The 552,519-nt window shown below is 37.3% G+C and overlaps 36 protein-coding genes and 2 non-coding genes across 57 annotated transcripts; 19 read left to right on the top strand and 19 right to left on the bottom strand.

The window, feature by feature from the left end:
* Positions 1–11,014: 11,014 nt before the first annotated feature.
* LOC146137127 (kynureninase-like) lies at positions 11,015–15,062 on the bottom strand. Its single transcript, XM_083396335.1, has 9 exons — positions 14,885–15,062; positions 14,619–14,713; positions 14,234–14,356; positions 13,896–14,087; positions 13,391–13,546; positions 11,701–11,872; positions 11,440–11,626; positions 11,239–11,365; positions 11,015–11,152 (listed from the first exon to the last, which is right to left on the bottom strand). Exons 1-9 carry the CDS (start codon positions 15,060–15,062, stop codon positions 11,015–11,017), a joined length of 1,368 nt encoding a protein of 455 aa, XP_083252461.1.
* A 9,956-nt stretch (positions 15,063–25,018) lies between these two features.
* LOC146137126 (uncharacterized) lies at positions 25,019–27,581 on the top strand. Its single transcript, XM_083395400.1, has one exon. The coding sequence runs from the start codon at positions 25,034–25,036 to the stop codon at positions 26,783–26,785; it is 1,752 nt and encodes a 583-aa protein (XP_083251526.1). The 5' UTR covers positions 25,019–25,033; the 3' UTR covers positions 26,786–27,581.
* A 431-nt stretch (positions 27,582–28,012) lies between these two features.
* LOC146137124 (dynein axonemal heavy chain 1-like) lies at positions 28,013–83,118 on the bottom strand. Of its 2 annotated transcripts, XM_083395535.1 has the most exons (80): positions 82,850–83,118; positions 82,162–82,257; positions 81,522–81,594; positions 80,948–81,128; positions 80,198–80,487; positions 79,645–79,806; positions 79,178–79,313; positions 78,658–78,780; positions 78,107–78,264; positions 77,659–77,762; positions 77,087–77,197; positions 76,416–76,583; positions 76,040–76,211; positions 75,364–75,568; positions 74,650–74,752; positions 74,007–74,228; positions 73,351–73,553; positions 61,271–61,412; positions 60,902–61,057; positions 59,404–59,602; positions 59,041–59,189; positions 58,466–58,615; positions 58,109–58,276; positions 57,646–57,810; positions 56,649–56,770; positions 56,474–56,579; positions 56,005–56,218; positions 55,467–55,651; positions 55,327–55,409; positions 55,075–55,188; positions 54,763–55,000; positions 54,356–54,526; positions 53,934–54,023; positions 53,561–53,672; positions 53,075–53,289; positions 52,529–52,708; positions 51,146–51,285; positions 43,531–43,663; positions 43,281–43,454; positions 43,098–43,217; positions 42,755–42,817; positions 42,164–42,322; positions 41,754–41,882; positions 41,402–41,542; positions 41,069–41,200; positions 40,733–40,919; positions 40,284–40,457; positions 39,645–39,826; positions 39,268–39,396; positions 39,011–39,115; positions 38,542–38,738; positions 38,300–38,459; positions 37,960–38,144; positions 37,492–37,661; positions 37,118–37,314; positions 36,942–37,061; positions 36,708–36,884; positions 36,489–36,650; positions 36,246–36,406; positions 36,022–36,179; positions 35,729–35,931; positions 35,373–35,594; positions 35,047–35,220; positions 34,705–34,865; positions 34,190–34,415; positions 33,742–33,937; positions 33,406–33,521; positions 32,912–33,064; positions 32,681–32,845; positions 32,322–32,543; positions 31,945–32,076; positions 31,561–31,731; positions 31,201–31,380; positions 30,934–31,110; positions 30,700–30,870; positions 30,439–30,569; positions 30,196–30,340; positions 29,616–29,822; positions 28,679–28,854; positions 28,013–28,318 (listed from the first exon to the last, which is right to left on the bottom strand). In XM_083395535.1, exons 1-80 carry the CDS (start codon positions 82,985–82,987, stop codon positions 28,138–28,140), a joined length of 12,768 nt encoding a protein of 4,255 aa, XP_083251661.1. In that variant the 5' UTR covers positions 82,988–83,118; the 3' UTR covers positions 28,013–28,137. The 2 variants fall into 2 exon arrangements, with proteins under 2 accessions (XP_083251661.1, XP_083251662.1); XM_083395536.1 differs by lacking the exons at positions 76,040–76,211; positions 76,416–76,583; positions 77,087–77,197; ... (8 more) ...; positions 82,162–82,257; positions 82,850–83,118 and having other exon boundaries at positions 74,650–74,921; positions 75,364–75,483.
* On the top strand, positions 63,887–73,048 carry LOC146137125 (uncharacterized). The gene is made up of 13 exons (XM_083395600.1): positions 63,887–64,089; positions 65,057–65,229; positions 66,512–66,626; positions 67,003–67,190; positions 67,916–68,068; positions 68,189–68,193; positions 68,270–68,380; positions 68,648–68,768; positions 68,968–69,129; positions 70,470–70,672; positions 70,918–71,313; positions 71,439–71,637; positions 72,079–73,048. Exons 1-13 carry the CDS (start codon positions 63,921–63,923, stop codon positions 72,298–72,300), a joined length of 2,217 nt encoding a protein of 738 aa, XP_083251726.1. The 5' UTR covers positions 63,887–63,920; the 3' UTR covers positions 72,301–73,048.
* A 6,677-nt stretch (positions 83,119–89,795) lies between the features above and the next one.
* On the top strand, positions 89,796–93,129 carry LOC146137123 (ketohexokinase-like). The gene is made up of 7 exons (XM_083395841.1): positions 89,796–89,988; positions 90,345–90,482; positions 90,783–90,917; positions 90,976–91,048; positions 91,201–91,350; positions 91,472–91,560; positions 92,381–93,129. Exons 1-7 carry the CDS (start codon positions 89,891–89,893, stop codon positions 92,640–92,642), a joined length of 945 nt encoding a protein of 314 aa, XP_083251967.1. The 5' UTR covers positions 89,796–89,890; the 3' UTR covers positions 92,643–93,129.
* Positions 93,130–108,333: 15,204 nt separating this feature from the next.
* On the top strand, positions 108,334–139,721 carry LOC146137122 (potassium voltage-gated channel subfamily KQT member 1-like). Of its 9 annotated transcripts, XM_083396039.1 has the most exons (19): positions 108,334–108,473; positions 111,215–111,319; positions 111,632–111,840; positions 123,654–123,744; positions 127,318–127,444; positions 129,145–129,320; positions 129,988–130,116; positions 130,677–130,787; positions 130,949–130,978; positions 132,338–132,519; positions 132,900–133,077; positions 133,368–133,494; positions 133,986–134,079; positions 134,504–134,635; positions 135,180–135,392; positions 135,815–135,983; positions 136,208–136,282; positions 137,471–137,711; positions 139,151–139,721. In XM_083396039.1, the coding sequence occupies exons 1-19, from the start codon at positions 108,375–108,377 to the stop codon at positions 139,657–139,659; spliced, it is 2,997 nt and encodes a 998-aa protein (XP_083252165.1). In that variant the 5' UTR covers positions 108,334–108,374; the 3' UTR covers positions 139,660–139,721. The 9 variants fall into 9 exon arrangements, with proteins under 9 accessions (XP_083252165.1, XP_083252166.1, XP_083252161.1 ...); XM_083396040.1 differs by lacking the exon at positions 130,949–130,978; XM_083396035.1 differs by lacking the exons at positions 108,334–108,473; positions 111,215–111,319; positions 111,632–111,840 and adding exons at positions 118,625–121,618; positions 121,851–121,922.
* A 6,156-nt stretch (positions 139,722–145,877) lies between these two features.
* Positions 145,878–151,832, top strand: LOC146137121 (transaldolase-like). Its single transcript, XM_083395002.1, has 10 exons — positions 145,878–145,987; positions 146,257–146,380; positions 146,735–146,842; positions 147,171–147,302; positions 147,550–147,607; positions 148,039–148,153; positions 149,274–149,403; positions 149,768–149,858; positions 150,409–150,531; positions 151,337–151,832. The coding sequence occupies exons 1-10, from the start codon at positions 145,924–145,926 to the stop codon at positions 151,352–151,354; spliced, it is 963 nt and encodes a 320-aa protein (XP_083251128.1). The 5' UTR covers positions 145,878–145,923; the 3' UTR covers positions 151,355–151,832.
* A 536-nt stretch (positions 151,833–152,368) lies between these two features.
* On the top strand, positions 152,369–161,553 carry LOC146137120 (T-complex protein 1 subunit eta-like). The gene is made up of 15 exons (XM_083395554.1): positions 152,369–152,507; positions 153,086–153,239; positions 153,489–153,595; positions 154,178–154,356; positions 154,974–155,145; positions 155,562–155,726; positions 156,121–156,198; positions 156,626–156,736; positions 157,131–157,228; positions 158,471–158,603; positions 158,947–159,063; positions 159,289–159,392; positions 159,848–159,923; positions 160,421–160,589; positions 161,436–161,553. Exons 1-14 carry the CDS (start codon positions 152,505–152,507, stop codon positions 160,556–160,558), a joined length of 1,635 nt encoding a protein of 544 aa, XP_083251680.1. The 5' UTR covers positions 152,369–152,504; the 3' UTR covers positions 160,559–160,589; positions 161,436–161,553.
* Positions 161,554–163,518: 1,965 nt separating this feature from the next.
* LOC146137119 (uncharacterized) lies at positions 163,519–168,795 on the bottom strand. 3 transcript variants are annotated; one of them, XM_083395558.1, is made up of 10 exons: positions 168,719–168,795; positions 168,591–168,656; positions 168,226–168,380; positions 167,412–167,560; positions 166,938–167,039; positions 166,587–166,756; positions 165,200–165,330; positions 164,703–164,809; positions 164,086–164,292; positions 163,519–163,761 (listed from the first exon to the last, which is right to left on the bottom strand). In XM_083395558.1, exons 2-10 carry the CDS (start codon positions 168,605–168,607, stop codon positions 163,714–163,716), a joined length of 1,086 nt encoding a protein of 361 aa, XP_083251684.1. In that variant the 5' UTR covers positions 168,608–168,656; positions 168,719–168,795; the 3' UTR covers positions 163,519–163,713. The 3 variants fall into 3 exon arrangements, with proteins under 3 accessions (XP_083251684.1, XP_083251682.1, XP_083251683.1); XM_083395556.1 differs by having other exon boundaries at positions 168,591–168,725; XM_083395557.1 differs by lacking the exon at positions 166,587–166,756 and adding an exon at positions 165,679–165,848 and having other exon boundaries at positions 168,591–168,725.
* LOC146137118 (glycosyltransferase 1 domain-containing protein 1-like) lies at positions 168,719–170,570 on the bottom strand. The gene has a single exon (XM_083395555.1). The coding sequence runs from the start codon at positions 170,520–170,522 to the stop codon at positions 169,323–169,325; it is 1,200 nt and encodes a 399-aa protein (XP_083251681.1). The 5' UTR covers positions 170,523–170,570; the 3' UTR covers positions 168,719–169,322.
* A 1,285-nt stretch (positions 170,571–171,855) lies between these two features.
* LOC146137117 (putative E3 ubiquitin-protein ligase UBR7) lies at positions 171,856–174,148 on the bottom strand. Its single transcript, XM_083395500.1, has 2 exons — positions 173,711–174,148; positions 171,856–172,862 (listed from the first exon to the last, which is right to left on the bottom strand). Exons 1-2 carry the CDS (start codon positions 174,098–174,100, stop codon positions 172,128–172,130), a joined length of 1,125 nt encoding a protein of 374 aa, XP_083251626.1. The 5' UTR covers positions 174,101–174,148; the 3' UTR covers positions 171,856–172,127.
* Positions 174,149–174,720: 572 nt separating this feature from the next.
* On the top strand, positions 174,721–195,973 carry LOC146137116 (bifunctional 3'-5' exonuclease/ATP-dependent helicase WRN-like). The gene is made up of 27 exons (XM_083396334.1): positions 174,721–174,957; positions 176,254–176,457; positions 177,091–177,349; positions 177,610–177,729; positions 177,873–177,941; positions 178,052–178,102; positions 178,176–178,396; positions 178,460–178,527; positions 178,921–179,104; positions 181,837–182,026; positions 182,539–182,645; positions 183,021–183,162; positions 183,582–183,704; positions 185,662–185,763; positions 186,145–186,224; positions 186,609–186,791; positions 187,191–187,350; positions 187,990–188,149; positions 188,330–188,477; positions 188,963–189,143; positions 189,694–189,841; positions 190,275–190,450; positions 190,977–191,139; positions 191,518–191,671; positions 192,777–192,857; positions 194,999–195,206; positions 195,832–195,973. Exons 1-27 carry the CDS (start codon positions 174,836–174,838, stop codon positions 195,907–195,909), a joined length of 3,882 nt encoding a protein of 1,293 aa, XP_083252460.1. The 5' UTR covers positions 174,721–174,835; the 3' UTR covers positions 195,910–195,973.
* A 2,771-nt stretch (positions 195,974–198,744) lies between these two features.
* Positions 198,745–210,477, top strand: LOC146137115 (uncharacterized). The gene is made up of 19 exons (XM_083396045.1): positions 198,745–198,850; positions 199,436–199,788; positions 200,040–200,133; positions 200,379–200,503; positions 200,700–200,873; positions 201,145–201,233; positions 201,602–201,722; positions 202,728–202,803; positions 203,220–203,310; positions 203,815–203,983; positions 204,439–204,592; positions 204,879–205,028; positions 205,359–206,230; positions 206,652–206,777; positions 207,166–207,340; positions 207,831–207,917; positions 208,324–208,444; positions 209,080–209,199; positions 210,053–210,477. The coding sequence occupies exons 1-19, from the start codon at positions 198,748–198,750 to the stop codon at positions 210,183–210,185; spliced, it is 3,333 nt and encodes a 1,110-aa protein (XP_083252171.1). The 5' UTR covers positions 198,745–198,747; the 3' UTR covers positions 210,186–210,477.
* Positions 210,478–211,051: 574 nt separating this feature from the next.
* Positions 211,052–214,249, top strand: LOC146137114 (large ribosomal subunit protein eL22-like). The gene is made up of 4 exons (XM_083396046.1): positions 211,052–211,088; positions 212,183–212,305; positions 212,928–213,049; positions 214,052–214,249. The coding sequence occupies exons 1-4, from the start codon at positions 211,080–211,082 to the stop codon at positions 214,194–214,196; spliced, it is 399 nt and encodes a 132-aa protein (XP_083252172.1). The 5' UTR covers positions 211,052–211,079; the 3' UTR covers positions 214,197–214,249.
* A 2,452-nt stretch (positions 214,250–216,701) lies between these two features.
* Positions 216,702–224,765, bottom strand: LOC146137113 (uncharacterized). Its single transcript, XM_083396333.1, has 6 exons — positions 224,504–224,765; positions 221,564–222,819; positions 219,594–220,275; positions 218,638–219,087; positions 217,272–217,890; positions 216,702–216,725 (listed from the first exon to the last, which is right to left on the bottom strand). The coding sequence occupies exons 1-6, from the start codon at positions 224,659–224,661 to the stop codon at positions 216,702–216,704; spliced, it is 3,189 nt and encodes a 1,062-aa protein (XP_083252459.1). The 5' UTR covers positions 224,662–224,765.
* Positions 224,766–231,518: 6,753 nt separating this feature from the next.
* LOC146137112 (uncharacterized) lies at positions 231,519–237,115 on the top strand. Its single transcript, XM_083396332.1, has 4 exons — positions 231,519–232,006; positions 232,594–232,738; positions 234,290–234,636; positions 235,573–237,115. The coding sequence occupies exons 1-4, from the start codon at positions 231,519–231,521 to the stop codon at positions 237,113–237,115; spliced, it is 2,523 nt and encodes an 840-aa protein (XP_083252458.1).
* A 3,658-nt stretch (positions 237,116–240,773) lies between these two features.
* LOC146137111 (uncharacterized) lies at positions 240,774–254,608 on the bottom strand. The gene is made up of 20 exons (XM_083396331.1): positions 254,549–254,608; positions 254,302–254,375; positions 253,718–253,873; positions 253,299–253,385; positions 252,221–252,430; positions 251,302–251,340; positions 250,631–250,755; positions 250,158–250,248; positions 249,510–249,670; positions 248,749–248,890; positions 248,203–248,278; positions 247,656–247,828; positions 247,061–247,217; positions 246,576–246,735; positions 245,996–246,131; positions 243,362–243,475; positions 242,474–242,562; positions 242,147–242,314; positions 241,363–241,827; positions 240,774–240,932 (listed from the first exon to the last, which is right to left on the bottom strand). Exons 2-20 carry the CDS (start codon positions 254,360–254,362, stop codon positions 240,774–240,776), a joined length of 2,769 nt encoding a protein of 922 aa, XP_083252457.1. The 5' UTR covers positions 254,363–254,375; positions 254,549–254,608.
* A 320-nt stretch (positions 254,609–254,928) lies between these two features.
* On the top strand, positions 254,929–281,156 carry LOC146137109 (uncharacterized). The gene is made up of 23 exons (XM_083396330.1): positions 254,929–254,993; positions 255,398–255,552; positions 255,660–255,779; positions 256,202–256,303; positions 256,587–256,685; positions 256,919–256,993; positions 257,097–257,208; positions 257,577–257,677; positions 257,977–258,123; positions 258,868–259,018; positions 259,403–259,450; positions 260,165–260,307; positions 261,399–261,553; positions 270,916–271,063; positions 271,668–271,848; positions 272,414–272,574; positions 273,052–273,192; positions 274,053–274,223; positions 275,182–275,306; positions 275,921–276,080; positions 276,617–276,708; positions 277,344–277,491; positions 279,957–281,156. The coding sequence occupies exons 2-23, from the start codon at positions 255,415–255,417 to the stop codon at positions 280,143–280,145; spliced, it is 2,907 nt and encodes a 968-aa protein (XP_083252456.1). The 5' UTR covers positions 254,929–254,993; positions 255,398–255,414; the 3' UTR covers positions 280,146–281,156.
* On the top strand, positions 262,635–262,709 carry Trnaa-agc (transfer RNA alanine (anticodon AGC)). The gene has a single exon. It is a non-coding gene; the product is annotated as a tRNA-Ala (tRNA).
* A 1-nt stretch (position 281,157) lies between the features above and the next one.
* Positions 281,158–288,310, bottom strand: LOC146137108 (putative tRNA (uracil-O(2)-)-methyltransferase). Its single transcript, XM_083395151.1, has 7 exons — positions 287,605–288,310; positions 287,239–287,415; positions 285,346–285,524; positions 284,721–284,904; positions 282,729–282,966; positions 282,152–282,279; positions 281,158–281,651 (listed from the first exon to the last, which is right to left on the bottom strand). Exons 1-7 carry the CDS (start codon positions 288,298–288,300, stop codon positions 281,406–281,408), a joined length of 1,848 nt encoding a protein of 615 aa, XP_083251277.1. The 5' UTR covers positions 288,301–288,310; the 3' UTR covers positions 281,158–281,405.
* A 331-nt stretch (positions 288,311–288,641) lies between these two features.
* Positions 288,642–293,382, bottom strand: LOC146137107 (DDB1- and CUL4-associated factor 10-like). Its single transcript, XM_083395152.1, has 7 exons — positions 293,165–293,382; positions 292,624–292,816; positions 292,042–292,160; positions 291,489–291,630; positions 290,369–290,505; positions 289,724–289,865; positions 288,642–289,138 (listed from the first exon to the last, which is right to left on the bottom strand). The coding sequence occupies exons 1-7, from the start codon at positions 293,329–293,331 to the stop codon at positions 288,656–288,658; spliced, it is 1,383 nt and encodes a 460-aa protein (XP_083251278.1). The 5' UTR covers positions 293,332–293,382; the 3' UTR covers positions 288,642–288,655.
* Positions 293,383–294,545: 1,163 nt separating this feature from the next.
* Positions 294,546–317,636, top strand: LOC146137106 (uncharacterized). 4 transcript variants are annotated; one of them, XM_083395013.1, is made up of 24 exons: positions 294,546–294,756; positions 295,550–295,668; positions 296,042–296,153; positions 296,662–296,804; positions 297,437–297,561; positions 298,427–298,508; positions 298,826–298,958; positions 299,599–299,702; positions 300,843–300,922; positions 302,548–302,689; positions 303,408–303,530; positions 305,800–305,979; positions 306,767–306,874; positions 307,567–307,944; positions 308,602–308,785; positions 309,259–309,339; positions 309,830–309,967; positions 310,386–310,727; positions 311,323–311,461; positions 312,060–312,232; positions 313,104–313,354; positions 314,196–314,319; positions 314,866–315,001; positions 315,382–317,636. In XM_083395013.1, the coding sequence occupies exons 1-24, from the start codon at positions 294,657–294,659 to the stop codon at positions 315,491–315,493; spliced, it is 3,609 nt and encodes a 1,202-aa protein (XP_083251139.1). In that variant the 5' UTR covers positions 294,546–294,656; the 3' UTR covers positions 315,494–317,636. The 4 variants fall into 4 exon arrangements, with proteins under 4 accessions (XP_083251139.1, XP_083251138.1, XP_083251140.1 ...); XM_083395012.1 differs by having other exon boundaries at positions 308,584–308,785; positions 310,389–310,727; XM_083395014.1 differs by having other exon boundaries at positions 308,584–308,785; positions 312,108–312,232.
* A 2,119-nt stretch (positions 317,637–319,755) lies between these two features.
* LOC146137104 (gamma-1-syntrophin-like) lies at positions 319,756–351,372 on the top strand. The gene is made up of 12 exons (XM_083395332.1): positions 319,756–319,998; positions 321,681–321,788; positions 322,401–322,539; positions 324,883–325,065; positions 326,091–326,394; positions 327,714–327,843; positions 329,523–329,678; positions 332,121–332,283; positions 333,838–333,902; positions 348,559–348,654; positions 349,246–349,356; positions 350,260–351,372. The coding sequence occupies exons 1-12, from the start codon at positions 319,810–319,812 to the stop codon at positions 350,401–350,403; spliced, it is 1,788 nt and encodes a 595-aa protein (XP_083251458.1). The 5' UTR covers positions 319,756–319,809; the 3' UTR covers positions 350,404–351,372.
* LOC146137105 (uncharacterized) lies at positions 337,687–347,013 on the bottom strand. The gene is made up of 11 exons (XM_083395246.1): positions 346,113–347,013; positions 345,220–345,299; positions 344,290–344,467; positions 343,600–343,783; positions 342,859–343,050; positions 342,545–342,707; positions 341,735–341,896; positions 340,452–341,002; positions 339,729–339,869; positions 339,011–339,137; positions 337,687–338,480 (listed from the first exon to the last, which is right to left on the bottom strand). Exons 1-11 carry the CDS (start codon positions 346,256–346,258, stop codon positions 338,113–338,115), a joined length of 2,292 nt encoding a protein of 763 aa, XP_083251372.1. The 5' UTR covers positions 346,259–347,013; the 3' UTR covers positions 337,687–338,112.
* A 32,128-nt stretch (positions 351,373–383,500) lies between the features above and the next one.
* Positions 383,501–392,388, bottom strand: LOC146137103 (ELMO domain-containing protein 2-like). Its single transcript, XM_083396338.1, has 8 exons — positions 392,251–392,388; positions 391,615–391,883; positions 390,671–390,797; positions 390,250–390,379; positions 388,098–388,172; positions 387,615–387,742; positions 384,653–384,786; positions 383,501–384,178 (listed from the first exon to the last, which is right to left on the bottom strand). The coding sequence occupies exons 2-8, from the start codon at positions 391,814–391,816 to the stop codon at positions 384,030–384,032; spliced, it is 945 nt and encodes a 314-aa protein (XP_083252464.1). The 5' UTR covers positions 391,817–391,883; positions 392,251–392,388; the 3' UTR covers positions 383,501–384,029.
* Positions 392,389–393,483: 1,095 nt separating this feature from the next.
* LOC146137102 (TBC1 domain family member 20-like) lies at positions 393,484–394,671 on the bottom strand. Its single transcript, XM_083396337.1, has one exon. The coding sequence runs from the start codon at positions 394,631–394,633 to the stop codon at positions 393,500–393,502; it is 1,134 nt and encodes a 377-aa protein (XP_083252463.1). The 5' UTR covers positions 394,634–394,671; the 3' UTR covers positions 393,484–393,499.
* Positions 394,672–395,172: 501 nt separating this feature from the next.
* LOC146137101 (dolichyl pyrophosphate Glc1Man9GlcNAc2 alpha-1,3-glucosyltransferase-like) lies at positions 395,173–396,854 on the bottom strand. Its single transcript, XM_083396336.1, has 2 exons — positions 395,641–396,854; positions 395,173–395,448 (listed from the first exon to the last, which is right to left on the bottom strand). Exons 1-2 carry the CDS (start codon positions 396,822–396,824, stop codon positions 395,196–395,198), a joined length of 1,437 nt encoding a protein of 478 aa, XP_083252462.1. The 5' UTR covers positions 396,825–396,854; the 3' UTR covers positions 395,173–395,195.
* Positions 396,855–397,804: 950 nt separating this feature from the next.
* On the top strand, positions 397,805–398,797 carry LOC146137100 (leucine-rich melanocyte differentiation-associated protein-like). The gene has a single exon (XM_083394952.1). The coding sequence runs from the start codon at positions 398,025–398,027 to the stop codon at positions 398,742–398,744; it is 720 nt and encodes a 239-aa protein (XP_083251078.1). The 5' UTR covers positions 397,805–398,024; the 3' UTR covers positions 398,745–398,797.
* Positions 398,798–399,144: 347 nt separating this feature from the next.
* LOC146137099 (PHD finger protein 10-like) lies at positions 399,145–406,372 on the top strand. Its single transcript, XM_083396329.1, has 12 exons — positions 399,145–399,430; positions 399,636–399,766; positions 400,242–400,325; positions 400,612–400,748; positions 401,245–401,376; positions 402,238–402,347; positions 402,482–402,593; positions 402,953–403,034; positions 403,400–403,515; positions 404,163–404,265; positions 404,956–405,144; positions 405,515–406,372. The coding sequence occupies exons 1-12, from the start codon at positions 399,159–399,161 to the stop codon at positions 406,045–406,047; spliced, it is 2,001 nt and encodes a 666-aa protein (XP_083252455.1). The 5' UTR covers positions 399,145–399,158; the 3' UTR covers positions 406,048–406,372.
* Positions 406,373–406,628: 256 nt separating this feature from the next.
* Positions 406,629–407,078, bottom strand: LOC146137098 (transmembrane protein 186-like). The gene has a single exon (XM_083396328.1). It carries the CDS (start codon positions 407,076–407,078, stop codon positions 406,629–406,631), a length of 450 nt encoding a protein of 149 aa, XP_083252454.1.
* A 345-nt stretch (positions 407,079–407,423) lies between these two features.
* LOC146137097 (nucleoside diphosphate kinase B-like) lies at positions 407,424–408,183 on the bottom strand. The gene has a single exon (XM_083394953.1). The coding sequence runs from the start codon at positions 408,131–408,133 to the stop codon at positions 407,612–407,614; it is 522 nt and encodes a 173-aa protein (XP_083251079.1). The 5' UTR covers positions 408,134–408,183; the 3' UTR covers positions 407,424–407,611.
* A 638-nt stretch (positions 408,184–408,821) lies between these two features.
* On the top strand, positions 408,822–416,939 carry LOC146137096 (uncharacterized). Its single transcript, XM_083396327.1, has 16 exons — positions 408,822–408,925; positions 409,184–409,240; positions 410,285–410,497; positions 410,566–410,643; positions 410,874–411,159; positions 411,272–411,385; positions 411,470–411,576; positions 411,904–411,957; positions 412,604–412,760; positions 413,026–413,079; positions 413,149–413,243; positions 414,007–414,108; positions 414,621–414,702; positions 415,207–415,329; positions 415,658–415,783; positions 416,421–416,939. Exons 1-16 carry the CDS (start codon positions 408,848–408,850, stop codon positions 416,486–416,488), a joined length of 1,794 nt encoding a protein of 597 aa, XP_083252453.1. The 5' UTR covers positions 408,822–408,847; the 3' UTR covers positions 416,489–416,939.
* Positions 416,940–418,342: 1,403 nt separating this feature from the next.
* LOC146137095 (MOB kinase activator 2-like) lies at positions 418,343–470,008 on the bottom strand. Of its 6 annotated transcripts, XM_083396017.1 has the most exons (6): positions 469,733–470,008; positions 469,469–469,515; positions 429,345–429,496; positions 421,148–421,244; positions 420,568–420,692; positions 418,344–420,416 (listed from the first exon to the last, which is right to left on the bottom strand). In XM_083396017.1, exons 2-6 carry the CDS (start codon positions 469,489–469,491, stop codon positions 420,010–420,012), a joined length of 804 nt encoding a protein of 267 aa, XP_083252143.1. In that variant the 5' UTR covers positions 469,492–469,515; positions 469,733–470,008; the 3' UTR covers positions 418,344–420,009. The 6 variants fall into 6 exon arrangements, with proteins under 6 accessions (XP_083252144.1, XP_083252139.1, XP_083252140.1 ...); XM_083396018.1 differs by lacking the exon at positions 469,733–470,008 and having other exon boundaries at positions 418,343–420,416; positions 469,469–469,506; XM_083396013.1 differs by lacking the exons at positions 469,469–469,515; positions 469,733–470,008 and adding an exon at positions 460,311–460,495 and having other exon boundaries at positions 418,343–420,416.
* An 863-nt stretch (positions 470,009–470,871) lies between these two features.
* LOC146137094 (cyclin-L1-like) lies at positions 470,872–473,231 on the top strand. Its single transcript, XM_083395135.1, has 2 exons — positions 470,872–471,078; positions 471,501–473,231. Exon 2 carries the CDS (start codon positions 471,501–471,503, stop codon positions 472,887–472,889), a length of 1,389 nt encoding a protein of 462 aa, XP_083251261.1. The 5' UTR covers positions 470,872–471,078; the 3' UTR covers positions 472,890–473,231.
* Positions 473,232–475,152: 1,921 nt separating this feature from the next.
* Positions 475,153–488,389, top strand: LOC146137093 (rho GTPase-activating protein 8-like). Its single transcript, XM_083395110.1, has 11 exons — positions 475,153–475,320; positions 481,108–481,247; positions 481,565–481,659; positions 482,372–482,503; positions 483,121–483,306; positions 483,963–484,082; positions 484,585–484,658; positions 485,078–485,163; positions 485,666–485,777; positions 486,447–486,637; positions 486,998–488,389. Exons 1-11 carry the CDS (start codon positions 475,182–475,184, stop codon positions 487,091–487,093), a joined length of 1,371 nt encoding a protein of 456 aa, XP_083251236.1. The 5' UTR covers positions 475,153–475,181; the 3' UTR covers positions 487,094–488,389.
* A 519-nt stretch (positions 488,390–488,908) lies between these two features.
* LOC146137091 (uncharacterized) lies at positions 488,909–508,841 on the bottom strand. The gene is made up of 19 exons (XM_083395455.1): positions 508,708–508,841; positions 505,916–506,042; positions 502,164–502,329; positions 501,040–501,181; positions 500,122–500,216; positions 499,324–499,428; positions 498,778–498,924; positions 497,086–497,188; positions 496,286–496,533; positions 495,852–495,999; positions 495,219–495,390; positions 494,537–494,687; positions 493,559–493,721; positions 492,486–492,619; positions 491,982–492,089; positions 491,299–491,477; positions 490,509–490,857; positions 490,002–490,236; positions 488,909–489,546 (listed from the first exon to the last, which is right to left on the bottom strand). The coding sequence occupies exons 1-19, from the start codon at positions 508,733–508,735 to the stop codon at positions 489,461–489,463; spliced, it is 2,886 nt and encodes a 961-aa protein (XP_083251581.1). The 5' UTR covers positions 508,736–508,841; the 3' UTR covers positions 488,909–489,460.
* Trnat-ggu (transfer RNA threonine (anticodon GGU)) lies at positions 493,248–493,321 on the bottom strand. The gene has a single exon. It is a non-coding gene; the product is annotated as a tRNA-Thr (tRNA).
* Positions 508,842–524,427: 15,586 nt separating the features above from the next.
* On the bottom strand, positions 524,428–528,606 carry LOC146137090 (sperm microtubule associated protein 2-like). The gene is made up of 5 exons (XM_083395598.1): positions 528,486–528,606; positions 527,552–527,674; positions 526,919–527,150; positions 525,457–525,679; positions 524,428–524,782 (listed from the first exon to the last, which is right to left on the bottom strand). The coding sequence occupies exons 1-5, from the start codon at positions 528,508–528,510 to the stop codon at positions 524,615–524,617; spliced, it is 771 nt and encodes a 256-aa protein (XP_083251724.1). The 5' UTR covers positions 528,511–528,606; the 3' UTR covers positions 524,428–524,614.
* Positions 528,607–552,519: the final 23,913 nt, after the last annotated feature.

Here is a 552,519-nt window from a genome sequence, read left to right as displayed (position 1 = left end):
CTAACCCTAACCCTAACCCTAACCCTAACCCTAACCCTAACCCTAACCCTAACCCTAACCCTAACCCTAACCCTAACCCTAACCCTAACCCTAACCCTAACCCTAACCCTAACCCTAACCCTAACCCTAACCCTAACCCTAACCCTAACCCTAACCCTAACCCTAACCCTAACCCTAACCCTAACCCTAACCCTAACCCTAACCCTAACCCTAACCCTAACCCTAACCCTAACCCTAACCCTAACCCTAACCCTAACCCTAACCCTAACCCTAACCCTAACCCTAACCCTAACCCTAACCCTAACCCTAACCCTAACCCTAACCCTAACCCTAACCCTAACCCTAACCCTAACCCTAACCCTAACCCTAACCCTAACCCTAACCCTAACCCTAACCCTAACCCTAACCCTAACCCTAACCCTAACCCTAACCCTAACCCTAACCCTAACCCTAACCCTAACCCTAACCCTAACCCTAACCCTAACCCTAACCCTAACCCTAACCCTAACCCTAACCCTAACCCTAACCCTAACCCTAACCCTAACCCTAACCCTAACCCTAACCCTAACCCTAACCCTAACCCTAACCCTAACCCTAACCCTAACCCTAACCCTAACCCTAACCCTAACCCTAACCCTAACCCTAACCCTAACCCTAACCCTAACCCTAACCCTAACCCTAACCCTAACCCTAACCCTAACCCTAACCCTAACCCTAACCCTAACCCTAACCCTAACCCTAACCCTAACCCTAACCCTAACCCTAACCCTAACCCTAACCCTAACCCTAACCCTAACCCTAACCCTAACCCTAACCCTAACCCTAACCCTAACCCTAACCCTAACCCTAACCCTAACCCTAACCCTAACCCTAACCCTAACCCTAACCCTAACCCTAACCCTAACCCTAACCCTAACCCTAACCCTAACCCTAACCCTAACCCTAACCCTAACCCTAACCCTAACCCTAACCCTAACCCTAACCCTAACCCTAACCCTAACCCTAACCCTAACCCTAACCCTAACCCTAACCCTAACCCTAACCCTAACCCTAACCCTAACCCTAACCCTAACCCTAACCCTAACCCTAACCCTAACCCTAACCCTAACCCTAACCCTAACCCTAACCCTAACCCTAACCCTAACCCTAACCCTAACCCTAACCCTAACCCTAACCCTAACCCTAACCCTAACCCTAACCCTAACCCTAACCCTAACCCTAACCCTAACCCTAACCCTAACCCTAACCCTAACCCTAACCCTAACCCTAACCCTAACCCTAACCCTAACCCTAACCCTAACCCTAACCCTAACCCTAACCCTAACCCTAACCCTAACCCTAACCCTAACCCTAACCCTAACCCTAACCCTAACCCTAACCCTAACCCTAACCCTAACCCTAACCCTAACCCTAACCCTAACCCTAACCCTAACCCTAACCCTAACCCTAACCCTAACCCTAACCCTAACCCTAACCCTAACCCTAACCCTAACCCTAACCCTAACCCTAACCCTAACCCTAACCCTAACCCTAACCCTAACCCTAACCCTAACCCTAACCCTAACCCTAACCCTAACCCTAACCCTAACCCTAACCCTAACCCTAACCCTAACCCTAACCCTAACCCTAACCCTAACCCTAACCCTAACCCTAACCCTAACCCTAACCCTAACCCTAACCCTAACCCTAACCCTAACCCTAACCCTAACCCTAACCCTAACCCTAACCCTAACCCTAACCCTAACCCTAACCCTAACCCTAACCCTAACCCTAACCCTAACCCTAACCCTAACCCTAACCCTAACCCTAACCCTAACCCTAACCCTAACCCTAACCCTAACCCTAACCCTAACCCTAACCCTAACCCTAACCCTAACCCTAACCCTAACCCTAACCCTAACCCTAACCCTAACCCTAACCCTAACCCTAACCCTAACCCTAACCCTAACCCTAACCCTAACCCTAACCCTAACCCTAACCCTAACCCTAACCCTAACCCTAACCCTAACCCTAACCCTAACCCTAACCCTAACCCTAACCCTAACCCTAACCCTAACCCTAACCCTAACCCTAACCCTAACCCTAACCCTAACCCTAACCCTAACCCTAACCCTAACCCTAACCCTAACCCTAACCCTAACCCTAACCCTAACCCTAACCCTAACCCTAACCCTAACCCTAACCCTAACCCTAACCCTAACCCTAACCCTAACCCTAACCCTAACCCTAACCCTAACCCTAACCCTAACCCTAACCCTAACCCTAACCCTAACCCTAACCCTAACCCTAACCCTAACCCTAACCCTAACCCTAACCCTAACCCTAACCCTAACCCTAACCCTAACCCTAACCCTAACCCTAACCCTAACCCTAACCCTAACCCTAACCCTAACCCTAACCCTAACCCTAACCCTAACCCTAACCCTAACCCTAACCCTAACCCTAACCCTAACCCTAACCCTAACCCTAACCCTAACCCTAACCCTAACCCTAACCCTAACCCTAACCCTAACCCTAACCCTAACCCTAACCCTAACCCTAACCCTAACCCTAACCCTAACCCTAACCCTAACCCTAACCCTAACCCTAACCCTAACCCTAACCCTAACCCTAACCCTAACCCTAACCCTAACCCTAACCCTAACCCTAACCCTAACCCTAACCCTAACCCTAACCCTAACCCTAACCCTAACCCTAACCCTAACCCTAACCCTAACCCTAACCCTAACCCTAACCCTAACCCTAACCCTAACCCTAACCCTAACCCTAACCCTAACCCTAACCCTAACCCTAACCCTAACCCTAACCCTAACCCTAACCCTAACCCTAACCCTAACCCTAACCCTAACCCTAACCCTAACCCTAACCCTAACCCTAACCCTAACCCTAACCCTAACCCTAACCCTAACCCTAACCCTAACCCTAACCCTAACCCTAACCCTAACCCTAACCCTAACCCTAACCCTAACCCTAACCCTAACCCTAACCCTAACCCTAACCCTAACCCTAACCCTAACCCTAACCCTAACCCTAACCCTAACCCTAACCCTAACCCTAACCCTAACCCTAACCCTAACCCTAACCCTAACCCTAACCCTAACCCTAACCCTAACCCTAACCCTAACCCTAACCCTAACCCTAACCCTAACCCTAACCCTAACCCTAACCCTAACCCTAACCCTAACCCTAACCCTAACCCTAACCCTAACCCTAACCCTAACCCTAACCCTAACCCTAACCCTAACCCTAACCCTAACCCTAACCCTAACCCTAACCCTAACCCTAACCCTAACCCTAACCCTAACCCTAACCCTAACCCTAACCCTAACCCTAACCCTAACCCTAACCCTAACCCTAACCCTAACCCTAACCCTAACCCTAACCCTAACCCTAACCCTAACCCTAACCCTAACCCTAACCCTAACCCTAACCCTAACCCTAACCCTAACCCTAACCCTAACCCTAACCCTAACCCTAACCCTAACCCTAACCCTAACCCTAACCCTAACCCTAACCCTAACCCTAACCCTAACCCTAACCCTAACCCCAACCCAACCCAAACCCTAACCCTAACCCTAACCCTAACCCTAACCCTAACCCAACCCCAACCCCAACCCTAACCCCAACCATCACCCGCATCCTCAACAACTAGCCTCTACTCCCAAACAACTAAATCAACCCTCTAAACCGAGGGGTAACCCTGTACCCCCAAACGACTAACCCTCAAAAACCAGACCACTATATAAACCCTTTAACCATAAACGACTAACCCTCTACACCCAAACCAGTATATAAACCCTTTAACCATAAACGACTAACCCTCTACACCCAAACCACTATATAAACCCTTTAACCCCAAACGACTTACCCTCTACACCCAAACCACTATATAAACCCTTTAACCATAATCGACTAACCCTCTACACCCAAACCACTATATAAACCCTTTAACCCCAAACGACTTACCCTCTGCACCCAGACCATTAAAGCGAAACATGCAACCTCAATTCACTAACCCCACAACACTTACCCTTTAAACCCAAACCCACCAAATGTGAACCTGTAACCCCAAACGACTAACCCTGTCAAGCCAGAACACTAAATCCAACCATTTAACCGTAACCTACCTACCCTCTACACCCAGACTACTAAAGCGAACCCTTTGACCATAATCGACTAACCCTCTAAAGCCAGACCCTAACCCTAACCCAGAACACTAAAGCGAACCATTTAAGCCTAAACCCACTTATCCCTAAACACTTACCCTCTAAACCCAAACCCACTAAATGTAACCCCAAACGACTAACCCTCTAAAACCAAACTTCAAAATCTAACCCTTCAACCCTTCAATCCTAACCCACCTACCCTCTACACCCAGAACACTAAACCGAACCATTTAACCCCTAACGACTAACCCCTTACACCCAGACAACCCACTAACCCCAGAACACTTACCCTCTAAACCCAAACCCACTAAATGTAACCCTGTACCCCCAAACGACTAGCCCTCAAAAACCAGACCACTAAATCCAACCCTTTAACCCTAACCAACCTACCATCTAAACCCAGAACACTAAAGCGAACCCTTTAAACCCAACCCAATAACCCTAAGGCGAACTATTTACACGGAACCATCTAAACCCAGACCACTAAAGCGAACCCTTTAACCCTAACCCACTTACCATCTACATCCCGACCACTAAATGTAACCCTCTAAACCCAGAACACTAAAGCGAACCCTTTAACCCCAAACGACTAACCCTCTACACCCAGACAACTAAATCAACCCTTTAAATCTAAGCCAATCACCTTAAGGCGAACCCTTTAAACCTAACCCATTAACCTGAAGGCGAACCCTTTAAACCTAACCCATTAACCTGAAGGCGAACCCTTTAAACCTAACCCATTAACCTGAAGGCGAACCCTTTAAACATAACCCATTAACCTTAAGGCGAACCCTTTAAACCTATCCCATTAACCTTAAGGCGAGCCCTTTAAACCTAACCCATTAACCTTAAGGCGAACCCTTTAAACCTAACCCATTAACCTTAAGGCGAACCCTTCAAACCTAACCCACTAACCTTAAGGCGAACCCTTTAAATCTAACCCATTAACCTTAAGGCGAACCCTTTAAACCTAACCCATTAACCTTAAGGCGAACCCTTCAAACCTAACCCACTAACCTTAAGGCGAACCCTTTAAACCTAACCCACTAACCTTAAGGCGAACCCTTTAAATCTAACCCATTAACCTTAAGGCGAACCCTTTAAACCTAACCCATTAATCTTAAGGCGAACCCTTCAAACCTAACCCACTAACCTTAAGGCGAACCCTTTAAACCTAACCCACTAACCTTAAGGCGAACCCTTTAAACCTAACCCATTAACCTTAAGGCGAACCCTTCAAACCTAACCCACTAACCTTAAGGCGAACCCTTTAAACCTAACCCACTAACCTTAAGGCGAACCCTTTAAATCTAACCCATTAACCTTAAGGCGAACCCTTTAAACCTAACCCATTAACCTTAAGGCGAACCCTTTAAACCTAACCCACTAACCTTAAGGCGAGCCCTTTAAACCTAACCCATTAACCTTAAGGCGAACCCTTTAAACCTAACCCACTAACCTTAAGGCGAACCCTTTAAACCTAACCCATTAACCTTAAGGCGAACCCTTTAAACCTAACCCACTAACCTTAAGGCGAACCCTTTAAACCTAACCCACTAACCTTAAGGCGAACCCTTTAAACCTAACCCATTAACCTTAAGGCGAACCCTTTAAACCTAACCCATTAACCTTAAGGCGAGCCCTTTAAACCTAACCCATTAACCTTAAGGCGAACCCTTTAAACCTAACCCACTAACCTTAAGGCGAACCCTTTAAACCTAACCCACTAACCTTAAGGCGAACCCTTTAAATCTAACCCATTAACCTGAAGGCGAACCCTTTAAACCTAACCCACTAACCTTAAGGCGAACCCTTTAAACCTAACCCACTAACCTTAAGGCGAACCCTTTAAACCTAACCCATTAACCTTAAGGCGAACCCTTTAAATCTAACCCATTAACCTTAAGGCGAACCCTTTAAATCTATCCCACTAACCTTAAGGCGAACCCTTTAAACCTAACCCATTAACGTTAAGGCGAACCCTTTAAAACTAACCCATTAACCTGAATGCGAACCCTTTAAACCGAACCCATTAACCTTAAGGCGAACCCTTTAAACCTATCCCACTAACCTTAAGGCGAACCCTTTAAATCTAACCCATTAACCTGAAGGCGAACCCTTTAAACCTAACCCATTAACCTGAAGGCGAACCCTTTAAACCTAACCCATTAACCTGAAGGCGAACCCTTTAAATCTAACCCATTAACCTTAAGGCGAACCCTTTAAATCTAACCCATTAACCTGAAGGCGAACCCTTTAAACCTATCCCATTAACCTTAAGGCGAACCCTTTAAACCTAACCCATTAACCTTAAGGCGAACCCTTTAAACCTAACCCATTAACCTTAAGGCGAGCCCTTTAAACCTAACCCATTAACCTTAAGGCGAACCCTTTAAATCTAACCCATTAACCTTAAGGCGAACCCTTTAAATCTAACCCATTAACCTTAAGGCGAACCCTTTAAATCTAACCCATTAACCTTAAGGCGAACCCTTTAAATCTAACCCATTAACCTTAAGGCGAACCCTTTAAATCTAACCCATTAACCTTAAGGCGAACCCTTTAAAACTAACCCATTAACCTGAATGCGAACCCTTTAAACCGAACCCATTAACCTTAAGGCGAACCCTTTAAACCTATCCCACTAACCTTAAGGCGAACCCTTTAAATCTAACCCATTAACCTGAAGGCGGAACCCTTTAAATCTAACCCATAAACCTTAAGGCGAACCCTTTAAAACTAACCCATTAACCTGAATGCGAACCCTTTAAACCGAACCCATTAACCTTAAGGCGAACCCTTTAAACCTAACCCATTAACCTTAAGGCGAACCCTTTAAACCTAACCCACTAACCTTAAGGCGAACCCTTTAAACCTAACCCATTAACCTGAAGGCGAACCCTTTAAACCTAACCCATTAACCTGAAGGCGAACCCTTTAAACCTAACCCATTAACCTTAAGGCGAACCCTTTAAACCTAACCCATTAACCTTAAGGCGAACCCTTTAAACCTATCCCACTAACCTTAAGGCGAACCCTTTAAATCTATCCCATTAACCTTAAGGCGAACCCTTTAAACCTATCCCACTAAACTTAAGGCGAACCCTTTAAACCTAACCCATTAACCTGAAGGCGAACCCTTTAAACCTAACCCATTAACCTTAAGGCGAACCCTTTAAACCTATCCCACTAACCTTAAGGCGAACCCTTTAAATCTATCCCATTAACCTTAAGGCGAACCCTTTAAACGTAACCATCTAAAGCTAATTTCCTAAACCGAACCTTTTAACCGCAAACTTCAAGCTTTAAATTTAAGCTTTACGGCCAAATCACTACTTCCACCACGGAAAAGAATGTTTGGCAAAGTTAGATATACATTGCTATTAACTGCAATGCAGGTGTGACACGTTTATCGGGGTCAAAAATAAAACGTGGAATGAACAAAGTTTGGTCGAAACTAAAGAGGCAGCAAACCTCAAATTATTGCACATGCTCGGGCTCGGTATCAACATGGTTTCTGGCGTATATATTTACCTATTTTAAGTCATCTCTTAAAAATACTGCTTTAAAACTGATTCTCGCGTCTACTAAACTGCCAACTGCTTAAATAAGCGCAGCTAAATGGTTAGAAATGTCGAGTGTTATTGGATTAAGATTCCCGATCAACGTTTTTCAACGCATTGTTCTGTTTGTTTCAATAATTTACCCAATTGACAATGGTCATGACGACGTTTTGTATCGAATAAGACGTCGTAAGCTTTTTGCATAAAATATCGGAAATCGTTGTATCGAGGTATGCTAGACATTCCTAATAAGTAATACTCCGGGTGGCTACGGAACCTTAATACCCCAATTTAGTTGATCTAAAGGTTTCATCATCTTAAACTTTAAATTTATCTTTAGAAAATGGGGGTTTGAAGTTTAAACCTTGAAATGCACATCAACAAAAAATTACTTTCTTTCAAAACATACGAATTGCATGAAAATCACGTATGGATTAATATTAAAAATCATAAGCCAATTTGAAATCTTTTTGTAAACCTTCAGAATTACATTTCTAAATTAAGATTAAGATTGTAGCCACCCTGAGTTTGCTTGACAGCAAAATATAAATTAAGTTGAACAACACACACCTGACTAGGTTGCTTTATGCAACAACGAAACTAAAAACAAGTAATTCATAAATATATAACAACAAACACTAGAGGTTAGTTAGTGGTCTGGGCAGTTTAACAAGTGGCCTCCCTCCTAAATGATGGTAAACTGTGCTAAGAGTAAGAGCTGATTTGCATGTAGAACATCATTCCTTCAGCCCTCTTTGCAAGATGATATGATGGCGGTCAACTTCTGTTCAACCAGGAAGCTGAAATACAAAGCAAAACTATAAACTTACTTAACCAAGCAATTGTAAATATCTAAAAGAATTGACGATTTAGAGCAGGGTGGTTCAAGATTGCCAGCTTCTGGGGTCAAACACAGCAAGCTGGTTCAAGATTTGGGGGGCAAAAAATATTAATGCATTGTTCCAATATAATGTCATTGATCAAGATAATTTTGGCAGAAAAAAATATAGTTGCATTTTTGAGAATAAGGATGTTTACCAAAAGGTCTGCGAGAGGATTAGGAAGAATGCAAGAAACATCATTTGACGATGTTCCATAACAGTGCTTATTTGTCTACTGGCGAGATGATGAAACGTAAGCCAGGGTTAGGTTTAAAAACTCTGCATGGCAAAAAAACCTGAAAATGTAATTTAGCTAATAACCTTATTTCATACCGGTACCCAACAAACTTACCGGACAGTTCCCCGACCAGGTGGTTCATCAACAACAGCTCTTTCCACCTTGAAAGCATTTCAGCACTGACGTGTTTTAGTTTTTCTTTCTGCAATCTCCAGAAAAAAGGAATTTCAATCGGCGCTGATTACTCGTGAGGTCACGTGACGGCTGCAGCAGCCTTAAGCATCGACACATTTAGTATTTGGGTGGAGGTGTGAAAGCAAAGCTGTTCGACAAGCTATAATATGTTTGGGAAATGTAAACTGTGCTGGTAGTAATCGTATTTATTTGCAAGTAAAATGAAAATTAAAAGCATTTAATGTTTGTTTTTTATAAAAATATTACTTTATAAACAAACTGTATGACTGCTGTTTTGGTTACATCGCTAAACGTGCAGCTAATAATGGAAGAACGTACCTTGGTCCAGCCAAGAAGAAAAAAATAAGCGTGTGAGGATTTGTCTTTGTAAAATCTCTCCGCGATAAATTCATGAAAATCGAAAAAAAAAGAAAAACAAAACACAGAAGTAATAGAGTTTTACCCACAAATGTTTTCGTATTTTTATTTAAGGATGCCCGAAATATCGAAGTGGTAGTATCGGTGCGAATAGCGTCCATTTCAAACAATTCAGACATGGTTTGAAATAACTTTTTTATGAAATAGCTAATAGCAATCACGCATTTTGTATCCATGATCCGTTCAACGCATTATTCATCATTTTCATGTTAAAAGAAAAACTAAAGTTAGTAAATTTGTTGATGTAATTAACATCTTACTAAAAAGGTAATAAACATTAAGTTGTGACGTTACTAGGAAAATCCCATTTGTGACGCAGCAATGCCTCGCACACGTTTGTCGTTTATCGATTTAATCAGCATGAGACAACCAGATGGCGGCGGTTAACCTCTCGTTGGTAAAAGCGTAAAATTAAACGAAACTCATCATTTATTTGTGAGAAAATATTTGTGTTAGAAAGGAAGTGTTGCAGAATATAGCCGAGCACGATCCAAACCAAAATCAGAACGAGTTTAAAAATATTAAACCTGACCCCGAGCCTTATATCAGTTTACATCTTGAATTTTATTCTAGAGTTCTGTTAGGGCAACGAGCAAATCGCCAGGAAAAGAAATGTATCTATCAGTTAACAGCAAAACAATCGTGGACGTGGTACCCATAAACACTTAGAGTACCATTGCATGTTTTCGTTACAGTGGCATGTGGCTTTACACGTGTATAATAAGTAGTCTATATTAAATATACAGCTATATTTGATCGTTGCAGTAGCATATGGCTTTTATACAACTTATATTCGATAGTTGTAGCAGCATGTGGTGGAGTGTTGTGCGATGATCTTATCGGGTTATCGGCTGCTTTCTACAGAAATGGGATTCAATTTAAACATGGCGTTCAGGCAGATTTTACATGGACAACATGCCAATAGGGTCGTAAGTCGAGACAACATGCCAATACGGTCGTAAGTCGAGACAACATGCCAATACGGTCGTAAGTTGTTTGGGTTTTTTTACTAAAGATTTGATACACAATTGCACGATGTTCATATTGTCCGGTCGCGCAACCAAATCGCTTATATGTTTCGCTTTTTTTATTGCAAGATGTTTTAAATGCACGCCCATATAACTGCTCATATCTCGTACTGCTCTGCTGATCTCTTCCAGCCGGTTTCTGCTCGACGGGTTTGGCTCGCTCGCTAACAAATCAGGAAAACAGGCTTAGCAGCAGAATGTGAGAGTAATTTGGCAGCAGGGTTGTCCAAGACTTCTAACACGATCCCCTAAGCTGCTGTTAAAGATTAAAGTCAGTTATTGCACGAGATTAACAGTCGTGAACACCATCAGCAAATGTAAAATGTTAATCAAACACTCGTATTAAACTACGGCTTGTTTCACGATTCCCGGGGTTTCCCCAAAAGAAAAGATCGACTAGTGTGCAAACCCAGGGGAATAACCAGGGGTAAGCCCCAATCTTGAACTACATACGAGCAAACGATTTGAAGATTGTATTCCACGATTAAAAGCTTATTGCACGAAGTTCACCAATACTGAGCGCCGGTCAAAGTATGCTGTGCAGGATGCGCACGAAGCGGTGTGCGTCGTCGAAGTTGTTGTAAAGTGGGACTGGTGCGACGCGGATCGAGTCCGGCTCCCTTATGTCGCAACAAACGCCTTCACGCTCAAGTGATTCGTAAACCTGAGCAACAACATGCGTATGACGTCATCGGATTTAAAATTGGGTGTTTGTTGCCAGTAGCAACAAGAACACGTGTGGGGAATCACCTGTTTTACGGGGCGACTGAACTTGAGGGTGAGTTGGCAACCTTGCTCCGGGGGGGTTATGATTTCTATCCAGCGGCTCGAAGAAGCTGTTCTTTTAAAATGATGCTCGATCAAGAATCGCAGGTACCTTAAAAGAACTTACATCTCAAGTTGTTGCAAAACATTACAGATAAGAAGGTTATTGCGCAATAATCGACCAACCCGGTCAACAAGACGCTCTTCTTGCGCAACTCTTTCATCGAGGTTTTGTTGAAGACGTCCAAACTTGCGCGAACACAAGCGACCAGGACTGGGGGAGGGTTGGTGACCCGGTAACCTTTCACCCCAGGGGTCAGCTCCATCTTGTTTGACATCTTGAAGCGGCTGCTGAACTCGTGGCTCCACCAACCTATCCGCAAACAACAACATATCTAATTTACTAACAACAGACTAAACAATATGTTGGCTCCTACTACTGCTTACCGCTAAACTTGGGGAAGTTGTTGTGTTTGTGCTTGTTGTGCAAATATGCAGCAGCGATACATCCAGGGCCAGAGTTGAGGTACTTGTAAGTGCACCAAGCCGCAAAATCAACCTCCCAATCATGCAAGGAAAGCTCGATGTTGCCAACCGCATGCGCCAGATCAAACCCAACCTAAGCAACACATGGGGGGTCAATTAATTGGTGCAATGTGGGGTCACTGAACTGGTGCAATTTGCGACAATGAATTGGTGCACTTTGGGTTCAATGAAGTCGTACACTGTGGGGTCAATGAACTGGTGCAATGTGGGAACGATGAACTTGTACACTGTGGGGTCAATGAACTGGTGCAATGTGTAGTCACTGAACTGGTGCAATGTGGGGTCAATGAACTGGTGCAATTTGCGACAACGAACTAGTGCACTTTGGGTTCAATGAAGTCGTACACTGTGGGGTCAATGAACTGGTGCAATGTGGGAACGATGAACTTGTGCAATGTGGGGTCAATAAACTTGTGCAATGTTGGGTCAATGAACTGGTGCAATTTGCGACAATGAACTGGTGCACTTTGAGTTCAATGAACTCGTACACTGTGGAGTCAATGAACTGGTGCAATGTTGGGACGATGAACTTGTGCAATGTGGGGTCAATAAACTTGTGCAATGTGGGGTCAATGAACTGGTGCAATGTGGGAACGATGAACTTGTGCAATGTGGGGTCAATAAACTTGTGCAATGTGGGGTCAATGAACTGGTGCAATTTGCGACAATGAACTGGTGCACTTTGGGTTCAATGAACTCGTACACTGTGGAGTCAATAAACTTGTGCAATGTGGGGTCAATGAACTGGTGCACTTTGGGTTCGATGAACTCGTACACTGTGGGGTCAATGAACTTGTGCAATGTGGGGACGATGAACTTGTGCAATGTGGGGTCAATTAACTCGTGCAATGTGGGGACAATGAACTGGTGCAATGTGGGGTCAATTAACTCGTGCAATGTGGGGTCAATGAACTGGTGCAATGTTGGGTCAATGAACTTGTGCAATGTGGGGTCAATGAACTTGTGCAATGTGGGGTCAATGAACTTGTGCAATGTGGGGTCAATGAACTCGTGCAATGTGGGGTCAATTAACTTGGGCAATGTGGGGTCAATAAACTCGTGCAATGTGGGGACGATGAACTTGTGCAATGTGGGGTCAATAAACTTGTGCAATGTGGGGTCAATAAACTTGTGCAATGTGGGGTCAATAAACTCGTGCAATTTGTGTCAATGAACTGGTGCAATGTGGGGTCAATAAACTTGAATATTGATTGGGTCTAAACCCCTGCTCTCCAACCTTTTTAGGTTTGGTAAAGCCTTAAATTTGTTGTGAATAACTCATGACCCTGCTTACTCTAAAGGTAAACTGAGGTAAAAAGCAATATGAAAAGCATTATGCATGTCAGTATCATCATGTCAATTATGTCAATTAACTTACTTGATTATTATGTAAATTAGCTTTATGAAATTGCCGTTTATTTAAAAAAAAAATTAAAAATGTAGCTTAAATTTGCATGGGATAAAGTTTTATGTTCATAAACTGTTAATATCAGTATTTTGGCATCATTAAGAAAATATCTTAAGGGACAAAACACTCGAACCAACCATCCATAGTTTGGTGTCCCTGACATAAATAAGCAATCATCCTCACCATAGCTCCAACGCTGTGAGCAGCTTTAGTGATGCGCTCCATGTCAAACACTTGCCCATTGTAATACTGTACTCCTGGCAATAACACCACAGATATTGATTCCCCCGCAGAAATTATCTCGGAAATAATCTCATCCATGTCCCAGTACTCACAGCCCTTGTAGGACAGAAAGATTATAAAGGTTTTTTTAAACATAATTCAATAAAATTGACACAGAATGTGTCACTTTTAACTATAGTTCGACCGATATATCGGTATCGGTAAATGTAGGCCGATACTTTTCCTGATATTTTAGTATGAAAATATGATATAATTTTTTCTCTACAATAATCAACTTACCCATTTTTTAATGAAAAAAATTTGGGGGTTAGCATCATGCCAACTAAATTATTAACTAATAACTCTTTGTAACTTTGTCAAAAAAATTGTTGCTAAATATATTCTTCAGCAAACCTTTTCTATACACAACTTATAATATTTAGAACTAAAATTATAATGGAGGAACCTTTTTCCTGTTAAGGAACACCATGCTTGTTCCGGGGTCAAAGCCCCTTTGTTTTATTTGTGACTCAACAATGTAATGATCAGATGGAAAGGCTCTTTCTTCAAGCAAGATTTTATGTCGTGTTTTTGTCGGTTGATAAAAAGATACCAGTAATAAATGAAGGTTCACACTAAGTCCATTCATAACAACAACCTAAAAAGAAAGTATTTGATAGTAATATATATATATAATTTTTCTTCTTTACTTATAAAACATATTGTGTGGCATTATGCAATAAGATTAAAATCAAATGCTCAGTGTTTTATTTACGACTAAAAAATGTTAACTCAGTGGTTTACTTCATCATTTTGTGCGCCGACGAGTTTTGCCATATCTTGAGTGACGTAACTGTCGCAGTTAGATGAAGGGAGTTTCCCGTGGAAATAGCAGTGATGACCCTTCATGGACCAGCTCGACAAAACCTGGGTAAGCAACAGTAATCGAGACTAAAAAAACAATATAGTATGATTACTGGGAGCCGATGTTTTGTTACATGAGAATTGCCACAATCATTTTTATAATTAAGGTCTATCCATAAAAGCTGGCAAATTTGGAGTGACAATAAACATAAAATCAGTCATTTAATGTAAGTAATAATACAATAACCATGATGAAAAGTAACGTTATAACAAAAGTCAGACAATTAAAAATATTTTACAGCTAAACATTGTAAAACTTTAAAACCTGGTTTATCTCGCTTTCAGTTGATTTTGGCTGAAGTCCAAGTGAGTTTCCGCAGAGATAAACACATTTCTTGCCTTTTGCCTCTTCCCTATTAACTGACAGATGTACACAAGTGGTCACAAGAACGATTAATGTTAATTGATTATTATATATTTCGACCACAAAAGTCACCGTGGCATTAGGTATATTAGGTTCACTTTAACATGTACTATTTCTATATCTAATGCTACTTACAAATTCAAATAATTTTCTAAATTTTAATTTACCTTCTGGAAATTCCTGGACATCAGGAAACAAAAATTCACTTCGAAGATTTGACAAAACGTCTTCTGAATCTAAATGTTCTTTAAATTCTTCACTTGTAATTTCAAGTTCAGTTTTTGCCGAAAGGTTTAACAAAAAATCATTAACAGTAGGAACTCCGAACAATTCCTGGCAGGACATTGCTATGAACTTAGTTTTAAATCTGCAAACAAAATATTGCTCATTAATGGTTCAGTTTGTTTGCACCAAATCATAAATGGTCCTAAAAACTGTCAGTGTTGCGTGCTTAATTAGCAACCGGTGATAATTTTGTTGTGCTAATTAAGCACGTAACAGTCAGTAAGGCTTAAAATAAAAATTAAAAAGTTAATTTTGCCATGACAAAATATTTAGTGAACAACTTTGTTAATAAACTACATTAAAACTATAAAACCCCCAAAGAACTTGGATTAACAAAATCCTAACATTTTGCCAAAAGAAGGCACACGCTTGCTTTGGAATGAGTTGTTTATTGCTACTGTAAGGTCGTGGTGTATTACAAGAACCCAATCTGATGTAAATAAAATGTAGTGTGCACAATTATCTCTGTACATTGTATCAGCTCAGCGTTTCTATATTCGGCGTCTGTATTTGCGTCACTTCCTGCCAGATCGTTAGACCTTTCAGAATGAACACCAACCGCGACACGGAACCAATAAAATCACTTTACAAAACACCGCTGTGTTAGCGAGTTTGTTTATTAGGTGGTTAGTTACCCTTTAGTAAGTCTGGTACAAATGTCGATGCAAACACGAATTGTAGCGTATTTCATCCATTGTTTGTGAATTTAGCTGAAAGATGATGAACTGGCAAGGCGACCAACCCTTAGAGCAGTGGTTCTTAACATTTTGTCAGCCGCGCTCCCTTTGGTAAATTTCCTATGCCTCGCAGCCCCCTTAAGAAAAGCGATTCGGCATTTTTCAATTAAATATCACTGAAACAACATGAAAATAGTAGCTTAATGTTGATCGCGCGAAGCGCAAAAAGAATTGAGTTTTATTTGGTTAAATTGACTAAACTGTAATTTAGGAGACTTTTTTGCACTGGGCACAAAAGACACATTGTTTTTATCGAGCTGATTTTGATACACGTGTTGTGAGGGCATTGACTCCACAGCTGTAAGGCTGCAAAGAATACACGTAAAAATGTCAAGCGCAAAAATTAAACATTGCAAACATTGCGTTATCGCGTTTCAAAAGATGTGACGACACACAATACAACGGCAATATTGCAAAAACAATACAGATTCACGCGAAAAACTTCGAGTCCCCCTGTTGCTCGCCTGTTACCACATATAAATATGGCTAAAAATACTTCGAACGAGGTATAACTTTCATCGTGTATATATATATGTTAGCAAAATTGTAATTAAATAGGGCCGTTATACCTTTCATGATATGAAAGCATTCAATTGCACTCAAAGAGCATATGTGCTAAAAAAGGAGGTTTCAATCCTATCTCGTCTATATATAACAGCACAAAATGACTTAGGTTGTTTCGGTTTTTGTTAAGATCAACTCAAGCTAAGTTTTACCATTGCAAATCTACAATTTCCCGAGTCCAGAAACAGTTTTTTTGTACTTATACACTCAGTGCAAACCAACTTCACCATTACAATAAAAAAAGAACACTAAAAAACAACAGTTCAGTAGTCGATTTACTGTGGAAAATTGTTTACTTAGTGACTATAGGATGCTCCTGAACTTTTCACCCATTTGTAGTTGGTTCACCCCTGCACAAATTTTATTCACCCTGGGCTGAACCATTCACCTGATTAAGAAACACTGATGTAGCCCACATGAAGTTACTAGCATGCAGAGAGTAACTTTGTAGAATAACCTTTTGCGCCAAGGTTATTATGTTTGCTATTTAGGGAACCCATTTAATGTGGACTAGGCGATGTAATTTGTTTTCGCGTTTCTGAGATTAGCACCTTACCCCTTCGAATTGGTATTTGAAATTCGAACTGTGTTTTAAGACGATATTTTTTGGCTTTGTACGTTTTGAAAAGTGTTTTATATTTTTTTCTTTTTGTGACATCGTGTAGTACAATCATCGTGTAGTACAATCAGCTACCCCTGGAGTTGTTCGTTGGCCGCCAAGACAAGGAATAACCCTCTTCGCTCTATTGAACACCACGATCGCCAACACGTGCTGTTTCCATGTTGCACAAATGTCAGACGTTCTGCGGTTGCTGGTCGACCCGTGATCGGATCCTGGGAAGATTTCAAAGAAGAAGCGCGGCCCAACGAACTGCTCGGAACCTTTTTCGTGTTCCTCGGGGTAGCTGATGAAGAGAGCCCAGCATCTGTGTTTGTTGGTTAAGGTGTTTGTTTTGCGCGTGCTTTCAAAAAGTCTGTTTAAAATTGTTCTTGCTATTTCCATTTTGCCCTTTACATCCGGCCTAGCGAGGCCGTTAACTGACCAGTAAATCCCTAACGCATTCGCTTTTCCTGGATGTTAGTTTTATTCGATTTTTACTACAAACCATATACATCAAAATGCTGGCGAGACTTGTTTTTACTGCGCTGTAAGCCATTTTATTGAAAGCGAGCTATGCTGAATTATGTGAATCTACAATAAATCTATAAGCGACCTGACAGTATGCACTTTGAAATGCAATGACAGTCAGGGACGTGCAGTCAGGGGAGGCAGGTGAGGCACTGCCTCACCTGTCTACATCTGGCAAAGCAAAAGTTATATCAGTTAATCTCTACCGCAAATTTTACGTTTCTATACCTAAAGCGTGCTTTATTTTTTCTTCTATTTTGTTGCGTTATTCATATCAAGCGTTCACGCGGTCAAAATCATTGAAATACGCGAAGAGAGGCAGCGCCAAGTCGTGCCTCTGTTTAGATCACAGAAGTGCTATGCATTGCATTATGCGTGCCTTTTTCTTTCGCTAATTCTCTCGGAAAACATGATGAACGATTTAGCTATGATTTGAGTCATGCCTCAATTGTGACGTTCCGGCTATGAAACCTTTTTTCGACCAGCTTGAATGCCCGGTTGCCCGCATAGTACGTGTACTTCTTGTAGTGTAAAGCTCTAAAGTTGAAGTAATAAATAAATGCAGACCTGTTGCAAATTTTAAACTTTTGCATCAGACGACTGGACAAAAAAATAACACTCAACTTTCAAAGAGATTGGTTAAAAAGGAGTATATGTGTAGCTGTCATAGGCGTAGCCAGGGGGGCCATGGCCACCCAAAAATTTATAAATATTGAACTCTTAATAATAATTTGTTTTGTAGCTTTTATGAGCAGTAACCTACCACAACAGTTGATCACAGGCATGCCACACCTTCGATTGTCATGCGCTGTTACGTCATAAACGATGTAGTCATATTAATACGTTTGCTATATTAATGTATAGTTTTACTACTTTTTAGTCGTTTTGTTGTTGATCTCTGAATGGTTTTTGAGTGTATTTATTTCTTATTATTACCGGTACGATACCGTTTTTGTGGTTGTTAAAGAAAAACGTGACTCGAAAAAATGTGTGCCTCACCATCTAGGAACCTCACCGCACGTCACTGATGACAGTATGTTTAGTTTTAATTTAGTGGAGTTCAGATAGTACGGTGGTCATGTCTCCCTGTTTAAATGTACAGTGCTATGGCCTCAGTTAGCAAGTAAGGCGCTTTGCATTGACAAATGGCAAGAAACAACTAAACAGTAACAATGACCATTAAACGCCGTTATTTATCTTTATAGCAAGTGTGACCCGCGTAGACATTTAGCAAAATACCCTCCGCGGTTTAAAGGTTATACAGGCCTGCTTAAGAGTGTTCAATCAAAATTCCTAATTATTGCTACACTATGAGGTATAACCTAAAGTTATAGGCTTACACAAATATGTGGTAAAGAGACAAACTTAATACACATATTTTCTAGTTCTTTGGCCGTCCCTGAAAAGTCTTTCATAGAATCGTGCTAGCCTATACTCGACCAGGAATATAGAATTAAACTAAGAATATACTTGCAAACTAACGTTAAACACAATAATAGCCTTTTGACCTTTTAAAAAAAAAACTGTTACTAGTAACGCAACGTAATGTGACCTAAGGTAAAACAAAATTTTATTAAATAATATATAAAAAGCTAAAATTTACGAAGATGTTATTTATAAAAGAAACCATGGCTGCTACGGGTGAACAAGGCGAGAGCTGACGGCTGCTTAGTCGCTTACACGTTCCTTGTATCTGACTCCAAAGAAGCAGGCTGCTAAAAAACCTGTCCTTAACTTTTTAAACCCTAGACACTTCACTCAGTTGATATTTCTCGTTAAGTAGGCTATATATTTACAAATCTCAGTAGGCTGCACACGATAAGGAAACACGATGAGAATCAATCACGAAACGCCAATTCCACAAAGTAATGTGCTGCAGAGATATAGTAGGTGTCCACGGTTGGTTGCAATAAATAAACGAACACTTTTGTACTTTGTGTGGCGTTAATGTCAATCCAGTTCCCATTATTAAAACATTTCAGTTAATAGCTTAACCAATATGCCAAACTAATATATTTATACACATAAGTATTTCATTTTATGTTATTAACTTATTACTATCAATATGAGCCCAGCGTTTAAAATCGTCCAATAGTATTTGTAAAATGATCTAATATCTGCCTTCCATAACATTTTCTGTTTCTCGTGCGGCCGCCTGTATAGAATATTGGTCCAATCTGCCTGATAGTATGTTATAACTTCGTGCTACTTTAAAGAGCATGCGAGACTTGCGTCACTTTATGACTTGCGTCACTTGACTAATTGTGTAGCAAGAAGGATTATGCTGCAGCACGCCAGTGTGCATTGGAAGATTCTCAAGTGTGCCGCCAGACTTTTAATTCCTTATTACTTATCAGTACTGCAAATATAGGCATACAATCATGTGGGACTTTAATACACACTATTAACTAATTGATAGTAGAAGGGTATTTAACTACTGTCATTTTCTGAGGCTGATTGACAAAAATATAATTGTATTTGATGCCAACTTGAAGGGTGTCAACTTCGAGAGGAGCCTAATGGCAGGTGCCAATCTGCGCGTCGCCACCGTCAAGAACTCAAACCTGAAGAACCGCGACCTGAGAGGCGCCGTATTGGCCGGGACAGATTTGGAGGTGGGTTGTGTGTTAAACCCACATTTCAGCTACACCGCGGAAAGTCGGTCTTTTGAGCAAGTTTTCGACAAGCGACATATGGCCGCTCATCTTCTTCTAACGATTGCTTACTTATGGGGTATTGACCCCTCTGAGCCTTCCTCCAGTAGGTGGAGTCTCGCTTCCAGTGCGTTCTGGCCTTGACCAGGAACCATAGCGACCCCGACAACGAGGGCGAACGAGGTGATGTGTGATACCGATACAGAATAATGCATTTTACAGGGGCATTTATAAAAATGTTGTTAAAGGTTGAACCGGCCTGTTGAAGTGTTTTCAAAATATTGATAATATTAATCAAAATTTCTAATTATTGCCACACTATGAGTTATGATATGAAGTTATAGGCTTACACAAATATGTAGTAAAGAGACAGGGGCGCCCGCAGAAAATTTTCCAGGGGGGGGCAATCAGGGGCGTAACCAGAAAATCTAAAAAGGGGTCCTGAATTTTTAACTTAGGGAATTCCCCTATTTTTCGCCTGATGTTAATTAATAATGACGTCTTTAAAACAGTGAAAGTATGACGTCATAGAATGGTGATTGCAAGACGTGATAGAAAAAAACCAGAAACACCAACTACGTCCAGCAAAAGCGAGCACGTGCGTCGTCGACAATCCTGTCAGGCGCCAGCTGCGAAATCACGGTGTACAATCGTTAACTTTAAGGAAAAAAACAAATCAAGACCTTAAAGTATGTGTGTTTAATTGTGGTAGAATCATACATAATTCTATCAGCAGCGCAGTTTTCCATGAACGGAACTAGCGCTAAATTACAAGCAAGCCTTTCACCACGTGCAATACTAAACGAAGATCGTTTTTACCGGGTGTTATTATGCCACGATTGGCGCAACATCTGCGCCGAGCTGTGTACCAAGTCAGCTAAATTACAAGCTGTGGTTGAGGGGAAATAAGTCATGTACATTGCACACTTAGCACGTGTTCTTATAGAGTATGCATAAAGAGCATAATTTTGCGTTAACTATCATTACTTAAAAATTTATACTTTAAAACGCGAACGACAGTCACCATTATACCTCCTTTTAAGAATCTGCTTCATTTAAACAAATGTCGATGTTACACCAACATCGGATATTAGCGCAGAGACCGAACAGCGAGAAACATACTGCGTATAAAAATAAATAAGGTTTGACGTAGCGTTGTCAATTGTCGAATACTTGCTAATCACTAATCAGTCAACCTAAACCAGCGCTTCTCAACCAGTGGGGGCCACAAGAACATTTGAGGTGGGCCGCAGACCAATTTAAAAAGCTAGATTTAGTTTCATTTGTGTCATTATATTTCATTTTAAAGGAATAATGGTTTGGGAGGAATTAAAAAGGAATGTAAATTTATTGTTCAGCCGCAAGTATCTCACTAATGCACGGTTGATTAAATAATCTGTTTTGAAATATGTTCTGCTGTGTTTTGTTCTAAACCTATTTAAAAGTTTTTTCTTTCATAAAAATTCTATTGGGCCACAGAATTTTTTTGCAAGGTAAATGGGCCACGAAAGAAAAAAGGTTGAGAACCACTGACCTAAACAAATAAGGAAAGAGAAAAACTATCCAGCGTTTACGGTCGACCAAACAAAAGACGAAAAACGGCGTTTTGCGCTCGATTTTGGCTTCGCATTAGATTAAGACATTAGATTAACAGTTTGCTAAACCATGAAAAAACGAACCAAAAACGATAATATCACTTACAAAGATGGGTGGTAAGAACTCCTGCCCCCACTGGGGGCAATGGATAGTGTATATTATTTTTAACCTTCATAAGTAATACATATTACACTTAAAAATAATACTAATAATCACATTTTGAAATTTCAAGGGGGGGGGGGGGGGGGGCAAGTGCTCATATTTTCCAGTTAAGCTTTGGCCGTCCCTTAAAAGTCTTACATAGAATCGTGCTTCTCGACCAAGAATTTAAAATTGAACAAATAAACTACTTTTTGCAAACTAACGTTAAACACAATAATAGCCTTTTGACCTTTTAGAAAAAAAACTGTTACTAGTAACGCAACGTAATGTGACCTAAGGTAAAACAAAATTTTAATAAATAATATATAAAAAGCTAAAATTTACGAAGATGTTTTTTAGAAAAGAAACAGTGGCTGTGTAGGGGACGTACTTATTATTTGTTGTTATTATTTGAACCCAACTAAACTGAACACAACTGGACAAATGGCTCAACTTATTCAACAAAAATAACGGACAAAAGTTAATATGCTGGACTGTTACGACTGTGCATGGACCTTAAGCTATTCCTGTAAGTTGATTGCCGTTCTGATGTTTTCCAATAAACTCAGATACGTTTAATTCATTGCTGTGGCTAACCTGTTGAACTCGCAACCTTCAACCTTTTAAGCAGGTGCGGGCAACGTGCGGCCCTTTTCCATTTTTTGTGCGGCGCTTTACCTTCTTCCAGCTATTTTTTCCTAAATAAGGCTATGAGTGTGCGCGATGTTGCGACTTTTGCTCTTTGAGTTTCCTGTTTGAAGTGCGATGTGACCCATGGGTAGGGCTACCATATTTTCAGCACTCAAAAAGAGGACATTTTTTTTCCTGTAAATAAAACGAAAATATAATTGTTACGTTAGAGAAAAACGTGCCATATATCAACACCTTTTTTAGCCGCATCCCCCTTTGGTAATTTTCCTATAAAACTGAAAACAGTGAAGTATGTTCCGCGCGAAAAAATCGGATTTAATTGGTTGAATTGGCGCTAAACTGTAAATTCAGGAGGCTTTTCGCATTGGTCACACAACAAATTGCTCGTGCACGAGGTGATTTTGACAAACGTTGTGAGGGCATTTACTTTATAGTTGTAAGGCTGTGATGTCGAGCGCAAGTAAAAAAGTCAAGCGCAAAAATTCACGCAAAAAATTTTAAGCCCCCTGTTGCTAGCCTGTTATCTAATTATATAAAATGGATAAAAAATAGTTCAAACGGTTGATGACTTTTATCGTTTATCTATAAGTTAGCAAAATTATAATTAAATAGGGCCGTTATACCTCCGATGATATGAAAACATTCAATGGCGCTCAAACTGACTTTGTGCTAAAAAAAGTTAACAATTAGAAAACAGAAGATTCGCAGTTTGAATGTTTAGGTTGGCAAAAACAGAGTTTGTACAGCGCTGTAGGAGTGGTGTACAGCCAAACATTAGAATCGTTGCGAAAAAAATAAATAATAACTTAGGAGCTCGCGCCCCCTAAAAGTTGCTTGGAGCCCCCCGATTAAGAACCGCTGCTATAGTCTAACTAGACACGTGTCTGTATGAAATAAGAACATAGCCTACCATACAGTAACACTGATAGTAGGCTAGGCCTACAAAATTCACACCTTTGCTTTATTAATGGGCCTTTTTAAAAGTGAGGTAAAACCAGCAATTCAGCATGTTTCATGGCTACAGTATTTTTGGAAATAAATACAACGTCTCGCCTAAAAGTCTTGTCAAAATTATAAGCAAATAACTCGAATGGCGAAAAAAGGGGACATTTGGACATTTTTGAGCGTCCTCGGAGGACCATTTAGTTTTCTTGAGAAAAGAGGACAAATCCTCCCAAAAGAGGAAATATGGTAGGCCTACCCATGGGCTACCCTAATGCAGTTGAACTCGAATGGGAAGCATCTATTACAAAACAATCTTCCTTCACAAAGTTTTACTTGTGTCACTTTGTTATGATGAAGAATTGTTTTGCAACAATTACACAGTCGAGTACCGTCAAGGTGTAACAGACTTTTGCCACGCATATTGACTGAGATGTTATGTAACAGCTGGTTTTAAATTATGGCTGTTAATTAAATTGTACTGAGCCGAACCGCACGAGAAAGGCGTCATCGATATTGTAGAAAAAGTTATTTCCGAATCCAAGTAGACAGCACTGACAAAACTACCGTAGTTGCAGCCTAGTAGCCCATTAGTTTTTCTTGTAAAGGCTAAAAAAAAAAAATATGAATTAGTGTTTATTTGATGTGCGGCCCTCCTATAGGCATTACATTTCCTTACTGGCCCTTGTGGTGAAAAGGTTGCCCGCCCCTGCTTTAAACAAATGGAGTCGGATTGAACTTAGCCTAACACGCTTCAGTCTATCAACAAATTTCAGTTTATCCCGGCAGCTGCTACGGGTGAACAAGGCGAGAGCCGACGGCTGCTTAGTCGCTTACACGTTCCTTGTATCTGACTCCAAAGAAGCAGACTGCTAAAAAAACCTGTCCATAACTTCTTAAACCCTAGACACTTTACTTAGTTGATATTGCTCGTTGATTATATATTCACAAATATCAGTAAGCTACACACGATAAGGAAACACGGTAAGAATCAATCACGAAACGCCAATCCCACTCGCCTGGGCGTTGGTCACACCTCAGTGGTCACTAGTCACGTGTATAGTGACGTCAAGTTGGTCAGCGCAGTGGTAAATTAGAAAAAAAAAGGCAAATTCTTATTTTGGAATATAAATGTAAAAAAATGTTTTAAATATTCCAGATGAGTCAAGTATATGTTAGTGTTATATTTAGTAATCTGTTTTCTTATTTAATGTAAAAGTTATAAGATAATAACAACAAATTTTGATTCAATTTTAGCATAAAATACTTACTAGATAGGTGTGAACGTTCTGCACGGCTTACTCGTCATGCATGAATGCGCCAAGGTTGCTAACCAAAATAAATAAGTTCGTCACATGACGGAAATAAATAAACGTTTCAGTTGTTAGTTTTGTTCGTCAGTTTGCTTTTAGACTAGTCTGTGAAAATCTATAGAAATTAAAGTTTCTGATTCATGTTCGAACAAAAAAATTATAAAAACATAGTTAGATGCTAAGCCCTAAGCCTGAGTCACAGTGCATTAAAATTTGTGTTAAAAAGTCAACCTCAAGTAGTTTCTGTTAATATTAATAATAACTATATTTTTTTGTATTGTAAAAGCTTTGCAGTATTAATGTTATGAGAATATTTGGCTTTGACTGCTTAGCCCCTCAACTCTCACAAGATGTCAACCCCTTGTCCGGGGTTTATTCGTGGAAGCCTCACCCAAGTCAAGCTGTGAACCCTTCGCAACGCAGCCAGCACACAGTGGTACAATGTGGAGATTACTTCTACCTTTATGGCGGCAGGGGTGTGAAGGGAACACACCAGGACCTTTGGAAGTTTTCAAGCGATGACCATATTTGGAGTGAAGTTATCACGGAAGGTAGCCATCCACCACCGCTCGAAGGCCACACTGTTGTTGAGCACAAAGCTAAACTCTACTTTTTTGGAGGAGAATTGAGTTTTGCAAGCGCAGATGAAGTTCCCTTGTGGATATTTGATCCTGAAACTTGCATCTGGACAAAAAAGTTTGAAGCACAAGTGGCACCCTCGGCAAGGCGTGAACATGTGGCCGTCGTTTACGACAACCAAATGTGCCTTCATGGTGGGTACATTGACTTGAAAGGGCCAAGCGATGAATTGTGGATGTACGATATGGAGCAAGATACTTGGGATAATGTTGAGTTTGTGGCAAGCGATACAAATCCTATGGGCAGATACAAACATGCGGCTTGTGTGTATGAGAACTACATGTGGATGTGTGGGGGCCTCATGGGGGTGAGCGAGCGAAACCAAATGCAGGTTTGGACGTGGGATTTCTCCACTTATTCCTGGTGTCACATTCGTTCTAAGGGAGCCCCTTGGCAGTTGTATAACCACGCGATTTGTCAGATTTCAGGAACAGTGTTTGTGTTTGGAGGAAGTCGGGAATATGACGATACTTCGTCAAAGTTGTGGAAAGTTGCACTTAGTGATACTGCCTGGTCACCTCAGCAAACCTGGCATTCATGTGTCTTTTACGACAAAGTACGACCATCACCTTGTGCTAACCATTGCCTTGTGACCCTTCCGAGTAATAAAACTTACAATGAAAAAGAGGCCAAACTTTTTTCAAATATTTCTAGGTATATACCACTGAAGAGAAAACACTCAAGTAAAGATGTTTCTTACTTGAAGGCCCCAGACTCTGTCCTTCCAACGAAAGTGGTTTTGAAACCATCTGCTGAACATGATCAATATGAGTCAAACTCAACAGCAGATTTGTTGACAAACCTTAAAGAAGTTGCTACAGAAAGTTTTCCTGAACACAATGTAACTGACACTGATTACGGTTGCAATGTAAATAAAGGGTTTGAAGACATAAAGCCTAAACCAGTGGTGTTATCCGCCCCAACGTCCAAACCAGTGTTTGTAAATGGGTTTCAGCGCAAAGGCCAAAGTATGACTGATATATTTGCAGATTTGCCAAAAGTTCAAAAAATGAAGCATTTTTCATACAACCTAAGTGAAAATGAACAATGTTGGAAAATAAATAATGCTAAAAACCCAAAGTTTCAAACTTCAAGTTTTATTGATGTTTCACTTGCAGAAGGCACCACTGTGGACCGCCATTCCACAGACATAGCAGGCAATAAAGCACTAGGTGTTCGAGTGAACAAAACGGAACTGAAAGATGCATTTTTAAAAAATGCGAGCATTTTAGAAAAGTTAGACGATTGTCTTGGTGAACCAGAAACTCAAAGTTTTTGTGCTGAAAGCATAAAGTTGGAGAGCAATTATAAAGTTTCTAGTTTGCTTCTGGTTGGGGGGAAGCTGGCAAACACCAGTGTGCATATTGAAAGGCCCATAAATATATGGGAATGTGATTTAAATCTTGATAGTAAATGATAATTTTATACATGCTTATATACAAGTTTCTAATACTGATTCAAATGTGCATATATATTGCCTTATGTATTGCTAAAGTTTCTAATATTTTTATGTTATCGTTTTTAATTATCGTTGTATAATATGCAAAATGTACAAGTGAAATTCCATCCACTTATCGTAGGGTACATTTTGAAACTGTTTTATGACATAAAATATAAAATATTGCAAATAACTCGGAACAGTACAAACTAAATTTGCTTAGAAAGGCCAAACTGATAATAAGACTGTTAACCTGAAAAACTGAAGGACCAACATAATATTTGAAGTGTGGTGGACTTAACTCTGTTTGCACGATTGCTTGTTTACTGCTTATTGCTTATCCATCCTGTCTTTTTACAACATGATGCAGTATATATTTAACTTTTTTACTGAACTTTGCAATTTAACCTTTGATTTTTTACCAGAATTCAATTTTATTGTAATAGTATTATCTTGTTATATATACACCATTGTTCCACTGATTAGTGTTTTTTGTTTATTTTGTTAGTTGGTAATGTTTACTGTGTTACACAACTATTCAAATCCACTGATTGCACACTCTAGGTTTTCATATCACAGATCTAAACTAAATGTTGTAAAATATCCTATTTCTATCAATTAAAGTGATTGTTAGGTTTATAATGAGAATATTTAACTTGGCTACCCTGACATTATATTATTGTGATTGTTTAATTTGAATTGTTTTTAACGCAATTTGATGATGTCTTGTTTATTTGCATTGCGCCAAGCTTGCCAATTGAATATACTTGACAAAAGTTAATCTGTATTGCTAATGCAGCAAGAGTTTAGCAAAAGTTATGAAGTTTATGTTACCAAGTTACTTGAATGTAAAGCAATTGAGGCAGGATTATGCATTTCAAAGGTGATTGGCACCAAGTGCGATGTACTCAGGTTTATTGTATACCACGTTCCACTCAAATCAACCACTTGGAGCCATAAATTAAACTTGACCACAAATCGCACTTTTCTGCAAACCTTGAGCTACTTCACAAATATATGTCAAACATTTACTACACCTAAAATGTTAAATAACCCCAAGTAAATTAATTTGTTAACCCTCACACTAAGCAATTCCTAAATGCGTTCAAACTATTACTCAGTTTGGTGGTAAATGATTGTCACCCTACTTGTTGGGAATAGGTGTTTTTTAGAGCTAAACAGTACTGTACATAAAAAGTTCATTAACTTGGTGTTTGCTGTTTTATTACAAGAAAAATACTATAAAATTTAATAAGAAATGAAATATATAATTTTTTTATTGTATTTAAACCGTGTAAAAATGAATAAGCTAATGAAACCCAGTGAGTCAGTTAGTAGTCTAGCGCGCATATCATGGCCACGCCCTTCTTGATCCAGTGTTTCTGCTCCTGATCGGTCGGCACCTCAACTGCGATGACGTAGTTGGTAGAATGGCCGGTGGTCGAGAGGGTTCCAGCTCTGGTGAGCGTCTTGTAGATCGGACAAACGTAGATTCCCTTGCTCGGCGTCACTCTGCAAATGCCACACTTGCTGTTGTTTTAACATTATTCAGTGTTCGAAAATTAGGGATGGCATTATTAGTGGAGCAAATACTAAAACCCAACGCATTCCCGTTATTCACAACATATTGTTATAATAAAACACTGGAATTGCAGGAACTGACGCGTTTTATGCGTCGGTTGTTTTACGAGCACAAAAGTGTTTCGCAAAGTGCCAGGAATTTCGCGCAATTACCCAGGCGTGTCTAAACCAACAGCAATGCTCGCCCTTTGTTCGACCATATTGCCCTATATCTATGTGCTACGTATGTATGCCTGTTCATATGTGCTGTATTGCCTGTTCATATGTGCATATGTGCTGTATGTGTGTCACCTGTTTGTCTCAGGCACGAGCCACATTGTCGCCATGTCAGTGTAGAGCTCCTTAGCCTTGGACTCTCCCAGCAATTGCTTGTCAGGATCCCAACGAGCTCCCTCCAAGAACAATCCCCTGATGTAGCATCCGTCCACTGGCCGCGTCTTTATCTCCTCAAAGTGATCTGTAAGAACCTGCACAACATAATAAACACTCACTTGTGACGTCACACACAAGGAGTACTTTGTGCCGTCACAGCAGCCCAACACAAGGTTTAGTGATAATAACAAAACACGGCTCGTTCATGTTTATTCAACGAGACTCAAACATCACACAACTAACATCTATCGTGAACATTACACGTGAAGCACGTGACCATGGAAATTTACAAGTTTAAATTTCCATTAGGTAATTCAAATAGCTTAGTCACGAAAACCGTTTCGTCACAATGGTTCGCGCGGCGTCATGCTATTGTGACGAGTAATGAGGCGATGATTGTTCTGTACAAACGGCCTTTGTGGTCTTGTGTAAACACTAGACTCTCAGCCTTTCACAAAAACATTGCAAAAAGTCCACTTAGTGCTTGAACAAACATGAAGTTTTAAGGTTTGTTAAAGTCCAGACCGCGGGTTACTTTTTGTTATTTTTATTCAGTTATGTCCAAAGTTTTTCTGTTCGCGTAACAACTACCTTTTTAGCGAGCCACTTTCACCCAAAAATCTAAAAACTATACATTAACACCTCAGAATGTTTGACAAATTAAACGAATTTTAAACTTTTCCTGTTGAGTGTGGCTGGCGAAGATTGCGCCAATGATATTGCGGGTCAACCCTGTGCTAAATTCTCTTAAATTATTTTAGAAAATTAAAAACTCTAAACGCTTTATAGCAACATACGCTATTATTATCTACAGAAATAAGCATCTTTAAAACTATATGCAACGAAATGTCTCCACCTTGAATCCGAAGCTGATCGTGTCGATGGAAAGAACTTCCTTCCTCGCGTAATTCTGCAGAGTTCCTGTGAGGAAAGCTTGCGGGAAGAAGAACCCTGAGATCCAGAACACGACCGGGACTCCGTGGTCGATCCAATGCTGGATGAACTTCATGCGGTGCAACAAATCCTCAACCCAAGATGCGAGCGGCTTCAGCGACGGGTAAGCCTGGAAAGAAGGATAAAGTAAATTCACGCCAATACTGAAGTTAAGAAATGTAGTTAGGCAGTAATTTGGAACAATAACCTAGTTAATGGAGGGAGGTTTAAGGTATTTTGACCCGGTCAGCGGGAGAACAGGATAAGACAGGCCTGTACTGAAAATAGCACAAGATCGCGAACAAAAAAAAAACCTTTGACGCTGACGGACTAAAGTTATTTTGAGCCCGCTGCAGCAAACTTCAACAAAGCCTTGGATTGTTTTGCAATGCTGACATTATGAAAAATACACGCGCAAGTCCTCACTTATGGCTGAACCGAAAATGTTATTCCATTGGGGTCTTGTGTTGTGCAGTGTCAACGTAATTCCTCGGTTAACTTACCTTTCCCGACCACAGAGCTGGAACTTCGTTGATGTACAAACTGTTGAACATCATTTCGAGCGACTCTGACATCACAACGAGCCCCTTGATCGCTTTAAGCAGACCTTGGCCCGACTGGATGATCGTGTTCAGCAGACGGTTGTACCTGGGAAGTACACGAGTGGTATTACACAAACTGCACATCTACAAGCACATAAACACACAGCCATAAGCACACAGCCACAAACACAGCAATGTGCGAACCTTATGACTTCCTGTACGATGACAGTGTTCATGGACTCCTCATACATCACCGGATACTTCTCCATCAGTTCGTCCAAAGGAACTGGTTGTGGCACCTCGGATAAGATCTTCTGCGTCACTTCTTGCACAATCTGACAACAACATACGGACTTGAAATGTTATGGAGTCACAGATTTACTACCTCACTCCACGCAACCATCATCCTATATCAATGTGGGGACGCATTGTGACGTCATACCGGTTGTTTACATTCAAACGTACCTCTTCGCTTGATCTTCCCGAAGCAGACGAGGTCTTTGGTTGGAGGTGAATGAGCGCGTTTAGAGTGGCGAAGCTCTCGTTTTGCGCGAAGGTTATGTTTGCGTTGTCGTGCATTCCAAATATTTCCGGCGTGTCGTTGATCGGGAGGGTTCTTATGTATTGGATGTAACCCTACAATGCAAGGAATAATTACACACCACAACCTACTGAGAATGAACTCAGTGTTTCACCCACGTTGTTGTCGCAGTCGGTGTCTATCTGCTTGTACATTCCACTTGGTGAGTACTTATAGTCGATACGAAGCACTGACCAGCTGTAGAAGTCGGACAGAATGTTCATCAAACACCTTCGATCCCAATCATCTGTCACCCGACCTCCGTAGTTGATGTGGCCAGCAGTGTAAGTCAAGCACTGTGCAAGATAAAACTTAAGTCAAGCACTGTGCAAGATAAAACTTAAGTCAAGTTGTGAGCTGGTTCAAGCAACTGATTGGAGGTTTACCTTGAACGGAATGTCTTCATATTCGTCGAGGAACATCCTCAGTTGTGAGATGCAGATTCTCAAGTCTCCTGTGGTAAACTCGTAAGGAATGTTGAAACCAAGAGGTCCAAACTTGCGCCTCTCTAGCCCCACCCCGTGGAACAAGCACAGCGAGAAAAGAAGAGATTTGAACTCGGATGCCTGGAGGTCAAACCAAGGTCATAACCAACAGCAGAATACTTAACCAATTAATTCCAAAACAAAAAAACAATTAATTCCAAACAAAGATGGTTGAGGCAACACTCTCACCAAACATAAGACACCAACATACAACGTTTCAAAGTGACGACCAAGCTCACTTCTCATGTTTTATGTTCTAACCTTGCTGCACGAGTTGAGGAAGTCGTCGTTTTGTTGCATGTAAGCCCTCAGCAAGTTGGCCTTGATGCCCCTCGGAGGTTCAATCGTCATCTTACTCCCGTTCTGCAGGATAGCAACCGGGAACTGGTTGCTAGGCATTGACGTCAGCCACAACCGGAAGTCGCGGTGCACCTGGGCGAATGGGAGCAGCGTAAGAACACGAATAAAGTTTAACAGAATCTTCACTATGTCAAACAACGAACAAACACAGACCAATTATAATGTTGGATCACTGCTGCCTCTGACATTCAATACCAGCGGACACTCGATTATAGCTACCGTGTATATGAGTGTGATTAGAAGTATGTCCCACAGCAGCATTAACGTAAAGGAGTTAACCTTTACCTTGTCGGGGTCGATTTGTTCGATGAGTCGCTCCAGGCTCGGCATCCAACTTGGGGCGAGATGACAGTTCTGGAAGAAGACCCACTTACCCCGGTCCATAGCACTCCGTATCAACGCCTCAGCTCGGGGACCCTGCGTGAAAAGGGGATCGGGTTACCCTGGCGCAGTATAACAGTATCTTTTGTTTTACATACTATATATTAAATTGCGTAAAAAATGTGAAAGAAAACACTTGTTTACGTCTAATGTGAGTGTTATAGCGTTTGTAGTGCGTCAAACACGGCTTTATTATTGCTGAAACAAAAGCATTATAGACATATTCCTTAATGTATACGTTCAGCTAACATTTATTCCAAAACTACAAGTGTGAGTAGAACCTGTCCCTGTCCGAGTGAAATTGCCGACAGCTTCTTTGAGAACCTCATTTCTTCAGCAAACTTGTACAGGTCAGCTGCGGGGTCTGTTCCTGCGCTGAGCACGAATATGAGCGGAGTTACCGGCGACGATTCCTTGAACACAGTGGAGAGGTCGCTCGCCTGTGGCTCGATGAACCGCTGGCCCATGTAAGTCGCCACGTAATCCTGCATCGCGTTCGTCACCTGGGAGTGGTACGGGTTAATGTGTGTTGCGCAATCTACCCTGTACATTGCGCAATCTCTCCTGTGTGCTTTACGCAACCACCTGTATAAACCGATTAAAAATTTACGTATAGTGACGTCATAGTGACGCAACCCACCACGTCAGCCCTCATGCAGCGAAGAACGATGATCCTCTGGAAGTCGTTGATGACGTCAGCCCACTCCCCCGGCATTTTCTCGCGATGGGGTTCAACCGAGTCGAAGATGCGCTTGAATCCTTCCAAGTTGTTTTTGAAATCTTTCGCGAAGTTGGAGAACTTGGGCTGCGGTATCGAAGCGGGGGGTTACCCGGTGTTTCACAGCAACTGTAGTTTTTGTTAAATTCTCACCAAAGCAGCAAGCATAAGGATCTCGCCCCATGAGCGGTCCGATATCCAATCAGGGGAAGGGTTGGGTAGTTTATCGGGGACGGTGGTTCCCCCAGCCAGCAACCAGCGCCACTCGTCGGCGTCAATTTGGTTTTCGTTCATTTGGATTCGAATCTGTGGACGACAAACATAATCCTGCCAAACCAATGTTGTGATGCAGACACCAGCTACTTACTAATTGGCTCACGATATAAGTCATAGTGGAACGCCATTCCAACGCTCTTTCGTGGTCATTGAAATTTAACAATGAAAATACTCTACAGCAAACACTGAAGATGTTGTACCCCTCTAACGTCTAACCAACAAAAAAGTTTTCTTTCATGATTAAAAGCCATTAAAGGATCTTTTTAGTTTTCTTTATCTTGGTGCTCTTTCATGTACTCTGATTTTAATATAATGAGCTGCAATAAAATTTTTTACAGTGTTTATATCAACCCGCCATAATTTTTACTCACGCAAAGCAGGAAGGCGAACATGAGCTTGTGTCGCTCGAACAAGGAACGGCAGACGTTTGAGTAGAGACTGAAAGTGTTGTACTCGTTGATGTTCACAATACGCTTCTCGATCGTGTCTGGAAACAACAAAAGTAAAATAAAACAACTGTGTTCAACCGCTGTAAGCCTTAGCCGATTGTACTCCTCATAAATTGTCAATTTTTAGTCGCTTCGGTTAAGGCTGGGTTAAAGCAACTTTGCGAGTTAAACCATGCCTGGTAATTTGTAACTACTGCAGTTGCTTCTTGTGCTAATTAAACATGCTTTGTGCGTTTAGCTATAGGACCAAAGTGTGACCTGCTCTCTCTGCGTTTGCAATGCTGTTGAGGAATATCCCGACGAACCACTCGAGTGAGTACTGGTACATTGGGTCGATGTTGGCCAGGTCCGACACACAGAAGAACAGGATCTGGGTTCGGACAGCTACAGGAATGTACTGCGACCTCGTAACATCGATGTCCTTCTCTGTCTGCTCGGCGATCACAACTTTCGCCTGGCAACAACAATAAGCAACATTAAGCAACAAACGATGACAACAACTCTTCAACTAGTTTTCAATAAAATGAAATATAACACCTTGTCATTCTTAATGCTCTACTTTTTGGCATTTTAGTTGCTTTTATTTCCACTTTGACCTGATAAAGCACGGTTGTAAGAAAGCTTTGTCTTTATAGTGCCACCTGATTACGCTTTTTAGGAAATATAACAAACATGAAAATAATGATACAAACAAAGTTGTTCTGACCTTGATCTCCCCTGCTTTGACCTTGGACTGCTCGAGCACCTCGATGAGTTCCACGTTGTCGACGGGATTCCCCTCAGTAGCGCTGAGTCGGTACAAGATCTGATCTTCAATCTCCTTCAACTCTCCTTTCATCTTCGCGTTCGTCACGATCAGCTGATTCTTCGCCTCCTCGAGGTCAGGGCGCTCTTCCGCCACCACGCGGCCCAATAACTGGTCCTGGAGACCGCTAGAGGGGAGTAGAGGGCAAGTTAATATTAAAGCATCACGAAACAAGTTGTCACTGTTTCAGGCGGATTTCAAGCGATTCACTCAACAACCTGGAGTAAGTGGAAGGCAAAGATTAAATAAATATTAAAATGTTACAGGAAGCTTCTAGTTTGTTGGTCAACCTGAATCCTGTTTGTACGAGAAACACGTGGCACACTTTACCTCCAAACGGTGCTGCGTGTTTCTAGGGTTGCTACTTATTTGGGGAATTTAATCACGAAACTAAGTTATTTGCGTTTATATTCAACCTTGGTGCGAGTGTGAAGTTGACGATGGTGACCTTGACAGCGACCTCTGGTGTGTAATGTGGGTTTGGGAGCTTTGTCGTGATGTAGAGCTTAAAGTCGTCGTGGTAGGGAATCACCGCGTCGCCCAACTTTATCACGGTTCCTCCTTGTTGCTTGAAAGTCTGTAGCAAGGTGCGAGGTTTAAGAGGAGCTACAACCACACGATTCAATATGGCTGTCAGTACTTTGCAAAACTATTCTTCGTGTCAATGCATATGCAAGAAATAGTGGAGACATCGTTTTGTTGCTGTCTTATTATACCAAGCGTAGTTTCGCCTGAAGCTAATGTTAAGCGTAGTTCACCTGCTTGAGAAGGATTGGTTCGAGGGCTGGATCCAGTTCCTCCAGGACATTCTCGAGAATCATCGGCTTTCCAAACCTCACAGCGTTCTCAAGACTCCGCAGGAAATCTCGGTCGGTGAGTTTGATCGTGTCAAGTCCGTTGTCCTTCTCCATGCTCTTCACCCACTTGTTCGCCTGCAAAGCACTTGCTATTGAGATATATGACGTATACTTCTCAGAAACCAAGGCTTGTTGAGTCTGTTTAAGCGAGCATGTTTATTTTAAGTTAAGCCTTGCTTGTACCTAAACCCCTCTAATAGTTTACATAAAGTTGTGCAAGTGCTGACCTGCCCCTGTGGGTCGATGAACAGCGACCAGCGTTGTGAGTATTGAACGATAACCCCGTTCTCCACGCTGAGGTTGTCCCTCGGCAGCCCGTAGATCTGCCAGTTCCTTATCTTCACCGGATCTCCCAATGTACTGACAAGTGTGGGCGATTCTGTGCGTGGAACCTTGCAATCGTCCAAGTGACCTTTCCACTCGTCCAGCAAGATAGCGCGGTACTCGCCCTAAACGTAAACAACTAAAAAGAAGATGGGACAAGGAAAAATCAATCATATTGCGATTTTAGTTAAAGAAGTATTTTATATGTATTTAATTAAGGTGACGTCATACCACGACAAACACACTTTTTGTGACTCACAGTGAAAGCGCCGAGGTAGGCTACGAACCCAGCTGACACCATGACGTCACCGATGATGTTCTCGATCATGTGATTGAGTGACGTCACTGTTTCGTGCCACCTAATCTTTTCGTCAGCGAGTCCGTTGATGAGTTTGTCGGCTCTTACCAGACGCTGCTCGCACAAGTTACACTTGTTCTCAAGCTCTTCTTTCTTGTTCACGCCTAAATTTAAAAGTCAGTTCGTGATTATTTGGGTATTACGTTTACACGAAAATCTCTACATTGCTATCCAGTGGTTGTGTGTTAACTCACAGAGCGTGTATTTCTCCTGCAGAGTAGCGATTCCCTGCTGAACTTCATCCAACTTTCCTTTCGCTTCGTCAAGAATCTTCTGAGTTGAAGCCAGTTCGTTTTGAGCTTCAGCAAGTGCAGCTCTCTTCGGCGCCACCCCACGGGCAACAAAGTGGTACCTTCGAAGATAAACTTGTTTTAAGTAGATTTCTTCAGATGCTTACTGTATAATCTCACACACTCACTTGTGCATAGCCCTGACCCACTGGCAGATGGAAGTGCAGGCTTTGGACACTTTAGCGATGGCTGCCGGCATAAAGTCGTCGTTCTCTATGTAAGGTTGTATCTTCTGGATCACAGGGTCGCTGATGTTGTCCTTGTCGAACTTGAACAGCGATTCGAGGAACTACAACAGCAACAGGTTAACCCCACACACATTGTGCACATTATACACATATTGTACACATTGTACAGCAGAACCAGCCCACCTTGCCAGGATCTTGCAGCAGAGCCTTCCCAGGTTCCCAGTAATCATCGACCTTGGTCCCGATCTTCTCACCAGCGACCTTCTTCGGCTTAACAGCTTGCATGATGCAAACTGCTTCAATAACCAGCCTCACGCCAGCTGGTGGACGCATCATCGCTCGTACCTGCAACCACACCACAGTTCACACAACGTAACAACCATGACGTCACACACCACGCACCTCAGTGACGTCATTCTTGTTGAGTGACTTGAGGCTCTGTAGCGCGGCCTCTAGGGCGGGTAGAGCTTCATCCAGATCGCGTTGTGCGTCAGCTGCGATCGCTCCCGCCTTCTCCGCTTGTGCGGTCGCCTCCTCCTCTTGTTTCGTCACAACCCGCTCCGTCTCCTTGGCAACCACCTGCAACGCCATTGTTTAGTACTCGTGGATGTTATGACGTCACGCCTAGCAACGCACCGTGTCCTTGGCGATCTGCTCCATAGTAACGGCGGTCTCCTGAGCCGCATCTTCGAGAAGTGGAGCCATGGTCTCGAGCTCCTCCTGCATCTTGGCTACGTCATCAGCCGTCCTCAGCAGCTAGACACAAAATGGAGGCTCAGACCAGAAATGGCGTCGTATTTACACCGACTTACTTTGTCTAACCCTATCTTCATCCTGTCCCTGTTGGTCGTCAACTCTTTGATTTTCATCCCGATCAATTTGCTAAAAATACTCATCAACTGGAGGTATGACGTAGGCGTGACGTAATTGTGACGTGACAACTCGGCGAGGAAATTTTTTGATTGTGACGCAACAGTTTGATGCATTGTGACGCACATTTCGACCATTCCTGCGTCATAATTGTTAATATAAACATTGCGTCAACATAGCTTGAAGTTCGTTGGAGAGCAACTTAGTGATTTTGTATTTTTACTTTTTAATATCATTAGGTGTCATTAAACTTTTTTATAAACTACAGCCGTAGAGGGTTGGCTTAATCAGTTGACACATGTACTTGGTTACGCACCTTTCATAAGCGCTTGGTCCGAAGTGTTGATGTCGGTCAGCTCGTTCAAAAACATCGTCGCCACGCTCTCTAGCGCCTCGTCAGGCCACTCGCTGAACCAGTCGATCGTGCAACACGTGATCAGGGAAGGGAACATTCGAAGCCGGGCGCGGAATATCTCGCCGATCGGGCTGCAACAAGGTAACAGCAACATTGTGGGGCTGACTACAGGTTTACAACTAAAGGTTTCTTGGGTTTGTGATAAAGATGTTCAATAATATGAAATTTGAGTAAACACACAGCAACAGACCTGATACAACATTCTGCCAATTTAAAAATTAAGGCGTTCATCAGCCTTTTGTTTAGTGAACCAATAGTAAAAAAACACCCGGTGTACCAAATACTAACAACAATAATTCGCTGTATCTATGGCTTTTCTAGCTGACTCAAATACATAAAGTCGACACGAATGTAAGTTGTTGGTTTTACCTCATGCATACGACAGAGTGCATATTCGCCTTCACTCGCTTCGTGAAAGCGTTGAACAAGTTGCCCTTGGTGGGGGGAAGCCCCTGATCGAGTACTATCGGCTTCATCGCTCCGAATATATTGTCGAGGTCGTCCAACGCGTATATGTTGGGGACATCCCCAGAGTTGAGGATGTTGTTCAGGTCCTGGAAGGTAATGGTTAGGGTTAAAAAAAACCTGAAGGGTTAAAACAAACTGAAACTAAAATGCTGTGATTTTAAGTTTTCTATCGCTTGGTTTTGCATAAAAAAACTGTTCTAGTGTTATGAATGTTAAGCGTGATTTAATGTTAAATGAAAACCTCGAGGAAGGACTCGCTCTTGATCTGCGTGTCGCTGAACAGGAACGTGATTGGTTGGTTCTGGAGGCCCGCCTTCAACATACACTTCTTGATGTCTTCTCTCCACTCGGTCACTCCGTAGTTCTTGGCAAGCTCGATCTGGAACAACTCGTAGTCGGCCCTGGAACAACACGAGGATAGTGGTGTAATACATAAAGCACAGGAAAGCAAATACGTGACACATCCGAATGAAGACGACTTACATGTGTGTTGCGAGCCTGGACAAGCTCTGTCTCCCACTTCCTCCCACCCCGAGCAATAGAGCGTTGCCCAGAGGTTGCCTGATGATCCTTGAGATCCTACAAACATGTTGCACAGCATCGACGAACAACACAAGCTTCATCTGGGCCGTGTTCACCTGGTTGTAATCCTCCAAAAACTCCTCGATTATCCCAACCATCTGCAAGCAACTTTAAATTAACCTCCAGGCGAGAAATTATGGGATACTAACCCATAACAACCTTTGAATTAATATGTGTAAAAAGTTAAACCCATACACTTAATAAAACAATCTGTGGTGAGGTTCGAACTCACAACCTGAACCATTCCGGGATTATATCTTAAAAACCAAGAAAGGCCGATTTCTACCCTGAGACTTATTTTCTAGTTTTATTTGAAACACTCTAAAATATAAATTAATACAAGGTACAACTTTAGGCTGAGGTAGTTTACCTTTTGGTAGTCGTCGACGTATGAGTACAACTTCGTGTCAGAGTTTGGATTGAGAAAATCCCCGAAGATCACAGGCTTGGAGGGCAGCACTTGGTCAATGTCGAGCTAAACAAACAACACGTAATGACCAAGTGTGGAAATATCAGTACGACAATTCTCAAAGCCGGGTTCGACTCCTGGCTAAGACAACAAGCACGAAAGTATTCCAAGCAATAATCTCTGCAAATTAACAATAAAGGACATTAGCTTTCACTCACATGAAACCTCTCCTTGATCTTGGACTCTAGTTGGTCGGAGAACCAGCTTCTATCTTCTGCGCTGACCAGACGATCTTGGAAGACTCTACAGCTTTCGTGGTACCAGAGCCGCATCAGCATTTCCTTGCTCTAAGATAAACACTTGCTTGTCACAACACATTTGATCGTATCGCGTACAAGGTGCCAATTGTACAAGATATTGTATAATCTAAAGAAAAGGCCCTAATTAGCTTTACTACAATATTGATAGACGTAACGAGTTAAGAATGCCTTAAGGTGGGCAATACGTTAACTTCTTTGACCATTAAAAGCTTATAAGCCTGTTATTGTAATTGTATTATTCTACAGCCACCTTGGTTACTTGACTTCACACCAACCTCAATCTTTGTGACTTCCATCATGAGCATTCCCTGAAAGACCTTGGAAAGATCCCTCACGTTGAAAGTGTAGTGCGACTTCGCTGGCGTCGGAAGCAACTGGGTGGTTATGACGTCATAAACCTCCACTGTTGACCTCACAAGCTCCTTTGCGAGGTCGCGGATGTCTTCTGGTGCCGAAGCTGCAAAAAATGCGGGAACTTTAAATAAGTTGAGTAGGTTGGTTAATTTTCCTTAATAATCGAACTTAAATCCTTAAACTTTCAAAGTTGTTTCAAATTTGGTCAAAATATTTCTAAGCTCAACTTTTTATCTGTATTCACAAAGATTAATGTACTCACTGTTGTGCGAGATCTTACTCCTGGCTCCATCTGCAGTGCAAATAACAAGATGCCGTAAAAATTGGTAAGTTTGAAAGGTTATTTTATTTCTAAACTTGATAAGAACAACTACCTCAGACCTCAAAACCGTGCTGATGACTCTACAATTATGATATATGTACTTGTTTACTATAAACCTTTACTGAATGCAACCTCACACTTTCCTCGCTCTTGAAATAATTGAAACTCTTTCATTTAAAACATGTCGTAAGTTAACCGCCCCGCCGGTATTCGAACCACAACCCCCACCGGAACTCACACAGCCAACTGTTGACGATCGTTGAAAAAATGCGAACTTTACTTTCATCCTCGATCTCCGTGCACGTGACGTAGTTAAAGTGACGTAACAATCGAGCTGTGACGGGGTTGCGACCGCCCCCTGGTGGCCCCATCGCTCCGACAAAGGAAATGTCCACTAGAGTGCGGAATGACCCTGAAAAATGCGATGGAATTTCGTTAAATATGAAAAACTTAACTTATACAAATTAAGTTAAACGAATAAGGTATCCAGGCTTATTGTTGATTTGTCTTTTATCATATAAACCAGCTTAATTGATTGACCACTGAATTAGTCACCATCATCTGCAGAAGCCACCATCATCTGCAGAAGTAAGTTAGTTTGAACACCGCACGAATTTTAACTTTCACAGGAACGAGTTGTTTTTACTGGCAGGTGTTAGTTCACATGAACCACTTGTATCTACTCACCAATGGCTTTCCTGTCGTACCAGCCGTTGTGGTCCATCCACTGACGCAGTAGTTCTATGGGAGGTTGGGCTCCGTACTTCTCCAGCGCTGGCATGTTCAGGTCGTCGATGAAGAATACAGCGTACTTTCCCAGGGGAGGAGCGAACACCCCCTTACGACGCTTGTCAAGCTTGCCGTCGATCAAGTCCTGGACAAAATCGAAAAGCTTGAACTATCGCACATTTTAAATACAAGGTTTAAAAAGGGGTTAAAATAAAAATAACCAAATTAAAAGCAGCTGACCACTTGAACATTTGTATGTTTTGTATGTGCTGGTTGATTAAGGAAGCGATTTACCTGGGTTTGATTCGCCGAAGTTTTTGCAGAAAACATGAGGAAGTTGGGGATGTAATCTTGGGGCATCCCCTTGAGTAGTTTCTCCGCTAGGACGACAGTTTTACCGGTTCCTGTCGGTCCAACAGTGAGCACCTGAACACAAGCTTGCCACTCACAACCCAACAACATTGTCGTGTGAAAAGGAAATAACATAACCATCGTGTACCTTTATGATGCTTCGGTGTTCAAACGTTTATATTTTAAACTTGGTGCTCGTTTGAGGTTTGACCAACTTAGTTTAGACGCGATTCAAACTTTATGCCAAACTATCCATGTTTATTTCTGTTAATTCACCTGCTTCTTGTGCGTGATGAGCAGTTCGACCAGCATCGACGTCCTCACTGTGTCGATGGTTGGGACGATGATATCGGCGTATGGAGTGGCTGGAGTGATGTCGAACATTGGAGCGCTTTCCATCCAACTCTTCCAATGAACCTGGAGACAAGGATTCAAACTCAACCGAGCAACGAGTGTACGTTAGACTATCACGAATATACACCAATCGTGCGTAAAACATGCATATTTTATCTAGAAGCGTTTTTATATTGGATAAAAGATTGTTTCGCCAACCATTTCGTAATATTTGATTTTCGACGACGTATAATGCGCTAGTGTGACAAGCCTTTGGTCAGTGATGACCTCTGACCTCTTGTGACCCAGCTTTCACTACGTCATCGTCATCATCTACGTCACCAGGGTTCTTCTTGTTGGAAATCCCCGCGTCGTCGAGCTGGTAGTCGTAGACCAAACCCCCCTCGGGAAATTGCAGTTTCACCTGCATTCAACAATGGGGTTAGTAAATTGACAGTTTCCGAACATATCGTCAACAACTTACGTAACGTCATCTTACATTACGTCAGCAACTTTAGTTAAGTTAGCAACTTACGTTACGTCAGCAACTTACGTAACGTCAACTTACGTTACGTCAGTAACTTACTTAACGTCAACTTACGTTATGTTTAGCAACTTAAGCTACGTTAACAACTTACGTAACTTGAACTTACGTTCTCTTTAGCAACTTACGTTACGTCAGCAACTTACGTAACGTCAACTTACGTTCTCTTCAGCCATTCGTTTTCTGAGGTATTCTGAGAACTTTAGTCTTCCTTCGTTGTCGGTGGTTCCCCCGACGCTCCAAATAAGCGCGAAGAAGAACCAGGGTTCGATGAGTTCCTCGATCTTGGCGAGTTGTTCTTCCGACATCTCAGGTTCGCCCTGGATACAAGCAAGTCAGTACATGGAAAAGAAGCAGGTGAACTGCTACGATGCAGGCAACATTAAACAAGCAAGCATGCGTTCAACAGTGGGGTGCATCTAACAAGAAGTTGTAATTACATTAGCCCTAATTAAAGAGTTGTACGAGTTGTACTATCATGCTTTTTATGTCCAGTCATGCTTTTTATGGCCATTCATGCTTTTTGTGTCAAGTCATGCTTTTTGTGTCAAGTCATGCTTTTTATGGCCAGTCATGCCTTTTGTGCCAAGTCATGCTTTTTATGTCCAGTCATGCTTTTGATGCCAAGTCATGCTTTTTGTGTCAAGTCATGCCTTTTATGGCCAGTCATGATTTTTGTGCCGAGTCATGATTTTTGTGCCAATTCATGTTTTAGTGTCATGTCATGCTCTTGTATCACAAGCCTTACTCACGATTGTCAGGTATTTAGCGAATCTGGAATCCTTCTGAGCTTTCTGACGCAAAGCAGCCGAACCCTGGGTTAATGCGTTGGAAATATATTTATTATTGAACTCCCTGTTTACATCTGATAGATCCATAAACACACAAAAACCATAATATAGAAAAGAGAAATAGTTAGGGTTACACAAACAATTAGCTTGTGTTTAGCAAGATAAAGAATATGCTCCAAGTGAAATGTTGTTTCAAACACTGACTTTCGGTGTTGGTATTCTTTGAATGATGCCTTATATAAGAATTCAAACGAAAGTGCAAAATGTCGACTTACATTCACAAGTTGAACTTCCATTAACTTACCTCTTTTGGTATGAGCGGAGCGAAGAAACAATCCAAATAGTTGAGTAGGCTGAATGTGAGGTTTGCGTCTACCGAAGCAACGATCTCCCGCATGTTTTTGCGCACGAACCTCACTGACGGCTAAAAATATGTATCCATAATGGGGGTAAAGCTACACAGAAACTTAAACAAGACAACCCGCACCTCCAAGTAGGTGTCGAACAGCGACTGAAGCTTGTCAACATAAGGAAGTATGACGTCAGGAATCCGTTTGAGCCAGCAAAACACGAAAGGAGCGAGTCCAATGTATCCCGGCTCGAGGTAAACCATCCCGCATCTGGAAACAGTGGCTGGCGAGGCTACTGCGAGGTCGGCCACCTACAACAAGTAAGCATATGACAGACCAAAGTGCGTTGCCAAAATGTTTATTTCCTATTGATAACAAAGTTCGCACCTCAAACATCATCGTCATGTGAGAAGTGAGTTTGATGATTTCTCCGCTGCTCAAGCAAAGCTTCTTGTTGTCGTCAAGAACAGTGTTCATATTCTCGATCCAAACCGCGTCAACCGGTCCATCGAACATGTACCTGCAATGACCAAGTGTTAACTAGTACCTGCAATGACCAAGTGTTAACTAGTACCTGCAATGACCAAGTGTTAACAAGTACCTTCAATGACCAAGTGTTAAACAAGTACCTGCCATGACCAAGTGTTAACAAGTACCTACAATGACCAAGTGTTAACTAGTACCTACAATGACTAAGTGTTAAACAACCACCTACAATGACTAAGTGTTAACAAGTACCTACAATGACCAAGTGTTAAACAACCACCTACAATGACCAAGTGTTAAACAAGTACCTACAATGACCAAGTGTTAAACAAGTACCTACAATGACCAAGTGTTAAACAAGTACCTACAATGACCAAGTGTTAAACAAGTACCTACAATGACCAAGTGTTAAACAAGTACCTACAATGACCAAGTGTTAAACAACCACCTACAATGACCAAGTATTAACTAGTACCTACAATGACCAAGTGTTAACATTCACCTACAATAACCAAGTGTTAACAAGTACCTACAATGACCAAGTGTTAACTAGTACCTGCAATGACCAAGTGTTAACAAGTACCTGCCATGACCAAGTGTTAAACAACCACCTACAATGACCAAGTGTTAAACAAGGACCTGCCATGACCAAGTGTTAAACAACCACCTACAATGACCAAGTGCTAAACAAGTACCTGCCATGACCAAGTGTTAAACAACCACCTACAATGACCAAGTGTCAACATGTACCTACAATGACCAAGTGTTAACAAGTACCTACAATGACCAAGTGTTAAACAACCACCTACAATGACCAAGTGTTAACAAGTACCTACAATGACCAAGTGTTAACATATACCTGCAATGACCGAGTGTTACCAAGTACTTACAATGACCAAGTGTTAAACAACCACCTTCAATGACCAAGTGTTAACAAGTACCTACAATGACCAAGTGTTAACATATACCTGCAATGACCGAGTGTTACCAAGTACCTACAATGACCAAGTGTTAACAAGCACCTACAATGACGAAGTGTTAACAAGTACCTACAATGACCAAGTGTTAACAAGTACCTACAATGACCAAGTGTTAAACAAGTACCTTCAATGACCAAGTGTTAAACAAGTACCTGTCATGACCAAGTGTTAAACATCCACCTACAATGACCAAGTGCTAAACAAGTACCTGCCATGACCAAGTGTTAAACAACCACCTACAATGACCAAGTGTCAACATGTACCTACAATGACCAAGTGTTAACAAGTACCTACAATGACCAAGTGTTAAACAACCACCTACAATGACCAAGTGTTAACAAGTACCTACAATGACCAAGTGTTAACATATACCTGCAATGACCGAGTGTGACCAAGTACTTACAATGACCAAGTGTTAAACAACCACCTTCAATGACCAAGTGTTAACAAGTACCTACAATGACCAAGTGTTAACATATACCTGCAATGACCGAGTGTTACCAAGTACCTACAATGACCAAGTGTTAACAAGCACCTACAATGACGAAGTGTTAACAAGTACCTACAATGACCAAGTGTTAACAAGTACCTACAATGACCAAGTGTTAAACAAGTACCTTCAATGACCAAGTGTTAAACAAGTACCTGTCATGACCAAGTGTTAAACATCCACCTACAATGACCAAGTGCTAAACAAGTACCTGCCATGACCAAGTGTTAAACAACCACCTACAATGACCAAGTGTTAACATGTACCTACAATGACCAAGTGTTAACAAGCACCTACAATGATCAATTCTTAACAAGCACCTACAATGACCAAGTGTTAACATGTACCTACAATGACCAAGTGTTAACATGTACCTACACTAATCAAGTGTTAACAAGTACCTACAATGACCAAGTGTTAACATGTACCTACAATGACCAAGTGTTAAACAAGTACCTGCCATGACCAAGTGTTAACAAGTACCTACAATGACCAAGTGTTAAACAACCACCTACAATGACCAAGTGTTAAACAAGTACCTACAATGACCAAGTGTTAAACAAGTACCTACAATGACCAAGTGTTAAACAAGTACCTACAATGACCAAGTGTTAAACAAGTACCTACAATGACCAAGTGTTAAACAAGTACCTACAATGACCAAGTGTTAAACTAGTACCTACAATGACCAAGTGTTAACATTCACCTACAATTACCAAGTGTTAACAAGTACCTACAATGACCAAGTGTTAACTAGTACCTTCAATAACCAAGTGTTAACAAGTACCTGCCATGACCAAGTGTTAAACAACCACCTACAATGACCAAGTGTTAAACAAGGACCTGCCATGACCAAGTGTTAAACAACCACCTACAATGACCAAGTGCTAAACAAGTTCCTGCCATGACCAAGTGTTAACTAGTACCTACAATGACCAAGTGTCAACAAGTACCTATAATGACCAAGTGTTAACAAGTACCTACAATGACCAAGTGTTAACATATACCTGCAATGACCGAGTGTTACCAAGTACCTACAATGACCAAGTGTTAAACAACCACCTTCAATGACCAAGTGTTAACAAGTACCTACAATGACCAAGTGTTAACATATACCTGCAATGACCGAGTGTTACCAAGTACCTACAATGACCAAGTGTTAACAAGCACCTACAATGACGAAGTGTTAACAAGTACCTATAATGACCAAGTGTTAACAAATACCTACAATGACCAAGTGTTAACATGTACCTACAATGACCAAGTGTTAACAAGCACCTACAATGATCAATTCTTAACAAGCACCTACAATGACCAAGTGTTAACATGTACCTACAATGACCAAGTGTTAACATGTACCTACACTAATCAAGTGTTAATAAGTACCTACAATGACCAAGTGTTAACATGTACCTACAATGACCAAGTGTTAAACAAGTACCTGCCATGACCAAGTGTTAACAAGTACCTACAATGACCAAGTGTTAAACAACCACCTACAATGACCAAGTGTTAAACAAGTACCTACAATGACCAAGTGTTAAACAAGTACCTACAATGACCAAGTGTTAAACAAGTACCTACAATGACCAAGTGTTAAACAAGTACCTACAATGACCAAGTGTTAAACAAGTACCTACAATGACCAAGTGTTAAACAACCACCTACAATGACCAAGTGTTAACTAGTACCTACAATGACCAAGTGTTAACATTCACCTACAATAACCAAGTGTTAACAAGTACCTACAATGACCAAGTGTTAACTAGTACCTTCAATAACCAAGTGTTAACAAGTACCTGCCATGACCAAGTGTTAAACAACCACCTACAATGACCAAGTGTTAAACAAGGACCTGCCATGACCAAGTGGTAAACAACCACCTACAATGACCAAGTGCTAAACAAGTACCTGCCATGACCAAGTGTTAAACAACCACCTACAATGACCAAGTGTCAACATGTACCTACAATGACCAAGTGTTAAACAAGTACCTACAATGACCAAGTGTTAAACAAGTACCTACAATGACCAAGTGTTAAACAAGTACCTACAATGACCAAGTGTTAAACAAGTACCTACAATGACCAAGTGTTAAACAACCACCTACAATGACCAAGTGTTAACTAGTACCTACAATGACCAAGTGTTAACATTCACCTACAATTACCAAGTGTTAACAAGTACCTACAATGACCAAGTGTTAACTAGTACCTTCAATAACCAAGTGTTAACAAGTACCTGCCATGACCAAGTGTTAAACAACCACCTACAATGACCAAGTGTTAAACAAGTACCTGCCATGACCAAGTGTTAACAAGTACCTACAATGACCAAGTGTTAAACAACCACCTACAATGACCAAGTGTTAAACAAGTACCTACAATGACCAAGTGTTAAACAAGTACCTACAATGACCAAGTGTTAAACAAGTACCTACAATGACCAAGAGTTAAACAAGTACCTACAATGACCAAGTGTTAAACAAGTACCTACAATGACCAAGTGTTAAACAACCACCTACAATGACCAAGTGTTAACTAGTACCTACAATGACCAAGTGTTAACATTCACCTACAATTACCAAGTGTTAACAAGTACCTACAATGACCAAGTGTTAACTAGTACCTTCAATAACCAAGTGTTAACAAGTACCTGCCATGACCAAGTGTTAAACAACCACCTACAATGACCAAGTGTTAAACAAGGACCTGCCATGACCAAGTGTTAAACAACCACCTACAATGACCAAGTGCTAAACAAGTTCCTGCCATGACCAAGTGTTAACTAGTACCTACAATGACCAAGTGTCAACAAGTACCTATAATGACCAAGTGTTAACAAGTACCTACAATGACCAAGTGTTAACATATACCTGCAATGACCGAGTGTTACCAAGTACCTACAATGACCAAGTGTTAAACAACCACCTTCAATGACCAAGTGTTAACAAGTACCTACAATGACCAAGTGTTAACATATACCTGCAATGACCGAGTGTTACCAAGTACCTACAATGACCAAGTGTTAACAAGCACCTACAATGACGAAGTGTTAACAAGTACCTATAATGACCAAGTGTTAACAAATACCTACAATGACCAAGTGTTAACATGTACCTACAATGACCAAGTGTTAACAAGCACCTACAATGATCAATTCTTAACAAGCACCTACAATGACCAAGTGTTAACATGTACCTACAATGACCAAGTGTTAACATGTACCTACACTAATCAAGTGTTAATAAGTACCTACAATGACCAAGTGTTAACATGTACCTACAATGACCAAGTGTTAAACAAGTACCTGCCATAACCAAGTGTTAACAAGTACCTACAATGACCAAGTGTTAAACAACCACCTACAATGACCAAGTGTTAAACAAGTACCTACAATGACCAAGTGTTAAACAAGTACCTACAATGACCAAGTGTTAAACAAGTACCTACAATGACCAAGTGTTAAACAAGTACCTACAATGACCAAGTGTTAAACAAGTACCTACAATGACCAAGTGTTAAACAACCACCTACAATGACCAAGTGTTAACTAGTACCTACAATGACCAAGTGTTAACATTCACCTACAATAACCAAGTGTTAACAAGTACCTACAATGACCAAGTGTTAACTAGTACCTTCAATAACCAAGTGTTAACAAGTACCTGCCATGACCAAGTGTTAAACAACCACCTACAATGACCAAGTGTTAAACAAGGACCTGCCATGACCAAGTGTTAAACAACCACCTACAATGACCAAGTGCTAAACAAGTACCTGCCATGACCAAGTGTTAAACAACCACCTACAATGACCAAGTGTCAACATGTACCTACAATGACCAAGTGTTAACAAGTACCTACAATGACCAAGTGTTAACATATACCTGCAATGACCGAGTGTTACCAAGTACCTACAATGACCAAGTGTTAAACAACCACCTTCAATGACCAAGTGTTAACAAGTACCTACAATGACCAAGTGTTAACATATACCTGCAATAACCGAGTGTTACCAAGTACCTACAATGACCAAGTGTTAACAAGCACCTACAATGACGAAGTGTTAACAAGTACCTATAATGACCAAGTGTTAACAAGTACCTACAATGACCAAGTGTTAAACAAGTACCTTCAATGACCAAGTGTTAAACAAGTACCTGTCATGACCAAGTGTTAAACAACCACCTACAATGACCAAGTGCTAAACAAGTACCTGCCATGACCAAGTGTTAAACAACCACCTACAATGACCAAGTGTTAACATGTACCTACAATGACCAAGTGTTAACAAGCACCTACAATGACCAATTCTTAACAAGCACCTACAATGACCAAGTGTTGACATGTACCTACAATGACCAAGTGTTAACATGTACCTACAATGACCAAGTGTTAACAAGCACCTACAATGACCAATTCTTGACAAGCACCTACAATGACCAAGTGTTAACATGTACCTACAATGACCAAGTGTTAACATGTACCTACACTAATCAAGTGTTAATAAGTACCTACAATGACCAAGTGTTAACATGTACCTACAATGACCAAGTGTTAACATGTACCTACAATGACCAAGTGTTAACAAGCACGTACAATGACCAAGTGTTAACATGTACCTACAATAACCAAGTGTTAACATGTACCTACAATGACCAAGTGTTAACAACCACCTACAATAACCAAGTGTTAACATGTACCTACAATGACCAAGTGTTAACATGTACCTACACTAATCAAGTGTTAACAAGTACCTACAATGACCAAGTGTTAACATGTACCTACAATGACCAAGTGTTAACATGTACCTACAATGACCAAGTGTTAACAAGCACGTACAATGACCAAGTGTTAACATGTACCTACAATAACCAAGTGTTAACATGTACCTACAATGACCAAGTGGTAACATGTACCTACAATGACCAAGTGTTAACAAGCACCTACAATAACCAAGTGTTAACATGTACCTACAATAACCAAGTGTTAACATGTACCTACAATGACCAGGTGTTAATAACCACCTACAATAACCAAGTGTTAACAAGTACCTACAATGACCAAGTGTTAACAAGTACCTAGAATGACCAAGTGTTAACATGTACCTACAATAACCAAGTGTTAACAAGTACCTACAATAACCAAGTGTTAAGCATGTACCTACAATGACTAAGTGTTAACAAGTACCTACAATGACCAAGTGTTAACAAGTACCTACGATGACCAAGTGTTAACATTCACCTGCAATGACCAAGTGTTAAACATTCACCTACAATGACCAAGTGTTGACAAGTACTTACAATGACCAAGTGTTAACAAGTACCTACAATAACCAAGTGTTAAGCATGTACCTACAATGACTAAGTGTTAACAAGTACCTACAATGACCAAGTGCTAACAACCACCTGCAATGACGAAGTGTTAACATGTACCTACAATGACCAAGTGTTAACAAGTACCTACAATGACCAAGTGTTAACATGTACCTACAATAACCAAGTGTTAACAAGTACCTACAATAACCAAGTGTTAAGCATGTACCTACAATGACTAAGTGTTAACAAGTACCTACAATGACCAAGTGCTAACAACCACCTGCAATGACGAAGTGTTAACATGTACCTACAATGACCAAGTGTTAACAAGTACCTACAATGACCAAGTGTTAACATGTACCTACAATGACCAAGTGTTAACATGTACCTACAATAACCAAGTGTGAACAAGTACCTAGAATGACCAAGTGTTAACAAGTACCTACAATGACCAAGTGTTAACAAGCACCTACAATGACCAAGTGTTAACAAGTACCTGCAATGACCAAGTGTTAACAAATACCTGCAATGACCAAGTGTTAAACATTCACCTACAATGACCAAGTGTTGACAAGTACCTACAATGACCTAGTTTAAGCATGTACCTACAATGACCAAGTGTTAACAACCACCTACAATAACCAAGTGTTAACAAGTACCTACAATGACCAAGTGTTAAATATTCACCTACAATGACCTAGTTTAAACATGTACAATATTAACTTACCATCGCTTGTCTGCGTCTGTGGCCGAGCATCCTTGTCGGATAAGTGTTGACAGGATACCGTCTGTCCACTCGTGAGTCATCGCGTCAAACTCTCCGTACAGCTGACCCATGCTTATAGACTTCGGGTTCAGCACGTTTGTCTGGTGAGTAAGCAATCACAGTTAAACAACCACAAAGTAATGTGAATAACTTCATAAACTCACATAAACAACTTTGCAAACTCACACGAACAACTTAACAAACTCACATGAACAACTTTACAAACTCACATGAACAACTTTACAAACTCATATGAATAACTTAACAAACTCACATGAACAACTTTACAAACTCACATGAACAACTTTACAAACTCACATGAACAACTTTACAAACTCACATGAACAAATGATAAACTCACATGAACAACTTTACAAACTCACATAAACAAATGATAAACTCACATGAACAACTTTACAAACTCACATGAACAACTTTACAAACTCACATGAACAACTTTACCAACTCACATGAACAACTTTACAAACTCACATGAACAACTTTACAAACTCACATGAACAACTTTACAAACTCACATAAACAAATGATAAACTCACATGAACAACTTTACAAACTCACATAAACAAATGATAAACTCACATGAACAACTTTACAAACTCACATGAACAACTTTACAAACTCACATGAACAACTTTACAAACTCACATGAACAACTTTACAAACTCACATGAACAACTTTACAAACTCACATGAACAACTTTACAAACTCACATAAACAAATGATAAACTCACATGAACAACTTTACCAACTCACATGAACAACTTTACAAACTCACATAAACAAATGATAAACTCACATGAACAACTTTACCAACTCACATGAACAACTTTACCAACTCATATGAACAACTTTACAAACTCACATGAACAACTTTACAAACTCACATGAACAACTTTACCAACTCACATGAACAACTTTACAAACTCACATAAACAAATGATAAACTCACATGAACAACTTTACCAACTCACATGAACAACTTTACAAACTCACATAAACAACTTTACAAACTCACATGAACAACTTTACCAACTCACATGAACAACTTTACCAACTCACATGAACAACTTTACAAACTCACATAAACAAATGATAAACTCACATGAACTACTTTACCAACTCACATAAACAACTTTACCAACTCACATGAACAACTTTACCAACTCACATGAACAACTTTACAAACTCACATGAACAACTTCATAAACTCACATGAACAACTTTACAAACTCATATGAATAACTTAACAAACTCACATGAACAACTTTACAAACTCACATGAACAACTTTACCAACTCACATGAACAACTTTACAAACTCACATGAACAGCCTCATAGTTTCCGCCGCTGATGGAAGGTTGTCCTTTGAGTTGCGTGAGTCCTTTGGCGAGGACGTTGTAGCACTTTGTCTTTCCCGAGCAAGTTGGTCCGACCAACATGAGTCCGTGCCTCACAATAGTCGTCTCGTACAACTGGATACACTTGGTCACAAAACCATCCACCTGAACAACAAGTTGTGAACTTGCATGTGTGGCTGAAGTGCCCAGGAATTTCAAGTTTTGACTTGATAGCACAGTTAGTGAGACAGTGGTCGCGTGTTCGTATGGTCGTAAGTTCGAATCCCACTAAAGTACTGTTTTTTATTGTGATCTCTGCATGACGGCAATATATATTTCAATAAACTACCTTTTTATAATTAAATAGAATAATTTGAAATAAATTTACGTTAGCTATTTATCCTTTAAAAAATAATTGGCAAAACTTATTTCGAGCCAAGCGATAATCTTAAAGTGAAACCTTGATATAAAAGTATTTTAATTGAAAAGTGCTTTTATTGAACAGTATTTTTATTGCGAGGTAAGATTGACCTCCTGGACTCCGAGCTTGGGGCAAGCTTCCTTGATGGAGTCCATCAGAGCTCCGTAGTTGATCGCCTCCTCCTTGATCTTCGGGAAGAGATCGGACACGATTCCTCGGAAGAGCTTGAGGTCATCCAGGAGGAACTTGGGGACGTTTACATCGCGGATCGCGCGGAGGCAGATCACCTCCTCCTCCATGTCCGGATGCTCCCGCTTCAAGTTGCCTGGACAACGCGAAAAGTGGTAATTATTGCGCAACAATGGAAAGGGATTTTAAGAGTACATCCAATGCACTGGCGTATGAGCGAATCTAACGTTGTTTCTTATTAAGACTATGACTGGAAGTGGTTGGATCACAAAGCTGCGACAAAATAATTTTTCGTTAAACATCTGGAGTTTTACGAATTAAAAAAAGCAACTTTTGGAGAAACACCGACGACAACTTAGTGTAGTTTTGTCATTGGTTGCGCACACCCAATATCACATAAAGCTCACCAGCTGCTGAAATGACGGTCTTGACAGCTCTCATTCCGAAATCGTAATGATCCTGTGAACTGAGTTGTTCCGACGAAAGCTTAAACGTTGTCGTAATCTTCTTCGCAAGATGCTGAAAGAGAATATTCATCAGAGAAGCCACAACCGAACAACATGGATGCTTATCGTTGAAGTAATTTGTTACTTAATATTATTATCAAGAATCTGAGGTTATAATTGATTTTGCACAAATAGTTTCAAAATATGAAAATATCAGATCTCTAAATTGGTACGAAATAAAGAACTCATATTAATGATTCTGACACAAGACTGTTTCCCTCAAGGTCGAGGGATTTCCCCTCAAAGTCCCAAGTTGTTTCCCCTGGCTGCTTACCTTTGCGTCGTTGAAGCCGAAACTGTAAAGTGAGATCTCAGCAATCATAGCGTAGTCAGGGACCATCATAGCAACCGGTCGGAACAAAGCCTAAAGAACAAAGGGAATTGTTGGTGAAAATAACAAGGAACAAAATGTTTGGGATTGTTGGGAAACGTGGACGTACAAATCCACTGGTGGGTGAAATGCAAGTCTGCATAACAAACAACGTGAACATGGCACAACTGAATGAATTTGTTGACCTGCTCAGAACAATATAAACAGATGAGGATTTATTTACACAACAAACCTTAGTTCCTACGAGTCAATTAACATGAAGTTTTTGTAATAATGGGATTATATGGACATAACAAGCAGGGCTATAATTACAATTGCATTAAGTTTCGCTTAAAGCCTACAGATCACCAAGTATTGTGTGTCACCTTGAGGTTGTCTGGCAGCTCAGTGCGACCTGCGTATCCCGGATTCATTGTGATGAATACAGCGCAAGAAGCCTTGAGCGCGATCTCAACCCCCTCGAACATGAACCTCTCCAAACGAGCGCTTTGTGCGTTCTGGATGGTCGCTATCTGCTGCGCCACCACCGAAAGCACCTAGACATTCAAGCCAACATAACAAAAAGTAATGTGAACACTTGAACAACACTGCCATATGTAAGCCATTTCATATTCGTACTTTGTTCTAACCACAAAAATATACTTTGGCGTCAAATCGACACAATATACTTACACACCCATCGGTGAATGCCTTTAAAGCGAGTAAATTTACATCTGGTTGTGTGACAACACACTCTTAGTTTATGACGTCATAATAAGACCCCCTGACCCACCTCGATGTCGATCCGGTTGAACTCGTCGAAGCAAGCCCAAGCCCCCGAACTCGCGAGTCCCTTGAAGAACTTTCCCATGGCCATGAAGTCGAGTTGGTCGGAGCAGTTGAACACCACGGTCTGGATGGCGAGCGCTTTGCCCAAGTCCTTGGTCGTCTCCGTCTTACCGGTGCCAGCTGGCCCTGCAGGGGCTCCCCCGAACTTGAGATGCAGGGCGCCGGTCAGGGTCAGGTAACATCTGGAAAGTAGAGGGGGGTTGTTGAAAGTAGGGGGTCAAGTGGCGTCTGGGGTGAGCGTTGTTCGAGTTGTTACCTGTCAGTTAGTGGAGTGATGACGAGACGTCCAGTGTTGCCCAAATATTCGTAGCCGTAAGGGAACTCTGCGTTGACAGCCCTCACAAACATGTTGCCGTTCATCCAGTAATACCTGGAACAAATATTCAACATAATTCCACATTGCATCCTGTTTACAGTTTCGCAGCTAAGAGCAAATTAATCAATCCAATGTACAACGTTGTTCAACAACTCTATGGGTCAATCCAACATCAAGTTGGTTGCCACTTACCTGAGCTGGCTCATCCACTCAAAGTCGTTCACCCCTTTCACTTTCTCCTCGCACAAGTTGCCGACCACATCGCGCGCGTGCACCTACAGTGACGTCACAATTAGAACAACAAAGCAACTCAGTGTGGGGTTTGTACTAACCTCGATAACGATGAGTGCTGACATCATCATCCGCTCCAGAGCGGTCAACTTCCCTCTCACCAAACCGACAAGGTCGTTCAACATCTGGATGAGGCGCTGGTGCAGCTCGGGAAGTTTCCCGGCCTCTATGGCCTCCTCGACCATCTTGGCCCAGTAAACTTGCGACACCGCGATCACCACTTGGCCTGCCACCACACAATGCAGTTGAGGGGTGATAACCGTGGCAACAACTGACATGTCCCCTTCCCCGTATAGTTTGTGCTATTTCATGGCAAGATAGTTAAAGATTGATTTCACAAGGTTGAATAAGTAAAAATATATATCTAAAGGCCTCTCTCTGTTCCAAGCCAAAACCATACATTTCTAAAACCTTCGAATTTTGTCTAGCCTTAAAAATGTTTTCGAAAAGTTTGATAAAATTAAACTATCCTACAAGTGATTTCCAAATTTTAACATAGGTTTAACGTTGGTAATCAAATATGCACCTAACTTACCAGGAAAGCAGAGTTAATTGTGCCAAGGCAAAATGCGAACTTACCAGGCCAGTTGAGCACCCACTCCGTCCTCTCTGTTTCCTGGTAATCGCTGACCGCATTCTCGCATTGCATCCTCACACTCTGCATCATCACTCTCTCCACCTCACCAAGCCAGTCCTCCACGTTCCCTGTGGGATAAAGATCCTCGCTGAAGGCAACATGCTCGCCCTCACCCGAGATCATCTCCGTCATCTTCATGTCAGACTCAAACTTGATCTGACAACAAAATGTGCGAGTTGATAGATGTGGAGTAAATTAAACTCAGAAGTGTTGAGGAGTCAAATACAGTTCGTCTTAGAAGTGATTGGCAACCCACTATTTGTACTATTTCACATTGAGATCAACTTTGAATAAAAAAGACGTTATAAAACAACTTCAAAACATCAATTTAAAGCCAACAAAGCCAACTGAATATTAGTTTTAAACGTTTCACAGCCCTTCTAACATGGCGTCAAACTTGTGTTAAATTACCTTGAATATATTCTCGAAGCACTTCCTGAGATGAGGTTGGACGGCGGTCGGGTCTTTGGTCTGCGACAGAATCTCAAGAAGCTCATCATCGGAAAGAAAGTAAAACCTGGAAGGTGGAAGTTAAGGATGAACAAAGTAAAATGAGGAAGACGGATCAAACCAGCGGATGGCTCACCTGGGGAATGAGGCTCGCTTCGTCTCCAAATACTCGCTCAGTCCTTTCTGAACTTGCTCCAACAATTTGTTGCACTCCTTCAAGCTCTCAAGGAGCCGAGCGTCCGAACACAGCGAAATCACCTTAGAAAAGATTACTTAAAACTGGGAAACTTCACATAAACAGAGCGAAATACGCAGATATTGTTGATAACACTTGTAAAAGTTACAAAAGTAGGCAAAATTTACATCACATGGGAGACAATAATAATACAATAGTGCTCAAGACATGCTACACAAATTGCTAAGGTTTATCTAACGCGTGATCACCTGCGTGATAAGCGCGTGATCACCTGTGTGATGAGCGCGTGATCACCTGTGTGATGAGCGCGTGATCACCTGTGTGATGAGCGCGTGATCACCTGTGTGATGAGCGCGCGATCACCTGCGTGATGAGCGCGTGATCACCTGCGTGATGAGCGCATGATCACCTGCGTGATAAGCGCGTGATCACCTGCGTGATGAGCGCGTGATCACCTGCGTGATGAGCGCGTGATCACCTGCGTGATGAGAGCGTGATCACCTGCGTGATGAGCGCGTGATCACCTGCATGATGAGCGCGTGATCACCTGCGTGATGAGCGCGTGATCACCTGTGTGATGAGCGCGTGATCACCTGCGTGATGAGCGCGTGATCACCTGCGTGATAAGCGCTTGATCACCTGCGTGATAAGCGCATGATCACCTGCGTGATGAGCGCGTGATCACCTGCGTGATGAGCGCGTGATCACCTGCGTGATGAGCGCGTGATCACCTGCGTGATGAGCGCGTGATCACCTGCGTGATGAGCGCGTGATCACCTGCGTGATGAGCGCGTGATCACCTGCGTGATGAGCGCATGATCACCTGCGTGATAAGCGCATGATCACCTGCGTGATGAGCGCGTGATCTCTGTGTGATGAGCGCGTGATCACCTGCGTGATGAGCGCGTGATCACCTGCGTGATGAGCGCGTGATCACCTGTGTGTTGTCGTTTGCGTTCTTCATGAGCTTCCTCCACATCCTCTCCATGGTCTGGTATCGCTTCCCTTCAACCGGGAGTTGACGGTTGATGTCTTCCGAGCTGAATATGGGTTCGAGGTAGAGCCACGATCGCTGGCAAACCAACCACTCGTCCAACACGTCCTATACAATAACAACACGTCCTATAAACAACAACACGTCCTGTTCAACAGAAAATAGTAAGCTATGCACATAACTAATTGTTTTGAATCATAACATATATATAATTATATTAGATTATACTACTTAAATAAGTCTATTTATACCGCACGTACGTGACAAATTTATTTACGCCTAACAAGAGGATGTTTTCGTACGCCGACTTGTGAGTGTCACAAGAGGTTATTACATCGCCAAGTTAAATCAAAAGATTGACGTCAAAAAAATTGGTAAACCGTGATTGCTGACTCATGCTTTTTACCTGCGTCATGCTCAGCTTGCTCTCCCAAGTAGCAATCCTCTCCTCGAAAGGTTTCTTGTAAGGGGAGAAGGACATCGTTTGTGTCATCACAATGTGGTCATCAAGCAACTGTGACGCTTCTTCCGGTGATTTTATGATGAAAGTTCCGGTTTCTTTGTAAGATTTCACCTTGAAAATTGGTACAAGGTTATTGAAGGAATGTGCCAATTCTAGAAATGATAGTTGTGGGGATCCCAGTAAACCTTATTTTATGGGGAAAAGCTGAAATAAACAAATAAATACAAAAATGCATCTTAAACACTTGATTTACCTCAAAGGTAATATAGGATTTATCAGTAGAAGATGTTGAAGGTTTACCTCGAAATTGATCGGTTCCCATTCCTTCTCCATCTTGTCAAGAGCTTGCTCGATACTGAATTCCTTCCCAGCAACTTCGGCAACTTTGGCGATCTTGTCGATGTGATCAGCCAAGTTCATCTCAAGGCACTTGCTGAAGGTCAAGGCCGCCTACACAACACAGCACTCACTCAGTAACAACTATCAACAGGGAGATTACAACTTGCTAAATAGAGATTTATCACTTACATAAAAGACGGAAAATGTTTTAGAGTAACATAAAGAATTGCATCAATTAAATTATTGCTGTTAGCTTTAATTTAGTTTTAATGTACCAAAAAAACAATTAAAAATGTTTTGTCACGTTTGGTCAAACGAAAAAAGAAAAAATACACTTGTTTTAAAAATAGTTATAATAATTTTAGAGGCAACAATAAACCTGGTCATGCAGCATCGTATCATGGACCTGTATTGATTATAATCTGTAAGCTGGAAACAACATAAAACTTGAGATATTTAATCGATGAAAAAAATTAGAAAAGCATTTGATCCTAACAATTGATTTATCAGCCAAGTTATACACGGTATGTTTATACCTTTGGTTGAACGGAGAACCCAAGTTCCTTGGAGAGAGCGTCCCAATGCCTTATCCTCATGCCAGGGTTGCGCAATCCTTGTATGAGTGGGATGAACGGTTTGAACCCATCCACGTCTCCCTTCACTTGCAGGGCAACTTGCTGCACGCCTAACACACAAGCAGCTCTAAAACTACTGCACATTAACAGTAAAAAGCCGACACTTCTTAATCTAAAATTCTAAGTACACGTAGTTCACGCCTAACAATATTAAACCTTCATGACACGTCTAACAATATTAAACCATCATTATTTTCCATGTAAAACAAATATAAAAGATAATTTTTATATATTCGCAATAATTAAATATAATTTCAATCTTACCAGGAATCTCCTTGAACTGCTTGGCGCATTTGTGAAGAACTCTGAAGCTGTCGTTCACGCTCCGCTCCATTTGTTCGGCGTCGATTGACGTCAGCGGGTCATTCATCCATGACTCGTGCCACCTCATCCAATCAGAAGTTGTCGTCCAAAGGTCACGGTAAGGTTGGAAGTCTTTCACCAACTTGCTCAGCTTATCGTACTGTTGTCACCACGTATCACGTCACAACCGCGATTGCATGACGTCACATGGATGAAGTCAGGATGGATGACGTCACATGGATGAAGTCAGGATGGATGACGTCACATGGATGAAGTCAAGATGGATGACGTCACATGGATGAAGTCAGGGTAGATGATGATTTGTGTAAAAAAGAACGATGACGTAGTTACGAGATGATGACGTAATGAAATAAACTACAGAAACTACGAAACTAAAAGATTATGAGTGAAATGACGAATGTAGAAAAAACAAAACAATGTTAAACGTTGATAATGAATGCATTTCTATGTTTAACTACACGCCACAAGTTTAACGAAGGGTTAAAGTTGTGAGAGCTAGAGACAGACTGAACAAATTGGTTTCTGTCACAAACCGATCTCAAGTAAAGGGGTGAGAATAATAGTTTTTCGAGAATAACCACGATCATTAATCCTGGCAACATGAACAATGAACAAATGGGGATGACAGCGTCACTATCAACTAGTTGACGTGAAAAAGTGAAATTTGCAATCTGCGTCTGTGAACATCATACGTCGTAACACAGCATAACGTCAAGAAGAGGCAAGTTACGTCATCATTAGGATAACGTGACGTCACCCTTCTTCACGCACGAGTGAACAAAGCAGCGATGGGTAAAACCCCAACCCGAGAACGACAAGCCTCGTGAAAGGATCAGGAATTTCGAAAAAGACTCAACAAAAACCTCGCGGTGGGAAAATATTTATACGACTGCCGCTACATGGCGCCACTGAGCCTCACATAAGTGCATTTTGTTCCCCAATGCTTTACACTTGTGAGGGAATGTCCAAGTTATGCTTTGCGTTTGTTAAACCAACCTTATGGTATAAAGAACATACGGCGTATCAAAAGTAACCTCGATGTTAGAACATCAAATAACATTCTAAAAGGCAACTATAATACCAAGTTACATTACGAGGCAACAACTAATGCCACGCTGAACTTCGTTGTTTCAAGCTCACCGAAGCAGTTTCGGCCGACGCGCGATTGTCTCTATGACGTCACACTGCGAGGTTTTTGTCAAATTTTTGCGGCATTGGAACGGTCATGGATGGATGCACACGCAATAGCTCGTGTAATCGAAAGCCGAGGAAATAACAAAACAGGAATATTGAAGCTTGAAAGTCGAAAAACAACGCGCGTCAAACGTACTTTGTAAAATAACACCGATAACACAAAAGTTTATCTGAAAACATTAAAAAAAACGCCCAATGCATAAACGTGTTGCATTCTGCGGAATACAAATAGTTGTTAGCTTACGTTGGTGACCGGCATCCCGAATAACCTCTCTCTCTGGTTGTAAACCTGAGCAAGTCCCTGGCATTCCTTGAGTTGTTTGTTGATGCGACGAACTTCGTTGGCAACCTCGTGAGCTTTGCTGATCTCGTTGTGGGCGGCGAACCCAGCAACAAGCATCTAAACACAATAAACACGCTCTACACAACCAAACATCTAAATATAATACGTAAAAGTACACAACTCAACCAAACATATCAGTCGATAAATTGGTAATCAGTAGCAAATGTATATCGCTAATGTTTAACTCTGCCTATGCCTATTTGGATAGCTGGGTTAGTATTGGTTGGTTAGGGGGGTAGTGTAGGTTTGGTAGCTGGGCGCATGTGCCACCTGCAGAGTGTCCAATCTGTCCTGGAAGTTGTTCTGGTCTCCCAGCTGTAGTTTGTGGAAATGTTCCTCAAGTTCGTTCAAAGTGCTGTAAGTAGCTTCCATCTGATCTTCCAACTTCTTCGGCCAACCGATCGCCGACCACCTGTGAAGAAAAATCGGTTTGGTTGGTCGAGAAGGTTAATTATGAACGGGGTTCGTTGGTTGAAAGAGGAAACAGTTTCGTTTAAACAATACATTTGCGGGTAGGGAGGCATTTCTGCTGAAAGTTGAATGCAACAACATTAAGTTACAATCTATTTAGTTATCTAATTATCCCTTTGTACGCACGTCCTAATGATACAGCGAAGTTAGGAATAATACGCCGCTTAGAAAAACTTGTAGCAGATGTTTCGCGCTCTATACGTTGTTGCGTCACAATGTAGTTAGTTAATAGCGCGAAAAAATGCGGAAACTTTAAAAGTATATTTATATTTACTAAAAAGAATATTTGCGTTAAATATTATGCGCGTTTACCCTATTCCAAACGAAACGAATTTGTTTACTTTTGAAATTGCGCCATTTCTACGTCACAAAGAGCGAACAATTGTAAATTGAAAGGTGGACAATTGGTTGTTTACAAACCTATTTAGACGAGACCAAACAGGTCAGTGTTAAATATAGCCGAACATATTTATAGCACCTTAATAAGTCGAAGGTGACCAGCGCTTTATTGAGGACGTCACAATAGACGGGAGGAAAAGCACGTCAGTGACGTAACAGATGGACAGCGGTCGAGGTTTTTGAAAAGGAACAACAATCCTTGTGTGGGAAGTTGTGCAGCGAGCACAAGCGGATAAGCATCAAAGGCATTAAGCTTATTGTTAGAACTATATCACAACTGTGGTTAAACTATATCACAACTGTGGTTAAACGGGAGATTTAAAACTTACCATATTTGGAATATTGGAGCTCAAGTTGTTTTGCTTTCAATGTTGATTTACGTGCTTTATATTTTTAATTTTATGTGTGAGTCAGGTTCAACGCACAAATGAGGTTTCAGCATCACACTCAGATGCTTAAGTGCGCTATAAACGTGAAAATGCGCGGTTGTGTGATCCTTGTGTTGCAATATTAATGAGGTCAAGGCCTTATACAAATAGATCTTTAAGGTTTTCCACCAAACAACGAATGCTCAGCTTGCTCACCGTAGATATCACAGCAAAGTAAAGTCCGTCAGTGAACAAATAAAACAGAAAGTTGTAACTTTCACTCGCTGCAAAAACAAACTTGACTCGCATATTTTCACGGCTCGCATATTTCCACGGGTCGCATATATTCGTGGGTCGCGTGAAGTATTAATGGTGCGTTGAGATGACAGACTGGTAGACGAGGGGAAGTAACGCTTTGTGGGAAACGCCAACAAAGCAAAGTGATGTTGATTTGGTGTTCGGTTGTTGCAAGGCATCTTAGCACATTTGCAGCGAATTTATGTAAAACGTGACTTGAAAGTAACGATTTTCCCGAGAACCCCGGTGCGCCTTAACAGGGCGGACAGTTCGTGCCACTTGCAACACGTTTTAACTTTGTTCGAAGCAGATGTAACTTAGTGGGGATCGCTACACTCAGGCTGCGGGAAAGTAACATTTGCTTGAAGGTTGAATCGTGCGCGTTTGTAAGTAGCAGAGGTATCTTGGGAGCTGCTGGTGCATGTTCATGTTGGCAGAACCCAGTATAACGAGCTTATTGAGCAGTAACGTGCTATACCAAGTATACATAGGGGCATAACGTTAGGTATGGTTGAACGATGGTTGTAGTTTGTGGATTCAATTCTTACACAAGTGTATTTTAACAAACATTTATCAAAGAAAGCTTAGTTGGTTTTACTGCACCTAGTTTAATGAAGTAATTAGTTATCTTTGGAGCATAATGACTGAATTTTTCGTTGGACGTAGTAAGAATATCAAAGCAAACACAGTAGTAAAAAAAGTTACCAATAGTTCTATAGAATCTATATGGCCTTTCATATTATTCCTACTGTATTTGGGTTAACCGTAGTGTAACATACATTTGGCAATCCACGCTGGAGACATTCCTCTATTTGCCCGATGTGACAAGCACCAAGTAAGACGGCGAATAGATGTGAAGGCAGCGATTGATCCACCACTTCCGTTCCACTAAACGGGCGTCACGAACACGAATACATTATAATTGCAACTTAGCAACAGTGCTTCTGGCGTGTATGTGCATATCATATCCAAATAAGCAAGATAAAAGCCTAACTATTTAATAAGTGTTCTTTTTTAGCGGATGTCAGCAACTACTTTAGTGAAAAATCAGGCGTTGCGCTTCGATAGCTGTTTTCTCGTTTTAACTCACAATCAAGAATAACGCGCAAATACTATTTGACTGTTTTACAAAATAATTAACGGAAACACTCTTTTTTTCTCCCCACAATGTAGATCAAATGGGAAAAACATTTTAAAATTACCGACAGAAAAGCAAATAAAGATTTAGTTTGTTTCAAAAGAGAAGCCTCCAAAATTATATTCGATGTAATGTAAGTTTAGAGGCAGATAAGGCCGAGGTTTTCTTGAATATCAAAGGCAAGAAAAAAATGTGACTGAGCCAGCCAATGTGGTTTATCCTCGCATAACCTTCAGACCTCGCTTGTATGACATTCAAGTACTTTGCGTCCAGTAAGATGCGGCTAGCTCCACTTATCGTGGTTGTGTTGTTAATTCTGCGGCAATGTGGGCATTCGTTCGCCGGGAACGCCGCCTCAAAAGGAAGCCTCGTCAAAACAACGCAAGTCAATGGCGCAAGCTTCAACGCAGTTAAAGGTGAGATCATACAACAATTTCCAACTGCTGGGCGTGTCTTACTCAATATTTTCGTTTTTCCTGTTTGGATTCTTTCCACTAAATTTAGTTCTTACTTAGCGGCCACTTAATACCAAGGAACATTGCGGTCAAGTTGCTTCCATCCATCGTTATCGCAACTTCCAAGTAGCAACACTAAATTAGGTTGAAAGAGCAACTTGACTTAGAACGTAATAGAAATAGATTATGGGATTCTAATTGGTCCCATGGGTGGGAAAGTGTTTGTAATATTTACAGCAAACATACAAGCGTCGACCCAATGCAGGAAATTACGTTTTTATGGAATTGCAAGGTCGACCTTGTTGCGTTTACACTATTGTGGTGGGATTTCCTCAGGTGTATATGCCGTAAATTCCTCGAAGTTTCAGGTTCACTGGCATAAGGTCGGCGCATTCACTGGAAAGCCATAAACTCCACTGCAACACAATGCACTACAACACAACAGATACTTTGCACTGGTGGTGTTGGCGGGATTCGAACTCACGAACGCGGATGAACCCACGCAATATGTTTTCAATAACCATTCCAAATAACACTGTTAGACGTTAATGCAATTATCACGAAAACGTGTTTTTGTTGAAGTGCCATTCCCGGGGTTCTGTATGTTCAGTTGGATCTCGCCAATCAAAAGTAATCATGAACCGAATTGAAATTGCGACCCCAATCTTTACTTCTACTTTAATCTTATAATAAGCAGGAAATTATTTTTTTTTACCGGGACGCTTGAACTTTTTAAGATGGCGTCAAAGTTACGTCATAACGGGACGCTTGAAAGACCTCAGGAAACGTTTCGATGACGTGCACAGATATGCAAATGAAGTATTAGCCTAAATATATCCAAGTTGATGGCTTGGTGGGAAATCACATTATTACCCGGAACGCTCGGCTCACTTTAACCGACTCTCAATAATCACCTTCTACTTCCCAGACACTTCGAGTTTGAGTCGCAGTCAGAACAAGCAATACAACAATGGGAGTGAATCAGACTCGCCCGTGCAACGACTCAAGCGCGCATTGTTGGACGGCTATGACGCAACAATGCCCCCTGTCTACGACTATAAAGAAAACATCCTCATTAAAGTCGGATTCACCTATAGACAGGTAAGTTCTTCACTAGGTGGCAGCACCTAAAACGGACTGTATTTTTTATATACTTTTTTTCTATAAAAGTGTTCAATGAAGTTAAACGAAGTTAAATCGTTTATGTTGAAATTTTTAAATTATGGCAAAATGTAAAGTTGTTAAGTGGTTGTAACGAAATGTAGAGCCCAGGTGCTTTTAGTATTTGCGTTTAATGGTTGCGCTCTTACTTCCTGCGTTGCGCATTTAGTAAAAGTTTAATGAGCTGACATAAAATCAGCACAAACTAACACAACAGCGACAGTGATAGATCACAAAATGCTCGGGTTGTTCAAAGTGCGGCCTTTGTTTAATTCGAGGTAAAAATAACAGCTAGAGATAAGGTTTACATCAGGTCACACTTTGTACTAAGGTTACTGAAACAACAAAGTGGTTTAAGGCGTTATTTCACCGCAAGTGTTAAGTTCGGGTTAAAACCAAAGGTGTGTTGAAGGTTCCAGCAAGATATCACTTGCAGGCTTCACATAAATATAGAACATTTTAAGTGGTTTAAATTAACTGACAGATGGAAGTATTATTGGCTTCTAAGGATCGTGTTACTTTAGTGGGTTTAGTCGAACTATACGTTTAAATATATGAGTAATATATTTCGTGTTTGTCGCAAAATAAACCACCTTCCTAAGGTTCCGGACAATCTTTGAGCTTTCCATTATTCATGCGAGATCACGTTATGTGAAAGAAAATAAAGAAGCGTGATTGGCCGCTAAGAGAAATCCCGTAAGTAGCTTCCTTATCTGCTTCCACATCTCTAACCTCAACAGGTGGCTGCAGTGTTTTGTGTAAACCTCAAATTTGCTTCAACGTTTACATTACGCCCGTAAATATGCATCATTTGATAACCAGGCCAATGCATCGCATGTGAGATGCAACCCAGTGTTTATTAAACTACAGAATGGTTCGACCAAGGGTGGGTAATTTTACAAGGATTAACCAATCAATTGTGTAACAGGTGAATGATTTTTTTTTATATTTCTGTGCTCAGAAACTTGCACAAATCAAACCAACATCAAAATTGTTTAATACCAGAAGAAATGTGGTACAACAAGCAACCCACAAATACCTCGCACATACTGGTGCTCATGCCAATGACGCTTATGGACAGTTGCGACGGTTTTATTTATTTGGGTGAATTGAAACGCAGCATTTGATGCCAGGGGTGAACAAAACTGACAGTTTAAGAAACGCTCATGTAATCGATGAATGTTAACATCACATCGAATTAATGATTGATTTTCTTCTTCAGGTGTTAGATTTGGACGAAAAGAACCAGGTTTTGAAGAGTTTGGTTTGGTATCGAGTTGTTTGGAAGGATTATCAGTTTGTTTGGAATCCTGAGGAATTTGGTGGCATCAAAGAAAGTAAGGGAAACTATTGGTTGAAATAGCTTATGTTCGTTTAATATTTTTGCTTACTTCATGCCACTGGATTTCTAAAGCTGCTGTTTTGAAATCGCTAGACATGAATAAAATGCGATCTGAAAGTTTTAAATCATACGGAACGATCATAACCACAAACGTGGGTATGAAATACACCGAGTCCCTTTGGCTGTTTACCCGAAATTAGTCCAGCAAAATACACGAGCTTGTGGTGGGATTCGAACTCACAACCTTGACCATACCGGGACTGTCGATCTACCAGCTGAGCTACACGGGCTCCAGGGCGAAGTAAGTCGAACACTAATGATAGCACGGCTTCCAGTATAGTGTTACTACCATCCCTGTCCCACTTGTTCAGTTGAGATCCCGCACCAGTTGATCTGGTTCCCGGACATTGTTGTTTACGAGGAGGTTGGCAGCAGGAGCTACCCCCCACGACTCGTCCACGTACAGGTCGTTTATGACGGAACAGTGAAGTACCAGGAGCCGAGCGCTTTCGAGACTTCTTGCAGCATCGACACAGCTTTCTTCCCCTTCGATGTTCAGGTGCAACGAACAACTCTTGGTAACCCTAGAGTACGATACTGAAGTAGCTGTAGAACACCAATCAGCGTTGGACGTTTCTTTCCAGTATTTAACAAGTCACAGCTCATTTAGTTTCCGAAAACATAAAAGTTCAAACAAAACTAAACTCCATCTGCCAAGAATTTAAACTAGGAAAGTCGCAACACGATATTGACACAAGAGTACAAACTTCATCCCTTTAATCAACAAGTTGTTATTCTTAATTCAACCATACAACTCAATTAACCAATATTTTAAAACACGCGGAATAGTGACGTAACAGAGTGTATTGTTGGCAGGTGTGTCACATGACTTTCGTGTAGTGACGTAACAAAGTGTATTGTTGGCAGGTGTGTCATATGACTTCCATGTAGTGACGTAACAGAGTGTGTTGTTGGCAGGTGTGTTACATGACTTTCGTGTAGTGACGTAACAGAGTGTATTGTTGGCAGGTGTGTCACATGACTTTCGTGTAGTGACGTAACAGAGTGTATTGTTGGCAGGTGTGTCACATGACTTTCGTGTAGTGACGTAACAGAGTGTATTGTTGGCAGGTGTGTCATATGACTTCCATGTAGTGACGTAACAGAGTGTATTGTTGGCAGGTGTGTCACATGACTTTCGTGTAGTGACGTAACAGAGTCTATTGTTGGCAGATGTGTCATATGACTTCCATGTAGTGACGTAACAGAGTGTATTGTTGGCAGGTGTGTCACATGACTTTCGTGTCATGGTCGCAGCCGATCTCCCGGATCGATCTTTCAAGCGACCGAAGCAGTTTGAAGTTGGAGGAAGACACAGATCGATTCTTCATCAACACCGGCGAGTGGAGGTTGGCGGGGATCAGCGTCAAGAAGAACGTGAGTCGAACAAATCACTTTTTTCAATAACAGAAAGTTAGAAGTGACTTCCTAAATGCATTGTGGAAAGTTTGCAGAAAGCTGCTTATTCCGCATATAATTTGTTGCTTATTGTGTCAGTTATCGTAGTTCTTTAAATAGACCCCTTGTTTGACCGCTTGATTCACAGCCAGCTGTCTAACATTTCACTGCTAGGTTTAGATGGTTTGTGTTTCAGGTGCGCGACTACGGGTCGTTGATCCTGAGCACGAAAGCATCGAGCAACGCAAGCTTACACAACGCAAGCTCGCACAACGACACTGATGAAGGGAGGTGAGGACACGTTATGCGAACCGAGAACATTGGGGACGCAGACGTGTGGTATTAGTGCATATAATGGAGCTAAATAAACGTTAATGCGAGTTTAAATATCGTGGGCAGTTCGACAAGCATGAGTACATTGGAGACAATGCATAGAGCTGTACGCACATGTAAATAATGCCAGGACACAACCTTTATAACAAAGCGCACAACTTCTTTGGAATAAACACTTATCACTGTCACCAATATCAACAATTAATGTTACCTTGTTGTTGTTAGTGGGACGGGGGACGATGAAGTGCACTTTGAACACCACGGTCCACTGGTGGTCACCGCCACTCAGCAACTCGACACAAAAGCTAACAACAACTTCACTATCACCGACAGTATGTTTGCAGAGGTGAGTGCAATAACAAAGCTGGTACAACCCATCATATAGCGGAAATGGTTTGGTTTAAGAGTGCTTGGCAAATTGTTAATATTCGTGGTTCGAGGGTTGGTTACTTAAAATAAACAGATTCTTCTCACCAGTACTCTAGGGAACCCAATAAACATTAATCGTTTCTCAGGCCTTCATAAAATATCTGCTCTGTTTTTAGGTTGCGTTCACAGTTGTGCTTCGTAGAAACTCTTCACTCTATATGCAAAGCATGCTTTTCCCAAGCGTCATCCTAACAACTGTAGCTCTGCTGGGATTCTACCTACCTCCAGACTCTGGGGAGAGGATCGGGCTGCAAATCACGATACTGCTCACGTTCATGGTAAATCACGATACTGCTCAAGTTCATGGTAAATCACGATACTTCTCACGTTCATGGTAAATCACGATACTGCTCACGTTCATGGTAAATAACGATACTGCTCACCTTCATGGTAAATCACGATACTGCTCACGTTCATGGTAAATCACGATACTGCTCACATTCATGGTAAATCACGATACTGCTCACGTTCATGGTAAATCACGATACCTTTTGCGTTCATGGTAAATCACGATACTGCTCAAGTTCATGGTAAATCACGATACTGCTCACCTTCATGGTAAATCACGATACTGCTCACGTTCATGGTAAATCACGATACTGCTCACGTTCATGGTAAATCACGATGCTGCTCATCCTCATGGTAAATCACGATACTGCTCAAGTTCATGGTAAATCACGATCCTGCTCACGTTCATGGTAAATCACGATACCTTTTACGTTCATGGTAAATCACGATACTGCTTACCTTCATGGTAAATCACGATACTGCTCAAGTTCGTGGTAAATCACGATACTGCTCACGTTCATGGTAAATCACGATACCTTTTACGTTCTTGGTAAATCACGATACTGCTCATCTTCATGGTAAATCACGATACTGCTCACGTTCATGGTGTATCACGATACTACTCACGTTCATGGTAAATCACGATACTGCTCACGTTTATGGTAAATCACTATACTGCTCACGTTTATGGTAAATCACGATACTGCTCATCTTCATGGTAAATCACGATACTGCTCACGTTCATGGTGTATCACGATACTACTCACGTTTATGGTAAATCACGATACTGCTCACGTTTATGGTAAATCACGATACTGCTCACGTTTATGGTAAATCACGATACTGCTCATGTACATGGTAAATCACTATACTGCTCACGTTCATGGTAAATCACGATACTGCAAATCACGATACTGCTCACGTTCATGGTGTATCACGATACTGCTAACGTTCATGGTAAATCAAGATACTCACGTTCATGGTAAATCACGATACTGCTCAAGTTTATGGTAAATCGCGATACTCCTCACGATCATGGTAAATATCGATACTGCTTATCTTCATGGTAAATCACGATACTGCTCATCTTCATGGTAAATCACGATACTGTAAATCACGATAATGCTCACATTCATGGTAAATCAAGATACATCACGATAATGCTCACGTTCATGGTAAATCACGATAATGCTCACGTTCATGGTAAATCACGATACTGTAAATCACGATAATGCTCACATTCATGGTAAATCAAGATACATCACGATAATGCTCACGTTCATGGTAAGTCACGATACGCTCACGTAGTAAATTCCTTTTAATATTGCAGGTATTCCTTCTCGCTGTTGGTGAGATGTTCCCGGCATCCACCGGTCCATACTTAGGAGTTTACTTCGTGATATGCATGGGACTTCTCGGGGTAAACCTCATGATGACCGTGATGGTGCTTCACGTGCATTTCAAGCCGATCGTGAACGACTTCCAGGTGGCCGGTAAAAGACGGAGGGAAGGCGGGAAGAAGAAACAAGGACGGTGAGATGTTGAAGCAAGCATTTAATTAAACTGGTAGTGGGTCCGTTTAAGATATTTCAATGCATTTATTACGACCAGGGGCATTTCTACTGGATCGCTTCAAAACAACATACCCCCAGTAATGAACAACAATCTGCTGAACACACTCAACATATTACCTATCTTCGTCTAGTTTGTGTTGTTAACGGTTTTTCCAGGTCATTATTCCACACAACGTTATGAAATGTTAACAAATGTTCTTACAGTTGCAGAGTTCGTTGCTTGGAGGGAGAAATTTCGAGCGATGAGGACAAACACGGAACGCAGCGGTCGCGGAAAAGTTCGCGGAACGATTCCTCAATTCCCACCAAATATCGAAGAATCCTACAGTTTTTCGACAAGTACTGGACTTTAGGGGAGCGAGATTCACGGTGGATGGCACCAATCGTTAATGACGCACACTACGATGACGTCAAACCAGATGACGGTGACATTAGTGAGGCAGATGACGTCACTTATTCGGATAACGAGTCAAATTGGTCGGATTCTAGAGTGGAAGGATTAGTACAGAAGGAAGTTCCAAAGACGGTAAATTACGGAATCCAGCCGAAAGTTGTGGACGTGGAGTACATTACGGAAGCACCGAAGAAACACGGAAAGCAGTAAGTTCCTCGTTTATAAAGTTCTTAATAAAATGTTAGTTGAAAAATGCCACGAAGAATTTCTTCTGCACAAACACTTTCCTGCAAATGTGTATTTTTTCTGAGTTTAGCCTTTTTGGTTGCAGATTATCTAGTCCGATGGAATTGACGTTAAACCAGTCTCCGTCGAACAACAAGGAAGGGGGTAAAAGTCGGAAGTCGTCCGCGGAAGATTTGCGCGCGGACAAAACCCCAACTGCGGGGAATCTCCTGCAGAACAAGTGGAGCGTTCCAAAGTCGAAGATGTTTTCGGCATTAGCTGACGTTAAAGGATTTCTGGCAAAGGTAAGTTTGTATTGAGGTGTTTCTCGTTTTGTTTGACTTTAAATTTATTTGCTTTTCTAAAAGAATAAAATTGAAAACTTTGTTTTAATGTTCAAACAGAAAACAAACTGACGGATGTTACATTTAGCAAGTTTAATTATTCTTAAAATCAAATGTTATTCTCTGTCAACAATTACCATGATTTTTAATTTTCTTTTAGGTTGAAATCTTGTACAAAAACATTGCCTTTTAAGCAAAGTAGAGTTTTGTCTATATAATTGTAGTGAAAACACATTATTCTTTTTAGCGTTATATCTGTTTTTACTAAACTAATATTTTGAAAAATGTATAAAACATTACAAAAGAATGTTCAGCAATGGCGAGGTAATAAATGTTTTCCAATCTCTGTTTCTCAGTTATTCCCGTTTTATTTTTAACGCACATTTTGTTGAACTCTAAAAGTCGGAAACGGAACGAAAGGAGAAGCGCAAGTTGCGTAAACGACGGAAACGTGAATTGGAGCGAATAGCGAAGGAGGAGGAGCAGGAGAGGCAGGATCTGGAGCAAGAAGAGTGGAAGAGCGTCGCGCGAGCTGTTGACGTCATGTTCTTCCGATTGTACGTCATCTTCATTGTTGCAAGCCACCTCGGGCTACTGGTCGCCATCCTCGTCAACTTGAGTTGAAGGATTTGCGACAAAATTATGCAAAACTTCTGGATGTTCAGCGCGATGTTGCTTGTTGACTTTTGCCAAAATATGTGACTCGTTTATTTGCACCTAACTTTGTTGAAAGCAATCCAAGTTACGCAACAATTGCCCAGCATACAAAGATATTGCATCAAACAAAACATCAAGTTGATGGTTCATTGACATTATTGTCACAAACTGTGAAGTAATGTTTTCATTTGGTCACACCATTATAAACAAAACGTAATAATGCTGCGATTTCAGTGGTTTGCCGACTTATTATCTCATTGGATTAGGTTATACATCGTGTATAAGCATAAAGTTTAGTCACATAATGCAACGAACATTTTGCTGCAAAAATCCACTTTAGCAGGTATATTGGGGAATTCCCAAACAAGCCACTGATTGTCACGTCATAATGCTGCATATGAAAAAACAATCGCGCAACCCGATTGTCATATCACAGTGCGAAGGTATACTGTTACGTAATGAACGCCTGTGTTCCGCAAACCGACGCGGCTACATGCATAATTGATCGATAGCGCGTTACAGCGCGTTGCATTGTGACGTTATAAACGATGTGTTTGTGACGCAATGCATCCACGCTCGATATTCATTGAGTCGGCTTGAAAGACTGAACACACACAACTCTCGACTTAATGTACAGATCATGCACATCAAGCCTTGGTGAACAATATAACCCTAACCTTAATGTGTTGCAGTTAAGGTCGTTGCTTTGATTGAAATCAAAATAAATTCACCATCTAACGAATAAGTTGAAGCATTATGCGATTAAGGGAAGTCGTAATTATTTAGTACATTTTAGATTGTTTACGCAAATAAGAAAATTGTTTCCCTATGCAAATATAGGACTGTCCTTAAAAAATCTTTTGCGACAATCTTAAGGCTAAAAGTTTTGGCAAAATACAATATGCTGTTCTAAAAGTGTTGAGGCGGCTTCAATAGTTTGCCTTTAAGGTGCTGCAATATTTTCTCGTAGCTACTAGCAGCAAAAGACTTATTCTCCTAAGCTTGGAGTAATCTTACTTTGCGTTGAAGTCATCTTGAGCGAGGTTGTAGTAGAACTCCTCGATGAGCTCGTAATCAACCATAGCTCGGTCGATGATCTCCTGATGCTGCATCAGCTGCTCAGGGACTCCCTTCATCCAATCGCGCATCTCAGTCAGCTCCTCTATCGTGTTCGGCTTCTCAAACAACTTGCGGCTGATCGCCTTGCATTCCTCGCAAGCCTGGGGTAAAGTGTGAGGTAAGGGTTGAGCGTGGGGTTTTATAGGTCTCACTCGTCGCAAGCCCATGGGTAAATGGGGGCATTAGGGGGTCTTTGTATGCCTAATGTAAAGTAGGCGATATTAGAAGTAAAGTAGGGGTATTAGGGACATAACAAGCAAAAATAAGAGTGGTTCAACTCCTTTAGAAAATATCTTTAGATAAAAAGGAACGGCAACAAAGCAGCATAAGACTTGTAAAAGCTAACGAGATTCTATAGCTTTTCTTTTTTTTTTGCGCTAATCCAACTTCTTATTTTAAGTACTATGGCTAACCATTACAGGCCAGGCAACAAATTACACCAAAAAGGAGTTCCAGAGAATCTATTGTCAGACGAGTCGTATTCAGCCACCAATTTAAATTAATTGTTCGAAATACTAAATTAGAGAGTCAATAATTCGTGCAAAGCAGCTCACCTCATCGGCTTGTGACCTGAGCTTCTTGGCTAGCAGTTCTAGCACCGCGTTCGCCAGCGCTTTCCTTTTCTTAGCGAGGTTCTGCCTCACGTTCTCCGTCCCGATCCAGAAGGCACCGACCACAATAGATGAAGGCATGCTCGCTTCAAGCCGGCCCTTCTCAAGCAGATGCATGTCAACCTCGGCCTTCACCTGCGCTGCTGTATGCTCCTGCGCGTCAAACTCCCTACAGTGGGAAACAACACTGTGTGAGTGCTTGAGCGTTAAACGCGGTACATTTAAAGCAAAAAGATTAGGTTCTTGAAACTTCCTCTAGGGTTTCAAGTTGAAAGCGAAAGGGTTAAAGGGATATTGGTTGCAAACTAGTCATAAACGAACACGTTTGAAAGGTGTGAAGTGCGTTTAACCTGATAGAGTAGCAACCTTCCTTGATTTCAACCAATTATTTCATTAAATTTAGGCTCAAGTTTGTACTTTTGTTATATGAGATTAATGAGTAAAAAACTATCTATCCTTGGCAAGAACTTGATTAATTAAGTAAAAACTGCATATTTCAAAACACATAGGATCCGCTTAGTTTGGCATCAAACAACATATGACGAATAGCGTAATAACTCGTGTTGGTTGTGTAGCAAACATTAACTTGCTTGATGTACTGGTCGACGTCGAGGCTGTGTAGTTCCAAGTGTTGCTCGTATTGCTTGGCATAAGCTCGCATAGGTACGATCGCTTTGCGCACCGCGTTCCTACAAACACAACACATTAACAGGGGTACGCACGCCACCTCGTGGACGCCGGTCAGCTTCAACAACCGCTGCATGGTGGCAGTCGAGTCCAACGACCATGGCAGGGAATTACTTTTGGCTGGCGGCGAGACAAAGAGAAAAGTTTTGGTTGGCAGGCTATTATAAGCACCTAAAATAAAATTGTAATTCTTTTAAAAAAGCTGCATAAAACATTGTTTTAAAAGCTGGCCAGAGTAATAATTTTGTGGTTGTCCTACAAGTGCAATTTATTCATTACAATATCCTAAAATCAAATAAATAACTGTATAACTTGTTTTTAGTTGAAAAAGTTTTACGGAAAATAAGCAACGGGCTAAATCAAATTACTTGGGGAGCTGTGGTTTGCCCAGGTCTGGAATACAGCATACTATAGTTATACAGCAGATGCCTTCCCTAAGGTTATCACTAAAATTAGCCATCCAAATCAGAATCATAATACCAGCAAAGCCAGCCTAGAACAGCAACTAGCTAATGGTGAGATTCGAACTCACGACCTCGGCTATACAGGGACCGCCTGACAAGACTAGATGACTTAGTAATACAATGACTCACTCATCCCAAGACAAACTCACACAATAGTCCTCCTGAGCGCTTCCACTGGAGGTTCGTGAGCTCCGACGGACTCTAGGAGCGAAGATCCTCTCCAGAAGAGTTCCTCCAGGACAAACCTCTCCAGCTGAGGAACATGTTGCGTTGATGCGATCGCTTTGTCGAACAAACCGACCAAGGAGGGTTCAAAATTCGCCAGGGGGGTGCTGTAGTGCACGCTGCTGCCATCTACCGGACAACGTCATTAAAAGTTGTAGTGTGACGTCATTAAAGGTTGTGTTGAGCGACTAATCCACAGCAAAAGTATTTCTTTTACTTTTGGCGTTTTATAAGATAGCAGTTTTGAATAGACAAATAACTGGTTTACATCAATTACTAAATATTCAGCTAAAGTTTTGGAAAACCACTTGCAAATAATATGTCAAATTTGCAAATAATATGTCAAAATATTCCATTATTCAGTCAATTTCAGTAAAGTATAACATAAAAGCTTTAGTTGTAAGAAAAAAATGAAACAGTAAATATCTTGTATATTGCTAAAGGTTTACCTAATTTTAAATCAATTACGTCCATGTTATTTTCTTTGGCCAGTACGACTCCAGGAAGGCTTGGTCACAGAAGACACATTTGTATATGAACGCTTCAGTTGCTCACTTACGCGCTATGTTATTTACGTTGGTATATATCTGCTCTACCCACCCATGATCAATTCGATGACGAAAAGTGGATTCTTCTTTGGTTTGTAGTTTGACACGAGTAGGGAATTCTCCCACACCATGTCGTCGTCGCAGTGCACCACCTGGTGGCAAGCATCCGAGATCATGTTCGTGAAGTTTGCGAGCGAATCTTGCACGAGGTAACGAAGCGAGTCCTACAACAACACGACAGAAGATGCTGAGGCACATGCCATTGCAAATACACTGTCATTTACAAATGGAATCATTGCTAAAGAATAGGCGTCATGAAAACTTTAAATACATGGCCACTGTCCCAAGAGAACCCTTTGTATAATTAATATTTATTAAATGTTTATTTAGTTAGTGTCTACCACATCTGAGTAAGCAGAATGTTTAACCTGCATGATGAACTTGACTTTCTCCATGTACTTCTTGAGTTTTGATATCCTGTACACCTCCCAGTTCGTCTCGTACATGTTGAACCATCCCTTGCCAACATACTGGAAACTTCCACGAACAACAGCTCGCAGAGTGGAGATCCAAGAGTCGCGGAGGAACAACTGAACCTGGGGGTTGTGGGGAACTTATACTTATTGGGGATGTTAAATGCTTAATGTAAAACCAAGTTGCTAGGGACGATTTAAGCGAAATGTATATGGACTGTGCGTTGTATACTTTTAAGCATTGATTGGATATGTTGGGATCCTTCTTCAAAGCAATTGACACATAACGAAGTATGGAGTACGGCGGCAGATCCACTAGTAGGAGAAACGCATTTTTACAAGATACATCACTGCAGTTTTTACAAACGATAAGATAATGTTATAAACAATATGGCTGTCACTAATGAATCTTTGTAGTCAAAATTAAAATTGCAGCTAATCGCTTTTCAGTATTCTAATTTGCTAAAGCAATGAGTGGTAACCAAGGTGTTTGTAGTAAGCAATGTACAATGACTAGTGTTACCATTCCTCCAAGCTATCTACGTAGGCAACAAAGCACGTGTGCACGTGCGTGTGTGTGCGTGCCTGTGTGTTCGTGCATGTGTATGTGTTTATGGTAAACCGACCTGTGTGTAAGCTTGCGACTGAGTTTGTTCAAACTCCTCGAGTTTCATGCTTTTGGTGAGAGTTGTGTTGAAGAGCGACATCGTCTTCACTTTGTTGCATTCGCTGTGCACCTGAAGGTACAAGTATAAGTACAACATTGCGGGGATGTAAGGTTATCAATACAGCTGAAAGTACAAGTGTTAAAAGGAGGGGATGTAAGGTTATAAAACATAAGTGTGGTGAGCTAGGGCAGATAAACACTTGAAGGCGATTCTATGGATGCTCACTGCTTATATTTGATAGTTAAGAGCTTCAGCAGACTGTTGCTAACTTTCACTTTATCCTTGGTTCATGCTGTTTGAATCCTTACGGGACAAATTTCTTTACATTTTCTGTAGGTTAGTGAAAGATTGTTATGTCAACTTGGAGGCTTTTTAGGAACACCCAATTTAATAATTCTGTGCAGTTTCAACTAATGGCTACAGTACAATATTTATGCTTTTATGTCGAAACAATTTATAAAGAGCACAAACTGTCAGCTAGTAGTTCAAGCACACACTCCAGCATCGGTTAGTTGGTGATAATGTTTTACCTTCCCTGAAGCCACGATCGCTTCAACTCTCGTCCAAAGTGCGTTGAAAGCGAAACTATCTCGCTGTTCCTCGAAGTCGTACACAGGGATGTCGTCGGGGGGAGCTGCAATGGAACGAGGTGGTAACAATTGAAACAACAGGAGTAGTTATATCACTAATCTTTGTGGATTTGTGGGAGAACCAGTGGGACACATTAAGTGCAAGTGCATCAAGGATCGTATAATGCTTGTATGGTAATGTCGTGCTGGCCAACTATTGTAAACACTCTACTGGTTTGGCCTTTAACTCAGGAGGTTTTCCTAATTAAGTCACTGCCCAAAATATGCCAGTTTTCACTAAATTGAAAAAAATATTTCGCATTCATTCATGTTGTGTCATCATTGTATAGTTAAACTGTTCACTCGGCAACATTTCCAACTCTGTGAATTACCAAAAAGACGAACTTACCTGAAGACATGGTGACCTCTGACCCTGCTTCCGGTTTGGTGACGTAAGCAAATGATTTTGGTGACGCAGTGATGACGTTGTCGAAGGTTAGTTTGTTCATTGCTCGCTTAAAGTCGATTCCAACTTGTCGCTCCAGCACCTCAACACTTCTTAGAACTCTGCAAGATAAAAAGTAGGGGGAATAATATCAGGGGGGTATGACGTCATGTTACGTGCCCCAATGTGATGTGAGGTCGCATTGAGTACTAAATCCCCTTTTTTCTTTTAAAATACATGTTTTTTTTTCCCCAACAAATACCTTCCCCCAAAAGTTCAGGAAAATGTTGGTAAATTCTACAAAATACTGCTTTCCACGGTTGATCTAAAGTTCAAAAAACACTTTAGGCCAACGGAAGCGTGCGGTTGTAATATCGTGTCTCTTGAACTCTGGATTATTCAGGGCAGGTATATTAGAGGTGAAACAACAACGCATACACCCACAAGTGAAAACCGCCATTATTCGTGCCGTCTGTATTTCACTTTACATTTGATAGTAAATCACAAACACTCACGCTGGTTCGTCGCTTCGTAATCCTGGTGTGCTCAGGGCGAAGTTACTCATCCGTGAAAAGGACTCGGGCTCTAGTGAGATCACGTGATGGTCCAGAGGCATGCAGTCGATGTAGAGGTTGTATCTAAGCAATGTAAACAACGTAAACGGGTTAACATCGTGCTAGGTGAGGAAAGCTAGCCTTAAAAAACTTTAGAACGTTTGAAAGTTAAGCCAATACAGGTTGCTAGCAGATGAGCTGATCAACCGTCGTATAAACAGCAACAGCTTTTTTGCAACGCTAAAATTGAATGGAGTCAAATGGCCTACGGAAAGTATAGTGACATTACAACAAGTTTAGTCAGTGGGCACTACGAGATATTTGTTGTATGAACCACTTCGAAGGATGAGGTTTATAAACTTTAAGTAAATATAAATTATAATGTTTTGGGCAACTAATTTTGAGGGTATTTAATGTAACCTTATTTTTTGATTATATTACGCAGTATGGACCTTAGTAAGTTATTTTCAGACGAACAAACCTGATGAGTCCCTCAGTTTTCTTGCGTTGTCGGTAAGCTTCGGCCACTCTGTGTGCGAACACAACTGCATCTTCGGCCCTGAACATGAGTCGGACCCGAGGTATCCAGTGCTGCTGTGGAACCGACAGACGAGAACCTTCACACATACACCAACCGGTTAATAACACTAAGATATGCATGCCATGGTAGATCAGTATAAACTATGCAAATTAGTCAAGGGCCTCTTTTTAATCATTTCCAAGTTTATAGATAACCCCAGTATTCGTAAAACTAACCTGAGGTTCGGGAACTAAACCTTATTTGTATAGACTAGCGAACTTTAAACCCAGTTATGCCGCCGCATTAAAATAAAACAGTTTTCTAAAAACACCGTTAACTTCCTGTTCACCCGCGAAACCCTACAACATTTTACACACCCCCTGTTTTAAACCACTTAATTAAAACTTCAACTACTTGTTTGTTTTCACCTGTTCGGGAAATCCCCCCATTGACGACGGGGTGCCCTCTAGTGTCCAATATTCGACCTTGATCGTCGACCTTCTGAACCAGCCACAATTGTGCTTCTTGGTCGTAATCGATAACCCCAACGTTAACCCACTTGTAAGTAAGGCTCGGGTCCTTCGGGTCAACTGGGCAACGAACATAAAAAACAAACATGCTGCTTTTTATCTTATTATTACTTAATTTTGTTATGGAAAGGCTTTAATTATAAACAGATGCCATATCTGTAAGAATATTAAAAACAAATACCTTAAACTACTTATGTTATGCTATAATATACTCTACAAACAGCGTCAAAACTTGAAACATTTGCTATTGTGTTTCATACAAGCTGAGGAATTATAGTATGTTTTACAAATTGAATTGATTTGAAAAGGCTAACTTTAATAAAAAAGATATAAAGCATCAAAAATAAGAAAAATCACGCTACATGTGTAGACTTTAAGTTGTTGAAACATAAATAAATATGTTACCTATTTCTTTATGGGTTTTGGTAATCCTGCAATATTCACCACCTACTTTTTGGGTTGTCGTCGTTTGGGAGCAAAGCCTTCCCCGGAACCGGTTTTCGCAGGTTTGAACCGGTTTCCGCCCCAAGATAAAGCCATTCTTGGGGGGTTCGGCAGTCGTACTCGCTGTTGTCGAATATCTCGAGGGGTAGGAAGGGTGGGAAGGGGGCTGGGTCAGGGGACTTGTTGAGCTGGACCTTGTGGTCATCAGGAACGTACCGCGGCATCAGCTTGTTGCTGTCCACACCTTCCAGTGTAAGGAGGTGTGTAAGACGCTGACGAGCATATACTCGCTTACCCCTGTGTGTGGTAAGAACATTATATGGTCGGTACATTTCAGTGAAGTGGCACATTTAACAAAATGTTAAGCACATTGTGTACATTTTCCATATGTATGTACAGCAGTAAATAACGTACTATATCTGGTTTACATTATTATACACGTATAGGTTTTAATAACAGTTTAACATTTGTGTTTTTAATGCAAACCAAAGCCTCAGTCCGCTAGCTTTACAAATCAGTATTACAGCTACTTTAGGTCTGTAAAATTGTGGTTAATCAACGGAGTAAAATATAATCTCTCATTAGTTGGTCTTTACCTCTTTAATACTGAACCCTGCTCGCAAAAGTTTAAGGAGATTTTATCTACAATTGTTGTGATAAGTGCTTTTCTACTGAAATGAAAGGGAACTATGCATAATTCATATATACACCTATGTTTGTGTTGGTGGTTTTACAATTGTTTAACTAGTTTTTTTACCTCTCAATCTCAATCTTCCTAGGCACGTCCCCCGGTGGAACATAGTAAGGTGTCTGTACTTTGGGTTGCCAAGCGTTGCTCGAGAAGTCTGTCTTCGTCGTCAGCTCTGTGGTTGGACCAAAGTCCTGCGTCTTCAATATTGAGTTGAACGTTGCATTATCTGGGGCCTCAAACGTTGACACTGAACAAATAAATAGAAATTTATTTCAAATTGGTACATAAATAATATGGTGTTATTTGTATGTAAGGTAACACACCATAGTTTTTATTTAGATAAATAATTGCACCTTCATTTTTCTGAAGTAAATTATTAAGTAGTTGTTAAGCGGGTATCCAAATATCCATATTTTATTTTAAAGCCAATGTGCCTTGTTTGGGGCCAAAATTTTGAATCTAGTCAGAAATAAATTATTTTAATACTTTAAGCAAATTGTTTATTTAAAATATACAAAACATATTTACAAAGTTGTATAATTTTAGATTTTCCGATTAATGCTTTGCTGATACTAAATAAGGTTCTAAATATTTTTTTATTGAAGTTATAAGTGTCAGTCAAAGTTCTTGAATTTTTTACCTGATGGCAAATGTTCTTTCTTAAGGCTTTTATAAAGTAGGTCTTGATCAACTTCAGGCCCATTCATCAAATCCTAAAGCAACATAAGGTTTGGTTTCAAGAAATCAATAAGGTTTCTTGCTTCCAAAGCAACAATACAACTTTGCACATTGAATGAAATGGAATAAATTTTATTAATACAAACGCATGTATTATGTATGTATAGTAGGGTTAATTCGTAACACGTTGTTTTATTAAAAATGTCAGTTTAGTTAGTACATTTGTCTAGCAAATATAAATATATTCATAAAACATTACAACTCCATGGATTTAAAATGTTAATTTGTTTATAGCTGTGATAACTTCTTTAACTTTTGTTCAAATTGTTTAGATTATATAAAATGAACGTTATTATATAAATGATAGGACTGGAATACTTTTAAACTTTGGATTTACAAAATAAACTTAGTGAATAGACAACAGCAGTTAACTATTATCATGTGGTATAAAAAAAATATAAACATGCAAAAATAAGGGGGTAATGCTTTGCATGAAACCACTAAAAATATGGTAGATGCTGGTTTTTGAACTAATTTTAAGGTTTAAAATTCACAGCATTCCTATAAATTTATGCTTTGCAAAATATTCGTCAAAAACTTACGCCAAGACTATCGGAAGCTCCAGGGTTAACAACATCTGAATAATAACCTCGCTGACACAAAGTCGGCTGCTTTGGAACAGAATTTTCCATCATCGTCTAAAATTACACAATTAGTTTGCTAACCGATGTTTAAGAAGCAGGTATATGTTAAAGAGTATTACTTTCTATAAAATCAAACAAAACACTTGACAGACATTTAAAATACACTGTATGTTTGTCTCATGGAAAATATGTTTTTTTTAAATATAGGCAAAAATATATTTCGAATAACCCCACAATCATGTTTGTAAAACGAAAAATTGTACCTTTGGATAAACACAATGCCATTTTAGGAAAAAAATTAACAAATATAGTAATACAAATACTTATAAAACTATAAGTGGACAATATCAGATTTACCACCAAACAACTGTGGAAAGTATGGCAAGTGCACCCGCAAGTTTTATTTCAACCTTTCAAAAGTGCACCCTGAAAAAAGTTAAACTGCACCCAAATTTGTAAAACGCTTGTACAGCATACGTTTATAGTGCAATGTATGCAATACAGTGCTTTGGAAAATCATAAAGTGCACCCGAGGTGTACTTTTTTTACGCTTGTTACACCCGGTCACCCGGATTTTTTCGGCCGTGCACCCGCAAGATCTTGTCAAGATCTGCCATACTTTCCAGACTGGCCACCAAACACTCACATGTTTCGATCTCAAACTCATCTGAGACATCTGTGGCGATGTTACCATTCTTCTTCTGCTTAACGAAGTCCTCGGAGGCTTTGGCTCTTTTTGGCCGGGACTACCCAAATAATCATGACTATTTGGGTAACCACTCATAGTTGCACTTTTTGACAACTGTTTATAGCTTTGTAACCTAATTTATGTAAAATTGCAATTAAAATCTTATGTTACAGTATTGTTTTTCAATAAGAAATACAGCAAATCAAATTTTCTGCGATGTTTCATAGGTTTTTTTAAATAGGTTCTCAACCAAAAGTTTGCATTTAGGAAATGCAATTATAAACTTAAACTAGACGGGGGTGCAGTTGTTGTATATTTTGTCAGGGGGTATATTTTCAGGGCTTAGTGTTTATTTTCAATTTTTACTTTATTTTATTTTTTTTATTTTATTTTATTTATTTATTTATTTTTTTTTAATATTTTGTATTGTGTACTTTATATTATATATTTTGTTTTTCATTTTCCTTAACTTGTTTCTGCAAGCAAAAACAGATATGGGCCGAAAACTTCCCCACTTAACTTATGCCTTTGATGCGAAAGGGGTTCAAATATGGCGTAGAATTTGGGGAATGATCGAAACATATATTTGATAAATAGAATTTACGTATATAATGCGTATGGTCATTTTATTAAATTTTGAAAATATATTATTATTATTCTCTTAAAGACTAAAAATGGTTTAACGCCTATGATTTGCTATACTTTTGCAAACTTTTACTCGGTAATTTTTTACCATGGCTTGGGCCAAGCAATCACTGTTAAAACAGGCTTTAAATCTGTAGTTTTAAACAATATGAAAAACACTATTATGTTTTCAATACGCAAACTATTAAATCGAAAGTTTTGCTAGATGTTTAGGCCTGATGTTGGTAGTATGCTGGTTGGAGCAAGATGCACGACAGGTGCTAACAGAGAGGCGTAGACTGCCTTAAGATTTCGCATTTAAACTTGCGGCGGTAAATACATGCTATTGACACTTAATTATTAGGCGAAGCTTATCGCGAAGTAATTGGTCGCCCGAAAAAAAGCTAACGCCGCATTGAAAGCAAGCATTATAAATGAGTCGCCGATATTCTGCTTTGAACATCTCTACTCGCAATGCTTCCCTCCATTAATTGTACGGTGGGTGAAACTTTATTCACGGCCTTACCTCTTTGTGAATTACCGCGACAATACGATGAAATATGATTTGGAGAATATTGGAAAAAATCGTATTTGGAGAATATTTGCTATTTGCACCTGTATAGTATGTTACTCCAATCCAACATATCAGCACACAATTTTAAGTTGTGTAGGCCTGGTGTTGATATGTTGGATTAGAATTGCCACCAGATTTCGCATTTAAATTTGCGGCGGTAAAATAAGTTGTTTCTTAACAGCATTAAGTAATTTTACTAAAGAGAAGCCTCGTTTTAAAATGCAAGTCGCACGAGCCCAGTTTAGGACGTGCCACTTCGCACAATGAAAGTCTCACGCGCGGAACAATAAAGCGCAGCAGGCGGTCAGTCGCTTCGTCACTTCACAAGCTGGACAAAGCAAGCGAATATGAACGAATTCTGTATGAAAGTTTTTCTGCTGCTAGATGGCAGTTGTTAGCTACAAAGTGCTAAAACGCAATATTTCAGGTTTTTACCCCCCAAGCAAAGTCCCCTGGGGGTGCAGCCTCATAAACTTTTACAAAGCACCTACATACCACTCTACGCCATGTCTGAAAATTTGAAGGTTCTACGATGTCTACTTTTTCTATAAAGCTTCGGACAAAAATCGGTCTAAAACATACCATAGGAAACCATAGGAAACCAAAAAAGAATAACGGCAAAAACAAGATATGTCCCGAAAATAAATTTTCGGCCCATATAAATATTCATAATATATTTTTCTTCAATTTATTAAGAATGTGCTACTGTACTTGGATCTTTAAATCACACGAAAATAGCGACAAACACCCTAATAACCTATTATAAGCGAAATTGGCGCTGGTTTAGAATCCTACCACAACGCGCATTATTTGAGTTAGGGTGCGGGTTAGCGTTTGGGTTAAGGTGGGTCAAGTATTATTATTAAATAAAGAATATAATAATACTTGACCCACCTACACCCAAACGCTAACCCGCAACCTAACTCAATTTTGTGCGTTGATTTCATAACTGTGGTAGGATTCTAGACCAGCGCCGCGAAATTTTATTCGCATATATGTAAATTGAGCATTTATTCGCAAAAAATCTAAGAAAACTTTTTAAAACAAACAACCTTGAAATATCTGCCCCATGTTGCCATAACAACAAGAAAGGAGCTTGAGCGCCTCTAGTGACAATTTATACAAGTGTTGATTTTTTTTATTGGGGATTCATAACTATTATAAATATTAAGCCAATACTTTGTATGAAATATTTCAAATATGTCTTTTAAGCATTTAGTTTATAAGCGTCAATTTGTGGAATTCTAAACAATGAGCAAATTTGACCTTAACGGCAATCTGTTATGTTCATAACGTGTAGATATTTATTGAATCAAATACTATCATTCACTATTTTATTTTTCTAGGTATAATATATATATTTTTTTCGGTTCCAATTCGATATTACCGAAACTTTTATTCGATTAATATGGGGATATTGAGACGATCCGGTAACATTTAAAAAACTCATAAACATTACTGTAGGTCTTTATATCCACGTTTATCTGTTTTCTTTTCTCCCTTGTAGCAGCATTTGCTTGCAACAGCGTTAAGATTTATACAAGCAACAAGCCATTTATTTGTCAATGTTTTGAATTGTTTACCATATTCTAGTCAGTTTACAATGAACACAATGCCACAGTATTTTCCGCGTACTATTACAGTTTTACGCGAAAACCACCGGATTGTAAAGTTGCATTGTTTTGTCCAAAATTTATGCTGAACGTTGAGCGTAATTTCCGCCACACAATAAGCACAGATCACTTGTTTTTGCGGCTTTGTTGTCTTGTGCCAAATATAGAGGTTTGCAGTTGGTTGCGCTCCATATTGTTACCTGGTTGAAACTCCTGTCATTCAATTGAAATAATTTGTTGGATTGTGACGTCGTCACACCAGCCTGTGTGAATTCATCAAACTGTCAACATATTGCTATACTCGTGTTTCGTAAATTGCTTAGAATTTCCTGTTTTTCTTCGCGTGGCAGAACCGCATTGTTATGAAATTTAATTAACCCCATCTGGTATAAAGTATATAAGGGATTTCATTTTATACCAAAAACGAGCAGTCTCACTGTTCACTTCTGGAGTCAGATCGCCTACGTTACGGAGGTTAAGTATTGTACGTATATCGTAAGTACCTGTAAGTACTGTTTGTCGTTTGTTGGTTTGCAATACATATTCTTTCATTGTGGTCAAAACCCACACAGTTCTAACCCTAACCCGATTTTCTTACTGATGACACAGTCAGTACTGTGACGCTTGGGGGCATTTTAGCTAAACTAGGGTTAGGGTTAGGGTTACTTTCCTGACGGGAATCCCGACGAAAAAATTATACATAAAATTACGTCATTAAGACGTTTGAAATTACTTTATATTAGCTCCAAACATTTAATTAAGCTCATTTATGTGGTGTAGTATTGCTTCTGCCATCTTACAAGACCTTCTCGTATTAAAGTCAGCACCCTTCTTAGTTTTAATTAAAAAACAGCGCATGCAGGGCGCATTTTATTAGTTAGAATAAATTTAATTAAGTTTTTTCCATTGGTAAGCGCCAATAAAGCAACAGGCAATGACGTTAACATAGTTGGTACTATTTTTGGCGCTCCTGCACTTCTCCACGTAGAAATTTATGCAAAAAAACAAAAAAAATACCGCATACCATAACGCACAATATTTGGGTTAAGATGCGGGTTAGCGTTTGGTTGAGGGCGGATCAAGTGTTATTATAATTATTATTAATAATAACACCTGACCCACCCTCATTCAAACGCGAATCCGCACCCCAATGCAAATAATGTGAGTTATGGTATGCGGTATTTGTAGACCGTTTTTTTTTACATAACTTTCTACGTGCAGAAGTGAAGGAGCGCCCTATTTTTTCTTTATATTAGTCAAAAACGCCAATTTTTTTTTTAAGTTTTGCTATGTTGCCGAATCCCCAGGGATTATAAAAAAAAATTCCGGGGATTCGGGATTGTTAATTCGACGGGAAATCCTGGGAATTTCCCGTCGAAACATTCCCGGAGAGGAACCCTAATTGAAAGTTAAAGATTTCTGTAAGCTGTAAAATTGCATTTATTGTAGGCCTACCATATGTCCTCTTTTAGGAGGATTTGTCCTCTTTTTTGAAGAAAACTAAATGGTCCTCCGAGGACGCTCAAAAATGCCCAAATGTCCTCTTTTTTAGCATTTCGAGTTCGTTGCGTACACTTTTAATAAGACTTTTAGGCGAGACATTATATTTATTTCCAAAGAAATACTGTAGCCATGAAACATGCCGTTACTGTATGGTCTTATTTCTTACAGTGTTACTGTATGGTCTTGTTTCTTATGTCTGAGGGGGTGGGTCTGATTAATGAGTCTTCATTTATATAATTGCCAAGATGAATCGACCACACTCCTACAAGATTTGAGATGGCCTGTCTTCGTGAGGCCATTCAGGTCCAATTCTTTTCTTTAGTTCAGATACATGAACAGTCAATTTTGCTGTCTTCAGTCAAAGCTGTAAAAGCCTCTCCATTTTATATTGATTGGACACGCTATTTATAGACGAGAATCAGTTAAGAAAATTTCTGCGAACAAAGAAAGATTTACGTCATTAATTCTTATAATACTTAACAAAATATCATGTGATAACAAGGCGTGGTCTCAAGCCTTTTTCACACTTATTTCTGACGCGAAACATACAATTTTTACGTCAAAATGCGATTGCGAAACAGCTTCTGACTCCAGTTAAATGTCAACAGTTTGAAAATCACACGACCGGGGAAACCGACTAATGTTCAGACCGCGGTGTTTTGAAACATATACAAAAAAACGGATGTAAATACCTTGACGCATAAAAATTGGTGTCAGCAATTTGAATTTTTGCAATTCGCTGCAAGGATATCGCAAGCATTAGCATGTGGTTGCAAGAAATCTACGTAACGGAATTTTACCGAAAACTTTCCGCTTATCGTTTGCACATTGGCTGCAAGGAGTAACGCAAACATTTAAAGGATTGCAAAGAATTTAGGCCATAGATTTTTACTGAAAATTTTCCGTTACGACACATCGATTAAAAACAAAAATTCTCTGTGTAAACACAATATGACGAAGTGGCTACTATATGTCTATAGTTAGTCTATAACAGCCGTTCTTTACCGGGAGCGCGCCCCCTAAGGACGCCAAGCAATTCTTAGGGGGCGCAAGCTCTAAGTTAATATTTATTTTTTTGCAATGATTCTAATGGTTTCGTTTGGGTTGTATACCACTCCTACAACGCTGTAGGCTACAAACTCTGTTTTTTGCCAACTTTAACATTGCGACGGCAAAAAAATTTCCGTTTCTACTTTTGTTAACTTTTTTAGCACAAAGTCTCTTTTAAGTGCCATTGCATGTTTTTATATCATCGAAGGTATAACGGACCTATTTTATTACAATTTTGCTAAATTATAGATAAACGATAAAAATCATCCACTGTTTGAACTATTTTTTATCATTTTTATATATGATAACAGGTTAGCAACTGGGGGACTCTTTTCGCGCGAATCGATATTAGTTTTGCAATATTGTTGTTGTATTGTGTGTCGTCACATCTTTTGAAACACGATAACGCAATGTTTAATTTTTGCGATCGACATCACAGCCTTACAACTGTGAGTAAATGCCCTTACAACACTTTTGCAAAATCAGCTCGATAAAAATCAATGTGTCGAGCACGAGCAGTTTGTTGTGTGCCTAATGCTAAAACCTCCTGAATTTATATTTTAGCGCCAATTCAACCAATTAAACTCATTTTTTTCGCGCTTTGCGCGACCGACAACAGACTTTACTATTTTCAAGTTGTCTCCGTGATATTTAATTGAAAATGGCGAATTGCTTTTCGTAGGGGGTGTGCAAGGCATAGGAGATTACCAAAGGGGGTCGCGGCTGAAAAAAGGTTAAAAACCACTGATCTATTGCATACAAGCGGTTCTCAGCAGATGCTTGTATTGTCCTTATTATTCTTTAAATTTAGACAACCATAAAGCAAAATAAGCTATAAATTATAATGCCGAAGAGAAAAACTCTGTTTACTGATGAGCTACCCCAGAAGTATCCTTATTTCAAAAAAGGACGTATTAGTTTCGAAGCTGAATGCAATTCTTGGATATGGCACGCTTTTCTCAAACGTAACAATTCTACTTTCGTTTGACTTGCCGGCAAAAAATGTCCTCTTTTTGGGTTATGAAAATACGGTAGCCCTAATGTATTGGCAGTAACACAGTCATAAGCAATTTATAGCAACTATACTGACTCAAGTTGATCACTTTTACACAAAATTTTGCAACTGGGTATTTAGTATAAAGAGTAAGCTGGTCTACTGCGAATGTCACTCGTGTAATTAAAAAAAATTATCATACCTATGCGGATTTAAGAATCTGTCTCATTTGCGGGGACTTCCCTAAATCCTTGCAAATCAAAAAATGCTGCAAAAATCAAAACAAACAAACACTTGCTATGTTGAAAATGAATAAAGAGTTATTCGAAACGTTCAAAATGATACCTACTTCTGTATGGGCTTTGATATTCTTATTACGTCTTACTACAACCTCCAACCATTATGCTCCAAAACAAACACTTGAATGTGACGAGATATATTTCGCTCCCAACAGTTTGGGTGATTATAGAATCCGTGTAAAAGTTTTGCATCAATGTAATCAGATGCTAATTAATTGCAGATCTTTTGTTTGATTATAGCGTTTGCTTTACCGTTGATTTAAAGGTAAAATATATTAAAGTTATCTTGGTAATTTATTTGTCAATTTGTTACTTTAAAAACCAGTAAAAAGTTCTACAAAGATGAAAGTTCGTAAAGGTCGCATTCTTTGCATTGGTTTGATTTGCATTGATGTCGTCACTGAGTGCAAGTCGTTTCCTGTTGAAAATACTTTGTACAGGTAACCTAATAAATTCACACCACAACAAATTCCATAAGGCCAACTAGTTTTTAAACAATTTGTGTTTTATTGATTGATTTATTAAAATCTTTAATATTTTTTCAACATTATACTGCTGCTTACAAATTAAGATTTTTATGCTGTGTTTAAATCAGGTAAAAAAAAACTTTATTTGACCAAATTTTTAATTTCTAGTTTTGTTTTTTATAATATTTAATACAAAACATATGACCTTACTTCTAAATATATAATTCTTTAATTGCAGTATCTTTATTATTTTGTTAAGTCTGTAAGGAAAATTTTTTGTTCAACCAACCAGATTTCTGTCTCATGCTTTGAAATATTCATGTTTTCAGAACAGACTCTGTGAAGTGGCAGAAAGGAGGAAACGCGGCGAACACGAGTGCTGTGCTCGGAATGCTCGGAGATAACGTTGACTTCTTCGGGAGTTTACCGAAGTCGACCAGCGACTTCACATCCGAACTAATGACAGGGTAAAGGATTTATTTGTATAAACAAACTTGCACAGAGAATATTTCCATACAATCATTATAACGTGTTGATGCTTTTCAACCATTGGTGCTAATACTAGATGTATGTTATCCATTGTATCGCTTTCTTAATTTTGGTGACCTAACCAATTTTTACTTTCTGTGCTTACATACAAAAAAAGCAAACATAAAAAAACTGAAAAGCAAGTAAAATTACTCAAATTAATATTATTTTACCTTGATTGCAAACAATAATGCTAATTGTTTTATGAATTCATTTTCATACGTATTTGTTTTCTATAGATTTGTAACGAAGCGAATGGCTGAGTTTGGAGTTTGTATGGATCACATTCTTTTCAAGGAGAATATTAGTTTGCCGTTCTCTGTCATTGTTTTGAACAAAGGAAATGACAGCAGGACAATACTTCACAACAATGAGTAAGTTCTAGAACATTTCTACAAGTTAATATAATTATCTAAAACAATATGTTCTTAGTGGATTGCCCGAACCTAGTTTAAAAGATTTCAAGAAGTTAAATCTGGAAGAATATGCCTGGGTCCATTTTGAGGTATCTATTTATCACTATTTAAATGCAGTTATTTTTCAAGAAAGAACATTGTTTTTGTTAGGTTCACCGAATAACATAAATCCGTAAAACTATAAAATACTTGATGTTATGATGGTTTTGTTTAAAATATTTGCTGGTTGTTTTGTTTTTAGGGTCGAAACATCAACGAAGTTGTTCTTATGATTGACCACATGGTGGCATACAACAACGCTCAACAAGAAGACAATCGAATTATGATTTCTGTGGAACTGGAAAGCATTCGACGAACCAGACTTGAACGATTGATGAAACACGCTGATCTTGTAAGAATGTATTTCTGGAAAACTTCATTTCACATTAAAACAACTTATATTTTAGCAGTCAAAACCGTGCTTGTTTATCTTTTTTACATAAAGAACTTAATAGTGGTTCCATATTGATTAGATTGTGATTGGCCAAGAGTATGTTGAGCATTTCGGCTGCAAATCGGCTCCTGAAGCCATTGAAAAATACAAACCACTGGCAAAACATGGGTAAGTTGGACATTACCTAAGGTTAACAAGCTCTTATAGCAATAAATAGGCGCAAAAACCATCTTGTAGGGATACTTGCATGATGATGTGATATTGAGTTAATCAAAACCACTGCAAAGCAAGCTGTAATGTGCTAGGTGTGGGTTTCTTCAGGAGCAGTCTTTGGGGGGGAATGTTGTTTCACTTATCACCAAGTAAAACTCATATTTGTTGTTTTCATTATGACTTTAGAGACCTTCCTTGTGACGTTACATAACACATTTTTGCAAATCATGAGCAGCTACCACTCGTGGTAGATTGTAGCCAACTGACGCGCACCTTTCTGCTTTCTCATAAAACCTAGTTAATTTAGAAGTGTGATTTTTTATGTTGTTAATTTGCCTTGTCTCCTGCAATTTGTAAGTTCATTAAACAGATGTTGGTTACAACTTGTGTGGTGAGTGTTTAGCAATATTTAGGGTGGAAAAATGGTGTTATAAAAAACCCTGCACGCCAACTTGGAATGTGTTTAGTTACACTTCATCCTGTAAAATGTATACTTAATGGATTACTGTGTATTGTAAAAAAAATGGATTACTGTGTAAGTGCATCAAATGCAAGCTTCGTTCCCTGTGGTTATATCACTGAACTGTTTAATTTAACACTTACTAAGAGGCGCACATTTTCTGCAATCTGTTTGCTTCATTAAACTGAAATTAGATTACTGTGCACATGTTGTGTTTTTGTGACTGCGCTATGTGGCCACTTTAAGGTCATCTGCTCATCTCATAACATTTACATTGTTTCATGCAAGCTTAACACTTGTTTCCATTGTTCACAGAGCTTACATTGTTTGTCCATGGGGTGAAGAGGGGGCTTCTTACGGGGTTTCCGGGTCCCAAGGTGGTTCCGGTTCCACCCCTGCCGTCCCCCCTGACAAGGTGGTGGACACTCTCGGCGCCGGGGACACCTTTCTGGCCGGAACCGTCCACGCCTTGTACCACGGAAGGGACTTACCCGGGTCAGTGGGGTTCGCTTGTAAGGTTGCGGGGTTAAAGGTCGGTCATTCCGGATATTCTTGTTTGCGAGGATTTAAAGAATAATTTTGTGATTGTTATGTAATAAATTGTATTTAGTATTTATTGTTTTTTTTAGTTTTTACTCATAGGCCTTATAATTATTTTGTTATTAAGTTTAATATAATTAATTAATACCACTATTTATAAATTTGTCATTTAATCCCAATCATTTTCCTTGTTTTACATTTTTATCCCGTCGTACAGACGTTTGTATATATTTGGAAGATCCAAAATCGAAATTTGTGAGAAAACGTTTAAATCCCGCAAACAAAGTATACGTGATCCTCCGCTAGGTGGTGTTGTTGAACATACTAAGTTCCGCTGGGTGGCGATACAGGTTCGCAAGTTATCCGGTCAAAGTCAAACCTTATAAATAAAAATATTCTTACTGGAAAATAGCACCCCAAGTGAAAATCGCCGAAATGCAATATTACGTCACAAAGGCTTTATTCGTTCCTTTGTTTTATCGCGTGTTTGGCGCCTGCATGACTTAATTCCAAGTAATTATGACGTCATAATGCCTATGCAATTATTTATCTTCGGTGTTTTTGAACTTTTAATAAAAACAAACTTTTCGAAGATGTTGTGTTTGTGAAAAAGTCGGCGCCAAACATTTGAAAGTAAACAAAGCGGCAATAGAGTTCAGTCATGTGTGACAGAACTAGTTAAAATGAACAGTACACCGAAAAGCCATCGCAGACTCGCCGAATCTGTCGATCTATGATGCAAGCAAAGCAAGCCAGAAAAACAACTGGCCTGCAGCGAGGTTCGAACTCACGACCTCCGGTCAAGCCGGGACCGTCGCTCTACCAACTGAGCTATGCAGGCTCAGAGAGTAGCGAGTCGAGAAACAACCATGCGCCAATACTTGCACATTTTTGTTAGTACAAGCAACTTCACACTGGGGGATCATCAGTCCGTATCAATCAATGAAAGACACACACAAACATATGTGTTTAATAACATCTGTGATCTAGCCCCTCGGAAGTTGCTATTGATACGGAAGCCATAATCGTTGGTCATAAAGCAACTTCCGAGGGGCTAGATCACGGATGTTATTAAACACATATGTTTGTATGTGTCTTTCATTAGTTAAAATGAAGTTTGTCATTTTTTTCCGTAAAAATTTCCCTAACTTTAGGTTACGTCATTCATCCCAACTCAGGGGAACCACCGAAACGTTTAGGTTGTTTTATCTCCATCGGGATTTGCAATATCTCAATTGTTTTATTATAAAGTTCTATACAGAAGCCTTAGCCTAACTAAACAAACAGAACGGAAAGTTGATTGTTATGTGGCCAATTCAGAATGAGTGTTTATGTTGCTACCAAGTTGTGGGGAAGAAACATTTACCGTGACTTTTTTTTCTGCGCTCTTACAAGTTACGCCGCCCGTGAATAATTTCCTTCGGGCCTTAAACCGCTGCCAATAATCTAAAGGTCTTTGCTTGCTTCGTTAATTTGAGCGTAAAAGTATTTTTCTTCCGACAAAGGTTAGCCGTCATTTTCTATCGATTGGCGCCGGTATTTTCCCGCTAATGCACTCGGCTGTGGTTGGCTGGATCCGAGCCACACAGTGTTCAAATCAGCACATTATTGTAATGCCGACCTGCCGTTGGATTCTCACCTTTTGGGGAGTGAACATTGCTAAGGTTAACATAACCTGATTGAAACCAACGTTTTCGGCAATTTATTGCTGGTTACTTCTGTGATCCCAACTAGACCTAGTAACCTAATTAAATGATTTTGCGAAAGACGATCGTTTAGTGCTGTGTCAATAAAAGCTCAGCTATTTTAAGTTGGATGCGAAAGCGTTATTACAGAAGTTGGAGTCATTTGTTTGTTTTGGACTGCTACGTTTTTTTCTATTATCACGCCAAAAAATGTGTTACCTTTAATCATTTCATCAAAACAACTATAGCTTCAAGTGTTTCAACATCTCACGCTCAACTTACGCCACAAACTCAATAGTGACGTCATACGGGTTGCACAAAAGCGTGTTGGGGAATCCCCAGGCTACTTGTGCGGCAGAATCGCGATTTCGTTTGTGACGCAATAGCGCGATATTTATTGGGGAGCCTAACAATGATGCTTACGGGTTTGAATAAATTACCTTCACTAAAACATTAACCACAAGTTGATATGAACTTTGTTTATAAAAGCATTTGACGTGAATAATCGACTTTTTTGTTGACTTTCAATCTTCTGACGCCAAAGGAAATCGAAATTAAATAAATCCGCGAAATTTACAATAAATCCGAGTCAATTGCAATAAATTGACGCAAAATTGCAAAATCCTCCATAACCTGAGATTGTTACCACCAGAAAATAGAAATAAAAACACGCGAAATCCGTAAAAAAACCGTTGGATTTTTACAATGTTTACGCACAATTTAAACGCTGAATTGCGGGCAATATACTGAAGCAGAACAAAGTAAGCATAATCCGATTCTTGCTACTGGTTAAAAGTTTGCTGAATTCACTGTGATATTAGCACTCTATTTAAATGCGCCGTAAAACCACTGCCACAATATTTTTTGTCGAGAACTTAAATTGAAACTAAAGCCAACTTAAGAACACATTTTCGTTTTCCGGTTGCATTTGTACCTTAGTCCCGCAGCTTACACAAGCGGTGTTATCCCGGCTTTGCAACTAAATTGCGAAAAAGTTGTTTTAAAAAAAACTCAGAACTCTTTAGAAACAACAATCAAACCGTTAAAGTTGTTCGTGAATAGTCAATTAAAAGAATTATTTGGGTGGAGTAATGTTTCAGGCTTTGATAAGGACACCCGGTATAGGAAGTCAAAACGTCGTCAAAATAAATAACAAATTGCTGAAAGAACACCTCGTTAGTAAAGCATGCCTGGCAGCGACAGAACATGCAGTGGTATTTTGTTGTAACCTGCGAAATGTTGTGCGATCCTGGTGTAGAACGCAACCAGCCAGCCAGTAAGTGTCGGCGTAGAAAGGTTGCGGGAATTGAAGCATTTCCTTCCTCCTCAAACCACCGTAGTTTACATAGCTGCTTCTGCTGGAAGCTGTAAACTTGATGGACGCTTCTTGCTCGGCTCCCGCGCATTAAATCTGACCTGAATACAATGTCGGAGTAAACCGGAAACCAACAAAGTTTTCCAGAAGTTTATCTAAAGTTTCGCCTTCACGACCTCGTAAACTGCCAATTGACACTTCCAAGAATGACTTTTAAAACTAGGACGTTATTGCTTACTAGCATGAGAATTAGGGGTTTTGAAGACCTGGGTTAGTTAACGGGCCAGGGGTTGACAAGGTTTAGCTGCTTTATGGTAACATTTCGCTGTGTAAGTTAACTGATATGTTTTCTCAACTCCATGTTTCCTAATTGTCTTTAGTTTCTCGAAATATAAATTCCATGCAGGGTTTTTTGTAGTTTTGTTTTTAAGACAAGAAACATAAACTCAAGTGAAAATTTGTTGCTAATATACTTTTTTCATATTGCGCGCAACCTGAAAGCCGCGAGGTTTCGTCGGATAATAATGTGTTGTTGAATTTATTGGAACTTAACCAGCTCTAAAACTTTAAAAGACTCGAACGATTCAGTCGCACACAGCAAGCCAAGTATCAAGTTGTCACATGACTGACACCTGCCAATGCAACATCGTCACCGTCACCTGTCAGTCGTAACATCGTCACTGTCACCCGTCCGAGTGTCACCTGTCAGTTAAGCCCCGCTATGGCCACCCGCTTAATTTTAAATGATGTGGCATTTTGTCTTGATGTCGTGGATTTGTGCGAAAATGAAAGTTGTTCGGTTAAAGTTGCTGAACCAGACTACTTTTGCTTTTTCGACCCGATTAAATTTGTAAAACGCCGAAACAGATTAAATCAAACTTCGACTCGTTTTTGTCAACTGTCAAAAATAAAATACAAGGAAACAAAGCGTTACCGAGTCACTGATAAGTTATAATACACTGCGATCACTTGAATCTTTAGGTTTATCTAGGGCAGGGGTGCCCAGCCTTTTAGCTCTTGACGGCCGCATTGACAGTCTTAATTTTCTCACGGCCGCTAGTTGAATTTTTTTAGGAATGACTAAAAAAGTTGTCAAATCGTGACGTCATATTGAAAAGACGTTTTGTTGTCTAACGAACTCTAACGAACTCGAGGGAAAATATGGAACCTAAATGCAGATGAATCGCGCGAAGCGCGAAAAAAATGCGTTTAATACGTTTAGATTTGGCAAAACTTTTAATTTAATCGAAATGGGTGTAAGCACATAAGATTGTTATAAACACTGGCATTTATGTTCTTAAACCAAAAAAAAATTGGATTTTATACGTAGCACCTTTGTTATTAACGGATTTACTTCAAAGGGACTAAAACACAACAAAACAGATAGAAGTTTAAAAAAAAGTAGATGCATGGAAATTTGCCAAAAAAATACTTTTAGGGGGCATGGCCAAGTGCCACATCTTGATCCACCCCTGATAACATTGCTTGTAGCCAATCTGATGACCAGCAACGGTAGACAGTTGTCTGACTGGCCTACAACATAAAAACCGCGTCTAATTTTAGACCTGTATTAAAATTCCAATTTAAGCATGAGGTAAAACGCAAGTTTGTATCAATGTATGGCCGCCAGCTACTGTCTGTGGTTTATGATTTATTATTTTTTGTTTTTTGGTGTGTGTGGTCTGGCCATTTAACCCTCCATGTATTCTCTCTCGGCCGATCTCACCGTTAAATGTGTATCATCATTTCTTATTTTTCTTTATGTGGCATCTCCATTCAGATCGTTACACATATCCTACAATGATTTCTTTGTGGATCAATCAATCAAGAAAATCAAGTCATTTTTAGCGCACAAGTAATCTGTTCACTGAAAATGAAGCGAAAGAGCTTAGATCACTGATTTAACTGCACTCCCTAAAGTCGCAAAAAAATCTAATCTGCATTTAGCACGTCAACCATTAACGCAAGGAAGCACGGACACGGCCGCCAACACATGCTTATTAAAATATGTGTCAACGGTCGCACAATTATTCATCGACGACCGCAGGTTGGACACCGTTGATCTAGGGCAGGGGTTCTTAAACTTTTTTTGCCGCGGGCCCCTAAAATCTGTTTTTGCCTCCCATGGACCACGGTAGGCAAAAAAAATCAAGAATGACGTCATAAAAATTACGTCACAATACAAATAGACTTCAGAAATCTGCTGATTTCGGTGAAAAAATGTAAAAGTGAGATGGGGTCTTAATGCATTCAGTGCAAAACCGTTTTATTTTTAACCAAACCGTTTTCTTTGATTAATTTATTACTTCTTAAACATACACCAATGTTTTAATTTGTTTTTCATGGACCCCCTAAAACTAGTTCACGGACCCCCAAGGGGTCCATGGACCCCAGTTTAAGAACCCCTGATCTAGGGTTATATTTAATTTTGTTTATAAGAATTGTCTTAAAATGATTGACAGAAAATCTGAATATTTTATCCACTAACTATTTCCTTAACATTGCTTTGATTAATTAGGACTCAACTCAAGAAAACTCAAATGTCAAAATATTTTCACACATTTTTAATATGAGGTTAACCGACCGATTTAACACTAAACCAAGAAACAAATTTGTTGTAAAAAAAATTGACAAAAAACAACCGTAAAAAATCGCTTTTCGAAAACCTTGCCTTGCCAGACTTTGTCGCGTCGATGAAAGAGAGGTTTGACGCGCGAAACCTGTTTATGACGCGCAGTGAGCAAATAAAGGAATATGTCGCAAGTTTTTCGCTTTAAGGCAGTTTGTTAAGGTCGCATGTATTATTGATGACTAGAGCCGTGTTTTAGATCTGGTAAATACGGACTTATCGCTGTTTGCGCAAAGTTAAGAAAGGGTAAACTTTGTGGATTGCTTCTGGCGAGTTAAGATCTAGTGAATTTCTTCGTGTGATGTTTGGCAAGAATTAGTGTTTTTATCACCAACGTGATGTTTTTGCAATTCAAGCTAGTTTTTTTTGCTTGTTTATAGTTTATTGTGAATTGTGAGCTCCCATCTGCAAAATGGACACTGCTATATAAATGGAGAACAGCTTTATGCAAAGCGTTGAAATGTGTTTTATGCGTAATGCTGGTTTATGCCAAGTGTGTTGTTTAAGCTCATACTTATGGCTTGTAAAGCAAAGAGTCTTTTCAGACCTTGATTTTTTGCAGTTGAAAATATTTTATAGAGCGGTTATTTGTGCGAATTGGCGATTTATTAAGAAACACGCAGAAAAAAATATCATTTAACTTCGTTCTAGACGCCTACTTATATTTAAATAATTGTGTTTTTTATTTACCTACAACAACCTTGTTTTGTAGTTTTGTTGTAAAGGGTGATTGTTAAGCTTCAAGTGGAAATAGCGTTTACGGGAGAGTTTGTTTTTGGTTTTTAGTTCCACAAGTTTAAAAGTTTGAGAAACTGCCTTATATTGTGCATTAGCCGCGTATGAATCCCCTGGCGTGCCCGCTGTTACAAAACATAATACAATGCTCAGGTTTTTTATATTTCTAACGTTTGTGTCTGAACATATATAAATGTGAAACGAAAAGTTCTGTTGTTGCCTGGAGGAAAGTAGAATTATTTTCTCAACAGAATGCACAAAAAATTTGAGAGATGACGTATTAGGTGTAAAACAATAACCTTAACCTGATGTTATTTTCACAGTCGTTCTCAAATATACAACTGGAAACTTAGTTTAAATAAATTCACGGAGACGGCGGTATTTCCAGGTGACAATAACTTCTCTTATACGGCTTAACTGCAAAGGTTATTCTACCTCAGCGGTTCCCAAACTGGGGTCCGTACAGCAGTTTCAGGGGGTCCGCAAGGAGAATTAGTCTTTTAAGGTTTTAAACATTATCTGCCATCTTTATTTTCTTTAGTTATGCTTTATTATTCGATCATAGCGTGTTTTATGATGTCTATTGTGACATCATAAAGCATCTATTATGCTGTGCTATCAGCGAATCGTTCGCGTTAGTTAGAACAGGGTGGTCCAAACCCAGTTGCATTTTCAGCCAAATTGATCCGGTTAATTAAACCTTTTTGCGCGAAATGATAACGTCTTTGTAATTTAGCGATTGGGGAGTATGCAACATACGCGAACATTTCTACGCTTATAAAATGCAGTCTTCTAATTAAAATTTTTGTCAAATACGCAAATTTTTCGCGCTTCGCGCACACCATTGCACACCGCGCACAAGTTCGACGACATAAGCAAGTTTCTGGAGCGTATCCGTCTTTCGATGCTACTTTGTGACGTTATCTTTAAACATTTCATGCCTCGACCAAACGAAAAACGTTGATCGGCTCCTGGTACGCATTTAGCCTACTTTATGTGGCCCGCAAAAATATGCAAGAAATATTGTGGCCGGCGATGCAGTCAACCGTGGACCACCCTGAGTTAGAAGGTTGTTACATTAGAAAGAATCGTGACTGAACTAGTGTACTACAAGAAACATGCGTCAACTGACCCTTGAAATTTTATAGGGCCGCGAAATATCAAAATAATTGCAACGGGCCCGCCAGGCAAAAATTTTTGAAAAGTTTGGGAACCGCTGTTCTACCTTCTATTTCGTTACGGCTTACCACCACAACTTGTCATTTCTCTGATCGATAACTGACAGCTTTCCTGCAGGAATCGCTCCTTGACCCGCGGATATTGTTCGAGGTCGCTTGGTAAACTAACTTCGCAAACCTCGTTTGGTTTCACAGCTGGTAGTGTGTTAGCATTGATTGGTTGTAGTGTTCCAATCGTTGAAGTTGGGGACAAACTCACTCAATGCAGCTTATTCGCGGGAATCGCTCCTTCGAACCTGGTTAAGTTAGAACCTCCTTTCCAAACATTCAATTCATACTGAAACTGCACCTGGTTGATCTGCAAGAAGATCGATTTAAAACCTTCAAGATTTGCCCACTCGTGCCAACAATAAGCATTATGACGTAACACCCCACTTGTTGTTTGGGGGGTTGTTGCCACATTTCTTGTCGATAAATTATTCACGAATTGGAGGAAAATGTTCGTTGCGCCTCAATTTATTGACGACAATGTTGAATCGTGTTAAGGTCGCGAGTTTTATCTCCGTGTCAGTCAAGTATATTGGGGGAAATGTAAATAACAAAGACTAACTTCACTTGATTGACATTTCGATATTGGGCTGCGACACTTTTGTGTTGGATTTAATAAGTAATAAAAATAAACACAGCCAGTAATTTGTTGAGTTTATTCAACGTTAAACTCGCTTTGCTTTCCTTGGTACACACGAGCAAAGCGTGAACGAGCTGTTTGTCCCACAGTTTGTGCAAAGCAGATTGTTCGCCACGATTTGGGGCAAGTTTTGAGCCGGCTACGTTCCCTTTGGAATTTATTGTGGATAGCAACTATTAATGTTGAGTGAAGCATTAATAAATGAGTCCCAGGTTTTAATCTTGCTTTCTCGCGACTCGATACTTGGAATTGTGGAGTTCTTTTGTGCTCAATCTTCGTTCCACCTCATTAAGCATTGATTGTAACCCAGGGTGTGTACGTAACCATGGCAGTGTGTTGGTGGTTGCTGTATATTGTTGACCTGCTTTGGCTTTGCGAGTTTTTCTTAATACTATTAAATTAACCATGTCATTCGAGGTTATATTAGCTTAATTGAATATGGCGAAAGGGAGAGATCGCATTTTAAAAGGTCGATCATTTTAACAAAAGGGGATTAGCTACTACAAGGATGCGTTGGGGACGCTACGTGCAAAATATAAGTTACCAAACCGCATTGGAACATTATTTGAATTTAAATTAAACATCATATTGGTTTATTATATTTCTGAAAAGTAAGTTGCGACGCTTGATCTAATGTAAAAATATGCTCACGTAGATTACTTAGCATTGGATTGAATGTCGAAGGGGTTTGTGCATGTGCCTTCTTGTATGTGCGCGTGCGTTTGTGTATGTGCCTTCTTGTATGTGCGCGTGCGCGTGCGTTTGTGCATGTGTTCTTCTTCTTTCTTTTGTGAGTTTGTGATTTTTTCAAATTCTCTCACGTTCGTTTCTAGTTTCCCGGTAATCTTATCGGTGCTTTCCCGGAACCACAACCGCCTGGTTTCTCGCAACTCCGCGTGAAGCGGTGTGAAAATGCCTGCAACACGTTGCGGCGGTTGTGACGTCACACTAAGGCGTCGCGCGTTGTGTGAGTGAGGTTAAAGTGCAAGTGGGGGCCCTTGATCCAAATGTTTGTGGCAAGTTTAAGCACTACAACTTTTGCGCAACTTTTTCCAATAATACATTATTTTTTGTTCCATTTTGTTGTTGTAATATTTTCCGCCATTCGTCAGATATTTGTAAGACTTACCAAACCAACAGTGATTGTCGCCATTGGTCAGCGCTACTTGCCGTAAGCGACACGCGACAAATTTGCTGCGTGTGCGACACGCGATAATTATTATTATTCACATATTAAGAGATATTTTAACCATAATTTCCGCATAAAGAAAATACAACTAGTAAAGTAACTTTGATTGTTAGAAGTCGGTGATATTGAGTTTGTGGCAGAGTAAGGGTTACCGTAGACCCACTTGTTGTCTGAGTATAGGCCTCAGCGGTAAAATAACAAATCGTTTTTCATCCTTAACAAACCCTGACATCACGTTATATCCGCACACCTCGGTTTCTGTGTGTTTTGTTCCAGCCTAACGTTTGTGCTAACACGGGCTGCTCGTGTCAAAAATCGGCCAGCTTCTGTTGGTTGAGTTAAGAAACTTTTCCACTAAATTTGCCAAATAAACGTGTTAAACCAAAAACTAAACGTCCTAAACCAAGATTTACAACCTTGGACTTCAGTCAAAGCACTGACGTTTCACTCGCACAAAAACAAAGTTTTGTGACGTAATGTGAAGTATTTGTGTGACGTAATGTGAAGAATTTGTGTGACGTAATGTGAAGGGTTTAGACAAAAAGTTAGTTACCAAGTGACAAAAGTAAAACATTTAACTTGAAGTTGTTAAAACTGCATACACTTCTGTATGTTTAAAGAACACCCAATACATTGCAGTGAAGTAACTTTAAAAGTAATCAGTCAGTTAATCAAACGAAACTTAATTAAGGTTTTGTGTAATTAAGTTAGCTTTTAAATTAAGCGTTGAGCCTAACTCCTGTTAACGATTTTCCTAATTCAAAAAGCCTAATCTTTAATTGTTAAATCTTTGTTTTAACTTGCCTTACGCTTAATTTATTAGAAAATGGCGTAAATACAAACTACAGGAAGATTTACATAAAGTCTTAAGTTCCCTGTATTTTGAAACAGCACTGGCATCTTGACGTTTCCACAACGCTTCCCCGAGCTAAAACGTAAAGAACCTGTGGTGTTGGTCTCACCCGAGCAGTCATGTAGGGGATTCCCCATGTTTGTACCCACCAGTTTCACCCTTTTACCCGAAATTTGATCCAAACTCTGGCAATTCTGTGTTTGTTCTCTCACAAACGTCACATTTCGCCATTGTTTCGTAACAACACATGTTCACGCTTGGCTGGTCACGCGCGGTTACTCACAATTCCTCAAAAAAGTCGTCAGAAAATAGTTTTGCAGAAAGTTTGGCACAAAACGGGTGACAACCTCGCTTTAACTATTGTTGTGTCACTGTAGAGAAATTTCGCATTATGACCGAATAATACTGATAACCAGGGGTTAAGGGGGAGACAAGTACCCCCGTGCGACTTTGGTGTGAGGTGGAATGTAAGTCGAGTGACGAAAGTAGCTGAACCTTCTTCTCGCAAGAAGTTCGAACAACTTTGAAGTTTGTGGCGATATCTCGGCAGATGGCGCTTTGCTGCTCGTTCACAAGGTTATTGTTTGTAGCTTTGTCGTGTACGAGGTGTTTCAAGTAAGGCAAAGTATAAAAATGGCGTAAGCGAAAAACTAGAAAATGCGCAGGCTTCGTGACTCAATTATTGGAGTGAAAATATCATCTTCTGTTTGACTTTGTGTCAATTTACAAGCAAATTTTTTATGGATTTTTTAATGTTTCTTGTCTTTCCCGACCTGCAAAGTTTTATTTTCGCTTCTGTAAAACGGACTTCCAAAGATGCGTTGTTCCATAATTTAAAGACGGAACAAATAGAAAACTGAAGTGTTTGTAGATCAGATGTTTTTTCGTTGGGAAACGCGACCTAAATTAATTTGATATGAAACGATTTCTCTATTTGCAACTGCTATAGAAAGATGGATTTCGAAATACATCTGATATTTTCCTGTAAGTCAAGGTAAAGGTGTACGTCTGACTTGGAATTATTTCCTGTGCTTGGAATTAATTTTAAATTATGTTAAGCCCGCTATTAGCAAATTAGCTGCCATCCAACGACCTAATGCTAGTTTGATCGGAGTAATTATGCGCAGAAATTCGATTACTCCGGGTCGCTGACAGAAAGTTGGATAAAACTCGAGCTTGGCTTCAGCACACTGACCTTCCTAAATCGAATTATCGGCTTTATGTATTTGAACTGATATTGATTTCACTCAAAAACCTCCCAATATTGAAGGTTTGGGAAAAACTACATTGTGTAAATGTTCCAATTAAACAATGTTTATTATCGACGTCATAGTGGTTTTTGAGGTTGTATGAAGCAATTTATTATGTTAAGACATGAATGTAGACAAGATTATTTGGTCTGTAAGTTGAACTCTTTATTCAAGGCATTAATTTTAAAAGCAATGAAGTTTTATTTTCAAGTTTTGTTTTAGCCACCTTCGTATTATTCCAACTCCCATCCACTTTAAGTTTTTCCGCAGAATACTTTCCAACACAAAACTATGTTTAAGTCCCCCCAATTGCATTTAACGAAGCAGCAAAAATACCCTTTAGTCGAAGGTCATTTAATCGGCCCTGAAACCAAACCAAGGTCATTTCAGGCCTTAGAACAAACCAGAAAGCTCCTCCCTTTGTACGTTAGATCACCTGTGGGAAATCCCCGTGTGCCAATAGTGTGTACTTTACGTGTAGCTTGTGTCAAAGCTGCTTTGTTCAAAGTTGCCTTTTTTACTTCGCCAAATTATCAAACAATTGCGAAAATTTGGTGTTGTAAAGATGCATGAATTGCATCTAATCTGGTCGATACTTACTTTCCCAAAACCATGGTTAAAAATTTTTGTTCTTAACCAGGGGCCACCAAACCTTTTAAAAAAAGACGGATAACTGTTCGGTGTGGCGATTGCGGGGTATAAATAAAAAGTTGTTTCGAACGCTATTGATTTGATTATAAACGAAACACACAAGTTTGTAGTTTTACTAATATTTCAGTAAGTACTAATAAAGGTATTTAGTTCATTATGGCAACATTTTAACCCCAGGCCGTACTTTGGTTCTGTCCAAATTCTGTCGGTCAAGCGATCATGCCACGCAGCAGTTGGGCAATTCATCCTACTTATTTGTTTTATCGGTTCAAGTATCCAGGGAGACACTGGTTGCTAGAATATTCCAGTGGTAGGGCTTGTATGACGTTATATTCAATCAAAAGCCTTTCAAAATAATGCCATAATCGAATAAAGATTTCTTTGCAACAGCAGTAACTGCTGAAAGGCTTAATTAATGCTTTGTAACTAGCGTTGTTATTCGCAGCAATATCGCCCTTAAATAACTCGCAAATTAACCTTGTTTTGCCAAGCTTGTGTAATTGTATAAATTAGCTCCATAATCGACAATAAAGTGGATTTACGCTCGGATGGTAATTTCCTCTTGGTTTTATTCGCCTGAATTCGGCGTGACGTCACACTTAGCGGAAAACAAGTTCGTGTTCAGTCGGCCAGCCTGGACTCGCCAGTTTCACCCAAATACAAATCGCAACAGAGGTTTAATCATTTGGTCAAACTTGCGGAGCCTGAATGTTATGTTCATAAAATCGAAAGGGGATAACTTTTTTTACTTGTCAGTGGGTTAAGAAGCAGTTAGGGACGGTATAGTTGAATATTTAAACAGGTGAAAGATGGCGCAAGTTCTAAGACGTTTTGCTCAAAAAGTTGTTCTTATTATTATAACCCGTGTACATTTGGGAGTTGCAAGTTGTGAAAAATATAAGAAATCTTGTGTTAAAACAACTTGGTTTGCAGAACTTAATGTGAAGCTACACTTGGTCAACCACTGAGGTGTGTGAACTTAAGCAAGTTAACCTCGCCGAATGTTTTAATGCAGACTTCTCCTCAGCAGGCTTGCTCACGCACCTTTCAACGCTTTCATCTATGGCTCGATTTAACCCCAGACCTGAAACCCTTAAACCCCCTCACTCACTTACCCAGGGTTTCTGCTGAAATTTCACCCCCACCCTACCCTCTTGAAACGTCATGCGATTTTGAGCAATTGCCCACAGCGCCCGCTCAACCGTGACTGTGCTTGGTTTAATTGAGCCAGGTATACTTATGCGACATTCCTTCATAATGTCGCCTTTGTTAACAGCCAAGTATATGGCGATGTTCCAAATAACGTTATGTCTTTGTTTTTTGACCCGAAAATATCACTGACATCTTTATACTTTGTTGTGTTAACACGCCTAACACACTTAATAATGTTTCCACGTTAAACTGTGAAGTTTTTAGAATTTCTCCCATATATCAGAGCGCCTTTAAATTGTCACCTTTCTAGGCACCCAAGTATATGTCGATTTTGCAAGGCGATAGCGTACCTACATTTTTGATCAATTAGCGACCGGCTTGTAATGTTTGTTCGGTGTCAAAAATGAGCGATATTTGGTGATATTAAAACGCGCAAAGTCGATGGCGTAAAGATCAAGTTCAAGTTTACGAACTTTTGGCCCAAAATATCACTGACACTTTGTGAGCTACTTTGTTGTTGTTTTAACGCTACCAACACACTTTACAATGTTTCGACGCAAAACAGTGAACTTTGCTAGAATTTGCTCCCATATATCATTTAACAGTTCTTGTGTGGTGAAAATACCTGTCTGTTATTTGGTCGTTCGACAGTTTGAAAACATGCCGAGTGATAGAATGTAATCGTCTTGTTTTGACAACGCGAACTAAGTGGTTCACTCAAACGTCTATTTCGAAATTAAGAGCATATAACGTTGGTTAATCATGTATATTTTGCCTTAAATCTGCTTAAAAGTTAAATAAATAATAAATTTGCAAAATGCATTCGCAAGATAAAGTTATTTTAATTTAAAGCTGTTAACATGTAAAATACAGGTTTTGCTATAGGTGTTGAACTTATGTTGTTCTTTATTCAAAACTTTGTGTTTTATGACGTCATTACGCGTAAAATGACGTCACTGAAAGCGACTATATTGAGTTTTTTTAAGTCGTTATTGCGCATTACTAGAGAAATACAAGCGTCCAATCTTTTTATTTATCGCCTAACTTTGGGGACGAAAAAAATGTGCTTTAATATTGAAAGAATTTTCGAGCAAATCTCGAAATGCATTAAATATATTCGCCACCGTTTGTCGGTTTACCAATTTTTCGTTGTTTTTAAATCAAGTTAAAGTTTACTTTTTTTTTTTATTAAATTTACATTTTCTTGTCAATAATGAAAATAGTTGCTTTTGTTTGCGGTGCAAGTTATTTCCGAACCAAACTTTCGCGGGACATTGGAGCTATTGTTTGTATAGCGCGCGACGACATTGTTTCAACACTGACGTCACAATACTTTAGATTTAATTTTGTTCGGCTAAGGGAGAGTGCTTTGAAGTTGTATTGTTGTTGTTATAGTGAGGTGTTAGTAGGCTTAAGGTCTTTCAAGCACAAGTCTTTAGAAGTAAGCGCTTTGTGCGAACATTTCAAACAACCCTTTTCAAACGTGGTGATTTATTCCGCACTTGACACAACTTTATCTACAAGTCTTTCAGCTTTCATGTTGTTTCTTCTATGCTTAAAATATGACTGTGTAATGTGTAAATATATAAATTATTCAGGATTTTCGCTGATTTTTTATCTGAATACCAAAAGCAAACAAATATTTTGTTTTTTTTAATAAATATCGCAGCAAGCAGTTGCCTTATCTTTACACTTAGTATATCCGGTGTTATTTTAACGAAATACAGCGCCATTTATGCCACAGTTATATAATTTCATTGTTAGACAGCGGTTGTTTGTTACGTCACAACAGACTCTCACCCTCTTGCAAGTTGCGTCACGCATGGTTGAGCACGCATGTATCGCGCGTGTGAAAGTAACGTCACAACGTCGAGTGTGCGAGCGGTTGAAACGTTAGTCTAGAAGGTTGGTTTGAGGAAGTGAGTTGGATTAGAGTGAGAACCCAAACCTGAAACAACACTTTTGCAATCACCAAACTTTCTGCTGTGTGGAAGATATTAGCGGGCATTTGTGAGACTTGCAAGTTGCTTGGCAGCAAAGTTGCTTAACATAAAGAGGTTTTGGTAGCAACAGTTTATATACAGAGGTTTCGATAAAAAGTATAACTTTGTTGTTCTTCTTTGTTGGAAGGTTTTTTATAGGGTTTTGCAATAAATTGTTGGCGATTAAGTACAATCGGACGCCGAGTGTTCAATGCTCGGCATTTGTTGTGAGAAACTGAGTTAAACCATAAACTCATTGTATTTTATTGAGAAGCGGATTTTTAATGAGTTTTGAAATCGTGTGCATATAAGTTCGGTAAAAAAAAATATTTCATGTTTTTCGCCTTTCGGCGCGCAGACTTTTGTCATTATTACGTCACAACGCATTCTTGATTATGTATAAATGAAATAATTTGTTCGCAGATTGTCCCGTAACAATAGGAGGTGTATCGTGACGTAATAATGTCACGTGTGACGTTTGCTGAGGTGTTCGATGATGACGACATTGATGACGACATAAGGGAAACTCCCCGAAGCTTGCAGTTTCCAAGCGCACTTCCGGTAAATAAAATAATTAGAGATTGTTTAAGGAGCATAATGGTTGGAGGTTGTAGTAAGATGTAATAAGAATATCAAAGCCCATACATAAGTAGGTATCATTTTGGACGTTTCGAATAACTCTTTATTTATTTTGAAACGTTCAAAATGATACCTACTTCTGTATGGGCTTTGATATTCTTATTACGTATTAAAAAAATGGTTTTACGGTTTCTTCCAATATAGGCAATTCTTGAACTTCCGGTAAATTTGACGAAAATAAATTTGAGGTTTATAGCTGGTAATTTTAACAACGACTTAAACGGGTTAGATTTTAACTCTGGTGGAAAAATAGTTTTAACCAATTATTTATTACTTTAAGATTTTAAATACTAACCTAATCCTGGAAAGTGATAACTTTAGAGGGTTATACTAGTTTTTCATCTTAGCTACAAATCCTTGCAGCAAACAATATTATAGATCTAAAAGCTTTAGTTTACAGTTAAGGTCTTTAACTTGTTACCTATAGTTATTTATGTTTGGTAGGCTTAAGGTGGGCTTACGGGAGATTTGCAAGTTAGCCATATTCCCCGGCTGTGGTCGGCTGTTGTTGTTGTTTGTCTTTATAACCAGAAACTCTTGTGATTTACAATCCTGCCACTTATCCTCGCATTGCTTCAGGCTCATCAAGAACCTTTCAACGTTAAGTGCTTTTAACGCAGTTTGTACAACGGTGTGAAAATAAGCGGTGGCAAGTGAAAATGTGCGAATCACTAGCTTTTCAATAAAGCGGCTCACATAGGAAAGGACAAGTTACTTTTTTCTTTTTTGTATTTTTGTGTAATGTGTAACAATGAAACAAAGCGCATATAAAGTTGAACTCAAATTCCCCTTTTTTCATGTTCGCAAAATATTAACAATAAGGGTTTCGGGCGATTGCATTTCATTTGGGTACATCTTCGCACCTTAGCCTTTAAAAGCTTAGCATCTGGCAGACGTTGGAGACAATTCACTCTCGTGTCATTTTCGCCCAACATCGATTTTAGAAGTTTAAAGGCCATTTTGCCGCCGCATGAATATTTTAGGCGCTTCTTGACATTTAAAGTAAGCAGCAATTTAAATATAAATTTATTTCACAACATTCTTAATCTCAACCCAAACAAGAAGGTTCTTATGTTAAATTGTTCTCACCTGGAATGCACGATTCTTTGTTTGTTCCGATATGCAATATTTTAAAATGATCACATAGCATCGTTTTGTCAGTTCAACAAAATAGTTTAAATGAAAATATGCGAAATTTAAGTTAAGTTTTGCTTTTATTAACCACCATATGTAGCCCAAAATGTTGCTTTACTTCAGCAACGACAACTTGCAATTACGTCAGGTTTAGTAAATTGCAAAACATTTTTTGAAACAACTTTTCATTTACTTGTCAAAGGGGTTATGTAAAGTAATTTCAACCCCTGCAACAGATCCGCCTTGTAATTTCAAACCCTGTAATATGCCCACCTTGTAATTTAGAGCACTGCAATACATCCGCCTTGTAATTTCGACCCCAGGAACAGATCTGCCTTGTAATTTCGACCCTTGTAATATGCCCACCTTGTAATTTCGACCCCTGCAACAGATCTGCCTTGTATTTTCGACCCTTGTAATATTTCCGCCTTGTAATTTCGAGCCCTACAATAAATCCGCCTTGTAATTTCGAGCCCTGCAATAAATCCGCCTTGTAATTTCGAGCCCTGCAATAAATCCGCCTTGTAATTTCGACCCTTGCAACAGATCCGCCTTGTAATTTCGAGCCCTGCAATAAATCCGCCTCGTAATTTCGACCCCTGTAACAGATCCGCCTTGTAATTTCGAACCCTGCAATAAATCCGCCTCGTAATTTCGAGCCCTGCAATAAATCCGCCTTGTAATTTCGAACCCTGCAATAAATCCGCCTCGTAATTTCGAGCCCCTGCAATAAAATTTCGACCCCTGTAACAGATCCGCCTTGTTATTTCAACCCCTGTAACATGTCCGCCTTGTAATTTTGAGCCCTGCAATAAATCCGCCTTGTAATTTCGAACCCTGTAATATGCCCACCTTGTAATTTCGCCACTGTAACAGATCCGCCTTGTAATTTCGACCCCTGTAACATGCCTGCCTTGTAATTTCGAGCCCTGCAATAAATCCGCCTTGTAATTTCAAACCCTGCAATAAATCCGCCTCGTAATTTCGAGCCTTGCAATAAATCCGCCTTGTAATTTCGAGCCCTACAATAAATCCGCCTTGTAATTTCGAACCCTGCAATAAATCCGCTTTGTAATTTCGAGCCCTGCAATAAATCCGCCTCGTAATTTTGACCCCTGCAACAGATCCGCCTTGTAATTTCGACCCCTGCAACAGCTCCGCCTTGTAATTTCGAGCCCTGTAACATGTCCGCCTTGTAATTTTGAGCCCTGCAATAAATCCGCCTTGTAATTTCGAGCCCTGTAATATGTCCGCCTTGTAATTTCGAGCCCTGCAATAAATCCGCCTTTTAATTTCAAACCCTGTAACATGTCCGCCTTGTAATTTCGACCCCTGTAATATGTCCGCCTTGTAATTTCGAGCCCTGCAATAAATCCGCCTTGTAATTTCAAACCCTGCAATAAATCCGCCTCGTAATTTTAACCCCTGCAACAGATCCGCCTTGTAATTTCGATCCCTGTAATATGTCCGCCTTGTAATTTCGACTCCTGCAATAAGCCTCCGTAATTTCGAGCCCTGTTCACTTCCAGTATCTCACTTCCGACCATCCTCATACTGATGACGTGTCAAACGATGATTCGTCGAGAGGAAAGCACAATATCCGAAGCGGTAGGAGACCTTCTCTCGCCGCAACCGTAAGTTGGATTTCACACAATAAGCAATTTTTAAGTTTAATTTCAACATTTAACAAACAGTAGAAACAAATGCTACACACGTTTTATTACTACTTGAAAAAACAACTTATATTGTGATACTATTAACAACAATTTGTATAAATTCGCAAACTTTCGCACAACCTTGCTTTATTATAAAACAGTTTGTAATTCAATGATGGTAGGAGTGATTAAGTTACCAACAGATAATTTCACGACTTAAAAATCTTTCGCTCTTTATTAAATATTTCCCTGAAATTTCTTGTGTCTGCAGCTTACGACTTATTGTTGCAGCTTCTCCGAGTGCCCACCCCCTGGGGCCACACCTCCGACACACCCCCTGTCCCGTACAGGAAGCGTAAGATGTCTTTGCACGGGAAGCCCATCTACTTCACCGTCCCATCCAAGCGCAAGTCCAGACTCCGCATCCTCAAGATCTGCATCTTCAACTTTCTCGAGCGACCAAACTTCCAGTTCTGCTCCATCGTATACCACGTCATCACGTAAGACGTTTGTTGTTACGCTTGGAGCGGATCACATCTTGGTAAAGCAGGGTAATCGGTGTTTGTAGTTGTTTGTGGAATGGCCATTTGCAAACATTATCGATTCATGGACCCCCTAACACTAGCTCACGGACCCCAGTACCCCCTGCTTTGGAAATCTCTGTAAATGGTCGTGGACAAATTCTGCGCTATTGGGGGGGGGGTCCATAAAACAATGTTTTAGCGGCCTGCGTTACAAAAACTTCAGGAGCGCCTGCTCTATAGAGCATTGGATCATTACTGTTCTACTTTCAATTGCACATAGGTTAACACAAGAACAAAAGTCATGCTGTCATAGTTGTCACATGTGATAATATTTACCTTATTTTTATCCTTTGCAAACCTTTTGTTAGTTGCATACCCTAGCTTTGACCTGTTATACACTTTGGTGTACTTGGGTGTACACAGTAAACCCGGTTGTACAGCCGTGCGCTCTCTTTAGATCCGCTTTACGAATTTAAGGAACAAGTTTACTAATTTTACATGCAGCTGTAAGGAGTATATCTGTTATTAGCTCGTTTCTGCGCTTTTCAAAGTACGAGTTTTATGATTTAAGCCAACAGATTGGCAATATTACTAATTTTTTAGTAAACAAAAAAAGGGTTGATGCGTTGATATTTTGCGGCAATAATTTGAACAACGAAAAATCTGCTTCGAACTATCTCCATCTATCTATGCTTCGCAAATGAGGCATTTTAAATTATATGCTTTGAGGATGTCTTTAATTTGTTATTATTTTCCTTAAAGTTATTCTTTAGCGACTTTTTGTGGTCTTTAACATAGTGTTTGAATAACCACTTGATGTCAGTAAACAACCAGAGATGGGATTGAAGCAACATTATTTGATTAATCGACAAACGGTTGAAAGAACAAAATAAATGGAAGCACTATTATGCCAAGCCAGCATCGCATTTGGTAAAAGCAAGTCTCTCAAGCTTTTTCTTAAAACCAACTCTGGCCGTGATTATCAACAACTTTGCGACACCAAGCGGATATGTTTGGTTTGAAATTTCGCCACGTGGTGTTGGTAAAATGTGGCAACTTTTGAAGTCTTGGGCTGTTTCAAATTGTATTATTCGATTTCTTTGCGTTTTATTTGTTTCCTGATGTTTTTTGAAATATTGAAAGGACCTGATCATATTTCATTTCACGCTTGAATTGACCCGAATAGCTTATTGGGGTTTTACAAGATTTTCTTAATTTGCTTCCTTTGTGACATCACAGCAGCTATTCTTTTGTCCCTCAATGTGGGAATTCAGAAATGAATCAATGTTAAATAACATCGAAACACTTTATTACTGCAACAGAACACAAAAAGCCGACGGTAAAAGTTCTAAAATTTTACTAGATGGCTTTAGAAATAAAACCACTTCGAACCAAAATAATTCAGCAAAGTGTAAAAACTTTAATGTAAAATATGCATTTTGCCAGATAAATGGCATAATTAATTTTCCTATAAAGTTGAATAAATTTACTTATACTGAAGTATTTTTGTGTAGAAAACCTGATGATGCCACTGGCTTGGCGAAATGCATTTTTTATGGGGTAAGTTTTATCACCTTGCTGACTGATTTTCGTTGTTGCACTTTTCAAGCAAACCAGTCAAATAATAATACTTTTGTTCGTTTTTAAAGATGCTTGCCTTCTCCAACAAACAAAAAAAAAGAAACACAAAAGTATAAGAAAAAACATCTTGATTTAAAACGTAGAATTCTGCAGTTGAGCTAAACATCTCCTCAACCTTTACTGTTTATTTTGAATCTCGACTGGTTTAAAACCCCGGAACCAGGTTCGCTAAAGTTCAGCTGCATTTCTCCCAACCAGCTTTGAAGTTTAGATTGGCGCGAAGTTCGACGTCACCTAAAGTACTTTTGCGTGTCGCGATTACAAGGGAAGATTGGATCTCAGTGTGGGGGTGACACATTTACTCGCGACCCACTCACTTCGCTAACAGGTTGCACGTTTGAGGAAAATGTAGACGACAGGGAAGGTGTGAGGCTTGAAACTTAGGCTTGTTGTATTTTAAAGTAAATGTTTTGCTATTGCATTTTTTTCACTTTTACTACTTACGTTAGTAGGATGAGGACTGGGCAGTTTTTATTTTATTTGTGGCTGGGGTTGAACTTGATTTGTTAGACGTAGAATGTTTTTAGAATACCAAGCGAAGTTTGGACCTCAAAGCTTGCAAAGTTCAACCTGTTAACGCGTTCCCGATCCGGTGATGACTTGATATGTGTTTTACTGGATCTCAGCAATAAGATTCTGGCAGTATGTTCCTTTGCATATTACCATTTAGTCTTCTGTTTAATATTTTTAACTCTTGCTAACTGTATCGCATTGTACACATCCGGCTTCAACATGTTGAAAATAAATAAAGAGTTATTCGAAAAGTTCAAAATGATACTACTTCTGTATGGGCTTTGATATTCTTATTACAAGCTACGCTATTTTACCACCCGAATCTATGGCATCGCCATGTAGTCTATGATGTCATCAATCGTTTGTATGACATCATTATGCGCGCCTATGTGACATCACTACACTTGTGTAAATGCGCGTCGCAGTATTTATGACATATTTATCTAAACAAGAAATTTATTTTGCATCCAACGGAATGTTTGGAAGGCGTCATTGAATGATTGAGAATACTAATCCATCGTCCGCTGAGCACTTTGATGAATATTTACAGCTTTCCGCCTTATTTTATCCCGAGAAGTGTTTGATGTTGGTTCCACATTTCATCGACGCAATACATTTCCACCTCCCCTCGTTAAAAGCAAGCTTTGAAGCTCCTGACAGTTTGCCGACGTTTACAAGCGCCGCCATGAATTATTCCGCGCCTCATCGAATCCTCTTTCCCGCTCAAGTCGCAATAATCACGTCACATCTCTTCAGGCTTCCAGTTTACATTCGAATGTTGGTGCTGGTGCAAACATGAGATCTGCTGCAAATGTCAAGTGGGTTGTTAGCCAAACAATGTTGGGATGTCGCGTGTGTGTGAATTTGCGCACCGTTTTATTATGATTAGGCACATGTTAACATGTACAAGCCACTCTATGGTTCTAACCGATAGCTAACCACATTTACTGATTATTGAGTTTGGATGTTGTTTTTCACTTTCGTCTGAATCACTTGTAAGTTCCAAAATTTCCCGGCGATGAAGTATTTACAAGCTTGGCAACTATCTTTGCTTCCAATCGCAGCACCTTGTATATATTTATAGCACAAAGCTACTTAAGTGGGCTATTAGCGAATTTAGCTCAAGGGCAATTTTGTCTCGATATGATGAGAATATTTCAATCACATCGGCCGCCTTCATTTCAGTTTCCCGTCAGAGACAAATAATAACTGCTTTGGTCCAACGCTCAACCTTACATCGTGGAACGTTTAATCCACTTATTGTTATGTTCGTTTGAAATATATTTGACTTAAATCAGAAAACTGTATTTTTCCCTCTTGGTTCAGGCAGATTCCCTCAAACTCTGTTGTGTGCGAGAGATCAAGTGTTCCGCGGAACTTGTTAATGTCGAAAAAAGTTGGTTCAATTACAAAAGCATACGACGCTTGAATGCACTGAATAGAAAACTGATAATAACGCCTACATTTTTTACCTATTGTCCTGACTTTAAGGGCAATTGTTACTTTATGAGAGTGTTTTGTGGAAAGTATGCCGCGAAATATTTGTCACTGTCAAGAAAGTTGGAAAATAACTAAAGATTTATTCGAGGCGTGCAAAATGCCACCCACTTCCATACGGGCTTTGATATTCATACGCCAAGCAAATGTTCTTGTGAGTGTCCGCACGTTAGCGCCACAGTGGTTCCAGATGCTCTGTGCACTTTCGCCCAAACACGAGCACAAAACTGAACTGCACAGAATCAAGCTTAAGTCTGTGGTTATACCTTTCCTCCGCACTGACAGCTCAATAGGAAGCTTGAATTTTGCAAATCGTAAAAAGTTTGTATTTGTGCATTGTGTGGGCGTTTGCTGGGAGGAGAGTGGCCATTGCAAATCTCGACATAATAATAAAGCATAATGTTCTGTTGTTGTCTCGCCTAAATACTTTCGCCTTGCTGACTGGCCAATGCCAGCCATCGAAGTTGTGAGCGATATATAGAATGAATATCAAAGCATTTATAGAAGTAGAAGCATTTGAACGTTTCGAATTTCTCTTATCTCTTAATATTAGAAAAAAGTATGTTCGAAACATTCAAAATGCTTCCTACTTTGTTTGGGCTTTGATATTCATTCTACGTCTAACTGAAACCCCAAGCATTATAGCTTAAAGCGATAGTTTTGATGCGATTCTTTAAGTTGATCTCTTCTGCATAATTCATGGCTTCTCTGGAACACACAACTTTTGATTGTTGCAATGCGAAGCAAGCCAGCTGAGCTTAACTTGCAAAAAAACGCACAAGGCAAAGTTGTACTCGGCGCTTTAGGAAGGCTTAAGTTTGCTGACCGCTTGACGTTTTAAGAGACCGCAAATATTTTATCTAAGATGTAGAAACATCCACAGTTAGAGAAATATATTTGAGATAGTGTTGTTAAATTTTGAGGGACGTTGGGTTCTCCAAAACACCTTAAAAACCCGGTTGTGCTGATACAGTTTAGGCTGAAAAACTGGAAGTTCAACTGAATCGAGTTCGTACGTTGTCTTATTTGTTTACTAGTTAAAAGGTTTGTTTACAAGAATCCAGGCGGTGCATTGTTGTAAATATCTTTGTTGAAATCCGCATTTGTCTAATTCTAAATATCAAAATCAGTTGCCACTATATAAAGACAGATTGTATTGTGTTAAAATCTTGACAAGCTCTCGCACAACCGTGCTTTTTAAAACAATATGTCGTTAAGAGTTTTACTTGTTGTAAATATAGGTTGATTTCAATCGGTTTGCGGACTTGCTTGTTGTATTCTTGGTTAACCAGGGTTCAGGTAGAAAAGCGAGATAAACGAAACGCGATTATATTGAGTGCAGAATATATTCATAAGCTAAATATAATTCCTGCACCTTACGCTACATCAAAGTACAATCTCTTATATAAGTCGCTCTGGGCGAGTAAAGTTAACAGACGCGTAAAAGTCTCGTTTAAATATAGTTGCTGTCGTTTGTGAGGTGAGGTGAGGAAATTATTAACCACAGTTTGTGAGAGTTATGAATCCAAACCAAACCGTAATAAAAGGGTTTCAGAACAAACTAGGACTACGTAATACATGTTGATCCTTTACCTTACCAAAATTTTTGTGTTAGAAATAACTAAGCTAAAGTTGGAGTAATTTGAAATCAACTTGAATGGGGCCCATTTTCCCTCAAACAAAATAAAAATTGAAAGCTGTGTGGAATCCGCTACAATGAGCTAGTTTTACACGTTTCTGCTGCGCTTGTGCAAATGTCGACCGTGATTGGCGTTTCAAGGTTTTACAAGCAGTGAAAGATCGAGTGGGCTTTCACGAGGCCCGGTTTGGCGAAAAACGTCGTTTTATTGAGAAATGTCGAGCCGTAAAACTATGGCTCCTTTGTGGAAGTGTCAAGCACTTTGTCGCCTTGCTTCCAAACAAACGTACAACATTTTTTTCTCTCTTTGTTCAACAGATTCTTTATTTAACTTTGCCGTGGAGTCAACACATAAACAATGTATAGAATAATCATAAGGAATAATTATAGCTTTATGAGCAGGAATATTCCTATACTGACGCGTTTTTGTTGTGATTATGCAAGAGAAGTTTAGCAGAAATAAAAAAGAATTCGAATTTTCTTTTCCTTATTCAGTCACTTCGTTTGAAGAGAAACGTTATAATTTTTAAATCCCCAAGTTCGTTTGACCTAATAGTTATTATATAACGTAATTAATAATGAATGATACTATTTAGTGACAAAGTTTTTTATAAGTCATTAGGTTAAAAATAAAAAAATAATATTTGCCATTTTTAGCCACTGTGTCCACGTTAAATATAATATTCCCCTATTATATCTACTAGAAGCAAAATTTAATTTGTTTGCATTATTTTTTTTGTTTGCAAAGAATTGTTATAATCAGTTCATAAACATTTTAGTAGTTACCAGCGAATGAACTTAATATTATTCACTATTTGCGTGAGCTGTCAGCTGTCAGCTAGCATTATCTTGCATTAACTTGCAGTGTATTCATGCTTATATTGATCACTTCTCATTGGGCGTGTCGTCTGCTGAAGGCAAACCTCGGTCCTGGCCACCGTAATTTATTGATGCTTGCTTCGGCACTAATTGCATTTGTAAAGGAAAGTTTTTTTTGGCTGCTTTATCAAATTCAAAGTTACAATACAAGTTATTTTCATAGGAAGCATTTACTTTTATACGAAGCATTTCACAATTTGTATGAGTACGATATGAATACTTGCACTGTTTATTGAAGTATAAATACAAATCCTTAACATGAACAGAAATCTACTCCTCCGTACAAAAGCAGCATTATTAGTTTCTTAATATTTTTTTTAATGTTTTTTTATGAAAAAAAAGTTGAACAAAGAATATTTCTTTTAAACTTATTGTTGTAAATGCCCTACATACACAGCGTTTCAATTATCTACGAAGTTGGTTTTACGACTGTTTAATTTTTACAAACTACAAAACTGATCACCAAAATAAATTAGAGAATGGTTGTCATAAACATTTTATTTAAGAAACCCGACGAAAAGGTAAAAACGATTAATATAAGGCTTGTAGGTGTCTACCTTCAGGAAATTGTAAGGCTTGAAAAAACAATGATATATCTGATTAAAGCTGCACTTTTACTATAACTTGGTAAAAATTACAAGAAAATCAAATCAAAATTATATTAACCGGGCAGGGATTACTAGATAGGCGAAAAGGCGCTTTGCAAAGTTCACTTCTCATTCTCGTTCTACTACTGGCTTACAATTTCGTCCAACGCAGAAAGAGAAAAAGGCGACCTGACAATCGGCGTCGCGCGTTTGTTTATTGTTTCGTCATAGGGATGTGGCGAGCGCGGCAGAGGCTTGCTTGACGCGCGCAATTTAACTTGTTGCGAATAATCGACAGTTCGGGGCAGTTTTAGTTGAACACTTGTCACTATGCTTGTTTGTTTCGAGGTGTTTTTTCACCTGAATATTTCCAGGTTAGCGAAATAAAGTTGTTTGCTTAAACCAGTGGTTGTCGAACTGTGAGCCGCGATTTTTTTATTTTAAAATCTAACATTTCTTTCTGCAAATGCATTCTTTGGGACTTTAATCGACATTTTAACGCAGTGATTATCAAATGATGTTTTCCTCTTACATGGCCGTGTAATAAATACGGGTTATAATTGTTCTGATACTTGAAACACTGTGCCGTGTTTGTTTTATTTTTGTTGTTGTTCTGAAGCTAAAATAGTTAACACTGAATAAAACTGAACTACACCTCAGTAAAATAGCCTAAGCAGGGTGAAGTGGCTTGAGCAGAAGCAAGTGTAGTTTTTGAGGCAAAATGAAAGGATTTAAGCGAACGAGCGACTTTGCAGCTTGAATGAGCCGCAAGAATTCGTGCAGGTTTCTGTCGAACTTTGCTTTAACCAAGAGTTGTCGGTGGAATGTTTCCAAAACAACTGCAAGAACTGTCGGTCAATACTTGTTTCTGCCTTATTTGTGTTGGAATAACGTAACAGAAACGATTTTTACACAAAAAATCTCTTGAAGCAATTTGAAAAATTATTTAGCCTTCTATATTTCATTTGTGTAAAATGAAAATCCTAATCAGATACGTCGTAGGAATACCAAAGCCCGTATATATTAAAAATCAAATTCCGAATATCTCTTTATTAATTTTAACCCAAAAGATTTTGGAACCGTTAACAAAATGATCCCTATCTACTTCTATCAGGCTATTCCTACTAGTCTGACTTGAACCTTCAGCCATTAACCAGATATAATTAAGTGGCACCCAAGTGCAAATTTAACCTTTTGTTATCAACACAAGCAACAAGTGCTTTCCCCTAAGGTTTTGCTTTTTTGTGATCTTATTTAGTTGCCTTATGGAATAAAGTCAAACTTTTGATTCCCAACTACCTGGAAAGCTAAAGTTTGGTGAAATCGCCCGAATATTTTGGTTGGTTCGAGTTCAGTTGTAAAATCGCGGTGATTCAGCGGAATACGTTCGCAGGGAATTTATTTTCGCCTCGGGTTTTTAATCTCGTCCAACGCTCGATCGATGTAACGTTATTTTGTCGTTGGGCAGAGATATGCCATTTATGGACGGCCTAATCGAATTCACCGCAGCCATCTGACAAGTGGGAACACAAACGATTAGCTTTAAACGAAAGAACCACAATTTACGGTTTCCTTCACTTCAAGTGGAAATTTATGGCGGCTCGGGAACTTTGTTAAACCATAAAATATTGCTTCCAGTCTAGAAATGGCAATAAAACTAAGTGGCTTTAAATTATGGATTACTCTTTACGATGTGTTCACTATTCACACGGTTTCGCCAAACACGGCCGAGTTATGCGTTTAAATATGTTCCCTGCACTTGAACATTCTCTCACATTTATTTATATTTTTGTGGTTTGCTTCTTAGTTTTAAGAACTCGTTTTAGTTTGAAATGCCTTCATGTTAATAAATAAATGAGCTGTACAATATGTCGACATAGATAAACTTTCCCCCGTATGTGTTTATCCATGTAGGCATCATTAAAACAATTCAAAAATGTACGTACATTTACAGTTCAACCAGTAATTGTGTTGAAATGCAATACACCTACTTTCTAGATACAATTGTTCTCGTTATGTTTCACAAGAATTTGTTGTATTCACGTTCTACTTTGCCTTCCAAACCATTCTGGTCATTGTTGTATTGATGGCTAACAATGCATGTTTGTTGGATTAAGAACTATCTCATTGTTACAGTTTATTCAATAGTTCGACGAATACTTTGTCAGTTTTTGAGCAAAGAGTGAAGAAATTACTTCAAAGTTTAAAGTTTACAAGAATAACAGTTCAGTAAAGATTTGTAGAACTTTGAAGATGGAGTTTAACTGAATTTTTAGTGTAGGACTCCTCCAGCAAGGTTGTGAATAAAACAAATTATGTTCAAGTGTTGGTATTTTTTGTGAAAACAACCGAAAGTCGACCAAATTTGAATAATCTTCAATAACTTTCCTTCTTCCAAACTCCAGCTAAACTTAAGAATGACGTAACAGGGCTACGTTAGGTTGAATTTTTCTGACCCCTGACCCCTATGCGCGATGAAGCGTATCAAGTCGCGCCCCCCTGCATTTCCCTCTAGCGTCATCGAGAAGCAGAACCTGCTTTTCTCCCTGGAGTCTCCCCTCTCCCCTGGCTCCATGCGGAGCACCCCCAGCACAAAGTTCGAGTTCAACTTGAGCCCGAGCCACGAAGCAGCTTTCTGCGGCGATCCCGAGCTCTTTCCCCCGCAGAATATCGACGAATGCCGCGAGATCTCCTTCCAAGTTCCCCCCCTCCCCACAGACGTACAGAGCACGCAGCGACGAACCGCAGTGCTATTCAAACGGACTATGACGTCACAGAACGCGACGCCGCTGTCCCCGGTTTGCGAGGGGTCGCAGTACGAGGGGGTGTACGAGCTTGCACCCCCGGATATGTCCCCCCTGCACGGCGGGGGCCGGAAGCGATCAGGGGCTTTCCCTCGAGCGGGGTCGTGGATCGACGAAGGGGATTTCCAGCGAACAACTTTGCTCGGAAAGCCGATCCAACCTCTGATGAAAGCTAAAAAGTTCCACTCTTATAGGTACTTTTCACCCGGGTTTAGGTAAACTTCATTTAAATTTAACTTCACTTTCTCGAAATCGATTTTATTTACTCTGACTTGTAATTTAATAAGATTTCCTTTCATCTTTGAAGTAGACATTTTACAAACCCACTTTCGAATCTCAAGTTTTTAAAGTTCCTTGCATCTAATTATCGACTCAGTGCTTACTTCACACTACGTCACAATATAGTGACGCGATGCATTGTTGCAGACGGGTTCAGGCGATGTTCTTCCACTTTTTCGACCAACCTCGTGGATGGCAAATGCTCTACCACTTCAGCACGTAAGTTCCGAGAGTCGTTAGATCGAATCCCACCCAGGGATCACATCAGGGGTTTAGTGTTTACAAGGAACAACTTGGAAATCAGAATCTCTTAAACTTGAGATACCTTAAAACAGCCTAAATGTAAAACAAAGTAACACTTTTACTAAAATTGTTAAACGGTCTATTTTTTAAAACAAGTATCTAATTTGCTACTTAATAGCTTGTGAATCGGAATCACACAAACTTGACATATAATTCTGTCATGTTGAAACTGTTTTATTTTGAGCTTTCACAGTTGATTTTTAAGCTGTCAGTTATTGAGTCGACCTTGGCGTGACCTTGTAAGAACGTGCAGTTCCACGTGGCTTTCTTGTTTTGTAGCAAAGCAAGTTAATCCTGTAAGCATCACAAGCTGGTGTGTATAAGCCCGGGGTTAGTCGGTATTTACCTCCACACTTGAAGCGTCGTAATGTTGCTGGGAAGTAGCTTTTCCCGCACAACACGCCCGACCTACTCTTTGTGGCAAACATATTACTGCTTGTGACACTTTAAGGTTTAAGCGGTAAAAATTGCAAGTTAAGAATTTAAAAAACTATAGCATGTGAAACGTATAGTAGAAATATTAATTTCTATATGTATCGAACTAAATCCTTCAACCATTATGCTCCAAAAATACAAAACGTTTTGCGTTTTTCATTTGACAAATTTTCTGACATTTTTGGTGCTTTTTTACCCCAATCCCCGAACTGTTTGTCAAACCTGACTTTTACGAGAAATAGACTTGCTTTTTCTTTTTGTTTGCTTTTGTAGCACACAACCTGCTGGAAATTTCAGAAAAAAAGGTTTAATAGGAAAACACTACAGCTACCTAAAAATAATTTATAAGAGTTTGAGGGCTTGGTAAAATAGAAATGGCAAAGTCAAACCAATCGTGTAAAATAAGTTCTATTTCTTACAGTTAAAAGGCTACTTTAAAGTGTTAAAAGGCTACTTTAAAGTATCCTGATAACACCAATCAGCGCGTTGACGTTTTGTAAGTACAAAGCGACAAACACAATTGACCGGGTGATCAGCTTCCGTGTAAATATATCGAGTTCTAGCTTCATTGAGAGCGTCTTGTACGATCCTCCCCAAACAACCATCTCAAGTTACCTTCCGTTCAGTTTATTGTTTCAACAACCAACAAAACAACCTTAATCCGACACCGTGCAGCATCGTGAGTGACCAAATGCTCACTGAACTTATTTGACCCCTTGGCTCGGGATATTATTGACGTTGAAAACCTTATTAAAACTCCCAAGTTTTACAACTTTTTGTCGTTTTTTTGCTTGTGATTAGTGATGTTATTTCAACCGCTTTATTGCATTGTAGCAAACCTTTTTTACACGTGCGCCTTGATCACAAACCATTGCAGTGGCCAGTTGGCATCCGCTGTTCCAATCACAATTTCGGTTTGGTTTAAGTTTTGCTTTTTACTTCTCTATTTCCTTAAGAGCCCACTTTTACCCATTTTAATAAGGATTCATAAAATCACAAAAAAATGACAAGTAGACAAAAATTGCAGCTACAATAAAAATAAGCAAAAGCACTTCGGGGCCTCTGGGTGTTTAACCTTATTTAAACAAGCCCCATGTTTGGACAGATGTGGCCAGGTGGGTGAGTTTGGGTCACACATGGGTGAGTACGACCCCACGGGTATCCCCCGGTATTCACGAGGTTTGTGACGTAACAGGTGTCGTTTGTTCTTAGCTTTCTTCTTGTGTTCGGATGCCTCGTGCTGAGCGTGTTCGCCACAATTCCCCAACACATGGTTCTCGCCAACAAGATACTGTTCGTCGTGGTGAGTGAAACTCTTTCTTGACGCTTTTAAATATTAAATGAGAACTATAGTAAAAACATTTAGTTAAAACAAGGTTTCAGCTCCGCGGGTAAATTAATAGGCCTTTTAAAGTACATTCTTACTGTAACAATGTTTCCCATTTACGTGATATATAGATATATTTTATTTGCACGTTTAAAAAAACAGAATGCAAAGAAAGGAAGAAAGTAACGTGCAAGGTGACGACAGACCCGGAGGTCACCAAGTCAGCCACTCTTTAAAACACGATAGATGTAGAGTATATACTGCAAAAAAATACAACACTGCAAAACAAAACGCCAAAGAAAACTTAAGAAACACCAAGATTCGATTTTATTCGGAATGATTTGAAACTAATGAAGTGTAATTGGATGTTAGATTAAAATCTCTAGCTTGTGCGCATGAACCACTTCTAATCTACTTTTTTAGATTTCAATCCGTAAAGTAAAAAACACAATAATTTTAGAAGTAGGTAATCAATGTTGAACATGAATAAAGATTTATTCAAACCGTTTAGAATGCTCCCACTATTGTATGGGATTCCATATTCCTACCACGTCTAACTTAAACCTCCAATTATGCTCATAAATATAATTTGTCAAGACCGGAAAAAATCTTCTCTCGCTCAACTCTTTACGGTCAAATGAAATTCCAAAAAGGTAAAAAGTTCAAATGTACAGACCCCGTGTTAAATTCCAGAGGTCAATGGTGGAAATCCCACCCAAGGAATACAACTTCCCGTTGTAAATGTCACTTTAGGCCTGGACTTATTCCTTCCAAGTTGGCTTAACAAAAAAATCCTAATCCCACTCCCACAATTCACACTTGTCTGTCAACAAACAACAACAATGACACTCGCCTATGTGACGCAACAACTTGTTTTGTGACGTCAGTAGAACGTCATTCAGTTTAACAACGTGATTAAAAATCGGCGTGGTTTGGCCACCTTAAGGGTCCCAACGCTGAGTTTATGTTTACATCATTCACCGGCAGCCCTGCCTAACTTTATAGACATAATAAATGGACTGACTTTATATTTAGTAAGCAATCTTTAAATCTTCCCAAAAATGTTTGCTGATCACAAATAAAGTGATAGTGGTCGTTGATTGTCGCTTTCGTTCCAACAAGTCTTTCTCTTTTGACAAGTCGTTCACTCAATATGTTGTAAGGGGTCAAGTCAGGGTTTAACAACGTGCAAAGATCTCGTGTTTTACTTCACTGTTCCTAAACTTAAAACTCGAACCACAATTCGCACCTTATTTTTTAAATACCTCCAGATGTTGATTTAATTTCTAATTAAATATATTCTCTATTTCTATGTAACTAGTGACGTTTTTTTTACTTAAGACACTACTATATTTGTGTATGCAATAGTAACAATGCAGGTTAGAGACGCTTTTTATAGATGTTAAAAGTTATAAATACAACATCTATAAAAGTGCCTGACCTAAATTACTATCTTTACTGGAGTATTCTTAAGTTACTGATCAGGAATTAAAGCCAACATTTATCTTGCAAGAGCCAAGGTGATTTGCAATATCACATATCCAGTGCAACATATTTTGTGTTTATTTACGCTTTAGAAATCGAACTACCGTTTTTAAAACAACGGCTCCGCACCACAACCTCCCAAGTATATAGCGACATGTTAACGAGCTCGTTATGTCACTAATACAAGCACAGAGGCGCGAAAGCTCGCAGACAGACGCACTTAACTCCTAATTATCCGCACTTTGTAGTTTGGAACGCGTTGATTAGGATGGCGTTAAGTCTGGCGACATTCAACCGCAATCTACGCATTCGGTAAATATAGAGGAATTAACCCGGGGTATGGGTGTTTAAGTCATTTGTGTTCCATAAATGCGACGGTATGAGAATTACATTTAGGTGTTTTTTTAATTTGTTTAGCTGTCGGGCCGCATTTAAATGCGAATTAGCCCAATTGTTTTTGCTTAAATATTTTAATGTTTGGAATTCAATGTATTTATCTAGAGATGACGTTAAACCTTTTTAACTTTCCAAGCTGCTCATCTTCTGGTGGATGATAGTGTATGGCTTGATGCGGGCCTTATTTTTCCCAAGTTATGCTACTTGCAATTAAAAAATATCGTTTCGATGCAAAAGAAGTAAAATAATTAAGTAACTTGTTCACAAATTGCTTACACTTCAAGAAAAATGCTTTTCGGTCAATGTCTTCAAGATGGATTTGTCGCTCATTTTTTATAACTATTTGGTTTAAGCTCGGGATGTGTTTGTGTTCGGGTGATGCCAGGGTTTATAATATTAAATGAAATACTGCAATTTTGCAAGTTTATAAATTTAGGCCCTTACCCATAAATATATGGCGTAAGAGACACTAGATCAGAGGATATCGCTGGCCGGATTAAAAGCCAAGAAAAGATTTACCCGGTTAAGTTGAAACACCTATTGGAATCGCACAACTGGAGGGAGCAACAAACACTTAACGCGCGCGTTATTGCGCAATAACCGCCAGTTGTCTCGATGTGGTTATAACGTCAAGTGGAGAGCGTTATAGGTTCGAACGTCAGCACTCAGGGGATTTGTTTAAAGATAACTTCCAATTTGAGCCTCGCGCGTTGCTCTTTCGGGAATTCCCCCGGGTCTTCCCGCTTTATTACGTCATCATCGAGTCTATTGACGTAAAGTTGTTTCGAACATCGCTCCAGGTTGGAAGCGGCGATTTAATCTTTGCGTGAATCGATTGCGTTTTAATGCTGAGTTATTTTCCCCGGACATTCGAAGCTCGCTAATCCAGTGTTTCTCAACCTTTTTGTGGTGATCCTAGTACTTTGTATGAACATAACAGCGAAGATTTGGTCAATTCTCCTCGTGTGAAGTTACGTAACCAAACAAAACATAAGACGTTCAAAATAAACTAATACGAGCCATGTTTTGTTTTTACGACATTTTCTCTAATTTTATTGAAATCTTGCTTTGAAGCGATCTCAACAAATCTAACCATGTTAACTACTGCTTTGGGCGACCCATTGGTTGAGAAGCACTGATCTAGTCGCAATAAACTGAAGCAAATATTCAATTATTTTGACAAGTGGCAGATCTGTGCTTGGTGCATTGTTTACCTCCCCAAGCTTTTGTGAAGCAGAGTTTAACAACTTTCTATTCTTTATCGTCAATTCTCCAGCCGCGACCTTTCAACTTATCCATTTTTTATAAAAAAATTTCCCAAATTAAAATTTTCCATATTCCGCTTACAAAAAAACATTACTCACACAGAAAACATTATAGTGTTTTTTCTTAATACGTCGGAAAGTCCTAAATACTTTGAAACATTACCTAAATGTCACATCAAACCCTTGAACTGCCTCAAACCATCCGGGAATGGCTGAACTTTAAGATCACAGTTGATGGATCCAAGCCCTTTAAGTTGATATTTTGATGTACGGCTTTTTTAAATGTTTTTAATGGTGTTTGAAATTACGCTCGATGCACAAGTGTTTACTACCGCCCCTAGTGGCAAATCCTTCTAGAGCCACATCAGGTTGTAGCGCCACCTAGTGCCGCATCTTGTTGCAGGAGATCGTGATTCTTGTGCTCTTCAGCGCTGAGCTCGGAGTGAGGGTCTGGAGCGCTGGATGCAGATGCAGGTATCAGGGATTCATCGGGAGACTCCGGTTCCTCAGGAAACCTCTTTGCGTCATCGGTAAATCGACAACCTTGTGGTTATAGGGAGATACTTGTTCTGGTTTAGGCTACTATTGCTATTTTCTTGACTTATGTTGTGTTATGTTTTTAGATACTGATGATGCTTTATAGCGAAATATATTTATCTTTTTATTACATACAAACAAACTGATTTTCGGTTTACTAAGTTCTGTACTTAGTTTAATCTTTAGGCTACTATTTTACTTTTGTTTATAACTATGATTGCCAAACTTTTTTTAAATGTTTAACGACTGGATGTCCATTGAATTTGCTAAAACACTTAAAAAGCAAAAACATTACTTAATGTAGTGGCAGATTGAATATATTTTCATTTTTTTACATAGATTTGATTCGCATTCACTTATTTTGATTTGGGGGGGGGGGGGGGAGGAATGAACAGTTTTCTTTTGTAGAAACTTAAAGGAAAATACTTGAATAGATCAATTCTCGATTCATAACGAAACTTTTACTTTTTGATTGTGCATTTAGCTCATGAAAATAATTCACCTTTTCTCGTTCAATTGAAGGGTGAAATAATATCAGTCAATCAACATCCACAACCTTAAGTTTAGGTAAAATATTTCCATAACACTGGATTATCAACTCACATCACCGAAAACTAATACTTTAAAATATTTTGGTGCAGTTTAAAAGTAATATTACCGTCGATAGTAATTTAGTATTCCTCTTTTACTAAATTGAAACTGTTCCTCGTGATAGTTGTTGCTCACATAACAATAAAATATTAATCATATCGCCCAATACATTTCAAGTGCAAGTTGTAACAAGCGCTGAACAAGGGATAAGAAAATGAAACCGATATTTGTTGTTGGAGTCAAGGGCGAATTAAAACTTGAAATACCGAGACAGGTTGCATTATTAAACGCTATAAGTGTGACATGAATTGAAAGGTGTCTTGTTGCGCATTTGCTCAACTTAAATATTCTCGTAAAAGTGCGTTCAAATTGTTTATGCTGCATTATTCAGCAGTTTCGTGGACCCAAGAAATGTGAAGCAATTTACTTCTGGCGGTGTATTGATGGTTTTGCGCCAGAGGCTTGGAATTAAAAGCTATTTACTCAGAATATATTTGGTCTTAGGCGAATTAAGCTTGATGCCTGGAAAAACAATGTTGCAAAAACATAATTCATCTTGTGTTTTCTAACAGTTCAAACATTAAGACTTATTTAGTATAGTTAAAAAATATTTATGGATTTTAACTAAAACATTTGTAGATAGAGCGAAACCTAGCCTTACAGCTTTATAGCCTTGCCTTGCTTGTATCATTTATCGACTTCGGTTAGTCTGCTAATATCTTTCGGTCTACCATGACACCAAAAAAGCCACTTCAGAAGCCTAGATTACAGGTGAACGCGTGTAGTCATGTGTGTATGCAAATTTCACTAAAACAAATAAAGTGGTTAACGCCTAAATCCCAACCGCCGCTTTAATTTAAAAGTTGCACACAATCTGCATTATATAAAATATATAAAAGGGCGTATCTTTATGGAATCCAAAACCATTGTCAGCAGGTTTCTGCTTGTCGATCACTCTTCCGCTGACGTGTATATCAACAATAAAACTCAAAGTTGAAAAACCTGAGTGAGTCTGATCCTGGTTTTACTCAGATTTTTAAACTTTGAGTTTTTATTTGTCAATCCTCATTCCCCACGTTACCCGCTGCGATCCCCACTTTAGACGTGGTCGTGGTCGGATCTTCGTTCGTCGTCATCTGCGTCGGTTCCCAGGGTCACGTGTTTGCAGCAACCGCCATGAGGAGCCTTAGGTTCCTCCAGATCCTCAGGATGGTGAGGATGGATCGGAGAGGAGGGACGTGGAAGCTGCTATCCTCGGTTGTGAAGGCGCACAGCAAGGTAAGCGGAAATAAGTGGGAGGCAGTCGTTTGTTTTATTTGAGAAAAAATACCACACTTAAGTTTTCGGGCATCTTTTATTTTGTGCCTCCTAACAGTAGAAAAAAACAGCATAGAATCCTCTGTTTGTTAACAACTTATTTGCAAAATAACTGAAATAAAAGTCAAGTCAGTGGCCTAAAAATACATTTTAAACTGTTAATTAATTCCAAGCAAAATATTCCAAGAAAAAATCACGAGTATTGGGAAATTTGTGGTGTTACTATCGACATCATGTTGGTAGTATTTTGTGGTTACATGAATGATAAACATTCGGTATAACACAGAATATAAATTTGCACTTATTTACGAAAGAACTCACTTTTGTTCGTATTTTCGATGCTTCTTAAAGATGACAAAATTTAGGTTTTCAGAGTTAAAAGTGCTTGTTTATCGTTTTTTACTCATAACGGTATGAAAGTTAGATTTATTGATTTTCAAGACCACTACATTCATATCTCATTTTTGTTTCATGATGGTTTGTAAGTTAGTTTTTGCTCTTTCCAAACTTCTGATATTTGTAGAAACTGGAAAATTTGTAGAAATAAATCTACTTATTCGACAAAACTTTGTTACATCTGCCAACTTAATGTTGTTTAAATAACCCCCGCACCCCCATTCACCCCCAGGAGTTGGTGACAGCCTGGTACATCGGATTCCTGGCGCTCGTCTTCGCTTCCTTCCTGGTTTACCAAGTCGAGAAAGATGTTAACGAGGAACACTTCGCCACCTTCGCAGACGCCCTTTACTGGGGACTGGTGAGTCATGACGTCATCGCACGTCACTGATGACGTAGTTGTCACGTGTTTAACAGTCCTGGGATACAGGCTTACGAGCAACATAGATTAGGTACATGCTAGCTTAAATACCACTCGGCACAGAACATTTTTCATTTATATAATCATAGTTCACTTTTGCGAGAGTTTTGACTTCATTATAAATTTGGCTGCTCTTATATTTACCGCATAACATCCAAACAAACCCAATTCCGTTTATTCAAGTTCTATATACTTACCTTAATCCTACTAATCAAATGATTTGCAACTAGAATCGTTTTTCACCATTCAGATTCAGACAGCTTCTGTTATTGGAAAGAAAATTATAAAATTTGACTTCTGTTATTATTATTATTTTTAATGATTCGCAGTATAACGTTAATCTCTTTATATAACTGTTTTGTGTGCTTGAAATAAAATAACCTTACAACATCTCTTAAAAATTATTCGTGAATTTTACCTCTGTGAAACCTATTTGCAGCGAAAAGCCCCTGATTGTAAGCCAGATTGTTATTCAACCCCAAAATGATGTGTCTTTGCAGGTGACGCTTACTACGATCGGTTACGGTGACAAAGTGCCCAAGACTTGGATTGGTCGATTAATCGCTTGTTGTTTCGCAATCCTGGGAGTCTCGTTCTTTGCACTTCCCGCTGTGAGTTCAACATTTGTGTAAAGTACAAGTTGGTGGCAAGGCATAATGTTCAGGTGTCGGTGAAACGTTGCCCATGAACCTTGGCAGTTCGCGGCGACATTAAACAACTAATCCAGTGCTTTTCAACCTTTAAAATTTCCATCCAACACTTTTTTATTTAGGAAAATTTCCATCAGGACGAAACAAGCTCAGTAAGTTTGCAACCTTTAGTTTTATTTGTTAAATAACAACGAAATGTTTTGTGTATTTAAACCGTGTGCCTAAGCCTTGACCGATATAAAATAGATACCTTAAGCTACAATGAACCACTATACGACACTATATTTCTGCACCTGTAACGCATAAGTGGGCGCACCAGATTACGTGATTACTGTATTACGCATAATAAAAAATATTAATGCATAATTTTCATTCGCACGACGTTTGTCATCCGCAGTACATTTTTTTTCATCCGCGCAAGTGCGTACCATCCCACGGGCTGAAAAGCACTGAACTAATCATTTGCTAAAACACTAAGATGCAGTGGATCCAGGGGCTACAAACTGCATTTGGCCTATTTCCACTAATACATGCAAACATATGTTTTTCCCCATTTTGATAAATTGTTTTTTGCCCATAAGCATCGCGTGTCTCAATGCGCCCTCTAAACTGAAAGTTTTCACATTCTTAACATTTAAAATTGTTTTTCGCTTTGCGCGAATCAATGACATTTTTATAGCTTTTGCATTGAAAGCATCACCTCTCCTAACCTAAAACTTTAACAAAATAAACGAACTATGTGTAGAGTGTTCTTAAGGTTACTTCTTTATGACGTCACATTTATGTAACGTTGTAACGTCACGTTTTGAGCTAAACGCATTTATTTTGTGCGAAAGGTTTTTAAACCTGGCAACAACATGTTTTCGACATTCCCTCGGGATCATTCAAGTCTCTTGTGTAAAAGCCATCATCTGAACGCTGGTAATCCGAGCCAACTTGATAAAAACACGTTTCTGTTTAGTTCTTATTGATTCCAGCCAAATATTGCGCTTTGTAGAAATTTCCCCACATGTCGCAACAAGCGCTAATTGACTGGTCAACAATGCTGCATTGTCTGATTGTCCCCCACTGTTTCGTCACACGCAGAGAACAAGTTAGCATTGATTTGTGGCGTTCTAGATTTAATCCTTTGTTGATTCGCATTGTGGCTATTTTTTTAATTTGCTTTACGGGGATTTTAAATCAATGTAAATTACTAAAGCAAAAAACAAAATAGTCTTTTCTTATAAACTATTTTGGCTTTTAGTTTTAAAACAATGAAATACTTTGTCGAAATCCGCCCTAGAACATTCAAAACTTCTTAAAAATCTCTGCCATAGCCTCAATTGCTCAAAACAAACGCATATTATTTACCATTTGCTTTTTTATTTGTCTCGCTTTTCTACTAGAAGCAACCCCGTATGTAACCCGTAAATAAGCTTAACTCAAATTTCACCATATTAACCAAGTTTGTCCCAGTTTAACCTACTTTACTCACATTAACCAACATACCCATATTAACTGACTTTCAGGGCATCCTCGGCTCGGGGTTCGCGCTCAAGGTCCAGGAGCAGCATCGCCAGAAGCACTTCGCTCGGCGTCGGATGCCAGCAGCTTACCTCATCCAGTGTATGTGGAGATGCTACGCGGCTGACAAGGACTCACGGTCGGTTGCAACCTGGCTGCCATACCTGAGGGCTTGCAATGAGAGAGGGTAAATCATCGTAGAACTTGCTTGTATCTAAGCATTTCGCTGTATTTCGTCGAAAAAAATAGAAGATTTAAGAATAAATTTAAAAACTCACTAGAATAAGAATTATTAGATTTCTCACAGAACAAAAAAAAAATTCCATGTAAAAACAAATTGTCTTGCAGTTGAAAAGTAAATTTGCTTATACTTAATTACACTGTACGGATCCGTAATGTAGTTTGTAAATAAATGTCAAAGCCAAATAGGTTGGGCAAATTGTCATCATCTTGAATCTATATTTATTTCATATTTTAAAACACGTTTTGCCGAACAAATGCAAACTTACACGTTACTTTGTTTGATCAAACGAAATACTAAAGCTCCCAAATTATTGTTTCACTCAGAAAACTCGTTTCTAACTCGAATATAATCGCACCCAGGATGCGCAAACGAAGCATCCGGGACATTTTGAGGGTGAACGCGAGCCCTCGACCCCCCCAACCAAAGCAGGGCGGCAAGGGGAGACTTTCATCGTCAAAGTGCAACGGACAGATCACCGGAACCACAAGCCCAAAGTCGGAGGTGGGTAACAAATAGTTCAGGTTTAATAAGTATGAAAATAAAGATTAATTTGAATGTCTGTATCGAATATGTTTGGCTTACTTTGTTGAAAAATAGCTTCGTTAAATAATAATAAGCCATAACATTCGTATTTATTGAAACTACTGAAAAAAAACGTGCATTGTGCTGTTGAAAAGTTTTGTTTTGTGTTTGAATATTGATAAACCTGTTTATAATATTCCCACCTCAAATAACCTTATGTCAATCCACATGTTTCTTCACTTGATCATCTGGTTGTTTCTGGTTATTAGCAGATCACAAAGTCCCAGAGCTTCGCGGGAAGATTAAGCGGAAGACTTTCCTGCCAGAACTCGATCCGCGTTCCCTGGAGAGATAAAGTCCCCGCTCCTGAGAAAAGAATATCTTCCTGTGACAACGGTAATCGATAGAGAATGTGCAAATGCCGATATAAAATGTGCGGCTTAAAACGATATAAAATGCAGAAAACACGGAAAGGATAAACATAAAATAAGTCGATAGAGAATGTAAACAAAGAAACTATCGATATTGAATGTTTATAATAAACGCCGGTGTAAAAAACTCTTCTTTGGAACGTTTATAACTTTAACTTTGTAACTTTTATTGGAATTCGGTTTAAACCATGAAGCATAATGGTTGGAGGTTGTAGTAAGACATAATAAGAATATCAAAGCCCATACATCCACGTTTCCTTCTTTCTGATGTCTGCCTTAGCACTTTATATACACTTACCATCAGTGACTTCTTTCTATGTTGAAAATGAATAAAGAGTTATTCGAAACGTTCAAAATGATACCTACTTCTGTATGGGCTTTGATATTCTTATTACGGTTGAAACCATGTTGTTTAATCAAAGTGAGTAAGATTAACTGATTGACCTTTGACCCCAGGTGACTCCGACTCATCATCAAGTAATGCTTACGTCAGCGATTCTGGCTTCACAACCCTCACCGAGCAGCACAAGATGGCCGTCAGGGCGATAAGGTAACCACCATTGTTCCCCCATTGTTACTATCCATTGTTCCCTTTAAAAGCACATTATTAGGGTTAGGGTGTCGGTTAGGGTTAGGGTGAGGGTGCATTGCTCAAGTATTATTATATTTATAATTTAATAATAATGCTTGACCCCACCAAAACCCAAAACTCTCAACCTTGATCGATTGTTCCGCTCACATCTCACCTCATTTTGTAAATCCCAAGAGCTAGATGGTGGTGGACCACAGAAATGAAGATTGCGATTAAGGATCTCAAAAACTTAATGTGTCCTCAATTTCATCCTGTTTCCACTAGCTGTCTATTGATATGGGAACTTTTCTTAAATTAGAGCCGTTTTCAATTAAATCCACTTTTGCAACAAACAAGCTACCATTTTTCCCATTATTCTTGATTAATTGTTCCATTACTTTAGGATGATGCGCTTCATGGTTGCCAGGAGGAAATTCAAGGAGGCTCTTCGTCCTTATGACGTGAAGGATGTGATGGAGCAGTATTCTTCCGGACACGTTGACATGCTCTCCAGGATAAAGATACTCCAGAGCAGGTGTTGCCATGGAGACTAGTTTTTGACGTCGTTACTACGTCACAGTTTTGTCAAAACTACGAAAAAAATTTAACCGAACTTAATCTTATGTGCGTCACAATTAGCTTTGCGCTGTAAACAGTTTGCAGAAACTTGCTAAAAATGTTTAAAAATACGGCCCTGAATTCAGGCCAAGTAATGGCACCATTTTAAAACCGTTAATGTTGGCTGAATTGCTCAAAAAAATATTCTAAAAAAGTACTAGAAGCGTACCGCTTGGAACAAAAATCAGTCAGCAAGGTGTAAAACTTTTAATAGAAATATGCATTTAGCCTTATAAATGGCATCATCTGTTCATCTGTACACATAAATAGTAAAAAAGGTGTCTTAAGCAGCTTGTTTATTCTACCGTTTATGTTTAGTACTAAATAGGTTCATTGACGAAAACGATCAACATTAACTTTGTTTAAGAGGCGGAGACTATCATAGAATTTAAACTTAGGAAAACATAGTTGGCTATTAGAATAAACGCTGACAATGTGTGACGTAATTGATGTCGTCACAGGGTTGACATGATCCTGGGTATTACGTCAGACACGACGAGCGCGGTGGGCGGGGTGTCGGGCCAGGGGATGCCCCCACGCGGCCGCCGGGTGAGTTCGTTCCGGAGGTCCCTGATCAGCCAGGAAGCCCCAAGCATGAACTCGAGGCTCGGGGTAGTCGAGGTTGACGTCAGAAAGATGGAGAAGAAAATCGATGTCGTCATCGAACTGCTCGGGTGAGTGACGTCATAGCATATTGCGTCACATACAAGATGTCAATGCTTCACGTTGGGTTGAATTCGTTTGAAAAGGGTGATTAATTCAGCTGTAATTTACAAAAAACATTCTAGTTTTTTTTCTTTTTAATAAATTTAATCCATTCTCATTGCTAAAACACGTCATTATTTTAATACCTGCATTATTTTGGTATCGGATCGGCACCGATACTATTGTATCGGACAAATTTCTATTTGGCCTTCAATCGGTTCCAACCCAACTTATTCAGTTCCTTCTCTTGATTTATTCCAAATTAAAAAAAAGTTTATTGAAAATGCTGAGATCAAGGTTAACCTTGACCGAGTTTATGTATTTATAAATTAATTAGGAAGAAATAAAGCTGGAATTTGTGAAATCACCGGTCACTCATTGTCTTTCACAGCTCGTTAAAAAAGCAGACAATGAGTTGTAATGACGTCATGCGTAGAGTGCCCCCCCAGAGGAGGGGAGACTCTGATTTGGATGAGAGCGCGTTGGCGTCGGAGGAGACCGACTCCCCCATCTCCCCCCACTCGCCATATTGGGGCAAGATTAGACGCTGCATTTCAGAGGTGATTTGGACGCCATTTTGTGTCTGGATTGCCACCTGATAGAATCATTTTAAAATAATTGATTTTTTGGGATACAAGGTCATTGCTGAAGTTAGTATATTGGTGTCACAATCCGGTATCCTACATTTTAGTATATTGGTGTCACAATCCGGTATCCTACATTTTAGTATATTGATGTCACAATCCAGTATCCTATATTTTTTTAAAGTTGTTTTGTTTTTTAGAAATCTCGGCGCCGAAGTAAAAGATTGCGACGTCGAGATATGAAACCCGCTACTGCCTGGGATTCCCCTGAAAAGGTGGGTGTTATTTGGGGATTCCCCTGATAAAGTTGATGTTATTTGGGGATTCCCCTGAAAAAGTGGGTGTTATTTGAGGATTCTTCTGAAAAAGTGGATGTTATTTGGGGATTCCCCTTAAAAGGTGGGTGTTATTTGGGGATTTCCCTGAAAAAGTTGGTGGTATTTGGGGATTCCCCTGGAAAAGTGGGTGTTATTTGGGGATTCCCCTGGAAAGGTGGGTGTTATTTTGGAATTCCCCTGATAAAGTAGATGTTAGTTTGGGCTTCCCCTGATAAAGTGGGTGTTATTTGGGGATTCCCCTGAAAAAGTGGGTGTTATTTGGGGATTCCCCTGATAAAGTGGGTGTTATTTGGGGATTCCCCTGATAAAGTTGGTGTTATTTGGGGATTCCCCTGATAAAGTGGGTGTTATTTGGGGGATTCCCCTGATAAAGTGGGTGTTATTTGGGGATTCCCCTGATAAAGTGGGTGTTAGTTTGGGGATTCCCCTGAAAAAGTGGGTGTTATTTGGGGGATTCCCCTGATAAAGTGGGTGTTAGTTTGGGGATTCCCCTGAAAAAGTAGGTGCTATTTGGGGATTCCCCAGTAAAGGTGGGTGTTATTTGGGGATTCCCCTGGAAAGGTGGGTGTTATTTAGGGATTCCCCTGATAAAGTGGGTGTTATTTGGGATTCCCCTGAAAAAGTGGGTGTTATTTGGGGATTCCCCTGATAAAGTGGGTGTTATTTGGGGATTCCCCTGATAAAGTTGGTGTTATTTGGGGATTCCCCTGATAAAGTGGGTGTTATTTGGGGGATTCCCCTGATAAAGTGGGTGTTATTTGGGGATTCCCCTGATAAAGTGGGTGTTAGTTTGGGGATTCCCCTGAAAAAGTGGGTGTTATTTGGGGGATTCCCCTGATAAAGTGGGTGTTAGTTTGGGGATTCCCCTGAAAAAGTAGGTGCTATTTGGGGATTCCCCAGTAAAGGTGGGTGTTATTTGGGGATTCCCCTGAAAAGTTGGGTCTTATTTTGGAATTCCCCTGATAAAGTAGATGTTATTTTAGGGATTCCCCTGATAAAATGGGTGTTATTTGGGGATTTCCCTGATAAATTGGGTATTATTTGGGGATTCCCCTGATAAAGTGGGTGTCATTTGGGCTTCACCTTCAAAGGTAACAATTGTTTTTTTATTATGACGTCATATAGAGTTGTGACGTAACGTTCCGACCTTCACCATCGTCCAACTCACGTGACCAAGGGTCGAAGGTTGCCTCGTCTCCAGATGACGTCACCAACAATGACGTTTCACGTGACGTCATATCGCAAGCGGAAGACTCTAGCGACTCAGATGCTCCACCCAGTGGTAGCCGTCCCTCTGCCGCCCGCATGCGGCGGAATGCTGTGGGTGACGAGTTCGTGAAAAGTGGGGAAGGAGGAAAGGAGGAGGGTGTGTGTGATGTCATAGTGCTTAAGTGTTAAGACCCTATACTCTGTCTCCTGGAGAAGTTCATGAGCTTATTGGATTTAAAATTAACCCTTTTTTATACTTTAGATTCAAATCCTGTAACATTAGGGCTTTAACAACGCTTCAATTAATCCATAACTGACATTAACCTGGCTAAAAAGTACATAATTGTTAGACTGGACACTACGTTCGAAAAACGTTAATTTCATGGCACAACGGGGTAGGGATGTTGAAAGTAGAATCCCAAGGTATTCTAGAATAATAGGTTTCGAATCTAGAATAACGAATCCAGAATAGCGAATCCTAGTATATTTTTATTAAATTATTTAACCTCGATTTTGTTTGGGGAAGGGATTAATCTTCATCTACCCCACAGGGCCCACAGGGCCTACAATAACAGCAATAAATCGCCCAAACAATTTGCTAACATGTGTATATTATAATAAAAACATCTCCCATATGTTTAACATTCTTAACAACTGTCATTTGAAGCAGTTTTGTAAACTGTATTATGTCAACTGTCCAGGTTGTTGCCAAAATTTATATTTTTGCCAATAGTGAGTACAATGAAACACTGCACACAGAAGTCTTAAGCAATTCGGTCCTGTTTTTTCAAGCATTGTTGGGTTTTAGTGCTTCTTTTTTGACTAACATGATCTGTTATGCAGTCAAATAATGTACTGCAAAGAATGTAAAGTTACTATTGACATAACGAATACTTGACAATTACGCTGTGCATAACTGCATAACCTCGCTGAATATTGACCTAAAGTTGACCTTAAGTAACCCTATAGCGCATTTTGTGGACGGCCAGCACGTTTTACAACGTAATGTTACTTTTGCAACTTAACGCATTTAGGGCAATTGCGAACTCCACACCAGACATTACACGTTAGTCGCTCGCCCAATAATGCTTGATTGACACTTAATTATTAGACGAACGTTATCGCGAGACGCGGTAATTGGTCGCCCGAAAAAACGCTGACACTGCAATACCAGGTTACATTTAAAGCAAGCACTATAAATGTTTCGCCGCAGCGACAGGCCAACTTACCACACGCATTTGTACAATTAGGCGCAACAATCGGCGGTAAAACATTAAATTATATCGGTTCCAATTACCCGAAATAAACGGCAGAATTGGATTCGATATTCTACTTTGAGCATCCCTACAACGGGGTGAAGTACACAAGGTTTAGAACTTTTGCCATTCATATAAAAAGTTATTTACAGAAATCACCAGGATTTTAGATGATTTGTAAACTGTTGTTTCGAAAGCTTGTGAATGCGATTCAACAAAAGAGAACAATCCTAATTGATACAAACTTTTTAAACCTCTGATGTGATTTCCTTGAAGTGATTTTATGGAGAATAAATCCAAATCATTTTATCTTTGCCTCAAACCAAACAAATATTCCCAGGTTCGAACCATTCCGACGCGACGACGAATAGCAGCCCGCCACGTATGCGCAACCCGGCCGTCCAGCCAATCACATCGCCGGGTGAAGGTTTCGACATGTTCTACGGTGGGGAAGCCCCGAGCAGCTACCCCCCCTCTACCCCCGCTGACTCGGGGTGCACGGCCGACAAGACCCCGGCTTCACACGCAAACTCCCTGCTCTCATGCGCCAGCTTCGACCTGGACTCCCCCTCGAGCAGCGGCGCCGGCAAGCACAGGGGGGGCATGTTCTGTCGCGGGGGGGATTCCGGGTGCCCCTCACGCTGCAAGGAATCCCGCCAACACTGCCCCCCTGTGGCCGGGGACATGTTCCTGGGTGACCCTGGCGCCGCTTTTTGTCGCGAACCCACCAACGATTCAAACGATGTTTTCGACGTCTCTCTGGCGCCACTTATCGGCCAGAATGTGGAGCGCTCACACTCGAGGGAAAACCCCTTTTTCGATTCTTATTCTATGAGTGATATTGTTTAGGAAATTGTTTCTATTTTTTTGCTGCCAACCGCGTAAAGTTACTATCTTTTTCAAAATAAAAAATTTCACCAAAAACAATGATTTTTGAATGTTTCAAAACCAGTTATTTTCGAAGAAATTTGTTTTTATATTTACTAGGTCATATATAGACCCCAAAATGTCTGTATTCCTTACGAGTGTTGATGTCCGAAACTTGACAGTTTAATTGGATACCGATGCCCGATATAGTCTGATACGAATAGACGTCATTACTAGGCTCTAACAAGCAAAATAGATCAAACACTCATACAGCGGACAAGTTGCTGCAGGGGAAGGCTTTACAAAGATAGAACTGCGAAGCCAGGAGTTGGACGCCGTGCTCCCGTCGTCGGAGTCGGGCCCGGGTTATTTTTACCCGACTTCGCCGACCTGGCAGCAGTTCAACCGAGAACCCTAAACGTCACATCCTTTACTGTCCCACCCATCCAGTGAAAGTTCAGGCTCTCAGTGTCAGCTTACCTTCTCAGAGATTTACAACTTGTCAAACAGAATCTTCATTAAACACAAAATCTGAAAGTCTATTTCTTGAAAAAATGTTTTGAACTCTGTCAACTTAAATCAATAAATTGATGTTTTGCTGTTATATTTCAGAATTTTGCCAACTTTGTCATAAAAACCCAGAAATTGTGGAGAACAACTTAGTCACTAGAGGAGACAAAGGGTTACTTTTAATAACCGCCAGGTGACAATAAATATACAGTTTAACGAAAATAAAAAAATCAAAACTTTCTTAAAACGTTTCAAGCAAGCACATAATATTTTGTAAACAAGCACAGTACTTGAAAAATGGCGCTTGACATAGCTTATATGCTTTTTATAAGCGTTTCTCCCAAGAATTATTAAGACTGCTGATTTTTTTATAACGAAAAATATTGCAGCAGACGGCAGTGTTGTCATAAATATTTGTTTGTAGGCCGTGGGTAGTTTTATATCGGGTTGTCGGTTACATTTTCTTGTTTATTTTACAATTAATGCAAATATATTATGTTAAAATAGTATTATTGGTTTATCAGAAAAAACATTTTCTTCTTGTATAGCTTAATAATAAAGCAGGGAGTCGAACCGTAACCGAACCGGAACTTTATGAACCGGTTGTGGGTCAATTTTTAAGAACATGAACCTTAACCGAACCCGAACCTGTAAACAAAAGCGGTTCACTCCAGCATGACGTCACAACTTGTATTTTACAGAATTAATTTACGCCATGTTCGAAATTTTATGACAAAAATATGAATATTGATTAAATAAAACATTTATTTTTTATTTTTTAGATATTTCAATAATGGGTTTCTGATTTTTAATACTTCACGTAACTTAGATTAAATGACGGCGCTGGTCTAGAATCCTACCACTATCATTAAATCAACGCACAATATTTGGGTTAGGGTGCGGGTTAGTGTTTGGGTGAGGGTGGGTCAAGTATTATTATATTAATTAATAATAATACTTGACCCACCCTAACCCAAAACGCTAACCCCCACCCTAACCCAAATAAAGTGCGTTGTGGTAGGATTCTAGACCAGCGCCTAAATGACCTACAATTTAAAGATTATTCACTATATCTTTATTGACCCACATTTTTAGATTTATAGCAGCCACTTCGTCATATTGTGTTTACACAGAGAATTTTTGTTTTAATCGATGTGTCGTAACGGAAAATTTTCAGTAAAAATCTATGGCCTAAATTCTTTGCAATCCTTTCAATGTTTGCGTTACTTCTTGCAGCCAATGTGCAAACGATAAACGGAAAGTTTTCGGTAAAATTCCGTTACGTAGATTTCTTGCAACCACATTCTAATGTTTGCGATATCCTTGCAGCGAATTTGCAAAAATTCAAATTGCTGACACCAATTTTTATGCGTCAAGGCATTTACATCCGTTTTAGTATATGTTTGCAAAACACCGCGGTCTGAACATTAATCGTTTTCCCCGGTCGTGTGATTTTCAAACTGTAGACATTTAACTGAAGTCAGAAGCTGTTTCGCAATCGCATTTTGACGTAAAAATTGTATGTTTCGCGTCAGAAAAAAGTGTGAAAAAGGCTTGAGATACGCCCTTTTTGTCACGTGGTATTTTGTTAAGTATTATAAGAATTAATGACGTAAATCTTTCTTTATTCGCAGAAATTTTCTTAACTGATTCTCGTCTATAAATAGCGTGTTCAATCAATATAAAATGGCTTTTACAGCTTTTACTCAGACAGCAAACTCGAGTGCTTTTGTGACTGAACCAGATAGAGGCTACTCACCCGAACCGCAGCAAGCGGACAGAACAGGGTTTGTACGCCGAGTATCAGAGTTCTCGCCAATCAGTTCTGCAAGCTCAGATGCAAGCAGAAATTCTCCTGTCAAGAAGGTACGTAAACCCTTCGTTAATCTTGATAGACTTCAAGCATCTACTTCAGCAGCTGCTAATCATACAGCGAAAATACAATTGAGCAAGCCATCTCGAGGTCCAAGAACTCCACCTTTGATTAGACGAATTTCAGGATCCAGATCGCCCATAAGATCTAGATCACCATCAAGCAGAAGATCACCATCAAGCAGAAGATCACAATCAAGCAGAAGATCACCACCAAGAAGAAGATATCCATCGGAAAGAAGAAACAATTACAGAAGAAATAGCCACGAACGTTCTCCGGAATCCGAAGATTCTTACGAACTGTATCTCCCGCCAGCTCCAAGACCTTCGTGGCGAATCCACGTCCCGTTTAGTGCAGGCACATCAAGAGAGCAAATTGCTTCCTATCGGCTACTTGAAAATCAGGAATCTTGCCCCTCTGTCGATTCTTATTTCAAAGCTCGTGCAGTAACTACTCAACAAATCAGACTTCAAAACGGATCTTTTGAGGCCATTATCAAGAGGACGGCCTTTGACCATTTTGCTATTCCTAGCATCAGAGAATTTCGGCATATCAACAATATAGACAATCTTGGAATTGTGGCTGTGCATTCTCTGCAAGTCAACAACGAACCAGGAGACGTGTTCGTGTGGCGATCAAGTCATACTCCAACATCTATTGAAGGCAAGGTCTTAACAGAGACGTTCTTGGCATTAAGAATATTCCTTATAGTGTTCCATTACGTCTTGTAACAAGTCTTGTTTCTTCAAATTTGGCGCGACCCGAGTAAGATCGAAGAACTCAAATTTCACGCCTATGTACAAGAAAAGATGTGCCTTAGTCTGTAGGGACCACCTACAAGCGACCGCATAAAAACTGTCATGTTTGGAACTTGCAAGAAGCCAGCTTTAGAAGAAAATAATCTCATCGAAAGATACGTGAAGAGACGCTCCATAGCGTCAGCAAAGCATTTGCTTGGAATTCGAAATACTAAATACAAACAAGTGTTGCCGATAAGACATCACCACCGTTTGGAATCATGGAAAACGAAACGGAATTATGGATTTCACAATAACTGATTCTGCCTAGTTTATCAGGTGAAAAATCTATTATACATTTAAAATAAAAATAAAATTATATATATAATAAGTAAAAATATCGACTGAAAGGTCTGTAAATTGTTTTAATGCGACTTTCTATTAAACCATTATGTATCGCATTTTGCAAATTATGTATAGTCTATATCTATGAAGTCTAAGCTTAAACGTCGATCGCACGATCTTTTGATAAATTTTAAAAGAGCTTAATTTTTGTGCTTGGAGCTCAATAGTTTTAAATCAACTCGTTAAACTTGTGAATCACGACTTAATTTTGTTGCGCACGAAATAATTTTGTGTTAAATTTCCGAATTCTTTTAAACAATTGGTACGTCTTGGGTTTTTGTCTGTTTTTCTCTCATCACCCAGCCGCGTTTACACACGAGTTTAAATACCTCGTATCAAAAAGCATAATGATTTATCCACACGTGAAACATTAGCTTTCAAATCACAACTTTAGGAACACCCCATTTCCTGCCTTTTGTTGAAAGCAATAGTGAATAAGCAGCAACTTCAAAGCGTATTTTCTTGTGATGCGTCGTTATTTTAAAACTAACATTGAACGAATTGTGCAAACCAAAATATGCAAATTTTTAAGGAAATGTTGCTCAATGTTAAAAATCAATAGAATTTAATTCCGAACAAATAACTGCCCCTCCTTTCTTTTGTTTTCATAGTTTCACGTTTTTCACCATTTATAACGGAAGGACTGGACGAGACAAGGGACAACAACAAAACGCCTGTCGTTCGTTGACTTATCGACAGAAGAAAACATCTTGTTGTTGAACGTGTTGCTAAAATCTACAACTCGTGACTCATTGCCTTGTTCATGTTCATTTCGCTCAAATCGTATGAAGCACTTTCTAACAAAAGTCAATTGTGTAAAAAAAAATAGAAACCTTTCGGGTATATTGCGAAAAGCAGCCGTCGTGTTACATTCACGACGGCAATTCCTTTTGTGCTGGAGTGTTTGTAGCGTCATAAGTAATAATTAGTGGATAATTTGGAATTTATTTATTGTGTATTTATCAAATATTTTATGATTTGTCACTTTTTCACGCCTTTTACCAAACACTCGCTGTCATTCTGAGAACAAAGCATTCGGCTGTTTCACACATGATAAATGTTATATCGTGACACATACTTCCGTAACAGATAAAAGTATTTCACTTGTGTGAACGCGTTATTGTTAAAGTTCCCGGCTGCCAGAAAGGTACCGGGTTATAAATCATCACCGCTTTCTCGTGTCGCCTTCTCTCTTTCATGCAAACTTTCAACTTGTATATGCGAAACTTATATCAATATATATCCAGTCTTGTCTAGTCAATACAGTGAGTGGTTGTGTTGCTTGCCGACTTCTGGCTGGCCAGCTCAACACCAGCCAACACAAACTTTGTGGATTTGTAATCAGACAACAGCAGCAAACTTATTAAAGCAATAGCGAGGTAGATTGCCGAGGCAAATTAGTTTAATGAGACTTGCAATTAAACCCGCTTGCTTCAGATTTAACGCAACTTATATTGTATCCGAACCGGAACTTTATGAACCGGTTTTAAAATAACGTAGTAGAACCGGAGATGAACCGGAACTTTCAAATTGCTCGAAACCGAAACCGGAACTGAAACGGATTCCGAAAAAATTATTGAACCCGAACCAAACCTGAACCGGAAAAGTGAAACGGTTCGACTCCCTGCTTTAAAGGCGTGCCAGAGAATTGATAGATTTGTAAAAATACCAAAAGTATTCAGTACTTTGTATAGGGATGGGTTATGTGACTAAAAACTTCCTAATACATTTTCTATAAATGTCACTCCATTAGGTAATTCGTGAACGGGCTCACCACAAGTCGAAATAATATAAAAAGTTATTACAGCTTAAATAACTTGCAGCGGCGGCATTCAAATATCACCGCAACTTGTTTAAATGCATGCTGTAATATTTATGAGGGTCTTAAATACAAAATAGCAGCTTTAAATGCGTCTAGATAAGGTTAGGCTGCTTAACGCAACAAAATCGTGACTTATTCATGTCAGTGTAAACATTCGTAGAAACACGCGAGTCATCATGACACGAAAGACGATGCTTTTCACGTCGCTTGTTGCGCGTTATTTATCAGTTGCATATCTTTTCTTTGTATATGCAGGATTTAGGTTTTTAAACTTAAAAGCTATAAGGTGAAAAACGGAGTATTTTGGTTTAATGCGGCCTCATAATGCGAATAGCAACTTGTTTTAGTGTAATTATAATAAATCCTAGTTGTTTAATATTTAGTCTCAGCACTGAATGCTAATAATTTGCTTTGCTGCAACTGTAGTAGGCGCTGGTCTAGAATCCTACCACAGTTCTAAAATCAACGCACAAAATTTGAGTTAGGGTGCGGGTTAGCGTTTGGGTGTGGGTGGGTCAAGTATTATTATATTCTTTGTTTAATAATAATACTTGACCCACCTTAACCCAAACGCTAACCCGCACCCTAACCCAAATGGTGTTTCGTTGTGGTAGGATTCTAGACCAGTGCCCTGTAGTAAAACACACATTGCCTTTAGCAATTTGTGTGCAGAATTAGATTAGTAAATTGCACCGTTTAATTAGAAATAGTTCAATTTGTAGGATTGTGAACCTATGGCTTGCATAAAACATGATTGCACAACTCCAAATTGGTCAATGCACACCCAAAATTTTGGTTAATAGTTGCATGAAATACAGACTGGGCCAATAATATTGTACAATTGTTACTTTATAGCCTATAGTTGAATTATTTAAAACAAATTAACTAAATCATCAAACATGTCTGTTCTTGAACAACTCAAAGGTTTAACCCAAGTTGTGGCTGACACAGGAGACATTCAAGGTATTTTTCTGCTTTGAGATTTATATATTTTTATGATTTTTGTGGAGTTTGGGGCTAAAAATTTGCGTCTAACCTCTATTTTTAATGTTGAACATTTTAATTTGTGTTATAAATAAATGCTGAATATAACTGTTTAGTTTTGTATTAACGCAAATTATATTGAGAAAGGGTGACAATATGGTTGCTCTGCTATGTATTTAAGCATTTTGATCTTACTTTCCTTTCCTAAATAATTTAAACAGGTTTACTGAATATATGTTGATTTTTAGCCATCGCACAGTACAAGCCGGTAGATGCAACGACCAACCCGTCACTATTGCTGGCCGCTTCGCAAATGCCCGAGTACCAATCCCTCGTGGACGATGCGATTAAACATGGAGTGGCATCTGCAGGGTGAGAAAATAATTGATGCAAGGATTTACACTTTGTGTTGAAATAACAAAATACTTGTTGATATACTAGAAGCCTTTAGGATGTGAATTGTCAAAAATTGTGGTCTCTTGTTATTTATATTTAGGTCACATTACTGTTTAATCCAGTTGTATATTTTTATTATAATAAGGAAATTAAAGTGGAATTAAGTCAGTTTTAATAATTAGTTAAAGCTTCAATTTTAGTTGTTGTTTAAAGGTAGTTTTTGATGCATCACTTATTTACAATGTTAATTTTTGGCTTGTTGTATTTAGTTATTAGTGAGTACAGTGAAAACAATTTTATTTACTTTTTTTATTGCCATGTTTTTTTCAGTGACATTAATGGACAAGTAGATGCAGCGATGACAAAACTATTTGTTAACTTCGGAGTTGAAATTCTGAAGACGGTTCCAGGGCGAGTTTCAACCGAAGTTGACGCAAGGTTTGGCGCCATTTATGATCATTCTTTAGAACTTTAGCTCACATTCTAGTTTCCTCGTTCTTCTTTTAAACTGAGGTATTGTAATTACGACGAGTTTGCCACCAAGTAAATTTTTCAATGGTCTCAAATAATATCATTTCCTGTTAAAAAAAAAAAAATTCACTTGGAATTTACCAACAACATATAAACCTATTTCACTGATAATGTATTTTGTGGGATGTGGGTAACAGAACAAATTTCTTAATTAATTGTGTAAAATGTGTTACAGTGTTTATGCCCAATGGATTTTGCAACAATATTTACATCCTGAATGTATATTCTGATGCAGACTTTCTTTTGACGCTGAGAAATCTGTAGCGAAGGCGCGACAGTTTATTGAACTTTACACAAAAGCTGGCATCTCAAAAGAACGGATTCTCATCAAACTGAGCACAACTTGGGAAGGAATACAAGCAGCAAAGTCAGTTTATTGTAGTTTAAATGATTAAAGGATAATTTGCAGCAGTAAAATGGCATTATGTTTTATGGTAAAAGAAAAATTAAAGTTTAGATTGTTTTATTCTTCCAAAAGATATCTGTTTCCAAATTATACACTATTGTTGTGTACTTTCTTCTGCGGCAAATAATATACTGATACTGATGATGACTGTAAACCAACATGTTAAATGTATATTTATTGATTTATTGTTGATATGTTAAATGTTTAGAGTGTTGGAGGCGGAAGGAATCCATTGCAACATGACGCTTCTATTTTCATTTGCCCAGGTTTGTTGTCTTATTTCTGATGTGTTCATTGTTTATTTCCACTTAATCCGATGCGTTATTGTTGATACGCTGGATCATAAACCATCTATTCACTTTCAATGTGATTATAAACACCAAAATATTGCCTGTTTTTATAAAGGTTACCTGTAAACAACAATTTGTTTAAAATTATATTACTTCAGGACAAAATGCAATTTTGACAAAAAGCTATAGCATTTCGTAAACTTAAAATGTATTTTTTTTATCTTACTTATTTAGTTTTTAAAGATTATCGGAAATGTTTCTAGCCTTCGTTTACTGACAGCAATCACATCATAAGCACTCAAATAAACCTATATTTAACCTAACTTGCTGTTTTTTGTGATGCAAAAATCTGTTTTATACTTCAGTCTAATTAAGAACCCGGCAACACCTTATATATTTTCCCCCAGGCAGTTGCTTGTGCAGAGGGAGGCGTAACCCTCATTTCTCCATTCGTGGGCCGAATATTCGACTGGTACGTCAAGAACACTGGACAGAAGGAATACGGATTGCTAGAAGACCCAGGTTTGTTTGAAATTACTGTGATTGTAATAATGTTGTATCATGGCTGCACATAGTAGGAACTACCTTGTTGCTTTGCCATCTGGTGTTTATTGTATTGGTTCAAGATCTGTTAATTGGTGTTTGTTTATAATGGTTTAGGTTGTAAAAAAAGGACAGAATAAATGTCTATAGAATCAGTTGTAGGTGACATAAAAAGTAGATCTTAGGAAAATTTTCTTTGTTTTTAAACTAATTGTTGTTGTTAAATGAAACAACTCTCACAATTTTTTGTTTTGAATAGGTTTTTGTGTATAATTGCAATTTTGCAAAAAAAAAAAATAACAAATGGAAATGATTCAGCAGTTTAAACTAAATAAAAGGTTGTGTCATTGACTTTGTTAATGTTTGTTTTGCCTTGCTGTTTGTCTACTGTTCAATGAACTTACAAATATTTGGTGTAACAACTCAATGTATGAATTCAACTGAAAGTTATGATATTCTTGTAGTATCCAAGGTTTTCTGCAAAGTTTTGCCCGACACTTGATGTGTATGATTAATGTTAAGTGGAGCGTAAATTTCCTGTTGGGGTTTTCTACCTGAGCGCATAAATTACACTGGTTTGGTGAATTCCTATCAGGGCAACTGACCGAGCTCAACTATTTCATGCGTGAAAAGCCTGTCATTGTCACAATTTGCTATTAATAGCTCATCTCACTCAAATAGACTTGGATAAAGCACAGTTATGGGACATATTTTAAGAAAACTGCAAAAAAATCAGTCATGCCTTTTTTAAGTAAAGCACATTCTATAGCCAAGGTTGACCAGGTGGTGTGCAATAAAATATCAATAGCAGCTATACTTTGCTATATTCATAAATTTGATGCTTTATGACATACTTAATTGTAAATATTTATTTTTTTCACAATTTTAGGTAAATAACATATCATTTGTTATTTCCTATTAAATTTTAGGTTTTTCATTTATAAATTATAACTGGAACTTATTGGCGGTTGCTCATAAAATAAAATCTGAAATGTTCCAGTAATAGCTTTAATATTTTGTAACTTAACTTATCATAATGGATTTTTACATACAATTAAACATTTATATTAATGTTGTGTGTCATATTTTATTCACCCAGGTGTTAAGAGTGTGACAAAGATCTATAACTACTACAAGAAGTATGGTTACAAAACTGTGGTTATGGGGGCTTCATTTCGCAACACTAACCAGATCAAGGCTTTGGCGGGATGCGATTTGCTCACAATATCGTAAGTAACAACCAATGAATAGATGTGTATACTAAATCTCAACTTATGTATTATCACGTAAATGCCTTTTATATCTGTTATCACATTTAGCAAATATTTCAGGTTAAATATTCTAATGAGTAAAAAAATATTACATATTACCTCATTTTGCTTGATTGAAAAAAATTAATTTTCCAATGTTTTTAAAAAAAATCATGCCAAGCACTTCATGTGGATAAATTATTAGATTAAAGTTCTATAAAAAAATACCTTTTATGAAAATGTTTAAACATATGTCATGCTGCATAATTAGGTTTTTGTACTGACCAACAAATTAGTTAGATTTGTGATAAGTGATGTAAGTTTGTTTATTTGTTGCTTTCAGTCCCAAGTTGCTTGCTCTGCTGCAAAATGACGCCGAGAACCTCACTCCACAATTGTCAACAGATAAAGCAAAGTGCTCAGAAGAACCAAAGGTTTGTGGTTTTTGTTATGTACAATGCATGTCTGTTGAGCATTGAACACACAACTGCTTAACTTAGATTTCATTTCAGAACAGTTTGACTTCTGAGTTCTACTTCACAATAATAAATTTGTCAAATTGTTAGCGACAAACAAACGTGTTATTCTTTATTTTAAAAGGCGAAATTTATTTTATAAGATTATTTTTTAAAGGCAACTTCAGTTGAAACATGTTTCATTCAATAAATCCTCATAATATCTCCCAAGTGTGTTTCGCCCCTGTTTAGTTTCACAATTTCCAAGTTAGAAGTTGAAAATTATTCTTACAAAGAAGTCAAAAGAAAAAAAACGTACATTTTTTCAACTGGCTGCCCCTTTTGCTTCTTTATAAGCAAAAAATAATTAATTTCTGTAGAAATTTTAAACTATAGTTCAAGAACCACTGTTGTATATCTCGTTTGTGCATTAAATTAATGTTGCTCAATCTTTGATGATATAAACAGTGCTGCTCCATACAGCCATGCATAGATTGTGTATCTTTCACTGCGTCATATTGTTGTCCAGGTTAGTCTTGATGAGGCTTCGTTCCGGTTCCTGCACAACGAAGACCCGATGGCCGTCGAAAAACTTGCCGAGGGAATCAGGAAGTTTGCAGCCGATGCAATCAAGCTGGAAAACATGATCAGAGTAAGCACCATTCATCTTTTGGTAATACAAGGGTTTACTTAAATTGCTATTGGTGGTGTCTGTTTCATTTATATAAGGAGTTCTAGAATTCCTAAATGTTTTTTTTCATATGGACCCCTATATTTTTTTTATATCGTGGACTTGGCCTGCATTAACTTTTTCGGATGACATCATAAAATTGCTGCAATAAACTTAAGATACTTTATGCTGTCGGTTCAACATTTGTGAAACGAAGGAGCAATACATTCAAGTAGAAGACGCATGTTTTTTTAATGTATTTTTTGAAATATGCATACACATATTTGTACAACAACAGTGATGAAGCCTTTCTAAAGTCCTTTTTTTGACAGATTTGTTGGGTCTGTTAAAAACTTAAAGTTTTAAACTATTTTTATTTAAAAATTTGTCACTTTTTTACACACCAAGATTTAATTAAGCTTTTATGTGCCCCTAAAACTTATCCACCTACCCCAGTTTAAGAACCCTTGATATGGAGTTGTACAGCTACCATAGGTTGTTGTGCTAATATTCTGTTATTCACAAAACAAATTTCATAACAATATGAACAACACAGGAATTGTGCTTTTCTGACTTTGTAAACTATACCTTTAAGTGGTTGGTAAATTTTCAGTTATTGTAAACCGAATAACACTTTTGTTTGTTTCTCACTATTTTAAAATGCTTTTTAAAGCCCCGAATCGGTCTGCCAAAGTTTTCAGGTTAAACTGTAGACACCAACCTTAGCACATGATTAAAAATTTACACGCCCTGATATTTTAAACTAACTTTCAAATTTGTTTTTCAGGAGAAGATTTCAGCTTAAAGGAGAGCAACAGGTTGCAACTTGAAGTTACCTTCAACCTCCAACAATCACTGATTTAAGCTCCTTTTCGTTCTTTCTAAACTTCCTAAATAAAGTTACTATTTGGTACAAATGTTGTATAAACCGTCCATGACCAAATAAGTTGCCTATAGATGTTTGTTTGGTGTTTTTTCGGTTAACTTGTCCCACAATAAAGTCGCCCCCCAAGTTGCATTTTAAGTATTAATAGATCATAAGTAAATGGTGTTTTGGTTTTTAGAATACCGTTTTTTTTCAGAATTTGTGTTGAATAAATGTGATACGTTATTGTGTCCACCTTTTTTGTAAAATGTACGTTGCACATATAGTTACTGCCATTTACTTGCAGTACATTAGTGACCTTCAATTCTTGTTAATACCAACTTTTATTCTCAATTTCCTTCTGACATTCTCAACTTGTATGCGATTATTTAATCAATATATTCACGATAAATATGCATATGTGAGTGTCTTTTTTATGTGTGGTTCACACCACAATTGTTATTAGATCAGTTGTGAGTTCTATTTTAAAACAGTATTTTAGTAAAAAATCACAAGATTATTTTGTTGCGCTGTTGGTCAGGTTAACATTTTATTAAGAACTACTTATAAAAAAAAGAATAAACCGACGTAAAACCTGTTTAAAAATATAAACATAAAAACAAATAACAACAATAAACATTTACTCACTAGTTGTCAGTTTAACTATGCTTTTGGGAAAGAAAATGTGTTGCTTACTGTGGAATTTTATTCATTCAATAAAGATCCTTTATAAAAATAAATATGATGCAATTAATAATGGATAAAATTATGCCTGTAAACTATTTACCCACATTTTAAGCAGAACCAGTATTAAACAAAAACACATAATAGTTTAACTTGCTGTTTTTAAAGTAATATTTTGCTTAAAAATTGCCCACGGTTCGAACCCCACTATTAAAAGTTTCGTCGTGAAGCGTTGTGTGCATGTGCAGGGCGACGCATGTTGAGTTTGATTGACAGGTGACCGTTGCTGGGAAGAACTTTCTAGATTTCAAACTTCCAAACTATTTCGAATCAAACTTTAGAACTATTTAGTTGCTTCGTTGGTTACTCGGTTTATTTCTTTGGATAGACACAGAACTTATATAAAATGGTAAGTCAGTGCAAATGTATTTCTAATAAATTGCGTAAATTATAAATAGCAAGCATTTAGTTATGTTATAAATACTCAAAATTGCGTTTTTCAATGTTTTGTTTTTATATTATTGTTAATAGATGTTGGTATATAGGAATATTACTTTCCATATGCTAAGTATACCACAACGAACAATTAATATTATTAAATAATTAAAATAATAGGACTTGACTCGGCGCTGGTCTAGAATCCTACCACAACGTTGAAATGATTATTAAGCAATGCATAATATGTGGGTTAGGGTGTCGGTTAGTGTTTGGGTGTGGGTAGGTCAAGTAATATTGTTTAACACTATTACTGGACTCACCCAAACCCAAACGCTAACCGGCACCCTAACCAAAATAATGTTCGTTGTGGTAGGATTCTAGACGAGCGCCCTTGACTCACCCAAACGCTAACCCTAACCAAAGTGTTGTGCTATGCTTTAACTTTCGTTTCAACGCTGTGGTAGGATTCTAGACCAGCGCCAAACTTTTAGCAGAAGCTAAAAACTTGTTATAAGCACAAAAAACACTTTAATTATGATTTTATTGCAGCAAGCCCCGATTATTCTCCTCAAAGAGGGAACGGATACTTCGCAAGGAATTCCGCAACTTGTCAGCAACATTAATGCTTGCCAAGTAATCGCTGAAGCTATTCGAACGACCCTAGGTCCTCGTGGAATGGACAAGCTCATTGTTGACAATAACGGTAAATATATTTTACTTTAATTTAGTAGAACTATATAAACCCTGTTATGCAAAATATGTTTCTAATAGTGTTGTTAGATAGTTTTTATATACAATTACTTATACAATTATATTTTACTAAAAGGCTTAATGTTTTATGACATTAGCCTCTTGTTATAATATTGCTAACTGAAAAAAAAATCTATTTAAAATATTTATTTATGAGTCCTGCTTCTAGTTTTAATTAACCCCCAATTTTCCACTGTTTTAGGCAAAGCAACAATTTCAAACGATGGAGCCACAATTTTGAAGTTGTTGGACGTTGTTCACCCAGCCGCAAAAACTTTAGTCGATATTTCAAAATCTCAAGATTCTGAGGTGAAGGGATTTAATTGTTTAAATAATGATTGATTTTATAAGGGAACTACGCATAAACATAGATAATGCTATTCAATGTAAGCAGTGTTGTAATGACTTAAGTAAATGACTTGACTTAAGTGCACTTAAGTCAACTGTTTTTAAATGACTTGACTTGACTTAAGTCATTTGGACAAATGACCTGGGTTAAAATAAATTGTTTTAATTTAGCAATTAATTATAAAATTGCGTTATTTAGCCCAATCTTTGCGCATAAAAGAATTTGCTTGTTATATGCTGCTTTTATGTTATTTTTATAAGGAAATTACACATAAACATACTGATATTCTAGAAAGCAAGGGAACCATTTATAAACACAAAACCTGCACCCAAAAACTGCACTTTTTGCAATCGGTAAACCTACAACCCTGGATTTTGGACAATGCACCCACAAGGTTTTAAGATCTAGCATGCTTTAATCTGTTTGGGAAAACATGAACTGCTAGTTTACAATTTGTTTTTCTATGATAATGCTGAATAATGTACGGAGTGACACAATATATTTTAATCCTGTCTCGTAATAATAAAAATCTTCTGTTCCAGGTAGGAGACGGAACGACCACCGTCACTTTGTTGGCAGCAGAGTTCCTCAAGCAAGCCAAGCAGTTCGTCGAGGACGGCGTCCACCCACAGATTATCGTGCGAGCTTATCGCAGAGCAACTCAACTCTCCATCCAGAAGATCAAGTCGATCCAAGTTGAAATCAAGAAAGATGATCCTAAGTAATTATTCTTGTTAATTCCAATAAAAGGTGTACTGAGACTATAGAAAATGTGGATAACCAATTTATATTTGAAGAAATTATCAGTTGTTTGGTATCCCAGGTACTACAACTTTACTTTCCAGAATGATCAACATAAAGAACTTAAATTTTGTTACGTATTAAACATAAATAGTTTTATTTAAACCAACAAAGGTTTTTACAAATATCCTGTTTGTTTATTTCACATATCCTGTGAATATTATCACAGCTAGAGATGTCTGGTAATCTGATTGGCCGATAAGCGATGCCAAGTGAAAATATCGTTTATATATATTTTGCCTATTCTATGCCACATTAGCCATGGTTGTAATCTAACTGAGCATTTTCTAATTTAAACAAAGAAAAAAATTGCATAGGACAAAGTATACCATAATAGCAATAGATGTAACTTATTTTCAGTGCTAAAGCTTTTTTTTTCAGCCTGGAAAACATTACACTTGTTTTTGCAAATTTAATCCATTTTGCTTACTTGCAAAAGTAATCGTGTCAAATGGTATTGGATTAGTTTGTGGTACTTTTACAAAAATAGTAGGTATGAGGATTACAACCCCAATCATAAGTATTCTCACTTTCCAGCGAGCAGCGAAGTTTGTTGGAAAAATGTGCAGCCACAGCGCTGAGCTCGAAGTTGATCGCTTCGTACAAGGACATATTTGCCCCGATGGTTGTGGACGCTGTGATGTCACTCGATGAACTTCTTCCTCTCAAGATGATCGGCATCAAGAAGATCTCAGGAGGAGCTTTGGAGGTTTGCTGACAATTTTTTGAAGTATTTTAAATTGTGCTGCAAACGGAAGTGTTAGTTTTAATGTTGTGCAGCTTGTGACCTGCAAGTGAAATCGCCCGGCCATTGGGCCCAAAAATTAAATTAACACTGCCTCCTGCTAACATATTGCAAAGATGTAACCGCAGTTCATACTAGGGATAATATCGGGTCGGAGCTGTTTCCAAGTTGTGGTATTAACGCACCGATACCAAATTAATATTGTATGTAGATTGTACACCTTATATGGTGTGCTCACTAAAAAATAACAACAAAACCTAAAGTTGCATTTCTTTAATATTGAAAAAAAAATTTCTAAAATTTAATATTTTTTTTTCAATTAAAAAAATCTGATGTTTATCCCTTTAATTTGTTTATATCTTTTTAAATTGTTTCTCCAGGAATCCAAACTTGTTACTGGAGTTGCGTTCAAGAAAACCTTTTCCTACGCTGGTTTTGAAATGCAGCGCAAGAAATACAAAAACCCCAAAATTGCACTTTTGAACGTCGAGCTGGAACTCAAGTCGGAAAAAGAGAATGCTGAAGTTCGAGTGAACAATGTTGAAGTGAGTATGGAATAAAATATTGTTGGCTTGTAAGACAATGTTTTATTCATTTTGCTTGTAATCTGAGTGGTTTATTTAATGGTTTATTTCTTTATAAAAAACTAAAACTCCTATTTATTAATCAAAACTTTGGTTTAATAAAAGTGATACATATATCAAAGGCAGTAAACATCTTAACAATAGGCTGTAGGTAATTGTCTTGCATAGAAGAGCATGTGTTTTTATACTCACAGGTAGGTTTGTTATGCAGAAATGGTTTGGTAAACCAAAATACAAAACTCCGTAAACCAAACACAACCCTATGCTTAACTGTTTATAAACTAGTTCAAACACTTAATGGAAGACCCAGCGTAAATCACTGCAATATTATTGTAATAAAGTTTTAATCTTTCAGGATTACCAAGAAATAGTTGATGCGGAATGGCAAATACTCTACGACAAAATGAAGCTTATCTGTGAAAGTGGAGCTAATGTAAGTGAACTATGGAATTCATGTTGTTTATATCGGTGGTTTCAACTTTAATTAGTAAGTAGTGTCTGAATCTTATTAAACAGTAGTATGAATATCAAAGCCCATACAGAAGTAGTTACATTTTAAACGTTTTGAATAAATATTTATTCATTTTCATTATTATGGGCTACTATGTTTAACTAATACCTTTGTGCTCCACAGCAGGACATATTATCACAAAAATTACAAAAGTATTTAAAATGTTAAAACTTCAATAAATTTTTAGTTCATATTCACCTCAAGCGATTTAGAACAGAAATATTAATGCCACCATTATTTTCCAGTTTTTGTCCTGTCACCCAGATTTAATAATTCTACTGTTTAATATAATAATCGCAAAAGCGCCGAATTAAAAAAAACGAAACTCTAACATAGAAATTTTATGCAGGTTGTCCTGAGTAAGCTCCCGATTGGAGACGTTGCAACGCAGTATTTTGCCGACCGTGACATGTTTTGTGCTGGACGAGTCACTGAAGAGGATCTGAAAAGAACAATGAAGGTAATTTGACATAGTACTTGTACCTTTGTGTAGCAATTAAAAAAATGCTAATTTAAAAAATACCCTAGAAAATAACCAATTGAAAATACTGTTGGAAATAGACTGTGACTAAATGGTTTATTGTGGTCATAGTCTTACAATGCGTATTTAGAGCTATGTTGTGATTTGAAACCCACTTACAATGCCAAAATGATTTTTGTCTTTGTATATCCCTTGTATGTAGTTTGTGGACGTGTAATTTATAAACAATATTGCTGCCAAAGAACAAACAAGATTGTTGATTTGTAGTGATTTAGTGAAACCAGTTATTCTAAATACAGTTACATGCCACCATCCCACACTTACCTTTGTCCCCATGTACTTTGTAAACCACTTATGTTGACTTTCTTTACAGGCTTGTGGAGGTGCGATCCAGACGAGTGTCCAGCAGCTAACCGAGGATGTTCTTGGAACTTGTGAGATGTTTGAAGAGGAACAAGTGGGAAGCGAGAGGTGACATATTTGTTGAACCAATATCTTACTAACTCTACGTGCCTCTCTTTAAAGAGCAGCCGGTATTCTTGGCAGCAAAAGTGCAGCAGTGTGAAATAATTAACCCATTCCGACTTTGTTAAGGGTCGTATTGTTAAATTTTGCACAACCTTGCTTCATCAAATCAAAGTGAAACCTTGTATTTGCTGTGTAACGTCAAAGCACATTAGGGTGGTTCAAAAAAACACTTTTTTATCAAATTTCAGTGGGGACCCCATGGAATTGTTAGGTTGCGTCTAAAAAACCCACAAAACAAATCTGAGCATGTTTGGTTCAGTATTGACCGTGCTACGTCAATTTGAAAATTCAGATTTGGGCTAAAATTTTGTAGTCATGGTACAAATGTCACATTTCAACAATATTTGTTAGGCTGTTTTGCACGGAAAATGGCTTTTTAGCACATTTTTTTAACTTTAGATAAGTAATTGATATAATTGTGTGAATTACTAAATGCACTATTATATTAATTTGATGTCATGTTTGCTGCATCTAAAATTTTAAGCCATTTTTCATACATAACAGCCTAACAAATGTTGTTGAAATGTGACATTTGTACCATGACTAAAAAAATTTTTTAGGGAGAGGACAATTAATATTTTCAAAATTTTAGCCCAAATCTGAATTTTCAAATTGACGTAGCACGGTCAATACTGAACCAAACGTGCTCAGATTTGGTTTGTGGGTTTTTAGAAGCAACCGAACAATTCCCCACTAAAATTTGACAAAAAAGTGTTTTTTTTTAACAACCCTAATGCACATCTAACCCTCTCAAACACATTACAACTTATGGTTTGAATTTAAATTATAGAGACTCTTATATAGAGTACATGTCATAATTTGCAAAATACCTGCCAACTGGTGAATAAGATTTTAAATTTAATAAAATTTCAGGGCTGTTGTTTACATAGGGTTTTAACTATATTATTTACTTTTTGTATGAAGGACGATGTGCACATTAATATTATATGAAAATGCTTATAGGGTTGTTTTAGTCAGTTTTATTATTAATAATTGTAATCTATTGTTGATCGGCAACATACTTCCTTTATTGAAAGAACGCTGTGTCATACAGTTCAGTTACAATTACCAGTGGAGTTGTTTTGATTATCATTACTATGCCTGGTATAGCCGTAGTATATTATGTTATATATTATATGACAATGTTGTTGGTTGTTTTATTCAGTGGATGTATTTTATTTCCAGGTTCAACTTCTTCCGAGGATGCCCGGAGGCTAAAACTTGCACGATCCTCCTTCGAGGGGGAGCCGAGCAGTTCATGGAGGAAACTGAACGATCGCTCCACGATGCAATCATGATCGTCAGGAGGGCCATCAAGGTACAACTGGTGTTCGCTGGACAGCTGGTGTTTGTGACATAGTTGGGAAGATAAATGGGAAAAAATCCGAATTTCTAATATTTCAGTAACTTATACTCTAAAAATGCATAGACTGGGCTAAAACTAAACAATGAGTAAAATTGTGACATTGAAACCTTCCAGTTTCCAATAATATTCAAGTTGTCTAATAATTATTTTGTAAATTTTAAATCCTTATTTGGACAACTCTTTATTATTTCATAACTTGTACCTTTTTAACCATGTTATTTTATAATTTAGTCATTCATAGCAATTGAAAAAATTGAAAAACTACACCAAGTAACAATTGTTGACAAATTGACAGAACGATGCTGTTGTGGCCGGTGGTGGCGCTATTGAGATGGAAATCAGCAAAACTTTGCGCGACTTTTCGCGAACCATCAAAGGAAAGCAACAATCGCTCATATCAGCCTATGGAAAGGTTTGTGAAGTTTCGTTTTCTTGTGAGTTTATTCTTTAGACTTTCCTGCCTAATCAAAGTCAGTCATTTATAAGTCTCTTAAGAATCTTTTTTGGCAATTTTAAGGCTATAACCGAAATTGGTAAAATAAATATTTTTAAAAACCGACTATGTAGCATAAAAACTCAAATCTTTGTGGCGCAAAATTAAATGTAAAAGTTCTAAATCCTCCATCTTTATTTGTAGGCTCTTGAAATCATTGCACGTCAACTTTGCGAAAATGCTGGTTTCGATTCGACGAATATCCTCAACAAACTAAGACAAGTTCACTCGAAAGACGACGGACTCTGGTGAGAACACTGTTTCACAATTGTAACTGCAGATGCGCTGTGGTGTCACTGAACCAGCAATAGATAAGTTCGTTTTATTTGGATACTTTATTCTTAGTTGTACTGTTCAATATTTCAAAAAAATCTATAGAGAGGGTATGGGTATGGCCCAGTGGTAGACCGACGGTCCGAAAACGGTTGAGGTCGTCAGTTCAAACCTCACCACGGGCTAGTTGTTGTTTTTCTAACCTGCCTTGTTTGCGCTACAATGCTGGTAAGGCTGACTGGTTCGTTAAGCCTCTCCGAAGGCGTCTTCTGCAGCCCACTGAGGGTGCCGTTATCGTTGGCCAGTGACTCCAACAGGGCTTGAGCACAGTATGTACATTGTGTATGTTTTAGTTACATAGAAGTGGTTCCTAGCCTTGTACATTAGTGGTGTGGTTTGTTTCTCGTTATAATGTATCTTGTCATCGCAGGTACGGCATCGACATCAACAAGGAGGACATCACCGACAACTTTGTGGCTTGTGTCTGGGAACCTTCCATTGTTAAGGTAAGAACATGTTATACTTGTATGATGTCAATGTCACCAAAACCACCAACAAGTCATAAATATCGAATGCATATGTGCACTGAACACCATCTGCCACCTAAAGATTGGATCATTTACAAAATGACGATACAATTACTGAAGAGCATCGAGCAATCTTTGCCATGGCAAAGTGGCTTCGGCTGTTTGACAAGCTTCTAGTACTTGCAACAAAGTACGAGTTCCAGATGCATTTTTTCCTATCCAGTTGTATTAAATCTCTCATGCATTTAAAAGAGAAAAAAAAAACTGAATGACATAAAAATTTACCCTGAACATTAAAAAAGATACAGCCTAAACTTAACGTCCTCACCACTGTTGAAGAGCCACATGCGGCTTGCGAGCAGCGGTCTGGCACGCTTGATCAAGTTGCAACAAGCATTTCGAATTATTTCACTCGTTACTCGTGAGCAATAAAAAAAAGAAGTGCGTTTAATGGCCACATTTTCCAACACTTGCAGATCAACGCCCTCACCGCCGCCTCAGAAGCAGCTTGCTTGATTCTTTCCGTCGACGAAACCATCAAGAACCCAAGGTCAGGTCAAGGTGAAGGTCAGATGCCGATGGGTCGGGGGCGCGGAAGGGGAAGACCCCGATAAACCCACCGGACCCAACACTAGTTCATTGCAGGTTCGTTTGAATCACTTGTGACTGAGCCTACTATAGTGGTGTGAGCACGTTTCTCTGTATTATAAACAAGTTATAATTTATCTTGAAATGCATGTCAAAGCCAAAAAGGACGACCAATCGACATCATCTTTACAAAGACGTTTTCATACGTTCGGTTGAAGTCGATTTATTCAACCTTTTTGGCTTTAAAATTCATTACCAAGCTAAATTGTAAAACTTGTTTATAGATGCATCTTTGAAAATAAAGTTGGTAAGTGTTTGATTAAATGACCTTGGGAATCTTTATCGTGGTTTGGGTTTTCGTATTTGCCCGCTCACCAATGCGAGAACAATCCGCTCCGGTGAGTGCTTATTGTCAATCACTCGCCCGACTGGTGAGTGCCTTTGAGCAAAAACTAGGTGTTGTTGTTGAACCTGCTGGACGCAAATCGATTTGCGACAAATCATGTTAAACGCCAAGACTTAATACAAGTTATTACGTAAATGGAGAACGATACACGCTTGGTCCCTTGTGCAACAACGAATTAATCAAGCACATGGTAAAACATCCTGCGTAATTCCATCAATTCGCAGACAGCGAGTCGACATTTTTGTCAAATGTTAATGCGTTCAGGATTGGTGGAGCGTGAACTGAGGGCGTAAAGTTTTATTCAAAATCAACCCTGCTTAATTACCTTAAAATTTCAACCACCCTAATTCCCTTTGCATTAGTCAGAATCTTAAGCGGTCTTGCTTAATCTATGTTATGAAATATGCAGGCCTAAGCATTTTGAATCGCTCTCTTTAGGGCTTCGCTCACTTCTACTTGTCGTAATTGCTGACCAAGCCCTTCTATTTCTTCCCCAGATGTCCGAAGCGTCCTCAAGATTGTTGATGTTCCATAAACTTGAATGTACCCGGTAATGTTGGCTGGCTTGTTGTTTCTTGAGCCTGTCGCATCCAAATAAACATGTGTGTTGTTGTACTTCAAGCTTCATATGATAGCAGCCTACTTAGTTCAGGGTTCTTAGCTTTTGTTCATCCGTGGACCAGCTGTTCAGATGCATATGATGCCATCAAGCAGACACCAGCTTATTCTCACACGAACATCTATTAGGCCAGGGGTGGGCAATTATTTTTAGCCGCGGGCCGCATGAGAAACCTAAAACATTGTAGCGGGCCGGGTCAAATATAGGATCTAAAATACATACAATATGACGTCATACTCTGACGGTGTAAAACAAATAATCAACCAATGTGTTATTACGTTTGGAGTTGTGTGAAAATGTGCGATTTAAGTCGGATTTAAAGAAGGTCACGAAACGTCGCGCGAAGCGCGAAAAATTTGCGACTATGTTTGTTTGAAAGTGCAAACTTTAACTTAGATTTAGATGGTACGCGAAGCATTGAGCACCGACTAAAAATGTATATTGCTTGATATATTAGCGTTTAAGTTGTGGGGCGCGTTGACCCAAAACTTAAGAATAAAATACGTGAAAATTTCGTACGAAAAACTTACCTATATGTTTTTTCTTCCTTTTCAAAGCTTTAAGTTACCGATGTGTTACAAAGTTTAACAAACTTAGCCTAACTAATATTTATATATATTTTAAATATCAGGCTAAGTTTGTTAAACTTTCGTTGGAGAGAGTGCCACTGAGCAGAGGACGCTATTTTTTCGTAAAGATGCAAAAAAATCGCGTGAAACATACAAGAACGACATAAGAGATTCGCGCGAAGCGCGAAAAGAATTCCGTTTTAGCATTTAGAACAGGCTAAAAATCGAATTTGGCGGAGTCTTGACAAGATCTGTCAACTTACCCTGGTTTTCGATTAGCCTACAGTATATGTATTTTATTGAAAATAAGCCGCGGGCCGGATTAAACTGCTTGGCGGGCCGTATGTTGCCTAGGTCTGTATTAGGCGAACGCAAACTTCAAGGGTTGGTAACACACCCTCCGCCATGCAAATCATCAACCTCGAATACCATTCCCAACTTTTCTTGGCCTTTTCAACTTCGTGAATTTAAAATTCACCTAGTATGTTCCTGTTTTGAGGGAACATTTCAGCCTAAATGCGCCGTGCATAACCCAGAACTATCAACAACGAAGGGTAAAAATTGGGATATCTGAATGCAATTCATTGCGTATTTCAAATATGAACATAAGATCGAGATTTTAACGACCCTGTTGATGTTACTCATTGGAACTTTTATTATACATTTTTGTTGTGCTCTTGACAACTTCGTATAATATGTAACTAAAATAATCCCATTATTTTCGAATATTTTCCTTTTACTTGGACCCATTTTCAATTGCAAAAACATCCTAGTTCCTTCTGATTATCAGTAATAATGAAATTCTTAAAAACTATGCGTTTTACCATGTTGCCAAATAAAATTGATCAAGGCCTGCGGCCCGCCACTAAAAAGTTACCGGTCCCTGCTCCTAACTACTACTTTCATTCACCAGCAACCAATGTATGCACCCCCGATCTTATTTAGTTATTGGACCGTGTTCCATTTAACTGTCTTTGTATAGGAGATTTGAATCAAACAGATTAATACACTACCACTATCACATTGCCAGTTTGTTCTTAAACATGTTTTTAAATTGGTCGAGGTAAACAAATCTTCCGGCTCTGACTGTAGTACACTGTACACTACAGCCTGTAATTCACATATTTAAGTAACTAGACTAGGGTTTACATGCAGCAATCCACTCCTAGCCTGGGTGTCTTACAACTTATCGATCATTACCAACAATACATGTTTGGAAATGATTCAGTCATTTGCTATTTCGCTTATAGAGCTTACAGTTTGCGGTCATATCAGTTTCGAACTTCCGCATTTCGAGCTCCGGTAACCTTATTCGACTAGCGAGTCCTGTATGAGCGAGGAAGACCAAGGAAATAACTTTGCTTGTACTTTGTAAGATCGGCCGACTTTTAATGCTATAGAATTTATTCTCGAGGCAACGAATTGCATTTGAACGAATTGCATGCATAGCCACAACAAGGAAGGCAATACTGGTGATAGAAATTACAGAAAACATACAAAACGAGCTGAAGTTCTATGATGAGCGGCTCGTGGATCAGGTGAAATTACGAAAGTCAATATGGTGCAACATCCGTCATATTTTGTTCTTTAAAGCTTTTCCATGTTCTTAACATCAAGTCGTTCACCGACGGCATTCTGTTAAAAAAAACATGTCAGAAAGCATCTGAAAGTATTAGTATATTCATCAGAATAAGGCTCAGTAGAGACAAGTTAATTCTCGGCGTCATCGTAGGTGCTCGCTCATCTTTCCACAAACATATTTTGAATATTTAGGCCAAATAGAAGTAGGTAACGTCTTGAACGGCCAAAAAAACGTTCAAAATGCCACCTACTTCTGTATTGGCACAACTGCGACCTCGAACAATCACGCTCACAAACCTTTTAATTGGTCTGTAAGATGTTGAGAACTTCTCCGGACTATGCAAACAAATCAGTGGTACAAGCTTGTTAAGTTCTCACCATATGATTAACCACATTGGACGGGTAGGGGATTCCCCCCAGCTGGTCACACCGGTTCATGTGGTTCCGCTCGGGGTCCCCGGCCACCAGGACTGGTTTATCGGGGTCAGACGGCGCCAGGTTCCGCTGGGTGTCCATCAGGTCCTGCATGCGACCCTCAAATCCGGGGCAAAAAGCACCAGGGTCGACCGCAATGAAACACTGACCCTAAAAAACTATATATTTGTAAACACTTTACAAAGCTGTCAAGTTGTCAAACCTTGTAATATTTAATGACAGGATTCCACAAAGAGTAGTAGAAACTGAGTCACACTTATAAATAACAATGAAATAAGCCAGTGTTTCTCAATCTACGCACTGTCCAAAATTGTGTCTGCTTATTTGGTTGGTTCGCCGACCGTAGCGGGCCGAGTTCATTTAGTTACACTTTCGCTCTTATACGCTTTGGATTTGTAAAAAAAGTTGAAAACACTGAAAAAAATGCTTTTACGTAGTTGAAATGTATAAGAGGAATGGCCTCGCCCCCAGTTTGTAAAATAGGTGTGATTCGCGTTGGCGGACCGGATCTTGCCAACTCCTGGTTTACATAGCTAAACAACAAATAGGTTAGAAGTTACCAGGTCAGCAATCCTGTCGGTGGTTCCCCACTTTCTAACGTTAGGTCCGTAATGTGCTCCTGCCATAATCCCGCACATCACTTCAACCATCATCGCCAAACCGTAACCTGTGGAACAAATGATAATTAATTAGGTTGTGTAATTCATGTAGGCTTATACTTCAATTAAAGTTTGTAACATACAGAAGGTTAAATAAATAAAATAAATACTGGGGGCTGTAATTTTCGCTAAAAATTGTTAGAAAGCAAAAGGACTTCAATAGTCAGCCCTCGTCAGAACTTAAAGTGACTTAAAAAACGTTAAATTTTTTTTTCTTAAGTTCATTGAATTTGACGACAAATTAGAATATTAAGTTGTAGTATTTACATGATAGGTAGCAATATGGAAAACATACTGAAGGATTGCAGTTACTGAAATAAACAAATACTTAATAAAAGTGTGATTTATTTATTAAACCTTGTATCCCTGTTTTTTACCAACTCACAAAATAAACTCACCTTTGTATCCTCCACTCTGCTCCGCCCCCCCTAGTGGCAGCAAACCACCTCCGTTGAGGACTTTGGTGGGGTCGTTTGTCTCAACCCCGTTCGGGTCGGCCCCCCAACCATTTGGGATCGGCTCCTGTTTTCTGGCATTACATAAACAACTAAGGTTTCCTGGTACAATAAGTCATTATAGTAATTAGTTGAATAAAGTTATTATGTAAATGGCACAGCCTGGTTTTTATTTGATAAAACAGTATTTGTGTAAAGATTAAAATATGAGCTGGTATATTTTTTGAAAACGACATGCATGTATTTTAGAAAATGAACAAATACAAACAGGCCTGGAAGCAATTTTTACACTTTTTACAGAAAACTTGTCGAATAAATATTACTTTTATATATATAGTGCCTTCGAACAATCACACAGTGTTTGAGGATGTCAATGGAACATATATTAAAATAAAAAGTAAATGAAATAAAATAAGTTTCACCTTTCACACATCTCAATCTTTCCGTACGCAACGGTAGATGTCGCCATGTCAAGTACAAAGGGTTTTCCGTCACTAGAGGGAGCAGCGCAGCTTATCGGGTTCGAACCGAGGGACATTTGCTGACATCGAGTGGTGAAAAGGCACGGGGTCGTGTTTGTAAACGAAAAGCCCTTAAAGTACGCTGCAACTTCGCAATGTTAAAGTGATTAAAGCAGCAATTGTGATCAAAGCCAATTAAAAAGCATGCTGTGTTAGTTCAAAAAATGTGCATTTCATTTTAATAAGACAAGATTTAGTGTGCATTCAACCGGCTGCTTTGGTAATTGTTAAGAAGTTTTAAGAAACCGCTATGATTTTATCGAAGTCTGTAAAATCATCATTGAGTTAAAAGATGCTTGGTAAATATGAGACAATGCTTCTATCGACTACCTTTGTACAAGACATGGCAATATCATGCTTGTGTTACTTCATTCAAAGCAAGTTTGCCCTGTTATACAACAGAGCTGCGGAGTCGGTTAAAAAAAACAGAGTCCAGCCAAACAAATATACCTGAGTCCGACTCCGGCTAAATGTTTGGTTTTGTTGAGCCCCGTGCCCGGCTTAGACTCTACTACAGCCTGTATTTCACCCATTTACATTATAACTAAAAAAAGGTGGATATTCAACAATCCAACCAGAATCATGAAAAATATTTCATCACACACTATTATGGCTTTACCATTCAACTTTTTGGCAATATCATTTTCAAAATTTGGTACTGTGCATGCACAAGTCGGACTCGGGTAATTTTAGGTAAAAACTCCAGCAAAACAAACCGACTTCATGAGTCCTGTGTCAAGTCCGACTCCGCAGCCCTGCTATACAAGCCAGCGCAAAAAGCTTAAAACAAACTTATCAGTTTCACAAACCTCTGTTGCAACTCAATTTTGCCGACTGCCACAGTTGATGTTGCCATGTCAAGTGCAAAGTTGTCAGTGCCATTGGCGGGTGCCACAAAAGCGAGTGGGTTTGTGCCAAGCGTACAATCCTTAGCTCTCGACCCGACCACCAAAGGTGACGTGTTGGTCATCGACATTCCCTGCAATCACGCGCACTTACACAGCAAGAGAAAATTTGTACAGCAAGAAAATAAAATTGTTTTGCCTAAACACAGCAAACTTAAAATAAAAATCTTACCATTTGTAATAACTTAACTTAAAAAACTTGTAAATTTTCACACCAAAAGATTAATTTTAATGCAAGTAATGCTAAGCACTCACTATTAAGCCTTCATCAGCTGCCATAAGGCCGTAATACCCGGCGATGCTGTAATGGTTCGATTGTCGAGCAACGACCCAACCAACACCACTCTCCTTCGCTTTCTGTAACAAAACTCATTAAAGCACCCCTAAATATTTAATATTTGGCGCAATACACTGCAAAGCATAAATCATTTTTGTTTTGTCAGTTTTTTAAGTATAAGGTTCTAATATTTAATTGAATTTGAAAAAAAAATCTTTCATTACATTCAGCAGATTCCTCACAAACAAAAGTGTTTAAGATCTATGCATGTTTACAAGACAACATTTTAAAATAAAATCTATTATTTTTCTTTCCAAGATAAATTATCACAGAATTATTCCCAGAGAAACAGAATAATATTGTAATTGTGAAATGCTAAGTACGAAAAAGTCCACATAAAAACAAAAGTCTGTGTTTTGCAAACTGAAGAGAACGGTAGAATATTTTGCGACCTGGATTGCAAGTTTCATGCAAAATTTTCCGACAGCAGGTCCGAGCAGGTTTTTCCCGTCAACCATCGCAGTTGCTGCAGTTTGCTTCAATATTTCCGGTTCACCTTCTGTGTTTGTGATCTTCGCTTGAAGATCTTTCACGTACATTTCTGGCAAACATAATAACCACAGAGTTTGTTACTGAAGTGTTAAATCATCACTAAACTGTCAGTTTATTTCAACATATTATTGGAATTCTTTCCCTTTACCAAATATATCTTACCTTTTTGTTTGCGACAGTCACACAACAGTAACATTTTTATGACAGATGTGGTTTGTAGTTGTATGCTATAATTACCAGATTAATTTATAGTTAAAATAAAGTTCTGGATGCAATAGATTCAAGCAACTTTCTACTATATGCATGCTAGGTCACTAAATTTAAGGGCGTTTACTATTTTTATAGTGTACAGACAAAAAACAATTATAATTATTTTATAGCTTCTTTAATATTTGTAGAATTTTTTATATTTTCTATGAGTCTGTTTGCTGTGTCCCTCTCCAAGAAAAGTCTATATTGCCATTTTTCACACATTAATAAATTTTGTAATACATGGGTTTTTATTTAAATAAAACAATATTATATTAAAAACTAACACCATTGTTGGAGGTTGTAGTTAGACAGAGTAAGAATTTCAAAGCCCATACCGAAGTAAATGGCATTTTGAAAGTTTCAAATAAAATACAGCCTACTTCTGTATGTGCTTTAATATTTTTACAAGTTCAAATGTTGAAAGATACATTTATAATGAAGCCTATATATTGATGTAAGCACCAAGTCTGTTCATCCCATGACTGAAGTGGCCTCGGTAATCGGCTGTCACCAAAAGTTCGGCCATATCGTCTGCATGTGATTCGGAAGCACCGGCAGAAGTTATACAGCTCTTCACAAAACGCTTGGCTGAAGCGATTGGTACGCATGTCGTCTGACTAAAACAAGAGAATTACGTAAATATATATACCTGGTAAAATTTAATATATTGATTCAAGTACACAACATTGCATAAATCCTTAAACAAAATATATAAAGTATTTAAAATGTTTACACAATGTTATCAGTAAGACAAATTATAACTATGAATTTAATTTAATAACATTTTTTCGCTATCTTTATACAGACATGTTAAGTTTGTTACTTACCTTTTTTCTGAAGTCATTGTCCTTACATTAACCTTCACTAGTTGAGAACAATCGCGCTGCAGAGCTCTACAAATACATGGGCATGAAAATAAATGCAAAAGTTTCATTTCTACATTTACTTCACTCACCTAAACCACCAAATAAACACATGTAACCCACAGCATGCAAAAGAACTTCATACAAAGCACAAACTACTATGTTTCTTAACAAAACAGCGAAAAAAGGTGATGTTTTACACAAATTGCATTATTATACAGCAAAAATTGCGCAAAAAGCATGATTTAGGTAGTAATTTTGTAATATTATTAGGGGATCAGTAAGAACTGCTATAATAAATAATTATGCATATAAATATATATAAACTTGTAAATACTGAAACTGGAACTTTTTCATGAGCACAAAACAAAATATGAAAAACAATTTGGAACTTAATCTTAAGCACATCAGACGTGACAAGAAAAGGTAAAACTGCATTCTAGCCACGATGTGCAACTAAAACACTAAACATTACAACGTGCAAAAACAAAACAGGCTTCTCACAAAAGTTTGACATATACTCTGGCTGCTCTCACAAATTATTCCGCTTCTTAAAATTAAATAAACAACAAAGCACAAAAAACCAAAGAAACATAACATACAGTAAAATTACTTGATCTCACAAATACATTGAGTGGGAAAAAAGAACAACAAAAAAAATTGCTTGCATATTCATTACAGACATAAAAATAAATTTTAATTCTTAAAATCTGCAACAAAATGCTTTTTAGCAAGCGAAACATAAAAATCAGCTTCTTTATGAGGGTCGTGATTTTGTGTGACATACTGCTTGGCATTAAGTGCAATGGACAGCTGAACTTCAGGGTCAGAAATTAATCTCTTAACTTTGGAAACAAATTCTTCTGGATTCCTAAAAATCAAACCGTTAACTCCATCTTCAACAAGTGATAAATTGCTGGGAATACTTCGAACTATCACCGGAACTTCTAGCGCCATTGCTTCCAGGATTGATGAAGCCATCCCCTCAGACTGTGAAGTGTTGAGTAAACCACTAAATAATCCCTGCTTCATAAAATCGTGAAACTTTTCTCTCGATAAAGAAGAATGAAGAAGGACTTTGGCTCCAGCTTTGTTGTACATCCAAGAACGAATTGAACACTCACCATTTTCCTGTTTTAAATTAGATTCAATTGAAACAGAAGATGTATGTTTTTGAATTAATTTGTCAATTTTTTGGACTACTTTTTCGCCATAACTTTTATCGAAAATGCTTCCCAAAATTAGGATTCTCACGTCATATTTACAATCGTCAGAGCAGGACCATTCCAAAAACTTGTCAATCACAAACAAAGGATCCTTTACTGGACGAACTTGGCACGGCAGAACAAAAATAAACGGCTGTTGAGCAAATGAACAATTGTCATTGAAATCTACAGTAGGAGGTCTGGAACGAGGAAAGTAGGAAAACAAATCATAATCTAAAGCTTGCGGTTGAACACTCAATGAAGCAGCTGGACATAAATTAAGTGCAATTCGTCGCAAATCATCAGTAAATGCAATTAAAAACGAAGAACTTTGAACACATTTCTCAACCAATTTGCATTTCTCTGGGTCTTTTATATCTTCATTTAGATCAGTTCCTCCAAAAACAATCCCATAATTTACAGCGAGCTTGCAATTTCTGCCACATGAGCATAAAGTAAAGCACCCAACCTTAACTGCATGTAAAATTAGGACTCCGCAACTTTTAGTGTTCTGTACAAGCTTGTTAATCTTCTCAACTTTGCAAGTTACATTGTTTAATTCTTCTAGTTTAGAAACACTGCAGAAATTAACCTTAAAGTTGTTCTTTTCAAAGTGAGTTTTTAATCTTGTGATAGTCGAAGAGTTCCCGGTTGCAGGAATAAATGGTGACAACAGAAGAAACGATGACATGGGCTAAGCTATACATTTGCATACAAAAAAATAAGTGCAAAAAATTAAATCTCTGAAATCAGTAAAAACATGTCATTATTTGCAGTTTATTTTTTACAGTATTTGTGTGAGCAAATGACATTTATCAATCTAATGTATTAAAGTCAAGCTGAGTCAATTTCAAATAAATTTTATTTAGCTACTTTCAATATTAAAACAATGTAAATATTATATAAAACAAATTTTAAATCTGTATATTATTTTATGAGAACAGTATTTTTCACAAAGAAAGCGATTTGAGTTTTTGCACCTTACGCAATTTACGATTTTCAAACATTATCAGCCGACATGTTGTTTGCTTCGGTCGTTAAATTGATATTTATTGCTTACCAAAAAAATAAAGTTTGAATTCATAATTGTGTGGGATATTTTAAAATTCGTTATCACAGATATTTTTATGAGGAAAGATTTAAACTTGAGTTTTATCTTAATGCAAAGTTTGCAATATTTATAAAAACAATAATACTTCATGCTTGCAAAGTGGGGAGATGAGGATTCATGTTCATGACATCATTCATATAATCAGACTTTTACAGCACTCCAACTTGCCCTTATTAATTTCAAACTGCAAATGTTTAGACTTTTCTAAAATAATCCAATTTTCTAAAATAATCACAACCGAATATGGCGTAAACATATGGCAACAACAACAACATAAGTTAATAATAAATAATCCTTATTTATATAGAAAAAAGAGAAGCACTGCCGATTGCAAAGTTAGTTTTATCGCATGTATTTATGTTGCAACGTTGAATTTACTGCAGTTGGTGTTATTCTGGCTTGTCTTTTTAATTTGGCCGTTTTTCAATCAAGACTTCCTGGAAATTGTTTTTTGTTTAGTTTTTCTGACGTCAAAACACAAATTGGGGAATTCCCCGTTTCAGAAGTCACGTCGCTAAATGAAAGATGGAACTTTCCTTAATTTGGACAACTGTTGTCCGTAACTAAATGGAACTTTCCTTAATTTGGACAACTGTTGTCCGTAACTAAATGGAACTTTCCTTAATTTGGACAACTGTTGTCCGTAACTAAATGGAACTTTCCTTAATTTGGACAACTGTTGTCCGTAACTAAATGGAACTTTCCTTAATTTGGATAACTGTATCTAATCGTGAAAATTATTTTCCGAGGGACTAAAATTATTAAGCAAGGTGGTTTTTAAATACAGTTTTAGTATACAGAATTGCAAACCTATTATAATTATGTATAAATAATTATCTATTTATATTGTTGCCCAACAGAGCTATAAGCTACAGTACAATAAACTTTAACAACTTGGATTTAAATATTTTATTACAAAATCAACCAGCAAATTCAACAGCAAACAACAATATAAAAAGCTTATTTAACAAAAGAACAGATTTGATCAAATTTAAACAACTCAAAAAGTTTTTTTCAACTGGAAAAATTAAACAACTTTGAAAAATGTAAACAACAATACTTTTTTGATAACTGGTTTCAAATTCATTTTTTGGAACAAATGTGAACAAAAAAACAATTTTATACCGATCAAAAAATTCATTTTTAAACAAAAATAACAACAGAACAAAGTTTTTTTTGTAATTTTCAGCGGCATGAAAAGGGCATGTCAAACTTTTGTCGCTTTTTAGTAAGGTCGCTAAAAAAGGCAGTGATGTCATCGGCAGTGACAACTTTTCCCTCGTCGGCAAACTTCTTGAGATAATCCCCGAGTTCTTCTTTCATCTCGTTGTAGCTGTGTAACATTTCTATCTTCTGTATTTGGGGCATCCCCTGAAGCAAGTCGCCACTTGTGAGGTGCGACAGATCGGATTTCCTTCCCTTATCTTCATATTCCTTAACCGTATCGCAAAGTTCAGTGATAAACTCAACTCCGAGCTCTTTGTGTTCTTTCTTGCAATCTTTGCAATCACAAAGAACCAACCGCCATCGGTCCGGCCAAAACGTTGCCCCCTTTACGACAAACCTCCGACCGTACTTGACTTGACAGACTTTCTCATTCGATGACAGCTCCCCATCTCCGTTCGAACCAGAAACATCAACTTCTTTTTCTTCGAGAGCTTCTTCTAAGCTTGGTTCTGGTTCTGGGATGATTTCAACCTCAGTAGGAGCGACAAGAATTGCTCGATATTTGTGCAGAAATCCACACTTTTCTGTGCATTTGAAGCAAACCATCTCCGCAAACTCGACATCGCTTGGAAGTGTCGTTTCGCCCAGATGTCTGCCGTGGAACCAATCCTCGCAAACCACGCACTGGATCATTTCATCTTCAACTTCATCTTCTTCATCAGGATAAGGACGATTGCACGAACAGTAAAGACCCTGGAAAAATGTGGAGAAACATTAGTTTGACACAGTTTTATCCTTAAATGCAGATAAAACTAAGTCACAATATGTGATTCTTGAAATAAGACCGCCCAAACATATCTGTATCCCGCAAAACATCGTTTAAGTTGTTAAACCCCAAACATTTTTATTTGTGTGTTACCTATATTGAAAAAAAAATAAAAAAACATACTATAAAACTAAAGGATGTTTACATTATTAAGATTTATCAAACAAAAAGACTTTACAGCCTATTGTGTATAACCAGCATGAAATATTGTTGCCAGAGATAGTTGAACAATTTCAATAATAAAATTCAGCACTGGTCTAGAATCGTACCACATTTATTAACAATAACAAAACAAGTTGTCAAAGTTGAAATTGCAAGGAAGACATAAATTTGTAAGAATAAATATACTAAGAATACTTGACCCACCCAAACCCAAACAATGTTAGCAATGTAAATGGGTAACACTAATTTACGGAATGATGAATGGTCGGAATGGTCGGAACGCTCACAGTATTATTATTAAATATAATAACACTTGACCCACCTTCACCCAAACGCTAACCCCCACCCTAACTCAAATATTGTGCGTTGGTTTAATAATTGTTTTAACGGGGTAACACTTAAATTAGTGAGCGTTCCGACCATTCCGACCATTCATCATTCCATAAATTAGTATTACCCATGTAAATCCTTGGACGAAAATGTGGTAGGATTCTAGACCAGTGCCAAAATTTTTCTTTAAAAAAATATTTTAAAATTGAAAAAATTATTCCAAAAAAGTTTCTAATTGCCAATAATACTAAATAACATATCAGGAAAAAATTTAAAAGGTAACCTTGAAGTTCTGATTGTATTTATTTTCTTTGTTGACATTTTCCTTTTCTGGAAAGAGTTTGCAAGTTTTGTTCGCAAACTTTGAGTTTCCGCAATCGCATCGAAAGTTTCTCTTCGTGTAAAGTTCAAACAGATCATGGTCTTTGTGACACTCGAGGGAGCAAGCGAGGCACACACCAGCGGGTTCGTCGTCGACCGTCGGGCAAGTGCTGCAAGCGTAGAGGGCCTGTCGGGCCACGTACCCCCCGGGGTAAGTACAATTAATGTCATCGCTCCCCCCAAGAACTGCATCGGCTGTCTTCCGCATTTCCTCGTCTTGTTCAATAACTTCTTGAAGCGAGATCGAAGCATCCTCGTCAACTTCTGCGCTAAGTTTGCGCTTTTGGGACATTTTGAGTTGTTTGGAATTAACAAGAATATAATTTGGAAAAATATGTACAACAGGAGAATCTAAAACAGTTCAAGAAGATACTAGTTTGGTTCATATTTTTTTTTAATTGAGAGGTTGAGTAGCTATGAAATTTCTACAAAACGATTACTGGAGTTAACATAAAGTAATCAGTTAGTAAAGTAATTAAGGAAAAGCTGAAGTATTTGCAACAAATACAGCATGATTTGTTTAAACCTAGTTAAGAAAAAAAATAAAAATAATGCATATGTTTATACAAATATACCAAATTACTATTATTTATAAAATACTGAAATTTATGTCAAATGTAAAAAAAAAACAAAGTTACAATCATTTTCTAAAGACTCAAAGCAGAAGTTTTACCGCCAAATATTTACGCAGGCTGAAAAGAAAATCATTTTTAATTTATTTACTTAAGTTATTGATTATGTATGCCTCGATACACTTTAAATTTACAAAACGTTGTACAAATGTTTTTATCACAGTAAACGCACTAAATAATTTAGTTTAAACTGTTTTGTTAAAAGTCGCGTGTCGCTGCAAACATTTTTCGCGCGACATTTTAGGGAAAGCCCCCTTCAGACATTTCGCGCGAAATAAAAAGTAAATAAAAAATCTTAAATTAATCTGAAAATGTAAAATATAAAGGTTACAGTGAATATTTCCCTTAACATATTGACCTGTCCAAGATTTCCTTGAATTACTGTTGGCAGAAAAATGGAAATAATGGACGAAGTTGTTGACAAGTTGATTTCCATGTGTGATACTGGACATAAACTTATTTCAGACATTGCAGAAATTGATTTTGGGGAAGAAAATCTGACGAACAACCAAGGCCGGTAAGCTTTATAACTGATGTTTATTAACTTAGTTAACTCTAAATGTATGTGAATTGTTAATAGTCACTTTGAGCGCTCTTTCACTATTGTACGTAAATATTAATAAAAAATTTTTTTTATTCAAATGCCGCTTACCACAACACATATTGTTTGGGTTAGGGTGCGAGTTAGCGTTTGGTTGAGGGTGGGTCAAGTTATTATTAATAATAAACATAATATTACTTGACCAACCCTCAACCAAACGCTAACCCGCACCCTAACCCAAACAATATGCGTTGTGGTATGCGGTTGAAGCGTAGAGGGGTTGTTGGGAGCTATAAGAAGGCTGCTGACCCTATAGACGAGGGCCGACGGCTGCCTAAGTCTCTTACAAGTTCTTAATCCGACTCCAAATGAGCAGGCCGCTAGAATACCTGTCCTTAACTTCTTGTACTCTAAGCAAAGACAAATCCACTCAGTAGAGTTGCTCTTAGAGTATATTCACAAATCTCAGAAATACAGCGATAAACAGAGCGGTGATTCAAGCCGCTAATCAGTAAGACGTATAAAGTAGAATGAATTGTCAAATGCGGAAAAGCAATTTGTTAGGTGCGGCGGTCACACGTCAGTGGACAATGGTCACGTGTATAGTGACGTAAAAGTAGGCTAAATGCTACAGCGGTATTAATATTTTTTTTTTTTTTGCATAACTTTTAACGTACAATAGTGAAAGAGCGCCTCACTGTGTCTCTGCTCACCAAAGGAAAACATGCAGCTCGTAATTGCACTGCGTTATCTTCTGAACCTGCTGGCCACTGTGCAAAGTTATCTAAGTTTTTCAACAAACCAAACCTTCACCACAAAATCGGATATACACCCCCATTTTCCCACACAATAGCAGCACACTTTGACCTTTGTTGCACCAGCTGTCACCCCATTTTTTTGGGCCGAGCACCCGCAAGATCTTGCAAGATCTCCTTCCAAAACCAATTCAGTAGATTCCAGTTCCACGCCAATATACTTTCGTACTGTTGGTAAAAGTTGATGTACACCTGCATACACTTAAAAGTACGCACCCAATATCTATACCAGATAAGTGCTAAAAATACAGACTGGGTTACCTCCAACTAATTCATAAACACAAACATAATGTAAACAAATACTGAATAATGACTTTTGAAAATAAAGATATTTAAAAGCGGTGACCTACTGGCAATCAGGTTTTGATTATTTTATGTTTTGATTTATAGCTAAACTATACCGATGGTTTTAAACTCAACTGTTATATTTTTAAATAAATTGTTTTCATGCTTTCAGAATAAACAAATTACTTGGAGGAATATTTTCAAACCTCGAGGACTTACAATCGTTACTGTCTACAACCCCATCCAGTGGTGAGAATATAAATAAAGCCAAAGCTGGAAATATTTCAGTTGAGCCTTTGGAAATCAACAATAATAAAAAGTCGAATGAGGAAGCTGATAAGTCTGCAACAAAAGTGTGGAAATTTTCAAAGAAAGGGTAATTAATGCTATTAGTGATTAAAATTTATTTACGGCATCAACACGTAATGCTATCACTTGATTTTGAATTAAATAACTCAAAATATGATCAGGTTTTACTTCTGTTTTATTTGCTTCTGCCCAAAAGAGTTTCTGCCAAACTTGTCAATGCAGCATATAAATTACCCTATGCCAGTTAACTAATACTTTTAAAAGTGGACATTAATTTTTGGACGCAAAATTTGTGTTTTAACAACATTAATAAAGAGCATTTAATTGTTGAAAACACCTACAAATTCAGGGTTTCCTTTTCACCAAAGGGTTTATGTTGCAATAAGAGAAAATGTTGTCACAATATAAAATTGCACCATACATCTCGCTAAATGGTTTAATATGTTCATTACTAACCAGTTGAGCTAAGCATGCTCAAATTTAAGTCTTGTAAATAAATTCCTTTGTGGTGTTTGCTTTTTCCTTTGCTTGTCAATTTAACCATCACACCCTTTAGCTCTTTTTTCACACATGTATATCGTCAATTCAAAGCCATAGGTCAGATTTTTTATAACTGGCATCAATGTAGAAAATAGTATGATGATTTATGGTTATTTGTGTTTTATCATAATGTGAATGTTACCTATTATTCTACAAATAGATCGTCAGCAACAACAAAAATTGAGCCACGAATTGACTGCATAGAAATCACAAGCGAAAGTGATGAGAGTTTAAAAGATAATGGCTCTCCGACCTTAAACAAGAAAAACTTTCTTTCTAAGCCTTTATCAAATGGTTCATCTGGGGTTATTTGTACAAAAAGGGTTAAACAAGAAAATGGCACAATTGAAAATTTTCCTGATTTTGAAAATAAAAATTTTGATGATTTGTTGGACGAAGAGGAAGAAATTCTAAACGAGGTAAATATTTTTTTAATTTAAAATATATTTATTTTATCCTAGTGTTGTAAACAAATCATTTACTGTTTACACAAAAAAATTAAGTTAATTTCCCCATTTTACAAGTTTTTTTGAAATTATATTGTAAATCATTTCCTAAGTTGACTAAAGTCTAAGTCTAAATATAAAGTGATTTGTCCAAAACACATAAGTCAAGTTAAGCCCTATTAAAACAAAGACTCAAGTGTACTTAAATCACAACCTGACTATGATTTTTTAAGATGTCGAAGAAATCTGAAACCATGACTCCACAGTTTGTTAAAACTAATGTTTCAAATCCTGCTAATGATAACTTTGATGATTTTGAAGAAGACATTCAATTTGATTTCAATGAAATAGATGTGAGTATGTTGGTTTGATTGATTCTTCACATTTATGTAAGTAAGTTTGGCACACACTTTAAAAATGTCTTCTTGTTGTAATAAAATTATACGTTGATTAGATTTTCTTTTTTTGATGAAAATTATTAAATTATATTTTGTAGGAGATTGAACAAACCTACAGCCAGAGCCAATCAGTAAAACTACCTGAAATTGAATCAGACTATACCAAGGTAATGTTAGTGAGTGTATTGTAAATACAATTTTGTTGTAAGTTACTAAATATGTGGTTTTTAAAATATCATAATTTATTTAAAAAGTAGATAAAAATTGTTTTTCTTAGAACTACTCCACATCAGACAATACAAGTGATTACACTTCAAATTATGGCAAGGTGCTTTACATAAAAATAGCTAAAAAATAAAAATATTCCAATTATCAATTTAACAAGTAATTTTTTTTTCCAGGAATCGAACTACACTTCCAACTATTCCGCGAGTGACAACAATTACGTTGACCTTGACACTTGCCTTGACCCTGACAATGATTTCGACGACCTTGAAGATGGAGAAGATGCAAATGTTGACCTTGACATCAGCGCTACTTTAAACGACCCAAACTATGTTCCACCGGAGAAACAGTACATCGACGTGCTGAAGGAATATTTCGGACACTCTAAATTCAGACCGTGTGTATTTTAACTTGACATTTATTTTGTTTGTATTAATTTTATTAACTTCTGGTGTTCTAGAATGCAATGGAAAATCATCAACACAGCTTTAAATGAGGGAAGGGATCAGTGTGTTGTTATGGCAACAGGTAAAATAAATAAATAAATGAAAATTGCTGGTGTTTCAACTATTTTTATAGCATAAATTCAGGTGTAACGGTGTAACTCAAAATAATGTCAATAAAATCAAACTTATATTATTGTGTTTGTTAGTTGTTAAGGCTTTTGTTAACATTAGCACTAAACAAGTTGCAAGCAGACTTTGGCAACAAAAGTAGTTAAAATTAAGATTTTTTTACGAAGCAATAATCTGCCCATTGAAACCAAAAATCCCTCGACCATTACTTATACCACAGTAGCATAGTTAGTTAGCATTGTCGAAACCCTGTTGAAAATGAATAAAGATTTATTTTTAATGTAACATGAAATTGGGACCTGCTTATGTACGGGCTTTCTACTTATACCCCACACTTGATGAGCAGGATATGGCAAGAGCTTGTGCTACCAGTTCCCACCAGTGTACCTTGAAAGCACAGCGATATGCATCTCTCCTCTCATCTCACTCATGGAGGATCAGGTTCTCAAGCTGGACACCAGCAACATCCCGGCTACGTTCCTCGGATCCGGGCAGAAGAACAAGTCCGAGGTCTACTCGAAGATGATGAGGTATAAGCGATACTTCTATTTATATAACAACTGGTCATTTCAAAAATGTGTGTAAAGGTTGATAATAAATTGCAAAGCCAAAAAGGTTGAGTAGATAGACATCATCATCACATTAACTGAAGATGATACAAGTTCGTATCGAAACGTCTTAATCAAGATGCTGTCGATCTACTCGACCTTTTTGGCTTTGCAATTTATTATCAAACCACACTCCAGATCCGTGCATATTGTACCCAAGTATGAAAAAGGTTGTTTAAAAAAAACAACAGATGCAATATTGTAACAGAATTACTCGAGCTTTTGTTTAAAGAAAAATCCCTTTATTTGTTGTTCTATTGCATTTAAATGTTGTACAAGATTAGTTTTGTGCTCTGTAAAGGTTGTTTAATAAACACACTGGAGCCTTCAAAAGCTAAAAGAATCAGTCGATTGATTAAGGATATTCATGCAAGCAAGGTCAGGCTTGAAAACAACTAGCTTATGGTGAGGTTTGAACTCACAACCTCGGTCATACCGGAAGTCGTTCTACCAACTGAGCTGCACAGGCACAGAGAGGAGCAAGTCGAGAAACAACCATCGCACCGTTGCCTGCTGCATATGGTTCGTAAAACTAGTCTTGGGTGGGGTTCGAACTCACGACTATTTTACAAAATACAAATAAAACTAAAAACCTTCGACGGAGTTTTGTGATATTACTCAATCCATTAAACCTACCGCTTACCCATTATGCAGGGGCGACTACAGTGTTGTCTACATAACCCCCTAAACCCCATATATTCACCCAGGGGCGACTACCGTGTTGTCTACATAACCCCTAAACCTCAGATATTCAACCAGGGGTGACTACCGTGTTGTCTACATAACCCCCTAAACCCCATGTATTCACCCAGGGGTGACTACCGTGTTGTCTACATAACTCCCTAAGCCCCATATATTCACCCAGGGGCGACTACCGTCTTGTCTACATAACCCCTAAGCCCCATATATTCACCCAGGGGTGACTACCGTGTTGTCTACCTAACCCCCTAAACCCTATGTATTCACCCAGGGGTGACTACCGTGTTGTCTACATAACTCCCTAAGCCCCATATATTTACCCAGGGGTGACTACCGTGTTGTCTACATAACCCCCTAAACCCCATGTATTCACCCAGGGGTGACTACCGTGTTGTCTACATAACCCCCTAAACCCCATATATTCACCCAGGGGTGACTACCGTGTTGTCTACATAACCCCCTAAACCCCATGTATTCACCCAGGGGTGACTACCGTGTTGTCTACATAACCCCCTAAACCCCATGTATTCACCCAGGGGTGACTACCGTGTTGTCTACATAACCCCCTAAACCCCATATATTCACCCAGGGGCGACTACCGTCTTGTCTACATAACCCCTAAGCCCCATATATTCACCCAGGGGTGACTACCGTGTTGTCTACATAACCCCCTAAGCCCCATGTATTCACCCAGGGGTGACTACCGTGTTGTCTACATAACCCCCTAAACCCCATATATTCACCCAGGGGTGACTACCGTGTTGTCTACATAACCCCCTAAACCCCATATATTCACCCAGGGGCGACTACCGTCTTGTCTACATAACCCCTAAGCCCCATATATTCACCCAGGGGCGACTACCGTGTTGTCTACATAACCCCCTAAACCCCATATATTCACCCAGGGGTGACTACCGTGTTGTCTACATAACCCCTAAACCCCATATATTCACCCAGGGGCGACTACCGTCTTGTCTACATAACCCCTAAACCCCATATATTCACCCAGGGGCGACTACCGTGTTGTCTACATAACCCCCTAAACCCCATATATTCACCCAGGGGCGACTACCGTGTTGTCTACATAACCCCTAAGCCCCATATATTCACCCAGGGGCGACTACCGTGTTGTCTACATAACCCCCTAAACCCCATATATTCACCCAGGGGCGACTACCGTGTTGTCTACATAACCACCTAAACCCCATATATTCACCCAGGGGTGACTATCGTGTTGTCTACATAACCCCTAAACCCCATATATTCACCCAGGGGTCACTACAGTGTTGTCTACATAACCCCCTAAACCCCATATATTCACCCAGGGGTGACTACCGTGTTGTCTACATAACCCCCTAAACCCCATGTATTCACCCAGGGGTGACTACCGTGTTGTCTACATAACCCCCTAAACCCCATATATTCACCCAGGGGTGACTACCGTGTTGTCTACATAACCCCCTAAACCCCATATATTCACCCAGGGGCGACTACCGTCTTGTCTACATAACCCCTAAGCCCCATATATTCACCCAGGGGCGACTACCGTGTTGTCTACATAACCCCCTAAACCCCATATATTCACCCAGGGGTGACTACCGTGTTGTCTACATAACCCCTAAACCCCATATATTCACCCAGGGGCGACTACCGTGTTGTCTACATAACCCCTAAACCCCATATATTCACCCAGGGGCGACTACCGTCTTGTCTACATAACCCCTAAGCCCCATATATTCACCCAGGGGCGACTACCGTGTTGTCTACATAACCCCCTAAACCCCATATATTCACCCAGGGGTGACTACCGTGTTGTCTACATAACCCCTAAACCCCATATATTCACCCAGGGGCGACTACCGTGTTGTCTACATAACCCCTAAACCCCATATATTCACCCAGGGGCGACTACCGTGTTGTCTACATAACCCCCTAAACCCCATATATTCACCCAGGGGTGACTACCGTGTGGTCTACATAACCCCCGAGTTCGCTGAAGCGTGCGATGACGTGCTACAGAGCTTGAACTCTCAAGTTGGAATCTCGCTAATCGCGGTCGACGAAGCTCATTGTGTGTCACAATGGGGTCACGATTTCAGGGCAGCTTACAGGAATGTGGGAAGATTAAAGAAACTTCTGCCAAGTGTGAGTTTATCGGCGATATTTATCGATACGATAGCGATATTTTTTATTATCAGGCAAAAATTGCGACTCAAAAGACCAACTAAGTTCATAAATATTGAAAAAAATCTGATACTTTAAAAACGGGATGTAAGATACCTGGTTAACCCGACAGTCGTTAATTTGTTAACAAAATATATTTATGACAAATATACCAAACTATGTTAATGACAGATATCCACTCTACGCGCCAGAACTTAAGTTAAAATATTAGAAGTTCAACTCTTTAATAAAAATAAAGGAAATAATAAAACCTACACTGACGGTTTTGATTAATCCTTAACAACATACGAGCTTAGTTGATATACTGGTGAAATGATGCTAAAAATTCGACTTATGTGAAAATCTTACTCATATTGCTAGTCAGCTTAGCGAGTTAACCATGTTTATCATGAAACTAGTCACCACTTTAGCAAATTGTCGTTATATAGAGGTATAATGTTAAGTTTGTATCCTCAACATGTTATTCCACTCAGGTACCGTTCATAGCGCTCACAGCGACTGCCACCCCCGAAGTAAGGAAGGACATTTGCAGCTCACTCCACCTCAAGAACGCCATGGTCACCTGCACCAGCTTCGACAGGTTACAATTGCTCAAACCTATATCTCGAATTACTTAAATTCATTACTACTTATTACTATGTTGAAACAAAACAGTTTAAATTAAAACTTTCAAGGTATTATTTTCTCCGGTTGTTAGGTCAAAGTTTGTTGTAGTTTTAATAACTCAATTACCATTAGTTGTTAACCTACTTTTTGTTATGCATACAACGGCATGCGCTAGATAGCAAACCATGCCAACAATCCTATTAGCTGTATTATCTTGCAACGGTTCGGCAGCGATATCACCTCTGGATATCGGGCGAGTACCGATATAACTGCTTGCCATTGGGCATCGGCTCCGATCCGATATTATCGGACACCCCTAGCTACCATCCAGCTTATCGTTATATCGCAGGGTGAACTTATACTTGGACGTTTACAAGAAGTCCGGTGACCCAGGGGCTGACCTGAGAAGTTTGATGAAACCAAGGACTGGAAGGGGAGCGACCAAGTACGCGTTCGATGGGCCCACCATCATATACTGCCCCACTAAGAAGGTTCGCTGATAATATGGCTGAATATAACTATAAGCAATAATCATAGCTGGTTATAATTGTGGAATGAAAACTACATTTATTTTAGGCCAGTGGTCTTTAACGTTTTTGCCTGGCCAAACATTTTTTTAATCAGTTTAAAACAAGATAGTTAAGAAAAACGCGATATAAAATTTATTTAAAATGCAAAAATCAAAACTAATACCCAACTGTAAATAATTATTATATAATTTATCCGTCGGTGGTTCGCGGAGTCCTTACTACTTTCTCACAAGTCTGGGAACCGCATTTTGCTCTAAAACATTTAATTAAAAACATTATTACCCAGTTGTCCTGGTCCGTACGGACCCCGGATTAGGAAACACTGGTATGTTGCTTTAAAATTGCTTGATATTTGCATAATGTTTCCGATTACTTTGCAGCAAACGGCCAACATAGGCCAGGTTGTTCGCCAGCTCGGTGTGCGAGTTCTCATCTACCACGCCGGGCTCGCAATGGAGAAACGAAACGAGGCCCACCACAAGTTCGTGAGGGACGAAGTAGACGTGAGTTCAACATTGGTTGCTGCTGAGTTTAATTTTACCATTAAAGCGGCTGATGCTTTATTGCTCATAGCTGCGACATGGTTAAGTCAGGTAAAAAGGGATAGCTCAGCACAAACACGCGTTTATAAATAAACAATGGCAAAATAGGAAAAAGGCGATCTGCACGCTTCGATGAACGTGGATGTACATCGGTAGGTTCGCTACAGGAGCCCCCTCCAGAAGCGGGCATGTGTAAAGCTGCGTAGGGTTCCAGCGAAATTCGTCGGAGGTGTCCACACGTGGCCATAGTCAAGCGACTATATACGCAGCGAGTTCGACTCGCTCTTGAGTACGCCACGTCGGTGACGTAGTGATTAACGCGGGTTGCATGGACGGCAGTAGTTGGCGAGCTTGCATGAGCTGTCTTGAGAACGGAATCTTTGAAGGGTTTGTGCGACGTTTGAGACGAGCGTGGAAGAGCTAGTACCAAGTGCAGGTAGGCTAGCTTCCATTAGCGGTCTTAAGAACGGAACCCTGCGGATTGGGCGACGTTCAAGACTAGCGTGAAAGCAGTAGCGGCCTTTCCAATGGAATATCCTCCGGCATGTGTTGAAGCCACGAGTGTGCAAAAAATAAAACGTCGAAGTCTAAGTAGAGGGCATCTACTCCCTCCGAAACATGTGTTTTTCTGTTGGCCCGAGAAAACGTGTTAATGAACAAAAAGTCGCGCTGGTAAATCCTGCCGGGAACAGGTAGAAAATTGAAGTAAAGAGCGCTGCGTCTTGGTTGTCCGATCAATAGGCAAGTTAAATACTGAAGTTGCGCTAAACGTTCCTGCTGGGAAAGAGTAACAACTAAAGCGAAGAGCATTGCGTTTTGGCAGTCCCAAATGCGAAGGCATGCTGATTGACTGCTGCGCTGCGGGTTCCTATCGGGAAAGCGCCGATGCCGAAAGCAAGCGTTCTTCTTTTTGCGTTGTTGCTGAATTTGCCGAAATCCTAACTGTGTACCCAGAACGTAGACAGCTTTGCAGAAAGGGCGAAACACATGCAACAAACGTTACTTTGACTCGGTTGTTGAAGTTTTTCTTTGACCTCCAAAAATCGTTTTGAAGACGCGGGGTCACCAGTAAAGCGGATGTTGCTTTATTACGTATAATTATCAACTATATACTTGATTACTGAAGACTTTCTTAAACTCAGTTAACTTAAAACACTATTTCATTCTTATTTATATTCCTTCGTACTACGATATATTTTTTAAACTTGTCTAGGTTTTATGTTTAATTTTTAGAAAACAATGTTTTGTTTGCAATCATTTTTGTTGTTGTTTTACTTTAAACGTGAATATTGAAACTTTCAAAGCAGGATATTGAAGGATAGCGTGGGTGGCCAGCAAATATTATTTTTTTACAACTTTAATCAAAGCAATTACTTTACAGCTGCAACTTGCAATACTATTACTCATGAAAGTTAACATTATTACAATAACACAACTAGGGATTTCCATTTATCCCGTTACCGATTCCCAATTTTGGACAAAAATATCGCGATCCGATCAAATGACGTCATTAGTTTGCTCAAACAAGCGAAATGGATGAAATTGAAACTTTGAAAGGTAATTCTTCCCAGGTTATTAGGCTGGAGTTTGCTTTAGTGTTGAAAAGTTTAATTTATCTAAGTTTTTAACCCACTATGGTTTCATAAACCTTTCAAGATAGACACATTGTATTGAAACGCAAATCATTACTGGAATTCTTATATTAATTTGATATCGTATCGGTGCCAATACCACTTGGTACCGGGCCTGGCTCGGGTCCGATATTATCGATATTATCGGGCATCCATGAACGCAACCACAAACTTACCATTCAACCCCCTTAATCTTACCTTTATAGCAATTGTGGGCCGCAAACCTATTCAGTAATCAGCCCAGGGCTTTTGAGTAGAAACCCAGCATGACACTCCTTGTATTGCAGTGCATAGTTGCTACGGTCGCCTTCGGGATGGGAATCGACAAGCCTGACGTGAGGAGGATTATCCACTATGGAGCTCCCAAGGATATAGAGAGCTATTACCAGGTGGAATAATGAAAACATCCTAAAGACTGATGTGCTTTTGTTTAAATGAGCCAACAATGTGGGACTTAGTTTCAATATTTTTTTTTTGGGTTACTTTCTTACTGTTTTACAGGAAAATATTTTATTATAAAACTTAAATGAGTGGTAAAATTTGGAAATAGTTACCACGTTGGGATTCGAACCCACGACCCCCAACATTTCCAGTTTCCACTTATGGTAACATTAGGTTGAAACCCGAAGTTATTTGAAAGTTGATTTTGTAACTTGCAGGAATGATCGTTTGTTGATGTTAGTCAGAACCCCAGTTTATCGTTGCAATGAGTTGATTGTACGTTCCTAATTAACCCTCACAGTTGTTTAAAGTTGATTTGTAACTGACAGGAGATTGGTCGAGCAGGGAGGGACGGTTTGCCTGCAACTTGCCACACTTTCTTCACAGCAGCTGACTTCAACACTAACAGGTAAGGAATCCTATTTACCTACGCCTTTCAATGGGAATATAATGTATGGCGTACTAAAAAGTCGTTTCTGTAAACGCTGGCTTTTTAGTGTTAAAAACCAATGTTGTCTAAATCTATTATTGATGTTAAAGTTTTAATTTTTCTAACATTGTTTTTAGTGGTTGAAATTCTCTGCCTTCTTTATTTTATCCTAGTTTTGTGCCTTTTCGTATCGAAATAAATTGTTTTAGGTTTGCATTTTTTTATAAAAAAAATAATTTATATAGCTTTGATAATAATTTTTCTTGATGTTTGAAATCTATTATGAAATATTTACGATTTGTTTTTAGTGATTTAATTGTTTTCCAATACACCAACCCGTGTACAAACACTCCACATTTCTAGGTTTTTCCTTCGCGATATTTCTTCAGCCAAGTTTCGCGAGCACAAAGCTGGAATGATTCTCAAGATGGAGCAATACTTGACGACTTTGAGCTGCAGAAGAAGAGCTGTGTTGTCACATTTTGACAAGAAAGCTGAGAGTTCCATCACTGGCACCGAAAAGTGCTGCGATAACTGCAGGGCGAGGTACACTTTCAATGTAAAATTTGATTAAAGTACCAACGTTTTGACCAACTATTCGGGCAATCTTTAACTGAAGAACAACTTTATAATTCAAACAATTCCTGGCAGTAACAGTATATTCATACAAAGGGTTGTCTCAAAATCTTTAAATTTGAAAGTCTGTCTTGGAGTTGATTTATTTTGAAAAACCCTATGTTTTTTTCCAATCTTGACAGGACCAGGTGATCAAATTATTTGTAACCTTAATTTGATTTACCTTACCGTGCAGCTGACTGGAAGGTCACTTAGACCCATCGCTGCCCCGGCCGTATCACGCATCAATCTGTTTCTTGTACTAGTTTGTGTTTTGTAACTTGCTTATTAAACTTTTACTTTTTATTAAACTTTCATATTTTTATCCAGAGCCAAGAACAGCAACAGCGGGTTCGTGCAGAGCGAGGGCTCGGTTGCCATGGACGACGCGCACGACTTTAGCCTCGAAGCAGCCCAGTTGTTTGACGCAATAAAGGTCACGGGTGAGCGGTTCGGGCTCGGGATGCCCGTCGCCTTCCTCGGTGGATCGGTGAGTGTCTGTAAAGTAGCTCACAATAAATACACAGTAGGTCAAGTTAAAGTCTTCATAGGATTGTTATTGTGAGATATGTGAGATGGACCACGAAGTTGTTATAAACACTGCGGCTGCGAAGTCGGTTAAAAGTGAACTGAGTCGGACTCGGGCCAATTGTGCGTTCGTCAAAGCCCGAGTCTAGCCTTGACTCAACAGCCAGTATTTTACCCATTTACGTAACTTAGTTAAGGTGTATATTCAGCAATCCACTTATAGGGGTGTCGTATACCTCACACAATACATGGTTGAAAAATATTCCACCATATTCCGCCTTTACAGTTGGCGGCCATATCTGTTATAAAATGTTGGCGGTAATTTACAGTTCTTTTCGATAGCTGAAATGTAAATCAGATGGGATGTTTTAAAGCAAATTGTGATTTTAAAAATACGCTAGAACGCGGCTTTACTATATCAGAGGAACAACTAATGTAAAATAAAGACACGACAAAGTCGGGTGTAACTCCTTTTAAGGCCTTTCTTGGCAAAATCCTTTAATTAGATTGCACTTTTAATTTCCTTGAAATTATTTTTCCTGATTTTTATTAGATTGCTTTATTTTCCTCATTATTCGAGCCGACATATTGTTGTTTGTAGAAAGGCAAGAAGATGTTCGATCGTTTCACCTCTCACCCCAAGTTCGGGTCGGGGTCAAACAGGTCCCAGAAGTGGTGGCGGGCACTGGGGAAGTCCCTACTCTCTGAGGTCTATCTCAAGGAAAAACAGATGAAGAAGGGGTCCTTTGGGGCTTCTGTGGGTGAGTGGGGTAATTGTAGTGACACCATGAATAATTTATGATCAAATAATAAAAAAATGGCAAATTTTTATTTTTAAAACGAATAAAATATATATATTTCCGGTTCCGCAAAAGTTGCCCATAATTATAACTTAATCGTATTTTAAAATAAGCGTTAAAATACCATTTTCCCCTCTACAGAGATCGCGAAGAAGGGTCAGGATTGGTTGGGTCGGCGCCGATTGAACCCGAAGCACCCCCTAATGTTGGTTCCAACCATCGACCTCACCAACAGGGAGATGCGAACTTCCACCACCGCCACAACAACTCAACCCACCAACACCAAGACGTGAGGGGTTATAGGGGGAGAAAGAAGGGGGTTTCGGTGGCGATTTGATAATAAACGCACTATAGCTATGATGTGCGAATCCATACCGAATTTAATGCTGGCATTTCATCTTTTATTTGCAGCAATTTCTACCTTAAGAGGAAAATTTATTACAAGAATAGTGGGTTACTACCGTAGTACCAGGGGTGGTTAATAAAAAAATTTTAGTTATGATTTGTGATCTAATTTTTAACTTAAAGATAAATTTATCAAAATAATAGTAAGTTCATTATGAATGTAGTTACACTTATTAACGTTAAAGCCAATTTGAGTGTAATAACCTAAAAAAATGGATCCAAAATAACCACAAAAGTTAAAAAATGATTACAAAAAACTTAAAAAAACACAGAATCCAGCATATACGCCAAAAAGGCATCAAGATTTCTGCTAAAAACTTAATTCAAATATACTTATGTCCCTGACATCACACCTTTGGTATTCCCCAGGTTATTACCCCTGGTTCCAGGGGCCGGGGCCCTCACCCGGGAACAAATGGACAAGATGGTCCTCGGTCCCTTCCTGCCCCGGAACCCGGGAAAGTCCCTGGAGCGTAAGCAGGCCGCGTCGGATGAGCACAGCGGTCCGTTGTACCGGCTCCTGCTCACACTGAGGAACGACATCGCTCAGGTGCAGATAACAACGTTCAGCTTTTTACCGCTATCCAAATGCATACTGGAATATATTTATATAAATGACGACTTCGACTAAGACAGGAAAGTCTGAAATAATATTTGTTCTAATTTGGCGTCATTGTCGTCGTTTAAGGGCAGGAATATCTTTCCATATTTTGCCATTTCGAATTTTTTAACAGTTTTTTTTGCCTCTTTTTTTCTAAACAAAGTTCCTATTTTTTCCGAAATGTTTGTAATTTATTATTGCCACCCAACATTATTTGTCAGAAAAACTCTCCAATTAATAAATAGGAGTTTTTCATCCTATTTTTTTGGTTATCCAAAAATTAGTAATTCCTCTTTTTACCGAAGCTTATAGTTAAATATATAGCTGTTTTTTCAATTAAAGGACCGTAAATAAATCAATTACTGAATACATTTTAAACAAAGCACATTGTAATAATAACATTTATGGTAAATTACTTAAACATGCTTTAGTTCCAATTTCTGTGTAAAATCGCGTGTCTTTATGTTGTAATAACTTGACTGTGACGTCATAATGCCAGGAAATGGACATCCCACCCCACCTAGTGGCCAACAACAAGGACCTGCTCGAGTTGTCAAGGTCACGACCTTCAACCAAGGACAACCTTCTCAAGGTCGACGGAATGTCAGCGGTCAAAGTTCGACGGATCGGACCTCAAGTGCTCGCAGGTGAATTTGGACGCCATTTTGTGTCAGAAACAGTGATGGAAGAGTTTGTTCCTTCACCCGCTTATTATTTTTAAAAGATAAAGTTACTGTTTTCAAAGAAATGTGGCTTAATATCAATGGTCGACTACCTTGAAAGGTTTATTTTTATTGCTTTTTCGAATATGATTTGCTTATCGTTCTTTGGCAAACAGGATTGCCCGATAATATCGGATTGGGGTCGATACCGGATAAACCTGCTACAGTTCCATAAAGCTCAGTACAAATTTCGACTTTTTGACAAAAAGTTTTTTTGGAATCAATTCTTCTCAGTGTGCACTATTGAGTTATTACGTGCTGTTCCTGAAACTGTTCGTTGTATATTGTGTCACGACTATATGTTTTTTAAATTCAATGAACCTGGAAAAAACGAAAATTTCCGATATTTTTTCTCCAGTGATCGAGTCTTACTGCCAGGAACACGCCGCCTCCTTCGACCACTTCGACGACTGTTACGACATACCTACGTCACAAGCGCCACTCAAGCGGAACGACACCGGGGTCACGACCCGACCCTTGCTCGACACCGTGCGGACGACCTACAACTTGTTCCACGAGAGGGGGCTCACCCTGGTACGTTAGAGGGGATTCCCCGGTAACTCGGGGTAAACCTTAGGGGAGGGTTTGTTGAGTTTTAGTAATTTAATAATAAAATATGTTTTTACTACAAAGATTCAAATAATAACTATCTTGTATAGATTTGTTTGTTTTATTTACTTGAATGTTTTGAAATCCTTTTTTGTTTAATTATACATTTTCAGCGTTTTAAAGTGTGTTAACCTTAATTTTTACCTTTTGGATCTTTTAACTGTTCCCATGGCATGCAAACAACATTATAATTACTAATTATTAAATTTATGTTGATTTGCTTTAAAAATGTATTTCACTCATGCGAACATAGTAATTTTTATGTATATATTCAAATTATTCTTTTGTGCTTCATTCCTATATTTAACTTTTAAATGAAAAGTTCTTTGGAACCTGCGAAAATCAATCTGTACAATAATAAAAAAACGACAAAATCGAAAGAAATTAAATAAAATTTTTACCGTCATAGCAACAACTTTTTTTTTCAACACAATCCCTCGCTTGGTCTTAGGACGAAATTTCCAAAGAACGAGGATTGCAGCTGTCGACTCTCGGGGGCCACCTTGCGGAAGCGTTCGGTGCCAACCACCCAGTGAGCTTCCGACAACTCGGAATCACTCAAGAAATGATCAAACTCGTCGAAGAAACCGTCAGGAAACCGCCCATCAACTCCGGTGGGGGGCGCTATAGGGACGGATGCTTTGTTCCGTCGTTTTAAGGTTTCTGTGAAGAAACTGCAAAATTAACGACTCATCAACCAAAATAAAATTAAAAAAAAAACAGGAGAACTAACAAATATTTAAAAAGAAAATAGGCAAGTTATTGAACAAAAACGTTTGAGTTTTGTACTTTGTTTTAGATAAAAGTTATCAGATTTCAAATTTGAACTATGCCAATAAAAATAATATAAAACTTCTAAAATTCCGAGCGAAAAAGAGATAATGAAGTAGGAACAGTTAATGAATATTACTTTTAAATATTCTTACTATTTTGATGAATCATAAATATATTTTTCTTCTGAATTCATCTGAGTATAATGACCTTTGACCCAGATATCAGCCGACTTGTGCCGATAAAAGACCGCCTTGGGTCGTCAATTGACTGGGTTCACCTGAAATGCATAAGAACTTACCTGATCCAGTTCTATGGACTTTCAGTCACAAGCGTCCCACAGAACGCACCACCGCTACCAACACCCGCTAGCAAGTAAGCAGTTGTGGTTTGCTTGGGTATAAGGTAAGTTTTAATGATTTTGAAGCTTCTGTGTAGAATTTTTTAAGGTTCCGCTGAGAGATTTTGAGTTTTAATATAATTGTGTAAAAACAACCAAAATTGATGAAGTTACAGCCATATTTTGAGAGACCCTTCGGTCCCTCAAATCACAAGCATAATATATATATATAATTAGTTGAACAAAATGGGAGTTCATATCTTCCGTTTATTTTATAAGGTTTCAATTTGCAGCCAAACACACCCGTAATGGTTTACATTCATAAACCTTCTGTTACAGTAGTTGGAGGATTGACTTATTTTTAATGGTTTTCACTGATTTTAGCCCTTTCGTTCTAGTTGACTTTAAAAGTAAATCCCAGTTTCACTTTTTATCATACTTGATGAACAATTTTATTCTACAAGTTGCATAATCAACGCTAAAATATTTTTTTGATGTTTTTTGTCTTGTTTACCACTAATATTTACCTTTAATTTTTACACTCTTACGACCAGTACCTTCCCCTAAAAATGTCACATTTAATTTTCATCCAATTATTGAGATTAGAAAATGTCCGCGTTAAAGTTTTACGCCAAATTGTGAGAGATCCAACAGTTTAAAGTGTCACAAAGTGTGGCAAGTTACCGACGACGTTTTGTCACAAAAACGTGGTTTTGTAACTCAATACTTTGTTACTTTTATTGAACTGCTGCGATTCATTTGTTCAATGGACTGGCGACCTACATAATTCCAATCAACAGCGCTTCACCAACCTGATGTACTCTCATCTATCGCAACTGAATTAAGCGAGTTGTGCAAAGTTTTGGGCCCTCTTTATAAAAAACGGAATACATCGCTTTATTTTAGCAATATATTAAAACAGAAAACACGAGTTTTATCAACGTTTTTAAGTTTAAAATCGTTTAAAAAAGTCCGTTTAAAATTAAACTTGTTTAAATTGTTTTGAATATTTATTTAAAAAGCCACAATTGAAAGTAAAGATTTGTTTAAGGCGCGTACAACGAGAAACAACATTGACCCACCCTCACCAGACCGCATTTAAACGGCGCACATGGTTGTATGTTTGCTTAATGTTGACAGATTCCAAGCTTCAAGTTCCAAATCATTCCAGACTCCAAGCAACAAAAATACCCCGAGGACGATTCCTGCTCACAACGAAGGGTTTGTCTTGTTGGTTAAACTTCTCGTTATAGCAATGTTTTGTTGATTAAGTTAATCGTACAAAGCAATGGTTTGTTGATATTCGCCGTTTTGTTAAATCTAAGCTTTTGTTAGACTCAATAATTTATTCTTATTTAAAAGTTACCCAAGGTTGTTTGAACGTGTTACTTTCCATATTGGGTTGGGATCTCACTGACTTTAAAATTTGTTCCAGATATTAGTAAAATACCGAATATCATTCCAGTAAGGCACATTGCTTTGAACATTAACTAGTTCGAAATGGGCTTTGATGCTTTCATGTTTTAAAAAATAAGTTTATACAGTTTTTTTCCCGCAAATGAAAACTTTTAGCATTGAACCATTTTTTAAAGTAGCTTTAGAAAACCAACAAAAAAAAACAGACATTTAAGGTTGTTTACAGGAAGTTCATGTTGTGCCACTTTGGTGCGAAACAACTGTCCATTGTTACGTCAAAAGCTCCCTGGGGTAATCCCCTCACGCAGCGCAAGTATTAGTGACGTCACGTTGTGTCCAAGTGTGACGTCACACACTGATACTAGGTTATTTACACAACGCTTCACACCAACTGCGGGAGTTTATTAGCTAAGGGGCATCGCGGAGAATGTTGTCAAAAAATTAAAAAAAATGTTTATTTTATCTTGTGAGTGCTTTTGAAAATAAAGTCCCGAGTGTTTTTGTGGCCAAGTACGCAGTTCTGCAATATTATCAATCCTTCAGTGATATCCCCATAATATCCTAATAACACATTCAACCTATTTTTACTTAATAAATATGTTGTTTCTAGCAGGCATAAACTATGTTTTGCTCGTCCTACTACTCTTGCCATTTTCACCACAGCAATATTTTAACTTGCTTAATTGATACTTTAGCTGTTAATTCCTGAAGGTACATTTATTTGACCACCTATTAGACGAAAAATGTACATTAACCAATATTCTTTTGTGGCTTTTGATGTATATATACTTGTTTTTTTTATGTACTTAGATTCTATTGGTATATATTTAATTTTAAAGCACTTAGTGGTTTTATTTTCCTTTTTTAGATCCAGTTTATAATTTAGTTTCATGGGAAAACATTTAAGCCATAAGAAGCCAGCGTAAAGTCTTCTAACGTAGGTTGTGATCACTAAGTGGCAATACTTACACAAAAGCAATCTTTTTTTGATGTTTGAATCTTCGTTTGCCCCGAATTGATTTCCAAATTTATCACATAAAGTTTTAATTATTTTTAACGTCGTATTTATGGTCGCAAAAATGATAACAATATAGTCTTTTGTGCAGTTCTGCAATTAAACATCCAACCTTTTATCGAAGTTAATAATTCATCTCTAAATGTTATCTTATCGGCTTTCCACTGTTAGTTGTGTACATAGACTCTGTGCATTTTGCACAAACTGCCGTCACACTTTTGAATGTATAACGGCCTGTGCATGATTTATCGCAAAGCACTTCAAAGCATTGTGTGAAAAGTCAAACACTTCGCGGCTGGTGGGAGCAAGCAACCTCGCTCCAACGATTTTTAATGGATTTACTTAAAAATTAAATCTGTTCGAACTAAGTTGAGAGTTTTCCAAGTTATGATGATAAAAAAATGAAAATTAAAATAAAATAAATATATTTTTCAAAATAACAAAATAAACGTTTTTTTTTACTTTTTTAATAAATAATACTTCAATTTAAGAATTTTATTTTAACAAATCCTTAAGAAAAGGCATTTAAAACGCTTTTAAGTTTACAAACGCCCGTTTCTTAACTAGCATTTACTTAACAGTAAACCAGTGTTTCTTAACTGATGGGTCGCGTTTGATTTGGTTGATTCGCCGACTGCAGTATAAATTAACATTAATTTTGTTGAAAATTCTTCTATGGGAGGTTGCTTATAAAAATTAGGAAAACTGTGCCAGCAACACAAAGACACGGCCCACATTGATTGAATTCGTGGTAATAAAAACGTTGCCTTAAGTTTTTAGTTTACTCACAAAAACTTCAATAAAGAGAATTGCGCTGCCACACTAGTGTCATAATTACATTAAGTGTTTGGGTCGCTGCGAAAAAAAAAATGAGAAACGTATTTGTAAACGAAGGACTGCTTATAAACGAGTTTGTATTAAATCACTTCAGTAACCCAAACACACCTCTTAGTTCCAGTTCTCGCCAGCCAGGGCTGATGCCTCTCTCCTCCTCCAAACAGCAAAAAACCAAGAGCAACTTTTCCCGTCCATTCCTCAACCCCACTGGTAGGGGAAGCCCCTTCCTCTCTTCACCCAACCCCACCACGAGGGAAAGTCCCGAATCCACATCACCCTACTTTGCTGGAAGGTCGAGCCAGGTACGTTGCTATGGATACACCTACCCCTTGTGACGTAATTGGAGTGATGACGCCGTTCTGAAATGTAGTGACTCATGGGGGTACAGGTGGGGCTAGTTAGCGTGTTTAAAGCGGACCGGCAGCCTTTTTTGCTTACTGAAATTATGTCACAGGCCGTCTTTTAATTAACTAGCGAGTGGGAATGTAAATTTCATACAACTTTGATTCAACGAAAACCTTGCGCTTGTTTTGTAGCAACAAGTTAAGTGCGTAATAAGACAACAAATAGTTCGGAAAAGAAAAACTCAATATATTATTAATATAAAAAGTAATAAAGCCAGGCCGAAGTACAGATCTGTCCCTCGCGGACCGGTGGTTGAGAGTTTAAAGGATACGACCACTGCGGGGACCTGAGGTTGGGGAGATCATGTATTTTTGTTTTAAATAGCTAGGACAACAGGATGTTATTTATTTATGCTTGCTTCCCTTTAAAGCTTACAATATTTTGTTTTTGTCCAATATAAGAGTGTTTTAAATTTATTGGATTTATGCTAAAAAATGTATACTTATTTACGTAGTTGGGATTTTATTTATTAATGGTGCCGTGCCGTTGTTATAACTTTGTTTAAACTCATTTGTTTTCTAGAACAAAAGAAAACTTCCTTCGTGGGGAAAATCAACGCAGGCCAAGAAGTTTAACTTCAAGCGGAAAAGCAAGTTTTAAAGAAGATAGAGATGCGGCGCCCGTGTGCATTCCAGTGCCTCTTTGGCGTGGAAAGCTCGTCAAATATTACGCCAGTGACGTTAAATGGCGTGAAATGTCACCAAAACTAGGCATTTCTAGCGTGTATCGCAAAATTTTGGCGTAGAATATTAGCAAAAAAACTATTGGTGCCAATTTTGGGCGGCCACAAGTTGCTTTCTATAAGAGACTCAGTCCAGTGTTCGCTGTTGTTTATCTTTCACGGCTTTAATGACAAAAGGTATATTCAATGGCTGTTTGTCATCTTCATATTTCCGAGTGTGCTGGAGAAACGGAAAGCCCGATGCCTTTGTCACATTTTTCCTACTTACCGCAAAGCACCAAAAAGCTTTCTGAGGTTACTTGTTTGGACTTCCCGGATGACGTAACTTTGTGACGTCACCACTGAAATATGGTTAGCGTTCCAACAAAACTACTTTTGCCCTTAACAATCACAAACCACACTTACGGGACGAGCTAGGTCCAATAAACATCAGTCCTCTAATCGCAGGCTTGTTCACACTATTTGTATTCCAAATATATTCTTGGCTAATTTCCAAAATCACAAAAGTTTTGATGCACACAGTTTGAAACAGAAATTTGATACTTCCACTTGACATCGGGTATCGGCCCCGGTCCGATAATACCGGACATCCTTATAGAATAGTGACCACAGCAATACGTTGTAGTACACGCTAATTACAATCTACCTGCTATTCTGATATTTTTGCAAATGTTATTTATTTCTTTTTCGTTTGAATGACTGCCATTAAATTTTCCTCTAAATATTGTTGTCGTGTTTTGAATTCTCTAAATATATTGTACAAGAGTTTGTTTTGATGAAAAGTGGAATCCTTAAATGCGCCACAACATGCAAGTTTACCTCACATGGGAATTAGTAAGGCATATTTTGTCCTTTGGGCTTTTATCCTAAAATGATAGATTTGAACAATTTTAGACCTAATGTGTATTACATTTAAAAAACTATGCAACTAGTTTTGCAAGAACACAATATACTGGTGCACGTCAAAACAGCCCTTGCCTAAAGCAAACTGATTGAATGTTTTGCAGCCTTGGACACTTACCAACCCACACTATTATTTAAGCCAGGGGTTGGGAACCTATGGCTCTTTTGATGAAAGAATCTTGCTTTGCGATAAATCTAAGCTATGGTTTCACAGCATGATCTGAATAAAATTGCACGCGGCCACGACTTTATATTTCATTTTTATTAAACCAAGCAACAATTTTTCGGTGCTTCGCGCGAATCTCTTTATTTCCAAAAAGCTACATTCTTTCAACAGAACTAATCAAAGTTGTGCAAATTTAGTTAATTAATTTTTGGTGCATATTATGTTTTGTCCTTTAAATAAGAACAAAATAAACGGCCCTGCTTAATTTACTAGTGTTTGCTAACCTATAACTATGGTAAAAAGTATTATATGGCTCCCATGGAAATACAAGCAAGAGCATTTGGCTTTTATGGCTCCCTTAGCTAAAAAGGTTTCCAATCCCTGATTTATGCCTAGTAAGTTTTATAGCTAAACTGGTACCAGGGTTCGTTGCACCCATTCAACCACAGCTTAAAAGAGGCTTGGTTTGTTTTGTAAAACTTTTAAGATGGAACATATAATTTAACGAACGTGGCAGTAAGCATAGCGTCGTAACATCTCCTTCATTGTCCGAGTTCTCTGTCGTGCAAAACAAAGTAACAGTGTTTTATATTTTTCTGGGGTCTTGATAAGACAACTGCTTGTTTTTTTGGACTGCCTTGCTTTGTATGTTTTACAACAAAAACATTCAATGGGTTTTCAATTTATTTTAATGCAAAATAAGTATGATTGGTTAAAAGTGCGATGAAATTGGTTTAGCACATTGTAAGAAACCTTACATCAATTAAAACAACAACAGTGATTTACAAATCCACTTCAGTAAATTTAAATAAATCGCTGATGTTATTTTTACCACTTAGCCAGATAAAACAAAAAAACTGTTTGTTTAGACGCCATATTGCGTTAGGCTGAACAATGTTTCTCACAAGAGATAATAAGCTTGTTATGGCAAAGTCAGACATGTTATGGCAAAGAAGATTTCATTCAGCATATTCGACAATAAAAACCCGGCTGAAAAAAGTTGTGTATGTTCAAAAAGCGGACAGTTGGCAATGATTGTTTGACAAACATAGGCCCAATAGTCAGCAGGTGATAGTTGAGATTTCTGCACCTAGGAGACGGAAAATCGTCGCGCCGGGGCGTCCATTGTTTGAACAATGACAAGACGCGAAAACATGTCGAGGCAGGATAGCGTCACAATGGTCATGCTTGGCTGCGTAGAGAGGGAATTTTTTACGCGCGAAGTTTGATTGCGTTTTTTCGCGCATCGGAATCGCCGCCGGTTCGTTTATTTATCGCTGTGGCGAAAAAATTGCGCCCTTCGGCTGCAAATGGCGATGATTATAATCGCGCCTCCCAGAATTATCAGCAACAGCGATGAGCAATTAACTATTGGTCTTAATCGCCGCCATAAATCGACTTTGTGTCAGTGTCAGAATCCCAAAGGCGCCAATCATCGAATGTGCATTTCAGTTTGCGTTTGAATTAAACAGTTTAAATTTTTAGCGGCAATCGTAAAAATTATTTACAACTTAATGTTGATGGATTACTGTATTGGTGTATTTAGTCTTTATTTTAAAGTTAGTTTGTGGATATTTATGGTATTTAATTAGTTTGGAGTTACAGTGTGGGTTATTTTAGTTTGAATTCCAAAATATTATTCCAGTTGAAAAATATTTATCTGTATGTTATTTTAGGATTTCAGAAAATGAAAATTGTCAGGAGGCCTAAATATACAGTCAGACTTGAGGAAACAAATCCCTTGTCTCAAGCAATTGACGATGTTTTGGAAGGTCAAAGTCTAGCAGAAGGTTTGACAAATTTGTACTTATTTGTAAACATTTAATATGTTTTAAAAACATTACAAGTGCTACAAAACCATGATTATTTGATATTAAATCCATTTGTTTATGAACTTTTAAACCATCATTTGTGAAAGCTTATAAAGGAAACCAAAAATAAAGGATTGTCTGAAAAACATATTTATTAGTTGTATCAGTTTGAAATATTTTATGTAGTTTTTAGAGTAGCTTATAATATAGGGTTACAAAATATTTTTTGGTTATTAGCTGGGCATGTTAGTGGTTTATATCATCTTTTTAAATATTATTTTCTGGTCTAGAATTCGACCACATTTTTGTCTGTGGGTTATATTGCTAAACATCATTTGGGGTAGGCATTAGGACGCGAGTTTGGGTGTGGGTGGGTCAAGTTTTATAAAGTTTTGCTCATGAATTTCCATTGTGGCTCAAACTGCATTCAGAAACAAATGTATACGATGCTCTTTTTAGTGTAAAAGTTTTTTTCAGAAACTGTCAAAACAAACTTTTATCGACTTTATTGGCCATCCAAAAATGGAATTATTTTTTTAATATTTTTGTTATTTAAATTTACAGATGAAGACATACAAGATGAACAAGCATCTGAAATCCCACTGCCATTTGTTGGAGAATCGCAAGAAATTGATGGAAGAGTTTTTAGCGATGATTTCAAAACCCCATTCACCGGCCAAATGTTGGACTTTACGGTACAAAATAGCGATGAGGTGCAATGTTTGGATGCCACTCCCAAGAAATCAGACAATTCAAATCATTCTGAAAACCCTTTAACACCGACGGCAAACTTAAAAGTTTTGCTTCACGCTGCCAGCCCAGAAATCAGAAACTATGAACGACGGAAAGAACTTTTTAATCAGTCGCTGGGAAGCATCGAAAAGTCGTCACAAAACGTCGTTCTTGAATTAACACCAGTAAGATCTTGCATTTGTAGTTTATTAATAATAGAAAACTTAATGGTGAAAATAACGGCCCAAATAGACGTTAAAAGCGACATGCTTTATTTTCAAATGTTTCGGCAATTTCTAATGCCATCATCAGTGATATCAAGTAGAAACTAATAATTGAATTTTGACACTCCTACTGAAAATCTACAAAAACAGCAAATTGTCTGGTTAAACTAAACTTTGTTTTACCAACAATAATGTATTGTTGATTAAAACAGGCCCCTACAGCAGAACAAAGTACAGACAAGAATCATCAAGTTGGTGAAGTAAAGATGGTCATTTCTGAGAGCGGTTACGACTCTGAAAATGAAGGTATGACAAAAAAACTTTTTTTTATCTATCAAATTAATTCATGTGATCAAATAAAATGCCTTCTTTCTCATGAATTTTTTAAACATTTTTGTACCACTTTTACTTTACATTTAAATTTTTATATCATAAAAGCTACTTACAATACTCTGAAATGCAAACAAAATCAGGTGTTTTACTTCAACCTTACAAAGTGTTTATTTATTGCTGGATTTTGCTTTAGTTAATGGCGTGTTTGCTTTTCGCAGAGATAGTTTGTGAAGAAGAAGTCGGAGAAACAAGTTCTGCTCCACAACGACCGTTCAACCGGAAAGAAAAATCACTGGGTCTCCTCTGCCATCGATTCTTACGACTTTATCCCGAACATCCGCAGGTAAGACGCGTAGTATAATGGGAATACGTTAAACATATTTAGGGCTTTAAATCTGTTTATGTATATTACCAGCCACTACCTTTTATCGTTTTTTATTAGCAGATATTTAAAATAGAATTTAAACTACAGCAAAATGTTAGTAATGTTCTCCCAGCTAACTTTAGTTTGTGTACCAAAAAGTGTAAATACTTTCCAGGATTGCATCTCGATTTGTTTGGACGAGGCTGCGGCTCAACTTTGCGTTGGCAGGCGTCGTATTTATGACATCATAAACGTGCTGGAAGCCATCCGTGTAGTTTCTCGACTTGCGAAGAACAACTACATTTGGAGAGGGAGGAATGGACTCACGCACACTCTCTGCAAAATAAGGGTAAGGATGATAAACTGTAGGACTTATAGTTTAGAACCACAGAAATGGAATGTGGTATATATTAACTGACAAACTAAATAATATTTTCATAGCTGTAATCATTGGCGATAAGGAGCTAAAACTGTCGCTGGTGTTATCTAAATATTGACATGTCCCTCCACTTTAGTCATACCCCTTTCAGCGAATCTCACCTCATTGCCTGAAAAATGCTTGTAGCAAATAAGTTGCTGTTAAGGGCAGTTGTTTTAACAATTTATTCTTTGATTTTTAGCGAAAGGCGGAACTAAGTGGAGACGCTGATGCTTTGCGGACAAACTTCGAGAGGTTGAGTGGATACAAACCTGTAATAACTCCTGCAAGGTAAAATAACAAATATTTACTCAAAATCATGAATTTTAAATAATTTTTAATTTATTAATTTTACTAAACTTACATGACTTGCAAGCGAAACTAACAACAAATGTTTACAAAAAAGACTCTTTGAATTGTTTAGTACTAGGTTGTTTAGTACCAGTTATAATGTATATTCACCAGGGATGTCTGATAATATGAATCGGAGCCGATAGCAAGTTGTAATATCGGTACTCATCGTATCTATTCTCGCTGTGTAACAAATTTTGGTTTATTAGCCTGGTAGAAAATCCCTTTAAATATTTTAATTGCATTTATTTTTCTTGTTTGAGCATTGTAATGACTCATATTCACCCATTGTTTTACCCACCTTTCAGTCCCCCGTCCCCACCAACAACATCAAATTCACCTCCAGAAAACCCAAGTTTAATAAAACGACGGAATAAATCACTGGGACGACTCAGCGAAAAGTTTGTCACATTATTCCTCGTGCAACCAGTGAGTAAAAAAATTGAAATGCATCACAATTTAAAAAATAAAGACTTGACTGCTGATAGTTTTATGTCATCAATATGGTAAATAACTAGTACACCAATATTTTTAAATTTATAAGTCAAATGTAAATACATTTTTACCAAAATGTTAATTTTTAAGTTCATTATATTTTTAAATGTTAATAAAAAATATTTTTTGGTTTCGTCAAGACAGTAATTAATATTTTGCGAATGATTTCAATAAATCTGTTATGTGAAAATTATAACGATTACAAAATGCTAGTTTTTTTAGTAAAGAAAAAAAATATTTCATAGTAAACTCATTTTAGTCATGTTTTTTATTATAAAGTGTGTGTGATAGTGGCCTCTCTTTTAATCAGCTGTCCAGCCTGGCACAATATTTAGACAAATTATTACTTAATGGCTTGCAATGCAGGAAATGTGTTTAGCTCAACTTCCTTCCCCTGAATAGATAGTTGATCTGCTCAACACTTGTGTGTTGTGGATTATCCATAATATGGACACTTCCATGAATACAAATAATTCATTGTTGTCTATTTATATCTGGGGCAAGACAGATAATAATTAGCAGATGACCGGTGGCACTGTTAAAAGATTAATTAAGCTAATAAAAAATATTTTCAATTTGAAAAAAAATATTTATTTTTACAAATTAATTTAGTACCAACAAGTTTATAGATTAACAAGTCTACAGATTAATTTTGTCAGTTAGGGTTAATATTGACCGCCTTATTAATATTACCAGGTGACAGTACTAAAAGAATACAATTTCATAAGTATTTTAAATTATTGAAAAACATCAAGCTTTCAAATTTTCAAATAAAATTTCACTTTCTATATTACGAACTGCTGCAATTTACAGTTTTTTCACAAATATTTTGTACCTATATAACACCATTTGGTTATTTTGAAAGTGATGGCCCTCCACAAACTTTTTTCCAAAGCTTTCATTACATTAATTTCCTCTTAAAACCAATTTTTTTTTCAGTTCCAGCTCGTTTCGCTTGACATGGCTGCCAGAGTGTTGATCACAAACGGATGCCCGGCCGACAATAAGTACAAAAGTAAGTGAAAAACTAATATTAAATTAATACATTGTATGGGTGATTAAATATAGAAACGGTTTGAAAATATGTTTAAAACAAAATTTGTTCAAAAACTATCCACCTTTGAAGCATAATGACTGGAGGTGGTAGTAAGAATATCAAATCTCATATAAAGGTAGGAACATTTTGAATAATCTCTTTCGTCATTTTCAACATAGTCATGACTAGAAAATCAATAAAAAAAGATTATTCCAAACCTCTTAAAAATAAACAAAACGGATTTATTTCAAAATCTTCAAAATGCTACCAACTTCTATATGGGCTTTTGCATTCTAACTATATCCACCTTCGATATGACATTATACTTATTCATTAAAACCTTGGTAGAGTGATTGACTTTTGTAAATTTTTCAAAACAATATTCACCTTTTCAGCGAAAGTGCGGCGACTTTATGACATCGCCAACATTCTGACGAGCTTAAAGTTGATTAAAAAGGTGATGACAAGAAAAAAGCCGGCTTTTAGGTGAGAATTTATCGCTGGATAAGTAAAAACAAAAACTTGTTGTAATTGATGTAGTTCTAATATTTTCGTACCTTTAAAAAAAATACAACAGTTTTTTATGAAAACTTTTTTGTATTTTTTTTAGTAAGTTGGTAAAAAAGAATCATGTTGTCTCACAAACAAAAGACAATTTTTTTTATATATTCCAATTGTATTTTTAAGCTTAAATATTGATTCTTCTAACAAAAATATATTTATCAATATTCTGTTGCTACCAGGCATAGTATAATAAAAATAAGTTATTCTGGTATATATTTGTCAAAAACCAACGTTTCGGCTTACTATATGGCAAGCCTTCGTCAGGGACTGACACACATAGTCAACATGACGCAAAATAAAATCACACAAAAAAAAAGAAGAAAAAAATGTCCGAGACAACGCTCAAAAATACACAGCGATTCAACACCGCACAACTCAGTTTATCTTTTAGCACCTGTCGGTAATATATTTATTTTTACCTTCTAGCTGGATTGGTCCAGACATTGCTTACAAAAGCACGCCAATAAAATGTGACAACAACGGTAACCCAACATTGCTGGTGAAATCCCCACTCACCAACATCTGGACTTCACCAAAGATAACAACTACACTACTACCAAGTTTACAAGATGGAAACCTGGTTGAACTCTGTGAGGTAAATGGAAACAATGTCATTAGTTGTGTAATGGTATGTTGGTAGAGTTTGGATGAAATCCTACCAGTTGTTCATTATACATAATTTAAAACTGGTGATTGTCAATCTTTTTAGATTTAACACCTCTAAGAAAAACATGATTTTTATATACCCTATTTAAGAAATTACATTGTCATGCCCCACATTCAATTTATAAACAAATAAACAACATAAGAATGGCTTAATAAATTGCATTTAAATGAAAATTTAAATAATTAGAGGACAGATTCCGCTTTTGGTTTTGAGCAGGCAAATATAACATGACAGATTCACATGTCATTGTCAAAATTACCTGCTCTAAATTTCATAACTTTTCTTTAGGGGTTATATCCATAGATTGAGAAGCACTGGATGAACAAAACTAACAAATTCTCCCATAAATTCAGATACTAATATTTTCCATTTAAACATTCCAGGTTGTTGAACAAGAGCGTCGTGATCTTTGTCTTGAAACACCGGTAAAAAGTGGAAAGCTTGCCACGGTTCCTGGAAAGATTTCGGCCGAACACTTCCAGAAATTGCACGGAAAATCACAAGAAGAAGCAGATCAGTTGAATTCCTCGTTTAACTGTGAGTGAGAAAAATTCTGAAATCATTTGTGAAGTGTTGCAAGATGCCCTTTCACTGCACGAACAACTATAAAAAATGTCACACAACATAAAGTTTAGTGCAATATTTTTTATCTCACTAAAATATCAATACATTAAATTACTCATTTCTCTTTAGTAAAAAAGTTACACACTTTTATTTAGAAAAAAATAATTGACACAAATAACGACCTTTTTGCAGAAATGTTGTGGTACTTATTTTTTTTGCAAATAAAGCAAAGCTAGTTACATTAAATATTTCATCGCAGGTGACGAGGTGTTTCGTCAGGAGCTTGAACTTCTCCGCCAGCGCTTCCCCTCCCCGATGTCGCGCTTACTGTCAGCTTGTAACGTAGAACAAGCGCTTGCTGAACACAAGCAGAACAAGGCCATGAAGATGATAAACATCAAAAATACAGGTAAACAACGTCAACTTGGAATCTGGAATATTTGCCCTATTGTGTCCTTACCAACGAAAGTAAAAAACTCTGGAAAATTTGAAAATATTTTTGAAATTGACATCTAGTTAAAAATATTTCTCAAGAAAAAGTGTGTCAGCAAATAACTTTGCTCAGGTTTAAATGCTTAATTCCAATAAAGTGAGCGTATGTCCCTACAGATAAATACTTACTTCCCTGTGTATTTAGGTCAATGTCATTTTTTAACCAAATCCTTGCTGATTAAAATGCTAATAATCACCCTGTTTTCAACATTGTTCACTGATCAAAAAATCGTTTTCACAGATGCAGTCGTTTCATCTGGGCTGATCAAGCCTTCTGCCATCTCGCCAACCAAAGTAAGCCTCTCTTATCTCAAGAAGCAGCAGCAAATGGTTTCACAAACCGTTGATAAAGCAACCTCAGGTAACTGTGGAACACAAAACCCTACACAAGTGATGCCAGGCTACCAGAGCATCTCATCGCAACAAAATATGAAGACTATAGTTTGCAGCGACGGACATATACTGGTTCCTGTGCCTGGAATGCAGCTGCTTTCCACAGAAAACAACAGGAAAGTTGGTAATTTTTCTCAACCTCTTGTGGAAAAGTTACCAACAAACAATCATACGTCGGTCCTCAAAAACAATTTGCAATTTCAAAAGTTGGAAAATGTTTCAAAAAACCGAGCTAAACCAATCATAAAAATATCGCTTGGAAGTCAATTGGGGCAAACTAACAAAAACAACCAACCGATTAAAATTGTGGTGAATCCATCGCAAGGATGTAAGGGAATTAACTCAACAAGAAATGTAGCTTCGGAGCAAAATACACAAAGCGCAAGATTTCTAAACCACCCCCAGGTTTCCTTGCGTAAGGTCGCTCCACCTTTACAACGCGGAAACTTTGTCAAACTGGATTTAAAGAGCATCGGTGAACCGCGACCCGTTCTGCAAAACCTCTCTAGTCTTAGCAACTTTGTTCGTCCGGTGTTCGAGAGCCAGGTGCTGCCACCTAGTGGTAAACCACAGTCTGTTGTCACAAACTTGACGTCGCGCTTGGAGCAACAGGGATACAATCGAGGGATCCCGGTCAAACCAGTTCGAATATTCCAAGGTGTCAATGATTATCCGGCCACACTAAAGGCAAAGATGCAGCAAATTTACTCCAAAGATACTATTCCTGTAAGTTTATGTTAAAAAAGTTCAATGTTACATGTTTTTTTTAATATGTAGTTGGTTAAGCGCATTGCCTTATATTTGTTAACATTAACCCAAAGAAATTTAGATTAATAATAAAGTATAATTTTCTTTCATACTGCATTGTTAGAAATCACTTTTGTCACCAATATTTTTATTATGTTTAATTTTCATTGATCTTTTATAAAATTAAAATTTTAATAAAAAAAGAAATGGTTGAAATGTAAATTTTATTGTGAAATTGAATAAAAATTAAACTGAATATTAGTTTAATTTTTTTTTAATTTGGTTAAATGTTTTGCATTGTGTCAAACTTCCATAATACCAATCTATCAGAATATATTTGCCATAATGTGTTTTTTTAAAACTCATTTTTTATTCATAGCCTTTATTTTATTTTTTGCAGAACCCTAAAGAATGTTTTCGAGGTAAAAAACGCAAAGTTTCGTCACGTAAACTGAACATGGTTGATGAAAATGAAGACCCAGAAATAAGTGAACTACTTCAGGTTGAAGAAACATTGCCAGTTAAGGTAAAACTGTTTTCTTAAATTTGATATTGAAGTCTTGAAATTTGATGAGCAACTTTGATTTTGTATGTTCATCATTTTTACCTATAGACTTATTAAGTTTTAGTTAGAGCGGTTACTTCTTTTAAAATACAAATACTGTATTTTGTATGTCCTAGCGCTAACCAGTGAAATAAAACGAAACTTACAACCAAGGTGTAAAGAGGTTAAGGAGGAGCAAATGTTTCATCTAAGCACAAACTGCTAATTGTTTGTTGTAGTTTGAGACATAATTTCAGTTCCTCAGTTTTCGAAAATTTAAACATATTACAACTTATAGTTTGAAACCATCACAATGTATTTGTGGTATATATTAACAAAAACATTTTAATTATTCACTAAAAACTTTTAGCCATTGGCGGAACGACCTGTGGCCGACGTTTCCGCCATCGGGAACCAGCCAAGTGTGACTGTTCGACCGCAACAAGCCGTGTTCGAAGGTTGGAACCGACTCGGTTCTGCGTTCACCATGGCTCCAAAGAACGACCACTCTTCAACTCCACTGAAGGAAAACTCTAATTTTCAAGGTAATTTATTTTGTTTGGTTAAGCCTACAGTGTTTCTAAACCTTTTTTGGCCAAAACCCAAAAACTAAGGTCTTAATACAAAAACGAAGCGGCAAGCAACCAAATTTAACAGTCACGCAATTTTGGTTAGCGATCAGATGTTGAAAATTTTTAGCACAAATTTCTAACAGAGTCGTGTTTAAGTTGAACACCACCACCAATTATGTTTCAGTTTAGTTTGCGACTCTTTGAAGTCGTTTAGTTGGGAACTGTAATTTTTTTAGCAACTGGTGTCATTTAAAATATTATTTAGTAATTCCTGATTTTTGATCTTGAAATACTTGAATGTTTGTCAACAGTGTGGTTTTTGTCCAGTATTTAAAAAAATTAGAAAAAACATAACAGTAGTGTTAAAATTTATTCAATTATGTATATTACATCATCAATGTTTTAATCTGGGAGTCTTGTGTTGATAATGAAGGACTATTATGCTTATCATTACTTTTTTTAGTCACTGTTGCTGTTGACCCCACTGACAAAACTGACAGGAAGTTTTATCCCGTAGCCCAGGACCATGCTACAAACTCCCCTATTCCAGGTATGTGGAACAAATTTGTAGCTAAAATATTTGGTATAAGGAATAAGGTTGAGTTAACTTAGGTATTTTAGTAAAACTTAAATTTGATTTAAATGTGTTGTAATAATATTATCCACTTATTAAAATGTCCTGATATTATCGTTTTGTTTTAGCTGTATACCTAAATAAAAGTAAATAACCTTATTGTTAATTTTAAGCATCGTATGTCCATTATAATTCTATTACAACCGAAATCTGTGCACTGAACATACTCCCATTGCCATAATAACTCCATGCATAAAAACGACGAAATTATCTTTAAACAAAATAGAATTGAAGGGTTATTTTTCCCATAGCCACTTAAACATGCAGAATCCTGTTTGTGGCCAATATATTCCACTTACAAGCAAAGTATTTACATTTTCAGCGAACATTACCCCGAGTTTGGTGAACACCCCATTCAACATCGCGCAAGGGAACAGCCGACCAACTTCTACCATCAGCTCGCTCGGTGAACTTGATCAAATATTTCCACACAACGTATCAAGGTACTGCATTACTACTAGGATGTCATCATCTTATAAAAGTTTAGTTTTTGTTGAATTTTCTGTACCATGGAAATCAAAGCACTAGTAACCCCTTAATGTTTAGACATACCCAGGATTTTATTCTAAAAAAATGAATAAAATAATGTCAGTGCTGTTAATCACATTTATTTGTGTATAGCATATACAATGTACATTGAATTCTCATACTGCATTTGGCTTATTTAACTATTAATTTTTTTGGTATGTTTTTGTAAAAGTAGATTTCATACTACAGGTCAACATTCAGATTTTACAAGCTTAGGAAAGTTTTACAAAAATTATTTCTTTTTTTAACTTAGCTCAAAACTTAATCTGTACCTTGGTAAAACTGTTGTTACTTGAACATTCTTAAGTTAATTTTATTAAATATTTCTCACTAACAGCAGAATACTGTAGCAAAGCTAGCATTTCAGGCCAGACACTATTAAAACTTTTCATAGTGTCTGATGTGAATTGCTAGCTTTGATAGAGTATTTTGCTGTTACTGATCAGGAATTAAGGTCGACATTTATCTTGCAAGGGTCAAGGTGATTTCTATTATCACATATTCAGTGCAACAAATATTTCAGTTTTGATGCAAACACTCTATTTTTCAGAAACCTGTCTCCAGTTGAGAGTAGTGTTGTTCAGTTGGAGAACCAGGAAAACATGCCAGTGGTTGTGGAAGGTGTTAATATGCCCTTCTACACTTGTAACATCAACAACATGCAGCAGAGGTAAGGGACTAACAGCATTCATTACATGTAAAAAGAATACCGATGTCCATTTAGAAGTAGGCAGCATTTTGTAAACAGTTCGAATAAATCTTTTGTTAATGGCTGAAGGTTGTAGTTAGACGTAGAATAAATAAGTAGGTACGTTTTGTGAAGGTTTTGAATAAATCTTATTAATAATTTCGGTTAGTCTTTGAAATTTCAGTTTACACATTTAGTAAGTGTCATGCTAGTGAGCCGTTCATTTCAGGTATATTGTACATGTGCAGATTAAAACAGCTCCTGTGGTAATTATAGCCTATTTGTTCTCCCAACATTCCGACGTTAATTTTTTGATGACCATTGAACTTGCAGTTTATTTACTGTAGTGTACAGTTGTAGTTAATATTATACCTAATTACTTTTGTTGGCTAGGTTTGATTATTTCTACGACCCATTTGTGCAGATGATTTTACCGATGCAGCTCATAAACAACTGCACGCCCAAGCAGACAATGGAAAGGTGATTTAGAACTAGGTAGTTTCCACAAATAAGTAAAGGCAGGACTATTTCTTGCTTAAATTCAGTTTAGTTGGAACTGTGATAAAGTAATGCGAGTGCTTTACCTAATTCAGGTACAGAGTGTAGCTTTTAGCATGTTAGGTTTACAACAGAGAGTTTATATTACAGTTGAGTTCAGGGTTTTTATTCTAACAGGAAAAAACTCTGACGCGAAATCTATTTTAATCAAAATATCTTTATTTTAGGGTCCAAAACATATAGTCCAATATATTGGTATTATGTAAATATTTATATATACTTTATACATCGTTTTAATTGTATTTTTAGTTAAATTTACCAACTTGTCGTTTTTCAGTCGAGCTAATAACATGAGCCAGTGGAAAGAAACGGCCATTGTGGACTCTGCACCTTCAAAAAAACGACAACTTGAAGTTTCTGGAAAGAAGTCTTCAAACAAACACCTGAAGATTACCCATCTAATTGCCTAATAATCACTTATGCAAGAGTTTGCCTAATATATTTGTACATATTCATGCGATTAATGTATATAGTAAGAAAATCTATATGTACAGAGCACAATCTAACAGAATTATTTGTGCCAAATTAAAAAAGGCTATTTGAAGATTTTATAAAGCTAGGAACTCATTGTTTTTTACTTGTGTGTTTTGTGCAGTTGATGTTTAAGTTCGGCTACATGTGATTAGCTGATTGGTGCACATTTTTATGTTTGTTGGATGAAATTCTTTTCGTTTAATTTATTTCATTGTTTTGTAGTTTCAAGGCCTGTATGTCAAGCCATGTTTGGCGAAAGCGTTTAAATTAAAGCCATTCAACATTTCGTTAAATCTTGTCTTCATGTGTCTTATTCTTTGTAGGCTAATGACTTAAAGGTTAGTGAATCTTGAGAAACCTATTCCTTACTAAATAGACAGTAAATAGGATTGTTAGGTTGGGGATTTTACACTAGGGTTGTAAAATTCTTTTAAAAAGGCAGAATGAAGGTTGGTCGTACTTAGGGATTTTAGAGCAAAACAAAGACTATTTATAAACAGCAAGGTGTAAAACGTCGGATTTTACTAGTTTCATGTTAAATTTTTGGTATGAGACCGTTGGATTTTATATTAAAGTTACAAACTTTTTGTTTAGGTATGCTGTCATTAATTTAATCTGAAAAAATTAATTTGTTCTGAGAAAGATATAAACTTTGCTAAAAAAAACTTTTAAAAACTGGATTTTTGTTTGCTTAAAATAATAAAATTCAATAATCCCCTAAATTAAAATTTATGCAGCATAAAAATGTGCGCCAATGCCTGCTTGGAGGCTAAACATGTTAAGGTGACGTCACAATTGCTTAACACGTTCTTTTCGTTGAAAGATTCGCGATGGCTGTGGTAAGTTTTAAGTTCTTGATAAATCAAGGCTTTAAATAGATTTTGGAGTTGTTTAAAGTCTGCATTAGCTTCTCAGATGAGCGTAAGTGATTTAGAAAGTAATATTTTGTTCGTCTGGTCAATTAAAACGAACTTTATTGTGTTTTAAAGTTATATTAATGTATGTTGGTGGTTATTCGTTGATCGACCGAACTTCAAAACTGCGTTTCAGTTACTTGATGTACTTGTACATCTCGTATTTCGTTGGTTACTTGAATATTTCGTTAAACAGCGCATATTTTAATAAATCCTATGAACAACTATAAAAGACAATATTGATTAGTAGTTTTGGCGCTCTTTCACTATTGTACGTGAAAAGTTATGCAAAAAAAAAAATAATAATACCGCATACCACAACGCATATTGTTTGGGTTAGGGTTAGCGTTTGGGTGAGGGTGGGTCAAGTAATATTATGTTTATTAATAATAAAAACTTGACCCACCCTCAACCAAACTCTAACCCAAACAATATGCGTTGTGGTAAGCGGCATTTGAAGAAATTTTTTTTTAATAATTTTTACGTACAATAGTGAAAGAGCGCCGTAGTTTTTCACAGCGCTGGTCTAGAAACCTACTACAATTATTAAATCAACGCACAATATTTGGGTTAGGGCTGGGGTTTGGGTGTGGATGGGTCAAGTATTACAAAATGAAGAATATAACAGTACTTGACCCACCCACACCCATATGCTAACTCGCACTATAACCCAAATATTGTGCGTTGATTTAATAATTGTGGCAGGATTTCAGATGAGCGCTGCTTTTACTAGCTGGCATAGTAACTTTAAAGATTGGGGCTGCTCTAGAATCTTACCACATTTATGAAAATACTAACAAAAGAGTTGTCAAATTTAAAGTTGCAAGGAAGGCCTAACATGTACGAATTAATATAATAATAATAATACTTGAATATGTAAAAAGTGGACAAGTTGCAGGATTCTTAGACCAGCGCCAATAAACTATTAAAGGGAAACATTGTAACTCTAAAATTTCAGAAATCAATATATTTAATCAAATCAAAATTAATCTGCTAATTGCGTTTAATTCTGTTGTCAGATTATCAAGAAAGGAGCGGCGACCCAAAAGGGCAAAGGTAAGAAGAAGAAGACTTCGGCCAAGAAGTTCACGCTCGACTGCACACACCCTGTTGAGGATGGAATCATGGATGTCGCAAACTTTGTAAGTTTCCGAAAAACATTTACTGCTTTGAGCCGAATGTTTACTTTGTAAAAGGGTTATTGGCCCTGGTTTAATTAATATAATAATACTTGACCCACCCACACCGAATGCTAACTCGCACCCTGACCCAAATATTGTGCATTGATTTAATAATTGTGGTAGGTTTCTAGACCAGCGCTGGGTTATTTTAATAACAAGTTATTTTCATTAGCTTTATGCTGCATGTTCCAATCTTACCCTTGCCTTACCTTTACACCCTTCATAAAATAGTTCATAAAATAGAAGTAATTTTTGCCAACTTAACAAGGATTTACTCTGATTGGTTTACTGTAACATAATTTACGAACTTGAAACTGTGCACAAGGCAGAAAAGCATTGATTTGTTACACTCAAACATAAAAATCATACCAAGAAGCTCACAAAAAAGCAAAAATTTAAATCTAAAGGGAATTGAAGTATCTCTTGGCACACATGAGCATTAGAAATGGCTCTCCAGGGAACCCGGTTAGGAAACCACTGGTCTACTCTATCACAAGTCATCTCCAGAATACTAATCCACTGGACTAGGGTTACCTTCCCTAGCTCCTAACGCACAACAACATTGGTTGTGTGTTTTCCACAGGAACAATTCTTGCATGATCGCATCAAGGTCAACGGCAAGACAAAGAACCTCGGCCAACAAATCCTGATCGAGACTCTCAAGAGTAAAGTCATCGTCACCTGCGAGATCCCTTTCTCTAAGAGGTGTGTAACCTCTAAATATGTGGCATGAGACAGTGTTGCCTTTTACAAGTTGTTTGTGTTCATTGTAGAACGTATGGTCTTGAAAATACCCTGGATTAGTTGACCGTTAAATCAAACTGTCGCTTTAAAACGCAAAACTGTAAAGTATTATGACAGATTTGCACAGTAAGGATGCTTATCTTTATTCTTTTATCTGCTGCCAAACCTTAATTACATAACTGTGAAACAAAAACATTTACCCGAAGTTGCAAAAGTTGGTGGTTTAATCTCAGTTTTACAATTTAATTGCAAATCTTAAAAATAGCAAAACATGGGTGAAAAATTTAAGTAAAATGCCCAAGGTTCTTGCTCAGCTGCAGAAATCCCATTCAAGTAGTGTTTTGTGGTGACCCAAATACTAAGTTTATATATTACGAAGCGTTTCCCTTTACACTAGAGGTTTTTTCTTCATTGTGTTGTGTTCAACTTTTTTCTGGTGGGCGCCTAAACTCCCTTTTTCCTTGTGCGGATTAAAATCAGACAAACCTAGAATTACTTTCGCCAAACACAAAGCTTAAGCAGTTATGTAAACTTCTAGGCTCCGTAACCAAGAAGTAGACTAGGAATACAAGCTGGGTCATTGTAAGTTGCTGTAGTGCCATAGATTAGTTGAACAGACTATTCTAAAAGGAGCCTAGTGGATTGAAATAAGTGAACTCGCGCGAAGCAAGGAAAAAAAATACAATCCTTAAAGGTGAACCGAACTCTGTAACAGTCTTTCCAAGGCACTCGGTGTATAGTTTTGGTGTATTTAGTATTGGCTGCAAACCATTGGGTTTAGGGATCCACAAATATTATCAAGGAACCAAATATACTTTTCCTTTGTGTTTTATTGTGACCGACAAAAGTGTTTCTCGCTTTTTTTTTAATTTTGTACACAACGATCTTAATTAAATCTAAGCATGTAAACTTCTGCATTACAACAACCCGACCCACATCATTAAGAGCTTGTGTTAACCTCAGATACCTGAAGTACCTCACCAAGAAGTACTTGAAGAAGAACAACCTCCGTGATTGGCTGCGCGTCGTTTCATCCGAGAAGGAAGTCTACGAGCTCCGGTACTTCCAGATCAACAACGACGAAGACGAGGAAGAAGAAGAAGACTAACTCCTGTTGCCATAGCAACCGTGCTTTCAATAAAGCCCTGCTCTCTAAACCTCCCTGTGTGCTTGGAAATCATTTTGATAGAAAGCTTATAAGAAGGTTTTAGTTTGGTTTGTCATAATTTGTTTTTGTAAGGTTATGAAAGGTAGTTAGTCCCTGCTTACCTATTTTTCTTTTTCAACTTGTGACTTGCATGTAGGGCAGGGTTTTGGACCGAAAACAGCAGGTTTCCTAAAATTGTGTGACGGTCTATAGAAATTCATATCGACCCTGATCCACGAGTTGCAGGGAAATACACAGGGTCCGCGTAAAAAAGGTACAAAGTATTTTACAGCCACAAATTGTTAGTGTTTTTGCGTTGTGGTGTGCAAGGACGACAAAACTGATTTGTTGGGAATGGTGGCAGCAAGCAACGGACGTTTGCTTAAAGTAGGATGGTCTTCGTCACTGGAATGCCAATTACCTTTGAATGACTGCTCGTCAGCGGTGAACGAAGCGTGCAGGGGTGTCTACACAGCTGGTGTTGGTCGTTAGCACCTTTCATATCTACAAGAGTTCGAATTTGTTTAGCAGACATAACGGCAGTTTTATCCAATTGGTCAAAACCTTATTTAAAACCAAGTCGCAATAAGAGATGCGAGAGTTTTAACAGTTTTTTGCGGGTAAACTGATTAACCCAAACTAGTTTCTTGCCAAAAGTATCTTAACCAGGTTCCATCGACTCTCGTTCATGCACAATCACACCATTCAACTATTCCCATGTTAAACACAGATTTGTAGTCATGATCAGAACTCCAGAGACCATTTCTTACGATGTTTTGTGCAGAAGTGGCACGTGGCCGTAGAAACTGAATTTTTAGCTTATTTTACCAACATTAAATAAAATAATTTCGTCCTCTTCTCCAGTCAATTATGTGTCTGTTATTTCTTTGCGTATGATGATAAAATCGTTCTAGTCCAAGATTGTAGGCTGATGCGTCGCGTCGCATTCTCAGAAATGAAAGTTTTGGCAACCTTAACGATTGTAATGTTTTTCGCTTTACGTGAATCGATAACATCTTTATATTGTTGATGTTCTGTTAAAAGTAACACTTCTCTCCAACCTAAACTTAAACAAAATAAAGGCATTGTGTTCCAACAAGCGGCACGCGTGCCCCCCAAAATACAGCCCATTGTAAAAAAGCTAAATTTGTTCTATAGCCAATTGTCAAAAACTGCTAAATTTGTTTTACAGCCAATTGCCATTGTTTGTTCACATTATAAACAATCGCGGCAATCACGACAACCAGCAATTACTTCTGATATTATAACATTATACTGTAGTAGAGGCTAGCATTTACAAATTAGAATTAGTGTGAAGAAACAAAAGTCAGCTCACTGATGGACACTTATACGCAGTGATGCGCATTTCTGCTACACAGTTTTTCAAGTTTAAATAAACGTTTTTATTTTTGGTAAAAAAGCGCTTCTATGATTAAAAAGAATTGGTTTTGTTACGAAACTTTGGCACGGGAAGAAGTTATAAGATAAAAAATGGCACGCCGGCATGTTTGAGTTGGACACCCCTGTCTTAAAGTTACTTCTTCCTGACGTAACGTTTAAATATAACTTAGTGATTTATTTTCCGGCAGTGCTGGGGTCACGTTGTTGGGAGAGCCATTTCACATGGGAGGTTACTAACTTGTAAAGTAGCCTATGTATAACCTATACCCGGCTTGCCAGGCTGGGTTGGGCTTTGCGCTGCAAAATAGAGTTAAGAATGATGTAGATTACTTAATACTTAGTCTGTGTAATCCAGGGGTTCTTAACCTTTTTTTCCTTATTACCCATTTCTGTCCAATTCAAAATCCCATTACCCAAAATACAATTTTCTTTATTTTGCTATTTTGCCGTTCTAAAAATCTAGAACAGCATTATTCAACGAATTATAGCTCGCTCATCTCAACACTAACTCTAAATGTGCACTTAAGCAATATTAATCCAAACAACTTCACTAAGAATACCTCCAAAATAAACAGCAACGCAACCAACAAGCTTGGTTATAAAACAGCTGCAACTAAACTGATTATTAAAAAAATAGCTAGTCTAGCGACAGAAGCACGCCAGGTTATTTTGCGCCCTGGGGGGAAAACTATTAAATTGACGCCCCTCCTCAATATACTTTACTTATACGAAAAAAAATTAAAATTTTAATCTAACATTGTATTTAAAGAAGCAGCAGCCTCATTTTGGTATTTACAAGCTTCATTTTAGTGCCCCTGTACCTTGGCGCCCGGGGACATATGTACCCCACCGCCCGCCCCTTAGCTATATGCCTCTGGCTAGCGGGTACAAGAAAAATCTTACTATTCTCTCAAAATAAAAATAAAATACCTCAAACCAGCGACAAAAATGATCACTATGATGAAAACTGATAAAATATCACTGTTCTTATGCAGTAATAAAGCAACAATTACCACTTACAGCTGTGACATTATTTGTTACATCTATAATTCTAAATATTCTGGTTCAGCTGATTACCCGCCTGCTATCCTAAAAATACCCACAAGTGGTTATAGGTTAAGAACCACTGGAGTAAACTAACCAATAGATTAATAGTTCGTCGTCACAGACATATAATCGAATCGCTCTATTTATAAAGTTATTTTATTAATATTAAATATTGGAAAGTAACGCGTCACAAACGAACAATAATCCAGTTCACTGTCTTATATATTCAATTCAAAGTGTGAACATTTCTTCAAATCAAACTTGATGGACGTCAACTTTAATTTTTCTGCTATTTTTTTCCTGATGTTGATTATTTTTCACGATCGGACTTGGACTTGACCCAGAGTGACCTCTTCTCGGACTTGGACTTGACCCAGAGTAACCTCTTCTTGGACTTGGACTTGATCCAGAGTGACCTCTTCTCGGACTTGGACTTGACCCCGAATTACCTCTTCTAGGACTTGGACTTAACCCCGAGTGAACTCTTCTAGGACTTGACCCTGAGGAACACTTTCTAATCCTCGACAAATGCGGGGAACTCCCCGCTAAAGTGGAAACTGTTAACTTTGAGCCATTTTGGGAAAGCACCTGTTGCGGTTTGGGGCCTTCCCCTCCGTCCTGCCTAGCAACGGAGGACTTGCGTCTGGTGGTTGCTAGGCCAAGGTCCTTAAATATAGCGGTTGCTGCCTTGCGGAACTCTTTGCTCCTGGCGTTGTAGATGAAGACGTTGAGAAGGGAGTTGGATGCGAGGATCAGCACAGAGATGAACTCGGATGTTGCGAAGATGGATGCAGGGATCACTTGTAGGGAAGAGGGAGCGGAGTAGCTGATGTTGGAGGGGAAGAAGGACACAAGGAGTAGGAGAAGAGCAGGGAAGATGCAGATGGAGAAGCAACCAACCATGAGGAATAGGGTCTTGGTGAGCTTCTCCTGGAAGCGGATCGCTCTTGCTTGGGAGTACTCGGACTGGTGTTTCTGCATCTTCCCGCGTCTTCTGCTGTGGAAGAACGTACCAATCGTTGTGAACCAGACCACCCCTAGAGGGAGAACGAATGCGAGGGAGTAGAGAATGATGGCATCCGGACCAGCAGAGGCCACCAGGATCGATGCCACCTGGTTGAACCGTAAGGTCGGGACAAAAAATGGCGACACGGCGAAGATGAGGCTCGCAATCCAAACAATAAGTGAGATAATGAGAGCTCGAGACCTGAAGGAAAGTGTGGGTTTATATTCGGCAAAACTACTGCGTGAAGATTAAGTGGAATGAAAACACTTCATTCCAACCAATGTCATTTTGTCCACTTAGATCAAATCATTGACTTTTATTATAACACTGTAAAATTGTGGGGTTATAATAATCAGTATTTTTTCATTCTACAGTAAAAGTGAAACGAATTTAAAAATCTTAAATATGTCAACAAAAATAAACTGAAAATGGTTTTAAAAAGTGATGTGCAAAATAAATTAGTTCTTGACCAACAAAGTAGTTGTCGATAAGCATCCAGGTGTTTTGTTAATTTTTTGCAAGCCATAAAACTAAACATGAAAAACGCAAAATATTTACTTACAATAAATCATTTTATTAAACCAATGTTTTCGATAAATATTCAGTAAAAAAAAAAGTCAAGTGACAAAACAAAATGAGCCGTCGTGTGAGATGCTAAATTAGTTTGATAATAAATTGCAAAGCCAAAAAGGTCGAGTATATCGACAGCATCTTGATTATTAAGACGTTTCGATACGAGCTTGTATCATCTTCAGTTTATGTGACTGAGAAGCAATTCAAGCATCACTTATAAAAGGTGGGACGCAATTGTTGTCAGTCTGAGTAAATTAGTTGTTCTTAAAAATGGGCGTCGCATTCCCCATGGGCCATTTTATAACGTGTTCACATTTTGTATCAACTCAAGTCACAACAAAACATGAATGTGCGAACTTTACTCAATGTTCAAACCTCGCTTCTTGAGCGTTGTAATGAAACGGTCGATGAACTGCGAAGAAGCGATCAACACTCGCGAACATCAAAGTGTAGATAGAAGCTGTAAATGACGTCACAGTGAAGAACCCCACGAACCCCATGTACCCCTGATCGCGCACCACCTCCCCTGTGGGTGACGGTACACTTTCACCCACGGGTCGACCCCCAATGAACCCCGTGACGTAGTTGAACCCCTCCGGTTGATTTTGCGGCCAGGTTTGCAGCGCCAGTGTTGAAATGAAGGTTGGAACCACGATGACCCCAACAATGAGGTCGGCTGCTGCCAGGGAAGCTTTGTACGTGGACTGCGAGTTGCGCCACCTGGTGTTACGGTAGAACACACCAACCACTGTGAGGTTAGCGACGATTATGGCGATGGCAAGGACACCCAAGGTCAACATTATGATCAACAAGCTCGCCCGACATCTGGAAATAAAATGTTACTGTGAAAAATAATTCAAGTAAAGAGAATTCACTGAAGTTGAGAAATCGGTATTTAATGCTTTTAAACTTCGTGTGAAGTGGCACAAAAATATAATAGTTATAGAATACAAACATAATTATAGTAAATGTTATTTAGAAACCATAATTATTTATCTTTCCTTGATGCCAATGGCATTTAACAAAACTTTTCAAAAGCTGCAAAAACATCGTTTGTTTAATTGTAAAACGTATGTAAAAACGGCAAAAAAAGCTATGGTTATACAGTTACGTTAAAAAAACTCTTAAAATTAATGGCCGTTAAACCATTAAGTTCTCTTCGGATCATAAAGGTTGGAGGTTGTACTTAGACGCACCGGTAGTAGACATTTTGAAACCATACAGAAGTAAAATGAATACAGATATATTTGAAACATACAAAAAAGTTACCGACTTTGATACATCTACTTCTTCATAGTTGAAGACAAAAACTTCACCATCTTCACATTCACCTTTGCGACATGCATTCCCACGGCGATATTATTCCACGCTCGTAACTTGAATGGTCTCCTCCGCACCAAATAAGCTCACAGAATGGAAGAAAAACAACCAGCACCTCGTGGTACGGGTTACTTGAGGTCACAACACTGTCGGAGAGGTTACTCGAGTTCATGACCTGTTCATGTGGATTGATTCCATAAGAAGCAACTTGAATGCAGGGTTGTAAAAGCTGATGGGGGTTTAAACTTGAAGTGTTGATTTTTTGTGTAAATTCTTCTAAATAAGTTGAATCGTTTCTTGCATTGGAAACATTTCGATCACTTTTGTCACTTTCATCTAAAATTTTTTTCAAATTATCTTCACATTTGCCTAAAAACTGACTTTCGTTGCAGAAGAACTTGTAAGTCAGCTCCGAAAACTCGTTCAAACTGTAGGTGGGCCGTGCGCACTCATCCGTGAACTGCGGACAGTTCCATGTTTTAAGCGCGTCCATAAAAGTTGTGACGTAACGACCCCCCCGGAAGTAAGTAAGCTGCCCCTCCACAGTCGAGTTGCAACATCTCAGCTCCTCAGTTCGGTTGTAGAGCGACAATCCTCTGATGAAGACACAACTTGTTTGATCTTCGGCTTGTGTTTGAAAAACTTGAACAAAAACCAACACGAAAACGATGTTGATCTTCAGACTCATGCTCGCTACAAACATAAGTTGAAACCAGATTTCGGCGCTGCTCTACAATCCTATCACTGTTTTTTGCAGTAACGAACGAGTTGTCAAAGTTGAAATTGCAAGAAAGGCATAAGTATGTAAAGATAAATATAATAAAAACATTTGACCCACCCAAAAAATAATAATTGTGCAACGACAGAAATCTTTTACCCGCTTCTAATCTTTGTAACAATAATTATTTGGCGCTATATATTATTGCATTGTTAGTCAAAAGCTATTTGGCGCTATATATCATTGCATTGTTTGTCAAAAGCTTCCTCTGACCAAAATCAAAACTTCCGACTGATGACGCAGCAAATGACTGATGCGTTTCCGCCACAAAACTGCCGAGTCATCATTTGTTATTATCACGTGGTTCATTAAAGGCCGAGTTTTAAACTACGATATTTAAAAGACTGCCACAAATGCGTAAAGTATAGACTAGAAGTTTTTCTCACTGCTTACAACTTTCTAAAAGGTTATTTTTTTTATTTTATAAAATAAAGAAGTACATAAACCAACCAACATAGGGTGAACTTTAAGAAGTTTTTTACAGGAAATCGGCAATTCTAGTAATTAAAACTTCGTTAAATGTAAAACAACATTTGCGCCAAATGTCAATTAAAAAATGAACCCGTTTTGATAAAAGTCCGACATGTTTATGAACAGATAAAGACTTACGTAATTTCGTAAAATACACTGGCAATAAAAACATTTATTAGTAAGGTAGCGAGAAAACTCAAAAGGAAAAGAGTGGAAAAACAGCAATCCTTTTCAGATTAAATAAAACGACAAAAATTCATTTAAACAAGAAATTGTGATTAACTAGTTATACAGATGCACGCTTAAAGAGGCACTACAAACACGAACTAAATGTGTAAAATATTTCACCCATATTCTCAACAAAATCAACTAAAAACAATGCATTTAAAACAAGAAGTACACCCTTGTGCATATTAATTGAAACAAAACGAATGTTTCATTTGTTACCTGTATGATCGACTAGAAGCAAAACGCACAGTTGGAAAGGCACGACGCGCAAACATGAAAAACACAATTTAAGTGAAACATTTGCTCAAGCTACAACTTTCATTAAATACAGCTCGTCTGGCAATTGTAATTGTTAACCAACGTTTCGGCAACCTATGCAAATTGCTTTCTTCAGGGTGAATGACACCGAAAGCTCATAGTACAATACAAGGAAAAACACGCAGAGAAGAATAAAGAAGGAGTTGTTTTTATTAAATATGCCTGGATGCAACATTTATATTCAACTTCCATCTTCAACATCAGGTTCAGGTTGTGGCGGCGATACCCCTTCAACAGTGGGCGTGGCAACACTCTCCCCGACCACACCCCCTTCCTGGGTCCCGAGTTTGCTCAGATGCATCTGATTGGTCGCCTGGCTCGATGCTGACGTTAGAGTGACATCACCGACCCAGCTGCCGAGACGACGACGCGTTTTTTGCGCGGAGGAGCGAAGTGATGTGGAGATTGATCCGAGGATGCGGGAGAATCCCATTGATCTTCCGACGGAGGAAAGTTCCCGGCGGAAGTCCTTGTTCCGGAGGCTGTAGATGAAGACGTTGAAGAGGGAGTTGGATGCGAGGAAGATCACAGAGAGGAACTCGCAGGAGGAGTAGGTGAGCGCTGTGGGAAGATGCAGGTGGTGAGGACGCGTGAAAGTGATGTTGGTGAAGAAGAAGGACATTAGCAGCATAAGGACTGCCGGGAGCAAACAGATGGAGAAGCATCCGACCATTATCACAAGTGTCCTGGCTAACCTCCGCTCCAGGTGGCTCTTCCTGGCTCTCAGATTGTTAGAGAGTCCTCTCCTCACCTGCGCGTGCTTCCTGGCTGCCACGTACGTTGCCGTGGTAACGCTCCAGACCACCAGGAGTGGGAGGAGGAAGCAGAATGAGTAGAGGATGACTGCTCCTGCTCCTCTGGATGCCACCAGCACTGAGGAGATGGGCTGGAACTGGAGGGTAGGAACAAACAGAGGAAGACTTGCGAAGATGATGCAGGCGATCCAGGTGGTGGATGTGACGCGGATCGCGATTCTTTGCGCGTCGATGGAAGTGTACCAGAGAGGTCGGAAGACTGCTGAGAAGCGGTCGATGCTGGCGAACATCAGGGTGTAGATGGACACAGCAAACGTGGTCACTGTGGAGAAACCCACGAACCCAAGGTACCAAGGGGGGTAGAAACTCACCCCTGTGGGGCTCAGAACCCCAACGCTCACATTCACACTCGCGTTATTGGAATCCATCAACATTCCGCTCACGTTCTGGAGTGTTTGTGACGTAACTGACGGCTTTATGTTGAAATAGAGGGTTGATATGAAGGTAGGGGTGAGTATAAGGCCCACCACGAGGTCTGCAAGGGCCAGGGAGATCTTGTAGGTGGCCTGGCTGTTCCGGAGACGCTTCCTCCTTCGGAAGACCGAGATCACAAGGATGTTAGCCGTTGTTATGGCGACAGCAAGTAGGGCAAAGGTCACGGCCAGGATGATGACGGTGACGCGACATCTGGAACAATATGGAGCAAAAAGAAATGTTTAGAGGGTTAAAAGTAAAAACAAGGGTTTTGGCAAAAAAATATTTATTAAAGTGTTTTATTATAAGTGGTCTACATTAGAATCAACCGATATAACTTTTAGCATCGATCTCGATGCTTATTTGTTCATATACTTGTAATTAATTAAATGTACAATGCAAATGATATTCAGTTTATTCTTATTTATTCATACACTTCTTATTTTGTACATTAACTCTAAATAATAATGTACAAGTAAATAAAGCATAAGTTTAATCAGTAACCATGAAAATGTAGGCAAATAACAAATTCGGAAGTTCAAAAATAAGGAAATATGTTATTTCTAAGGAAGCGCTATAAAGTAAAATATCGGCGATATTATCGGCCAAATTTGCCGATACTGATATATAGGTTAAAGTGAATTTTGCGACTACAGCACAAAGTCACAGCTTGGTCTTCATTGTTTGCAAACATTTTTAATCTTTTAAAATGTATTATTTTGTCAGACTTTCAAACAAATCATTAAAATGGGAAAAACTGTTTCATGTAGACATAACCAATTCTTAAAAACCTTCCAGTTGTTCTTATCATCACTTTAATGTGACGGAGACCCTACATGCGTATGCAGTTGTGCAACAATATGAATCACCTGCTTGCATTGAAGCATGAATCACATAATCCTATAGTTGGAATAAACTACGTCGCTTTGTATTTGTCACGAACAACGAACAACGAACAACGCGGGTTACAATGCGATCTAAAAGACCACTTAATGAATGTCTTAACAATTTAGATCTGTGATTCTTAACCTTTTAAGCGCTCGTACCCTTTAAGCTTTCATGGAATTGTGTCGTACCCCCTTCTACAATGGCCGACGAAAGTAAAAAAAAATGTAATAATAATAGGAATTAAACTCAGTGTATTTAAAAATTACGTGTTGAATGCATGCATTAAATGCAGTCTTGTAAGTTCAACAATATTTACAACACACAAACATTTAGTCAATTTACTAACGACTTTTTGTTGTTGCTTTTCGTAAAGTACACATTCTTCACAAATACGCCTAAATAACATAATTTCACACCGCATGTTGTCCCCTGCTTCGGTGCTTAGTACCAGCAAGGGATACACGTACCCCTGGTTAAGAACCCCTGGTTAAGAACCCCTGGTTAAGAACCCCTGCATTAGATGCTTAATTTAAAAGAACATGAACTTCGCGGCAACATTTAGACCGTAAGGCACAGAATATAAGCAAACTTTGTTGAATATACTGGACTTTCCTGTTTTAATTTCGCTTACTTATCATGCGGATTATCGTATTTACTACTTTCAGGTGATGTGCTATTTGTTAAACAACAGAAGCAAATTGTCTCCAACCAACAACAAACTATAAACATCAGCCGTGGACCCTAAATTACGGGAAAAAACGATTCCCCACATTTGAAAAGGTAAGTTTAATTCGATGCCCAATATTTTAAACAATCGCGATCCGATAACTATGACGTCATAACTAAGCTGGTACCAGCGTAATCCCTGTACTATCACATCGGGTATGACCTCCGGCCCGATATTAGCCTCGTGTCCTGTTTGTAAAACAGATGGCGGGCTGTAGGTTGGCCACCCCTGCAATAGCATTCACCTAAAATACGTTACAATTCCCTGCCTTTAAACATTCACCTTGTTGACATGCAGTTCCAGGCAGAAATAGCTCCTCTGTGGAAAGATTCGTTGTCAGCTCCGCACCAAACCAGTTCACAGAATGGAAGGAAGTAAGTGATCTCTTCGTGGTAACCCCCGAAAACTTGGTCGGTTCGGTTCAGCTCTTGGTCAAACATCGCAACTTGAACGCAGGGTTTCGTCAGCTGCTCCAAACTTAAATCTGACGAGTTTAAGTTTGTTATTGTTTGAACCCACGTTATATTTGATTGTTCGGCGCCATTGTTCGTAACAAGGGAGTTCAGTTCTGGAATACACTGATTCTCAAACGATTGTCGTTTGCAAAAGTACTTGTAAACGTGCTGAGAAAATGGTGTGAAATCGAAAGTAGGGTTTTCGCATTCCCGCTCGAATTGAGAACAATTCCAAGTTTTCATTTTAAGCAGGAATGTCGTGAGGTAAATTCCACCCAAAGGCCACTTTTTGTGGAAAGCTTTTTCGCTTGAGTTGCAGCATTTCAGTTTGTCAGCTTCGTTTGCAAAGGTTAGCCCGGGAGCGAAATCGCAATCCTTGTTTTGACAGTTTACAAACTTTAAACTTGTTAGCAGCAAAATTGCTAAGGCCAGCAAATTCATGCTGTACTTTTATAAGCTCTGTTAAGTTAATTTAGAGAAATATATTGTGTAGTTATTAAGCATTGCTGGGTGAGATTTTCTTACAACATTTTGTTATCAATATTTGGAATAAGTTAATAATGAAGTTAATAATATTTACAACTATAAATCCTACAAAGCAACAACAAACTGTTGCCATCACTACCGACCCTTTAACAAAACGCCCTAGGCAAAAAGCGCTGTCCAAGTGGATGAAAATTGCTGAAGTCGATTTCAAGCGCTGGCATTTCAAGCAATTTTCTGCAATTTTAACCGGTAAGTTGTTTTAGTCTTGATAAATAAAATCGGAGTTGCGGGCAAAACCATTGTTCACTGCTACAAGACTAGACTCATACAGCAGCGAATAAGATGTCATTTATTTGGGCTAACACAAAGCGAATATCATAAGGACGCTACCTTGCTTTATATCAGTCTTGTGAATTTCTTACAAGAATAAATAGCATAATTTTGTTAAAAACATTTAACTTAGCTGGCTGTCATGTTGCCAACGCATTAAAGTGTATTGTGGCTCTCTACTCTGACCTGATGAAGCACCGATGTGCGAAAGTTCGTCAACATTAAATACAATTTGTCAACAGTGCCACTTTTTTTTTTAACTTTTGGATAATATAGATACATCCTAAACAACATTTGCACATCAAAACTAGCAACTTCTTATATTTAACATAAATCAAATCACAGAACAGAGCGTCTAACATAAGGGCCACCCTTGCTGAATAGACACCTAGCTCGTTCTGCTCACGCGTCCAACATGCTTAACGCGAATGTGATGACTAACACTTAAACGTCCTATTTATGCGCAATGCAGAGACTTGTTGCTGATATTTTAACAGATAACCCTGCTTGTCAAACTACACGATGTAAACCTAAATATACGAACGTATTTCTAATTCTAGTTTTTTAATATCTTGGCGCTCTAGATATATTTGTAATCTTTACCGAAATGCTACTTTAGCCAAAAGCGGTTTTTAGCAGGGTAATTAAAAAGCGCCCACGAAAAAGGCGTTAGTTAATTATCACTCTCAACAAAATACTGCCATTTACATTCCTATGGGAATAAGTTTTGATCCGTCCGATGTAAATGGAATAAATTCAAAAGTTTTTATTTTATTTAAATAATTTTTGTTTTTATTTTGAATAGAGAAGAATTTTTACTTCAATCGGAATTATTTGTAGATGGAGCGTGATTTAATTGAATGTAATTTTAAGTTAAAAATACTATAGTTTAACATTCGTTATTTTGGAGGATACCTTTGGCTCAATGATTTAAACAACCGGGTAAATATACCGTTCGGTTTTATTGGCGAGCGAACTAAGATTATATCGATCTGTTTATTGATGCGAAAAGTGCAAAATTGAGTTTGTTTTGGCTCATTATAGTCAGTTATTATTACAAGTTACCAATAGTCGCAATTGCGTGTCTGCACGACTTGCCAAGTTGGTCCAATAAACGCCCAGCAACAGACGTTGTTTGTAATGCTTCCAATAACCTACAACATTCGGGTCACGCCGAACGGAAACACAACCACGAAAGGAACCTCGAGGTTCTCACTAACACAATATTAAAATGGCGGTAATATTCCACCAGTTTCCACGCTACTTTAAACATTGCGCTCATGTACAATTGGAATTATCCGGCAGGTGTTGTACACTAGCAGGTTATTAGGTCGTGCACCATATAGTCGCACGTTAATCGGAGAGCTCAATTAATGTGGAAAAAGTGGCTTATGGGGTTCTAAAACCCAACAGCTCCAATACATCCACCATTTTTTGTTTTCTTACACACTATCTCGTTATAAACAAGTAAATAGCCAAGCTGTAAAACTCTAAAACACTGGAGCATTTTGTTTTAAGGAATATGTATTTATTCCAAGCGACATTTTTAGTTTTTGTGAAAGGTAAAAACACTCTTCATTTTAATTTTGCCAGTTTAATTAATTTGTTGTTCATGGCTTTCCCCTGTATGTGTTTAACATTTACAGGAACTTACGACGCCCGTTTGTGAAATATATATTCCGTAAAATAAACCTTTCATCTCGTATTTTACTCGGGTGTTTGAACATTAGTTTGTTTAAATTGGTCATCGAATCAGTGATCGACAAGCAATAAACTGCTGCGGATTTATAACGATACACTCTTAACATCCACCGGGTAAACTACGACATAAAGTCTGGCCCGCTAAGTAATTTTATCCGAACCGTGGCTCTCGTTTTTAATAAAATCATTTTAAATCAAAAAACGACTTTACATTTTTTGAGGATGTAATACACGTTTTTGCATACATTACACTTGCTAGGCATCCTACTAACTCCTATTCCCGCCAGCTTATCAAAACCTTATTTTCGCAGCTTTTAGTACAACTACTCACATTTCGTAACATGCGTATTTTCGGTTTCTTTTTGACCCGGACTTCTGAGACATTTTCTCTTTGCAATGCGCCTCCCTATCAATAATAACTACCCAGCCCTGCATTATAACCGATATTCAAGTATGTTGTTGAACACATATGTGTGTGTGCCTCTCACCTCGTTATACTGGCCAACGATGTTGGTTTTCTCACAGTCATCCCTGCCGCGTAAATATACCGACTGTATCTAGATCCGCTTCCCCTAAACAATGTAAGCATATCCCCACCTTGCAATATATTCCACTCGTATCGTGCGCGTGCTTATAAACAACACGAACCTGTTCTGAATTCTGTTCCAAGAAAAGCCTGGTATTTAAATGTCACGTGACCTGCTCTCACGCCGCACCACGTGTCACGTGACCTATAAAGGCCGCAAAAATACCGCTGAACTTTTCACTTTTTAGCTTTTTTAGGTTTCTTTATCACAGAATGGCCGCAATCAATAGACCCAAACATTTTAGCGACATAACTAAACATGGTAGTCAGATGCAACATAGGTTTTGTGCTAGAATAACATTAGTGTTGCAATACTAAGTTCACTACATTGAGCCTTCCATCTCGGGCGAATGATGTTTGTTTAATTTTTAAATTGTTCAAGCGCAGCAATACTGATTCAGATGCGCACCAAACTGCTTTAAAAGATCTCGGGTTTGCGTCTGTCACAAAACGCTGGCCGACTTTTAAGGCAAACCACTCACCAATTAAAAACTTACTCAGAATTTAAATTATCCTCAAACGCGTTATTCGCGAAATGTCTTGAAAAAAACAACTTTTGCTTCGACTAAACAAGCCTTGACAATAACAGACGATTGCTATGAAACTAGTTGCGCAAATTATTCGCAAAGTTTGAAACTGTAATGTTAGATTTACTTCATACACCAAGCTTATTAACCCCGTAAATACAGGAACCAGCGTGACGTCACTAGAACTCATTGTTAGCAAACAATCGGCTGCATTGTCCGTTTACAATGACTTCGCGTAAACCTGTGCGCATCACAACCGCGCTTTATTACTTAATGTGTTAGAAAAAATATTTTTCAACGGTTTTGAGACCTCAAACATCTCGTTGTCGTTAGGTGGCGCAAGAGTGCAAAACACAAAGCAAGATTTATTAGAAGAAATATGCTTGGGTTGGCCGGCTTAGACGTATGGGATACAAGGGGTGTGTACAGGTGGAGGCCACGCCCCCAGCTGGATTAATTGTCTCTTTTAAAACGTAAATCAAAAAGAAGTATCCAGGTTGTGTTTTTATTATGTCTTGGCCATTTTGATGAACTTGTGTGAGCTCAAAGGCGTCGTGCATATCATCGCACTATTAAAGGTTACCGCAACTTTAACTGAGTCATGTTTCCGCCATGTGCGAGTGCTTTCCGTTTTTTAGCGTTTCAAAGTAACTTTTTGACGTCATCCCTGTTAACCCCCCAAAACAAAAATCGCGGATGTTTTTGTTATTTTCAGTGTTGCTTCTTTGCATTTTGTCTCCAGCGTTGACGAGAAACCAACATTTTAAACAGTTGATATTTAATTTCAACTGATCAGACCAACCAATTAAACACGAAGCCAGCTCACAAGTTGCCAACAACCTTAGAACTTGTTACATCCGATGCTAAATTAAGTCGGTGCAATTCAGCTATAAACCGTTTCTAAATGGGTAAATTATGCAAAATATTGTTTGAAAATCACAGAAAAATACGTTTTTTGGTGATGACGTCATAGGGTATGGGTTCGTATTGCAAATATCAGTATCGGAACAAATCACAATTTATCGGAACAAAGTATCGGCCATCATTATGCTTACTTTCGGGTCAAAGTTCGTCAGAATTACATCATTGTTACGCAACAATAGCGCGTCTATAGTCACTGTAGATGAGCGCGATTTGCGATTTGCGCGATCACGCATTAACGAATAGCGGAAGGATAGTGTTACGTCATAATGCTAAAAGAGGGGTATTTTGTGGGGTCCAATGTTTGTCACGAGTATTGTGATGTCAACAAACGAATAAAACGTCTTTTAGGCGAATTGATAGATCAAAGGGGCACGGTTGGTGTGTTTTTTATGTTTAGCAAACCGTTTTTCGCAACACTCGCCTCAATTACTGCTCAAAACCCGGAGTGCAGTTTTATTTTCGACGCCGATGGAGAAAGTTGGCTCATTGATTCAATCCAAGTCTTTGGACGAAAGCACTAGCGCCGCCCCTTACATTGCCTTCCTACATTGCTTTGAAAGGCGGCCATCTTTTTAAACCACGAAAGTTGACCAAACAGACTTTAACGACGGCCAGGTGGCAGTTTTACGACTTAAGAATACTTTTTGTCGTGACACTAATTACAACGAATACCAAACGGTTGACACGAAACACGTAATACCCAATAATGTACAGTGGGGAGAATTTACCTTTAGGGGCTGGAAAAATAATTCTTGTTCCAAAAGTTCTCCAATGTGCTCGCTAGACCACGGCTTCCTGAACTGGGGGCCGCGCAACTAGTTTAAGGGGCCGCGAATAGGTCGGTTTAATTTTTTATACGAAGTGTTACCTCTAATTTTTATTTTTTCTGTTTGATGCTAATGGCAAACTTAATGCAACGCAAAACCCTTAAAACGCAAATTACTTCAACAAATGTGTGCCAAAGCAGACAACGAGAAATGACATGTTATAAACTGTTAAATCTAGGGGTCGCGGAAAGTTTAATATAATAAAAGGGGTTTCTGGCTAAAAAGTTAGGAAGGCCCAGGCATAAATGACATCTTGATTATCACACAATTATTGTTTGGTCAGAATTTTTAAACCTAGGGGTTTGCAGAATGTTTAAATATAAGGGTTCGCAGACAAAAGTTTCGGAAACCCTGCTCTATATTATTCCTTAATTCCCCTAGCTCAAATATATTTGCATCTTGGTAATTGTACTTTACAATAACAAACTTCACGCGCGAAGCTAGTGATGATTTCGCGCAGCCTATTTCGCTCGCCCCACTAAAGTCGTTCTATGACGTGTCAAAAACATGTTATGACGTAACACTACAACGGACGTTGCGCTTCGAATAAAAGGCGATGTTAGCGACGAAGCTGATATGATTGGGTAAAAGTTGAGCGCATAAGGTTTGGTCTATTTTGGTTAGATGCAATAATTTGCATATTTGTTAGAATATTAGAATCCTGCACAAAGAGTTAGGTTTCGTAATTATGTCAAATATTCAAATCGGTTTGGTTATTTAAACAGTTAAAAGTTAGAATCGTTCAAAGTTAGAATTGTTAGATTTAAAGTAGAAAATAATATCAAAGCTCATGCAGAAGTAGGTGGTATTTTGAACGTTTCAAATAATTACTTTAGTCATTTTAAACAGAAGTTGGCAAATACCAAAGCAAAAAGTGGAATATCTTTTTTTTCTAGTCGGCTTTATTTTATCAAAAGCCCGATTTGTAAGGAATTTGTAAAAATATTATTTGACGAACTAAAAAAGTTTACATAACCACCACGCTTATAGATCTATTATTGGTCTTGCTTAAAATGATTTGAGTGTTGCCCGTTTAAGTCTTACGTATGGGCTTTAAAAATTGTTTTTCCACAGAGAAAGATAAATGTAAATAGCGGAATAAATTTATGTTTATCAAATGTATTATTTAGTTTTATGGTAAAGGATTACCTGAAAAATCGGATCGGAGATAATAAGTGTTAATATTACTACTATAGAGTAGGCGCTAAATTATTTTGTGTATTGACCATGGTTAAAAAAATGCCAGAAAAAGCAATTTTCTACTGAAAAATAACGTAGTTTCGTAAGCAACGTAAATAAATCCTTAAACTTTTATTTTTCAACCAACAAATTAATTTTTTATGACATCTGCTGTGTTTGTTGCACATTTTGCTGTAAGTCATCATTTTATGAAACACAGGAACAGAAGCAATTTTTTATCGTGTTTTTTCTAAACTTAATAAAAATCTGCGGAAAAACAAAATGCTTGGATCCCTTCTGCTTTGGTCAGCACTCGTCGCCATGGCAACCGCGCAGTCAAACGTAACTAATAACGTCACAAATAACGTGACAACTGACGTCACAAGTGCTCTGAACACTTCCACGAGCAACACAATTTCCAACACCATTCTTACAGACTCTACCCTCAAAACCAATGACGTCACGACTAAGCTCACATCAAGTGACGTCATAACCAATATGGCGAGTGACGTCACTGTGGTCCCGAATGCAACAAATGACGTCACACCGTCCATAATTGCTGTTTCAACTCCTAACAACCAAACTGTTGACCCAACGACCGCGATGATGTCATCGAGTGACGTCAACGCCAGTAGTGACGTCATGAACGCGTCATGCATCCACGTTCCAGGGTTGTACCTTGGAAGCAGGAAAAGGGAGTTGGAATGTTGTGCTAAAGTTGTGGAAGATATGAGGTTTGAGTGGGCCCTTGGAACTAAATACTTGACCAGGTGAATGTTCATTATTTTAAACATCTAACACAAATATTCTAAGACGTTCCCAGTAGGCAGCTAAATAATATTCTTTGCCCCCAGGAATTCGGGTAAAATGAGTAATAAAATGAATGGTATGCAGCTAAAGCAAATGCGACAAAAATGACAACCACTGATTTTGATTATAAATCTAGATATTTAGACTGTTTACAAAAAGGTGTAATCCATAAAATAATTTGTTAAATTTTTACAGAAATATATATTTCACCCTTGGAATATGCATCGTCTGTTTCTGCACAAAAAGCATAGATAATAATGGCGAAAACATTTCTGTAACACTTTAGGAAATGATTTTATGTTTTACACTAAACGGTCGAAATATCCTTTGGTTTTAAAGCAAGAATCTTTCTTTTAATTTCATTGTCTGTGGTACATTCCATACATTCAAAAATGTTTCAGCTTTGTAGAAAAATGCTTTAGGTTGTAGTAAGACGTAATTAAGAATATCTATTCAAAGATTTATTCGAAACGTTCAGAATGTTCTGTATGGGCTTTAATATTCTTATTACGTTCCAGCTCAGCAATAAAAAAACTGTTTTCTTCAGGTTTCTTGACATGCTCACTGTGTGGGAATGCCCCCAGTTCGAAAGCGAGTGCAAACGTCGATATTACGCTTTCAACGAATTCACGACTTTGGTGTACGACCGATTCTGCAACCACAGCTTCCTGGTCGACAAGTGCTTGCATAAGGTCGGCTGATTCTGGGTTATACGGGAAATATAAAAACACGGAAAAAAATTTTGTTTTAAATTCGAACTAGAATCGGGTTAAAAGTAAAGATTTAAAGACTCTCAATTAGTTGGGCTTTTTTTATGTTTAACGAACTGGCAAAAAATCCAAAATTAACTGGACCTAGACAAATAGTTATAAAGTTTTGCAAATCTGGTAAGTATAGACGATTACACCGGGAACCAAGGTAATTCGGGGACGGTGAATGATAAAAACCCATTAAAATTGCACTTTAACTCTTATTTTTGAACGCCCAAGTTACATAAATTTGATAGGAATGATATTTATTACTGTTTCGGCCAGCAAAAATTCGTGTAACGACATCCACTATACACAACATTTCACCTTGCTACTTTGCTGAAACGTGCAACGATAACGGCGCCTATGCGTCAAACTACCTTTCTTTTATTGCAATTACCAAACATTGAAGCATTTTTAGATCCACGCCGCGTTTTTATTTATAATTTAAAGAAGAAAACAGTTATTTTTGTTTTATTGAATTGTTTTGCGAAAATTGTTGAATTCTTTGCATAATTATAAAATTCGTGCTGGAAATATTCACAGTCGGCGATTGTCACTAAAGCTGATATGACGTCACTATGTGCGTGATGTGACGTAATAAAGGGTGAATGGAGAGGCGTTGAACATGTTTCGGCGACAGTTTATCTTCGTATGATCGTGTAATTACCTCCACAACATTGAATGGGGAGCTGTCACCCGGGGAAGGAACTCGCGCATCCCATTGTCTTAACGACGCCTTTCTATTGTCTTCGTGTGTGACGTAATAACCGGGTCACCTCAGTATTAAAGCGTCACTTTAAAACTGCGATTTAAGTAAAATACTCTTTGGCAGTGTTTAGGATTACTGAAACAATGATTTACGTCACGTGACTTAGTGGTTCTCAAGATTCATTTGCGACGCATTTTTAAAAAAAATATGCGACTTGCGGCCAGCGAAAAGAATTTCACTAATTGTCACTAAAATGTTCTACAAAGGTCAATTAATTTATTTGTTTGGTATAGTACTGCCTTAAATTCACAGGAACGATATAAATATGTTTATTCCTAATTTTGAATAAAGAAACATTTAAATAGAAGAACAAATAGTTGCACCCCCACTTTTTATACATTATAAGAGCATAGGGTATTTACTGTTAATTGCGCGTATTGAGCGTTTAAAATAAATTGTACAAATAACTTATTTCGACATAAATGTATCAATTTTGTTTATTTTACTAAAAACACATGATAACTTCAGTAATTTCTAGCCCAGTGGTTCCTAATCTTCCATGAGCTTAACAGCAAAAATTTTAAAATGTTACAAGAAGGACCACAAATTAAAGTTTAACTGATGGGTTGTTAAAACATCTTCATATGTCGTGGATGTTACTGTGTATATGGCTTTATTATGTCGTTGTTTGTAATACTACGGTATAATAGATCATTCCCCTTTTGATATTGTTGCTTTGTAGGTCTTATATGTGTTCTTAATCTTTCAATTATTCAACACAGGTCAACAAAATCCTTGCCGAAAAAAATCACAGCACTCAACCCCACCTAGCGGCCGCAACCAGCAACAACACCTCAAGTGTGATTTCTATGAGCAACAGCAGCAGTAATAACATCTCGGTTGAGTGGAGCTACGCAGCGGCTCGTCTCGCTTCAGTGAGCTTGGACCCACGTGACCTTGTAGCTCCTTGTGTCCAAATCGCACTGTACGAAGCGGAACCACTGAAGCATGACGACTACCACGAGATCGTGCATTCTGACGTGCCGGGTTGCGCCCTCGTGTGGTGTGGGTTCGACGGAAATACACTGAGGGGAGGGGGGGTGTCGGCGTGGACGTGCATGGATCAAAGGTGATTGGAGTATTGTGGTTAATTTTAGTAAGTTTAAGCTGTCACATTTCTATTTTACAATCGCGCAAACCCCTATTTTCTATTCTCTCCTCGTTGAAATTGCTAAAAGCCCCCCTTTCTATTGCAACACAATTGATTGACGTCATCGCTTCCTCGTTGACCTTTGACCTAGAGCAAAGTTCTCATGGAAATACGTCATGATTACGTCATAGATCACAGACTGCAGGTGGAAGATTGTGATTGTGGCTAAAGATGTAAAAGAATAAATCGTTTCGGCCTAAAGTTGATTATTCTGGCTTTTTGATCCCTTTTTTTTGGGGGGTCTTATGCATTTGTTGAACCTTGAAATGGTTTATTTGTTAAATTACAAAACAACCTTAAACTTAGTTTTGCGTTCAGCGCGGAAAAACGGTGATCCTTGTGGATCATTGGAAAGCCCTATCCTTGATTTTAAGCCCATTTAGTTATATTTTTCTGTGTTTCTTGCGACAGTTTTTAACACGCTTGTAGTTTATTTTAATTTCAAAAACAGTCTTTCGACTGACTTTGAACATGGCCTGAAGGTCACACATTAGAGATGAATAAGCTCAGCCGCAACAACATTAAAATGCAAGTGTTTAGAAAGCTGTTTCTTTGCGAAGAATACTTAAACAATATAATTTGTCTTCTGTTTGTTTATTTTTGTGAAAAATTACGATTAAATACTTTCGAACTCGAGCCCTCAACTGTGCTTTGCGGTTAAATACATCAATCAAACTGAAAAGTTAAAAACTAATCGCTGGTTAGGGATGTTTTATACAGGCCATTTTATTACATTTTTGCATATTAACAATAATAATTCAATAGCAAATGACGTAATGAGTGCACTCTTAAGGTTAAAATTAATCAAATCAACTAGAATTCCGTCTCGTTGTAATCACCCACTTGTGCTCGCAGCTGCAGATCGAGTGTCACGGCAATCATGGTTTTCTGCGGCTTGGCTGGCCTCGTGATAAGCATCGCGAACCTCACCGTGATACTCGTGATCGTGAGTAACCCATCATTACGTCACAGCCAGTCCATCTACAAGCTCTCCATCGCTCTGGGCGACATCCTGGTCGGTTTCATCGTATTCCCCACCTTCATATCAACACTCACCAAACTGACCTTGACCCCGCACTTCCTAGGGTCATACGACAAGGTCAAAGGTTACCAAAAGGTCAACGGAAGCTTGAGCGAGGAACTAAGCTCTCTGAGCATCCGACAAACCTCCGGACTCTTCAAGGACATCCTCGGAATCCCTTACTCCAACTTCGTGGGCTTCTTTACCATTCTATCACTCATTGTCTCGGTTTATTCGCTCACAATAGCCGGCTTCGATAGACTCACAGCAGTCTACAAGCCGCTTAGGTACAGGAAGGACAAGGCAAAGCGCCTCGCTGTCAGGTTGTGCGTGGGGATCTGGCTGGTGGGGATCCTGGTGGCCACTCTTCCATTCTACGTTCCCTCCCTGGAGTATTCTCTTATCGTGTCCTTCCTCATCGCATCCGGAGGCACAGGAGCGCTGATCCTCTACGCTGTGGGATTCGTGATCCCGCTCCTCATAATGTGGGTCGTCACCATCCTCACTTACATCTCGACGAGGAGACATGCTCAAGCAAGGAGCCACCTCACCAAGGACTCCAAGAGCAAAACGCGATCCGTGGAGAACCGACTTGCGAGGACTCTCTCACTCATGGTGGGATGCTTCACTGCTAGTTTCCTACCTGCAGCTGTTGTTATTATCGCTGGACTCTCAGGAGCTCCCGGGATCTACGCCTATCTTCCGGAGGACTTTCGGTTGAGCGCCTTCTCCGCGTTCAAGGATGCGGAGTTCGCGACTGTGGTGATTCTGACATCCAACAGCTTGTGGAACTTCTTCATCTACAACGCGAGGAACCGGGAGTTCAAGAGAGCTGTGGGAGTTCTCTACAAGGAGGTTGCTCGGAGGACTCGCCTGGCTCTCTGCTGGAATTCCACCTACGACCTCGCGAGAAGACTAGCCCACGATGGAAGAAGAAGACTCTCTAGCATCCCGACCATAACAACGACCTATGGAGGACGGAAGAAGAGTTTGAGCTCCGAGATGACCTCCACCACCAAGCTCCGACGGGAGTCGGGAGCCACCACAGCCACCAGGTTCACGGAACAATCCTCCAACGCTCAAACCACCTCCGTCTTCGGGAAGAGCTCTGAAGCGTCCTCCAGCAGCGCTCCGGAGGCTTCCACCAGGAGCGGAGCGGACTCGACGATCCTTGAGAGCGAGAGCGGATACAAGCCAAAGTACGTCAAGAACCCCAAGAAGAAGAGGAAGACTGAAGAGGAGGTTGGAGAGGACTCGATCTTCCAGTCATTTGCCATTGATGCAAACGCGGATCGCTTGTTTGTGTCCGTGATGGAGAACATTAATGAAGAGATTGAAGTTGTGGAGGAAGGAAAGAAGCAAGAAACGAAAGTTTAACTTGTGGGTTCTTAAACTGGGATCCGTGTACCCCTTGAGCTTGCGGGATGACGTCATCGTCGTCATCCACTGACGTCATCGATTAGTTTTAGGGAGTTATGAAGTCTAATTAAAATCTTAAGGTCTAATTTAAGAGACGCTTTGGCGCTTTATCCTTAAATGCATTCAGCCTTTTTTTCAGTTTCACATTTGTTGGACCGGAAACAGCAACTTTCCTAAGTCTTGTTTTGCGACTTGTTTTATGACGTCAATTGATGACGTCATCTCTAGAATTTCCAACTCGACTCTGATCCACGCGATCCGCGTTAAAAAAAATTTAAGAACCTCTTGTTTAACTGGGTCGGGAATCCGGTTTTTTACCAAATCTTTTATTGTAAGTAATGTAGCTTCCCAGTTTAAATAATTTCAAGTGATCATGTTTTGTGGATTAAGTTTTCAACGCAAAAATAGTTTAACGCAAATGTTGGAACACAAACAATTGTTAGTGCTTTTCCAGTAAATCTTTGTTTTTTTAGAATTCTTTTTTAAAATAAATTGTCAAACTCGGGCGGCCAACTTTTGAAACTTGCATTGGTCACTTAAGTTTAGCCTTGCATGTTGATGACCCGTTGTCAAAAACGAATGATGACATTGATATTTTTTATATTTCAAATGTGCAATATTAACCGTGTTATACAAGACTCGCTAGCTGCTATACCTTCAAATATTGGGTGAGTATTTTTTTTTCGTCCCACAGTGTAATACTGAAGTTGTTATGGAATTGCTTGGAGTGCAAAGTAAAACCGCACGCGACATTATTGGTGTTCACGTTTTATCGTACTTATTAACATTTTTTTATGTGCAATGTTAACAGCGTTACCCATTGAATAACTAATAGGGTTTAACTTAAAAAATGTGAGTTAATAAGACTACTAATGAAATGTAAACTTTAAAACTATAAAGCTGATTATTAAAACGGTAGCTCAAAGCAAGACAGATTTAAACCATTTGACATCGCTCCATTTTATCAACTAACTTGTAGCACTTATTGTTAGGGAATTTTTACACTATTTTACCAGTTTCCTGATAATATATGCCTTTTAGGCAATTATTTAGAAATTAACCGTCGTAGTAAATCTATTGTTAACTAACTTGAAGCATTTAAGAACCTGTGTAATATTGGTGACGTAATTTAGGTAAACAACATTTCCTCACCGCATCAAGTTTCAGTGACGCAATTACGCAAGGTTCCAACATTTATGTCACTTCTTGTTCCAAGTATTTTTTGTCGTGCTCTGTTTGAAGCCCCTTATGTTTTAATGACTTTGTATAAATTTCACTTGCTTGTCTGTGAATTTATTATGTTCACATAATGTATTTTAATGTTGTTTAACTTTAAAACTGCCATTTTCTTACGTGTACTCATTTTGTCGGGATTTTTAAATAAAAATATATATCCGTGCATCTCGACTATGTTGATTGCTTTTAATGTATTTTCGCAAAACAGCGCAAAAAAAGTTAAAAGTAGAAAATGCTGCTTTAATTGCGGGTTTAAAAGTCCGTCTTGTCTAATTTGTTCCAAATTTCCCACAATAGACTGATGATGAGGCTACAAGGCAATTATTTCCGACAATATTAACACGAGCTGGCAGAAGCGCAGTGTTTCGTGTGATGAGTAACGCAGCTCACAGCACGAATCTACATCGTGCCTGGTGTTTAATGCTCTGTGCTTGTATGCTTCGGGCTGACGACTGCGATAATTTGCAATCAGAAGGGAACACACAAGCGGAACCTCATTAGTTTGTGCAATGGTGATGTACGTTCCAACCAAATATTTGATGATTTATTACGGCTGATGTAATATTAGTTCACATATTCTTATACAATAGCAACACATTGTTTAGCCTAGCTAACTTGTGTAATGTAATGTACGTTCAACCGAAATGTTTTTTCATTTATTACGGCTGCTGTACTATTAATTTTTGTTATTTTTCTCGTGTATAAGCAAATTTATAAATTCCACTTTTAAATGAATTAATGACCACCAGCTAAGTTTATTGTGCAAACGTTGGACTCAATTTAAAAGCGTCACCTTTTTTTGACATTATAAATTTACTGAATGTTGCAATGCTCTAGTGGACCTTTTTATTAGGCGGCCCAATTTAAATAATATAAAATCAAATATTTCGCGGCACCCCTGAGAAATAGAAATGGCACCCGGTTGAGAACCACTGGGCTAGGAGATACTAGAAATATATATTTCGCAAAAATGCGGAGGCCATTGCTAGTTATCGCTATTCGTCCGCTACCTGGTACGAAATACACAAATCGTACTAAAACAGTGGAATATGGCGACCCCACAAACATTTTAGGCGGCCCCACATCAGATCGCGACCCACAGGTTGGGGACCATTGCTCTAGTCTATCCGATCAGTTGTCAGTTCAATATTTATTGTAAAACAGTGTTTGATTAAACGCTTTCTTCAGAACAAGATTTAATGAAGAACGTTCTTTTTCTCTCAAACTTAAAGTAAATTTTACTCAAAACCTCTCCCTTTAACGTCGTTCCGGTTCGTAGCACATTCGGCGGTTGATTACTGCCCGGTGATTGGTTTGGAATATTTGTGAAGAGGTGGGCGTTCACTCGATGTTGGTGAGGTTTGGATGCAAGGTGAAATTAGAGGTTCAGTTAATCATGTATCTCACTTTAACCTGCTAGTTTTACAATTGTAGGACTTAGATTACGTCGGCTACTGATTGTACTTTTAGTTTGTTTAGTTTATTCCACCACAGAAGGCCAATTCTACAGGAATATTCGATATTTTGTGATTCATTCCGATAGTGCAGGCAAAAAGTATCGCGTTCAATACCTAATGACGTCATTACTATCGTCAAATAAAAATAACTTGTGAAATTTAAAACTGTGCAGATATATTGTGAACAGGCTGATTAAACCTTAATCTGCTATAGCGTAATTTGAGTTTTGAAAGTACAAATCGCTGCATTTTATTGCAGCTATCTCTCTAAATGCCTAGATAAATAAAAGTATAGGATCGGCACCGATACCACCCTACTATCGGACGTGTGCCGATACTACCAGTTAGCATCGGCTCCGATCCGATATTATCGGACGTCCCTAGTTAATTGCGAAGTTTCTGTTTCGTAAGGTTTAGTTTTCGAGCGATAATCATAAAGTTATTTTTAACTGTATGAGTTTTGTTGAAAATAACAAACAATATAGCTACTTTTAATATTGCAGAGGTTGTTTTTATTTAATATCTATGTTATTACGGAATTGTGCTTTCAACAGACAAATGTTTGTCTGCACCGGACTAAGTTGGTTACTCAACGATGACACCTAGCGGTAACAAAAATCAATGTACTCGCCGCTTGGGGGCACGTGAGCAATTCTTGTTTTACATTGTTGATTGAGTTTTACACATTAGTATTTCTTTTTATCCTTAAGTCAATTGTGACCTAAAATATAAGCTTGTTTGCGTCTCATTTTAAAGATGTATCTTACATCAAACTTTAATTTTTCATCTTGCCCAACCTAAAACTCCTTTAAAATATAATTTATACTTGAACAGTACGCCTGAGATGCGATAATGTAGCGTTTTATTTCATACACAATTAAACTAAACGACACGATTTCACAATGCGGGCGGGGTGTAACATTTCAGTAGTGATGTTCCATGTAGTTTGCTAGCGACCAGGCAAAGTCCGTGAACAGTCCGTCAACTCCAAGTGCAGTCAGGTCGTCATATTCCCGGTATGGGTCTTGTCCGTAGTCGAAAGGTAGATACATGTATTCGTTCCTAGAAACCCAACTGTGGACCTTTATTGAAAAGTGTTGTGTGGGTTAATGTTGTTGTTATATTTTTTCACACAATATGTTATTGTGGAAGCATAAGCTTTCTATGCTTTGTAAGAAATGCAGAAATTTGCACGTTAGTTAGAACTCAAATATTGAGTCGTTAATATATTGTCGGAAACGCGCCTGAATGTGCTGAATGAACTTTAGTAAGCAAATGTTGTTATATTAGAAGCAATATTTTATAAATGGACAATATTGAAACCGATTTATTGGTTTAAAATTAAATTTCAAAGCCAAAAATGGTCGAGTAGATCGAAATCAACTTGATTAAGAAGTTCAGTTACGAACTTGTATCATCTTCCATTCATAACACTAACTCCATTACAGATAAGTGCATAGTGTACTCGCTTTATTGGTCTTTAAATTAGCTAAATATTCTAACGTAAAGTACCTTAAGTCCGTGTGAATGCGCTCTCTTTATAAAATCCGTTCTCCGTGCGATTTTATTGTGATCATCAACCTCAACTATAAGTTGCTTTTTCGCGCCAATCGCGTAACCAATAGAAGCAAACTCGGTCATATTCTGGTCGGACATCTCAACCTTGGTCAGAAGCACCAGTCGGAGCTTGGTGAGCGGAGAAATGTAAAACAAACTTTCGGGGCTAAAAGACTGGATAAAACACGGGTCGTTGTGATTATTGTACCCGTTGCTGCGTAACGTTTCTATGAGCATGTCCTCCATGGTCCGGGGGAAGCCCCTACGCTTCATGACGTCATTAAAGAAGCGTGGGTTTTTGGTTTCCGGATAAATTCCGACTTTTCGCGTCGCGTTCCGCGCAACTTGGAGGTATTCCGCAAATGTGGCGATGGGGAATTCCCCGTTGTAGGACTGGTCGCGGAATGGAAACCGCTGAATCTGATTTAAATTAAAAAAAAACTTGTTTTCAAACAATTTGCAACAGAAAATAACCAACCCCTAAGTCCTCATTTAGGTAAATTCTTGCAAATTTGGTGATGTACCTTGGGCAACTAGTACACAAAGCTTACTCAAATATTTTAATAGCATTGATTAGCTTATGGCTTAAACGGCAGAAATGATTCTGTAACCAAATATACATAAAATTCCTTGCGCCAGGCAATTTATTATTGACTATTATCAATTGACTTAAAATATTGAGCACCATACAACTTAAAAAAAAAAAACACTAAAAAAAACTTACAAAAAACATACTTACTGTGCGAAGCGTTTTTAGCTCTTTTAATGTAAAATCAACTGTGAAATAATCTGTGATTGTTTTTTCCTTGATGACATAAGTTCGAATTCTGTCGTTAAATTCTTGGTGTGACGCAACATTTGTCGTGGCGTTTAGGAAAGCATCATGCGAACAAATCAAATGAAAGTCCTGGAAATTTAAGACTAAAAATAAGACATGTAAATAAAAATCTGCAAAAAAACACTTCTCTGTTGTATTAAACTAAATAACAAACAAAAAAAGACAATATTTTCTATTTTATTTACTGCTTTAAAATGTGATAGCCATAAATGTTTGTAAACTTGTTACCTTTGTAATTGCGAGGTCGCACTCTATGATATCTGCGCCTTGTTCGATCGCCAACTTGTACGCTTCAACTGTATGTTCGGGAAGCATTCCTAATCAATTCAGCAAATATTGGCAATTTAATCTAGTAGCTTGGCTGTATAATTATGTATGAAAAACATGAAAAAAAATTGAGCATGAAAAACACCATAGGATGGCAATATTAAACCTAGTTACCAATGCAAACAATCAAAGTAGGGTATAAATTGTTGGGGTGGCACCAAAATATAGTGGCAAGCAGAAGAACCAAGGGAATTCACTACTTTAAAACGCACTAAACGCACTTCATAGATAAAAGCAGTATACTAACCTTTAAACAAAGTATATAATTAAGCAATAATTACAGAGCAAGTAAATTAATGATGAGTTTGGCCTTGGGGCATTATAGCTGTGTGCATTTACAACAGCTACCTTGTAACTAGATAAGTCTGATATTTCATTTTATTCTGGTCCACGATATTTTAGACCGATGCCAAATGAATTATTACTTCCTCAAACAAGCAAAATGGATGAAATTGAAACATTTAAATGTATTTTTTCCAGATTATCACGCCCAAATTTGGTCTTTGGCGCTAAGAAGTTTATTTACCTCCACTTGCTAACCTAATATTATTTAATTCGCCTTTTAAGGTAGAATCACTGCTTGGATCAAAACATGGCTGAAATTTAAATATTAATTTGTTACCGGCAAAGATCCAACCCTAGTATGAGATGAGTGACGATACTAGCACTATTATTAATATTATCAGACATCCCAACTAATGTTTTTTAAATTCAAGTAAAATTATAAATTAAAAAAATTTACCATTAGAAGTTTTAATGATAAAGTCAATTCTCTTGATATTTTCTCACCACAACTTCCGCGGTGTGCAATGATAAGCGGTCGATTTGTTGGTAGCTGTGATATCGAACCCGATCCATTCCAACCGACCAAGATGTTGGCCAAAAACAGAAAAATATTGGAGCCTGAAAAAAATAGATCTATGAATTACACATAAAACGCTTAACACTGATAGGTTAAATCATTAATATAAAAACAAGACTCCTAGAAAAAGACACAAGTTTTACAGTTATAATTAGGTCTCTCCTAATTGTAAAGAGTTTATATTTTTGTGAAGGCTGATTAGGTAAATCTGTCAACTATGAATAAATAAAGCCTTAAAGTTTGCCGAAATTCCAACACCCAATACTAAAACAAACTAGTCTGTATTAATTTACCTAAAGCCACCAACAACATTCCACCAATACAGGTTAACAGCCATATTGTAGCATTTGTATTAAACAAGTAGTCAAACCTTTCATTGCTGTTCTGCATAAACAACTAGCAGGAAACTAATGCCACCAAAGCGATGCGTTTGTTGTTTTGTTTAGAAGTAAAGGAAATGGCTGCATTTTATCAGGGCTCTATTAAATTGCATTGGTTAAAACACCAGTAAATCTTATGCTGAGCAAATCACAATAAGTTTTGCTTTTTTGAATAAATTTTTATATATGGGTAAAATGTTGCCCAATATTAACTATGCGTTGGTTCGTCATAATATTATTCTATTTGCCAATAGTTAACATTAGTGGTGAGTGGTTGGTACTATGAATGCTTTGAATGTCAATTTTGCTAACAAACAGTAAAAGTTATTTCTTAATATTAAACACAGCTATTTTAACTTACACCCCTGACAATAAATCAATGACAAAACAAACGCTTTTAATAATTAATTGTTTATTAACAATAACATTAAACCAAGTTAAATTGAGGAAAAGCCATGGACATAAAACAAACAAATGCTTTGTCAAATACAGAATGATAAAAGTAAACCATAGAGAACATACAAAACAAAAAAATACCCATTAAATTGTGACAATAAAAAAAGCTTTACTTTTAATTATAGACCTTTATGCTGCAAACAGGAATCAATAAAATAAATAATTGCCTAAAAATATAAATTTCACAAACAACAATATACAAAGTAAAAGAATCAATAAGCAGGTTGGGAAATGCATATTTAGAGTTGGTTAGATATTCATATTCCATCAACTATTGATATAATGTGAACTATACTGACATACCAGAGGTAAATTGACACCAAATCGAACAAAAAACCTGCTCCATACAACGTGTTCTTTCATACAAGGTGTACTTTGGTTATAACACACACAGATGTACTATTGGTGTAACTGTAATATGAATGTTTCTACACAAAACATTTGTAAAAGTGTGTAATCAAATATTTCCTTCAATACTAGAAATAAAACAACTTGACTTCTTAGAAAGCAATCCTAAATAAAGTCCAACATTGGAAATTACCGAACAGAAGTTTAAATTGAAAAAACAACCAAAAGTTTGTTTAAAACATGTGATAAAAGTAATAATACAAAACAACACAGAGTAACATCGACACTAAAAACCTAACTTTGCATATTTAAAGGTGGAAACAAAAAAATAGTTTTGAATTTATGACAAGCCATACTCATTGCACAGAGAAGTGCAAGTATTTTTATGTGACCCAGAACATATATTTCCTTTTTACTTGTTCGTTGTTTAAAATATTGCTGAAATTACCAATGTCCAATAATATCGGATTGTAGTTGATACGCGATGCCAAGTGGTAGTATCGGTACTGGTTCGATACTAGGGTTGCATCGGTGCTGATCCGATACCAACTTGATATTGAGAATTCCAGCGTTATTTTTTTGCTAATGAAATCATTTGGTATTGGATCGTGAAGCTTTTTGTCAAAAATATAGGATATAGGCAACGGCATAAAATATCAAGCATTGGACAACCCTAGTATGTAAATCCCACATGGCAAAAGTACTAACATTTGTTTCACAATTTCTAGCATACTGGCAACATTCATAGATTTTTGGTATGCAACTTTCTGAATCAAACCTTGGAGCACAGTGACATACAAGTGCACAATGAAGACCAACTGATCCAAACACAAGAAAATGGTGTTAAAGTCTTCTAGTACATCAGCAACAAAGTTTTACACAAACTTCAAATGCACCTCAAATAACTTACAAGCAAGGTTTTCACAAGATGAATTTTTTCTCTAACCACTTAAATGAGAGTTTTTACACATTTTATGAAAAAAAACTGCCACACATTTTATGAAAAAAATATTTAAAGAAAATTTCTGGATTTTCAAAGATTAGTGACAAGCCTGTACTAAACAATGATGTAAAGCGCCAGAATTTGAACTGGAAATAAAGACTGTTGGTATCATTAAATACCTAAGCATAAACTGTTGCAAGATAAAAGCATCTTATGTACGGCGAAATTAATAAAACCACTAGTTGGCAGCAATGTGCCTGTCGAAAAATACCTTCTGACGTTTGCACATATTTAGAAACAAGTTGACCCTAACTACCTTTAGACAACTGACATTTTACCAAACACTGAAATTGTGGCCGGTTATTGTCAGCTTCTTATTTGTGGCAGAATTACACGGATCTTTGTTAAAGTTCACAACCCACTCCGTCCACTACCTATATCAGCGATCACTGTCACCAGCGAGATGCGGTGAAGCGTGAAGAGTAGGAGCAGAATGAGCAGGGTTTGGAGGAAAAGTGAGAGCTTGAATCTGCTCCTCAGCAAATCGTGGCTCGACTGCGATTCAACAATCTGAAAAATATTTAAACTTTTATTCAACTGATGATGGTAGAAGGGAATATCAAAAACTTTGTTTATGATGATGGCGATCTACTCGACTACTTTGGCTGTAAAGTTCATTATCAAGCTACATTACAGATCCGCGCATAGTATACCTGCTTAAAACTTTTAGGTTTATACCTACAAAGGATGTTCATCAGGAATATTTTATGGGTTAAAAAAATACATTCAATAAAAGACAGATTTATCAAAACTATGATTTGAGGTAAAAAAAAGCTTTTATTGGTTTGTCAGGTTGTGAGCAACTTTGGGGAAAATTACCTTATTACAAAGAACTTGTAATTTCTGTATTACGCATTTCTCAACTAGGTTATATCAATTGAGGTCGAGATACAGAATATTAGCCAAACCTTGCATAAAACAGCAATAACTTTTGCAAATAAGTATAAACTTCACCTGTCTCCTTAACTTTGCAACTTCTGTACTTAATCGCTGTAACTCAACGTCGGTTTGGACTTGAGGCTTCACATTAGCCCCACTAGATGGCGTTATAACGCTGTTGGGTGAGGTATTTTGATTCTTCGGTGAAAGCCCTCCGTCAAATCTGACGCGGATTCTAAGGAAAGAAACAGCTTTGTCATAATTTGTGTATTTGTGTCGCTGCCTTGTAAATTCACCCATACATAAAATGACAATGCTGTTAATAAATAACACAGGTTTATTGCATGCAAAAACATGGGGCTAAACATGTGAAAGATGTCTGCTTTTACTTATTTTATTTTTATACTATGAATGACCATTGACCATGTAAAATTCTGACGGAGTTTGTAAAATGTCGCGTTTATAGCAAGAGTTTAGATACAGTTCCCCCATAGAAACAGTTTTCGCAAACCCTGGTTTAGAAATCCTACCTTACATAGCGAAAAGTACAAATATTTTACCGGTGTTCCAATCGCGACTCTTTCGTTGCATGTTTGGCCCAAAATCCCTGCATTTCTTCCCCTTTTTCCATCTTCTGATAAAGCACAAGAAACCGATCTTTTTCCACTTTGTCCTCCAATCCATCCGACAGGCTTATCCGTATCTCACTGGTCTCTTCTAAATGTTAAAAGCAACAGCATAATAGCACTTCAAACAGCAACCTTCCGACTTGTAAGTTGTGCATTGCTTTTGACTAAATACAGTTTAAATGGAAAATGTTATATTTTTGTAAGCAACTTTATTTATTTGAGTAATACAGAGTTTAAATTTTAAAATGGAATGAGCATTTTTATTATAATTTTTGAAGTCAAATAAACCAATTTAGCTATTTATAGTTGTATTAGAAAAGACATATTGCGTTTGTTAAATAAATAGGCTTTTTTTTAAACTGTGCTTTTAAAATTTACAAGCAGAATAAGTGTACGATTTTTTTTTGTTTTTTTGCACCAATTTTCTTTGGTTAAGCTCATTCTTCAGTCGACATAGTCACCAGAATTCTGCCATACTTTGTGTAGTACTTTCGGAATAAAAAGAAGATTAAAAAACAGTGCGCACCTGCAGAAACCATCCCAGTGCTTGGTTTAACGTGGTAACGTTCGGGTGAGGTCGTCTTGATTTTAAACGCCACATTTCCATCCTTGTTTGGGTTTCGTAATGTGATCAGTGAGTGATATCGGGAAGTTGCTTGGTCTTTGGGCGGAGATTTGAAAACTATTTCCGACACTGGGCTAAATACAATATAAAAACAAATGGGGACTAAGCACTCACAGAAAATTCTAAATTTGGAACAAAAAAAAATATTTTTTCAGTACACTATGCACAGATCTGTAATGTAGCTTGAAAATGAAGGTCAACGCCAAATAGATCAAGTAAATTGTGATGAAATACATTAAAATTTAAAACCTCCGTCTTTCTTACGATGTAATTTTATATTTTTAACAAAAACGCGATTGAGTTGTCACTGGCTGAAATGACAAAACGCTATAAATTACCTAAAAATATTTTATAATAGGTTATTCTTTTATTTATAACATAAAAATGGTGGTGTACAAACTCGACTATCAAACAAGCAGAACACCTTTGTAACAAAACTCATGCTCACCTCATGAAAAGTAAATCTCCCAACTTAATCTCCTCACACTGTGGAGGTTTTCGGGGACTTTTTGGTTTCTGTTTCTCTGTAATAGAAGAAGGGTGCCTAAATGTTTTATTGGTGACAGCACACAATGTATTACTTGGCCTTGGAGCATAATAAGTCATAGTAAAAAAAGCAAAGCCGGGGATGCCACACAAACTGTTTTAATAGGTTTGTAATTGTACTATTATTATCAATTATAGCAGCTACTACAACTTGGTCTACATCAGGGGTCATGAAACTTTTTTAAAAGCCAGATAACTCAGACTGGCGATTGTGGCATGATATAAACCTTTTTGACTTAACAATAATAAAATGAGGGAAAATAAAAGAAACATTTTATATTTATCTAATATCTTTATGTTTAAAATTCCATCAACATTCAACTTAGTTTTACATCAGACAAACATTTCGCCTAATAAACTATTAACAACAGCACACAAATCTTGGGATATCTTTGTTTAAACTTTTGTGCATAGGCAACTTTCCCCACAATAACCACAGCGCACTCACCTGCTAGCTTACTTGAGCCTGAACTAACTTCGGGTGTTCCTTGTTGTATAAGGGGCTCTGATTCATTCACAAAACTCACACCTCCGTTTGGGAGTTCCCCAGCGGGGGGTGCACCATCTCCAGCAGCTGCTTGTTGCAAAATCTAAGAAATAATAAAATTCTGTTCAACACATCTGCTGAGCAAACCAACAATATAGATTGACATACATCAAGGTGCTTTGTATTTAACCACTGTATAAGTTGACAGTTTCACGATAATTTAAGTGCAAAGTAATTCCAACTGCTCTTTTTAATAAAACCTTAAAAAGCTGGTTCACAAATGCAAAGGTTCTGGCCTCCTGGGTTTTAATTTTAACAAATATCAAATTTGTTTTGGCAAAACACTGCTTTGTATTTTACACTATGGTTGTAAGTTCAATCCTTGACCACTACCTTTTAACACTTGTTCCTATCACAATGAAATTATGTACCACCTTACAAATAGCTTTCATCATTAAGTGAGTGTTTTATTAACAAACCTATGTGAAATGACAATATTTACTTAATTTTAAATTATAAATTTGCTTTATGACATAATGCTCTTGATTAGTATTGAAAATATGTTAAGACAATTATTTTCTGTTAAAGTCGCCAAACTTTTTTTTCGCAAAGCAATCAGACTAGGGCCATTATCAAATGACCTGTTACATAATTTGTTTGCCTATGGGGTGATGGACTGTATTAATGGGGTTGTGGCTTGAAAATATTAAAACACCTCCCACCTCTTCCTGCAGAGCCGATTCTTCGTTTTGTTCGTCCAACGTCCCTTGTTCTTGGTTGATGCTGGAAGAATCCTGCGGAGGACCGACCACCACCTCGGATGTTGCAGTTATCTCGAGGTCCGTCACCACAAACTCATCCTCACCCACGCTCACGTTGTCAGCTGGACATAAGCGATAGGTCAGCACGAGTTTAGAAAGTTTAAACAGGTTTTAAAGGGGTCAACACCTTAGTTTTACTCAAATTCACACAAACTCATCCTCGCCCACACTCACGTTGTCAGCTGGGGAGTTTGAGGGGTTTAGCACACAAGCAACATGTAAGCACAGATATAGAAGGTTTAAACAGAGCTTACAAAACTGGGGGTTGTGACCTTTAGTCTTGCTCAATTTCACACAAAATGTTTAAAATTTCGGGCTTCAAATATGCAAGCAAATGTCAACACTAATGGAAAACAGAATCTCAAACTGTTTTTTTAAGATATACAACATTTTTTTATCACTGTCAAACAATTAGGAAAAGTTTATTAAATTTAAATGAAGTTTGAAAATTATAGAAAGCCCTGGATTCCAGTATGCGAAAAATTTCATTCCGGACAAGAAAAAAAAATTTCAAGAAAAAATTTAGGTGAAGTATAAACAACATTTTACCAGTGTCTTCAAACACGGAGATAGAATCCTGTTGTTGTTTAACATCGGGGATATCATCTGGGAATGGGGGATAACTATATTGCCAGTCATCCTGAAACAACACGAAATGCATTAAGCTGGTAATTTGTCTCTGTTTTTATAATTAGATAATTTAAAATATTGCATGTTCCAAGAATGTCAGATTTTGGTTTTTTTTTCGGTAGAAACTATGAACTCTTGTGATGTTAAATTTGTTAATATTCTGTAGCTGGTTAAACTTTCTAAGGGTATGTTGTATGTTTTTATTGGATTTCCTGGGTTTAATGGTGTGCTAATACTGTATAAAACCAACCAATTCTAGGCAAATGCAAAAAGTTTGGCAGACCACAGATAACGTTGTCAAAAATTAAAGTGTCAATCCAACATTTTTTTCCCTTTAAAATATACACTGGTTCATTCTTAAAAAGCAATATTCTTACACACAGCAAACTCACAGTGCCTCCCATGTACTTTAGCAGCTGGTCTGCGTCAAAGAATTGTCTAAGTTCTTTAAACGAAGCAAACTTTGTTCGATTGCGTTGCTCTTCAGTCATCCATTGCTTTACAACTTTCCAAATCGCTGAAAAAACAACGTGACATTTCCGTAAGCATGAATAATGTAGCAGAAGCCCACTTAACTCAACTGTGAAATCAATTTGTATGTGTCAGATTCCATAATCTAGTAACAATTGGTATTTAACCTATAGCTTCCTAAAACTTTACAGAAAGTTCTATAAACTTTACGAAGAATACTTTGAAATCTGTGATGCATTGCAGTTCAACTAAATGTGATTGTGAAACTTAAATGCTTTGTCATATCGTCACTCGTATATATAGTACAATGAGCTGATAAATATTGAAATATGCACATTTGTTACTAGTTGTGCGCAATTAGTAATTCAACTTAGTATTGAAATAGACCCGGCAGTTGGTGAATAATAAGCTTTGGTCCAACAAAGAGAAATAAAATAAAGCTGGAAATTAGCTTTTGTTCTATTGATGTCATTTACAACCAAAGTTTTGTTAATTTTCTTTCTATTTTTTGGGCTTTGTGACACAAATTTAAAGCTGGACACACTACTAGATGTGTAAGAAACCTATGTATATATATAATACCTCAACTTACCGTTCATAATCCATGGCATCTCAACAATCACAATTCGCTCTGAAAAACAAACACAAAGGACTTAATTTTGTATATTCAAATATCTAGATAAGCTTGGCAGTTGCATGAAGCTGCAGCCCTGTAATATTGTGGTCCTTGCTATTCTGTACATTGGTTTTGCATAAACATTTACTCCAGTCGACTAAATTAGAACTATTTCGGTGTCAGCATATCGTTATTTTGGACTCAAGCCATAAGACCGAAATAGAACAACAAACATGTCGGAATAAGACCATGTAATTGGACTAATAACCTAACAGTTGTAATGCCGCTTATAGAGTGTTTCATGTAACCCTGTAACCCCCCCCTAAATTAAATACATCGCTAACGGTGCCCGACGAACTAGAGGTGTAAGTGTCATTTAGGCTATTTTGCGATGAATTTAGAACGTATTTTGACAGGTTTAGGTCTTATTCCGACGATTAAGTTCTCATTCTGTAGTGGATATTATTGCGTATTTGGCTTTATTATGTCGTTGGTCTTAAATACTATTGTTTTATAGATTACTCTGCTTTAGATATATTGTTTGCCTCGTAGGTCTATTGTGTGTTCCCATTATTTCATTGTTCAATTTATTTTGGTACTTGTAGGTACTTTGAGCCCGTTCTAATGCATGAGTATGCCGAGAATTATTTTAAAAATTTTGGCTCTATTGGTAAGCCTCTTGGTGACAAGTGCAATAAATAAAATATGTTTCCACATTGTGCACAATGTTTAGTTTGTTTATTGTGAAGTTACAGAAAAACATTTTTCCTACTACTCTCGTAAGAGTGCAACAGAATATAATGATTTAAGGTAGAGCGCTGTATTTCAAAAAGTTTGGGAGCCAGACTGGCTTACATGGGTTCATTTATAAAGTAATAAAATAAAAAATATTTACCAAGCATCCCGGGAAAGTAAGTTGTAAAGCAATCGAGCATAAATCTTATTCCCCCGACATCAACGTTGCTCAACCCTGCTTTGCTGACGTCGAGTAGAAACGTCATGTGCTTGCCGGGGTACGCTTGCTGGATCCGTTCCAACCACATCGACAATAACCTTTGAACCTGCGCCTTCATGTCCTTGGTTTGCTGACGAGAAATGAAGTGAACTGCGAACAAAGGTCAAAGTTTTATCTTGATGATTATTGCTTTTGTTCTTTTGTATTCTGTAAACATATTTATCTGCAGCTTGATATCGAATGTCAAAGCCAAAAAAGTCAAGGAAATCAAAATCATCTTGTAACAACGTTTTAATACTCACTTGTATGATCATCAGTTAATGTGACATTCAGTATCAAGCTACATTACAGATCCGTGCATACCTAAGTATTTTAATGTTATATTGCAAGGATGGGCAAACTGATATACTCCGACATGTTTTTGATACTAATTAAGCTGAAAAGTATACTTCAAATTTATAGAGAGGTGATATCTCATTAAAACACACTACTTTTTTATCCCCTTATTCACCTAGTATGCCATTGCATTGTGATGTAACATTGCAGTTAATTTAAGTCCGCAAACCTGTACAATGTTTTGGGTTTTATACGATGTTTTTGAAAAAAATTGTTTATTATTAATTATTAAAACATTTTAACCCACCCAGTGTAATCACGTATAACTGTCTGTGTTGTGTTTTCTTATTAGACATAAATTCATCACATGTTAATTCACTCTATGCAGCGATTTATTTAATCAATAAATTAGTTGTGCGGCTTGTGAGCTGTAAAGTTTGCCCACTCACTGTTACTATAAAAAGCTGTCACTCACTTTGCAACACAGAATGAAAAAAACATACATAAACAGATGATAAAATAGCATATGTTGTAAAATAAATTATGCGAACACGTAATTTGAACACCATTTTAATCCCTTGTATTTAGGAAAATTCCATTTTTGAATATTAGTGGTTTAAAAGTGTAACCTTTTTTGCCAACAAAATATGGCTTATCTGTTTTGTAAATTAAAAACATATACCTATTATTGTTCCATCTCTTGCTATTCCGCGAACATAAATAATTCCTCTTTTCATGAAATCCACATCAAAATCATCAGGTTTTAGGTCTACAGAGAACCATGAAATACATAATTCACAAGAAGGTTCACACCATGAACATCAAAACAGACGTGATGCTCTCGGCATGCTACAGACACTTGCTGAAGGATTAGAAGCTATTTGCTATCACTAATTGTCTTATTGTGTTGTTGCTCACGTTTTTTTGGTTTTGCTATGAGTTTTACAACGAGTGATGTGTGTCATTCACCCTGAATAAGGCGACTTGAATAGGTTGCCCAAACATTAAGAGCTGTTTTTGATTATTACTATGCCTCAAAGCAACAGGTTATACATATTTGCGCACCTAACAAATACAATTTGCTTAGTTAATTTGGATTACCATAGATTTGTTTTTCATTCCTCCATTTAAATGCCTGTGTTGCGAGTTGCACGGAAGCTTCAATGTCGCCTTTCCTCCATCGCAGAAAGCATAACGCGTATTTGTCATTGCTCAAAACGCGATCCAAATCACGCTGATCAAATGTTGAAATTTCCTCTACAAACAAAATAAATTGTTCATCTTTAACTGCTGAAAAAATGTAGCTAAGTAGTACAGCAGTCTGAAAAAATCTAGGTGCTTGTTGCTAAACAATGATTGAGAATCTTATGTAAACATGTAGCATATTTTTTTTAAACTGTTGAACCAAACTATGTAATTCAATAAAGCTATGCAATTTGTATCTGACTATTTTACAAGGTTTGGCGCTGGTCTAGAGTCTTACCACAGTTATTAAATCAACACACAATATTTGGGTTATGGTGAGAGTAAGCGTTTGGGTTGAGGTTGACCCAAATCGCCAACCGGCAACCAAACAATGTTGTGGTTAGATTTCAGACCAGCGCCCTAGGTTAATTAGGCAGTAATAAATGGAAAAGCTTTCATTTTGTTTCGTTTTGATATTGTAAACCAAATACTTAACCTACCTTCAGGAAGATTTTTTAGTTGATTTCTAAAATCTGAGATCTGTTCTGGTCCAATTTCCATCGCACCATTTAAGCTTAAGAAACAAAATAAGAGTAGATTAAAGTTTGTACGATGAACATCATCACAACAAGTTCAATCTATATTATTAAGTAATTGAGTTCATTTCCAAATTAAGGTTAATTTATTTTGCTGCCACAAGATTAGATATAACTTTGTAAAAATTACACAAACGCGACAAAAACGTACAGATCTGCTTTGTGTTTTGTAGATTTTACAACATAAACAACTTCGCAGTCTGACTCACAAAACAAGCTCTTTGCCAATAACAAATTGCAAAATTATTTCGAAAAGATGTAAACAAACAAAAGATACAAATAGCGACGTTTAGTGGCGAATAAATAAAAATATTTTGACTACTTGCAGCGCTACTGAGTATTTCTCGTCTAAAACGCGCCCACTAACGGATGTTCATTTGTAATTTTTAGTTCACTTGATGCGCTATTGAGTCAATCTTGATTATTAACAGCGACGTCTAGCGGTAAGTGTTTAATTATAATATCTCCACCAACCGCTGCTGATGATTTGCAGGGAAATTTCGCGGTAACCCTGGTTTCTTGTGTTGAAAGCTTTTAAGTGCACTTTGTGATTGTGAGTGGATTTACACTAACGCATGACAACAAATTAGCTTGAGGTAAATAGCCCTTATACATTTGAGGAGAATCCTAACTCTTATTTTTTATTGCTAAGATTATTTTGGTTAGGTTGCGAGTTTGTGTTCCGGTTTGGGTGGGTCAGGTAATATTATTATATTTGTTTCTCCAACATGTATTTCTTGCTGGTAATTTTAATTCCGAAAACTCGTTTTGTTGCTGTAAAAAATGGTAGGATTCTAGACTAGCGCCTTATTTATTGTTTATTTAGCTAGGTATAATCACACTTCAATTTTCGTTATAAACCAATCCTGAATTTATCCTCATTTATTTAAAAGCTTATAGCTAGTGTGAGTAAAAATAAAACAAAATGTTAAGCCAAAGGGAGATGCTTGCATGCAGATAAATGATGATAAATCTATTATTAATCAAAAAATATTTTTAGATATTTGTCAGACAATCATGGCGCAGTTGGAATTACGAAAGAAAGAAAACTTTGCAAAATATGTCGATGTTTTATGGGGATCTGGAAACTTACACGGAAGCAAAAAACCTCCTGAAAAGTTGCTGCATCGCTCCGATATGCTTTACCAAAAGCAGGTCCGTGGTTTGCTTTGTTTTAACAAACGAAAAACAATAATAAAAATCAACTCACCATACAAAAAGTTTGGCGATCCAAGTTTTTAATGTAAAACTGTTATTTTTAGTTGTTGGTTGCTGAAAAAGTAATTCACAAGTTTGCCGAGGTAGTTTCGGAATTTGAAGAGTCGCCGACGTTGTTTGAGAAGGAAGATCTCATGCAAGAAATTGTCATTTACAATAGAGCTGTGAGTTAATGATTTTTTTATATAACTAGGATTCTAAAGGGTTGCCACAAAAAAATCTGTTGATTTGCATTTTGAAAACTGATTTCATTTTAAATTAAAAAAACTTAGTGTTTCGAAATTGATTTCCGTTATCTAACTCTCAATTGCAGCAACATAGATATCAACTGTACAAACACAATGTCATTTAAAAAAATAATTTTAGTATGAATTCGTACAATATTTTTATAACTTTTCTGTGATCAAAGTCATTTATTTTGTATTTGCTTTATAAGTATAAGTTGTTGTCATTATTTAATTCTAGGGCAAAGAGATGTGCTTATAAACATTTAGTTCGTCTTTTAAATAATATTGAACAGAAAAGAATAGATTATTTTTGCAGTGGTTTGTCATGATACTTGTAAGTTACTTTTGTTTTGTTTCAGGCTCAACACCTCAAACTTGTTCTTGAAATTTTGGACAAAATCAACAAAGAAATAAAATTTGGCCGAGAGAGGCTTCATGTTGCAATTAATATGCATAGTGAGGTAAATTAGAATGTGTACAATAACTGTTATCTAGCCCCAAGAAGTACTTTTCGACAAACATCTGGCATATTTTTTTAATGTTTAACATACCAATGTGAACGTATCTATTGTTTAAGCAACCACTCTTTGAATGGTGTTTTAAGTAAATTGACAAGTTCTGTGAAAGTTAGTCTGATTCACTCTAATAATGCTACGATTTTAACAACACATTTAAGTATCTTTGTTATTTTATGAACCAAGCTAACTACTATTTTTTTTTTAATTTTTTTTTTATTTGAACCAGGATGCAGAATTAATCCGTCATCGAGTGCGTTGGTTGGAACGTAGACTTGAAAAAATCATCGAAGATAACTCGATTGAAAATCTACACAAAGTTTTCTGGGTTTGTTCTAAAGCATAATCTCTTTTAGGCAGTTCAACAGATGCAATATAATATGGAAAATATTAGATAAAAATAAACAGTTTCTGCTTTTGTCACGTTTCTTGTTATCTAACACTGTTTCTTTATCTACAGCCTACATTTATCTATTGGTTTTAAACAAAGATCATCTTTTTTTTTAAAATACCTAGATCATGCAGATTGTTTTATTTAATTAAATGTTGTCAAATTTTTAGGCCCCTGATGTCAAAAAGCTACTTTACCAAGAAAACTTAGTTGGAAAGGAGAGTAAGCAACAGCTTGAGGGGAATGTAAGTTTTTGTATAAAGTATATCAATTTTTTCATGTTTTTTGAAATAAAGGTTGCCCAGACTTTTGTTTGTTTTGTGGAATAATAAGTGAAATTTTTCATAGGTTCGTCGCAAAGAAACGTCCTCTCCACCAAAGTCAATACTTCAAGTAAGCTCAAGGTCACCTTTCCAACAACGTAAAGCCGTCACTCTCCCTCCGATACTTCGCGAGGATGGTGAGATAAAAACTCCTTTAAAAGTGTATAAATAACCTGTGTCTCTTTTTAAGCTACACATCTCATTTGCCAATACATATGTGTTTTTTTATTGATTTATTATTTGATGTTCTAGTAACTAAGCTATAGCCTTAATTAAATTTAATGGACCAAACATATTAGTCGGCGATACCTCTGTTTTTATTGTCAAATATTTTTGACCATTGAAATTTGTTATAGTGCATAAATCTAAAAGTAGGTAGGTTAGGCAAAAAGGACGCTTTTAAGGTTTGACAACTCTTTGTGTTTTTCTTAACATTCTAAAATGTTTCTGTCTTTCCTCTGTAATCTTTTCACCACCAGTCACAGACCAACATGTTTTATTTCAGTTGTGTCCGAGTCGTTTCCGACACTCGATGAGGCCGACCTTTACTGGAGTGGTGACCACCATCGCTTCTCGTACACCCAAAACATGGGACCGCTGCTGGAGGTAAATAAATTTACAATCATTACCTAAATTTTGGAGCATAATTGTTGGAGGTTGTAGAAATACTAAAGCCATTATAGAAGCAGCATCTTAACTGTTATTTTAAACATTCAAAATGTTGCCTACTCCTGAAGGGGCAAAAAGTGTGCATTCAAGTAATTTAAGTCAAGCACGAATTCCATTTGTAGAAGGAAAACTTATTTTCTAGTAATGCACAAAGTTCTGCTTAACACGATTTTGACGCACAGTTTAAGAATCACATCATAATTTACTATTTTTACTGATAACTTGTTCTTTCACAGGAGAACCCAATATCGTACCACAACATCGGTCTGGCTGTCCCTGGGAACTATGTGGACCGGAGCATCTTCACCCCTGGCGGTTCCGCCCCGGCACCGCTCCCCTGGACAAGCGAACAGGATCCAATGAGGGGAAACTTCGATATCACAGTGAGTGTTGCTGCATTAGAAGGTGGAATATCATTTATTGATGTTAATTTAAATCTGTATTACTCAACCCATAGTGAGCTTTCCCGAATTGTTTGTTTGATTTAGTTGGGTCACTGACTGTGTGTTCACATTGTTAAATTAATTCAGGTTGGTTCTGTGCAAGATTTACCCGTTGCATAAGAAAAAGCAATACATTGATATGAATAATATTATTCAAATTTTCTTTTTGATGTATTTGTCTTTTGTTTTGACCACTTCCAAAAGTTCTGTATGAAATTGTGTTACCAAATCTTGCTCTTATATTTAAGTATTAAGGTCTCCGCGAAAAAAAAAATAAACAATGTTAAAACTATTAATTGGATTGATTGGATGTAGTGTATAGCCTTTCAACAAATATATTATAGTTTTTAAATGAATGTAGAATTATCTCAATTTAGATGAGTCAGGGCCAACAATTGCTGCTCACTACGTCTTTCAATCAATGCTCGAAACGATTTTGCTGTCAGTGTAATAGTAATAATAGCATTGAATTTTAAATTGTAAGTTGTTAAAAAGATGATTATTGACATAAAGTATTACCAATATTATTTATCAAAATTTATTTAAAACCTTGTAAAAATACTAAATTATATAAATTACTGTAAAGGTAATAATTAACTATTTTCTTAATTCTGTGACAAGCATACCACAAACAACATAATTGAAAACTCTTGTGTTAACATTTTGTAATTTGCTCAAATTCAGCGAGATGACCTTGAGAAGTTATTGAAGAAGATCCATCGCATTCAGGAAAAAATATTTTTGGCGGCCGATCTATCGGTGGACTTTCAGCCCCACCAAGTGGCAGAAAAACCATCGTCGAGGGGTTTAAGCCGAGATTCAAACAGACAGCCAAGTGGGTTTGTGTGCAATATATCATGATTATATAAGTCGCTTTTGAGAAGCACTGGTTTATAATAACCTAAATATGTTTTCCCACTATACCAGGGGTAACCCAGCAAAAAAAGCAAGAAAGTTGGTAGAGCCCAATGTTTTGAACAACTAAAAAATTAAGTCTAAACATTCGCTTCTGCACTCATACTTACTTTATTATTTTTTGACAAAAATTCAATAAAAAAACTATGCTGACTAATATAAATTATAATTACTAGGCTATAAAATTCTCGGACCCCTTCCTTCTCACGACACCAAGAGGTCTGTGGGCCCCGGTTTTGAAAGCACTGCTTTAAGCCTAACGGAAACATTATGTGTGGCAGGAATTGTTGTTATTTTGTTGCAGGTCGCACTCCACCGAACCTGAGCACACCGGTGACCTCTACAGGAGAGGGTTAGGGTTAGGAGGTGAGAGGTCAAACAATCACATCACACTTTATATATTTGGCGATGCAAGCAGCATGCTTTGTGTGGTGTTGGTCTTTAACTGTGCACCATTTAAACAATTTGTCACTAAAGTAACAATTAACCTGTAAATTTATAAAATCAGTCATGAATAGACTTGATAACAGTACTCTGTGTGTTTTCGCTATTTTAAAGAAATCTTTCTGGCACATTGCAAGCAACAAATAGTAAATTCAGTGTTTGTTAACTTTGTAGTGTAAAGTACATCACAGGGCTTGTTGCCTGAACCTCCATGGTCCATCTGTTAACTAGAGTCAATACAATGATCTTCTAATGACATCTGACAATACTCCGCTTCTAACTGTAAATTTTTGGCCTAAATCTTTACTATGAAAATATTGCTTACCTTATTCTTAACAATACAAACTTTGTTTTTTCTGAACTTGCAAATTTGTCCTTTGCTTTTATTTTCAATGCTGACTGATTTGACAAAGTGTTTGGTTTAATATACAAAAAATATTTTTATTATTAAACAGGTTGATTACCTGAATATTATTTGCAATTTATTTTTAATTATTACAGTTTATTACCATCCCCAAGTTCATAAAAAAAGATTACTGGTTTTGTTTTGCAAATCTCAAAAATTGGGTATTGGTCCCAAAAAGTTTTATCAGTTGATGACCTTTGACCCTTTTCACCCCAGGTTTGTCACGCTCGATTGCTGCCGGAAGTTTGGCTCGAATATCGAGCTCGGCCTCACCAAACAGCAGCCCTGAGTCGCCCCCCAGTATTGATTTCATACCGGGAGCTTTCGACGAAGAAGCTGCATTCCCTCTCACAAGAACTGTAAGTATTGTGTGTTTTATGAATATGTGTCCAGTAAAACATTTTTTACAAGTTTTAAAAGCAATAATGATTAAAATCTTTAAAAAACAAACTTCAAAACGGTTCAAATTGAAGTAACTGTAAATTTTTAAATTCATTTGTGGAGAAAGTGTTTGCTTTAATTGAGGTAGGTAAATATGTTTTCTGGGAATTTTTATTGTCGGGTAAAAATTAGGTGCAAGGATCAGGTTGGACAAAACATAGCAATGAATATCAGTCAAGTAAAAAAATTAATTTTTTTTATGTATGTTTTATTAATAAGGAGACAAACAATCGCTGAGTCACATTTAAACGGTGTTTTTAATGAAAAACAAAACAAAAGCAGTTACAAATAATATTGAAAACAAAATAAAATTTTGTTTAAGGACAGAGTTATTTCAAATTTAAATTTTCATGTGCGACTAATATAAGCATTTAAAGCTCATCTATTTAATATGTGCCTTTACTAAGCTTTAAATCACGAACAAAGGGTATTTGAGCTTTTATAATTACTCCCACAACACAATAACTCACAAAAGATTAAGGTGTAACTTTACACATCGGAAGTAAAACCTTTTGTTTGATCCAAACATCTGTTATTTAAGCCAGGTGGACTTTTTTTAATGTTAGTTAGTTTTACAACGTTGTGTGATTCAAGCTTTATCTCTTTACGTTTGTGTCACATTTATAAATATCTACAATCTTGTTTAAAATATACTTTTTGTTGTGAATGGTTGTAAAAAATTAATACAATTATTCCAAAAAAACAACCAAAATAACAACCTGCATATAAGGCTATAACGGTCTTGTGCAGTTTAATTGGGACTTTTTTGTAAATGGTTATTTTGTACTTTTCCTGCAACACAGTCAATAGAAAAAATTAAAATTGCATGAATAACAATGTGAAAAATGGCCAACACCCCACAATGTTCAGTGTATTAATTAAACATCATCATTTAGGCATTCAAAACCTCTAAAACTTTAATGGAAATAATTTTAAACATGATTTAATTAGGAATTCAAAATCTTTAAAACTTATATTGAAATTATTTTAAAGTAAATATGTTTGACAGAACATGGGCAAAAAGTTTCCAAACAGCAGCGATCGCTGGTGCGACCTTCGACCTAATTTTGACAGCATAGCTTCGCAACCGACGATCGTCGATCAGCGTGACCTTAAGAATAAAACAAAGCTGAGGTTGTTCGTTCCAAAAAGATTAAAAAAAAGGTTTGAATGTGTAAATATTAAAAATATTTATGTTTTGAGATATTTCAAAACATGGAAACTGCCTTTAAACTTCTGAGCTTAATTGTTGAGGTTGTAGTAAAGGTAGTAGGACTTTGATATTCTCACTATGTCTTACCTTAAAATGACTTTTTTATTTAAAAGGAACTGATTATTGTGATTGATTTCCCTTAAATGCTGCCAATTGTGTTGTATCCTGGATTGGCAAACATTCAATTATTTGTGTTTTTGCAACGTGTAATTCATTAATTATCTACACTGTGTTTTACAACATTATTTATTTATGTTTTTGAGGATTTTTTTAGCCACATTGTATAGATTTATTTTTTTGTCTATTAGCTTAATTGCATTGACGTTGGTCCAATTCCAGTTGCAATTCAGGAAAGATTAAAAACTATGTAAAATAATCTTGTTGCCGAACCACAAGGATGGTTCCATGTGATATTTGATGTCTATGTGAGTTTGTGGCCACGATAGTTGATATGTGCATTATGTGTGGCCACGATAGTTGATATGTGCATTATGTGTGGTCCAATGTGGTGAAATATAATCTCATTGAATCACCCACAAGCCTGATTAGAGGAAACATGGTTGAAATGTTGATTGCCTCAGGGTAGGGTTTATGTGTTGCTTGATCCACACTTCCTGGCATTTAAGCAAGTGATTGGTGGATTGTTGTGACAAATCAGACAGCTGACATGTTCAAATGTTTGCACTTAAACCAATATAAATTTTTGTATTTTTTGCAGCATAATGACTGGAGGTTGTAGTTGGATGAGAATGAATATTATAGCCCATATAGAAGTTGTAGGATTTTTCAATTATTTATTATAATATAATGTCTGGAGGTTGTAGTTAGACGTAGAATGAATATTGCAGCCCATGCAGAAGTTAGTTGCATTTTGTTAATGTTTCTAAAAAATCTTAAGATAAACACTGAAGGATGTATGAATGAAAGACACACACAAACATATGTTTAATAACATCTGTGATCTAGCCCTTCGGATGTTGCTTCATGACCAACGATTACGGCTTCCGTATCAATAGACTCGCTCCTCTCTGAGCCTGCATAGCTCAGTTGGTAGAGCGACGGTCCCAGCTTGACCGGAGGTCGTGAGTTCGAACCTCACTGCAGGCCAGTTGTTTTTCTGGCTTGCTCTGCTTGCATCATAGATCGACAGATTCGGCGAGTCTGCGATGGCTTTTCGGTGTACTGAAGGATGTAATTAGACATAAAGTAATTTCAGATATGAGGTGTCAAAAATATATAAATATTATTTAAAACGTTTACAAAATGCTTCCTACTTCTGTATGGGCTTTGATATTTATTTTTAACCTAACTTTAAATTACATTAGAGCAACAATAGTTAATAATATTGTTATCGGTATAACTATCTTAATTGTCAAAGGTATTTCTGTGCGGTTTAGTTTTGCTAAATTTTTAATTTAGTGCAGTGATTCTCAGCCTTTTTAGCTTACGGACCGGTAAAATTTAAAAACAAATTCAAAAATCAAAATCAACCCAAAATGCAAATATGACAAAATATGAACTTAAAAGCAAAGAATGGAAACTTCAATGTAATGACTATGATCAATTTGCTGCTGTCTTTTTGATATCATACGTGTTATACATGGTTCTATTAAAGTTTTTCACATACAACTGGTCCTAAAATTTAAATCTTAAACGAGCCTAGCCTACTTTTAAACACTTGGGCAAAACACTTGCAGCATTGTGACGTACGATAAAGTTGAAAGTAGACCATCAACTCTATGTTTCGTGACAATGTTGCAAATTACGGAGCTGGCGAAGTAAATTTGATGGACAAGCCTTCAGCAACTTGCATTTTGTAGTTGAGATTTAAGATTGTAAACCGGCACCGGTCCGCGATCAGCGGTTGAGAACCATTGATTTAGTGGATTGACAGACAATGATTTTAATTTTGATTTGCAGTTTTTTATTACCCAGTTCAATTCCCTACATACTGACCACGGTAAGACTGAAATAGGTACATTCATTTTGAGATATATTAATTTATAATAAAATCCTCCTTACATAAAAATGTTGCAACTTTTTGTTGGTTTTGCCAGATTTGTATACAAAATAACTTAACATGTGGAAAATCTTTTGCATTTTCGCTTCACTTTCTTTGTGCATTGGAGCCAAAGGAAAATGTGTGGATGATCAGTTTGAATGTAAAAAACCAGCAACGTTTTGCGTTAATCAAACTAAAGTTTGCGACGGCTACAACGACTGCGGGGATTGGAGCGAGGAAAGATATTGCACGACTTGCAAACCAGGAGCAAAAATGTGCGACGACCACAGACGATGTGTCCCCGAAATCTGGCGATGTAACGGCCGACGGAATTGTTACGACCGGAGCGATGAAAAGAACTGCACGACTTGTATCGGGGGAGCGAGGTTGTGTGATGATGGAACAAAATGTGTCCGCGCAAGTTATTGGTGCAACGGGCGACTTGGTTGCCCCGATGGTAGCGATGAGAGAAACTGTACAACTTGCAACGGGGAAGCGAAGATGTGCAACGATGGGTTTCGATGTGCTCCAAATAAATCGTGGTGCAACGGGCTGGTTGGGTGTGATGATTGGAGCGATGAGACAAACTGTAGCAGCTGTCAGAGTGGTGCAATCCATTGCAACGATGGGCTTCAGTGTGTTAAGAAGTGGGAAGTATGCTTTGGTGAAGTAAGGTGCTTGGACGGTAGCGACGAAATGTTCTGCAAGAGCTGCCAGCAACAAGTGTCTAGGGGTAGGATCCAGTGCGTCGGACGAAAGGAGCCTTGCGATGATCAGTCCGTGTGGAACGAAGGTATCATTGTGAACATCAAGGTTTGTCCGAGCAAAAACAATACTCATGGAATGCACAAGAACATGACTTGCCGCCAACTTATGGGGCCGTGTGAAGGGCGAATAGACAGGGTGTGTGTGAATGGTCAGTGGGTTTGTGAGGAGGGAACGCACACAAAATTGACTCAATGCAGTGATGGTCGTTTGATTTCAATTCCAGAGTACTGCGGTGAAAACATTGAACATTGCAATGATGATGAAATCAAAAAAGGGCTGGGATTTAAATGCTCGGGAATAAGTCGAACAGGAGTTTGCGTTTTATCGCAGATAAACATCTACGACGATGAACCTCAGTGCGCTGACAAGTCAGATATTTGTTTTGTTGATGGACAATTCGTTTGTTTCTTGTGTTTGGACAAACGACTGGTTGTTTCTCAACAACAAGTTTGTGACGGGGTGGCTGACTGCTATGATCTTTCCGATGAATGTTTGTGCGACGACCAAACAGTTTGCCATGATATCTTGGGCGATGCTAGAGACACTTGCCCTCCCAACCAAATACATTGCCGCAATGAAACAGACTGCGTGGATATGGACAAAGTGCTTTGCAACCCAGAAGTTAGTTGTGCGGAAAAATCCAGCACCAAATATTGTGTAAAATCACAGGATGTGGGTAAAGCAGGTCAACTGTATTGCTGGTCACTCAACCGTTCCATCGCTGTCCTTGCAACGAAATGCGACGGCAGACCTGAATGTTGGGACATGAGAGATGAATGTGAAGGTTGTGAGCCTCCACCAAAGTTCTGCGATGTAAAATGCATGCGTGGGAGAGCTACCTATGGTGTGGCGTGCATTGGGGTTGAAAACAAGCTTGAACCGTGGTGGCCGTGCGACGAACGTGGATTGTGTCCCAAGCGTTACGATTGCACAAATGGAATATTAACCAGCATCAATGTCAATAACCTTTGTGACGGAATAATAGACTGTGACGACGGATCGGACGAGGATTGGACGCGATGCAGCAAAACGAGGTTTTACTGTCGCAATGGAAAGCCCCTGTCGGTCGACATCAACTTGGTTGAAGATGGATTTCCTCAATGTTCGGACGGAAGTGACGAATGCCCGCCTATAAGTAAGCGAAGTACCACTTTCTCAAATCAAAAGGAAATGATCGCCAACCCTGTTTACAGAGCCTTCTTCTGGTTAATGGGGTTGGCAGCTGGCATCGGGAATTTAGCGGTTGTGGTAATTACTGTGAAAGACATGGTGATAAAAAACATCTCTGAAAACTTTACAAAGAGCACCTACATATTTTTGCTTAGCTTGGCATCTGCTGATTTTCTCATGGGCATTTATCTTATTGCAATAAGCATAAAGGGTTTACAGTTTTCAGGGGATTATTGCTCGTTTGACGCACTTTGGCGTACTAGTAGCACCTGCTCCATTCTTGGGGTGATGTGTGTTGTAGCTACCATGGCCTCTTCGGGTACTATGGCTGTCATGACGGCGTTTAGACTTGCAACAGTTTGCAAACCATACATTGCTAGGACCCTAGAGTTGAAATGGATTTACATTTCATGTGCATGTGTTTGGCTGTTTGCATTGATATCTGCCAATATACCTTTAGTTAATTACAATTCAGGATATTTTGTTTCTCATGTTTGGTTTTCAAGTAGATTTTTCAACACTGACAAAGTCCCCAAACAAAAAATGGTGTATTTAGCCAATAATATCACACTAGATAACATGATGTCACTTTCGTGGAATGACGTCACCCAAATAATCCACAATACTTTCCCAAACCAACCGATAAAAGGAATATTCGGTTATTATGGTGAAACTAGTGTTTGCATGCCTAGACTGTTCGCCTCTGCTAATGACGCTTCTTGGCAATATTCTGTGTTTCTTATCACACTCAACTTCCTGCTGTTCATTTTTATGCTTGTGGCTTACATAATTATTTATATACAAAGTAACAAAATGGCTAAAGCGAAAAACAAACAATCTAATTCCAGACTTCAGAAACGTATTTCCCGCTTGCTTATCACTGACTTCTGTTGCTGGATCCCAATGTGTGTGCTTGCTTACTTGGCTGTTTCTGGTGTTCCACTCCCCAATGATGTTTATCTTATTAGTGCTGGTATTTTGCTTCCCATTAACAGTGCATTGAACCCCTTGCTTTACTCCACATTAATTGAAAGATGTAGTGCTCGATTTAAGAAATTTAAAACCAATTTTTTGGAAAGAAGTAGTGATAATGCTACTAGTATGAACCAAATGTGACGAACCTAATTGTATCAAATAATTTGATTAATCTCTGCTATATATTGTGCTGTGTATATTTATGTGCTGTAATTTGTAAATACAAGTAAGCAGAAAAAAAACAACTGCTTCTTTACCAAAAAACATATTACTTGCATTTTGGGAAACATATGTGACAAATATTTAAAGAAATAATTGTGGAGAAAATTGGAGGAATTACTTTTAATTTTACACCAATAATGTGTTTAATAAATGTTGCTACATATTGTCAGCTCCATTTTGTCCTAATTTTTGTACAAATACTTAGGTGTAATTTTGCAATACAGCAGTAAGCTCAATGTTTTGGTAAAATTTTTACCAAATTGAATATTTACTTTTTGCTAAAGAAAAAATGGATTATGACATTTTAACTTTTGGCATACATAAGCTATGTTCAAAAATATTTTTTAAATGTGATAACATAAACCTAGACCAGTATTATTTAAACCCAGTTGGTAAAAGAAACGAAAAAGTATTGCTTCCTTTTTGTCTGTAAATAGATAATTGAGTAAGCTGCCAGAAAATGGTTTAAAAATTGAAAGTTTTAAACAGTTAAAGTTAGTCAGGTTCACTATGTAATTTCGTTGGTTTTTTGTGGAGATTTGCAAACCTATACATTTTTGGAAAGCTTAGGACATCAGGAATCTGAAAATCGATGTTCCCATTTGCACAAATGTTCCGAGGGCGGCCATTTTGGAAATTCAAGATGGCCACCACCGAAAACCTATTTTTCGCAATATCTCGGCACACGGGCAACCTAGAGTGTTGATTTCAAGACCTATAACTACATTTTTGGGGACAAGGAATCATTTGGGACCATATAAAAGGGTGTACGGGTACACAAATTCCCCCTATGATGATTTTAGGTAAAAATTAAAGCAACAACAAATCGGTTGAATATAATGGTACAGTTAAAAGTCTGTTTTGCATCAGCAATCTAATGTCTTCACCATCTACTCTTACTTCTTTTCAAGTAGATCATCTAACATGATATGCACATGGAGATTGGTTGTAACAGTTTGCTAAAAACTGTAGCCATATGCTAAAAGCAATATTCCACATTATCCGAAAACCTGTCCCCAGTCTGTCGACTTGACTACAACTCTATTCATGAACATCATCAGACTGCATGCTGTGGTGATTTAGGTGAACAACTAATGAACTAGAAGACAACAAATTTCAATTGAAATTATATTTATTGAACTTACAACACTCCATATGATAAACATAATTATGAGCACCACACCGACCATTACTCAAATGTCATCATCACTATCGTCAGAGCAACCACCTGGCTGACAGTCCTCATCATTGTCACACTGAGAGCTGCACAAACATAAGTCAGTGCAGGTCAGGTTGTTAGAACGGCAGGAGCACCTTTGTGATGAACAGTCTCCGTTGCACTGACATCTCACCATCTCAATGATGGCCTTGGGAGCCGGATCAACATCTGTCATTACTGGCTTCAACTGGTCATTGATGTCTTTGTAGTAGCCATGCTTCTCCGGATCCAAACACACCTGATGTGCAACACTAGCCTGAGCCCATACTCTTGCTTGGAGATGTACACGATCAACATGTTGGTTTAGAGCACTGAGTGTCGGAGGTAGTTTGTGACTTTCGGCCATGTGTTTACAGAAGAGGTACCATGGCAGTTCAGGGATGTTGTCGATCTGAAGTCCCTTTGGTGAGTATACAGTACATACAAATTTTGCCAGCTTTGACATCTGATCCTCTGTCACATCGGCAGCCTCATTAAGCAATGCAATGGCTTCTATCACATCTCTATCTGCTTTGAGGTAAGCCTGAAACCATGTTGCTTTACCTATGCGAGAAAACCTGCCTATGTTGTCCGCTCCTGAAAAAGCATGCAAAGCTGGCAATGCTCTGGCTTTCTCTACACCTAGGTTGTTCCAGATGGGCTCTATTAGTACAGAGCCTGATGCTAACGAGACGCATGTGTTTTTGATCAGAAGGTCATAGTTTGCTATGACCAGGATGAACACATCTGTGTCAGGGGAGAAGACAGTAAGCAGCGCTGCATTTGGGTTCCTGCCTGTTGCCAGCACTGCTTGGTGTATCATCAATGTGTCCGCTTCCTCGTGGTTATTGTCTTGGAATTCCAAGTCACTGTTGCTCCTAGCCTTTCCTGCTGCACACACAATCACAAGTTTGGACGCATCTTTGTTGTATTCCAATGTTTTCTCTGCCAAGTATTCTGCTAAGTCAGCTTTGGTTTGATCATGAGACAGGAACCGTTTCATGGTGATGTGTTGAATCTTGGTATTGTCTTTCACTTGGTACTGCACCGTGCCCTCCCTGCTTTATTTTGGGTTTGGCTGTCGATGAGGCTTATCAATTCAATCAAACAGGATGTTTGTAATGGATAGCCTTTTTCTGTGTAGTCCTTGCTACCTTTGACTCGCAGAACATGGAATACCTTTTTGGTCCAACATCGCTTGTGATACTGGACATCTATCGCGTGTGCATCAGATGGAGAGATGGATGTGTTTAATCTAGTCTGCAAGATGGGATCTTCTGAAAGTTCCACAGCTTCACGTAGTGCTTTCCCACAGTTCTCTGTTCTTAAAGTGTATAATTGTTGTTCATTATTTTCCTGGCAAAAAAAGCAATGTTCCTTATTGAACGGAGCTGTTGCAGAGCGTGTGAATGGACTTGTGGAGGTGGACGTTGATGGCTCATCCATATCTATGCTTTTTCTCTTCTGTCCACGTTTTTTCTCCGAGTAGCTTCCAACTGACATATTGTACTCATGGCGTTCTTTGGCACGTTCTATCTTTACTTTGCATGTTGTATTTGAATAGCAAAGACGATGCCAAACTGCCTTGTTAGCTTTTAAGCTGTCACTTGTTTCATCCTTTAACCGCCTGTCTATTTGAACATACTCTCCATCATGGAAGTTTGCCCTATCACGAACTGCTTCTAGCAAGCAATCAAATGAGTCCAGTTTGGGCTGTTTCACAAGCGTTCCATTTTTAGTTGAAAATGTTTGACAGATCACGCACTGCTGCCAGTTGGTGGATCCAGGTGGATTGTATGAATGCCGTGCAGGAATTTCACTCATCTTGACTTAAAACCTGCAAATATAAAAAGGGAGATGAGTAGCTTTCAATCTACATCTTTGTACCATTATTATGACCAGGGTAAGTATCAATAACACTAAATGTCATTGAGAAATATCCTTATATTAGTTATTTATCTTGTAATACATATTGTTAACTTTCAGCCGTTGATTTGTCTCACAACCTGAAATTATGGAAACTTACACTGGCTCCTTATGTACAATAATGATCTAAAACAAGTAGATCATTTATTCCATGATGGTCCATCTGGTATTAAATCTCAGCTGGAAGTTAAAACAGAATTTCATATGTCTCCACACCTGAAAATAGATCTTAAATGGACAGTGTGATTTTGTTTTTATTTGCTGGTGCGTCATTCAGTGTAAATAGTATTTGTTAACAATCTCCTTAAGATCTGTACTTATATAACCAATCCTGAGAGAGTCATCTTAGAGACTCGCCAGGTGTCTTTGCATCATTTTGGGTGATCTAAGGTGACTCTGTATCCCCAATATCGTAGATATGAATGATAAAATAACACAGTATTAAAATCATTGTTTTTGGAATATTGTGAGAAACAGTTTTTCAGTGACGGTGATAGTGTTTGGATGGTATGAAGTTTTTAAAAATCATCACAAGAGACATCTGGGTGCTTGTACATTATTTTAAATGATCTCAAATGATTCCTTGACCCCAAAAATGTAGGTAAAGGTCTTGAAATCAACACTCTAGGTTGCCCGTGTGCCGAGATATTGCGAAAAATAGGTTTTTGTTGGCGGCCATCTTGAATATCCGAAATGGCCGCCTTCGGAACATTTGTGCAAATGGGAACATCGATTTTCGGATTCCTGATGTCCTAAGCTTTCCAAAAATGTATAGGTTTGCAAATCTCCACAAAAATCCAACGAAACCATAAAATTGAACATAGTGAACCTGACTAAGTGTAATTATGAGCTAAATTAAACAAACATAATAAAATGTTATATATAGCAATGTAACAGCAAGCTTAAATTTTCGTTTTACCTAATGGAATATTTAATTTTTGCTAAAGAAAAACAACTGTTTTTGTTATTTCTTGCATAAATAAGCTACTTGTTAAAAAAAGCACAAATAAAGACAAGTAATTCTCAATATAAGATATTTTTATGCTTTTTAGTTCTGATGTTGTCCGAGACCTCATCACGCCATCTAGTGTCACTTCCAACCGTTCCTTTCGCAAAGTTAACACAACCGTTCGCTTTGTTGAAAAGCTCAAGTCTTCCGGTGGAAACGCACTATCTGAGTTGCAAAAAGACAGGATTGCGGTGAGAATTGATGTTTTTACACTTGTTTTATAAAATTTATTGTTTTTTTTAATTGTGCTATTTTTACATTATGCCCAATATTAGCTTGAGAAGCGAACCGTTTTGACAAAAGGTGATGGCGGTATTATATTTTTTCTGAAAACAATTTAAACTTTGTTAGCCGGGTAAATAGCCTCAGGATGGGCTTATAGGTTATTTGACCGTCGATTTTAAACTACTTTGGTACCTGGGTGAATAGCCTCTTTCATACTTTAATTATTACTCAGTAAAACCCTAGTATCCCCTACTGTCTGATATTATTGGACATTCCTAGTCATAAATCCTTTTTTTTCAGTTTTAAGAATTCCTTAAAAGTGTCAGTGCTCAGTTGAAATACTTATATTTCTTTTACCCAAATTATGTGGATTTCTTTTAAACAACTTTGTCACCATTTTAAAGTTGTTTAAAAAGAAAAAAATTAAGCTTGATTTTCTGAAGAGGTTTTCACCTGATTTTTTTTTTTTTTTTTTTTGAAAATCATTTTTGGAAAACATTAAATGAAAGCTATTTTGGCGAAATTATAAATTTCTTTTCGCCCTGATCGACAAAATATATCAAATTTCAGCATCTGATCGAGAACCTTTTCACATCGGAGCGCGTCGATGACCGGGTTTACGCTGCGCGGTCACTTTCCTCACTAGGTGTTACTGCAACGGACCAGGTGGCTCCGGCTCTCGTCGAGAAGTTGAAAAGCGAACAAGTTTCCTCGGTTCGATACGAGATCGCCAAAGCCCTCCTCAATCTAGGTGCGTTTGGAAAACTTGTATCACACTTTTTTTGGTGTTTCTGTTGTTTATAATAATATAGGGCAGCAATAATTCATTCTTACTTTGTGTTTATGTATTGGAAAAAGTTTTTTTTAGAATAATAAACTACGTTTTTTTTTGTTATATCAATTTAGGTAATTTTCAGTTTTGCAAACAACCACCAGATTGATGGTTTATTTTGTATTTCGTCTTTAATAGCAGTTATTTAATAGTTCGTGTTGTTTGCCACTTTTTAACAATCAACTTAACATTGTTCTATTCAAAATTCAACTTGAAATGCTTTATTGAAGTGCCATTTCGTTCCTAGATAATCTATTGATAATTTAAAAGAACTTTTAAAAAGGGCGTTAACGATTTTTGATGTAAAGAAACAAGGAAAAATGTTAAGGCTTATTTTTGCCTGGAAAAGTTTTATTAAAATGATCCGCTGCCGGATTAATTAGCGCCATAGTTTGCTCTGGATGCAACTTCTCACGTCTAATCAATAAAGCCAACAGCCAGTGACATTCTACCTCGTTGAAGTTAATGTTTATTCCAACTTCAGGGGAGTGGAACCACTTGGCCATCGGGGAGGTGGTCCGGCACCTGAAGGGGGGCTCCCCCTCGGTTCAATCGGACCTCCTGGAACACTTGGCCAGCAGCCAGGACGCCACCACAATGCACCTCCACATCGATGAGATGGAAGAACTAAGGGATCTCATTGAGGTCGGTTGGAAAATATTAAAATAATTTAAATAAACTTCTGTCATTGAAAAAACACATACTGATATAGGTGTGGCAAATTTTTTAATTTTTTTTATTCTTTTTCAACATCTAAAAATTAATTCAAAACGTCCACAGAATGTATCCTACTTCTGTATGGGCTTTGATATTTATTCTACGTCTAACTTTGAAGTTTAAAGCACTTTATACTTTATCATAAATTTGAGAAATGCTTATTATTCAGTTGTATATTTAGTCAAAGAACTTTACCACAAAAACTACCGATCGACCTTAACAAAATAAAAGTTGCATTAACGAACCAAAACATCTAATGATGTTGAAAATGAAAAAGAGATATTCGAGACGTTCAACATGCTATCTACTTCTCTGTGGGCTTTCGAGACGTTCAACATGCTATCTACTTCTCTGTGGGCTTTGCAGATTGATTATTACTTTTTTCCTGGCCATTATTTTTGTCAGATCCTCCAAGAGCTTTCCATGAACCCAAACAACGATGACGAGGTTTCGTTCCAAGCTTCCATTTCGCTCGGTGTTTTGTGCGGGATTTACGACGAAACATCGGCGAACATCACGACACACAAACTACTCACCGTCATTCAGGTAACAACAAAAAAATATCAAAAACAACAAAAAAAATATTAAGAACAACAAAAAAATTTATCAAGAACAACAAAAAAATATCAAGAATAACAAAAAAATATCAAGAACAACAAAAAAATATCAAGAATAACAAAAAAAAATATCAAGAACAACGAAAAAATATCAAGAACAACAAAAAAATATCAAGAATAACAAAAAAATTTATCAAGAACAACAAAAAAATATCAAGAACAACAAAAAAATATCAAGAATAACAAAAAAATATCAAGAACAACAAAAAAATATCAAGAATAACAAAAAAAAATATCAAGAACAACGAAAAAAAATTTATTAAGAACAACAAAAAAATTTATCAAGAACAACAAAAAAAATATCAAGAACAACAAAAAAATTATCAAGAACAACAAAAGAATCAACTTAAATTTAAATTTTGTGTTGTATCTTTATAGGCTGTAATATAAAATTAAAAAAAATACATTTTTCACAATTATCTGAAAAGAACAAATAAACTTAAATTTGCATTTTTTTTACTTTATGCCTGTTTATCTGTTTGAATCAGTGGTCACCAAACTTTTTTCATTATGGGCGGATAATTCTGTAAAGCCTGGCGATCGCCAGATAAAAATTTGGCCAAACTCTGTTAACTTGATTATCACTGGTAAACGAAGGAAAAAATAAAACAATTATTTACACAATATTTAGTAAGTTTTTTAAAATTGCTGTTCAGATAAAAATTTCATCACAAATTGGTTTTCATTTGCATTTAATAAAAAAATGTATTTTAGCTTTATTGGTGGAATAGCAAAACAATTTATTTTGCATTTTGTTGCAATTCTTTAATAATAACTAAACTTTTCCAGACTTCCACCAAATGGTCGTGGATCGCCCAGTCACTAGAGGTGCTAGTGAGGCGGCTGAACCATTATGACGAAACAACCGTGAAGTCGATCATCCGTCAGCTTAACAGTGCCACCAAGTGGCAGGACAGACTGGCTGCGGCCCTTCTGATCGGTTTCATCGGATCTGCGAGGGTTTGTGTTGAAATAGGCCGATATCACTTTTTCCGACCGATGTCAATGCCGAGTTGTTTTGCCTTTAACATAGTCAAGATTTAAATCAATTCAAAGGAAATCAAAATAACATTTCAGTTTATCAACCTATATGTAAAAATAGTATTTTGAATATTAACTTTGCATGATGCTAAACAAGACATTGCTTGCCAAAACAAAAATTGACCAAAATGGAAATTTATTGGATTTTAAGGAAACTATATAATTTTTTATAGTAAAATATCGTGCAAAATTTACCGATACCGATATATCGGTAGAAGCAAAATACCCGCCGATGTTAACGATGAACTGATATATTGACCTATTTCAGTTAGTGCTTTGTAAAGAAACCTAAATTTGTTAACGGACAATGTTACTACTTTTTTTACCACGTGCCCGGAATTATGCGCAACATACTTGCCTGACGAGTTTTTTTACTTATCACTGTAGGGACCAATATCACCCTGGCACCGGGATTAGGGCGTCGGTTCGATATTATCGACATCCTTAATCAAAACCCATATGGGCGCTAATGTTTACAAACATGTCTATTGTTAACGTCATAATATGCTTATTAGTTATAGGTTAATAGTAGCTTTTACATGCTGTGCCTTAACTGCGCATGCGCAACCCCCCAACCTTGCTTATCCTGTTTTTTTCCCGGGTAGCACCGAGTTTTTTTGGGTTAAAGCTTTAAATACTAGCCACCCATTTATGTTGACATTAAACTTACACCATAAACAAAAAGTTAATATACCTTCTACCGATGCAAAGTTTAACTCCAGCCCTACCTCCAAATGTGTCTCCTTATGGAGAATGGTTGAGGACTGGAACACAGGTTTATCCCTTGCTTTCTTTTAGTTAATAAAAAAGAAATTTTAAAAAGTGACTCTGAATATCTTTTTGCTTCTGTACTCCCTTAACTCCAATTATTCCTCAGATCCTCCGGATGTTGAGTGAGGACGAAATCTTCTCCATATTGGACCACAAGCTCTGGGACGACCCCAAGCGGGAAGTCAGGATCGGGGTTTCACATGCTATGACGTCACTCGGCATGAGACAGAGGTAATCATGACGTCATATTAGTGAATAAAACTGCTAAGTTATTTCGTTTAGCTTATATGTTTAATTTTTCGAGACAGAATTAAAAAAAAAAAATTAAAACCGATTGGTAAAATGTGTTTATTTCGTACGTCATTGAATTTACACAATTTTGTTCCTATTTTTATATTTGGCGACTAAAAATAATTAAGAAGAGGAATTGCTTCCAACGGTTAAGAGTTGTACTAGACTTTTTCCATTTTTCATAACGGCTTTTGTACTTACAGATTAATTTTGTTTTAATTCACAGTTTTGTTAAAAATGCGGCGAAAAGAAACAATCCTAGAGTTGGGCCCATTATACATTCTCTGCTAAATATTTATCCAACTTAAAATCCCAAGTTTCACAAAAGCCTATTCCCACCAAGTGTGTGCAATCAATTAGCAGTGTGACGTCACAACAGGCTTCTGGAGTTATTCCGTCATTTACCAACTAACCCACGCTTATAAATATTTAAAAAAATGAATTTTATGCAAAACATGCGAGTGTTATCTCGGTGAAAGGGTTTAAAAACGTTTTAAACTAAACCGCATTCTCACCGATTGTTCGTAATCACTGACCAGTGTGACGTCACACAGGCTCCTTGAGGCGTTGGACGAACGTATAAAGGACGGTAGTGCAGAGGTGCGGAGTGGGGCGGTCATGTCGATGTCAGCTGCCGGGATAAGAAGCGATAAAACGCTTAGATTCCTCGTCGAAATGCTCGGACTCGATTCAAGCGATTACGTCAGGCTGCAGGTGAGCTTAACGCATGATCGGTGATGCGTGGAGCGGTGCATTTTGGAAATACTCGTAGTACGACTGATGATTTCGGTATTCTACCCGAAGGCATCTATGTACTATAATCGCTGGCCAGTACGAGTCCAGAAGGGCTTCATTGCGTTACATCCCATGTATACAATGAATTTTTGTGTGTTTTATTCCGATTCTTAATATTGTTGGCAAAAAGTACAACCTTTCTATTTACAAACCAGTTATTTCTTCACTAAGACTAGAGTAACAAATGTGTATGAGCACTACAAGGTTGTATTGTGCTACTCACTGCTTGTTATTTACTTTGTTATCGGCTTTATTTAAACGCCAACTGCAGTTGAACTATGTGTTGTAATTAAATAAGCCATGAGGTATTATCGGGTATCGGCCCCCGATATAATATTATCGACATTGCTTACAGCCAATGAGAGAAACTGTAGTAAGAACAAATAAACTTTGGTGGCTAAAGCACCCCGAGGTGTTTGTTAAATATTTTATTTGAAGTCTAGTTTTTGTTCCAGATCATCAGGATGTTCCACTCTCTCGGGATCACAGATATCCGGGTCGTCAGGGCACTGAGGGAGAGAGAGAAAACAGGAGGGGCTCTCGGCAGGTCAGTTACCCCCCAAACTACAATGTAGGTCTAGCCGAAAAAATGCGGCATCATTTCCTATCATTTTTTTTCTTTCTACGTGATTTTTTTGGGGGTTGCCTTATTAAAAAGTAATGTTGGAATATTGTTCTGTGCGTTATGGTTTCCGTGATTATTTCTAAGAAACTTATTTTTGAGTTATGTAATCAGTTTATCTTTTTTTTTTTATTTCTAAGAATGTTTTCAACCAGTTGATAAAAAGGGGCCCATTATAAGGTGTTACTTAAAAGTTTGACATTTGAAAAAGGTTAAACCCAAACCTTTCGCTGGAAGAATTACGTAAAATCTTGCAATAAATAGTTACTGTTGGTAAACTACTACGTCATCGCACATCATCGTGCTTATTTTTGGCCTCAGCAGATGTAAACCGCAGCCTCGTACCTAGGGTATATAATAGGAGTGCTGTCACGGGAAAACATCTTGTATTTCACCGTTTAGCAAAAAAAACATATGGTAAAGGTTAACGGCTAATTATTTTCATAACAGCTGTCCGCGGTTTTACAGGAATTGTTGCCATTGTTACAAACGCGAAAAGCCTCTACGTATTGCATGCATATGCACATGTTAAATACAGACTAACACAAGTTGTTGTTTAGGGAGGCATCCAAGGTCCTCGCATCACTCAACGTCCGCCTCACCACGGGAGCATCCAGCCGCAACATCCACCGGAACAAAGAGACCTCGATGAGCAGAAGGACAGCATCCTCATCCTGGGTGTCTTCTCCCTGGGGACGGGAGATAAAGGTTAGTGGGTTGACAATATGACAAGGGATGCCTTCTGGTGTATCACCGTACCAATGCAATTAGCTTAAAAGGTTAAGCAGGGGTCCGTAAACTTTTCCTAGTTAACAAAACTCAGGCGCGCCGTAATAAATTTTCACTTACAACTTTGCTAAAACAACGTTTGACTTTGGAGCATTTTATGACGTGGCGCATTGGGCACACAAACTTAGTACGTCACTCTACTCTCTCTACACAACACGCAAGTCGAGAAACAACGCTTCGTACAACAACTTAGACTGTGGTGGGGTTCGAACTCACAACCTTGACCAGACCGGGTCCGTCACTCTACCAACTGAGCTCTCTACACAACACACAAGTCGAGAAACAACCCTTCGTACAACAATGAAAGACACACACAAACATATGTGTTTAATAACATCTGTGATCTAGCCCCTCGGAAGTTGCTTTATGACCAACGATTACGGCTTCCGTATCAATAGTACACCGAAAAGCCATCGCAACAACTTAGACTGTGGTGGGGTAACTCACAACCTTGACAACCCTTCGTACAAGAACTTAGACTGTGGGTGGGGTTCGAACTCACAACCTTGACCATACCGGGTCCGTCGCTCTACCAACTGATCTCTCTCTACACAACACACAAGTCGAGAAACAACTCTTCATACAACAACTTAGACTGTGGGTGAGGTTCGAACTCACAACCTTGACCGTCACTCTACCAACTGAGCAGCTCTCTACACAACACACAAGTCGAGAAACAACCCTTCGTACAACAACTTAGACTGTGGTGGGGTAACTCACAACCTTGACAACCCCCTTCGTACAACAACTTAGACTGTGGGTGAGGTTCGAACTCACAACCTTGACCATACCGGGTCCGTCGCTCTACCAACTGAGCTGCTCTCTCTACACAACACACAAGTCGAGAAACAACCCTTCGTACAAGAACTTAGACTGTGAGTGAGGTTCGAACTCACAACCTTGACCATACCGGGACTGTCACTCTACCAACTGAGCTCTCTACACAACACGAGAAACAACCCTTCATACAACAACTTAGACTGTGGTGAGGTTCTAACTCACAACCTTGACCATACCGGGTCGGGTCCGTCGCTCTACCAACTGAGCTCTCTCTACACAACACACAAGTCGAGAAACAACCCTTCATACAACAACTTAGACTGTGGGTGAGGTTCGAACTCACAACCTTGACCATACCGGGACCGTCACTCTACCAACTAAGCTCTCTACACAACACACAAGTCGAGAAACAACCCTTCGTACAACAACTTAGACTGTGGTGGGGTAACTCACAACCTTGACAACCCTTCGTACAAGAACTTAGACTGTGGGTGGGGTTCGAACTCACAACCTTGACCATACCGGGTCCGTCGCTCTACCAACTGAGCTCTCTCTACACAACACACAAGTCGAGAAACAACCCTTCATACAACAACTTAGACTGTGGGTGAGGTTCGAACTCACAACCTTGACCATACCGGGACCGTCACTCTACCAACTGAGCTCTCTACACAACACACAAGTCGAGAAACAACCCTTCGTACAACAACTTAGACTGTGGTGGGGTAACTCACAACCTTGACAACCCTTCGCTTGACCATACCGGGTCCGTCGCTCTACCAACTGAGCTCTCTTTACACAACACATAACTCGAGAAACAACCCCCTTCATACAACAACTTAGACTGTGGGTGAGGTTCGAACTCACAACCTTGACCATACCGGGACCGTCACTCTACCAACTAAGCTCTCTACACAACACGCAAGTCGAGAAACAACCCTTCGTACAACAGCTTAGACTGTGAGTGAGGTTCGAACTCACAACCTTGACCATACCGGGTCCGTCGCTCTACCAACTGAGCTCTCTACACAACACACAAGTCGAGAAACAACCCTTCATTCAACAACTTAGACTGTGGTGGGGTTCGAACTCACAACCTCGACCATACCGGGTCCGACTAAGCTACAACGCTTCAGAGGAAGCTGAGAAACAACCATGACACCATTACCTGCTGCATCCCATACGGGGGTTTGAACTCAAGACCTCGGATATACTCGGCCGGCGCCCTACCAACTGAGCTAAACTGACTAGGTTGGACCAATTGAAAACAAAAAACATAGGGCCATTTTATGCTGTTCATACACACATCCCAATTGAAGATGATATATTTGAGTTGACTTGGATTGATAAATAAAAAGTTAAGCGAACTATTTGCACATTTTATTTTATTGTAAAACTTGTGCGAACCTTTTGAAGCTCAACTGGGCTGATCAAGCTTACAAAGATTTTTTATGTTTTTGCATCAAATGGGCGAGGGCCACGATTGAGAAACCTCTTTTTGACAAAAGCCTCTTTCTCGATAAAAAATATTGTACATCACTGAAAAACCCCAATCTGTGAACCATGTGTTCCTCTCATCCACTTGTTGTTCCTCTCATCCGCAGACGTCGAGCACTTTCAAGAAGCCCTCTAGTGTTGAGAAGATGCGTGATCGCTCCCATTGTTCCTCCAACTCCTCCCCACAATACCGCATCGTGTCCACATCTGTGCAGAAGTTGAGGTTGTCGGCGAAAAGCATGCGCAGACCTGACAGCTCAAGGTCGTACCTGACGAGCGCAAGCAGCTTCTTCTAACCAAGGACTGACAACATGATGTTTCTTACGGTTTTGACTGTGCTTAAATGGCCTGGCTTGCACTTGGAATACTTGACTTGGGCTTAAATAGGGCGTAAAATTTCGTTAGTTTTACCGCAATTCCTGCTTATATTTCTTGACAATATGGTGTTTCACGTGCGCCTTTTGTTAATGTCAGCGTTGTAATGACTTAACTGAAAATCTTTTAGACAAATTAATGGACTTTGATGCACTTAATTAAGTCTCTGTTTTAAAATGACTATGTTGAACTAGAACGTTTTTATATTATTATTTTCTTTTACTGTTTAGCGTTAAAACATGGCGTGAAATACGCTCCATAAACTTAATTCCTTTTGACGAATGACTTGGACTTAAGGCGTAAAATTTGGTTGGTTTTATCCACAATTTCCGCTTGTAAAACAGTTTTCTGCAAAATGTTTAGATTTTCTTAATAGCTTATCAAATTCACTCAGGACTTTTAAAGTTTACCAGTTTTATTAATTTAAAATTTTTACCTTGACAAGTGACATGTTTGGAACCATTTGTTCCAATCTTTCTATTTACCTTAAATTATTAATATTTTTATTATTACCTAAATCGATAAATAATATTGATTATGCTAACTTTCCTGATTCTACCCGATTTCTTTGCATCGTGTTTACCTAATTTTGAATTATTTTTCCTATGATGTTTTCCAAATGGCGTCAATTGTTACGTTGAAACTTTTTCACCTTCTATTCCAACTTGATTCTTTAAAATAAGACTTTAAAAGTTTGACCGGTTGTTATATAAAACATCTTACCTTCTCTTCAATTTATGCTTTTTGTCACTTTACCTTGTGTTACAGATATTAGTGTACAATTTACTTTTTCAATCCTGATTTCTGCCTAAACGTCGTATATAGCACTTATCAACCAAACTTTGATGCACTTATTATTTCCGTCAAATCCAATTGTGTTCTTACCCGTGAATTTATTTGTTTCACTGTGATTTAATAATAAAACGTAAGAAATCATTTCTAAAGTCGTTTATTGCAAGAAACCTACAAATAAATAAACAAATATTTTACTAGTATTATAAGCATTTTTTTTCCAATTTTGAAAATACCGTGTTTTTAAGTGACGTCATAATGGAAGGCGTGATGTCACAGATCACAGTTTTAGAAAATTATTTTAAACGTAAACAAGCTTAAAACGCCATTTACGCACACACCGAGCTATGTCATGACATCTTTGTGAAGAACACATCCACCGAGTTCACTTATGACACTGCTTCTGATACATTTACTGGCTTGTCACTTTTTGGACCAAGTTTTCTTAAATCAGCTTCTCCGTGGGCAAAGGGGCATTCCCTCACCCACCTGGGGCATCCCCCGGGGTGATTGACGTAAAACCAACAAAGCTTGGTTTTGTGAAAAGTCTCGCTAGCTTGATTGTGATTGGTTGGCGCTGGTTCGAGTTTGCTCCAATCACGTAATGACACGTGTCCTTGACGAACTTCAAATGTCTGAAGGAAATTGATTTTTATACATTGTTTCAAATTTATTGGTCAACAAGGTTAGTCCGAAATAATCTACATTTTACTTGAGTTAATTTAATGCTATGTTTATTATAAATGTCAATTACTCAATAAATATAGATTTAGGAAGGTGATCGTGATATGTATATTAGCCTTTTAAAATAAAAGACTTATTTAGTTCAGTGCAAAGATTAACAACTTAAATGTAACAGTTATAGTGCTTTATTTAACAACAAAGCAACTAAAAAAGCTCATAAAATTACTTTTTTAGTACACAGCTATTCAATCTGTGGGCCGTGCACTTTCTACATTTCAAATTTCTTTAGGATAAATGGAAGCTATAACAATTTATTTTAGTTATTTATTTATGTTTTTTTCTAACAATAAATGTTGTACCACCCAAGCATCAAACAAGTGCCGATACTGCCACTTGGTACCTGGTATTGGCCCCTGACCCAATATCATCATCCGCCCCACAAGGTTGTTACCTGATGATGATTTCTGAGCAGAGTTTGCAATCCTCCGCATTCCTGTTTCATTTCCCGCCTCATTCTAACATCCAGCAGGGAAACTGCCCCACCTAGCGGAATCCTTCCCCCACGATTCCACGCTTTACCTTCGAAAGAACTCATATTTTAATAACTTTAGTTGAAATGGATTAGTGAACAAATTATTGCATGATATAAGAACATTTATTTTTAGTCAAAATTTCAAACGTGAAAAAAGTATTTTGCATAATAAAGCACCACTTTTCAATATGGTTTTCTGATGATTTTTTAAAATGTTTAATGATAGTTTTATTAATAAACCAAATGATTTCGAAGCCAAATAGGTCGATTAAATTGACATCATCTTAATTCTTAATAATGACGTTTCTATACGCATTTGTATCACCATTTGTTAATGTCCAACGTCTTAATCGAGATGATGTCTATTAATCGACCTTTTTGGCTTAGAATTCAATTTATCAAGCTTCATTACAGATCCGTGCATCCTGTGGCTAAGTAACTTGTAGTGCCACTAAATAATATTTAAATCGCTTTTCTTGAAAAAGTTTTAAATTACCCAAATGGTTTATTTTTAAGTCTTCAGTTTCCAACAGTTTAGCGACAAGTTTTGAAACAATCTTCTCCTGCAAAGTGCGATCCATCTTCGTGCAGTTTTGAACTTTTTGTCGCTTTGCTCGAATCGTGAAGTTTGATAACGACGAGGTTTTCGCACTTTCAACAAATTGTTCGATGACTTCCAACATTCTTTCATGCTCAGTACAAGAGTACGTCCTTGTTGCACCAACATGACACACCTGGTAAATAGACAGATACGCCAAGTATATTGTGTGTTGGCTCGGTGTCAATGAAAAGTTTGCTAAAAAAAAATTTATTGAGTCAATACATTAATTTGTACGTTGTTCTGGAGCAGGGGTTACCAAACTTTTTTAATAAAGGAAGGTAAGGAATGACAATTGCGAGCCTGATATAACATTTTAAGTCAAACTTTGTTGAATTGATTATTGTTCAACAAAGGAAATATAAATAACTGCCTAACAAAACTGTAGTGAGAGTTTCGATAAAACCGTTTAATGTAAGTCTTTCAGATTTAGTTTTGGAATTGCATCCGACGACATTTAACTGTACTTTTTTCTTAAAATAACATGTATTTTCATTAAGTAAATATGCCCAGGGCCCATAGATTTAACTCCACGGGCCGGTTTCGTCCCACAGGATGTAGTTTAGCGAACCCAGATCCAGAGCAGGCTCACAAAGCTACGACCACGATTTTTGCTTATGAAGTTATTTTAAGTCAGAATCTTGCAAACCCAACAACTTCTATAAAGTCATTACAGTTTTTGCTAAACAGTTATTTATTTTTCCTTTATTTATTTAAATACTAAATTCAGCAAAGATTAACAAAAAAATTTATATTTGCCATGTCTTTATAATTATTTGGCCCTTATGATAAAAGTTTGGCGAACCCTGCTCTGTATTTAAAAGCATGTTTTTAAGTTCTATGTCAGCATTTCTCAACCGGTGCGCCATGGAAGGCTGCCAGGTGCGCCGCGAGCAAAAGGAAAACAATAATTTAATATATAAAACATGTATTTTTTACTTTTCTATAAGGCTTAGCTCATTGATTCCACAGTACTTTTAAGTAGAAAACACAAGAATACCTACAAAGCAACAAAGTCAGAATTTCCACAATACTATATTACTAACACCACCGACATAATAACGCCAAATTCGCAGTAGACTAATGACCAAGACAGAATAAGATCTAAAATAGTCTAGATAAGACCTAAACTAATCGAAATAAGACAAAAATTACGCCTAGTACTGTAGCAAAAGGGTATGGGATGATTGGGGGACACCTGTGTGGCATTGGCCGTTTGTTGTCGGTCGACATTTGGGCACCGCTGTTTTGGCCCCGGATTTTTCGCCCCTGTTTGGGCTTATAGGTGGTGCTAGGAATTGGGCTAGGGTAAAAAATATTCGGGCAGTTAGTGATAGTTATGGATGGTGTTTGGGGTTAGATAAAAGGTTGTATTGGCCTTATTTTGGCCATTTAGGTCTGATTCCGATTTCGTCATTTTTACGACTATTAGTAGGTATTAATCCTATTTATTCTTTATTCCTAACTGTGTTTTGTTCCGAAGTTGACGTTGTTTTGCATTTTGGTCTCAAGGCTGCAGTCTCTTTAAAGATATGCAACTATAAAGCCTATATAATAAAAAATGGTAACAATTTTGTGAGAGAAACAGGTACACCTGAAAAATTTCGCGCTCGCTGCGCTCGAAAAGTGCGTCTCCACGTTTTCAAATGTCTCTAGGTGCGCCCCAAGTAAAAAAGGTTAAGAAACACTGTTCTATGTTAACATGTCCATTCTATTTTATGCTCACTTGTTTTAGATTAACCCAATTAGTTAACATTTATTTATACGTTCCTTAATTCAAACTAGACATTTTATTCATTTTAGAGATTATTTTACCTTTAACTTTAAAACAGATATATAACTGTCTATTATTTTATGCCCAAAAATTCTAGACTTATCTTCTGTTTTTACCCTTTTTGTCGATGGAATCCTCAGCACATCTACTTCTACTCTAAAGCCGCAAATTTCACCGACAGATTTCACAAATCCCAAGTAGTCGTTATACTGACCACTAGTGGATTGTTTCCTCTCGTACTTTCCATAGAAATCAAAGAAGCAACATGGAAGGACCCAATAGCGGGCCGTAAAACTACTTCTGAAAAAACAGAGGAAACTGTTACGAATGTGCTCCAAGAAAAAAAATGTAGCATAAAACAGAGGTTTGCACCAAACATTAAAAATAAAAATCAGTAAAACATCATATATGAAAAAACTGTTACAAAAGTATCCTATAAAACAGTAACAAACATTACTGATTTAATAGGAATATCAAAATAACAACATTTAATAAAACCCATGTATTGCTTTTAAATTTACTTTATTCATTAGGCTGTGTATTAGATAAACTAGTAAACAATTTTGTGTCAAAAATAATTTTCAGTAAATATCAATTGAATAATAAAGTTTTTATTCTATTTTTTTTTAATAATTTTGGAATAAAGCCCATGTAGAGCATGATCGTTGGAGGTTGTAGTAAGGCATAGTAAGAATATTAAAGCCCATAAGTAGGAAGCATTTCGTGCTAAACCTGTTTTACCTCGCAGCCATCACAGGAATCCATGGAGTCAGTTCATCGGAGTGGTTTCCAAGAATCCAATCGTAACCTCGCACCATGTCGATGTCATTCGGTGTTGCCGTATCTTCCGTTAGATTCGCGTCGGATCCGTACATTTCCCATATTTTGCGACGACAAACATCTACGCCTTTGCCTGGATGCTACACATGGAACATAAAAACATTTCTAGAAAAGATAAATAGGAACAAGTCTCTTTAAACCAGGGGTCGGCAACCTTTTTATTGTCGCGGGTCAAAACCAAACTGAGAAAGGTCTCTGCGGGCCGCACAAAATGTTAACTAATAATTGTGTTATTAATATGTAAGAACAACTGTGAATTAGGCGGGGCTCGGATCGTTTTTGCACTTAAAAACGTGTTTAATTGCATTTAAGGAGGCAGTAAAGTGTTGGCGCAAAGCGCGGAAAAAGGCACACCTGGCGAGCGAAGCGAGGGCGATTTTTTTTTTGGTATACCGGCATTTCTTTTATTATTACATTGCCGAAAAAAAAATCCTAACAAAGATATGTCCAATATTTTTGAATACGTTTTCCATTTTTTCGCGAAGCAATTGGCAGCTGTCCACGGCGCAACGGTAAAGAAGTGCTGATCTAGTTGAAAAGACAGCATCAAATCAAAAAAAACTGTAGGTAAAATGATTCGCGCGAAGCGCTAAAATTTTTTGCACTTTTGTAGTTAAAATAGTCAAAAAGTATGTGAAATGGTGTCTAATTTGTCATAGAGGTGGCGGGCCGGATGAATTACATCGACGGGCTGGATGCGGCCCGCGGGTCGTAGATTGCTGACCCCTGCTTTAAACAATAAAAACGAAGTTATATAAAAAAAAAGTTATATATACCAAAATTATACTTTTTATACGGCTGCTAAATTAAATTATGCTGTTTATGGTGTTTTAACCTGGTTGTATTCACCACCACTGCATGTTACATACAGGATATTATTAACAAATTACGCTGACAACATAAGATCTCATCATTGGTATACTTTACAGCAGTGGTTGCCAACGCATGGGTCGCGACCCAAAGTTGGGTCGCCTGATTATTTTGGGGGGTCGCTTGTTTTTCAGGCATATTGTATCTTTTCACAAAACTGGAAATCATAATCACAAAATATGAACACTAAACAGCGAAACCGGCTGGAAGTTAAAGCTGACATGCGTGACTCTATATGCTCAAGCAAAATAACGATTTCAAAAACTCACTGAGAGCAAGCGAGCACAACTATCTCATTAGTGATTTAATAAACATATTATTTTCGGAAAAATTAACTGTTTTTGTAGTGCAGTTTGTTTGCAACGCAATCTTGTATTTGCTTGGGTCGCAAGATTATACAAAATAATTTTTTTTTCAAAATGGGTCGCCTTAAAAACGTGTTGGGAACCACTGCTTTACAGGGTCGGAATTTTACTCTCGCCCACTCGCTAATGCGAGTGCTTCCTAAGCAAAAATTAGTTGTTGTTATCAAGACCTACTGGACTTAATTTTTTAATCTGAAGTATCATGTTAAAAAAAATAAAGCCGAAGAATGGAGGTCAAATATTGCATGAACGTTTTGCGCAACGTTTACAGAACTAAACCAGTGAAGATCTGGCAAGTATAAATCTTAATTTAATATCAGCCCTGATAATAAAAAACTTATATTTTACTTACTGTGGTTTAATTAATACTGATACTTCAAAAAAATAATTATTGATTTTAAATGTTTATCTTATTGAATTAGGTACTAGTTTTTTATAATTATTGTTTTTCTTGGTTTGGACTACAATATTTATCAACTGCCAAACAAATACAAACCAACTTTCTAGAAAAATGTTTTTCAATTTCACAAACAAAGCCAGCATATTTAATTTGTCGTACCCCTTCAGAGTTGAGAATGTAGACGAGCAACCCGTTTCCACACCCGAGGTCGATGAAAGATTGCCGATCGTCCGACTTCATTCTGATCCGTTCCTCTTCCCAAAGAACAAGGAGGTACGTCGCTATGGCAACATCCTCGTAAACGTATTTCTGCGGATCGGTGACCTCAGGCCAGATCTAAAGAAAATCGTCGCTATTATTAACAATATTCATTTTAAAGCTTGAGAATAAAATTGGATAATTATGGCCTGGCTAACAATATTCTTAAAATTTATTTATTTTAATTATATCTTTTCGAACAATCATTTTTTTAACAGATTACACAAGTCTATGTGTTGTAATATTTGTGACAATAAACATAGAAACCTTTGCCAGATGTAAGCCGTATTTTTTCTTGAGGGAGTTATACTTGATTGAATATTTTTCACCTTCAATTAATGAAAGTGAATGAGGAAGGTTATTTGAGGTTTTGTTCGGTTGAAAGTTTGTCCATTTCTGTAGAGTTGGCATTAATACTGATGCAATCCATTTCTCAGTTACAAAGCAGTCCTTCACATTTGAATCTTGAACTTCCGAAGGATTTTTATTACTTTCAGATGTGTCCAAATAAAAGCCAGAAATAATGAAGGTGTTTTCACATGATTGTACTTCACATTTGTGATGCAACAATAGGTATATTGTCTTGTCAAAATCTGGCATCGTTTGATTCAAAGGAATAAATAGAAAAGCGTTTGGAAAAACAAGAATAAGTTCGCAACTTTTGTGAAATCGTTCCGGTTGTTTTGGAATAAGTTTCCGAAACTCAAAAACAACCTCGTCAAAATTTAACGGCTGCACAGATTTACATTTTGGACAAATATTTGAAGTTGTAGCAAGTTTCTTGACAAAATCAATTGTTTTAACAGAAACTGAATCTTCTAGGTTGTGATTGAATTCAGTAACGACAGAACAACTGTGGATTTTGCTGCAAACATTCGGACGCTTGATCCAGACATTAACAGCTTCACAGAACGAATCCACATTTCCCGATGACCATTTGCTTTCTAATTCCACCCAGTTCATTTCAATTAATTTATAAATGTTTCTGAAGCAAATTAAGTAAAATTAGGACAGTACAAAAGCATTGTTACTGTATTCTAATTTTTAGGTCATAATTTAGTACGGTTTCATCATTTACTTCTAAAAGTTGGTAAGTTTCAATCTAGGTTGATGTTGAATATCATTTTGGCAAGAAAAAAACAAAAATGCTGTAAAAAACATATGAGGCCTGTGATTCAACACAAAGTACATATAGGCAATTGTTTGCAACTACATAATAATAAAAAAATAACAGGGAATTCAAAAAAACGCTGACAGAAAAGTAATAGTCACTATTATCCACAGTAACAAGTTAAAACAATAAGAAAATCGTAGCAATTCACAAAATGGGATCGTAAATAATAATCTTTCCGTTCTTCGAGCCACTTGCCACCTGCATATTAATGGGTGAAAAACATGTAGAAAGCACCATGCTACGGTGGCCGAAACAGTACAAGACGTCCGTAAACTTTTCAGGCTCGATATCAGTGTACGCGGGGGTCACTTTATCCGACGTTTCATCCCACTGGTGTGTCGATGAAGTTCGATACGCGATGTGCGAGCGATAGTCCGGCACACTTGCGTCTAACGACATCAACCGTATTCCGTATCCGAACGGGGAGGCGATGAGTCGTCCGCACGGAGAGAAGCATATCTCCTGGATATACTCCACATTCTCGGTGTTGTCCTCCCGTGCGAAGTTGGTGGCCGTTCCACGAGGGAGGGGGAGGTTGGTTTCCGAAGCTTGCTCGTCGTCAAACCACGAGTTGTTGCCGCTACGCTTGCCGGAGTAGAACGACCAAGTGTTGTGCATCGATGTATACTGTGGAAAACTAACACTTTAGGCAGATTGAAACAATTTAATTACTACCATTGTAATTAATTATTTTTAACAAAGTACAACAGTGGAAAAAAAAAACTTTTCTTTAATATACATTTTCTCATGTAAGTGAGAAAATTCTCAAAACTATCAAACAATCATAAGTCTCCCAAGCACACAGCACTTAGCTGGCAAACAAAAAACAGACCAAAAAAGTTGTTCTATTTAGAATGTTTTTCCGGAAGGTGAAGAAATTAAAATTTTCAATTATGGGTCTAAAATTATGAAAAGAGAGAAAAACTTAAATATAGGATTTTTTATTCCTTTTTAAATTAGTCAATGAGGCAGAAAGGATATACAATATGGCTGTACGAACACTAGTAATCACATAACAAAAACAAAAAAAACATGTTGACTATTGTTCATGCAGGAAAAGTTTTACTGTTTTTTTAACAAGCATTTTAAAAAATGTGTTGGAAAACATGTTTAATCATGTGCAACAAAAAGTTATTTCACTCATAAAATAGAGTTTATAAATGGGTTTTACCTTAGTTGTATATATTTTCTGTTACTATATTATTTTTTTACCTTATCTACAGAGCTTGATAGTCTGTCGTATCTCAGCGCAATAGCGAGGTTATCGGGATGCACATCGATCGACTGACAGAAAACCGTACAAGGCACTTTTTCATCCGTGTTGTAACCGTAGTACAACTCTAAATGGTTGTGCCTGAAAATAAACTTTATTAACCACACAAGTTATAAGCTATATGCAGGGCCATAAATAAAAGAATAACTTGAAATTTAGCATAAGAATTAGAGATCAACCGATATAACTTTTTTGGAATGATACAAACACACAACTTTTTAAGTTTGTGCCAACCGATACACGATAGCGATAACTGATTTTTATACATATACCTATCTAAGGTTCAGTAATAACTTTGATTAATTGATTATACAATGATAATTACATTACATTTATCTACCCACTTAATTATATGACTCTATTTTGCATATTAACTTTGCAAGATGCTGAAGACTAGAAACCAAACCATACAAATGCAAACGGAGAAAAAAAAATTATAAAATTTTATTTCTGTTGTAGGAAACGGTTTATCAAACTTTATAGTATAATATGCATGATGGAAAGCGAATGTTCAGTCTAAAGCTGCTGTATAATATTTTCGAGACTAAATATAGTTGGACCCGCTAAACATTGGTTTTAGTTACCCTGAAATTGGTTGGGACTGATCGTGATACTTGTCCGTTCTGTCCACCATGATTTCACGGTTGTTGAAAGCAATCGAGTGGTCGCCGTATTGACCAACACAACTTATCTCATTGATGTCTTGGTGAATTGTGTCTAGCTGAAAATAAAAAACATCATGAAAAGGTAAATTGAAACTATTTTTGTGGCGGTTATTTAGAGGTTGTAGTAAAAAAATGTCAAACCAGGATGAAAATTTGATGCTAAAGGTTTGATAAAAATTGATACTGCACACAATTTCTTACTTCTGTATATAAGTAATTTATTTTCATTGAATATCTTTTTTTAAATGGTTAACAATATACTGTAAGTTGCCACAAATTTTTTTTTTTAAATTGTAAAGATAAAAGTGGCCTCAGCTGAGAAACGAACCCCAGACCCAAGGATTGTGGCAAGACATCTAAACCTACTGGTTTCCAACGGAGTGTTGCAGCACACTGGGGATGATTCTTAAAGTAAAGGCTGCTAAAATTCATAGAAATTCTATTACTAAAAAAATAAAATTCTCAAGCTAAATGGTGTTAAAATTTATTTTCTCTATAATTCCACTTTTTCGTTGTTCTGGTAAGCTTCTTGATATAATTGTTTTTGCGTTACTTGGGTACAATACATGAAGAAATATTTTCCTAGTGTGCAATGTTAATGTGTGTTATTTTAATTTGGCTTCATGGTTGCCACAAAATTTAATAAAATGAATTTTAATAAAAAAAATAAAAATAAACTTTAAAAGAATTTGTAGGATTTTAAAAACCTAAAACTTGATCGCTTGGCTTTTTTGATCTAATTCGAAAACAAATTAGTAACGGTCTACACAACTACAAATATTTTTGTATTTATTTTTTAACACTTTTAACACATAATAAAACTAGAGATATAATAAATTTACTGACTGTTCAAAGACTTTTAAAATTCACAGACCTGTATATTGCAAAATCAAAGTAAAGCCACTCAGTGAAAATTTTAACAAGACTTCTGTAGCCTATTTATATTTTTGTAGTGACTTAAGCAAAAAAGGTTGAAAATCAACCGATGTAACTTAATTACTTAACATATGTAAGTATGGTTTTATTGTAAAGAACGTACATTGAGGTTATGTATGGCGATGAGATCTGCAGTTTGCATCGTGCTAATGTACATGCTTTCACCATCCGGTGATAACCTCATTCGCATTAAGTTGGCACATTTCAACAGAGGACGGCTCTCACATTTCCCATTTGGTGAAGGGCTGAATAAACAACATAAAATGAATAGTGAAAGTGATTTAGTGACGAGAAAACACTTTAAATAAACAGGGAAATATATTTACACAGTAAACATCATGTTTCCCTATAAATTTAACCTCTATTGATAGATGATGATTTTTTAGTTCAAAAAGCAAATTACAAATATAACACTATTAATGTAAAAAAGAATATTTTTTCCAATATACGAATATGTAATATATAATAAATTGATTCATACAAGCAATTACTAGACACTGCACCTGGAAAGATACTTGTTATTTTCCTCAATAATGTTTTTTTATGATGAATGTTTTATTCCTAATAAAAAATTACAAATTTATGCATGAAAAATATAGAAGTATAATTAAATATTTTATTAATCAATACTAAACCTAGTGGCAAATTATTGTTACTTGTTGATATCCCAGAGTAAGATTTGATCGTCAAAACTTGCAGAAACCAGACATTTAGTTGGTTTGTGGTATTCCACATTTTTCACCCAACCACTGTGTTCATTAAGATGAAGAACCTCCTGTTTTCAAATGTAGTTGATCAGAATAATATTATTTAAATCCATGCTTATTTAGCATTATTAGTGTAAACTATTACAAGGTGATAAAACAGGGTTTTGGAGTCGGACTTGGGTCTCGAAGGAGACAACTTATTTGTCTGGAGTCGGACTTTAATGCAAAGACTGTGTAACACCACCAGAGTCCTACATGCGTATGCGCAGGTTTACAACACATAAAAAAACTAAAAAAACAAACGAATCCTACACACCATAAAACAATTAGTTTTTTTAGCTTTGAAAATAACATAATTGAATTACTGGGAAAACTTCATAACTTTTCAATAAAAAATGAAAACTATTGGAATAAAATTTACTTTTTGCAATAAACTGTCACACTTTTATAAAATATGACAAAATTAGTTACAGTGATTATAGGCAAGGAATGTATGTTTGACAAAAACATTAAAATAAAACCAAACTCTACCTCCGATAAATTCCTGATGTCCCAAAGTGAGATGTTAGAATCGTCGGAGCATGTCGCGAACAATCGGTCGTCGATGAACGTCACGGTGTTGCATCGTTTTGTGTGAACGTTAACTCGATTTTGGACAATTTTGCTGGTGTGAGGGTCAATTACAACGATGGCATCTTTCTCACAAGCAGCCACCAGATAACGACTGTCGCAAAAAATATTTTTGTTTGGAAAACAAAGTGTTTGTAAACCCATAACTACTCTGCAGCATAATATTCGTTTACAACAGATTAGTTTTGAACGTTTTTAATATTTATGTAAGTTAATTTAATGAACAAAACGCTAACCCACCCTAACCCAAATATTGTGCATTGTGGTAGAATTCTAGACAAGCGTCAATGTTTTTGTCAAACTTTTATGAATTATTTTGAGATAACAAATTTACCGTTACTACGAACATATAAGCCATACAAATGTTTAATTCATTCGTATATCTATGTTTTTAATACATTATGTGGTAAATACCAGGGATAATTTAACAACATTTTTTTACCCGTTTGGCGAATACTTTAGTCCAAATATCCCGTTGTAACCGATATGAGAATTACTTCCAATTTCCTCAGATTTTCTGTACAATGTTTTCCACAATTGACGTTTTAGCGAAAGAGAGTTACACTTGTAATTCCGTTCGCGAGTTTTAATCCAAGAATTCACAGACATTTGGTAAGTTTCAACTTAAATAAACCAAGAAAATGTCTTTAAATCACTCCAAGATGTTTTTGTTTACAGAAAACTCAATCATGCGTCAGTTTTGTTGCTTCATGGAATGCTTTTTGTCGTAAAATACATTCATAGTAAAAATTTGTATTTGAATTATTTAGAAGAAAAAACAATGACAAAATTTGTTTACTAAAATCATAATAAACATATTTCTGACTTAGACATTATATTTTACTTTTTTCTCTTTTTTTTCTGGCTCAGTTGGCACACCGACAACCGCCAAGTGTCAGCAGAGAGCCAGTCAGAAGTTTATCAAAAACGTCAAATTTTAAAGATGGTTACTAAACAAATAATCAAAAAGTTAATTTTTTGAACTTTAATGCATCCTTTTCAAATTTATAAATGAATGGGCTTTTCAAAATTGCAAATTCGAAAATATTTGTATTTCTACAGTTTTTTAAAACAAATTATGAGGATAATTAATTACGCCACGCAAAGTGATTTCCTGTAGCATACTTATATACTCGACGTAATAGCCGTTGTTTGAGATGAGGAAATCTCAGAAAAGTTACGATTTGTTTGTTGAATGACATTTTATTGAATGACATCTTTATTGAAATGTCAATAAGTGTCGAAGTCGTTTATCAAACTAGTTCAACGACACCCTGTTGTTAAGAAAGCTGTAGCTTAAGTAAGATCCTAATGGTTTGACTCTAGCAAAAGTTTTTGTTTTACTGAATAATGTATATTTTGCGCTGAGTGTAACTTGTGTGTTTGTTAAGGTTGTACGATTGCCAATAAGTCATTGGACGGATTTAAGTTAATAATCAAGTTGCTGGATTAATTTTGTACCAACCATACCAAGGGCACTAAACTATGTTATTTTTTTACGAAAATGTTTATATTAACAAATACTGACACTAATTTGAAGTAAGAGGCTATTTTCAGGGCTCGCCTGTATACTGAATTTTAAATTCACACTACTGTTGAATGTCCAAGGATCTGGAAAACCACATTGCGATTTTTTGCTAAAACTAGTGGCAGTATTTCAAAAAATGAAGTGCGATACATGGGTAATAGGATAAGGATTTTGCCAAACAAACATCTTTATAATAATATGTTGTAAGAATCTCAAAGCCCGAATAAAAGACTACAACCGCCAACCATTATGCTGCAATCTTTAATAATATATTTTTATGTATCTCCAGTGAATATAAGGCTTTTACTAATTCATCATCATTGTTTCAAACTCACAACAATGAGAGAATAAAACCTTTTTAAAACTGTTGGTGCTTCTGCAAAGAATATTGGAATTAAACCTTAAGATGAAGAAGTTTTTTGCACAAACTGCCGGAAGTGAATTTGTCGGCAAAGTTCTAAAAGTCAGTCGTTTCCACGTAACTGTGGAAGATGTTCTGGCAGAAGGTAGCGTCTTCAATACATTTAGTTTATTCTGAACTATTGGATTATTGGTTTGGACTAGGGTAGGCATAGAAGTTTTAGAGATTACATAAAACATTGTGAGACACGATGCACAGATATGTAATGTAGCTTGAAAAATGGTGCAATAAACATCAAAAGTAGACTTATGAAACCTGTCGTTTTTAGTCCAACAAATATGAAACTGAAGTATAGTCTAAATACATGTACGGTGAAGGCAACAAACATCTAGTTGTGTACTTAATTGTTTCCTGTGCACAACATTTGTGCTCTGCTGCCCACTTTACTTTCCACACCTGTATTTTTGAAACCAGTTTTCAATCACTTCAATCTGTAAACACCAGCTGTGGACCAAACATTAATTTTAAGAGCATGTCCATAATTAGATCTTCTCTGTGTCCAATTAGAGAGCTATAGGTTGTACTTTAATGCATTTAAAACTTTGTAATTGGAGTCTTTCATGTTTAAGCTTACATCTACTTTCTTCCATAATATAAATATACATTTATTTTATATATGTAAAATAAAAAGGGTCTATCTTTATAGGATCCCAAACCGTTAACAGACGGTTTCTGCTTTACTGTATGTAAACAATTAAACTCAAATTTTAAAAATGAATATAACTAAAGAATTAAATAAGTCAAGTAAAAGTAAAAAAGTTAAAATCCTTTTAACAAAGGTCTGGCCATGTAATTCACTTGGATCTGGTTAAAAATGTATTTTTTAATTTTCTTATTATATTGACAATTTTTTTAATATTGTTGATGCGATTATTTAGGTGGTTTTTCGATGGTGTTTCTTGGCAAACTACACAATGGCCACAAAGTTGCTTTGAAGCGAATGTACGTCAACAACAATGTGGATCTGCAAGTCTGCCAACGTGAAATCGACATAATGGTAAATTATAACAAATTTCTTTGTAATACTTAATACACTGTTAGGAAATTTATTTAAAAAAAAGCCCAATCAGTAGACCTGATCTAAATTTTTGTGGTGGGGTATGCAAATTAAAAAAAAACTTATTTATTTTATAGCCAGGCGGCAATCAATAATACAAAAGTGTTAAAAAAATTTGAACAATCATGTTTAATAAAACAAATGATCAAAATGAAAATAGATTTTTTTGATCTAATTAAATATGGCTGTGCCAAAAGCCTGTCATTATTACGAATGTCTTTTAAGTATTCAGCCGAATATATACAAACAGGAAAACATTTTAGATTTAGTAAATACCGTCCAGGAAAGTTCATAGCTTTTTACTTATTTGCAGAAAGAGCATTACGGAAAGAAGAACATTGTTCGTTTATTGGACGCAAGCATAAATTCTTCACCCAACAATCCAGAAATATACGAAGTGCTTATTCTCATGGAATTCTGTCGAGGTCAGATATTGATCTTATATAATGTGCAAGCCAACATACTTAGACATACTTTGCAGTTAATATACTAACGACATGGAACTATATTCAAAGTATATTGCTAAAATGTAAAGTGGCAAGCTAATCCAGTACATTACTTTTTTTAATCACCTGATTAAAATCCAACCATTTTAATTGATGTCAAAGATTGGGTAAATTGCTGTTATCTTTATAAAGTTTAAAGGCATTGCAATACCTGCTTCTGCTTGTATTATCATCAGTTAATGATGTTGAGCACATTAACTGATAATTGTACAAGATTATGTCTATTTACTCACATATTTGGCTTTAAACTCATTAGTAAGCTACATTATAGATCCGTACATAGTGTACTAAATCCTTTTTTTATGAAATTTGTTTTTTGTGTCGACCAACTTCTGTAATCACATGAAGCTGATCTATGTGGCATTTTTTTATATAAATATTTGGCAATATATTTTCCTGACTTTAATTATGCTGTGTTATTTACCAGGTGGCCACATTGTGCAATTGATGAACAACAGATTAGGTTCAGGTTTTTCACAAATTGAAGTAATGAAGATATTCTGCGACGTTTTAGAAGCTGTAGCATCTCTTCACCATTCGAGTCCCCCAATCACACACAGAGATTTAAAGGTAATGTTTCTACAAAACTTTTCTGCTACACTACATATTGACATGCATGTACAGTTTGAAAATATGTAGCAGCCAGTTTTACACAGTTATTATAATGTCACAAATTATGTTCGCTGAAGCAGTTCAATTCTAAATCATGTAAAACATAATTATAGGTTTAATATAAGTTTGCGGGCGATTTTACGAACTTTACTCTTTGTAAGAGACTAAATAAGAAATAAGAGACTAAATATGGCATTGTCGGCAATTATGTTTTTATATTTACGTAGTAAAATTACTGACTTTGATTATGGAATTTGATTAAGCATTTGTGGTCATTCGCTTGAAAGGGCAAGGCAATCTTTTTTTTTTTTTAAACATTTTATCAAACTTCAATCTATTATTTTCTTAGAACTGTTTCATGTTTAAAACAACAATTTAAAAATTCATTTACCCATTGAAGGGAATGTTGTCACCAATTCGCATCATTAAAATTTTACTTTTATTTTTTCTTAGGTTGAAAAACATACTTTTATGTTTAAAAAACAAATTGAAAGATACATTTATTTTTTGTGTAATGATACCCAAAGGCTGGTTGGCTTACTTCAGCCATTTGCTGTTACACAAATCACAAATTTTGCTTTTCCCCTCAGGTTGAGAACATTTTGCTGCATGACTCTGGCAATTATGTTCTGTGTGATTTTGGGAGTGCTACAAGCGAAATAATGCTTCCCATCGACCAAGCGTCAAGACAACGAATCGAAGACAACATTTCAAAGTAAGAGACATCAACGTGTGGTAAAACTTTATTAAAGGAGTCAGATCAAAGTGTTGCTTGAAATGTTTTTAACCACATAAAACAGACTCAAGCAGCCCACATTAAACTCTTTATTGTATGTCTAAAATAAATTGATATTATTTCAAGCTCTTTGTAGTCAAAGTTTGACAGATTTTTTTTATTTTGGGAAGCTATTTATGTTTTTTTATATATTTGTTTATTTGATAATTTCTTCAATAATCCTAATATCAATGATATTTAAGTTCTGGGTGCATTTTAAAAGAGGACACCATTCACCAGGTGGATTTGTGCCATGGCTTTTTATGAAAAGCTTTCCCAGGAGTCAAACTAGTTGAACACAAAGCAGCAAAGAAACAGGAAAACATCACAATGTTGTTAAACGCTCCGCTGGTCAAATTATTAGAATCAAACAGTGTACAACTTTATTTTTACATCAAACCCATTTGTTCTTGTTCACAATATTGCCCATATTTAATGCTGTTGTGTTTCCTATCATGAAATTACTATTTGTATGGAAAGATGTAAATGCTTATAGAATTCCAAAAAAATGTAGCTAGGTAAATAAAATCACTGCTACATTCAACCAAAAAAATAATTATGTTATTTTTTAATTTTTACTCCATGTTTGTCTGCTCATACAAATTTTGTTTAAGGTTTGACTTTATTAACTACCAATGAATTTCAAGATATAGAAACTATTTCAACCAAGAATCTAAAATAATAATGTCTGATTTTTTGAGTGGCAGTTGTAGAAATTTTAATGGTTGTTGAATTATTTTTATCTCTCAAAAACACTGTTTGTATATACTCCACAACCATGTTACCTTTGTTGTCATTCTTTTAGGTACACCACGTTGTCGTACAGATCTCCTGAAATGGTCGACTTATTTATGGGCAAAGCAATTGGAACTCCTTCTGACATTTGGGTGAGATGATTTTTCATTTTATGAGTCAGTCATTTGGAAGGACTTATTCAAATTATTTATTTAAAAACGGGCATTTTGTCTGAATTGCAAGTATAAAAAAACATACATTTTTTGCCCATATAAGTATAAGTAATTGACTACTACCATGTCTTCACATATAATCGGTCATTTAAAAAAATATAATTTTTTGATTTGAATTATTATACAATTAATTAACTGACTTTCATTATGCCAAAAAGTCTACAATCATGTTTTCTTCTGTCCCCTGGATAATTTACAAGTATTTATTCGCTATAAACCTCACTTTTTTATCGCAGGCCCTTGGTTGCGTTCTGTACAAACTCTGCTTTTTCGAGTTGCCGTTTGGGGAGAGTACCCTTGCAATACAGAGCGGGGAACTCACGATACCGGATGAGTCAAAATACTCACGAGAAGTTCACTGCTTGATAAGTAAGTAAAACACTCATGTTAAGACATAGAAAAATTCATAAGAGTGAAAACTCCAAGTGGACAATTAAATATTTACATGTTTTCCTAGCTTAAAATTTCTTATCTTAAATATCTTAAAACTTAGTCACTAATTTAAAGAGTTAAACTGGGCGGTTGACTTTCCATTGAAACTTATGCTGAAACTCATTTTGGTATCACCATGAAATCCATAACAATAAAGCCTTGGCTTGAGTTTGCCTTTTGGTGTACACTGTACAATCGATTTAAATACTTACTTTTTTCTTGTCTTAAAATTATCTGCCGACTGTGTACCCTAATTTCATGGAAACCTGTTTTAAAAGTGACACTAATTTAAAAGTTGCAGATAGTCCACTTTGTATTAAACCAAGGACTTTTGACTTATCGTTTTTCAAATTGCCCTTATTCTGAATAGTAGAGTCATGGTTGCCCTGTTTATAACGTCAAAATAACAGAAAAATCTGAAGATACTATTATTTGCACTCTAACCAGTGTATCCCTTGTCATTAATAAATTAAAAAAATATTATTAGCACAAAAAAAATAAAAATTTCATTAGCACCCTAACCAATGTACCCTCATTGATTAACTACTTACCTTGCTGACCTTTGACCTTTACCCAGGGTACATGTTGGAGCCGGACCCCGACTCGAGGCCGGATATTCACCAGGTTGCCCACTTTGCCTTCCAACTATCAAAGTCTCCAAACCCCGTCCTCAACACCAACGTGAGTTAATGCTCCGATTCATTTCAATGTAAAGTTGCGATTCGCTTGTTGCTGAACAATGCTGGAGATTTCATATCAGGGTTCTTGTATTTTATTAAATTGTTTTTTGTAAGTTTATGGCTGTGATTGCCGCAATTGCTGTTGTTAGAAACATTATGCAAACTGGAAAGTTATTTAATGAGATATTTATTCAATTTTAACCAAGGTTAAAAACAAGTTATATTCCAAGTAAGTTTTTTACACAAATTAACAAATTAAGTTCCATTCTTAAGTTATCTTTAAACAACATCGGCTGTAAACAACTCTGTTTAAGAAAATAACAGTCACATAGTTGTTAAATTTTCTTTTTCTAAACTTCATTTGTTTTTATTACTATAATTGCATCAAACATTATTTTAGGAAACATTATTATATAGACTGCAAAATAATTACTTAGATTCAAAAAACAATTTTTTGGATGAAATATAACAAAATACATGTCATAAAGAAATTTTAATTTTTTTGTATTCTAATACTTTGATTGGCAAACCTTCTTATATTGGATGATTGGCCTTTAATACCAGTGTCTGTCCAATCTTGGTGTATTTCCATAAGAAAAATCCCCATTCATAACTTTTATTACTTGGTATATAACCTGTCATTGTGGAATGAATTGACACCTCAGAAGTGTTAAGCTTATTTATGTGTTAAATTGTCACCTATGATGTAATCATGTGAATATATTGCTTGACAGTTCTGCAATATAATTATATTGGCATCTTGTCAACAACAGCACACGCCTTATCTTCTGCTGTTTGAATTGTCACTGGCAGGCTTTAATATCGCTTTAGAGGGAATTACAATCATTTAAACCACTTTCTCTTTAATATTTACATAGAAAGCTTTTGAATCTAACAACAAGATTGCACAAGTGGTAAATGCTACCAAAATACACTTGCTTTTACTTAAATATAACATATGTGTTAAATGCCACTTTAAAGAAACATTTGTTTTAATTGTGCGTAACAAGTTTTTTTCATTTTTTCCAAACAAATTTAGATTATTATTGAATCCTATGCTGATCTAGAAAGCACGCTATTTTTTGTTTGTTTTTTGCACGAAGAAGTTGAATAGAAGGATAAATTCCCGATATTTTTGCAGAATTCTCGCATCCCCTCAAGCCTTCAGTGCCCAATGACTCGGAGCCAGGCCGAAGAAATGAAAGAAGTTATTAAACAAAGGTGAGCAAATATTCAACAATATAAAAAGTTATATATTTGCCAATTGCAGGGTTTTTCAACTTTAAACAAGGACCAACAGCTTTTCATTAAGGAATTAGTACGAATATTAAAACACATATAGTATTTTTTTTGTTATATGGAAAAAGTTTGCTAAAATACAAACAGAAAGCTAAAAACACAAACACAACCACATATTTCACAGAAAACTTTCCCCAATACACAAAATGTGCTTTGACTAACAATGGCTTTACAGTGTTTCATAAACCTGGAACAACTGATGTTTCACTGAAACACTTCACATATTTGTTGTTCCTTCCATCTTATTTACATCAAACAAAATTATTCTTCAGTAAAATAAAAAGAAAATTTGGTGAATTGCCAAAGAATAAATCTGAGAAAAGACACAAACTTGTAGAAAGATAAATGTGCTAAAAGCTGCTGGCCAATGATCCGTGAACAGAAATATTGTTTCCTTCACACATCCTGTTTCCTGTTGATAAATGCTAATTGGTGTGAAAGGTTAAACGCAATTAAAACATTTTGCTGTGAAAATTTAATCGCAACAATCATTTCCTCATTAAATAAATCTAATTATAAGATACGAATTTGTAATTAAATACATATATTTTTACTGCTATATTGATCTGTGCTTTTGCCTGTAATGTGTCGTATGTAAATTTGATAATTTTAAATCAACCAAATCATTAAAAGTACAAAATAAATATTTTTCTATAATGTAATTGTAAAATAAGTAGTGGTATATTATAATATTGTTAAAACAATATGACACCACCAATTATGTCATGGTCTCATGACCTGTCTTGTGATGCAACTTCCAATGTAAAATTAAGTTCTTTTTTTAGGAACTGAACTTTGTACAAAAACAATTTGTGTCAGCGTTTCATATTTTAAACAATTCACTGGTTTCATATGCGTGTTTGTTTTATTTTTCTTATTTTTACTGTATTTCACCTACCCATGTTAACATCAAAATACTGAATAGCCTTTAACATATCCATATAAACATTACTGTACTAACAAAAAGCTGTTTGTGTATATTAAGTAAAACGTCTGTAATAGGCAGTTTTTCTTATTTGTGTTTGCCCATTTTTTTTAATTTTTAATATATTGGTTTAAAAAAACATTTTCATCTTTTTTTGTGAAAGCATTCTTTTTTTAAAATCTTAAAAAAAAAATATATAAAAACATTATACCATTTTTTATCAACAAATCACGACATAATATATATTGATAAAAGTACTTTAAAAGTGTGACAAATTGCCATATCCCTGTATAAACTACTTTGTAATGCCGGACGTTATGTTACACTACTGCCTGCCACTGACCTTATTTTTGATGTGACTTTGTGGCAACGCTTGACATGTTTTTCTACATAAACTTGGTCACCAAACTTTTCTCTGAAAGTTCCTGATAACTGTAAGGCCTGTCCGCCGTGGACAAAATAACTGTATGGATTTATGATCGCAGGTCGAAAAAAAAAAAACTAATTGACCAGGCGGGCCAAATCCTGGTATTTTGTTGTACCAGGTTAAGCTTCCAGAATAGCAACATCATGGTAGCTGTTCTAGGAGTTTGTCACAAATGCAGCCGTGTTTGTTTTGCAGAGAAATGAAGTCGAAGCTTGGGATGTCGTCGGGTGACGGACCGACCGAGACAAGCATAATGCCCAGGAAACGACCCCAGGGTAAACACGCCTTGGCACAACCCACAAGACAACACAGGAACCCACCAACCAATGCCAAGCAGGTGTGAAATATATTGCAGATGTTCTTTAGACCTTCCCTGTCTTGGTCAAAGCCAGTCGTTTGAGTCTAAAGATTTTTTGTTCCCACTTGAGGTCTTTGTCGTCACTTACGAGTAAGGGCGAGGAAATTTATTCTATCTTACTGATTCAGTTTGCCATTGAAATTACATCTACCATGAATTCTAAAGCTGTGATTTAAGAAAATAAACATTTTAGCAAAGAGGGTAATACACTAATTAGCAGCTGATGTGCTTAAATAAACTGAAACACTTTGATGCCAATCAGGTTTGAAATCATAGATCACCAAGAATTCAACCGATGTGAAAAGAAATAAATGGCAAAAAAGTTAACTGATGTGCCTAACACAAACAAAAGTATTGTCAGAAATATATTTGTTCCACTTTTTTTAAATTTGAAATGCCAACACTTTTCTAAGATAGGTGAATAATTTTAGGAATAGAAATAAAATTCATGTGAATCTAATATATAAGCATTAACATTTTATTACCAGCTTTATTTATATTGTCACAATTTAAACACAAATTCTCTAGTAATTTAATTAGGTCTTCTGGCAATTGTATTTGTAACAAAATATAATAACCAGATGAACTGTTTTGATTTATATTAGACCTATTAGCTACAGTTTATACTTTAATTATTTCTCGACATGTTTTTAAAAAAAATTGAAATTACTAATTTTATTATAATGTATGTATTCAGACACAGAAGTCGGTGGAAAGTCCATCAGTGGCGGTTGCCAGTGCGCCACCGCCATCTGCCGCCGCCAATCCAAACCTTATCCAAACTCCACAAAAGCCTCAACCAGCTGTGCAAAAGCAAATGGTGAGATTAGTGAGATAATCCTTGGTTGAAACTTGCCTCCAAACATACTTCGTAGCATCTGGATTATGGGATGGTCACATAAAGTCTAATAATATATCCAACAATACAGTGTATAGCATGAGCTTGTCAGGAGAACTGATTGGAATCATTGAACAGACGAATCCACAGCTAAAAATATTCTGCTCTGTTAGTGATTAGCAGTTTACAAAATCATTGTAAAACATTTATTTTGTCGGTCTTCTTTTGTTGGTTAAAGTCACTGAATAAACGGAAAAGTATTTAAACATTACCACATTAATCCTTAAAATGCCTCCTAATTAAAAAAAAGCATAATAAATGGGCTTAAAGTTTAAATGCAATGAAAGGAATGCAATGAAAAATTAAATAAGTTAAGAGTAAAGTTTGATATCTGCTACAAGCCTTACAGTGCCTTACAATGTGGAGCTGAATCAAGCCCATTCCCCAAGTGATATGTTCTTGTAAATAGGCAAGATTGTTTTATGTGAAGGCATAACTAATGATTTTAAAAAAGTTTAAATTTAAACACTTGCATGTATCTGTAAAAGCACTGCCTGAATTTGCAACTGCAAGAGTAAAACCCCTGCCTAAATAATAATCCACATATTTTGCTTTTATTTGATGCCACTTGTCAGTCTGTAGGGTCAATATGAAATGCCTTAACGTTATAAAAATTATACCAAGGCTGAACAACCAGCACTAGATTGTAGAATGGTGGATATCCACTGTTCAGGATGTGACAAATTACTGAACTAATTAAAGAAAATATGTCATTAAACCATTAAGAGTTAAACCACAAACTAATGAACATTATGTTGATACTTTGAAGTGTACAGTAACCTTTGTTTTCAAGTTACTCAATTTGTTATCTTTTTGTACTTTCTGCGCATCAATTAAAGAAGCTGTCTAAATGTCTCTATATTATTTTATCTTACAAGATTTTTTATTTTTATATATAGGATTTTTTTTTACTTTTGTTAGTTAAATGCTTTAATTGAAGTCATAAATGGAGTTATTTTTTTGGGAATATGTAATAGAAAAGTATATATACATCTATATATATATAGATATATATAAGTGTTGCTTTTGTCCTAATTTCACCTTAAAAAATAAATTTTGTATTTTTGTCTCAGTTAATCATTTTTGTTTACAATGCTCTTGTTAGATTGCATATTTTGCATTTGAAAGCACCCAAGCAGGGTTATGTGTGGGCATTACATCAAACGAACATGTCAAAACAATGTTACATCATTCTAGTTTCTTATGCCTGTGCAATGTCACTATGCTTTTAAAGCGGTTCATTCCGTAAACTGGCATAATTATGGCCAAAGAAATGTGTAGTGTTAGGTGGTTTATAATTAGTAATTAACTAGTGGAGATCTTTGAAAACTAAAAAAAATGATTTGTTTTAAGTTGTGGCTGCTATATTCAAATTGGAAAATACATGAAAACAAATATTTAGCAAATCTCAATTGCAACTAATTTGAGTTTATGCTGCCCAGACATTGCTACATTAGTTTCTAACTAATAGTTATTGTGCAAAGCCAGTTATGTTTACAGGTATGATTTTGTCCATACAAGGCACTAAACCTATTTGCCCCACTCTTAATACAACAGCTCCATGAGGTTTATTTGCATATGGAAGGCACAAGTCTCATTTATTTGCATCTTTAAACCTGGTGACCTTTTTGTTTATTCCAACACTAGTAAACTCTAGTCAAGATTTAATGTTGCCTGTACCATAGGAAATGTTCTGGGATAGTAAAAATTAATTACATTTTTAAAAAATATAACACAGTAACAATCGCACTAAAACACATTCCTGTTCAGTAGTTTTTTAACTTATTAGTCAATGCCAATAGATTTTTTGTGGTATGATTTTTAAAGTAAAAGAATGTATTTCACAGTTAGGCTACATATTGTGCTCAAGAAATTTTTTTAAACAGCAAAATTTAATACAGTACTTTCCTTTTCAAGTCTGCGACCAAATTTTAATTCTTTAAACTTTATTTCACAATCCTTTTAGTGATAAACTTAGTGTTTCTTGTTGTCTACTTCTTTGTACATTTCTTGTCGTAATTTAAATGTTTTAAGGATTAGTTTAAACTTTACATATCAATATTATAAAGTAGAGTTAATATAATTGTAATACTGAGTGTGAATTGATATGCAGCTGTACTGACAAATTGCTATGTTATAAAGGTTGTGAGCAAGTCGTGTTTTAACAGTTACGTTTACACCCTGTTTGAAGGGCCACGGTGGCATTGATCCTAAGCTGGTGCTACAGCAGACCCAACTAACCGAGGAAGGACATCGATTAGTGCTGCAGCAGATTCGCCCGATGCAGCAACAATTGATGGCCATCCAGCAAAAGTTGGACTCGTTTAAGCAACAAGCCGCGCAACAACCAGCCTTAATGCACTTGATAAGGGTTGGTGCTATTTTTTCATTTTTGCCAAATAATTAAGAGAAGTGCGTTACAAGATGCTCCCTTCATATAATGGACACATTTTGTTTATTAAAGTGTACAAAATTTCATTTTTTTAAAACGCATTTTCTTTTAATGAGATAAACAAAATCACTTTATAGAGTGACTTATTGAAGTTTAGCGTCCGAAAGTTGCATTTACAAAAAGTTACTACTACATTGGCAGTGTATATTGATAGCTTGGATGAAATGAAGCATATAAAAAGATGTAGTCCGTATTTTCTCTATGCGATAGTTTATAAAACTACTGCCAAAAATGAATTGCTTCAGCCATTAATACTGCGTTTCGCCTTAGAATGGAAATGTTATATATATATATTTGATGGTCTGTAAATCGATCTATTGTTTTTCTAAATTGTTGACCACCGAATTCTGCGCATCTAGTATAGAAAGGTAAGTTTAAGTGAAAGTTATATAATTTGAAAGTAGTTTTTCGTTTACTATTCAACCACAGATATTTAGATATGATATTCTGCTTGTCATAGTCCTTTTCATGATTACCACTGCTGGCGATTTAAAAATTTTATTGGCGTCAATCTAGGTGTTAAGTTATGTTTGATGTTCAATAAAAATACCAATAGTAAAAAATCCTGTTGTTCAAAAAGATTCAGCAAAACATCGCTAAATACGATTTGCTAGTATATCGTCATGTGAATAAAAAAAACTGTTTTTTGTGACCTGTATTTGTACTAAAATATTTGTAATGTGTTTTCACTTGTTTTTGTTTTCAGCCGCAAGTAATCCATCTTCAGGAGCAGGGGGCAGCCACAAACCAGGCTCTCCAGCAAGCAAATGCAAGGCTCCAGCAAATACAGCAAGTCCTGGCACAAATTAAGCAGGTGCTAAGCCTTACTACATACCAACACTATGTATGTGGCCTAACAAATCCGATGCTTGCTCACTCTTTGTTTTTCAAACTAGAGATGACTGGTATATTGGTTTACCGATAATATAGGCTTATATTCCACTGCTGATTTATAACAGTTTAACCCAGGAAAATAAGACATGTATAATTATGTAGATAAACTTGGTGTAATTTGTATTATTTGGTAAATTTAATTTACTGTATCTCCGGTATTTAAAAAAAAAGTGGGATCGGGTATTGTTCGGCAAAACATAAAATCAGGTATCAGTTATCCCTGAATAAAGAAATATGGGTGGATCTCTTTGGTAAACTTGAAATGTTGTAAAGTCAGTAAGTAATGGTTCGAAAAAACTTCGAATATGAACACCATTGTTTTATGAAAAAGTTACATTTTGTTAAGAACACAGAAACACACAACAACACACACAAACAAGCTAACAGATAAAAAACATAAACATAATCACACTAAAAACACAAATAAACACACACAGTGAACACACAGAAATACATCGTTACACACAGAGACAGAGAAAAATACACACAGACAACACTTAATAATATGCAGATAGTTTTACAAATACTGTTGTTAGTTGCTTTGTGTTAGTAGAATATTATAGATGGAGACCAAAGAACAACTTTATTTTGACTTTCGTAAAATATTTTCAGGTTTTATTGCAACAAGCAACAAACCAGATGCATAATGCACAAGTTGCGCAACATCAACAACAAATTGCGCAACAACAGTTCAATCAACAACAACAACAAGAAATGCAAAAACAACAACAATTGCAACAACAACAAGAAATGCAAAAACAACAACAATTGCAACAACAACAAGAAATGCAAAAACAACAGCAAATGCAACAACAACAATTCCAACAGCAACAACAACAATTACAGCAACAACAGCAATTGCAACAGCAACAGGAGATGCAAAAACAACAAGAAATACAAAAACAACAACAACAACAACAACAACAACAACAACAACAACAACGAATGCAGCTGCAACAACAGCAATCAATTGGTGCTAGCAACAGCCAGGTAAGAAATGTTTTAGTATGATAAAGTTCAAGAGGTTTAAATTTCTCATTATTTCATACGATTGAAGGACAGTAGGTAAACATTGTGTCACCTGGCTAACCAAAATAATTTGATGAGTAAAGCCAACTTGCTGTGAGATTCAACAATCAAACTGGCTAGCTAATTCTAAAGTAGCTAGTTCTCTAAATAAACTGTTGTTTTACCTGTGTTTGAATAATTTCATATTAATATAAGTAAAACCACCTGAAATGTCTGCCTGCCTCTTGCGAAGGGCTTTAATTAAGAATTTAACCACCTACAATTACACCGGGGCCTGTAGACTCACCAAATCTGTCGAACAATGATGCAAGCAAGGCAGGCTAGAAAACAATTAGTCTGCAGTGAGGTTCAAACTCATGACCTCTGGTCATACCGAGACTGTCGCTCTACAAACTGAGCTACACAGGTTAGAGGGGAGCTTGTCGAGAAACAACCATAACACCATGGCCTGCTGCATTCTATTTGTAAGTCTGTGGTGAGGTTCAACTCATGACCTCAGCCATACCGGGACCGTCGCCTTACCAACTGAGCTATAATACCGCTACCAACAACTTTGATTCAAACATCGCTATCACAGCTTTAAGCCTAATTGTCCAACAGACGACTTTTGTCGACCAGCGCCCCCCAATACCAGGATCGGTTCAACCGGGGCAAGGTCGGCCAGGTTTGCACAACAAGTATCGGGTCCTCCCCGTCACCTTCGGGGGGAGCCTGACCGTGTCCCCGACTCAAGAGGTCATAGGTCACGAGTCAAGCGACGGAGGTCACAAGACACACCGGAGGGCGCAAAGTGACGTCACAAGTGAGTTTTTGACACTAAAAGGCAAAATTAACTAAAGATGATAAAAGTGCTTATCAAAGCAGTAATGTTAAGATGATGTCAATTTACTCAACATTTTGCTTTGAGATTTATTGTCATGCTAGAATACAGATACGTGCTCAATGTACTTATGAAGGAAAATTAGTGTATTATTTCTCGGGCAAAAGTACATTTACACCAGACACTTCATTATTTAGGTAATGTCATTAAAATTGAACAAATAATTAAGTACAAACTTGTTTGAAGTATTTCTTGTTGTCCAAATTACTCGTATAGACTTTTATTGTACATGAGAATTACATTAACTTTTTTGAAAATGCATCAAAATTTGATAAATATAATTTGCACGGTTTCATTTCAACTTTTAAATATAAAAAGCACATATTAGATTCTTGGTTGGATGTTATGGTGCAACGTTAACTATTTATCAACAAATTTGTTGTTTTTGTGCCCAGGTATGGCTGCTTCCCAGAAAAGACGAAACCAGCTCGCTGCGTCATCAAACATGCCATCAAAAACTTCTGAAATGCAAAAAAGTAAGATTACTTTATCACAGTATTGCGTTGCAGTTTTCAAATTTTGGAGAAATTTGCTTCGAACCAAAAGTCGGCAACCCAACCAAATCAAACAGTGATACACTTTTGGGTTGCATCCCTTATGTTGAGAAACACTGCACTAGTTGAATAAAAGGCTACAACTTTTAGTTTATTCACTTAAAAATATGAAATACTTTTGTTAGGAAATATAAGGGCTTCTTAATCGCATGTTGATTAAATACTCTTGCAATAAATTTTAATTTGCGATACTGTTTTGAGTGGTAAAAAAAATTTAAATAAATGAACATTATTTTAATAAGAACATTTTCAATTTGCACTTCTATTACCATCATAATAAAATGTCTTAACCAAGATGGAGTTGATCTAATCGACTTATTTGTTAAGCTGCTACTTTACAGATTCGTACAATCGTACATCCTTGTTTTATAACTTGTTTTTCCAAGCATTTCCTGATCGCTTGCATTTCCAGGCCCAAGCAGCAGCAGTTTGACCCCTGACCTCGCGGTGTGGAATCCTTTCGACGGCGACAACTTTGTTGAAATGTCGCAAGGGAACATCACCGACAAGGAGTTTGATGATTTTCTCACCAGTAGGAACAATAATCAAGGTGCTTGAATAGCTAATTACCACTCTACAAAGAAATTGACAGTAAATCACCAAAAACAAGTGACTGACGACGCCAATACATTAATGTAGCAGTACTTCATACAACAAAGCGTTGTTTAAATGAATAAATTTCATAGCCTGGTCCACACGAAAAAATAACCCCTGATTTGGAATATAGTAACACTAATTAATTTATTATTGGCTGCTAATAACAAAACCAAATCTCCAAAGTTGTTGTTTCAATCTTCAACATTAGATGAAAATGAATAAAAAAAGATTTATTCGAAACGTTCAAAATGCTTCCTACTTCTGCATCAGCTTTAATTGCTTATTACATTACCACCGCCTTCAACTATTATGCTTCAAAAGACCTGTGCGATATTTAGCTTTAATGAGAAACTTTCCTCTTATGTTCCCAGAAGACAACGACAACAACAACAACGTAGCGATGTCGAGCGACAACCAGCGAATAATCCGCCAGCAACCAACCGACAAGCAATCCTCAAACAAGCAATCCACGGCCTCAAAAAACTTGAGCGCTGATGTTGGGGCTCCCGTAGTCTCCAACATCACACAGCAGTCGCAACACGCCGCCCCTGGAGTCAGCAGTGTGGATCCCGAGCACATGGAGGAATGTTTGGATGCGGTCAACAACAATGGGGATGTTCTGGGTCAAGCTAAGGTGGGGTCTGGGGTTTCATCGCAAGGTCTGCGGGTGTTCGGGGTCATCGGCTACGCAAGCCTCGAGCAGTCCATTGAAGGTAAGAATTATATGAATGTACTGTTGCTGCCATACATTGTATCAATATGAAAACTGTCCAGCAACATTTTTAAGTATAGTATTATTAAAATATCTTGACCCTCTTAAGATTAACTGAACAGTTCATGAAAACAGTCGTTTGAAAATCCTTTATAAAATGGTTTATGAAGTTGGCTGTGATTTTTTTTGGTTTTATTAGAAAATTGAAGCTCAACAATGATTTTGGGCTCAGTATGAGAAATATTCTAAAAAAGAACATTTTTGGTGAAAAGAATAATTTTTTAACCATGCAGCCTTCATTGACTTGAAATATGAAGCTATACGGATATGAGTCCAATGACAATTTTTTTATCTAAATTTATTGAATCCGATTTGCGAATCAGGATTTAACTTGTAATGAGGCGATATTATCGAATCAGAGCCGATACTCAACGCCAAGTGGAAGTATTGGTACTCGTCCGATAATATTAATATGTGGATTTCGGTCATGATTTGCCATTTAACTGAAGGTAACTAATGAATGACGTCATTATGGAATTGCGATAGTTTTAATCCAAAATATCGTACACTCCTTATTTATACATTTATATTTTTAGAACATCCAGAGACACAATACGATGGTGATGGGAGGGCAGCTTCGTCGGATCTTGAGTTCACGAGCTCTGATGAGGATCAAGTGGATAAAGATGATGAAATCACTTCAAGGCATTTGCTCGAATCAGACAACGATGAATTGTGGGTTTATATTTGTTTCGCTTTTGTATGGTTTTACAACCTTTTGGTAATAGACTGGTGGTTAGGGAAATATAGTCCATAAATATTGAAAACTATTTAATATTATCGATAATTAATTAAACACTTTTAGTTGCAAACTGAACTGTTTTACACCATTTGTATTGTACTTATTAACGATAAAACCCAAACTTTATTGCCGAATAACCAAAACATTCCTGAAAATGTCTGGACAACTGCAATCTAGCCCTTGAGAATAAGCACTGACCTACGATAACCGCATAATCGCATATATATCATAGTACACAAGAGCCTTAAGAGGTTATAACCGAAATCAGTTGATTCGAAATCACGAGCTCGGCTAAACAAGGACCGTTGTTATGCCAACAGAGTGTGTTATGATGTGTGTGTGTGGCCAGTGAGACTTTTGAAGGCATAGATCGCAGTTGTACACACTTGTGTATGAATTACATTTACGGCCCAAAAACAATATATTGGTCAATTTTAGTCTAACAAAACAAGGATGAAAAAATATGCTAAGGTGAGATTCGAACTCACAACCTCGAGTCAATTGCCATAACGCACTCGCTCGTATTTCAAGCCTTTATAAGTTTCCAATCCCCACGGACCTTATCCCGAACCTCCTCAGAGCCGAGGATGCGACTGACTTGTTCGGAGCTTCTCCCTTCCAAGAACAAACCGATGCTCCTCCTGTCCACCAGAGGTCGCCATCACTCGGCTCCGACATCTTCATCAATGCTCCGTTCGCCGCAGGTGAGTTGCTGGAGGTTCAAATTATTAATATTATGATGCATTGTACAAAAATCTTTGTTGATAGCCATAACAAATTAAACTCGTAAATTCAGGCTTGTAAATTAGCCAATCCAAACAATAAACATTGCTTTTTAGAATATTTAGTTTACCAAGACAAATAGTTTAACTCGATCGTCTCTGACCATATTTTGAGGCAACTAGTGGCAAAATAATGTTTTAACTGTTTGTCCAACATTGGTTGAAAGTGTGCCATACTTAAAAACCGAAATTGAAGAGTTTTGTCTTGTTGTGTAAATTCGCCATTGAAGTTGAAATCTGCTGATTCCACGAATTTTGCCGTCGCGCAGCAACCCACCAAATAACGGCGAGCATTTATTCCGGCGATTTCGCGGAAGTTTTCAACTTTTCGTTGAGATTTGTTGTCATATTGATCAACATTGATGGCCACTTATTCAAAAAAAATAAAAACAAGTGACACTTTTGACAAATTGTATTTATACAGCGCCATCTTATTCGGATTAAACAAAACTGAATCGTGCTGGTTTGATGCCTCCAATTAAAACATAACATAACTCACAAATAATCCCCAACCTTATTATTCCAATTGATTTATTTTTCCAAAAGACGTTAGTCAATGCATTTGAAACAATCACTTGAGTCAAGTCGAGTCATTTTGCCAAAACGACACAAGTCCGGTTAATTTACCAAAGCAAATTAAGTCAATGCATTTCAAACAGTGACTTAAGTGCACTCAAGTCAAGTGACTGACTTAAGCCATGACGACAAAGAAACCTAAAAATATAAAATTCATGATAAAACACTGGACCCCGATTCCAAATTAAATTTCCAATAACAACAACTTTCCCTCAAGGTTCCAAACCCACCGACCCACCCACTGGTTCCACTGACCCCGCTACGGAAGCTCCCTCTGACCTGTTTGGCGCCACCCCCTTTACCGACCCGCTCCCCCCTGACGATTCGCCCCCAGACCCCTTCGACGCGGCGCCGTTCGCCCCTGTTGTGGCGCCCGATGAACCCAACTTCGCCGAAACCACCATCGTCACGGTTGAGCGATCAAGCAAAGACATGGGGACCGATTTATTCGGGGCTTCCCCTTTCCTGGTAAGATTTAGTTGATTTATAATTTGTTTTTGGCTAATCTTAATAAAATTACCAAAAGTAAAACACTCGATAAAATAGACATATTTATTTGTTTACAAATGTTTCGATAATTTAAGAGTTATGTTTTACAAGTTTACTTTTAGTTCTAGTTTATTCTGAAACCATTTCAATTTTAATTTGTTTACTAGCTTCGTTTGCCACATTTGCATAAAAGTTCTTGTAAAACAAACCCGGTTATATAGGTTAAACCCTGTCATAGATTTTTTTCAAGGGGAGTTAAACTGGGGCCCATGCACCCATTGGGGAAGTGTACTTATTAAAAGAAGTCCTGAAGGAATTTTTTAAATGATAGTTATAAAAAAATAGACTGCATTTTTTTTTAAGAAAAGAGTTTAATTGAAAATAGCGCAATGCCGTGCAAAAGAAGTATTTTAGGTGTCCGCGTGAAAAAAGTCCAAAAAAACCTGGTCTCGGCCCCTCATAAACCTACCGTGTTGGTCTCGGCCCCTCATAAACCTACCGTGTTTGGTTGCAGCCGAACCGCGGGTGGTAAACCGATCTTAAAAATATACTCACTGCTTTATTACACCGAGAGCCATCGCAGACTCACCAAATCTGTCGATCTATGATGCGAGCAGAGCAGGCTAGAAAACAACTTAGAACTCACGACCTCCGGTCAAGCCGGGACCGTCGCTTTACCGACTGAGCTTTACACACAACAAGCAAGTCGAGAAACAACCATAGCACCGTTGCCTGCTGCGTCCTGTTTGTACAAGCAACTTGAGATAAATAGCTCACTGTATTTACAAATGTTAAAGGAAACTTGTGCGTTTGTTCGCAGCCGAACCGAGGAGTGGTGAACCGGTCTGATGTTAAGATTAACCGTAAAGCTGCGGTTCGGTATCACCACGTCGAGGTCAAACATGAGGGTGGGGCGAGGAGGGTGAAGGTGGCAAAGAACAGAGGTCAGTATCCATGCTCGCACTATTAAACGCTTTAGCTCAGTGCTTTTAAAACTCTGTTGGGAAGTTTTAGGGCCAATTCATTTTGAGATAACTTTTATCACCTTTGGGTAGTTTTAAGAGAAATTTATTCCGCAATTTTTCACTAATGCACTAAATAAGCACTTGGGATTATGTTGCCCTTATATGGTTTGGCCTAATGTTTAAAAAAGTAACTTTTATCAGAATAAATTAATTAAACTGTTAACCTTTCACATTTAATTGTGAGCGTTTTCGGACAAATTTAACTATATAAGCATTCTATGGCTTAAAGTCAAAGGTCACTGAGCACATGGTGCATTGACATTGTAGTTTACTGCAGTTGGTGTTACTACATTGTAGCGGTAGGAGTTCGACTTGTTTATATTTGAAAAAATAAGATGTGAATTCACTTTAGTAATACTTCAAATAAATCCAAGTACACTGATAAACACTTGGTCATCGCGTCCACTAGTTTACAAAACAATTAGATTAATAGTTGTACATTTGAACCACTGAACTTCGCTGCAGATAACAACGAGAACCTGGGACCAACCCCGACCCGCCGTAATCGACAACGTCGCTCATCTTGGAGTAGTAGTAATAGCAGCAGTGGAGGGGGGAGGAGCAGAAAGTCGAAACAAAACTCGAAAGCTCGAAACGCGAGGTGAGGGGCACTTAAGTGTAACTGTGAGTGTTGTTGTCACTTAAGTGTAAAATATTTGAGAGAACTTTTAATATTCCTGGGATCAATTTAAAACTGGTTAAAAATACTTGGGCATATATTTTTAGTATTTTTAATCATTCCTTGGGTTTTTTTAGTATTTTAACCAATGTTTAACCCCAAAAGTGTTTTTCAACAAACATTCCTCGGGATAATTTTTTAGTATTTTTAACCAGTGTTTTAAAAAAAAACATTCTTGGGGTTAAACACTGGTTAAAAAAACTAAACTAAACACAAATGGTTAAAAATACTAAAAATATTAAAGTAGACAAAGCACAACTTACAGATCATTCTCCTAATGTTTTTCTTTTGCATTATTCCAGAAAAGCTGGTGATTCTATAAAGTCCCAGGAATCGACGGATCTTTTCGGGCTTGCCCCATTTACCCCAAACACAACTTCACCCAGGATGGACAAGAAGGTGGCGGTCAGCTGAAAGCCCCTGGGGAACCACCGGGGTCGGTGGCCCCTGGGGAATCACCTGGGTCACTTAGCCCCATGAAGGTTCACTTCGTGTAAACTGTGACACCCAACGGCCCGCCTGGGATTTGAACCCAAGGCTTCTCAATGCGTTGGAAGCAACTCAATCAATCCTCTTCATTATTTATAAAAGTGTTTCTCAACCTTTCTATGGCGGGACCCAAAATTGCGTCGGTATTGATTTGTTTGGCCCCAACGTTAGATTTGTTAGGATTGGTTTTGAGCAAAATTTCTTAAAAAACTTGCGATAAATTGTGGAAACAATACAAAGACATCACCCATACTTAATAAAATTGACTTTATTAAGGCTACTCTCTTATTTCTTCTTAACTTACTTTCAAAGCTTAAAAAAATCAGTGCATACTGGATTCGGCAAAGTTTCACTGTTATACTTGCGCTTACTATTTGGGTCGCTCTAAAAAGGTTGAGAAACACTGGTTTATAGCATACGTGTATCACAGGGTATTTATCTTCGTCTACATAACACAGGTGTCCGATACTTCGATACTTCGATTGCCGATATTTTTAGACAAAGGTATCGTGGTCCGATCCGACAAAGTGCAGCATCACTCTAATCTTACAAGAAAATTGTTGAAATAAAACGTACAAAGGCAATATTTTTCAGGTTATTAAGCAAAATTTACTTCATTGTTAGAAGCTGACTTACCTTTGTAGGATAATGGTTGGAGGTTGTAGTAAGAAGTATTAAGAATATCAAAGCCCGTAGTGTTCAGTGTGTTCACATTGAATGAAGATTGATTCGAAACGTCAAAATGCCACCTGCTTCCATACGGGCTTTGATATTCTTATTACGTCTGACTTACCATTGATTGTTAATTTATTATTTCTGTGGAATTGAACTACGCTGCTTATAAAACGTCATCGCTGGAACTCCCATAATATTTGATATCGGATCGGCCACGATACAAACCTAGTATCGGGCAAATACCGATATATTTTGCAACGTGTATCGGCTTTGATCCGATATTATCGGACATCCATATAACCTACATGTTATATAATCCACATAATGCCTGTACTGGTAATTTCATCCCTTAGAGTTAAGGGATGTTTATAAATCCATTACGTTATGTTCTAATTCACTGTTGTAAAATCCAGTTGTTTGATATATTTAATAGGATTTCTGCACTAACTTCTAGCGATAACCCTTTCATATAATCTTTCCAATCCAAACCCATACACCAGCTCTCACTATCCATAATCTATCAAGCATTCATTTTAGTTTGTGAAACATAATTAGCGTCGTTTCAAGTTCTATTATAAATGGCTTAGACTTCAATAATGTGACAAATTATGCAATTAGTTACAAGTTTAAAAACTATATCTTTATTAATAAAACGTTTCTGCCCTACTTGTATTTGTCGCACCAAATTGTGGTTGGCTATGGAATGATCATCGAAAATTTACTGATTTATTTTTCTTTGTTTTTTTTTGGGACTAGGTTAAAAACGTTTTCTTTCTTGAGTGTGCAATATTGGCTTCAATCGACAAAGTTGTTCGTGTTCTAAAATGTACTTTTCTTATTTCGGATTTACGCTTCTGGTATTTGTGGAGTATTTCGCACTTGACAAACGTACTTGAGCCTAAATTTACCTTGAACCTGCTTGAATGTAAATACTTCAAGTTTTGAACCAAATAAACCTTCTTGTTGATTTTCAGCTGAATCCTCGCATCTCTATGCATGAGTGATTCAAGCGAACGTTCCGCTTCAGTAAACCCATGTTTCATGCTGCATTTTTTCTTCAAAGTTGAAAAAATTCTCTTTTTTTCGGTGCGTTCCGTTCAAAGTCAAATCCATCAGCAATTCTTGTGCTTCTAATGCTCGGATTTTTTTGCATGACACTAAAACTAGACGCTTTGAATTCAACTAAACGCTCACTTGTTTGCAAAACACTATTCTTATTCAGAATGTTCTGAATTTTTCGAGTTACTTCAGAATAATTGTCGTAATTTCTCGCTTCGTGTTTCCCTCTAGTGTTTGCTTGTATAGCGACGAGCGTGATTGAAATGTAGAGATCACAAAACGTTCTTATTTATCTGCTATGTAATAACCGCGATGCATTTGTTTAGCTGGTTTTTTCAGCCACTTCCAAAAATAAAACTTCGTTCTACGAATGGTTTGCGTGATTTTTCGTCGAAATATTTCTCAGAAGATTTTGAGGTTATTATCATTTGAGCGAACGTTTATCATTCGACTTAACTATCAAACGTCCAATTGAGAAACGCTTTAGAAATTAATGAATATTAAGTAAAAAATAATCTGCTTTCATAAAAGATTACGAAATTATTGAGTTGAAACTGTTAAGATAATTTTAACGTTGAACGGGCACAATAATAATGCAGGCCTAAAAATATTTAAAGGGCTTAATAAATTTATAGCCGTATCCCGGAAACAAAATGCATTGCCCATTATTTAACCCTTTAACTAGGGATAACGTTGCTTTATTAACACAAGTAAAAACACGTTTTAATTGGAAATAAGTCTCCCACACAACAGTTGACCAAAATAAAAAAAACCTAAAACTTTAAGCAAAATGTTACCAATGTTGATTTTATGAACACGAAACCATAAAAAAAGGTTATTTTGCTAGTATGCTTGACATATAGAAGAAAAATTAAACGTAATGTTTAAAAACGTAAGAAACTGGTAGTTACTTAATAATTTGTCTATCTCTTATTTTTGTTTTTTTGCTGAAATAAAAGCGGCTGCATTGGTCACGCATGGCTGCTTCCAACGGCGTCATTCGCGAATAATTTGTTTGGAATCGCGTTTCAAGTTGTTGAAAGAAGGTTGGAATTATTCGATTTAATGACTTCGTAGTAAATATGCGTTCACCAATGCAGTTTCATGACTTTTATTTAATTTGAAAATGTTATATTTGCAAATAGTAAAGATTAATAGAAAAGCAATTTTTGATCTGATTCTAATTTAAAATTATAATTTTTTTGGTACTTTGAATTAATGAAAATATTTAAAAACGCATGTTTTCATTAGCTTTTACTGGTAATTGTTCTTTGCGTGATATGCATATCACTGTAGTGTAATTTTTGCATCGTGTGTAAAGAGAAAGTGTTTTAAAATAATAGTTTAAATATTTCGTTTTTTTATAGCTTTAATTTTATTTAGAAGTGTACCGTTGTAGAACATTTTCTTTTACTGTGCAGCTCTTCTTATCTCACTGTATTTTTTCACTAATATTACCTAATAAATTATTAGTTTGTGGCGCTTGTCTAGAAATGTACCACTTTTTTTACTGTAAGTTGCAAGGAAGAATAAAAATAGGAGAATAAATATAATAATATTTGACATACGCTAATTAGCACCTCATCCCAAATAATGCTATATAACCCCCCAGACGAAAATGTGGTGGGATGCTAGCGCAAAATTTTGAGGTGTGCACCAAAGGTTTTATGCACACATGAATTTTGCAATTCTACCAAAACTCAACTTTTTTCAGAAATTAAGTTGTTAAATTTACCAATCCAGGTGTATACACAGACAGCTTCAAAGAGAAACAAAAAAAAAACATGCAACAGATACTATTTCAACTCCTTTTCAAAATTTGTACCTACAATTTAAAATTTGAGTCTCGACCTAAATAAAAAAATCTACATCAATCGATTCGCTGTTTTTCATTTGTTTTATTGTAATGGTGTTTACCTCTTTAATAGTTCATATAAATTTTGCCCATTTTTTTTATGTTGGAATTAATTAAATATATTATTCTTTGATATGGTGAAAGCCTATTAATGCATTTGTGGCTATTTGAAAAACTATCCAAAAAAACATATTTTTTAAATGACTGTCAAAATGCATTTAAAAAATAAACAACAATTTTGGCTATGTTGAAAATACAATTATTTAACTATGTTGAAAATAAATCAAAAGATTTGTTCAATATGTTTAAAATGCTACCTTCTTGAGTATGGGCTTCGGTATTCATTCTACGATTAACTACAACCTCCAGCAATTATGTAAAGATTTATTCGAAACCTTCACAAAATGCTACCTACTTCTGTTACAGAAGTTCTGTATGTGCTTTTCTATTTATTCTATGTCTTATTACAGTCTGCAGCCATTATCTTAAGTATTTATTCAAAATACTACCTACTTCTCTATGGGCTTTAATATTCTTACTACAACTCAAACTATTATTCTCCAAAATTTGTTTTATTTATTTATTAACTGTCAGGCTTTAGGGTTAAGTTGTTGATAAAAATTGCGCCAACAATTAGTGTTGTTTTCTGCCAATGAAAGAAGCAATCCTTAGTGTGAAGAATGGAGACGGGAGTGGTGTGCAGCGTGTTTCAGTAAAACTCACCGACGAAAGCTTGATTTTGTGTGATGTCGATATTTTAAACCAGTCTTCACCCATTCCATCTACTTCTATCGACTCTCCTATTCATACCAGCAATAATAACCAATCTTTTTCCTGCCAGGTTTGTTACAATGAAACCTTAAATACATTTTTTAGTTTTCATTATTTATTTTTATATCAGAAAATAAGAACTGTTGTCTTAATTTATTATATTCTTTATAAATGGATATATAAGTTTATTGGTAATATTTCCTATGGTTCACTCCCAACAGTGCATTTTAGACAGGTTTAAAAAAAAATATTTTAGGGACACATTAAAGGTTAGAATGTTATTTATTTATTTATGTGGCATATATATATATTATATAGCTTTCTTCAGCTTACATGATATAATGTTTTAATTAGGGGATAGGAGCAACTGTTTGGCTTATTCCATTGTACACAATGCCCTGGTGTGAAATTATTTTTTTCTAGATAGGTATTTTGGAGTTTGGAGTTTAACTTATATAAATTAAAACATGAAAAACATTTACTTGGAATAGAGCACCAATCAAAAATAATTGTTTTCCTTTTGTGGATTATTGCATGGCCCCTGGGAAAAAAGTTAATTATTTTGCTGTTAATGTTGAACAAATCAATTCCTGTTGTTTAGTGGTAGCTGCTGCACTTTGCTCAAATATTTAGTAACTTACTGTAACATCTTAAGTATGCAATATAAATAAAATGAATAAATCAACTTATGTAAAGGAATTGGTTTAAAAACAGATAAAGTCACTTGTTGTTATATGTGTATCACGTTAAACCTCTTCAAACATTTTGATATAATCTTAGTTGGCTAGTTATTGTGTTCTTGAAACTCAATATTAAAAATTCCCGCCATGTATGTTTCTGGTTTAAGCGGTTTTAAAATTATTTGAATCTTTGTTGTCCTAACATCTACTTGAGTTCTGGCATTAGTCAGACAAAAATGTCAAAATTTAGTTTTTTAAGCCAGTGTTTTACACAGACAGGTGGTAAGCCAGCCAGACAATGTACTTAGCTAGAAATTTAATATTTATGGCATTTTAAAATACTGCATCATTATGTAATTATAATTCTCCTGCATGTAATGTTTATAAGGGTAATTTCAAGGTGTTTTAAACTTATTTTATCATGAAGCTAAAGCAAATGTAAATTTATAAATTGTATGACTTTAATAAAGCTTAATGGAAATAGTATTTTTATGGTGTAATTTTTCATTGTGGGAGATTGCATTTTAAGACAAATCTTTGTTGTGATTCATTTGTTGGTTGTACTGTAAAACTTAACATCAATGGTTTAAACTTTTATAATTTTTTCAAGAAGTTCTCTTGCAATATAATACCTTGGAAAGAAAAACTCTGGTTTAAAATAAATAACCTAATAGAATTAACTTATGTTTGACAATATAGTAATACAATCTGGCCTTTCTTGTTGACCAACAATAACAGCAGATCACAGTTGAACACACTTGTGTATCAATGTTTCAGTGACTTGAAATGGTTCTGTACATCCCTTCTATATGAAGTGGTTTGTATGACTAGGATGCAGCAGGCAACAGTGCTATGGTTGTTTCTCGACTTGCTTCCCTCTGAGCCTGTATAGCTCAGTTGGTAGAGCGACGATCCCTGTATGACCGAGGTCATGTGTTCAAACCTTACCAAAGCTAGTTCTTTTCTAGCCCTGCCTGACCTTGCTTGCATGAAATGCTTGATCGATCAACTCATTCCGGCCAGCCCCTATAGGCTCCCGCTGTAGTTAATAATCATTTATTTCCATCCACAGACCACAGCCTCCTTATCGTCCACCGAATCATCTTCACAAGTTGCGCAAAAACTTGGCACAGAAGCTCCAATCAACTCCACTGAAAGCAACAACTCTTCAAACACTATGGTAACTATATTTTGTTGTCTTTTTGTGAACTGTCTTTTGTAATAAAATTGCTTCATTGAAAACTTTTATTTTTTTATTCTATTTCATGGTATGTTACACCTAATATTCTTAGACAAAAGAATAAATTTCTACTCCAGTTTAAACAAGACTACCTACAGCCATTTATTTAAGTGCTCTCTAAATGATGCAGCACTATTGTACGAAAGCTCGTCAACTTTAAAGTTCAATTATTGTTCAATTGGTGCATTACTACAGTGGTAGTCAAACTTTTTTTTTTGATTTGACGTTTTTGGAAAAGCATGTTGGATTTACGATATACCCAGCAAAAGTAATTTTACTTATTTTTATTTTTTTATTTATGCATATAATCACAAAATCATAATCATTTGGTGCAGATTCTTGACATAATCAATATGTCATAGGATAATGTAACCAGAAGCATTTTTGCGATGCCCTTGGAAAATTAAATCAATGTACCACATCAGGTGACACAGTGTAAGAACCACTACATGAGAAAAATTGTATAATTTAACTGGGTACAGCTTTGTATGGAAAAATCATAGTCTCACAGAATCCACTGTTCCAATCATTGCCTGTTGTTTCTTGTTGCAGCCTGCGAGCGAGGATATCAGCACAGAACGCGTCGTAAAGATCAAGCGTCAACCAGGAGGGGGGCTTGGGATCAGCGTGAAGGGGGGCGCAGAACATGGGATTCCCGTCCTCATTTCTCGCGTCTTTCGTGGCCAAGCAGGTTTGTTGTTTGGTTATAACGTAGAGCAACTTGGTATTGTACAGATTTGTTAATACACCTCATGTTTTTTAGTTTATTTTTTTGGGCTTTATATATATTGAGTAAGTTGGACTAAGCTAATTTTTTTTTTTTCATTGCCTATAGTTTTTTTTATTTTTAAACATGGAGTAACATCATAACAAACCTTTTTTAATGTGCTCGATATTTTTTATTCATTCGACAATTTTTGCCAATTTTTTTTGCTCTTCTATTTACTTGTAGATTTCTCATTTTAAATGATAATTTAGAAATTGTCCCTTTTATATTAGTTTTACATTTTATAGAAATTAAACTAGACTTTCTGAGCATAATATTTTGCTGTTGTATTAAAAAGCCTGTATAAAAATGGTAATGAATAAAGTTATTTAAAACGTTTCAAATGCTACCTACTTCTCATGGGCTTTGATATTCTTACAAGATTGGTAACGTTTTGTTATATTTTGAACAAATCTTTCCCCAATATAATAATAATAATATATATTTATTTTGCAAAAAAAACTGTCACATTGTTATTTACCTGATATATTTGGCTTTTGTATTAGAAACATAGTTATTTGTTGAACACACTGGCACAAAACTATTTATAAAATCCAACACCTGTAAAGGTTAATTAAATAATTACTTTGCGTCACAAAACCAAATTGCTTGGTATTCAATTAAATCCCATTCAGTCTATTGTGTTTCACCTCTACCTTATACATGATTGAAGCAGCATTAAGTTATGTGTCATTGGGAGCTATTTAAGCATTACCGGAGCTAGGATACCTTAAAAGGTGTTTATTGTAAACTGGAAGTTCTATACTTCAGCAATTCAGAAATATATTTTTTATTTCTTGTTTAAAGCTTATTGTATGTATTACAGTCAGTAGAATGTAAAATAGGTTTATTCAATAATTGCAAATACCCTTTTATGTTTTCTGATAAACAACAAAAGCTATTCTTACTTATAACCCACTAATCACTATGCTATCGCAAATTTGCGAAGAGAAAACAGTTAAAATATTGCGAAATTGTGTACTTATGAGTAAACTACAATGTTATAAAGTGCCCTTATAGATGAAAGTGCTCCTTGTAGAAATATCTCAAACACAGAAAGCAGTATAATCATCCAATTTACTGGAACTATTCATAAATATACTCTTTAATAATTTATAATGTGATATGGCGTTTGCTGTGGTGAATTAATAAGTGGGAATGTTAAATATTATTAAATTAGGAATAAATTGTGTTGCATAAAGCATTTCTGTTTAAATTCAAATTATTTATTTCAAATCACAATTGTTGGAAGAAAATTTATGCTTTTTTGACATTGTGTCATTTTTAGGATTCTGTTACGATGGAAAGAAAATGTTTTAAAAATTACAGAAAATTAATAACAAAAAAATACAAACTAAATATTACAAACTCAGCTTATAATGTTCAATACTTTTGGTACAATTTCTTACCTCATATGTGGGTGATACAGCGCTATAATAGGGACATGAGCACACGGCAATTGTGATATTAAATGTGTCTAATGTGGTTCTATAAATATGTTTTTGTTGCACATTTAAGTGGAAATTGCCCGACCCACCTTACACAACCTCGCCAAGCAATCCTCCTGGTAATTGTATCCTATTTAGATCTTACTACGGCTCAATCGCTCATAATCAAAACATCATTACCTGTGCTCACCACAGAAAGCTTGACCCTAAGTGTTACAACATTGTTGTACTATTAATATTTATGATGCTATGATGTAAACTGATGTTTCATACTATTTGCATTAGTTTTTTTGAGGAGAAACAACTGATATCATTGTTTTAAACTGTTTGCAAAAATTCTTTCTACCATTACCAGTCTTGCATTAAATACATATTTCAACAAAAGGAATTTAGATAAATTAGTTTTCCATAATTGCTTTACATCGGTGATTAGTGATTTTTTAGGGTTTTTTTTAAATCTAAAACCAATATTCTTCAAATCATTAGCTCACATTAAAAATAAAGATTGATAATCTCATCTTTGCATTAAAAAACATTATACCCAATTCTTAACATTGTGCTGCACAAAAATTTTTAAGGAAATTACCCAAAAAAATTTAGTGTGATTTATTTATAAGAGAAAAATATAAGCAATGTATTACCTGCTGTCTCGTTGAAGAAAGGATTTAACTAAAAAGTTAACAGAATTTCTTTAGTCAAGTAAACCAGAGTAAAAAGTTCAAATGAAAAAATATTTAAAAAAAGTTAAATTTTTTTTAGCCGATCAGAGTAAAGAGTTAAAAAACTAAACCAAATTAAAGAAAATTACCAATTTTTTTAGCGGACCAGACTCACTTGCTCCACCCGGGGGATGCGATTATGGCCGTGAACAGCAAGCGTGTGGATGCAATGATGCACGACGACGTAGTTGCCGAGTTACGCTCCTGTGGGCCGGAAGTGTCGCTCACAGTCCGAGCTTACGACGGGGCAAACCACGTCCTTAGAACCACATCTTCTTCAGCAAGTGAGTGAGTGATTTTATCGCTGATTAAATTTGTCTTTATCAGTTTTTAATTCAAAAGAATTTGACTTTTGTTGGGGGGAAGTTTTAAAAATGCTGTCTAAACTTATGATGCAGTGAATGAATTTAGTGGCAAAATTTTAACTGTTTTTTGTTTATTTCTTGGAGATTATATTTGTGTGAAATGTAGCTTCATAAAATGTGCTGAGCTCTAATCTCTAACAGTTAACTGATTTCAAGTAGAAATCACAAGGTAGTTGGAGTGCTATGGTGGAATACTTAAAATTGTTTTATTTTGCTGCTTATCCATTAAATCCCAAGTGATAAAGTTCTGTAACAGATAATGAGGATTTATTTTTAACTTTGAAATTTTGGTTATTAAAAGCAAGAAATTTTCATGTATATCAAAAAGTGTATTTACTTCCAAAAAGATATAACTTAAACAATGATGATTTTATTTTGACACACTCTCTTGTAAGTTTCCTGTTTGTTCCACACAATGACTTGATTACTCTTCCATCCTTTACACACCGAGCTGTGTGTTTGTGTTGGGCTCCTTCATTGTTTACCCCTATATCGAGTTACCAACATCCACTGTGTGTCAACCAGTGTCGCTTCCACACTGCTATTAAGTAATTTTCCACATCTGACAACATTTAAATATCCAAGTTACATTTTTTAACTGGTATTGAAATTCTTTTTTAGTTTTTCCATACACTTTTTTGTAGTTTTAACCAAGTGAAGAAGTTTTTATGTAATATAAAAATTGGTAAAATTTGCTTGTTGTGGTTTTAAGCATCTATGATTTTTTGTATTTTATTCAGTTCTTCTGTTTGTGAGTTGATATAATTTTCAAAACTGGCACAGAGATTTGATTTTAGCTACTAAAGATAAAACGATTTGCTTTGCAGAGGTTGTCGTTAAATTGTCTACTCTTGTAACGTATGAACTAAACCAAACCTAATTTAAAATTGTTGATGTTTTATTTTAATAAAGTTTAAATCAATTTAGTTTACTTTTGTTTGTAGCGCCAAGTAAAACCGCCAGCCCCGACCAGCCATTTTCGCCAAAATCTCCGACCGACAGCGTCACACGAACAATTAACTCACCGGGGCAAAACACCCCTGTCCAAAACTTTGCCGCGACCCCAAGTAACCCCAGCGCGGCGCACCAATCATCTGCCACGCCCATAAAGGCACCAATCACAGCAGCCGATCTTAACCAGAGCACACAGCTCGACCAATCAGTGATCCCGACTTGGAGGAACGAGGTCGTGATTCCGTTAGCTTTAGCGAGGGTTCAGTGCTACCACGAGGGAACCGACCTTAAAAGGTGAGGTTTGTTTGAACTTTCGAGCAGGGGTTGCCAAACTACGTCTGCATTAAGATGCTGCTTGCTTAATTTACCAACCCACAGTCCAAATATAGCACCATAACTCTGTGTACAACCCGATGTACACCTAATTATCACAGACGGTGAGCTGAAAAAAGACTCATGTACCCCCCAGAAACCCCCTGGCACCGCCGCAGACCCAGAGGGGTTTATGATGCTCCCCATGTCAAAAATTTTTCTATTCACATGCAGTCTACTGTCATAAAATCTTGAAAAAATAAAAAAATAAAAGTTAAAAAAGTATTACAAAACCTTTTTAACAACAAAAGTTAGAAGACGTATTCAATTCTACTCACCCATAGCATATTTCCTTAAAGATAAGACACAGTTGCAGTGTTATCAGATGCCTAACACTAAATTTTAATTTAATTCTAAACTAATTAAACCAAACGACTACAAAAGCTCACTACAGTTTTTGTTAAATAAAATCATTTAATTTTCCTTGATTTAATGATGAATAGTTAATAAAGTTCCGCACAGTTTTTTATCTTGGCCCGCGATCGTCAATCCTTTCAGTTATCCATCCCTTTATACAAAAGGTTGGCGACCCTCTGCTCTAGAGTCAACATTGTAGTGTTTGTTTTATACGACGGAAACCACAAGGTAAATGATCCAAGGTTGTAATCTATTCTCGTCTTTACATTACATCATTCACTAGAAGCTGACCTGGTCGTTTGCTTTACAATTATCAAGTTTAATACAAATTTATTTTAATGCTTTTATTTTTTAAATTAGTAATAATTTTCTTTTTTAGTTTACAAAAGTTACCTGTTTTCAGAAGCAATTTTTTACCAATTAATTGTAAATGTAAAACAGTTGTTTTATTATTTCACTCCCTTGTTTACAGTTTTTATTTCTTTCATTTTTAATTTTAATGATTTTCAATTATAGCGCTTTGCAATTAATGGCATTTTAGTGCATTTAAATGTAATAATGAAATATAGTTTAAAGTTTTGTGTATATATATGTAACAAACTACTGTCGACACTCAACGTTTAAAGGTAAAAAGCAAAAAGCAAGTAACCAAAAATTTGCCTTATAATTAAACAGTTTAGTTACCTCAAGTTGCTAACCAACTTTTTTGGATAAATTTACCTTTGAAGAAATAAATAACTGTATTGGATCACAAGCGATGGCTTGAAATCCCATATTAATTTCTCGGCTTTGACTCCACCCTTGTATCCAACACTACTACTTGGTGTGGAGTATCAGGCCTGTCCGATTAATTACAACCTGATAAACGTGTGCTTTTCTGTCAGGGAGGATTGTTTTGAGGTGATCTCAAACGAAGGCAAGCGGTCAGGTCTGATCACCTGCAGCAACCAAAAGGAGCTTAATGACTGGGTGAACGCCGTCAGTCAAGCCGTGCACAACGCCACCATGAAACAGGTACGATAAGGAATTGCTATACTTGGTAAATGTTTAGCAATTACAAAAGGAGCTGATTGCTAAATGTTTGTTCTCTCTGAGAAATTACAATAGTAAGCAAATGCTAGTTTCCGTGAGCATAAATATTTACAGCGGAGTTAGTGGTTTAAATAAATAGAGGAAACAATTTTACCAAAATACAGATAAATTCACATAGATTCTTAGTGGTTGGTACCCTTTCCATGTTTATTGCTACATATAAATTTAAATATGACTTACATGTGTACGTTTTGAACGCAAGTTTACTGTGCAAATGTTCTGATGGCGCTGCACACTTCTACATAACTTCTTTGTGGTTTGGTTTAAATCTGATTCTACTTGTGTACGAGTAGTTGCTCAATTTGTAGGGAACATTGGTCGAGAGCAACATGTAGTAGAAACCTGGAGTGTAATGACCTAAGTCACTGTTGTCAAATGACTCCACTTAATGTTTTACATGAATGCTTTGCCTTAAATTTAAGTGATTTAACTAAATAGTAAAATTGGGTTATTTACGTGAAACATTAAATGTAATAAAGGTTAACTTGATATTTATTTTGGTTTTTGCCATGAGAAATATTGCTCACAACGGAACATGTTTACCAATTGTATTAGGTAATAATTATCTTGAAAGCCAATGACTTGGACTTTGATTGCAATTTGTGAAAATGACTTGACTGGGACTTAAGTCATTTCACACGGCTTGCTTGCACTTTGTACCAGCCCGCGCCAATAGTCTGGCCGCATTTCCGGGCAACTGTGCTTTGACCAACAAACAAACCACCATTGTGACGCAATAGAGCGGCAAGCGACTTGCGCAACCAAGCGTCCAGCTTTTATTGGATTTAAAAAATGGCTTGCTTCGAAAACCGCATTCAAAAAGGTTCCGGCCAATATTAATGGCTTCATAACATTTGCTGGTTACGCATCACTGCCTCAAAACACAGTGGTGATACGCTTGATTGCATTTGTTCGACTTTTCCCGCCTTAATCGAGTCACGTGACCAACAGTACGTGACGTCGACAATGCGACGCGATTCGAGAACAATCTGCCAACTCGGCATTGAAAAATTCAGGATCACTAAAACAAATATTTGCTGAGTAAATTTAGCAGAAAACTGACAAAGGGCTTTGAACACAAATTTTTTTGGCTGCTCAAGTCTTTATGACTGTCTGATTTTTTTCTCTTGCATGTAATATTCAAGTATTTTTAATCGTCCAACGCACTTTTAGAAAAGTTTACCTAAAAGCGTTGAGTGGAACTCGAGTTTTGTTCCTTTGGTAAAACCATCCAAGAAATTTGAAGCCAAACCAGCTTGCGCTTAGCTAATTTGGAATGAAACGAAGTTACCGGTTGTTGGGAGTTAATTTACCTTGATTCGCAATTATCGTGTTTAGGGTCAATACTCTCTTCTCTGTAATTGTTTCTCTTCCCTTAATGTTGTTTCGCATCCGACTTAAAACAAATTGAAACAACTTTACTCTAAATTGAAACCTTTTGAAATTAAGGCAAAACACAACGATGATCATACTTGAACCAAATAAAGCACATTTAAGTGCAGTATGCACGGATCTGTAATTTAGCTTGATAATGAATTTCAAAGTCAAAAAGGTCGAATCAATGGTCTTTATTTAAAAAAGACAACGCAACATGTTTCCAGGCGGGAGAGATGCAGAGTCCGAGCGATGACGTCATTAGCTACATGGGCTGGGTGGAGGAGCGAGCCGGATCACGTCACGATCACCACAGCAACGCGTGGAGGGAGAGATTCGTCGTCGTTTGCGGGAAATACATCAGGGTTTATGACCAAGTGCCGGTAAGTGTGTTAAGTAAAGTCTTATAGATGGGCGTAATATACAGCAGGCAAAGGTGCTATTATGGTTGTTTCTCGACTCGCGCCCCTCTGAGCCTGTGTAGCTCAGTTGTAGAGCGACGATCCCGGTATGGCCGAGGTCGTGAGTTCGAACCTCGCCACAGGCTATGGAGAAAAACAAATAAAAATAAAGGAGTGTTTTCTAATAAAATAAATCACTGGATGCCCAACTTACTTAAAGTAATTTTATGAGTTTCGAACTTTAAAATTCTCACTTCTGTCTGCGGCTGAGCAAAATTACCTTTATTGCCAAATTAATAATCGCGAGTCGAATATCGTGGCCCCAACAAGCCACTTGCTACCATCTTCGACAGGGGTCGGCAACATTTTTCTAGTCGCGGGCAAAACCAAACTCAAAAAGGTCTCTGGACCGCAACGACTGTTAGCCAGGGATAATACTACTAGGGTTATTTTGCAATTTAGGAGTTTTCTGCAAACACAAGTTACATTCGATGCAGGAACAAGATTTGCACAAAGCGCCTAAAAATTTTCGTTTACTTAGTTGAAAAAGCCAAAAAATATGAGGAATGGCCTCGGTGCCCCGCCCTGATTTACTCAGTAGATCAGCATCTATTCAGCTTGAAGCCAGAAGTAGGTTTAATCCCAGCTTGAAGCCATCCAATGTATTCATATAAATTAAGTTGCGCAAAAGTTGATTTTCCGTCTTAACCGCCCTAAACTCCCAGAGACAATCAGTCATTGTCACGTCAGAGCGGTCGATTGTTGCGCGAATCGATGCCAACCCACTCAACCCTGGTCCCGAGCTTCAATGATTTTCTTTTAAGTAGATATTGAACGCTTTCCTAGTGTATTGTGTGGCGACTGCCCGGTGTGTGTTGTGAGGGCTTTAGTGCTTGTTTAGGAACACACAATAGGACCTGTGAAGCAACAATATCTAAAGCGGAATTATATATACCATACCACAGTATAATAAAACCAAAATATCCCCCCCTTCTAAAAATTCCCTGGATCTTTCCATGATGACCCGGGCTTTAACTTCTTTCTAAAACAGGATTTTTCTAAATTTCACTCCCTGACACTTAGATGCAATTCATTCAACCGAGTTAGACCTAAATAGACAAAATAACACCTGAAACTGTAGGGAGAGGGTTTTCGATTTTCTTTTTAGTAAATAGTAAATATTGAACGCTGTTGTCGTTGTTTTTTGTAGTAGATGTGAGGGTTCAACAAAAGTTTATTTCTTCCACGAAACTTGGATTCATATTTTCATGCACACAATATGACCTACAGAGCAACAATTTCTAAAGCGGGGTTATATTTAATACCATCGCATGTAAAACACTACATAATAAAGTCAAACACGGAGTAATTTCTACAACAGAGTGAGATCTACATCGTCTGAATCTAAAACTGTGGGTATGGGCGATTGAGGGAACACCTGGCGGGCATCGAACTAGCGATTTCTACTTTAAAGGACAAACTAAAAACACAAAAGCAGTCGGTTAACAACAGGCGGTAAATAACTTCTTAATGCCAAAGCGGATTTTTGGCCTAATACTAATACCCCAAAAAAATAACATTTGAACTTTTGAATTTTATTAATTTTGCTTTTATTACTGTAATGACGTCATTCTGTTTGAACCGCCGTACGGTCATCTGAAATATCGCTATCGGAACAAAATGTGAAATATCGGACAAAGTTGTCGGACTTGTCGTGGTTCAAAAAAACTGTCCTAATACTGATGACGTCACGATATTTCTCGTTTAATGACGTCATGTAAATTTTTGAAGCTTGAGTTGAGCCAGCGTTTTGCTACTGTCCAAACTGCATTGTTAGAGTTATTGTTGCGTCATAAGCCCTCTGTATACTTTGCGTTGTTTAAATTTGCTCACCATCGAACAAAGAGTTCAATTTAAGCGTCGATAAATTTAAGCTGCTGAGTGATTTGGCTTTTAATGGCTAAATACACATCCTATGTGAAGCAATAAATAACCTTTCTCTGTGTTGCTTTACTGGTAACAACAAATTACATGTGCCTTTAGAAATTAGCGTTTGTAACTTTAAAACCCTAGTTTTAAAATTGCCTTTTTGTGTAACATGTTGTTTCAAAAAATAGATCCACTCTCAGCATTTCATTCCTGCTTGGCTTTAAAACCTTAGTCCTTAAACCGACTAGTCGTCATATTTGTCAAGTTGTTCGACTGTTTTATACCAAATTTTAAAAAAAATAAGAATTGCAGTAAAGCTTGAAAAAAAAACACGTGCTTTGAAACGCAATCCCGTCATATTTTGTAATTTATAGTGGTTTACAGTAATCATAAAAATGAATTTGTAACCAGTTGTTTTATAATTGTTTTAAATTCGAAAATACTGGAAAAACAGCATAAATTCGATCCAGCCGTCCAATTTATTTGAATTCTCAGGAGACGCGTTCTGATTGGACGAGCTGCTCACGTGTCCACCCGCTGCACGAATCTTTGTGTCGTTCCCACCTGTGTGAAAAGCAACTTTTGGACAAACGTGAGTTCTGCTTCAGCATCCAACATTCAGCACAACCTCCTATCTACTGCAGCCTGCAGACGTTGGGTGAGTGGATAGCTATGAAGGGTAAACATATAACCAAGGCTTATAGTGCTTAGTATTCAACACTGTATTTCATATCACTTCACACACCAACATTTATTTTTCCTCGTTTTCGATAACTTAAACTTGTGCGGCACAAAGAGCGCATTTAAAAAGTTTGCAGAGATGCCCGATAGTATCGTAGCCGATGCCCGATGTCAAGCGAAAGTATCGATACTCGTCCGATACTAGGGCGGTAATGGACGTAATTAAATTTCTTACGCTAAAGCAAATTTGGCCTTATAACTTGAAAAAATGCATTTAAATGTTTCGAATTTATCTGTTTCGATTATTTAAGAATATTAATGACGTAATTTGGTATCGTAATAAAATATAAAGTAACTTTCATCCCTAGATATCAGCCACTTAAACCAGGACTAAATATAAACGCGTAGTAGTGCTTGGTTGTCACAGTGTGTAGGTCCCCGGTGTACTAACATCCCTGTGCAAACTGCATAACGCGCAAATATTTGTTTAATTGGCATGAATATATTTTAAGATTGAGTTGGTAGTGTCGCTAATCAATTACAAACCTCATGAATCAGTAGAATAAATATTTAAATTATAAAAGCATGAAATGATTATTGTGCTCATTTTGAAAAGACTGCTGGTATTAAATGGACTTTTTGGACCAAAAATCACAGTGCGAGTATGTAGATTTGATTTACAAACATTGTAAATTCGTATAAAAAAAACTTCAATTCCAAAAAATGCACATTTAATTTACAAACAAACATTCATTCGATTGTTCGGTCATAATGTGCGACGCTATTAACTTTCAACTTAAGCTTAAAGAGCAAATAAATAAGACGCGATCCGGTTAAGTTCGATTATTGCGTAATTCTGTTCGATTATTGCGCAATCTTCGATCGATGCGTCTCTTGGGAAATCCCCTTTCCATTGTCATTATGCGCTTTATGCAAATAAAGGAACATTGTTATTGAACAAAGACTAATTGTTGCGCGATCGATATCGCGGTGCTTACGCTTATGCTGACGTGACTTTTGCTCAATGTCCGAAAATATTGTTCCGAATATTCGTTTTTATGTAGGTTTGTGATTCGTGATTCATATCCTTTTTTTAAATAGATATTTTGAGCAAAAAAAGTCAAACATTTCATTGTTTTGGTAAATAAAGAATCACGAAAAAAGTAATTTATTTGAGTCGATATTAATATTCGCATTATTATGGATTTCAAAATAATTATTTTAAACTCAGGCAAGCGCATTATTGTTGTCTTGGTATAAAGCGATACCATCATTGTATCGGACCAGCGCCGATACCACGATACCACGGCTTTTATCGGGTATCGTCCGATATTATGGGACATCTCTGATCTGTGCATATGTCGTAGCAGTAAATTAGGAGATAAGGTAGGGTGCCTCAATCCAGTCTAGGTATTTCAAGAATTGAGATTACAGAAACATCAAGGACATTTAAAAACTATCGAAACACGCATGAACAACTTAGTCAAGTTTTACGACCGACCATCGTTAAAGTTGTTGATGTTTCGTGCAGGCGACCTTGTTCTTCTCGAGGAAAGTGTCCAGAAAGCAACCCACGACTCGGTCTACAAACTGCAGGTAAATTTGAACTTTATATTCCGGTTAAAAAACGTAACATCTACCTTTGGAACAACATATGGTAGAGTTTCTGCTTTGACCTGATGCCGCACGGTTGTGCGAAAGCTTGTCAACATTTGAATACAAATTGTCGTTGAGCAGTGCAACCAGATTTCCTAGTTTAGAATCACAGAAATAAGGTTATCAGCAAAGATATAAATCGACTTGTTGACTTTTTATTCTGAGGCAATTTTGTGGACGTTTAAAAGCGGTGCCGGTCCGAAAATATAGGAGAGGGTTTCCAAGTGACCTCTAACGACTTTAGATTGCCAAACTCTAACGTATTACCGTTGTATAAGTTGGTCAGTTGTCAATTCCGCATTCAGGACTAAAAAAAGCTGCGTAATGTCAGTTTGCCAAACAAGTACCGGCATAGTGTTTTTGTTGGTTTGGTCTTTTGTTATGTTTAATCAGGTTTACAACAACAAGGTAAATCGAAAGGCGTGCAATTCATACATAAACTATCAGCACACAATAAGCTTTTAGGAGAAATATTTTCACTTTCGTTTCTCGTTTTTACTAGCCTGATTTTGCTGCAAGTTTGGTGTAAATTTTGTGTCGATTCTTTTTGTTAAGTTCGCTTTTTGAAGTTAAATAACTTTTTTAGAGTTTTGGTGAACAAAAACAAATCTAGGTTCATTTTTACAATTTTCGGCGAAATGCGCTGGAAACAGTGAATTCCAAAGCAATTGGTCGCTACTCCACTCTTTATTCCGCTATGATAACCTCAGATTGACGTGGAATGGGTTAATGTGCATCGTATACAGCCAGAGCACGACATTTTAGCATAATGTGGCAATCTAGAAATACGACGGCACCTTTTTGTGGCCGTTTATCCAACTTTGGCAACTTTTCAATCAAACATTTTCTTGTCCCTGCATTGTGGTCACACACTACTACAGGTTTCGAATGCAATTTGTTCCACAAGCTTTTTTGAAGCACAAAACAAACATTCATTTTGGCAATATGTAAAACCAATGACGTATTTGGAGCATTATGGCTGGACGTAGAATAAATAGCAAAGCCCATAGAGAAGTAGGAAGCATTTTGAACGTTGGACAAAATTATTTCCATTCTTCTGTTTGGGCTTTGCTACCTTTACAAAGACATCTCAATATAACTCAAAAACTCTTCCAAATATGTTCAAAAAGCTCCAGAGACCCCTAAAGCTTTCATGTAATAGTAATGGTGGTATGGAGCGGACTTTGTTGGTGAGGATCGATGCTAATAGACAGGTCGGGCTTAGTGGATTATTTCCGCCAACCTTATCGATTTGTTTGTCGCCATCAAACCAACAGGCTTTGTGCATTCTATGTGCAGATAGTGCCTCTGTAAAACCAATTTTTCAACTATTTGTTATTGTTATGGTTTAAAACTGTTTTGTTTTAAATTATATTCAAAAAACGTTGCACGATTCAATTAAAAGCCATAAATTGTCTTTGAAATGTCTTTAAGTGTCTTTGAATTTTTGTTTTTGTGGCAGCCGTGTTTTTGAATCGCTTCTGTTGCTAAAATTTGCGCAAAACTCGGTAAAAATGAACTTAACAGCAAAAATCTGTCCCGGGATTTAGTTTACGCACAGAAGTCTGTTTTGGCAGAAAATATCTTCGGCATAATTGTTTGTTTTTTTCTGTTTAGCTTCCGTTATTTTAATAAATTCACTTAAACTGAATTAAAAGAGCTTTCATCTAAACCTTTCAAGAACCCAACCCTCTAGTTGAATCGTTTTTAAATGATCTTTGTCGCCATTCCTTAATTATTGCATTAATAAGATCTCTTTTTGCCAAAACTTATGCCCCAGGAATAAAAAAAAATAAAAAAATACCTACTTGCTCCACATTAACCAGCAAACATTGTATATTTTTGCTTTATATAATGGTGAAACGATTCCATCGTTTAATTGCTTCCCGCTTGGCATTCCAGTTAATTAAGATCGATAAGCAGTAGGATTATAAAATGTGCCTTAGTAATGTTTATTTTTCCGTTAGCGCTTAAATTAAAATACACAAGTAAGCTATGACAAAAAAACAAATTCCTTGATTAGCTGTTATTTAGTTGTTTTTGCTCGTGGTTTGATATTTCTAACCAAGCTAAAGCGAAAAAAGATCTGATTAAAATAAATTGTGAAGTTATTTTAATCTGATCCATCGCAATTCCATTTTTTTTTAATTTGGAGACAATTGACTATTCCAAACAATTTTCGAAATAAATATTTAAATGCATTTTCTTGACCCTTAAACTCTTTTAATACTTTTTAAAAATATGAAACTGACACACAGATTTGCGTATCTTTTATTTAGGACCAGGAACTTTTAGGTGTTCATGAAATATCAGATAAAATGCCAACATTTTTAAACATTTCCGCTTGGTTCCACGTTTTTATGTATTTTATCATTAGCTGCGGTTTGGGCAAACTAAAAAAAAAAACATTTATTATGTAAAACTAATTCTAAAAAACGCATGTATAGTTTTAAATTGCAGAATTGTTCGTGAATGGCTTGTGTGCGCTAATTCTAGTTTGAATCTAATTTGGTTATCAAAAATATTACTTTAGTCTCTCAGTCAAAACTAAACATTTAAAGTAATATTTTTTGGTCGAAGCGACTCGTTGTTTTTAAATCGCACTTTTTGGCGCTTTTTTAGCTCCACATTAATTGGTGCCAACCCCGATTCCCATAGCTTGCATGTGTAGCCGCACATTTACATCAACCAGGTAGATATACCTCCACCAACACCTTACTCACAGCCCACAATAGAAGCAAATATTTGCGTTTGCTCGCTTGAGTAGTTCCTCTTGTTTACACCGACCTACACAATAGAACTGCGTTGTAAGGCGTGCTACCAAAACCTGGACAACTGCATAATGCTAGTTGTCGAATTTAATGAATCCAAGCAAAAGGTTTTTATACTAATCTAATTTGTCAATTGCTTGTGCGCCAATTCTAGTTCTAATATAAGCCTAACTTTACTAAAAATGCTACTTTGTCAAACGGAATTTTTTTAGCTACTTAGTCGGAACAAAAAATTCGAATTAATGCTCTAAACGTACAAAAAAACAATTCCTACGCAAGACCCACACTATATGACTAAGCACCACTTGGGCAACTACATAATTCTAGTTTTCTAATTCAATGAATCTGAGAAAAATGCGAATAATTCTAATCCTAATCTGTTTTTTTGATTGCTTGTGTGCTCTAAACCTAATTCGAACTTTACCAAAAATACTACTTTTTCCAACGGCATTTTTTTAATCGAAACAATTAATTTGAATTATTACTTTTTAGTCGGAACCAATTTTAGGTGGATTTATAATTACCATCGCTCAAAACATATAAAAAATTAGCAGAGAAATATTTCACATTCTTGTAAGAATAAATTGCGATTGTGAATTAATGAAATGTAATTCAAAGTCGGCTTATAGTTGAATTCTGGTTTTCAAATCTAATTTGTAAAAACTAAAATAAATATACGAGGCTTAATCCAACAAATAAAGTTGAAGGTAAATAATAATAAAACTTATTCGGATAGGCCTCTAAATGCACCGGCGTGCTATGATTGGTGCCGTTATCACAGCACAATTTCTGAGTTGTGCTCACGTGTATAAATGTTTCAGTGAAACATACTAAAAATCCCTAAATATATATTAGGCAGTTTAAAAAGCTAGAGCGGTTAAAATTGAACCTATTTAGAAGCTTGTTAACTTTGTATGTTAACTTTTGTTTGAAATTTAAACATTTTTGTTGTTGTAGCGCTTTTATTTTGTACACAGTCGACATATGCAAAAAACATCGCAAAGCGTTTGCACAAAGTAACTGAGAAGCTCTTTAAGCGATCGAAAATATGATAACAAGGTTGCATTCGTAAACTTTAACCAATGAGACGAACAGATAAACCGGCTTTGTTGTGTACAAATATACTAACGTGCAAAATCATCACAAACAACAAGTAACTGTCCTTTTTCGCAGAAGATATAAATAAATGAAAGCATTTCGTGTTAGGTAGTGTTTAAATTATAATCCCAAGCACCAGAATCTTAAAAAGATGAAATATGCACATTATTGTGGCAAAGGGAACTGGCAAAACCCGCCAAAAAGCACAAAACTGCACGCAAAAGCGTCGCTTAGTGCCATTCTTAAATAAGCAAGGAAAATTAAGATTCGCTTTACCACATTCAAGCGGACAGTTCAGGGGCTGGACCCAGGTACTCGATAGTGACCCTTCCCCTACCCCTATTGGCCGCTTCAAGGTTTCGGTTTATTGCGTCAGAATGCACATAGGAGCCCCCTCCCCCCGAATGGCCATCGGAACTTCCCCCACCACCCCCGGAATAACCCCCTGCCCCCCCTGGGCCGTTCTTGGTGCCGGAACCGCCTCCCCCGAAGCCCCCGTCGTACTTAGTGCTGAGGTACGAGTAACTACCCCCCACCCCTGGGGCCAACTTGCCTTTCCCGGAACCCTTGACCGCTTTGGCCGCCTCGGGCTTCCCAAACCTTTGATCCCCTGACGCGGTTCCGTCTGTTTTGAAACCTGCGCCGCCGCCTGAAATAAAAATAACAGCTTTTTTCAAACGTCGTTCATTTTTTGGTTCAGTATTTAGTCTTGCCAAACAATTTCGCTATTAATCAATTTGTTTAAGGTATTTTTTTAATTTTCTACTTTTGGGTTTTTCGTTATTACAAAAAAGTTCCATAAACAATATCTACTATTGTGTCATAATAGATGGAATGGAAGAGGTATATTGTGATAAGTAGCGAAATAAATGTCGATGTTGGAGTTGGAAGCGTTTTATGAACGTTTTCAATTAATTATTTATTCATTTTTGGCTTCCAGGTTGCGTTTAAAAATTGGTTTAAGGTAAAAACTTTTATTGATGGTATTCATTCTACGTCATACTACGACCTTTTAAACCAATTATAATCGTATTAGTATCAATTATTATTCATAGAACTTTAAAGACTTTCTTCCAACTATAATTTTTAAAGTTTAAAAACAAGTGACGCAATTTCGCTCAAACGCGACCCTTAGACCCATTAAGTGACCCCTGCTTAGCGCTCATTGGATTTGCTCACCTGGGGTGTTCTCCCCTGAAAGTCTGTTGCCCCTGTCGCCCCCGTTTCCATCGATTCCTCCGTTCCCGATGTTGGCCGCCCACCTGAGGGCGTTCTTACCGTCAGCTGTCACACTAGCGTCTGTCGCCTGTCAAATAAAAAGCCGGTGAAATAACTGTCTGGTTAAAAATAGGCCGGTGAAATAAGAGGTTGGTGACATAAGGGGCCGTTGAAATTTAGGCAATAGTAAACACACTTTTTTCTTGTACTATACTTACGGAACTGACTTTGTGATAAGTTGGGTAGCTTGCATAAACCGGTTGTTGTGAGCAATCATATATTTATCGCCTGCTCGATTGTAACCTTTTATTAGGGGGTAATTGAGGTTTCTCGGGAATGATAAGTTTCACTGTCAAAAAATAACTTTTCTTGCACCTTGTAAAACTTAATTGTATTGCTATTTTTGTGTGAATAGTTGGTTTTTATTTGGTTTTGTAAGATTTTGTCCAGAGCGGTCTAAATTGCAATAACAAGTTTCGATAAGGAAACTATTCCATGGCAGTTTATGACATACGGAGTGAAGAATGCACCGGTTAATTTTGTCCACATATCACAAAAATCTAAAAATCCATGCATTTTGCAAACAACATCTGGCTGCTTCAAACAAAAACAACGAACTTTTTGTATCAAGTCTGAAGTAACTTTAAGAACAAACATCAAGCCCAGGGTATAAACTCACCGAGTAAGCTGCCGTACTTCCAGTTGAGCTTCCTCCAGCACCAGCTATAACGTAAGGAATGTCTGTGTAAGTTTTTTCCACCCTTATAACGAATGTTCCACCCGAACCTGACGTCCGTAGACCCTGTTGTCCAACCAGAACCTACAATAGAGTTGCTTCATTAACATTGTGTGTGATACCCATACCCGTCATACAAAATTATATCAGATTTTTTTACAAGTTTTTTAATTCAAAACAAGCTTAAAACTAAAATTGACATCAATGACACTTTTAGCCCCCTAAAACCACCCCTCGGTTCCGGGCACAAAATTTGTAAAATGTTACGATGTAAACAAACGACAATGCCAGTTCGTATTTAACACAGATGGCGTTTTTTCTTTATGTTTGAGCGGTATCATGGTCAAAATGTTTTAAATCAATGAATGGCCGCTCAACCTTCTTCTGCTCAGTTTTATTTGTAAACGATTTGTCTAGATTTTTATTTTTGGTTTTCAGAAAGGTGATTTTAAGCAGATATGTTTTCTTGGATGTTGTTCTCAAACTTTCACAAAAAAATTTCCACAATTGACAATCTACTGAGATTGTGGGACAATTTAAACCAAGAGAATTTCGACGATGAATACATTTAAAAAAAAAAAAGGTTGACTAATCCGAATTCAAATTTTCTGCCAAAAAACATCGGAATTTGTGAAAAACATTTCTGTCCAAGTTGTTCAACCTCACCTTCATTTGCGTTCCTTCCGGAAGCTTGAACTCCGCGTTGGCAATAGCGCCTCTACCGGCCAGTGCGGGCGTGCTGTGGTGTCCACTAGGGGCGTACGCGGTGATACGATACCTCCCATCCCTTGGAACTCTCCACATCTGGATTCCCTCGACCACACGAACGTAAACGTTACCACCGAAGTAGCTCTTATTACAGGCGTCCTGGTCAGGACCGAAACGACCCGGCTCCTTTCCACAATCAGAGAACACGTACATGTTAGGGTCGCCCCTCGGCCCCACGGACCCCACGCTTGAATTGGACCCCGTTTCCAGGTTGCAGTGGGTCAGGAGCGCCATTTGGGGGCCCTTGGAACCGTCGGGGTCGACCAGGAAGGTGCCTGACCTGGTTACACCGGCCTGCTGCAGCGCGTTGCATGAAGGAACCGACTGGTTGACGTTCCACTTGCACCTGAGAGGCCCCAACGTGTAGTTGCCCTTCTCGTTCGATCGCGGCGAAACATCACCGAAGCGAAGCGCGGTTACGGGCAGTGAGTCCTTGTCGAGCAACATTCCTGCAAATATATTGGGTTGTTGTTGGAAGTGGAGTTTATTTTTACGCGGTTGATGGATTCTGTGTGTTTGTCAAATGTGTCGATTTTGGGGTTAATATTGAATAAAGCAGTTATACTATGAAATATACACACATATGTGTTCAACAACTGTAATCTGAAGTCGCTTTTTGACCGTATACAGCTTAAGTGTCATTACTACACTGGGTATATATTCACACTTTAACGTAAAAAGCACTGAACATCTTGAAATCAATTCTATGGAAATGTTGTGGTTTTGTTGAGATTTCGGTTTGTTTTCCAAACTATGTGCTGGACAAAATTTGAATCCATTCTACCGTTTTCAACGCAAGAAGTACATCGCAAAATTATAATCGAGATAAAACAGCAATTGAGGAAAACTTTTTGTGATTTAGTTTGACATAACATCGCAAATGTGCGAGAAATTCTGTAACTTTGCCAAACTCTGGGGCACTTTATCAACATGTTAAGCAACAAATAAAAAAAAAACATTGAAAATGTAACAAAAAGTTGTGGTTAGCATCATCCAAAAATAATAATTTTATTTTTTTTATAATAGAACTAAATAAGGAACAATAGGACATACAAAAATTTGAAAAAAAATTAAAACGTATCAAAAAAAAATTCATTGAAATCATAAACAAGAAACATACCTAAGTGTTTTGTTATAAAGCAATGTTTCACAAACCAAAGAAAATATAGAAAGCAACTCACCTTCGTCCTGTAGCCATTGCTCAGCATCTGCGTCACAATTGCAGACTTCTGTGCGGTCAAAACAGGTTCCTGTGACGCCACAAGCGCATTTGTTGCTCCCGGGGGGTGCGCCCCCCCAGTAGGTCTGCTTGCTTCCATTACGTGAAACCCACCAACCAGTGTCTGGGGAAAACAAATTACTTTAAATGGTTCTATGTTAAGGAAGTTTAAATTAAAACTGTTTTTAAAAACATATTTTCATCCACTCTCTTGTGAAATAAAATCGGTTAGAAGTTTTAGTTAGTAGCCCTTAATCTGCCCTGTTTTTAGCTATCAATAATATTCTCTATTGTTGTGCAATCGTCATCAAAAAAAATCTATTAACGCCAATATCTTGCTTAAAGCCTGCCGACAACGTTTTAAAACTCTTGTTCAAATTTTTGAGAAATCTTACTCAGAACCGGTCTCAATAAATCTAACCATGTGATCTACAACAGTCGGCGGCCAATGAGTTGATAAGCACTTTTCTAGATCGAATCAATGTAGCAAACGTAGAACAACTTTAATAATACGCTTGTAATTGCTGGAGGTTGTTGTTAGATGTAGAATGAATATCAAAGCCCATACAGAAGTAGGAGGCATTTTGTGAACGTTTCGAATATCTCTTTTTTGACATCAGCCCAAAAATGCTTTCGTATTAAAACGTTCTTCATAGTCAATAAAGGACTGCGAACTGGAATGATTACGTACCGCCTGAAAAACCTTCTTATACACTTTATATTGGGCGCTGCCAACAGTTTGCGACCTTGCTTCAAACATTGTGCCACTCACCGTCCCTGAGCAGCTTGGAGTCGTAGCACCTGTACTTTATTCCTTGCTCACACGCGAGCGAGATGTCGACCAGCGTGCTTATCTGCTCAACAGTCGCTCCTCTGTACTTTATGCTCTGTGTGAAGCAACCTGATTCCTCACAACCCGACACGGGGGAGTCCTCCTGTTTATAAACATCATGTTAAAAGCAATCTTGGTCAGCAAAACTGTCAACTTTATATCGCAAATGCCACTAGAAAAAAGTGAAATTAGTTCCGAAAAAAATAGGAAATGAAAGTTAAAGAAAGCACAAGTTTCGGGAAATATATGCTCACCGCGTGATCGTTTTTCACGACCGTGATTCCTGTTGAAGGGTCGCTGTCCATGTCGCAATAAACGAGGAAAGGTTCGACGCCCCCCTCACCATCAGGGTCGATCATCGCGTCACCTGACCTCGTGTAACCCCACTCCTTTATGACGGCACAAGAGGGAAGGTGCTTGTTCACGTCAGAACAGTTCTTCGTTTTCTGATGAAATTATTTTTTGTGTGGAAGTGGGAAGTTTTAAAAGGTTTTACGACAAACATTCAAAATGAAAAGTTCACACAGACGATGATGTTATGTTAATTTTTGTTATGTTGCTGAAATCCTTTTTGCCTCTTGGTTTAATTTACATAATTGTTGGTAATTGTAAACAGGTGAAGGTGCAATAGTCTAAAATGTTACACACAATAAGTCAATGTTGCAAATAAGTCATTATTATAGCAAGGTAAACCATCGATTTAAAAATAAAAAGTTAACGTTTAAAATTTCTTAACTCGACCGAATAGGAGCGTTAACTTGGCTAAAAATTAGAAAAAAAAAACTTATAGCAAGCTAAAGTCTTTGAGGCCTTGGGTCATTACAGCGCAAATAACTTATTTTATTTTTTTTTAGAACATTGGTTCTTAACCTGTTCACAATTACCAACAATTATGTAACTTAAAAATTAGAGAAAAAAAGAACTCCAGCAACAAGACAAAAAATGATCGTTGGGATAACACACAGTTTAAAGCCTCCCATTAATTGATCCCTTACGTGCAAAGCTGCGAATGCCATCTTCAAATTGTTGTGTTCCGCCCTCAAGTTGGCAAGGTCGTCCCTCACTCGTATGAAGTCCCCCTCCAGGGCGGTGTGGTTCCGTTCTAAGGGCACCAGGCGCCCTCTGGCCCCCCTCAGGGCGTCCTCGGCGTTGGTCAGCTGGATTGTAAGACGCGCCTTTCTGGGGGGTAAAAGGATGTTTTTATAGGGGGTTATTGGTGTATATTGGCCCTTTAATAAAATGTATTGGAAAGAAGTTGTTTTGTTGAATATTTGCGAATCTCTGGATTTCCGGAATCATTTTATGAATTGATGATAACTGGGCAATTGTGGCTCGGAGGCAAGCACTCACGTATAAAAATCTTAATTGCGAAAGCTGCCCGAACACTTTTGGACTTCTATTTATCTGAAAAAGGCCAGAGAAAGTTAAAATCTGTGGTCAATAAAAACGAAAGGTTTACTTTGTCTGTATTCAGTAATATCCTGATTGAAGAAACTTGTTTTCCATATTTATTATGGGAAACCATTTTTTTTAAATCCAGCAGACTAGAAGTCTTTTCCAAGCTAAACAAGCTTTTGCTATGATCAAAAACTGACTTTCTCCGCATGTTTAGTTTAAGCCAAAACACAACTATATCGGACACAAAATGGAGTCCAATCTCGCTTCCACTTGGTGAACCAACTCACTCAGTCTCGTGTTCTTTGGATAGAGCGAGCAGGTCCTCGTACTCATCTTTCCTTGCAGCTTTCTCCTGTGTTAGTTTCGCGATCTCAGCTTCCAACCTTCCGATCCTCCTCAAGTTCTCCTCGTTCTTGTTGATGTTGCGGATCTGCTCGTCAGTTCGGTTCTGACGAACCTGGATCTCTGCAAAGTATAGAATGTCTTGTTTTTGATTTGAAACATTATGGCTGGAGGTTGTAGTTAGACCTGGATCTCTGCAAAGTAAAGGGTGGAGATATTTTTGCAACAAAGTCATTCAATATTGAAATGTTTTAAATTTTGGAGCATATTGATTTGAAGTTGTAGTTAGATGTAGAAAGACTATCGAAGCCCATACAGAAATAAGTGGCATTTTCAACGTTCGAAATAATGATACACTGTATGGACTTTTGTATTCTTACTACGTTTTTGAATTGATTTGAGTTTTAAAAAGTCTTTAAAGAGTCGTTAATTTATATTTTGTTCAGCTTAATTTTTGTGTTTTGACCAGGCTATTGTATTAATCATGGCATTTATACTCTAAAGCTTCAGGTTGTATTAAAAACTTGTCGATAGGTCCAAGTTTAAGTAAAAGCCTAAATGTATTTGAATTTACTTCATAAAATTGTGTGGCAACCCCGCATCTACTCTTTGCCGAATCTGCCGTAGGATTTCTTACACTCACTATTTTGTTCCAACTTACTCCAAGGCAGAACACTGCTTGGATCGCAAACCACAGTTAAAATGCCTTTTTTTGGAATCGACTCGGCACCGATACCCTAGTATAGGTATTCGTCCGTCCCTAGTTCTAACCCACAATTATATGTAGGGCTGTCCAACACGTTTCATTCCACTGACAATAACTGCTATACCAGGGTTACCACAAACACTCTGAACTTAGAAATGTTGTCGTTTACCTTGTACAATCGCTTGTAGTGACCTGATTTGATCCTCGAGACCAGGACAATGATCGCTGTCCTTCTTAGGGACGATGAAACTAAAACATAAAGAATATTGTTTGAATACTTGGATAAAAACGTCCCATACTTGCAGCTCATAGTGTGGCTACCCATGATAATATAAAACAGGACTTAATAGACAGGGCGCCCTTATTGGTGTAGCAACAGTTCAGGGTGTGCGTATTGTGGTGGATAACCTATGTTAGAACCAGTTAATGACAACTCGTTTTTCTACGTCTTGTTGGTTTATTTAAGTGTTCCCAACCGGGGCCATTTCTAATGCTTGGCCGTGCCGAGAGGTCTTTCGAAATATTTAGGAATATTTTTGTCTTGTTGTTTTTTCATACTCTAATATTGGTTATAAGTTATATTGTGTTGTTCGAGTTCCGTTTATTGTGACATCACAGCAAACCACGCTAATTATTACTAGCAGGGGTCGCAAAATGTTTATTATTTCTCTGGGTGACGTAAACCATAATTGAGAACCAAGTAAAAAGCACCCTTGATATAGCTTCGGACGTGATATACGCGTTCTTAAGAGACAGGCCTTTAACCAAAGGTTTAAAGCATTTGTTTCCTTTATAAAGTTCAGGTTTTGCTTTGAATTTATTTTCGGTTTGAAAAGTTTTTGTAAAGTCGATAAATAGCCTTAGAATTAATTTTTCGTGCATTTTAAATGAAATGTTTAAACGTGGCGTAGTAAATCAATTTTTCAACTATTGGTTTTTGTGAACTTGGCATTTATACTACTATTGTTTTAGGATTATATTCAAATCATGTGGAGTGCCCAGAAACATTTTTCTATGAAAAGTTTCCAAATATCTAACGGTGAAGTAGCAATAGAATCCCACCTGTAAATGCACTGGTTCTCCTGTGTGTACCGGTTCAAGTAACTTGCACATTGCGCTTGAGGTCTGCTTGTGGTGCTTTGTCCGCTACAGACACCAGCAATTATCACCACCACCAACAAACCCAACCATCCCCTCATATCGCTCATTTTGCGACCAATAATGGCGGCCAATTGTCTTTGGTGCGTGACCTGTAGGCGGAAATGTGCCTCGCTGGCAAATTGCTTCTGCTTGTCTTATGAGGTTTGTGACGTAATAGTGGACGCCCGCGGCTATGCAACACGTATTCCGTGAGTTTTTTCAGTTAGTGGCGACCTACAAATACTTCTACACGATAAAGAAGTGAATAATGTATGACACCAAACACGTACGACAATGATGGAGCTATATTAACACCTGTGTAATAATTACTAAGTACAGTTTAACCAAACCTTTCTTTAGTTTTTGGTAAGTTTTTAGCTGGTTATTATTAATCATTTAACAGTTACTTTCCTCTACAAATGTGTGCGATAACGTTAAATCAAATTATTCTTCAAATCATAATAGTACACTTCTGAACAACTTGTTTAAACAACAGACCTAAATATTTCGGGTTTTCTGTTAAAGTTGGCTTCGAACTCTGTGACAAACAAAGCTTATAAACTTATAAAGTGTTGTTAACTCATCAGATCTGCCATAACTTTCTTACACACTTGCTTCTGACATACTAACTTACGTCTTGCTTTAAGTTGTCAATCTACTTTATTCCTTGCTTTTTTGACCAATCCAATAACTAGGAACATTAACAGCGGTCGTTCTTTCCATTCGCCTTCCAAAATCTGTCGCGAGTCTTTACATGAAACTGCTAATCACTAACCGGTAAAGTTTGAGAAGCTGAAACTTCCTGAACTAATCACCAACTTCTTAATATTCTTGCCTCAACAGCAATTAGGGGAAGGTTTCATACTTGCCAGATCATTATTTAAGTGACGGCCATAACTACCCTTCAAATTATTACGGCAGCTAAATCAAAACTAGCCAGTAACCTATTTTTTTTTGGTTTCATGCTGGATTTTTTTAAAACCTCTGTTTTTTCAACACTGGCAAGTTACAACAAAAATAGAGTTCGATTAAACTAAAACTTCAACAAGCTTAACTATGCCTGGGTGATACTTCTGGCTCACAATAAACCCAGGAAAATATTGCCACCGTCTTCGCCTGTTCATGATCATAAAAATCATTGATGTTTTTTACTCTAAAATACGACTTTGCCGACTCAGGGCTGGATAACTTCTCGCTTACGTAAAAAAACACGTCAATTTTGTCGCAAAAAACTCCGCTTTTCAGCTGACGGGACAGCGAGTCGTCTAGTATCACTGTAGGTGCTGTGAGCAGCGACCAGCCTTCTAATTCACTCCATTGTGCTCGCACCACATTGAGCCCTCGGGTCACGAGCGCTACATCCAAGCCCAACCCGCCAGACCAGTTTTAATAACACTCGCTCTATTCCGAATGTGCTTATGTTTCAAACTAGCGCTGTTTAAAATCAAGCCGACTATTGCTAATTTGTATTTTCACGCGTTCGCATGAAAGTGTAAATTGCTGCGTTTGGATTTACTTAATGTGAATCATTTACTTAGAGAAGTCTAACTTGCCATTTTAGGGGGTATTTTAAAAAAATGGGACAAAAATACTTGTTGAAACACTATATCCGCGCACCTAGTCAAACTTGGAACGTTAAAACTTTTATTTTAGTCTTCATTGATTGAAGTAATCTTTTTGCTTGTAAACGAACATTGATTTTCTTTATTCCTTTATATTTAGCATCAGAAAGATTCCCAAGCAATTTGCCTCCCAACTTTTTATTCGCGCCAAATTTCGCGGTATAGCGACGGGATTTCTATGACGTAATAATGCCGGGCACTATCTGAAAGAGCACACGTGTATAATTGCCCACAATCACACATTGTGTGACGTAACAATACGACGGCATCTTTCAAATAAGTTGGAAGGGATTGTAGCAGTAAAACTCGTGTCGGGTTTGAACTGTTGAAATATATTGCGCGTTTATGTGTATTCAAATTAATTTTAAAATCGAGTTAGCTTCACCAGGCAACATATCAATAGATAGAAATCGCTCTTCTGGTGTAAACGAAGTATAAATCGACAGCAGCAAATACCAGCTGACAGTTTGTTTACACTAGAATAGCGATTTCCAAATTGGAATAAACGATTAAAAGCCATGTATAGTAAACATTTAATTTTAACAACTAGATAAACAAGATTAAGGTGGCCAAAGTGAGAGGCCACTGGATATTGTTTATTGAATCTTTAAAACAATAAATAATTTCCCAATCATTTAAGTAATTTCGTAAAGCATATTTCTCATGATTCAATTTAATTTATTTATTTACGCTTATTTTTTTACCCCCACAAAACCACGCCCCCTTCTAACCATGAGTTTGTTTAGACGCAGAGCTACTCATGCGGAACGGTGGAGGGAAAACCTTGCGAGTTCGTCGTTCACTTCAACCACGGATTCAAGATGGTCGACGCCGAAACAAAGGTGATTATTGCGTCATAAGTAACTTCTCTGTGATGTCATTACCTTTTGATGTTCATTTGTTGCTTTATCTGTAAATCTAAATGCGCTTATATTTGGCGAATTTTGCAAAAATACCAATGTATGGCATCTTAAAATTGTTATCACGACACACGGTGACAATGGAACAGCACAAAAGTAGATTTTCGGTCTTTTAATTGTGGCAATGAAATCCTTGCAAATAGTTTTTAAACCATTGTCATGCGCATATGAAATCGTTTTGATGATTCATGCCAGTAATTGGGTTAAAATTTTGTAAATTGCTGGGTAGGTTTGACTTATAAGGCGTTGATGTATAGCATAAATTCTTCGGCTATATATTTGTAAATTAATACCAGAATAACTTGTTTTTAGTATATTATGCCTGGTAGCAAAAACATATTAATGGCCGTTTTAATTTGGGCGATAAAATTTGTAAGTTTCAACTTTTTTTCGCCCATCTCAGAAACGTTAGCAACAATTTCTTTAGGCACGAGCGAGAAAAAACTTACGTTGTTCGCCTTCCATAAGCCACTGCTACAAAGTAACAGCTTTTCATGTCGCATTAATTCACAGGATTCGTTGTGGGAATACAAGTTCTCGCAGTTAAAAGGTTCGGCGGATGACGGCAAGTCGCTCATCACCTTCACTTTCCAGAACCGAGCGACCAACCAGCTCGAGATACAGGTGCGACATCTAGAGGTAGCAGTAAAAATCGTCTGGTTGCCAATTAATGACGAAGCATTTGCAGAAAATTTTCTATTTTTTTAACTTAGCCATACAATTGAATTCAAAATATTTGTCTTCGTTACTTATGTGGGCCATGAAATACCTATATACCTGGGCTGTCTTATACCACGGCTAGTCTTCTTCGGTGAATATATGGCAACTTGGCAGTAATATAAATATAATATATATATGATTTCTAATTGATAATCTTAGAGCAATGATCTTAAAAGATAGGTATAGAATAAAATACATGCCAGCAATTGTATGATTTTTCTAAATGAAATACATCTGTATATTGTCTTTTTGAAACACTTATATTAATTGATGCTTCGACCACAGTCATGGTGTAGGCTTCTAATGGAATCCCTCACCATCGCTTAAAAACGCTGTTTTTTAATTCCAACCAACGTGTTCTAAGTTTTTAAACTAAGCTCATCCCAGTGATCGGTCAGACACATTAGTTTTAAGTTGCGATCTTGGTTGGTGTTTCACTATAAGCGTGTTGCTAGATTGGTAAAAATACCCTCAGATTATTTAATTTATTGCCGCCAATAAGGCTCAAATATCTAGTGGGGCTCTCCAACAAACAAAAAATTAAACAACTTTGATATGCTATATATGTTGGCTTACATAATTAATTTGCTAAAACTGACGTTTAGCTGAGTAAAGCCACAGTAAACTTTTGCATAATAATCGGGTTTCACATTTAAGCGCCTCTTTGTACTAATTGTGTTTCTATTAACATCTGCCTGTTTAATGCTGATCATTGTGGCTATGAAGCGCATTAGTCGCAAGTTTCGATAAATGACCTGCATTCCAACTGACCCATGTCTGACCTCTGACCTGTGTTTGACCCCGCAGAGCTTCTCCTGCTCCTCCTCCCACTCTCTCCTCTTCTGCGTCCACTCCTTCCTCGCTGCCAAGCTCTCATTGGTCGACCCGACATTCCTGGAGAAGCTCAGCGCAAGGGGAACCCCCCTCGCCCCGCACACGCAATCATCATGATGACGTCACCACCAAAACCATGTGTGACGTATTGTCTGTCATTGTGACGTAATTGTTAAGGTGATTCAGTCGTTGTTCAATCGTTTTTACACTTTAGCTTTAATTTGTCGCAAAATCGCTTGTTGCATACTATATGACGTCATCAATCATTACTTAATTAGACATATTTTCGCCGATACTTGATTTGTCGCATTTATTCATCTCCACAATGTCATACATTCTTGGTATTGTTACGTCATAAAAAAATAAGCGAAGATTATTTCATATCAGTGATTGTGTTTTGGTGTTTCTTTCCTTACGTCATACGCTTAACAATATCTTGACGTCAACAATCAAGCGCCTCTGACATTTGTTGCATTTTATTGTTTCGTCACAAACCCAATCATTTACATTCCAGCTTGGCAAGAGTTGAGCAAAAATAGTAAAATTTATCGGACAAGTGAAAATCGAATTCCGAGTAAACTCGTTTAACTTTTCTTCAATAAAACAACGATGTCGTTTCTCTCCAACCCGCAACTGTTTTGCATTTCCTGAACTTTTAACTTCTACTGTGTGTCTCTGTGACGTCAGAATGCCACGTGTTCACCATTGTAAGTCAACAAACCCACGCGAATGTGATGACGTCGATAATTGCACTATCCCTTGTTACGTCATCACCAGTTTTACCCCCCATAGGTGCTGCTTTTAATGATTTTACCGACCTCCTTTGTGACGTCATCCCCGCAAACAATGCGACGACTATCACGTGACCAAGTAAACCTCGGAGCTGCTTCACTTGGTCAATTCTTCCTCCAAATACTTAAACTACCTTCCCGAGTGTTTTTGTCGCTTTTGCTTGCACACGTGCGCCCACTTGCGGTCTTTTTCGGTGTATATTTCAGCCGCTGGAGGTCGATGTTGCTGTGTTTTGTAGCGATTTTTTAGTGTTTGGCGAAAATGGCTGGTCGGAATAAATGGCATCCAACGAAACTCGTGTGCTTTTCTCAAATAGTTTTTAAACAAAATTTGAAGAACTAAATTCCGCGTAAAAAATAATGTCTACATAAATAATTATACAGCTTTGGTTCTGGGCTTCAGCACAAAAGTTGTCAGCAAAAATTTGAAAGTTGTAAAAAGAAAATAGAATAACACACAGAATTTATTCAGTTAAGTAAAGTTCATGACCCTGTATTCCACCTAATCACGTGACTAAAATAGGGCGGACAATCACAATCAACTTATATAACTGTTATACACCCCCCATTTTGATCTTGCAATTTTGGAGCACAATGGTTGGAGGTTTTAGTAAGACATAATAAGAATATCAAAGCTATTTATTTTAGAAAATATTTTACTAAATGGCTTAAGCCAAGCCCGATTTTCTTAATAAATTCGCCATTTTTCTTTGTTTTGCTTTTATCTCTGCTTAATGCGTCACGTCCTTCTCGAAATATATATCTAAAATTGCATTTTTAACCAAATAGCTGCAATTTATCGATTCGCGCGCCGAACTTTCGTTTTTCATATAAATTCTACTCTTACACAGGTTCTTTATCTTACTTCTTTTATAGCGTCACATTATTACGTCATTGTGTGTGTATTTGTGAACCGGCTTGTCAAGTGATTCGCCCGAAAACTTCAGGCAAGCAATTTGAAATCAAACATCAAGCGCAGTTAGGTTCGGTCTCACCAATGCATTCGCTCCAACCTTGATAATTAACATTTAACCTTTTTCTATTTTCATGTCAATGACGTCATTAAAGCCGGCGTTCGAAGATCATCACCTCAAGCAACTTCTCGCTATGTTGCACTATTATTACGTCACAGCGTAGTGTTTATTGACGCATAAAATCGCGTTTAGGAAATACTGTCCAAAAATGTTAATTTTACGAAAGCATTGTTTTATCATAAAGCACGGCCTGACGTAATGACGTCATGATATTTAAAGATTTGTTTTGAAATCATTTTTGATGAACATTCGAACGTTTTGCGCTTAATATGGAATTATTCGGAAAATCATATTGTGATTATTTTGAAACTAGACAAATCGGTTCTTAGAGAGTTTTACGACAAAAATATTTGGTTTAAGTGTTACAATTAAAACAAGAGGAACCTGATAGAACCGCCTTAAACTGGTTTAATCCACAATTTAAAGAAATAAAAAGCAAAATAGTTTTTGGGTCAAATTTAAAAATTTGGCAAGGCTACAGCCTTGATGTTTTTTCGATTTTTTGACAAATTTTAAGAAATTCATTTTTTGTAGGAAATTTACCGGACTTTTCATCGGAGACCTGTTAGAACCGCTTTAAACTGGTTTAAATTGAATTGTGACGTAACGAGTACTAACGACCGCACTCGGATATAATCAGCATGTTGTGACGTAACACTGATGCAACAAGATCGGAGATGATTGTTGTGTTCACTCGGCGAAAAAAATATGTTGGCAATGACGTCATCTGTTTGTCCCGTGACGTAATTTACATGTAAATACAAAAAAAAATGGTTAAATAACATCGAGGATCCATGGCCTATTAGAGTGGTGAGCCTGTTCAGACAAACTACGGGAAAAATTACATAAATTCATCGGATCTAGGTCCTAGTGTTCTGTTGTGTATTTTACAAATATAAGGCGGTAAAACTTACCCATTAGAAAAAAAAACTGAAGCCACAAAAAACCTGAAGCGACAAAAAAACCTGAAGCGACAAAAAACCTGAAGCGACAAAAAAACCTGAAGCGACAAAAAACCTGAAGCGACAAAAAACCTGAAGCGACAAAAAACCTGAAGCGACAAAAGAGGTTTGGTGCCAATACCGGTTTGTATTGACTTGCGTTACACGGACACAAGACAAGCCCGTGAACACAACCGTCGGAATCTAGCACGAAAGTCCCTATTTAGTTGAAACCGCCACACTTCTACGACATCCTACGCAACTTGGTGACGGCTTATCCCACTATTTGTAACGCGAAGCTAAATGCAAACTATTTATTCAAAATGGTGCCACGAGCTCTTCTATGGGCCACCTACTACGCACCCTAACCTTCTCGTGGCACCAGAACTACGTTGCACCGCCAAGATCAAGCAAGGTTCCCTGCCCGAACCTTGCTTTGACCCAAGCGGTTTCCCGGGGTCAAAAGATGTTATACTAAAGCCTATCTCCCACAGCCGAGATTGACGCGCGTGACAGCCACTAGTTGTTACAGCACCTCATAATAGTTGTACGCCCCAGTGGCGTATAAACGAGATCATCCAAACAAAATGTACAAAGTTGCTCCAAACCGACAACGTGCTCGCCACGTCCAACTTGAAGCTCTCCAGTTTCCTTGTGAAGGCGTTTCCAGAAAGTCAGCGGCGCATTCCTCGATCGGCTGATCGCAATCAACTTGGAATTTCGCGCCGCACTTTTGGAATTTTTGTTTGGAAATAACCAAGAAAAAATCGAGCATATTAAAAAGCGAATCTTGTGTATCCAATCCGTATTTAAGAAAATAAAACGACCGCCAGATGGCGTTAAAGAATCAATAAACGTATTTATTTCGATTATTCATCCTTAACATCAAATAAAAACCGGGCATCACAAGATCCAGGAGTGCATCGTTGACTGCCGTTTTTTATCCAGCAGTAGCGTGACATCATATAGCACAAGAGCGACTGCGATTTAACCCTTTACCAGGCTGCAACGCTATAATTACAAGCACAAACAGACACGCGTCGTTTCTTTACATCAGTGGTCGGCAAACTGTGGGCCGCGGCCCAAATGTGGGCCGCAGAGCCATTTTTAGTGGGCCGCGAGTTACTTTTGAACAGCTTAGTGTTATCATGAAGTTGTGGGCCGCGTGATAGCCGTACATTTATTGCACTTTGTTTTAAAACTACATGTGGTTTAGAACTTTTATATTTTCACAGCGAGGTTCAGACCCACGTGCCAAATATGGTCCTGAGTACCTGTCGATCTATATTTTTGGCCAACTTTAACTATATGTAAACCCAAAATTTTTCGTGCTTCGCGCATATAATACACAATTAGAGCTTCACTGTGTTATTAATTTCCGGGTAATTTCCGTTGTTAACACCGTTATTAAAACCGTCGGCGGTATTTGTAAATAGCAATTATATAATAAAGCATTTATTGAAATTACGAGGTAAAAGTGATTAAACTTATAAAAAACAATGGTCTTGTGAAAAAAGGGCGCTGGTCTTAAATCCTAACACTTTTATTTTACAGTAACAAAACGAGCTGTCAAAATTGTACCACCTCCACCACAAACAAAAGGTTTAAACATTTACCTCTTATACCTACCTACTAAACAAACCTAACAGAACATACTAGTTGTGAAACTGTAAACTAAAATTATTACCAATACTGGCACTTACCTTCTACCTACACCAAAACAAAAAGGCGAAAAGTTGACCTTCTGCCAGTGCGCAGTTATAACTCGGACCCTACCTCCCTGTGGCGGCACCATATCCCTTTGGGAATGGTTGTCCTGAAGAGGGCCTGAACCATTACTGACCTTCAGACATTCCCGGCCTCCTTTTTGGCCAATGGGAAGACAAACCACTACCCCTTTTACTTTACTCTTGCTTTCTTTAAGCAAAAAAACAAAAAAAAAGTAGAATGATGAAACTTGGAATTACCGTCTAAACTATTTGAAGAAAACAGAGACTGTTTCTGACTGCCTGTTCATTTTTTAGTGTTTTTAACCTTTAATTTGAAAAAATGTAGACTGTCGCTATTGTATAGAGATAATACAAACGCGTTTTTTACATTTAGATAACTTCTTATTCGGTACAAAAACATATCTAGATTTGCGAATTGCACGAAACGTTGGCTATTTTTCAACAACAAAAATCCCCTACTCCGCTTAACAATTCGGACCCTAACTTCGTGGTGGCACCTGTTCCCTGGTAGAGACAGGTTTAATAAAGGGCTTGGCTCAGACCATCACTAACCGTGTTGTGGTATTTCCGGCCCTTTTCTTCAGTTGGAAGAATCGAGCCAAAACGATTACTACAACTTACATTCTATCAGCTAAGTTCAGCAGACGAAGAAAAAAAATAATTTTACGGTCTTTAGTCAATTGAAAAAACGCACTTTGTTTTGCAACAAACGGCAGGTAACTAAAATGTATGTTGAGATTTGTTTTGTAACTATCTTGGCTTGAATTTTTCAAATGGTTTGCTTTAATAAATTAATCACAATTTACCAAACTCATTAAAGCAGAACGTTAATTTTTGCTCCACTTTCGACCAACAAACGAAAGTTTTTTCTTACAGTTTATAACCTTAATTTAACATAGAGGTTTTGCATTACAACAAGCTAATAACACCCGTCTTGTGGCTTTTGGGCGCAGCAAATTGCTCCCGTTAAGAGCTTCACTAGATGGGAATGTATTTGGCAACTGGGTTAAGTGCTTACTGTCAATTGTTGCTTGCTAGCATCAAATTTTGGCGGTGAATTAATCTGCACGCAGAAGAAAATCTGACTTGTCAGAATGAATAATAAATAAAATTAACAACCGATAAATATTGGAAAAAGGTTCCGCGGGATTTTTTTCGGGGAAATCCCTGGGGATTTTTTTTCAAAAATTCGCAAAATGGAAAAAAAAAATCAAAAAATCTTCAAAGTCGATTTTTAGCTTTATTTTAGGTGTTAGGGGACTGAAACTTTACCATGTTGTTTCTACGCCCAAGGCGCATCTACACACAAAGTTTCACTCAAATCGGAGAAGGTCGATTTTTAAAAAATGCCAAAAATCGCGTATTTTTGGATAACTTTTATAAAAAATGTCCATTTTCTCGTTAATTATAAAGAATTGGACTATATAAGTATCACCGTTGGATTCATATTGTCCTAGCGCATCTTGTGTGAAAATTTCAGCACAATCGGAGCAGTTCGAAAAATATTCGAAAAAAATCGCTGGTATATGAGCGTCGAAATTGGCCAATTTTGCCGATTTAGCCCTATGTTATAAAATAGGGAATACTGGTGATGTGAAATGCGCTATAATAAATAGTCGAGCGTTATATCAAACAGACAAATCTCGTTCCTATAACTATTTGTAGGCTGCGATAAGCTTCATGTCGTCAATCTGTTATTTAGAAGTCGTTTTGGGAAAATTGTTGATTTTGAAATCCAACTTATGAAAGTACTTTATCAACCAATCTTTAGAATCCACAAACGCTACTGTTTTTGTGAAAATGACTTCAGAATGAATAAATGATAATTTGCGGTTTCTCCAAGTGCGTTTGGACAAACTGCCAATATTTCGGCTGACTAAAAATTTTTTTTTTTTGTATAAAAAAAATTTTATTTTTCTAATATATTTGTTGTAACTTTTTTTAATTTAATTTCGTTTTCGCGAAGATAGAAGTATTTTTAGCCGAGTTTTTTGGTGAGTTGTTACCGGTAGGCGCGATGTTTGTAACTTTAGTATAGTAGTATTCTGACACATGTAGAAAAAGACGTTGTTCGTTTATTTTCAGTGATTTCTACTCGTTCCTATAGAGTAGTAATTAACAACAACAATCAACTTGCAACCAACTAACTATAATGACACTTGACTTACGAGCAGTCTTCTTCCAACCGCCCATAGAAGTTCAAACCAAGCTCGAAGTTGCTTATGGGACAAGCTCACCCAAGGCTTAGGGCTTGACGATTTGGCGTAAACGTCAAGCAGCACTTCGCCAATCTTGAAGAAGACATCTTTAAACCTTAGATTTCGTTTTAAGTAATCCTCGATTAAACTTTCGTTTGTTGGTTGGCGACGAAGAGCTTAGTTTCTCAGCAAGAGAAACCAGACCGTGAGAATTCAAAGTTGTTTATTTCGTTTCTTTTGTTTTTCACATTTATATATTTGCAGAAGCCGCTTTTATAGTTTGAAGCAAATTAGGCCGGTTGACTAAAAAGTTGAAACAAACACTTTGAATTTTACTTTAAAACGTTACTTTTGAAGTCTTCAATGTAATGGGCATATAACACTATTTTATTCGTTAATTAATGGGCCGTATAATAACTTATTTTTATCTTTTCTTTATTTTATTTTAACTAGTAATAATCGCGCCTCGGATAAACCTCAGCAGCTACGATATCGCGACTGTACAAATTCAAACTCGTTTACTTTTTATTGTCGGGCCTCCAAGAAGCGACTAAAAATTTGTTTTTCGTTAACAAGTAATCTGCGTTTAAACTTCAGTTTGTTGGTTGGTTCTCGTTAAAATATTATTATTAAAATGACAACGTTTCACGTAAGCGACGACGCTGAGTTTTTTTTTTTTTTTTATAACGCAAGTTAGGTTCAATTTCGAGGAGAAGTATATATATTATTTTTCATTGTTATATACTGGTGGTCTAGAGGAAAAAACTAATTACACAGATATGTTTTTAAAAAAAAATTTGAAAACATAAATGCGAAAGCTTGCTTTTGGTTTCTTTCTAAATTTGTGATTTTTTTTTTTTTTTTTTTTAGGTTTGTAAAAAAGTTTCAGGCAAAGTCGGCCAAAAAAAGGGCCGCAGAGCCAATTTTAGTGGCCCGTGAGTCACTTTTGAATTGCTTAGTTTTATAATGTATTTGTGGGCCGCGTAATAGTCGTGCGTGCATAGCACTTTCTTTTTAAGTTGGTGTGGCAGATAATTTTTACATTGACTCAGCTTAGAAAGGCCCACGTGCCAAATGTGGGAGCCTGTCCAACTATATAATTAATTGAAAAAAATTTTGCGCTTCTCGAGTATATTCTTCGTTTTATATTATGTTTTACATTATGACGTGCCAGTGTTTTGGGCACCAAGGCGCAGTATTATATTTGACCTAAAAGTCAAATATCCCGAATCCGCCACTTTTTCATAGTGGTTTTACGTATTGGGCCTTCAATAGCTCTGAAAAGGCTTTGGGCCGCGACAAAAAAAGTTTGCCGACCATTGCTCTACATAATTATTCATTTTTGTATTTGCATTTTTTGTATTTGCATAAGGGGACGTGAGTATGTATAGGACTTATTTAAAACTTCTTTCATCGCCTCTATTGTACAAAATCCTGAGCTGTTTTTTTGCTTTGTGGTTGTCAGTCGATAAATTCATTGTTGAGAAGTAAAACACAGAAAACATCCCTGCATTCCGCATGCCAAGATGTTTTGTTCATCGCGTAAAAAGGGTTGCAATATGACTGACATGGTATTAAATAGCTGTAGGTGAACCAAAACAAAAATGTTTTTTAAGCCATATCTCCTAGCTCCTAGTACTTCTAGAAGGATAAATTACGTCCATAGTGATTGTCGAACTTAAAATATGTCTGTAATTTCTTAATATGTACAAAAATGTACCTCGTACCAGACACAAAAGGTTGTTACTAAAATTAGCTGACTAACGAAGATTGACGGTCCCGGTCTGACCGAGGTCGTGAGTTCGAACCTCACCGCAAGCTAGTCCGTTGTTCTAGCTTTAGGCTTGCAAAGTCATATTTTCTGGGAAATAATTAAAGTAGTTACAAGAACAGGATGCACAGCTCTAAGTTGCAGGGAATGTAGCGAACTGCGAACCGTCTGAATCCCATCACTGCTAAGTGCTAACAGCAACACTAAAAAGCAACAGTCGTCTCATGACTTGCATTTATGACGCAACAATTAAATTTTTAAACAAACAATTACAAAAGGAAAAATACTACAAATATAAAACACATTACACAATGCATAAACTGTTACTTGCAAACTTGACCATTGCACATTTTTAAAAAAATAAACACGTAAGATACTTGGACCTTCAAAATCAATGCATGGAATAAGATGCAAAAATCGATTGACAGTATAGCCAGTAATGTTAACCGGTGGCTGATCTCATAAAATTTCGCGAGACGGTTCTATAGAATCGGTGCGAACCAGCTGAATCCCACCAGTGTATATAACTATGTGGATTCCAAGGCTCATTTACACAATTTTAATGGAAATACGCTATGATTGGTCTACATAAAAATATTTTCCACAAAAGGTAGAAATGCGACATTTAAGCTTATGCCGAGTGTATTACAGCAAAAAACATGATTTTTGATCAGACGTTTTAAAGTCATTTCATTTTACTGTTTCCTGCGCATACTTTCAAAACACACTGATATCATTTGGCTGATATCATTGGTTTTTCATCGTAACGGCTAAAAATGGGAATCAGAGTTAAATTCAGTTAAATGGAAACTATTAAATCTTTCCAGTTTAAGAAAGATTTGGGCTTTGGCGAAACAGCAATGCAGGTGATACACTAAGCAAATCAAACCGTTGCAAGGGTGCCCTAAGAATAAAATGACGCAAAACTGACTGAAAAACACTTTTATGTGATAATTTACTATTAAAGTGTGCGCTGGGATTTCTTAAGCAAAATATAAAATGAACTTTACGTATAAAGAATATCAAAGCCCATACAGAATTAAGTATATTTTGAACGTTTCGAACAAATTTTATTCATTTTCAACCTTGAAAAAGAGTTATTCAAAACGTTCAAAATAATACCTATACTTCTGTATGGGCTTTCACATTCAGTACGGTACGGCTTACTACTACATCCAACCATTATGCTCCAAAATGAACTTCATTAACCGCGCTACACAAGCAAAGGCCCATGGGTTGCCAATGCTGCACTATATTAAGTAAATCAAACTGTTATAAAGTTGGTTTCATTCTAAAGTGGTCCTGTAGCGCGAAATTTGGTACGGGGCCCAAACTGATCCTGTCGGATCAATTTTGAGGTTGGAACAGCCGCTAAAACAGGTCCGGCTAGGCCAAAACTGGTCCGGCCTAACCCTAACCCTAGACAAATCTGTTCGATCCGGTCGGACCAATTTTGGCGTGACAGTCCAGAAGTGATCATATATTTCTAGTGGTTTGCTTTTAAAGTTGTTTGATACCGCCACGGCTTACGAAACAGCAATACAATTAAAACAGTACAAGCAGATCAAACAGCAACAAAGGGTGTCACATAATCAATTGCTACAAAAGTGGGGACAATATCTAGTGTGTTCTCCGGAACGACGGAGTCGGTTAACACAACCCGAGTTAAACTCAGTTGACTGGTGTCAATTCCATCGTTTTAGTCCAAGAAAGGTGCGGGCTTCGGCAAAGCAGCAATGCAGTTGATACACTGATCAAACTAAGCCGTTACAAGGGTGCCCCAAAATAAAATGTTGCAAAAGTGACTGAAAAACACTTTTAAGTGTAAACGTTAAAGTAAAAATGATTAAAGCCCTAAACACAAGAAAGCGAGAAAGAGGGAAAACCTTAAACATCAGTCGTGGTAAAAAAAGTAACGAAGCCCAAATTCGGGCTTTCGTTATAATCAGTAAAATGACAAGGAAGAAAGCGCGTGCTGGAGTTTTTAAACGTTAACAACATTGTTATGAAGTTACAGATGTTGGAATAACTCATCAGTAGCGATAAAGCTGACCTTTGCAGAATTGCGAAATTTTTGGCGGCGAGCGAAATTAAAATAATATCAGAAATCATAGCTGTTATCATGCAGATGTAAGTGTGATTTACGGTGGATATTATTCGCTGTTTCGTATCGTTTTTTGCTCTTGACTTCAGTTTCATGAGAGGTGCCAATGTGAGGCAAGTTACAAGAAGCCTATGTATAAAGTCAACCGCAAATGAAACACTAATCACCACGTTTAGTTGCTGGTGCATCATTTCGCAACCTCCGGCCGACGCCTGTTTCTTGACGAAGAAAACCGTAAAGACCAAGCTGAAGACGGGATGGGCGATCATTAGTGATACAACAGCGGCACGAACTATCTTTGCACTTGTCAACATTGCGGGGCTGAATCTTAGCGCGGGGTTGGCGAAGAGCATTCTCTGGCGGCACCAGAACACAAGTTGGATGCAAGTTCGGCTGAAATGGCACAAGAAAGCGACCAAGGGGAAGTAAAGGTTACACAGAGCGTTGATGTGGCTGCTCGCGTAGATCTCACTTGGTTGTACACAAGCTAGGATCATTAGCGAAGCAGTTGCAAGCGTGCAAAAGCGGTCGCTCCACTTGAGCTTTGCAGAAGTGGCCTGACTTGAGCGAACTTGCATGAACTGGTAGACGAGCGAGCATATGAGCAAGTAGCTGGACAGAACGAGCAAAGGCGGCATTAGAAACTTCTCGACGAGGCGGGATTCGAACCCGGCGCTTTCGTTCGTGGCCAACTTCATTTCTGTCACTTGGATTGTGCCTTCGTTGGAGGGAACTGCGTTTTTCTTTGTTCGAAAACGAGTTTTATTTTCACGTTAAACAGAAATTTGATTCATCCTGAATTTAAAAAAACGTCCGATTTTTTTATTCGTCTCCTGTAAAACTCTGGTTAAATTAAAACCCGATCTTTGAAACAAATATGCTTTGCGTATGATGGTAAAGTTTTTGCTTCTTTATGGTTATTAGTTGGTATAATAAAATAGTAACTCTTTTTTTAATCTATATGTCATGAATAATATAACTCTAAGACGATGACTGATATAACAAGCTCGCCTATACGTTTAAATACGTTTATTCTCAATTCTTACACTGCTGAACGATCTCTGTGATCCAGCATTATTCTGTTATTCAGTTTTTGTTTTTAATATTTTAAATAAAATGTTCGTTTTTTTTAATTACACAGAAACATAACCAACGACGCATTAAAACTACCAATGCAAAAAATCCTTTTCTAGAAAAAAGTGCAGAAATCCGGTAAACATCTGATTTTTTAACTATTCAAGCACATGACCACTAGGTAGTTTGTGAAACCATCTATTTGCAAGATGGAAATCTATTTTTAGAAAACTTTGCAAAAATTATCTTGTTCCAAAATGTTTCTTCAAGGCTACATTAATTGGCGGAGACTTTTTTAAAGGCAAGTAGTCTACTATATTGTTCTTCAAAACTAATTCTTCCGTAGACCGAATTTGCCGAGAACAAAACATAATAATAGCGTCAAACATTTTTCTTTTTAGCATTTTTTCAACCTATTAAATGTTTTTTAGGCATTGGTCAATTTAAGGTTGCGACGATCTAGCCTACACACTTATTTTCACTGAGACAGTTTTAGTTAATACTGCGCATTCGTTTTTAACAACCGTTTCACATCCAACGGAAAACCTACAAACGCAGAAATATGTTTCTGGACTGCAAGTCCATAATAGGTCGATTGTGCGCTTTCACCTAAATATATGTTTCGTTGCATTTTTTTCGATAAGATGCCACCTTTAAAGCAGATGTGTATGTCTAATCAAAGCTAGAATTTACGTTTTAATAAGGCTTCCTCTTTTGTTATGCTTTATCTGGTTTTTTGCAACCGTTCAATATTCACCTACTAACCTTCTCCTTTGGAACAATTTGGAAATAACGATAGAAAGGCAAAGCATTCGATTTGCCTTTGTATTCTGCCATGTAAATTATTTTAATACAAAGTCACAATAAATCTGTACAAGGCGCAATAATTTAGAATTTATTATGGTGAGTAGCAAAGTTTACTTGAATTTCAACCGACAATATCAAATCCTACCAAGCGAGCACTTAGTTTACGTTGTTTTGTCAGCATATAGCCGTAGTATAATTAAAAATGTTTAAAGTTAAATTTTCACTATAAGATTTTGTGTAAAAAAATGTTTGTTTCACAAATAAATCGATTTTTTATTATTTCTTTAAATTTCGACTGGTGTCTTTCAAACTTCTTACAGGTTAAGTTTATTATTTCGAGTGAACAAATTTGAAATTTAGTTTATACAAAAATTACCTTCAGAATCTTACGGCTTTTTTGCTTTCAACTGCCTCTTATGTAATTTAGTTTAAAGGTGATTCTAAAACGTGCGAATTAACCGCAAAAAGTTTTAAGTCGAAAATTAAAAAAACATTAAGACTTTCTTCTTAATTTACATAAATTAAGGCATTATTGTGAACTCTGGTGTAATTTTTCCTAATTGAAACAAAATCACAAATGTTGATCATAAAATTCAATATACGAAAAACCTGCACCGCAATTACAGTTAAAACACAATATTATAATTTTTACAGACAGTAATCAACTTTTACTGAAGTTCAGAATTACAACATAAAGCTTCACATGGAAAAGGTATACGCTATAAGATGGCAGATGACGATGGGTGATCTTAAACTGTCCATTTTGCCCGTGACAGTTTGATGACGTAATGACTTGTCCGTGCACAATGTCGTCATGACGACGTCATCGAATACTTCCAGTGACGTCGTTTACATGAAAAGTACAAAAACAAATAGTTAAAAACTGTTTAAAGCTAGGAGTGTATTGGCGAGCCTAAACCTACGCCCTTGTTCTCTAAGACTACACCTTAATGTTCCTTATTTTCATAATTGTTCTGTTTGTGTGTGGGTTTGTGGATTTGTAATCACCTGCAAAAACAAAGCGGCCAAAACTTACCATTTGAACTTTGAAATGACAAAAAACCTGAAGCGACAAAAAAACCTGAAGCGACAAAAAAACCTGAAGCGACAAAAGATTGAGATTTTTCTAGGAATCGTTAGACCTTCACCCAATAACATAATTGTTTTTGCTACAACTTCCTTACTCTTTTATACTCGGCAAAACCAAGGCGTGTAAACTGTCTCAAATGTTTGTTTTAGGGTTTATTTGTATGTAGCAGACTTACTAAGTGCACACACAACACACAGTTCTTTAGTTAGGTCCGATTCCATCGTCTCGTCGCATCGCGGTTATTCAATTCCGAGTTCGTTAATGGTTATGAGTTCTTAGTTCATCTTCAGAATGGCGGATTTCAACCAAACATGCAAATTACCAAACACACGTGCTTGCCGATTAATGCGCTAAAGGTTCAGAGCTGTGCAGTGTGCTTACAGTAAAAGTGCAGTGTTATAGTGAAAAGGCTCTGAACCAATCCTGACCCTTTCTGCTTATCAGAAGTTATAAATGTGCAAAACGTCTACAACAGAAGGCGTGGCTGTCACGCGAATTGGCCAGTTGCGAATATTAACGATAAAAAATTAACAAATATTTTTTGAAATATGTTCGCAACTTTGGCAACGTCTAAGGCGACTGTGGGGCAGTTGTTAGCTATTTACTACCTTATCATAAAACACAAGAAAATGGAGCTATTGACCGAACGAGAGCTTTGCAGTAAGACTCTCGTTTAACGTGGACCCTAATTGGCAAAATTTGGTTTAAATCAAAGCGCAGGTTTCATAAAAGCTACAACGTTCAGATTCAAACTGGTTTTCAAGCGTTTAGCCTTGTCCGGCACTTCTTGCTACTTAGTCACAGGGATTGGAAGGGAAGATTTATGCCAAAACGCCAGGACAAGGCCTACACTAATCTCAAGCAATTACTTTACAAATGGGCTAAACCCACTGACTAGCTTGAAAAACAGTGATTAGGGAACGGTCAATTAGCTCCAGGAGAAAAAGTGTAAAGAATATTTATTTGATTTTAACACGGTTTTATAAGAACGGTGCTAAACAGCGCCACCCTAGAAAGATCCACACAGCACCGTTCTAACTCTCAACACCCTTACCCAAACAAAATGACACAAATGGCCGTTTAATCTGCATTTAGAGCTAAAGCCAGGGGCGGGGATCCTATGCCCTACGCGAGGTTTGGTGCCAATACCGGTTTGTATCGACTTGCGTTACACGGACACAAGACAAGCCCGTGAACACAACCGTCGGAATCTAGCACGAAAGTCCTTATTCAGTTAAAACCGCCACACTTCTACGACATCCTAGGCAACTTGGTGGCGGCTTATCCCACTATTTGTAACGCGAAGCTAAAAGCAACCTATTTATTCAAAATTGTGCCACGAGCTCTTCTATGGGCCACCTACAACGCACCCTAACCTTCTCGTGGCACCAGAACTACGTTGCACCGCCAAGATCAAGCAAGGTTCCCTGCCCGAACCTTGCTTTGACCCAAGCGGTTTCCCTGCGTCAAAAGAGGTTAAAACTAAAGCCTATCTCCCACAGCCGAGATTTACGCGCGTGACAGCCACTAGTTGGTACCTCGTAATAGTTGTACGCCCCAGTGGCGTATTAAACGAGATCACCCGAACAAAATGTACAAAGTTGCTTCAAACCGGCAACTTGTTTCCACGTCCAACTTGAAGCTCTCCAGTTTCCTTGTGAAGGCGTTTCCAGAAAGCCAGCGGCGCTTTCCTCGATCAGCTGATCGCAATCAACTTGGAATTTCGCGCCGCGCCTAAATTAATGCTGGTAACCGCACTTAATTTTTAAATATATTCAGGCTTTCAAGGAGCCGTTTGGAAATACCCGAGCTAGATTTCAGCAAATTAAAAAGCGATTGTCATTTGACAAATCCATATTTAAAGAAATTAATCGCACCATATATTTTTACGTTGTAGCCTCGCTAATTACTAACCCGGGTTACACAGTTAGTTTTAAAATTCAACGACCGCTAGGTAGAGCTAAAGAATAAATAAACGTAACAATTTTTTTGCTTCTTTAACATTAAACAATATAATATACATATTATGGAATATTAAAGCTTTAAACGCTCGCATAAACCAATATAAGGAAGTGACTAGTTGATCGGATCGCTCGGCCCACATAAATACAAATTAGCAGAGATCGAAGTAGAATAATTTCTTACTGGAACACATAAAACTTTTACAGATGACGTCAGAAAGTTACGTCATAAAGATACGTCTAAAGCGAGTAACATTTGAAAACCTGGGGTTATCGCGTGCTGTTGTGCACAAATATGCAACTAAACCCTTGTATGAATACATCAATGAGATGACGGGTGGCTCGGTGAAAAACGCTCATTGTTTTACCGGCGTGCAAAAGTGATTTGTCGCAACGTCATTCCGGACTGTCCCGGCTTACTTCACCAATGACAATTAGCGATTAATCTAAGTCTTGTTTTGTTTTTTTTAATTTATTTTCTAATTTTGGTAAATTACCTTGTTTGCCGGGTAAATAGCTTCAGAAAGTGCGATTGGATATTTGTCCGGCTTGCTCGGGTACACATTCATCCAGTGGTGATTATGCATTGATTTAAATTGCTTTATTATCCGGGTAAATAGCCCCTTACTTTAAAATAACATTGTGATATTAGCATCGAACAAGAAACAGTAAAAATTAATCATAATTGCACACCTGATTGTGCCAATATATGTGCTAACTTATAGCGCTACACCGTCAACAAGGATTTGTACGTAAGCAAGACGTTGGCCGCCAGAAAGTACTTGGCTACGATGAGATTCGAACTCACAACCCCGATATAACAGAAGGATCCAACTATTTTTAGAGTCTAACCTTTTTACAAAACTACACGAAAAGGTGAGAGTAAGGGCAAGTGTTTCATTGCTTTGCAAACGACCGAAACTTCACCCGCGGTAATTTACATAATGGCCTAATATAACTGAGAGATTGTTCCAAATATACAAGCGCAAGCTCAGGTTAGCGCGGCTCCTTGCTCAGGTAAGCTTGGTTTGTGACTTCCAAGATTCAATCTCGTCAACATCCTTTCACTTGGGGTTAAAAGTTCACCTTAACAACACGTCACAATGTTGTTTGAAACTTCAACCAAACCCAGAACCTTTACTGCAGGTGTGGGCAGCCTTCAGCCCTCGCGATCTATGTTACAATCTGGGCAATAAGCAATCGCCATATTTTCGCACTTTGCGTGAATCTTATTTCACTTTGAAGTCGATTTGCTTTTTCAATGAATCTTTATCAACCCCCAATATTTTTTCACGCATGTAAACTCTTAAGTGTAAATTATAAATGTGAACTCTAGCTAGTGGCATGGGACTCTCCAACAGCCTAATCTATGTTTTTCGCGGATGCATTTCTTTTTTATTTTAAACATATAACAACGATATGATAAGCAATGTGTGCAGGGTGCCACGTCCCCTTCTAAATTTTTTAAAACAAACAAACGCATTTTTTCGCCAATCGCATAAAAAATATCTCCGCCCCTGATTTATTACAATAAAAATCTTAAAGGCCACACGTTTTTATGAAAAAACGTTGGTGAAATTTATTACTATTTCAAAAAAGGAAGCAACAGCTCTAAATTAACTTTAGCGCATTTTAGTTAACTAGTGAAAAAGTTTATTTATGTCCAAAGTGGCCACCTATTTGTTTCTTTATTATATTGTCGGCAAACAAGAAAATATTGGCCGGTATTTGTTAATCTGTAAAAAACTTACAAAACTCTGGTTCGAGAAATTACAGTAAATTGCAAAGTTTTTGCTACATTTTAGTTTGAGGAAGGTATATTTCTAGAAATCTTCGGTCAAAAGATAAGAAACGTGTTGCAATTACAAACCAGCGGTTCAAAATGTCGCAACAAGGCATTTACATGAACTATTATTGCACCAGTGAGAAGGACAACCTTATTATAACTACGATTCTATCTTGGTGAAGTGAACCTTTGCTATTTCCTTTATTCAAATTAACAAAAGGACGTAAGTAAGTTTTCTAAAGCTAAAGCATATTTTGGCGTAATAACCTGAAAAAAGACCTTTCATAGTTTTAATTTGATCTATTGTTTGTTTGAGCATAACAAGGAATTTTTTTGTCCAAAAAACGGTTATAGGAATGTAATGTCAAGTATCAGACATCCCTAACAAAAGTTTAGGCTTAGTGAAGTCTAAACGAAACAAATCAGCTGTAGAGTGGACAAGTTTTCATCTAAGATATCCCTGTCTCGATGTATTGTGGCCAAACCAAGTTGCTGTTTGTAGGAGAACGGTTGCAAGATTAACACTTACTTACTTTATGCTTTTTCATTCATTTCAAAATTGCCCTTTTTACAATTAATACGATCAAATTCCGAAACATGGAAGCCGTGGATCAAGTAGTGCTTTGCTTTTGTCAGAACGTTGGAAATTAAAGAAACGTTCGCTTAAACCAAATTAAGGAAGCGGCTATTTGCTCGGATCGCTCCAGCCGCATAATTGCACGATTAGCGGGGATGAAAAAAATCATTTTCTTTCTGAAAGACGTACAGTTTTTACAGATGACGTCACAAAGTCACGTGATAACGGGACGTTTAACACAATTAACATTTGAAAACCTGAAGTTATTGCGTGATGTTGTACACAAATATGCAATCAAAATCTTAGTCTAAATACATTTAAGAAACACCGTCCATAATGTCCTTCTACTTTCGAGACACTTTTGTGCACAAATAAGCAACTTAAACCCTAGTATGAATACATTGAAGGAGATGGCGGGATGGTTCGGTGAAACAGATCATTGTTTTACCGGTATGGCGTACTTGCAAAAATGTGTTTTGAAAACGCCATTTCCCACCGTTCCGGTTTACTTTCACCACTGACAATTATAGATCATTCTAAGCTTGTTTTGTTTTTAAAATTTATTTTCTTATTCGGTTAAATTCTTAATAAATGTGTGATTGTTTTTTTGTCCTACTCGCTCGGATACGCACACATCCATTGGTGATTATGCATTGATTTAAATTGCTTTATTATCGGGTAAATAGCTTCTTACTTTAAAATAACATTGTGATATTAGCATCGAACAACAAACGACCGAAACTTCAACCGCGTTAATTTACATAATGGCTTAATATAACTGAGAGTTGTTTGTTCCAAGTATACGAGCGCAATGCACAGGTCTGCTAAGCTTGGTTTGATCCAAGATTATCTCACTCGTGTGGCAATTACAAAAGAATGATTCAAAATATCGCAACAAGTGATTTACATGAACTATTCTTGCACCAGCGACAAGGACAAGCTTACTACGAGTCTATCTTGGTGAAGTAAACCTTTGCTATTTCCTTTATTCAAATTGTGATTCATTTAAAAGTGTCTGTTTTTGATTTTTAGGTTAGTTAGAATTGTTAGCTTTGACTTCTTTTCGCCTTGAAGTTTTCCAAATGAAAGGTTTATAATGTCTTTCAAGTGAACAGTTGTCATTAATGACTAAGTTAGAACTAATTATTTACAAGAAATGCGAGATGATTCACAAAGTGGTGAGCCTTAGCTTAGTTTAAACGAGTGATAAGACATAAATACATTGAATGTCTTTGTTGTATAACTTGCAACAATTTTGGGCTTGAAATGTTGTTGTTTTTTGCGCCTTTTGCATAAACTAAAAGCAGTTAAGGGTCAACTAGTTGGGGTGGTAAACGGGTGTGTTAATCGCAATCATGAGTTAATTCTAAAATAGATGAAAAAGTGGATAAATATTTTTGTTTTGTTGCACTTGGTGGATTTTATATCAATCACTTATAATAGTGACCCGCAAAAAATCATACATGACTTACCAAACCTTTATTAATTTTGGTTAGATTAGATACGGTTGATAAAATGTTGCTAAAAAGTTTTGCTTTTGTTTGTGCGTTGCTCGCCTTGTGTATTGGAGCAAACGCAAGATGCGCCAAAGATCAGTTTAAGTGTAGAAGAAATATTGGGAGTCATTTCGAGTCAGAGAGGAAGTGTATCAATCAAACTGAAGTTTGCGACGGGCGGAGGGATTGTTGGCCTGGTGATGATGAGACAAACTGCACAACTTGCAATGGAGGAGCGAAGATGTGCGATGATGGGAGGTGTATTCGCGCAAGTGAATGGTGCGATGGGTATATAGCATGTTACGATAGGAGCAATGAGATGAACTGTAGCAGTTGTGGAAGTTACGCAGTGCATTGCAACGATGGGCTTCAGTGTGTGAGTAAGGTTTACATGTGTGATGGTCGGCCATATTGCTTGGACGGTAGCGACGAGTGGTTTTGCAGAGCTTGTCAGCAACAAGTGGCTGACGGTAGAATCAAGTGCGTCGGACGAAAGGAGCCTTGTGAAGATCGGATTGTTTGGGTCGGAGATAAGTTGGTTAAGGTAACTCATTGTTCAAACGAGACAAGCAAAACCAAGTTTCAAGCAATCCACAACAAGACGACTTGCCGCCAACTTATGGGGCCGTGTGAAGGGCGGAGAGACAGGGTTTGTGGGAATGGACAGCGGGTTTGTGAGGAGGGAACGCACACAAGTTTGTCGCGGTGCAGTAATGGTAATCTCATTTCCACCCATCGTTATTGCGACAACTTCATGGGTTGCAATGATGATGAAATGAAAACCGGGCTGGGATTTAAATGCTCGGGAACAAGCAGAACAAGAATTTGTGTTTTACCGCAGATAAACATCTACGACGATGAACCTCAATGCGCTGACAAGTCAGATATTTGCTTCGTTGATGGACAATTCGTTTGCTTCTTGTGTTTGGACCAACGACTGGTTATTTCTCAGCAACAAGTTTGTGACGGGGTGGCTGACTGCTATGATCTTTCCGATGAATGTTTGTGCGACGACCAAACAGTTTGCCATGATATCTTGGGCGACGCTAGACACACTTGCCCTCCCAACCAAATGCATTGCCAAAGTGAAACGGACTGCGTGGATATGGACAAAGTGCTTTGCAACCAAAAAGTCAGTTGTGTAGGAGAATACAACACGAAATATTGCGGACTAGCACAGAATGACGGTAAAGGAGAACATATGTATTGCCTATCAGACTACTTCGGTGCACGCTCCGCACGCGCCACGAAATGCGATGGCAGGCCTGAATGTTGGGGCATGAAAGATGAATGCAATGGTTGTGAGCCTCGACCTAAGTTCTGCGATGTGAAGTGCATGGGTAATAAATCCATGTATGGAGTAGCATGTAAGGGAGTGAATTATACATGGCCGCCATGCGACGAACGTGGATTGTGCCCCAAGCGTCACGATTGCGCTAGCGGAACGCTCACCAGCATCGATGTCAACAACCTTTGTGACGGAACAATAGACTGTGACGACGGATCGGACGAGGATAGGACGCGATGCAACGAAACGAGGTTTTACTGTCGCAATGGAAAGCCCCTGTCGGTCGACATCAACTTGGTTGAAAATGGATTCCCTCAATGTTCGGACGGAAGTGACGAATGCCCGCCCATAAGTAAGCGAAGTTCCACTTTCTCAAATCAAAAGGAAATGATCGCCAATCCTGTTTACAGAGCCTTCTTCTGGTTAATGGGGTTTGCGGCTGGCTTTGGGAATTTAGCGGTTGTCGCTATTACTATAAGGGACATTGTGAATAACAAGAACGCAGATAATTTCACAAAAAGCACCTACATATTTTTGCTTAGTTTGGCACCTGCTGATTTTCTCATGGGCATTTATCTTATTGCAATAAGCATAAACGGTTTACAGTTTTCGGGGGATTACTGTTCGTTTGACGCACTTTGGCGCACAAGTAGCACCTGTTCTATTCTCGGGGCATTGTGTGTTGTAGCTACCATGGCCTCTTCGGGTACTATGGCTGGCATGACAGCGTTTAGACTTGCAACAGTTTACAAACCATACATTTCTAGGACCCTGGAGTTGAAATGGATTTACATTTCATGTGCATGTGTTTGGCTGTTTGCATTGACATCTGCCAATATACCTTTAGTTAATTACAATTCAGGATATTTTGTATCTCATGTTTGGTTTTCCAGTAGGTTTTTTAAAACTGACAAAGTCCCCAAACAAAAAATGCTGTATTTAGCCAATAATATCACACTAGATAACATGACGTCACTTTCTTGGTATGACGTCACCCAAATTATCCACAATACTTTCCCAAACCAACCGATAAAAGGAATATTCGGTTATTATGGTGAAACTAGTGTTTGCATGCCCAGACTGTTCGCCTCTGCAAATGACGCTTCTTGGCAATATTCTGTGTTTCTTATCACACTCAACTTTCTGCTGTTCATTTTTATGCTTGTGGCTTACATACTTATCTATGTACAAAGTAACAAAATGGCTAATGCAAGGAACAAACAACCTAATACTAACCTACAAAAACGTATTTCCCGCTTGCTTATCACTGACTTCTGTTGCTGGATCCCAATGTGTGTGCTTGCTTACTTGGCTGTTTCTGGTGTTCCACTCCCCAATGATGTTTATCTTATTAGTGCTGGTATTTTGCTTCCCATTAACAGTGCATTGAACCCCTTGCTTTACTCCACATTGATAGACAGATGTTGTGTTCGTTTCGAGAAATTTAAAACCTCTGTCTTGCAAAGAAATAATGATGGTGTTAACATTGTAATGAACCAAATGTAAAATCTGTTGCTAATGAACAATTGTTTTTCAAATGTTGTTCGATGTACATTTATAAATATGTTATCATACAAATGCCTCCTGCGTTATATTTGAACGGTTAAGCATCAGTCTAGTTTGGTTAAACCTTAAACCAGGTGAATGTTCTCGACTGCCAGGATTAATACAACGTTAGTCAGATTAGGTTTTTACCTATAGGCGACAAAAAATAAGTTTTCAGGATTCGTAAAACGAGTTGAAAGGTATAGATGACTATTTTCCGTTTTAAGAATTTAAGAAGGGTTCTTTAACTTTTTTTACCGTGGACCCCTAAATTTTTTTGGCTTCGTTTTGCTGATGATAAAATAAAGTCTAAATACATGGCCAAAACGTTTTATTTTTAATTAAACTTACTTTGAAAAATTGATTACTTCCTAAATATACACCAGTATTTCAATTTAGCCTTCGTGGACTCCCTAAAATTAGTTCACGGACCCCTAAGGGGTCCATGGACCCCAGTTTAAGAAACCCTGGTTTTAAGGAAACCTATTGAACTCATTTGTATAATGCAACATGCATACTGTGGCAAAAGGCAAGCTGTGCCGTGTGGCTTGCAAAGAGTGAGCAGACTTTTTTAATACGTGTAGAGAACGATGCATGCAAAGTGTTAAATATTTCACCTCGATACTCATTTCCTTTCCTGGCCGTTCTGGCAAATCCAGTCGGCATTTCGACTCAGTTAATCACCATCGCAGTCGCTCTTCTTAAATTATGTAAATGTACAACAAGACTATAAGCGACCTGACAGTATGCACTTTGAAATGGTATATTCGCGCATTTCCATCCTCGAGTTCTTATTTTATTTTTATTTTTATTACTAATTCCCTCTTACGTGTATCTGTTGCTTCCCATTGACCTCACTACTTTCGCCACACGTGTATACTTTTCCGTTGCAGTTCTTATCACCGTTACTTCGCGACTTCCTTTTTTTGTTTATTTAGCGTTCTAAAACGTCCGAGCGTATATATAGTGACTCGTTTTTATCTTGGTCTCACTCACTGCACTGATGATGGCAAAAGAAATTGCCGAAAAGTTTGCTAATAAAAGAATGAATCTTTTATCTATTATTTGGGCCACTCTCTTTCTACTGAAGATTATGAACAGATCCGTGTTTAGTGTTCTTAATATCAGCATATTATGTGAAATGTTTGTGGAAAATGAATTTGTTTAAGTAAAAAATTGTTTTTAAGTGGAAATGAATTTGCTTAAGTAAAAATAATATCAGCATAATATGCCAAGTCGCAGATGTGCGGCCACCGCTTTACAGTTGCAGTCACTGAAGTTTAGGAAAAAACATCTTTAAAGTAAAAAATACAATTTATCAGCGTCATTTATCCATTATGTCACAGTCGTGACGTAATCTGATTTATGTTTGTAGTCGCGTACAAACTGCAGTTGATGCGATTCTATAGGGACCTCAAACGCAGACTAACAAGGGAACATGGCATCCTTAAAACAAAGCCAAACCATTATTATCTATTGCCCCGTTGAAATGCCTTTTTCGCTAAAAATAAAATGCCAAACATCAGGGTAGTAATGAGCCCAAACCAAATGGGGGTTTAGCAAATTGCCAAGCCCACCACCCTCTGAAAAAAATATGTAAAGAATAGTGTAACAAACTAATCGAAATGAATTAAGCCTAATGGGAAAGCTTCGACGCGCTTGCTATTACACAACAACGTCTGTTTATTGCTACACTACCATGAAAACGTATTCGCAAGGATTAGGAAGAATCAAAAATTTGAATTTTAACTGGAAAAATCATTACACAAAAACTGCAAAACGTTTCGCTTGCGATGGTAAAACATAATGGACAATTGTAAACAAATTTAGTCTTTGAAAATATTGCCACAATATTTTGTAGTACCTGACATTTCGTTGAGCACCAACAGATTTAACGACAGAATCCGGTTGGCGTCAGACCCTGTAATGAACAAGTCAAACGAAACAGAACCTACTAAACGGGTCGGGCCTGTCTTCTTGTTTTAAAAGAACTTAACCAATTTGCCGCTATCTCACAAATGGAGCTTGCACGAAATGCAGCCAAGCACAGCCGAACGTGAACTTCACTGTGACAAGAAAGAACCTGATGTTTTGCTTGAGCAATATGTTTGACGCTTGGTCGACGATCGAATATTTTGTTTACTTCTGCAGAGAATGAAATTAGAAACTTTTCTGTAGAGGACAAACTTCATAGTTGTCAGCCCTAACTCGCCTGTATGTTGAATCAATTTAGGTTTATTGTGTTTCGTACTTTTAACTATGGCAGCATAAATATTTACGATGTGCTAAAAACTCAGTTTAAATCTAGCGAATGTAGTTTGCTGTAGAATACGTTTTGTTTCTCCTTATTATTTATATTCGAAGTTTGTCTAAACCAGCGGTTCCCAAACTGGGGTCGGCGGACCAACTGGGTCCGTACAGCAGTTTCAGAGGGTCCGCAAGGAAAGTTAGTCTTTTAGTTTTTCAACATTAGGCTGTAGCGAATGTTTTTAAACATTATTCTATGTTTTAAACATTATCTTTAGGGCGATTATTTTTTGACCTAAAAAATAAGAAATTTTCACCTGAAAAATTAAAATTTTCGCAACTTTTTACCTAAAAATAATTTATTTTGACAAAATTTTGACCAGGTTAGAAATACGTTGATTTAAATGGCTTATTGTTGTTTAAAGTACTGCATTAAATAAGCCTGGCTAGACGTTGTTTGGATGAAGCTATGCTTGAATGAGGTTGTTGTGTAGCATAGTGCTTTTCATTCGGGTGTTGTACACCCCCAAGTGTACCAGAATAAAGGATGTACCACATTGATGGGGTGTACTTGGGAGTACAAAATACTACATAACAATAAACCTATGTTTAGGTATCCTAATAAATAAACAGGTTTATTATCACACTGACTGGTAACCAAAATATTTCTCTTGATATTTGTTATTGTGAGATACTTTGCTGCAATTCGTACTCTGGGGTGTACCAGTTCTGTAGTAAACGTAAAAGTGCGTACTGTTCCAAAAAAGGTTGACAAGCACTGGTGTAGCAGCTCAGTCGAACGTGAACTTTACTGTAACCACGAGGAATAGGATATTTTGTATGGGCTTGTCGGGGGATATATTTTCCTCTAGCTCGACCGTCAGATATTTTGTTTCCTCGAGCAGAGAATGAAATGAGGAAATGTTATCTTGAAGACAAACTTTATATTTGCCAGCTCTAACCCGCCTGTATGTTGATTTGGTTGTGATTAACTTTGGAGCATAATGGTTGAAGGTTGTAGTAAGACGTAATAAGAATATAGCAGCTCATACAGAAGTAGGTATCATTTTTTTACGTTTCGAATAACTCTTTATTCATTTTCAACCTAGTTGTAATTAAGTTCCGTTATTTCAGCTAAGAAATGAATATATTTAAGATTTGCTGTAAATACGGTTTAATATACCGAATGTAGGAGACGGTGATGCAAACGGGGCAATTTGATGCATCTTCTTCTAACTGCTTTCCTCTTACTCTTCATCCAACTCTACCTCTTGTTCTCCTGAGTAAAATAAGTCTGGTTTCATCGTATAAGCGCTTCAAGCTCTATACCCCTATCGAGCGGTATCGATATCTCATAAACAGGACTTGTTCAGGCATTTTGTAGTAGCGAAGTGGGTTTGTATTCCAATAAACGCTGAAAATAATATTTAAAAGAGGAGCTTTTTAGGGGCGTGGTTGGCAAGACTGAAGCAAATGATTTTTGCATAGTCTTTACAAAAAAACATAACATAAATTTATTTCTTGGTCAACTTCCCCCTTTGCATCAGTAAAGGTGAAGGCAGGAAATTTCCGGCCCATATCTGTTTATGTTTGCAGAAACAAATCACAGCAACAAGAAATAACCTGGTAAATAAATATAGTTTTAACGACCCAACTACTTATATCACCCTGAAACATACCCCTCGACAAAACATACAACAGCCGCAACCCCGTCTAGTTACTAAACAGGTTGCTTGCGAACCTTTCTTTATAAATCAACGACCGCTAGGTAGCGCTAAAGTATAAATAAACGTATTTGGTTTGATTTTTCATCCTTAACATCAAACAAAAAATCGGGCATTACAAAATCCACCATGAAGGGGCTGCGATATAAACCAATGGTAATATACTGCTTATGAACACAGTTTTATGTTGATGCCAGGGACACTTTTGTTCATAAAGGGATGGGTAAGTGCAAGGATTGAAGATCGCAAGCCAAAAATAAAATTTTAATTCAGACTTCCCTTGAATATAAATAGCTATATTTAACAACTGTAGCTTCTCGTTAATTGGATATTTCATCATCTTGTTTCGAACTCTGACAACATTTTAACTGTTTATTAAAAATAAGTTCTTCTGATATTTTTTGTCACAAATAAATTCCAGAGCAGCATATTTTCAGTATAAACTATGCCTGGTAGCAACAACATATTTATTTCGACTGTATTTTATCTTTGTTAAGACAAATATGCAGTGGCCGGGCAAATTTAAGCGGGCCGGAATTATGGCTCCTGGTTTATGCAATGAATTACAGAATCAATATTATTGCTGTCCTGTTTGTGGACATAGAATTGAATTGATTTCTTTTAGCCCGTAAAAATTCGCCTTTTTTCTGGGAAGATATTGTTTCTCACAATTAAAATTTGCTAATATAAATTCGGTAATAATTTAGTCTTTAATGAGAAGTGTTCGGCCAGGATAAGGTTAATTTAGTCTTGGTTTAAGCCGGCGTTTCTCAACCGTGGCCCTCGGCCCACCTGGGGGGGGCCACTGAGCGGTGATTGGGGGGCCACGGGCATAACTCTCAACCTAGGTAACGGTATTACAAAAGCTCTTCCGTTTATGTCGGGTAATTGAAAACGATATAATTTATTCGTTTTATCGCGGAAAATTTGGATTAACGCGGCCCATCGCTGTGGCGAAACAATCACTGTGCTGCAGCTTCAAATGCAGCCATATTATGCGGCGTTGGTTTTTTTTCTGGCTAATAATTACGGGCCTATAACCTTCGCCTAATCATTAGGTGTCCGTCAAATGCAGTTGGGCGAGCAACTAACGTGGAATGCCAGGTACAGATATTTCCTTAAAGGGCGTTAAGTTGCCAAACAAGCATTCCATTGTAAAACGAAAAGTAAAACAAGTGAAAACACGTTAAGTACAAATGCTAGGCATTTTTATGAACAGTGGGGCCACGAGGGTTGAGAGCCTTTCAAAGGGCGCCACGAAGCATAAGAGGTTGAGAACCACTGGTTTAAACTATAAGCCTTATTTACAAATGTGCAACTGTTGCTACCAGGCATCGTAACAATAAACAAAGGTAGCTCCTCTGGTAATTTACATATGTGTCTATTTGCGACCTTAAAATCACACCGGCCAAATAAAACGGCACATCAAACTTTAGCAGAAAGTAAAATAGTTTAATAATAACAGATCACTCGCCAGATACCAAGTTGCAAAATATCGTTACTCGTCCGATACTAGGGTGGTATCGTTACTCGTCCGATACTAGGGTGGTATCGTTACTCGTCCGATACTAGGGTGGTATCGATACTCGTCCGATACTAGGGTGGTATCGATACTCGTCCGATACTAGGGTGGTATCGTTACTCGTCCGATACTAGGGTGGTATCGTTACTCGTCCGATACTAGGGTGGTATCGGTACTCGTCCGATACTAGGGTGGTATCGTCACTCGTCCGATACTAGCGTGGCATCGGCTTCGATCCGATTGCAAATTATTATAAAATGTCCAGTCATGATTTGAAATCAAAAGCAGCTATTCTTAAAATCAATAAAAAAAAATAGTAAAAAGAGGGTAACCTTAATCTAAAGAAAATATTGGGGTAACAAGCTGGAAAAATTCCTTTTTTGTTTTGATTATATAGATTTGATTGTTTGAGCATTTTAATGACGTTATTGGACCGGACACTTTTTGTCCAAACATCGGTTATCTCATCACTCGCAAAAGGTACGTGGTTAATGAAAGTCTGAACGAAACCACTCAGCTATAAAATGTTCAAGTTCTTTATTTACTATCTACGACTTTTTGTCTCGTTGTATTGTGGCCAAACCAAGTTGCTGTTTGTAGGAGAACGGTTGCAAGATGAACACTTATTTAATTTATGCTTTTTCAATCATTTCAAAATTGCCTTATTCACAAATAATACGACCAATTTCAAAACATGGAATCCATGCATCAAGTAGTGCTTTGCTTTTGTTCGGGCGTTGGATAAGAACGATTAAACGCTCGCAAACAAACTGAAGAAGTTTAAAAAAATTCTATACAAACTTTGGTATTTCTGCAACGCCCAATTAAAACCTACAACCGTTGCGCTTTAAAATTAAGTCATTCCTAAATTTGCAGAGGAATGTCTGAGGATCAAAGCGTGTTGAACTGCGACGAATCATCGAAGAGGAACCAAGTGACATCGAAGCAGCCGTCAAGCAAATAATGCAAATCAAACACATCTAAATTGAGGAGAACAGAAAATTATAGGGTGCAAAAAAGGCTGGAAAGATTGTGCCAGACTGGATCCACACATTCTGTTAAAGGCATAGCAAAAAGTTTGCCGTTAGAAAACCACTGTAGCCTACCCATGCTAATAATGTATCGTGGTTCGACTATGTGCAATTTTACCTTCTATTGAATCCCAACGAACAGTTACTTCCTGTCTTTTTTTTAAGTATAAGCTTTTTCAGGCCGCATTAAATGAGCCATATAAGCTCTGAGAGACCATAGGTAGGCCTACTTCCTTGTTTTAAATAATTTTAACAGGTTTATTTTATTTAACTAAATTTTCTTGCTCAAATTGTATAATAAATTAAAACAAAGTGTTTAAAATTTCCCACGCATCACAAAAGCATGCTTAACAATATTTTATGAGTTCTAACAGTTTAATGTGTTTAAATTGCACTTTTTAATTTTGAGTATTGGATTGTTGGTTAAGGGCTGAACTGAGTTTGTAAAGGCTGATTCTGGTTTATGCTAAGAGTGAATACGACTCCATTTGTTAAGGTTATTGAAGGTTGCGTGTTCCAACAGCTTAGCCACAACAAGGTATTAAACGTATCTGTGTTTATTGAATAAGATCAAAACGGCAAGCAACTTACAGGAATAGCTTAAGGTCCAGTACTAACGGTCAGCATATAATAGCCTCTGTCTGTTACAACATGTTAGATCAGTGCTACGCAACCGGTGGGCCGCATCGCACTGGTGTGCCGTGACGTTCCCGGAGGTGTTTAGTTGCGGTGTTTTAAGTAGAATTAAACGACAATGATATATCGAGGCAGGCATTTTAACTTTATGAAATATTCAAGGTGTACGTTTTAAATTTTCCTTAATATTTCAAACTAAAACCTATGCTACGCCGCAAGTCGAATGTCAAGCCAGGTTTTAACTAACTCAATAACACGGGTATAAATATACAGCAATTGTTTTCCAACCACGATAGAATAAGATCTAAAATAGTCTAAAAACTACATAAATCTGTCGAAATAATTCCGAAGTTCATGGAAATACGGCCTATAAATTAGCAAAATAACGACTAAAAATATAGTGCGGCTATACGGGATGATCGTGGGTCATTATCTGGGTTCTTTTGGTGTCGTTTGGGCTCTAGTTGAAAACAGAGTAAAGGCGCTGTTGGAGAGACGCTCTTCTAGCATTGTTTTCCCTGCTTTGGGTTAGTGGTGGGTAGCCTAATGGGTGGGGTTTGAAGTTACGTTCCCTCCAAAGTGCGCGCGTGCGACTTCTCGCAAAACCTTTTGACGTAAAAGGTAAAACGTTTCCCAACATTTTAAGTCAAGTACATTGCCTTGGTAAAAATAAAGTTTAATTTTGCAAGTTTATACTTTTATGTTTATTAGCTTTTTGCAGTTTGTTTAACCACGTAAAAGATAGTCTAAGTTCGCAAAATATTGCGTTTATTGTAGCGTTTTCCTTAACATTATTTCATGAGGCATCAAAACACTTACTAATTTACTTTTAAAATGGGAAGTTGGACGCAGTATAGTTAGCCTACCTATCAGCATTAGTTATTTTCGATCGATATATGTCACGGGATTTACGTAAATTATGCGACACATCTTTAGCCAAGGTTGTGTGTTTAGTAGCTTCATTTAAAAAAACACAACGTTGCAATTTGGTTTGATGTTAAATACCCCAATAGTTATTAAAATCATCGGCTATAACATGCGGCTTAAGTAAGTTAACACAAGGCTGGTACCAAGTGAATTAGTAATTAAATGGTCACAGCGCGTTTGCGCCTTTCCTTTAGTGACCTATTTCACACACAAAACTGCTTTTAAGGTTATACGTTATTTTATTTTTATTTTTTACACTGTTTTAACGAAATGCAAAAATGAATGGCAATTTACGGATAAATAAATAACTATAATCTATAGAGCCACGCAGATAATTTCGATATAATTAAAGCCGTCATTCCATTAATGTCGCTTTCACGCACGCTGTAAGGTGTAACTCAGATTGTGGGGAAGCATTAAGATTACCCATTTCAGACACACTTCTGGGGATGACTAGAGCCTTGCTTTTTACAGTGTAGTCGCCTTTCGATCACCGCGTTAAGCACAAAAACACGATTTGAAATTGAAAAAATATTTTCGCACTAGTTATGCCTCTGACGAAGATCTTACGCTATCCATAACATCATTTTTTGATAATATATTAATTGCCACAATCATTTTTACAATAATGGGCTATTACATTTAAACTGCTTGCTGTTCAAACTGCGACAACAAACGCGATATTTTAAACATACTGCAATAAGTAAGCTGTTGCTACCAGTCATAGTAATAAATATTTAAATTACCAGAGAAGCTGTTTTTAATTTGTATACTGCAATAAACTTACTTGGAACGTTGCACACGTTTGACAACAAAAGGTTTCATACCATGTGAAGTGCTTTTTGCGTTTACGCGTAGCCTATTGTAAAACATAAACGGCACTGGGCTTCCTTATGCTAATAACAAATTTGGCACGCAACATACAAATTTTACCTCGTGGGTAAACCATGACCATGAAAGATGAATGTGGGAATTAACATGTAACCAAAACGGGATGTTAAGAATTCGTCAGAGGGATAAATAAATATGAAAATATAAATATATATTTTTTCTTACGCCTAAACAATAACCTAATTGGCGCTTCACGTTCGGTAAATACAAACTTCGTAACATATTTGATCTGTTTTTTTTTCATTTCGCTGTGATAGGAGAAACGTTTTTCAATGCAAAACAGAAAAGGCGATGATCGTCCTTTGACTGTTGACCGCTGATTGTGTTTGAAAGGGTTTACACCAGGGATGTCCAACCTTTTAGCAGAATGAGCCGCATTGCCACTTAAAAAATTTCGGTGGGCCGCAAAACCTCTCAAATTAAAGGGGTGACGTCATAAGTTACGTCATATCGTGACGTTATCAAATAACCTAACTTATAAACACCCGCTCTTCAAGAGTGAACCCATGCGCAAATATTCTCAACCTTATTTATTATTTTTATTATGGCGAAGCACGTAAATTTTGTTTTTACATGTTTGAGCTGATAAATTTCCTTAAAACGGTCCGGAAAAATACACATTTAGAAAAACACACATCTTGCTTAGCAATGGTGTGTACACCTCGTGTTCGATAAATGTTAAATGCGTCATTAGACTTGATTATAGTCTCAGATAAAACATAAGATTAGGTCTACATCAAATACTGCGAGTTTTACACGTTTCGATGATAGTAGAAACAATTGTTTTTAACAAAGGCTACTGAAAGTGAGAATTAGTGGTAGGCCACAGGTTGGACATCCCTGGTTTAAACAATGCTTTTCCACAATAAGACTTTATAAGGATACGGCATGTGAGGAAGCGGCTTCTAATCTGGTGTGGTATAAATGTTTGCTGAAGTCGCATGTTTAAGACGATGGTTTAACAAACATTGTGCCAATTTAACATGCAACGAAAGTGCACATTAAGGCAATATACTTGAATTGTATGCTACTTTCTGTGCTACCAAGCTGCACCCATATAACGTGTCAATGTGCTTATATCTCTCTTTATAACCGATGATTTAAAACTTAGTTATGGTAATTTAGCATGTAACCGAAAGTTAATGTTCCGTATTTTGTGTCTAAAATAGGTCGTCGAAATCAATATTTAAAATAAAATCTTTTAAGGGTACAGTCAGTGTTGTAGTGGCAACACTATTAATATTTAGCGAAGACGATGGTCGGCCCTAACAAATACGTATTTCCGGCACTACATCATTCTCGGGATGGTTTAGTAAATAGGCGCTAACCCAACCGGCTCCAACGTAACGAAATATACTGCGTCCGACGTAAGCGAACTCTACCTCAATTTTGCTGGGTAACATACTTTAAAAAGTTCTTAAACATATATATCTTAAATTGGGAACATCGAAATTAATCTGTATTAAGACAATATACCAAATTCAAATTTCACGCAGTTAATTGCGCTTGAAAAAAGTTTTGCGCGGTTACGTTAAGTTGAGTTTTACGAAATGTCGTGGAGAAGTGAGGCGTCGCTGTTCCTTTAGTAGCAGACGATTCACTCCCTAACCCGCACAGTGTGACGTCGCCTCTCCTTCTCATATACCGGCTTCTCGCTTAAGAGGGAGCAATATGAGCCACGTGGTTCTGTCTGTCTCTTTAAGATCATTTTCCCTTGACTATTGACCACTGATTGTGAGTGAAATGGTTTAACTAAATGCTTTCTCGACTGGTGTGGTATAAAAGTTTTCTGAAGCCGCATGTTACAGCCGATGGTTTAAAAACGATTGTGACAATTTGACATGCAACCAATGTGCAGCGTTGCGTGTTATTTCTTAAATGGTACGCCAAAACACCCGACTATGGCACACATTTTTTTGTTTTTTGCGTAATATTCAAGCAAATAATCTCGGCACCAAATTGCGTCATACGTAAAAAACCCTTTGGAAACAAAAATACCTTACCCATGACCGGTTTGCGACGGCGCTCGCTTGAGATGCGCGACTTTCTATCCTAGAAAGAGACTAGTTTTTTCTGGGAGCTCATTAGGTTCTTTTTATTTTACCATATCGCCGGGCTTCTCGACTAAGATGGAGCAGTATAAGTGACGTTGCTCTGTCTGTCTCTTTAAGATTACACGCCAGCGACCGACCGGACATGTGGCGGCGGGCAAACTTTGCCAAATAAGCAATTGGTAGCTATAAGGTTAAAACAAATGGTTTGTCTTGTAAGACCAGGAGTTTTGTTAGAGATGTACAAAAATAAAAAAAATTGTAAGCAAAAAGATATCCAGACTTGTATTTTCCGAAAGTATTTCAGCTATTTTAGTTATTCAGGAGACGACAACAAAAGGGTCCGGCCAGATCACAGTTATCCACGCGATTATGGAACACCACAGATGTCTCAAGTGTTGCTGCGCTCTGCAACCGTAACTCATAAGTTCACAAGGAAGCAATAGCTCAAACATGTCAAGGAAAAAGTTCAATTCAATTCACTAATACAAAAACTAGCTGTGTCGACATGTTCCGAGGGTTCAATGTTCGATCACCAGCCTGGCAGACGGCACAAAAGTAAGAATATCTTGAACCGTTTTGAGGAACTGGGACCTTACTTTGCTGAAGGCCATCACGTTTTCAGGTTCCGATTTCACCCAAAACTTGTCGAACTCGTAGAAAAGGTAACCTAGACAAACACTAAAGGTGCTAATTTAGCTTGAAAAAGAATATTTATCAAGACAAAAATTTAGAACTCACAGATTCAATAGCTAATCAATTTAGTTTTGTAATTTTAAAAAGTGGGAAAAGCTTTTAAAAATAGGTTTCTTGCAATATGCATACTACGTCATTAGTATGATGAAACGAGCTAAATGACGTCATTAGTATGACGAAACGAGCTAAATAGATGAAATTGCGACGCTAAAAAGCTAAGTAGATGAAATTGCGAAATTTATATATTAATTAGTTATTGGCAGCGATACCCCAATATCGGACGAGTACCGATACTGCCACTTGTGTATTATCGGCTCCGATCCGATATTATCGGACATCCCTATTTAAAACGAAGAAATAAATGTTTGTTTGAAATAAGGTTCTCTGATAATTTCAACTTCGAGGCAATACCTCACACAAATGCTAGTATTTGTAGCAGGATACTCACAATATACTTGGTGGAAGTGCTTCATGTCAGGCCTCCCCATGACTGTGTTGAAGAAGTGAGATCTCAGTCTTCCGTCACTCATGAGCTCGTGAGTCATGCTCGTGATGTTGATGCCGGCGATCGCATATGAATACCTGCATCACGAAAGATTTACACTCACTCACGAGGTTAATCAGACCAGTCGTGTTCACAACTCACTTTTTCATGATTCACCGTCACTTGCAAGACATAAATATCGATGTTAAACGAACAAAAAACATAATAAAATCCATATATATATATTATATATATATATATATATAGTGTTACAATTTCCTATCAAAATACGTGATAAACTTTGTAGTAGGGTTCAATTGCTTCGCCTAATTCCATTTACCTATTTTTGGTTGGTTTAAGACAAAAAAAAAACTTTTCTTTTGCGAAACGCACAAAATTACTTAATGGTCCCCAGTGTGAGAATCACCAGCAGATGGTAGCTGACACATTACACACATGTGTACGACTGTTATGTGGAACTTTTAAATACGTTTACAGCTATAAGCAAGTGAATGATTTGCTAGAGTATATGGAACTTCGGTTTTTACGGATTTAAAGTCTTAGCAGTCTAGGGATGACCAACAGCTCTCCAACAAATTTTATGCGACACGTTAATGTTGTATACGACTTATTAGTCGGCCTTGAAAGCCGATAGTTACATTTAGGAATGTCCGATAATAGGATCGGAGCCGATACTTGATGCCAAGTGTGACAGTATCGATACTAGTCCGATACTTGGTTGGTATCGGTGACGATCAGGTACCGAAGTAATAAAGTAACTTTCAGCTTTAACTTGTTTCGCGTTCCTGGTATTTAAAATAACTTGGAAGGGGAAAACATCACAACATATTCGCTTGAGTAAAACACGTGATAAAAGAAATGACTAGTCGGGTTCATTTCCTTCGCCTATTTCAATTTATCTACTTTTGGTTGGTTGTACGACTGAAAAGCTTTTTAATCGCACAACCAAAAAAATTGCCTAATGGATCCCACTATGAGAATCACTGTACCAAGCACATTATACGCATGTGTACGACTGGTATGTGTAACTTTTAAATACGTGAAGCCAAATCACATTTCCAAACACGTTTTCAAATCATCAAGCTGCTTATAGCTGTAAAATATTTCTGTATACATTTAAGCAGGGTTTCATTGGCCGAATACAGGGTTAAAATAAAACGCTGAACAGAAACTACAACTGCTAGTTATACTTTGAAGTCTAGGGCTGACCAACAGCTCTCCAACAAGTTTTATGCGAGTTTTAGTTAGCTTTGAAAACCGATAGTTACATTTAGGAATGACTGATAACGTCAGTTCGGAGCTGATACCCGTTCTGAAGAGGTAGCACCAGTATTAGTGCGGTACCTGGTTGGTCCAATACCAAGTAAAAATAAAAATTTCAGCTTAAACTTCAATTCAACGAAGTGATTCTACCTTAAAAGGTGAGTTTATATTTAAATAGTAGGTCAACAACTCGGTGTATCTAAACATTCTAATGCCAAAGCAAATTGAATTTCCATCTATATGCCTATTTCAACAAGGTAATGGTGTCGTTTGGTAACAGATAGCGATACTGTTCGTAGAACAAATCGGGTTTGGGAGTAAAATGTCAATTACCGTACATATCTAGTTGCATTCAGGATAATTCGAATGGCACGAAATCAAAACAGAGATCGCATATTTGGAACCGGAAATATGCTATTGCGAATCACCACCGACAATTTCGCAAGAACTTATAAAGTTTTTTGTAAATACTTTTTTATGTTATTCTTCATTTAACAAACATAAAGTTTAAGTTCGACATAAAATTTGCTAACGCGATCGCCAATCCTTACAGTTATCCAGACCTTTATGAAAAGAGTTAGGTGACCCTGAGCTAAACTAAAAACTTAAGTTAGTAGCGAAGACAATACAAACGCGGTAACGGCTTAACAATGCACCTAAATTGCAGGTGTAAACTAATTTGACTATAAAATGATTTTTTTTATAATAATACGTTGTACGACCAAAGACGTATTAGTCAGCAGACTACAAACTTATTTTAATAACAAATTTTACCTAACGTGTGATTTACAAATTTTAACAAATTTTACCAAACGATTGAGACAAAATTTGACTTTAGGCTAGCCATAAAAATAATTGGTCAGCAGGCTGTGTGTGGACGCTGAGTGAATTTAAAAATCGATATCATTATTAATTCATAATATTAATAATAACAACCCTTCTGGCGAACTGAAAGGGAAGGATCTGATTAATAGAAGAGGTCTTCTCAATTCTCGAAAATTTACCATCACGTCTAATGAGAAATTCCATAGGAAACCCTACTCGACTATACAGTATAATGCATTTTAAAAAAAACTATAAAGTCATTTATCAACTCATTACAATTAAAGGCACATAACAGAGATTCGTAAATTGCTCGAAATAACGGCATTTTAAACCAAACCTATTCAATATAAATTGTTTTACAAAGTTATGAGTCACACTTCATTTTTTTCCTATTAAGCATCGCGTCTCGCCGTTCAGTTACTGTTTTCAAAATGACTCAACAAAATTAATTCCTGCCAATTGTGATGCGCAAAGTTCCAAGTATTAGTGCAAAATGCGACTGAAAAATAATATCTGCTTAAGTGTGTGGTGGAAATGTGTAGACAAACAACGTGACAACATTTTTGGGTGCATTTTGAACCTTTCAAATATCTCTTTATTCATTTCCAACATACTACTAAAAGTGAACAAATGAATAAAGATTTACTTGAAACGTTTAAAATCCTACTTCTAAATGGGCTTTAATATTCATTCAACGTCTAACTACAACCTCCAGCTATTATCAACCACACTATTAGACGCAGACTATTGAAACAAAAGAATTGTGACACAGAATGGTATACATCGTTAATTCTGGGCTTAAATCATGCGTTCTTACCCGTGTTTAGGGTGGAAGGAGTGCTGAAGGGTTTGTGTGGCAAGTTGGGGATGATTCTCAGCAAAATAAACAAGGTTAGAGAGCCCGAGGAGTCCCATACCTCGGAAGTCGGTCTTCGGGTCGTCACCCTAACATAAAACAAACTCTGGTAAACTAGTAAAAACTACTGGATCCGATCCGATTGTGTTTTTATCAGGATATACAATAAAAAGACAAGATTATACTCTATAAAGACAAACTGTATTGAGCTCTCGACGAGCTTTCGCACATCCATGCTTCATCTGATAATAATACAGAAAAAAAGTACCTTTTCACAATGTCAAAAAAAATATATATATATATTTAAAACGTTTAAAATGCTGCTTGCTTCTGTATAAGATTTGATATTTTTACTGTACAACCTCCAGCCATTATCGAAATTTTATTTATTTTCATACACTAACAGTCCAACTTTATATTAAAATACTTGTACATGTTGGTTACCTGGAATCCAATATTACACCATTGTTTTGAAACTCTGCTTTCCAGAGGTTCATCGGGACGCAAAAGTTGCCAAAGCTAAGCAAAAAGAAAGAAATAAATATATATTTCTCCAAGTAAATGAATGGCATCATCAGTTTACCTTGATTCAAATAAATCAATTATGAATCAAGTAAAATTTTAATATATTTTAATTGGTTTTAACAGGCATTTATATATATTTCATAAAAAGAAACAATAATGTAAATCATGTCACAAAAGTGTGAGGTAAATTTTAATTGGGTTGAATATTGTGGTTTAACAGGCTTTTATCTATATTTCCTAAAAAAACGCTTTTTACTTTAGAAATTGTGCTGTTTTCCAAAACACATTTTTTTTTAAATAAATCGATATTAATTGAATGAACTCTCTAACATCGTTCCATTTAATCAAGTGTTTTATCACTCCAAATGAAATTTAGTTTTGGAAAAAACACGGATGTTTCAACAATAAAACCTGGCCAAGGAGCACAAAAAATGTTAACAATGCTCTTTGATCTAATGGCTCCAAAGTACAAGATTATTACCAAACAGTTTGCATAAAATAAAAGGCTTTAATAAAAAAAGTTGAACTACTGATGGCCGCAAATAATCAGATATTCATTATTAAAAAGGATAATTTAAACACATTAACCTCATGAAATTAAGCCTTTGTGGGGATTAAAAAAATTAAAACATTTAGTTTTAATTTTAATTTACAATTTGAGCTAAAAATATCAGTTAAATAAAATAAACCTGTTAAAATTAGCAGGCAAATAAAAGCAAGGAAGTACTTTAAGGATTCTTAGACCTTATATGACTCATTTAATGTGGCCTGGAAAAACCTTACTTCATCATAAAGACAGGAAGCGCCTGCCTGTTGGGATTAATTAGAAGCTAAAATTAAAGATGCGTCAAACCTTGTGACATTATTAAGAGGGTACAGTGGTGTTCGAGGGGCAAGTTTGTTATTATGCTTATAACTAGGGTGATTATTTTTTGACTTGTCGTGAAATAGCATATGTGAAAGTCAAAATTTGTCAAAATTATTTCAACTCAGACTGGAATAAAAATGCACATAAATCGTTTACAAAATTAAACAAAAAACTGTAGTCAGCTTTTTAAAATTATCTTCTGTTTTTTTTTTATTTCAATTTTATCAAAAAAAATTAGTTTTGATTTATATCCAATGACATTTTAACAGTATTATATCTTCATGAGAGCAAAATACAGTATACGCGAGCAGAATGAACCACCAAGGCATCTCTGATTTGGACAATGCAATTATTTTTTTGTTGTATTTCAACTGTTTACACCACATTTTTCTAATTCAGCAATTTCATAGCTGTTTGTCTTTTTGAAATAACAAAAATATCAACAAGTATTTTCAACAGCATTTACCCGAAAAAATAACTGATAATTGCGTTCGGTTTGTAGTCGGTTAAACATCAAAAATGTGTGGTTGGCGACGCCAAGATACAAATACAGTACTTCAAACAAAAAAAATGTTGTTTAAATCAATTTATTTCTAACAGGTCAAAATTTTAATTTTTCAAGTTAAAATTTCTTATTTTTTTAAGTCAAAAAATAATCGCCCTACTTATAAAACAATGTGCACCCAGTCTGGCATAATCTTTCCAGCTTTCTGGTGACAAAATTGTCCGCATTTTTTTGCACCCTATAATTTTCTGCTCTCCTTGATTTAAACGCTGTGTTTTCGAAGGAATGTATAAACCTTGTCAGCTTTAGACGATGTACAAAGACGATAATCAAGAAATAGTTATCTGAGAGTTAACATATTTTAATAATTTTGAATGCAAATAAATAATAAAGAAAACAGTCATCGGCTTTGAGTGGATTTAAAAAAATAAACGCTTCATAAACCAGCAATGCATTTTTTGCACTAAACAACACGCTTCACAACTTTTTTAGCAATAAGTTTTGTGTTTTTTTGACTGATTCTTCAGCTAACATAGTTGCTAAATAACCGACATTCTGCCATACTGGTGCAAACTATTTAATGATTGGGAATAAATAAATTTGTAACCAATCCCAACAAAACATACAGGTGAATGTGAAATAACTTCTTGAAAAATGTAAAAATATTAACCAGACCAGAGCACTCGCTATTGTCCCACCTTTAAAAGCATTTTTTCGTGATTCTTGTTGCTACAATCGTACTTTTCACTTCGCAGTGCCTCAACATCTCCAAAGAGCGACTCATAACCGTAAATTTGCTCCAAGCAAGTACGCAGAGTTAGAGAAAACCTTGGGTGTAAATAATTAAAAAACAAACATTATAGGCTTATATGCATTTGGCAAAAAAAAAACACATTAGAATTTTGATAATTTCATCAAACATAAATTTATGCACATACCAACTTTTCTAAAATAAAACTATTTACATTTCACTGATTTTGAAATGATTTTTGTTCCTAACTTAGCAAAATTTTCCTAACTCAGTTAAAAAACAATTATTGGTACATAAATAATTGCATTATTTTGGCAAATATTTTAAACTATTGAAAATTTGTTAACTAAGTTGGGAAAACGTCGCACTTTGGATTTGTTTCCTCCACGATGTGTTTGATTTGCATTATTTGCTTGACGGCTGCTTCGATGTCACTTGGTTCCTCTTCGATGATTCGTCGCAGTTCAACACGCTTTGATCTCCTCAGACATTCCTCTGTAAATTTAGCGATGACTTTATTTTAAAGCACAATGATTGCAGGTTGTAGTTAGGCAGAGAATGAATATCAAAGCCCATACAGAAGTAGGTAACATTTTGTTAACGTTTCAAATAACTCTAAAAATAATGGCTGGAGGTTGTAGTTAGACATAGTAAGAATGACAAACCTTATAATAGAAGTAGATAACATTTTAAATGCTTCGAATATTAATAAACACAAAGTGATCATATAAACAACAACTTAAATATAATGAAAATGAATAAAGCTATATTTAAAAAGTTTAAAATGCTACATTCATTCTACTTTCAATAAAAATATCAAATCCATAATATTCGATAAAATCGACATTTCGCAATTTACAGACGTTTCAGCAATAACTCATGCGATCATCAGTGTACAAATCAAGTGAAGATAAAAGCGATAAAACGTAAAAAGAAAACATTCTACTTTATTACTATTTAGGCTTTAATATTCATTCTAGCCTATAGACGGTGGAAATGCCTAATTATCAAAAAAAGCAAATTGTTGAAAAATACATTTATTATTTTTTATAGTCCAAGCAACACAAGAAGTGAAGTGAAGGCACTGGCATTTTAATATTTATAAAACTAGATCAAACCAATTTAAAAAATATATCTATTTTTTAAAAATTACTCACTTGTAAATCAGCTATAGTGTGTCTATTATAAAATATGTATATTATTTAATATACACAAAAAAACAAAAGCTTGTTTCTTTTTGAAAATGCGCATCAAATTATTACCTGTAGCTCACAATTATGCCACAGGAATTTAAATGCAATTTAAAACTTACCGACTTTCACAGTACAAACACCATCTTTGTGCTTCTGAATAATTCTTTGCAATTGACAAGTTCCGGTCACAACACGAACAAGCCACTTGATGATGGAACGTAATATTGCCACTTGATAAACCAGGTTAAGTATCGAGGTTGAAGATTCAGTTTTTAGAGGAGTTGTCGTTCTTTTTCCTGCCCGTAGCGAGTGTTCAGGCATCGTTGTTTTTAAACAGGTTGTACGCCAAAATAAAACAAATGTTTTTTTGCTTGTTTGAAAGTCTAAACTGAAACGAATTGCATCAAATTAAACAACAGCATAATGCACAACAAGTTACTTTTTAACGATTTGTAGGATACATAACAGGTAAACAAAAAATTATCTTATTTTTAAAAGGATTTAAAATAAATTAAAAAATTCACTGAATAAGAGTCTGTAGATCTCTCACCGACTAAAAAAAAACATGTTAAAAATGTTAGAGTTAAAAAATAAATTTGGTTACAGTAACTGACAACTAACTAAACACAAAAGGCTGCATTTAAATTCCACTTAGTAGTGATAAGCACTATAAGGAATGTTAAAAGGCTTGAAATCCTAGCATAACATCTTGCTTAATCAGAACATGCAATAATAAAACATTCATTGGTAAATACCTTGATCTAAAAAAAGTCAGTAAAGAAAATGAATCTGCTATCCAAGGACGCCACCAAAATTATAGTCAAGTAACCACAGAAGAACTGAATAAATCGTTGAACGAAAAAAGAAAGATCAACCAAGCTGCATTAGTGCCTTGAGTGACACAAGAGGAAGGAAAAGGTTGGCGATCCATTTAAACTGCGCAGAAAAAGGGGAATTCCAAACTGTTGCAGCTGGTGCGAGAAGAAATAGAAAAAGGAGAAGATTAATGTGAAAGTAGGTGGTACTCAGCATCACATGAGAATATGCTGATAGTGATTTTATCAATTTATGCTGCCGATCTACTCGGCCTTTTTGCTTCGAAATTTATTACCAAGCTATGTTCAAATTTCACAAAAAATAACAGACAACTTTTTTTTTCCAAATTGGAATGCTTAAAAATATCGTGCCATTATAAGGAAATTAGTTTCTTTGAATTTAAACATTTATCATCAAAAAATGTTATTTGGTATAAATTTCTAAACAAATCCAGCGCAATAATTTAGTCAGTGGAAAACCAAGGTAATCACAGTGACAGAAGTAAAATAGCTATATTTATAATCAATTCAATCTATAACCAGGCAGTATATATATTTAGAATTAAAATAACAACTTCATTGCACATTCAAAATAAATCATGACACCTAAAAAAATACTATGGCAGAATATAATATGCAGAAATTACCACTTTTCTATCTATCCTTGGTTAATAAACCAACCACAGTTTTACCAAGAAATCCAAAAAATTATATAATTAGTTATTAGTGGATGTATGAAAAGATACACACATGTTCAACAACCAGGTAAGATTCAAACCTTAGTTGTTTTTCTGGCCTGCCTTACTCGCATAATTAATAGACAGATTTGATAAGTTTGCAATGGCTTTCGTGAAATAATCCTTATTAGGGTTAGAAAATTAACAGTGAAATGAGTAGCTTTTAGGATAGATATATATTATATATATTCTTATTTAGCACTAACCTTTGCATGTCAATATTTTTATGTCGCTCAAATATAGTAGTGTCACAAAAAGACATTTTTTTAATTGAAAGACTGCCACCAGATTATCATTTAATCAATCAAACAAACTATTTTGTGAGTAACAGCGTTCAGTGTCATTCACCTGACGAAGGATTAAAATTACCAGAGGAGCTGTTTTTGATTTATATTACCATGCCTGGTAGCAACAGTTTATATAAAATATTTGGTGTGCTGCTGATATCAAAACTAGAAGCCAAAAAGTTCAGGAGCCCATTCTAGCGCTTTTCCCCCGATTGCAATGAGCGCAGCCCCAACAGCGCCACCTAGTGCGATAGCAACCGTCTTGGTCGACTGCTTCCATCTTGAATCCACCGATGGCTTCTCAACGACTTCAGCTACTTTTTTCTCAACCAAGCCCAGTCTTTCGAGCACAACGTCTGGCGCTTCGTGTTTCGCAACCAGCGCAAAGTCGCAGAATGTCGAAATGGCGAGGTTCTTCTTGTAGTAATCGGCGGCCTCATTTGCCAACGATGAAGGAGGGAATTGAATGTAAAAGTCTGACGCTTTTTGAATGAGCATTTCCAACGGAAGGTCAGGAGTTCTCGCCAACTTTAGCAGAAGCGAATAAACTCGTGGCATGTCGCACTCGCCGTGAAGAATTTGGTCGGAGTTGGCGAGGACAATTTGTGCGGCAAAATACACCGGCATTAGCGGATGACAGGAAAGGAAAAAGTCATACAAGCGTTCAATGTCCTTTTGCTCAGGTACAACGTAGCTGTACCAGGTTATCAACCAGCTTAGCGCAAACACGGTGCCAACTTCGGCTTTTTCGAGGTAATCAACCAGTTTTGGATTGGCGCGTTTTAAAATGGGAATAAGGTAGTTTAAAATGTGGGTGGTACTGTCCATTGTGGGGTCCATGAAGTCGCGAAGGTGGTGGGTGGACAACCTCTCCAGCATTGCAAGTGATGATTCCTCTTCACATACAAGCATAAACGTGATGCAAATGTCATGATAACCTTGGTAATAACAAAGCTGGGGGTGCAGCGTTAACACAGAGAGGATGAGGTCAGTCAAACGTTCTTCCAGAGCCACTTTCTCGTCTTTCGAACAATTTTCTGGCATTCTTTTGCCTGAGCGTTCAACGTCCAAAACCACTTGCCGGTACTCTTTGTGGCTTCTCACATCTTTGGGATGCGCCACGGTATTTTTAGAAACATCCAATAGGTGGGGCCATACCCTTCTTCGCGCCTCACTGCACACAAGCCCACCGGGAGCAATAGCAAGGCGTCGAAGCGTAACTATGTCCGCCGGGTCCTTCAGGAGCGCTTTGTTTATTTCATTTAACTTCAGTCTTAATTTGTCCTTGCTTGGGTTCATCTTTCATTCTACTTTGAACAAGTTACAAAACTTAAACCTGTAATGAAGGAAAATCGTGTGAGAATTTTTTTAGGTAAAAAAACGTTTTTAGCGCTGAACACCAAGGATGTCCAATATTCTAGGTTTTTTCTGATTGTTCGATTATTTTGGAGAAAGTATTAATACCTGATCCGATACCAAATGACAGCATTACTATTGTCCACAATATTTATATATATTTTTAGGTAAAATATAAAATTTAATGTTTTCTAGTGTTAAGCCAAATTTGTTTTTGCATTAGGAACTCAGTTCTCTTTGATTGTTATTAAATTATTGATTTTTATTTTTTGTAGTAAAAGATAAAAGACACTAGTTGGATCGTAAACCATGGCTTAAACCCTTTATAAGTTTGGAATCGGATTAGCACTGGTACCACAGTGGTATCAGATGAATACTGATATTAACATTTGGCATTGTGTACCGGATATGGACATCCCTACTTAGCACCAAGATAATATAATGCAAACTTTGAACATGAAAGGTATGCATAGTAATAAAGAAACATGGAATTACAGCATTTTTACTATTTCATCTTTTTTGCATACGTTTTTGTTTGTACTTCTGTGACATTATCAAACAAAAACTGCTTGTACAAAAGCACATAAGAATATGTTACGCCAACAGCACAATACACAGATGTTACCATTAGTGGCAAGTAGACAAAACGCTTAAGCTGCGGGATAGTTGCAGCTAACGCACAAAACAATTCCACAAAAATAAGGCCATACACATAAACAGATTCAACATAATTTAAAAGAGGAAGATTAGATTTCAATCCAAATTGATGGTTGTGAATATAACCGACTGATAAAAAAGAAAATATGATGTAAACAGAAAACAAACAAATTTTTGTTACGGTTTCAAAATAAGTAAAAAGAAGTGGAAACAAAGAATAATGACCACAAGCTTGCAATATTAGGAATACAGCAGCATCACCTTTTGACCCGTTAACGGCCAGAAGTGTTAGTGGCAGAAGTGCCATTAAAATTGCTTTTTCATGAACGTGCCAACCAAACATGAACGAGCTCAACGAACACAAGACAAGCGACCGTAAAAACTGATTAAAGCTATTTCCATCCGTTTTGCACGGACTAACCCACATCTTAACGAGACATGGGACAATAGAAATTAACGTTAGAACAAAGGTGGCCACCGGTGGAACGGATGGCAGCACACTATGCTCTATATTCTGCACAAGGCCACTCGTGCTCGAACCTGCTTTGGTGATGTTTTGAAAGCCATACTTTAGGTTTACTTGGTGCAAAAGTTTGTCGGCAAAATTATAAAGAGCCCAGAAGTTTGGAGCCCAGTAAGCGTGAGTGAGGCCACGTTTAAAGGGAAATAATCTGCTGACAACTTGAGCAATATGTTCGATGAATGGGCCGTATGTAATCGCAAAAATGCTCAAGACAACAGTTCCTAGAACAAATAAACGGCTGAAACTAAAAGATTTTAATGCATCTAATCCAGTCTTGCACTTGTCCATGCAGTAACATCGCAGCAAATAGATTCCATAAACTGGGGCGATATAGAAGAATATGTGCTTAAAATTGATGAGGATGGCAAACCATAGCGAAGCCCACACAAAATTGCCTTTCATCATATTAGCAAATGACAAAAAAAGAATTCCAAACAAAAACCCATTATATTGAAAATGAATGTGGTCCACTATGAGAAGTCCACAGCTAAATGAAATAAGAGAAAAAAATATAACCTGGACGTCATATTCGTTGCCTGCATTTCTTTTTACTTTGGACTTTACCGTTGGGTGAAGAAATTTTGCACATTTGTAAGTAGCATAAAACAACACAAAGTCGCATATTATTACAGAGCCCCTTTGGAAATATACAGTAGCCACACTTTTGTAGTTTAGATTTGAAATGTTCACAATATCCTTGTCACAATAAACTGCAATTTGTGAAAGGAGCCATTCAAACCACGCAAATAGGGGAGGGTAGTCCAAAGTCCATTCAGAGGTGTCTTCAAAGTACCACAAATGATGAGGTAAGCTGTGTGTTATTGCCAGCCAGTTGCGATGAACCTCAAAATCAGTTGAAGTGTACGACGGCATCAACAGAAGTTTTAGCATTGTTGACAGGATTAGTATTGCTAATGAAGATGAAATAGTGTATGTGTGTAAAGTCTCCATCATCTTCTAATGTAAAGCAGCAAAAATGTCACTTTAAACTGCAACAAAAAAGGAAACGTTGCTGAGCAAGAAAATTGATAAGAAAGTGGTAATTTACATAGATGGCTAACATCTTTCGATATAGTACTTCTTTACTGCCATGCAAATTTAGAAATAACTTTATTACACCTGCGAAAATTTTCAACTAGAGTTGTGAATTTTTTATGTTTGCAGTAATCTTATTACAGCAGCGCAATTTTAAGCTGCATAGCATTACCCTGCGCAAAATCCAAAGATTCTAATTTGAGTTTTCTAAACCTCTCTGAGCCCGTGTAGCCCAGTTGGTAGAGCGACAGTCTTGGTATGACAGAAGGTCGTGAGTCCGAACCCCTCTGCAAGCTTGTTTTTCTAGCCTGCCCTGCTTGCATCATTCAATGTCAGATTCAGTGAGTCTGCCATGGCTTTCAGTTTCGAATTTGAATTATACATAGATTTGGTTTGGGTTGTGAGCTATTAAGTGAAATTTCCAAGCTTTGGTATATTTTTGTGATTTATTTTTCAATTAATAATTAAATAAAATTCATTGATTAATTTTTCGGCCCCGGATAAATAGCCTTAGTTAAGTGCCTGTTGGCTATTTACCCCGCTCTTCTTGGTGGTAAAACAAGCATTAGTAAATATATTTCAAATTAAACATCTTCTTTTTTCGAGTTAAGAGCCTCTTCCCAAATAATTACGGTATGCACTTACGATGCTAAAAAATCTTTAAAAAATTAACTTGAAGCTTTTAAAAATAAGTTTATTTAACAAAACATTAATAGGAATAATATTCTATCATTCACTAAAACATAAATTAACAACACTTGAACATGATACCGAACCAAGGTTTTACGCATTTCGCGTCTTGTGTGTCTCCTGTGACGTAACTTTTGAAGCGTGACGTAAAATAGGCAAATTTATTTGTTCGTATTTGCATAAATCTGCTTTGGACGAATAACATTTTCTATTATTGCCACAAAAATGTTTCATTTATTGTTTTCGAATGTGGATTTATTTTGTAAAGTTTATGTAAATAGTTTTTGTTTTTCACGTGACTATTTTGCATCGGCATAAAACTTATAAACTGCTACACGAAAATCTTTTCTTGGGTTGCTACTGACTCTCTTACATTGGAGTAATGTAGCGGGATAAAATAGTTGCGAATATTTTTCTTATATCTCTTTAATGCTGCGACCAAAACCGTTCATATTTGATCGCACAGAATACAACGCAAACGAAATGAGCAATTCCAATTCCGAGATGGAAGAATTTTCGTGGAACTTTGCCGATTGTTCATATTCAGGAAACGACGCAGAATCTATTCCAGGTTTCTTGAAAAAACACCCTGAAGAAATTGTGCGACTCAACATCAGCCATAACAACCTTTCCTGCTTGGCGGAGTTGAAGGTTTTCAAGAATTTAAAGGAGCTCAATGCAGACAACAACGCTATATGCGACACGTCAATATTCCCAAAGCTGACCTCCCTTCAAACTTTAACTTTAAATAATAATCAGCTGGAAGATTTATCGCTGCTTTTGGAGAAGATTTCCGCTAGTTTCCCCTTGCTTTCGTACCTCAGCCTTCTTGGAAACAAAGCTTGTCCCAGCAATCTGTTAGAAACCTCGTGTACACTGGAGCAATACAAGCGCTATCGTTGCCAAGTGGCAAACTCCCTTCCTAACCTAAAATTCCTGGATTTTAAACCCGTTACAAACTTGGAGAGGAATTTGTTGAGCTACGCCGATGAAAATCTGGTTGGGTCTTCACCGATGGAGCCACCAACATCGCAAGAAACTGCGGAAGATAATGACAACAACAGGAAAGTATTGATGGGCCGACTCCGCTATGCCTACGTTGGCAGGAATTCTGAAGGAAACAGATTTATCAGAAATAATGAACTATAAATTTATTGTGACAACTTTAAATCAACATTGCTTCCTCGTATGTCTGTAAACATGTTTGTATTTTGTTGTTTTTGTGATTTTTTTAAGAAACTTTTTATTGTTCAACTGTGCAATATGCTGTAGCTTTTATGCAGTTAAATTTGTGAGTAAAAATGTTATGTGATTCATATATTTAAATTGAAAGTGAACTTTCCATATTTGTGCAATAATACATGATTTATTTGTGACACTGTATGAATATTTTCTTCTGGTCATTGTACAAGGTGTTACTTTTTACTATTTTGGAATTATCAAATTTATTTTGATTTGTGTAAAATTATACAATTGCTTATATACATGTTTAATTACATCACAGTGAAAACATTAACATTAAATGGTGGCTGTTTAACATTTTTTAAGTAATCAAAGGCGATAATGTCGGAAACTGAATGCAGTCAGGCAACTTCAAACAACAATCAGTCATCTGAACCGACTGTTAATCTCGCTCGGAATAATTCCAACGATGCAGAGGTTGAAGATATTCTTTCATCGATTCTGACTCAAATTTCCAACACAGAACTGAGTGACAATGTGGAAAAAGACGCAAAGGTAAAGCAGAACAAAACCAACGGAATAAAAATTGCACCCGGACTTGGACTCAGTGTTACAGGAAGAATAATTGACCCGATCTGTCTGCAACAAAACATGTAAGTGTATAAATACACTACAAGGCATAGTATATGCTGAAAATAAGGTTATTTCTGGTAAATTTTTTGGGTAACATTTTTGTTTATTTAATTAAGTTTTTTTACAAAAATGGATTTAAAGTTTGTCAGTATTAAAAATGTGGTCATTAAATAAAAAAAAAATATTTTTGAAAAACCGATTTTAATAATCAGCATTTTTTGATAGATTTTCAGCTATCAGTGCGGAAAACCTGGTTGAATACCAATGGCCGACTGATAGTTCTGGCGATTACTACATGTTGCAAGAACAAGTTAGCACTTTTCTTAGCATCACTTCATTTAAAAGGAAATACCCAGGTATCCATTCATAAGTTGATTTTGACATGATTGGTCTTTGACACATTTTTTATGTTTCTATCCATTGTTGCTATTGTACAATACAGTTTTTCTCAACACAAATTTGTGAGGACATTTAGTTTGGTTGGGTCGCAGAATGCAGTGGTTCACATGATTAAATTTATTTTAAATGATTCTGATAAAAATGTATCCAATATTTAAAAAAGTTGGGAGGCAATACGAAGACATCGCTCATGTCACTTAAATTTGGATTTATGTAAAAAGTTTAGTAAAGGAATACATGCTAAAAATTTGCTGTTAAACTTATATTTGTTATTTGGGTTGCTACGCATAAAAGGTTTGAAATCACTGCTATAGTAATTAATTTTTAAATGTATATATATGTTTTGGTTGTTATCCATCCCACAAATTACACAATATTCATTTCAGTATTTAATCAAAGTTTTACTTGGTTTAAAACTAAAACTTTGTTTAGAAATTCAACGACGCAAGCTTGATCCTGCAGAGGTCAATCACCTTTTGTCGAGTCATGTGATTAGTGAGGTTCAGGTTACTTTAGGTCAGTTTAAATTGTTGACTGGTTAATGTTTTGCTCAATATTGCGACAATGTTTGATTCAATATCAAATAGTGCAGTGTGTGTCTAACACTGTTTCCATTCCCACCAATAAAGATATGATATGTTTGCTTTTCCTGAAAAACAAACAAATTTCCTATTTTTTTGCCAAAAAAATGTTTTTATTTAGTATCAAGTTAAGTTAACATGCAAAAAAGGAGTTTAATAAATATAGGTATATAAACTGAAAAGTTCATTTAAGTTTCACAAACACCTCTTTAAAATTGAAGGTCTAACAGCTTTGAAGAGCTCCGATGTTTGTGACATGATGGCCAAAGAATACCCGGAAAAGTTCCGTGAATATCACCAAGTAATGCAGGAAAGAGAAAAGCAAAAGCTGAAGAACAACTACAAACAATATGCACAGGTAGGATCCTAAGTTCCCATCGTGGGGGTGCAGAGGAATTTGTGACTACCTGGATTTCTTATGACTTTGTCTATAACAGTGGTGGCGCAGATGTGTCGATTGCAGTTTTACATATATTATTTTTAATTTTGTCAACTTTTTCCTGAATGTTTGATTTTCTATCAGCGGGGTAAATCAAAGTAGTAAATAATAAAACATAGGATACCTAGTGTTTTTTTTCTGGAAAGGAATTGAATGCCTGTATCATTGATAAAGTTTAATATATGTTTGACAGGCCATTGCCACTATAAGTTGTCCTTCATCGGTTTAGCACTGGTTATTTGATAAATTCGCATTTTAAGATTGTATCACTAATAATGACTAAAATTTCTATGTTGATTTGGCTGCGGAGTGACAAAGATAAGTATGACACAAGTCTTGATAGTAACACTTGGCATCATGTATCGCATTATATCGGACATCCGATCTGTTGTACATTTAGTTTTGTGTTTTTCAGTCGACGGTCGTTGAAAAGTCACAGCTGCCAGGACACCTGAAGAAGGCAATGCGTCAAGCAGCTTTCTATAATGCAAGTTTGAATCGACAGAGAAAAGAGGAATATTCCGTCTACTACGACATGACAACCAATGTGAGCTAACTTTGACAACTAGATAATTCTAGTTTTCCAATACAATGAATTAGAGCAAAATGCGGCTAATTCTGATCTAATTTCTGAATTGCTTACAAGTGTGTTTTAGTTCTAGTTATAATCATTTTGTGTTTTACCAAATATGCTATTTGTCCAACAGCATTTTTAATAGCATATGCTAAAGCGTATAAAAATTAGCAAACAAATATTTACCATTCACCTTTTATTAGAATAATTTGCGATTTTGATTTTAAATAATTAATTGTAATTCTAGTTTAAATTTCATTTTAATTCGTTGTTTTAAGAATTCGGTCATTCTAATTCTAATCTAATTTGAAAAACTTGAATGCTCTAATTTTATTTCTAATCTAATTTAAATAAAGCTAAAATAATTCTATTTGTCCAAGTCTAAATGTGAGTGCCACTTTAAGCAAGCAGATAAAATGTTGCTCCATCTGTTTGGGAACAAGTCACTAAAGTACACATGACATATATAACCCTGTTAAATATTTTCGCCAACTCAATGTGTGTAAAATGATATCACCAAGCCTGGGACACTAATAATATCAATGACTTTATATAACAGCTGTATTTTTTTGTTTTCTCATATGATCAAAGCAGGTTAATTTTATAAGATGTAAGGAGAAATAAGTGTATAATGGCACCATCAGCTTTATATGCGAATAGAATATAGAATCCTATTTTAATCTGAGACTCTCAATGTGATTATAGTTTAATATATTTCACTTTGCATAGCATATTTAATTAGGCCATATAAGTCTCAGCACTTGGTTATGACGGTTTGTTGGTGTAAGTAATCTAACATTTACCTGCGCACAATAGTGTTTTGTTTTGTTACAGGTTTTGCAATATCCGAAGCACAAAGTGCGGAAGTTGGATCCAGAGCTTACTAGACCGAGTCTGTACCCATGCACACTGATCCCAGGACAGTTCCAAGAATACTACAAAAGGTTAAATGAACTTCTGATCAGACAATTACATTATTTATTGTAATGGGATAAAGCCACTCCTATTTTTTTTTCTTTTTTTTTATTTCTATTAAAAGATAGAATTTTTTTTCGTTAACTGTTGTTTCTGCTTCCAGCTACACAAAGGACGACCTGATGTACCTCCCTCTCAACACTTCGCTGTACGGACCACCTCATACAGCAGAACCCAACATTGAGGTGGAAAGTTCAGGTTCAGAGGCTGACTCGGTAAGTAAAAAGTTGTAACATATCGAGCTTGTTGGCTTTAATATAACAAACGTTAGTTGTTGGTACACTATGAAAAAGTGTTTTGCAGAATAATTAGCAGATAAGGTTTTAAAATGCGACCTTTCTAAGCAAGAGTTTATGGCTTTAAAAGCGATTTCTTGCAATTGTTTGTGGTCGAACGAAATTAGATTTATGTTTCTTGTTTTTATTTCAAAAAATGCATGTATGTTAAATTTCAGCCAAGTTTTAACATTGAAAGTAACTTTGTGAGCAGAGTACTTTATAAACCATGAAGGCTTACAACTTTACAAGTTTAAGTGACTCAACAAATTTGACCTGATTTTAAATATTTTTTGAAGGAAGCGGACTCGGTGACGACGATGTCATCCGCTCCAAGAAGCATTAAATCGGTTGCATCGGGGAAACACAAAGACAAATGTGGTGGGTTGATCTATTTCTATATCCTAACTATTAAATGAAATATTTTAGTTTCAAACTAATTTTACCTATGTGTAAAGTTGGTAGCATTTTGAAGGTGTCGAACAAATCTTAAGATAAAGACTGGAGGTTATAGTTAGACATAGAATGAATATCAAATCCCATACAGAAGTAGGTATCATTTTGTGGACGTTTCGAATATATTGTATCTTATAAATATTTATTTAATACGTTCAAAATGCTTCCTACTTCTGTATGGGCTTGATATCCTCACTACAGAATACACTGGTTATTTCGTGTTGTTCGTGTAAATTTCCTGTCAAACTGCTCAACTTATAAAGTTTTAAACTCCAAAAAAATACTTTCAGCATCTCCTCGCCAAACCGTGGTTACCTTGGCTACCGTAAACGCCGACAATGACGTATCGATGACGTCACATCATTCGGACGAAGAATCTAACGCTGACGCCGAAGTCGCTGACGTGGTAGGTTGGGTCTTACTCTAACTATGACGTCACCATCCTCACTCACGTAATATTATTACGTCACTAGTGTGTCACTAAACCAAACTGCAGTTGTTAAAATAAGAAAGAATTGAAACCATGAGGTTTTGATGTTGTTCGGTTTCGTGACTGCACTTTATTAAAGAAGTGAAATTTGTTTCTTGTTTAGAAAGGTTTAAAATTAATCTTCGTGGAATAAATCCTAATTGCAATTCGGAGCGACAAAGTTGCATTTTGGTTTAAATTAGTTTGCCTAGATTCACGCAACAACTTTTCGTATGCGCCAGATAGCCTTCAAATTAAAATCTCGTTTTCGAATATTTTAGTTGGACGAGGAAAAATGTTAAGGCTTATCCAGCAGTAAAATGTATTGTTGTGTATATTCATATAGCTGTGTATATTTCATAAAGAATCTTGTAGTTTCGTTTTTCCATGAGTACTAAGTGAAGTTTTGTAATGACCAACGTTTTTTATGGCAAGGACTTGTTATTTATTCAAAAAAATTGATTTAAGTTTTACAAACGAATTGCCTTAAACTAAAGTTATTTTACAAGTGAATTGACTGTGACTTAAGTCTTATCAAAATGATTGGTTTACAAGTTTAACAAAACTGGTTATGTGGTTCGCAGACACCTCTTAATCCTGTGTGCGGGATCTGCGGGAAAGATGAGACGAGCAACAAGAAAGATGTGGCCGAGGACTTGATCAAATGTTCGCAATGCGACAACCACGGTTCGTTATTTCACTACTTTACACTAAATCACACAAATCAATTCAAAGTTAGCTTTAAGTAAGGCCCTGGATAATCACTGGGTTTTATTGACCTTTTTACCTTTATGGTTTCAGAAAACAAAACTTTGATTACATTGTACTTTTGTATTATTCCTGTTTCACTTGTTACTTAGTATATGCTACACCGGATGCTATCAGAAAGGTTTAATGAACTAGTCCGCCTATTCAAGCTGATAGTGTAAGGCCATGCTAGAAAAAAAGGTTCGAACTCACGCCCTCCGGTCATCACCTTATGAGTCATGACTTAAGTCAAGTCATTTAACAATTAAGATTTAGGCATTTTGACTTCCACAAGCGTGCGAGAGTTTGATTTATTGAGACCAGTGTTTCTCCTAAAAACCAAGCGACCAAACAACAGCAAAGCTTTTGTAATTCAATTCTATTCCCTAAATTTATGTGAGCTTAAAGTTAACTAAGCACCAGGCAAAACATATATAAATAAGTTTGAATTAAATAAATATGAACCATGTCTTCGTGTGACAAAAATCTTGTTCACACCAGTCTAAATAACTCCAATCACTATTGTGGTTAGCGACCAACCCATCTCAAACAGCCCACAGGTTTAAATCACTGATATAATGCTGATTACCGTATCACGTCGCGACCTATGACCCCTGACCTCTACCCCAGGTCACCCTTCGTGTCTTGAGATGTCTGACGAGCTTGTGTCGGTGATGCTGACGTACAACTGGCAGTGCATGGAGTGCAAGACTTGCACAATCTGTAGTCTCCCACACAGAGAAGATCTCATGATGTTCTGCGACCGGTGCGATCGAGGATACCACACTTTCTGCGTCAGCCTTCGCGCCATTCCTTCAGGTTTGTGACGTCACTATTAAGTGTCGGTCACTTTTATGTGTCGATCACTTTTTATAGTTTCATGGTAGAAGTCGGGATGTCCAATATTATCGGGCTGGAGCCGATATCTGATAACAAGTAATAGTATCGGTACTCATCCGATAATAGGGTGGTATCGGTACTCATCCGATAATAGGGTGGTATCGGTACTCATCCGATAATAGGATAGTATCTCGATTGACCCAATACCAAATTGATATAAAAATTTCAGCCATGATTTACGATTTAAATCTGCGTGTTTCACTTTCAAAGGTATTTATGGCCACGTGTCGCCTCGGTCAATCAATAAGCCTGCACAAAAACTCGATTTAACTGATAATCCCCCGCGCAGGTGTGTGGGCTTGCTCGCGCTGTACTCACGCCGACCCCGACTTCTTAAGGAGGCGACGCAAACAACTCAAAGCACTCCTCGGTATCCGGAGCACCAGGGGCAGAGGGGGCAAGCGAGGGCGTGGGGGGAGGCCCCGGAAGGGGGTCGAACGTACCCCGGCCCCTGTGGACCTGGACGCTTCGCTGGAGAGCATGGACACATCAGTGCAGGAGGTTAACGATGTAAGCGTGGAAGGGGAGAAGGTTGTTGGTGATTTGCTAGCAAACGACCAAAGTTTAGACGACAACGCTCAAGACGGCCAAGACGCGAAGCAACTCATGCGGAACGACCACCAGATCGGTGACGTCAGTAGCGTTACTAATGGCAACCCTCCAGCAGAGGCTGACACAGTTTGTACAAGTATCACGAAAAGCCCATCCCTCAATGATGTTGATGCTGGTGATTGTGAAGAAACTGCTGAGAATCCTGACCAACCGGACCCTGGCAACAATGTGACGTCACTTGTGGCCGAGGAAAGTGAAACTTTAAACTGATATTTACCTCGCAATGCTGCTACAAACTACTGCCATTACGATTGCTTTATTGAAAAGTGTATTTAGTTTGAAAGTTCGTTTTTGTGCTACCTGCGTTTTGTCCAATTCGTAAAATGGGAAACAGATCACACCAGTTGGTTTGTTTGCTTGAATGTATTCGGGACGGCGAAAAAACGCATTTCTAGGCTAGTAGGAACAAATATTAACAAAAAAGTGGTTCTTTTTCAACTGCGCGCCACACTTTGCAAATAACAAGAAAATACTGGGCGGATGGGCTCCTCTACTAAAAACTATCAGGGAATTAAAATATTTCGCATACTCCTTATTCTTTCTAACTGACCTCATAATTTAAGACCCACTAAAACATAATATAATAAAAACACTCATTTTTATTGAAAACTCAAGATTTGAAACGAAAACTATGTTAATTTAAATATGTAACATTTTTCGGGTCCTACATTTTACAGTTTCGATTTTTCCAAGACCAGTTAAACACGTGTAATATATTGCGGTAAATATGAAGGTTTAGTGAATAACTGAAGAAAATAAGTATTGAATATTTTCGTAAGTTCGAGATGGATTCATTTCTTTCCCAATACTTTTAATTGATCAAGTGCAACTTTCCCAAACACTTTTTTGAAAGCCCTCGATTCAGTTATCTGGCCGTAGCGAAGGCTTAAAAAGTAAAACTCGTCTGTATCGTTTAGATTTAGTTTCACCAACGGCTTCACGTAGTTTTGCTCCGGGTTGTCCATAAGTTTAATCGACTTAAGTGGCAGAATTACGTCTTTTCGTTGTGCCCAGAATGTAAGGTAGGCAACCTTAACTGTGTCATCGACCTCGTTCAACCACATACTGCCCACAAGCCTCCGAGTAACATAAGCGAAGTAAAACAATGTGGCTGTTGCAAAACTTCCGGCCAATGCGAACGCGTTCGCTTCTTCCAGGGGAATGTAGTCCAATGCTAACGGGCTGCTGACGTAAAGTATTGGCGTCGCAATGACGAGGAACGCAGTTTGGTAGAGCTTCATTTTCGACAAAGCTCTGATGGGGATTATGGAAGGGCATCGGTAAAACTGCTTGAAATTGCTGTTATCTGCTTTGGGTAATTGTTTTTCTGATTTATGCTGCAGTTGACAACAACTGGAGTGCAAAATTCGATGGTGGATATTGTTAAGTAAAGATTTGCTAACTTTCAGTTGTAATCCTAATTTTAGGCAGCTCATTTTTTCAACCCTGGCCTGAAAACATAATATCCCATTAACCATTATTAACTGTTCTGGTGTTGACATCAAGGTTAATTTACTTTTAAAATACTGCACTGATAACATATTCAAAAACCCTGCATTAATTTCTTTCAAAAAAGCACAATAAAGTGATAGACAACTTTGAATTTATAAGAAAATGATAAATCGTGAACTATAGCAGTACAGGTTTATGCTTGCTTTGAAACACAAATAAAATATAACAACAACAGCACGATTATTTTAGTAGAGAGAAATTCGCAAAATTTACCTAACATAACTTTGTGAATAACGATATGCTGGCGTTAAAACGGTGGGACTTAGTTTCCCTCGTAAACCCAAGATTCCTGGCAGCTTTTGTAGTTGCTCAATTCCTGCTCGGTGAACCAGAGCGCGATTTCTTTGTTGGCCGACTCGACCGAATCGGAACCATGGCAGATGTTGCGGCCCACTTGGACGCAGAAGTCGCCCCTGATGGTTCCCGGCTGAGAATCCTTGGGGTTGGTCTCACCGAGCATTTTCCGGCCGGTCAAAACAACGCCCTCACCTTCCCAAACCATCGCGACCACTGGCCCGGAAGCCATGTAGCTCACCAAACCGGGGAAAAACGGCTTCTTGGAAAGGTCGGCGTAGTGGAGCTTCAAATGGTCCACACTGGCCGTTTGCATTTTCATGGCCACAAGTTTGAATCCTTTTTCTTCAAATCGTTGAATGATCTTTCCAACAAGTCCACGTTGGACGCCATCTGGCTTGATTGCGATAAAGCTGCGCTCCATTGTTGTTTCTTGGTTGCTGGGTTCACCTTTGACGAGCCGGGAAAATAAGGACAGCAGAGAGATCATACAGCTGCTACAAATCAATCCACTTGAAGACTTGAACACGTGGATCGAATTTTAACTGATCCTTTATCCTTCAGTCTGTTTACATCCGTACCAGTGCAGTTTGCTTTTTTCTTTTAATTAATTTTAAAAATCAATCACAAAAGATGATGAGCAACATTCTAAACAAACTTAACTTAATATTTCAACTTAAACTTAAATATATAAATCTAAACTGAAATCACACTATTTTATTCAAGATAGTAATACATTATTAATACTCTCTTCATTTCAGTCTTTCTAAAAGTCAGTTGCTCGTTCAACGGGATTTGTTTTTGTAAATGATTTTTTCCTTGCAGTATTTCCTTGTGAAATAATTTTAAATTCAATAGGTGGTATGAAAATATATTGTTTTATATTTTTTTTCCAAACAAATTAAATATTCCTAACATAAACATCTTACAAGTTCACGTTTGTGTCAAACGCATCGAATCGTGACGACGTCACGGTTGGTTAACTGCTGCAAAAACAGATGTTTTGCTTCTTTCAAGTATAAAGTTGAAAGTTATTGTAAATAGGGATAAATTATGTTGTTACTATTGTAACTGGAATGTGTTCAAAGATAATTTCCCATTGCTGGGTATTGTTAGTCGCTTTGTCTTTGGCTGGTGCTCTGAAATATGTTTGTTAAGCTTCTTTTTTCGTCCTTAGAGTTAGCTTATTTAAATAGACTGAAACATGTCCGACCATGACGAGAAATTACAGATAGTCAACAGATATTTGTCACGATTAGACCCAGACATTGACCCTAGAAAGGTGAGTTATGTATAATTACTGTTGTTATATTTATTTCTTAAAAATGAATGTTAAAGCCAAATAGGTCGAGTAGAATGTGATTAACAGATAATGAAATAAGTGCGTATAAAAACTAAGAATGTCGATTTACTCCTGTTGGACTTTGACATTCGTTTTTAAGCTACATTATAGATCGGTGCGTAGCGTTTCTTTCTACTATACATATTATCAGTTAAGTAAAAAGCAAGTTTGTAATGTTCGCTGTTTTTTTTTTTGCAGATCCAACGAGCCCTTCAAAAACTTAATGAGGTTGAAATGACCCTTCAAATTCTGCAGGTTTACCAATTAATTTTATTTGTAAACCATCTTGAATTTAAAGATTTGCTCTGGTTGTAATTTGTATTTTGTTTAGCTAATCATTTCTTTTTGTAAAGTGGAATGTAGTCTTTAAATGCAACAATTATATTGGCTTTATTGTACCTGCTCATCGCATGAATAATTAACACATTGTTTATCATAAACAGCCCATTGTTACATCACAAACTGTGCACACACTAAAACAAAAACTAGTCAAATGACTACCCTAAGAGGGTTAAGTCTAATTTAAACATTAACAGGTTTTCAAAACTATTTTCAGTTTGGTTTTTGTATATCATTGTTTTTAATTCCCTAACAGACAAAAACAACTTTTTAGCTTTGGTCTAGAAACCTACCACTTTTTTACAGCAACAAAACGATTTGTCAAATTTGAAATTGCAATAAATAAATGAATATTGAGGAATAAAAATATTACTTGGGAATATAACGCTAATTATAAATAAAACTACAAATACAGCTTAGACTATTTAACCTGAAAATATGTTTGATAACAAAGCCTAATCTTTTTATGTAACCCTAATCTTCGTGGTTTAAGGAAAACAACCTAAATATCTAACAAGCACTCAGCGCATCGGCTGTCGCAACAATATCATTACAACACTGTTTTTTAAGCATTGCCATAATAAAGTGGTTCTCAACCGGTATGCTGCGGCACTCTAGGGTGCCGTTCTTAACGCTCAAGGGTACCGAGAGATATTTCAAATTCTTTGGGATTCCAATTTTTGCTATATATTGGCAAGATTTTTGATGAAAAATTGAAAAGGTTGTTTCAACCTTGTTGCACAGTTGACGTGCTGTTTAAATCTTGTTCATTGTAAAATTACAGTTGCCCATTCAGCAAAAATACGAGCAAGGGTGCCGCGAACTGTTTATAATTTCCCAAGCACTAGTTCGCACCCTAGCCCAAATAAGGTTAGCAATATAAATCCCGGACAAACATGTGGTAGGATTGTAGAGCAGCGCCAACTTTTATATAAATATAAACCAGTGATTTTTTTACAGGACACCGGTGTTGGCAAAATCGTCAACAACTTGAGGAAACATGACGAGGTTGGGAAGTTTGCCAAGCAACTTGTCACCTCATGGAAGTCTTTGTTGAGCGAAAAGCCAAAAAGTAACTCAAAAAAGATCAAGTATGAGGTTGAGACCGAGTCTACGAACAATGACGAATATGATCCAACCGAAAACTGGGAGATGAAAAACCAAGAGCAGAAGGTTTCGATTGATCAAAATTTTGTTAATGTTTTTTTGTTGGTAATTTTTTTGATTAAGTTATATTTTAGAAAAAGAGAGAGAGCTATTCTCCAGAAAGTGACAAAAGTGATGCGTATGATCCAACTCAAAACTGGAAAATGGAGGAGGTAAATAAAAGCCCTTCTATTGTTGTAATAATTATTGCACTGAAGTGGTTATTGATAAAAAAAACAAGGTTTATGGGAAGCCATCACAATTATAAAGTTGAGGTTAATGGCTTTGAGATTCAACATCAGACTATTGATAGTTTTTGAAAGGCTCCAATAACACATGCTTTGTTCTAAAATTAATTTAAATTATTGTAAAGACTGTTATTATCTGTAAATTAAAAAACTAGAAAAGTGAGGAGGTTGAGGCCTATTCACCGGAGCCAGCTTACGACGATGGATACGTACCAAGTAACAACTCCCACCGCGATGATTCTGATGAGGACATTAACAACGGACACAACGCTCCTTCCGTACAATCCACTACACTTTACACAAAGGGTGACGGTCGTAAATCAAAAAACAACGCACAATTGGAAGATAACCGCCGAACTCAACGACTTGACGACCGGCCTAGAGTTAAAAACCATAAATCTAATTCACAACAAATCGATAAAAAGAAAAAGTACAGACCAGGTTCGCTAAAAAAAGTTTTGGTACACTTTTTTAGATAAACTTTATTTTTTTAATAATTTTTTGGTTTTTAAGCGTTTTTGTAAATATGAAAAGAATATACTTGTGTGTTTAGACAAGCAAGAAAGCAGACCCACAGTTGACCAACAGCAAGAAGTTTCGAAAAAAAGAAAAAGTGATTCCGATATCCCTTCAAAACCAAAAAAGTCAAAAACGAAAAAGGAAAAATGTATGATAGGCTGTCTTATATATATTACGTTTTATTCTGAATCATATTCAAACAACATATAATTTTATTTCATGCATTATACAGCGTCATCGAGTAACATGTCGTTTGAAGATTTCATGACAATGGACACTTCAAAAAAAGCAAAAAAGAAAAAGAAAATACCAAATGTTGCCAGCACAAGTGGGCTGTTGGTAAGAACACTTAAAACTGAAGTTAAAGTCCGGTTTCACAAATGTCTGTCTTGTAACTATATCTGCATTGTTTAAATCACAACCAGAGCTGACATATCAGACTTATTTTTAAGTTTTGTCCTTATTTTTAAGGTTTACTTTTTACAAACTTCTTAGTTTTTCTAAAAAATGGAACTTTCTTCTGTATTTTGTTGGATTTTTAACAAAAAAGAAAATTGTAAATGCAATATATTTTTTTTCAAGAGATCTTCACACAAAGCATTATTTTTAAATGTTTTTTTATCTTTCTGAATCTGTTGTTAAACTTATTTTTCAATGCTTTTTTAGAATGGAACATCTCCAAGCAAACCAAAAGTTGAACTCCACCTTCCACAAGTACAAGTAAGTTAAACTATTAGCTTACATAATTTGACTTTTGGACCACAAGATAACATAACGAAGCTAGACAGTACAATGTTTCTCAACCTTTAAGCCGCACCTCAAAATCGGTTGGCGTGTGGTTGGGTCACCGTAGAAAGTTCATTATGCTTAAAATTATTGAAAGTTGTGAGCAAAATTTCACCAAAAATCGAAAGGAAAATACAAAGACACGACCAGGATTTTTTTTAAGGTTTGGTTTGGGTGACCGGTAAGTAGTTTTAAGAGACCGCAAGTGTTTCATTTAAATACCAGAAAGTTGCAAGTCCAAAATTTGGGAAACCGCTGGAGAAATTTGGAGGACCGTTTCGGTCCCCCAAAACACCTTAAAAAAAACACTGGACATGACTCTTATTAATTACATTCAAACTCATTTATGCTAATGCCCTATTTGTGTTTAGTTCACTTTTGGCGTACGATGAGTTGAGAGAATATAATTTGTGCCCCGATGCGGTGTTATACTTACAATCTCACATCTATAGTATTTGGGTCGACGCGAAAAGGGGCTGAAAAACACTAAGACAGCATAATGTATAATATTAAGCATAGCATTTCAAATAGTAATGCACAAACAACGTAGCTTTCCTTAACCCAAACTTTTACCAAACAGCCGACATATCGCCCCCTACCTTCTCACAACGCGACACCTGACCCACAAGGACCCACCTTAGACCAGATGACCGACCAGATGGCTGCTGCGCTGCACACACAGAGAAGCAAGGCGAAAATGCAAATCTACTCAGGCCAGAAAACTTCAATACTGCCAAGTATGATTATGGGTTTCAGTGTATTAACCCTTGCTACGTTTTTTAGGCTAGTTTTAAATGCGTTTATTTGCCATTGACATAAAGTTTTTTTTCGCTTTACGATACAATTTAAACTTTAAGTCTCTGGCTTTCTAATAATATGGAATTATTGTTGGCCAGTGCAAGTCTAAAGTCACCCATCCTTAAAGCATATACAGTACACGTGTACCAGTTTGTAGTATAACTTGTTTGACTAATAACCTTTTTAACTTAATTATTTTTTCAGAAATGATGTCCTTATATAGTCAGTGCATGAGAGTGCTATTGAATAACATCGACAGTAAGTACAATTGTTTTGGACTTTTACTAATTTTTCGCCTGTTCATTAAATTCTGCTTACGTTGTTCAGAGCTTGACGCAATCGGAGTACCTTATGACATCATAAAGCCCGTGCTTGAAAAATGCACAGCTGAGCAACTTTACAGGCTTGAAGATGTGAACCAAGTGAGCTAACTTTGTAAACCTTGAGTAGTAGGAACATGTTTTTAGGCATATGGAAATTGGTGATAAATTTCACAGTCCTACATTAATTATAAAGTCGCGAAATGCTAAGCTAGGGAAAATCGTCACTTATTTAGTAAGCTCACACCTATCGAGGCGCCTAAACATAATTAGGTGATTGAGTAAGGTGTAGTTTGCCCCTGGACATATATTTGTTTTGTGTTATCAAGGCTTAAGTAGTCATTAAATAAATCGCACTATATTTCATAGCCAACTGTCAGAAACGAATCCAGGGTGTGGGGAGCTGTATTCTCACATATTTTAACTTGTAAATGCAACTAATGTAGCCCGGGGGCGCTGTGCGTCTTACAAGTTTGGCAAGTTAAACTGTATACAGAAGCATTGTTGCTCTGCACGTGAGTATTTTCCGCCTTTTCAACGAAATAAATAACGTAACAAAAAAATATATCACGTTCTTGTGCTTCATGACGTCACGTTTTGGCTTAACTTTGTGACGCCATCCCTAAAAATGTCATGCCCTTAAAACAAAAATCCAGGTTCCGCCCCTGCCAGCATCTAATTACCGCTGGAACACCAAAACCAACTGTTTTCAACAGAGTAAGGTTTATCTGCGAAATAATCCACTCTACTAAAGATTTTTTTCGATTTTGTAATTTTCTTTCATTTTCATAGCTGGATGGCTTAATAGTTTGTTGGATTTGCCAAAAAGTGTAAAACCCGATGGTATTTTTTACTTTTTATTCAGTACTTGTTGGATGATACAGACGAGCTTTGGCAGAAGCTAACCAACCAAGATTTCCGCGGAAAGCGACCGGACGAGATGGAATCATGGAGGGAGCTGTACCTGGTGATTATAACCTGTGGTCGACTTTTTAATAGGGATGTTCGATAATGTCGGATCGAAGCCGATACACGATACCAACCTGGTATCGATACTCGTCCGATACTTGGGTGGTATCTGTGCTGGTCCGATATCAAATTACTTAAGTATTTTATCTGTGCGATTTTAACTGAATCAATTTTTCAGAACAATAAACTAAAGAGTAACTCAACTTTTTTACAAAGATATTTTTGTTTTAGTCAAACAAATATATTTTTTATTTCTAAATTTTGCCAACTGTGTTTTATAATGCATCAGCCATCGCAGACTCACCGAATCCGTCGCTTAATAATACAAGCAAGTCAGGCTAGTAGAACAACTCACCTGCGGTAAGGTTCGAACTCACGACCTCCAATGTTTATTAAATAACTTAATTTTGAAGCGGGTTTGATCGGTCGTACATTTTACCCAAGACGTCGGTTATCGGAATAAAGCAACAAGTATAGGACACACAGTTAATTGTTGAACATTATGTTCAGAGACTCCACGACGCCCGTGAGGAAAAGTTGGCTCGGCTCACGCAATCAATCCAAGCAAAAGTTGTCAAGTCAAAACCCCTGGGTAAGAAAATCAACTAAAAACACAAAACACCAGGAGCATAATGAATGGAGGTTGTAGTCGTAGAATGAATATCAAAGCCCATACAGAAGTAGGTAGCATTTTGAACGTTTCGAATAACTCTTTATGCATTTTTAACATCAAGATCTCTCAAGGATTAATTTGCGCTATTCGAAAAACAGTAAACTATAGGTGTACAAGTCATTACAACCAAGAGACCTCGACTCTATCACAAACTGTTAATTCTCAGCTGTAGACAGAAGACACCTATATTTTGTGGATGTTTGAGAAGTTCAATAGATCGCTTCGACTCATAAAAACGCATTGAACAATACTGATTAGTAATTGCAACATGGTTATCAAATAGCCCGACCTTCAAATTTAACATCATCTTGATTTAAACATCATCTTGATTAAGACGTTTCGATACGAACTTGTATCATCATCAGTTAGTGTTACAGCAACATTACAGATTCGTGCATAGTGTAACCATTTTTTTTTCACCAGCAAAGCGAACGAAGCTGGCCTACGTTGGAATAGGGGAGGCCAAAGCCCCCCGGAATGTGCTTCGCGCGCAGATGAAGTACGGAACAGCTGGCAAGAAGTACAACGACACTCCGTCGGCTAGCGGTAAGCAACTGTGTTATTCAATAATATCTAAAGCGTGCAGGGTTCCAATGTTAAACGCAAGTAGCATAACCTGGGTTTATGTCTATTAATCACCGTGTTATATTACTTCTACCACATTACACTGTCTTGACGGTTATAATTTTTAAACTATTTTTCAATTAAAATTGTACCATAAATCATCTACAAATTTGAATCCAATATTTTACGGAAAACCTTTTCACAGGTTGCATGAATATGTTTTGCCAAGGACTTTTGTTTTCTTGAAGCTGACAATCTTTTTAACATGTATGATGTTGTTCGTGTATTCTAACGAGCATTGTGTTCACAGCAGCACCAACCGCTTCGTCCTTGCGCCAACGAACTACCGAGATGCGACTTTCTGTCCCTGTAGGAAGCATAACGGCTGCGAGCGTGGATGGACACAGTTCATCGAGGACGCCAAGCAAGAAAGCGCGTGAGTAAATCATTGGGGCGCCATAAATTCTTGGGGTGCCTTTCAATTCATTTACGTATTGAAAAGTCTTGAAAACCCTTTGTTTGTTTAATTTATGTTATGCCCAGCTTAAGGTATGTATTTAGAAAGTGCTGTTGGGAAAGCGAACTATTTATTTTATATTAAACGTGACATTTTTGTTTTGTTTTCGAATTATATCAAAAATAACTTAGCTCTAAGAGCATCCCAATTTTAGGTCTTTAGCCTGCAACTTTTATCTGAAAAGTCTTTAAGTTTTTCATAAAATTAATATTTTTTCGCATAATTTTGTGGCAACCTGATTCACAACTCTAATATCACAATCTTGGACGACAAAACCAAAATGAAATGTTATTAATAAGTGACCTGTGACCTCATAGCTAGAACTCTTGAGTGATCAACTGCTTCTTCCTGTATTAATAAATCGGCCAGTTTTAAACCACGCCGACTATTGACGACTAACAACTATGGGTTGTAAAAGGGTGATTGTACTGATTAAATGTTTCAGAAAACCTCGAAAAAGACAATGACTTGTAAGTTTACATATCAACGTATTACACCGTTAGCTTCCATCAGGCAATCCAACCAGACGATTAATTCAAAATATACATTTTTCCAGCTCCCCGAATCGCCCCAATGATGGCGAAAACACTTAAGAGTATAAATAAGCTGCGAATGAAGAGATAGCGGCTCGCCAGCTGGCCAACTCCTTCCTAAACATCTTCTTTATTCATCTGCAACCAAACTTTGTGGTACAACTCAAATCAGCAAAATTTCTGCCTCTTTTTTATTTAAAAGTTCGAAGAATTTTACCGCCTTACATGTTGCACGTATTATTGCCAGCAAGCCTTTATTGACCTTTTAAAAACGCAAAAAACACAGATTAATAAGTTCTTTGCAAACTTATTAATAAAACTAGTATTTTTCTCTTTAGTTGCTTATTTCTATTCAATGTTTTTAAACTCGATTTAAATATATGAAAGACAACAAAATGTGTTTCTTTTTGCGATTTAACATTTGAGCTCGTTGCATTTGGTTTGAACTTTACCCTTACCTTGCTTTTATTTCATTGATATTTATTATTGGTTAGTTGCGATGCGTTCAACGTTGCAATAAGTTGCGTTAATAAAGTGGTGGTACGAAATCTTTGATCGAATAAAGCAGGATATTTGACATTTTATTCCGATATTTTGGACAAAAGTATTGCGATCTGATATCAAATGACGTCATTACCATCCTCAAACAAGCAAAGTTGATGAAAAGGTATTTTTAGGTGTTTAAGCTACGCTTTGCTTGGCGTTAAGAAGTTTATTTACCTCTAGTTTTTTTACCAACTACTTTTATATAAATTAACTTTTCAATAGAATGACTGCTTTGGAAAATCATTTCTATGCCCTCTATCATTCTTTATCGATAGCAGTGCTTGTCTCTCTAAAAATATGTAATATTTTGTTGATTTAATGCTTTAAATATATCAGCAGGGTAAGCGAATATAGAAAATCCTACTTCACTGTTTAAGTGTTGATAAACACGTAACATCACAAATACCTAACTTTTTTGTTTTGCAACTAAAAACAATCCAACTTTTTCTCTCAGGTCGAAAATACGAGAGAGCATGCAAATGACGCAACAGTGCAGTAACTAAAAACAATGATGTTGCCATAAACTAAAAAGTACCAATTAGAGAAGCATAACAACACACTGGTAGACGATAAAGAATCAATAGGCTGCTGTAGGCTAATTTCGAATTAGCAGTTAATCTGAACTCCGAAAGTGGGATACCAATGTCTACAACCGGCACATGTTTGTCTGCCCCCTTAACTGATGTGGATATTTTGATTGATAGCTTATTTAACCCCTGAAACGAGGAAATTTACTGCAGGTTAAGAAAGGTTGCTCTAGCCGGCAGCCACTTTTAGTGGTCCGCGAGTTACTTTTGAATAGCTTAGTTTCATGAAGTAGTTGTGGGCCGCGTGATGGCCGTGCGTTTATTGAACTTTATTTTAAAAATTGGTGTGTCATATAATTTTTTAAATTTGCTCAGCTTGGAAAGGCCAACGTGCCAAATGTGGTCCTAAAGCCTGTCGAACTATAGTTTTTGCCAACTTAAACTGTATGTAATTGAATTTTTTTTATATTCTTTGTTTTATGGTATGTTTTACATTATGATATGTCAATGTTTTCGGCACCAAGACGCCATGTTATATTTTACCTTAAAATCAAATAACCTCAATCCGCTACTTTTTCGTAGTGGGCCTTCAATAGCTCTGAAAAGGGTACTTTGGGCCGCGACAAAAAGTTTGCCGACCACTGCTCTAGCCATTACGCTCCACAATTTAAATAGTATTTGTCGGAATAATTCGATGCTTTAACAAATGTTATGCTCTGTGCAAAATCCTAATTTCCCGGTTAAAGTTGCAACTAGCACCGAAGGGTCCAACTCGAATCGCCAGGAATTGTGCAGAAACCAAACAATCTTGTGTATGTTCGGTTGCTTCTATTCAACCTTGAGCTTAACACTATAAACCACTTTGCCTTCAAGCACAGACTACTTTGGCTGATAAGACAGTACACTTTTTATTATTAGTATTACTTGGCGTGAAAAGATAAAGAGAAAAGATAATAAAGGATCGAAACAAATAAGACAACAATGGACGCCGCGCGTTCCAAAACAATAATAATAATATTAATAATAATTAAATAAACAACTTCAGAAAAGACAGGTGCCATGTGACTAGCTGGCCACTCTATTGCGCTGCTTGAAAGTGCAAGGTTCAAGGTCAAGTTGGACGGAACAAGGTACCTCGGGAGGGGAATCACCGCTGGCCGGGCTTTGAAGAGGGGAATTCCCGCGCTAGAGACAAGAGTGTCGGCGGCGATTTTTTGCGGAAGCGGGAATTACAGAATTGCACACGAGCTTCGCTTCATAGAAATCTTGCCGCGAGGAAGGTTCCGGTGCTTTCGCGAGCAAAGTAAAACAAGCGGGCGTAAAAACAACGTAAAAAGTCGGTTTGGCGCCAGAAAGCCTCAGTTTGAACAAATTGCAAGTTGGACGACAACTTTGTTACTCGAAGCTTCGAAATGTTTGTGATTTACAGTAATGTGTATTTACTCTTGCAGAGAAGCTAGGTTGATTAACATTTGCATCAAACCTTTACTTTCGCCACGGACCAGTAACATAAGCGACCCAATAAATAAACGCACATCGTTATTCCAATTGCCAGCCTTTGACCAAGAGTAACCTCTAATCGTTCGGGTTCACTCCAGGTCACCGGGAAGTTCATACAGTGAAGCAAGTTGAACACAAACACATATTTCAGCGCATCATCGCAGGGAAAGTCCCTTTCTCAGCGCTGTCTCTCAACTAATGACGTCACTACTTAATCGGGGATTCCCCCGAAACGTACCCGGCTTTTGCATAGTTTATTCCGCGTGGTGGCGCCAGTAAGCGACTTAAGCAATTGGTTAAAATTTTATGGAAAAGTAGATTTGATTAACATTTTGTAAAATCGCTTTTTGTTAAATAAATAGAAAAAATGCATTTAAATTCGCAAAAATTCATTTATTTAATGCGTTCTTGATTGAAGAACGAAAGTTAATCGACCTTCAACCAACATCAGGTCATTTTCACGAAGAACAAATTCAACGCAAATCCCTTTCAATAAAAAATAAATCGCCGCTGTCGCCACTAGGGGCGCCACACGCTCACTTCACGCTTGACTGACCTCGGCAAATCGGGGGAAACCCCTTTGCGGGAAAAGCTAAAACAAACGAATCCAGTAAAAATCTAAAGCTACAGACAATTGTGGGCTCTGGGCGAACCTAAGTCGTTACAGCGAAACCGGGAAAATAGACAGCTGGTGTTTTTCAAATTACAACCGGTTTGTGTTGCTTTTGTTCGAAAGGAAAGGTTTTTCCAAATATGATTTTTTAAAATTGATAAACACTTACTGTCACAATCTCCCGGTTCCGAAAATATTCATAATAATTAAAAAATAAAGAGAAATAATAAGGATAAAAATAAACGAGAGACTTTTCCGCGCCGATCCGTAGCACCACGGTAGCGAGAAAGAACAGCGGCAGAATATCCGGGGTTGTGTGGCAAGACTGCGCATGCGCGGACGCTCCCCTCTCCTCTCTCCTGGCCGGGGAGCGCTGCGCCATTGTTCCGAGGGTCGGGGGTTCGAGTCCCGGCTCGGGATCCACGATCAACCGCAATCCTGGAGCGACGAAAATCTCAGCGAAGCGGCTCCATTACCTCGACCAGCGCTCACCAACTGTTGGAAGTTGTTCTGCTGCTGGAACTGCGGGCCGCTCGGGCTGGCAGGCGATGACGTCACTGCTGATGACGTCAGCAGCGCGTTGTCGGCAGGCGTGTTTGTGACGTCAAGCATGACGTCGACCAGGTCGTCGAGGCTCGCTGTTTCCTTGCGGTCCACGAGGTCAAACTCGCGCACGAATAGAGTGAAGTGCTTGAAGACCAGGTTAAGGTAAGTGTGAAGTTCGAGTTGGCGTAATCGGGCGAAGTGAGCGTAGTAGAGGTGCGAGATCACGTGGAAGAAGAAGCGGAGCATCTTGCGGATCTCAGAGTAGAAGCTCTCAGTGAAGGTTTGCGCTGGAAATGGAATGGAATGAGTTTTTGCATGTTATAATACTTTTTGAAGCATATTGCTTGAGGTTGTAGTTGGACATAGAATGAATATTAGAGCCTATATAGAAGTAAAAGTACAATATACATGAACACAAAGTTTTTACTAGCTTCTCACCGTATTTAGTGGGGAATAGGTCCTGGTTGCTGACCCGCTTCTGGCAGTAAGTCATCACATAATCGATGTACTGGGGAGCTGTGCACTTGAGCTTCTTCCCTCGTTCCTCGATCCACGTGTATTGTCTGCACAAGTGAATAAGTTGGTTGGAAATTACTTGGATTACTAATGCTTAATGAAAGTCAAAGCCAAATAGGTCAAGTAAATCGACATCATCTTGATAAAGAAAGGTACCACATAATTTGATGTTTTTGAAAAATTTCATTGCTTGAAATCAATCAGTTTGGGCACCAACCTCATTTACTCTTCGGAATAACTATTTAAGTACACGGCTTATTAATGGTCAAATGTTAGTGTTTGCTAAAGCCATTCAGACCTAAATAATATCTATTATAATACATATTATCCGAAAAGGCAATTTTCAAAGTATACGAGAAAATTAGAATATTTTATTGGCAAGACATTTTTAGTTGCACCAAAATTAGCTTAAGAGTTTCTAAAATAAAACATATAAACTAACGGTCAACTTGATATTAACTTATATATATCGCAGAAGTAGTAACTTGTGTTATAGACTTACGTTTGGCAAGGTCCTTGCATGAGCGGACATGACTCGGCTGTGCAGAACTCCGACACCGTTCCGTACAAGAGGTTCACGTTGTGGAAGAGGGATATTGCTGTAAACGACAACACATTAGCTAATATAAAATGGAGCAAAAAGTAGTTTTTATTTTTATTTTTATTTTTCTTAATTATTTTTATTTATTTATTCTTTTTGTAAGTTTGATCTGAATTTTGTTATCAGAAGTTTAAGAATTTATGACTAGAAATGATAATAATAATTTGAGTTTAAAAGTATAGAAAATGGAAGGCTAACCTAAAAAAATATTGCAAATGCAAGTTTAGTTTAAAAATCTATGGGAAAATAATCGTTGAATTTCCTTCAGTTAAACTTGAAATAATTTTTTTCTGTAAACAAATACGTTAACAAATGTATGGACGAACATAGAGTTCATTAAACCGAGTTAATTGGGCGCAGATCAGCAATATTAAGTTCCAGTTATATTAGGTATTAAACACCAGGCGGCGAGATTACGCGCAATTTCGTTCAAACGCTGGTAGTAAGTATGCCAGCTATTATTAGACCCAATACTGGCGAAAGTATGGAGTTGTAAAGTAGCAATAAAGCCACGGTGGACAGAAGGTTGTTGTCAGGATCGTAAATGTTGGTTGCTGCTTCGCCAGATGTTTTTGTGTGGGCAATAAAAGCAACTATTGATTCACTATTGTTCGTTTCTAATAAACTTGGGTGGATTCCACGTGATTCGTAGGATGATTAAATTTATTTCTGGAATAAGATCGTTTCGCGGCATAAGGTTGAATGTGGGTTTGTGCTTTTACTACTTTTTACGTTTAACTTAATTAAAAGGCAAAATATTTTCACAAAATCATTTGAAATGTTCGTTTAGCGCAAAAAGAAACTATTTAATGGAATTTTAAAAAGAAAAACAGCAATTACAGGGTTTGTAATAAAATAATTTTTACAAAAAAAATTAAAAGGCATTTAAAATTTAAGACAATTTATTATTTATTTTTACAAAACTTAAAATTGGATCCTAGAAAAAAACGTACAAATGCCATGGTTAACCTTTTTGAAACAAAATTGAAATTTTAAGATTTTCGAAGACTTTGCCGCAATCTCTAAAATAGTTTTTCAAAAGATTTTTTCCTATTACCAACGAGAACTTTAATATAGAGTTTGCAAAACATCTGAAAACGTGTAGCGTTTGACAATGCCATTATTTGCGAAGTTCTGTGAGTCAACAATCGTGTCATTGTGACGCATTAAACAAACAGATTACTACGTCAACATAAAAACTCTCGAATAATGTTTGTCGACATAAAGCAAATAGAACGACAAACAAGTGATCAGTATTTGTACAAAAAACATATGCGAAAAAATTGCCAAAATGAAAAAAAAAATATAAATTACGATTGCTATGGTCGCCCTCTATTGATCAAGCTAAAAGAGTGAAACGTGCCCTAATAATAATAATCTACCCAAAAGTTGATTAATTAAGTTCAAACATAAAGATCTTATTCTCTTGCAGCGACACGCCCACGCCACGCCAGGTCCCTGTCCTTAAAATGTGTTTTCGGAGCAAAAGTCGTTAAGAGTTTATGATGGGCGTCGGTGGATTGCGCCACAATGGCAGCTTATTGTGACGCCACAACTATTCCAAGCGGATGTCGTCATAATGCCACAGCGGTCGGAAGCTGTTTCGTCACTTCCGGTTGCAAATGAAAATGTCATGTGACGGGAAATTAAATTTGGCGTAAGGTTTAGCCCAAGGCTGGAATATATCTTGGACGCAAACTGATATAATATTATAATAAAGATGGCGCCAAACAAAGCTTTTATTTTTAAATTCAAGTTTAAAAAAAGACCCTAATTTAACAGCAAGCGATTTGGTAAAAATGTGACTTTTACAATGCATGGAAAAGTTTAGGTAAGTTATTCCACGAGATGGAGATTAAATTTAAATTTAAAATCCTTTTTTTGTATTTTTACGCCACCGACAAGCCCCGCCCCTTTCCCGCCCACAAAGCAGCACATCGTGTGAAATATCGGGCGTGTCCCGATCAAACATATCGGCGCCACTTTCGCGTCCCGACAACCTGGCAGCAAACTTCCCAGGGATTAAGGTTTCATGTGATGACGTCACTACTGAATGGACCCATAGAAACCTTACACCAACGAAACCGAGAGATGAAAGGTTGGAAGGGATACAAGGGAAAGCGGTGGTAAATAAAATTCCGCAAGTATGAAGAGAAGTATAAGGTTTCAGGCGAAGTATCTCCCAGAGCTGATGTGCTTTCCCGATGCAACAATACAAAGGGTTACCAAACGTATTGATGAAATAAATTCAAAGACATTCAAAGATTATTGGGAAACTTGATCTTTTTTCAAAGACAAAATATTGCATAATAGCTGGAGGTTTTAGTTAGACGAAGAATGAATATCAAATCTCATACAAAAACAGGCAGCATTTTGTAAACATCCGAATATACCTCTATTCTTTCTTAACATGATTGGAAAATCTTTTCCAAATATGTTTGAAAGAAATGTCATAGGTGTCAAAGACGTGATATTTGATCACTCGACGCTGAATGTGATTGCAAAACAACACAGTAGAAATTCCATGCTCAGCGGAAGAACAAACTGCTTAAAAGTTTGTTTCACTACGGAACTTTGTAAACACAATTATTAAGCTAAACATAAAATACATCCAAAGATTATTTGGAAACTTTAAAAGAACTTTTAAATAACTAAATCAATTCAAAGACCTTTTAAGATTTTATGAGAACCCTAGATGAGCTTACAAGCTTTTCGTCATAATAGATTGGAATGCGTGATCGAGCGTTCGCGTGTGTTACGTCACAAAGCACGTCTGGATCTTGCGTGGCGCGGTGTCCGGAATGCGATAAGGCAATTATGTCACTTATGTGGTGTAATGCTTAATTGGTGACCCCGACGCTTTGCATGCCGCGACACGACAGCTGCTTGCAACCAACCAATGCATTAGGGTTCTACAGCAGAGGGGAGCAAACTTTGTGCCAGTATTCCTCTTTTTATTAAGATTCATCTCAAATACTTTTTGTTGTTGTAAGAAAACAGTAGATAGAATAAATTAAAAAAAAATGTCTGTGTTAAAGTAAATTCGTGTTGCATTTCTGCAAGAAATTCGATGTATTATTGTATCATCTGTTGGGTATTGTGTGCCCCATGTTATCGTCCAATGAATGTGTCACCATATTTTAAAATATTTTTTAATAAATTTACTACAATATAATTTTTATTACCGTTTTTCATATTTTTTTTAACAAATAATATATATTTTTGTTTACTAAATTTTAATATCTTTGCAAGAGTCGTTAATAATCAGAAACTATTGGGAAAGACGCCGATTAAAACCTCCACTTTATACAGATGTTATTGATTCATAAACTGTATTTCACCTGTTACGACCAGTGACATGTCCTTTTAGCAAAATACATGTGACGTTCCATGTGATCATTTATCACGTGTAGTCATGCCCGGCAAACTTATGCTAAGCATGTGTCACTTGGTCAAACACCGGACGACAGCGCTGAGTGATGGGTTTCCTGGGATTGTGACGTAAAAAACGTTAATTGTTGACGTGGACTCGTTAAGAACGGCTGAACAATGGATGTTGTTTCTGGCAATTCGTGATGGGGTTTAATAACAGTTCAAACTTTTGTGATTTAAACAGCGAAGAATCACAGAAGTTAGGCTGGCATGAAAGTCCTTTGTATTGATAGTTTTGCAAAATGCCTCCTTTGTCTAAAGAAGCCCGTTTAATTTAAGTTTCATTGTGTTAAGGTCATCACAACCATTTTGTGAAGGTCAATCATAATCGAAGCACAGACAAGAATAAGCTGGGCGTTGCTACCTAAGAGTCGTGTGGAGTTCACCCTTGTGAATTAAAGCTATAGCGACTGCACTATTTCAATAGGGCAGTAAAATCTTTATACATTACAAGATTTTAATTAAAAACGCTGCTAAAAAGTTTTTATGCTTACATAATGACGCCGAATGTCCAGACACATTGAGATTTTCACAAACCGTAAAGATATTAGAATATCAAAGCTCATACAGAGGTAGGTATTATTTTGACCTTTCGAAAATATTTTTATTTATTTTTAACAAACAAGATTTATTCGAAACGTTCAAAATGCTGCCTATTCCTGTACGTAATTTGGTATTTTTACTACAACCTCCAGCCATTTGCTCCAACGTAAAGTTATTGTTTGATCAGCTTTCAATCTCTGTGTTCATAAGCAACTGCGGTAAAACTTTCCGGTCATATCAACAAAGAGTTGAGAGCAATGGCTTTATACGAGGGCTGGTGGCTTAGGGAAGCATTTTACATCGTATTTGTGAAGCACTTCCAATGTGCGGTGTTGAAACGTGATAAATTTCTCCTAGTTGTTCTTCCCAGTGTTCACTATAGAGTTATTGCCAACGTGTTGCTCCGAAAAACCGTTTGTCACTCGTTGTAAATGGCGACACACAAAAGGTATTCCTCAAGAATACCACCTTATTGTCGTTAAATCAATAAAAAAATGACTCCTAGCCTTAAAGGAGTTGAAAAATCACAAGGGTGGGTTGAAAATAGCTTAAAGTTGCTTGTTATTTATTTGGTTCAATTTTGAATAACGAGGATTGGCGTTCTAATGTTCTGACAAATAGTTAAGATCAATGAACAGCGCCACTACTTTGGAGACAACATTAGGCTGTGTTATCATTCAATGCTGTGTCTACAACGTGAATTGGCTGCAAATGCACACGTTCTGTGAGAAGTAGATAAGCGAAATTTAATGGAAAATATCCCATTGTTGACGCCACATTTTATCCATTGTCAGGACATTGTGTGGTCATAATGGATTTGGCGGGCGCCGCGGGAATCGTAGATGCGCGATAAGAAATTCACAGAAGCTTGCTCGGGATGTCGCATCAATCATCTCACACAATAATACGCAATCCGCAAGGATGTCTGCACTAGCGGGATAAAATTAGGTCAAAGCTAAGGTTTTAAATCGTAGGATAAATTTAAGAGAACGCCAAATATAAAATAAATATTTTGGAAAATTTTTTAAGACGCAGTTCATAAAAAAATGCCAAATATTATTTGGTTAATTTTCATTTTTTTAATATTCCATGGGTTTGGGTAATAGCTTGGCTAGAAGGAATAGGGTTATTTCAAGAGGAAAAGTTATCACGAATTTTGAAGGAATGAGTTTGCATTTCTCATCTGTGCTTCGCGATTTGGAAAAAAGTTAAAGGTTACTCAACAGGTTTGGATTTCACCTTTTTTTGGCGAGTCTGTGATTTTTGTCACGAATTGTTGGGAAACTGGGCAAGTGCTTAGACGTTCAGTCGTGCTTGACCCAGGGGTAACCGCTTTAACCCAGCGTCGCCCCAAAAGTCAACCCACGCTTCACCCACACCCTTCACGCGGGTGGGGTTACGCAAATATCGAGCCAAGGAGCGGTCTAGGGGGATTTTGGATTCTTGGGTAAGGTGTTTTTTCACGTTTAGTTGGATTATTCTTATTGGAGTTTTTTTACAAGCAATATTTATGCTTTTCAATAGAAGTTTTTTATTGTATTTCCTGAACATTATTCTCAATATAAATTAGAGTTAAACCGTGGTTTATTCTTTAAACATTGTGCGTAATAGGTTAGGTATAATCGCTTTAGAATATGTTTTGTGACTTGAAAACCTGCCCGCATAAAGTCGCACGATTGTGAAACGTACCATCATCATATTCTTTTGCATTTTTTCCTTACTAGAAATGTATTCAGTTTCATATATTGCTGCTGATGAGTTTATTGTGTAGGTCCACAAGTGTTGAGATTTTGATGTACGACCAATTCCATTTAAATGAATACAACTTATAAGTTACAACATAAGGTTAAATCATTTAGTAGGGCTAGGACATAGCTTCATTTTAAATCTCATCAACGATGGCCAGAAGTTTCAAAATATAATAACCTTATAAAGCGACCTGTATTGGGGAACATTTGCAATTGGAGGCTTTCCTAGATTCGTTTCACTACCTCCGACTTAATTTAACATCACTGGAGCGAATCATTTGCGCAGCAAACGAGTTTTTGGACAAAAGTTTGCTGGGTGTGGTTGTAACTGGCACACAGCGCCTTTCACGGCAAAACTAAAGATTTCCTTTGGAAATGATCCTAGACTGGGTTCACTTATCGCGTATTTGGGGCGGCTGGGTCATAAAAGGTTATGTTTTGGGGTAATTTAGGGTGGGGGTTGCTAAATATAATGGGGCTTCCTGAATATTTTGGCGGGAAATGTGGTTTCCTGTTAAGAATAAAGCTCGTTTGTTACGTAATAATGTCATGATGATGTCCCCAAGTCGTTGGTTAAACGTGTTTCTCAAGTAGGTGACACATACGTTCAAATGCTCCCTACTTCTGGGCTTTGATATTCATTATACGTCCAACTACAACCTCCAGTCATTATCTTGGATTGATTCGAAACATTCACAAAATGCTTCCTACTAGGGGTTCGATATTTATTCTACGTCGAAGTCATCGCTTAAAGATAAAAGTTACTTATGTTAACAATTTATTTGTGGAGTGAAAATTTTGTGTAGAAAGTAAATTTTATTCGAGCTATTTCAAAGATGTCTAAGACCATTATTTTTAACATTGCACAATTTGTTTTTTAGCAAGGAACCTGTTTGCATAGAAGAGTTCTTTCTGTGCAGTTTGAAACCTGAAGCCACATTCCCCGGCATAATTCGAGATGATGATTTGGTTGTAGCAACAACTTGTAAAGAATAGCTTGTTTACCGCCATAACAAAAGATCGACCAACAGTACGAACTTAATAAGAAGTGTGAAGTTACACCCCAACAATGCAAGGACGCTTCAAAGGTCGATTCAAAGTCGCAAAGGTACTCAACAAAAAGTGGAAACTGCTCTTAAGGCTGTGATAAGAAAAAATAAAAAAAGCCTTAAAAAGCTTCAAATCCCGATTCCAGAAAACTTAGTTCAGTTTTTGTACTAACTTTGACGTCATATTTGGCGTACCCCCCAAACATTCAACTGGGGGTGCAGCAACAAAATTGATTTCTCCCCCCCCAAAAGAAAAAAACTTCGTACAGAAGTCAAAAATCGATACTCAAAAATATCACTTTTGTGTGGAGATAAGAACAACAACGAGGTCCAAGGCTTTGGTTGAGTTTAAATGAAGTTGTTTAATAAACCTGAATTTAACAAAACTTTTAACTTAACCTATATTACGTCATAATGCGAAGGAACAATCAATAACTATGGCGGTGTTTGTGATGCAACCATCGGAGCCATGGAGGGTAAAAAGGTTAATTGTGAGTTTTGGCTTATCATAATCTCCCCCCCCCCCCCCAATTTTCAGCGGGGGTGCAGGGTTTTAGTTTTAGTCAAGCCCCAGGGGAGACCGAAACCCCCAGAACGAAAAAAGACTCCCTGGTACGCCGAGACACAAACAAGTCTCCCAGAGGATCAGAATCCACGAGGGAGAAGTTTCGCTGTAAACAACCTTCGCCTCAAGTCTACACGCGACGATGGAACTGGTTTCTCCCGCTCTATTGTCTATCGCGTCTGGTCCATTGTTGCGTAACAAGGGGCAGCGGAGATCGCCTTTCAGCGTTGAAGCGAGACGGGGGGTTGTGTTTGTGCAAGATGACGGTAAATAAGTGGGTTGCTGGGGCTACAGTGTCCTGGGGAATTTATTTACAACAACCTTTGTGTTTCGGGGACAAGTGAGTGAATAGAAGAAGCAGGATCACATTTGTCTCGCACCAAAGTAGTTTTTGCAACTCGTTACTTTATATTTGTTTATTTTCTGGACAACTTTTTTTCAAAACTTTGTTTTGCGTTTAAGAAAGTATGAATCTTTATTTTATGTTTTCGTAAATCAGAAATTTGTAGTGCTTTAAGTTTACTTCATTTCTAATTTAATATGAAAAAGTAAAAAAAAAAAAAAAATTGAGTTGTTAAATGTTTCATCCGGGCACTATACACATAAGAAAAAATCCAACGCTCATTTAGACCTTCTTAATTTACTCAGGACCCTTCGTTGATCGAGTCTGTTAATTGCACACCAAATACCAAGAAATACATCTGCGAACCACACACAAACACACACCTCACTGGTAGATGATGAATACAAACGTTACTCACTGTGTGTCGCCACCCACTCCCTCCTGTCCATCTTCGCTGGCATCCTTACAACATTCATCAGCTCGAATGTTGGCTTCTGCTGGCACAAGTCAGCCTCAAGGTAAGGCTTCTTCTCCTCGATAACCGGCTTTTTTTCGTTTTTCTTCCCTTTCCTTAAAAAGTAAACGAAAGATATTTAAAATTTAGATTTTTTGGGAATTTTAGGAGTTTGGGATTAGGAAAGGTTTGGAAAAAAATGAATCTTTTTTGTTTTAAAGATTTTTTTGCTGTCTTTTTTGTTTTGAAAAATTAATTTAACTGTGCTCAGGCTTAATCTTTTTTCTATTTTTCTTATATATTTTGTGTTTAATATCTGCATTGCAATTCCTCAAATCCAACAAGGCAATCGCCAAAAAACAAATTCAAAATAGTTTCAAACCTGAAAAACGCACGTCGAAAAATTAGCAGCAAAAATAACGGAATCCGTTTTGATATTCTTATACAATGCGTAATTATTTTTTTGTTTAATATCTGTATTTCGCAGTGTCTGTGTAACAGGGCTAACGACAATTTAATGTTGCGTGTTGACAAAATTTTCCGAACAAATCCATACGATACGAAACATGGATTTTATGTCGGGTTTGTAAATCATGAGTAAAAAACACCCTTCTTTGAAGCAGATGAACTGTAGCTTGTAGGTAAACAAGCCATCAGGGGTAAGCGTGCGATTTTTATTAGAATGCAAATATTTTAGAAAATCTTTCGTCAAAAAAGACAGGGACGCTTGGTTGAGCAGAAATAAAAATCAATGTTTATAACTGTGAAGCAGTCGAACGTAGGAAAACACAGAGGCGTAAAAACGCAAAACTGGCGGTAAACAGGTCGATTTAAACGCGGATGACAGCGGGGTTTGCAAAGTGGCCAGGGCACAACACAACTTCCCACCCACACATGAAGCAAGAGCTTTTCAGCAAGCATTACGTGAGCGGATGTTACGCACAGGTGGCAGGGAGGCATTACACAATCTTCCTACTCTAACCCGACACTAGTAAGCTGAACACAGGAAGCACAACGCACTAACCCACACTTGGTGAGCTGCTATTCTGTGGACCAACTTAGAATGACATAACCCTGGTTTTAAAGTGGATATTGGGGAAGCTACGAATGAAAAAGGGGTCTTTCAAATGCAACGCCTTTCTGTTCAGCTTCTGTGGACTGATAAAACCGCAAGAATTGATTACACCGGCTTAACGTTGGCGAATGTTATGTTACGTTGCTATTGTGTGGGGCAGAATTGCACTTAGAGGTTGTCATAATTTGCCTTTAATAAAGATATTTAAAGCATTTCTTGTTCCCAATGAAATTTTATTCAGTGCCTTCTCACAACGTTGAACATGAATAGAGATAATCGAAACGTTTGAAATGCTACCTACTTCTGTATGGGCAAAATAATTTATCAAATAAGCAAACTAAACAAAAGATAATTTCGCTTTTAACCTTAAATGCACAAAAAAGCGCTAACGGAATTACGAAATAGCATTGTCACTACGGAGATTAGCAGCCATTGGGATTGAAAACGCCCAAGAAGAGCGATTGGGCGTTTAAAAGGGATTTTACGGGCGACAAATGTTAATGGCGTTAAGCACACAGTTACCACACGTCAATATTAGCGCGTTGTCGCCATATATCAAAGGGCTGTGGGCAAATGCGGCAGATGGATATATTGTGGAGGTCAAACACGGACCAAGCCGAATGTAAATGTCACAGATTTGAAAACGTAAGCTTAAACAAGATTGGCCGGGTCAGAATGGATCTATATTGGCGATCTAAGCTGCGGCTTTATTGTCCTTTATTCGCTAAAACTACACAAATAACTAAAGATCAACCAGCTAATGGGGATAAATTATTTTTGCTGGCTATTTTAGAAATGTAGAAATGGTGTTTTTAATACCCACAATGTCACAACAGGTGGTTAATATGCTGCAGCGCCAAACTTAGCAATAAACGACCGTGTTCTGGCAATTAGTTACGATCTGCGCTGGAATTAACATTTAAACGCAAAAAACACGAGGCCGTTGTCGTTTGTTTCTTGCCATTGTTGTTTGTTACGAAACAAGGCGAGTGATATTTGAAGCAAAACACGGCGAAGGTTGAGTTAATTAGGAGCGAGCCAACTTTTTCCGGGCCGCTGCGTTGCGCCGAAATGGCAGGAGGGTGAAACTTTCACATTCCGCCTTTCACAACCGAGAGCTTAAACCACAGGAAGCCTAAACACGCTGGCAATAATAAATGGAACATTGGGAGTTTTGGCATTAAGCCGTAAATCATAAAGCTGAAAACGTTAAACTAAAAAACCGTGTCATTGCATGGACCAACCAGGCTATTCTTAAGCAACAAAACTTCACACAAATCATAAAAATGCTGAAAATAGGCACTTAAACAAATAGAAATATGGTAATAGAGAACTCTGTCAAACAGTCGTTTCTGTGAGTACATGGATAAAAATAGGTACACGGCCAACTGTGCGATAATGCAACAACGCCCAGATTAATTGCATCGTTAATCCGAGGTTACCAGGGTCTTTGTGACGATAACAATAAAAGCTCAGTAAAGGCCACATTACGTCACAACTACGTCATAGCAGCTTTAGATGAAGGTGTCCGCATTTGGCACCTGTATATTTAGCAAGTCGATAATGGTGAAAGTTTAAAGCTAACTAGGGCTGGAGTTGAGGCGCCCAAGAAAACAAGAGTGGAACGTTTCGAAACGTTCAAAACGCAACCTACTTCTGTATGGGCTTTGACATTCATGCTACGTCAACTAAAACCTCCAACCATTATCATGAGATTTATTCGAAACATTCACAAAATGCCCAAGAACACAAGAGTAAAACGCAGTAAGAATATCAAAGCCCATACAGAAAAACTCTATTGAATTGGCATAAAGGCGAGATACGCTATTCTAGTATTCTACCTGATGATGAAGTTAATCATGTCCATTCCAAGAATGCATCAGCAATTCCATTCGCAACAACACCACGCCATACACCAGCAATTAATTAAACACCAGCCTAGAGCAGCTACAACCAGCAGCGAACCAGAACAATCAGTTAAACACCAGTCTAAACCAGCAGCAGCCTTATTCAGCAGCAACTCGACTGGCAACAACAGTGCAAGTGGCGAACTATGCTGAAGGTTGTTCTTGGTTTTACTGCGAAGTTTAACAACGTGGAGGTAGTAAGCCTTACACGCACTATCCGGGAAGTGATTTTTTATTGCGGTAATAACCTGCTCGCGCCAGCACCCGCTCTTACAAGGGTTGTAGAAGGGAAAGGCTTGTTAGCCCGTTAAAAGTTGGACTATTCGAAGCTCAAAGACGTTAAAAGTTGCTTGACGTTCTTTACAAGGTCAGCGCATTTTTGTGTGCATTCGTCTGGCCAGAGAGAATCGAGAGAAGCGTTCCTTATAGAGTCAAATCACCAAGATTTACGCCGCCAGTTTAGGTTTAACTCATCAGGTTTTTAAAAAACTTCTTGAATTTAGACTTGAATAATGTAAATAGCGTTTTTAACAGTGACTTTAATTTGCCAGAGTTTTTAGTTGTATTTGTGGTTTAGTTTCACAGCACAAGACAAGTAACAGTGAACGGGTAGCAAAAACGTAAAACTCCGTTTTTTTTAAACAATTATTTTTCCTTGGGAAAGAAAAGGGGCAAAAGTAAGAGTCAGCAGATGGACGAATGCAAACAAAGCATAAAGTTGCTGTATTTTTAAACAAATTTATCCCCAAGAGAATCTTAACGCCCAGCCAACCCGCTGTTAGCAAACTGGTTCCCTTTTACAAAGTTTTGTGTAATTTAAGGCTTATTCGTTGTCGTTAATAGACAACCGCTGAGCAAATCCCGTTCGCCTGAACAACTCGAACAAAATGAGGTGAATTATTCATTAGCGGACAAATCCAATAAGCCGCTTAGCGCCTTCAACTAATCACAACAAAACAACTTTAACTCACAAGCAACGACTTTTAACCTTGCTGCTGGCTTTATTGTGGCAAGTCAGGTCAAAGTTTTAGTTCTCAACAAGTCCCTGGGTTAGTTCTCCAAGTTTTAAATCTTCAAAATTTAAAGACTCCTGCTAATTTAGTTTTCCAATCTAAAGGCGCTGGTCTAGAGTCCTAACATTTTTTTTACAATAACGAAACGAGTTGTCAAAATTTAAATAGCAAACTAGGAGAATAAATAAAAAATTACGCAAATAATGTTAGCAATATAAACCCGCGGACGAAAATGTGGTAGGATTCTAGACCAGCGCCTGTGGTTTAAGCAAAAAATCTGGTTCTACCCAAACCGTCACATATTAAATTACAATTTTCACTTTTAAGTGGTTTTAATAACAACTTGCTTTTGCTATCATTTTTAGCTCCTCTTAAACTAAAAAGTCTAGATACACCTAGATACAAAGTTCGTAGAGATCAACTTGTTCTATTTCTAGCATCATCAACTCGCAGGTTGCTAAAATACTTCATAAGGTCACACTTTAAAATACCTTCAACCAGCAGCAGCGCTCATTTCACAAAACGCGCCATAACAGCCATAGCAGCAGCTAACATCAACGAATGGATTAATAACACGAAGACCAGCAAGCCGAGTGACGTAATCAACCAGCTGACTAAGAGAGAGAGAAGAAGGAGGAGCGTAAGAGAGCAGAGTGAGAGGGGCGGTTATAGACGTAGGATCGTGATGTTACTGTGGCCTGTTTGTTTCTGCACCTTTGATTTGCTTGGGCTGCCCACATCGGCTCAAGGAAGCCTTCCGGTGCTTTGAGTAAGATATCTGCGGCAGCTATTACGTCACAATAGAGAGCGCCAAAAGCGGTACCTTCGCTGCCGCCACACACAGATACATATGGTAAATACATAAACAAATGGTGACTGGAGCCTCTCATACAGTGGGTAAAACACGGGGACATATCTCGGTTGGATCCAGGTTCCATATAACAACAAAAAATTTAAACAATATATAACCCTGAAAAAATGCCGAAAACACCACACTACAAAAAAACTATAGTTTTTATCCAACAAACAGAAGCAGTGGAGCGTTGCGGGTCAAACGTTCAAACCTCGGGAAATTCCGCGAATATTTTGTTGTTTTCGCATTCTCTTGTTTTGACGGATGCGTTTGTTCGAACAAGTGGCAAGGGTCACGAATCAGAGACAAACAAGCATTGTTCGGGAATCGCGCGTTTCGCTTCTTTAAACGTGGGATTAACAAAAAACGCAAAAGAATCGATTTCTTGTTCCTAAGAATTCAGGGCGAATTTTCTCCCAAAGGCGCCACCTTGAAGCCCCTTAAGCGCTGGAATGTGAAACCAGCAACTGTGGCCGCAGTTTCGTTCGCTTTTTGCCGCATAACTCGTGATTTTTAACCCGCAGCCCACTCACGTTTAAAACCACCCTTTTAAAAATGTGCTTGAGCGAAACCATGGTTAATTACACGTAAAATATTTCCTCTTATTCACCTAAAAAACACGATTCGCATTAGAGAAAGAATTAATCTCATTACAAAGGCTGGGAAATCAGCAACATCACGAATGCAAACACCGACCCACGCTCGATATAGTATTACGCACGAACACACACACGCACACGCGCACGCGCACGCCGGGATGACGTCAGCGTAAAAACAGCGTGATTATGGCGTGACCGAAAAAAGCGGGGAATCGGGCGCAGGGCTCGAAATTAGACACAAAAACTTAATCTAACACAAACAATGAAGGTTTTTTAAAAAAAATAATAATACAAAAAAATTATTTTAAAGATTGCAAGGTTAAGCAAGCGTTTAACATTGTTTAAAATATACTGAATATTGCTTCAAAATTACTTAAGTCAAAAACAAAGTGAGGTATTTTGGTGGAACTTCTGCATTAAACCAAGTTCATTTGGAACTAAAAAAAAAGTACACAAGATTCTCAATTTGCTCAGAAATTAACTTAAGTGTTTGAAGCGCATTTTATTTATGTTTGATATCTTACCTGCTTACTGCATTAACCTATATAGTTAATTAATAATTAACTAACTAAATTAAGAAAGGGCAACCTTTAAACACATCGATTAAATACCAGCCAGTTATTACCCTTGACGGTAATCACGGACCGTCGCACATATCGCAAATAAAGCACTTCTCACCGCAGAATTAGCGGTAACCTAGACGCCCGTAAATAGGCAGGTTAAAATTAATATTTTAAATAGTTTGACGTCCCTCAATTTGCGTGAAAACTTCATAAAAAAACTTGAACGGAATTTTCCGGACGCTAAATGTGACAACGATTAGCGCAGAATTCTATAAAAAGATATGTCTCCAAAATAAGCGACTTGTGTGGCGTCCACTTATTCAAAAATACTGATCAAAATTAACACTGATGACGTCATGACGAACTGGTCACGTGATGCCTCGGGCAGAAAGACTTAAGCCAAGTGTGGCCGGTGTTAAAAACTATCGACGTATAACTACGATTAAAATGGATTAAAGCCCTTATAGAAGTAGATATCGTTTTATGAATGTTTTGAATAAATCTTAATTGATTTTTAAGGCCTTGATGTTTATTTGACGTCTGTGACAAGCTCCATTCCGCTCCAAATCACTTTTCTGTGTTCTCCGAATAAAAGTTCACGTTTGTTAACTAAGTGTTCGGCACTCGAAGTTACTTTCAAGGTTTTGTTATCATACACCAATGGTGTGTTGGAATCGAAAATATTGTTTCCCAAAAGTTTGCTGATAAACTGCATTTTTATCGATGAAAAGCCTTTGCTTCGGAAGCTCTTCTGACAACAACATGTTACTTACAAGGAATTCAGCCGACAGAGCAATTTCCCCATCAAGTGTTTGTTACTTCTCATCTGGCACAGCGCCACCATGTGTTCAAACATAGAGCGAATTAACTTGGAAGCATATTTAAAATTATTGCTAAACTATGAGCTGGAAATAACAAAGGCGCGATAATAAACTTAAATCGGTCGCAAAAAAATGACGCATTTTATTTTGAAAGCGACTTCGCCAAGAGATGACGTCATGGGATAAGACGGCTGGCGGTTGCTACTAGTTACCAGTACTCTGTCTACGGCCGGCATCAGCCACTGGCCTAATTGTAGCGGTCGGCACCCTTTTTCTGGCTGATGTTTGGGCCATTTTAAACCTTGATGGAATTATTCGGACAGTGTATATGGAAATATGAAATATAAGAAGATGGTGGCGCAACACACCTTTACTATTGTTAATATAGTTCATCAATTATTAATTTATTTATTTATGCCAAAATGCTCACTCGGGCTATTTTTATTTCCAACTGCAAGAATTGTTGACGACGGAAAAGGTTTCTTAAAACAAGTGACTAAATAAACATAATGATCAAAGACATCTCCCCTGGTAATTGTAATTGTTAACCAACCTATCGGGACCTAGGTAGCAGTTTTAAGTCACTAAACACGTTTTCTGGGGATTTCAACCTTTTTCAATTTTGCCTGAAATGTCCAATCAGCCTTTCCAAATTAGTCTAAGTGTGGCGACAATTTGTCGTAACAAGACACTTGCTGTTACGTTTTGCGGCTGGATTAGGAAACAGGAAAACATCGCCAACAGTTTGCCACAATGAGCTTCTATCTATAGGGAGGGGGTCGGTGTATTGTGCGGTGGTTTCATAATGGAAACGCGCGAGCACAAAGCCATTGTTGGTCATTATGTCGTCACTATACTTCCCAGTAAATGCTGCCACTATCCCTGATGTATTATTTGTAGTGGGGTGTTTAATTAAGCAAGGTCTGACAACCAGCCACTTCACACTAATGAAGGAAGTAGCTGAAACGTTGTGCTGCATTTGCACTTACAAACGGACACACAAAGGTTTAACCGCACCGCATTGGGTGGAAGTTAAAAACCTTAGATCAGTGGTTCCCAACCTTTTTATAGTTTGCGGAACCCCTACTAGAATTTTCCTTTAGTAATTCACTACAATGCCCCAATTAGCGAAACTGGGAGAATGAAAACAACTCTACAGAACGTAGAGAGTATAATTTGTATTCTAATCGTAGACACAAGAGTTGTATTGAAAGGCTGACCAATAATAGTAAAAATAAAAATTCTCAAAGACTAAAAACCTCTCGGCATCCTTGATTAGAAATAACACTTCGGTGGGGAACCGCTGCCTTAAAGTGTAGTAGGCGCGGGAATTAGATTATTTTGGAATTTTTGTTACCACTGAAAATTTTTTACGTTTTAACCAAAACGATTGTGTATAGCGAATTTATTTTTGTTCGTTATTTCCTAAAAGCTAAACAGAATAGCTAAAGTAAATATTAAAATGAGTATTCTAAATTCCTTTAAGCTAGCATCTTTAAGCAAAACAGCGCGTTCAGCAAATCAATGACGTTTAACTTTCGCATCGGCGATCGATGTTTCAATCAAGAACGACTTCACTGGAAAGCTAAGGCTGTTCGATTTGTAATATTGGCCCTTGGCATCAAGGTTGTCTGTATAAAGCTGCACACTAAACACTGCAAAGGTTTTTTTGGGATTGGTTAAATGTGCGTTTAAACAGATATCCAAAAAAATTTTGCTTAAAATAATAATCCTTGATTACTAAATTGCCCTTATTATATTACTAAACTTACACAAAATATAGGCAGCATTTTGTGAAGGTTTCGAATAACATTAAAAATGAATAAAGAGTTATTCGAAACGTTCAAAAGCTACCCACTTCTGTATGGATTTTGATAATCTTACTACGTCTAACTACAACCTCCTGCCATTATGCTTAGAAAATACATAATGAAAGTAAAATGCAACAGCAGTTGCAGCGCGAGTAGAATCCTGCTTTTTGCACAAGGCGCTCTTAGGCAAAGCACCAAAGAGTGGCGAAGTTTTGTTGGAGCTTCGGAACAAAATGCACTCGAAAATGTGCAGATTAAAAACTTTTGGAAGCGCCTGAGGCCACAGACGACTTTTTGCGAGGTGAAACACATTAGACGAGCGAAATATCACGAGCTACACTTGAGATGTTATCACAAGCTAACCTGAAATCAGTTGGCACTTTTCAACGCTAAAAATCGCACAATAACGGTTCAGTTTTCGCCAAATTTACCCCAAAACGGGGTCGGCTCGACTTTCTGTCTATATTATTTTTTGTCAGCAAAGAAGATCTACAGCAACTAAAGAGATTTTGTATACGGGGAGCGTGGCTTGGCAATACCGCCTGTATATTTCCTGCAGCGTATTTACAAAGCCCTACAAATTTTCACCTAAATAGCACCGAGTAAATATAGCGTGTTTGATGGCCCCGATTTAGCATTGGCCTTTGTAGCACCGCTTTGGCGCAGAACTTAGCAGAAGTGTGTCAGTTTATGGGCCGGTGATTAATACGAGAGCGAAAGGTCAAATATGGCGCTTAACCTTTAGTGTACTGTCACTCCATTATTCACTGCTGCAAGTTACAACTTCTGTGAAAAGTAGAGCATCTTACCGTTTTGCGACAACATGGCTCGAGCCCTTAATAACCTATAAGCCAAAAAGGTAACCCTAAAATATGTATATTTTTATTATTATATTTAAACTATATGTATTGTGTGAGGAAACATATAACACCCCTGTAACTGAATTGCTCAAAATCAAGCCTATAGTTACGTAAATAGGTGGAATACATGCTGCTGTAGAATCGGCGCCGGACTCGGACTCCACAAAATCTCACATTTGGCAGACTCGGATTCAGTGCTTTGGCCGGGGTCGGACACTAACCGTCCTTGCAGCCTTTAAACTAGCAACACCTGGGTTCCACAACCGACCCAACCCTGTGGAAAAGCAATCACATCGACGATCTTTGGAGGCCAACATCGCGGTACAATCACTTGACGCGCGACGCTTGATTGTTGCGTCATAGTGGGGCGAGCGAACTTACTTTTTGGATCTTTTAAACTTGTGTTCGGCTGATTGCTTCTTGCTTTTGTCGTAGTCCTTTTGTGGCGAGAGGATTTGTAGAATTTGGTCGAGCATTGTCATTTCTTTCAACTCACAGCAACGTTTGCCGTCGGTTAAAATTGTAAAAGTCCTACTTATGCTACGCTGCTGCAAATATTCAGTCGTTAGTAAAAGTATTTGAAAGAAGGGTGAGACATTAAACAGGTAGGACAAAGAGAGATGTATCAAATCAAACTCGTGCTCAAATGTGTAAATCGTAATAAAATTGGGATTAATTGCGCCAATAGTTTCACGCAGCGACTAGAAGGAATACATATTATGTTTTAAATTGACAAACTTTCAATTGCAAAGGAGAAATGATGCAGCCATATAACGACCAACACGTTGTACAGTTAAATACAAAGTAAACACAAAATAAATCTCACGCTAACTTTACAAGTTTTTTTATTACAATGCTTACATAAAATGGAAACGCGACGTTGATAAGCCAGGTTTAAAAACTATCGACTGCTCCCTTTGCAAAAACCTGACTAAACTGTCCATACTAGAGCAGCACAATCTCAAACCATTGCAAGTGATTCACGCAATTATAACTGAGTCAGAAAGCTCAATACACAACTGAAAAGTTGACGCAATATCTCCAAGGCCAAGTAACGAATGATTCAGCGGAGAAATGGCGCAACATTAATCCCTGGAGCATTTAATCATCACTTGGTCGTTGCGTCAACAACTCAATTGCTTTCTCAGCTTTATTGCCGCAATTAAAGGCAGATAGGTCTCTAGCTGACTCGCCAGCAAGCGAGGACAAAACAGGGTCGTCCCTAGCTGTATAGTCGTGCCGTAATTAGAGAGACACGGCAGCTGTTATGTTAACGCCAGAAACATTGGCATTTACCCGCGGTTAACGCTTAGCTTAATGATGGAGGCAGATGTTTGGCGACTTCCCAGGGAATTTATAATGCCCTTGTGTTACCACCTTCATAACTTTCCAAGCGCCTAGGGGCTCAGTGTTGTTTTGGGGTGAAATGGGGGTGAAATAGGGGTGTTTAAAGTGTGATTCACTTGGCTCTAGATATTCAATTGGTAACTGCGGTACGCGTCCGTATATTTGAAATGACAAAAAAATAGAAATCAATTTTGAAGTTATTAAAATTTAGCAAATTTCCCGTAATTTGCAAAGATATGAGAAAATAATAAAACTGCGCAAAGTCAAATCCTCACTGACCTGATCAGATCAATTTTGACAAACACCTTTTAACCAAAAAAGGTCATAGGAATTTCCTTATTAAATTGTATGTTTGTGATTTTAAAACGACATATTCTTAGGCCTTAAAGACTCAGGTAAAGCTTATTTTCAGTTGTGAAAGTAGAATAATTATCTAAACGAAACGAAAAAAAATATTACCGGAACGCTGCAAAGTTTTTAGAGATTACGTCACAAATTACGTCATATCATTCGACGTCGTGCACAAATATGCAACTGAAATCCTTGTTTAAATATATTCAAGGAGATGGCGTGATAGCCTGGTAATAAAATAACCTTTGTTTTACCGGTACGGCCTTAACTGGAAAAGTTCTATTTACAGCAGTGTCGTTACGCCCCGGTTTACTTTCCCACTGGTTGTAGGCCTACAATAAATATAAAGACACGCCTGTGGTAGAACACCGATGTTATAAGCGGCTTATACTTTCGTGGATAACACACAGAAAAAACACATCGCCGATTTGACAAAATAGCAGCCATCCATTGTATCTAATCTTGTTCGTACAAAGAAACGAATTTCACGCCGTCTTAATTCCCATTAATCGTCCACCAGCCGTCCGTTAAAATCACAGACAGCGCCTTGAAACCTCAGCTCACCGTCTGCTTTCCACGCTAGCTCGGCCTAACAGCACACGATGCTCCAGGTTAAATATTAGCGAGTGCGTTGCCACTGATCACTTCACGTGGTTCGTTCGTGTTTGCTACAAACAAACGAACGACACTGAGGTCATCGAACAACAAGCTTAACTGGAGAAGTTTTAAAATATGTATTGGGTTGGCGAAACCGTGTGGAAATTGTAACTTAGCCTTCAATATTTTAGTAAATCAAAAACAGTTTACTTGATGGGAATATCAAAGCCCATATACAGAAATAGGTTACATTGTTGAATTCATATTCATTTCCAACATCAATGTTAAAATGTTACCTTCTCTGTATAGGCTTGATATTTCTCACCGAGCCTAAGTACAACCTCCAGCCAACAATATGCCGCTAAGTTTAGCCAATGGTGCATTCTTCTGCACTTGTGTATATATATTATCTACACTTACTTTACAGACTGTTTGTACGTGAAAGTTAAAACTAAGTTACTCCCATTGGAATTATTTACACTGAATATGCGTCGTTTTAACTTCAAAACTAGCAGTTTTAATCAAGCAAAAGCTAACAACCTTGTCTACACAATACGAGACACTTATGTTTTGAGTATTTAAAAAACCTGCACCTAGGGCAATATAAAAAGGATATTTCGCCAAAAGAAGGCTGTACAACCATGTATACAGAATACCAGACACTAAAAGCAGCAACTTAAGCAACTGTAGGCCGGGGAGCCAGTTCCACGAAAAGCTGAGTTCACGCGCCACGCTCACTCGCTCACACAGTCTGGCAGTGCGCTCCCTAATGGCGCACGTCACAATGGAGTCGCGCGACGTTCGCACAAAACCTTCTTCTCAACATTCTCGACGCTTTCCAGCCAGTCACGTGACAAAACGGCGGCGAGCACAATGGGCGACGCGAGGTCGTTTTTTTTGTCGTTCATTTTTCTTCTGTTTTACGGCTTTGGCCAAGTTTAACTTTGGGAATGCACAATTTGCCTTTTTTTTTAACTATTTTTACATTTATTTATTTGTTAAGGAAACTTATCTTCACACATTTAAAGGCGGCCTTAAATCTCGGCCGTTTTGAGAGCTTTTGAAAATATGGCCGGCACTTTCTATAGGCCATGAAAACTGGCCCAAGAATTCAACCAAACCCACTATACAGTTGTACTAGCGAAATTTAATTTCTTACTACTTAATAATTAAACAATGTTTGTATTTTAGTTGGGACGACTTTTAAAGTAATCACCGCACGCAGGGCATCAACTCTTCAAGTCTTCATCAAAGCGTTTACGCATTTACAGAAGGACAAAGTTTTCAATCGTTCTGTCGGATTTTCCGCTTTTCTGCGCCGAATCCAACAATTTGGCGTGATCGAAGTTGAGATTTGCGTGCAAAGGGTTGCTGCCTCGAAGGAAGTGAAAGGCTTAATACGTCAAGGTTGCAGGTAGTTACCACTCAAGCGTAACCAAGGTCGCGCACGAACCGCGTCACGGTTTTTGTGACGCAACAATACAACTTTGATCGACGAAAAAAGTATTAATTTTTGAAAAAAAAGCAACATTTCTATTTTGCAAAATTGGGACGGATAGGGGATTTTTGATTTTCAAAAGGTTTGTAACAATTACTGACCCGGTCTGTTCGCAAGACTAACAAAATAATGGGTTAACATTTTTTATAAAACTTTTTAAAGTTATTGTTTTTTTACAGAATTCCGAATGATTGCATTTATATGCCTAGAAAAATATTCACCTAGAACGTAGATTTTTAATGCTTAAGAAAAGCAGCTTCCAATGGTTTATATGTTCAACATTGCAGACGCAATTAAATTCAGATCCAGACAAGATTATTCAGCAATTTCAGCAACTTGTTAATACATTGCACCTGTGGCCATGAAATACACTTAATTGGATAAAGGAATGGAGAGGACGATTAGGGGTGGCATGACGTCACTTGGGGTTGATTTGGCGGGGGGGGGGCAATTACGTCGCAAAGTTGCAACGAGGTGGATTCTAATCAGCGCAATAGAAAGATGGTTGGAGCGAATTAAAACCGGACAAGAGTTTTTACAGCTTTGATTCAAGTGGGACGAATTTGGTGGAACAATATATTTTTTTAGGGTGTTGTAAGTTACATTTCCCTTTAGCTTTATTTAAAACGTTGTTTTGAGTTTGATGTTTTTGCACTTAAATGTCCAAATATGCATACGAATAAGTGCTTTTAATTGCTTTGTGTGGTGCATTGCAGCATTAAGCGAGTAGACAGAAGTTTAGTAAACAGAGCAGCTATAACACTAGAACTTACGTTAATCAAAATTAATATTAATAACGTTGAAGTAGTAACATTAAAATGTAATGCTTTGTAAAAGCACAACAAAAGGTGAAACCTACAAGAAAGCTTATCAGACAAAATTAACTATGTGCTTGATTAATAAACAAGAGAATTCTGAGACAAAATTAACACGAATTAAGTTAAGAATAAAATAAAAGTAAATACATTTTTAGTCAATCACACAATCGGTGGTTTATACACACACAAAGCTACCGAGGTTGTACAGAAGTTCTAATATAGTTGAAGATGTATTTATGGAGCAGCATTGAAAGCATGGTTGAACACTCCAGACAATTTCCTCAAATAATGGTTATTGGTTAGGTGGAAATAATGACCTGGGATATGAATATGGAGTCAGTAGGGCACTGTGCCATTATAAACTTATACTTAATTAGACGAATACTTTCTTGGGCATAAGGCCACTGATAAAATTGCTAGCTTATAATATTTACAGGTAAATTAACAGGTTGAATTTCTCATATTGTTGTGTTCTATTTTTATTGCAATTTTAACCCAACGTCTCTATTATCGTAACGGTAAATTGAGCTTCAAATAATCTAAAAAATACCCTAACTTTTCTTTTACAAGTTAATTTTCTAAAAAATAACTGACTTTCAATTTTAACTGCGGTTGTTTCATTTTAGGCCAAATCAATTAATTGGCCACAATTCTTTAGAAATCTTTTAAAGGGCCAAAAAAGGTTCTTAACCGCAGGCTAAATATGGTGCCGGCCGCTTTATATTGGCCTCTTAATATGGCCAAATGCTACGGGTCGTTGAAGATGTTTTTAGAAGCACTTTTGGGATTAGAGTGAAACTATATTTAAATCGACCTTACTTCGAATCAGGCTCACGGTTGCTTCGCTCAAAATAGTTAACATAGGAAGTTTGACATTTCTGGTGGCTTTTGTGGCGGTGACTAACAGGTCTTGGCACGCAACCAACATACAAGCTCCAATAACACTTTTACCGATAGTTTAAGTAGCTTTCTATGTCAAATATTTAGTCTCTGGAATATACGCATGCCTATTTTATCAAATTTAAAAAAAAGTCTTGTTAGACTAAATTGCTGTTTTTGTTTCCATGAACATGATTTCCAATTTTTTATACTCGTTAGTTGCAACATTATTAGCATTGTAATAACAGTTGAATGGCGATTCATGCTACCAAGTAATATGGACGAAAAATGAACGCTGGTATCGTATAAAACGTCAGGGGTTGCTTATAACAGACATGTAAGTCAGTAAAAATAACCACTAACTCTTATGTAGGAGAATATTTTGCACCTTGGGACTTTGTGTTTTTTTAGTTCTGTTGTCCAATTTCAAACCGATATATACTTTGAATGACGACGCAGAAAATTAAGCAACAAAAAAAAAACGCTAATAACAAAAAAAAAATATTTTTCATGAAATTAAAAAGAACTCCGGCCTAAAAGTCAGGAAAACAATCTTTTGCAAAACGAAGCTTTTAGGAGGAAGTTTCTGTCAAAATGTCAATCAAGCTCAACAGCTTTCTGACGTAACAATCGTGCGTTCCGGTCTGTTTGAGCCCAGCGAGGCGTGAAGTTAGTTGTGTCGCGACATTCGTCAGCGGCGTCAAGCAAAAACAACAAACTCCTTAACAGATGAGTTCCTTATCCACAAACCAACCAAGTCGAACCCTGTGCGTGGGACTGACTCACCCCTTGTTCCACTTGCTCGACTAAACAACTCGATTCGGTTTGCAAAGGCTTTGTGATTAAGCTGTGAAACAAAACATCTTAAAACAACCTGAGACATCTGTGATGTTTAATGCTTTCAGTCAGTGGTCTTGAACATTTGTTTTGCGGCGCCTTAAACAGCTTGCAGGACTTGCGACTCACGGATCGGTCGGAATCTAATTGTTTTTAATTATTATATTAAAATATCAAAATCAATTGTTGTAGTTTTTCGTAAATATGATCTCGAACGCATAGTCGGAAGAAACTAATATTTGGAAGCTTTTATTGCCGCAATTACTTAGATTTCAAACGTAATCATTGTGCGACTCACCAAGCGAATGAAAATAACTTATTTTATTTTATTTATTTTTTAATTTGTATAAAAAGTCATCGCACATTTAGGGGATAATAATATTTAGATGGCAATTAAGGTTAGAAACTTTTCGACGCCCTTGGAAAGTTTAAACGACGCACCAGGGTGTCGAGACGCACTATAAAAAAACGATAGTTTTTAGTGACACTTCTAGAAAAATCCCCGGAATAATGTTCGCAGACGACGTGGAAAACGATCACATTGTCGACGTCACAAAACAACGCGATCGACACGAAAAAAACAGGTTAGCTTCTTAATTAAAAAAAAAATAAAGCGGCGATGGAAATAGCTGGTTATTTTCCGCGCATGGGATCTGTCATTTAAAGGAGCGTTATAACGGATGACCGGACGTGAATGGCCGCAGACGGGGGTGACATGACGCATAGTTGGGGGTGCAAGTGTTCTGACGCACCATTAGTCAAAGCATAGACGAACTACGAAGGTAGTTTAGACTCGTTTCAACAAAGTTATATCTAAGGCTTTCTAAACTGGTGGACTTTTCTAAACTTTTGGGGTCGCAGAAGACAATTAAAAAGCGATGATCTATATAAGGTAAAGTTTTGCCATTTTAGCAAATGCCTTAACTATTTCCAGAAACTTGATATTACGTCAACAACTGGCTTTCAAAGCATACAACGAGAAACATTCTGTCGCGTGGGTTTTATTTCAGGGTTGCCAGACAACTTTAATGTAAAAAATCAAAGACATTTAAATATTTATAAAGACTTTGTGGCCACCCCGTTATAGCAACGAAGTGCGATATTTATTTTTGCGGCATTTAACATGATTGGCATCGAATGCCAGCAGCCGAAAATTTAAACCCAACCCTGTATTAACTAAAAATGGGCGCAGACATGTTGGAAAAAGTTTGCATTGGAAAACAACAATTACTATTTTCTGCTTGTTTTATATCTACTTATAAGTCTTTCGTCTGTAATACCGCCATGTTTTATACAAAGCAGTACAATAAAGATAAAGCTATGGGAAAATATTGAGGTGATATTTTTTCAGTGATATTTGCTTTTAAGACCGCATTACTACTTAAAACTGCTTTTAAACGCTATACCAAGCGAATTAAATTAAAAAAACACATAAAACTCTTGCTATTTGCAAAACAAAAACAAAAAACAGATTTGAAACCCAATTGTTGAAATACTTACAACAAAAAAGAAAAGAAATCCTAAATAATGCAATAAGATTTCACAGAACGTTCAACAAGGTTTTGCTGATATTTTTGGAGAACAAAAAGCAAAACAGAAATACCATTTAGGCTCTTGTTAAGCGAAGTTCAATTTACTGCAACTTGCCTATGGCCGCAATACAAACGCCTCATCAACTTATCTCATCATCTGCAAAAGTGCTGACAACTTTAACTGTCGCCACCGCATTCAACTCACAAAGGACCAGAGTCTGTCAACACTTTGTCGAACTTCTCGCAATATCCGGTGCTGCACCGCAGGATAAATTGCGGTGCATTGATGGTATCGCGTCCCGCGCCAGTCCACATCCTACCATTGAACCAAGCTATTGTGTAAAAGCGGGTTTAAAGGACAAATCAATGCGCAATTGAATTAGAACAGAGCGCAGTGTTTATGCTGGCGGCTTTTAAAAGTGACATTTAAAAGCACAACATCAGCAGCGACGGGAACATATGGTAAAACTGATGGTGTAAGTTTAAGCAGAAAAGCTACAACTAACTTACTCGGCGATTTTTATTGCAACACACCTTATGTTCCCTTCAACAGATTTTTGTTAAGTTTTGTGCAAACGTTGTTCTTAAGAATGATTACGCCTAAAGCCTTACCAAGGCTGAACTTGCAACATCACTACAATCGATATTGAACATTCGATAACATTAGAAATGCCCAACTGTTGTAATGCGATCTGTGAGCAATTTTTAAAACTAATGTCAACAATACACAATACAACAGTGCTTCCAAACCTTGGTGATAACCCCCTCCCAAAAGGTTTTTTTTTCGGGGGGTCGCCGTGTTTATTTACAAAATAAAAAATAAATTAATTTTTGCATAATAAAAAAAAAAAATAGCAAAAAGTCAATGCAAACCATAAAAAATGAGCTTGTTTTGTCATAGAAAATGTGGAATCTAACTTAACTGCCCAATCGCCTCCTTGCAACTAGATATATTTAAAAAGGGAGAGCTCAAAAACAATTTAAGCAATTTTAAGTCATGCTACCTCAGATTAGATTGAAACCAGAGCTAGATTCGAAGCTAAACACGATGTTTTGGGAAGAAGTGACGTCATCCTATCACCCGCCCACCAATTATCGCCTGTCAATCATCGAGCACGTGCTGTGACGTCACACAGGGTGGGGGTGTGGAAATGTGGGGGAAGGAAGTTTGTCGCGCTTAAGCACCTTTTCCTGCAACAAACGCGCGACGTCCATTGATGTAGGGGAGACAAAGGCAAGGTCGACAATCACCATTGTTTGCAAACATTTGAATGACAAAACACAGCGGACGATTGTAATTATACAATAAAATAAGCGGGGCTTCGAATTAAGGCGTTTTATGCGAAAGTCGGCAACGCAGTTTTAAACTCAAACAGGAAAATCTAAGCTACGCTTGTTTTTCTTTTTTTACTGCAGATTCAAAAAGATCTGGCAACAACAAATAGGAAAATGCTTAAAAATCATTTATTACAGGGTGTCCATTTTAAAGAATGCTGAATAAAATACTCAAAAAAGCTATGCGTTTAGCAGAGTTACTTGTGTTGAGAATTCATTTTGAGGAAAAGCTCATAAACAAGCGCAACTTGGGGATTTGTTGTATTAACATGCTAGTCTAAACCGTGGAGGTACGGTAGAAAAAAACATTCTCACGTTTAAAACCTAGAGGTATGGTGGTGAAAAAACACATATATACGTCGATTTGGGAAAGGTAAGGTGGTAATTTTAAAGTTAACCACAAATAATAAAATATTTAAATTCTTGTTAAGGCAATGGGTGGAAGGCGGTTAAAGTTTGCGAACTACTGCTTGGAAAAGTCAATAACGCTAGGGGACTTTTAGGCTTTGTTATTTGTAGCCCATGGTTAACGACAGTTTTACGAGAGGCGTTCGTTACACAATGATGGAAAGCCTGAGCAAAGCAAGCAGAGCAACTGTTTGCACAAAGCCGTAACCACATCACTTACAAATAGCAACAGCTCAACGAATGCTAACACAATAAGCATTGTCATCCTATTCGAAACCTGACAATGGAATCGAACACCGTTGTTCATAATAACCATTCACGTACGTCGTTTTCGATTACTTAGTAAAGTTAAGTATACAAATATTTTAAAAGTGGGCCTACATTTTAAACAAACTTAGTTTAGCGTAAACAATCAACATATATAAATGAAATACCACCTTTTTGAAATTAATACTTTATAGATTTGTTCTACAACTGTGCAATTCAATTGGGAAAGAAATTTGATTACATTTAAACAGCCAACTGAGTATATTAAAATATCTGAACTCACGTTTACCGTGTAGGTAAATATTATTCATCACAACAAGGAAAATAAATTAATACCGTTTCTAAATCTTGTATATTTTCAGATAAAAGTTTAACATCTGCTTTTAAAAACTATCCTTAAAGCTCAACACATATTGTAATGCAAGCATGTTATCAGCTGCCATCACCATCTCAGCTGCAGGCAACTGTACGATGCAGCCGAGCCATGCAGACACAACACCACGACACGAAAAAAGCAAAATATGCAACAGACAGACAGCCCCTGGTCTATACAAGCAGGGGTAGGCGCTGCAAGCCTTGCTAATTCCATGAACACCTGTACAATTTAGCAAACCACTTTTTAAATGGTTGCAATAAAGTTAATAAATGTCTATTAGTTGTGCTTTATTTGGACGCTAAATACACTTTTTTATCTCCGTATTTCCTAAATAATAAAGTTGAACACTGCAGCTAAGCTGCAAAAAAAATCATTATGTCATTAAAATTTCAAAATATTTTGCAGTGTATATAAAACATTCCAGAAAGCCGAAAAAATATGTTTAAAGAATATTTAAGTGCTTTTTATTGTTAATGAAAACGCTTGGCTGGATCTACCCGTTGGTCGCCAGTTAAAAGCACGACCTTCATAAATTACCACGATTTGAACCTCCAGCCGACATTCGTGTTATAGCACAAGGAAAAGCAAGCAGGGACAGATGTAGACCAATTACGACCGCAGTTGTATCGGCGATTAGAAGGCAGTAAATAAAGGCATTTAAAACGTGCCCTGCATAGAAACGAGGACTCACTAAAACGCTCGACTCAATCAATGCGGGGATACACGATATTTCCAACTATCTGCTGCCGATATCCCATTTCTGATGCATTACCCCATTACATAGTTTTTTCTTTCTGTTGATATCATAACAAAAATTACAACGTCCGGTCAATTTAAAAAAATTGAGTTTTTATGTTTGATTTTTTCTTCAAGCTGATTAAGTTAAAACTAGAAATCCAAATGTCATGTAAACCAAGATATGGAGATATGATCTCTCTTCGGTAATGAATCTATTGGTTTGCTGTTCACGATATGAGTGTGGAACCGAAATGCTACCGCATAGTAGCTATCGAAAAATACAAATGCTATAATTTGTTATCTAGAATCGGCTACGATCCGATACTATCGGACGACCTTGGTCAATTTTGCCAGAGAGCAAATGTGAGACCGAGACCTACTTTAAAATAGCACAATGTTTCTCTTAATAACATTGTTTTCTCTCAATAACATTGTGCTGCTCCATATACAACTTAATTTAGAATAAATCAACGTAAAACATTATTATAAACACTATTTTTACGTTACTGGCGTTATCTCGCCTTGCCATTTATACTACATCTGAAAAACTCCATACATCAAACTCCAAATTACCTTGTACAAATAAAACGACACTCGTGGCAAATTTATGAACGGAGCTGTTCTCCCAAAGCTACCAGCACTATTCCAATATAACAGCGAGCTCGTATAGTGAAGTTAATGAATTGCAAGTTTGAACCAAGTACAGACAAACAACTCACAACAAATAAGTCAAAGAGCTTGCGAAATACAATGTCGGTACACCAGGGAATAAGGCCCATTTACAAAAGCAAGGTTGTATTGCATAATCATATGTAACGTCAAAATGTGAGGAACTAAACAGCTCTTATAAAAAATACTATTTTTTTTTTCAATCTAGTGCCAAGTTGAATAAAGGAAAACGGCTTTAATTTTGCGAAATAACACAAACATAGAAGTTAACACATCAAAATTGTGACATTTTAAGCAAAACCAAAGAGTTTCAGTGTAATGCGTTGACTCGAAAGTAGAATAGATCTGTGTTATTTTTCCTCACGCAATAACTGCTACTTCTTATCCACTACAAGGTTTAACAACCATACGCTCAAACACTCGTTGAAAACTTATAAAACAAAGAATTTCCATAACGCCTGCCATATAATGTGAACTGTCGTTCTACCACCTACCTACACTCCACCTGCCCACAACCTAATGGATGCATTGCATAAGCATTACGTAAGCGCAAATAAGCAGCTTGTGACAAACAACAAACAGCTAACATGGATGAAGGCGTGGTCTGCCTTCAGAGTGATTTTGTGTGCTAGAACCGATCACGTACGTACAAACAGATTTTCAATTTGTTCCTGATTTTAGCAGTATAGCATATCTGTCTATTGATTTGAATCTTAAGATTAATTGTTGTACAGTAAGTTCATAATTTACTTATTTTCCAAATATATGAGGTACTCAACCATCTCAGAGAATCAAAATGAGCCTGCTAGGTGATATGCCTGAGAAGCACTGTTGGACATAGAAACAATTTCTTTGTTTAATGTCATGTTTGCTAAATATTGCCTTAATGACAAAATACCGATTATAAATATCTTTCGACACGTAATTGTTTTTTAATTGTTCTAGGTCGCCTATTTTTCGAACAATTCTTTACTTAGTTATAAGTATTACGTTCTATATTTTTGCTGATAATTATACTATTGCCTAAAATATGCACAACAACCGCATTCATACTCTATAATTGTTTTTTATTATTTTATAGAAGGTTTTCTACGATTAGATGATTTATTTTTTATCACAATTAACTTATGAATACGTAGTATTATATCATCGCCCTTTTCATTTTTATATTTTTAGCCATTATATACCTTGATTAATAAAATGTGCAGAAATGTCACATTAATGCACTATTTATCGCTCTGTAGTTAATGGTGAATAATAAGTACGTGTCACGATTTCATCTATTTATTTGCCATATGCTTATAAAAATAAAATAACGTGACAAATTATTCGATTTTTTAATTTGTAATCAGCTCAAAAACAATATCATGCGTCAAACGCAAAACTTTGCAGCGGCTGTTCAACAAAATTAAAGCCCGACAAATATTCGTTAAAACAAGTAATGAGCGCATAAATCAGACAACACAAACATGTCGTTGGCGCAGTGGGCACCCGACTGGGGTAATTTCTATATTGTTTTGGTTAAGCAAACAGCTGCTGTACGTGATATAACTTCTGGTGTTAAATTAATGGCGAAACGGTAATAAAAACAAACTTTTGTTTTCCCTACATTTGCGTGCAACCGACAATGTCCTTACTTCAGCTCACTGAATTATTAAAAAATATCGACATTTTGTTGTTCATAAACGTTTCGGCAATAATCCATGACAACATAAGTGTGAAAATCAAGTGCAAAAATATAGAAAAATGAAAAAATAATCACTTGACGTAAATGTTGAAAACGATGTTAAAAATGAATAAATCTGTAAGTATGAGTTTTGATATTTTTTCTACGTCTAACTACAACCTCCAGCCATTATCTTAAAATACAATATCCATCGGCCTTTGCGTTAAATTGACGATTTTTAAATAATTCCCATTTAAATTTCTTTTTTTTTCGGCGTGGTTAAAAATCTTCACAAAGAACCGAGGTTTCGGAATATGATCAGGAACAGAAAACAGTGTTTTTGTCATTTCAAACAACGTTTAAGATATTTGAAAAATCAATAAGAAAACAGTCTTCATACTGTTAGGGGGTTAAGCCCAGCATTTTGCACAGCGTATCGGCAAACCTACCTACGCATTCCACATTTTAGCTCCATTATAAGACGTTGGTTTTCTAACTATGTTAAATGTTTTCAAACTGCTTCTTGTCTGTCCAATGATCGATAAACCACTGACCCACGTGCGTCATAGACGGCCTTATTGCGTCACAATAAAAGCCACATATAATGGAAGAGCAAGATGCAAAGCAAATTTGAATCTTTATTAGATTTGAAATTTGGATAAAATGCCGTCTGTAAACTCTGTAAGCGTCATGTTTTGCATTGAACAGATAAATTGTTCCGTCACAGGCAAAACCACAACAAGGTCATGGCCAAAAAAGCTTTTTTACCAGTTATTTAATGTATAAACTTGCAAGACTAATAACATGGGTCAAATTATTTGACAGGGTTTGCAATCCAACGCAGGTATTTTCACCTTTAAAAAATGATTTACCAAATTATAGTAGATTAAAACTGAAGGCAACCAACAACTAAACTCCTTTACGCCAAAGCAAATCCTACTTTAACCCCCAAAATATCAATTTAGCTTATTAGACCATAGTAATGCTGCATTTGGTATCACAACAGTCCATTTGTGTAAAATATCGTGCATGGGAATAAAATGTATCAGACATGCCTGCTGGTGGTTTAAGTTTGTGTAACAGCATGTTGTTTTGCATGCAGCTCATTCCAGTATTGTTTGGGAGTCGCTGGCAATAACATAAACTTCCCACAAATCACAATTAACTGCTGCAGTCGCCGCTCGTAAATCAAGCTTCGGTTGGGGAAAGCTGAACAGTTCTGCTGACAACAAAACATGACAAAACTCTTGCTCGAATCTAAAGCAAAATTGTATCAAGACAAATAAGCTTCCGTTTTTAAAGCAGGTATTTAGAGTTTATTTTGAATAAGTTGAAAACCGCGTTTGTAAAATTTCAAATTAAAAAACTATGTGCAGAATTAAAATTTAAACAGAATTTAACTGAAAAAATACAGTACTATTCGATATAGAATTGTTAATTGGGTTGTCTTATAAGCCAAGTAAAAGAATTTTGCTTTAAACAAAAATTAGCAGGGTTTTATAACTTATAAAATACAATATATATGTTTAGAACTTTTTTAGAACTTCTACTAAAGACATAATGTGTTCTGTCAGGGGCCAGATTCTGTTGGTGAAAAACATACTCAGCAAACAAAACAATTGTCGTAAAAAATGCCTAAAAGTTCATATTAGCCCAGTGAAGTGAATTAAAAAACGTACAACCTAAAAAAAAAATGCCGATAAATTCAAATCAGTCCAATAAATAAATTCGAAAACGAAAAAAAAAACGAAAAAAAGTTACTAAAAAAATGCCAATAAGTTGATAAAGTTATGCCATGATATAGTTGGCATCCAAACAAAAGATGACGGTTGGATCCGCACAAAAGGCACAGAAGTTTAGAAATGCACCGGCGTAACAGGCTGGCCATTACCTGGTTATAATTGGTCAAAAGGAAGGAGGGCGTTGTCAGGGGGGCGTGGCAACATAATACTTTCACTGAGGAAGTTAGAGAGGTTAAAAATAGCCGGGCCGTTGTAAAAGTCGCTGGCGCAAAGCAACAATATTTACTTTGCTTTATGGCGTCAAAAACATTTCTGCTGTTCAATCATTGAACCTAAATTACGCTAACAGTGCGTTAAATAAAAATAAATAAACTAAATGTCACGAAACTAAAATTATCCAAAAATTTTGCACCAACTTACAGTTAAAATAGAGCAACAAGAAATTTTTAAAGAAATTTAAATCACGCGTAATCAACTAAAACTATAAAAGTTGTACTGAAATTATTTTCTGGAGCTTTAAATACGACATTAGACTTTCAAGAAAAACTAAAATATATATAAATGAATTTGGTGGCAGAACTAGGAACGATTATGTAATCACAAAAGGAAACCATACATGGACGATTGTAGTAACAACCAAACCTAAAGTCACACTCAGACATCACAGAACCAGACATTTATATACAGAAGGATAAAGTTTTACATGAGAGGCTTGAGTTTACAAAAGGAAGAGACGTTAGACTGAATTGCCGGCCCTAAACAAGGCACCGAGCTAACAGAAGAAACACCTGGACATTCACACAACTTAAGGGTCGTTTCTCACAACATTGTGACCACGCGTAATCCACGATGCCCATATATGGCCAGTGTCTGTGCGGAGGGGATTAGAAACTGAATCAATTCGTATTTCGCCGGACAAAGACTCGGAATGAAATGAAGAATAGGGGAGAATTTTTGAGGCTATGAGTAACTTACTGATGGGAGAATGAAATAAAGGTTTGCTTGGAAGACATATATTACTCGAATGTACGCAATGACATCACGAGTATAAACTGTTTGATTAAAATGGTAACGATTTAATATGCAATAATATAAACCACACTTTGTTGTAAAAAGCAAATTCATATCAGCACATGTGATGGAAAAAAACGATCAAATTTTATTACTCAACTGAATAAAAATTGGCCATTAATGTAAATGTTTAAGCTACTTAAATTTCCTAAAAGTCTTGGGTTGATAACAACGAACAGATTCTAGTCGCTCGACAAATTTCAATTCCTAGATGACATCACCAGCATTACGTAATGCAACCGAGCATCCAAAGCACAATGTGAGCATATGGAAGGTTGGGTGTGCACGTTTCCTAGCGTTTCGTTCCAATCTACAGGAACCTTTTAACACGCGTTGATTCAAATGATCTCATATCTTCATTCGATCTTCAATTTATCGGAGCATTTAATACCAGCCATATCTGTTCTTGATTTGCACAAAAATTTGTTTAAATAAAGCTTATAAAAAAGTTTGCAATAAAGAATAAAAAATTAAATCAAAAAATCATTTGCATTATCTTTTGACTCTAGTTGGGAACAACTTGCTTAAACCTAAACTCAATATACAATATTCGCGAATATCTAGAGTTGTGCAGCATAAGTGATTGAATTTGAAAGCAAAAACATAGTACAACAAAAATAATAAGTATTAAAATTTGTGCCGTTTAGTTATATTTTTACATGTATTTTAGGAGTAACGACATAAAAAATAGACAGTTATAACTTCCACCCATGCGTGACTCACTTTTGTTCGCTTACAACTGAAATACGTAAATTATATAATGACTAATGTTTCGTCACAAACGTAACGCATCATTAATACTTGATTAAGAAATGACATAATTACGTCAAGCAGGTGTCATCCACAGATCGCCGATCTATTATGACGCAAACAAACAATAATTGTCCCACGTTCCTTAATTTGAAGTTTTCAACGACTTGGATTTTTTTTACAAACGATTTGGCTTGGACTTAAGGCAATTAATTTTGCCTGAAAGAAAGTTTGGAGTTTTTTTGCAACAAATTCAACTGAAGTTCGCCAACTTGCGTTGTCGCTTAAAGAGGTCGCTTATTTTTTTATCTCTTGTTCTCTTAAAATTTAAGCGTAAAAAGAGACAGTTGCTTCTTGAGAAGCAAAGGTAAAGTGCTACGTGCTACCCTCTTACAAACACAAAAGTTCAAGTATCTAAATTCTCAAAAACAATATTCAGTGTCTAAACCAGGGGTGGGAAGTTATTTTGACTGCGACGTATGCAGGATCAAAAACGCGAAACACGCAGTATATCATCGAGGTTCCTTAGTAAAAAAAATTCTAAAGAATCAAGTGAATTAGGGCTCCTCGGCCGAAAAGAGCAACCGGTTTTTGATGGAATTGATTCCAATTGACATTTGTGGCCAAGTTCCATGAAAGGAAAACTACAACGTGTTATCAGAACTTAGGTTAGGGTCGGTTGAAGATTTTTTGTTTGGCAAAAAAATAAACAAACTCCCAAATTGCTGGGAAACATTATTAGGAGATAGTTTTTCTTCCATACATTTTTCAGCAATTATAATCAGCGTGTCCTAATTGTATGAATAAAGAACTAAACTCGCTAAATCCAAACAAGAACTTTCAAACGACAAACCAACGACGGCCGACAAAACCCGGTAAGAATTTGGATTAAGTTATGTTTAGAAGAACGTGTTTACTTATTGTCAGGAATTAAGTGGTGCTTCAACATAGGGAAAAGCAACAGTTAACAGCCCTGGTTACATTTTACTTTTATAATAGAACAAGGGCAGCAAAAAATGTCTTTCTATAGCTCTTCCATTTAATTTGACTTTAAAAAAATGCAGAATTGTAATTCAATCTACTGTTCAAATGCGCCTATAGAAATATGTTAAGTAAAAAGCTGCCAACCTTGCAATACAAAATAGCTACACAAAGCACTGTTTAATAGATGTGGACGTCTTTAAACTCGCATTAAAAAGTGTCCGAGAAGGTCTCGCCCTACCACCGAGGTTAGCAGGATAAATAAACAAGCAAAGTGGGAGAAAATATAAAGATAAGATTCCAGCGACAGATTGCTTCATCCAAGCAAAACAAGCGACTGGAATTGCCTTCAGGCGGATTGTAGAACAATATAACTTGCAATTTTTACTAAACTATTTAAATCAGCATCTCTTTAGTCTTTTTTCGCGGCGACTTAAATACATAGCAAAAGTTAAACAGTTAAGTTAAGGCGACCAAATTCTCTTGAATGAAGTTTTTGTAAACAAAGCATAAGGAATCAGCAAAAATTACTTCGAATATAATTAGAATGAACCATTCAGTTATATTGCATCTGAAATTTTCTTGTCTTGGGACCAGTCTTTAGTGGAACGAATATCAATTAATCTAACAGATGTCAGCAAGAGTTGAACCTAATGTTTACCCTAGTTTTACGATTGATTTCTATTCCCTAGGGGTGACGTCAAAATTTTAAAAGTATGCCGAATAGCGCTGACACAAAGAATGAATGTTAACAAACATATTTAAGCCTTTACAAGGAGTAGGTGACATTATAGGAGTGTTGAAATAAATCTTATTTATTCAACTTTCGTTGGATAAAGAACCATCCGCACAGATAATACTTATTTTATATTTTTTTTAACTGTAATTCTTTTAAGGAATGTGATGTGATGAGATACAATGTTTATACCACATGATCATTACACTTGCGTTTTCAGGTAAAATAAAGTTTTAAATCTGATAAGTTTGTGTTTAAAAATTATGATATTAAGATAGTTAGTTTTTTGCCAAAAGTCTCTTTTCCAAAACTGAAAGATAAAACAATTTCAAACCACATTTTTTATGGTCAATTGATCATTTTCATTCTTTAAATGTGGCAATCATTCCTACCAACAATAAACCCCCAAAACAACTAAAAATACCTTATTTAAACCAAAAGGGAAATGGTCTTTAACAATTTTGATCCTATGAGCTATTTTAAGACTTACTCACGCCCTTTAGACAGCGCGACCCGCACGCACCAAAACTTAAAGTTTATTTTCAGTTTGTTAAGTGGTAGTTAGTGGACGCGACAGCAAGTGCAGTGAAGCGTAAAGTTGGGTCTAGGCACGCGTGCTCTATTACTAGTGTGTGGGTGAATAACAGGGGTAAAGTATGGGTTACAGAGGGGGTAAAAAGGTGGGTTAGAGAGGGGTAATTCATGGGTAACGTTAGCCCCAGCGGTCGTAAACCAGTTCTCGTGTAAGGAGGCTGTAATTTATCGACAACTAGTGATTTGGGAATACAAATGCAGTATGTGGTGATATAAGTTGATTTTAACAAAACTAAACTTGTATGAGTGCTTGTTAAATTGGTAAACACCGACCAGGTCAGGTTTTTTTTAACTAGGGTTCGTTGACCACTCGGGGTACATGGACTAGTTTAGGAGATTGGTGTATGATCTGTAAACGAATTATTTCTTTAAAGGAAACAGAATTTAACATAAAAATGGAAATTTTCCATTCTGAATAAGTTTGTAAATTTGTGTTGCCTAAACTTACAACAAGAATTGACTAAAAGGGTGAAAAACACTTTTTATCACAGATTTGCGAGATCTCACAACAAAAGTGGAAAGATGGCGTGTCAATAGCGCCCACGTGCGGACAGATATTTCTATTATCCGGTTGAAATAATAATTCGTTTTTTATGCGTAGATTTTCCTGTAGTATTTGGACACGTTTTTCACAAATACGCGGTGTAACATAAATAAAAACAATTTCAAATCAAGATACATTTAAACAATTACATTGTTTCAAACAATATAAACCATTCCTTAACAGTACAAAGGTTTTAGTTGAGCCACAAAAAATTAGGGAAATAATGGTTACTCAACAGCGGCACCCTGTGGCCGTGTAACTAGTGTTTCTTGAACTTTTTTTTATTCACCTTAACATCGCTGCTGGTGGTAGTATCGGTACTTGTCAGATAATATCAGAGTCGGAGCCGATTCCCGATACCGAATTAATAAAGGCATTTAATCCGTTACAAAATTGATTTCAAATAATTAGTTGATTGATGTTTGCTGGTATCCATTTAATAAGAATTTCCTAGACCAAATAGATACAAAAATTTTTCGCCTTGATTGGTGATCGTAAACAGCAACTTATTAAAAGCAGATTGCAGAACGATAGAAATGTGGCACCAATATAGAATTGGAATGATCAGGTTTTTATGAGAAAATAGTATTTTTTAGCAATAAAATAGAAATGAGTTTGCAAAAAATCGAATAAATCGAATCTATTTTGCATTCATAAGAATACCTCAACAAACGAAATATTCAAAAAATAATTTTATTCAAAGCATTCGGGCAAATGCTGCCACTTCAATCGACCTTGGTGAATTATTAACGTCCTACTGCGTTTTCAAGCATTTGGCTCAAAATTTCCGTTAAACCTTTTAAAAACGCCTTTAAAATGCCAATACAGACCCTGGTTTGCCTGTATTGTGTAATGTCAGGCTTCTATAAACATGGATAGTTAGAAACAAAAAGATGGAGAGAAAAAGGCAACTTGGCCGATAATAGAAACGCTATATAAACCCGCTGTAACCTATCAACACAAAGCAGTCTGTGCTGGAATGTAGGGAGGCTATACGAGCGGTCAATGCCCACCAAACATACACAGAGGTTATTGGGCTTTTTTACCTTCGTAGCTGCGATGCGGCACCTGCTCCCAAGTGGAGGCAGGTTGTCAGAGGACTGGGCTCACACCACTACTGACTTTGCTCAAAAGGCAACTTTCTTAGCCACAACCCTTACCTACTTTCTTTACTTTTTCTTTGTTAAGTCCACCATTAGACAAATAAAAAACATTACACGTTGAGAAGGGAAAAAAAATGCCAGCAAACTTCCTAAGTTGAGATGGAATAAACAAAGAGCATTTATTTTCAACTCTTTTTTTTATCCAAAATGAATAGAAACAGTGATCTGAAGTTAAACTAATTTGCAACAAGCACCCAATCAATTCTACTTTATTGCACAAACTCGACATTTCGAGTTAAAGACAGAATAAAATCCCAAAACAAATCCATGTTCTAAAAAAATTTGAAAGATAAATGTATTTCTCCGTGATAATGACCCATTAGTCTATGAACTAGCATGAAAAACGTTCGACAAATTTTTATTAAAATATCCAATTTTTTGTTTAAAAAAATTTACGGTTTAGCGAAATGAAAACATTTTGATAAAACAAAACTTTTTGTTACGTCAAAATAAACTTCCTAACCGAATATCTGGAGGGATTTCCTAATTTCCAACTAAAGTACAATCGAATAAAATCGTATCCACAAACCAGCAGCAGTTGAAGGGAAAGTTCTTGAGGTTCATCGATGACGTCATTCCCACGTAGGCGCTTCGTGACGTCACAGAATCGGGCCAGCCACCCTCTGGCGCCCTTGCGTGGTTGGCTCTCAGCGACGTAAACATGGGAGAAGCGCAGAAGGTCACTTACAGTTTACATGTTTCAAGCTAAAAACTCGCACCTGGCAAATGTTTCGCATCGTTAAAACGATTTTAAAGAGTTTTTTTATGTGCTTATTTTGTTTTAGTAAAACAGCAGCCGTAAGAAATGTAGTGGACAAAAATCAATGATTTCTTTTTCTGTGCAATTTAATTCAAATATCAACACTAGAAACATAATATCCTAAATTGTTTTTAAAAAAAGCGTAATGCAAATTCCCTCCATTTAAAACAAATAAGGTTGCGCAATGACCGCGCGGATATGGCATTGAGTTCTAAAATCGGACACTGCATTTTACATTCACTATTTTGCAATAATAAAGCTACGCAATATGTGATAAGCTATATAACTTTATAGGAATAGCATTCGCCTTTTAGTTTTAAATACTAATAGGTTTGCAAATAACTTCAAATAAGTGCACACCAGAGCTGCATTTTGTCCAATCATGGATACCAACCAACAACCCTCTATATAAGAACCTTAGATCATGCTGACTGACATTTAAAATGAACGTCGGCTACTGATAGGAGTTGAAAACGACTGCACAAAATCATTTTAACGCACAACGACGGGGAATATTTAAGCCCAATAGTTTTCTACTAAAAATAAGTTCTTCCGTTCCTTTTTTTGTCCCAAGCTTCAGCTACATATACAGGGAGCCTTCATCAGGGAATGCAACAACTGAACAACACTGCGCAAAGTAAAATAGTTCTCGTTCCTTTAACTTTAATTAAACCCTCCTATACTTGCAAATTTAACCATTTGTATGTTTTGAAAAACACAACTACGGACAAAGTAAGTTTTATCTACAAGGCTGTTTGTAAAAAACAACTTTCGTCCACGTTTTTCATTACATAGTTTACAAAGCGCGGCCAAGACAGCTTGCTGAAGTGAGCTTAACCTTCATTCGGCTGCAAACATTCGGTGACAAGAAGCAGGTTTGAAAATCCCCCGATTCACTGACTTGCCCGTTTCGCGAAGGATCACAACCAAAGTATATTGGACAACGCAAACTAAGTGATATTGTCTTTGTGTTTTACCTAGTTTCTCAAACTTTTTTCGCGGCGGCCAAAATACTTAGCGTAATTTCGACTTATACTTTCTACTATAAACCTCTAGGGCTAGGCAATATCAAGCTCACATGTCTAGTCATAAAAACAGCACTAAATAACTTTATATGTAATATGGCAATCGACAGTAAAAAACTGGGACAGCCCTTGACAAAATAACCACAAACAACCAGAAATACACTCACAATATTTGGACAGCTCTAAAAGACCATCCCAAAACACTAACCAACATGATTGTGGCTGTAATACAGAGGAGCTCGTTCTAACGTTGAGTTTTTATGCGGAAGATTGACGCACCCCAGCGTAATTAAAAAGAGGAAGCCGGATACCATCGCAAAATAACAATAGAGAGAGTGAAGTAAGAAGAGGTTTAGGAAACTTTGTTGAGATTTTAAATTGCCGGCAAGATTTTGCTGCATACCAGAGGTTTTTAAATATGGATTGCGCGGCATATTTGGGGTAGGATGGTGGTTTTCGGGATTTAAGTCTTAAACACAAACCAAAACAGGTGTGTGGAAGCAAGCGTAGCAAGTATACAACTAAATAAACGTGGCTGTATATTAGGTAATTTCTTTATATTTTACGGACTCAAGGTATTTTTATTTATTTACAGACTTGGTTACGCTCTGTGTACATTTTTGTAGATTTTGGAACCAGTGCGCTAACTTTTGGGGAATAATCAATGACAACTCAACGTAAAAGAGTAAACTATGGCTGAAACTCGTATATATTAATCAGCACCGACACAACCTTGTATCGGACAAGTACCGATACTACAACTTGGCATCGGGTAGTATCGGCTCCGAACCGATATTATAGAGCAGTGCTTCTTAATCAGGTGAATGGTTCACCCCAGGGTGAATACAATTTTTGCAGGGGTGAACCAACCAAAAGGGGTGAATGAGGGTGAACCGTCAGAAATGGATAATACCCTGCAACCTAAGTCATGTTGTGCTGTTATATATAGACGAGACAGTTTTATCATATCATGAGACAAGGGTGAATGAAATCTGGAGATATATGCTAGGGGTGAAAAAAACTAAAAAAGTTTAAGAAGCACTGTTATGGAGCATCCCTATTTAAGAGCGACATCACGTCTCAGCAAATTTGTACAGTAGGCAAAGCAGGCAAGTAGGCCTAAGCAGACAAGGGTACACAAGGTAAGAAACAATCATGCGTGACCAAGTTTAGCGCGTTAGAGTATGTCGTCACAAACACAGTCGCGATTTTTCACACGAGTTTAGGGTTTTGTAAATGTTTTATCGATGCACTGCTAGTGAGAGATACACACACTTACGTGTTAAACAACTGTAATCTAGCACTTCTCAAGTTTTTAGTCCGGGTGGAGCAGTGGTCTCCAACCTATGGGTCGCGAACCCATGTGGGGTCGCTTAAATATGTTATGGGGTCGCCATCACTCACCAATTCCTGCAGTTTTAGTGATTTCAATTGGCTTGCCGTTTAAAGGAGTGCAATAGGTATACGAAAAATGTTAAAACAAATATTGTTGTGTTCTTTGGTAACTTTAAATCCAAGCGGTAATTTAACCTTCTCATTTTGGTACACGTGTGTATAGCCCCAGATCTCTAGACTTGTGTATAATTTAGGTATAATCAATAAAAAAAAGGTTGGCGACCACTGGGGCAGATAACTAGCAACTTTTAACAACAATTAAAGCAAGTCAAACTCAAGGACTCGGGCTCGTTACAAGTATATCTACTGTTACACAAGTCTGCATCAGTCTTGTCGAAAATGTACATTTTGCTTCAACTCTTTCTTCTCTATCATCAAAATATTGTATTCAGTTTTGTAAAAAAATAATGTGATAGAAAAAACGGAGGTTATTTTTGAAATCAGCATCACAAATTAATCAGAATAAGTCCCGTTTTGTAAATAGCATGAAACCATTAGTTTTTTGTTGTTATTTTGCAAACCAGTGTTATTCATCAAGTGATTGTTAATTTAAAGTTTCGTTGGAAGTAACGCGGTTGTATAAAGCTTGCCGCATTTTTGGCCGCATACAAATATGCCGTTTGAAAACTCCTAAATTAAAAGAATGGGGCGAACGTCACTTTCCATTGAAATTCATAACTGCAATTGTGAAAAAGGAGTCAACTGCTGGACTAGACATAAGCGAACTATTTTATACATTTGTATTTATAAAACTATAGTATGGGCATTGGGCATAATTCAGCACACATTTTTTGCTGCCAACAAAGGTGGCATAAAATAAATATTACCTTCACAATTGCCCAAACATATAGACATAATTTTGCTCAAATCTGAAGCCAAATGAGTAAGACCTGAAATAATTATTACTTTAACCCAACAATATGAACTTCAATTTTTCGAGTTTTAAGTTAAATTATATTTGCGTGAGCACAGTTTTACGCTGAGACATATAAAGAGGGACTAATAACTATCTTTGAAGCCTGTTCGAGCTAATATCAAAGCAGGTACAATAACTCAACCTGCCGCAACTAAGTTTAACCTCAGGAGACTATATTTCTAATGGGAAACGTAGACTTGAGCAAATAGATATAAAATCGTTTTATTCGATCGGATTCTTTTCGTAAAGCCAGGGAAGGAAAACTCGGCAGTAAATTTGCCCAAAACACACATAGAACGTCTCGGCGCTGCTCCATCGAGACCCTAAAACATATTTTGACAGCATATCACTGGGCGTTATAAAGGGGCATAGGGCGGGCGCGTTTTTTTCTAAAAAGTTCTTTCACGGCCGTTCAAGGATATAAAATGGCTAGCGGTGCAAAGTTTAGTTTAACTTGAGTCTAACTGAAGCATCGAAGCCTAACGACAATAATGCGATTATATCGACTCCAGCATAGCTACAATAACCAGCTTGCCGAATCAATCCTGTTTTTGAACGTTTCGAATACCTCTTTATTCAGTTTCAACATGGTCAGACTATGTTGTTAGAAACGTTTAAAATGCAACCTACTTCTGTATGGGTTTTGATATCCATACGTCTAACTACAACCTCCATCCATATTGCTCCACGCGTTTTATTCAGGCATAATTTTTTTAGTTAACACTGGTATTGGTCGACTGTATATTAAGTATAGCGCCTACCCAGCATTACTTAGCTATGGTTTGTTTGTGACTGTACGAGTTGATATGTTGATGTTTTGCTTATAATTATTGGCTGCAAACAAGTTGCGCAACATAAGTTTTGCAAATCTAGTTGCTTACACAAACAATCATGTGTTTTACCAAGCAAATGCGACTCTAAACATTATTATGCCATTGTTAAATGTTATAAGTCAAAAATTAAAATGTGGAAAACTTCAAAAATAAGGTTAATTGTTTGCAAAAGGTCGTAGGCGTAAAGTTGATAAATATAGAGGACATCAAAGAATTAATTTGTGAATTGCATCGATAATGTTGAAGGTTTTATGTTAAACTTTAGCAATATACAAAGCACCGCCTCAAACTAACCGCAAAAAGTTTGCAGCTGAACTGCTTAAGGGTGCTAGTTGCAAGCTGCTCGCTGCAAATCTACTTTATACTTGTCTTGGTCAAAAGTCAGTTATGATTCTATTTGAATAAGAGAGTGACAATGCCTTATTTTGTGGCGAATATTATTATCATTTGAATGACTAGAACTTAATAATGGCTTTGGCCGAGACAGAAAAATCTAAAGAATATTGGCACCCGTTTAAAGTCATTTACGTATAAGGTCGAGATGTCTCTTAAAATTTTATACATTCAGTTTGCCATTGCTGGTTGCTATAGTTGCTAGTTGATGTGCTGCATATACAGGAAGCAGGTGTATATTGAATGAGCGGCAGCAAGAGGTGGAAATGACTGATGGTGCGTGTGTTCAGTTCAAGGCCCAACTACTCTCGCTATACGTCAGGTAGAACTCAAAACGTGCTGTAATCTAACGTTGTCTATCAGGTAAAAGTAAAAGCACAAGAAGTTGATAAAATAAAGCCTTTGCCGACACATTACTGGTATTCACCTTAAAAACTTATGCTCCCTCTTGTTCTTTTTCATTCTTGTCTGAATTCGTAAAATTGTCTGAAAACCCGCAACAAAACGTTAAATGCAATGTTGGCTCAAAATAACGACAAGTTGGATTTGTGCAAAGGAATAGAAAATTCCAAATACAAAGAATTAAAGCGAGATTTTCACAAAAGTGTTCACTTCTAGGGCAAACAGTCAAAATGATAAACATATTCAAACCGTACAAACGCAAAGTCTAAACCAAATCAATTAAACAATCGGTCTATAGGCAAAGGCGTTAGTAAAACCAAAGTGTTGTACATGTTTTAAGGGTCTAAAAATTCACCACGGCTGCCACGTGTTCCAGCATTTCATTAAGTTTATGTGATCGAGGTTTTTCATCAAATCGAAATACGCTCAAGCTACGCCGCCCTTCAAATTATGGTAGGTATTATGGCGGAGCTACGGATCGCCAAACAATTTAATCCGGCCCGCGGCACATTTCCAATAAATTTTTTTCAGCAAAAATTTGCAATAAGTTTTGCTTACCCTAAATTTAAGTTACACGTGTAAGGCAATCGCACTTACGACAATGCTATGCAGCAATAGCATTTTTGAAAAATAATCAAAAATTGAATTAAGTTTAATGTTACGGTCCGACCAACAACAACATTTTTTGTTTCCTATCCGACTCCCAGTCAAAAATAAATCACATTGTACGGTGAATTGTATAACACCGAAATACGCTTAGGCTATTCAAAAATAACTGCCCACCCATGTACTCATTGTTTCAATTTTTGCATGTTTATACCGTTGTCCCGAAATAAATTGAAATCTATCTATCAATCCTGTACGATGGTATATCTATAACACACTGACTGTCCACGCAACCATTCTGCAATGCAATTGTATTAACTAACTGAAGCTTCAACCCTAGATAGAAGAGCAGCTAAATAGACAAACTCGTCAGCACATGTGAGCAGCACCTGTGGAGAGCAACACGTAACGCCAATGATAACAAACAACTCGAGGTCCTTTCTCTCGCGCCAAACCACCAACGCTGATTGGTGCTAAGTTACAGAAGCCTAAAGCCACGCGAAGCCGCTAACAAAAGCAATAAGACTAAAGCACAAAAGAGCAACGCGCAACCTTGTGTCCATTTTCAACAACAACCCGCTTTATGTTAAAGTTGGAATTTTAAGCACAAAGGGCTGGGTCCACTTGCTTCTTCACATTACAACTAATGCGATTCCAGTGGAAAACACCATAAACGTCAGGGGGGTATTAAACTGGGGCCCATGTACCCCCTGGAAGTATGTGGACTAGTTGTAAGGGGTCCGTGAAAGCAACTTGCAATCTTAGTGTAAATTTTATATTTTTTTTCTAAGGAAAATAGATAAATAAATACAAAATACTTTACCGCATCCTTCAATATATTTAGACGCGATTTTTGCACGTGAGTACGACCTGAAATGGCTGGTTTCTGAAGTCTACTGGAATTACGACGACATCTCCGAACACTTTACGCCCTACCTTGTAGACGCAAACCTAAATTGTCCGGGTTGAATTTTTTTTAAGAAATACCTGGTCTATGAAAAATCCACATTAATATACAACTCCTGGTAAATAAACACTATTACGATAGCAAAGATAACTGTACTGTAGTTCTATCAAGTCATATACGTCTTTGCAACTCAATATTCACCTAAATATCAGTTTAACTAGTGTTTAAGGTGCGATATATTGCTTCTAAGTGTGAAGAGGTATCACGATAATTTAAATCAATCTATCGTCACATACAGAAAGATGCGGATAAAGACACACACACCTTTCAAACCTTTTACTGAAAATGACCTAAACCTTAGTCGTAGCAAATCGTATTTCGCTTAGAATTCACAAAGTTCTCAATGTGACTTGGCAGCTATCAATTCACTATTGACCAACCTTAGAAGCGCCAGTTAAGCTTCGCTGCGTGCAGAGATTACTATACAAATACAGAGCTATATCTAGATAACAGTCGCCATATTGACCGTTCAGTTTTCCGCTATAAATCCAAGAAAAAATTAAAATGTCGTGGTAGGAAATGGGACATTGTTTGTTTAAAGTCGGATGTACGACGATGGAAAATTCAAGTAAAAAAAACACGGTTACATGAGAAGCCGTCAACGCTAGCCAAAGAATATCTTAAACCAATGTTGAAAAACTAGATTATTAAATTAAGATGAAATAAAACATGCATATAAAATATACATGTGTACAACGATCTAGCCCTTCCTAAGTTGTCTTCTGATCAACAATAACCGTACTCGAATAGTACATCTAACTTTTTTCAACAGGCTTAAGTGACAAAACCGTCACCGAATTGCGCGTAAAATGATGTGTTGCATAAATAATACAAACGACAAAACATGAAATAAGACGGGTAAAACTGAGCCTCAAATAATCCGCACTGGCCTCGGTTCTAGAAACCAGCATTCAAATTGCAGCTTAGAAGCAGCAAGCGTGACTTGGGAAGAAACGTGGCGACGTGAAAAGGCCGCCATCTTTTTACGGTTCTATTATTCGGTCTGTGGAGCTTATTGTTTTGGTGCAGCGATGTTTACACAAGGTGCGCCATGCTGGTCAGGTATCGGAGACGGGGCTTTCACAACGTCGAATAAAGCGTACACATCTCACGCTAAAGTAGATGCCTAATGTTGCAAAAATGCGTGGAAAGCGTTCCCAGACTTATTGCGCGGGTGTTTATAAGGATAATATTTTATTTGGAACGTCAAAAAACATAAACAAAAACAAAAAACGTAAGGTTCATCGAGTCAGCTGTCTCCTGGTTTAGATTCAGTTCGAAAAAACGATAAAATTGGAATGCTAAATTCAAATTACATAATTGACATTACTTGTATTACTTACAATACAATACATAAGACATATACCTTACGTACATTGCATACGTTTCATATATTAGATTCATGTTTATGACGTGATATTATTACGTAGGAGTGATGAAACACTTTAAATGACGTTTCAACAATCTTGAAAACCCATTGGGTTACTTAAAAATACAACCATAGATCATGCATGCATTGCTTATATATTTGTAATAAAGCTTAACCAATTGTTATGTATTGATTAATTTATGGAGCCTGGTATTAACACTACAAGATATTCTAGCACTTTAACACTTTTACAGGCATTGGATTATGCCAATGTAATATTTTCTCAATTTGCAGAAAGCCTTTGGCTGCAAATGTAACGCACACTGTGTGTGTAAAACCATTCCTAGAACACTAGAATATATGTAATTTGACAATAAAATTGCAAACTGTTGAATAAAGCAAAGGTGCATGAAACAAGCCATAGTTGTTTGTATTGTATAAATATTTTTATACCAATTAATATGCATAAATATAAATGCCTGTTATACTGTATCCATTGGTATGGTTCGAGGCATAACAGACACAATTATGTGCCAAGTAGGAAAACAAGGAATTGCAATGCATCTATTGATTTATTGATTTTCCCTGTTTCACAGATCCATCCATTGATTTCACTGGAAATTGTGTGAGACTTTCTCTATTTAACGCTTGTACCAAGTTGTGTCAATGTAAATTAGTTTCTAGTGGATTCAACAACTTTGTTTACAGTTTATGCATTTATATATATATATCAAAAGATTATGAATAATTTATATTAAAAATATGTAAATAAATAAAAGTAGTATTGCTTTTATATACCAAACACAACAATTGCATGTGAACACTTATTGTTATCCTTTATATAAATTTAAAATACATGTTGTTTACATGTTCGAATAGCATTAACCAAACAAAACTTACAAACAGCATTTTACAAATAACATATTGTTGTTTATAGATCAACAAATTGTTTGATTAAACACCACAATATCATTTGGCAGTATTGCTATTGTATTACTATGGAAAAGCATGCTTTTCTTACCCCATTAACCATTCCATTTTCATAAAGTTGAGGCCCCCTTTCCAGAACTACAAAAAATAAAAAGCAAAAATAAAATAACACTTTAGCTTCTAAATGAAGATATACAGTATTGTGTTAACAATACAAATAACAAACATTTATGGCCAACCACATTTTCTGTGTATCATAAATTATCAATATTACCCAAATAATATATGATGTACTGAGTGCAGTTATTATGGTACACAAAATACAACTTCAACAGTTCAAGTTCAAATTTTAAACCTTAAGTTTAAATTCCAGAATGAAGCAGTAGAAAGCAAAACTTGAAGAACGATGACTTTGAGTGTAATTTAAACGTTAATGCATATCACACTTCAAGAGTCAATTGCAAAAAGGGCTGCTAGATGTTTATGTTGCAGTTAAACATATGCTAAAAAATATTTTATAATGAATGTTAGGACAAAGCTTTTATTAAAAATTCTAATATCATACTTTTGATTATTATGTTTTTCAAGTTATTTTAGCACATAATCAGAAGTAAAAAAACATAGCTTATATAACACAACAGTAAACAACGCTGGTCCAGAATCAAAGCACAGCTTTGAAACAATTATTAAAGCAATATTTGCGTTAGCTATTTAATCATATTGCTTAAAATACCCAAACCTGCACCCTAACCCAAATGATGTATGTTGTTGTACGATTCTAAGCCAGCGCCCAGTAAACAACATAGGTTTACTGCAAATAATATATATATTTATATAAACAAACTACAGAGACAAATACGAATCTATCACGAGCAGTTTTAATCATTTACGTCATACAATAATAAGTTATCCAAACGATGACTCATAACATTTAACAACTGCAGTAAGTGCAGAATTGTTTATTAAAAATGCTGCATTGGCAATATGCAACTGCATTTTCTTCCTTAAGCGATCACATTTTTGCGGTTACAATTAAAATACAGCTACAAGGAATTTAACCGGCTTGTTGGTTTCCTAACACACATCCCAGCTAGCATTCTTCCAAGGCCAACTCTCTGACAAAGGGACATTCCAAGTGACGTAATGCGGAAACATATCATTATGTTGAGATTACATTTTTGATCATTATTAATGATTAACGCCATGCTAGGAAAGGTTTCTTAATAAAATGGGCTTTAAAACGGGGGTTGAAATCTTAAAAATATAAGTCCAGTAAAAAACTCGGCAAAGGTTACGTAAAGTTGTGGTATTCAAGGTGGCACCATATTGCTATGACGTCATATCCTCATTCAACCGTAACAACGTTCGAACGTCAGGTGTAAGAAAAATATTTTTCTCCAAAGACAGTTCTATTTCTACCTTTTTCTATTCCACTATTACGTTGAACATACTTTTCAATATTTAAAATAGTAGAGTACAAATATATTTTGTATATTAAATCTTGTTGGATTGTAAAGAATATGTTTTAAGTTGTTAAAAGTTTTGTAATTAATAAAGAATTTTTAATAAGCAACTTGTGTTCTGTTCGCACCATCTTGAATTATTAACTTTCTGTAAAATTAGAAAAATAAACGCTTACTAAAAAAAACGATTTTGTTTGCATTATTACTCGTTGGCTACTGGTAGAATTGCTTTAACAAGGTAAACAATGCTAATAGTAACATGTTTAGTTGTAAAAAACGTTAAAATTCATCTAATGTAAAATAGATTCTAACTTTACATAATTTTACTGGCGCTAGTCTTAGAATTCTATCACATTTTCGTCCGGGGGTTTATATTGCTGGTTAACATTATTTGGATTGGGGTGGAAGTTAGCATTTGGGTTTAGGTGTGTCAAGCATTATTATGATTATATTTATTCACCTATATTTTTTCTTTCTTTAAATTTCTTTAATGACAACTCGTTTCGTTATTGTAAAACAAAGTGGTAGGATTCTAGACCAGCGCCCATACTTTTTTTTTTTACTTAGCCATAACAGATTAAATTTAGCAAGTAAAGTCTTAATTTTAAGATATTATCTGTTATACAAAGTGTTAATGTTGTTTTTTATATTTGTTTGCAGATGATCATGGAAGCCCCGGCTCCGAAGCAGGAATATGCAGGGGTCCAACTGACCCTGGAGAACTGTTTATTCCCGGAGGAAATGCTCACTCCGACTCCTTCGAGTAAAGATGGACTGGACGAATTGGCCGAACAAGATTTACGACTGTTCGGTTGCGAAGCAATTCAAATCGCCGGCATCATGCTGCGCTTGCCACAGGTCGCTATGGCAACTGCGCAGGTCCTGTTTCACCGATTCTTCTTCGTGAAGTCGTTCGTTAAGTTCAAGATGGAGGAGGCGGCGATGGCTTGTATTTGGCTCGCTTCGAAAGTTGAGGAAGCACCACGGAGAGTTCGAGACGTCCTGAACGTGTTTCACTACATGAAGGAACGAAAGAAGAAGGTGAGCTCTCCGGCACCGCTACAGCTCGACGGAAACTATGTTTCGCTGAAGAGCAACGTCATTAAACTGGAGAAGAAGCTGCTCAAAGAGCTGGGATTTTGCGTCCACGTCAAACACCCCCACAAAATAATCGTCATCTACTTGCAGCAGTTGGATATGGAAAGAAATCTTGACCTTGTCCAAACTTCCTGGAACTATATGAACGATTCCCTGCGGAGCACTGTCTTTGTCAAGTACAGACCTGAAACGATTGCATGTGCGTGTATTTATATGGCCGCCAGGGTGTTACAGGTGCCTTTGCCAAACCAACCGCACTGGTTTTACCTGTTTAATGCCACTGAGGAAGAAATACAGAAGATATCCGCTGAGATTCTTCAGGTGTATCACCGCAAAAGAGTTTCATTGGATGAACTGGACACCAAACTTGAAGCTTGTCGACAGAAACTGCGCGATGAAAGAATTAAAGCTCGAGAAGCAGCAACAGCTGCGGCTGAAGCTGAGAACGCGGGATCCATGTCGGACAGCGCTGCTTCTCCTAAAGATAAAAAGTCAGATGAAAAGGCTTCTTCAAAACATGATGACAACCGTGATGAGTCAAAGAGAAAGAGCAGTCAAAAGTCGGAACAAAGTTCATCGGCAAATTCCAGCAAACATCAAAGGTCATCTTCAATTCCTCATCACTCCAAATATGATAATGAGGATTCAGGAAGACACCGATCTCCGCACAGACACAGTCGTCCCAAGTCAAGGCCGAGCAGTAGCAGTCGAAACAAACCACCACCGGAATTTGACTTGCCGAAATCGTACAGTTCGTACGATGGTGACGACAGCCACAAAAGTAAGTCGTCATCGAAGAGTCGCGATCACAAGCGATCTTACCACAGAAGTTCAGGTGGAAGTCACAAGCGAAACAAACACGAACACGTCAGTCGCAGCAGTTCGCCTCCTGAAAAGTCTCACAAATCGTCGCACAAGAAACACAGCAAGCACAAGCATGCACACGAGTAAATCTCAAACAATGTTGTGTATGTTTCAATTTCACTCTGCTCTAAAAATGCGTTTTGTTGGTAGAACTTGTGTTTAATTGTTTTGCAATAACTGGGAATGATTTCGCAACATAATCTCCACCATGGTTTATGTTTTATTTGATGTACCATAATATTTTTTTGAAAGCATTTTAAATCTCCGGCAATATTGCCAGTGTTTTAGATTCATATGTATGGATTTTTCTATATACTTTTCTTGTGGAACTGTATGCTAAAGCTGGAGACTTAATTTTATCACACTGCCTTTTTTCGTTAGACTTTCAATTGAAACATTGTCAATATGTGAATCACAAAAATAAACCAAATTTAATGACAGCATTAGGTACAGACAAATGGCGTATGGGTTTAACATTTCCAGCAGTGTCACTGTATTGGCAGTTGTTGACAATATATAGGTAAGGCTTCAGAAAGTTTTTTATCAGTTCAGACCATCTTTTGTTGCAAATGTATAGTGCTATAAAAGCTGTTTCACACTAGACGCGTCTAGCGTTAACGTAAAACGTTTTTAAAACTTTCGGTTGCGGAAAAGTTGAAATATTTCAACTTGGACGCTTTCGGTTGGAAGCGAAGAACGCGTATGTGTGAACTGGACGACGTCAGCCGTAACGCTAGACGTTAACTCGTCTAGTGTGAACCAGCCTTAATAGCAAGCAACTTTCATTTATGGTTTGTTCGGATTAATAGAGAATGTTTGTGTGGGATGTAGATCAACGTTACAAAAACGCCTAGAAACGTTTATCTATTTTGCTAGTTTTAAAGACTAAAGGCTGGTTCACATTAGACGCGTTAACGGCAAGCGTCTGGCGTCTGACGTCGTCCAGTTCACACATAACGCGTTGCAAGCGTTAACGGCAAATTTCCTCGCTTCTAACCGAAAGCGTCAAAGTTGAAATATTTCAACTTTTGCGCAGGCAGGATCAGCTTGCTTTTCAGTATAAGCAGCATTTAACCCCGTAGTTCGCACAGATTTAAATGGTACATGAATTATTTTTCCCTTATTTTTGTAATTTTTTTATTGTAAATTAAAGGGTCACTATTACAAAAAAACAAATAAGATTCGTCAGGTAACGGAGTTTACGAACCACTGCTGTAGTATATGATGTTAAAAATGAATAAAGAGAGTTGTTGGAAACGTTCAAAATGATACCTACTTCCGTATGGGCTTTAAAATTCTTACTGCTCTGGTATAAAGTTTAAAAAACATAAAAGTGAGCTAACACTTCATTTGAAAAGACAGTGCTTTGCGCGTTTTTACAACGTAGAACCTCTATTTACTTTGTCTGGTATTTCCAAAATGAATTGACCCTAGATGGCGTGCCGCACACATTATATCTTTTAAAACATCGGCAAAAGTAATGAAACTATTATTTGGTTTATTTCAGAATACGCATTTAGTTTACAAGTTAAGAAGTGGAAGAAATGTACTTTTATAATTAGAACGGACTTAGAAAGGTAAACATTAGCACGTTTTATGATTCGTCGTCCAAAGTGATTTAGCTTGTTTACATAGCGGAAGAAGAAGTGACGTAACCAGCAGCATACACTTTTGACGACGCACAGCAGAAGTTAGTTACTCTACAGTTTCACTAATCTAATCTGTTATGTTATATGATCGAAGCCTATCGGTGCCGAGATGCTAATAACTTTTACAAATAGCAAAAATCAGGCCACCTTTTACTAGCACAGCCTTATACTCTGTGTTAGTTTTTTTTAGCCCACCTTGCTAACTTTGGATAGAGCTTGGCTGTTTAGGTTAGCAAGTAGACCCAAACATGTCCATATCATTGTATATTAAATAATCTTATTAAAGAAAATATTCACATAAAATCTGACAATCTTGGGCGCTGGTCTAGAATCCTACCGCAGTTCTAAAATCAACGCACAAAATTTGAGTTAGGGTGCGGGTTAACGTTCGGGTGTGTGTGGGTCAAGTATTATTATATTCTTTGTTTAATAATAATACTTGACCCACCTTAACCCAAACGCTAACCCAAATGGTGTTTCGTTGTGGTAGGATTCTAGACCAGCGCCCAATCTTGTACTATCCTGCTAAAGCATTACTCTTTTTCCGTTTTTAATAGTGTATTATATTGTAACTTTTTTTCCTAATATGTACTTTGTTTACATTTCCTTAAAAATTCTGTACTTTATTAATAATAAATGAATATTCACAATGCAGAACTTTAGTCTATAAAATGTTCATATTTCAGTTTTCAGTTGTTGAATAAAATAAAAAAGTTCTGTAAGTTTGGCGATGGCAGATTCTGACGGACTTTTGGTTGATGTTGATGGAGATGTTTCTCAAGGAACCCAGTTCTACTCGTCGAAAGATGAACAAAATGAAGATGTTGCCATGGCAGCTCAACTCGAAGAAGAAGCCAAGAAAAATCAAGGTTTGTTTCACACAACCCTAAAATAAATTGCTGTTGGTAGTTTTTAGAGGTTTTTTTGCTTCATACCTTAAATAATTGTGTGCTTTTGTTTGATAATTAGTGATATTTTATATGTATTTTTGGCACTGTAATATTTTTCTTTTCTGTGTTATTATTTTGCAAAGAATAAACCTAAGAATAAAAGGTCCTTTTATTACAACCAGACTTGCCTAAACAGTATTTAGAAAGCTATTTTGGAATTTGTCATAGAAATAATCTAAAAAGTAGGTATCATTTTCAATCTTTTAAATATCTCTTTATTAATTTTTAACAAGGCACTGGTCCTATGTATATATGCTAATTTGTCCGACTGCAGACAGTCCTAAATGTATTAACTGATTATATTAGGGCTTCAGTTCCAAAAAATCTTCAACAATTTTAATTTGAAACACATTTAGGTCAGATTATTCATGTTTTTGTCACTAAAAACTGAAGTTAATATTCTTGCAGGGATCCTACAGAGTCTTTCAATGTATTTTATGTTAAGTTTAGCTTACATTTTTATATAATGCCATAGGAAAACCTTTTTTTAAGTCATTTGTTATTGTGTCTGTAGAATCATTTTGTAAAATATAATATTTTTAATTTGATTTATTATGTGTTTGATATCCAACTTTCACCATTGTGATAGCCCCAATAAATAAATATATAACTTGACATATTTGAAGGAATCTGTCAAAACCAAACAAAACCTACTTCCCTCAATAAACCACACCCATAAGTCAAACACAGCCGGGTTGCTTTCTGTATTATATTTATTTTTTATCGACCTTGTTAGTGTAAAGAAATGAAAAGGAATTTTTTTACTGAGAGTTTTTTAAAACCATACAATTTGTATGAAATTTTGCTTCAAATTTACCACAAAGTTGAAGTAAAACTACATGTTCCTACCCAGAATGTATATGTATCCTAGATAATAATATAAGTTGATGTTTTTGTTCATATTTATGTAATGTAATTTAATTGTAGCAATGAGCATTAAAAGGCTTGAAATATTAGTTGTTTCCCCTACGAAAACATAGAATTTTTACCATGCTCATTTTGAATCTTGTTTTTATTGGTCTGATTGAATAGAGTTAAACATCTATTGTGTATTGAAATGTCAAAACGTATTTGTGGAATGGAATTTTATATTAAAATGTAGGTTGCATGAACGGCTTCTGTGATGAATGTAATTATTGGCATATGGATCCACAAAATCAATATCAATTTCCGTATATAGCACCTGTTGAAATCTTAATGTCAAACATACGTTCTTTTGAAATTAAATCCCCAAAATCCATATTAGCGCACCAAGGTATCCTATAGCTTTAAAACGCGATCGCCCGTTAAATTGGAATGACAACGAAGGCAAATAAAGCCTCGCAAATGCAGAATGTGATTGCTCAGCGCTTCAGTTTAGCAATTTAGCAGACACGGAAGTCAGTCGATTCAAACTTGTAAGCTAATCAGGAACTCCGGCCTTCCACGTTGAACCGAACATCGATCGAACAATAAGTGGCTTTTGAAACGGCCACTTCAAAAACGGTCGGCTCGAAAACGGATAAAAGGAGCCGGCCGTTTTAAAGGGACGCTTAAAGACCAACTATTGACTTTAAAAGGACATCCCCGTTGTAAGATCGACGTTAGAATAACGTCGGAATAAAACACAGTTCGGAATAAGATAAAAATAGAACTAATACCTAAAAGTCATAATACCGTTTAAATCGGAATAAGATCTAAAATCGTCGGATTAAGACCTAAATAGACGGAATAAGACCTAAATAGACGGAATAAGACCTTAATGGTCAGAATAAGACCTAGATACAACATTTCACATAACCATAAACCCTTTGTAGGTTTTATTGCGTTTCCCTAGTTAGGAGTGATAACACTGTTAGAATTGCCGTGGCGTGAAATAATGATGTGACTACCTGGAAAAACGGAAATTTATCTGCAAAACGCATAGCTCTGTTATAACACAATTGTTTAAAAACTCTATTTGCTGTTCAAAGTTCCTAACCTTAGCGACCTTTTCTAATCGTATGCAATACTAGAAGTCCACAAAAGCTCCGATTTAGCTAAAGCCGACGATGTACTTGATACTGCAACAGTGTTACAAGGGTGTAGCTTGGTATAGGTTAGTTAAATGTCGGTTTGACAACAAGCAATGCATTGCCTTTGCAAAGACCGAATTTAGACGAATCTTTGTAACACGCCGTTTTTGTTCAATTCTAAATATCGGGTGGCACTCTACAAAGACAAAATATATTGGAATCTTGACAAACTTTTAGTCTGAAGGACTTTGGCCTGATGAAGCACGGTTGTGCGAAAGCTTGTAAATATTTCAACCCATTTGTCTTTATACAGTGCCACCTGATTACCCGGTATAAACAAAGTTATTGCCACAGGACACGTTTGTCGATTGAAATATCTAACGAACTGATTCCGCTGCAATATACGTCGATGTGTTTGCTTGTACACAAGTTAGACCGTGTTCGTTCGTTTTTGTTCATGCCTCAAATTAAGGATGAAATATTCGCTTTAAAATGTATAAGACTCACTTCAAAGTATAAAACTACAAAGTATAAAACTACAAAGTATAAAAGTATAACCCGCGAACCGCGCTAGTCTATTCGACTATTTTGCGACGTCAAAGTTTTTAAATGTTATTCTACTAGGAAGAGTAATTTCAATAATTATTTAAAAGTTGAAAATATATTTTTTTGCGAAATTTCTCCCCGTATAACCACGTACTAAAAAAAACGACATAAATACACCTGTCGATTTATTGGATTAAAACTGCGCCAATCACCTTCAGCGTATTTAGTTGCTGGCAAACTCCTACTGAATTATTCAACGCCAGTTTGCAGTTATTTGTGCAAAAACTCTGTAACCCATTAGCTGTATCTTTACACCAGTTACCCTACGGAACCCTTTGCTATATTTTTAACGAAATCGCACTGATAACTGCTAGATAGATTTTAGGCTACACCGCCATGCTTTATAGAATAATTATTGAGTTTTAGTTGCGGGTTTTGTAACGCAGCGTAATAACTTAACTGCTGATTTACTGAAGTTCGGAAAATCATTGTTTTTTTCTTAATTGATAACATACAATATATGCAGGCCAGTTGGAATAGCGGATTCGGATTAACAAACATAGGCATTAGAAATGTTGTTGTCGGGTTATAACAGAACTGTTATATGGGGCTCGTTGTTTAAATTGTAATATTTTTCAGCTTACATTGCTGTATCGAGCCGAAAATCATGTTAACAGCGAAACAAAAGTCGATAAAATGTATTTTTTCAATAAAATCAATATAATGGTATATTTATTATTACAAATATCAGACCAACATAGAGGTTCAGTTCCGCATACTTTCGGTGTAGAATGAATGTGTAGTTTTTATCATTACATATAATTTACCGCGCTTACTTGGCTGTAGTTCACACAAATTCTCGACTCATCCGACTAAAAAAGGTGTTAATACTCCTGTCGAAAGTGTTCGCAATATGCGCTTGTGGGTATTTACAAAGATATCTGTGTTCTGCGTTCCACTATCGGCGCCAAAAATAGCCTAATTACATCAAACTCTGCTATTTAGCGTGATCTTGTCTTGTGCGATTTAATGTGTTTTGAAAAACCTGTATTTCTCTCTTGTAAAACCGGTCCTAATGTGCCAAGAACGTCTCACCACCAAACAGACCGTCAGACCGCGTATCGCCTCAGCAAAGAACAAGCTGTTTTCACTCTGTCGTGGTCAGTCAGTCGTAACGCCGTAAGTCGGTCGTCGAGAAATATCAGACGTCACAATCGTCTCCAGATAGGACGTGTGTGGCGTAACAATGCTTTCTGTTGTTGATTTTTTTAAACGATGCACACCTTTCGTGTGTTGTGTTACAGAAAGACTAGGCTTTACTAAAAAATAAGAGTAACGACACAAAATATGTCGAAAGCAGTGCGAATGTTTACATAGTGCCATTTAAATTGTGGCTAGCACCCTTTTCGATTGGTCTCATCGAGCAGTTTAAGCTTTTTTTGATGTTTTTATTAAAAAAGGTGCCAGAACCAATCAATTAGCTGTAAAACTATCCACTAAGTCTTCCTAATATTTTTTTTCCTATTGTATCCTTTTGAACGATCTACGAGAAATGTTGGCTATCAATGCTCAGCGTTCAATGTATGCTATTGTTTGTCGCGTTGTTATGTACAAAGGCTAGAAATGTGTTGGGTCTGCGCTCGAATTACTCTGCTACTATAGCTGTACTTAGCAAGGTGACTGTTGTAATAATGTGTTTAGCCTTGCTCAACCCTCTTTTGATCGCACGATTATAAACACGATTTTGTGGAACTTTGTTTTAATCTGGATTAAGGTTTTAAAGAACCGGGGACCTGTTAATATGGTAAAGTTTAAGTGTTGGATTTACGTTGCGTGTTGTTTAAGCACACATTGTCTTAGCAACATTGTCTTAGCACAACTGTTTGGTTGACAATAGCTGTAACACAATTGCTAAAGTGAAAGCTATTTCAATAATGGACCGGTGGGCTTTTATTATTGTAGTCATAGCATTGTTACTTGGTTATAAGCCTAATTGAACCCTGTTTTGTATACTACACCGAAAAGCCATCGCAGACTCGCCGAATCTGTCGAACACATATGTTTGTGTGTGTCTTTCACTGTTTTGTATAGTAATGCTTTATGGTGTTTTAGAGTTCTTTATAGCTGTTTGAATTAGCTTGGGCTGATTAAAGACTTTAATGCAATATGCTTTCAGTTAGTTAATAGCTACAGTGCTACTGCTTTGGTAAACCACAAGGATTTTGTTAAAAGTTTTATGGATTTCCGGTTAGGATGAAGCCAAAATGGGAGTTTGTTGCACCAAAAGCTCTTCAGTTGTACCACTTGGTAATTTAGATTGGAATTGTGTTTAAATAAATTTGCCACCAACAATTTATAATGATGTTTTGTGTGTATATTGGTCTCAAAAAGGAAATGACATGAAATTTAAAAAATGATGCTAGAATAAAATAACAATGTTCGAAGCTTTTAAATAGCTACCAGGGTTAAATATTATTTAACATAACTAAAACTGTATCTGAAGATATTTTTTGTACTGGTTTAATATAAACCACTTTGAAGACACAAGCAAAAACACTAAACAGTGCCAGAGCTTCCATGAAATTCAACTTGCCTGGAGTGTTTACTTTTTATGCATTATTCATATTTATAAACTGTTGCTACCAGCATAGTAATACAAATGAAAAAACAGCTACTCTGGTAATGGAGCTTTTTTTTATTTGTATTATTCATATTTCTCTGCTGTTTCAGTTGCTTTGTTAATCACCTGTAATAAAAGAGCCTATCACAGCTGTCTGGTCTTTAAAATGTTAATGCACAGTGTTTTTGAGCAACTTAAATACTATTTAAATTTTTTTAAACCGTCGCTCAAAATATATGTCCTATTTTCTTTTAGTACAGCAAAATGAGCAATTAGGCTTATAGTTGTGGACCCTCTAATTGATTCAAAAGAAGAACAAAATTAAGATAATAGAAGCTTGTGGAAAAATATTTAGTGATGGATTAACAGCCTCTTACAAACTTTATCGCAACATACAGCCTCCTGTAACTATAGCAACGAATCAGCAGTTAATTCCTAAATAAAATAGATGCGGTTCTTAGTTGTCACTGATTTTAAAAAACATGTTCATGTAAAAATCTGGTTATAGTACCGTGTTAAAATCTTAAATAATATTTTTTTTGTTAGATTTCAACGGCAGCCATGGATTTGTGAACAGTGCAACTGGAGACAACCACGGAGATGAGATGACAAAAGGTGCCTGGATGGACACGGAGGCCAATGCAATCGCCGAGTTTCAAGATGTGGCTAAACACGGCATTGTGGAGGTAAAAAAGGCAACTTCACCTTTAAGTATACAATGGTGAATAGAAGCAATATTTTTATGTCACCATTATTAAGTTTTTCTATAAAACACAGCAAAAAAATAAATTTTTAAGGAGATGCACAGATTTAAATCTAGCAAAACAATAAATTTTGATAAAAAAATTGTATCTGTTGCCATTTGAAAATATTGTAAAAATAGGAAGCAGTATTTTAAAGCCTCACAGCTTGATCACAGAATACACATTATGTATTGTGTATATGTCTGTTTAGTTGCTATGAGCAACTTAGGTCCCACATGTTGATTGAGGTGTATATGTAGGTGTCAGGTGTGGATGTTAACGGACGACCTGTCATCGTGGTGAGCGCTTCAAAACTTCCTCCAACCAAAGAACTCGACCAAAAAAAGCTTTTAAGGTAAGCTACATAAGTGGCATATATGTCTGGGAATTTATTAGAGATTGACCGATTTCACTTTTTTGGACTGATTCTTTGAACTGGTGTTTTATGTTTTTGCTAAGTAAATCCAGAAACCGATAACCGTTTTTTAGATGACTGAGATACAGTAATATTTTAGGTTTATATTTAGTTGAACATAAATGTAAATTGCAATCAGTTCAACTACCTTTTCATTTATACTTTGGCTTTCTTTCTTAATTTACACGATCTATTTACTATAAAAATAAAAGCAAATCACAAATTCGAAAGAAATTAAAAACTAGGAGTTTTTAATTTTTTTGAGGGAAAAGCTATATCATTTTTCATAGTAACATTTCAGTAAAACTATTCAACTAAATTTACAGATGCAGTTATATCAGTAGGAATGAACTACAACTGATATAACAATTTATCTTTACATTTTAAAATGCTATTTTATTGACTTCCAGGAGCAATTTTCGTTCCAGGAGCAATTTAACTTTTCCTATGTTTAGCAAACATTAGGTCAGCAACATATAAACGCAAGAAATGTTACTATATATATTAAAATCGTGTTTGGTGTAATTAAAAAAATCTGAAAATATATTTAACCCAGAGCAAATGATTGTTTTGAGTAACTTACTATTGTAAAGATATATTAAATTACCAAAAGTTGTGTAGCAAGTTTTCTTTACGAACTTTTTATTTGCAGGTACCTAAAGTTTTCTCTTGACAAATATGTGGAATCGGACTACAGCGTGGTTTATCTTCACTACGGTCTAAACAGCACAAATAAACCATCATTCGCGTGGATCAGAGAAGCATATAAAGAGTTTGACAGAAAGTAAGTACATCTGTGACTGTCTTTCACACAATTTTAGTATGAAAATACCAATGTTCTGGACAGAAGTTTTGAACTTTATTTTATCCTAAAACAGTTGATGTCAAATTGAACACATACAAATAGTAAAAACCTATAAAGATAGAGTTAGCTGCACCCAGCAACATGTCAATAGATAGAAATCGCTCTCAGAGCTAGTAAAACCCTATGTTTAAATAAGGTAGCATATACAATTATACATATTATGTGAATGTAGTGGAAATAAGATTTTTTCTCTTTTAGGCATCCTTGCAACATAGGTGTAACTGAAAATGTGAGACGAAATACAACTCGCTATATATATATATATTATATATATATTTTTTTTTTTTTAATTAATTTTACATAAGGCCTAGAGATTACAGAGGTTGAAAAAACATTTATACATTAAAAGATACATACACAATGCGTACAACAACTGTGATCTAGCCATTCTGAAGTCGTTTTTAAACATTGATAACAGCTTCCTAGTAACACTCATTCTTCGTCAGACCAACCAAATTGATCATTTAAGGACCATGCAAGCCAGGGTAGAACAAGTAATGGTAATTTTGCATTAATTTCCATTTTATCCATTCAAGGTACAAGAAAAATCTGAAGAAGCTTTATATTGTTCACCCGACCTTGTTCATAAGAGCATTGCTGAATGTACTCAAGCCTATAATAAGCATAAAGTTTGGTCGAAAGATAGAGTATGTCAATTACCTCCACGACTTGCAAGATTATGTTAATGTTGACCAACTGCCTATACCTGAAGATGTGCGCAGGTACGTTTAATTGTTCTCTGCAGAACAAGCATAAGTTTGACGATTTTAAAACTAAAGTGGCAAATGAAACTAGTTTGGTATCTTGTCAATCTTAAACATGTTTGAACAAATTTGTCATTGGAAAATAAAATGTTGTTTTTTGTTTAAAAGCCTATTTTAAAACATGTGCACACCCGTCCAATAATATTTTTTTTTAAAACACAAAAATTGGGTTCTTTACCATTATAAATGGAGGAATGTCAGTGTGTTATAATCATGCTTTAAACCCTGTTTTTTAAAGGCAATGTTTGTCCTGTCATAAATCATTGTTTTTATTGACTTAAAAGCGTTTAAACAAAAACTTAAAAGCTCTAGCAATGTTTTTGTTTAAACAATTTTTAGTGTCAACATTTTATGTTCTGTGTCTAATTTGACAAAAACGAAACTATTTAGTCAAAACAAAATATTATAAAAAAAAACCTTTTTCATGCATTTTATTACCCTATAGTTGTTTTGGTAGCATATGTATACATTACAAATATGTGAATGCAAATGAAATGTTTTTAACTTTTTGCAATATAAGATAATTTAATGATTGTCAATGTCTTGCTTGTTCCTTTTTTTATTTCATTTAATATTTTGGTTTGTTTAGTTAATAAGTTGCTTGTTATCTCCAGACACGACAGGGAATTGTCGTCGAAGAACTTTAAGGCTGGAACTCGACCGAGAGATGCTTCGGACAGCGACAAACCAGTGGAACATCTGCCGACTCAACAATTTAAAGTTTCACTAAGCTTGTAAGTTGTTTGTATATTATTTCTGTAATTATTTTTCTTGTAATTTTTTGTTGTAAGGTAATCTTCAACTGCGTAGTTTTTTTGTGAATATTTTATGTTTTAAACTCAGCTTGGCTTTGGGTAACAAATGATATGAACCTGTGAAAATATTGATCCTAAAGGAACAAAATGCAAAAGAAAAACAACTAAATGTGCATTCTTTTCCAAACCTTATTTGAAGCATTTTGCAACAAATTTTAATTTAATGATTACCACGTATTCATTTTCTCATTTTTTTATAAAACCATTTTTTAAGGCAGTTCTGGTTGATTTATGATCATACCAACGTAAAAATCCCACTTTCGTGATTAATAACATTATTATGTTGTTGTCCAACCAAACGTTCAAATGTTCGAAACATTCAAAATGCTAACTACTTCTGTATGGGCTTTGATATTCCTACCACGCCTTACTACAACCCCCAACATTTATGTTCTAAAATAAAGCATTGTTTTATTTACAGTTTGAAGGAGAACAACCCAGGCTTACCTGTTCCTAAAGTTATGATGGAGACCATTGCTTATTTAACAGAAAATGGTAAACTTTTTTGAATATGTGTTATACTTTTTTTTAACTAAATTGACTGTAATTTTGTTTTAAATGTACACTATATTCCTATTCAACTAACATATTTTGTATTGTAAAGCATAAAAACTTGTGTCACTGTTATTGTAATATAACTGAATCGTAGGTAAACTATGCACGGATCTCTAATGTAGCTTAAACCAATGCCAAAGCCAAAAAGGGCGAGTAAATCGTCATTACCTTGATAAAGACAGTTCGTTACGTACTTGCATTATCATCAGTTAATGTGACTGAAATCTATCCAAATTAATCGCTCAATAATGATAAACTTTACTTTAAAATTTCCACCAGCCAATGTAGAACTGTATCAAGTGCTCATTGTGTGTCAAACAGGTGTGTTCAACTTGTAAACAAGGAACTTTATGTTGTAGGTTTGGAAACTGTTGGTATATTTCGTCGTTCCGCTTCAGCGCTCGCAATAAAGGAAGTTCAAGCTCTCTACAACGCCGGCACTCCTGTACGTATTATCATAGCAGTGCCGCCTTATAGAAATCTTAACCATTTGTCTAACACCCTTATTTAGTGACCCAAACAGAATAATAAAGGTTATAAAAAAGATCTAAAACAACTTTATTCAAGAAGAGCAGATACTATAGTTTCGCAAAATGTTTGCGTTTTCAACAATCATAAGTTCGTTAAAATACTTAATAATAATATTTTTGTTTTATCATCCTGTTTAGTAATTAAGATGTTTTTTTTTTCGGTTTATCAAAATTTGCTTTACCCCAAGTTGTTAACAAATTAATTTTGATAAATTTATCTTTAAAGGTAGAAGTCACTGCTTTTGGCGGCAAATCATCGCTGAAATTACTTAAATAAGTTATCGGATCGGCACCGATACCGCTCTAGTATCGGACGAGTACCGATACTACCACTCCGATCCGATATTATTGGACATCCATAGTTTAAACTTAATGTTTTTTGTGTATTTTTTAACCAAGTGTTACATTTGTTTGCAGGTCTTGTTTGAAGACCCCCACTTAGCGGCAGTAACACTCAAGACATTTCTTCGTCAATTACCAGAACCTCTACTCACATACCAACTGTACGAGTACATACTCAACATTAACCGTAAGTTTATAACAGGGGCTACCTTTACAAATACCATTTTTTCAAATTCCTTCTTGTGGGCATATTAAGGTACTAGTTCGGTAAGGCCACAATGGCCACGTCACATTTTGACCCACTTATCAAATATACAAGTGCAATCCACCCTTAATATCACATTGTTCAGGCCTACTTCAAACAATTTAAACACTTGTCCAGTTTGTGTAATTGGTTCCCAAACTAACATAAGTTTTAGCACACAAAACCCATTCGAATTAAACACCATGATGTAAAATTATATTTTGTTTAACTTTACCCAAACCAATAAAATTGCATCTTTGCACTTAATATAGGTTTCTTTGTACGAAAGGCAATGTTAGGTCTGGTAACAATAAATAAAAAATGTTTAGTGAGTGTACAACATAATAAAAATCTTCTTTAGCCGTGACTGGTTTCTGACCAATGTCGTTTTGGATGAATATTTGAGTCTTCGGTATTATAAATTACTAGAAATATTTTTTCGTTAAATGCGAAACAACTTACACCGTTAATCCACACCGAATATTAGAGTTTTAGTTGTTACCATAGCGTCCCATATTTTTGTGCTTTAATATTTACACACTTTGTCCAGCTTTAGCGCTTGATTTTAATTAAAATGGCTTTTTTTTATTTGATCTTTGCTTGACCTTGTAGACGTTGAACCCGACACTCGAGTTCGGGTTGTTTCATCTCTGCTTCAAAAGCTTCCACGTGACAACTACGCGGCGCTAAAGTACCTGCTCGACTTCCTGGTCAAGGTCACCTCGAGGTCAGAGGTCAACAAGATGACCGCTAGTAACCTCTCCGTGGTGTTCGGGCCAAACCTGGTGTGGTCAAGCGATGAGGTCAGTGAACAGAAATTGTTCTAATCATGATAACAATTACGTCCCACCTTTTATAAGTGATACTTTGATTTAGTTGTCAGTCGCATTAACTAAAGATGATACAAGTTTATTAAGATGATGTCGATCTACTCGACTTTTTTGACTTTGCAATTCATACTTGTTCATAATATGAAAGTTTTTACACGAATCTCGTTTATATTTACCCATAGTTTTTTATTTTGCCTCTTAGACCCTGAAGGTTCCATTTTTTACCTCATAATTAATTTTTTTACCCTTAAGTCGGATATTCCAGCCAATTGTACACTTTTTCTGCATTGTTACGTCACGCCGAATAAATAAGCATATTTTATGACGTCACAGGTTGCGTCATTGGTTGCCATGTCACCGATCAACAACTTCACGTTGATGCTGCTTCAGCATTACGATCAGCTCTTCGCCGAAGATTCAGAGTGTTGATGACGTCGACAACATTTTTATGACGTCACTGACGGTTTTGTGCATTTCCATGATGTCATAAACTGTTCCAAACGTTTGATGACGTAACTCGGTGGATTTTAAAGCGGTTCGATTTTGTTAATGTGTGTTGCCGACTAAAGGGCATTTTATTTTTATTACGTCACTGTGTCAGCTGTATGACGTCACAACGCCTAAATCGAGCGAACATCCACTGAAGTGTTTCCCCAATGTCAAACCAACCTGGTGAAGTTTAGCAAATAAATGGGCAACTTACTGTAATATTTGATGAAAAAGCATTCGAAAACCAATTCTAACTTAAAATTTTCAAGAATCAAAAATAGAAGTTCATTTTTTATAGTTTTCCGCATTTTTATTATTGTTGTGGTTAAACATCAAAAATGTTCTTTAAAAATGAGGTATTTTTTGAACTGTTCGCCTCTAAAAAGTCGATCCAAGTGCAATCTACAAACGGCCGTATATTTCCGGATTTTCTTCACTGTGTGTATTTCTTGTTCTTGTGTATCGCAACGAACCACTCATGCGGTTAAACTTTTGCGTCATTTGAATTATTTCCCGCGCATTGATCACGTGGTTGTAGCCTCGCAACAGCCTTAACCCTGCTGGCGAGGGTTTTTGCAGAAATCATTTTTTAGGTTGTGGCGAATTGTTTACCGCGGAAAACGTGTAGTTTCTATGTTAGTGCGCTGTTTTCAATTATGCTTTTTATATTTAAAGTTCTAGAGTTTGAACTGCGGCAACTTTTATTTTCTGCTGGTCATAATTATTTGTGCTTAGCTTTTTTGCGGAGTTTGGTGGCCAATTACTTTGTAAGTTTCTAGCAGGGGTCGAAGTTCAATTCGTACCAGAACGTATGGGCATTTTATTAAGATCACAAAGTTACGTCATAATGGGATGTTTAAAATAAGTAACTTTAGGAAACACGAGATTATCGTTCGAGTTTGAATACATTCAAGCAAATGCCCTAGTAAATTTTTTTACCGGTACGGCGTATCTGCAAAACCTATTTTACCGAACGCCTTCCGGACCGTTCCAGCTTAATTTAAACGACTGTGGCGCAATCAAGATTTTTTTTAAACAAACAACCTTAAATAAATAAACGCGCGTATCAACTGACTGGTAGCGCTTTTAAACGTGCTAGAAATGGATTAAAAACGTTTACCCCGCTATAGCTGATAAAATATTAATATTTAGTTTGTGTTTTGTTCGATTCACACTACTATCCTTATATATTTATAGAGGCGGCCTTGACAGGAAATGTTGCTGCATAAATTCACTAAATCTGTTTTGCTTTATGGGATTCAACAACATTTTTGTATCAATCAAGGAACTTTTTATGATTTATCATCCATTTCTACACTTGTTCATTTTGCTCGGAACAATATAAGCAAGGTTATCATTTTATGCTTTGTTGATCAGTTACTTCACGCTTAATAAATGTCCATTCAAACGGTATCAGCTACATTTTATTTGAAATATTGCGTAGATTAAAATACTAATGTTGGCACTTGGCTTGTCTTGATTCTTATATATTAATTCAGTGTCTAAATATGGAAAATGTATAGATTTATACCCAGTTCTTACTTTACTTGGTGGTGATCTCATTGAATGTTTTCAATGTTCGTGTTTTATGGTTGTCTAAGTTCCTCCGTTTCACAACCACGACATACTTCAACTTCTCTTATAATACATCTCACAAAAACGCAACAAATATCAACATTTAAAGCCAAAGTCAATTCCTCCGAATGTTCCATCATACTCCTCTGGTAGTTAGTGGAGCTGTTTGATTATGCCTGGTAGTAGTTTATATTTGAAATAAACTGTTATATCTCTGACTTTTGAATTTATGCTGCACATGTGTCAGATAATGTAACAAACTAGTGTAGTGTGGTAGGGTGGGGCGTTATATAATTTGACAAATTTCCAGCCAATAATTTGTCGAACACCAATAGAACCTGACAACAATGTTTCAAAACTACTTAAAGGCAGTTCTGGGCAGTTGTAGATAAACAACTGCTATAAGCATCGCAAGGACTTTGAAACAGATAACTAGGTTTTCTAAAAACGTTTTGAAAGTGTGAGTCAGGAGTTAACTCTTCGCACAATATGGGACTGGAAAGATGACAATACTTAAAACAGCTCCTGGAATTTCAATAAAAATACTAATGGAAAGGAATTTAGTAAATAACTATAAAACGTGTATTGGTTTCCGAAGTACTAGGAATATCATGGGATTTGTCCGGTAAGTGTGATTCTTCACAAACCAAACTGTAACTAAACATCTTTTATCGGATATTCTTTGGCGGGCAGCGACCGGAAGTGGTGTGACGTCATAACCAGGAAGTGACGTCACGCGCTGAGCCAGATGGAAAGATGGCGGGAGCTGTTTCGGGGATTCCCCACCGAGGAGTACATCCGGTTCTTTGACGGAACTTCTGCGCGCAAAGCATTGTGGGGGTTAGCATCACTTCCTGTTGATTCTCGTAGATTTTGATGTAAATTCCTCTCAGTGTACTTTATTGATTCATTGTTAACGTGTTGTTCCTGAAAACTGGTGTTACCCGTCGACAAAATGTATTCTCCAGTCGTAAGACTGCCACCTGATTGTCGTGAAATAAATAAATAAAACACAAATAAATCTGAGAAAGCTTGGAGCATAAGGGTTGGAGGTTGTAGTTAGACGTAGATTGAACATCAAAGCCCACACAGAAGTAGCATATCGAATTATTTATTTGAAACGTTCAAAATGCTCCTAATTCTCGATGGGCTTTGATATTTATTCTGCGTAGAACTGAGAAAGTCTCAAACAAGATGAAAAACCTTTTGATAATTTCGAATATCCAGGTCTGTGATTTTGAACACCTTAACTTTTACTAAAACTTTTGCTTACCTGCTCTTGGTATGAGATCCTTTACTTTGTTCAGGATTTGCTCTGAGATGTGGAACATTGTTGGAAGAAGTGCGATGATGCCCGGGAACTGATCCTGAAGTCCTGGATCGAAGGATGACGACACAACTTCATCCGAGAGGATTCTCTTGCTGAATCGCTGGACGAGTTCATCCTGGGCGAAGTGGAACTCACGGCCCAGCAGGTGGCGCCAACGCTCCATCAGACTGTAAACGTCCTAAAGTGGGGGAGGGAATGAGTTTAAATCATCTTTTCCATGACTAGGGTTTTACATACTAGAAACGTAGACAATTGTTTGCATTTATGTAATTAAAATAGGCAAAAAGATGCAGTTTGAGGGGGGGCGTGGCCACGTACCCCCTGGATCCGCCCCTGCAATAGGGTTGTGTTTAAATCATTTCACGCTAACACCAGCGAAATAAATGTGCTACAGTCGGGTTAGTTTCAACCTACATCTATAATGTGTGTATTGGTGTAATATTTACTGACCTTAGCGAGGTAAAGGTGCTTGGAAGGAGCTACAGTCGGGTTGGTTGTCAACCTCGCCACAATCTTCTCCTGCAAAGCGACTCTACAAGCCGCAATTTCCCCGATCAAACCGCAAAACTTCGCAAACCCGCGCACGAAGTCGCGTTCCTCTTGCTTGCGGAGCTTGATGACGTCATCGTCATCGTCCACTGACGTCATCAGGTCGACGCCCGAGAACGTGACGTCACTGGGGTAAAGCGCGATGCTGCTGTGATGCGCGGGGTGGGCTGGGGCGCGGGGGGAAACCCCTTTGTTTGGAGGGGTGGATTTGTTGCTGGACTTAAGAACTTTGTATAGCGACCAAAGTAAGCTGGAAGAAATTAAAAAATATTTAAGAAAAAATTAAGTTATGAAGAAAAAAATAAATTCTAAAGAAAATGTAATAATATTTTGAAATGCATTTCACTTTGGAATGTTTGATTTAGTTTTTGCTGGAAAAGCGACTAAGTTTCGCAACAAGCTAAGTAAACTGGAAAGTTCAAGTACGGTTTAATTAGGGTCCAGCAGTTGTTTTATTTGTTAGCTGAAAGTCAAGTGACACTACAACTGTAATAAATCCTAATGGTTGACACTACTAAACCAAACTCAGCAAAAGTGGCACAAGAAAATAGATTTTGTAGGTATAAGTATAAGAATAATACTCTCCCCCATCTTAACAAAAACATAGCTAGCAACCATAAAAAGGCGGATTACTCCCAACAGGGGCGTGGGGCGTACAGATAATGCAGGCAAAAACACACAAAGCACTCACCTTATCGAAGTGCATCTCGGCGTGCGTTGCATCTGCGTGGTGGCGCCAACGACCCGCCTCTGCATCACGTGGCTTGCGCAGCGGAGCATGACGGCCATGTGGTTGGCGGCAAACTCGCACCAGTCGTCTTCGCACATGCGCAGTCGCTGTCTGAGCCCCTCTAGCTCCTTCACAAGCACCTACGTCATAAACGCTTTGTTACGTGAATAATCGAAGGATGCACTTTTTTGATTTAACTATATTTAGGTGGTAGTCTAACGACTAAAGAATGCTTTCTTTTGTGACACAATTCACAGCGAGTAACAAAAGAGTTTGGTTGGAGGTTACACGTAGTAAGAATATCAACATGTGGACCATGTTAAAAATAAATAAACATTTATTCAAAAAGTTCACAAAATGCTACCTACTTTCAACCTGTGTAACTAGTAGTGGCAGAATTTTTGTGGAGTTTAATGAAGTTTATTTCAATGAAAAATAGAGGCTGCCGTAAATACTGTATTTTTTAATATCAGACAAGGAAGTGGATTAATTTAATTGTGTTTCAAAGGACGCTTCGGCAAAGTAGGTTCGTTTAAATCGAGTTTGTGCGAAGCAAAAGTGGCAAAACACTATAAGTTTGTACAGAATGAAGTATAGTGGGCTACTGGATTAAATAAGTTTAAGTATTCACTTGTTGTCCTCACCTTATGCAGAAGATTTCCAGTTGGACGAGGTTTCGATTTCGACGCCAAAGTTTTGCTCCCCGGTTCGTTTCCCGCCATCGAAGTTGTTGGGGGGTTCGGGGGAGGGTTCTGCAACAATACGACCATTGTTACGTTGCTAAAGAACGTCATAAACCAAACTTTAAACCGGGATATTTGAAGTGACTAACCAAATCAGCAGTGTTGGAATGACTTAAGTCAATGACTAGACTTAACTTGACTTAATTCTTTTGGCAAACAACTTAACTTAGATCTGGTATTGAGTCCAGAGTTTCATTGAAAGTTTTGCAAATCGTTTAATTTTTAATACGCAGTCCAACAGAAACTGATTTAGTTAAAATAATACGAAAAACACACAGTTTTGACTTTATGAGTCCCAGCAGTGTTTTATAGTTCTTATATTAAAACAAAAAAGTCCATTGTGATGTCCCACGAAACTCCTGTTGAAAATTACAAAAACAATCACACTCAGCATTATACTACAACCACCTGTGTGTTGGGCATTGGAGCGGGAAGCTTCAAGTATCTCGTCACTGACATCAGGGCTCGGTTTTGCGCATGCGCCAACGACCCTCCTCCCCCCACCACACCCGCTGTGCCGCTGGTGACGTGGAACCGACCTAATGATGACGTCATCAATAATTAATGATGCGTAATCATAACATGAATGGGGAGAATGTAGCAAAATTACACACTAGCGAAATAGACATTCAAAGATTTTTAGAAAGTTTATAGCTTTTCAAAGACCTAAAAAACGTCGCTCTATACCAGTGCTTCTCAACCTATGGGTCGCGACCCCAAATTGGGTCGCTGTTTGATTTGGTTGGGCCGCCGACTGCAGTAGCTCACATGTTTATAATAATTGAGATTGGTTCTGAGAAAGAAATTTGGAAAATTAAGAAAATTAAGGAAGCAATACAAATAATGTCTTAGAATAATTATTAAAATTCGAAATTCTTTATGCTAATGCTTATTTTTTGTTCGCTTACAAGAAGCTAGTTTTTAGTTCGCTTACAAGAAAAACAATTGGGTCGCCAAAGCTCAGTCGTCATACTTACGCCTAATATTTGGGTCGCCACGAAAAAAGGTTGAGAAGCACTGGTCTATACCAACTGAGCTAGCAGCTGCGTCCTGTAAATGAAACTAGCCTGTGGTGAGGTTCGAACTCACAACCTGGGTCAAACCAGGACCGTCGCTACACCAACTGAGTTTTTACACACAAGTCGAGAAACAACCGTTTGTATAAGTAACCTGTGGTGAGGTTCGAACTCACGACCTCGGTCATACCGGGACCGTCGCTCTACCAACTGAGCTACACAGGCTCAGAGGGGAGCAAGTCGAGAAACAACCCTAACACTGTTGCCTGCTGCATCATGTTCGCACATAAAACCTCGTTTGCATGGGCCAACAACCCGTAATCAGGAAGTAAAAATTCCATATACATTCTATGGTCAGCTTTGAATACTTTTCGGAGGGCATGTAGTGTACTGTATATATTTGTGTCGTTTTTGTTGGTCAGTACGACTCCCGAAGGACTGAACCCTGATCTACTGTTTGACCTGATTTAGTGTTGGGCATCGGTTTCCTCCTTAGAAGACCAAGAGCTCTCCTGTACTCCTCTTCAGTGATGGAAGTCCTCAGTTGGATGAAGTCGACCGCACAAGCTTGCCTCGCTCGCTTCGTCACCAAACCTGCCTGGAAGTTCTCCCGCAGTTGACCGCTCTGCAAAACAATTAAGCTGTGAACTGAATCAGATTAATCTTAATTTTACCTTTTGACGAGTTAAGCCTTTTAAACAAATCAAAAAAATTATTCGCTTTTTATTTTTTGTTTCCCGTTGACCTTTTATGAATCGCATTTTTTTTACCTGATTTTATTTTATTTTATTTTATTAAAGTGTACTGAAAGACCAGGATCGGCACTCAATTATTAAAATAACGTTATAAAACAAGTAGACTTGGAAACATTATTTGGCCCAATAAACGTGAAGCTGAAATGAAGTTTAAACACCTTAAAGAAGAAACCAAAGCGTTGTTTTCTGCAAACTGTGAGATAAATGAGGTCAAGGAAAGAAACTTGCGTGTTTAACAACTGCGCACCAACGATTACGGCTTACGTATCATAGTGAACCGTCGCCTACTGTAGTAGTTCCTTTTTACATTGATATTTTTTTTTTATTGTGTATGTGACACCATAAAAAATTGATTGAAAAAATGCTGCAAAGTTAACACTCCACCTTAAATTTAGATTCAAATGTTGTGTTTCTTAATTGCTCAAGTACCGTTTAAAACAATGAAGAAAACCTAAAAGTTTAAGAACTATTTTGGAGCAAAAATAAAGTATGTTTAGTTCCTGTCTCTGTATGGGGGTGTCTTTATATGGTGGCAATTCACTACGACTACAGACTGGATCTAAAAATACTCCATTTTTGCTTCAAATAGTTTTTAAACTATTAAGATTCTTCTATTGTTTTTAAACGGTGTTTGCAACCTTAAAAATGTTAAATACGAAAAACTATCCAAAATATATAAACACACCTGATAGAGAAGCCACAGTTGCTCTACGGTCTCGGGGTGAAGACATCTGCATTGGAACACCAACTGGGAACTTGTGATTTCTATGCCGTTCCCGCCACCGCCAATCCGCTTGAGGGCGTTCTCCACCACCAAACCACGGATTCTCTCGATTCTTGAAAAATGCAAAATAAAATATAGTTTTGGAGCATAATGGTTGTAGTTAGACGTAGAATGAATATCAAAGCCCATACAGAAATAGGTGGCATTTTGTGAACGTTTCGAATAAGTCTATATTAATTTTCTATCCAATTGTTAACCTAATTTTAGCACCTTTTAAGCGAGCGCTGGAACTAAATCCAAAAAAACATTTTTTAAACCAACTGCTTTAAAAATTACGCTTTTTAAGTTCTATCCGGCTTGCAATGTTTTTGATTGTTTTAAGGAACTTTATTCAGCCCAAAGGTATTTTATGCACACTTTAACATGTTGCGCTGTGGACTCATAAACTTTACAAATTGCTATTTCTTTGATTAGACCATGACTGCGAGCAATATGCAAATCGCAAATTATGATTGCTGGAATCACGAGTTATAAGTGGTATTAAAACAAGTGTGTTCAACCAAGAAATACCACTACAGATACTAACACTTGGTATCGGTTATGGGTGACGATACGATACTATCGTACACTCCTAATTGCTCACCGGTCGATTGTTCGGCAGAGAACACGCGACTCGTTTGTGACGTGGGTGAAGAAAACCCTCCCCACCCTCTCCCTCAACTGCTGGCCACTCACGTGCAAGCTAGAACCCCACGTCATAGAGGGGTGAGCCGGAAGTGTGACGTCATCGACCGACACGTGGATCGAAATCGCGGCTGAAAAAAAAACGATAAATTTTTTTAATAAGAATAAAGTTATTTAATTGTTTAATTTAATTTTTATTTTCCGAAATGTTTATATACTTTTTCAATACATATCAATCGTCGTTAATTATTTTACATTCCGAACCATATTAACAACATTTTGCCTCATGTCTGTTTTAATGACTCAACTAAAAGTTGAGCGTTATTAAAATCTTTCCGAAAGAAAAATTTAAAATATATTATTTCTTTGGTTTTCGGCTTTGGCTAAATATTGCTGTAATGTAATTTTTTAACCTATTTTTGTAATTCCACATTTACTTTTGTACAAACAAAATGCGACATAATTTGCTATTTAGGATTAATGGGGGCTAAGACCGAGACTAACCTGTTTACAAACTGAAATTAAATAAACCCAGCTTATTATACCTGACTTACTTAATCGGCAAAAACTGTTTTTAGCAAACTTTTCTCACCTCCTTTCCGCCGCACGGTGTCAGTGCGGAGCTTCCATGAGTCACGTGACGGAAAGGAGGACACAGGGGCGCCATCTAGTGACACAGAAGTGAAACCACCCCGGGATTTTGCCGAACGTGTCTTCAGGCGATCGCGAATGGCGCTGGGCTGGAGAAAAAAGTGAATATACAAAAGTTTAAAATATTTTGAGGGGGGGAGGGGGTAAAATAAACAAACAAACATGAATATATGTGACGCAAGTTTAACTTAACGTCGGCACTGGCGTGCGTGTGACGTCATGTGGTGTTTAGATCCCTAAAGCTTTAAAGCAAACGTTGTTTAGGTATTTTAAAGGTATTCCAACAATTGTTTTTTGTGAGTTAAATATATTACTTCATTGAAAAAAATAAAAAAAACGCTGCAAATTTTAATTTAAAAAAATATATAAACTCACTAAAAATCGGGGGGTTCCCCCGTCAACGGGCAGGCTCCGTGACGTCACAATGCTCCCATTGTCTGCAACGCGCGCGGTTCTCGAGCTGGTGATCTCGGTTTGGGGGAAGTTGTAGGATTTGGCCTCAATACTCATCGTAGATCCCATGACCGCAAGGTGGCCGATCTTCTTGTAAGGGGGGTACGTGAAGGGGGTTTGGGGGGGCATCGGGGTTCCCCACGTCATTTTGGGGAACATGTCGGCCCGGCCTGCAAGGTAACAGTCGTGATTGGTTGAGGCGGGGTTTGAACCACTGACCCATGGAATATATTTACTGTACAGCTTCAATAATATGGGAAGCAAGAAATCTTAATGTAATTGTAAAAGTTGGCATTATGGCTTTATAAAGCAGCTTGTTTAATAGGTGGAAGAACAACTCTACGATTTTCATCAACTTATAAATTGTAGAAATGGATAACAAAATAACTGGAAGCTAAATGTTGGTCGTCGACTGTACTAGTTATATATGGTTAGAATTATTAGGATTGGTTCTGAATATTATTTATTTAAAATTTGGGAAAAAGGCAATACAAAGATATGGTTCATAATGATTAAATTCGAACTTATCAATGATAATGTCTGATGTTTTGTTCACAAGTTCATTTCAGAGAATTGTGTCGCCAAAACTTGGCTGCTGTTATATCCAAGCTTAGTTTTCCAGCGCCGCTAAAAATAGGTTGAAAAGCACAGTTTTAATCTTAATGCGATTGTTGTCAGCCCAAAGCACAAAACCCACAAAACCAACATAAGTTACTTCTCACCCTGGTTAACGTCGACCCTTATAAGCCACCTCTGTTGCAAATCCTCAACGACTCTGTTCAACCCACAAGCTTGCAGACTCTTCCACAACTTGCGCAGCAGCTCCTGCAACAACATACGTCATCAAACGTAACAAAATACGTCATCAAACGTAACAACATACGTCATCAAACGGAACATTGACGTCTTCAACGTAAAAATGACGTCATCAAACCTAATGTACACAAGGACCAGGGTCGGCTATCATTTTCAGCGATGACGTTATATAATGACGTCACAGATTACTGGCCGCGTGATGTGGGTCACGAGATTTTCGATCAGGGGTTCTCAAACTGGGGTCCGTGGACACCTAGGGGCAGGTTGACTAGTTTAAGTAGGTCCATGAAGGCCTAATTAAAATCTTAGTATATTTAAAAAAAAATAAATTAATTTCTTTTAAACTTAATTTAAAAAAAAAACTTTTGGCGCCTTCTCCTTGAACGGAATTAGACCTCATTTAAGTTTCACTTTTCTTGGAAAAACATTTCACAGGATCTCTAAACATATTTTAATTGCAAAATGACAGCTTATGTGCTTGTAGTTGTTGGTACGAGTGTTTATACTGGTAATCAGTGTAATATTAAATTTAGATGCAGCTCTCCAAGTTGAATATTTTTAAAATGCAGTTATGTCGAAATATTGTTTGTCGAAAGGCCTTTTCTTCTGAACTGCCAAATTTAAGAATTTAAGTAAGTTTGAATTTAACTTCAAGGCGCGGAAAATATGCGTTGCATTAAAATTCTGACGTTTGTCAAACTTGCAAAACAAGCTCGAGTCTCGAGAGAAGCGACGACGTTTTGGGCAGATGTTGCAAAAAGCGCCAACAAATTGATTTTCATTAAAATCGCGGCGATGATTCGCGATTTACGAAAAAAAAATCACAAATCGTCGCAAGTTCGAATAAATTATGCAGCGATTTTAATCCGCGCTATAAAATATTTAGGACGTGTTGTCTCGTATTTCCTTTTACACAGCCACCGAATGGCGTTATGCTAATTAATTCATGCATCGTCAAATTTTGTCGCTCTGCATTATTCACGCGATGATTCTTACGTAACAATGGCCATTGTTTACGATAAAAGAGCCGGCGTTTATGACGAACAACCGGCGATTGTTGTTACTTAATGCCGCACTAAGCGCTTCATGACATGTGACGTTTGTGATGACGTCACAACGAAATTTGGCATTTTGGCGAAAAGACCATTTAACATCCTGTTTTTTAGACGAAGTTATCTGGGAGAAATAACACAGAAGACACTTTACTAATATTGTGTTGTTACTTAAATTAGTTCTGTATTAAGTACGATAATATCGGATCGAAGCAGATACACGATGCCAAGTGTAGTATCGGTACTCGTCCGATACTTGGGTAGTATCGGTACTCGTCCGATACCAAATTAACATAGAAACTTCAGCCATAATAACGATCCAAGGCAGCAAATCAACCTCGAAAGCATTTTGTTTAATAGGCGGCAACTAAACTTCTTTAAGCCAAAGCAAATTTAGACTAACAACCTGGAAAAAGGCTTTTGAACGTTTTAATTCGCTGTTTTGCTTGTTTGAAAATATTAATCATATCATTTGGTATTAATTAGATGGCGATAATTTTTGTCAACAATACTGCGTATCGGAATAAAATATCAAAAATACCGAACCTCAAGTGTGACGTTGCTTCCAGAAATTGCCACCTGGTCGGGCATGACGTCACAACCTGTGACGTCCGTTTGCTGGCTCCGGTCCACGGTAAGAGCGCCCTCTAGCGACATACCGTAGGTGAGAGGGGCGCGGTTCGAACCCAACATCTGTGGAAAAACGGTGAACGAGGAACATATGACGTTTGGTAAACAAGTATGCTTCTTACAATTTCTGGTTGAGCGTCAAAAAGCCCTGGAATTTGACCAAGTTATGGTTTTATCAACAAACATACAAGCAACTGTACCCAGTAATTAACTACTGGTTGTTAAAAAAATATAAAATTAAAATAAGTGTACTTTATTGTGTTTGAACCATTTGTGATCTGCGTGAGATTTAATAAATAACAAATAGTTTCCTATTGTGTTTAATGAAGCAAAATTTATAAATTCGAAAGTAGCTCACTAAACGCGCAACGCCATTTAAATATGTTTCTTTGGTCATTGTGACAAATTTTGAATAAACTTCCAACGCAATCGCGTTTTTTGGACGCAATTCACTCAACCTACCTCCGCCATTGGAACTTGAACAACCGGCCCTGCAGATTTAGGGGGCTCCAGCAGTTGGGAAGTCCCCGTTTCTGTGGGGGTAATCAGCCCGACCCCGGCCTGGTGCTAAAATAAAATATAAATTATAATTATAAACGAGTATTTTTATCAAAGTATTAAAAGGTGGCTAGTGTAAGCATCTTTTAAAGGTCTAAAGTTCGGATCTCACGCAAGTATGGTGTGATTTCTACGTGTGGGAAGCTTCTAGCTTAACATAATTATGTGCGAGTTTTTACATAGTTTTATTTTGCCGCTCAATATTAGTTAGTCCCTTCGCAACAGCAGAACTTACTCTGAGTCTAAACTCTAAACTAGTGTTGTTTCGTGCATTGAAAAATATAATTTAAGTCGGTTTGTAAACGCTTGTGAATTTAGACATCAAAAAATTAAGCTTCTATTCCTCTATTTAAATTTTTAGCCTCAGCCATAGTTGAACTTTTGACTGCATAGTCATATGTTTTGGTCTTATAGGTTATTGCGTCTGAACCTACGAATTTTTGTCTGCTACCTAAAAGACGCATACGCTGTGGGGAAGTTTACTTTTTGTAATAAATAAAACCTGAGAAATCAGCGAGCATTGCTTTCAAATCGAATATCGCTGGGCCCGTCTAGTAGGATTCAATACAAGAGTTAAACACACAAAATATACCCCCATGCCAATTTTGAGTTAATTTCAGTTTTAATAGGGCTTGGCTGTGATGCAACTCGAAATAGAGCGAAAAAATCTTCCGCATGCCACCAAACTTCGATGTTACTTGCCTGTGCGTCACTGACGAGTGGCATGGTGCCAGAGATGTCACTGACAATCGTCGGGGTGCCAGGCTGAACAATTTCTGAAGTCTTTAACAGATGATCTAAACAAAAAGATCACAACTACATTAGTATATATTAATTGTAGAATTACAAAAAAAAATAGGAAACCTAATCCATGACGTCATGATGACATGACGTATAATCTTTGGGTGTATGCGTCAATTCTATAAATAGGGTAATCTAGTGGCACTATATAAAGACAAAGTGTATTGATTCTCGACAAGCTTTCGTACAACCGTGCTTCTTTGTAGGTCAAAGTGGAAATGGAAGCAACTCGTGCATTTTAATTGCTTTGTTGTGCGGAAAGCTTGTCGAGAATCAACACAATTTGTCTTTCTATAGTGACACCTGATTAACCTATGACGTATAATGACGCGGTTTATCGGCGATAGAAATTGATGCTTTTTATAAATGATTTAAGCCAATCAATACGTGGTCCACTATTTTTTTACTAAGCCTTATTTAGCCTTCACGCAAAATCCTACGCTGAGATTGCGTTAAACACAAATTAAAAATCGTAATCGCAAGATATCGGAAATATGATTCGACCCACAGGAGAAATACCTTGCTGTTTTACGTTAAAACGAACATTAATTTGGAAGCAGGGGTGGTCTATAAAGCCATGTACACTGTGCAGCCAAATAACTCTTTACCCTAGAAAAAAATATACTACTTACAGAGGAATGTTGTAATTATTAGACGCTCCGTTCGTGCATCAGATTAACCGTCGCATTAACTGAATATGTAATAACTTTAATTATAATAACGTTACTTATTTTTTTAAACAACACTAGTGTGCGGCCGACAAGAATGCGCAAATAATACTTGATCTCAGATCCTTCCAATCTTGGACCATCAGCTTACCCGGGTCGTTACGAAGGTGGAAGGGCGTGATCGGGGGGAACTTGGCTGCTGTGACGTCGAACACAACATGGCCTACGTCACCAGCACCGACGTCACCGTTCTCGGGTATTTGCGGCAGAACGTAGTTGCTCGACTCCACAACCTAAGAACAGGTGAGAAATGACTTATGTTAACATAGAATACGCATGATAAAGATAGGTATTATACTAAGAGTGTTTCTCAGCATTATATATACCTGGAGTGTCAAAATTTGAATTAACTGAAAATGAAATCCAAATAACATTTAACTGCTTTATTTATTAAACCACTTTAAAAAGATCAAACATATTAACTTTGCATGATGATAAAAAAATTAGGAAATTTGTTTAATTTTTAGAATAAAAGCGTAAGTCCAAATGCGAAGCTTTGACCACCCAATTCTAAAATCAACTTTTTGTTGGTGAGACTAAAGTTATCCATGCGTGAGCTGCCCAATTTAGAGACGTGCACCATGGGTAGAGATTAGCGAAACACTGTTCTAAAAGATACATATTAATCTCTCCTGAAAACTAACATTTGCAAAAGATCCGAGACGGCCGAAGGTGTAAAAAGTTATGGCAAAGGTTGTAGTTAGCCGTGGAATAAATATCTAAGCTCATACAAAAGTATAGGTGACGTTAAAAAAACTGAATAAAGAGTTATTCGAAACGTTTAAAATGCTTCCTGCTTGTGTATGGGCTTTGATGTTCATTCTACTTCCAACTACAACCTCCGTTATCTTAACATTTATCCGAAACGTTCAAAAATGCTACCTAATTCTCTATGGGATTTAATATTCATCATACGCCAAACTTAAAAACGAAATTGCCCTTTGAAACGCCAAACAACCTACTTTTCCTTATTGTGATCTAAAACTCCGAGTCAATTGTTCTTAACTGGGTTGCCGCGGCACTCTAGGGCGGCCATTTTCTACGCCTAAGGGTGCTGAGAGATATTGCAAATTCTTTTAGGATTTCAATTCTTTCTTGATACAAATTTTTGTGACGTTACAGTTAATGACTCAGCGAAAATACGAGCAAGGGTGCCGCGAACTATTTATAATTTTTGTAGGGTGCCGCAAGCCAAACCATCTCCAAGCCCCGTACCTTGACTTTCTGTTGTGAAGGAGTGCTCCTGCTCTTTGTGTTGCTGGCGTGCTCCCACCATCTCTTCATTGCTCCTCTCCTCTGCTCCATGAAGTTGATGGAGCTGCTTCCCTCCACCACAGTTCCGCTTGTGGAAAGAAGTCCCCGCTCTGTACCTGCCTTCAACCTGGAAAAATGTCACAACTCAAAATGCTACCAACAAAAAAATCGCATGCCGTATTTTTAAAATTCTACCTTGCAAGGTAAAATGGTTGCGTTGGGTGGCGAAATATGGCTGAAGTTCTAATATCGATTTAGCACCGATACCACCAGAGTATCGGACGAGTACCGATACTACCACTTGGTATCGGGTATCGGCTCCGATCCGATATTATCGGACGAGTACCGATACTACCACTTGGTATCGGGTATCGGCTCCGATCCGATATTATCGGACGAGTACCGATACTACCACTTGGTATCGGGTATCGGCTCCGATCCGATATTATCGGACGAGTACCGATACTACCACTTGGTATCGGGTATCGGCTCCGATCCGATATTATCGGACGAGTACCGATACTACCACTTGGCATCGGGTATCGGCTCCGATCCGATATTATCGGACGAGTACCGATACTACCACTTGGAATCGGGTATCGGCTCCGATCCGATATTATCGGACGAGTACCGATACCACCACTTGGAATCGGGTATCGGCTCCGATCCGATATTATCGGACGAGTACCGATACCACCACTTGGAATCTGGTATCGGCTCCGATCCGATATTATCGGACGAGTACCGATACTACCACTTGGTATCGGGTATCGGCTCCGATCCGATATTATCGGACGAGTACCGATACAACCACTTGGCATCGGGTATCGGCTCCGATCCGATATTATCGGACGAGTACCGATACCACCACTTGGCATCGGGTATCGGCTCCGATCCGATATTATCGGACGAGTACCGATACAACCACTTGGAATCGGGTATCGGCTCCGATCCGATATTATCGGACGAGTACCGATACAACCACTTGGCATCGGGTATCGGCTCCGATCCGATATTATCGGACGAGTACCGATACAACCACTTGGCATCGGGTATCGGCTCCGATCCGATATTATCGGACGAGTACCGATACTACCACTTGGTATCGGGTATCGGCTCCGATCCGATATTATCGGACGAGTACCGATACAACCACTTGGCATCGGGTATCGGCTCCGATCCGATATTATCGGACGAGTACCGATACTACCACTTGGCATCGGGTATCGGCTCCGATCCGATATTATCGGACGAGTACCGATACTACCACTTGGCATCGGGTATCGGCTCCGATCCCATATTATCGGACATCTCTCAACACGTGATTGGGGTCAATTGCATTTCAAATCACTTTTATGTAATGTTTTTTGTTGTTACTCATTTGAAGCGTTTTATTTTTAAGTGTTCAGATCTGTAATGACCGACTACAAATTTAAATCGACCACCCTAATGCAATTATTTTGCTTCCAATTTGTTGCGTTTGTTACGCAAGATTTGTTCCATTCGCAACATCTGGTTGTAGCAGCTTGTCTCGTATATAACGAAATTATTGGAATCAGCTGTTTGCCTATCAGCATTTCTCCCAACAACCTTGTTACAGCGACTCTGCGGGTGGCCGGGCGGGGCGTACAGTGTAGGATATTGGCTGAAGGATAAGTATTAAGAACCAGATATATACACAGAGGTTGACGGAACATAATAAAATCGAGAACTGGCTATTAATTTCGCGAATGTCGTTTCCAAGGGCGGTATATTATGAGCAGTGGTTCTCAATCTTTGTAAGCATGTGAGTTAAAATTATACTGTCCATTTTAAAACCGCAAAAAGATCAAGCAGTTTATTGAAAATAAATTTAAAATTAATAAACCACATCAAAGAAGGCAAAATGTTTATCTAACCATTTACTCTGAAACGTTCTATTTTCTTGCTAAATAAGGCAAATTTACTTCGAAAGTTGTTTTGGCATCGCGGTATGTTATGTGCAGGGGTGGTCCAGTATTGTTATTTTGGGGGCTTGAACATTTTCAGTAATCAAACAATTAATGTAATAACACCTGCTGCTGTTGAGCGAACTCGCGTGCAAATATGCTTCTCATAAATCATGTTATTTTTTTAACCCTACTGGGAGCCGCTAAAAATACAACAGGAGCCGCGGTTGAGAAACACTAATTATGAATGTAGGCTTTGACCAGCACAACAGGGGTAAAGTATATTTTTCAATGCTTGTCTGTATTTTGTTTAAGCAACGAATTTCTGTAATGTCTTTTCCCTTTAATTTCGGTGATGGCATATTATGAGCACTAATTTTATCAGGACTACTTTGACAGAGATAGATAACAGTATTTTTCATGCGGATTTTTTGCCGCTTTTTGAACAATCGTGCAGATTTAGGGTCTTCAAGAGGGGAATATGATTTTAAGCTAAAATTTCGCCAAAAAACACATTTTTTAATAAACGGAGCATGTCCAACATAAAGTGATGAAACTACTGTTTAGCACCAAAACTTAAACTACACTGTTTGTAATGACTTAAGCCACTGTTTGTAATGACTTGACTTAATTCTGTTGGTCAAGCTAACTTGACTTTGGCTTGTTTGTCAAATAACTTGGGTTGAAATAATTTTTGCTTTGTTATTTTTTAGTTGAATTATTGCTCATATTCTCACGAGTTTACCAATTTTAATGGTTTAAAGTTTTACTTATTTTAAAGACTTGATTTAAAATGACTTGATCTAATAATGACTTTAATTGTTTTTTGAAAAAAATTACCTTAAACTTAAGTTTGCATCTTAACGACATAGATAAAGTTATTTGACGTTCATTTTAATTCTTTGAAAACAAGGGTTTTAAGGAATAAAGCAAGTAATTAGTTCTATTTGTAACACAACAACAAAACAACGTTGTGGTGTTCTACTTACAAACACTTTAAAACCCAGAGCTATACATCATTGTGTTATTACAATATCGAATTACTGTTCAATGGAAGCCTGAGAATAGAGCTCTGTATTGTGTTTAACGTTGTTACACTAAAACACATTGATGACAGTCGCGAACTTAAATCGTTCTTCTTACATTCAATATTAGATGTAGCACTGAATAGGTGATATTGGAAATCACCTTGTCCCTTGCGAGATAAATGTCGACCTTAATTCCTCATCAGTAACAGTTTAAAATACTCTAGCACAGCTAGCAATTCAGGTCAGACAATATTAAAAAATCTTAAAAGAAGTTGTTTTTCTTTTACTGTTGTCTGGTACAAATATTTCTCGCCTATAGTTGCAATTAAAAAAATGCCCGAAAAGATGATCGAAACGTCGGTACTTCAATAAATTTGGTCAGAAAAACGATTTTTAAGTTAAACAATGGCAGCAACAGTATATTTATCTTTAAAGAAATATGCATATATACTTCGTTCGAACCACAGCACTGTTTCCCCAAATTCATCCATTTAAACGTGAGCACTGAGCACGTTATAAATATATTGAAATTTCACGAAAAGCGTAAACTGCAAAAGCGTTTAAAATAAACCAGAAAAACTTTTTCTACCAATAATATTTAAGATAACAGCCAAAGTTTAAACATGACTGTGGAGTCGATTTTAAACAATTCGAATCGGAATCACTAGTCCGAAAACCGACTTACTAAAAAAAGTCTAGTTCCGGTTCGAGCCAAAAAACAAAGTCGAGTTTAAAAAGTGGATCTCAAGATACTTACTCGCAATCGTACAACATCGAGTCCACCTCTCTCGATGTAAGCCCGATGTAGCCTAGCAACATGCGCAGGTCGCGTCTGCGCAGGTGCATTGACACGTCACTGAGGAACTCGTCGACGTCCAGACTCTCTGTTGCCAATAACAACAACAAAAACATTTTAACCTTAATTACTTCTAGGCTAATATTCCCGGGGCAAAACATTTGTTAACAAATATTTCATGCAGACAATTCTTGAACCACGTTAAAAATTTGAAAACCCTGTCATCCAATAATAACAGATCATAACGAATAACCAATGTTAATTGGTGGTGTCGGATTCAGCCATAATTTGCAGTCTGAAAAGCAATTTTCAAAAGTGGTAAAATTTTTACACAAAAAATTGCTTATTTAACTCCAAAATTAATATTTAAGCTCAACAATGTTATAAACCAGCTTTTTTCATAAAGGCCCGGATAACTATGAGGATAGAAGGTCGCTTGCCGGATATAGTTTTTTTTTTTACCTTAATAGACTTGATTTTCTGAAACGAAGGGAACCAAAAACTAGCTATCAAGAAATATATAGCGAGCAGGAACTGACGATGCCTATTCATAGGGCGAAATATTGATTTCTGTAAAATGGATTATTCGTCATCTGATACGAAAGCAAGGATCTTTCTTTTACATTTTATTGTCTGCGGGAGATTCCTTACATTCGAATGTGCTTCCGCTTATATTGCGAGTTTTATTAAATTGTCGCTCAGTTTAAAATTTCATAAAAACTTATGTTAGCTTTGTTTGCTTTTCCTGTTTAAAGGCAAATATTAATAAACTTTGTTTTAGGAAAATATACTTTGTTTTAGGAAATATGTTCGGCCGGAGAAATCAAACTGGCAGGCCGCAGGAGCGGGTTTGGCCCACGGGCCTGTGTTTGGACCACCCTTGTAAACCATATAGATGGTGGTTGTTCACGCAATTCGTAATGTTCTTGCGTTTATGTTCCATTTGAGCTGTTTAGGATACACAGTGTACAGTACGTTTGCTCCGTAAAGTTACCGATTATTTCCGACTCAGAAACTGTTACTTTTGGTATTATTTAGTTTCACTTTTTGTATTATCCTTTTATGAATAGCAATTTGTTTTAATACAGCCTAACAAATATTTTCAGTATACAACATCAATAATAAAGCTGAACAAAAAATAAATAAATTAAACGAAGAAATGCGGCCCTCTAAATGTTTCACGACCTGTGCGCTAGAACCTTGCGGAGCAAACGTGAACATTAAATATTTGCAATTATGGTATTATCGGAACAGAGCCAAAACCCTATGCTAAGTGGTAGAATCCGTATTAGTCCGATACAAGGGTATACGTATTAAAATTTGCTTTGGAGTCTTGTTTTATGCTAAGCTGAAACCACTGTTTTTAGGAAGTTAAGAGTACCCATTTTGGTAATTAGGTATTTGTTAACCTTACCCAATTCACCGATTTTGGGTACATGCGTTTTGGGTATAAAAGCTCATACCTAATTCTTTTAGGGTGTTATGATTACCCAATTCGAGAAATTGGAATTGGGTACTTGTGATTAATACCCAATTTTCCTGTTTTGGGTAGAAACGTTCCATGAATAATTGGGTATGAAATCTTACTACCCAAAAAAAAAAAAAAAAAATTTTCTTCCAATTGGGTAGCATGTTTTTTTACCCAACAAAAAAGGGAAATTTCTTAAGAAAAACACGCTACCCAATTCTACTTGGGTAGGTTTTAAGGGTACCCAAATATTTTGGCCCTGTTTCGGGGTAAACTGTTGCACTACCCAAAACTTTTTTAATGAAGTACCCAATATTTTTAACAGTGTAGTATCGTTGCCGACCCGATAACAAATTAATATGTAGAATTAGGCCATTTCATGCGATCGAATGTAGAATGTTGTTTAAGATTTTTCACTGATTTTATCATAAAATCCATCGACTTGCTCCTCTCTGAGCCTGTGCAGCTCAGTTGGTAGATCGACGGTCCCGGTATGACCGAGGTCGTGAGTTCGAACCTCACCACAGGCTAGTTTTGCGAACAGAATGCAGCAGGCAACGGTTCCCTGGTTGTTTCTTGACTTGCTTCTTCTGAGCCTGTGCAGCTCAGTTGGTAGATCGACGGTCCCGGTATGGCCGAGGTCGTGAGTTCGAACCTCACCACAGGCTAGTTTTACGTTTTTCTAGTCTGCCCTGCTTGAATCATTGATCGACAGATTCGGCGAGTCTGCAATGGCTTTTCGGTGTAACAAAACTTTTCGGTGTGACAAAACTATTGTACTTTGTACACGGCAGGATTTGAAAGAGACAAATCTTTTGAGCAAAGATCTTTTTGAGTAAAATCGAAAACCATTCAGAGTATTTCGTCTTTAAAAGCACTTTCAATGAATCGAATTAAAAGTGTTTATAAAGAATCAAAAGTAGGGTGAAGAAGGCGCCTTTTTAATGTGGAACAAACATCACAGGGGTAAGGTTACAATTGCACCTGTTATCATGCGAACCTGAACTGACGCCACTAATGTAACATAAATCATAAAACATATATCGAAATAAATAAAGTAAAAACACATGTGTACTGCCAAATTTGGCTGACGAGGCATACTTACTTAAAAAAACAAATCTCGTATTTGAATATTTTTATATAAAATGAAAACAACTGACATTGTTAAACAGAAGTAGATGAAACACCACCTATCAGTAGCATTACTTCACCAATAAACCAATACTATAACTCAATAACCTACTTCGCTGCTTTCTCAAACTTATGCTTAAAATAACCAAATTACCGTTTACTAGCACGAATTCGGGATCCATAGTTGCCCAACTTCGTTCTCAATCCACCAACTAGTCCTTGAGGTTCAGTAACAACAGTAGGAGTGAATACACAACTTGTAAATCCTGCAACTACCAAGTAAAATTGCTTGCTTGGGCCACAACTAAGCCTCACGACCTCCGCTAAGCTTAAACTCCGCCTCCCACCATTGCTCGGAGGTCACATAAATACGCCGTATTAAAAGTAACTTGCAACACGGCGTATTAAATTACACTGTTTTATAACAACACCAGGCAAATTTATAAAATAAAAACACAGAAATTAAGAAACAACGCTTACAACATTGTATTTTTGCTAAGAAGTTTGAATTTAATGAAGTTTTGCTTGCAAAGTTAAATATTTGTCACGCCGTGTAAGCTGTCTCGAAGAGTTGCCTGCGGAATCTGTTCGCAAAATATCAGCGCCCCAGGTTTGTTACAAACTGTCGTTTCTTGTTACGGCCGATGAAACTTGAAACCTTTAAATGGCTCAAGCTACAGAAGGCTTCGAACCAACCGAACGGCCAGAATATGTGGCCAAAAAGGCGGCCAGGTCTGTTCTAGACCCTGTTCAGTTCTAAACAACACCGAATAAAAAAAGAAAAACAAAGTTTAAAGCTTGCCTTTTGGCCCAAGTGTAGTCAAGTTATATTGAAATGACTTAAGTCCCTGTCAAGCCATTTGTAAAATACTTAAGTTCCAGTAAGGTCATTGTAATATAACTTTCTTTTGTAAATAACTTGCTTACACTTGGGCCAAAAGGCAAGCTTTAAACTTTTGTTTTTCTTTCTTTATTCGGCGTTGTTTAGAACTGAACAGTCAAAGTGGAGTATTTTGCAAAAAATAACAAGTCAAGCCCCATTCCAAGTCAGTGAAGTAAAAAAAAGTTAAACTTTAAAGTTATAAGCAATTCAACTAAAAACAACCGAAAGCCAAAACATAACAAGCAAAGTGTTTTATGCGCAGGGACACAATTTTTATTAAAACATATTTATTGAAAACACTCACCCAAGGTGATTACCCCAATGACTAAAGTCCAAATTAAGTAATTTTACCCAAAAACTCATTTGAAAACAGTGACACAAGTCATTTACAACAAAGTAACAAGCTTAAAAATCTAAAATTCACGACAAAAGGTTTTCTACAATCGCAAGACTGCCACCTGATTGTCGTTAAATCAATAATAATAATAAAATACCTAAAAATGTGGAAAAACCGGCGCGAACAAGTTTTGCAGAAGGTGCCGGCCGTTTCTATTCGTGCCGCTTCCAGCTGTGTATTGCGAGGTTGGGACGCGAACCTTGTTTTTTTGGCCACACATCGAGTTGGAGACAATGCTCGTCTGTTGACGCAACAATTGTCAGCTTCGATACAACCCGAAAGAAAAACAGCGACCATACTTGTCCAACGCCTGTGACGTAACAATCGATCGCGCTATGGAGGTGGCGAGACAAGGAGTTAATTATGACCTCACGAGCTTATTTGCCACGTAATAATCACGCGCTAATGTGAAGATAATTAAAACAATCAGAAATAAAGGTGTTTTTTATGAATGGGCCGAGTACACTTGAATTGCCCATCGCTTTAAACCAGTGGGTTTTGAATATTTTAGTGTCGTGCTGTGGAGAATTGTTGGGATTTTAACCAACGCTACATAAGGGGTCTGCAATTTGCATAAGCTACATTTAAGCTGTTGTGGAAATTGCCTTAGTCGTGAATAAATGTAGTTTACCTCAGGGGTTCTCCACCTCTTGGTAGTTACTACTACAGGGGAAATTTGGTAACATTCAACCTTTAAAAAAAAAAGATTTTGAACCTGCAATCAGTTAATTAATAATAATAAAAAAGGATGAATAAATTTACTTTTCAAAAAAAAGTTTGCCAATTCGAAGGCTGGCTACAAATTTTAGTTTTTAGCACTCAGCAGTCAATAACAGCAGTAACCTGTATTAATGTTAAATTTCCGCTTTAGGAGTATTTACCAACCGGATAAAAAAACACTTGGTAAACTACATTTATTCAGGACTAAGGCAGTTTTCGTTTATTTTCGATTGTGCGATGAGGAGCACGATGCATTTGGGCTAAAACGATTTTATCAAAACGGGGTAAGATATGGAAACGTAATTAAGATTTTTAGTTAAAATAGGAAAAATTACGGTTGGGGAACATGATCACGTACCTAAGTATGTAATAATCACATAGTTGCTGTAGCTACAGAAGTAGGCAATATTTGAAGAAACCATCGGATAAACTTGACTAACCGTTCTGGTCCCTCAAGACACTTTAACTTGAACAACCTTAAAACACTTTTCCTATCCCTTGATTAAGCTGGTGTTTGTGGTTGGGCCAGCAGTACACAAAAGCCAATGTGACGAACCGATAATGCGATAATGGATTATCACGAAACAATCGTGTGTAACAATCGCTCACGTGACAACACCAGACAATCACGTGTTGCCACCGAACAATGGGCGCCGGGGTGGAAATCGGGTTTGTTCAATTATATGCGCACTAACTATCGATGCACGATAATTCGTATTTCATTCCAATCTCCACATAAATGGTTCTTCTGGCAAGATTATTATTAAGCTGAGGCGATCCAAAGACCTACAGGGGAAGGTTAAAAATGTTCTTGGGGCTAGAAAATTGCAGTTTGCAAAGATGTATAAACACTACAGCCAAACAACAACAAAATAATGGAAACGAGGCAATAACATGAGACGCCTGTTATTAACCGTATTGGTAATCAAAACGTCGGTAGTTTTAATAAAACGTTTTAAAGTCGCTACTTTTATGCAATAATAGTAACCGCAAAATTATTTTAGTACAAGTGACGAGAGACGCGCTTTTAATCTAGCGCTAGTTCCGTACATTGAATACCGCGGTCCTAACCCACACTAAATGTCATTGTAGTGATAAACAAGTAAATAGTTAAATTTTATACTTTCATAAGTTCAAACTTCCTAAAAAATAGAAAACCCAACATTGGATTGCAAATAATAGCTAAAACACACATATTAATTTGGTATCGAATCAGCAGCGATACCAGCCTAGTATCGGACAAGTATCGATACCAGCCTAGTATTGGATCAGCAGCGATACCACCACTTGGCATCGGGCATCGATTTCCACATCCTTTGGTTTCTTGCGAAGGACCAAGGTTAAAAAATCGTAATAAAATGCAAACCTTATTTAATTGTTGTATATTCCACTTGATGTTGAGCAAATCGCATCTTTCAGCAGAATTGTTTGGCCGATCTTGAATCACTGGACTAACTCTGTTTTCTTCGAACATGTGATCTCCCTATTTAAAAAACAAACATATTTAATATTAAAACACAATTGTAAAGATGATATCAACACTGTGTTCAACATACACTACGCATTATTATGGATTTGGTTATTTCTACATTATGTATAGTAAGCGTACAATGAATCGAGCTGTATACTACTTAAAGCTCACTCCCCCAAAAAAATTTTTTTCAAACTTTAAATTAAAAAAAAATAAAGTAAAAAATGTCTACAATAAAAAGTCTCGAAACAATAAACAATCCTTAACAACAAAAGGCGACGTTACATTTAACCATAACACCCTTTTTCCGCGTCCTTCCTAAAAAAACAAATTAACACCGAAACCCCCCGATCCTTCTGTGGCACCGGATTGACTCTAGCGCACCGGATCGATCGCAGGTGCTTTTCGGGCGCCCAGGGGCCGCTGGAACCGCGCGGAACCATGGCCCGGGTGTTTGCCTGGTCAACACGGGAAGTCAACAACGAACGCTTGTGAATTGGCTTCATTGTGGGCTGACAAGTCGCATCCATCATATACGCCGCTCCAAACCTCACTAATACCGGCGATTTCTGGCAAACAAGACATGATTCTTGCGAATAAACGACTCCCGGAAGCTTAAGATCTATTTCTGATGTTTTCGATGATGTCTGTACTTATTATCGTCAGATTTATGGAAAACGTGCAAAATTCTACCTACTTCTATACGGACTTTGATATTCAGTCTTCGTCTAACTACAACCTCAAACAATTATCTAGGATTTATTCGAAACTTTCACAAAATGCTTCTTACCTCTGTTATGTATGGGCTTTGACATTCATTCTACGTCAAACTACAATCTCCAACCATTATCTTAAGGTTTGTTCGAAACGTTCAAAACGCTACCAACTTTTGTATTGGATTTGATAAGAAAGCTGTTTATCGTATCATTGTGTATTTACCATAAGTTTATTTCTTCTATCAGTTATAAATTAAAACTGTTTTTGAACAAGAAGATTAACTTAATCTTTCAAAATAATATTCCCTAAATGCGCTGCAGCGCACATATATGCCTAGTTTGACCAAACTAGATTATATTTTAATTATATACACACTATACTAAACAGAAAAAAAATTGCAAGATATTTCAAATAACTTTGGTTAAGGCAGAAATGTCTAAAGAATATACTTTAACTTGTACGGATTGTGGTTATTTACCTGTGAGGGCGAGGATATATCTTTCACATTCAGTTTGCCGGTTTTTGATGTCTTGTTGCTTCTTGTTTATTTTTTGTCATGTTTAGGAAGTTATAATCAGCTTCGAATATTATGTGAGTTTTTTTCGTCGCCCACCTTCCAAGTACAAATAAAAGTGATTAAATGACAACTCGTATGAGAATAAGGAACGAGAAATGAAATTATAACATCACTGTAATATAATAAACTATAAAAAAAAAAAGAAAACGCCGACAAAAATATATCGCAAAACAACATTTTTACACAATTCCTGAAATGTCGTATTTCAAGTGTCCATTAAAAGACACAGGAAGTGATTCAATAGTTGTGACGTCATCAAGATAAAAAAACGTAAAATAACAACATCGCCATAATAAATCATAAAACACAAAACAGCGACCGAATTCCCATAAACATCGAGTCAAATTTTCAAGTGTTGAATAAAAGACCAAGGAAGTGATTCTACAACATTGACGTCATAAAACAAGGAATGATATGCAGAATAACGACGTCACTAAAAATACAACAAAATTAAAAACACAATGAACCGACCGGAACATATCACAAAAGATCTTTTTATAACTTTTTGATTGATTAAGGGGAATGTGATTGATTAAGTGCCGAACAAAAGAATAAAGGAAGTGACGTCATAACAATGATGTCATCATAGATTAGGTGACCGCCAAATGCCAAGGGTTCGGTGACGTCATTTATTGTCAGACGTATTGTGTAAGAAGGCTTCTTAAGGTTTTTGAAAAAATATTCGCAAATACTTTGGACAAATTTGTCATGAAAATTATGACATTTACCAAAAATGCCTGAACTGTTTTTTTGTAAATTTTCAAATGCTCGGAATAGCTCAAATGCAGGTTAAAGCACCTTTACCAGGACAAGGATTCAGGCCGAGAATACTATTATTAGATGTAAAGAAAAACGATAATGAAAAAACTCTTACGATAAAAATAAATTTACTACAAATATTTCGCAAAATTTGGAAATAGAAATTAGTTTTTATGTTGTAATAGCACAAGCTATTATAATCATAAAGCAATGTTATCTCATACATAAATTGTTGCTACCATTAATATAAATAAAAAAAATTGATTTATATTACAATGTAATTTCGTTTATTTGCAGTAAAATTTGCAAACAGGTTTAAAAGGCCCAATTTTTTAACACTTTAAACTGGTTACATATGACCTTCCCAAATCTAATTCGAGAATTTAAAATCGGGAATAAATATGTGTTAGTTTTTTGGCGTCTTTCGTAAACCTAAAACGGATAGGGTAATTAGTTAGCGATATGTTAAGACAAATTGTCATGACATCTCGACAAGCTTTCGCACAACCGTGCTTCATCAGGCCAAAGAAATGCAAGCAATTCAAATGCACGAAGCATAGAAGCACAAACGCGAGTAAAAGGCGATAAGAATAATGAGTCTAACATATCCACAGACATCATTCTCGCAATAAGTTGCGTGACTGGACCAAAAACAATTACAACAGGAGGTCTGTGCTTCAAAGTACGCTGGGCGTAGCAAAGTGTGCTATGAGGCGTAATGTGACATAAAGCCCAAGTCCCAATTAAAATCGATAGTATGTTATGTATGATAGTATTAATTTATTGATTTAATCCTGGTGTTGATTTAACTTTTTATGGGAAATCAGCCGATATCTTGAAACGTTCCAATGTGGTTTCTCTGCAATAAACTTGATATTACAGGCAATCAATCTTCCATCCTCCCAGTCTAAAAATCGATTTCGCAGCGAAAAAACAGCAGTGGTTCATAAAACCTCTGAAAGGTGGCAGTAAGTAAAAAAAAAATTTTTACCGGATTATCACAATTAAATAAAGCGACCTGTGATGTCATACGCTGGTGATGTATATGTATGATGTCATTTGGGAAAATCACTGGGGATTTATTGCGGGTTAGTTGTTCGAAATGGTTTAAAATTTATTTTAAGAAAATTCCGCAGGATTAGGAAATTAAGTGTTTTGCTATTTCCATGAAAAACGTATTTATACAATGTTCCTCGCGATAAACATAGAAAGATACGGGATTCCGCGAAATCTAATCATTCGTATCTGGTTAGGAGAAAATGTCTTAAATTACGTTATAAAAAAATTAGTGACAAGATCCACTTTGTAGCTGCGATTATATGTTGTAAAAATGTACAGATTTTTATGTCGCCTCGATAAATATGACAAAATCACTAGTTTCAGTGTTAAATTATTCTTTTTAACTTGAAAATGGATGCCGAAGATTTTAGTTAACCAAAATTTAGCAAATTAACTTTCACAAAAACGTTAAAGAGCAGAGTTTTTAATCTCAGTTATCAAATGTTTGTTTTGATTCGAGCGGGTTTAAATGCGATCGACATCCGAGCTTGTAATGTGTCCATTGTGGGTCACGTACCAACCTACTGACCAGTTGTGTGGTCAATTGACTATTTACCGAGGATTGATCGATTAAACAAACACCCTTTGAATGCCAATTATGATTCAGTCCATTCCCGAAACTATTTTCAAAGGGTAATTATCGAAAAGTACAATTCTCAAGGGTTCGTAATTTCATATTTTTTTATAAACGTTGAGATAAACAACAGTTGTGTGACTTTTGACCTGCTATTCCTGTAAACCTAGCTAAATGTCAGCTCGTTCAATAAGGCAAATCTGAACTTTAAAAATCGCCCGTTAAATAAGTAAAGTTTTTAGTAAATTAAAAAGTTTATATTAGCGTATGATATTATTTTCGTTGAGTCAGATATAACTTTCGGCTATTGTAGAAAAATAGTATTTTCGAACGTATCAGATTTGCTAAACCAATAGGCTACACAGTTAATAGGTGATTGGAAAATTAAATCATGGTATGTGCTTTTACCAAACCTATAAGCGTGGTATATGCGTTACATGATGCCACCATACTACAGCCCGCGGAATATTTCCTTAATCAAGATAAAGTGCCGTTAAAGTGTTGTCAAATAGAATTTCCAACTAAATTTTGATGAAATTTCAATTTGAACCGCAGTTTATCAATGCTCACTTCAGTTTTGTTAAAAAGTAATTAATATTTCTGTCGTCTAACGATAATCAAGTTAGTAAAGTTCAACGCAAAAATTATATCCGGCCAGCAATATATATAATCCTTACAGTTATCTGGCACGTGATATTCAGGCCTTACGACATGCGTCCCTTTATGAAAAAAGTTTAATGTCCCCTGGTTCATACAACAACAACTACAAAACCATGCGCTGAGGGAATAGAAAGTGACCTACATATTAATAAACCTCAACTGCGCATTATTTGTCGATCTGTTGGTAATGAAGCGGCTGTTAAGAGAAATCTCAAGCGCGATTAAACGGAGCTGGTGGCGATTAATAATTGATGCATACATTGTGGCTTCGACAACGTTTTCTGATGACTCTTCTGATAATAGGAAGACAGCGTAATGCCCTAAGCACTCACATCTTTTTCACTAAAGCATGTTTAACGAGATTCATCCGGGAACATTGCAATGTATTCATATCAAGTTTTGACAGCAGAGCCCATTATAGAAGTAGGTAACATTTTCAACGTTTGGAATATATCTTCGTTCATTTTTTAACATCAACTACGGGCTTTGATATTAAGTAATCGGCTTTATATTCATAATCCGTCCAACTGAACCTTAAACAATTATGCTCCAAAGTTTTAACAATGTTTTTATTGATTCTGTATTTTTAGTCTGATCTAAGTGGTCGTAAGTTAAATGTATCCATTGAAAAAACAAAAACGCACTGATTTTATTAAATAATTATAAATCTTTTCCAGGGAAATGCAATTTGTTTTTTTAATTAAAATCGCGCGTATTTTTTTATCCACCATAAACCGCATCAATCATCGCAGCACAAGCGTTGCCCTAGCAACAGTGACGTCACGCGTCACATCAATCATAATAGGCTGCCACCAGGTGGTGACCAGGGCGGCCTCTGATTGGCCGAGAGAGCGCAAGGAAGAAGAACGATCACGGATCTATAAATTGGCGGAATATCGAGGTTGTGATGAACTGTGTATATTGTGGCGGTTGTGGGTTGCCAGATGCTGCAGCTAACCGGGAGGCGAGTATAGGGCGCTGGTCCAGAGTCCTACCACATTTTTTTGGCAGTAACGAAAGGTTTGTCGTGTAAAACTTTAAGCGCTGAATTAGAATCTTCGTCAGAGCGTTTATATTGCTTACATTCTTTAGGCCATAGGATGCAATTAGCGCTTGGGTGGGTCAAGTATTATTATTGTATTTATTCTCCTAGTTTGCAACTCCAACTTTGGCGCCTGATTTTGTTACTGTAAATAAACAAATTTTTAGGCGCTGGTCCAGAACCTCATTTCGTTCGGGGTTTTATATTGCTTACATTATTTGTTTTAGGGTGAGAGTCAGCGTTGGGTTATTAGACATATTATTATTATCTTTGTTTTATCATATTTATTTCTTCCTTGCAATTTTAAGTTTGACAAGTTTCGTTACTGTAAAAAAGTGGCAGGAATCTATAAACGTCGATTTATTTATAGTTTTCTATGGAATTGTGAACAACGTGTTGGGCAAACAGACGGTGGTAAAATGAGTTTTTTTATTATGGTTGTTGAAATCTGTCATTTCGCCTTACCATAAATTGCCGCTAGGAATGTTCAACTTTATCCTCGACGTATATTTTAGTAAATAATAGAACGTTTTACTCCTTCAAGAGTTCTTGAAATCGAACTATTTATGAAAAGCTAGTCTTTCCTTGTATACAGCGACAGATAAATTTACAGACTTAAAAGTACTGGATGTTAGAAGGTCGAAACTTGATGGTTGGTGCTGTGAGGTAAACAGTAAAGGTTTGTTCACAATAGACGCGTAACGGAAAACGTCGGCACCTAAATCGCAAAAACACTTTCGGTCGCGGAAAGTTGAAATATCTCGCTCCAGCAAATGTGAAACTGCAATGGGTTACATTTATGGAAAAACCGCCAAAGCGTTTTTTTAATAAAACTTTTTTATCTTAAAAAATTAGTTTGTTCTTTTTTAGATACACACTAAGATTCAATTAGAAAGAGTTAAGAAGCCCTTCATATATAGACGATGCAAGACAAAACAAACCTATTAAATCGATCATAACAATAATAAAGCCTGAAGCAGTGGTTTTCAAATTGGGTCCACGAATACTTTTGTGTTTAATGGGAAAGTTTAAAGATGACAGGAAGCGCTATATTTCAAATTAACTCGTCGTTTAACTTGCAACCTCACCAAAATTTGGCTTAGTCATGCATCTGACAAACTTTCCCGTTTAAAATCTAATAATAATTTTGTTTTTTACAACATTTGTCGAGGGTCGGATTCAGCCGTAGTTTGGCGACCCCTGATCTAAACAAAACTGGATCGCATTGTCCGAATGTTCCAAGTAAACAAACAAAAGGCATTGTCAACGTCATAATGCCTAATGTTCAAGTATGTGTTAGAATATATTTCTTTAGACATTCGGTTAAATTGTATTTAAAATTACTAAGTGCTGCTGAATTGGTATTGTATCAAAAAAGCAGGTATAGTGGCTCTAAATTTATATTTACGCTGATTGCTGAGCCATGTTATTACAACGGTCCAATTTGTGGCCGATTTAAATATAAATTTGCTTCCCTGTTTGCGGTGGCTCGAAACGATCTATCTCAATTCACGTCTGTCATGCGCGCGGCGTTTGTATTTTTACCCAAACCTTGAATAATTGGGTCAATACATTCAATCGCTTTCGCTTTACAACCTTCATTGCTTATCGGAAGTAAATATTAGTCGGACGTGCTTACAATATGGTAGCGAGCAAATTTACACAGCAATCATTTTTCACAGACACAATAACGCTTTTTAGTGTAAATTAAACAAAATATAGACGTCCTGCTTTATCCTTTGACTGGTCAAAAGTCGTAAAATAGAAAAACAAAATGAATTTATGGAATCAAATTTTACGATCAACCAAGGGAAAGTACCTGGGAAGAATCGCCATTGTCGTAATCTTTGTGACGTTAACAAACACCAGCTTCGCAGTCGGGTAAGTCGTTCTAACTGCACAGTTTTAAAGTAAACAAGTTGATTTTTTCAAGGTTACGATTTTCAAAGCTATAATGTGTTTTATTTATACTTTTCACAACATTTTTCATGCCATAGCTTATAAAATACTTTTTTTTAATTGCTAACACTTTTTTATATTGTTAAAATATTTGCATTTTGAATATTATATAGAGATGGAAAATAGAACAAATATCAGAAAATCTCTTTCAAATTTTGCAGTAAAGCGCTGAACGTCGATCCAAAGTACAGGGATTACGCGATGAACTGGGCCCGGGCTGGGGTCGATGAATCAGCGGGGGATGGGGCGGGAAATCCCCCCCAAAGTGGGGCCGAGTTTCCGATGTACGACCAGCAGGTCGCATATCACCCGTGGGACGCACAGCAACCTTACAAGTAAGCAGAAGTGTTCGATACTTGTTTTATTTCGATACTTGTAAAATACCGATACCAAATGTCGTCATTACTTAAAAATAAGCAAAAAGATAAGCAAATATTACCAAGTTTATTGGTAATATTTTTAACGGTGTAATTAGACCGAAATTTGCTTTTGCGTTTAAATGCCTTTATAACTACGATTAAAAATGAATATTTCTTTGAAATTTACAAACCAGCCTGGATTAAATCGCAAAAACCGTTCGTTTTTTAATTGCTGTGCTTTCAACGCATCGATTTAAAGGGTCGTTTATTATTTACAATTTCAGATTTTCGATTTTACCTTCATTTCCTTCAATTTAAACAGGTCAACTTCCGATATCTTGATTGCAATAGCACGCTTATTAACCGACCAAGCCATTGATTTGTCCTGCTTGGTAATTTGACCAGCTGTTTATTTTCGGGATACATCTTGTTTGTGCCGAATTTAAAAAAAAATAAAGTAGCGGCCTAGTAAGCTCTTTACTGCCACACGTGGCTGTTGTAGTTAATAAAAACAATCCTTAAGGGTTCGTTTCGCAAAACTAAAAAAATCCAGTATTTACAAAACTTGACAAACCAGTTTAATTTGGCTTAATTCCGTGTTTCCTTGAAGAATTGTAACCTTTTAATTAATTGATTTAGGAAAGTGAGTATATTAATCACTTATCGGCAATAATTTCGTTTCAATGGTGACCGTTTTGCTTAATATTCAGGTTTAGTAATTTCCGATACTTGAAATTTTGTTCCGATAATGATTCCCGATATTTTAAGTGAAACGTGTCGCGATCCGAAACCAAATGACGTCACTATTAAGCTGACTTCAAATTTCAAGCAGATTAGGTAAAATCAAAAGGTTTAAATGTAATTTTGACGTGGAATTACATCAAAATTTACTTTAACGTTTAGCAGTTTGGGCACCTTAAGTCATTAACCTACTCATTTCTTAAAAATACCTTTTTAAATTCAAATCGCGTTTAATCGAAAATCAATGTTGAAACTCTTATATTATTTCGTAGACGATCGGCACCCATACCACCCTAGTATCGGAAGAGTACCGATACTAAAACTTGGCATCGGGTATCGGCTCCTAACCGCTGTCACTTCAAAAAAAAAAAATTGGCAAACTCGTAGTAACTAACCGAACTATTTCAGCTTCCCAAGACAAGGCTACCCACCGTCGGTTGTAGACAAAAGGTACGCTCAGATGGAGCTCAACAACTACAACAACTACCTGAACCGCTACTTGCTATACAGGAAGCAGCAGGATATGCTCAGGCAGATGATGCATCAAAGGTAGCTTTTAAATTTACATGTAAATGTAAAGAAAACAATTGGCGAACTAAAAATGCTTTTTAAATTCAGTTTACGAAGTTCTAAGTATTGCACTTTTGTGTAGCTATAGTGACGTCATAAAACAATAAGACTTAAGAAACCTGCTGTTTTCATCTAACAAATAAGAAAATATAAAATAGAGTTTAAATCCTACGATGAAGGCGCCAAAATGTTTTTTTAAATAAACTTTTTTTTGCTGAAAAATGGTATAAGATTTTTCACACAATACATTTAGGAATCAATTATACCTTCATGGGCCCCCTAAACTCTTCCACGTACCCCAAAGGGTCAACGGACCCCCCAGCTTAAGAACCCGTGTATTACCGTTACTTTAATGTGCTTGCAGGGATTACGACATAAAGGATACGAAGCGGTCTGGCCCCGAAGCAGTTTTCACGAACGCGTAAGTATTTCAACGTTTATTGTTTCATCAACTTAAAAAAAATAGTTTTGGTTAGGTTTTAAAGTAGGCCTTTTTATAAATCCTCCAAAGACAAAAATCGCCTAAATGATACGATATTTCACGGCAGTCGGCAATCGCATTTATTATCAATGTAACAAGAAGCCACGAATATTTTAGTGTTTTCAATTTCTGTTTAAGCCGGATACGTTCGGCATTGGATAGGATTTGATATTCGAACTCTACCCTTACATTATTATGGAATTCATCAAATGCTATCCAATGCTGAACGTACCCGGCTTAAACAGAAATTGATGACGCTTTACGGCAAGTATATTTCAACATGTAAGAGTAGAATTTAGTGTTTGTTACGTAAAAATAAAAAGCGAAAACGTTAATTAAACGAACTCTTATTAGGTCAAGCGGCCGAAAGAGTAAACTTGTATTTTAAACTGCTCAAAGTGTTTTAGGATTTACTAACTTTAGCAAAATTAACTGCAATTTTAATTTACCCTTTCGGTATTATTTCTAGCGTTGAGTATATGCGTAACTGCAACTGGGTTAAGGTTTTCGTTTTGTTGCAGATACGGAAGAACAAAGTACTTCCAGAACTGGCTTGACAGAAACAAACTAATCCGAGGGTTTATCGATCCAAGCAGGGCAAGAAGAAACCCAAAGTAAGTTTGCTAATCAAAAAGCTTAATTGTTGTGTGTTGTGAAGTAAAGCATAAACCGTATAAAGGCTAATTGTTTCTACGTTCTAATTGTACAATAGCAATTTTTACGTCATAATGCTTGTGTTTAATTGAGGCGTATTTTAAAATGTAAGATTAGAAAACTTTGGCGGAAAATTGCTTTTGCAATCTTAAGTGAGAAAACTTGATTTACAAAACACTGGTATATGGCCATATAGTACTGGGCTGGCGCATATGGCCAAATACTGCAATGTTTATATTATTCAATTATTTTTTACTAATGATATTAAGTGTTATTAATGCGTTACTAATGATAGTAAAATTTGTAGCAGAGTATTGGGCCTTGGTTTAGAATCCTATCACTTTTGTTTTCAGTAACGAAACTAGTAAATCGCAAACTGTTAGTATTAAAATAACAACACTTGAACCAACCGAACCCAAACGCTAAACCGGACCCTAACCTAAAAAATGTGCGTTGATTTGATAATTATTTGAATGCGTGGTAGGATTCTCTACCAGTAAAGTATTTTTAGCCTACAACACTCAAATTGTGCACTGTTATGTTTATTGCCAGTCTAGACAGTAAAAGGTGTTACCTGTGTGCTGTGTCTTTATCAACTTGATAGTTCATATCTTGACCAAGGTCAAAATCTTGAGCAAAGATTTTTCAACAACTCACGTTTTCAAAGACTCCTTGTAGCACAGAACAACCCTAACACTTATCCATCAACCAATATATCAAGTTTTTCGCATAAAAGTTGTAAATTGCGAATAATTGAAACCTCTTCAATAACATTTTGTTTTTATTCAGTGACCGCTCTGATCGGATGACACAAGGGTAATACCACTATATCGGATGACCGCTGAGCCAATTTCCGAAGATGGGATTGCTGTAAAAATTTGCTTCAACTTGCTTTTTGTTTCTTGTACAAAGTCAACACTATACCTTCTCTATTTACGTCGATTACGTTCTTTCCAAATTCGCGTCGTGCTTTTTTCTGCTTAATACACGAACTTTGTTTACTAACCGACGTTTCTATTAGCATTGGCATAAAAGTTTTATATAAAGTAAGTAAAGTACACATTTAAAGGCAATATACTTTTTATGTTAGGCTTTGCAAAAAAAATAAATATCATACAAACTAAAACTAGAATAGATTTCAATGCAGTACCAAATTGTTTTGAAGGATAATTTGAAAGCCATAACGAGAAATATTTAAAGATGCTTAAATCGTCAATTTTTTTTATATCTTCGAACGAAATAAAAAAATAATATTTTTGCTTAACGAAAACAAGTACCGTTGTAAATATTAACGGTGATATTAGAATTATTTTAACTACTCAATAATTGCAGTTATATTAAATCGTATTGTTAAAGTAATGAAATGTTAATTTTAATCGAAAGAAGAACTTTCTTCAATATACATTTATTCCTAAATAACACCCACGAAAAACAAAGGTAAACAATTTAAATACTAGTAACATTCGTTCGCAGCTTAAAAGAAGGTAATCTCATAATTGTGAAGCACTAAAAGGTTAGGCAACAAAATGCAGTTTGGCAATATAACCATTTGGACTTAATCTTTTTAGGCAGGCGATTGCGGGAAAAACATAAGCAATTAGTATGTAGAATGGAAAATATGGCACCGCTATGAGTTTTGTTCGTCGCATAAAAACATGGAAAAGCAAGAAACTCACACAAAAGGATTTTCCTGCGTTTTTGGATGAAAGGATTGGTCAAGGTGGATTAGAACAACTAATCCCCAACAGAAGGACTGGGATTTGGGATTTAATATGGCCCCAGTGAAGTAATCCTGCCGTCACATAAAGCACACATTAAAGCATGGTTAGCGCAGAAATCTTGGGATGAAACAAGTAGAGGGAAAGACATTTGTTAGACATGGAAAAACTATAAATTATTTCTTTACGATTTTTAAATAAGATTTTAACCTTCAACATAATACGTCTCAACTACACATAGACCTTATAACTGTGTTGAAATCGGACCTAACTTTGTGGAAAATAACAAAACGTGGAGCGAAAATATAATATTTAAAAAGCGGATAGGATGGACTGGGCTTGGCGTAGCTGTGTAATGTGTATTACTTACCTCTTGTGGAACCATATGAGCGAAATGCGATCAAGTTAGTGGTTTGTGAAACCACTATAACATTAGGTAAGAGCGGATTGTTAGGTAAGGCACTTTTGATTCTTTAACGGCAAGTTATCAACAAAACTACATCCCTGGTAAGTTGGGTTTAAACTATTTGGCAAATATCTATATTACCTAACAACATACGTTTACGGGCAAGTAATTCATGCTATACTATGAACAGGTACTTACTATAGAACAGGCATTTATGTAGAAAGCAAGGCCAACATGGATCTATGTTTTATACAACAAACAACATTCATTTACAAACAGACTGCTACTGCAAAATGCCCCGGGCGGTGATTTCCCTAAGCCTTCTTGGCCCTGACTTTGCGCGGAATGGCTGTAGCGAGTTCGCCGACACGTGGTGAAGCAACAGCGTTCCTAGCGGCGAAAGAAACCTTGTAAGGATCGTAATCTTGGTCGAGGGAGGCGCGGGTTTTCGGACGAGCAAGCTGTTGTTGCCTGGTCGAAGGCTAGACACAATCAAAGTTAGTTTTAAGGCGAAAGTCAAGAATTTACGAGGTTTGCAAGATTGACCGTCAAAAATTGTAACTGGGCTTGATATTTAAAGATATTTTAAACATCATTAAACAATAACAGAGGTAAACTACCAGCAAGGCATTTAAAGACTCACTTCGAAGGTTTTGTGCAAAAAAAAAAACGAAACGTTACACGACATAAAAATTATTCCATGCACATTTTAGAAAACATGATTTCGGACATTCAGACAAATGCCCCAAAATATTAATTACCCAAAGTATCGAGTAGAAGACAACAAGTATCTAGTACCGGATTAAATGAAATATTTGGAGTATCAAACAAGATTTTTGGAAAATATTAAGAATAGTAGTGAGCCGGTAGGTCATATTTTGTTTATCGAGTATCGGGCATATACAGAGAATCGACTACTACACAAATACCGGACAATATGATCAGACAAATATCGAGTATCGGACAATATCGGGTATTGAAAAATATATGAGTATCGTAATATTGGTAATATATCGAATATCGGTTATTAAAACAATATCGAGTATAAAGTATCGGACAAATGCAGAGTATCGACTATTCGACAAATATCGATAACAAACAAATATCGAGAATCTAATAAATATCGAGTACCGTAATATCGTTCACAGTATCCCACCTGCGCGGTCTTAGCCCCCTTTGAAACTGGCCACATGACAGTTCTGTTGTCCTTGTAAGCCGCAGGAGTTGGTTTGGCTTCGGCCAGTTGTTCCAACCTTGCAGACGCCATATGGGTGAGTGATTCCCTTGGTACGTCACTGCGCCACTCCCCCCAATCCCATGAGCTGTTCGACTTGATTAACAGGGGGTCAAACTGCTTCGGGCGCGCCAGCTCCACAAGCCTATTGTGACGTAATAGTGGTTTAACAAAGGCATTTTTGTTAGATAGCGTGTCTATAGTTTTATATTGATGATTTTTTCAGTGTAATTGAGAAATAGGCCTTTATGTTTTAAGGCAGTGGTCACTAAACTACGGACCATCGGGTCAATTAATTCAGACGGCGAAATATTTTTTAAATGAAGCAGTTAAAATGTTGTCGATGCAATTCAAATCTAAATTTTAAAGAAATTTTTAAATGCAGGACAATTTTCTAAAGCTATAACTACGCTTGTTATTGTTCTTTTAATTTTCCGTCGTATATCAAGAATTAGGTTATTTAAGACTTTTTTTATCCATCCCTTTATGAGAAAACGTTCGTGACCACTGTTTAAAGTTAACAGTTTGCTGCTAAAATTTCAATTAACTAATTTGGTAAAGAAAAACCAAACGCATTTCTCAAAGGAGTGTACCCCAACAATCAACGTTGGTTTCATGTGATTATGTTAAAGTTTTCGGCAATATTTGCCTCCGAAAACCACGTTTGCCCCACAAAGTAGCTTGAACAGGGGAATAAGGTGTGGAATCTTTTTACTGCGCTATAGAAACCATTTGTTCATTTAAAACGTAATAATATAAATTTTATGTAGTTTGATTTCTTGCAAATTTGTTTTTTTTTACTTTACAAATTACGTATTTGGTTTTAAGTTGGATGGCTATATTATTGCTGAATTAAATTTGCACCATGTAAACTAATGGATCCGATCCGATACTGAAGTCTTTAAAAAGGTACTGGGATTTATTTATAAGGCAATAGATTCATAGCTCATTCGAATAACTTGTAAATAAATACAGAACAATGTTATTAAATAAGAAACAGCATCAGAGTAGGCTTACCATCATCGCCAAACACTTAAAGTAACTAACAGCGCCAACTCCTGCTACGACTAGGCAGTGAAAACACACAATAAGACCTAAAAAGCAACATACCTAAAGCAGATAAATCTATAAAACCATAGTTTTAATACCAACGACACAATAGAACCAAATACGCAGTAATGCGATCACCTATCGCGACAAGGGAGTAACACCAACTAAAGTAAAGACAACTACGATCTGGAAGCACTATGTGCTCAGTGACCTTTGATCGCGAGCTACAGAATGCTTACACATCTAAATAAGCCATAAAGAACTTATACTACATTGTGTAAGGTTAACAGAGGCGACAATGCAGTGCAATACAAAGTATCGAACATGCTAGTACCTTTTGGTTGGGGTCGCCGTCTTAGCAGCGTCAGGCACCACAGTGTACACAGAACGCATCGGTTTCCACGATTGGTGGAACGCTTTGGACTCAGAGAGTTGCTTGAGCCTTTCCCTCTCTGGGAAGTTGAGAGCTGCGCGGCTTACTTGCCAGATGGGCGAGGGTCGGTCAGCTTGGAACTCGCGGTCGATCGGCTTGCAACGAACAAGCTCCATTTGACGCGGGGTTAAAACTGCAATGGTCGATTGTAATTGACATTTAGGGCCATAATGGCTGGAGGTTGCAGGAATCCAGAAATACCAAAGCCCATGGAAAAGTACGCAGAATTTTGTAAATGTTTCGAAAAAATCTTGATATAATGGCTTAACGTTGTAGTACAACTTGCTATATGTAGAGTTTTTTTTTTTTTGGCTAACCTATTCCTCATAATGTATGGGTTTACTTAATTTTATTGGTTTAATATATTTTTTTATTTTAAAGATTAGAGTTGAAGTTGATTCGGACTGGGACTTATGACGGTTTAAAAAGACTTGTTTACAACTCTGTTGGGATCAGCCTTAACCAACTTAAGGTCTCAAAAAACAAGTTCGCCTTCAAAGAGTGAAATGTGTGTACAAACATAAACCTACTTACCGCAGTTAGTTGGGGGTGCCGGCGGAATCTTGTCGACCCAGTAAACTGACCTCCTATCCTCGATGAAGCCTGGAGGTGTTTTCTTGTGCTGAGCCAAGTTGTTGATACGCTGAGTGCGATCGTCTGGTAAGCAAAGTAAATAAAGTTTTAGTTATTTGTCGTGAGTTAATTCTCACTAACTGGGACGGATTCAGGAGGGAGGGTACATACCCATGCCCCCCACACACACCAAAAAAACTGTATTTTTGACTTTTTAATAAAAATGTGTGGATTACGTTTTCAGTATGTCTTATTCCATTTAATAAAATCATTTTAGCCAAATGCGTTGTAAGTCTTATCGCACCCTAGAAAATGAAAGTTTAAGTAACTTGAACGATATAAAAGCATTTTACGCTTTGCGCAACGGACACAAGAAAAGTCTATAAACAGCTATATAAGGAAGCGTGCGATTGTTTGTTTACAATCTTATGTTTCACGATTGTTTACGACAATAGTAATGTAGACTTGGAAGTAACTCCTCTTCGATTACATTTACTGATATGTAAAAAATGATATTGTACGTAAGTTTTTCCATGAAACGCTCGCGTAGGGCAAAAATTTTCACTAGCCTAATACTAGATTGCTACATCTGCATTGTCGGCGAATATGGAATTTATTTTTATGTTTTTTTTGTTTAAAGAATGTAGTGTTACTATTTTTTTTTAATTTAGAGAACAATTTGTCAAAAAACGAATATGACTGTTAGACCTGAGCCTATAGTTAAGTTGCAATTAAATAAAACAAATATTTGACATTTGCAAAATGTTTGGTTAAATTGTTAAAATTAATTTATGCAGATGTAACTTTATTAGGATGGCTAATGACTCGAGCAAATTAAATAGATCTTAACAAAAAAGAATGGTTTAAATTTAAAACAAAGCAAATAAAAACTTACATGATTCTACTTCAGCCATTATCATCTTTTAGCCGAAATAAGTAAACAAGAAACGCTAAAGCAACCTACAAAATGCAAGTACAAATTAATAAACAGGTACACCGGCCTATAGAAGTTAGCTACAAGCCAAATACAAGCATTTAAACACATGTGTAAATTAATCTTGTGACAAAACTTCAATGAAAAGCCACAAACAATTAACGTCACGCTTGAACTACTTTCGTCGCCATACCAACATACACAAATGGCAGTAAAGAGCTGAAATTAAATCCGCGACTGGGAGATTAATTATTTTGAAGCAAATGTATTGCAGGTGGCCTTTTAGCAGTTAATTTTGACATTTGAAATGTAAATATTTTTTTAATTAGAAGCTATGTATGTCTATATCTAGAATCTGAGAAAATAACAATTTCAGTACGCAAAAGCTAATACAACGGTAATAAAAACCAAATTTTGATTTGCTATATTAACTACATAAAATATTTTTAGTAAAAGTGTAACAATTTTCAAACACCCACAAATACTCGTATTTAGATTATTACGTTTTTAATAATATATTTAGAAGTGGGCTTATTAGTGAATTCGAGTTTCTTCATAGCTTTAAAAGATAAAATCTAACCTTTTTGTTAGATTTAGTTTTACACTTAACGACATTTACCTAATGTGTATAAAACAGCAATCCTTTTGTGACAATATTACAAAATCTGTGTCTTAAATCATTTTACGTTTTGACTTTCAATGTTTTTGTGTCGATTTGCATTAACCCCTTAAAACGTCACAAAGACGCATTGTCCCACGCTGACCACATCCGCATTAACTGACCAGTCGGTGTCCGAAGCAAAAAGGTCAAGAGCTTCACCAAGTTGCTTGTCCAGTGGGGTGAAGTGGAATTGATGAGGCGGAACGGGGTAAGCTGTCTAGGGTTCACCCATGCATGACTGGGGCTGTCCGGCAACCCAGATGTGGGGCTGATAAGGGGTAACCGGGGTGAGCTTACATAACAAACAAGCAAAGAGGGTAAATTGTGGCGCTGGACGCTGCAATGCGACGTTGATGAATTAGTGGACAGTCGAGGAATTATCCTTCGTTTCATTCAACCAGTTATTCCTGGCAGTTCTTGGCTTAACTCGCAATTAAAGAGCTCGGAGTTAATCTAATTACAAGATTGAACAATGCCAAGGGTCAGTGTTCAACATTCCAAACCGGCTCAACTGTTGCACACTTCACACAAATCACAAGCATCGATTGGTTAAAATTATGACCAATCAGTAACAAAAGAAATGCAAATGTGCCTACAGGCTATAAATCGGTGGTTCACCAATTTTTTTTTATGTGTGACCCAAATTTGAGTTTATCAAAACCTCTCTACCCAAGACACGAAAAACTATAGTGTGGTGTGCCAGATTCTAGTGAATTTACTCAATTCTTAGCAAATCGATTAAATTGATTTAGTAACGTCTTAATCCCGTGACCTATTTCAAAAGACGAAACCAAAAAAATGAGTCTGACGCAGTAATTTAGTCCATGTTTGGATGAAGCGACTTGATAGAAAGATAAAAATTCAACAGTATAATTAGTGGCAGATTTAATCGTATTTGAGCGACAAATTTTGTTACTCTCTGCCATGGTTGGGTCGTGACCAACACTTTGAGAACCACATATATAGATTATTTTATTTATTAACATAGCATACCAATACTAGACTTTTCGAACAAAATTAGAACCATATTTAGAGATTTTGTTTTACGCAGGGTAAAAATAAAATCTTATTCAAAGGAAATATATTTTGTTATCGGTTGGATGACTCAAGTCGCATAACGCGAAAATAAACGTTTAGCTCCTGCAATGTTTTCCGGTCGAAACACAGTGATGAAAACTTTTCAGAATTTCTTGCTTGTTTAAAATAGAAGAGGTTGGACGCGAACCGACTACAAACAATGGGGTCTAGGGGCATCCCCTTAAACCCTAACACTTCACCCAAGAAGGGTAATCTTTTGTGTCAACGTCAAGGGTGCCTGGACACTAAGTCCAAAACGTTAATGTAAATATGAAGCTCTTGGTCAAATTTCTTTAAAATTGCGCTATAGATTAGTGATTGTCAAACCGTGTGGGTCTCGGGAGATTGTTCAGTGCGCTCTAAAACGTTTGCAACTTTGGAAAATAAGGTATTTGCATTACAAATAGGCAACACGCGTTGAGATTGGAATATGCACTGTTTTAAATGTATTGATACCATTAAGACGTTTGCATTTTCAGACATAGATATTTTATTTTAATAAAGTGATTTGATTTGCTTTAATAATGGCTGGACTGGGATTTATTTTTTCATAAGGTTTGATTTGGATTAAAGTCACTTCACAATTGACTTGACTTGGACTTAAGTTATTTTTCTAATGTTTAGCTGGGACTTAAGTAATTTCAAACTAACTTGTTTAAAACACTGTCGTTTCCAGGTGTAAAGTATTTATAATGTTATACAAATATATTAACTAAAATAGCAAATTTTGAGCGCAAAGTTGTACCTAGTGTGAATCACCTTGGCTTTCTTTACTTAACGCCGCTAAAATTACCGCAGTAACACCTTGCCGTTGTTTTGGTACAAGATTAGACGCACCAGGGTCAACAAGGAAGTCTCAAAGGGGTTATTAGGGGTCAACAGGGGGCGTTTGGGGGTAAACACCCCCACGGAGCAGCTATGGTTTATAACTGAGGGTTTAAGTGTGAAGATAAGCACTTAAATGGCAACACTTGATCCAGACCACCACCTTATCCAGCCTAAACACCTTATGCGGGCAAAACAACGAACACACAACTGTGTCACTTGCTACACTCCAGGGTGGACACACTTAAACAGCAAGCATGCCACATTTCACTAAATTAAGTCATTTATCACTCACACAATAAGTATAGGAGTTTTTTTGACTTGACATAAAACATAACTAAACAAACGTTTGGTCGGTAAAAGGCTTAAAATTAATTGTTACACCTTATATCTGTTAAAACCATGTTTTTATTAGATCAAATCGTTTATTAAAATACGAACTGCAAATAATAAGTGCTATATTTATGACCTACTTGAAAAAAAGCTTTTGTTTTTTCCAACTTCTTAGCAGTTACCAACGCTAAGCCTAAAAAATGGGTGTAACAGGGCTTCTAGGTCTTAAAAAATAATTTGTTAAATCGTTTTTGTGGGTAACATTTTGAACTTTTTAAATAAATCTTTATTTTTCAACCTTGATGTTGAAAAGAAAAAAGATTCATTCGGAACGTTCAAAATGCTACTTTCTTCTATAATGAAACATGCAAATACATATGTGTGTTTACAGCTGACATCTTAATGATAACTGTGAATCCCCTTCAATTGAAGTTGCTTGTACTAACAGATTGAGCAAGCATTGGCGTATGCTTGTTTCTCGACTCGTTCCCTTCTGAGCCTGCATAGCTCAGTTGGTAGAGCGACGGTCCCGGCTTGACCGGAGGTCGTGAGTTCGAACCTCACTGCAGGCCAGTTGTTTTTCTGGTCTGCCCTGCTTGCATCATTGATCGACAGATTCGGTGAAGAGTATGCAATGGCTTTCGGTATACTTCTATAATGGCTTTGATTTTCATTCTATGTCTACCTAAAAAGCTTGGTAATGAAATTCAAAGCCAAAATTTATTTGAAGATAATACAAGTTCGTATCGAAACGTCTCAATCAAGATCATGTCGATTTCCTCGACCTTTTTGGCTTTGATTTTGATATTATATGTTCTACATTTTAAACAGCGAAACTGCGATAAAAATACAAGTATGTTATGTAACAGAGGAGGATTAAAATGATTGACAGGTAAAAAAGTTTCAAAAACGTGGCAGAATAGAATCTGAGCGGGCCAAGGTCAAAGTGTTAATCTTTGCAAAGAAGGTTTAGACTGACAATATTTTTTATCAAATACATTTTATGAAAAATAAAAAAAAACTCGGATGAAGGAAAGAGAAGAGGACAACAATCCGTGTCCACAGAGTAAGGGATAAGTCGGGCAATGTTACAATTAATCCGTAGCGGTTAAAAACAAGGCGCGACTTCTTGGTGAAGAATCAACAAAAAATGGTTTGATGTAAATATTGCTGGTGTCACCAAAACAATGGTGGTTTTATTTTAGCTTGAGAAGAAACTCAAACTCTTGTTTGCTTTTGTGATACGATCACATTACTTAATTTATATTTTAAATCAGGGGTCACCGAACAGAGTTCATTTTACCGGCCCGCGGAATATTTACTTAATGAAGATAAAATACAGTTAGAATGTTGTCGACGACCATTCCATTAACTTTAATGAAAATTTAAACCAAACGACAATTTATTTAAGTTCACTACAGTTTTTGGATGAATAATTATACGATTTATGAAGAAAAATTCAAGGTAATAAAGTTCGACACAACATTTTATTCCCGGTCCACGATCTTTAATTCTTACAGTTATTTGGCCCTTTTATTATAAAAAGTATATGGTGAAATATCATTCGTTTGTTTTAAATCTTTGTCTGTTTACTGTCCGTAAAATAAATGAATATCCAGGTCTATACAGAAGTAGGTGGCCTTTTGAGAACGTCGAATAAAAGACTATGTTAAAAATGAATAAAAAGTTATTCAAAACGTTAAGAAAATCTGAACGGGCTTGAGATGACTGATTAGGCACTGGCGTTTGATATTTACTAATAGAACAATTCCGTCGTTTTATGACGAAACAACATATTTTTGTTATATGGCGGGACGGATACTTCGAACATTCTTTCCCAATCTGGATCTGCCAAATCACAGTCGAGCTCAATAAAAGATGAAAAATCACTTGAGATGGGACGAGCGGGCGTTTGTGTGTTTCAAAGCGGCTCGAGAGCCAGCATTACACAACTAAAGTGGCCCAAGCACTTGCTTACAAACGTTCGTTCACTCAACGACCCTTCAGGCTAAGAGCTGTTCGGCCAACTTATCTGGCCACTTCAAAACCGGCCCGCACCCTTTTTAGTGAAATTATTAGCGCCACAGAGGTTTGGTGAAAATATATTAAGTGATATATATAACGTTCAAAATGCTACCTACTTCTTTATGGGATTTGATATTCATTCTGCATCTTACAACCTGCAGCCATTAATTTCCAAATATTGTTTGCTGAAGAACAAATAGAAAGTCTTTTCAATGGTTTTTCGTACCATTCCATTTTACCAAACAAATAATACAAATACATGAAATTAAGAATTAAGCTGCCATATTGAAAAAACAATGAAAACGGCCCAAAAATGGTAAAAATTTATGAAAAAAAGCCTAAAAAACGGAGCCGGACTTTCTGAGGTGGCTCTTTAAGCCAAGGGCTCTTGAGCAAAAACTCGCGTATCGTTGTTTGTGGCTCGGGTATTGGGGCACGTCATCACAGGCTTGTTCACAGCGACTGACGACCCTACTTGCGCTGTTCTAATATACATGCTGTCCGGGGCGTTGTGAAAATAAGCAAGCTTCCTTAAAGTGTTCGGCGGGCTAACTTCACACGGATTGGCGACCGGTGTGCGCTTACGCTGAGTGTTGTGTCGCACCGGTCGTTGTGAAGTGGTAGGTTTGTAAACAGCAAGTGAAGGAATATTGCGAAGATTGTGGATTATCGGGCGATCAAAGGAGACCGATGTATCCCAGGTTGGAGGGAATTTGTCCCAAATATGTCCTCCTTAACGGCGATGACTGTCAAGAGAAACACTCTGGCTACTTTTGCCAGATTGCGATTTATATTGCGACTAAGTGAAAGATTTTTTGTGGCTGTGAGAATAATTAAGTTTATATTTGTATTTTGAAGTGACTGTTATAATATCTAAGGTTTGGTTCATTTCTGGAGTTGTTTTAGTTTTTTGCTGCAATTTTTGTAAAGTTTTAATTTTATTTATTTTAACTTGAATAAATTTAACGACAGCGAGTGAAATTTTTAAAATCAGTTGGATTTTCTAAAACTAATTATTTGTTAAGGGTTTGTAAGAAGAAAAATCAAATATATTATATTTATAAAAAATCATAGCAAAACCTTGTATAGAAATCCGAAAAACGTATAAATGTTAACAAACAAAAATATTAACATCTGTGGGGTATTCAAAATGGCGGATGAAAGCACGAAAAAAGAGGTTTGTCGTAAGAAGATAATTACTCGCACAATTTAAGAAGTTAAATAAAGTTAAAATGAAAAAGCTTTGGTTTGAAAAATAATTTAATATTTGTGCTAAAACACTTCAAGTCGGTTTATTGTTCAAATTAAAAGTAATGCACAGAAACACAAAATTTTACACGTAAATTCGTTTAACACAGATTTAAAAAGCAAGTAACCAATTATTTATGGTCAACAAATCGAATTTATCGTAAAAACTACAGCAACGTCTAAAACGCGAAACAAAAAAAATGGTGGCGATGTGTTAGGTTGTGTCGAAGTAAAACGTACAAAGCGTGACGACTGGCAGGTATAGCGGACTGTGGGCTCAACTGAAGCAGCATTCAGTGGCAGCTCATGGGCTGTGAGGCAGTTTGAGGTTTTGTGATGGTGCTGTTAGTTTTGAACTGTAGTTTTTAAATTTAAAGTTATTAAATGACGAGCTTTTTAGGGGCAGCATCACGAAAAGTAACGGTAAAAGTTTCATAAGAATAAGTGCCAGGTTTTAAATAATAAACTAGTCTTATGTCAAATTTGTAACATGTTCAGGTGAAAGTAAGTTAAAATAGTAAAAATAAATTGAAACAAGGGCAAAACTTAGTGAAACAAAATTCAGTTTGTTTTGATGTCGCACAATAATTATTTTTCATTTATATGAGCACCATCAATATCTACCACTTATGATGCTGATTATGCCTAATTGCTTATAGAAGTGAAATATATTTATCATACAAAGCATCCAAACGAACTGAGATATAGATTTACTAAGTTCTGTAGTTTGCTTAATCTTTATCATTGATGTGCAACTAGAATCGTCTATTTTTCACCATTCGGATTCAGGCAGATTATGTTATTCTAAAAAAAATTCTGATTATTAAAATTTCAACTCGATTTAAAAGTTTGCGGTTAATTTTACGATATCGCATCGACCAGCCAAACGCTTGCATACAAAGGCTTATGGTTGCTCATTGCTCGGTTAGAACTTGCCCAAAAAGTAAAGTAAAGCTTCATTGGAAAACTTTGCAATGTTAGGTTCCAGAATACGAGGCTGTAAAACACAATCAACAAAAACAGACAGGTTTTCGTTGGAAGTTTGCATTTCAATGTATTTTTGAATTTTCGAAGTTTTAAGAAAACCTTGCTATAATATTGCGAGAATATATTCTTCCTTGCAACCAGCGAAATTGTTGTTCCAGTTTATACGACTAAATTGTGAAAAATAATTTATTTCAACTAATCGCCTGCTCAAAAATAAACGACAATGATAAAAGTATAATGTGCGTAGAAAAGTAGACTCAGTTGTGCGTACAAACATGGAAAACTTTGAGGATGTTTCTGTGAATATTATAAGAGTCGAGTTCCTTAGTAAATATATTTTAAGGTTTTAGTTTCCCAAAATTTGCTGCAAAACCAGAATAACCTTGAATAGAATAGGAACCAATTTCGCTAAAAGTTGACAAAATGAGAATATCTTTTTGCAAAACTTCGTCTCAATTTTACAATTCTCACGCAAAATAATCGAGATAAACTGCTAAGTAATAGTGAACTAAACTTACTTAGTTGCAAGAAAGTTTTGCAACATCGCAGCGGGTTGTAAGTAAGTTGCTGGGTTTCTAGCTCAATGAGCGAAACGAATGCGAGGTTACAACTCATAACACGCAAAGTGTATCAAGCGAGCAAAGGTGTGATTCCTCGGGTAACTTTAGCTGGAAACAGTTGGTAATTGATTAAAAACATGACGTTTAATCCACAGGTAGATTGTAGACACTGCGTTAAAATATTTTTGGTTTTTAATTGGTAACACTAAAAAAGTTCAAGCTAAGTACGGAATGTAGAAAACTTAAAATCAACTTGTTTTGATGCTACACGTTAATAATATTTCACTCCTATTAGCATTATAATTATCTTGTTTAATTAGATTCTTTTTTTCGGTTTTCCAAGTTTTTTACTTAGTTTAATCTTTATCATTGTTGTTCAACCAGGATCGTTTTTTTGTCACCATTCACATTCATGCAGATTTATTCATTCAACACAAAATTATATATTTGTATAACTACAACAAAATTAAGTGTATAGTCCTAACTAAAAAATGATCGAGATCAGTGTTTCTCAACCCATGAGAACCCAATTCGAAACAAAACCGAGTCGCAGTTTGATTTGGTTGGGTCGCCGACCGCAGTAGTTTACAAGGTTAGGTTTATTGGGATTGGTTCTGAGCCTGATTGCCAAAATATTTAAGAAAAATGTGGAAGGAATACAAAGACGTCGCTCAAATAAATTAAATTCGATTTTTTATGCTATATCTTTACTGCTTGTTTGCTTTTAAAAAGTTGAGTAGATGGAATAAAGCCGCCAATAAAGTTGCTGCTGTTATAGTTAAGTTTAGTGTAGTAGGGTCGCAGCAAAAAAAAATGTTCTAGAGTCTAGTTTTCAACTTTAGTTTTCTTGATATTTTTAAGTCAAGGGTCCTTTACAGTTTGTGCAATACAGCTCCGTTTATACCATTTTGTAACAGTTGCTTGTGACATTTATCACCTTGTGTAGGCGTATTGTATGTTTCAACATACTGAATCACAAAGTACGTCAACCTACTGTTTTGTGTCGCCAATCACAAACTTTCCGATCTTGTATTTCAACTTTCTCGAATAAAAACCAACGAAGGTCGTGACTAGAAATCTGATCGTTGTTTTCCAGTGTTTTGAGCAAGAAAACGAATGTTGGCATCAAATCAGGTCACGATTTTTCGTAGCAAACCAGTTTATTGAACTTTCAACAAAATCTATTTTTAAGGCAGTGGTTTCCATTTGTGTGACTCAAAATATTTAAAGTGTAAAACTTTTGTAATTTTGGAAAGTAACTTTTTTGCTACTAAACAATTAGTGTTGCTCACAAACCAATTATTATATAGCTGATAATTTCATGTGTACACTTGTTGTGTCGCCGACTATTATGGGCGATTCTAAAGTTATAATATTATAGTTTTTGTGTCGCGAATTTTTAGTTTCTTAGTGTGTTACAAGTTAAAAAAGTTTAAGAACCAGGTTTGCTCAACTACATAAAAAATAGGAGGTGGGCATTTTGACCAACTGGCGCAGTTATTGTGGAACATTGTCAGCGTTTTTTTACAGTTAATGACAGAAGATGGTTTTAATAACTGTCCTGGCCAAGTCGAGTTTTCACTAATATTTTATTTATTTTTAGTCTTTTCCTTCCTTATTTTTTAATTGTTGGTTTCTTGTTGCATTTTTTTTTAGATTTAAGCCGACCCAAACCCAAATATGCATAACGACTAAAAAGTCGGCCATTTTCTACAAGCTGACAATCGCCAGTCAACATTACTGCAGGAGTTCGCTTTAAACAACAACTAATCTCAAGCTTGGGGCCTAATAACACTACAAGCTGCAAACAACGAATTCCAATAAACCACGGATCAAGCGACAAGCATTTCCTGCTTTTAAGGAGAACAAGAAAATTCCACCGGATTTCAGTAAAGAAAAGCCGGCGGAATCGACCTTAGAGTCCTGAGGTCAGTAAAGCCGCTGAAATCACTCCACGGCGAATTGCACATTTAATCGTGCGCGGTTGAACACGTGATTAATCTTGTCGGTGACGATTGATGCTCTTTGATGTCTCGGTGTAGTGGTTTGATAACAAACAATGAAGCACTTGAGTTTGAATTGGAGGTTTAAGCTGGAGTTTTCAAACAGTTCGGTAGAGAAGTTATAAAGGCATTTGGCAATGGATAAAATTTACAGCGACAAAACAGAGGTTTCCAATTAGTTATTAGGTCCAAATAACTTGGTATTTAAGGCATCCAACAACGAATAAAATTAAAAGGGACGAAAAACCAAGTACTTTTAAAAAAATTATGTTTTAATTAATCCAATTATCTTGTTAGTTAAGTTTTAAAGGCATGTGGTAATTATGAAAATTCAAACAGTAATGAGATTAGGTCAATAATTTATATTTCAAATATAAGTTTTAGTCGTATTTGTTTAAAATAAACTATATTACGTTGCTTAGAGGCTTAAGCAATAAACAACCTTTAAATCTATTGTGCAGAAAGTTAACTTTCATTTTGATTTCTTTACCATAGTTATGACGTCATTTGGTATCGGATGGGATCGGTATCGGAATAATATGTCCAGTATCAAATATCCCTAATTGCAAGGAAAGGTGGAAAAGTATTAGGAAATATTTAAGGCTTTACAGACTGTAAAATAACCAACAAGTCGTTCCAACCAAAGAGTATTAACTAAATGCGGCTGGGCAAAGCGGAATGTTTTTAAAACACCCATAAGATTAAAACTAGGATTATATTACACAGGCCATTCAAACTTTGGGATTTAGAGTTTTGCCCTAATTCATTAAATTAACCAACTAGAATTACATAGTTGTCAAAGTCTGGTAATGCTGGGCTGGTCTTAACATTTGTTAAGCCTTTCGCATACAAAAATGTTCTTTGACTGCTTCATAATCTCGTTTATCTGAGAGATATAATAAGAATTATTTCTATCGATATCCACTAAACTCTGAATTTTGGTTTCATTATGACATCATAGACGTCCCTTGTGACGTTCAATGACGAATTTTTCAAAACGTGAGCAAGGGGGGCACAAGTGTTGGGACTTATGAAGAGTCTTCCACTTACAAAAAGGTTGAGTACCACTGGCTTAGCTGTTTGGGACGCACTAATGTATGTAGTCCCCGAAATACTGCGCTGAATATAGGTTACTTTAAATGAACGTTGAGGCTGTTTTGCCTGTTAATATCCTAAAAGAGGCCACTACTTGTAAAAGGTTGACCAACACTAGGCATAGGTGTAAAAATAAAATAAGTTGTTTAACTGTTTAAATTAATACAGCAATGGGCATCCGATGCCGAATGGTAAACAACAAGTAAAGATCACGAAAATTTTAGTGATGAAGTCACAAAATAGTAGGTTAAAAACTTAATTAAGTATATTAATGGAAAAATGTACTTTGCGAAATGCTCAAAAATTACAAAGATCTTTTAGTTTTAAACTGGGAATGAAATTAAGTGAGCAATTTTTTACGCAAAAAGTCTGATATGGATTGCGCACCTTAGAGGGAACACTGGTGACAAACTAATCCAACGTTTAATTCCAGACTGTCAAAAGAACAAACTTCTAGCTTTTTTTTGATTGATTGATCAACAATCAGGTGGCAGTCTTACGACTGAAACAAACGCTATTTAGAGTGAGTAACAAACGGTTTTGACAACCCGTTAACACTGTGCTCAATAGTGCACCCTGAGAAATTACCAAGCGACCATATGTGAAGCACGAAGTGACAGAACTATTTGTATGTTTGTGAGCGCCTTGTTTTAAACTAATTCGACTTTTGAGGCGAAACAATTAATCAGCAGATCGGTTGGCTCCGCATGGGTGCACACACGGATTACAAGCCGTTCTAATCGTTGTACTGAGTCATGGATGACTGACTCAGCTTGTCAGCAAACGATAAAAAACAGCTGACAAGAAAACAAAAAATGCAGCAAATGTAAGAGGAATGATCCTGAAGCCAAGCGAACAAAATAATAACAAAAGACAGTGTCAATAAACTTTTTTAGGGCCCTAATACATGTTGTGTTTTTAAAAAAAATTACTTAGCGTGGTTACAAAGTGGCCATAACCAATTTTGTTGATAAGGCATATTTGCAGAAAAAAAAGGGTGAGCGTTTTCCCTATTTGTGGCCTAATTGAACTATCGCACAAAACTGTTACACTTACGAGATATTTAGCGCGAAATAAGCGTAAATGATCTGTTTACTTAAGGCTCCTATGCGCGCTATTATCAGTTGTTTTAAGTCGCTGACCTCGAACGTTTACGTTTCCACAGGCGAGCATGGAGCAAGCGTCTTACAACCACCACCAAGCAGCGATGCAACAGATGGTGGCATCGGCCACTGTCCAGCACCCACGCGGCGAACCCTGCTTCCAAACCCCGCAGTATCGAGACGCTTTCTTCCTACAGCAACTTCACCCGACATTCAGCGGCGGCATTGAGAGCTACCTGGACCCGAAGTACGCCTCAGACCCCGCAGCTTTCGCCTCCAGGCTTCCCTACTTCCCCTTTCGAGCTTACGGAGTCTACGATTACGGTTTTGAGCCTGCTTTTATACGGAAACGGAATGAGAGGGAACGACAGAGGGTGAAGTGTGTGAACGATGGATACGCGAGACTGAGGGAACATCTGCCCGAGGAATTCACAGAGAAGAGACTCAGCAAGGTGAACGATAATATCAGATTAAAACCGATACTGGTATCGATGGCTATTGAAAAAAAATGAAAAACGTTTAAAAAGGTTCTGGTAATGAAACAATGATCGCAACCGGTATCCGTTTAAATCGTACATCAATGGCTGTCGTTTTAAAAAACAAGTAACGCGAAGAAAGGCCCAGTTGGTAGAGCGTCTGAGGTCGTGAGTTCGAACCTCACCACAGTATTTTGTCTAGACTGGCCTAGCTTCCACACATCACATCGTCCTAAATAGGCTGGCTGATAAAGCCTTTCCTAAGGTATCTTGTGCAGTGAGGTTCGGAATGACGACCTCGGCCAAACCGGGATTGTTGCCTTACACAAGTATTGATGCAACCCTTAAATAAGAGACTGAGCAAGGTGAACGACAATATCTTGTCGAAACGCTAAGGCGCAAAAAACAAGCATTAATCAAACTCTAACTCCAACAGATCATTGCGTCGTTTAACTTTCCAATTTAGTAGTTTTTTGAACTGAAGTTTTCACCCTCCCCCCAAAAAATATAAATTTTACCCAAACCACGTTTCCCACCAGGTGGAGACATTGCGCGGTGCCATCCAGTACATCAAAAATCTACAGAAGCTGCTCGGAGTAGAAAAAGAGGCAAAGAAGAGAAAAACGAAGAGCACAAAGAGCGCTCCTCTCTCCTCTCCTCCCAACAATGAAGAGGAGGAGAAAATTTCCTCTCACTACTCTTCGGACGATTCCATCCAGGATGACGTGAGAAGCGACCTGGTCGCAAGCCCCAGGACAAAATCGGGCGAGGAGAAGTCACGGGGAATCCCCGAGAAGCGAACCGCCTGTTTGAGCGAGCAATCTTCGTCGTGTATGTTCGCAAACAAAGAATTCGCGCGCACGTATCAAAGCGGAGCAGAGGAACGCTCGGGCGACGGCAGGTCGGATGAGTGGAGGTACTTTTACCCGGAAACGTGCATTTATTCGAACAGGAGGCTCCAGGCTTCAAATAACAGCCATATTAAGCAAAACAGCGCGGATTCCAGCAGCTTTTACTACAAGAGAGTCCCACATAACAGTGACCACGTGGTCGGTCGAGTCTCGGACGGGCTTGGGATCGCCGATGCTGAGTGCCAGGGGTATCGGTTTCACCCCTACGATCGGCAGAGGAGACTGTACGACAGCAGCGGCGTGGAACGGGACTTTTACGGCTACAGGGGGCATTTTAAACAGGAAAGAAGCTTTCAAGAGGGTCCTGATGTTTACCACAAGAGACTCGGTTGTGTCCAGCAGAGGTTTGACCAACTGGACACTAGTGATGGTAAGTGACCGTTACTTTACAACAGCTCTTCGCAACTTTTTTTGACTTACGGAAACCTACTTCAAAAATAAATAGATTGCGGGGCAACCCTTACTTGCATTTTCGCGTAGTGGCTTACTGTAACATCACAGAATATGAAAATTTAACTATGCACATCAGCTCTAACCAATGTTCAATTCAAATCTTACTAATAGAGCAAAATTAGAATCCCAAAAAATTGAAAGGCATGAAGAAAATGTGTTTGTCCATGGTCGGAAACTTACGGCTCTTTTCATGGGACTTTTTGATAAATAACCTGGACCGCAGATAAATGTAAACTATTATTCCCCAAAACAGACTGCAACGGAAAAACTCTTTCCAAACTGGATTTTTAAATATTTTGAACCACGTCATGGCATTTTTTTCGCGCCGAGTTGAAACGATTCCAAGTAATAGTTCCAAGTATAAAGTTAAAACAACTCTTTCAGTGCTTCATGTGTTAAAGTTGTTTAGGCCAATGACAAATCTTTAGAGATCAATTGAAACCTAATATTTAAGTTATTTAATTTGGTATGTTGTCTTATTCCGTAATTTTGTCTTATTTTGCCTATTTTTTCATTGAGATATCAATTCAATTTATTGACGCTATAAAACAACTTTTTTACAGGTATTTTAAACTTTATTACACATTTTCCTAAACCTTAGATCAGGGGTGACGAACCTATTTGCCGTCGCGGGCCACTTTGTCATTTACCTCTGAGTAAGCGGGCCGCACAAGTTTTTACTTTTTTTTTTTTTACTAATTAAAACCCATGCGAACCATACAGCTGAAATTATTTAACGCAATATTGAAATATGAAATAGTAAATAAGAACTAACAAATAAACATTTAATGAAAATTTTTGCTCAATGAGAAATTTCGATTGATGGTTACTGTTTGGTTTTACACAACAGTTCCTACGATTCCTGCATGATATACGCGTTATTCAATCAGGCTATCAGCTTTTCATATCGCATCGCAAAGAGTAGAAGCGGGTGAAAGAAACTTCAAAGACTGCATTTGTTTCACCCGAATGCTTCGCGGGCCACAAAATTCTTCCGCGAGCCATTTGTGCCCGCGAGCCACGTGTTCGTCACCCCTGCCTTAGATTAAACGAATACGAACGAGATTCACTTAACAGTTGTTTTTTGTGTTTAAGGTAGGGATTAGCAACTTTTTTTCCAATGCAACCCCTAAATACATTTTTAGGTTGCGCGGACCAAGGGTGACGTCATAATTAGTAGACTTGAGAAACCTAGTTTTCGGTCGAATTTGTACGTCAGCTAGAATCCAGTCTAAATTCATTGAAGTAGAATGAATGAAAGCGTTCTTTCAATTAATCGCTTTTCTTTCGCTATTTTTTTTCAAGTTCATTCAGGATTTTAAACTATACACTAGATTTCATTAGGCCTTCATGGACCCCCTAAAAGTATTCCGCGTACCCATATAGGGTCCACAGCCCCAGATTAAGAACCCCTGCTTTAAAACCACGTCATCTCCAACAAAACATCTTTTATCTCCAGGTTTCGCCAGGTCGGATGAGTGCGCGGTAATGTCACGAGGATACGCCAGGGACGGAGGATCGGACGGTTTTAAATCCGACACGAGTCCAGGTTCGAGCAGCACAGTCAGCACGTCACCGTGAACTTTCACCTACTTCACTATGTGTCGTTATCTTAACTTTAAATGCGACCATTTTCTTTATTCAAATGCGGATTATTCTTTAAGTGATTTCAAGTCTCCATTTTGTCGGTTGTGTTTTATTAGTTTCTTTTCCATCCAAATGGGTCGAAATATGAAGTTAGAACCGTAAACGACAATATATAACGTTTGTCAAATTACGGTTAAAAGTACTGAATTTCTACGACCGATTGAAGTCACCTTCTTCAGGGTGAATGACCACGTTATAATAAACATAAATCGTTATTTCCCCGTGAAATTACAGTCACAGGTTTAAAGCAAATGAGCATAAAATTTAAAGATATGTTTTGACGTGATTTTTATCCAAACCTAATGCAGGTTTGTGAATAGTTTTCACGTGCTAACCTCCATAAATATAGTGACGCAGGCCAAAAATACAATAATTACCTCCACAAGACGCCTTAGGGCAGTGTTTCTTTTGTCGCGGCCACCCAAATACTGAGCGTAAGTGTAACAGTGAAGCTTTGGCGACAGAGTTCTCTTCACTGAATTTGTGAACAAAACATAAGGCAACTGCCATGGATAGATTAGACTTTAAATATTATGAGCCATGCCTTCGTATATCTACTACATGAACCGATCTCAAATAAATTAAACAATGCGTTCTACTGCAATCGGTGACCCAACCAAATAAGACGGCGGCAAAATGTTGGGTCGCGAAAACACTGCCTTAATCAACAGCCCTGTCTACAGCAACTTAAACGTACATGAACACAATGCTTTTTTCTTTGATCAAGCCCTTCTTGAAGGTACTGGCCAACAAAAATGGCTGAACACGTTGTTTATATCTACGTTCCAACTACCAATTGAACGCCTTAGTAAAACAGCGCGCACACCACCCACTGGTTCCGTATTAAGCCGCCCTTTTTGTTTTTCTTGTGCTTCTAGCGCTTGTTTATTGCATTAAGTCGCAAATATCTCGCAAGAGAATGAATTAACTTATGAATAAACATGAGTTTTGAAGAATGATTTTGAAAGTTTAATTGAAAATAAAAGCCATAGTAAATAATAAAGCCTTTAGGTTTTAGTTCAACTGAGGCAATTGGCCTTATACCAACGTTCGATGGCCAGAAGCTCTTTAAGAGGTTTATTTTTCAAAAGTTAGAAATAACGTTATTCTGGCATGAATAATATATTAAAAGTAAAATTTGTATCCAACAGAATTTCACACAACAAGAGAATATTTGCAGTTTCAGTTTGAGCATTTCGCCCCAAAATACTTACAATTAAAAGAAAAACAATTAGGTATACAAACAACAATTACTTTGCCACCCAAGACAAAAGCATAAAGTATTTATAAGTTATTTGACTAAATCTCATATCCAGAAAAATTGTCGATTGCCTTTTCAGCAAATCATAAACCAGTAATATTACAGACATGCGCCATTTTGTAAAAGTGAGGCGAATGACTTCGTTTCACAAACACAACTGTTGCTTGAAACAGAGCAACAAACAATATTCAAACTTATGGTGAACAAAATAAATCGTAAAACTCTGCGAAATAACCGATCAACTTATATTAGAGCCTTTCTTCGATGTTGTGAACCACTAAACAAAAATGTTACCAGCTTTTTTTTTAATTTAGATTCAAAAGAAGTTCTATATAATTTCGAGTTGCAACAAAACTTCAGGTTTTTTATTACAACTTTACAATCATAAGTTTTGCAGCACATATAGCGTTGTTTGTGTGGGTAAATATAATATTTTGCAATGTTAAAGTTTGAGTCGCCAACCAAAATGGCTAAAGTCGTTTTCAAGTGAGAAAGCAGCTTTATGTACAATCGCAAAACTACCAAATATGCGACCAAAAATAATGAAGTTTTGTTTAGGGGGATTGTTTTGTGCTGTCCTCAATAAACGTTTCAATTTCAAGTGTTGTTAAGTAATATTAATAATGTTGAAAAGTCCTTGACTAAACGCAGTAGCAGTGTATTACAATATACGCTTGTGCAACTGTAAATATATTTGGCATTGTTGGTAAGCTGGACGTAAATATGTAGCCTCGCTATTTCAAATAGTTTTATTTTGAGAATTAGGCAGAAAAAGTCAATTCACGAGGGGGTTAAAAAAGTGTGTGTGAAGTGCTATTTTATTCAGTAAATATTTCTTTTTTTTAAATACCAGCAGAATACTCTAGCAAAGCTAGCAATTCACGTCAGACTTTATTGAAAGTTAGTGTCTGATCTCAATTCCTAGCTTTACCAAACTCTTCTGCTGTTACTGATCAGGAATTAAGGTCGACATTTATCTTGCAAGGGTCAAGGTGATTTCCATTATCACATATTCAGTGCAACATTTTTTTAAAGATATTATACAATTTTGCTGCTGTACCTCCAGCATGTTTTCTACTGTACCTTCAGCACAGCCCGCGCCAAAACAACGTCACGACCCTTGTAATGCAAAGTAGTGGCGTCGACCGGCCAGTCAATCAGCAGCGAAAAGGCTTACAAACTAAAGTGGGCTCGTTACAGGGGCTTAAGCAGCACAGCCAAGCCCCGAGCGGCTACTGTGGCCTGCACTGACCGCTCTATTCGATCGCCATCACTCAAACAAGGCTAAATAAAGCGTGTCCCGGTGACCGCCGGCCCACAACCTCTCACAGGAGCCACTTGTTCCAGCGTAACCAGATCCGCGGGGATTCGAGCTTCAAATCGCCGCAGAACTGAAACCCGACCGCTGGCCTCGAGCGTCGCGGGATTTTGACTTTGCCGAGGAATTTGGAAAATTTGCGGCGCCGGTGAAAAGCGGACAATTCCGGGCTCGATCATCGATCAATTGTCAACTTTCCAAACTCCGACCGACTCTTAAAGTTGCCGCGAATTTTCGGGCGTTTTGAACAACGTAAGTCAGGAAATAACGTTCTGGTTGTTTTGGACTTTAAAAGTGATTTTGTGAAAGTATAATAGATTGTAGCAAACTATTGTTGCAATGAACGCTCTAGTCTAATCAAAACAAAAAAATAGTCTTGTTTATCTCAATTGACTCGATAACCATTTTATGGTTCTTCGTTGATCCTTCGCTACTGTGTTCGCATTTGTAGCAAAAAGTAAACAGTTATGAGTTGCAAAACAACTTACATATTGTTTTATGAACGCGAATTTGTCATTTTATAAAAAAACTGAATCCCAACACCTCGGAGTAACACTCATAATATAAAAACAACAGCCAGTTATACAACGTAAACTTTGTATCAGCTGAAAACGCAAACGCGCAAAAAAACGACACAAGACTCGGGTCACGTTTCTTCCGAATCTGGCCGCCACGTGTTGTCCTTGCGCTTGACCTTGACACGGCCCTAGATTGAGCGTCGGCGACCCCGAGCAGATAGCGATCAGGCGAGAGGTTGGGCGTGAACTGACTGGCAGTACAGGGGGCACGCGACTAGCAGGGCTGTACATATTTGACTTGCATCTTGTGTGACCAGTCGACTTGCTAAAGTCAATTTGAACAAGCGAGCTTAAATACACAGAGCGACAGGGTATCTTCTCTCGCCCACTGCTGCTACGGAAGGTCGACCCTGGCGTGTTGTTTTCATTGCAACGAACCGTAGAGCGGAGATAAGTTATCTCATCAAAACATAAACTCTGCAGCTTTTGTGAGCGGGAAATTATCGTAACACTTATTCTAAACGGATTAACGAGCGTTGCGCAAAACTTAAATGATTTTTTAATGATTTCACGACAGGTGTTCAAAGTTTTTAAAAGGTTTGATTAATGTTCTAAACAGATTTTTATATATCTATGATGCAAATTAATCTGTTTGAAAACAATCTTAAGTTTTTCCTTAGAGTAATTCACTGTCTTCTTTGTCCGTTTATACTAGGTATAGATTTGTTAAAAAATTGGAGGAATTTGAAAAGATAAATGGGTGTCACTTTTTCGGTTGAAATTTGCCAAAAAAGTGAAATATGAGAAAAACATTAGAACGCAAATATCAAAAATAATAACACCTAATCAAACGCAAAGACGATTTGAAACTTTTAGGCAATCTGCAACAAAACTAAAAACTGTGGCATTGTGCCTTCAACTTTAATATTCTATCCTTTTGTACAGAATTTGTTCATTTAGATTACAAACAAATCGTTATTATGTATTTCACTTTCTTTGTGATTGATTTGAGGTTTTAATTGCAACCCCCCTCAGGGTAAAAAAGAGGGGTTAACCCTCCCCCCTTTTAACGCCAATGGCAAAAGCGCGCCGAAAAGTTAAAACGTCAACAAGTTTTGGTGAAATTTCGCCCCGACAGCGACAAGTCAGAGGTGTGGGTCGAACAATTGACGCGCGATGCGTTCGTTCGTTTGTTTGCTCACAATGCCGGATCCGGTGGCAGGAGTCGCAAGAAAAAGCGTCGCCAAAGAATCCGACTTTTCGCCAAGTTTCTAACTTTTCTTGGATTTCGAACCTTGCTCTGTTAATCACCGTAAACACACTGCACTCCTGACTGGGGATTAATGACACGGAATTGACCTGGGACGTGGATTTATTTGGACCACCAAGATCGCAACACGACAGTCACTTAGCTGGTAAACAAACATTACGACGACGGCAAAATATCGGCCACCAAGTAGCTTCGAATGCCTGGGATTTTTCGTGTTTGATGATTTCTTGTTTTTGATTTCCACAGGCAGTGAATTGTAACTGTGTGCCGTGTCACTTTTTCTAATTCAGAAACTTTTTGTGTTACAAATAAACATATAGTCGTGCGTGCGAGACTGAATGGAGACTATCTATTAAAAAACTGACGATGTTAAGGTGCAAACCGAATATTTGAAAAAGAAGATATCTCCTCGCCCTAATGCACGTTAGTGACGACGATGACTTCGAATGGTAGCAAAACAGTATAGACTTTCTTGTCTCAGTCAAAATTTCTGTGATGCTAAGGTGTTCACATATTGTATCGACGGTATTAAGGTCATTTACCAAGGTATGTATCTATTGTTGTTTGTAAAAACTGTGCTGCGAATTTATTTTCTCAAGAGCCGCAAGCTAAAAAAATGAAAACGACTGATAGTCAATAATTACAAATCATCTTGGGGAAACCATGAACATTTTTTTAAGCTGAAGGCAGTTTGCAAACGCCCGTAAAAAGCATTGGTAAATACCCCGTGAAAAAAGTTTTTTGTAAAAAAACAAAGTGTAGCTTTCAAATTATTAAATTTCGCATTCGTGGGAGACATCATTAAAAAAACCCTGGATTATAAACAGAGTAATAATAATCTCCAATAAAACATTTACATTCTTAACCAGGGATTGAATCCCATTTCATAAACATCGCTGGACAATTGACGAAGCGTCAAGTTTTGTGTTCGTGGTAATCTTTTTAAAATGATCCGCTTTCAACCATGACAAGCCTAAGTTTAAAGGAACAATTCAACTTTTTGGCAACAATATTTTGCGTGTTCTTAGTGTTAGATTTACCTTTATTTCATTATGTTTTAGTTTTGTTTACATAAATAAATAAAAATATATCGCAACAAATTTATTGAGTTCACAGAAATTGTACGAATTATTACTATATTTGCGAAAAACAGCCTGAAGCAACGAAAAAGACAAAATTTTGAAGCAATTTTTTGGCAGATTTCAGCAAAACGACAAAAGTCAGTTTGCGTTGGAAATATTCAGGAAACCGAGAAAGAAAAAGCAAAATAACCGGACGAGCAAAACGACCCCTGCCTTAAGCCATCGGTCACGGCTGTCAAAACTCACAAAAGAAAAACACCCCCAAGTTTGCCCCCAGCGATACCCACTGTTACGTAACAAACAGCATCGCGCGACAAACAGCGCGAGGGGTTATTGTCGGAATATGCTAATGCTTCTTGAGTCAACATCGAGGTAAGTTGACACTCTGGCGCACACAACGATACAAATCCTGCTTTAAAAGGTCACGATCTTTCTGTTGTAAGGTCCCAAGTAAACCGGCCACCCTGGACGACTTGGGCTACAATTATTTTGGCTTTTAAACATTAAGTTAGAAATAAAAGTGGAGCATTTGAGTTTTTTGCTAAATTAGATTAAATAAAAGTAGATTATTGGGCTTAAGTTTTCTTAAATAAGATTAGAATACCGAATTCTTAAAAAACAAAATTTAATTAGAATTGGAACTAGAATTACATTGGATGTGAATGGTAAATATTCGTGTGATAATTTTGAAACGTTTTAATATAGCCTATGATTTTTAGGCAAGAGCTAGGCTATTAGCATTGTTTTCGAAATAGATTAGAATTAGAATTAGTCGTATTTTACTCTAGTTTAAAGAATTATAAAACTAGAATTATTTTTAGGTCTGCACCCCGCATTCAGCAATAGCAAAGTAATTCTTTTAAACGTTTTCGTTGTAAACATGGATGCCGTGTAGACTCAAATTTTAAACCAAGCAAACGTAATTTTTTTAGGCTTTCTTGCCTTCTTATCATCTCAACACAGAAAAGAAATTGTCGGCTGAGTCAATAATAACTAGAAAACACTTTACTTAATTCTTACAAAAATAAGAAAAACTGCAATTTTAATTAAAAATTGACAAATATATTAATTGCCAGCATTGGGTTTAACCCAACTCGGATCCAACACGAAATCCTAAATGTTTGCATTCAATGTATTATGTTGTATTTAACCTTTTGTATATTGAGTTGTGTTGTGCATTTGTATCTTTCAAATAAACATACATACCCAACATTGTTGCGTCATGAGGCCCGCTGACAATCGCGATTGTTTGCGAACAAGGGGTTGACAAGCGTTCTACTTCCTCGCAAACAGAAAAACAATGAAAAGGCGGTGGGAAACAATGGTGCGACGCGCGATGCGACGACTGGGGCGAGGTTTCGCAACAGTTTGGCGCTAAGTGATGCTCGAAGGTTCTTGTGGTGAAAGATGGGCGCTCCACGCATCAAGTGAACTTAAGCACCCTTAGCACTGCTTCGTAACGCTAAACTGGGGTCAAGCAACTGAGGGGTTGTAGGGGGTGTAGGGGGCTGTAGGGGTTTGTAGAGTTTGTAGGGGTTTGTAGGGGGCTGTAGGGGTTTGTAGGGCGCTGTAGGGGTTTGTAGAGTTTGTAGGGGGCTGTAGGGGTTTGTAGGGGGTTTGTAGGGGGCTGTTGGGGGCCGGGCAGTCATTTTTTTCGTTTTTATTTTAAAGTATAGTTTACAAAAGCGAAACTATAATGGTATCATAGGTTGGTGTGCTACAAAAATAACCCATAAAATTCCGTGCTTTTTGGTCATATACAAGTAAGAATGTGACCAACACAAATGATTGCAGATTTTCTTTGTCACCAGCATTTCAAACTTGCTGTGCTTTTCGTGGGGGGTAAACCAAACAGGGGTTGAAAAAGTAAAGGCTCTTTTGTTATTTTATAGGCTGTTAGAATAAAAAAACAAGGGAATGTTATAGCTTACCTCCTGCAAGCGTTATTCGAAGTAAAATGGCAGCGTTTTTTGTGCAAAAGAAACAAATATTGGGCGATGAAAATTGTATTAAAACGTACGAATGTTATACCGAATATTTTTTATGCAGGGGAAGGGTGAAGAGGGGATTATATACCGTGATTCTTTTTGGGTCTAACCATGGGCCGCACAAAAAATAAAAGGGCAAAACAAAGTTGAAAAGTTCGGCGAATCAAATTGTAAACAGGTTGTGGGAATATTGTTGGAAGAAATCTCTGGTGTGCGGCAATTTTAAAGATAAAACAAAGTTTATAGAGAAATCGAAACGGAAATATTTCTTTCGACTTTCCAAGTGCTTTTCACCCACGCTTGGGGTCCGCACGACATTTGGGGGGCTCTGGTGTCCGGTTTCACCCAAGTACCCCCGGGGTAAGTGCCCCAAACAGCCAACATACCGCTTCACTTACCCACGTACTTGACCAACTGACCAATCGTGGCTGACCAAACGACTAAACGACGCCATTTTAATTCAGTCAGATTTTTAGGCCAGTTGGTCGAATCTTTTTACGATTGAAAACATGTTTGGTGATTTATTGACGATTCACTTTTATTGGCTTATGATTAAATTGATATTTTGTGGTATATTTTTATGATGTTAATCTATTTTTTGTTAGTATAGTCGAGAAACCATTTTTCAGTAAACAAATTAATTTTTAATTTTTTTTCGGACATGGAACCATTTGTAGTAATTTCGCCACCAAAATGTTGCTACTTTTCTACTTCATAAATTAAAACTACAAACAAATGTGGAACTTTAATTGCTTTGTAAAAACTGTTATTCCTTTAACTTTTAAAAATGCCAAATGTTTTACGACGAAAGATGTAAATTAGGCAAAACTAAATGGTCCGGAATTATTCAAATATGTTGTCCTTTGTTTAAGCGGTAATAAAATATCATATCAATACTATTTACACCTAAATTTATACGCAATAGAGAATGAAAATTTAATCTGTGAATAATTTAGACTTTTCTTAAATGCTATCCCTTATCGAACATTTCCAAGAGCTAACCAACAATAAGGAGTTCCGTGTTTGCCTTCCAGAACAACAGAAAACGCAATACAAATGCTCATAAACGCCGCAAGGTTAATTATATCGGTGATTTAACAGTTTTTTCACCTAATCCCGTAAGTCACGTAAGAACCGACGAAATAATATTAAGG

This window comes from Ascidiella aspersa, chromosome 8 (genome assembly GCF_963924565.1).
Source record: "Ascidiella aspersa chromosome 8, kaAscAspe10.2, whole genome shotgun sequence".
Classification (NCBI taxonomy): domain Eukaryota; kingdom Metazoa; phylum Chordata; class Ascidiacea; order Phlebobranchia; family Ascidiidae; genus Ascidiella; species Ascidiella aspersa.
The sequence above is the reverse complement of the archived record's forward strand: the minus strand, read 5'-3'. Positions and strand labels throughout refer to the sequence as shown.

Coding starts and splice junctions, on each gene's coding strand:
- LOC146137127 (XM_083396335.1), bottom strand. CDS start 15,062: ATGTCCTGCCAGGAATTGTTCGGAGTTCCTACTGTTAATGATTTTTTG. Junction 14,357..14,618: donor CTGAAAGCGAGATAAACCAG/GTTTTAAAGTTT, acceptor TTGCTTACCCAG/GTTTTGTCGAGCTGGTCCAT. Junction 11,627..11,700: donor CAACTTCCCCAAGTTTAGCG/GTAAGCAGTAGT, acceptor GTTTGCGGATAG/GTTGGTGGAGCCACGAGTTC.
- LOC146137126 (XM_083395400.1), top strand. CDS start 25,034: ATGAGAATATTTGGCTTTGACTGCTTAGCCCCTCAACTCTCACAAGAT.
- LOC146137125 (XM_083395600.1), top strand. CDS start 63,921: ATGACATTCAAGTACTTTGCGTCCAGTAAGATGCGGCTAGCTCCACTT. Junction 69,130..70,469: donor CGATACTGCTCACGTTCATG/GTAAATCACGAT, acceptor TTAATATTGCAG/GTATTCCTTCTCGCTGTTGG. Junction 71,314..71,438: donor CCGAAGAAACACGGAAAGCA/GTAAGTTCCTCG, acceptor TTTTGGTTGCAG/ATTATCTAGTCCGATGGAAT.
- LOC146137124 (XM_083395535.1), bottom strand. CDS start 82,987: ATGAGTGGTTACCCAAATAGTCATGATTATTTGGGTAGTCCCGGCCAA. Junction 53,673..53,933: donor TCGGCTTCAACGACGCAAAG/GTAAGCAGCCAG, acceptor ATTCTCTTTCAG/CATCTTGCGAAGAAGATTAC. Junction 42,818..43,097: donor CTCCGCTCATACCAAAAGAG/GTAAGTTAATGG, acceptor GCATTAACCCAG/GGTTCGGCTGCTTTGCGTCA.
- LOC146137123 (XM_083395841.1), top strand. CDS start 89,891: ATGAAAGTTCGTAAAGGTCGCATTCTTTGCATTGGTTTGATTTGCATT. Junction 90,918..90,975: donor ACAATACTTCACAACAATGA/GTAAGTTCTAGA, acceptor ATATGTTCTTAG/TGGATTGCCCGAACCTAGTT. Junction 91,351..91,471: donor TGATGAAACACGCTGATCTT/GTAAGAATGTAT, acceptor CATATTGATTAG/ATTGTGATTGGCCAAGAGTA.
- LOC146137122 (XM_083396033.1), top strand. CDS start 121,095: ATGAAGCGTATCAAGTCGCGCCCCCCTGCATTTCCCTCTAGCGTCATC. Junction 127,445..129,144: donor GAAACCTCTTTGCGTCATCG/GTAAATCGACAA, acceptor TCCCCACTTTAG/ACGTGGTCGTGGTCGGATCT. Junction 134,080..134,503: donor ATGGCCGTCAGGGCGATAAG/GTAACCACCATT, acceptor CCATTACTTTAG/GATGATGCGCTTCATGGTTG.
- LOC146137121 (XM_083395002.1), top strand. CDS start 145,924: ATGTCTGTTCTTGAACAACTCAAAGGTTTAACCCAAGTTGTGGCTGAC. Junction 145,988..146,256: donor TGACACAGGAGACATTCAAG/GTATTTTTCTGC, acceptor GTTGATTTTTAG/CCATCGCACAGTACAAGCCG. Junction 148,154..149,273: donor CGGATTGCTAGAAGACCCAG/GTTTGTTTGAAA, acceptor TTATTCACCCAG/GTGTTAAGAGTGTGACAAAG.
- LOC146137120 (XM_083395554.1), top strand. Junction 156,737..157,130: donor ATCTGAAAAGAACAATGAAG/GTAATTTGACAT, acceptor CTTTCTTTACAG/GCTTGTGGAGGTGCGATCCA. Junction 159,064..159,288: donor TCATATCAGCCTATGGAAAG/GTTTGTGAAGTT, acceptor CTTTATTTGTAG/GCTCTTGAAATCATTGCACG.
- LOC146137119 (XM_083395556.1), bottom strand. CDS start 168,697: ATGAAACTTTTGCATTTATTTTCATGCCCATGTATTTGTAGAGCTCTG. Junction 167,561..168,225: donor TCATGGGATGAACAGACTTG/GTGCTTACATCA, acceptor TATGTTTGCCAG/AAATGTACGTGAAAGATCTT. Junction 163,762..164,085: donor CCAATGTGGTTAATCATATG/GTGAGAACTTAA, acceptor TTTTTTTAACAG/AATGCCGTCGGTGAACGACT.
- LOC146137118 (XM_083395555.1), bottom strand. CDS start 170,522: ATGTCATCGTTTCTTCTGTTGTCACCATTTATTCCTGCAACCGGGAAC.
- LOC146137117 (XM_083395500.1), bottom strand. CDS start 174,100: ATGTCCCAAAAGCGCAAACTTAGCGCAGAAGTTGACGAGGATGCTTCG. Junction 172,863..173,710: donor AATACAATCAGAACTTCAAG/GTTACCTTTTAA, acceptor ACATTTTTCCAG/GGTCTTTACTGTTCGTGCAA.
- LOC146137116 (XM_083396334.1), top strand. CDS start 174,836: ATGGAAATAATGGACGAAGTTGTTGACAAGTTGATTTCCATGTGTGAT. Junction 183,163..183,581: donor TATACTGCCCCACTAAGAAG/GTTCGCTGATAA, acceptor ATTACTTTGCAG/CAAACGGCCAACATAGGCCA. Junction 190,451..190,976: donor ACGAGAGGGGGCTCACCCTG/GTACGTTAGAGG, acceptor GCTTGGTCTTAG/GACGAAATTTCCAAAGAACG.
- LOC146137115 (XM_083396045.1), top strand. CDS start 198,748: ATGAAAATTGTCAGGAGGCCTAAATATACAGTCAGACTTGAGGAAACA. Junction 200,134..200,378: donor TTACGACTCTGAAAATGAAG/GTATGACAAAAA, acceptor TGCTTTTCGCAG/AGATAGTTTGTGAAGAAGAA. Junction 207,918..208,323: donor TACAAACTCCCCTATTCCAG/GTATGTGGAACA, acceptor TTACATTTTCAG/CGAACATTACCCCGAGTTTG.
- LOC146137114 (XM_083396046.1), top strand. Junction 212,306..212,927: donor TCATGGATGTCGCAAACTTT/GTAAGTTTCCGA, acceptor TGTTTTCCACAG/GAACAATTCTTGCATGATCG. Junction 213,050..214,051: donor GAGATCCCTTTCTCTAAGAG/GTGTGTAACCTC, acceptor TGTTAACCTCAG/ATACCTGAAGTACCTCACCA.
- LOC146137113 (XM_083396333.1), bottom strand. CDS start 224,661: ATGTTTGACCAAGAGCTGAACCGAACCGACCAAGTTTTCGGGGGTTAC. Junction 222,820..224,503: donor TGGAACTGCATGTCAACAAG/GTGAATGTTTAA, acceptor ATATTGTTCCAG/ATGTCGCGTCACCGTCATCA. Junction 220,276..221,563: donor ACCTGATGTTGAAGATGGAA/GTTGAATATAAA, acceptor TTATGTTTGTAG/CGAGCATGAGTCTGAAGATC.
- LOC146137112 (XM_083396332.1), top strand. CDS start 231,519: ATGCTTGGATCCCTTCTGCTTTGGTCAGCACTCGTCGCCATGGCAACC. Junction 232,739..234,289: donor TCGACAAGTGCTTGCATAAG/GTCGGCTGATTC, acceptor TATTCAACACAG/GTCAACAAAATCCTTGCCGA. Junction 234,637..235,572: donor TGGACGTGCATGGATCAAAG/GTGATTGGAGTA, acceptor TTGTGCTCGCAG/CTGCAGATCGAGTGTCACGG.
- LOC146137111 (XM_083396331.1), bottom strand. CDS start 254,362: ATGGAAATTGGACCAGAACAGATCTCAGATTTTAGAAATCAACTAAAA. Junction 253,386..253,717: donor GAATGAAAAACAAATCTATG/GTAATCCAAATT, acceptor GGTTCTCTGTAG/ACCTAAAACCTGATGATTTT. Junction 250,249..250,630: donor TAAAGTACATGGGAGGCACT/GTGAGTTTGCTG, acceptor GTGTTGTTTCAG/GATGACTGGCAATATAGTTA.
- LOC146137109 (XM_083396330.1), top strand. CDS start 255,415: ATGGCGCAGTTGGAATTACGAAAGAAAGAAAACTTTGCAAAATATGTC. Junction 257,209..257,576: donor TCCGATACTTCGCGAGGATG/GTGAGATAAAAA, acceptor GTTTTATTTCAG/TTGTGTCCGAGTCGTTTCCG. Junction 277,492..279,956: donor CCTGGGGACGGGAGATAAAG/GTTAGTGGGTTG, acceptor TCTCATCCGCAG/ACGTCGAGCACTTTCAAGAA.
- LOC146137108 (XM_083395151.1), bottom strand. CDS start 288,300: ATGAACTGGGTGGAATTAGAAAGCAAATGGTCATCGGGAAATGTGGAT. Junction 287,416..287,604: donor ACGGCTTACATCTGGCAAAG/GTTTCTATGTTT, acceptor GATTTTCTTTAG/ATCTGGCCTGAGGTCACCGA. Junction 282,280..282,728: donor CTTAAAAATAAACCATTTGG/GTAATTTAAAAC, acceptor GTTCTTTCGAAG/GTAAAGCGTGGAATCGTGGG.
- LOC146137107 (XM_083395152.1), bottom strand. CDS start 293,331: ATGTCTGTGAATTCTTGGATTAAAACTCGCGAACGGAATTACAAGTGT. Junction 289,866..290,368: donor CAGTCCCAACCAATTTCAGG/GTAACTAAAACC, acceptor GTTTATTTTCAG/GCACAACCATTTAGAGTTGT. Junction 289,139..289,723: donor TATCAAGCTCTGTAGATAAG/GTAAAAAAATAA, acceptor AGTTTTCCACAG/TATACATCGATGCACAACAC.
- LOC146137106 (XM_083395011.1), top strand. CDS start 294,657: ATGAAGAAGTTTTTTGCACAAACTGCCGGAAGTGAATTTGTCGGCAAA. Junction 302,690..303,407: donor CACCAACCAATGCCAAGCAG/GTGTGAAATATA, acceptor GTATGTATTCAG/ACACAGAAGTCGGTGGAAAG. Junction 308,786..309,258: donor GGCGCAAAGTGACGTCACAA/GTGAGTTTTTGA, acceptor TTTTGTGCCCAG/GTATGGCTGCTTCCCAGAAA.
- LOC146137104 (XM_083395332.1), top strand. CDS start 319,810: ATGAAAGAAGCAATCCTTAGTGTGAAGAATGGAGACGGGAGTGGTGTG. Junction 329,679..332,120: donor GGGTTTATGACCAAGTGCCG/GTAAGTGTGTTA, acceptor TTGAATTCTCAG/GAGACGCGTTCTGATTGGAC. Junction 332,284..333,837: donor CTGCAGCCTGCAGACGTTGG/GTGAGTGGATAG, acceptor TGTTTCGTGCAG/GCGACCTTGTTCTTCTCGAG.
- LOC146137105 (XM_083395246.1), bottom strand. CDS start 346,258: ATGAGCGATATGAGGGGATGGTTGGGTTTGTTGGTGGTGGTGATAATT. Junction 345,300..346,112: donor GAGAACCAGTGCATTTACAG/GTGGGATTCTAT, acceptor TTTATGTTTTAG/TTTCATCGTCCCTAAGAAGG. Junction 341,003..341,734: donor GCAATGGCTACAGGACGAAG/GTGAGTTGCTTT, acceptor ATATATTTGCAG/GAATGTTGCTCGACAAGGAC.
- LOC146137103 (XM_083396338.1), bottom strand. CDS start 391,816: ATGCCTGAACACTCGCTACGGGCAGGAAAAAGAACGACAACTCCTCTA. Junction 384,787..387,614: donor TCCTTCCACCCTAAACACGG/GTAAGAACGCAT, acceptor TTCGTGATGCAG/GTATTCATATGCGATCGCCG. Junction 384,179..384,652: donor GCACTTCCACCAAGTATATT/GTGAGTATCCTG, acceptor GTGTTTGTCTAG/GTTACCTTTTCTACGAGTTC.
- LOC146137102 (XM_083396337.1), bottom strand. CDS start 394,633: ATGAACCCAAGCAAGGACAAATTAAGACTGAAGTTAAATGAAATAAAC.
- LOC146137101 (XM_083396336.1), bottom strand. CDS start 396,824: ATGATGGAGACTTTACACACATACACTATTTCATCTTCATTAGCAATA. Junction 395,449..395,640: donor ATTTTAATGGCACTTCTGCC/ACTAACACTTCT, acceptor CCATCAATTTGG/ATTGAAATCTAATCTTCCTC.
- LOC146137100 (XM_083394952.1), top strand. CDS start 398,025: ATGCTGCGACCAAAACCGTTCATATTTGATCGCACAGAATACAACGCA.
- LOC146137099 (XM_083396329.1), top strand. CDS start 399,159: ATGTCGGAAACTGAATGCAGTCAGGCAACTTCAAACAACAATCAGTCA. Junction 399,767..400,241: donor ATTTAAAAGGAAATACCCAG/GTATCCATTCAT, acceptor AACTTTGTTTAG/AAATTCAACGACGCAAGCTT. Junction 405,145..405,514: donor CCTTCGCGCCATTCCTTCAG/GTTTGTGACGTC, acceptor TCCCCCGCGCAG/GTGTGTGGGCTTGCTCGCGC.
- LOC146137098 (XM_083396328.1), bottom strand. CDS start 407,078: ATGAAGCTCTACCAAACTGCGTTCCTCGTCATTGCGACGCCAATACTT.
- LOC146137097 (XM_083394953.1), bottom strand. CDS start 408,133: ATGATCTCTCTGCTGTCCTTATTTTCCCGGCTCGTCAAAGGTGAACCC.
- LOC146137096 (XM_083396327.1), top strand. CDS start 408,848: ATGTCCGACCATGACGAGAAATTACAGATAGTCAACAGATATTTGTCA. Junction 411,386..411,469: donor AAAAACGAAAAAGGAAAAAT/GTATGATAGGCT, acceptor TGCATTATACAG/CGTCATCGAGTAACATGTCG. Junction 415,784..416,420: donor GACGCCAAGCAAGAAAGCGC/GTGAGTAAATCA, acceptor ACATTTTTCCAG/CTCCCCGAATCGCCCCAATG.
- LOC146137095 (XM_083396013.1), bottom strand. CDS start 460,444: ATGTTTACGTCGCTGAGAGCCAACCACGCAAGGGCGCCAGAGGGTGGC. Junction 429,497..460,310: donor TTTCCCTTCAACTGCTGCTG/GTTTGTGGATAC, acceptor TTACTTTTTAAG/GAAAGGGAAGAAAAACGAAA. Junction 420,417..420,567: donor CCTATTCCCCACTAAATACG/GTGAGAAGCTAG, acceptor TTCCATTTCCAG/CGCAAACCTTCACTGAGAGC.
- LOC146137094 (XM_083395135.1), top strand. CDS start 471,501: ATGATCATGGAAGCCCCGGCTCCGAAGCAGGAATATGCAGGGGTCCAA.
- LOC146137093 (XM_083395110.1), top strand. CDS start 475,182: ATGGCAGATTCTGACGGACTTTTGGTTGATGTTGATGGAGATGTTTCT. Junction 481,248..481,564: donor CTAAACACGGCATTGTGGAG/GTAAAAAAGGCA, acceptor GTGTATATGTAG/GTGTCAGGTGTGGATGTTAA. Junction 483,307..483,962: donor ATACCTGAAGATGTGCGCAG/GTACGTTTAATT, acceptor TGTTATCTCCAG/ACACGACAGGGAATTGTCGT.
- LOC146137091 (XM_083395455.1), bottom strand. CDS start 508,735: ATGGATCCCGAATTCGTGCTAGTAAACG. Junction 495,391..495,851: donor CACCGTGCGGCGGAAAGGAG/GTGAGAAAAGTT, acceptor TTTTTTTTTCAG/CCGCGATTTCGATCCACGTG. Junction 492,620..493,558: donor GATGCCCAACACTAAATCAG/GTCAAACAGTAG, acceptor CGTCATCATTAG/GTCGGTTCCACGTCACCAGC.
- LOC146137090 (XM_083395598.1), bottom strand. CDS start 528,510: ATGATAATGGCTGAAGTAGAATCAT. Junction 527,151..527,551: donor GGCACCCCCAACTAACTGCG/GTAAGTAGGTTT, acceptor CGACCATTGCAG/TTTTAACCCCGCGTCAAATG. Junction 525,680..526,918: donor ACGGCGACCCCAACCAAAAG/GTACTAGCATGT, acceptor ACGTCACAATAG/GCTTGTGGAGCTGGCGCGCC.